This window comes from Homo sapiens, chromosome 15 (assembly GCF_000001405.40).
Source record: "Homo sapiens chromosome 15, GRCh38.p14 Primary Assembly".
NCBI classification, from domain to species: domain Eukaryota; kingdom Metazoa; phylum Chordata; class Mammalia; order Primates; family Hominidae; genus Homo; species Homo sapiens.
This window is the reverse complement of record NC_000015.10, coordinates 71,821,886-72,340,571: the sequence shown is the minus strand read 5'-3', so window position 1 is coordinate 72,340,571 and position 518,686 is coordinate 71,821,886. Positions and strand designations below refer to the sequence as shown.

General features: G+C 41.3%; 6 protein-coding genes, 4 long non-coding RNA genes and 4 pseudogenes across 121 annotated transcripts, besides 29 other annotated features; 7 read left to right on the top strand and 7 right to left on the bottom strand.

The window, feature by feature from the left end:
• Positions 20,279-20,328: a silencer, noted in NCBI's record as "silent region_6622". NCBI's record gives its function as "represses an Ori minimal core promoter by ATAC-STARR-seq in GM12878 lymphoblastoid cells {active_cell/tissue: GM12878}" and the evidence as "EXISTENCE:reporter gene assay evidence [ECO:0000049][PMID:35858748]".
• Positions 20,389-20,728: a silencer, noted in NCBI's record as "silent region_6621". NCBI's record gives its function as "represses an Ori minimal core promoter by ATAC-STARR-seq in GM12878 lymphoblastoid cells {active_cell/tissue: GM12878}" and the evidence as "EXISTENCE:reporter gene assay evidence [ECO:0000049][PMID:35858748]".
• CELF6 (CUGBP Elav-like family member 6) lies at positions 20,415-55,845 on the top strand. Of its 3 annotated transcripts, NM_052840.5 has the most exons (13): positions 20,415-20,959; positions 24,645-24,727; positions 35,778-35,826; positions 50,317-50,445; positions 50,554-50,633; positions 50,802-50,945; positions 51,065-51,197; positions 51,285-51,434; positions 51,642-51,704; positions 51,954-52,034; positions 52,121-52,264; positions 53,180-53,335; positions 54,230-55,845. In NM_052840.5, the coding sequence occupies exons 1-12, from the start codon at positions 20,698-20,700 to the stop codon at positions 53,305-53,307; spliced, it is 1,446 nt and encodes a 481-aa protein (NP_443072.3). In that variant the 5' UTR covers positions 20,415-20,697; the 3' UTR covers positions 53,308-53,335; positions 54,230-55,845. The 3 variants fall into 3 exon arrangements, with proteins under 3 accessions (NP_443072.3, NP_001166155.1, NP_001166156.1); NM_001172684.2 differs by lacking the exon at positions 51,954-52,034; NM_001172685.2 differs by lacking the exons at positions 20,415-20,959; positions 24,645-24,727; positions 51,642-51,704 and adding an exon at positions 34,228-34,431 and having other exon boundaries at positions 51,288-51,434.
• Positions 55,846-57,380: 1,535 nt separating this feature from the next.
• Positions 57,381-61,701, bottom strand: LOC105370887 (uncharacterized). Its single transcript, XR_932440.3, has 2 exons — positions 61,541-61,701; positions 57,381-57,477 (listed from the first exon to the last, which is right to left on the bottom strand). It is a non-coding gene; the product is annotated as an uncharacterized LOC105370887 (long non-coding RNA).
• Positions 67,516-67,605: an enhancer, noted in NCBI's record as "active region_9718". NCBI's record gives its function as "activates an Ori minimal core promoter by ATAC-STARR-seq in GM12878 lymphoblastoid cells {active_cell/tissue: GM12878}" and the evidence as "EXISTENCE:reporter gene assay evidence [ECO:0000049][PMID:35858748]".
• Positions 67,666-67,715: an enhancer, noted in NCBI's record as "active region_9717". NCBI's record gives its function as "activates an Ori minimal core promoter by ATAC-STARR-seq in GM12878 lymphoblastoid cells {active_cell/tissue: GM12878}" and the evidence as "EXISTENCE:reporter gene assay evidence [ECO:0000049][PMID:35858748]".
• Positions 67,856-68,275: a silencer, noted in NCBI's record as "silent region_6620". NCBI's record gives its function as "represses an Ori minimal core promoter by ATAC-STARR-seq in GM12878 lymphoblastoid cells {active_cell/tissue: GM12878}" and the evidence as "EXISTENCE:reporter gene assay evidence [ECO:0000049][PMID:35858748]".
• On the top strand, positions 68,018-99,391 carry PARP6 (poly(ADP-ribose) polymerase family member 6). 33 transcript variants are annotated; one of them, NR_136604.2, is made up of 25 exons: positions 68,018-68,179; positions 69,285-69,549; positions 72,901-73,097; positions 73,750-73,827; positions 74,581-74,675; positions 75,099-75,159; positions 75,401-75,491; positions 75,951-76,017; positions 78,865-79,014; positions 79,884-80,034; positions 80,911-80,964; positions 82,440-82,535; positions 83,132-83,224; positions 83,982-84,107; positions 86,052-86,117; positions 86,502-86,622; positions 87,068-87,135; positions 89,317-89,365; positions 89,618-89,727; positions 90,480-90,552; positions 91,258-91,327; positions 97,873-97,952; positions 98,352-98,415; positions 98,587-98,671; positions 99,015-99,391. NR_136604.2 is itself a non-coding variant. In NM_001323522.2 (24 exons), exons 3-24 carry the CDS (start codon positions 73,095-73,097, stop codon positions 99,115-99,117), a joined length of 1,893 nt encoding a protein of 630 aa, NP_001310451.1. In that variant the 5' UTR covers positions 68,018-68,069; positions 69,346-69,549; positions 72,901-73,094; the 3' UTR covers positions 99,118-99,391. The 33 variants fall into 33 exon arrangements, 20 of the variants coding, with proteins under 20 accessions (NP_001310451.1, NP_001310460.1, NP_001310450.1 ...); NR_136594.2 differs by lacking the exon at positions 91,258-91,327 and having other exon boundaries at positions 79,884-80,094; NM_001323522.2 differs by lacking the exon at positions 86,502-86,622 and having other exon boundaries at positions 68,018-68,069; positions 69,346-69,549; positions 79,884-80,094.
• Positions 102,280-103,479: an enhancer, noted in NCBI's record as "MED14-independent group 3 enhancer chr15:72529434-72530633 (GRCh37/hg19 assembly coordinates)". NCBI's record gives its function as "activates an origin of replication core promoter dependent on BRD2, BRD4, P300/CBP and CDK7 cofactors, and independent of MED14, by STARR-seq in HCT116 cells {active_cell/tissue: HCT116}" and the evidence as "EXISTENCE:reporter gene assay evidence [ECO:0000049][PMID:35650434]".
• Positions 102,453-102,539: a transcriptional cis regulatory region, noted in NCBI's record as "candidate enhancer chr15.2085 targeted for multiplex CRISPR interference". NCBI's record gives its function as "positively regulates PKM gene expression with high confidence in K562 cells {active_cell/tissue: K562}" and the evidence as "EXISTENCE:mutant phenotype evidence [ECO:0000015][PMID:30612741]".
• Positions 102,674-103,298: a transcriptional cis regulatory region, noted in NCBI's record as "candidate enhancer chr15.2084 targeted for multiplex CRISPR interference". NCBI's record gives its function as "positively regulates PKM gene expression with high confidence in K562 cells {active_cell/tissue: K562}" and the evidence as "EXISTENCE:mutant phenotype evidence [ECO:0000015][PMID:30612741]".
• Positions 102,850-103,069: an enhancer, noted in NCBI's record as "active region_9716". NCBI's record gives its function as "activates an Ori minimal core promoter by ATAC-STARR-seq in GM12878 lymphoblastoid cells {active_cell/tissue: GM12878}" and the evidence as "EXISTENCE:reporter gene assay evidence [ECO:0000049][PMID:35858748]".
• Positions 102,893-103,103: a silencer, noted in NCBI's record as "fragment chr15:72529810-72530020 (GRCh37/hg19 assembly coordinates)". NCBI's record gives its function as "represses an EF-1alpha promoter that drives an FKBP-Casp9 reporter gene in an ReSE screen in both phorbol 12-myristate 13-acetate-treated (for megakaryocytic differentiation) and untreated K562 erythroleukemia cells {active_cell/tissue: K562 | K562(+PMA)}" and the evidence as "EXISTENCE:reporter gene assay evidence [ECO:0000049][PMID:32094911]".
• Positions 103,347-103,467: a transcriptional cis regulatory region, noted in NCBI's record as "candidate enhancer chr15.2083 targeted for multiplex CRISPR interference". NCBI's record gives its function as "positively regulates PKM gene expression with high confidence in K562 cells {active_cell/tissue: K562}" and the evidence as "EXISTENCE:mutant phenotype evidence [ECO:0000015][PMID:30612741]".
• Positions 108,941-109,440: a silencer, noted in NCBI's record as "silent region_6619". NCBI's record gives its function as "represses an Ori minimal core promoter by ATAC-STARR-seq in GM12878 lymphoblastoid cells {active_cell/tissue: GM12878}" and the evidence as "EXISTENCE:reporter gene assay evidence [ECO:0000049][PMID:35858748]".
• Positions 108,981-141,543, top strand: PKM (pyruvate kinase M1/2). 17 transcript variants are annotated; one of them, XM_005254445.6, is made up of 12 exons: positions 108,981-109,054; positions 109,181-109,248; positions 121,462-121,628; positions 123,072-123,163; positions 130,094-130,225; positions 130,713-130,899; positions 131,681-131,951; positions 133,295-133,445; positions 133,692-133,844; positions 137,952-138,118; positions 139,917-140,098; positions 140,816-141,543. In XM_005254445.6, exons 3-12 carry the CDS (start codon positions 121,475-121,477, stop codon positions 140,920-140,922), a joined length of 1,596 nt encoding a protein of 531 aa, XP_005254502.1. In that variant the 5' UTR covers positions 108,981-109,054; positions 109,181-109,248; positions 121,462-121,474; the 3' UTR covers positions 140,923-141,543. The 17 variants fall into 17 exon arrangements, with proteins under 17 accessions (XP_005254502.1, NP_001398010.1, NP_001193725.1 ...); NM_001411081.1 differs by lacking the exons at positions 108,981-109,054; positions 109,181-109,248 and adding exons at positions 109,382-109,676; positions 119,288-119,404; NM_001206796.3 differs by lacking the exons at positions 108,981-109,054; positions 109,181-109,248; positions 137,952-138,118 and adding exons at positions 109,382-109,676; positions 119,288-119,404; positions 137,384-137,550.
• Positions 110,001-110,510: a silencer, noted in NCBI's record as "silent region_6618". NCBI's record gives its function as "represses an Ori minimal core promoter by ATAC-STARR-seq in GM12878 lymphoblastoid cells {active_cell/tissue: GM12878}" and the evidence as "EXISTENCE:reporter gene assay evidence [ECO:0000049][PMID:35858748]".
• Positions 111,893-112,152: an enhancer, noted in NCBI's record as "active region_9715". NCBI's record gives its function as "activates an Ori minimal core promoter by ATAC-STARR-seq in GM12878 lymphoblastoid cells {active_cell/tissue: GM12878}" and the evidence as "EXISTENCE:reporter gene assay evidence [ECO:0000049][PMID:35858748]".
• Positions 113,570-113,864: an enhancer, noted in NCBI's record as "tiled region #1213; HepG2 Activating DNase unmatched - State 1:Tss, and K562 Activating DNase unmatched - State 1:Tss". NCBI's record gives its function as "activates a minimal TATA promoter and a strong SV40 promoter by Sharpr-MPRA in HepG2 and K562 cells {active_cell/tissue: HepG2 | K562}" and the evidence as "EXISTENCE:reporter gene assay evidence [ECO:0000049][PMID:27701403]".
• Positions 142,638-143,057: a silencer, noted in NCBI's record as "silent region_6617". NCBI's record gives its function as "represses an Ori minimal core promoter by ATAC-STARR-seq in GM12878 lymphoblastoid cells {active_cell/tissue: GM12878}" and the evidence as "EXISTENCE:reporter gene assay evidence [ECO:0000049][PMID:35858748]".
• Positions 142,785-180,766, top strand: GRAMD2A (GRAM domain containing 2A). Its single transcript, NM_001012642.3, has 12 exons — positions 142,785-142,841; positions 170,633-170,725; positions 171,576-171,633; positions 172,006-172,081; positions 172,733-172,836; positions 173,480-173,578; positions 173,869-173,940; positions 175,162-175,218; positions 176,815-176,959; positions 177,096-177,306; positions 178,195-178,299; positions 178,560-180,766. The coding sequence occupies exons 1-12, from the start codon at positions 142,801-142,803 to the stop codon at positions 178,561-178,563; spliced, it is 1,065 nt and encodes a 354-aa protein (NP_001012660.1). The 5' UTR covers positions 142,785-142,800; the 3' UTR covers positions 178,564-180,766.
• Positions 143,168-143,347: an enhancer, noted in NCBI's record as "active region_9714". NCBI's record gives its function as "activates an Ori minimal core promoter by ATAC-STARR-seq in GM12878 lymphoblastoid cells {active_cell/tissue: GM12878}" and the evidence as "EXISTENCE:reporter gene assay evidence [ECO:0000049][PMID:35858748]".
• Positions 146,327-146,950: an enhancer, noted in NCBI's record as "NANOG-H3K4me1 hESC enhancer chr15:72485963-72486586 (GRCh37/hg19 assembly coordinates)". NCBI's record gives its function as "activates a minimal SCP1, AML or CMV promoter by ChIP-STARR-seq in primed H9 embryonic stem cells {active_cell/tissue: H9 hESC(primed)}" and the evidence as "EXISTENCE:reporter gene assay evidence [ECO:0000049][PMID:30033119]".
• On the bottom strand, positions 169,171-185,423 carry LOC124903522 (uncharacterized). Its single transcript, XR_007064706.1, has 3 exons — positions 184,501-185,423; positions 176,024-176,141; positions 169,171-170,680 (listed from the first exon to the last, which is right to left on the bottom strand). It is a non-coding gene; the product is annotated as an uncharacterized LOC124903522 (long non-coding RNA).
• Positions 171,870-172,164: an enhancer, noted in NCBI's record as "tiled region #4122; K562 Activating DNase matched - State 4:PromP". NCBI's record gives its function as "activates a minimal TATA promoter and a strong SV40 promoter by Sharpr-MPRA in K562 cells {active_cell/tissue: K562}" and the evidence as "EXISTENCE:reporter gene assay evidence [ECO:0000049][PMID:27701403]".
• Positions 184,617-184,706: an enhancer, noted in NCBI's record as "active region_9713". NCBI's record gives its function as "activates an Ori minimal core promoter by ATAC-STARR-seq in GM12878 lymphoblastoid cells {active_cell/tissue: GM12878}" and the evidence as "EXISTENCE:reporter gene assay evidence [ECO:0000049][PMID:35858748]".
• Positions 185,424-196,879: 11,456 nt separating the features above from the next.
• SENP8 (SUMO peptidase family member, NEDD8 specific) lies at positions 196,880-226,314 on the bottom strand. Of its 7 annotated transcripts, none has more exons than NM_001172111.2 (3): positions 222,108-222,169; positions 201,137-201,260; positions 196,880-200,995 (listed from the first exon to the last, which is right to left on the bottom strand). In NM_001172111.2, the coding sequence occupies exon 3, from the start codon at positions 200,946-200,948 to the stop codon at positions 200,310-200,312; it is 639 nt and encodes a 212-aa protein (NP_001165582.1). In that variant the 5' UTR covers positions 200,949-200,995; positions 201,137-201,260; positions 222,108-222,169; the 3' UTR covers positions 196,880-200,309. The 7 variants fall into 7 exon arrangements, with proteins under 7 accessions (NP_001165582.1, NP_001159812.1, XP_005254214.1 ...); NM_001172109.1 differs by lacking the exon at positions 222,108-222,169 and adding an exon at positions 223,406-223,721 and having other exon boundaries at positions 199,602-200,995; NM_001172110.1 differs by lacking the exon at positions 222,108-222,169 and adding an exon at positions 223,510-223,667 and having other exon boundaries at positions 199,602-200,995.
• Positions 198,710-198,799: an enhancer, noted in NCBI's record as "active region_9712". NCBI's record gives its function as "activates an Ori minimal core promoter by ATAC-STARR-seq in GM12878 lymphoblastoid cells {active_cell/tissue: GM12878}" and the evidence as "EXISTENCE:reporter gene assay evidence [ECO:0000049][PMID:35858748]".
• Positions 205,517-205,970, bottom strand: RPL21P115 (ribosomal protein L21 pseudogene 115; annotated as a pseudogene).
• Positions 208,377-208,536: an enhancer, noted in NCBI's record as "active region_9711". NCBI's record gives its function as "activates an Ori minimal core promoter by ATAC-STARR-seq in GM12878 lymphoblastoid cells {active_cell/tissue: GM12878}" and the evidence as "EXISTENCE:reporter gene assay evidence [ECO:0000049][PMID:35858748]".
• MYO9A (myosin IXA) lies at positions 221,972-518,281 on the top strand. 50 transcript variants are annotated; one of them, XM_047432548.1, is made up of 45 exons: positions 222,422-222,892; positions 278,969-279,013; positions 293,938-294,848; positions 307,984-308,078; positions 312,779-312,841; positions 319,555-319,654; positions 321,477-321,533; positions 330,125-330,222; positions 332,620-332,746; positions 340,632-340,721; positions 345,987-346,103; positions 349,335-349,469; positions 362,280-362,401; positions 372,447-372,588; positions 380,476-380,671; positions 388,676-388,795; positions 401,645-401,720; positions 405,088-405,231; positions 406,863-406,902; positions 424,080-424,202; positions 435,566-435,646; positions 436,533-436,643; positions 437,509-437,631; positions 439,232-439,381; positions 440,566-440,885; positions 441,540-443,111; positions 446,794-446,893; positions 447,395-447,607; positions 452,456-452,568; positions 456,836-456,978; positions 460,014-460,237; positions 460,735-460,851; positions 462,341-462,532; positions 464,734-464,781; positions 477,961-478,072; positions 480,776-480,837; positions 486,003-486,195; positions 488,312-488,440; positions 489,214-489,319; positions 490,405-490,536; positions 491,604-491,727; positions 493,104-493,157; positions 510,261-510,463; positions 512,546-512,688; positions 513,529-518,281. In XM_047432548.1, the coding sequence occupies exons 3-45, from the start codon at positions 294,009-294,011 to the stop codon at positions 513,990-513,992; spliced, it is 7,914 nt and encodes a 2,637-aa protein (XP_047288504.1). In that variant the 5' UTR covers positions 222,422-222,892; positions 278,969-279,013; positions 293,938-294,008; the 3' UTR covers positions 513,993-518,281. The 50 variants fall into 50 exon arrangements, with proteins under 50 accessions (XP_047288532.1, XP_047288509.1, XP_011519917.1 ...); XM_011521614.4 differs by having other exon boundaries at positions 447,392-447,607; XM_011521615.4 differs by lacking the exons at positions 222,422-222,892; positions 278,969-279,013 and adding an exon at positions 221,994-222,267 and having other exon boundaries at positions 447,392-447,607.
• Positions 222,301-223,070: a silencer, noted in NCBI's record as "silent region_6616". NCBI's record gives its function as "represses an Ori minimal core promoter by ATAC-STARR-seq in GM12878 lymphoblastoid cells {active_cell/tissue: GM12878}" and the evidence as "EXISTENCE:reporter gene assay evidence [ECO:0000049][PMID:35858748]".
• Positions 223,271-223,480: an enhancer, noted in NCBI's record as "active region_9710". NCBI's record gives its function as "activates an Ori minimal core promoter by ATAC-STARR-seq in GM12878 lymphoblastoid cells {active_cell/tissue: GM12878}" and the evidence as "EXISTENCE:reporter gene assay evidence [ECO:0000049][PMID:35858748]".
• Positions 237,994-238,504: an enhancer, noted in NCBI's record as "NANOG-H3K27ac-H3K4me1 hESC enhancer chr15:72394409-72394919 (GRCh37/hg19 assembly coordinates)". NCBI's record gives its function as "activates a minimal SCP1, AML or CMV promoter by ChIP-STARR-seq in primed H9 embryonic stem cells {active_cell/tissue: H9 hESC(primed)}" and the evidence as "EXISTENCE:reporter gene assay evidence [ECO:0000049][PMID:30033119]".
• On the bottom strand, positions 295,205-295,389 carry RNU2-65P (RNA, U2 small nuclear 65, pseudogene; annotated as a pseudogene).
• On the top strand, positions 298,791-299,395 carry EIF5A2P1 (eukaryotic translation initiation factor 5A2 pseudogene 1; annotated as a pseudogene).
• On the bottom strand, positions 303,808-368,365 carry MYO9A-AS1 (MYO9A antisense RNA 1). 7 transcript variants are annotated; one of them, XR_001751798.3, is made up of 4 exons: positions 368,255-368,365; positions 346,784-346,879; positions 341,492-341,559; positions 334,356-334,475 (listed from the first exon to the last, which is right to left on the bottom strand). It is a non-coding gene; the product is annotated as an MYO9A antisense RNA 1 (long non-coding RNA). The 7 variants fall into 7 exon arrangements; XR_007064705.1 differs by lacking the exon at positions 334,356-334,475 and adding an exon at positions 337,123-338,304; XR_001751797.2 differs by lacking the exon at positions 334,356-334,475 and adding an exon at positions 339,622-339,907.
• Positions 309,565-309,780: a silencer, noted in NCBI's record as "fragment chr15:72323133-72323348 (GRCh37/hg19 assembly coordinates)". NCBI's record gives its function as "represses an EF-1alpha promoter that drives an FKBP-Casp9 reporter gene in an ReSE screen in HepG2 liver carcinoma cells {active_cell/tissue: HepG2}" and the evidence as "EXISTENCE:reporter gene assay evidence [ECO:0000049][PMID:32094911]".
• Positions 406,925-416,708, top strand: LOC107984713 (uncharacterized). The gene is made up of 2 exons (XR_001751795.2): positions 406,925-408,491; positions 408,609-416,708. It is a non-coding gene; the product is annotated as an uncharacterized LOC107984713 (long non-coding RNA).
• Positions 451,549-451,718: an enhancer, noted in NCBI's record as "active region_9709". NCBI's record gives its function as "activates an Ori minimal core promoter by ATAC-STARR-seq in GM12878 lymphoblastoid cells {active_cell/tissue: GM12878}" and the evidence as "EXISTENCE:reporter gene assay evidence [ECO:0000049][PMID:35858748]".
• Positions 456,818-456,967: an enhancer, noted in NCBI's record as "active region_9708". NCBI's record gives its function as "activates an Ori minimal core promoter by ATAC-STARR-seq in GM12878 lymphoblastoid cells {active_cell/tissue: GM12878}" and the evidence as "EXISTENCE:reporter gene assay evidence [ECO:0000049][PMID:35858748]".
• Positions 456,988-457,037: an enhancer, noted in NCBI's record as "active region_9707". NCBI's record gives its function as "activates an Ori minimal core promoter by ATAC-STARR-seq in GM12878 lymphoblastoid cells {active_cell/tissue: GM12878}" and the evidence as "EXISTENCE:reporter gene assay evidence [ECO:0000049][PMID:35858748]".
• RNA5SP399 (RNA, 5S ribosomal pseudogene 399) lies at positions 481,886-482,002 on the bottom strand (annotated as a pseudogene).
• Positions 518,282-518,686: the final 405 nt, after the last annotated feature.

Genomic DNA, 518,686 nt, shown 5'->3' with positions numbered 1-518,686 from the left:
ATGATCACACCACTGAACTCCAGCCTCAGCAACAGGGTGAGACCATGTTTCAAAAAAAAGAAAAAAATTTAAATGTCCAGGAACCTTGCTTTTTTCACAGTAATTACTGTACTCTAACCACACCCATGTTTAGTCTAAACTATCCCAGTAAATACTCCTATTTTTTAGTGATTTCAAATGTTTCAAACAACAGAAAAGTCTAGAAAATAGTAAACAGTGTAACCACCCAGCTTTGTTGCATCTCAGTAGTCATATTTGCTTCAGATTTGTTTTTTTTAAACAAAAAAGATGAAACATTATTAATATCCCCCTTCCCAATGCTATTCCCTTCTCCAAAAACAACTGTTTTCCAGAATTTCTTTTTAATCTTATTTCCTCTGGAGAATCTGATACTTAGCTGTGATTTTTTTCATCACTTAATAAATTCTTTATGGCTCACTCTTTATAGCAAATTAGAAAGAGATGTTTTGGAAGCCACTCAAAAAAGGGAGTGTGTGTGGGAAAGGAGGAAGAGCAGCTGGCAGGCAGACACAGATGGGAAGGGGTGCCATGCTCGCTGGTGTGCTGCAGAGTGTGTGAGTGAGAGCGTGTGTCTGAGTGTCTGGATGATCTATTATGAAAGAGGATATTTGAACATAGGAACTCAACTGCTGGTGTTTATCTAGACTCACATGAGTCAGAAATCTGAATGAAGATAGATGTGGAGATCCAGCTAGGAGAACAAAAGTGCTTCGTCATTTTTATGTGCTTGCTGTGTCAGGCACTTTTGTTGTTTTTTTTTTTTTTTTCTTTTCTTTTTGAGATGGAGTTTTGCTCTTGTCACCCAGGCTGGAATACAGTGGTGCAATCTGGGCTCACTGCAACCTCCACCTCCCGAGTTCAAGCAATTCTCCTGCCTCAGCCTCCCAAGTAGCTGGGACTACAGGCATGTGCCACCACACCCTGCTAATTTTTGTATTTTTAGTAGAGACGGGGTTTTACCATGTTGGCCAGGCTGGTCTCAAACTCCTGACCTCAGGTGATCTGCCCACCTTGGCCTCCCAAAGTGCTGGGATTACAGGCTGAGCCACCAAGCCCGACCTGTCAGGCACTATTATAAGCACTTTACTGGATGTTAATGTATTTAATCCTCATCCCAACCAATGTGCTATCAATATTATCCTCATTTGACAGATAAGGAAACAAACATAGGAAGGTTAAGTGACATCTATATGGTTACACAGCTACGCTGAGTCCCGATTAGCACTGGGGAGTTGCAGGGCATATGACTCCTAACTCAGCTACCTAACTCTAGCCCCTACTGCCTTCAGCCACTGTCCTGGGCTGCCCCACGTCAGACATCTTCCTCCTCTCGGACACCAAATACAGACATACAGATAAAGCTAGCAACTCAGCTATTTCTGGGCTCGAATCCATTTCTTCTCCTATGTTTAAACAAATAAAATTAAAACCTCTCAGTCCACTTTTATTAGTCAAGCTGCCTGAAACAGTTGCAAGTTTGTCTATTTCACCACTTTGCATTCAGCCCTCATGACCCCACAGTTGGGCTGTAATCCTCATAAGGGCCGCTTCCACTAAGGCCAACAATAACCTACATGTTGCCAAATCAAGGGACATTGCTCAATAATAAGGAAAAAAATTACTTGATCTTTTCGCATATTTTTGAGATTTTGATCCCTCCCTCTTTGAAATTCTTTCTTCGCAGGCTTTTGTGACACCATTCTTTCCTGAGTTTCTCAATGTCTATCACTGACTCCTTCAGTAAACTCTCAGCCCATAACCAAGGTTTTGTCTTCTTTTTTTTTTTCTTCTTTGAGACAGAGTCTCGCTCTCTTGCTCTATTGCCCAGGCCCTAGTGCAGTGGTGCAATCTCAGCTCACTTCAACCTCCGTCTCCCAGTCTCAGGCGATTCTCCTGCCTCAGCCTCCTGGGTAGCTGGAACTACAGGTGTGCACCACCACACTCGGCTAATTTTTTCGCATTTTTGTAGAGACAGGATTTCGCCATGTTGGCCAGGCTGGTCTTGAGCTCCTGAACTCAGGTGATCCACACACCTCAGCCTCCCAAAGTGCTGGGATTACAAGCATGAGCCACAGCACCTTACCTTTCCTCTTATACTTTCTTCCTAGTGATCTCATTTAGACAGTCTTAGTGTGCAGTCTTACACCTGGACAGCCATAGATAGATAGGTAGGTAGGTAGGTAGATAGACAGATAGATTAGACAGATAGATAGATAGATAGATAGATAGATAGATAGATAGATAGATGATAGACTGACCGACAAACATATATATAATATATGTATGTGTATTTCCTCTGGGGTCCAAGCTCAGGTAGCCAACATCTTCATATCATCTGAATGTCCATTACGTACTTAAAGCTCATGTCCCAGGCAGAATTCATCTTTTCATAGCTCCCCACTCTATTCCTCCTGTATGACTATTCTGCTGGTCATTAGAGCCGAAGTCTGGGAATCATCTTTAACTCCTTCCTTCCTGTCATAATTGTCACCACAACATCCCTACTCTGTATAAATAACTCTTAGATTCATGTACTCCTCTCTATCTACACTGCCACCATCTTTGTTTAGGATCCTAATGAATGCATCTGCCTCAGTTCTTCCAGTCATCTTTTTAAACTGCAAGTCAGATTACGTGTTTCCTGCTTTGCCCCATTGTCCAGTTCACTCAGAAGTATACGCCAGTCTTCCTCTTCAAGATGATGCCTTTGACCACTCCATAATCATTTTCTGACACTCTACCTATATTAGTTACAAGGAAATAGCTCAAACTGGATTGTGCAAAAAAAGGTAAAACATTGTGTCATGTTATACATCTTCACATACACATTCAAAATTCTGACTTATGTCAGCCTAGATAAACATCAACAGTACATAATTATATGATCCTAGGGATAAATCTATTAAAAGACCTAAGGACTTTGTGGAGAAAATTACTAAATTTTGGAGAGACACAGGAGATAGAGATGTAGAGACAGAACATGTTCATGAAAGAGAAGACTCAATATTCATAAGGATTTTAAATTTATCTGCAGGTTCAATATGGTTCCTATTAAAATTCAATTTCTTTTTATTTTGGAACTTGAAGCTGATTTTAAAGTAAGTGCAAATCTTTTTTAGGGTGGGGGAAACTTGAAATTGATTTTAAAGTAAGTGCAAGAATTCCTAAGAATAATGAAAAAGTCAATTTTTAAGAAGAGAAAAATAAGCTGGGCGCAGTGGCTCACGCCTGTTATCCCAGCACTTTGGGAGGCCGAGGCGGGCAGATCACTTGAGGCCAGGAGTTCGAGACCAACCTGGCCAACATGGCGAAACCCTTTCTCTACTAAAAATACAAAAATTAGCCAAGCGTGGTGGCGCATGCCTGTAATCCCAGCTACTCAGGAGGCTGAGGCAGGAGAATTGCTTGAACCCGGGAGGCGGAGGTTGCAGTGAGCCGAGATTGCACCACTGCACTCTGGCTTGGGAGACAGAGTGAGACTCCGTCTCAAAAAAAGAAAAAAAGAAAAACATGTACAACATGGAATAGAGTTGATATCCAGCCAGTATACACTTTGAGTGATCTCATTCACACTCAGTGTATCTTCAGCTACCCTCATATGAAGTCACAGACTCACACCTGTATTTCCAGCACTTTGGGAGGCCAAGGCAGTAGGATCACTACAGCCTGAGTTCAGGGCTGCAGTGATCTATGATTGCAGCATTGCACTGGAGCCTGGCCAACAGAGTGAGACCCTATCTCTTAAAAATTAAAAAATAAAAATAAGTCATTATAAAAGTGTAATTATCAAGACAGTTGGTATTGGTGCAGAAATAGACAAAAAGCCCCATAAAACAGAATGCAGAACCCAAAAAGAGGCTTATTCATATACAGCAACCTGAAAATATACAGAGGTTATGTAACAAATTGGGAGACTTCAGATTCTTATAGGAACATGGTAGAAACCTGGTTTTTAATCTTCCAACTTCTGTAAAAACCATACAGAGCAACAAGGTGAATTTAAAAACAAAAAGGCACAAACTAGTGAAACAAGAAAGAGCCTAAAGACTCCAAACTACCTGAATTTAATGCTAATCGCTGGTTCAGGAAAATTCATTTTATTCAAATTTTCTTACATTTATTCAAATATGAGTAAAAATACTACAGATATACATACAAGAAAAAGATAAAAACCGTTTCAAAAATTAAGGCAGGCCAGGTGCGGTGGCTCACGCCTGTAAACCCAGCACTTTGGGAGGCCAAGGTGGGTGGATCACCTGAGGTCAGGAGTTTGAGACCAACCTGGCCAACATAGTGAAACCCCATCTCTACTAAATATACGAAAATTAGGTGGGCATGGTGGTGCACGCCTGTAATCCCAGCTACTCGGGAGGCTGAGGCAAGAGAATCACTTGAACTCAGGAGGTGGAGGTTGCAGTGAGCCAAGATGCACCACTGCACTCCAGCCTGGGCAACAGAGTGAGACTCTGTCTCAAAAAATAAAATAAAAAATATAGGCCAGGCACGGTGGCTCACGCCTGTAATCCCAGCACTTTGGGAGGCCGAGGCAGGCAGATCCTGAGGTCAGGAGAACATCCCAGCTAACAAGGTGAAACCCCGTCTCTACTAGAAATACAAAAATTAGCTGGGCGTGGTGGCGGGCGCCTGTAGTCCCAGCTCCCCAGGAGGCTGAGGCAGAAGAATGGCATGAACCTGGGAGGTGGAGCTTGAAGTGAGCTGAGATTGCATCACTGCACTCCAGCCTGGGCAACAGAGCGAGACTCCATCTCAAAAAAAAAAATATATATATATGTATATATGTGTGTGTGTGTGTGTATATATATATGTGTGTATATATGTGTGTGTATATATATGTGTATATATATATGTATATGTATGTGTGTGTGTGTGTGTATATATATATATATGAAGGCTACTTTCTCATAGTGGTAGACTAGGTAATTTGGAACAATCTTACCACTGGAGACAATTAGAAAAGCTTGAAGGCATTGGAATAGTAAAATATTATGAAACATTACTTGGATGAGATGTAAGAAAGACTAAAACCCTGAACAGTAAGCCTAGCATTTGGGGGCATGTCTCTTCTGGGTGCAATTGCCAATTCCAAATAAGGCTGATAAAATGCTCTGAAGCACTTTTGACAACCTCACAGGGTTGGGGATTAAAAGTTGTAGTCCATTCCTTATAATTCCAGGAGGTAGGAAAAAATAAGTAAATAAAATGAGAAATAAAGTTTTAATCCCGGGCCCACAAAAAGGACCCTGGAAAACTCTCCACTTTTTGGGTTGAGACCTCAAAAGACCAAACTCTACAAGATAAATTGAAAACAGACCATTCATTGCTCAGAAACTGCTCAGATATGAGTCATCTCAATCACTAAAATTAGTTTGATTATCTCAGATTGCTAGAGCCCCTAGATGCCTTCCAGAAACAAATGTATATCCATTCTGTAGAAGGAAAACGTACCCCTAGACCTCCAATTATTTCTAAAAATATTTTTCAAACACAATGCCTATCATATAATCAGAAATAACCAGGCACATGAAGAGAATAATAAGGGAGTAATAACAATCAAGAATTTTACAAAATTAATAACAGGCAACAAACCACAGATCCAAGAGTCTCAGATAGCACCAAGCAGGATAAATGCCAAGTAATAATCTATATCTATAGATTATTATATTCAAACTGCAGAAAATCGAAGACAAAATCTTGAAAGGAGCCAGAGAAAAATAACACCTGCCTATAGGGGAACAAGGATAAGGATTACATTGGCCTTCTCTTCAGAAAACATGCAAGCAAGAAGAGAGTGAAGTGAAATATGTAAGAAAGAAAAAAAGGGGGGATAAACCCACCAGCCTAGAATTCTGTTTCTAGCAAAATTATCCATCAGAAGTGAAGAAGAAATAGATTTTCTCAGACAAAGAAGACTTGAGAAAATTTATCACCAGTAGATCTGCCTTGCAAGAAAATTAAAGAGGTTCTTTGAAGAGAGAGAAAATGATCTAGGGGCTATATGAAAAAAACTTGGGGCTATAGGAAGAAAGGAGGAGCATTAGAGAAGGAGTAAATGAAGATAAAACAAAACATTTTATTTTTCTTAATCTGAAGTGATGTAACAAATAGCAGTTTGTTCGAAATAATAATACCAGCAATGTATTCAGTGATTACCTTATGAATAAGTGAAATACATGACAACAATGTTATAAAGAATGAGGCTGGGCGTGGTGGCTTATGCCTATAATCCCAGCACTTTGGGAGGCTGAGGTGGGCAGATCATAAGGTCAAGAGTTCAAAACCATCCTGGCCAACATGGTGAAACCCCGTCTCTACTAAAAATACAAAAATTAGCTGGACATGGTGGCATGCGCCTGTAATCCCAGCTACTCAGGAGGCTGAGGCAGGAGAATCGCTTGAACCCAGGAAGCAGAGGTTGCAGTGAGCCAAAATCACACCATTGCACTCCAGCCTGGGTGACCTCTTGTCAAAAACAAAAACAAAAAAAAAAAGAATGGGAGAGAGGAATTGGTAATCTCAATGCTTTCGAAGAACAAGATGGGGAGGATTGCTTGAGGCCAAGAGTTCAAGACCAGCCTGGGCAACATAGCAAGACCTGTATTCTCTACAGAAAATAAAAATTAGCCCAGCTACTCAGGAGGCTGAGGCAGGAGGATTGCTTGAGCCTGGGAGGTAAGGCTGCAGTGAGCTATGATTGCACCACTGTGCTTTAGCCTGGGTGACAGAGAAAGACCCTGTCTCGAAAGAAAAAGGAATGAAAGAGAGAGAGAAAGAAAACAAGAGAAAAGGAGACTTGGATTACTTATAAATGTATATTGTGAAATTTAGGGCAGCAACTAAAAATTTTTTTAAAGAGAAGGATTGAGTGCAGTGGCTCACACCTGTAATCCCAGCACTTTGGGAAGCCAAGACAGGAGGATCACTTGAATCCAGGAGTTTGAGAGCAACTGGGACAACATAGTGAGACCCTGTCTCTACAAAAAAATTTTGAAAATTAGCCAGGCATGGTGTTGCAGGCTTGTAGTCCCAGCTACTTAAGAGGCTAAGGCAGGAGAATCTCTTGAGCCTGGGAGGTTGAGGCTACAGTGAGCCATGGTTGTGCCACTGTACTCCAGCCTGAGGGACAGAGTCAGACCCTATGCCCCCAAAAAAGTATAACTGCTATATTAACAGAAAAGAGAAAATGGAATTATATTAAATGATCAGTTAAAACCAAAGAAGACAAAAAAAGAAAGAAAAAAGAAATAGCAATGGCAATTTTATCAATGGTCTAAATACATGAATTTTTTAAAAAGGGCCAGGCTCAGTGGCTTGTGCCTGTAATTCCAGCACTTTGGGAGGCCAAGTTGGGGAGACTGCTTGAGCCCAGGAGTTCAAGACCAGCCTGGGCAACGTGACAAAACTGCATCTCTATAAAAAGTACAAAAAGCCGGTGTGGTGGTGCGTGCATGTAGTCCCAGCTACTCTGGAGGCTGAGGCAGAGGCAGGAAGATCACCTGACCCCAGGAGGTCGAGCCTGCAGTGAGTTGTGATTGTGCCACTGAACTCCAGCCTGGGTGACAGAGAGACCCTGACTCTAATAATAATAATAATTTAAAAAAAAGACCCAACTGGTGTTGTCTGTAAGAAATCAACTTTAAATATAGACACAGATGGGTTAAAAGTAAAGGAATGGAGAAAGATGCATCATGCTAACACTAATCAAAAGAAGGCTGGAGGCTGGGCATGGTGGCCCAGCACTTTGGGAGGTCGAGGCGGGAGGATCACTTAAGGCCAGGAGTTTGAGACTAGCCTGGGCAATATAATGAGACCCCCCCATCTCTATGAAAGAAAAAATAAAGCTGTATTAGTTTCAGATGGAGTCAGCTTCAGAGCAAGGAAAATTATGAAGGATAAAGAGGGCCAGGTGTGATGGTTCATGCCTGTAACCCCTGTACTTTGGGAGGCCGAGGCAGGAGGATCACTTGAGACCAGCCTGGGCAACATGGTGAAATGCCATCTCTACAAAAAATACAAAAGTTAGCCAGGCGTGGTGGTATGTGCCTGTAGTCCCAGCTACTCAGAAGGGTGAGGCTAGAGGATCATTTGAGCCTGGGAGTTTGAGGCTGCAGTGAGCCATGATTGCAACAACACTGCACTTCAGCCTTGGTGACAGAGCAAGACCCTGTCTCAAAAACAAACAAAAAAAAAAAAAGAAAAAAAGGATAAAGAGAGGGCCATTACACAATGATAAAGAGATCAGTTCTTCAAGAAGACATAATCCTTTATGGGTATGCCCTAGTATCAAAATACATAAGAGAGAAAAAAAACTGATAGAACTGCAAAAAGAAATAAACAATCTGCTATTATAGTTGGAGTTTTTGACAGCCCTGTATTAGGAGTTAACAGATCCAGGAGGAAGATTGGTAGTGACATAGTTGAAGTGAACAGCAACATGAGTCAACTTGGTCTATATATTCATTTCAAGTTCACACGGAATATTCACCACGATAGACCACATTTTTGGGCATAAAACACTCCTTAACATATTTAAAGAGCTTGAAATCATACATTGTATGCCCCCAAATCACAAAAAAATTAAACAGAATTCAATAACAGAAATATAGCTAGAAAATAGTCAAATATTTAAAGATTAACCAATATACTTCTTTTCTTTTATTATTATTATTTTTTTTTTGGAGATAGAGTCTCACTCTGTCGCCCAGGCTGGAGTGCAGTGGTGCGATCTCAGCTCACTGCAACCTCCACCTCCCAGGTTTAAGCGATTCTCCTGCCTCAGTCTCCGGAGTAGCTTATTAACCAATACACTTCTGAATAATACATAGGCCAAAGAAAAACACTCAAAACCAGCCTAGGAAACATAGTGATACCCCATTTCTAAAAAAAATAAAATAAACAATAATAATAAATTAGCTGGGCGTGGCACACACTTGTGGTCCCAGCTACTCGGGAGGCTGAGGTGGGAGGATCACTTGAGTCCCAGGCAGTCAAGGCTGCAGTGAGCTATTGTGATGGTTAATATCAAGTGTCAATTTGATTGGATTGAAGGATGCAAAGTATTGTTCCTCCATATGTATGTCTGTGAGGATGTTGCCAAAGGAGATTAACAAGTCAGACCCATCCTCAATCCAGTGGTCACAATCTAATCAGCTGCCAGTGCAGCTGGAATAAAGCAGGCAGAAGAACGTGGAAGGACAGACTGGCTGAGTCTTCTGGTCTTCATCTTTCTCCTGTGCTGGATGCTTCCTGCCTTCAAACATCGGACTCCAAGTTTTTCAGCTATTGGACTCTTGGACTTAAGTGATTTGCCAGGGACTCTGGCCTTTGGCCACAGACTGAAGACTGCACTGTCAGCTTCCCTCTTTTGAAGTTTTGGGACTCAGACTGGCTTCTTGCTCCTTAGCTTGCAGATGGCCTATTGTAGGACTTCACCTTGTGATTGTTTGAGTCGATACTCCTTAATAAACTCCCTTTCATATGTACATCTGTCCTATTAGTCCTGGCCTTCTAGAGAACCCTGACTAATACAGCTATGATCATGCCACTGTACTCCAGGCTGGGTGACAGAGTGAGACCCCACCTCAAAAAAGAAAAAAAGACTCGAGAAATTTTGAAAATATTTTAAACTAAATGAAAACGAAAAATACAACTTATCAAAATTTGTGGGATGTAGTAAAAGCAATGCTGCAAGAGAAACCTGTAGCATTGAATGTATATATTCCAAAGGGAGAAAGATATAAAATCAATAATCGGCTTCCACTTCTGGAAACTAGACATAGAAAATTAAATTTCAAATAAGGAGAGAAAAGAAATAATACAAATTAGTCACCCTAGCCTACATAGCAAGACCCCGTCTCTACAAAAAATAAAAAAAACTTACCCAGGTGTGGTGGTACATGCTTGTAAATCCTAGCTTCTCAGGAAACTGAGGCAAGAGGATCACTTGAGCCCAGGAGGTGGAGGCTGCAGTGAGCTGTGATTGCACCACTGCACTTTAGCCTGTGTGACAAATTTGTGGGCATAGAATTCTTCATAATATTCCTTTATTATCCTTTTTTTTTTTTTTTTTTTTGAAATGGAGTCACTACCTCTGTTGCCCAGGCTGGAGTACAGTGGCACGATCTCGGTTCACTGAACCTCTGCCTCCCAGGTTCAAGTGATTCTCCTCCTGCCTCAGCCTCCCGAGTAGCTGGGATTACAGGCACCTGTCGCCACGCCCCACTAATTTTTTTTGTTTTGTTTTGTTTTGTTTTGAGATGGAGTCTCGCTCTGTCACCCAGGCTGGAGTCCGGTGGCACTACCTCGGCTCACTGCAAGCTCCGCCTCCCAGGTTCACGCCATTCTCCTGCCTCAGCCTCCCGAGTAGCTGGGACTAAAGGTGCCCGCCACCAAGCCTGGCTAATTTTTTTTGTATTTTTAGTAGAGACGGGGTTTCACCGCGTTAGCCAGGATGGTCTCGATCTCCTGACCTCATGATCCGCCCGCCTCAGCCTCCCAAAGTGCTGGGATTACAGGCGTGAGCCACCGCGCCCAGCCTAATTTTTGTATTTTTAGTAGAGATGGGGTTTCTCCGTGTTGGCCAGGCTGGTCTCGAACGCCTGACCTAAAGTGATCTGGCTGCTTCGTCCTCCCAAAGTGGTGAGATTACAGGCATGAGCCACTACACCCAGCCTGCGTTATTATCTTGTTGATGCTCATGGAATCAGTAGTGATGGCCTATCTCTGTTTGTTGTTGTTGTTGTTGTTGTTGTTTTGTTTTGAGACTGGGGCTCATTCTGTCCAGGCTGGAGTGTAGTGGCACAATCACGGCTCACTGCAGCCTTGACCGACCCAAACTCAGATGATCTTCCCACCGAAGCCTCCCAAGTAGCTGGCACTACAGGCATGCGCCACCAAGCCCAGCCAATTTTTATATTTTGTAGAGACAGGGTTTCCCCATGTTGCCTAGGCTGGTCTTGAACTCCTGGACTCAAGCAATTGCCCGCCTCAGCCTCCCAAAGTGCTGGGGTTACAGGAGTGAGCCCCATCTCTAATTTTTGACATTAATAATTTGTGTCTTGTTTTTTTCTTGGTTAGCCTGGCTAGAGGTTTGTTAATTTTATTATCTTTTCAAAGAATCATCTTTTGATTTTGTTGATTTTTTTCTCTTTATTTTCTGTTTTCAATTTCATTGATTTCTGTTCTAATTTTTAAAGTTCTGGAGATATTGGAGTGGTCTGAACTTTATGAGATCTTGAGACTAACAAATCAACACTTCCTTCCAAGACAAAGCCCAAATAGAGGAGAAACTGCTGGCAGTAGAATCCAAATAGAACTTAGCAGAGACAATAAGGACAAAAAAAAAAAAAAAGAGAGAGAGAGAGAGAGAGAGAGAAGGTCCAGATAGAAGTAGGTGGCGTAGTAGAGGATGCCTGTCTCGGGAGTCAAAGATCACATTTGTATCACCTATTTTAAGGTAAAGAAAACTCTAAAGCTTTGAAGCTAGAAAAGCTATTCTTGGCCGGGCGTGGTGGCTCATGCCTGTAATCCCAACACGTTGGGAGGCCAAAGTGGGCAGATCACTTAAGGTCAGGAGTTCGAGACCAGCCTGGCCAACATGGTTAAAAAAAGAAAAATTAGCCAAGTGTGGTGGCGGGCGCCTGTAATCCCAGCTACTCGGCAGGCTGAGGCAGGAGAATCTCTGGAACCTGGGAGATGGAGGTTACAGTGAGCCGAGATCGTGCCACTGCACTCCAGCCTGGGTGACAGAGCGAGACTCCATCACACAAAAAAAGAAAAAGGCTATTCTTCCTATTGCTCTTTCTAAACAGAAAAACTCATTGCCCTTAAAAATGAACAATTAGGCCAGGTGCGGTGGCTCACCCCTGTAATCCCAGCGCTTCGGGAGGCTGAGGCAGGTAGGTCACCTGAGGTCAGGAGTTCAAGACCAGCTTGGCCAACATGGCAAAATCCCTTCGCCACTAAAAATATAAAGTTAGCCAGGTGTAGTGGCGTGCGCCTGTAATCCCAGCTACTTGGGAGGCTGAGGCAGGAGAATCGCTTGAACCTAGGAGGTGGAGGTTGCAATGAGCCGAGATCATGCCACTGCACTCCAGCCTGGGTAACAAGAGCGAAATTCCATCTCAAAAAAAAAAGCAATTAAAACTACTCAATTGAAGTCCATACATAAAAGAGGAGGATAGGGAATAATACCATAATGTCCCTGTTGACAGTGAAAGCATGACAGAAAGATTTACCCTTAAAACAAAAGAAAACCATTAAGAAAAGAAAAGGGACTATGAAAAATCAATATAAGAGTGAGAAAAATTCAAAAATGTGATGATTGGAAAAAATAAGATGTTTAAAAGTGAGGTTACAGAACTCAGGAGGGAATTAGAATAAATGAAAAGTTATTTCAGAAATGAAGTCTATTCTAGAAGTTTCACTAGCAAAAATGACAATGGATAATATCTTCAGACAAATAGAAGATTAAATGGAGGTGATCTGCCCTCTTTGGCCTCCCAAAATGTTGGGATTGCAGGTGTGAGCCACCGCACCAGCCATGGAGGATTTTAAAAAAATATATTTTTAAAGAAGAAAGAGATAAAAAAGGATTTGGGAGAAAGTGATCAAAAAACAAAACAAAAAACAAGATAGGCAGAAGATCTAACATATGTATGACAGGATTTCCTGAAGAGGAAAGGGAAAGCAACAGAACAGAACATACACTAAAACTATACTTTCATACCTTTTTTTTTTTTTTTTTTTTGAGAGGGAGTCTTGATCTGTCGCACAGGCTGGAGGGCAATGGATAATCTTGGCTCACTGCAACCTCTGCCTTCCGGGTACAAGTGATTCTCCTGCCTCAGCCTCCCAAGTAGCTAGGATTACAGGAGCCCACCACCACGCCTGGCTAATTTTTGTATTTTTAATGGAGACGGGGTTTCATCGTATTGGCCAAGCTGTTCTCGAACTTCTGACCTCAAGTGATCTACCTGCCTCGGCCTCCCAAAGTGCTGGGATTACAGGTGAGAGCCACCGTGCCTGGCCTAACAGTTTTTTGTTCTTTGTTTTTCTGAAATAAAAAAGCTTCAAACTACAGGTTGAATAGACACACATGTACCTGGGGTGAACAAACCCGGAATGGCCAATGCCTGAAGAGATAATGATATGTTCAGTGCCAGTGCTGGGGCCATGTTATGCAAATGAACCAAAGATGACCTCTGTATATTGGCCCTATGTTGTTTACTTCTTCAGAGCAGGCTGGGACTCATTAGCTCAAAAGCCCATTGGCACCAAACTCAAATTTTTACATATCCAACTATTTTAAATTTAGCCCAAATAGAATGGCCTTCACCATTGTTCTGATTTAGGCTGAGATAGCTAGACCTTTATAATCCTGTATTAATTAGTCATTGGATTTGGGCTGCCCTGGGAAGGGGCATGACCTTGAGGCAAACTCTGAAGGGGACAGCACTCCCCTAAACTATAACAACACATTCTTCACTGAAGGGTTGGGGGAAGGGAGGTCTTGACCATCACATCACAATGGCAGCACATCACACCACATGGGAGAAAGAAAATAACTGAGGAAACAATGACTGACAGTCCTCTTTAATTGAGGGAAAACATAAATGTGCAGATTTAGAAAGCACAAGAAATTTTAAGCAACTAAACACATCCTTGTAAAAGTGAAGATTGCCAAAAGAAATCAAAAGATCTTAAGAGCAGTCAGGGAAACACCAGCTACCTGCAAATTGACTGCCAGTTGATGTCTCATAAGCAAAAATGGAAACCAAAGTATGGTGAAATAATATCTTCAAAGTGAAGTAAGAGAAAATAATTATATATTTACTAAGTTATTATTCAAGAAGTGATTCGAAATAAAAGCATTTCCAGATAAGCAAAGCAGAGCTTATCGCCAACAGTCTCTTGACTAAAGGAACTTCTAAAGCACTAATTCTTAACCTTGCTTCCACACACATTGGATTCAACAAGGGAGTTTTAAAACATGCTGATGCCTGAGTCCCACCCCAGCAATTCTGATTCAACTAGTCTAGGCTATGGATGTAACAACTCCATACATAGACCCTTCTCCCACCTGCTATTAAGGTGTCATCAGAGAATGTCAAATGAGGAGCTAGGACTTGTATACCCACCCAGCATTAACAGATACACCTCTTATGGGTTCAGTGGAGACCGCATGGGACTCCTCTCCCTTCTTGATAGAGCAGTATCATAGGAGTCTCTAGTTGGAAGCTTCCACTCCTGCCCAGCAGTGAGGCCACCTTCCCTTTCATTTGAGGTGGTTTCAGCAGAGACCTAGTAGGAAACCTTAACTTCCATCCTTATCTCACAATAACCAAGGCAGTGTCCTTGTTTCCTCACTAGCTGGGGGTCAAAGGAGGCCTGCTAAACATGTTTAAATTAGATATAACGTTTAAATGAGATCCAGAATCTCATAATAAAATACCCAAAATGTTCAGGAATCAATTGAAAATCTCTCATTATACTAAGAATCGAGAATATCTCAACTTTAATGAGAAAAGAATCAATAGGCACTAACACTGAGATAACACACATATTAGAATTACCTGTCAATAATTTTTAAGCAGCCATCATGAAATGCATCATAAGTACTTGCAAACACACTTGAAACAAATGGAAAAATAGAAAGTCTTAGAAAAAAATAGAAAATATAAATGAAGACCACATGGAAATTTGTTTTTTTCAGACAGAGTCTCGCTCTGTTGCCTAGATGGGAGTGCAGTGGTATGATCTTGGCTCGTTGCAACCTCCACCTCCTGGTTCAAGCGATTCTCCTGCCTCAGTCCCCCAAGTAGCTGGGACTACAGGCACATGCTGCCACACCCAGCTAATTTTTATATTTTTAATAGAGACAGGGTTTCACCATGTTGGCCAGGCTGGTCTCAAACTCCTGACCTCACGTGATCTCCCTGCCTCAGCCTCCCAAAGTGCTGGGATTACAGGTGTGAGCCACCACACCTGGCCCACAAGGAAATTTTAGAATTAAAAAATACAACCAAAATGAAAAACTCAATGGATTCAATGTCAGAATAGAGAAGATAGAGGAAAGCATCAGTGAACTTGAAGATAGAACAATAGAACTTACCCAATCTGAACAACCAAGAGAAAACAGACTTAAAAAAAATAGATAGAATCTGACTCCTCAACCCCTTTGGCCATGGCAGGCACCTTTTGGACTGGGCTGCCACTGCTTGGGCAGAGTAAAAGGTGCCAGGAGGAGCATGGGGGTGGAAGTCCTGTCAGCCAAAAAATAAAAGTTTACCTCAGAGCTGCAAAAAAAAAAAAAGAAAAAGAAAAAGAAAGAAAGAAAAAGAAAGAAAGAAAGAAAGAAAGAAAGAAAGAAAGAAAGAAAGAAAGAAAAGAAAGAAAGAAAGAAAAGAAAGAAAGAAAGAAAGAAAATAGATAGAGTCTCAGGGACCTATAGGATTATTACAAAAGATCTAACACTCCTGTCATGGAGAGAGAGGAGAGGGGAGATGGGCTTAAAAAGTACTTGAAGAAATAATGGCTGAAAACTATTCAAATTTAGCGAAAGACATAAATCTCCAGATTAAAGAAAGTGAGCGCCAAACAGGATAAAGCCAAAGAAATCCATATCAGGACACATAATAATCAAACTTCTGAAAGTTAAAGACAAACATAGAATTGAGAAAGAGATGACAATCTCTTATGTATAAGAGAAAAACAGGATCTCTCATCAGATACTACAAAGGCCAGAAAGAAGTGGCACATTTTTCAAGAGCTGAAAGAAAAGAACTGTCAAACCAAAATTCAATATCCAGCAAAAGTATACTTCAGAAATGGAGGGGAGATCAAGACATTCTCAGATGAAGGAACACTTAGAGAATCTGTCACCAACATAACTACTCTAAAAGAATGGCTAAAGGAAGTTCTTAAAATGTAAAGGAAATGATAAAATAAGGAATCTTGGACTGTCAGAAAGGGAGAAAAAACAACTGAAAGAAGGAAAATGTGGGTAAATGCGATAGACTTTAATGCTTCTGAAGTTTTTTATAAATGCTGATTGTATATCATTGTCTAAAGTGGTTCTGAAATATATAGAGGAAATACTTAAGGTAATTATAAATGAGGGAGGATAAAGGGACTTAATAGTAGGTAAGGTTTCTACACTTCACTCAAACTGGCAAAATGTCAATACCGGTACACTGTGATAAGCTATGTATGTATAGAATAAGAAACACTTTATCAACAAGAGCACAGGAAAAATAAAACAGAAATGAACCAGGTGTAGTGGCTCATGCCTGTAATAATAGCTACTTGGGAGGCTAAAGTGGAAGGATTGCTTGAGGCCAGGAGTTTGAGACCATTCTGGGCAACATAGCAAGACCCCATCTCTAAAAAAACAAAACAAAACAAAACAAAAAAACAAGAAGAAAGATAAAGAAAAGAGAAATGAAGAACATAGGCAACAAAAAGAAAACAAAAAATTAAGTGACAGACTTAAGCCCTAACATACCAATAATTACATTAAATGTAAATGTAAATTACAGGCTCACACCTGTAATACCAATAATTACATTAAATGTAAATGGTCTAAATATGTCAACTAAGACAAAGATTAGTAGAGTGGACTTTAAAAAAATGACCCAATTATATGCTGTCTAAAATAAACTCACTTAAATACAGCTATATACGTAGCTTGAAAGTAAAAGGATAGAAAAAGGTATATTTTGCAAAGATTAATCAAAAGAAAACATAAATGGCTATATTAATATCAAAGTAGCTCTCCACACAAAAAGCTTACCAAGAACAGAGTGACATTGCATAATAATAAAAGTATCAATTCATCAAGGCATCACAGTTTTTAATGTTTATGCCCCAAATGACAGAGCTACAGAATATGTGAAGCAAAAACTAATGGAACTGAAAGGAGAAATAGACAAATCCACAATTACAATTGAAGTCTTCAACACCTTTCTCTCAACAATTGATAAAACAACTAGACAAAATCAGCAAGCATATAGGGCCAGGCACTGTGGCTCTCACTTGTAATCCCAGCACTTTGGGAGGCTGAGGTGGGCAGATCACTTGAGGTCAGGAGGTCAAGACCAGCCTGGCCAACATGGTGAAACCGCTTCTCTACTAAAAATACAAGGTTGGGCACAGTGGCTCACACCTTTAATCCCAGCACTTTGGGAGGCCAAGGGGAGCGGATCACTTGAGGTCAGGAGTTTGAGACCAGCCTGGCCAACATGGTGAGACCCCATCTCTACTAAAAATACAAAAAAAATAGCTGAGTGTGGTGGCAGGCGCCTGTAGTCCCAGGCTTGGGACTGAGGGTAGCAAAACAAACCTCAACAAATGCAAAAGAATTGAGGCCAGGCTCAGTGGCTCACACCTGTAATCCCAGCACTTTGGGAGGCTGAGGCAGGCGGATCACCTGAGGTCAGGAGTTGGAGACCAGACTGGACTACATGGTGAAACCCCATCTCTACTAAAAGTACAAAAATTAGCCGGGCATGGTGGCGGGTGCCTGCAATCCCAGCTACTCAGGAGGCTGAGGCAGGAGAATTGCTTGAACCCGGGAAGCAGAGGTTGCAGTGAGCCAAGATCACGCCACTGCACTCCAGCCTGGGTGACAAAAGCGAGACTCCATCTCAAAAAAAAAAAAATTGAAATTATACACAGTGTGTTCTGACCACAATGGACTCAAACTAGAAATCAATAACAGAAAAATAATAGGCAAACCTCCAAACACTTAGAAACTAAACAATACATTTATAAATAATATATGGATCAAAGAGGAAGCCTCAAGGAAATTTTTTACTGTATTTTTCTTTTTCTGCAGAGAACTTTGTTCTGATTTTTGAATTGTTTTACTACTTTTGGGGTGAAAATTTTAAAAAATACATAGGACTGGGCCAGGCATGGTGGCTCACACCTGTAATCCCAGCACTTTGGGAGGCCTAGGCAAGCAGATCACGAGCTCGGGAGATCGAGACCATCCTGGCTAACATGGTGAAACGCCATCTCTACTAAAAATACAAAAAAAATTAGCTGGGCGTAGTGGCGGGCAACCGTAGTCCCAGCTACTCGGGAGGCTGAGGCAGGAGAATGGCGTGAACCCGGGAAGCGGAGCTTGCAGTGAGCTGAGATCGGGCCAGTGCACTCCAACCTGGGCGACAGAGCAAGACTCCATCTCAAAAAAAAAAAAAAAAAAAAAACTACATAGGACTGAATGAAAATGAAATTCCAGTAACCCATTTCGTGGTCAACTTATTACAAGGAGTAACTTTCTGTTAAAGGAGAAAAATAATTTATTTTATTTATTTATTCATTTAGTAAAAATGGGGTTTTGCCATATTGGCCAGGCTGGTCTCAAACTCCTGATCTCAAGCAATCCACCCACCTCGGCCTCCTGAAGTGCTGGGATTACTGGTGTGAGCCACCGCATCCCGCCAGAAAAATGATTTTTGAAAATCATAATTTGCTGCTGCATTTTTTTTTTTTTTTTGAGATGGAATCTCACTCTGTCACCCAGGCTGGAGTGCAGTGACACGATCTTGGCTCATTGCAACCTCCACCTCGTGGGTTCAAACGATTCTCCTGCTTCAGCCTCCAGAGTAGGAGGAGCCCGCCACCATGCCTGGCTAATTTTTGTATTTTTAGTAGAGACGGGATATTGTCATGTTGGCCAGGCTGGTCTTGAACTCCTGACCTCAAGTGATCTGCCCGCCTTGGCCTCCCAAAGTGCTGGGATTACAGGTGTGAGTCACCATGCTCAGCCAGAAAAATAAATCATTTAAAAATCATGATTTGCTTCTGAATTGAATATTGTTTTAAGAACTTTTTGATGATTCCAGTTGCTACTGCTGGTCTCCAGCAGTTTCTTAGAATAGTCAATGGACACAAGTTATGTTAAAATCTCTATTAGGCCAGGTGCAGTGGCACACTCCTGTAATCCCAGCACTCTGGGGCACCGAGGTGGGTGGATCACTTGAGCTCAGGAGTGTTCTAGACAAGCCTGGGCAGAATGGTGAAACCACCATCTCTACAAAAAAAAAAAAAGAAAAAAAATTATCCAGGCATGGTAGCGTGCACCTGTCATCCCAGCTACTTGGGAGGCTTAGGTGGGAGGATCGCTTGAACCCAGGAGGTTGAGGCTGCAGTGATCTTAGATCGCACCACTGCACTACAGCCTGGGTGACAGAATGATAACCTATCAAAAAAAAAAAAAGGAAATCTCTATTAAAATAATTAGCAATTTTACTGAAAGAGGCATGAAAAATATATTATGGAATAAATATATAATTTATGAAGTATGTGTCTTTGTCCAAACATTGTATTACTACTTTGTGCAAACATCACTGATCCATCAAGAGAATACCTAGACATGTGCAGGAGTAATAAAATTCCATCAGCTCTGATATTTTGCCAACTTTCAGTCATATAGAAAGCGTAGCTGTACATATGTCTTTCATTTTCGTAATTCTGAACCTGTATTTGTGAAAATAAGAGGGGAACATATTTAACAAATTGTAATTTGATTTGTATCTTTTAAATGTTTAGATGCACAGTATGTCGATTTCCATTTCTTATTTTGCGCTGGGCCCAACAAATGTTGGGGTGGGCCTGGCCCTAACATCCTCGACCCTCAGAACCTCAGCTTCCTTTTCCGGAAAAAGAGAACACTCCTGAGTTCACAGAACTGGGATGAACTGGGCACCTGGTGCATAATGGGTTCTGAGTAAATACGGCTAAGTTCCCTCACTCTCCTAAGGAGGAATCCGTGTTCAAGGAGTGTTTAAGGGGTTTTTATTTTATTCTTCCTTTCTTTTTAAGGCTGCAAGGGAGACGAATGTGTCTGAGGCTCAGGGGTAAGAAAGTGGTTAAAGACACCGAAGACAGAGATGTGTGATGGGGCGGGGTGGGATTGGCTCCGAGGGACTGGCTCGATAGTGGGAATAGAGAAGAGGAATCCCCATCCACCCCCGCAGGAAACGCACCAGCGTTTGGAGGTGTGTGTGCCTGCGTGTGCCTGCGTTTGCCTGTGTGTGCCTGTGTGTGCGGTGGGGATTAGCCCCGACTCCGGCAGACACCATCACGCATGACGAAGCTGCTTCCCCTCACGCGGCCCAAGGCGCACACGCGCGATCCACGGCCACGCCCGCACACACTCGACACACACAGGGCATTCGAGGGTCCGGTTGCCATGGCGAGCAGGAGCGCGTGAGCCCAGCCGCCCCCCCCGCCCCCGGCGAGCCCAGTCAACTCCCACTCTGATTGGCGGCTGCTTCCTCATTATGCAAATCATTTGCGTAGACTCGGCGGCCAGCTGCCTGACGTCACCAAGCACGGGGGCTGGGGCTCGGGGCTCGGCTCTGGGAGAGCTCGGGCGGGAGCCCAGAGAGAGCCGCACGGGGACCTCAAGCCAGACCCCAGCGTTCAGCCGCCACCTCGGCCCGGGCCCGCCCCGCCCCGGCCCCGCCCCTTTCCTGCCCGCCCCACCCCCTCTACGCCCCTCCACCCGGACCCCGCCCCCTGGGCAGCCCCCCGCCCTCTCCGCCCGGGCTCCGCCCCCTCCCCCTGGCCCTCGCCACCGGTCCAGGGAGGGGACGGCGGGACAGGCGGGACCAGTGGGACCGGCGGGAGGGCTGACAGGGCGGGGACATGGCCGCGGCGCCGGGAGGGTCAGCGCAGCCCGCTGGCCCCGGCCCGCGCCTGGGTTTCAGCACCGCGGACAGCGGCGTCGGCATGAGCGGGCTAAACCCCGGTCCCGCCGTACCCATGAAGGACCACGACGCCATCAAGCTCTTCGTGGGGCAGATCCCGCGGGGCTTGGACGAGCAGGACCTCAAGCCGCTGTTCGAGGAGTTCGGCCGCATCTACGAGCTGACGGTGCTGAAGGACCGGCTCACCGGCCTCCACAAAGGTGCGCGGGGTCAGCCCAGCCCAGCCCAGCCCCAATCCGATTAGAGTGTGGCCCGACCCCAGCCCAGCCCCAGCCCTAGCCCTGCCGAGAGCCAGTCCAACACCAGTCCAATATCAGCCCCACCTCAGCCCAGCCCCCTTCCCAGATCACAGAATTTTCTCTCTGACATCCTCCCTCTGATTATCACTGTGGTCCCCTAACATGTTCTCCACTCTAACCTCCAAATTCCTGGCCTCCACCTCTCACATCCCAGCAGTCCCTGCCTTTCAATTGGACCTTTCCACCACCTCTCCCATCAGACCTAAAATTCTGGAATTTGAAAACTTATTCCACCTTCTAGATCTCGAATACCCTCAATTTCCCAAACCCTGAGCCCAAACACTCCTGAATCCTCCATCTGGTGGCACCTCACTCAGGCCTAACCACCCACATGCATATCTTGGACTTGCACCCCTCCTCTGGCCTCCTAGTCCGGCCATCCCCCTCAAGAGCCTTCTTTTGACTCTCAGACTGCCAACCTAAAACACCGCAGACCCAAACCCTCCCCTTCTTCAGAACCCAGACCTGTCTAACACAAAATCCAATTCAATTCCCAGGAGGCTCTCAGTTCCAGACACCCCCTCATGTTCAACAACAGCCCCAATCTCTCCTGCCCTTCGCCAGAATCCCAATGCACTCTACCTCTTTTGATTTCAGTTCAGAACCCTGACCTCAGCTGGGAACTCCTGCCACCCTGTGTCCCTTTCTTCTTGGATTTCTCTCAGCTAAATCCACACTTCTTTCCTTCTCTAATCCCCTCACTCCTGTGCCTCTTCTTTGCTCCTCCCCAGTCCTCTTTATGGCCTCTTTCTTTCCCTCCCCTCACAGGCTGGTCCCAGTCCAGGCCCATTCTCAGGGTGAGTCAGGCTGAAGAGACAGAAGGAGATCTTCTCCCTGCCCTTTCTAGAGAGATACACGGTCCTGTTCGGCCACACCCCTTTCTTCCTGTAGAGAGAGGGAGGAGGCTTGTTTACATGCAGAAAAGTCTGTCCAGGCAGGGCTGGAGTAAGAGAGCCAGAGTCACATGTCATACATGGGCAGGAGAAGGGGAGATGATTTGAGAAGGAACACTCTTATCTCCTCCCCCACCACCACCACCATGCTGTGCTTTCAAGTTTTTGCTGGGAAAGAGTCACCAACTATCCTCCATGATCTTCCTAAGAGAGGAGTGGTGGGCCTTGGGTAACAGCTAAAGGTACATTCCTAAGGACTGAGAGCTGGAATCAGACTGCCACCTCTTCAACTTGGAGGCCTCGTAGGGTTCCTTGGCACACTAATGTAGGCACTTCGAGAAAATGCCAATAGAAGAGCTAGGACCATCTGGCTAGGAGTACAGCTTCCACCCTTTGGGCTGGGATTGTGTTAATGGGTGTATGAAAGGACAATACCTCACCATCTAGAGTCCTTCTAATGCACTCCCACTACCTGCCTGTCTGTCCATCCCTCTGTAGTAACTCATTTTCTTATTTTTAGACATTGATTTCAGGATGTACATACAAAGCTAATCTTTGTAGGCCATCCGTACAATAAGGGAAGTGTATAGAATACCCTTAAATCTCACTCTTCTCACTATCAGTCTCTGAACTGTTCCCTCATCCTCTCTCTTTTCATTTAGCTCTAATTCTGCCTGTTATTTTCATTCATCTGTCTCTCAAACCATGCTTCTCTGTCTTTTCTTCCCTTCATTCTTCCACCCTCTATCCCGGCTAGTCCACATGGGGCTTCTTTAGGCAGCAACTGGGCCCCTGAGCCTTTCAGACAGGCAACCTGCCCGGTTTGGACGTCAGGTGATATGGGTTGGTAGCAAAACACAGAGCAGGGATGTAAGTGGAATCAGGTGTTTGGTGATTTATTTCCAAACTAAATCACAACTCTCCAAGGCAAGTGTTGCCTTCCAAGATGATTGTAGAGGGTCTCCAAGTCAACATCTTCCTCATCCTCTCCCCAGAAACAGTGACTCATTTTCCTTTTGATGTCTGGGTACCGAGGCAGGCAGCCACAGTGCTTTGAAAACAACCCCAGCTTGGGAGTTAAGACATTCCAAATCCTGCCCTGCCACTGACCCACTCTCTGGGCTTCAGTTTCCCTGTTGATGTGATAAGAGTTTTGCTCAGTTCTCTAAGTTCCCTTTAACTCAATGAATGTCCGGCAATAAACCCATCTTAATGGGGCAGCCCTGTAGAAGAGGCCAGAAAAAAATGTTCCCATTTGCCTTTCTAATCTGCTGAGGTCTAAGTGGAAATCTGCCCCAAGTTCCTAATGGCTCACCATATCCACTTTCTCCTCCTTCAGTCCTTCTCCCTCCTACACTCAGAATGCTCCTTTTGAAAACAGATCTTATCATCTCACAGATCTGCTTAAAACCCTTTAAAGTGGCTCTCTATTGCTCTTAGGAAAAAGTTCAAAATCCAACTGAGGCCCACAAGGCTACATATGACTTGATTCCTGCATATCTCACTAGCCACTCTGCCCCCATACACCAGCCTCCAGCCACACTAACCTATCCATTTCCCCAACACACCAAATTCTTGATTCAGTCTTCATATATGCTTTTCCCTCTGTCTGAAATAATCACTGTCCTTTTCATCACCTGATTGTTAAGGACTCAGTGTTCTTGTTCTCGAGGACTCAGTGCCTTCTTTGAGACATTACTCAACCCTTTGGACTTGTTTAGGGGTCCCTCATGATTTGTCTAATCCCCATGAGGGCAGGGAATGTGTGTCTTGTTGCCACTCTATCTCCAAGGTCATCAAAATGCCCCACCATAATAAGTAAGTGTTCAATAAATATTTTCTGAATGAATGAGTGCTCAGTGGCTGTTGGAAAGGAGGAGAGTGCTGCTTCAGTGCTTCCTAGCAGGCTACAGGTCCTGAGGCTGAACAAACAGAGGGCTAAACTTGACCCTTTGGCTCAACCTAGACCTCTTCGCTGACCCATATATGCTGGCCCTTTTAGAGGAGCCAGATTTGAGGCACAATAACTCTTTAAGAGGCCCTACCTCAAAGCCCTAGGAGGGTTGACAGATCAAGATCCTTGAACAGGATTAGGGGGTCCCTGGAAACTCCCACCTATGGGAAGCCCTTAAACCAATCCCATCTTCTAAGTCTCAAATCAATCCATTCCCCAGCTTCAAACTTAGGGGAGGGAGACATGGACAAGAGCTGGGGGCTCCTGGGGTTGGCTCCCAATCCTTCTTTTACTCTTTTGCCTCCTCCCATCCGAAACTGAGTTGGGAAGGAATTGAGGCTGATCCTGGGAGACTCCATGAGTCTGAATCCAAAAAGGAAGGGGAAGTCTGGGTTAAAGATGATGATAAAGCTGCTTAGGGAGGTTTAACCCCAACAGGACTTGTGACTGGAGTGGGGAGGGGAGATGTGGGATTGTATGCACATGTGACTGGGTGTGGGCACATATGTTCTCTGGGCAGGATGCCAGGAGCAAATGAAAGGGAGCCAGAGCCTGGGACACTGGTCCCCAGGCACATGAAGCCCCTCCCTCCAGAGGTGGGAGGCAGAGAGGGCTTCTCAGAAAGCAGAGTCCTTGCTTAAAGGAGAGTGGCCTTAAGTTTGTCAACTTAGTGGGGTATTTCGAAGAAGAATAGTTGGGGGTTTCAGGAAACCCCCTGAGCCAGCCTCTTCCTCCTCAGGCTGTGCCTTCCTCACCTACTGCGCCCGGGACTCTGCTCTCAAGGCCCAGAGTGCACTGCACGAGCAGAAGACCCTGCCAGGGGTAAGTCCTCCAGGTTGGGGGGTGGGAATCACCTCAGGCTGGGGACAGTGCCCTGTGTGCATGCCAAAGCAGCATGTGGGGGCTGGGTTGGGACCGAGAACTAGAAGCAGAGTCATCTTTCTAGGAGAGGGCTTCCTGTACCCTGAACAGCAACAAATTCTTTGTTACATCCAATCTTCTGGCTCAAAAAAGGGGCTCAAGATCCTTGGGCCAGGCGTTCCACCCATCTTTTAGGAGAGGCATCAGTGTTGAGGGCTAAGCTAGAATTTATTCACCTTGGTAAAATTATGGCTTTGGGTGTCTCTTGTCACTGGTGTGAGCATGTATGCAGATACATGGGGTAGAGGTTCTGCTGGACTGGTAGCCCATTTTCTCTAGTCCTAAGGTCCTTGCTGGAACTTCTCTCTAGTCCTTTTCCTGTAATGGTTATTTTTGGTGCCTTGACTCACTAAGATTGTCTTCCCTCCACACTGCAAACACTTGGCTAAAGTTAGGGGAGACCTGATTCTACAGGCAGCTTGGCTTGTAGGCACCAATGGTACCTGGTCTGGTCTTGGCTAATGGATAATCAGTCAACAAAAGGCAAGGTGGGACCTACTGACCATATGGCAGAATAAAGGGGTGATCGTTAGTAACTAGCATGGGTTTACCAAGAGCAAGTCATACTATACAGCCTTGTTTTCTCTTGTCCAAGAAGCGGTGTGTCTAGAACAGAGCACTGTTTAAATGCCATTCACAGGCCAAACTTGGGACTATGTCCAGTTCTAGGCCTCTCAAATTTAAGAGAGTCGTTTGTCTACAAGAAAGAGACGAGGATGAAGTAAAGACACAAGATATATTTGGAATAATAGTTTGGAAGAGTTGGGATGATTTAACTGGAGGAGATAGGGCTTAGAGGGACTTTAATAGGGAGGCATCATAAGCTAATAATTAAAAATACTGGTTTTTGAGGCCGAGTGCGGTGGCTCACGCCTGTAATCCTAGCACTTTGGGAGGACAAGGCGGGCAGATCACCTGAGGTCAGGAGTTCGAGACCAGCCTGGCCAACATGGTGAAACCCTGTCTCTACTAAAAATACAAAAATTAGCTAGACATGGTGGCAGATGCCTGTAGTCCCAGCTACTTGGAAGGCTGAGGCAAGAGAATCACTTGAACCTGGGAGGCAGAGGTTGCAGTGAGCCAAGATCATGCCACTGCACTCCAGCTTGGGCAACAAAGTGAGACTCAGTCTCAAAAAAAAAAAAAAAAAAAAAAACACTGGGTTTTGAGTCTCACAGACCTGGATTTGAATCCCAGCTCTGCCATTTATCAGTTCTGTGTCTCTGGGCACGTTACTTGGACTCCTGAGCTTCAGTCTCTTTAGATATGAGGAGTGGGTTATACTAACACCTAGCTCGCTTGGCTGTAGTGAGGATTACTTGAGGCTTAGCAAGTGCCTGGCACAGAGTAAGATCTCAATAAGTACTACTGTTGGGGTTGGGGTAACTACCTTCAGATTCTAGAAGAGGGGTTTGGTTTTCTATGAGTGATCCCAGAAGGCAAGATTCGGATCAGTTAATATAATAAGAAATAGGCACTGATTTCAGCTCAGTATAAAGAAGTCACTTCTCTGAATTGGAGCTACCAAGCAATGGAGCAAGCTTCGCCAAGAGCTAATCAAGCTGTTAATGGGGTGACAGCTCCTAGAACCAAGCACAGTAACTGAAGCACCTTTAGCCTCACTTTTGGGGACTAAGTGCCAAGTAACACCAATTTGTCACCATCACTGGTCCTCTGTATGCAAGCTCCTGAGTCAGAGAGACCTGGGTGTGGATCCAGGCCCACCACTCACTAGCTTTGTGACTTTGGGCAAGTCTTTACTGCTAAGCCTAAGTTTCCTCACCTGTAAAGTTAAACTCATAGGGTTGTTGTCGTGGTTAAATGAGCTAAGTCATTAAGTGAACTAAAGTACTCAATGCTGTTCTTGGCAGAAAATAAGCACTCGATATGAGTTAGCTGGTGGTAGTAGTGATAGTAACAGTAATAGTAACAGCAGCATTAGTAGGAGTAGGAGTAGAACTCATCATTCATCTAATCATGGGAGCAAATGACTTCTGCTTCTAGAACTGAGAGTCAATGAGACAAGCTGTAACATTCCATGTGGGAAACAGCATGGTAAAGGTGCAGACACAGAAGGAACAGGTGGGTGTGAAATGCGGCTGGCACTGTGGGGGAGGCCCACGTGAGCATGGAGGGAAGCTGGAGGGAAGATCTACAGAGGGCAGCAGTTGAAGATGAAACTTTGAATGCCAGGCTTTACCCTGAAAGGAAATGGGAGGTCCCCCCCAAAAAAATTAAGATAAACTTTGGGAGGAAAAAAATCTCTCCTCCACAAGACACAGGGCTCTGCCCAACTAATTTTTGTAATTTTAGTAGAGATGAGGTTTCACCATGTTGGCCAGGCTAGTCTTGAACTTCTGGCCTCAAGTGATCCACCCACCTTGGCTTCCCAAAATGCTGGGATTACAGGCATGAGCCACCGCACCAGGCCTAAATAAGGTATTGTTATTGGCATTCCCATTTTACAGGTGAGAAAACTAAGTCATAAGAATCAAGTGACTTGCCCAAGGTCATATAGTTAATAATGGGAAGATCTGGACTTTGGGCCCAGCTAATCTGGCCCTAGAACTCATTCACTTAACCACTGTACTGTGACCTGAGACAACCAGGTAGCAGACAGGGGTCTTAGGTTCTAGAGAGAATGGTGACTGGGGACATCTTCCCCCTCTCACTGTTTCATCTGCAGGTCTCCAACATGGCCTGGCTTCCTCTGATACTGTCAGGATTGGCTTTATTCACCCTCTCCAGCTTAACAAAGTGAAAATTAATATTTAATTATTCTCCTAAATGAAAATCAATGGCTGTGTTGGCCAGCCCCAGCAATGCCTGTGCCATCAATCTTTCCTCTGGGCCTGCCAGGGACAGCAGCAACTTTAGTCGCCTGGCCTTAGGCCCACCAGCATGGAGGAGGAGTGCCCAGCTCTCTGCTGCCATTGGGTCCTGAGCACAGCTGCCACCTGCTGGAGAAGCAGGGACAAGACTTTAATCTGAATTCCTGCTGGCATCAGGCAGGACTGTCACCATGGGACCAGAAAAGGCTAGGTCAGCCCCCAGAGAGAAAAGTCTGAAACCCTAGGGGGAATTTCATGGTTTGTTTTTTGTTTTTTGTGTTTTTTTGAGACACAGCCTCATTCTGTCACCCAGGCTGGAGTGCAGTGGTGCCATCTCAGCTCACTGCAACCTCCACCTCCAGGGTTCAAGTGATTCTCCTGCCTCAGCCTCCCAAGTAGCTGGGATTACAGGCACCCATCACCGCGCCAAGCTAATTTTTTTGTATTTTTAGTAGAGACAGGGTTTCACCATGTTGGTCAGGCTGGTTTTGAACTCCTGACTTCAAGTGATCTGCCCGCTTCAGCCTCTCAAAGTGCTAGGATTACAGGCGTGAGCCACCACTCCTGGCCAAGAATTTCATGGATTCTGATTGACTAAGACCTTCTTTTGCTTGGCTCCTCTCCATTTGTCCCCTGCCAATTTCTGTCCCCTATGAAAGCTTGCCTCCCTATTCGAGAACTCCTTCAAACCTTGGTTGGTCTGTCCCACCTGGCTCCCACCTCCTGCAGCCTCTTCCTGATGAAGCCAGAATTCCTTCTTTTAGCCTCACTTTATGCTCCAGAATCCACCTGAAGAGGGTGAGGCCTAGCCTCAGCCCCACTTACGAGATGCATAAGGTGCCTCCCTATTTGTTTATCTCCCTGTTCCTGACTTCCCTTTCTTTGGGAAGCCATCCCTTCAAACGCTGTGAAGAAGGCAGATGTTACTGAGTAGGGGAGTACATTTGCTTTTGCAAGTTGTGCCCTGCACAAAACAGCTTGGGTAGAGAGGGCAGATGGGGGCAAAAATCCAGCCATGCTCTATTGACTAAGTCATGCACATTATTTCAAGGCTTTGTCAGCCCAGAGGAAAGGGCACATTTTTTCTCATTCATCCCAGGGTTGGGGAGTGCCTTTTTATAATTTACAGAAAGGCACTGTATGTGCTAGCAACCACTTCATGAATGAGTCTGAGTCTTTGCCCTCAAGATGCTTCTTAAAAATGAGTCTCATTGGCCGGGTGCAGTGGCTCACGCCTGTAATCCCAGCACTTTGGGAGGCTGAGGCGGGCGGATCACGAGGTCAGGAGATTGAGACCATCCTGGCTAACACAGTGAAACCCCGTCTCTACTAAAAATACAAAAAATTAGCAGGGCGTGATGGCGAGCGCCTGTAGTCCCAGCTACTCGGGAGGCTGAGGCAGGAGAAAGGCGTGAACCTGGGAGGCGGAGCTTGCAGTGAGCCAAGATCGCATCGCTGCACTCCAGCCTGGGTGACAGAGCGAGACTCTGTCTCAAAAAAAAAAAAAAAGAAAAAAGGTGAGCCTCATTGCATCTCACTCAGGCATACATCTGGGCAAGTAAAAGAGAGACCAGAATTGGGGAGGGAGTCCCAGAGTCAAACCGTAAAGGAAAAGGCCGGGTGCGGTGGTTCACACTTGTAATCCCAGCGCTTTGGGAGGCTGAGGCGGGCGGATCACTTGAGGTCAGGAGTTTGAGACCAGCCTGGCCAACATGGTGAAACCCCGTCTCTACTAAAAATACAAAAATACAAAATAAAAATAAATAAATAAATAAAGGAATAAAGAAAAGAATAAAAAGAAATGGGGAGGGAGTAGATGCTTTGCAGAGATGTTATCTGAGCTGAATCATGATCATATTTTATCATATTTGAGGATCTAGAAACCTAAAAGACAAGAAAATTTGGGGACAGTGTGAACACTGGCAGGGAAGGTGTCTAGCAAAGATAGCTAAGGCTCCACATGAGTAGAGAGAATCGTGCATGTTGGGCAGCAGTGGAAGAAAGACTCACAAGTTTTGACAGCTAGTCTTAGAATCTTGGGCTTTAACAGGAGGCTTGCAATGGGGGAACAGAGGTGGATTTTAAGCAGAGAAGAGTAAGAGACTAGGTTCAAAAGATTACTCTGGGCCAGACATAGTGGCTCATGCCTGTAATCCCAGCACTTTGGGAGGCTGAGACTGGAGGATCGCTGAGCCCAGAAGTTTGAGACCAGCCTGGACAACATAGTGAGACCCCGTCTCTACAAAAGTTTTTTAAAAATTAGCCAGGTGTGGTGGTGTGCCCCTGTAGTCCCAGCTACTTGGGAGGCTGAGGTGGGAGGGTTGCTTGAGCCCTGGAGGTCGACGCTGTCTCAAAAAAAAAAAAAAAAGATTACTCTGGCTATGGTGTGAAGAAGGTTGGGTTGGAAAGGAAGCAACACTGCAGGCTGGATGACCCTTTAGTGCAGTGTTGCTTGAGTGTGGATGAATGGTGATGCTGGCCTAGAGCTGGAGATAGGCCAGGAAAGGAGATAAGAGGTTAGATTTCAGAGCTGTTTAGGATATCCATATAGATTCTAGAACCAATGGGACTTGACAGTGGGTTGAATTAGAGGAGGGGGGTGAGGTAAAACAAAGTACTAAAAATTAGAAAGTTTGGTTTTTTTCTGTCCCACTCTGCCCTGCACCTCCTGACACCTTTCCCAGACCTACCAGTGTTCCCTTCCTCAAGAAGGTTCTGATAAACTCTTCCCATGGAATGGGGAGTGCTGAGGGTGTGAGTGCTCAGTGAAAAGAATAGTTGGCATCAGGGCAGAAGAATCTGAAAAGGGCAATGCTGAGCCCAAAGGGAGGAATTTTAGACAAATCAGGGCAGAGAGTTAGGTAGGGTTTTGCTCTCCCTTCTGCTCACTGGGGCAGAAGGTCCAGGGCCCTGTGCGTGTCTGTGCGGCCTCTGACCTTTCCCACTCCATTGCCTGGAATAGGTTGTTCTCTCTGACATTCTATCCCTTGAATTCCCCTCCAGGGCTGGGCTCTGAAGCAGACATGGGCCTGGACTCCACCTGGGAAATTCTTAAGGGAACAGGTGCTCAGCCAGGGCAAGAGCTCACCTGAAGTCCCAGGACAAGTTTTTGGCCTGGGAGGCAATGTCCTCTTTTCCTCAAGGGGGACTCCTGATTACGTCCTGATTATCCCACTGCCATGTCCCTCCTCTGCCCATGGCAGGAACAAGATATATATAATAGGTTGCCCAGGAAGCTCATGGGGGCAGCTCTCTTTCTCCTCCAGCCACACATAACATGCCTAAATCCCAGGTGTCCTCCATCACCACTGCTCTGTGGGGACTGAAGGCTCAGAGCCCTGCTCTCCCCAACTCTGTTCTTACTCTCTTGGGTTCCTCCCCTGGGGACTTCCTTGTACCCCCAAACTCCCAAACTCCCACCTTCCCCAACTCCCAAGCGATGAACCTGAGGCTCAGCCAATATGCCCTCCTCTTCCCGGGTCCACATATCCAATAGAACTATAGCCCAGTTAATTCTTCCTACACATCTGTTAAATCTGTTCATTTCTTTCTATCCAGGTCACATTCACCTCTCACCTGTGCCACTGATCTTCTTGCCTCTAATCACTCCTTTTCCAATCCTTTCTCCACATAGTGACAGCTTATGGGATCCTTCATAAGACAAAACTGACTAGATGATTCCTCTACTTAAAACCCTTTCCTGTCTGGGCATAGCGGCTCACACCTGTAATCCCAGCACTTTGAAAGGATGAAGTCCAAGGATCGCTTGAGCCCAGAAGTTTGAGACCATCCTGGGCAACATAGTGAGACCCAGTCTCTACAAAAAATTTAAAAATTAGCTGGGCATGGTGGCATGTACCTGTATTCCTAGCTATTTGAGAGGCTGAAGTAGAATAATCGCTTAGCCCAAGATTTGGAGTTTGCAGTGAGCTATGATGGCGCCACTGTACTCCAGCCTGGGTAGCAGAGTAAGACCACAGGTCAGGAGTTTGAGACCAGTCTGGCCAACATGGTGAAACCGTCTCTACTAAAAATACAAAAATTAGCTGGGCATGGTGGTGGGTGTCTGTAATCCCAGCTACTCAGGAGGCAGAGGCAGGAGAATTGCTTGAACCTGGGAGGCGGAGATTGCAGTGAGCTGAGATCGCGCCACTGCACTCCAACCTGGGTGATAGAGTGAGACTCAGTCTCCAAAATAAATAAATAAATAAAAATGTTTAAAAAAAAACATTTAAAAATCCTTCCCTCCCCTGGATCCTCATTGCCTTTGAAATACAACAAAGTCAAAAGTCAAAATTCCTTGATGCGGTTTTCACAGCCTTCCCTAATCTGGCCCTTGCCTACCTTTCAGTTTCATATCCTTAACAACAATAACAACAACAAAAACCGGCCAGGTGCGGTGGCTCACACCTGTAATCCCAGCACTTTGGGAGGCCGAGGCAGGCAGATCACCTGAGGTCGGGAGTTCAAGACCAACCTGACCAACATGGAGAAACCCCGTCTTTACTAAAAATACAAAATTAGCCGGGCATGGTGGCGCATGCCTGTAATCCCAGCTACTCGGGAGGCTGAGGCAGGAGACTTGCTTGAATTGGGAGGCAGAGGTTTCGGTGAGGCGAGATTACGCCATTGCACTCCAGCCTGGGCAACAAGAGCAAAACTCTGACTCAAAAAACAAACAAACAAAAAAAAACAATAACTTTTTATATCTGAGGTATCTACTAAGATCTAGCAGTTGTCATTTTCATCACAACGCTGCAAGTTAAGATCATGATTCCCTCTTCACTAGTGTGGATATTGAGGCTCAGAGACCTTAGAGAAGCAAGTGGTAGAGCCAGGATTGAAATCCACATCTATCTGCTAGGAAGCAATTTGCTCTACCATGGCTACTCCCATGCCAAGTGCTCACTAGAAACTTTGCTCCTTCAGGCTTGCAGCTCCCTGTCCGTACCCTAGCCATTGCAGCTCCCTGTCCGTACCCTAGCCATTCAGCGTGCTCAGCCACCACTCCTACCTCTCCTATTATCTCTACATGGCCAATGACCCCAGTCCTGCAAGGCTCAGGTCAAACATTGCCTCTTCTATGCAGCTTTCCTCAGTCAACCTCTTCAGCTGGAGTCTGCCTCTTCCACAGCTCTTGACCTTGCACTCCCCCGAGGCCCTGGTCCCTCTGTGCCTCACTATTTGTGTTCATGCCTTAAGAATGGATTTGAGCAGCACTCCAGTGCAAAAATCATGGGCTTCAGCCTCAGACAGATCTGGGGGTAAATCCCAGCTCAACCACTTACCCACCATGGGATCTTAGACAAGTGATTTCACCTCCCTCAGCCTCAGCTTTCTCATCTATGATATGGGGACACTTGTATTCCCTTGAAGAGTGGTTGGAAGGATTTAGAGACAATGTATGTAAAGTGTCCCAGGAAGGGCCTGGCACAGAGTGGGCTCTCAGGAAATGGTAACATTATCTTCCCCTCTGCGAGCCTATGAAGAGAGGATCCCCATACAGATCATCACTGTCTCCCACGAAAGGCTGCCTGGGGCTCATCACAGAGTTCAGGAAATGCTGGCAGCATGCCTGGGTGGTGGGAGGCCTAGGTCAGGTCCAGGGGGGAACATGTATGTACCACCCGATGCCCACTCTCTGTTGAAGGGTGGGGAAGTGGGTGGGAGGAGAGAAGGTGGCGTCCCCCAGAGCACCATCTCCCAGGAAACCCAGCCAGGGAGGCAGCTGCCATGGAAACTGCTGCTGTCACGTGTGCTCGTCACTCTAGGCTCCAGAGAGAAATTCTCAGGATCTATTTAAGAACTAATAAAATAATGATGGTCTTGCTCACCCTCACTGCCCCCCACCCCAGGCTTCTACTCTTTTGGCCTTCTTCCCTACCAGGCTCCTCCCTGCCTCTCCTGCACCCGCTTCCTTACCCTTCCTCTCCTCATTTCCTTCCCCTCTCCACCAGTAACTCTCTTTCCTTGCCCCTTTCTAGAACTGTCTTTCTCTCACATCATTTCTGTCTGCCAGTGTTTCTTCATCTCTCCCTGTGTCTCTGCTCTCCATGGCTCTGTCTCTTGGTCTTTCCTCCACAATCACAGGTGGCCATGCCCAGGGACGGGTCCTGTCCTCCTGGTCCCTGGTCCAGGCCAGTCCAGACCTGTCAAGCTCGCCCTGATCTGCTTGGATTGATCTGTCATCCCCTCTAGACTGCAACCTGAGTCCTGTTGGTGTCTCCGCCCCCACCCACAGCCTGGTACACTGCAGGTGCTCCACCACCAGCGGGTGGGTGTGTCAGAGCCCTGGGTGGGAGGGGAGTTGCGCTGGTTCAGACTTGGCCTGTTCTCTTTTCCTTTTTTTTTTTTTTTTTTAGTAAGCCCTCCCTGCCCCTCCCACCCCCAAATTTGATCCAAAGGAAATTGCTCAACTGTGACTGCCAGGGCGTTACCATGGTTACTGGGTAGCACTTGTGGCTATGGTAACAGGAAGCTGCCTGTTGTCTCGGCAACGAGCAAATTGGTAAGGGATGGAGTGGCCCCTGATTGGTGCAGAAGCAGAGCATTTCCTGAGGGGAGGGGGTCAGATCATCACCTTCTCAGGCCAGATGGGCATCAGTACCCCTTCCTCCATGAACGGGAAGGCCGCTGTTTTTCCCTCCTGGCACTCAGCTGCCTGCCCCCCAACAATAATTCCTCACCTCCCACGCACCCAGCTCTTGGCAGTTTACAAAGACCTTTTGCGTCCCCATTACCTCATGTGATCCCCACAACACCCATGAGAGGAAGGTGAGATGGGGATTCAATCATGAATTCACTCAGGGTGGTTGGGGGATGGGGATGTGGGGGCGATATATTGAAATCACCTAGGAGCGTTTTCAAATTATGCAATACCCCAACTTAAGAGCCTCATCTGGTTCCTGGGTGATTTTTATCTACACTTCCTCAGGAACCCCTGAATTAAAAGATGAAGTTGGTGGGAGCGGGGAAGGGATGGAAGGAGAAGTCAAGCTGCTTTCCAGGCTTATAGCTTGGGTGACTGGGAGGATCAGGTTGGGGCAAAAAAAAAAAAAAACAAATGAGCTCTCGTTTGGGTGTGTTGAGTGAAGGCGCCCGTGGGACTTTCTAGTGGGGATGTCCAGCAGGCAGCTGGTAACATGGCTCTGAAGCTCAGAGGAGAATGCAGGCTGGAGACACAGAGCTCTAAGTCATCCCTGTGTGGAGAGGAGCTGAGGCTGAGTGTGGATGAGACTATCCAAGAAAAGTAGGAAGAGCCAGACAAAAAGGGCTGAGAACGGCACCTTGGAAAACTCCAGCATCCTCAGGGAAGGGGACCCTAGGGAGGGGATGGAGCAGGTGAGCGTGGAGACTCTAGTGATACAGCAGCTTGGGAAATGTTTTCCTCATTTGAAAAATTGAATCTGGCCGGGCGCAGTGGCTCACGCCTGTAATCCCAGCACTTTGGGAGGCTGAGGCGGGTGAATCATTTGAGGTCAGGAGTTCAAGAATAACTTAGCCAACATGGAGAAACCCTGTCTCTACTAAAAATACAAAAATCAGCCGGGCCTGGTGGCACGTGCCTGTAATTTCAGCTACACAGGAGAAAAAGAAAAATTGAATCTGAGAAAAGGTGGCTTACTTAAAGTCATACAACCATTAAATGACTAGAGTTGAGGGCAGATAGCACTGAGTCTGATTCCCAGACTCTCATCTAAATGACACATAGCGTGATATTCTCCATTTTAGACATAAAACACAAATCTGCAGTATCAATTCTACCCTCCTTCCCAATCCTCTCATGCAAAGCCTTTAAGTAAGTCCAGAAGCCAAAGGGACAGGCCTCACATAGCCCCTGCCCAGAGCCCCAGGCAGAAAAGTCTCTTTAGCCGCTTCATTCCACCTTGTGCTTGCCACTAAGTTCCTGTCACCCATCCCTGCCAGTTTCAGCACCTTCTAAATTCCTGGGTTTAAGGAAGGAATCTTGGAGAAAATCTGTAATCCCAGTTTGGAAGTGGTAGAGTGCAGAGTTCAAAGGGGCTAGGGCTCAGATCCTGAGGAGTCCAGGGTTCGAGAAGCTGGGGGCTCCAGGACCAGGCAGTCACGCTGAATGGGTGTGTTGGTCCGATGTCTTTCAGATGAATCGTCCGATCCAAGTGAAGCCAGCTGCCAGTGAGGGCCGAGGAGGTAACTTCCCTGTCTGACCAACCTCAGGCTGCAACCCGTGTAAGGGAGGGTGGGCCCACACCTGGAGTCTGTCCTACCCATTTAGTATGAGAGCCTCCCTGGGTCAAGGGGACAGGTGGGGCTCAGAGTTGCTGAGCCCCAGAAATAGCTCAGCCTTCCCTGCTCAGACTGAGCAGGGCTGGGGTTCTGGGGAGCCCAGGCCCAGAAGAGGCAAGAAGGGCCTAAACAGATGCCAGTGATAGAGAAAGGGGGTTCTTGCCACTTACCCTTGGAGAGAGATCATTCCTGTTTTGCCACATGGAACTTTCAGGGTTTCGTTGTTGTTGTTGTTTTTAAGAATCAGGTGGGGGTTATTCTCCTTCTCCATATCCTTCTGATATCAGAAAACACAGTCCGTTTCGGATTGAGGCCATTCCTTCATTGTAATTGCCTAGCTGCTCATGGTAAAAGATAAGGCTGGTACGACAGACTTTATGGGCCATAGTAAGTCCTCTATGCTGAGGACCATGGAAAGCTCTGATAGCTACACTGTTTCCTGGTAGAGAAAAAACAGAGCTCCTTAAGAACAGGAGGTGGGCTGAGCACGGTGGCTCATACCTATAATCCCAGCACTTTGGGAGGCTGAGGTGGGTGGATCATTTGAGGCCAAGAGTTCGAGACCAGCCTGGGCAACATGGTGAAACCTCGTCTCTACTACAAATAGATAAATTAGCCGGGTGTGGTAGTGGATGCCTGTAATCCCAGCTACTCGGAGGCTGAGGCAGGGAGGCTGAGGCAGGAGAATCGCTTAAACCTGGGAGGCGGAGGTTGTAGTGAGCCGAGATCACGCCATTGCACTCCAGCCTGGGCAACAGAGCATGACTCTGTATCAAAACAAAAACAAAAACAAAAACAAAACCACATAGGACGGTTAGAGAGCCTGTGCTTTCTTCTAACCAGCTGGGTTCTGGCCAGCTTCCAAGCTGTAAAGGCAAGGCTGGATTCTGGTGTCAGTTCTTGGTGTTTTTCTCACCCTTGCATCTTAGATCCTTCCAGTGTATCAGCCTATAGCCCTCCCTGATGTCTGCTGACTCTTTATCTTGGGTAAGACTCTCTTCCTGTCTAACCCAAGATCAGCCATGGCTTTGCTAGCTGAAAGAAGCTGCCCGAGTTCAGGAACAGAATGGAACCCAATTGATATAAACATGTATTGAGTCCTACTAATTCTGTACCCCTCTCAGACTTCATGCTCAGTCTGAGAACCCACACACAGAGTTCTGGTGACTTTGTGGTTCCACTGTGAAGTTCGTTCCTCCAAGAAATACTTCCATTATCCTTTTAGATTCTCTGACCTCTGGTCTCTGATTCTTGATTTCTGGTCAAAATGTTATCACCTTCACCTTGTCTTGGAGAGATATTTCCAAGTTTCCTCCTCCATCCACACACACATTCTCCTTTCCCTTTTTATTCTTTCCAGTCAGGTTTTTGAGATGTTCCAGGCTGCATGCAAAACTTCATGTTCATGTAACCCAAGAATTTCTGCCTCTTGGGAAACTCTTTTATGCATCAAGGCCATTGTTGGCCAACTACTAAGCCCTGCCCACAACCATGAGCCAGTCCCACAGCTGAGAAGCCAACTAAGAGTATGTGAGTGAGCTGTGAAGCAGACAGGTTCAACCACACAACCAACATCTTCTGAGCAACTTACTCCACAGCAGGAATACAGATGTGAGCAAAGCAGACCTGGTACCTGGCCTCATGAAGCACGGATGCTATGAGAGGATATGGACAAGTAAACAAGGGAACACAATTCAGTGTGATCACTGCTTTCAAGGGGAAGTCCAGGGGAATTGTGGGGACACAAACAAGGGGCACCTAACCCAGTCTGGAAGATCAAAGTGGGTTCCCAGAGGAGTAATATTTAAGCTGAGACCTCAAGGATGAATAGGAAGTAGTCAGAGAAAAGAGGAGAGAGGGAGCAAGCATGTTGGGCAGAGGAAGAGCATGTCCGCAGGCCCCAGAGCTCAGAAGAACGTGGTGCAATTTGGAGTCTTGCTCAGGAACTAAGTCCACAATGCTAGGGCACTCCTGCTGTATGGAGTCCACTACATCTTGTCAGTGTTTGGGCAGCCGCACAAAGGGGGCCTCCATGCTGATAGTGCTTTTGCTTGGCCTGGTTGATGTGTTCTGGTGGTCTGGGCTCTAAGCAATGACATCAGCTTGAGTTGTAGAATTTTCTTTCCACATTTTTGTATAAACTTTGCAGGTGTCACATCATTAAAAAATTCTGTACATATGGCATTTCCACCTATACACCTGTTTAAAAGAGCAGGAAAAGCAAATCTAGCTGAAAAAGAGTATTGCCTGGCAGCAGAACTCATAATTTAGCAGTTGTGTTACACAGATATTTCTGGACAAGTGGTGGCTCTCAAGAAGCATACACTCCAAATGCATCCATGAATAATCCTTCTTGCAGGTTTGGATGACCAGATCTCTCAATTCCTCCCTGCTCCCTACTATATATTCAGGAGAGAAAAGGCCTATGTATCCAGTCTTGCAGAACAGTTGGGCCTTTACAATTTATAAGTATTTTAATACTAACAGATCTGTGTTAGATAATCATTACTAATCAAAATGTATTTTCTTCAGTGCTATCATATATCTCTTCTAAAGTGAGTTCAACCCTCTGCTGAATTTTAACACAACCTAATGCTTTAGAAAGTCAACTTTTTGGCTGGGAGCAGTGGCTCACGCCTGTAATCCCAGCACTTTGGGAGGCCGAGGCGGGCGGATCACGAGGTCAGGAGATCAAGACCATCTTGGTTAACACGGTGAAACCCCATCTCTACTAAAAATACAATAATTAGCCAGGTGTGGTGGCGGGCGCATGTAGTCCCATCTACTCAGGAGGCTGAGACGGGAGAACGGCGTGAACCCAGCAGGCGGAGCTTGCAGTGAGCCAAGATCGCACCACTGCACTCCAGCCTGGGTGACAGAGTGAGACTCTGTCTCAAAAAAAAAAAAAAAAAAAATCAACTTTTTAAAATGGTATTGGATTTTGCTTTTAAAATGTAACATTTGGCAACAACGTGGAACAGCGTGTCCCATTTAAGTCTTATATCTGTGACCTCAAACATTCTATAAACTGTCAGAGTCAATGGTCACACACACCTGACCAGATATATTTACGCCAGTAAGCCTGTGTCTTCTAAAATTATTCCTGAAATTAAATCCCTTAGTTTACCATTGGTTAATAATGGTTTCTTTATCCGATAAGAGTACTGATGTCAATGAAAACAATCTAAGGGATATCAAGGCCAACATATTCTTCCAAAACCTTCCAGTTTCTTCTGGAAGGGATTATGCATGATTTTTCTTCCCATCAAGTAGGGATCATCAGCTCAAATACTACAGGAGCCCAGGTAGGTAACCTTAAATGGATGAGACTCCCATGTTTTAATAAAATAATTTACAGCTGGGCATGTGGGCTGGTGCCTGTAATCCCAGCACTTTAGGAGGCCAAGGCGGGAGGATGACTTGAGCTCACAAGTTTGAGACCAGCCTGGGCAACATGGTGAAGCCCTGTCTCTGCAAAAAATATGCAAAAATTAGCTGGGTGTGGTGGCATACATCTTTAGTCCCAGCTACCCAGCTACTCGGGAGGCTGAGGCAGGAGGATCACTTGAGCCCAGGAGTTCGAGGCTGCAGTGAGCTAAGATGGCGCTACTGCACTCCAGCCTAGGTGAATGAATGAGACCCTGTCTTAAAAAAAAAAAATCATTTTAGCTGTATTAAATGTTGGCAACTAATTCAATTTTTAAAAATAGACCAGCACTGTGAGAGCCTACCAAACCTATCATAATTGCTTCTTTTTCCATCTGCCATAAAGCAGGATTACATTGTGCACACATGAGTTTTTTTTTTTTTCTTTTTGAGATGGAGTTTCACTCTGTCGCCCAGGCTGGAGTACAGTGGCGCCATCTCCACTCAACGCAACCTCTGCCTCCTGGGTTCAAGCAATTCTCCTGCCTCAGCCTCCTGAGTAGCTGTGATAACAGGTGCCCACTAGCACGCCCAGCTAATTTTTGTATTTTTAGTAGAGACGAGGTTTCGCCATGTTGGCCAGGCTGGTCTTGAACTGCTGACCACAAATGATCTGTCTGCCTCGGCCTCCCAAAGTGCTGGGATTACAGGTGTGAGCCACCACGCCCAACCTAGCTTTTTTACAAAAATAGCTACTTTGTCTTCTGTCACTTGACTTTTGATGTAACAGTGTACTAGTAGTCTTACTTTTAATCAATAAACATGAGGTTTGTGGTTGAAATAACCAACATACATATTGTATATTTTATGATTTTTATTTATTTACTGATTTGTCTGTTTATTTACTTTTTTTTTTTTTTTTAGAGACAGTGTTTCACTCTGTTGCCCAGGCTAGAATGCAGTGGCACCATCATAGCTCACTGCAGCCTTGAACTCCTGGGCTCAAGTGATCCCCCTGCCTCAGCCCCCTGAGTAGCTAGGACTACAGGTGCATGCCACTATGCCCAGCTAATTTTTGTATTTTTATTTTTTGTAGGGACAGAGTCTCACTTTGTTGCCCTGGCTGGTCTCAAACTCTTGGCTTCAAATGATCCTCCCACGTTGCCTTCCCAAAACGTTGGGATTACAGGCAAGAACCACCGTGCCCGGCCCCTGTTGTATTACTTTTAATAGTTATTGGTAACACTTGTTAATTCGATGCCTGCAATACAATTAATATTAGCAATACACCAGGATCTGCCTGATGGAAGATGTCAAGGTCCTTTTCTGTCATGGCCATCTCCCGCAGCCTTGGCAACACTTTTCTCAGAGTACCAGAGGTGCATCTGGGTCTTTGTGGATATATTATAGCAGCCTTTTAATGTATTCCAGTGAGTTTGCATAAATTCTGTAGCTAAGTTCCACGCTGTTCCTATACTCCACACTCCAGGCCTATATTTTACATCCTGTGGCAGCTACACATTGAGCAGTACACTATTAAAGGAAAATGCATCTAACTTTCTAAAATGAAACTATCTCCTAACATACATTAAATACACATAGTGTCAAAAACCTTTTCCTCAGGACTGGGCGTGGTGGCTCACGCCTGTAATCCTAGCATTTTGGGAGGCCGAGGCGGGTGGATTGGCTGAGCTCAGGAGTTCAAGACCAGCCTGGGCAACACAGTGAAACCCTGTCTCTACTAAAATACAAAAAAATTAGCCGGGCTTGGTGGTGTGTGCCTGTAATCCCAGCTACTTGGGAGGCTAAGGCAGGAGAATCACTTGAACCCAGGAGGCGGAGGTTGCAGTGAGCCGAGATCATGCCACTGCACTCCAGCCTGAACAACAGAGCGAGATTCCATTTCAAAAAAAAAAAAAAAGAAAAAACAAAAAACCTTTTCCCTCAGCATTTGTGTGCATTTGAACATGAACATTAAAATGTTTGTATGGGTAAAAATTCAAGGTTCATGTATTTTTGTTGTTGTTGTGTTGTTTTGTTTTGTTTTTGAAATGGAGTCTCGCTCTGTTGCCCAGGCTGGAGTGCGGTGGCATGATCTCGGCTCACTGCAAGGTACAACTCGGCTCACTGCAAGGTACAACTCCACTTCCTGGGTTCAAGAGATTCTCCTGCCTCACCCTCCCGAGTAGCTGGAACTAGAGGCGCCTGCTACCGCACCCTGCCAATTTTTGCATTTTTAGTAGAAATGGGGTTTCACCATGTTGCCCAGGCTGGTCTTGAACTCCTGACCTCAAGTGATTTACCGGCCTCAGCCTCCCAAAGTACTGGGATTACAGGCATGATCCACTGTGCCTGGCCTAGGTTCACGTATTTTTAAAATGTTAACCACAAATTATATGAGGTCAGAAATAAGGATCCCCAAATCCCTCAGACAATGGTAACTAAATAAGTCTGTTTTATTTGCTGTTCGGCATAGGGACTGTAGTTGATTTTTCCTCACTTATATTTTCTCTACTTTGGAAACACCAATAAGTTAAACTATAAGTACCGATCTTATAGGAAAAGTAGTTTTTAGTCCTAAAGCAAAATATTAAAAATTATTGAATTGTATATTCTTTCCTCTTTCAAATTTCATAGCATAGAATCAATACATAAATCACAATGGTGATTGCTCTGCTTGTTCCACTTCTCAACTTGGCTGTGTCCTTTACTCAGCAAATATTCATGTATCCAAGATGCCTAAGGTACAGAAATAGGTTAGGTAATCAATCCATGCACTCTTTCCACTTCAGTTATTTTCTTTTAACGTTCAAACTTAAAACATTCTCTGAGGATTTTAAAATATATTTTGAGGCATCTCGTTTTTCAGTCTTGCAATTTGGTTCAACTCAAAAGCCAATTATCTGTTATCCAATTAACCCTCCTATCACTATCCTATAATTGCGTAAGTAATTTCTGCCTGAATTTGCAAGGGTTTGATTAGATGTCAGCCTGGATTTTGAGTATAAACATAATGCATATATGACTATCTCACTAGCAGAGCCATCTTTTCCAAGTTCTTTCTAGGATTCCACTTTATTCAGTGTTTAACAACTAATCTTTGAGTTAAAATTGAATTTTGAGGTAGAATTTTCAGAATTTCATAGTACTGGGACATATTCCGTGGCCTAAATCAGAAATAGACCTTAGCAACAACTGTTCTGTCACAGTCAGTTGACAGTCATACCTGTTATTGGTCCTTAGATGAATTTAATTCTAAAAAGTATTTTCCAACTAAGATTGGATAGATTTCACCTGTACTACTTGACCCTTTCCTCACATTAACTCTTCACTTCCTGAAATGCATTCTACCCACAAAGGTAATGAGAGGTGCTTTCCTTAGGCTTGGCTCAGAGCAGATCACCCAAAGCTGATTGTCATAACACTTTTAGGGGTACAGTTACTAGAGCTAAGTACATTCACATTGTATAACCAATCCTCAGAACTTTTTCTTCTTGCAGAAACAGTAACTCTGTATCCATTAAATGATTCTCCATTTCCCAATTTCCGTCAGCATGGCAACCATCATTCTATTTATTTCTGTGAGTTTGACTACTCTAGATACCTTATGTAAGTGGAATCATACAGTATTTGTCCTTTTGTGACTGGCTTATTTCACTTAGCCTATCTTCAAGTTTCATTCACGTTGTAGGATGTGTCAGAATTTCCTTCCTTTTTAAGACAGAATAATAGTTCTTTGTTTGTATATACCACATTTTGTTTATCCGTTCATCTGTTGGATATTTGGGTACCTTCAACCTTTTGGCTATTGTAACTAATGTTGTTATGAATATGGGTGTACAAAAGATTTCTTCAAGATCTTGTTTTCCCAGGCACAGAAAGACAAACATTGCATTATCTCACTTACGTGTGGAACCTAAAAAAGTGGAGCTCATAGAAGCAGAGAGTAGGATGGTGGTTGGCAGAAGTTAGGGGCGGCAGGGGGGTTACAGTATGGAGAAAGGGGAGATGTTAGTCAAAGGATACAAAGTTGTAGTTAAACAGAAGGATGAAGTTTTAGTGATCTATTGCATAGCATGGAGACTGTAGTTAATAATAATGCAATATGCACTTCAAAATTGCTAATAGAGTTCAATCATCTTCACCATAAAAAAGTGATAAGTAGGCAAGGTGAAGAATATGTTAATTAGCTCCATTTAATCATTTCACAATGTCTACATATATCAAAGCATCACATTGTACCCCATAAATATATAAAATTATTATTGGTCAATTGAAATAAAATTATAGATTAATTTTTGAAAAGACCCTGCTTTCAATGTTTTTGGATATATTCCCAGAAAAGGTATTGCTAGATCATATGGTAATTCTATTTTTAATTTTTTGAAGAACTGCCATACTGCTTTCTGTAGCAGCGACACTATTTTACATTCCTATCAACAGTGTGCAAGAGTTCCAATTTCTCCACATCCTCGCCAACGCTGTGATTTTCTGTTTCTTTGATAGCAGTCATCCTAATCGGTGTGAGGTGGGTGATATCTCATTGTAGTTTTGATTTGCATTTCCTTAACAATTAGTCATTTTGAGCATCTTTTCTTATGCTTGTTGCCCATTTGTATTTCTTCTTTGCAGAAACATCTATACAAATCCTTTGCCCATTATTAAATAGAAGGTTTGGTGTTTTCTGTTGTTGGTATTGTTGTTGTTACCATTTAGTTGTACGAGTTCTTTATATATTCTGGATGTTAACCTCTTATCTTGATATATTGTTTGCAAATGTGTTCTCCCATTCCAGAGGTTGCTTTTTCATTCTGTGAGTTGTGTCTTTTGATGGACAGAAGTTTTCTAGTTTTTTATTTTTGCCCTCCAATAGATCCTTGTTAAAGTTTTTAATTTTGATGTAGTCAGTCCAATTTATTTATTTTTACTTTTGTTGCCTGTGCTTTTGGTGTCATATCCAAGAAATCATTGCCAAATCCTGTCAGGAAATCTTTTTCCCCTCAGTTTTCTAAGACATCTATTGTTTTAGCTCTTACATTTAGGACTCATCCATTTTCAGTTAATCTTGTGTATATGGTGAAAGGTAAGAGTCTAACTTCATTCTTTTGTAGATATCCATTTTTCCCAACCCCATTTGTTGAAAAGACTGTCCTTTCCTTATTGAATGACCTTGCCTCCCTTGTTGAAAATCATTTGACCATATGTAAGAGAGTTTATTTCTGGGATTTCTGTTCTATTCCATTGGTCTATATATTTATCTTTATGCCAGTACCATAGTGCCGATTACTATAGCTGTGTAATATGTTTTGAAAACAGGGAGTTCTTCTTCTTCTTCAAGATTGCTGGGTATTTGGAGTCCCTTGAGATTCCATATGAATTTTAGGATGGATTTTTCTATTTCTGCAAAAAATGCCATTGGGAGTTTATAGAGATTACATTAAATCTGTAGATCACTTGGAGTAGTATTGACATCTTAGCAATATTAAGTCTTCGAATCCATGAACACAGATTGTCTTTTCATTTATTTGTGTCTTCTTAATTTTTTTTTTTTTTTTTTTGAGACAGAGTCTTGCACTATCACCCAGGCTGGAGTGCAGTGGCGTGATCTCGGCTCACTGCAACCTCTGCATCCTGGGTTCAAGCAATTCTGCCTCAGCCTCCTGAGTAGCTGGGATTACAGGCACCCACCACCACGCCCAGCTAATTTCTTTGTATTTTTAGTAGAGATGGGGTTTCACTATGTTGGCCAGGCTGGTCTCAAACTCCTGACCTCATGATCTGCCCGCCTCGGCCTCCCAAAGTGCTGGGATTACAAGCGTGAGCCACCACGCCTGGCCTCTTAATTTCTTTTAGCAACATTTTGTAGTTTTCAGTGTATGAGTCTTTCACCTCCTGGGTTAAGTTTATTCCCAAGTATTTTATTTTATCTTATTATTTATTTATGTATTTTGAAACAGTCTTACTCTGTCACCCAGGCTGGAGTGCAGTGGCTCAATCTCGGCTCACTGCAAACCTCCACCTCCCAGGTTCAAGCGATTCTCCTGCCTCAGCCCCCCAAGTAGCTGGGATTACAGGTGCTTGCCACCTACACACGGCTAATTTTTGTATTTTTAGTGGAGACAGGATTTTGCCCTGTTGGCCAAGCTGGTCTCAAACTCCTGACCTCAGGTGATCCACCCACCTCGGCCTCCCAAAGTGCTGGGTTTACAGGCGTGAGCCACCATGCCCGGCCTCCAAGTGTTTTATTCTTTTCGATGCTATTGCAAATAGAATTGTTTGCTTTCATCTCTTTTTTTTTTTTTTTTTGAGACACAGTCTCACTCTGTCTCCCAGGCAGGAGTGCAGCGGCACAATCTCAGCTCACTGCAACCTCCACCTCCCAGGTTCAAGAGATTCTCCTGCCTCAGCCTTGCGAGTAGCTGGGACTACAGACACATGCCACCATGCCTGGCTAATTTTTGCATTTTTAGTAGAGACAGGGTTTCACTATGTTGGCCAGCCTGGTCTTGAACTCCTGACCTCATGTGATCCACCCACGTTGGCCTCCCAAAGTGCTGGGATTATAGGCGTGAGCCACCGTGCTGGCTTTTGCTTTCACTTCATTTCATTTTCAGATTGTTCATTGCTAGTGTGTAGAAACACAACTGATTTTTTGTGTGTCAATTTTATTTCTTGCAACTTTGCTGAATTGGGTTATTTGTTCTAACAGTTTTTTTGTGTGTGGAATTTAAGTCCCTCCTGATGCCTGTCACATCTGGCCAGGAGACTCTTCTCGTCCTGGCTACTTCCTTCTGTCACTTTCCCCGTGGCTTCTTATGCTGCAGTCGTCACTAAGAGTATCAGGAGAGAGTTGCTTTGCTGTAATACAATTACTGCCACCAGCAAGACTTTCTGGGTTGGCATTTACATTGAAAAATGGACCAGTATTTTTAGGATGTGTCTGGTAGTTGGTACCCGAAGGCTGGACCTTTCCTTACACTGTCCCTACAATCATTACATTTCACCAACATGGAGGTGATTTGGTGTGAGTGGCCTAGAAAACAAGAAACTTGAACAACTTAGGAATTTCTTTGGAGCAACATGAGGCAGACGCTCCTTCCTTGAACAGCATCCTGGTGCCCTTTCTGAAGAAGTAGTCTGGATTGATTCTGCTATGATTACTGGGATGTCAACCCCATCATTTGCTGCATTCGAATCCCTGACCTATATGACCAGCTGCACAAGGCAGCTTCATGGAGATGGGCCTCTGGGAGCCTAAGCCACTTGTTTTGGACTCAAAAAGCATTTGAGACTGGGTGTGGTGGCTCACACATGAAATCCCAAGCACTGTGGGAGGCCTGGGCGGGCGGATCACCTGAGGTCAGGAGTTTGAGACCAGCATGGCCAACACGGTGAAACCCTGTCTCTACTAAAAAATACAAAAATTAGCTGGGCATGGTGGCGTGCACCTATAATCCAGCTACTCAGGAGGCTGAGGCAGGAGAATCACTTGAACCTGGGAGGAGGAGATTGCAGTGAGCCGAGATCGTGCCATTGCTCTCCAGCTTGGGTGACAGAGCAAGACTCAGTGTCAAAAAAAAAAAAAAAAGCATTTGATAGAAGATTAAGAAGTATACATCGGTTGCCAACAGGAAAATGCAGTTATACCATTCAACCATATGGCATTCCAACTATGTCTCAACTCTGCGCTGATGCTGCCTTCTAATACTTTCCACTCCAGGAAGGTTGAGCGTCCATGTTTGATATTCCCATCTTTCTAGGATACTACCCACCACTCATGGGATACTTTTATTCAGACATTTCTGACTTGCCTCTTGTAGCGTCCGCTTTTTATCCAAATGATAGAATTTGATCTAGAGGAAACTGAATTATCTGGGCTACATCCCATCATCATCTCTCTTTGGAGGCAATCAATGATCAGCCATCAGAATGTTCAGATCTGTGGGTTTGCGGGGCTACTGTTAGGGGTCCAGCATGTACTTCTCTTTGGCCGGGTCTCTTAAGAAACTTATCCCACCATTTCTGGGTCACCTGAGGCTCATGACCACTGTGATCCAGCTTATCCTCCTGTCAAACACAATCAAGGTCCCTGTAAAGTGGCAAAGAGGATACCAGGATTTAAGGTGATACCTGGGAAACAGGAGCCTAGAGCCCACCCCATGGTAGATACTCATTTCCATTCCAAACTCTGTACATCCCAGTAGTCCAGATCCATAGGGTCAGTGCCCTGACAGGGAAATGGAAAAAAAAATTTTTTTAGTTGGAGTCTCACTCTGTCGCCCAGGCTGGAGTGCAGTGGTACAATCTCGGCTCACTGTAACCTCCGCCTCCTAGGTCCAAGCCATTTTCCCACCTCAGTCTCCTGAATAGCTGGGATTATAGGCATGTGCCACCACGCCTGGCTATTTTTATATTTTTAGTAGAGATGGGGTTTTACCATGTTGGCCAGGCTGGTCTCAAACCCCCGACCTCAAGTGATCAGCCCACCTTGGCCTCCCAAAGCACTGGGATTATAGGCGTGAGCCACTGCGCCCTGCTGAAAATTCTTAACTTGTGAGATTCTCACTGGAAAAGAGGATCGGAAAATTTCACCATCAGCAGAAAAAGCAACAAGAGGCAGAGCAGATGAAGGATCAGATCACCACTGTCAGTACAAACCTCTTTTCTGTCTTATGGGCTCTATCTCAGCCTGTGATGTCTCTCTTCCTACACAAGGCTACCTGGATTCTGGTCCATGTGGTATGATATCTTATTGGGGTGCCATCACCATTTTTCAGACCCTGCCCAATGACACAGCTCCACTACAAATTAGGGCATTGTGAAGCCCCCCTTGGGACTATGGAGGCCCTAGACTCTTCTCCAGCCTCTCCCAGGCCTTCTGCAGCCCAGAATAACTTAGAACAATGGCATGGTCTTTCGGGGTTTGATTCTCTGGCCAAATGAGCCCATTCTCCAATGTCAAGGCAAAGCCATCAGATTGGTTGAGAGACTCATGAAAGACCTTTCCTGTCTTCTCAGGCTCCTGAACAGGATGATCTCAGATCCCCCCTCAAACAACAGCTGGAACTCTGTTCTCTATCTTCTAGGTCAGTAATTTCAAAGGGCTTTCCTTGGAGCCCCTCTAGGGAGTATTAGGGGAGGATCAAGCAAGATGAACTCCACCCCTCCTTTTCTGGCTTCAGTCACAGCAGTTCTATTTTTCTCTTACATTTTGAGCTTCATCCTAATATTTATGTTAGAACAATGTATTCCACTGATTTTTCAAAAGGTTGGGAAACCAGTGATCTGTTCCAAGGGCACTATTCTGTGGCTGACACCCCCAGAAGCAAAGTACACCCACCAGGTTGTACTCTCACCACAGAAGGTCACTGGTGAGACCTTCTTTCCTCCATCAGAATTCCAGCCACAAGTCCATTATCCATCCCCTCTCCAAGGATCATCGGATGGTACCTCTCTGGACAGACGGCAGAATTTTGCTAAAACACATTTTGCCTGCCCCTTATGAACTGCAGCCCCTGCCCTCCACACAGACATAGCATCGTCAGACAGACAGACACTTCAGGATCCCCAAGGCAGCCTAGGCCAAACCCCACACCACCCGGGTGACATATGGACACACACATAGTCTTGTTGGAGATTTCTCCCCTGCTAACTTCGTTCAGTTTTGAACAGTCTGTTCTTCCTTCGCTGTCACCCAGGCTTCAGTCTATGACCCCCCACTAGCCTTGTTTTCCCTGCACTCAGAATCCAAGGACCCCCATCTGCCTAGCCAAGCTGGTCAAGGAGTAGAACCATTTAGGATGGGTTTTCCTGCACTCCAAGGTCTTGAAGATGAAGCCTGAAACCAGTTTCCTACCCACTCCTTCTCTCCCAACTTGTATTGTCCCCTACATGGTCAAGCCCCATCCCAAATTCAGAGATTTACCTTGGTGCAGAGAAGAGCCCCAGACTTTAACAGCAGGCTGGACCCCTCTACCCCACGCTCCCAGAGTGTTCCTGAGGCCTAACTTGCTGGATGTGCGGCAAAACCCTAGTTTCCAGCCCCAGCTCTCCAGCTTTCTTCGAGGGACACAGGCCCAGCTTGCAGCCCCTTTCCTGCATTTCTGCCACTCCCATAGAAAGGGTGGACACAGGGAGGAATCAGACTGGTTCTCTGGTGGCAATCCAGGTCTATAGGCAGAACTTGTTCTCTCATAGCATGAACATTTTGGGAGGCATCAGGGCAAGAGGACAGGGGAATCAGAGGGAAGGATACAGACAGGGCACTAGAAGCTTGCTGAAGGGACAGGGTGGTGGAGGTGGGAGTTAAGGAAAGGGGTCAGGGGTTCAGCAACTGTAGTAGGAAAAATGCTAATGTTGGAGGCTCAGGAAACCAAGGTCCTGCTCTCTGTAGGCCTTTGGGAGGGGCATCCAGGTTGGATGTGGTGCAGAGGGTAAGGATTCATCATGCCAGTGCTCAGTGCCTAAAGATGAGGCAGTAGGATGACAGGACTGTTTTCTGTGCTGTTTCTAAATCCAGAACCCTCCTTGATATTAGCAGGAAGGGGCATTGATTCTAGCCAGCACTATCAGGCTGACCAGCAAGGATGTACTTCTCTTCTCTGGACCCAGTCTGAATAGAAAGGCTTTCTCTGAGCACCCGCTTCCTTAATAGTACAGAAATGGTCCAAAACAGCGTTTCCCAACCTCTAAGAACAGAAAGGTCAAACATGTAAAACAATGCATATAGGGCTCTACCCAGCCAGAGATATCAAGACTGCATTACTCCCCACAAGAGCAGCCCTGAGCCTCTCTGGGTTTCCCCAGGACCCAGGTTTTCCTGATGGAAAGCTGAGCTGAGCTCCCTTCTCCAGATCCCTTCCCCAGATCCTGCCCCTCAATGAAAACCAACCCTGGAAGCCCAGGGCCTTCTCACTCCCTCTGCTTCCCAGAGTGAGACTGGTGAGCTGCCTTCCTAAGTTCCTCAGGCTACTCTCGGGGGTCTAGGAAGACTTGGGGTCCCCAGGTCATTCCTGGCTTTGTCCCCAGAGGACCGAAAGCTGTTTGTGGGGATGCTGGGCAAGCAGCAGGGTGAGGAGGACGTCAGACGCCTGTTCCAGCCCTTTGGCCACATCGAGGAGTGCACGGTCCTGCGGAGTCCTGACGGCACCAGTAAAGGTGACCTGAGCTGACCCCGGGATTTCCTGGTGACCCTTCCTCACTCTGGGCCACATAACTCTTTGGCCCCTGTGGCCTGAGCCACCCGCTCCCTCTGTCCTGCCCCAGGCTGTGCCTTTGTGAAGTTCGGGAGTCAAGGGGAAGCTCAGGCGGCCATCCGGGGTCTGCACGGCAGCCGGACCATGGCGGTGAGGGCGGGTTCCCTGGGCTGAGGGTGAGGCCAGTGGGGTGGGGACGGGCTTCTCCTCCCCGAGTGTGCTCGGTGCCCCGCGAAAGGACCTGATGGGAAAGGCGCTCGGCCCCGGGCCGGGGCCAGGGTCAGGACCGGTCACCACGGCCTCCCCTGCCCTGCCCAGGGCGCCTCGTCCAGCCTCGTGGTCAAGCTGGCGGACACCGACCGGGAGCGCGCGCTGCGGCGGATGCAGCAGATGGCCGGCCACCTGGGCGCCTTCCACCCCGCGCCACTGCCGCTAGGGGCCTGCGGCGCCTACACCACGGCGGTAGGTACCGGGCACCTGCGTGCGAGGGCGCGCAGGTGGGTGGGCCAGGCCTGGGGCTGAGAGCACGGGCAGCTGCCTGCCCCTTGGCCCTCCACTCTCGCCCATCTTTCCTCTCAAAGATCCTGCAGCACCAGGCGGCCCTGCTGGCGGCGGCACAGGGCCCAGGCCTAGGCCCGGTGGCGGCAGTGGCGGCCCAGATGCAACACGTGGCGGCCTTTAGCCTGGTAGCTGCGCCTCTGTTGCCCGCGGCAGGTACGGCCCCCAGGGACTGGGGCGCGCCTGGGAGGGGCCGGGCGGGGCGGGGTGGCGGCCTGACTCTCAGACCTTTTCCGCCATCAGCAGCCAACTCCCCGCCTGGCAGCGGCCCTGGCACCCTCCCAGGTCTTCCGGCGCCCATCGGGGTCAATGGATTCGGCCCTCTGACCCCCCAGACCAATGGCCAGCCGGGCTCCGACACGCTCTACAATAACGGGCTCTCCCCTTATCCAGGTGGGCCCCCCGCTCCGCCCAAATCCCCCCGAAATGGAGTGGGGAGCGGGGGGTGGGGGGTTAGGGCCTGGCTTCCCTGGGAAGAGATCCCCCTCCTTCCCTGCTGTCTCTCACAGCCGCCGTCCACCTCCCACACTCCCTGAGCTTCTCACCCACTCTGCTCGCCCGCTTGCCTTCACTGTGGGCCTCGCGCCCCTCTCTCCCCAGCCCAGAGCCCCGGCGTGGCTGACCCCCTGCAGCAGGCCTACGCTGGGATGCACCACTACGCAGGTTTCACTTGGCGCTACGCGGCCTGGGGGAGGTTGAAGGGCCCTAGAAAGAAATAGGGAGAGTTGTGGGGGATTTAGGCTCTGTTCCAAGGAGTTGATCCTCCCATCCCCTCCTACCCCCAGAACGACCTCTCTTGGGGTGAGGGTTATGGTGGACTGGGCTGAATTGGTCAAAAGCGGCCAGGCAGTTGGGGCCCTGCTTGGGGAAGGGCTCCTGGGGATCACTGTCCACTCCCACCTCTGTCTCCAGCAGCCTATCCGTCGGCCTATGCCCCAGTGAGCACAGCTTTTCCCCAGCAGCCTTCAGCCCTGCCCCAGCAGCAGAGAGAAGGTGAGGGACTGGGGGCTGGACAGCAGAACCTGGTGGGGCTGGACTCAGGGTCCTTCCCCTGAACCAGCTTGCTACTGTTCCTCCAGGCCCCGAAGGCTGTAACCTCTTCATCTATCACCTGCCTCAGGAGTTTGGTGATGCGGAACTCATACAGACATTCCTGCCCTTTGGAGCCGTTGTCTCTGCTAAAGTCTTTGTGGATCGAGCCACCAACCAGAGCAAGTGTTTTGGTGAGCTGAGAACCTACCCCTAGGCCTCTCCCACCTCTGACTATAAAGGATTTCCTACAGACCCTACGATTGCCCTTCCATAATGCAGTGATTTCCTGAGATTGAATGTATGGCACAAAACAGGGTCACAAACCAGTGATGGGCCTAAGTTTAGGCCAACAACAAGCCTTGGCCGGGCATGGTGGCTCACGCCTGTAATCCTAGCACTTTGGGAGGCCAGGGCAGGTGAATCACTTGAGGTCAGGAGTTTGGGACTAGCCTGGCCAACATGGCGAAATCCCGTCTCCACTAAAAATACAAAAATTAGCTGGGCGTGGTGATGGGTGCCTGTAATCCCAGCTACTCAGGAGGCTGAGGCAGGAGAATTTCTTGAATCCGAGAGGGAAAGTTTGCAGTGAATTGTGATGGCACCACTGCACACTCCAGCCTGGGCCCCAGAGCAAGACTCCATCTCAAAAAAAAAAAAAAAGAACGAGCTTTATTTCAGGTTTACCTGGGATGATCATGTGTCCACCAGGAATGTGGCCAGCTAGGTCAGAGCTTTGGAGTCTGGCCAGGGCAGGAGGAGTCTGGTTCTGAGACCAAAGATCCCCTCCAACTCCAACTATGGTTCTGAGGACCAGAATGGGAGCTGTGGAGGGAGAAAGCCAACCCATGCCAGGAAAAACACGGAAACATCCAAATCAACACACTGACCCTGCACACACACTCAGAGTTGCTTCCTATCCTTCCAAGAATCACACCTTTAGGAATCTCAGGCCATCTGCCTATGACTCTGTATCCACACAAACAGTGGAGGGGTATGTGTTTGATGGAACTGGCCTGACGGGGCTGGAAGAGGAGGGGGCTGGTCAGAGAGAAAGGAGGCCCTGCTAGGCAGAGTCCCCAGCTAATCTCTTTGCCCACACCCTCCAGGGTTTGTTAGTTTTGACAATCCAACTAGTGCCCAGACTGCTATTCAGGCGATGAATGGCTTTCAAATTGGCATGAAGAGGCTCAAGGTCCAGCTAAAGCGGCCCAAGGATGCCAACCGGCCTTACTGACCTGCTTTCACTGACCAGCCACAGAAAGGTGAGTCCCTGATGGACCCCAGGTAGATGAGGCCTGAGTGATGAGGCCCTCCCAGCTTTGATGGTCCTCCTTTTGGGACCTTGGAGGCACCCACCTCTGAGAAAGTCTGGGATAGAGAGAAGAGCCAGGAGCTAGGAGGAAACCTCAGATGGAGACTTTGCTTTTCCTTCAATCCAAGGAGATCAATTGGACAACATTCCTGCCCCGCAGTCTAGGAGAGACAATCAGAGTCTTTCTGCCTGGAGAAGCAGTTCTACTCCAGAGACAGCCAATGAGAGTAGAGAACCTGTATGCGGGGAGGGTCCAGGAGACTGGAAAATGAGACTAGAAAAGTAGCTTTGGGCCAGTTTTCAAGGGTCTTCAGGCCATGAGTTTGGACTTTATCCTGAAGATGAGAATGAACTGTTGAGGAGCTTAAGCAGAGAAAGGACTAGAAGTAAGGGCTGAGATAGTGGCAGTGAACATGGAGATGGAGGAAGAGAAGCAAACATGCTTCAGAGGTAGAATCTGCAGGGCCTGGTGGGTGATGGGGAGAAAGATGGGCCAAGTTCTTCTACATTTTTGGCAAGGTCATGGGTCCATAGGATGCTGCCTGCAACTTTTAGAGATTTTCTGTCTCAGAAGGCCCACATGGCCCTGCCTCACTTTGAGCTACCCCAGGAACCTTCTAGAGGGGATGTGGGGTTGGGGTCTTTTGCTCAGGACTCAAGTCTGGCTTCAGTGGACGGGGCTGCTGCCTGGGTCCTGCTGCAGCCCTACTCCTCAGGAAGAGAGGTCCAGCCACTCACCTGAGACGTCACTCATGGGGGCAAGCTGCTCTTCTGGTCTTGCCCTCCAAGGTGATTCTTGCCTTTTCCCCCCTATCTCTCCTTATCAATTAATACACAACAACAGAAACAGAAGAGTGAGAAGAAAGGAGAGGAAAAGCACAGAAACGCTTGAGCAGCCCTTCCCGAAGGAGCAGCTGCGGACGGAGGTGGATCGGACCCAAGGCTGGTGCCTGGGGCTAAGGCCACTCTAAGGATTGTTTTTATCAAGTGGGTTGTTCTGTGCCTGCAGCATAGAGCGCAGGCTGGCAGAGCAAATAGGGCTGGTGAGGAGTGACTGTCCAGGGGAACCAGCAGAGGGCGTTGGGGGTGCCAAGGGCTTCTCCGCAAGGGAAGCCCAGATTTACTTCTTTCAAAATCATATCATTCCTTAGAGTTTAGGGACCAAAGGACTATTGCTTTTTTAAGAATATATATATCTATATAAATTAAAACAAAGAAACAAACAAACAAAAAACAAGACAAACAACTACAAAAAAAGACAGTATAGAGTCTCATAAAAGCTGCCTTTAAATATCCCTAGGAGACAGGGTGAAGGAGACCCTTGACAGCCCCAGCCTAGGCAGATGGGGGCTGTGGAAAGATTGTTCTGTGTCTCATTCCCTCTTAAGCCACTCCCCCACCCTGCCCTTTTAAAAATAATTAAGGATTTGAGGTCTAGGCTCACATGCAGGTAATGAGAACGTTATGGAAGCAGTGAACCCACAATCCACAATCCCCAAACTCAGAGTGCATCCCAGAAGAGGCCCCAGGCAGAGCTCAGGTTGGCCCTGGCCTTTGCCATCCCGGGAGGCCCCCTAGCCAGCAAGAGTGGGATTGCCTTTCCTGTGGAACCACTGCTTCCCCAGGCGGGAAGAAAGAGGGAGTTCTGGCCACCTGAGCCTTTCCCTTGCCAATCCAGGTAGACAGAGGCCCTGCCTTTGGCTGAGCTGAGACACCTCCTGTTTCCCTTCCCCTTGAACCAGTCCCAGTGTCCCCTTGCTCCAGGCTACCTTCTGTCTCTTAGTCTAAGTTTGCCCACCTGTAAAGTAGATTCAGGATATCTGTAGAGGGCTGTGACAACAGACTTGGAAGGTTTGCTACTGTATATACTGCCATTGAGAAGGGGAAATTTTTCAATATGTAGAAGCTTCAGAATTAGAGGTCCCTCTTTACCCCAGACCTGGGAGGGAAGTAGATGTTTTGCCAAAATACTTCTTCATTCCTTTAAAAACTACATCTTTCCTATGCAAGAGTGTCTCACATGTGCTTAACCGAGGTGCTTCTAGTTGGTGAGCAGTGTTGAGCTTAGAAGTGGTGTGTGCTCTGTCTGTCTGTCTTTGTCTGTCTGTTGTATACAGTGGGTGCCATATAAAGCTGATCAATGGTGGTGCTTCCTGCCTGCTTCTGTGAGATGGGCAAAAGATTCAGCTTAGAACACCATGACTCACCTTGCCTTGGTCAGCCTTTCCTGGGCCTGTAGGGCCTTGCACATATTTTTCCCAGGAGGATTTCCCCTCCACCCCACAGGCATGGATCAGCTTGGTCTGAGGCCCCAGCTGTGTGGGGTCCCTCTAATCCCCAGATGTTGCTGAGGCTGAAGGCCTCTGATCTGATAACATGTCAGATAGTAAAAGATGTGGGGGTGGGGGTGGAGGGCTCCTCCTTCATAACAGTTTCTAAGAAAACTTGTTCCCACCTGTTCTTCTGTCTTCGACTCATTTTTGGAGGGAATGGGAATGAAACATAGATCTGGCAGTAATATTACCAGGTAAGGTGTGATGGACATCCACAAATATTTTCCAACCGAGGGAAGAACCAGAGGGTGTATGTGCACCAGCACAATGCTGACACCTAGAGTGACCACCCTAGACACAAATAGAGACACACAGTACCCGCACCCTCAAACTAATATTCACATGGAAGCAGAGAGTCCCCTCAGGCTAGGTGCTAAGCACTGTGCTACGTGTCGGGGCTCAGGTATGTTCAAAGTACTCAGAGTTAAGGGGAAAGAGAGACAAATAATCCAGTTACAATGGAGGGCCATAGAAGGTCTGTGCTAGCAAGAATGAGAGTACCTAGTTCAGACTTTATTGGTGGGGGAGGTCTGTGAAATACTTTCTGAAGGAGATTAAGAAGGGGAAAAGTCTTCAAGGATGAACTGGGACATTTGGACAAAGCCATTTAGACAGCTGCATCATTTTGAAAAATTATCTTTATTACCAAGAAATAATAATAATTACCATTTATTCAGTACCTGTTATATGGCAGATAATGGGCACAAGATAAGACCCTTTTCCCGTTCCTAACTCTACCCTGAACCTTACCATTACCAAGTCATGTCAAGACACTTGAACCAAAATGACATTTAAAATATCTGGCTTCATACTTTAGAGTATGGGCTAAGGACTGGCAGACTGTGTGATTCCAAAGCTTCAGGGTTTGACATGGTCTAGATCAGGGGTTGGCAAACTATGGCTTGTGGGCCAAATCTGGCCTGTGGCCTATTTTTGTATGAACTACCAAACTAATAATTTTTTTTACATTTTTGAAGGGTCGTCAAAACAAAACAAGAAAGTGAAACGGAGACCACATATGGCCCACACAGCCTAAAATATCTATCTATCTTGTCCTTTAGACAAAAAGTTTGCTGACCCCTGGTAAGATCATGGAAGACTTATATAATGTCTGATGAGCTTGAACAATATGGTGTTTGTGTCTCTCTGTGTGCATGTATTAGTCTGGACCTTTTCAGTTGCAAGTGTCAAAAACCCAACTCAAACATGTTTAGGCCAATTGGAAATTAATTGATTTACATAACTGATAAATCAAAGCATGTATCTGCCTTGAAGCATGGCTGGATCTAGGGGTTCAAAGGATGATGTCTCCATCTCTTGGCTCTGCTTCCTTCCATATGTTGGCCTCATTAGTTCTAGTTCTAAAATCCCAGGGAGGACTTTGGCCAGCTTTGGACACATGCCCACCACTAGGATAGAAGAGTAGGCCACCATAATTGACAACTTCATCAGGACTGTGTGGAAGGGGAGAAATGGGTCCCTAAGGAAGAGATGATGGGCAGATAAATGAAATGCACCCACTATATCCCACCCTTTATTGCATCCACCTATACTTTTCTTGACAAACATACAATTTCAAAAATGTGCCTGCCTGACAATGCAATAATCATAGACCCAACAAAAACCACATTCACCTATTTCCCAAGGGGAGATAAAACAGAATTACATCCAGTTGCTTTATTGAGTCCTCAGTCCAGGGTCCCTTGGTGATGGGCAATTCTTGCTCAGGTCTGGATATGACTTCTTAAGATTTTGCCATCTATAGGTAAAAGATAAACTTAGCTACCCCATACTTGCCCTATAACCAATGTGAAATAAGGAGAAAAAGAAGATCACAATTTGTTTTAAAGAGATGGGGCCTTGCTAATGCTGTCCAGGCTGGACCTGAACTGCTGGGCTCAAGCAATTCTCCTGCCTCAGCCTCCTGAGAAGCTGGGAATACAAATACACACCACTGAATAATTTTTAATTCTTTTTTTTTAAATTAAGATGGGGTCTTGCTATGTTGCCCAGGCTAGATTTGAACTCCTAGGCTCAACTGATCCTCTCACCTCAGCCTCCTGACTAGCTGGGACTACAGGTGCATGTCACTGCACCTCGCTATAACAGTTATTTAAAAACCTTCCATTTGGAATAGGGAGAAGAGAATACAATGGTCACTAATCTACAGCATATAACACATCCTTCTGGACAGTGGAGTGAATTTCTTGGCCAACAAAACCTATTGTTTTTGGTCCTTTCCACTGGGACATATCTCCTTTGTCCATTGTTGTTTATGGACATCCCTGAGAGGATGGACCTTTGGAACTGAAGCATCCCACTTCCCTTTTGACATGGTTTTGAGTTATTTATTGAGACAGTCTTCCTCTGTTGCCCAGGCTGGAGTGCAGTGGCGTGATCTCAGCTCACTACAACCTCTGCCTCCTGGGTTCAAGTGATTCTCATGCCTCAGCCTCCTGAGTAGCTGGGATTACAAATGCCCACCACCACACCTGGCTAATTTTTATATTTTTAGTAGAGACAGGGTTTCGCCATGTTGGTCGGGCTGGTCTTGAACTCCTGGCCTCAAGTGGTACATCTCCCTTGACCTCCCAAAGTGCTGGGATTACAGGTGTGAGCCACCGTGCCCAGCCAGTTTTGGATTTAAAGATTGACGTAGAGATTAAGCATTCCCAGATCTTTGTTTGTCAGTTGTGAGGATTCTCTGATTCGTGGGCTTTCTTTGAGCTGGTAACCATCATGAGGAATCCTTGATAATGTCCTGCTCCATGAGTTTCAATCCTAGCTCATGTGATTTCTTCGTCTTAGCAAGAGGTCACACTTTAGCCATTCCCCTACCTCTCAGCTTTGTGGCTTCCATAATGGTCTGTCTATAGTGGTAAGTCAACCTTAATCTGCTCACTACCCCCAAAGAGAGATTACTCATTCAACACTTGGCTGACTCACGCTCCAGTGACCTTGGTCTTGACCAGATATTCAAAATACCTGAGCAGTACTGGCTCCTAGGCCTCAAGCCCCAAGGAGATGCATAGGACAGGATGGAAGCAACCAGTCAAGCACTCTTGGACCAGCAACCTGCAGCTTGCTCTACTCCTCCAACTCTGGCCATGGCCCATTATTACATTGAGGCCACACAATCGAAAGACTCCTCAGGGGAGTCTCTCAGTTGACACTGAATTTTGGGGGCCCTCTTACAACCTCTAGAACTTAGGGGCTCTGGGCAGAGTCTTCAGCCTCCAGCAGATCCCCTAGAATGAATTTCTCTCGCTGGATGCAATCTGGGTGTCTTGGATGTAGGGAGAAAAGTCCTCTGGTCTGAGATAGGACTGGTGACCTCTGACCTTGAAGCAGCTCTGGTTCTGCTATGTCCTCTGACCAGACCTGGGGGCTCACCCTGGCCTCAGTGGAGCAGAACATGCATGTAATACCTTCCAAAAGAGGGTGCTATGATGTGGAGATCACAGAATCTCACTTGATCCTTTCCAGCTTGGGCTGTAATCTTTGAGCAGCCACTGTCCTGATTGCACTTGCCTCCATCATGACATAGCCAAACCCAGCAGGGACTCACAGGCTGTTTCTGGCCTCTGAGCCTCATTCATGGCCAGTATATTTGCACAATTATGTTACACAGCCCTGTATTATTTGGAAGAAACTGCATGAGTTCAGGGAGCTAAGAGGCAATGTGGGCCATTCAGCTGCCCTTCTAGCCTGCAGCCCGAGCCAGCTGGGATCTGCAAAGAGGTGGCCAAGTCTGTGCCAAGTACAAACTAAGAAGGGGCAGAGGGCCACTCTTTGTCTCCCTAGCCCCAACTCCAGACACAGCTATTATGGCAACCTCTGCCCTCTAGAAGCCTGGGCTGACCAAAGCCTTTAGCTGGCCATCTGTAGAGGGGACTTTGAACTTCCAGACTCTGGCCTCCTGCCCTCTAGTTACCTAAAAGCACAGAAACTCAGAAGGCAGAACAGGCCACAAGCCTGGGTCTGGCTTTTCCCAAGGGATATCTTAGGTGACCAGCAAAAAATGCAAGAGAGTAAAGAGAAAGCCTGTGGAATGAGCCTCAGCCTCCTGGGGAGTAGTCCCGAGATGGCCTGACCCAGTGACCTGACACTGGATTCCCGAGAGGAAGCCAGCAGTCTGGGCTGGATTCCCTGCATTTGAGTGGGAAAACTCAGCTGTGTCCTCAGGACCTTTATGTTATATGGGGACTTAATGTAGAGATGGGGGCTTTGATTTTATCTCCATATCTTAACCCAAGTCTCTAGAAAGCAGACCCTGAGGCAAGTGCTGACATTTTGCAGGGAGGTGGAAGTCCAGGATGGTGAAAGGGAGAAGAGACGAAGGCAATGCAAGATGACGCAGTACTGTGCCGGCCGCCACTTCATATGAGCTATTAGGAGAGAGCACGTCCCTTGTCAGGCTTGTTTGCCAAGCACATGGTGTTTGAAAGGAGAAATGGCACCTTGGAGCAGTTCACCAAGGGGAGATATGAGAGGGAATTAATGCTTCTGTTCCACTCTCTTCTCCTGTTTTCTGTTGGCCAAGATTCCACCCCACAAGGAGCTAACTCCCCTGCACTTCTCAGTTGCATCATTTGCTCCCTGGATGGCTGTTGGGAAGTCAGCTCCCATGGTCTGCTGTATGGCATTTCTACTATAGACATGGAAGTAGAAGGGCTACTTAGCACAGGCAGGGTGCCAACCAAGAGACAGAAAGAAGGAGGTGGCTAGGGAATCCAAGAAAGTGCATGAAGTTCGTGCCCAAGACATCCAATTCTCTCCCACAGGATTCACAGCCAAAGTCCCCAGGCACCAGAACCCCCAACACTGTCTGAATTCCAAGCCAAATACATCTTACTTAATTTGGAGGGGTGAAAAGGGAAGCATTCAGGTATAGCTTGAAGGATCAGGATTCTCCCTTTTTTCTCTGGAACTTCCCAGACCCTAAACTCACTCCAATATCTCCTACTGGATTTTCTACCTCTAGGCCTTTGTTCTTATTCACTTTAGTTTGGGGGAAAGGATTTGGCCTTTATAGTCGACAAGATGCATGATTATCTGACCTTTAGCACCCTGGATTGCTGGTCAAAAGCAGAAAAGGCGGCCGGGCGAGGTGGCTCATGCCTGTAATCCCATCAGTTTGGGAGGCCAAGGCGGGCAGATCACCTGAGGTCAGGAGTTCCAGACCAGCCTGACCAACATAGTGAAAACCCGTCTCTAGTAAAAATACAAAAATTAGCCAGGCGTGGTGGTGTGTGCCTGTAATCCCAGCTACTCAGGAGGCTGAGGCAGGAGAATCGCTTGAACCCGGGAGGCGGAGGTTGCAGTGAGCCAAGATTGCGCCATTGCACTCCAGCCTCCAGCCTGGGTGACAGAGGGAGACTCTGTCTCAAAAAAAAAAAAAAAAAAAAAAAAGCAGAAAAGTCAACTCTAAACAAAGCTGTATACTGTTCTGATTCTGCCAGCATGGAGGAAAGTCAAACTGGAGGACCTTATTGAAAATCTCAAGAAGAGGTCAACATACTCCAACATCCAAACTTTTTTTTTTCCAGTGCATCCCAGAAATCTCCACTTTGATGGATACATGACTTGAATCTCAAGATAAAATAGATGATCATTTAACCAGCTGGTTTGATACCAAATAGCAGGGGTTTCCAGTTCCCCAGCCAAGTGGGGATCTCCACTGCCTCAACTTCACTTCAGTGCCATCAATTCCATACCTCATTCCATTTCTGTATTAGGTCTGATTTAGTAGCAAGTTATAGGAACCAAGACAAACCAGCTTAAGCAAGATGAGAACTGAGAAATGCGGTGGTATTACTGACCTCAGGCAAGGCTCATCTCAGGGGCTCAAACAATGTCATCAGGTCTCTCTCATTCCATTTCTCAGAGCTCTGCTTCTCTTTATGCCTTGGCCCCATTCTCTGCCCTGTGGCAGGGAGAGCTGGGTGCCAGCAGCTTCAATCTCATATCCTCTTAGCACATTAACCTCAAAAGCAAGAGAGCTTTGAGCAGAAGATTATGATTGGCTTTGCTTAGGTCACAAACCCACACCTGAACTAATCACTTTGGTCAGGATGATGGAGTCCTTTGCCTGGCCTGATGGGTCATGCATCCATTTGTGTGGGGTAGAAGGGGGCAGGAGGTAGCATTGTGATTGTCAGCTCCACTAAGTACTAATACTTACAAAGTATAAAAGTATGCAGCCGGGCTCGGTGGCTCATGCCTGTAATCCCAGCACTTTGGGAGGTTGAGGCAGGTGGATCACCTGAGGTTGGGAGTTCGAGACCAGCCTGACCAACATGGAGAAACTCTGTCTCTAATAAAAATACAAAGTTAGCTGGGCATGGTGTCACATGCCTGTAATGCCCAGCTACTTGGGAGGCTGAGGCAGGAGAATCACCTGAACCCAGGAGGCGGAGGGTGCAGTGAGCCGAGATCGAGCCATTGCACTCCAGCCTGGGCAGCAAGAGCGAAACTCCATCTCAAACAAAAACAAAGTATGTCCTGCATGGCCTATAAGAATGTATAATCTGGCCAGGCTGGAGTGTAGGATGCATGTGAGGGGCTGGTGAGAGTCAAATAGGGTTATATCTATAGAAAGGGTGTATTTATCCTGAGAGTAGTAGAGAGACATTGAAGGGTTTTATTTTTATCTTATTTTATTTTTTGAGATGGAGTCTTGCTCTTTCACCCAGGCTGGAGTGCAATGGTGCGATCTCAGCTCACTGCAACCTCCACCTCCCAGGTTCAAGTGGTTCTCCTGCCTTAGCCTCCTGAGTAGCTGGGATTACAGGTGTCTGCCACCATGCCCGGCTAATTTTTGTATTTTTAGTAGAGACGGGGTTTCACCATGTTGGCCAGGCTGGTCTCGAAGCCTAACCTCAAGTGATCCACCCGCCTTGGCCTCCCAAAGTGTTAGGATTACAAGCATGAGCCACTGGGCCCAGCCTATTGAAGGGTTTTAATAGAGGAGTGACATGATCAGATTTGAGTTTTAGAAAGATCCCCTAAGCAGCTAAGTGGAGAATAGATTGCAGGAGTAGATACTGGATAAGGAGTCTATTAGGAGGCGAATGCGATAGTTCTGGTAGGGAGGAATAGGAATATAAAGGAGGGATTGATTTAAGATGTATTAATTTGCTCGCACTTGTAATCCTAGCACTTTGGGAGGTCGAGGTGGGAGGATAACTTTAGGCCAGGAGTTTGAGACCAGCCTGGGCCACATATTGAGACCCTGTCTACTACTCCCCAGGAGGCTGAGGCTCATTCCACAGGCTTTTTAGTTTCTTGCATTTTCTGCTCAGCACCTAAGATATCCCTTGGGAAAAGCCAGACCCAGGCGTGTGGCCTGTTCTGCCTTCTGAGTCTCTGTGCTTTTAGGCAGCTAGAGGGCAGGAGGCCAGAGTTTGGAAAGAAAGAAAAAGAAGAAGAAGATGTATTAAGATGTAAAATTTAGAGTTTATGAGGTAAAATTGGTTCCATTTAAATAAGGATGGGAGAAGTCTAAGATGCTTTCTTCTCAGGGTTCAGTCTGAATAAGTCATAGGTGAGATTTACTAAGTTAGGAACATGAAAGAAATACAGTGAGAAGATGTTTGCCTATGTGACATCCAAGTGGAGCTGTCCAAAAGACAACTTGACCAAAGTTAACTTGAAACTCAAGAAGTACAGGATGGAAGCCAGGCGCGGTGGCTCACGCCTGTAATCCCAGCACTTTGGGAGGCCGAGGTGGGTGGATCACAAGGTCAAGAGATTGAGACCATCCTGGCCAATGTGGTGAAACCCCGTCTCTACTAAAAATACAAAAATTAGCCAGGCGTGGTGGCGTGCATCTGTAGTCTCAGCTACTCAGGAGGCTGAGGCAGGAGAATCGCTTGAACCTGGGAGGCAGAGGTTGCAGTGAGCCAAGATCACGCCACCACACTCCAGCCTGGCAACAGAGCGAGACTCCGTCAAAAAAAAAAAAAAAAGAAGAAGAAGTACAGGATGGAAATATAGATTTGGGAGTTCCAGTCTATAACTGTGTGTCACTCAGGTGGATTTAAATGAGACTTTTGTTGAAAGGGCACTAGGTGGGTCACGGGATTGCCAGGCAAAAGACCCAAGCTTGGAAAATAGGCAGGAACAATGAGAGGCCAGTCCACCACAGCACAGGCCAAATTCAGATGCCAGAACCAGCTCCACAAGACCACTGCTGCTGTCATCATTATTGGACATGGGATGTCACCACTACCAGTACCCACACCATGAAAGTCCCTGGGCATGGGGTAAAGCTGACCCTGCTCTCCTGTCACCATTGCCACTGGCATGAATTCTCTATGATTCTATTTCTCTGAGTCACTCCAGAAACTACATTTCTGGAAGATGCTTGGCCAGGCCAAGGTCACATGCCTCTGTCTTAGCTAGAGAGCTGGGAAAGCAAAGATTCAACCTTTTTAGTGTCTGTCATGAAAGATAGGCTCTGCTTACTTCTAAAACTTGTAACATAAGAAGGAGATTCTGTTTCTGGGCAACCCCAAATTATCAAGATCTCCTTCAAGTGGCCATGGAGGCCACAGGGAAGAGTAATAGGAGAAATGGATGTGGGCTGAACTGCTTTTCTACTTAAGTAGGGAATGAAGGAAAGGGAGTATAATAAGGATACTGTGAAGGAGTCATATGAGGTGTAGCAAGAAACTGGAAGAGTGTAGCCCATAAGAGCCAACAGAGGAAAGGGTTGCAGGGGCAGGATGATCAACAATGCCAAATGACACCATGCAGTCAACTGCAGGGGCAAGATGATTGACAATGCCAAATGACACCATGCAGTCAACTGCAGGGGCAAGATGATTGACAATGCCAAATGACACCATGCAGTCAACTGCAGGGGCAAGATGATTGACAATGCCAAATGACACCATGCAGTCAACTGCAGGGGCAAGATGATTGACAATGCCAAATGACACCATGCAGTCAACTGCAGGGGCAAGATGATTGACAATGCCAAATGACACTGTGTGGTCATATAAATGAAGCCTGAAAATTCCCAATGGATTTGTCCATTTGTAAGTCATGTGTCACTTTGGTGAAAGTATTTTCAGTAGAAATTTTGGGGAGAGGTCAGATGACACCAGATTTAAGGAACAACTGAAGACAAGAAAGTGGAGAGGGGGAGTATAGGCTACTCCTAGAAGTTTGGTTAAAGGCAAGAAAAATCAGTAGCATGGCATATAGGATTCAAATTGGATTTTCTTTTTACGGTTGGGCTAGTTGATCAAGCTTATATACTGAGATCAACGAGTAGGGGAGAGGAAAAAGTTGAATATAAATGAAAGAGAGAGGTAAGGAGCAAATTTCCCAAGGAGGCAAAAAGGAATGAAATACAGATCACAGTGAAAGGACTAACTTTGTATTTGAAGAGAGCCCTCTCCACTTCTGAAACAGAAAGGATGGGAGAGATTCAAATGTTTGGAGGGGACAGAAAATTGAGGCAGTTCCCCCGTGGCCTTTTATTTATTTATTTATTTTTAAAGAGATGGGGAGTCTCGCTCCATTGCTGAGGCTGGAGTGCAGTGGCATAACCACAGTTCACTGTAGCCTTGAACTCCTGGGCTCCAGAGATCCTCCTGCCTCAGCCACCCAAGTACCTGGCACCCAGAGCCTTTATTTTTTCTGTGAAGCAGAATGGGGGATGGTGGGAGAGGCTGACATGGGAAGGGTTGCTGGGTACACTGAGGACTCTGCTGAGGAGACAATGAATTTGTAGGAGCTCTGTACTGAGTGCACATTAAGTTAGCTTAAGCCATTTATTCTAGATAAAAACTGACTCCTAGTCCCTCAAGATCAGAGGGCCTCAGAAAGTGCCTTGGGCAGGGTATAGTGGCTCACACCTGTAATCCCAGTACTTTGGGAGGACAAGATGGAGGACTGCTTGGGCCCAGGAGTTCAAGATCAGCCTGGGCAACATAGGGAGACCCCATCTCTGCAAAAAAAAATTAATTAGCCAGATATGTTAGTGCATGCTTAAGCCTTGGAGGCTGCAGTAAGCTATGATCACACCACTGTACTCCAGCCTGAGTAACACAGTGAGACCCTGTCTCAAAAAAAAAAAAAAAAAAAAAAGAAGGAAGGAAGGGAGGGGTGCCTGGGAAGCTGCCAGAAAGCAGAGAGTAGTCTCACCATTTCTGGTCTCTGCCTCTCCATGCTTCATTCTGTGTCCCCAGATGGTCTTTTTCCTTTTCTCATTCATCATAGTAGGTGGGAGGTAGATGTACCATAGCTCCTAAGTCTATGTCTCTTTTGCTTAAGAAACCAGTCCAGTTAGAATCATAATCTGTCAGCTCTAATCCCAGATTTTCAGGAGAACATCTGTTTAACACAGCTTAGACCAGGAATCCACTCACAGTTCAATAAACTGCAGCTAAAGTGCTAGAGGTCACACAAGACGAACATGGCCCTGGGGCCTGTGGATCCATAGTGTGGGTGTGGAAACGATAATTCCCACAGAATAGGGTTCATGGGCTAGACTAACCTAAATGGTGTCCACTCACAAGCTTAAGTGTGCAGGATTGGATGACTTCCTTTATCCTGGTTTAGGATGGGAGAGTAGAGAAGGTAGATAGCTGGCATGACCCAGGAGTGTGATTTTTACAGAGTAAGTGCAAGCATATTAACAAAGATGTGATTAAAATGACTGACCAAGGATGTGGACTGGGTAGGAAAAGAGGTGAAGCCTGGAAGATACTGGTAAACTATGAGGTGGCTGAGATTCATGATGAATAGAAGAGCTAGTGGTGGTATGCTGGAAAGGGGGAATCCTAAAGGTTATTGAATACTGGAGTTGGACTTGTCACTCATGGGCACAGTGCTTATGTTCAAACACTCCCATACATACTTGGTTCTCAAAAGCTATTACGGGGCCCTTGATGGTGAGTTGTTTTAGAGAGCAGGCCTGACTCCTTCCCCTACCACTCTGAACTTCCGCACTCTGAAACCGAGGTTATATTGATCCCTCACTTTTTTCAGTTACTATAAGCAGTAGATGTAACAAACTCACACCGAGACGGTGTTGTGGCCCAGGCTGAGTGGCAAGGTGAGCAGAGGGGGACATCAAAAGGGGAAGGAGTTAGAAAGGAGAGGCTGAGAATGTGCAAATGTAAATCAACCAACAACAAAAAGTTAACTGGGAAACTTCTGAGGCCAGCTTAGGAGGGATAGACATGACGTGTTTATATCATTCAGGGCCAAAGCCTTCTTTGTGTGTACTGTGTCCAGCTACAAAGAGGGAGTGAGGAAACAGAGTAGGTCTAAGATAAGCCTTTTCCCATTAGTGTTGATGGAAAAGAGGGTCACGTGGAAGCCCCAAGACTAATAAGGATGAAGGAGATCTGGCCATGTCTAGGGTTAATAACCACAATAACCACAATTACAGCTTCCATGTATGAACTACTTCCTAGTCCCAAGTACTCTGCTGGTTACTTTACATGGATTAGTTGGAATCGTATGAAATTGAAGGTATCTGACTGTTTATAAACTGCAAAAATAGCAATTTCCTACGGTTCAACCTAACACTATCTCAGTTCATCCTCACCACAACGGCTCCGTGAAACACATATTACTGTCTCCACCTCAAAGAGGAGAAATCAGATTCACAAAGTGAAAGTCATCGCTTAAGGCTGCACCATCAATAAGTGCCGAACCCAAGCTTCAGACCCAGATTGACTAGAAGGCCAGGGTGCTCTCCATCACGCTGCAGCTACCGGGGAACAAATGAGTTAAATGCCAGAATTTTTAAAAGCCCGAGGTGTTCGACTTCCATTGTCGAACCAGAGAATCCTGCAGTCAGCAAGGCCTCAGGACTTCCCTCAGTCTCTACCTGCCGGCCCCAACCTCCGGCGAGGGGACTCCCTCCCGGCCTACAGGCAACCTGGGTTGCCCTTCCTGCTTGTTCCTCCCAACCACTCGGGGCGCTAAATGCAAGTATTCTCCTTTGGAAGGCTCCCCGCACTCCCCCAGAGTCCCTCTTCCTTCTCCACTGCCTCCCCTACCCACGGCGCAGGCGCCACCCCCCACTCCGCACCCTTTCCCGACTAGCGACCGCCGCGCAGGCGTCTCAAGGCTGGCGTCGGCTGCTGAGGCGCGCCCAGGAGCAGGCCGTCAGGCTGTTGGTCAGGAGCGGGCCACGTGCCATCGTGTCACCGCGCGAGCGTGCGCAGAGTGGCTGAGCGCGCCCGTGACGGAACGACGAGGCGTGGGGTGCGCGACCTCGCCCGCCAGGCCCGGCCCCCGCCCCTTGGCCTGCCGCTCCGCCCCCGCGGGGCGTCCCGGGCCGCTCGTCCCGTCGGCTGCGGCCGCGCGCGGCCCGGGGTCGCCGTGAGTACTCGCCAGGCTGGCCTGTGTGGCCGCCACCACGGGCACAGGGCGGTGCGGCCGGGCCACGGGAAGGGTGCGGGGCTCGCCCCGTCTCCGCAGGGGTGGACGAAGTGAGAGGCTTGGACCGGGAGGTTCTGAGGGCCCCTCCTAGGCTGGACAGGCTTCACTCAGGCCCGGCGGCCGGGCGGCATAGATCGGGCCCAGAGCGTCTTTCCTGGGGAGGCAGGTGTTGGGTGTTTTTGGGGTCTTCAGGGGAGCCCCGGAGAACAGGTGTAACTGCTTCCCCGGGAGAGGCCTCAGGGCCTGTCCTGGAAGCACGGGTGCCAGAGAGTGTTTTCGCGGGGCAGCCGTGTCCTCTCTCCCTGCGGGGTGCCCGAGATAGCGCTAACCTGCGGGAGTCGCCCCTCAGTGATTCTTCCTAGTAGTCTTTGTTTAGTGGCCTACTCCTGAGAAGGGAGCACACGGGATGGAGTGGAGTAACCTCCTCCAGGACCACAAAGCCGGGAGCCCAACCCACAATTTAAACATTGAGCTCTGAAGCTGCTTTGACTAGACGTGAAGTTGTCACACCTAGAGAAGCGCCCATGGACCTAGGGAAAGACCTTTGTGATCCAGACTTGAGGCTCATTTACATTTGACTTATTCTCGTGGAAACTCATAAAGCGTTCTATATTAGCCGCTGAGTTTTAACACCTTCTCTGGACACTCATCATATAGTCTATTTTTGGCCCAACTTCTTTTGAAAGGGCCCATTCTTTACCTCATTTAGATAAATCAGATAGGTCTTTCTTGCTTACTTCATTAACAACTCAATTAATTATAACCACATCACATGAAGATTAGATGTAATTAGGACCTGTCCAATGTCTTTACATCCCAGTCCTTCTGTACTCCTAACCTTAAGCAAATTGGTCGACCTCTGTAGGTCTAAGTATTCTGTGTGTAACATGAAAGCTTTGAATTAGGCCACGTTTCCGGCTAATTTTTTAAAAAGTGTTTGTGATCCTGTGAATTCCATAACCCACCACCTTCCTTTTCCAACTCTTCACCTTTTAAATCCACTTTCCATCTCTCCAGAGGAAAGGGCATTGAGAGTAGAGGAAGCAAGTCCCTTTCACTAAAGCAGCCTGGTTTGAAAAAGCCGGTAATCTCTGAACTGTCTCTTGCTTGAACAAGAAAAACTCCCTCTGAAATACCTTTTTCTCCTTGTGATAGCAACAGAAACCAAGCAGCAACAGCCCTTGGAAAGAGGCTAAATTTTTCTTGACTTCTGCAGCAACAAAGACCGTGAAAAGTTGGCACTTCTGGCCTAACGCTGCCGTCATCCTACCCCTCACCCCAGGGCAACCCAGGCTGGACATTTAGTGCCTCCCTCTTTATTCCTCTGTGATCATCCAGATCAGCACTTGACTGTTTATTTTCAAATCTCACGAACCTCACCCCAAGATCTTCACATTCTGGATCTCAGCTGCTCTTGAAGGTGAAGTTTTGCTTTTTAAAATCATTTTTTTGTGTGATTTTTGTCTATGTGTAGAAACATGCAGGTTATTGTATATATCTCCCATTTGACTTAAGTATCCAGCAGAGGGTTCATTCATTTATTCTCTCATTCAAGAAATGTGTTAAGGGACTAAGAATGTAGACTGAAAGCAGTCAAAGCCTCTGCCACCAGAGGTTACATTCTGATAAACATTTTATATGTTAGAACATGGTAAGTGGAAAAAAATAAAGCTGGGAAGGGAGATAGAGAGTGCTAGTGTGTGGGTGTTGAGTTGTTTCTGTTTTAATAAATAGGATGGTCAAGGTGGCCTTTGAGCAGAGATCTGGAAGAGTGAAGGAACAAGCCATGTGGATATCTGGGTGGAAAGCATTCCAAGAAAGGGGAACAGCAGGGACAAAGGCTCTATGGCGGGAATATGCTTGGGAATATGGTGGGAAGATGAAGGCCCTATAGTGGGAATATGCTTGATGAGTTTGAAGAACAGTAATGAGGCAATTGTGGAGTGTTGGTTAATCTTCCTGTTAACATTTAGACTTGACTTTGAGGACAGCCCATTAGAGTAGCTTCTGATTTTTTTTTTAAACTTTTTATTTTGAAACTTTTCAACTTTACACAAAAGTAGGGAGGTAGGGATTACCAGAAAACCATCATGTACGTCACATAGCTTCACCAGTAATCAACATTTTGCTATTTGCTGTATTTATTTCATCTGTTATCCTCCCTCCTTTTTTTATGTGTGTGCCAGGGTAGTATTTTAAACAAATCTCAGTAATCGGGTCATTCCATCTCTAAGAACTTTAGTTATACTTTCCGTTTGCATGTTGTTTCTGAAGGATCAGGCAACACTATGAGCTGGAAGACTCCTATGCTGGCTCTGCTCTGGCATGGTGTCTTTTGTCCCCATCCTGGCTTAGTTACCAGACTTAAGTTGGTATCTAAGGAATGAACCACAGGTCCTTAGAACACACAAGGATCTAGAACTAGAACAGTGGTTCTCAAATTTTATGCATCAGAACAACTTGGAGCGTGTGTTAAAACACAGATTACTGGGTCCAATTTCTGGAATTTCTTTTTTTCTTTTTCTTTTTTTTTTTTTTTTTTTGAGACAGAGTTTTGCTGTTGCCCCCCAGGCTGGAGTGCAATGGCGCAGTCTTGGCTCACTGCAACCTCTGCCTCCGTAGGTCAAGTGATTCTCCTGCCTCAGCCTCCTGAGTAGCTGGGATTACAGGCGTGCACCACCATGCCTTGCTAATGTTTTTATTTTAGTGGAGAAGGAGTTTCACCATGTTGGCCATGCTGGTCTCGAACTCCTGACCTCAGGTGTCCTGCCCACCTGGGCCTCACAAAGTGCTAGGATTACAGGCATGAGCCTCAGTGCCTGGCCATTTCTGGAGTTTCTAATTCAGTAGGTCTTAGGAGGAGTCTGAGAATTTGCATTTCTAACAAGTTCCTAGATGATACTGATGCTGTAGGTCCACCAACCCCAGTCAGAGAATCACTAATCTGGAAACCTGACATTCAGTAGAACTGTATTAGAGACCTGCCAGGCACAGTGGCTCACATCTGTAATCCCAACACTTTGGGAGGCCGAGGCGGGTGGATCACCTGAGGTCAGGAGTTCGAGACCAGCCTGGCCAACCTGGTGAAACCCCGTCTCTACTAAAAATACAAAAATTAGCTGGGCATGGTGGCGGGCGCCTATAATCCCAGCTACGTGGGAGGCTGAGACAGGAGAATTGCTTGAACCCGGGAGGCAGAGGTTGCAGTGAGCCGAGATCGCACCATTGCACTCCAGCCTGGGCGACACAGCGAAACTCTGTCAGAAAACAAAAAAAGAAGAAGAAGAAGAACTGTGTTAGAGACCAAGAACACCTCTGTTTGAGGTTGGAGTAGCTTCAGCTGCGATGTGTGCAAAGCCAGTGACTTGCTGGTCTAGAGAGCAACAGAAAGCTTTTTTAGCCTGCTTTTAGGGTAGATTTGCCATCTTCAGCCATTAAAGCCTTCATAATTTCACAGATGAGTTTTTTGTTTTGTTTTGTTTTTCTGCTATATGTGGAGGTTTTAATGGAGCTAAAAGTTGCTGGTATAGGATTAGGAGTCTGTGGGATTAGAAGCGAGCAGGGAATTGTGTATGAAAGGGCTCTGGGTTAAGTAAAAGTTTTTCTAAGCAATTTTTGGGATAATTATTGCATTTTTCTTTGGGAAGCAGGTTCCAAGATGACTTTAGGGCATTATTTTGGCAATGACAACTGAGACCATAACTGCCAAAAGATGTTCAGTGTTGTTGAGGACTTTTTATTTTGAGATGGAGTTTTTGCTCTTACTGTCCAGGCTGGAGTGCAGTGGCGTGATCTAGGCTCACTGCAATCTCCGCCTCCCGGATTCAAGCGATTCTCCTGCCTCAGCCTCCTGAGTAGCTGGGATCGTAAGCGCACGCCACCACACCCAGCTAAGTTTGTATTTTTGGTAGAGACGGGGTTTCACCCCATTGGTCAGGCTGGTCTTGAACTCCTGACCTCAGGTGATCTGGCCGTTGAGGACTTTTTAAGTTAGCTATTGTTGCCGTATAATAGCTAGTAATACTGATGTTTAAAGAGAGATACTGGCTAATATGGAGAAATAACTAAGAATAAAGAGTCCAGAAATAATCCGATTCTGAATCTTAACTCTGGTGTGAGTTGGTACTCTGAAGAATTAACTGACAGAGTAAACATAAGCATCTTGTCCTGCCACCATCACTTTTGGCTTTAGGAGTTGTAACATTATGAGCTAGAGCAGGATCTTGCTCTAATCCCAGCTCTCCAGTTTAAGTAGAACAGCAGTATCTTGCATATAGTGCTTTTGTGTTTCATTATCTATAAAGAACTGCATGTGCAAGTGTGCATGTATATGCACGCAAGCATGTCTTTTTATATGCAAGTATCTGTATGTATAATAAAAGTGTATTAATAGCCAGGTGCAATGGCTCACGCCTGTATTCCCAGCAATTTGGGAGGCCGAGGCCGGTAGGTCACCTGAAGTCGGGAGTTCGAGACCAGCCTGGCCAATGTGGTGAAACCCCATCTCTACTGAAAATATTAAAATTAGCTGGGCGTGGCAGCAGGCACCTGTAATTCCAGCTACTTGGGAGGCTGAGGCATGAGAATTACTTGAACCCAGGAGGCGGAGGTTGCAGTGAGCCAAGATCGCGCCATTGCACTCCAGCCTGGGCGACAAGAGCGAAACTCTGTCTCAAAAAAAAAAAGTGTATTGATAAATACGTGTGCCTGTATATATACACCACCCAGCTATTAAGTGGTGATGAAACCCATTATTATCTACTTTCCACAGGACAGTGACTTGTTACCACCGCAACAGCAGAGCCTGCCATCCCCAACAGATCACCAGTTGTCCCTGACATCGTGCCCTACCTTGTCTCCCTTTGTGGTCTCCTAAATGCCCATCTCGTTGGCCTTGGTTCGGCTAGTGGTATGGAGGGGTGCTGCCTAGCACTGACCTGAGAGTGTGTGTGACCCACTGACCCAATGGTGAGAACTGACTGCCCACCTCTCCAACTGATTGTTCAAAGGGTAGAGGAGACAAAGTGCAGATCTCACCCTTTCTTGGTATTTTCCCTTCTACCCTTTTGGAAGATAGAGTGGCTATTTGAAGTTAAAGGAAAGGGAAGGGGCACAGAAACAGTATTACTTGGTGTGTTTGTGTAGTGGGTTTTCTTGGGGAGGGAGAGGAGAGTTAAGTACTTTAAAGGATAGAAAGAAAATAATGAGACAAGAGAGTTTAGGTGTGCTTGGGAACTGTCTTAGGTAATGATCCTGGAAGAGGCCAGCTTGTACTGGAACCCAGATATGCTTAGGAGTCAACCTTGACATTGAAGTCATTTGCATTTCTTTCCTACTGGCTACCAGAGCCTCTCAGTCATCATACTGAGACTTCAGAAGGCCAAAATTCCCTAGATGTTTTCCTCTGTCCCACTAAGAGCTAGTTTATGGATATGATCATATCAGGAAGAGACTGAGACTCTCACAAAGGGTGACATGAAAGGTGTAAAGGGATCAGGGCTTCAGTTATTCTATATTTCCCAATCTTTGTGGGAATCTGTTCCTCACCATATCATCCCACGCCTTTCCATGGGATAATAGGGACCTAACAAAGCATGATATCCTTATTTCTCACCACTAGGACATCAAAGGCCAGTTCTGGAATGATGACGACTCGGAGGGAGATAATGAATCAGAGGAATTTCTCTATGGCGTTCAGGTGAGGTTACATCTCCCAAGACCCCCGTGTTGGATGGTCTAGATATGTGCTGCTTTTTGGATACATCAGGAGTGAAAGAGGTTCTGGAGCACAGATGAGATGAGGTTATAATGTTGATGTGGTCTGAGCATGGTCTTGTCAGAGCTGATCCCGTGCCCTTGCTCTTTCTTTGGAGTCATACCTGTTCCAGAGTAAACTACATCCTCTGTATGTGGAGACTACCCATATCTTAATTAGACATAATTATTTTCTGACTTTTATAACACTAGCCAGTGGGGGTAGTTTCATTCATTAGGGTCACATCTTAAAAGATTACTCTGCCAGCGTTTGCTTAATGCCATCACTACCCAGGGCACAGTCCTGAGCAGAAGTACCCAGACTCTCAGAATGCTCTTCACTTAGAACCAATCTTAGGAAACCTGTAACTCTTCAGCCTGTTCTGAGTTGTCATAGAAGGTATCCTGGTCAAGGTCTGAGAGAAAAGCTGGAGATTTAAGGAAGTGAACTCCAAGCAAAAGCCTACATTTGGTCTGCTGAACCTTTTTAAAGTCATGATGAGATGGAGACCTCTGTTAATGAAATCCCTTGCTAGGGTCACCACTGAGAACCCCTTCACATAAGTGGCTTTTACTTCCCCTATACTGCTGTCTGATTTCTCCTGTTCCTGGTGTCTTTTCATATTCTTTTTATTATCTCTCTCTTTCCCTCGTCTTTTTCCACCTCTCTCCACCACCATTTTTGCTGCTATCTCAGGGGAGCTGTGCAGCTGACCTGTATCGACACCCACAGCTTGATGCAGACATTGAAGCCGTGAAGGAGATCTACAGTGAGAACTCTGTATCCATCAGGTGGGACTCTACTTCAGGGGTGGCAGGGGAGCAAGTCACTTCTTTCTGAGTTGTTAAAAGGCTAGAGGTTTTTCTTTTTATGGTATGATAGTGGGATAAATTATGAACTTAATGATAGAAAATGCTCAGAATAAATGAGCTTGGCTGAGAGTAGAGAGTAAGGCCACTTTTCTTAGGAATTCCCTCTTATCCTAGACCCCTCTGGGCCAGTAGTTTCACCTTTCAGGTAAGAAATGCTTTTGGCCTGGAAGTAGATCCTGATCAGGTAAGTGGTGTAAGGCTATAGCTAAGACCCTAGGTACAAAACTGTCATCCACTCTTCCCTTTCCCCTGTCCCCAGGCTCAGTTCTCTTTCCAACTCAGTTTCTATTCCCTTCTTTCTCCCTTAATGAGTCTCACCTGTTGTCACCTGTATCTCTATAGAGAATATGGAACTATCGATGACGTGGACATTGACCTCCACATCAACATCAGCTTCCTCGATGTAAGTGGGGCTAGTACCTGCCAACAACATGTCTAGCTGGACTTGTGGAATTTGTCATGTAGGCCAGGAGTCTTGTTCCCGAGTGCTGTATTTGGAGCACATATTCTTCATCTCTGTCTTTCCTAGACCATCAGCAGACAGTGGTGTGTACTGTCATGTGCATGTGTGTGTCATATAGGGGAAATTTCAGGTCCATTCGTCTATGTTGCTAAACTGGAAACTATTTCCCTTCTTCTTTTAGGAGGAAGTCTCTACAGCCTGGAAGGTCCTCCGGACAGAACCTATTGTGTTGAGGCTGCGATTTTCTCTCTCCCAGTACCTAGATGGACCAGGTAAAGGCAGTGACTTTGGGCAAGTGGGTGGTCTGAGTGTGGTCTAATCCAAAGCCCTAAGTTAACTGAGGTAGAAAAAAATTAGGAACAAGGTCCTTGGGCTCAATCTGCAGGCTATTGGTAGGGGCTTTTTAGTCCCCTGTAATTGGTATCTTCATCCCCTGTCACCTAATAACCATTCCCTAAAGGCCTTCTTGCCTAATGACATTGTTTTCTCTGGTTCCAAGATAAAATTTCTTTCTCCTCCTTTTCTCAACATCCTCCTGAGGATATTTCAGATTCATATGACAGCTTCGAGAATCTGCCCTCTCCCTCAGATGTTTTTTTTCTTCCACCGTTACTGTTTAGAGTACCCAGCAGCTATGATCTTTAGAATGTATGGAAGCTATTCCACTGAGCTTTGGACTCCAGGAAGACAAGAGATATGTACTTACTAGTAGCCTTCTCTTCTCTTTGCAGAACCATCCATTGAGGTTTTCCAGCCATCAAATAAGGAAGGATTTGGGCTGGGTCTTCAGTTGAAAAAGTAAGAACTTTGGTCTTTTCTGGTCATGGACATGTGAAGGAAGGAGAGAGAGGTGGAAATATATGGATGGACAGGCAGAGCCTTGGATGGAATGCCCCCTTCCAAAAATGTCTTTCTGAAATATGCCCAGGAAAAGCTAAAATAAATTTAGGGAGCCAGATTTAAGCTTGTGGAGAGAGAGTATGTGGTTCTTGGGTGTCAGAAGCTGAGACTTTCTAGAGATAAAAGAGGCTCATCACTACTTAGCATTTTTACTACCCTGAAATCAGAGTCATGCTATTCATATTTCTCTAGTGGTTTCTTCAGAGTAAGTCTCTAGGAACTCTAGTTTATTGAATGTGTTGAGCATTAAGCTAGGTATTTGGTATGCAAAGAAATGAAGCATATTTTCCACTCTCAGTGAAGTTTCAAATAGAGTCCACTGGATACATATTCTAATACAGGTGAATATGTAAGGTTTAGAAAGGACACTGAAGAGTGACTCAGTCTGTTGAAAGGGTGATGATTAATAATTTCCTTTTTTTTTTTTTTTTGGAGACAGAGTCTTGCTCTCACCCAGGCTGGAGTGCAGTGGCATGATCTTGGCTCACTGCAACTTCTGCCTCCTGAGTTCAAGTGATTCCTGTGCCTCAGCCTCCTAAGTAGCTGGGATTACAGTCACCCACCACCATGCCCGGCTAATTTTTGTATTTTTAGTAGAGATGGGGGTTTCTCCATGTTGGCCAGGTTGGTCCCAAACTCCTGGCCTCAAGTGATCCACCTGCCTCAGCCTCCCAAAGTGCTGAGATTACAGGTGTGAGCCACCGCACCCAGCCAATGATTAGTAATTTTCAAGGATGGATAAGAGTTGTCCATGTAGACAGATTCTGAGGGTGAATAACATTTGCAGGGGCTTAGTCACATAAAGCAGTATATGTGTAGGGAGCTTCAGGTAGTTAAATATTGCTGGTAAAATACAAGCTGGGGGTGTAGGAGCCAAAGCCAGAGAATAGGGAAGGGTTCAAGTTAGAGAGGATCTTGGACTTTTATCCTTTAGGCAGTGTGAACATTGAAGGGTTTAGGGAAAGAAATGACGTGGTCAGATTTATTTTTAAAAACCATTCTGGTAGCATTATACAAAATGGGTAGGAGGGGATGAGACAAGAGACCAGAACTAGTGTAGTAGGGTGCTTTTGTAAAAGTCAAGACAAGAGATGCTAAAGGCCAGAGCTAAAGTGTGATTATAGGTGAGAATGGAGATGAGAGACAGATTAGAAAGATTTGTGAGATATAAAATCAATAAGACTTGAAGACTGATTTAGATATATTGAATATAGCCATAAGGGCCAAAGAGTAGTGGAAAATACATTTAGGTTTCCAGCCTAGATGTCTGGGTAAATTGTGATACCACCAATGTAAATAGGGATATGAGAGGGGAGCAGGTTTGTAGGATGATGATAGGTAATTAGTTCCATTTTTGACATGTTATTTAAAGGTAACTTTCAGATATGCAGGTAGAGATGCTTATCCGAAATGTCAATTTGCTACTTACCAGAGTATATGTCAATTTGCTACTTAAAGGAGAGGTTAGGGTTGAAGATATGCATCAATGTGTGTGGGAAGAAGTTACAGTCAGTGAATATGAGATTGCCAAAGGAAGGCATGATAGTGGGAAAAGAAGATAGGATCAAGGACAAAATACCCTTAAACACTCAGATGAAATCCCAAAGAAACCAGCAGGGTAGGCAGAGGAAGAAGAAACACTGCAGGTAGGTCAGAGTAGAATAGGAAGATAATGGTGGCACAGAAGACAAAGGAGGGCAGGTTCTGCAAGGAGGGCCAGATGCCAGAGAAGATAAGAGAAGAACCTGGGAGTTTCCATCGGATTTAGCATCAGGATGAGAACAATTATAGTGGTGAAGGTAGGAACCAGAATACAGAAAGTTTGGAGGTGAGTGGTTGGCAACAACATAGAAACAATGAGTATGGGTTGAGAAATTTGTATGGGGATGGGAAGGCAACAGGGAGAGGTTAACTAGACTAAGGTGCAGAAAGTTGACATCTTTTGTTGACTTTGGGAAAGGAACTGACAGGAAAGGGGAATGATTGACACATCATGGTCCCTAAAAAGGCAATCAAAGGATTGATCTTAGGTAGAAGGGTCACCTTACCTCCAGAGAATGGAGGGATCAAGGTAGGGTGGAAATGTAAGTAGATTTTATAGTAGGGTTGGAAAATTAAGGGAACTGATACCTGATGGCTTAAGAAGGAAGAGAGGTTTTTGGTTGTAGATGAAGTTAGTAACTTAAAGAAGGTAATAAGGATTTAGAACAATACCTTAGAGTAATGCTAGAGAGAACTGATCAAGGACAAGTGAAAGGATTGACAAATCTAGCTAAGGGCGCAGCTCAAATTGGAAACCATAAATTTGAGAATATAATTTTTCTCCTAACAATGTCAGTACCCCTTATGTCCCTACTCCCTTTCTTCATGACTCACAAGGAACAAAGTGGTACTCACCTCCATCCTACCACTTCTGTTTCCCTGTCAACAGTATAGTCATTCTTGGCAATAGATTTCAAAGTTTGCAGCCTTTGAAGGCTCACCTTTGAAATCTCACTCTAAAGGCAACGCATCTCTGAATTTTTCTGGCCATTAGGCTAGGTGCCCTCTAGGGTGAAGGGGTGCTCTGGGATGGTGATTTTTTTATTTACTAAGGTCATTTAAAGGGGTCTTCAGATACACATTCCCCTACCACAACTAGCTTTGCAGTCCTTGGGTCTGAATTTTAGATTATTTGTCTCTCTTTAGTCCTTATTTCTTGACCCTGCCTCATCTTGCCTAAGCTCATTCTTTTTGATCCCTCAGGATCCTGGGTATGTTTACATCCCAACAATGGAAACATCTGAGCAATGATTTCTTGAAGACCCAGCAGGAGAAGAGGCACAGTTGGTTCAAGGCAAGTGGTACCATCAAGAAGTTCCGAGCTGGCCTCAGCATCTTTTCACCCATCCCCAAGTAAGTGCTCCCTAAAGCTGATCATCTGTAAACACCTTGTGATAGCCCCCACCCCCACCTTCTTGATTACATAAATGTTTCTATCCCCTCTCTTCCCTGAATTCTGTCTCTTTAACTACTGACACCACTCACATGGTCCTGTTCCCTATGTGTCCTTACCTTTCTACTCCTTATCCAAGGTTAATACCTAATCCTTTATGTAAAACAGAATACCTAGCTCGTGATATGTATTTGGAGAAATGTATGCTGAATCTTCCATCTTTCTGTTCTTTTGTCCTGATCCGTTTCCCCATCCTAAGAAGAAAGTGTCAGAGAACAGGCAGTAATTCCTTGCTAGGTTCTGGAAATAAATATTGCTCCATTCTTTGACCCCAGGTCTACATTTTCCCCCTGTGGTGTCTTCTGATATTCCCAAAGGCAGACACAAACCCAGATTTGTAGCTTCCCAGGAATCATTGTTGACAGTCAGATAGTCAATATTACGCCCTTTGGGATGCAACTACTTCTTGCCTAGCGCAGTGTTTAACAATCTCTCTCTCTATTTTTTTTTCTCTCTCTCAGAAAAACAGGCAGCCTTTCCAAGGGATTATTCCATACTTGGCTTAGAAACATAATAACCTATCCTCTGCCTCTGCCCACCCTCAGTGTCCCAATGTGAAGAACCCACAGATGATGACATAAAAATTTTAATTCAGATGTGTGATCTACTTGTTTTAATAGTGTTTAAGATACAATGCAACTTTCCTCAGATATGAGTTTGTCTTTCTTTAGTTTAGAACTTTTGGCTTAGGGCTCACTTATCTCCAGTCCCCTCCAGGGATCCTATGAAATCCCCAGTTTTATCACTTCTCTTTGCTCTCTCTCTGCAGGTCTCCCAGTTTCCCTATCATACAGGACTCCATGCTGAAAGGCAAACTAGGTGTACCAGAGCTTCGGGTTGGGCGCCTCATGAACCGTTCCATCTCCTGTACCATGAAGAACCCCAAAGTGGAAGTGTTTGGCTACCCTCCCAGCCCCCAGGCAGGTCTCCTGTGCCCTCAGCACGTGGGCCTCCCTCCCCCAGCACGGACCTCTCCTTTGGTACATGGGCTGGGGAGGGTTTGACTTGGCTATCAGGAGGGTGGGAGTGGAACTGTGGGAGTGTAGTTTCTCAAAATGGGGTGGGGATATGGTTGTCTAGGCATCATAAATCAAACCTAGGTATGTACCATGAGTGAGTAGAATGGAACACTTCTTTTTTTTTGAGACAGGGTCTCACTCTGTCATCCAGGCTGGAGGGCAGTGGCGATCTCTGCTCATTGCAGTTGCTGCCTCCCAGGCTCATGATCCTCCTACCTCAGCCTGTCAAGTAGCTGGGACTATAGGCACATGCCACGACTGGCTAATTTTTCATATTTTTGTAGAGACGGGCTTTTGCCATGTTGGCCAGGGTAGTCTTGAACTCCTGAGCTCAAGTGATCCGCCTTCCTTCACCTCCCAAAGTGCTGGGATTACAGGCACGAGCCACCACTCCCAGCTGGAAAACATTTTTTAACAGTAGAAAACTTATGTCTAAATTGTCTAGCGAGCTTCTCTGATAGGCCATGAAGCACAGAGTCTGGAGATGGGAATCTCAAGGAGAAGTCATGTATGATTTTATTAGTTTGTGAGTAGGACTGTAGTTAACTGTAGCTGCTGTACTAACCTATTCCATCTACTTTGAAGGAGGGTTAAGGACAGGTGAGCCCCTTTCCAGAACCTTTGGCAAAAATGTCTAAAAGTCTCCTTTCTAGCTTCGGGATTCTGAGCTAGGGTTTAGCTGCTTTAGGAGAGTCCTAGGTGATAGGCAAGAGTCAGGTCTGTCTAGGCCCCAGCTTCATAGGAGGTTCACGGGGTCTGTCTTTTTACTCTCACCAGGTCAGTGGTCACTGCAAGAACATTCCCACTCTGGAGTATGGATTCCTCGTTCAGGTAATCAAGTCAAAATTGTCACTCCGAAGCCCTTCCCTGTTGTCTGACCCATTTGGTCTCCTAACACCTCCCAGCTCCTCAATCAAATACTTTCTGAATTGCTTTGCTTCCAGAACTAATGGTAGAAGGAAAGAAGGCATTGTTCCCATCTTCAAGAAACTGACAGCATTACTAGAAAGACAATACTTACCACTTATGATCAAGTGCCAATGAGGCACCGCCAATTTTAAGTGTATGAGTGTCGAGACTCATATGACATGAGATGAGAATGAGATTGACACTAATTTCCTTAATGATTCCCAATAGCCCTTGCTCAAATGATCTTTAGTATTCTTCACAGACCCCCTTTCACTGCTCAGCTACTACTGGTCATTTGCTTTTTAAAATCTCTTTATTCCCTGGGCATGCTTTCACTTTTGCATCTCTGTTAACCTTTGTTCATGTAATTCTTCCTATCTTCCTCTTGCTATCAAGAGTCAGATGGCACCTTTTCCATAAAATTGCCATTACTCCAATGCATTAACTAGATGTGATGTCTCCCCTCACTGAACTGTTACGATTTGTTTTTGTTTCATATGGCACCTGTGTGTCACATACTATGGGCTGCCTTGAATTGTTATTAATTTATAAACATGCCACATCTCTCCTATTGAAGTTCAGCTTCTGAGAAAACAACCTTTAATTTTATTTCATAATCAAGAAGACCTTTCACAGAGCTGGGTACATAATGGGCATTCAGTAAATCTGCATTAAATGAATAAAGTCTCTTGCATGTCCCATTACCAGCCTAAAATCATGTGAAAGGGGAACAACTTGATTGATGCACAAAAGCTATGTTAAGACAGGGTGTCATTAAAAACAAACAAACAACAACAACAAAAAAAACGCTGTAGGATATTGCTGCATTAGCTCTGGATTTTCCTATCTTCCTAGCACAGAATTGTCTGTAGTTTTGACCAGTGGTCTGGCTAATTGTTCTAGGTAGTTGAAATGGCTTCTCAGGACCTTCTGCCATCTAATTGATTGAATGCTCTCCTATCCCAGAGGGACAGCCTATAATTACAAGTACTTTTAATAGTTTGATTAGCATCCATTTTATATTTTTAAAATGCCTTCATGGACATCATCTCATTTCTTGCAATACCCCTATGAGGTGAATAATGCTGTGCTATATAAACAAAGAAACCAAGGCTCAGGTTAACTGACTTGCTTAAAGTTATATATGCCATTAAGTATTAGAAGTACAGTGTTAACCCAGGTCTTCTCAATCAAACATCATGTTCTTATTTTTACTATACCATACAGTCTTAGCTCTGCAGTCAGGCCATCAGTTTAAGTACACAGCCTAAGAATATATCCTACCTTAGGCACGGGGCTGGGAGGATGGAGGGTAGTTGGAAAAAAAAGCTGAAATTATTTCCCATATCTGTGTGTGCCAGTACTTCCAAAAGACTTAGAATCTGTTGTTTTCTCAGATCATGAAGTATGCAGAACAGAGGATTCCAACATTGAATGAGTACTGTGTGGTGTGTGATGAGCAGCATGTCTTCCAAAATGGATCTATGCTGAAGGTATAGGACCGTACTCTATGACCCTCTTCCTTAACCAGGTCCCCTTCACTCCTCTCCTTTATTTCCTTCTTCCTTGGTCTGTGGTCAAGGTAAAATTCTGTCTGTACACCCTGATACTCTAGAAATTGTTGATTTTTCTCAGAAAACAAGTCTCAGCAGTACTGTTTAGAGAGATGAGGATATGAGAATATTTATTTAGGATAGAGTCCACCTGACATTTAAAAATGGGGATCAGATATTGACCAAGATGATTGGATATGATGCTGTCCTCAAGGACTCTAAGTCCAGATGGGAGACAGACAAATCACAATGTATGGTAAGTTTATAGAAGAGATATTAGCATTGTTAAAAATCAGGTGAGAGAACATCTGACTTCATAGGAAGATCAGGGAAGGCTTCATAGGGGAGACAGTGTTAACTCCCAAACTTATCAGTAAGGCATTTTAATTAAGACTTTATTGGTAGTTTTCTCCTGATATAGAGGGCCTCAAATTCCTACCCTGTTTTAGAGTTGTCTGAGGTTAGGACTGTCCCTCTCTGCCTACACCTTATTGCACACCCCATCCCACCACCATCTGTTTAATATATCCTTTCAGCCAGCTGTCTGTACTCGTGAACTATGCGTTTTCTCCTTCTACACACTGGGCGTCATGTCTGGAGCTGCAGAGGAGGTGGCCACTGGAGCAGAGGTATGGGGGAGGGAAACGTGGCTGGGGAATTGGGATCAAGAAAGACAGAGGAACCCAGCAATTTCATTCTTGGAATTTAACTTCCAAAAATGCTTTTGTATATAAGATAACCACTGTAGTATTGTTTGTAAAATAAAAAATGGATACAACCCCATCTGTAGGGGCTCCAGTTAAAGAAATTATGGGATATCGTTAGAGTAGATGTACTATATAGGTATTATTTATAGACAAAATTTTAACATAGTCATATAAAAAAGCAAATACAACAGCATATGTAGTAAAATTGTCCATGTAAGAAAATAAAGGGCCGAGCACAGTGGCTCACACCTGTAATCCCAGTACTTTGGGAGGCTGAGATGGGAGGATGGCTTGAGCTCAGGAGGTCGAGGCTGCAGTGGGCCATGATCACACCACTGCACTCCAGCCTGGGTAACAGAGTGAGCCCCTGTCTCTTTAAAAAAGAATGAGAGAGAAAGAAAAGAAAATATTTCCGTAGGAAAATTATCTGGAAGGATATACATCAAACTCACTAGTACTTAGCTGTGAGAATTGAGATTAGTTTAAGGGCAGGAAGATGGTTTTTTATCTTTAATTACTTTGGTATTACTTGAATTTTTATGAGCTTGTATTTTCTATTTTGAAAGCCTTAAACATATTTGCTTTTTAAAAGAACATCAGAGAGAAATACTGGGTACTCTGACTCCCAGTACTGGGAAATCATTTAGCTTCTGCCCTGTTTTTTTTCCTTTCCCCTAAGGTGGTGGATCTGCTGGTGGCCATGTGTAGGGCAGCTTTAGAGTCCCCTAGAAAGAGCATCATCTTTGAGCCTTATCCCTCTGTGGTGGACCCCACTGATCCCAAGACTCTGGCCTTTAACCCTAAGGTATGTTACTTGAGAAAGTCAGGGCTAAGGAACAGAAATGATAAAAGATAGTGGCAGACTATGGGCTGACATTCTGGTATATACAGGGCTTGGAATAAGGGACAGAATTCTTAAACTCTGTGATTTAGCTGTTTCAGTAAATAAATAGCCAAGTTTGACACAGAAAGGGGAGAAGAATTAATATTAGTTACATTATGATAGGGAAAAAGGGCTTTTGGAGCCAGACAGACCTGGATTCCATTTGAGATTCTGCTACTCCCCATTTGAAGGGTATTAGGCAAGTCACTTAACGTTTCTAAACTTCAATCTCCTTATCTTGTAAAAAGGGATAATATTTATTTTGCAGATCATTATACAAATGAGAAGTAGGCTGGGCGCGGTGGCTCACGCCTGTAATCCCAGCACTTTGGGAGGCTGAGGCAGGTGGATCACAAGGTCAGGAGATCGAGACCATCCTGGCTAACATGGTGAAACCCTGTCTCTACTAAAAAATACAAAAAATTAGCCAGGTGTGGTGGTGGGCGCCTGTAGTCCCAGCTACTCGGGAGGCTGAGGCAGGAGAATGGCATGAACTTGGGAGGCAGAGCTTGCAGTGAGCCGAGATTGTACTACTGCACTCCAGCCTGCTTGACAGAGCGAGACTCTGTCTCAAAAAAAAAAAAAAAAAAAAAAAAAAAAAAGAGAGAAGTAATATATGTAAAGTACTGTTTTAGGGTTTTCCAGAGAAACAGAGCCAATAGGAGATATATATGGAGAGAGAAGGAGAAAGAGGTTTATTATAAGGAATTGCCTCACATGATTATGGAGGCTGAGAAGTCCCAATATCTACAGTTAGCAGGCTGCAGACCCAGGAGAGCCAGTGGTACAGTGGTAGTCCCAGTCCCAAGGCTTGAAAAATCAGAGAGTGGGCTGGGCGCAGTGGCTTCTGCCTGTAATCCTAGCACTTCGGGAGGCCAAGGCGGGTGGATCACTTGACTGGAGTGAGGAGTTAAAGACCAGCCTGGCCAACATGGTGAAACCCTGTCTCTACTGAAAATACAAAAAATTAGCCAGGCATGTTGGTGGGCACCTGTAATCTCAGCTACTTGGGAGGCTGAGGCATGAGAATCGCTTGAACCCAGGAGGCAGAGGTTGCAGTGAGCCAGGATCGCACCACTGCACTCCAGGCTGGGTGACAGAGCGAGACTCTGCCTCAAAAAAACAAAACCAAAAAATCAGAGCCAATGGTGTAAGTTCTAGTCTGAAAGCCTGAAGGCTTAACATCCAAGAAGAGCCAATTTTTTTTTTAGTTCAAATCCAAAGACTGGAAAAGACTGATAATCCAATTCAAGCAATCAGGCAGGAGGAATACCTACAAACTCTACAAACTCATGGCGGGGTGGGGCAGAGGAGTCAGCCTTTTTGTTCTATTTAGGTCATCGATTGATTGGATAAGGCCCTTCCACATTAGGGAGGACAATTTGCTTTACTCAGTCTGCTGATTCAAATGTTAATCTCAACCAGAAACACCCTCACAAACACACCCAGAAATAATGGTTGACCAGATGAGTGGGTACCTCATGGCCCAGTCAAGTTGACACACAAAATTAACCATCACAAGTACCCAGCATAGTACCTCACTATTACTGTCATTACTATACAGAGTTCTTTATATATGATATTTAATCCTCAGAACATCTCTATGGGGGTGATAGGAGTTATCTTCACTTGCATAAAGGGATGCTAAAGGTTCTAAGAGGCCAAATAACTTACCCTGTTACTCCCAGCTGGTAAAAGAGAACTAGCATGTGCCCCTAGAACTGTCTGACATTAATGCTCTTTCCATGACATACTATTGTTTCCTAGGGCCTAGACTTTTTTGGTACATCTAGCCCCTTTTCATCACATCTTACTTTCCTCTACTTTTCTTTATTTGGTTCTTCTCTTCCCATTGATTCTCCACAGAAGAAGAATTATGAGCGGCTTCAGAAAGCTCTGGATAGTGTGATGTCTATTCGGGAGATGACCCAGGTATTCTGCCTTCTCTCTGTCCCCTCTCCTTTGCCTGCCCAGTTCAAGTGTCCTATTCTGTTGGTAATTTGTGGGAGTGGGATGAAGATTTAGAGATGCTACGCACTGTATTTTTTTTTTAGTCTTTCCTCTTTAACCTTCCCAATTCCTGTTCTCTGTTTTGTTAGCTCTGTTACTCCTCTTTATTCTCTTTAGTCTTTGTGTCTCAATCTTTACCTTTGCTGTTAATTCCTTTACAAGTTGTTCATATTTAATGTTTTGCCATAATTCTTAGGGAGTTAAGAAGTGAAGGAAAGACCTCTGCCCAGGGTTGGGAGGGTGAGGAGGAGGGGGGCTTGAAGGTAAGGAACTAGACACAGGGGCCTACATCTTCTATCCTTCTAGGGGTGGGGCAGCCACATGGAGCGGTGACCATCCTTTGACTCAAGGCTGTCCCTCACCAGACTTCCCCACCCCTCGTCTGCAATCTCTGCATGAATAGACATTCATTTGTACTCATTTACAGGTGGGCCTCTTCTCAGCAAATCCTGTATATCACAGTTGAGATTTACACATAAGATACACCTAGGAGGAATGATTTACTTGTCAGGAGGACGCTTTGCATTATTTAAAGATTTACCACAGGATTCCTTAGCCTAATCTTCTTGGGACATTGATTTTATTTATTTTTTGATTTATAATCAACTTTTTAGGGCTGTAGGAATTGCATAAAATGAGGGAGACCCACCTGCATGTTGTTTTGTAAGCATCTTCAGTCATTTTCATATTTATTTATGAGTCTTCCCAGCCTGACTAGGGCTCCTTGAGGGTGGGAACCCTATCTCCTTTTTCCTCTGTGTGGCCTTTGGTGCCTACCTTGCCCTGGACCCTAATAGTCACTCTGTGAAAAGCAGAAAGCAGGTAGGCTCCCACCTCTCCAAGGAGATAACGTTATGGCCATTGTCTTACAGGGCTCATATTTGGAAATCAAGAAACAGATGGACAAGTTGGATCCCCTGGCCCATCCTCTCCTGCAGTGGTATGGATAGAATGGCTCATCCTTCTTGGGTTATGGGGAGGGAGGGAGTTATTGGACATGGAACCTGTACCTTCTTTTAGTGGTGGTTTCAACATCCTTCCCAAGGTTATAGGCAGTAATGGGTGCTTTTTCTTGGAGTTTGTTGGCATACCTTGCCTTGAAAATAACACATCCTACAAAACGCCCACAAATTCTGACATGATTTTTCTTTCAAAAAAATTATTTTTAATCTTATTTTAATTGTTTCTTTTTTTTTTTTTTTGAGATAGGGTCTCACTCTGTTGCCCCGGCTAGAGTGCAGTGGTGCGATCATGGTTCACTGTAGCCTTGCCCTTCAGTGCTCAAGTGATCCACCTCAGCCTCCCCAGTAGCTGGGACCACAGGCATGTGCCACCACACCCAGCTAATTTTTTTTTTTTAATAGAGATGGAGTCTCCCTATGTTGCCCAAGCCAGTCTTGAACTCTTGGGCTCAAGTGATCCTCCTGATTGGCTTCCCAAAGTGCTGGGATTACAGCTGTGAGCCACGATGTGCAGCTGACATGATTTTTCAAGTTCTCTTTAGGTGTTCCATGTTTCGCAATAGGTTTTGTTGTTTGTTTTCTTTTTTGGTTTGTTAATTTATTTTTTAAATTGACAGATAGAAATTACAGGGCCGGGTGCAGTGGCTCACACCTGTGATCCCAATACTTTGGGAGGCCGAGGCGGGCGGATCACCTGAGGTTGGGAGTTCGAGACCAGCCTGACCAACATGGAGAAACCCCATTTCTACTAAAAATACAAAATCAGCTGGGCATGGTGGCCCATGCCTGTAGTCCCAGCTACTCGGGAGGCTGAGGCAGGAGAATCGCTTGAACCCGGGAGGCGGAGGTTGCCGTGAGCTGAGATTGCTCCATTACACTCCAGCCTGGGCAACAAGAGCGAAACTCCGTCTCAAAAAAAAAAAATTACATGTATTGTGTACAACATGATGTTTTGAAATATGTGTACATTGCAGAATGGTTCAGTAGAGCTAATAAGCATATGCATTATCTCGCGTATGTATTTTTTGTGGCGAGAACACTTAAAATCTACCACAGTGATTTTGAAGAATATTACACATTGTTACTAACTATAGTCACCACCAATAGGTTTTTGTGTCCTTTGCATGTAGAAATTAACACTGTTAATTTCAACTAAGTTTTCTTTGCATCCAGAGACGTCTGTCTCCTCCTGCTATCCCCTTGCCCTGTCTCTGGGCCTCCTTGATGATATAGAATGTCCAGAGCCTTGAGGCACTATTGCTGTGCTCTTCTCCTAGCCAAGATTTTGACTGTCCCTGCTGCCATCCATTCCTGATCTCAATTTCTATTGTTTTCCTGACATAGCTTTCCCTTTTTAGTTTGCCTCCCTCTTCCTAGTCAGCCTTCAGTACTTCCTCAGTGCAACAGCTTTCTCCCTCTTAGCCTGAGGAATAACCAGGCATAGACCATCTGAGGTGGCATCACAGGTACATAGATGAGGCACAAAAAACAAAGACAACAGCAAACTGTATCCACATGGGAGATAGTGCTCTCTTGCTGAGCCCTCAGTGTTTTATGTCTGTTCTCTTCTATCTTCTGTGTTCAGCCTGTATAGAGCTTAGTCTGTCCTTGACTCCTAAGGAAGTTCATTCTAGTTTCTTCTGTTTCTTTTTCCAGCCTAGACAGTAACTTTCTCTCCGTTTCTCCCCATTCCTGAGAGCTTTCATGTTTTCTCTTAAGCTAAGGAAGGATGGCTTCTGAGCCCAGGTCTGAATCTGAGTCTAAATCCCAGGTATAAGTTGTCACCATTCTAATTCAGACCTCTTGCTGTTTTTTCTTTTCTTTTTTTGTAGGTGACCTCTGTGCTCTTCCTTTTGTTCTACCCTTTTTACTCCCTACTTGTAGCAGCACTCCTCCCACCCCTTTTTTTTTTTCATCCATTGTTTAACTCCCCAATAATTAGCTTGTGTCTGGTCACTACCTTCCTTTTTACCTTTTTATTCATAAGCACTATCACCCACAGGAATATCCAGATAGTGACCTTGACATTTCACACAATTTGGACAGCCCAGGAATCCTTGTTTATTCTCCCAAAGGCAGAGGAAGACTGGCTTGTTCAGAAAGGATAGCTTAAATACATAATTATTCTATCCTTTTTATTTTTTTCTGTTTCTTCCCAGGATCATCTCTAGCAACAGGTCACACATTGTCAAACTACCTCTCAGCAGGGTAAGTGACCATTCTCCCTCTAAATGCTTTAAATTTCTGGTGAGGGGCAGGGAGGGGCTGGAAGCCAGCTAACCATATTGGTCCTAGATCTGCCTACATTGCTCTGTCCATCAACTTAGTCTTTGGGCCTTAGCATATTTCCCTTGTGTGGGGTTAATGCAAGCCTGATTTTTTCCCCTATCCCCAACCCTTCCCTCCCTGATCTCGATTTCTGCTCTGTTTTCCTGATTCCACCCCCACCCTGGGCAGCAGCTGAAGTTCATGCACACCTCACACCAGTTCCTCCTGCTGAGCAGCCCTCCTGCCAAGGAGGCTCGGTTCCGGACCGCCAAGAAGCTCTATGGCAGCACCTTTGCCTTCCAGTGAGGAGGCTGGGGGCTGGGCAGTGGGGGTGGTGAGGGGGCGGGGATGAGCAAGAAGGATGCCCTTGAGATATGAGTTTGTGTTACATGTGTCCATCAACCAGTCAGCAGATACTTACTAAATGCTATTGTGGTAGGTGCTATAGAGGACAAAAAGGTACATATAATGTGGTCTTTATTCTCAAACTATTTATGATGTAGTTGAGGAAAAATGACATTTACATGTGAAAAGATGTGGCTGAAGAAATAGATTGGAGAGAACAGATCTGAAAGCTACTTTGATGGAAAAATCCACAATTTATGCCTAATTTTGAGAGGAGGGAAAGAGAAAGAGAGGTATTAAAGAGAACTTATAGGGAGTGGTAGTACCCTTTTCTTAAAATAGAACATGAAGTCAGAACTGGAAGCCATATTTGGGGTCAGTGATAAATTTGTTGATTTTCAGATGAATTTATTGAATTTGAAATGTCAGGATAATGGGCAAATAAAAATACTGAACCAGCAGTTGAGGATTTAGGATGGGAGTAGCTGAAGCACCGAAGAGAGGATGGGACTGGAAATAGAGACGTAGAGTTTAACCACACACACACATCTTGCATGCCTGTGACTGTATCCATGTGCATGTCCATCACTAGGTGTACCTGTCCATCTTCATGTCCTGTGTGGGTGAGAATGGGTGGGAATGGCAGTCTTGGGAGTGTTCCTGGGAACCTCATATCATAAGGAGACATGTATTCTACCCTGCCTTACAGTGGGTCCCACATTGAGAACTGGCATTCGATCCTGCGCAATGGGCTGGTCAATGCATCCTACACCAAACTGCAGGTGAGGCTGTGCCCCTTTCTCCTTTATTTCTAACCGCTCCCTTCCCTACTCAGTTTTGTGGAAGGCTGCTCTAGAGTAAGCTGTTTTTGCCTCAGTGTCCTCAAGCCTAACCTGTCTTGTGGAGTTCCCTAGAGAGGAAGTTAGAACTGTATGAATAGAGAACGTGGCTGTTGTGTATTTGATCTCAGTCTGCGTTTTTTTGGTGGTTTGGGGAATGGGAATGTACCTGTAAGCAGGAATATGGAATTGCTGATTGTAGCCACTGTGATGAATTAATCTATTAGAGCTTTTCAATTTATGTGGCTATTCATTCAAGGAGTAGATATGGGAGACTTTTTCTATGCCCTGAGAGACTCCAGGGAGTGTGTATTGGCCCTCCTTCTGGCTACCCGTTCTGTAGTTCCTCTTTTTTGGAATCTGCATATGTACCAAGGCCTGGAGACAGGAAAATGAATGCTGAGGGACTGACTCAGTGGTTCTACCATTTCCCACTCTCGAATGTGTCAGTATGTAGCACTTCATAGGCAAGCAGGTTAACCTGCATCCACTTTTCAGCCAGTTGGCTTTCCGAGAATAGGTGCTTAGGGTTACTTGAATGAGAAGGTAGAAGGAGGGACAGAGGGCTGGATAAGCCTTGCTGCTGCCTAATAAATAGCCATGGGAGGGCCCAGGCTCATATTACTCATCCTGGTGTTTCCCTGCAAGCTGCATGGAGCAGCCTATGGCAAAGGCATCTACCTGAGCCCCATCTCCAGTATTTCCTTTGGATACTCAGGTAAGAAATATTCTGTGGCCACCTTGACTCTATTTACATTGCCTCCATTTGTGAATACATGATTTGTGCTGTCTGTTCCTCCCTCATTATGGATACTTGGTCTGTGTCAGCTCTCTCCCCGATCATGGATACATATTCTCTCTCTCTCTACATTTTCTTATTAGAAATTTAGATTCTTTACAAGGTGAGGCCAGTTATTGTTAAAAATGATGGTTTTATTCATAGCAGGGGCTTGGCCCTGGGAATGGGTGGAGGAATAACAGGGACATAACAAGGCTTTTTGTAGAACACGTTTGGTGTTGGCAATTATAGATTGTGTTTGTGTATACTTGTACATGTAAGTTTACATGTGAAAACATCTGAAGGCCTGAAGGCTTGCGTCCTTTCCATTGGCTTATATTTCTAGAGACACTGTTCTCTCTCTCAACCATCTTTTAAAATTTAAACTGTCTATAATCTTACACTATTATGTTAGTCACATTGAATGCAAGATAAAGCATTTTATTCTAAAGATGAGGTCCAGATTCTAATCAGGAGATGAGTCAAGCTCAGAAAAGGAAATCTGATTTAGAGTTCTCTCAGTCTTCCTGGCTTATGTCTTAGTTCATTTTCAGTCTGCTTTTGTGCTTGTTTGATGTAGTCTCTGTACAAGGTATAGTCACCATGTAGTTGCATGTTCACTACATGAAGGGGATTGTGCTAGATTCTTAATAGATTATTACTTGATATCCTGTAGTAATTTGTAACTGTTACAAAGATCAGAAAATGTAGTGCCATCAGGAGGCTGAGGCAGGAGAATCGCTTGAACCCGGGAGGCGGAGGTTGCAGTGAGCTGAGATTGCACCACTGCACACCAGCCTGGTTGACAGAGGGAGACCCCGTCTCAAAAAAAAAAAGAAAAAAGAAAGTGCCAGAATCAGAGGCCTAAAAACATCTCTAACAACAGAATAAACCAAACAAAATAGAAAAAAGGAGATAATACAGGTAAGAACTAACACCTGTGAAATAAAAATAGGTACAATAGATAGTACCAAAAAAGTCCAAAGATGATTTCAAAGAACTAACAGAACAGATAAACCCTGGTTAGATTAAGAGAAAAAGGACACAATTAAATAATATAATGACCAAAAAAAGCAGTACAACTATAGATAAGCAGAATTTAAAAAGGTAATAAGGCGGGGCACGGTGGCTCACACGTGTAATCCCAGTACTTTGGGAGGCTGATGTGGGCAGATCACTTGAGGTCAGGAGTTCAAGACCAGCCTGGCCAACATGGTGAAATCCTGTCTCTACTAAAAATAGAAAAATTAGCCAGGCATGGTGGCATGCACCTACTCGAGAGGCTGAGGCAGGAGAATCGCTTGAACCCAGGAGGCAGAGGCTGCAGTCAGCCAAGATCAAACCAGTGCACTCCAGCCTAGACAACAAAGCAAGACTCTGCCTAAAAAAAAAATAAAAAGTAATAAGAGAGTTACCTACACTATGCTAATAATTTAAAAACTTTGATAAAATGGATAAATTTCTAGAAAAAGATAACAAATCTGACAAGAAATAGCCTGTATAATCATAATACTATAAAAGAAATAGAAATTGTGTAAAAATTTCCACACACAAAATAAACCTCACCAAGCCCAGATGGTTTTACAAATTAATCTTAAACTTTCAAGGAACAAATTATTTTAGTTTTATCTAAAGTCTTCCAGAGAATAGAAAAAATGGAATTACAAATCATAAAAGATTGATAAATTTGACTATATTAAAATTAAAAACTTCTGGCTGGGCACAGTGGCTCACACCTGTAATCCCAACACTGGGAGGCTGACGTGGGATGATTGCTTGAGCTCAGGAGTTCAAGACCAGCCTGGGCAACATGGCAATACCCCATCTCTGCAAAAAAATAAAAATAACCAGGTCTGGCAGTGCGTGCCTGTAAGTCCTAGCTGGTCAGGAGGCTGAGGCAGGAAGATCACTGAGCCCAGGAGGTTGAAGCTGCAGTGAGCCATGATCATGTCACTGCACTCCAGCTTGGGCAGTAGAGCGAGACCCTGTCTCAAAAAAGAAAAAAAATTTAAAACTTATATTCTTCAGAAGACACCCTAAAGAAAGTGAAGAGACAGGCTACAAACCGACAGAAGACATTTGCAGCACATATAACCACAAAAGATTAGTAATAAAAGTGTACTTTTTGGCTGGGCGCAGTGGCTCACGCCTGTAATCCCAGCACTTTGGGAGGCCAAGGCAGGGAGATCACCTGAGGTTGGGAGTTTGAGACCAGCCTGACCAACAGGGAGAAGCCCCATCTCTACTAAAAATACAAAGAAAATTAGCCAGGCGTGGTGGCACATGCCTGTAATCCTAGATACTCAGGAGGCTGAGGCAGGAGAATCGTTTGAATCTGGGAGGCGGAGGTTGCAGTGAGGTGAGACTGCGCCATTGCACTCCAGCCTGGGTAACAGAGCAAGACTCCATCTCAAAAAAAAAAATAATAATAAATATGTTCAATAAGAAGAGGGAAGTCCCAGAAGACAGAGTGAGACTGTGATGCCTTTTTTATATTGTTCAAAAGCAAACAAAATTAAACATTGTTTAGGCATATATATGTGTATTATGTGTGTGTGTGTGAAAACTAAAGGAAAAAGAAAAAACAAAAGAATAATAACTCAAATTGCAGGATAGTGATTACCTCCAAAGGGAGGCATATAGTTAGATGTAAGTCACTGGTAATGTTTTAGGTTTAGAATTTAGTTCTTTGATTGGGTCTCTGGGTATTCATTGTCTTATTAAAAAATAATAATGAGGCTGGGCATGGTGGCTCACACCTGTAATCCCAGCACTTTGGGAGGCCAAAGCAGGTGGATCACGAGGTTGGGAGTTCGAGACCAGCCTGACCAACATGGTGAAACCCTGTCTCTACTAAAAATAGAAAAATTAGCTGGACATGGTGGCAAACATCTGTAGTCCCAGCTACTCGGGAGGCTGAGGCAGAAGAATCACTTGAACCTGGGAGGCGGAGGTTGCAGTGAGCTGAGATCGTGCCACTGCACTCTAGCCTGGGCAACAGAGTGAGACTCCGTCTCAAAAAAACAAAACAAAACAATAATGTGTTATGAAACAAAGATTATGATTAATCCACACAGGGCAAGTGACCAACACATATTTATTGAATATATGAGTGAATCTTACTCTGTGTGCCTGGCATCCAAAGTGGGGTTAGGGTTGGAATAGTCTTTTTGATTTGTCTGGATTCTTCACTTTTTATCTTTGTCTCAGCCTAAGCATCCCTCTGATTAAGTTCTTTTGTCTTTCCGAGTAGTGAGATTCTCATGGTTCTTGGTGCCCACTGAGATTCTTCTTTTCTGTTTTCTCCCTATGCCCTCCCTTTCTTTCTCTTTTCTCCCCCTGGCCTTTGTTTACTACCAAGTGCCTAAATACCTTTAGTTACCAGATGAAGCCAGAAATCTCTGTTGACCTCTCGTCTTTCTTCATCACTTAACCGATTACATAAAGATATCATAGACACCTTTCATCTCCCTCTCTCAAAGGGTAATTGATTATAGATACAAAATGCAGTTGAATTTTACTATTGGAGTTAGAGATCATCTAATTTAATCCCTTATTACTTTACAGATAAGAAAGCTGATATACAGAAAAGTTAAATGATTTTCTTATGGTCACACAGCTATGAGTAGCAGAGATAGGGCTGCAATCCAGGTCTCCTAATTTCTAGGCCATTGTTGTTATCACTATATGATACGGTTTGGCTGTGTCTCCACCCAGATCTCATCTTGAATTCCCATGTGTTGTGGAAGGGACCCAGCGGGAGGTAACTGAATCATGGGGGCAGGTTTTTATTTGTTTTTGTTTTGTTTTGTTTTGTTTTTTGAGACAGAGTCTCACTCTATCGCCCAGGCTGGAGTGCAGTGGCGCGGTCTCAGCTCACTGCAAGCTCTACCTCCCGGGTTCACGCCATTCTCCTGCCTCAGCCTCCCGAGTAGCTGGGACTACAGGCGCCCACCACCACGCCCAGCTGATTTTTTTGTATTTTTAGTAGAAGTGGGGTTTCACCATGTTAGCCAGGATGGTCTCGATCTCCTGACCTCGTGATCCGCCTGCCTTGGCCTCCCAAAGTGCTGGGATTATAGGTGTGAGCCACTGTGCCTGGCCCATGGGGGCAGGTTTTTCCAGTGCTGTTCTTGTCATAGTGAATAAGTCTCATGAGATCTGATAGTTCTATAAGGGGGAGTTTTGCTGCACAAGCTCTCTCTTTGGCTGCCACCATCCATTTAAGATGTGACTTGCTCCTCCTTGCCTTCCACCATGATTGTGAGGCCTCCCCAGCCATGTGGAACTGTAAGTCCATTAAACCCTTTTTCCTGTATAAATTACCAAGTCTTGGGTATGTCTTTATCAGTAGTGTGAAAATGGACTAATACACTATATTAGACTGACAGAGTAGGCCTTGCTTGAATGACGGGTCTCTGAGGGCCCTATAGATATGTGAGTATGTATAATGGGATGTTGGGGGAAATGTGTGCAAATGTTCCACTTACTGTAGTTACTCCAGCATTTGACCAACTGTCTTGTATGTTTTCTTCTACGCTATTCTGCTCTGGTTTTCTGTTTTTTCTTTCTCACACTATCTTTAGCCTAATGGCATTGAGTGCCCTCTGGAAGTGAGGGTTGGTGTAAATAGCGTTCATATATCTAGTTCCAGTGACTTGGCTATAAAGTTCAGGTTGAAATAGGGGACAGTGAAAAAGGAGGTGATATACTCCATCTGTTTGTTTAGTCTTGTTTAGGGACTTCTGATAAGTGCATACTCTGGACACAGAACATCTAGGGATTATTCTAGCCACCATGATCTCAGGTTCTGGGCTCAGGAAATGGACAATCATTGGATCAGTGTGGAAAGGATAGTGTACAACAGGATTGAGTTGGGACAAGATTTGGGTTATATCATAAGGGCCATCTCTAAGACCTGCCAGAGAAATCAGATTGTTCTTTATTATCTTTTATGTGCCTCCTCTGGAGTATAACCTGAATGGGAATTTTACTTTTTGTCACTGACATACCCAGTTTGAGAGAAGGTCATGATGTTTGGGTGGAGAGCTGAACCTAGTTAAGGCTAATGGGGAAGGTGAAAACAGGGGTTATGAGTACCTGTCCTGTAAAAGGAAGAAATGGGCAATTCAAGCCTTGAGGCTCTTGGTGTCCTGAGTTTTGTTCAGGCCCTACCTAAATCTGTCACGAGACTTGAGTGTAAATGCATGATGAATTGACAGCCTGAGCAGTGAAGAATGTCAGTTCAACAGCTATCAGTCTATTTCTACACCATGGCTATGAGAAAACCAAGAACTGATCAGAGTGGAGTTAATAGTAATAGAAAGTTCCAGGGTAGAGTGGTGAGAGTGCTTATGACCTATAATGATAGCATCATCTCCATCTTCATCTCTCTCCCTGGTGGACACACACAGGCACGTGTGTCCACACATGGGTAGACATTTTTATCCCTAACTGTGGTAAGATTGGGCCTATGATAAAGCTGAGTACAGAGACTTAACGTCCTATCCTCAAACCAAAAAGAGTGAGGAGTGGGAGCACACAAGCACATTTTCATATCTAAATAAGAAAAGTCCAAGTTGAGTCTATAAATGTTATAAACGGGTAAGGAAGGTAGAGAGTTTATGGATTTAGATAATGTGGAAACTAGAAGGAATGGGCACTTCTTTCTCAAGCCTGGGAAGACTGTTTGAAGTAGGATTCTTCAAGTTAGTTGCCATTGTGATTTCCTGTACAAAATTATTCATCACTTAACTGCTGATGCTTTTCTCTTGAATGACTGGTCAGGTTTTTAATGTAACTTTGAGACTAGAGCAAATCTGACTTGTTCTGCTTGCTTCCTTTCCATTCATTTTACTCATCCAGGCACTTGACACCAAGGTATTGATGTCCCACTCTCCTGGGCCCCTCATTCCTGGCTGATTTCATGTGCTGCTCCCCTATCTTAGAACCCTGCAGTGGTTCCCTAATGTTCTGAGGATAGACTTTAGTTGCCTTAACATGGCCTGCAAAGCCGGCTTGATCTGATCCTAGCTTGCCTCTTCTACATCATTTCTCACCACTCCTCTGCAATTCACTATTCTCTATGCAACTAACACACACTACCTTATCTTTCCTTCAGGCCTTCTGTATCCTATTACTTCTTCCCAGACACTTCCCCGCTGTTTATTTAATTAACTCTTCCTAATCCTGCAGTTCTCAGTCTAGCTGTCACCACATGACTTCTTTAAACTCTTAGGCTAGGCTAGTTGCCCTCCTCTAGGCTCACACCATGCTCTATAATCTGCATCACAACCCCTTACCATGCTGTGTTGTTAATTACTTGTTCTTGCTTGTAATTTCCAGCAGACTAAATTCTGTGGGGGAAAATAATCTTCTTTGTTTTATTCTCTGCTGTTTTGATGAGCATCTAGCTCAGTGCTGGGACATAGTAGGCACTTTCGTAAATTTTTGATAAATGAAGTGGGTGTATTGTTCTGTGACAGGAATGGGAAAAGGACAGCACAGGATGCCCTCCAAGGATGAGCTGGTCCAGAGATACAACAGGATGAATACCATCCCCCAGGTATTGGAACTATTCTAATGAGGCAGGACCTTTCCCTGGGGCTAATTTAGGCTCCAGAGCTGGACAGGGAAACAGTGGGGTGAGAATGGGTTGGGGAGTGATTTGAGATCATTTAAAGGAGTCAGGTATGTTCTAAAGTGAACACACGTCTGGAGTCATATGTAGCTGAAGTCATGAGTATAAAAGCAGAGGCTGAGTTTAGATGAAAATGTAAAGATGGAAGCTGTGACCCTATCCAGACTGATTATGGGAAAGAAGAATTTTCTGGGCGGCGAGGGGTGTTGCTGGGAGCCCAGGATATCTCTGATCCCCACTCCCAATCATCAGCTAACCAGCCTCTCTAGGGAAAGCTGTACCCATCTACCTGGCTCTGGTCTCCTTTGCCTCCTTCTCTTCCAGACCCGATCCATTCAGTCACGGTTCCTGCAGAGTCGGAATCTAAACTGTATAGCACTTTGTGAAGGTAGGTAGCTTGCCCATGTCCTGTTTTTCTGGGTCTCTAACCTTTGTTTCTGATGTAATTTTGGCACATGATCTGGCCAAGAGTGATGTTGAAGTGGCATGGCTTCCTTCTCCTGCCTGGACTCTGTGCCTTAAGCATTGTATCTATGATTTCTGGCCCTCTTTCTCCCAGTGATTACATCTAAGGACCTCCAGAAGCATGGGAACATCTGGGTGTGCCCTGTGTCCGACCATGTCTGCACAAGATTCTTCTTTGTGTAAGTGTCGGAGGGACTCTGGGGATTACTCGAGGAGTGAGGTTGGGGGTGTGATGGTGTGTGGCTACTGGGAAAAGTCTATTTCTGTTATCTGAGACATGTCCTTGGCTACCTGAGTGGAGCTGTCACTGGGACTTTACCATTGGAGGATGGGAATGGGTATAGATGGTTGGGATCTATCTAGAGGAAACCAGATAAGCTGAATATCTTCCACTATGAAGCAGTGAGAAAGGGCTTTGACTTCTGGGATGGGATGGCCATACCTTGAAATACAGTTCCACTGATTGATGTTATTCTGGTATTGTTCTCCCTCTTATGCTCACACTTGCCCTATCTTTGGCAGATATGAGGATGGTCAGGTGGGCGATGCCAACATTAATACTCAGGACCCCAAGATACAGAAGGAAATCATGCGTGTGATCGGAACTCAGGTTTACACAAACTGAGGGGGCCCCAGCCCTCGTACCACCCCTGTTACCCCAGGATCCATCTGCCCTCATAAAAGTGTTCAGGTACAGCAGCTGAGGCTGCCCTGAGGAATCAAGGGGCCATTACCAAGGGGCAGGAAAAGGATATGTAAGAGGTGGCCTTCATGGTAGAGCTTGACCCAAGAACTACTCCACATTCGGATGGCCCAGACTGACTCCATCCCCTGACTTTCCCTTTGACTTCACCCTGTTTGTAAATAAAACAATAAAATGGAAGGTGCTGTGGACTGGATATGATCACTGTGGTTTGACTAGCCTTGGAGCAGCACCTGCCCCAAGCCCTCACAAGGGGCAGGGGGTGGGGAGACTGGAATATCCTGCGGATTGGGACTGTTTATGTTGCATGGTATCAAAGTTGTGTCCATTTATTGTAGTATACTACAGATGTGTCAGCTTTTTAATCAGTGGATTAAAGGGAAACTTATCAGTTATGCAGATGAAACAAACCGAGAATATAGAATACCACTAATGACTATTAGTCAAAATTTAAAAGGGCCATTGAGGCCAGAGCAGCTAAGATTTACTGCCTTTAGGGCCTATTGCTTTCTGCACAAACCTGCCCAGTCTCCCTTGCTCTATATCTCAGGAACTGGACCCCTACTCTCTTTCTCCTCCAACCTGTTTCTTCAGGGTAAGTGAGGTTAGGGGAGAACTGGTGGGAGCAGGAAGTGGGGTTTGTCTCTAAGTCGAAATCTATAAAGACATCCTAAGGGAATGCAGCTTCACTTAATGAAACAACCCAATTTCACCAAGTTTAGTAAGGTGGTAAAGGAAGGCAGCTCTTTCTAGGAAGCCTAATTGTTGTAGTGAATTTTTTCTTCTCCCTGTTGAAATTCCCATTTCAGCCTTTTGCTGGCCTTTCAGGCTGTGCTTCATGTGCCCCAGATCCTTAGTTATAAGCATAGCTGTGTCAGTTGGACATTTCCAAATATTTTGTGAAAAAAAAATTTTTTTTTGAGACAGGGTCTTACTCTGTTGCCTTGACCTCCCAAGCTCAGGTGATCCTCCCACCTCAGCCTCCCAAGTAGCTGGGACCACAGGCAGGTGCCACCACACATGGATAATTTCCATACTTTTTGGAGAGATGGCGTTTTACCATGTTGCCCAGGCTGGTCTCCAACTCCTGGGCCCAAGCCATCTGCCTGTGTCAGCCTCTCAAAGTGCTGGGATTATATACTTTATGAAATATTAATGAAGAAAAACAGGAATATAAGCACAGAGAATACAAAAAGCATTAAATAAGCCTGGCATTTCAAGGATAGGGTTTTTTAATCTGTTATAGCTTGATTTACAAAGCACACTCTAGGCTACCTGTTGTCTTTCATCACCTTCACCGTACTTTAGAGGTACCTTCTTGCCTGGGTATCTTACCCTGGTTTTCAGTTCCTGACCTGCTTTAACATGCAAGTACCATTCTTAAGGTCCATCCCTCTAGAAGCTGTTTCTTAAACTTTGCTCATTCTTGATCAACACTAACACATTCTAATTTACAAGTCTCCTAAGCCCTCTTCTCCCATTCTGGTTTCAGGTCTAGGAAATAACCTCTTCACCAAGTAAATGACCTCATCACTGAGCCCACTCTGACTGAAATACCTGCCTCCTGAGAGGACTTTGTGCCCATCTCTGTAGTATTAGAGATAGCTGACCTTTTCTTTAGTTTTTACTAAGAAGGTGCTGACATTATGCTAAGCACTTTAATAATTTGCTAACACTTTGGATTACTTACTGTGTGCTTGGTATTAAAAATTTTCTTTTTTCTTTTCTTTTTTTTTTTTTTTTTTTTGAGATGGAGCTTCACTCTTTTTGCCCAGGCTAGAGTGCAGTGGTGTGATCTCGGCTCACTACAACCTCTGCCTCCTGAGTTCAAGTGATTCTCCTGCCTCAGCCTCCCGAGTAGCCGGATTATAGGCATGCACCACTACATCCAGCTAATTTTTTGTATTTTTAGTAGAGATGGGGTTTCACCATGTTGGTCAGGCAGGTCTCGAACTCCTGACCTCAGATGAGCCACCCACCTTGGCCTCCCAAAGTAGTGGGATTACAGGTGTGAGCCACTGCGCCCAGCCAGTATTATAAGTTCTCTACATATATTTACTCGTAATTCTCAGAACAAGCCTATGAAGTAGGCGTGATTATTCCTATTTTGTAGATGAGAAAGCAGAGGCACAGAGCATAAGTAACATATTCCACAGCTAGTGACAGGCAGCCTGACTCCAGATTGCTGTTCTGGTTCTATGCTGAAAAGTGTTCAAACTTTACAAATATTTTTTCATTTAATCCTGACAACAAAGCTGGAAGATAGGTTTTCTTCAGAGATCTTAAATAATGTATCTAAGGTCCCACAGCTGGTTATTGGCAATGTTAAGTTTTGCTTTTTGGTTTTTTTTGAGACTTGGTCTCATTGTCACCCAGGCTGGAGTGCAGTGGCGTGATCATAGCTCATGTAACTTTCAACTCCTGAGTATAAGTGATCCTCTTGCCTCAGCCTCCCAAGTAGCTATTACTACAGGCATGTGCCACCATGCCTGGCTAATTAAAAAAAATTGTTTTGTAGAAATGGGATCTTGCTATGTTGCCCAGACTGGTCTTGAATCGCTAGCCTCAAGCAGTCCTCTCAAAGTGCTAGGATTACAGGCATGAGCTACTGTGCGCAGCCAGTGCTGTTTCTAACTAGATCTGACCAACTCCAGAACCTGAGTTCTTTTAACCACTCTGTTATCCTAGATGGTCTCCAACTGTTCTCACTGATGTTCCAGCAACTGAACTTTGGTGTGTGGCTACTCAAATGGTATAACAACATTTCTGTTCAATTTCAAAGATTGTTAATAGATTTTTCTCAGTCGTAAGCATTTCTTATAGTTTCTCTGTATCACTGACATCCAATATAGCAGTACTAGCAAATGATGGAATGAGAAGGAACAAATGGTGTATATTACCAGAAAAACTCAAATAGCTGAGCTAGCCTTATGGGTGTCACTTTAAAAAAAAAATCATCTGTATAATAATCTTTTTATGCCAATAAAATTGTAATAAAGTTAAATACATCATTTCATAGTGCCACAGAAAAGCAATAGGACTTTTTGGATCTAAGAAGTTTAGAAGCCACAAATGATAATATCTTAACATATATGAGGTAAAACAAATATAATTAAAACCCCACAAACAACAAGAATGCCTTCATTGTAGGGAAACTTGGGTGGGACCCTGAGTTTCTGGAGAGGAATCCTCCCACAGCCTGGAGGGGGAATTGAGGTAAAGTTGCCCCTTTTCTCTGCCCAGGCCTGGTTCTTCTGGAGGTGGGGAAGCTGGAGCCTGTGAAACCCAGGTGTGAGCAACAAGGCATCCTCCACAGGGCCAAGCCTATTACAAATACCATACATACAGGTTGACAGCGGCCTCCTACTTTTCATGTAGTCCTGGGCTCAAGCAGTCTCACTTCATAGACCTAGACATGCTTGGTTAGGACTAGGGTCAGGAAAAGAACTATTTTCTTCATTAGTTCTGGGTACAGAGTAGATGGCTATTTTTATTTTATTTTTTATTTTTGTGGGTACATAGTAGGTATATATATTTATGGGTTACTTGAGTTATTTTGATACAGGCATGGAATGAACAATAATCACATCAGGGTAAATGGGGTATCCATCACCTCAAACATTTATCTGATTTTTAGGTTGAGAAATTACAAACCCCTGGAGTTTAACCTTCCGTTTCCCTCCTCCTGGTAATTTTCCATCAGGCAGGGTGTGACCATGACTCAGTTTGTGGTGAGGATGTGGCCATCCATTGGGGAGGAGCCTGCTCGATTCTGCCTTTCATTCTGGCTGGTGGGGAGAGGGGAGAAGAGTCTGGTGCTGAGTCATTACTGGGTTTCTTACCAGCTTCTCACAGGATGGATTCTGAGATGGAGGTCTGAGGGATGCCACAGCTTCTGGGACTAATTCAGGAGTGGTGTAGAGGAAGCTCTATGGATCGTGTAATTCCTTGTAGAGCCCTCCTACCCCAGGAGAAGTGGGAATAAGGTAGGCTGCAGCTCATTTGAAGATTCACTGGCTCCTTTGGAGCACAGGACTTGCCACAAATGCATCAGACCTCTCCTCCTCTCACAGTGAGCCAGAGATGCCACTCTTTAAGTTAAAAATTATTTTGCTTAGGAGAAGACCCAAAGTCTCCTCAGTCCTAGCTGTCCTTCCTGGGATAAGTGGGTCAGATTAGCTGGCAGCCAATGAGCAAGGGCAGACACAGGTGGAGAGTGGAAGTGTGTCAGGGAAAAAGCAGACTGGTGGAACTGAAGCCAGAGGGCTCCTTGGGAGGGAGTCACTTGATCAGGGCTTCACTGATGCCTTCTTGTTCTTCCAAATCTTGATTGATGCCCCATCTCATCCCCATATGCCATGTGTCAGGATGCTCCAGTCTCTGCCTCTCCTTGGGATGGAAAGTGCCAAAGTATATCCAGGCAGATTACTTTGGGGGGATAGGGTCTGTTTATAGTGCCACTTGCATCTTTGGGGACCTGAGCTCTGGCTACACTTAACAGGGAAAAAAAGAGCACAGGGCCTCGAAGGGAGTTGCTTGGTGGATAGGATTAGATCACTCTAACGGGGCTTTGTCCAGTGAGCCCAGCATTTCTGGGCTGGAGAAAGACTGCTGGAGGTCACATTGGTTGACAGGGTCACCTTGGCTAAGACTATACTTCCATCAGAGTGACCAAGGACTCCTTAAGCTTCTCCCTTCCATTCTAAGCACTGATGAGGTTGCAGGAGCCTGGGGAAACCTAGATACACAGTTGCATTCAGAAAACACTCAGTATTTGTTTAACTGTCCCTCCCCATGGCCACCCCCCACACCATGGCCTTGCCATACCTATCTCTATTCTAACCAATTTTCCATGCCTAGCTTGAATGTCTCCTCCATGAAGCATGCCCTTTCCACACAGACAGCCTGTTCTCTTTATCCCTAACTCCAAAGTCTAACTTTATCTTCCAGGATTTGTCTGGGGAAACTGATATGCCACCCTCATAGGCCTGAAGAAATTGTAGGAGTTTGAAGGAAGACCTAGAAAAAAAGTTCAGGCTGGGGGCAGTGGCTCATGCTTGTAATCCCAGCACTTTGGGAGGCCGAGGCAGGTGGATCACCTGAGGACAGGAGTTCAAGACCAGTCTGACCAACATGGCGAAACCCCGTCTGTACCAACAATACAAAAATTAGCTGGGCATGGTGGCGGGTGCATGTAATCCCAGCTACTTAGGAGGCTGAGGCAAGAGAATCGCTTGAACCCGGGAGGCGGAAGTTGCAGTGAGCTGAGATCACGCCATTGCACTCCAGCCTGGGCGACAGAGCAAGACTGTGTCTCAAAAAAACAAAAAAGTTCACCTGGGCTCGGTGCAGTGACCCACACCTGTAATCCCAGCACTTTGGGAGGCTGAGGCAAGCAGATCACTTGAGCCTAGGAGTTTGAGACCAGTCTGGGCAACAGTGAGACCCCATCTCTACATACTATTTATTTAGAGATGGAGTCTCCCTCTTGTCGCCCTGCCTGGAGTGCAATGGTACAATCTCAGCTCACTGCAACCTCCGCTTTCTGGGTTCAAGTGATTCTCCTGCCTTAGCCTCCTGAGTAGCTGGGATTACAGGCAGCCGCCACCACGCCTGGCTAATTTTTTCTATTTCTAGTAGAGACAGGGTTTCGCCATGTTGTCCAGGCTGGTCTCGAACTCCTGACCTCAGTTGATCCGCCCTCTTCAGCCTCCCAAAGTGCTGGGATTACAGGCGTGGGCCACCAAGCCTGGCCCTGGCTAATTTTTAAATTTCACATAGAGGCCGGGCGTGGTAGGCTGCCCTGGAAATTGTATTGTCCTGAGAGAACACTGCCATTTCAGATAGAGGCTAAGATGTCACATAATTGATGTAAAGCCTGTAATCTCACCCTCTTCATCAGGGCCAAAGCTTGTCTTTAGGCTCCAGGATTAGGTTCATTACAGTTTGTTGACACACTTACCACCCCTTCTCCAAGGACTCCCAATGATTTTAGAGAGTTAAACCATTAAACTGCAGATTCTGTGGTCAAGAATCCAAACAGAAAACATACCAATTTCCACTTTTACTCACACCCAAATCCAGTGAACCTAGCAGTTTCCCATCCCATCCTGGTCAAGTCCAGGAACACAGTGGAAGGGCTGGCTCTAGGGGGAGAAGCCTGTGTCCTCCTTCAGCAACCCCAGTTTCCTGTAGTCCCGACCTGTTACTGGGTCAAAGGAGTGATGGTCCAGAGAAGGGCAAGCTTAAATTCAGGAAAACATTCTGGCTCTGGTCAGAAGGTGTTTGTGGAAAAGCCAACTCAGACTGTATTTTTCCTCTGTTCTCATGCCACCACTACAACAATCAACACAGACTTCTGTGACCAAATATGTGGGGGATTTGCCCTCACACCAAACAGGCAATCAGTTCTGCTGCGGGCATCATCTGGGTGTCCTCCAATTCAATTCTGGCACTGTACCTGGAGATAATATCAGATCCCACAGGTTGAGGTCCCAGTCCCCAAGAATGCCCCTGGTTTGGACATCAGTAGTTAGTATGGGCCTCCAGAACTTCTGTCCGACCAACTTCAATTTGGGATTCCCATGATCCCCTTTTTGGGTTCAACCAATTTGCTACAGAGGCTCACAGAACTCAGGGAAACACATTTACTGGTTTATTACAAAGGATATTATAATGAATAAAGATGAAGAGATGCACAGGGCCAGGTATGGGGGAAGGGGCCTGGAAGCTCCATGCCCTCCCTGGGAGTGGCATCCTCCAGGAACCTCCTATCTGAAAGCCCTCCAAATCATGTCCTCGTAGGCCTTTTATGAAAACTTCCTTGGATAGGCATGATTGATAACCATGTAGAAATATGCTTGGACCAAAAGGTATGATCTCATAGTGATACTCTAGACTGAGTGAGGGAACCCAGCAAGGACTGTCGAGATTTGTCTTGGCCTCTGTGCAGCATCCCTTCCTCCAAGGTACAGGGCAGGACCCCTTCTGAAATGGGGGTCTTGCAACCTACAATCAGAAAAGATATGACAAATAACTTATTTATAGCCAGCTCCAAGACACAAAGTTGGGGGAAGATTTCTGCCTTGGGGGAAAAGGAACAGGTGAAAGGAAGGCAGAAGAAGGCCAGAGAGGGAGAGAGAGAGAATTCTGTTCTCTGAGGCCTGCTTCTGAGCCTAAAGTGCCCCCAACATTATAAACAAAAGACTAACAAGAGCTGTGGGAGTTATAAGCAAGGAACTTTGGATGAAAACTTCTGTGTGTGTGTGTGTGTGTGTGTGTGTGTGTCACAAGGACAGCCCTCCAGGACTAGTCAATTCCCAAAGAAAGAGGATGCCTATTGGGCAGTGTTGGAATCATTCACATACATCATCAAACTCCACCATAAAAGTAAATTGTCCTCAATTTACTTTTGAGGAACTGGACTTCTACACATTAAATTACAATATTTGGTCATAGGGAACTGGAACTAAGGTATGATGGAACCCAAGCTTGATCTTTTTTTGTTTGTTTGTTTGAGACAGAGTCTCGCTGTTAGCCAGGCTGGAGTGCAGTGGCACAATCTCGGCTCACTGCAACCTCCGCGTCTCGGGTTCAAGCGATTCTCCTGCCTCAGCCTCCCGAATAGCTGGGACTACAGGTGCATGCCACCACGCCCGGCTAATTTTTTGTATTTTTAGTAGAGATGGGGTTCGCTGTGTTAGCCAGGATGGCCTCGATCTCCTGACCTCGTGATCTGCCCGCCTCGGCCAACCAAAGTGCTGGGATTACAGGCGTGAGCCAATGGCTGGCACCAGGCCTCCAAGCTTGATCTTCTATACTGTGCTACTTATCGGCAAAAAGAAAATTACCTTCAGTGTGACAAATTTTTACTATGCACTTGTTTGTTTATTTATTTATTTATTTATTTATTTATTTATTTATTTATTTGAGACGCAGTCTCGCTCTGTTGCCAAGGCTGGAGTGCAGTGGCGCGATCTCGGCTCACTGCAACCTCTGCCTCCTGGGTTCAAGCGATTCTCTTGCCTCAGCCTCCCGAGTAGCTGGGACTACAGGCGCCCGCCACCATGCCCGGCTAATTTTTGTATTTTTAGTTGAGACAGGGTTTCACCATGTTGGCCAGGATGCTCTCGATCTCCTGACCTCGTGATCCTACCGCCTCTGCCTCCAAGTGCTGGGATTACAGGCCTGAGCCACCGCACCCGGCCTACTATGCACCTAATGTGAGCAACGATTCGCTGGATTTGTCTCTGCCAGAGGCTCGTGGACAGCATTTCTAGAACTGTCAGATCAAAATCTGCAACTGAGGAGTTAGTTTGCCATCAACTCTACATGTACATTTCAGTCTTGTGAACATATCTAGATTTAGAACTTTTTCGTTTGTTTGTTTTTGAGACAAGGTCTGGCTCTGTCACGGAGGCTGGAGTGCAGTGGAGTGATCTCTGCTCACTACAACCTCCACCTCTCGGATTCAAGCGATTCTGCCTCAGCTTCCCGAGTAGCTGGGATTACAGACGTGCACCACCATGCCCAGCTAGTTTTTGTATTTTTAGTAAAGACGGGGTTTCGCCACGTTGGCCAGGATGGTCTCAACTCCTGGCCTCATGTGATTCGCCGGCCTCGGCTTCCCAAAGTGTTGGGATTACAGGCGTGAGCCACTGCACCCAGACAATTTAGAACTTTAAAATACAATATAGTCCAGCATCGGCCAGATCCTTGCCATCCCAGTGTTGTCCACCACTGTTCTTAGTTTGTCCTCAGCTCAGGGGCCAGGGAGGGACTTTTATGCCATCCCTCTTTCTCTGATAGAGAGGAATCTAACCCTCCCTAGGGGGGCATGTCTTTTTTCCTTCTCAACAACTTCATGTTCTTTCACCACCTTAATAATCAAGCATTTCCTTCCCAACAACAACTAAAGGGACCAGGAAAGACTTACAGAAGAAAGTGAAAGATTTTTATCTCACTTCAAACAGAAATTTACTTTTAGGCTGTCACTGTCTCCTCCCAGCTTATCTGAGCTAACAGGAAGCGAATGAAGGCCTGTGATTCAGCTGCAGGCAGCGGGTATGCCTGAGCAGGTCACACCCATTTGGTCTCTTTTGCCAGGAAAATAAAAAAAGAACCTAAGAGAACGGTCTTCACATTTTGAATGCGCAACATTGTATCTGTGAATGAAGGCAAGAGTTAACAGCTGTTTAATTGATAACTGCTCGCATCATTAGTTGCTGGCTAACAACTGGGAAATCAGAAAATGTCTTGTAGAAAAATGTAAGAAAAGTTCCAACAATACTGACTTAAACACGACAAAGGTGAAAACAGAAATGCTGACTCCTGCATAGGTTATCGGCCCTAATGTTCTGACTTGATATTTCCAGATGCCCAGCTCTGCGCTAATATCAACACCGTCTATTTACTTTCTACTCTGAGGCATTCGCTCTGCAGGATTCCAGACCCTACTAAATTATTCACATGGCCCCAACCGGTCCTTCCTTGTTCCGCGGTCCTAACACAATGAATGGTCCTAAGAGGAAAACGGCCTCGCGCTCCCGCTCCAGGCCCACTTCGCAGTCCCTAGTTCTCCCTACTGCCGCTCCAGTGCCAGAGCCCCTCCGAAGGCGGCCAGGACCTCCAACCACGCACAAGTCTGCAGCTCTCCCCAACTTTCCGTTCAGCTCAGTCTCCGAGGGTGCGCCAGAGCAGACACCCGGAGGAGTGGGGAGTGGCAGGGCGGGGCCGGGAGAATGCTGCCCCGGAACCCATAAATCTGGGCCCTGCCCAGGTAGGCCGGGACAGCTGGGGTGGCCTGGGCCGAGAGCCAAGAAAAGACACCCCATCTGGCAGCCCAACTTGGCGGCAACAGGTGGCCCGGCGCCCGGGGGTCTGGGAGGAAAGTCGCTCCGGGGGCGGGCCCCGTTGCCCCGCCGCGTCCCCATTGGTCATCAGGTTTCTTAAAATGTGACTCTGAATCTGTGTCCTTCCGCCGCAGAATTTAGTCCCACCGAAAGGGCAACCTGCCCGCGCGTTCCGCCGCCGCCGCCGCGCTTCCTCCTGAAGGTGACTGCGCCCGCGGGGACGCAGGGGGCGGGGCCCGGGTCGCCCGGAGCCGGGATTGGGCAGAGGGCGGGGCGGCGGAGGGATTGCGGCGGCCCGCAGCGGGATAACCTTGAGGCTGAGGCAGTGGCTCCTTGCACAGCAGCTGCACGCGCCGTGGCTCCGGATCTCTTCGTCTTTGCAGCGTAGCCCGAGTCGGTCAGCGCCGGAGGTGAGCGGTGCAGGAGGCTACGCCATCAGTCCCCACCAAGGGCCAGTCGCCCGGCTAGTGCGGAATCCCGGCGCGCCGGCCGGCCCCGGGCACGCAGGCAGGGCGGCGCAGGATCCAGGGCGTCTGGGATGCAGTGGAGCTCAGAGAGAGGAGAACGGCTCCTCACGCCTGGGGCCTGCTCTTCAGAAGTCCCCAGCGCCGTTCCTTCCAGATCAGGCGGGTCCGCCGGCTCCTTTCCCGCCCCAGCCCTACCCCCTCATTCTGGTCCCATCCTCTTCCTCCTGCCCCAATCCTCAATGCGCCTCCATCCTCGCCTGCCTTCTCTCGGTCCCTCGTGATTGATTCCACCCTTGCTTCCCCTTTCTCCGCGCCGCCTGTTCCGTGCTCGTTTTCCCCTCTTCCTCCTTAAGTCTGGTCCTTCCACCCCCTCCTCTTCAAGCTGTGCGTGTCCCCTGATTCTAATGCTTTCTGTGTAACTCATTGAAACTGCGTTCTGGTTCCCCTCCCGCGTCCATTCTCCATTCATGCGCGACCGCCCTTCCCGCGCCCCAGTTCCCTCTCGCCGCCCCTCCCCCTGCTTGCTGGTCACGTCCGCTCCCCCGCATCCCCTTCCTCGCCTGGCGTGTCCGCTCCCTCCCTCCCTCTCTGCTCTGGTCGCGCCCGCCCACTTGCTCCGGTCTCCGAGCGCGGTCCCACCCCCCTTTTCCATCACCGCCTCCCAGCTCCCAGCAGGCTCGGGCGGTGCTGAGGCCCCGTGTCCGGGGCGGGCGGGCGGAGGGCTGGGCTGGGTGCCCCGCGCGGCGGGCGGGATGCGGCGGCCCGGGGGCAGCTGGAGACTTACGTAACGTTGGCCTGCCCCGCTGCCGGGAGGCAGGGCGGTTGCCCCTGCGGCGCGGTGCCGTCCCCTGTGGCCGGGATTAGATGGGCGGCCTGCGAGGGCCTGGGAATGGCTCGGGGCCCGAGAGCTCGACCGGCCCTTGCCGGGTGGCCGCCAGGGACCACGCTCCATCTCGCCGCGGCCGGGCTGCACGTAGCGGCCGCGCCCAGGGCCCACCCCGCTTCACCGGGCGATGGCCTTGGGCCTCGTAACGGGCGGGATAAACCTCTGCAGGCTTTGCTGGGGCCTCCTGGCCCTCGCCCGTTCCGCGCCTCTCCGGCACGTTTCTTTCTTTTCCTTTCTTTTTTCTTTCTTTTTTTTTTTTTTAATTATCCGGCACATTTTTTAACAAATGCGTCCTGATTGTGGAACGCGGAGGCCGCGGGGTGGGGTGGGGATCTGGTTACGGAGGGGGCAGGAAATCTGTCGCGTTCACTGAACGCAAACGGTGTGGGTCAAGGGCTGTTTGGGGGTCAGAGTTAGAGACCAGGATGACTAGACGAGTCATAGCCCACCGAGCTCACAATCTTAAAATGTATCTCCTGTAATGCTGGGAGTGGGGTACGAGCTTCCTGCTGTGGGAGGGAGGGGGACAGGAAGCCTCGTAAGGTCTCACCAGGTGGCAAGCACACTGGATTAGAAGATGCAGGAAAGCACCTTCCAGTCTGAAGATCATTTAAAGACTCAGTCATGTAAGGGCATCCCTTGGCTTCTTAATCTACGTACTCCAGACCCAGGGCTTGGACCTTTGCTGGTACGGGTTAAAGTGAGGCCGACAGTGAAGGTCCACGTGGAGAGAGACATTGGGAAGTTGTCAAAAAGGCGTTTAGAATCAGGTTTGACTCATTAATTTCCTGAGACTCTGAAGGAGTTCAGCCTCTACACCTCAGTTTCCCCTGGGAAAACTGGGAGTAACATTTTCCTCATGATGGTTGAAAGGATTCATGCTTACGTGGATGTGGCACACTCAGTAAGTGTCTAATCTCTGGCGAAATACCCAGAAGAAAAGCCTGTGACTGAATATATTATTTTTGAGCACAATTACTTAGTCCACAATTGAGCATAAGGGCCTTGATCCATTGTCTTCCTACTGTCCCCAAACGCCTACAGCTAATCGTGAGGAATCAGGCTCTCTGAATAACCACGTGTCTCCTGGAAACCAGTTCCCCAAGGGATCTGGTTTAATATTGACAAAGTAACTGATAATGTAACTTTCCAACTCTCTGCTTGGAGCAGATGCTTTTTGGTCATCTGAGATTGGGACCTGTAGACAAAGGCAGGCAAGGAGGGGCTGAGTTAAGCCTTTGGTGTTCCGCTGTAAGTAGAATACTACCTACCAGAGGAACATTCCAGCCCTTGACTTGCTCTGCCTGCTGGTGAGATTAGGATTGGAGCCAGGGTCAGTAGCCCCCAGTTGGCCGTCTTGAGGGTGTGGCCACTCCCTAGGTCACAGAGGAGATGGAGGTCAGGACTCCCCTGCTGCAGCGTTGTTAGCAAATAATTTGCCCTTTGGTGGCCTGAGGTGCTGTGGGGGCAGGAGTGGGCTGTCTTGTGGGGAAGGGAAATGTAACGTATCACCAAATCTGTGGGGGAGTGGGGCTCTGTGGGGAAGATGACTCAACCTTTCAATTATTCTGCTTTTGAGAGAATTATCTTCGCTGGGTGAGTGGGGAAACTACATTGTGGTTCTTGCAGGCTTAAAAAGTCCCTTCTCCCCTTTCAGTGAGTCAGATAATGAAGCATGCATTTCCCCTAATTAAAAATGCCTCAACTACGGAGCTTGCAGTGAGCCGAGATCGCGCCACTGCACTCCAGCCTGGGCGACAGAGCGAGACTCCTTCTCAAAAAAAAAAAAAAAAAAAGCCACAACTAATTAAAAAATGATTGGTCCGGGTCACCTGGTTCTCTGTACTGCCTTAAGAGCTTAAGTGTAGACTGGCAGAGCCCGGTGCCCAGCTAATGCCGTCTGTGCAGCTTCATTCCTGGCCCTTTTGTAGCGGGCACAGCCGCCTCTCCTGGGACTTGATTAATGATGACTTAAAGAAGGTTCTTGAACTCATTTCTCAGTTACTGACTTGAGCCAAAATGTATGGATGTTGGTCTCCTGTCTAGCACAACTGCTTTCATTTTAAGCATTGCATTAGAAATAATGTTGTATTCATATTTTAGCAAAGAGCATCATTAGCTCTTTAAGAACCGTACCCCCAGTGACTTAGCAAATTTGGTGGCGGTGACTCTAAACAGCTAGCACTTTATGGGAGTTGCTTCTGTGCCTTGAATGTTGTGACACTGATGTGGGGTCACAGGAAAAACCATTTTATTTCCTAAAGCTGTTTATTTCTTAATATTGAGGCAATGGAAGAAATGAGGAAACGGCCGTGGGCAGGAAGGTAGAAGAAAATGCAGCACTTACATTACAAACTCACTTTACTTGGGTTTTAGTTTATTTTGCTTCAGTTTTTTGTTTTTTTTTTTTTTTTTTTTTTTTTTTTTTGAGATAGTTTTGCTCTTGTTGCCCAGTCTGGAGTGCAATGGTGTGATCTCGGCTCACTGCAACCTCCACCTCCTGGGTTCAAGCAATTCTCCTGCCTCAGCCTCCCGAAGTAGCTGGAATTACAGGCACTTGCACCACGCCCAGCTAATATTTTTGTATTTTTAGTAGAGATGGGGTTTCACCATGTTGGCCAGGCTGGTCTTGAACTCCTGACTTAGGTGATCCACCGGCCTCGGCCTCCCAAAGTGCCGGGATTACGGGCGTGAGCCACTGCACCTGGCCTGCTTCAGCTTTTATGAAGGCAAGTCAGGATGTGTTATCTTGGCCAAGAGCTAAGACTGAGACCGGAGTAGAGGAAAATGACTCATTTGACATTACCCTTCTTTCTGAATCACTCCAAAAGTCCACAGTCAAATCTCAATTAGCTGGTATAACACAAGAATGCGTTGACCCTGTGAGCAGAGTTTTATTGCATCTTCAAGGGTCTTCGTGAGATTGGTTTATTTGGTATGAGGTCTTAAGGATTTTAAGTTGTCCCTTTAAGCATCAGTTCTGATACAGATGGGAATAGAGCTAAACAACCAGATATATGAAGACCATTTTTGATACCACCATACTTGCGGGGAGCTTGCATTTTTTTACCAAGGGGCAGACTGGATAATTGAGTAATTTAAATACTTGGGACTTTGTTAAAGAAGCTGTTGGGGGAAGGTGAGCCTGGGTGAGTGGTGGAGGGTGATGTGCAGCATCTGCTGGGCCTTCCTGCCTCTTGGTATGACTGCTCAGCTCAGGAGTTGGGTGCTTTAGGGCCCCTACCATGCAGTGCGGTGAAGCCCCGCCCCTGCAGTGGTTTGTGCTTGTCTGCACGTAGGAGGGAACAAGCCGGCTGCAGTACCTTCGGTGGCCTCTGAGACTCACCTCCCCCACTTCTGTCCATAGACAAAGCTCCTGGGGAGCCCTAAGCCTCTTTCCTCATGCCAGCAAGCAGTCTTGGAAGCAGGCTGGGGCTGCAGTGGGAGAGATGCCAAGACCAGTTATTCAAGGGCAGTGAGGTTGCCAGTCCTAGCATTTCACACTGTGGACCAGCACAGCTGCTGGCTGAATACTGCAGTCAAGATTCTCTGAAGGGAGTCCTATCCCTTCCAAACATCTTCAGTTTACTTGCAGATAATGTTTCTTCATTTTTTATTTTATTTTATTTTATTTTATTTTTTTGAGACGGAGTCTCGCACCATGACCCAGGCTGGAGTGCAGTGGTGCAATCTCAGCTCACTGCAAGCTCCGCCTCCCGGGTTCATGCCATTCTCCTGCCTCAGCCTCCTGAGTAGCTGGGACTACAGGCAACCGCAACCACGCCTGGCTGATTTTTTTTGTATTTTTTAGTAGAGACGGGGTTTCACTGTGTTAGCCAGGATGGTCTCAGTCTGCTGACCTCGTGATCCACCTGTCTTGGCCTCCCAAAGTGCTGGGATTACAGGCATCAGCCACCGCGCCTGGCCATGTTTCTTCAATTTTAAACAACTGATATCTCCCTTGGCCATGAACGAAAAAGAACTGCCCATCAGTGGAGTCAGTCAGGGCACATAAGACACACTGTGTCCACCATGCCATTTCAGAGGAGATTTGATTGAGTTAAGCAGGGAAATAGAGATGTTGTAAACGTTGAAACTATCTGGGTATCCCTCTTTGGTTATTAACATTAGATGAGCAGAAAAACAAATGTCACCGATGGGCAAACATTTAAAAAGTCTGGCAGTACCAAGTGTGGAAAAAGGTGTGGAAGGCAGCAACTCAGCGTTCATTGATATAGCCACTTTGGAGAGCAATTCAGCCTTATTTAGTAAAAATAGAAATAAACATACTCCATGACCTAAGACTTCAATTTCTGGATATATAGAAACTCACACAGTACAGGGAGACATGTACTACAAGAGTATTGATTAATAGAAGAAACTTAGTTTAACGGGGAGGGAGAGTGGCCACCAGTAAGACAGTCCATAAATAAAATGGTCTGTTGTACAGTGGACTAGTGTAACAGCTTAAATGAATTAGCTAGATCCATATACCCACTGGATGGATCTTAAATGTGCTGCTGAGTGAAAAACAAGTTACTCAGTGATATATACAGTATACCACTTAGGGCATTAAGAAAACCACAATATTATAGGGTTCAGTATAGACATAGATACACTGTACATAGACTTCAGTGAACTGGAAGGATATAGAGTTCATGACAGTGATTGGGTGTCAAAATGCATGATGTGGCTGGGAGCAGTGGCTCACACCTGTAATCCCAGCACTTTGAGAGGCTGATGCAGGAGGATCACTTGAGGCCAGGAGGTCGAGACCAGCCTGGGCAACATCGCAAGATTCCCATCTCTATTTAAATAAATAAAATAGAAAAAAAAGTTTAAGATGGAGGTGGAAAGGGTTGGAGGAGCTTGGGGATGGAGAAAAAATGAACTGTATAAAATTAAAATTCTTGTTTTTGTTTTTAGAAAGTAAAGAGGGCCGGGCACAGTGGCTCATGCCTGTAATCCCAGCACTTTGGGAAGCTGAGGTGGGCGGATCACGAGGTCAGGAGATTGAGACCATCCTGGCTAACACGGTGAAACCCCGTCTGTACTAAAAATACAAAAAAAAAAAAAAAAAAAAATTAGCCGGGCCTGGTGGCGGGCGCCTGTAGTCCCAGCTACTCAGGAGGCTGAGGCAGGAGAATGGCCTGAACCTGGGAGGTGGAGCTTGCAGTGAGCTGAGATCGCGCCAGTGCACTCCAGCCTGGGCAACAGAGCGAGACTCCATCTCAAAAAAAAAAAAAAAAAGAAAAAAGAAATTAAAGAAAATACAGCTCAGCCTTTATTTGTGTTTTTTTTTTTTTCCTTTTTTTCTGAGACAGAGTTTTTCACTCTGTTGCCCGGGCTGGAGGGCAGTGGTGCGATCTCCGTTCACTGCAGCCTCCACTTCCTGGATTCAAGCAATTCTGTGTCTCAGCCACCCAAGTAGCTGGGATTACAGGTGCGCGCCTGGCTAATTTTTGTATGTTTAGTAGTGATGGTGTTTCACCATATTAGCCAGGCTGGTCTCGAACTCTTAGCCTCAAGTGATCTGCCCGCCTCAGCCTTTCAAACTGTTGGGATTACAGGCGTGAGCCAACACAGCCAGCCATGGCTCAGTGTTAATGGTCAGTTCTGGGTGGTAGAGAGGCAGATGTTAAAACTTTTTTTTCTTTAATTCGTAACATAGAAGCAAACCTATAAAGGCTGCCGTAGGAAGACCAGTCATAGTAACTAGTTCAGTGCTCTTGGAGAGTTGGCACTGCCTTTCCTCCTTTATCCCCCCGACTAGAATGCAGGGCAGCCCTTCCAGTAAATGTTGAGCCAGTGCCTCACTTTGCTGAGGCCATCACCCACCTTAGTTGCACTTAAGAGGACCCTAAATCAGGGTCCCAGGTCCCTTGCTGATTTTAGAGTGTGGATATCATACCCAGAAACACCGCCCTACTTTTAATCCTAGTAAGGAGGCACCATGTCCCAGGACAACTAATGCTTCCCCCAAACCACCTCCTTCAGGCTGAAACCAGTTCTCTGCACTGAGCAGCTGGGATGGAACCAGGAAATCCTCGGCATCTGAGGACATTGAGGGGTCTCTGACTTAGGGCTTCTTCACCTGAAGTTGAGTGGTCTTTGAGGGAAGTAGGCCCATTTAGCATCAGCTGCTCTTCCCTATTCCACACTCTAGTTGGAAATAGGACCTTAGGTTCCTGTTGACAAGTCATTTACTTTCAGCCCCGAAGAAATAAAAGAGCCAAGATTTTTTTTTTTTTTTTAAAGCCAGGGAATTTTACTAGAACCTACAAGTGGGCTCATTTTGTTCTGTGTAGCCTGGTAACACCATACTGCTTTCTGCTGTGGGGCCTCCTGGGGTTAAAGTGTGGGCTTAAGACCCAGGTCTCTTAGCTAGAAGATATCTTATCCTCTGTATCCTGCACCCATATGCAAATACATTATTGTCATTACCCTTAACTATAGATGAAGATGAACAGTGCCTATTCCAGACCTTACTAGGTTCTGCTGGCCCGTCACCCATTTTGATCATGTTGCTGGCCTAGTTTGATTAGGGCAAATCTTAGAAACTCCATTTCCATTGTTGAGGAAGAGAACTAGAGAGCAGGCTGACCTGAATGCCAGCGTATCATGATGCAGACTTTCTAACGGATGCAGGTGTTCGGAAGAGTTGTGGATCGAAACGCCTTCATGATGGCTTGGAGGTGTAGGTAGCAAACTGACGTCACAGGAAGGAACACAATCTTGGGTACCTACTGGCAACGTTGGAGGGAGAAAGTGAGCATCAGGTGCCATCATTTTATAGTTGATCTATGTGATGAGGTTGGTATCGGAGCATAATTGGTACAAAGGAAAAATGACTTAGGCAGATGCAGACTCACGGGCCAGGCTATTTTATTAGGGCAGAATGATTTGGTCCTTTGTGGAAGAATTGGTGGAGTGAAGCGTGAATCTTTCCCAGCACAACCCAACAACAGTCCTGGCCCTAAGAAGTGGAGCATGGGAGTTGGGTGTGGTTCGTGCCTGTAGTCCCAGCTACTTGGGATGCTGAGGCTGGAGGATCGTTTGAGGGTGCAGTGAGCTATAATATAATATAATCACACCACTGCACTCCAGCCTGGGTGACAGAGTGAAACCCTGTCTGAAAAAAAAAAAAAAGAAAAAAAAAAAGTTGGAGGGAGGAGTGTTGGGTATTTTTTATGATTTTTGTCTCCTGGTTTCTGAAGAATGGCCAAAAAATTGTGTCTGACACAAAGGAAACTAATATAAAAAGCCAGGAGCTGTCTGAGATGAGAAAGGAAAGGGAGAATAGGGCACTTGGAGCTGAGCTGTGATTGTGCCTGTTCCAACCTGTCACTCCAGACTAAGGCCTCTTAGAGATGGTGTCTCCTTTCTCACAGAGGAGACATGGCTCTGAGGAAGATCTTACTGCAGGGGCTCGGGCTCAAGAATAAGGCTCCTGGACCTGGGCATGGTGTGTGCTGCTATCAGTGGATACGCCAGGCTTCCACTGCTGGCTGGAGGTTGGCTCTGCATGTCTGTGCCTTCCTAGGAGGAGGATGCAATAGTGAGTCAGACTGGCATGGGTGGGGCCACATGTCCTGGCAGGCACTGTCCAGGCAGCTGGCATGAGGGAGAGGAGTCTTTCCCAGAAGTCCGCCCTGAGAAACCAAGGCTGGGCTGCTCTCCTGGAGCCAGGGGAGTCCAGTGAGTGTTTTACATACAACTCTAGGTACGTGGTTGGTGGGATGGGCAGTTTGTGCTGGGAAGAGGCTTGTGGAGGATTTTGGAGAAGGCAGGAGAGCTCTGGCCCTCCCTGCAAGGGAGGCTTCAGGTCAGAGCCTGAGGAAAGACCTGGGCATGAGATATGAGGTCTCTGGCTGGGTAGAGAGCATGAAGGACACATGAGATCTGGAGTCTGGATGAACTTGCTGACAAGCAAGCTTTTTTTGACTGCTAATGCGTAAATCCACTATAGAAATTTTCATTTGTCATTTTTGTACTTATTGGCAAAAAATTAGAGCTTATAGGCATCAGATTTAATTTGAGATAGTTGAAATAGGGTTTGTGTTTGAGGCCAATATAATTTTATCTGCTAATGGCATCTCGTGGACTTGGAGGCAGCCCTTCTGTACCAGAACATTGTCAAAAGCTTTTACTGTAAAGCTTGAGAACAAACTAGTTTGCTGGATTTGGGCATGTAACTAACAGGTTTGAGGCATGGGATTATCCTGTGGACTTTTTTTTTTTTTTTTTTGCTTTGAGGTTCTGAATGTATTAAGGTTGACCTTCTTAAGCCGTTGAAACTGTTCTGCAGTACATTTGTGATGTAGGGCCTAAGACTTGTATCGTTTTTTTTTTTTAATCACAACCCAGTGTACAGAACTTGAGACATGCGTCTTTTCTCTGCCACCTTTTAAAAGCAGATTATTCTTGAAGTGCATAGAGCAGCAATTGATTAATGGAATTGGTGTCTTCACATTTCATTTACTTCCTCCCAACAATTTTATAGGATGCATATAAATATTTCCAAAAGAGGTACACATAATTTCTTACTATAAAAGTATTTTTATATTTATATCAGTAAATTTGTTAATAAAGAGGATTTTTTTTTTTCTGTAATCCTACCACCCCAATGACGTCCTATTAAAATTTCAGTATATATCCTCCCAGGTCTTTTAGGTATGTTTAATTTGGTGTCCCTTCCCCGCTCCCAAAAGGGGAGGGACCAGGTTCTTGTATAGAATAGTGGAATGTTAGTAAATCACAGGTTTAAAGAGACATAACAGTGGAATCTCTAGAGCAGCTGTCACCTGGATACCTGGTTATTAAGGTAATTTTTCCATTACCCCAAAGAGCTTTAGTTACACTCAGCTTTTTCCTTAATCCTTGTGCAGCTCTCCAGGGCACACCGTATTCAGCTCTGAGCGGTCTTTGCTAGTGAGGCCAAGGAGCCACCCTGAGCCAAAAGGGGAGCATTATGTCACCGGAAGCCCAACCCCAGAGAACCAAAGGTATGACCTGATATTCAGTGGCCCCAGCCAGGTCTTTACAGGAAGACCCTCATATCTCAGGTCTAAGAAGAGCCAGCTGATGGTTTTTAAAAAGAGTGGAATTAGTTACTCCAACCCACTTATTCAGATCTTATTTTGTTCACAATACAGTCCCTAGATTGTAGGCCCATTGGAGGCCACAGCAAAGCCTTTGTGTTCCAGTTGGCCTGATGTGCCATCTCTCAGTAATGTTCCCTTAACAGCCAGACTTCCCTAAGCCCAGCTGGGAGCTCTGAAGGTATGCGAGCCCTCCCTCAACCATGAGTGTAGGGAAAGGGACCAGGGGCCCCAGGCTTTCCTGTCAGTAATGCAGAAGTTCCTCAGATTTAGGGAAGGGGGAGCAGAGGCATAACTTTGATTCTGACAAAGAGGCATTCAGAGAGACTGAAAGGTCATTTAACAAACACTGGAATGCTTCCACATACTAGGTGCTAGGAGATACAAAACCATATAGGTCCTGGAAGGGAGGATTGATTTTTTCATTTTGGTACGTAGTAGATATTAGGGGCTTAGGAAATACACATCGAAATGAAGAGTGCATTTGCCATGTTGAACCGTTAGCCGGTATCTTATTTCCCCATTTTAAAAGTTTTAGAATCTGTGGTTGAGGACTTGTGGCCATCAGTTTTCCATAGCCAACAGACTGTTCACTACTGCCTTCAGAGCTCCTTGGACCTCAGCGGGCCTTCTTTGGAGATGGCAGAGATGGATTTAGATGTATACTCTACTCGAGCCACCCAGAGAGCCCACAAAGTCAGAGATGGAACAGGGTAAAGGAGTAAGGGTCATATGTGTGAGATGCCTTGATTTGGAACTTTGAGATTTAGGATGAGGTGGGGAAGGGCTAAAGAGGAGCTTGTTCCTGAGCCTTGCTTGGCCGAAGCATTTAGGCTCAAGCGTTTTAGAAAGAGTAGCCCTTGGTCTGAGAACTCAAGGAAACAGCTTTCTGATGAGACGTGTAGCAAGCTTCTGGTTCACATCCTTACCTGATAGTTCTTCAAACACTGCCTGGTCTGGTTCACATCCTTACCTGATAGTTATTCAAACACTGCCTGGAAGCTTCTCCTGAGTTTTTGTCTCTAATCAGCTAACTAACAGGCTGAGTGAGTTTAGTTGTAAGTCATTAATGAAGAAAGCAAAGGTTGGGGCCATTGTCAGGGTTGTGACCTGGGCTAGTTAATTACCTGGAACTGATGGTCTGTGTTACAGAGTGGTGGTATACTTGTCAGGCTTAGAAAAGAAATCAGGATGTGTATCAAAAATCATTTGGGGAAAAGATTTGACCAGCAACTTTAATTTCTCTATGTTTGCAACTATCCTGTTAATGTAGTTGTGATAATTTCAGAATTATACCAGTGCCCTTATGTTATCCTTGCTTTGCAAATTGCAAATTGCTTTGCGTGTCCTGACATCCTTCTGGCCAACAGTAGATGTGGTTTTAGGTTTAGACTCCTGGGATGGAAGCTTTTGCATTCAGGGGAATGACTTTGGGTTTGGGTGAGGATTGTAAAGAGGCAATATGGGTGCCCCACGACAAAGCAGCTATTTGTAGCTTTGTGACAGCTTGACATGCAGAGATCTAGGCTTATCAAGGCACTAAGCTAGGAGTCAGTTGTTTGTATCACTGGAAGATTGGTTACAACTTCCTTCATTGGAAGCTCCTTCAGTGCATGTTAAATGATGTTATTTATAGATAGGGTGGTGAGAAAGCTGTCTAGGTAGATGTCAGTCAGCCCAGTGTAAGAGAGACCTGCTTACTGTGGGTGCTTGGGACTATGTGGAGTGGGTGGGAGGTTTTAACTTGTTCAGTAAGGTCCTTTCCATTGTTCACAATCTGGTGAACCCTTTTTCTAACATGAGGAGCACCCACATAACCAGATCATGTCTGGCTTCCCTGTGGCTTGTGTACAAAGCGTGCTTATTGAGTTAATGTGTAAGCAGGAGACAGCCTTCTGTGCTAAATGGTATATTAACCACTTCTCAGTCTTACCACTCTCTTTCAATTTGTCTCGACCCAGGACCTCAGCAGCCATGTCGAAGCCCCATAGTGAAGCCGGGACTGCCTTCATTCAGACCCAGCAGCTGCACGCAGCCATGGCTGACACATTCCTGGAGCACATGTGCCGCCTGGACATTGATTCACCACCCATCACAGCCCGGAACACTGGCATCATCTGTACCATTGGTGAGTGGGTGTGCCCCTTCCCCCAAAAAAGGGCTTCATGGGCAGTGACCTTTCTCTCCTGAAAAGAGTAACTAAATGTCCTAACAAACCTAGGTGCTACATGGGATACTACACAGATTCTTATGAAAGGACTCAGGTCATAGGAAGTTGCAGTAAAGAATTAGTATGTGCATAGGATGGCAAATACAGTTAATAAGAGAGTATTAGACATTTCAAAATTGCTAAGATGGCGAGGTATGGTGGCTCCCAGCACTTTGGGAGGCCAACGTGGGAGGATTGCCTGAGCCTCGAAATTTGAGACCAGCCTGAGCAACTTAGACCCTGTCTCTCCAAAAAGTGAAAAAAAAAAAAAAAAAATTAGCTGGGCATGGTGGCATGCACCTGTAGTTCTGGCTACATGGGAGGCTGAGACAAAGATCACTTGAGTCCAGGAGATTGAAGTTGCAGTGAGCCATGATCACACCACTGCACTCCAGTCTAGGCAACAGAGCGAGATCCTGTCTTAAGAAAAAAAAATTGTCCGGGCGCAGTGGCACATGCCTGTAATCCAGCACTTCGGGAGGCTGAGGCAGGTGGATCACCTGAGGTCAGGAGTTCGAGACCAGCCTGGCCAACATGGTGAAATCCCATCTCTACTAAAAATACAAAAAAATTAGCCGGGGGTGGTGGCGGGTACCTATAATCCCAGCTACTTGGGAGGCTGAGGCAGGAGAATTGCTTGAACCTGGGAGGCGGAGGTTGCAGTGAGCTGAGATCTGACCATTGCACTCCAGCCTTGGCAACAAGAACGAAACTCTGCCTCAAAAAAAAAAGGAAGAAAAAAGAAAAAAACATCGCTAAGAGTAAATTTCAAATGTTCTCACCACAAAAATGTTAAGTATTTGAAGTCATGGATATGTTAACTAACCTGATTTAATTATTCCACATTGTATCCAAACTGTATGTATTGGATTACATAACTTTGTAACCCAAATTATAAATTACCAGTTTATAATAAAAAATAATTTGTTGCAAAAAGAATCCATATGGTTTAGGTTTTATGCTATAGGCAAAATTTAGAAGATGTTTTCCTTAGCAGGTCTTTGTAGGAGCAACTTAAAGACCTAGGAAAGATCTTTCTAACATGTTCTGTGCTACCAAGATTCTGTGGTTGGACATCTGGCTGGGTTTCAGTGAGGGTGGAGAAGGCTGGCCAAGTCTTAACCTAGGCTTTTCTGATACAGTGGGAGCCTGCAGAACTTGAAGGAAATGGTCGAAGTGTCCCAGTAGATCAAGAAAGTAAGCTGGCACGGTAGTAGCCTTCCATGCACTTTTTAAAGACTTTTGAGCTATTTGGGAGAGGAAAAGTTTTCAGGGAAAAAAATTCTTTAAACTTAAGCAAACTTAAATGTTTTTCCTTCTTTGAATAATTAATACTTGTGGCTTTAAAACTTTTCCTAATAGGCCCAGCTTCCCGATCAGTGGAGACGTTGAAGGAGATGATTAAGTCTGGAATGAATGTGGCTCGTCTGAACTTCTCTCATGGAACTCATGAGGTGAGCTGTGGCTGGACCCTATGGCCATTGTGATGGCCTGTAGGAAACAGGGAGGGGGTGCAGTGTTCGTTTAGCCACAGTGGACTAGACAAGGATGAGTCTGAGTTTCACAGTCAGTGTGAAGTTTGTCTTTACTAGCCCATCCCTACTCTCCTTCCCTCTTGTCCTGACAAAGCAACTGGCTGAGTCTCTTTTAGCAAAAAGGACCCCCTTTGTTGCTGGCTGTGGTTCTCCCACACACCTCTCCTACCCTTAGCTTTTACAAAGGAAGATATGGAAAGGTTCTACTGGAAAACCCTCTAAGCCTTAGGTGTCCTGGCCACAGCGCTTGACTCTCCTGTCCCAGGGTTTCTGCTTCACCTTGTGTTGCCATGGTAAACCATCTAGCAGATTGATTCTAGCTTAGAACCAAAATAACTGGGCAGGTCCATGAGAACGGTTTCCACTATTCTAAGTTTTGAGGGACTGAGCCTAATGCATAAGCACTATCTGGGGTGTAATACCCCACTTCCTCAGCACTGTATTCTCAGCCTGTGCCTTCCCAGGGGTTCTGGTACATTAAAATAACACCAGTTAGCACTCTTCCCCAGGAGCCTAGTAGGACTGTATTTGTGCTGGGCTCTTTATTAGCTGGCTTTACCTATGGACAGAGGCCTTGCCCAGGAGCCAGGTAGCAGCTGTTGGGATGGCTCCATTCCTGCCTCCATTGCCAGATTTAGAATTAACCCATTCTGAGGAGCTTGGGGTTCCCTGAGGTACCATGACTTATTTATTTTTTTATTTTATAAAACAAAATTTTGCTCTGTCATCCAGGCTGGACTGCAGTGGTATGATTATGGCTAACTGGATCCTTGACCTCCCAGGTTCAAGTGATCCTCTTGCCTCAGCCTCCCGAGTAGCTGGGAATACAGGCATGCACCACCACACCTGGCTAATTTAAAAATTTTTTTGGGGGAAATGAGGTCTCACTATATTGCCTTGGCTGGTCTCAAACTCCTGGGCTCAAGTGATTCTCTCAAATGTTGGGATTACAGGAATGAGCTACCATGCTCAGCCTGGGATTGTGCCTTTTTAAAACCTTCAGACTTAACCATAGGTTTCCCATAGATCATGGGATTTCGTAATGGCATTGATAAGAGGAATTACAGAAGAGGCAAACTTTGCACCTGTCTTGGCTTCTGTATTTCCTGTTGAGAGTAAAGAAAATGCTATCCTGTAAGGCCAATTGCCTTACAGAGGTTGCCCTCTGGCATTTGGAAGTTGGTATTAAGTTTGGACTAAAAATAAAGCCTCAGGAAATGCAATCCAAGAGTGAATTCCTCCTTTTGGGAAACACAAGACTCTTCATCATAGATTCCCTAACCTGTGTTCATAAACAGCCTATGGCCTGGCTAGTGGCTGGCCCTTAAATGTCATGGGGACCTGACCAAGTCCAGCAGACATACCATGTAGGTTAAGACATGTCCCTGTACCTTTTGGAAAATTCTGTAGTTTTCCAAAAGCAAGGGGTCCTTAGCAGGAGTCACCGAGAATTACTTGTTAGAGAATTAAGTGTTAGCTTAGCTTAGAGAGAGCTGAAGACAATGCTGGAGGTCTGTTCGCTGTTGATCCCTGCTGCTGTAGTCTGCCATGGGCTCCTGCATTCAGGGGAAGGAGCAGAAATAGATTTTTAAGAAGTTGACCTTTAAGTAGGCTTTATGGTTCCTTCATCCAGTAAAATAACACCACATAGCTCTAACATGGCAAGGGCGAGTGATACCTGCCACACCTGCTGGATGAGAGCTGGCTCCGATTTTGGTATTTTAAACTTTAAGAGGCTTTTGGAGATTATCTCTACTTTCACTCCTATTCCCAGATTATAATTAAGATTTATTTTTTATTTTTTATCTATTTATTTTTTAAAGATGTCCCTCTTGTGTGTTCATTTTGAAGTTTTAGACCAAGATGAGGTTGTGTGTGGGCTCAGCTTGGAAACTGATCTGAAATTATTCTAATTTATATAATGTAATGTAAACAGTTTCAGCCTTACCATACGTCAGGGCTATCGTTTCATGTGCACCTTTGACTAGGGGCTGGGGCGTACTTTTCCAGTTTCTGACTATTTTAAATGCTCTTCTGAGCAGAACGTTGAGATTACTGTCTTCCCTCTCACTCTGACAGAGGGACATCAAATGTCTGCATCTGATCTTTTAACAGCTTTTTTTTTTTGAGACAGAATCTTGCTCTGTTGCCCAGGCTGGAGTGCACTGGCACAATCTCTGCTCACCACAACCTCTGCCTCCCAGGTTCAAGCAATTCTCATACCTCAGCCTCCTGAGTAGCTGGGATTACAGACCTGTGCCACCACGCCCAGCTAATTTTTTTATATTTTTAGTAGAGACGGGGTTTCGCCATGTTGGCCAGGCTGGTCTTGAACTTGTGACCTCAGGTGATCCGACTGCCTCGGCCTCCTAAAGGCGTGAGCCACCACGCCCAGCCCTCTTTTAACAGCTTTGGCAACTAGTCTTCAGCCCTCACTTTTGGCAGTTCACATGGGCAAGATGCATTCTTGCTGAACATGTGGTTCCATATGCCATGTTTTCCAGATTTATTTATTTATTTATTTATTTATTTAGAGAGGGAGTCTCGCTCTGTCATCCAGGCTGGAGTGCAGTGGCACGATCTTGGCTCACTGCAACCTCTGCCTCCTGGGTTCAAGAGATTCTTCTGCCTCAGCCTCCTAAGTATCTGAGATTACAGGCACCTGCCACCACACCCGACTAATTTTTGTATTTTAGTAGAGACTTGGTTTCACCTTGTTGGCCAGGCTGATCTCGAATTCCTGACCTCAAGTGATCCATCCGCCTTGGCCTCCCAAATTGCTGGGATTACAGGCGTGAGCCACCACACCTGGCCTAGAAATAATGACTTTTAAACAACCTAAATGTAGAGCCTTCCACAGGACAGCATTGATGGATGCTTTACCACATAACATCCCAATAAAGCCACAGCTGAAGTGGAAGACTCAGTACACCTCCCAGAGATGCTCTAAGAGATTATGATATATGACATAGATTTGAATAATATACCTAATAATTGGTATGTTTATAATATATGGTTTTACATCCCCAAGACCAAAAATGCATGTTTGCATGAAACACTCATGGTTACAAAAATATATTAGGCCACCAAAAAAACCCCCACGTTTCATAAAGTAGAAATTATACAGACACATTCTCTGATAAAATTTTTTAGTGGAAATTAAGAACAAAGTCAAGAAAACTGAAGTGTGCTTACTTTAGAAAGCAAAGATCTCAAGGTAGATGAAATAAATATTTAACTCAGAACACTAGGGGAGGAAAACCCTAAAAAGGGTGAAGAAAATAATTTTGTAAGATTATAGCTCAATGAAATGAAAATAAATTTGACAGATTAAGCTAAGAGCTGATTCTTTGTGGGGAAAAAATAGTAAAATAGAAAGTTCTGAGAAGCCAGGTGAAGAATGCGAGGATGTGCAAATAAGAGTATGAATAGAAAAGAGAATATTTCCTACACATTGGAGATTTTAAAAGTCAAGAAAGACTTATAACTTAATTCCTATATAGAGAGATGACTCTGGCTATTTTCAAAGAAAAGATAAATATCCAAAAGATAGAAAATATGAATAGACCAGTGGCCATAAGAAGTTGAAAAAGTGGGCTGGGCGTGCGGTGGCTCACACCTGCAATCCCAGCACTTTGGGAGGCCAAGGCGGAGGGATCACTTGAGGTCAGGAGTTCGAGACCAGCCTGGCCAACATGGTGAAACCCTGTCTCTACTAAAAATACAAAAATTGGCTGGGCATGGTGGCACATGCCTGCAGTCCCAGCTACTCGGGAGCCTGAGGCAGGAGAATCGCTTGAACCTGAGAGGTGGAGGCTACAGTGAGCCAAGATCGCGCCACTGCACTCCAGCCAAAAAGTTGAAAAAGTGATTAAGATCTGGTTCACCTCAGAACACTTAAGTCCAAATGATTTTAGTGGCTGAATTGTCTCCCCTTCAAAGTTCAGTTACATTGTTAAACTGTTCCAGAGCCTAGAGAAATATAGAAATCTTCCCACTGTGTTCTTTGAAACCAATATACGCTGATACTGAGATCAAACAAGGACAGTACCAAAACCAGGCAGGTACTAACAGTTAGTGTGCTAGACCAGTCTCACTTAGATGCAGAAAACAAATAAAATTTAATAATCCAAATCCAGTAGTGATTGAAAGGAATGTCTTGATCCATGACCAAGTAGATTTTATTCTAGGAGAACAAAATTCTACATCGGGATTAAGTAGAGTTAAGGTTGACATTTTTTTTTTTTTCTTCTGAGACGGAGTCTCGCTCTGTCACCCAGGCTGGAATGCAGTGGCACGATCTCGGCTCACTGCAACCTCTGCCTTCCGGGTTCACACCATTCTCTTGCCTCAGCCTCCCGAGTAGCTGGGACTACAGGCGCCTGCTACCACGCCCGGCTAATTTTGTTTTTGTACTTTTAGTAGAGACGGGGTTTCACCATGTTAGCCAGGATGGTCTCGATCTCCTGACCTTGTGATCCCCCCTCCTCGGCCTCCCAAAGTGCTGGGATTACAGGCGTGAGCCACTGCGCCTGGCCTGAGTTAAGGTTGACTTTTAAACAACCTAAATATAGCTAAATATAGAGCCTTCCGCAGGACAGCATTGATGTGTGGAACTCTTATCCACGTGATAACATCCCAACAAAGCCACAGCTGTAGTGGAACTCAGTACACCTGAGTCTTATCATTATAAGATGATAATAGGTAACATTTATTAGATAATTACCATGTACTTTGTCCTAATACTTCATGTATTCTTTTACTCCTCACGTCAACTCTGAAGGAAAGGCACCACCTATCCCCTTAAAAGAAAACAACTATTACTATTCTTTTTTTTTTTTTTCTTTTAGAGACGGAATCTCACTCTGTCTGTCGCCCAGGCTGGAGTGCAGTGGCACGATCTCGGCTCACTGCAACTTCTGCCTCCTAGGTTCAAGTGGTTCTCTTGCCTCAGCCTCCTGAATAGCTGGGACTACAGGTGCACGCCACCACGCCCAGCTAATTTTTGTATTTTAAGTTGAGACGAGGTTTCACCATGTTGGCCTGGTTGTTGTCAATCTCTTGATCTCATGATCCACCCGCCTTGGCCTTCCAAAGTGTTTAGATGACAGGTGTGAGCCACCGCGCCCAGCCTCTATTCTATTCTATTTTGTTCTATTTCTATTACAAGCCAGTAAGCAAGAAAATATCATAATTTATAAGGAACCCTATAAAAAACAGACAAGCCAAGGGTCTGTCATTAGGAAGTATGCCTGAATAAGAAGCTGAAGATTTTTAGACACAGGTTTCAGGCAACACTGTCTTTAGAGGCTAGGCTCTGGCTCCAGCTCCCTCCAGCCTCCTGTGAATAACAGGCAGGCTTACTTGCAGGTGCCACTTTCCTGGACAGTGGTGGTTAAAGGACAAGGCCCAGAAAGTGCTGAATTAGGTGCCCTTGTTACCGCTAATGTCTTATTGATGACACTATCTTAGAGCTCTTTTGACATCTTGGCTCTGCGTCTTTTTTTTTTTTTTTTCTTGAGATAGGGTGTTGCTTTGTTATCCAGGCCGGAGTGCAGTGGTGTGATCATGGCTCACTGTAGCCTTGACCTCCTAGACATAACCCACCTCAGCCTCACAAGTAGCTGGGACCCCAGGCACGCACCATCATGCACAGTTAATTTTTGTGTTTTTTGTAGAGACGAGGTTTCGCCATGTTGCCCAGGCTCATCTCAAACTCCTGGCCCAAACTGTCCTCCCACCTTAGCCTCCCAAAGTGTTTGGTTTATAGGCATGAGCCACTGTGCTTAGCCTGAGTCCCTCTTTTAAACAAACAAAATGGTAAATGGAAAGGAGGAAAGGCTTAAGAAAAAAGATTGAAGCCAGGATTTGTTGTAAGCAAGGAGTAATAAAGGGCAGTTCATTTAGAGAAAGGCATATGACCACCTTTCCCCCTCCAATCAGAATCTAGAAAGTGATTGAGGCCGGGCGCAGTGGCTCACGCCTGTAATCCCAGCACTTTGGGAGGCCGAGGTGGGCGGATCACGAGATCAGGAGATCGAGACCATCCTGGCTAACATGGTGAAACCCCGTCTCTACTAAAAATCGAAGAAGTTAGCCAGGCGTGGTGGTGGGCGCCTGCAGTCCCAGCTACTCGGGAGGCTGAGAGGCAGGAGAATGGCGTGAACCTGGGAGGTGGAGCTTGCAGTGAGCCTAGATAGTGCCACTGCACTCCAGCCTGGGCGACAGAGCAAGACTCTGTCTCAAAAAAAAAAAAAACAAAGCGATTGAGAAAATCAGGTCTGTGTGACCTTAGCAATGAGTTATTTAGCTTGGGCCACTGTTAGCTTAAGTCAATAACTTCAAGTTTGCGTTGTAGTTGGAATCAATAGAGGAAAAGCTCTCAGCATTACCACATATATCAGAATGTGACATTGATTGCCAGACCAGCCTTATCCAAACACAAGTCCTAGGCTTTTTGCCCTGTTTATGAGCTTTATATGCTGAGGGTATTTGATGAGTCTTAGGGAAAAAAGAACAGCCCTGGGGACACAGCTGCTTTTATGATGAGACATGTTTGCACCCATACCTTAATGGGTTTTGGTGGCAATATTCTGAAATTTGCCACCTACATTTCAAAGATTTGCCCTTTGGGTGAATTAGTGCTGTAGTAGAAGTGGGTGGAGGCTGAGGAGGTTGGATTAAGCAGGTAGAGGATTTCTCAGTGCATGGATCGTGCTGAGGATGGAGATAGAGCTCTAAGACATCCACGGGCCTTTCCTGAGTGATCAGCTTTGGCTCCTGGGCAGGGGAATTGGAGCTGGATTCTAGTGTGGGAGCACGCTTGTCATCTTCCTTCTTTTCCCCCAGTACCATGCGGAGACCATCAAGAATGTGCGCACAGCCACGGAAAGCTTTGCTTCTGACCCCATCCTCTACCGGCCCGTTGCTGTGGCTCTAGACACTAAAGGACCTGAGATCCGAACTGGGCTCATCAAGGGCGTGAGTATTCTGCGGAGAGCGAGGGGAAGGCTCAGTAGGCAATATGCCCCAGAGACATGTCCTCCAAAGCGCTGGGTTGCCATGTTTCTTCCCAGTACTATGAAGGACTGCAGAGGAGTTGAGGTCTACAAATGAGGATTTATTCATCACTGTAAACAATGTTGATTTGATCTACTTTGCTAGGAAATGGTACCACAAAGGAACCTTTTTTTTTTACCCTAAAAACCTAAACTTTAGGCTTTCTAACTTGGAGAACCATCTCTTTGTATCTTTTTCCCCATCATTAAGTAGCATAACTGAAACATATTCTTTTCTTGGATTATTTCCGTGAAGTATACAGAGTTAGAGAATAAGAGCAAAAAACTGTATTACTTTTAGCAGTGACTTGAGCATTGTTCCCGGGAGGAAAGAGCTTTTCCATTCCTTCTGAGGTGATGCTGCTACTGGTGTCTCCAGTTTGGACTCTTGCTTACTCTCTTGTCCCTAGAGCGGCACTGCAGAGGTGGAGCTGAAGAAGGGAGCCACTCTCAAAATCACGCTGGATAACGCCTACATGGAAAAGTGTGACGAGAACATCCTGTGGCTGGACTACAAGAACATCTGCAAGGTGGTGGAAGTGGGCAGCAAGATCTACGTGGATGATGGGCTTATTTCTCTCCAGGTGAAGCAGAAAGGTACGTATGGGAGCTGGAGTCCAGTTGTCTAAAACAGTCTTTTGTCTCTAAACTTCCTTGACACAAGGAAGATGGGAAGGTTGGTTGCCTGGCAGTGAGATTGAGTCTGTGTGTTCTCAGGAATCCCTTTTATAACTCATTTATCCTCAAAGATAGGCTTTAATCCAGCATAGTTACATTCTTCTGGTTCTGGAGAACACAGGAACATACATACATATATATATATATATACATATATATATATATATATATATATATATATATATATATATATATTTGTTTCGCTGTGTTTTGTTTTGTTTTCAAGACAGAGTCTCGCTCTGTTGCCCAGGCTGGAGTGCAGTGGCATGATCTTGGCTCACTGCAACCTCTGCCTCCAGAGTTCTAGCTATTCTCCTACCTCAGCCTCCTGAGTAGCTGGGATTACAGGCACCCGCCACCACACCCGGCTAATTTTTTTGTATTTTTAGTAGAGATGGCGTTTTGCCATGTTGGCCAGGCTGGTCTCAAACTCCTGACCTCAGGTGATCTGCCTGCCTTGGCCTCCCAAAGTCAGAACAGTCTTAATTATCCTTATTTATGGGTGAGGAAAGTGAGGTACAGAGAGGTTAAATGGCTTGCCCAGGATTACACAGTGTAGTAGGTTTTCAACTCTGGTAAAACAGCTCCAGCACCCATAATGCACCACTTCCCAGCTCACTGTCCTTGCGGGAAAGGTGCCTGCTTCCTGTTGACCTGTGCCCTCGTGCTCTGCCTCCCCTACTTACCCTTTTTCATACAGGTGCCGACTTCCTGGTGACGGAGGTGGAAAATGGTGGCTCCTTGGGCAGCAAGAAGGGTGTGAACCTTCCTGGGGCTGCTGTGGACTTGCCTGCTGTGTCGGAGAAGGACATCCAGGATCTGAAGTTTGGGGTCGAGCAGGATGTTGATATGGTGTTTGCGTCATTCATCCGCAAGGCATCTGATGTCCATGAAGTTAGGAAGGTCCTGGGAGAGAAGGGAAAGAACATCAAGATTATCAGCAAAATCGAGAATCATGAGGGGGTTCGGAGGCAAGTCCCCGTTGTCCCTGCTCCAGTCCCAGCGCAGCTCTCCGAAGGGCATGGTCCATCCTGTGAATGTCTGATTCCCAGCCCCTAGCCCATCAGAATGTAGACTCCCAAGCCAGTTCCAAACCTGCTGAATCAGAATATCTTAGGAGAGTAGAAGGCATTATGTTTTTTTGTTTTTGTTTTTTTGTTTTTTTTAAAAAAAAGCTTCCCAGGTAATTGAGATGCTGGCAGCTTGACATTGTTCCCTGGGCCTGGGGACCAACATTTGAGAGAACAGGGTCACTGCTCACAGGACCAGGGGCCATGATGTTCTGTTCCTGATCAGAAACACTACCAGTGTTTGCTGGAATGGGGGGACCAGGGGGAAAGATGACAGCAGACACTTAAGAAAGGGCTCTTTTTGGCCCTTCCTGGGGAGCCATGTGGAATTTCAGGGCCTGGTGTCCATGTTAAAGCTTATGGCCTCCTGGTCTTCACTTAGAATGCAGCTGGCTCAGTGATCATGCTAACTCTGGTATGGTCCATTCCACTCTCAGAGGAAGATGTGTGGTTCTTCTCCAGTTTCAGATTGCCCCAACTTAGCTTACCCCCTCCCCAATGCTCACAAAGTAGAGCCCAGTGGGCATGGCCACCATTTTTGGCATCCTGCTAGGAATACAACTCAGCACAACTAAGATGCTAGACACACTCTTGTGGATTAGAAGTGTGTTTGGGGAGGGTGGGGGAGCAACCCTGTGCACCCACTGTAGTGGCCTTACTGTCTGAGCTTTGTGTAGATATCCTCTGTACCAGGCAATTTGGGGTCCTCCCCTTTGCCATCCTGATAAGCCATAGGCTAGCTGAACTTGGCCCTAGGCCAGGCAAAGCCACATTCCCTCTTGCCTTCAGCAGGTTGGAGTGGGCCACCTCAAAGGGCAGTCCTCAAGTGTCCTTGACTAGATGAGGCCATGGGTCTTTGTGGTGGAAGCAGTCATCAGGCCTCAGGTTCCCTGTCTTGAAGTGCTGATTGGAAAATGGAGGCCCTAGAGAGACCCCTAACATGCATGGGATTTGGAGAGGAGACCTTGGGAATGAGCCCATTTGGATTTGCCCTCTCCCCTTTCTTCCGTCAATGAAGCATCCATATTGGTGTTGAAGCCCAGCAGGCAGAATTGTTGGCCCACTCTGGGGGCCTAAGGTAGCTGGACTGCCTTGCCATCTGTGTGCACCCATGATGATATCATGGATGTCTGTCCTGGTACAAGGACATCTAAGTTAGGGAATCCCAGGGAAACTTCTTGTCTACTGCCATACTTGTGGCCTCTGTTCTATATAACCTCTCTCCCCCCAACTTTGTCCATCAGGTTTGATGAAATCCTGGAGGCCAGTGATGGGATCATGGTGGCTCGTGGTGATCTAGGCATTGAGATTCCTGCAGAGAAGGTCTTCCTTGCTCAGAAGATGATGATTGGACGGTGCAACCGAGCTGGGAAGCCTGTCATCTGTGCTACTCAGGCATGTGCCCACCCTTCCCCACATTCTCATGTGCACACTCGCATGTTTGTATGGGAAAGCTCTGGAGGCTGTCTGATCTCTTCCCATGGAATTGTCGCACGTAACACACAGATAATCCCCTTCCCCCATGTACCTACACAAAGCCATACTCTGTGTACCTACTCACTATCCAGAGGATCAGCTTGCTGTCATTTGTCTCTGAAGACAGCTCAAGCTACATCTCACTAATGCTCTGTCCCCTCCCAGATGCTGGAGAGCATGATCAAGAAGCCCCGCCCCACTCGGGCTGAAGGCAGTGATGTGGCCAATGCAGTCCTGGATGGAGCCGACTGCATCATGCTGTCTGGAGAAACAGCCAAAGGGGACTATCCTCTGGAGGCTGTGCGCATGCAGCACCTGGTGAGTTCTGGGGCCTGCCCCATCCCCCAGGGCTTCGGACTGGGCCTGGGATGGATGCAAGCTCTGGTGCAGAGCTTTTTAGGTTTCTCCATCCTCTTATGCACAGCCTTTCATTATCCTCCAAGTTACAGCAGCAAGAGGGTGGGGGTGGAAGTGGAGGTGGCTTTTTTTTTTCTCCTGTTCTGCATTCCTGCCCACACCCCCACCCCTCCATTTCCTTCTGCTCTGGAGGCATCCTCCTTCATTGGACACCACACAGTTTATTTCACTTCTGACTTCAAGGTTGTGAATTCTTCCCATGGCTTAAGTCCTGGGATACTTCTGCAGTGAAAGGAGGTCTTGTACCTCTTCCTCAGAGTCAGAAGTTCTGAGTACCTTTGCCCTATTCTGAAAAGGGCTAGGGGCTCCTGCTCCCAGCTGCCCTCTTCCTTTGGCTTCCAATTCAGTTCCCTCTGCCCCGCATCCTGCAGACAGGCGCTCCCGCAGGGGGCCCTTGTGGACCTGCACTGGAGTCTGTTGCCTTCACTGAGCTGCCTGTGCTGGCCTTGCATGGTGCCTGTAGGGGGATTTGCTTTGCTGTGCCATTGGGGTACAGCTGCTGCTCTTACTCTAGACCAAAAAGTCGGGTTGAGTGACTGGTGGCAGGGCCACAGATAGAGACAGCGGGGAGGGTGGCTGACCCTGGCGGCCCTGGACTGAGCGTCTGGAGGAGTCGTGGAGGCTCTTTCCCTTCTTTCTCCTCTGAGAGCTCGTTCTTCAGGCTCTTCCAGCTTGTCATGTCGAGTGCCTGGCCACTGCTCAGGGTTGGAGGCTCAGTCCCTTTGCCCTGTCTGTTCCAGCTCTGGAGCTAACTCAGGGATCCCTGATCAGGGTTACATAGGTTTGGTAAAATGAGTGCTGGAAATTAACTTTCTCCCAGTAGTCTTAGGTCATGCTCAGTGAACTTAAACTTTATCCAGATATGGTTTTCCTTCAGCCTTTCTATTCCCTTTCTAGCCAGTGAAAGACCCGCTGCCCTTTGACCTCAGCCCCTCCAAGCCCCCAAGTTTAAAACGCCACCCCCTGCCACCAGAAAAAACAGAAAAAAAAAAAAAAAAAAAAAACTAAAACACCCATCTGGTCTGGGCATCTTCCTTTCCTTTTTCACTATGTATCCTGTTACTGGGCTTAAACAGCTTTCAGAGAAGAGATGTCATTTCTATTAAATGCTCTTTCAGTAGCGAACTGAGTTCACACTTGACTAAGGATATTTTCCGGACTGTCTGTCATCAGCATCCTTAGTGGGTTTCCCCATATTTAAATTGGTAGAGGCCAGGGATGGTGGCTCACACCTGTAATCTCAGTACTTTGGGAGGCCAAGGTAGGTGGATTGCTTGAGCTCAGAAGACCAGCCTGGGCAACCTGGTGAAACCCTGTCTCTACTAAAAATTCAAGTTAGCTAGCTGGGCATGGTGATGCACTTCTGTAGTCCCAGCTACTTGGAGAGGGGGTGATGCTGGGGCAGCAGGATCGCTTGAACCCAGGAGGTTGAGGTTGCAGTGAGCCAAGATGGTACCAGCCTAGGTGACAAAGTGACACCCTGTCTCAAAAAAGAAACCAAACAAACATAAAAAAAAAAACAAAAAAATCGGTAGAGAGTGATTTCTCTCCCAGGCCCACTTAATGTAGACTGGGCCTGGCTGACACCTCACCATTCGTGTGATGTGATTGCTGTTCTGATGCTTAGATACTCTTGGCGCAGTCTCACAATTGCCACCATGGTAGGAAGGTGTCCCAGGAGACGGTGCACCTTGAACCAGTCACCACTAAAGTGGCTGCCTTTCTGGGTCTCTCCACACATCCCCTCTCTCTAATTTCCCTACTTAATCGTGTGACTTCATGGTCTCAAAGGAGGAACAGAGGCTGATCTTGACTTAGATATACTGAACCATGAAATCACTGCATAGAATGTGGGGACTTGAATGTGTCTTTGGGCAAGTCATTTAACCTCTTAAGACCTCATCTGTAAAATGGATTAGATATGTTTAATTATAGCCTTAGCATTAAATATTCATTGCTGTTATTATTAAGTGTCTGATAAGTCTCTGTGTACATGGATGTAATCTTCCTAACTCCCATTACCTCCATTTATAGATGAGGGTTATATGGCCAATAAAGCCTGGGTTTGAATCTAGGTCTACTGCCTCCAAAGCCAGTCTTCTCTCCTGCAACATCATGCTCTGTCTAGCAGGAGATGAGAACAGGTCTCCATTTGGAGCCTGTCAGTGGGGTCAGAGACTAAGATTCAGGCTCAGGGTCTAAATTCCATATCCTTTCTTCCATACCCTGGTGTTTCCTATGAACAGATAGATACTTTAGGGCTGCAAGGTTTGGATTGCATGGCACTGCTCAGAAGATAAGTTACAGGTCTGGGCTAGGCTGTAGCTGCCCCTCCAGGTGGCTAGACCTTTCCTTTCTGTGTCACCAGTTAACACTGGCCAACAGTTCCTTCCATTAACTGTTCACTGCTTTCTCCTGTGTCTAACTGATGCAGTTTATGACCCATAACTAAGAGCAGTACCAGGTATGGCTCTGTTTCCTGTTCATGTCCCCTGTCCTCTGGGCTGCATGCATTCCGTTCTTACAGAAAGAATACCTTTAACCTAGTACATCCTGCCACACATCTGCTTCTACTGTGAAATTGATGAGGGGGTATTACCGATTCTTCCCTCACCCATCATTTACTGAGATGCTGGTGATTGCATTATAATCCTCTAAAGCTTACATTGTCTTTCTGATTCTTGGTCTTATCTGAGCAAGTGATCTATAAATAACTCAGTGGCTTTCTCATGACTGTTTTAATTATTAGATTTTAATCAAGTGTCTTATTAAATATATCTGCATGCTTCCACAGGCATCTGTCTCTTCACATGGCTGTTCAGTGTGCCTCTCACAAGTTAGCCCACGTTTTCTGTTCTCCTGCTTCAAACTCAGTTGAGCTGCCTTGCTTTGGCTTTGATCCCAGCTTTCCAGCGCTGCTCAATCTGTTGCCATGGCAGGCCATTGGAAAGGCTCAGTGCATCCCCGTGCCTGAAGCCAAGTGAGCGCTCACTCCATGCATGCATGGAGGCTGGGCAGGAGCCTGCCTAATCAACCAGCCATGTGAGGAGGGAGGGCCTGTTCCTTCCTGTAAGCTATGTCATGAGGCAGCGTGGTCAAGTCCTCTGCCAGGGAGTGGCCTGGGCCCAGCCTGGGCATGTTTTCATGCCAGGGTGCTAGAGCCTACTGCCAGATTGTCTCCCTCCACCCCCAATGAAAAAATCCTTCCAGAAGGGAAGAGCCAATTTCCCCTGTATTGGAGGGGAAGTGGCAGCACCTCCTGAAGCAGTTGGACTTTCATCACCCTACCTCTGCATCTGCCTGAAGGACAGATTTAGCCAATTAACCTAAGGTTACCTTCCTCTCTGATAAATTCCCCATTCTGTCTTCCCATGTGTTGTGTCTCGTTTTTTTCCTCCTCCTTCCCTCTTCCTTGCCCCCTCTTCCCCTAAACCTTACAGATAGCTCGTGAGGCTGAGGCAGCCATGTTCCACCGCAAGCTGTTTGAAGAACTTGTGCGAGCCTCAAGTCACTCCACAGACCTCATGGAAGCCATGGCCATGGGCAGCGTGGAGGCTTCTTATAAGTGTTTAGCAGCAGCTTTGATAGTTCTGACGGAGTCTGGCAGGTAGGGCCCTAAGGGCAGGTAACACTGTTAGGATAACCAGCCTCTTGCTCCACCTGCTCTAGGAGAAGACAGCCAGGCCCAACCTGGCATCTGGGCACAGAGCCTCTTCTCGTCTGTAGGAACACCGCCAGGGAGGTCATGGCAGGGCAGGACCAAAGGGTCCTGTGGCTCAGTAGGCACAGTAGATGTCACAGGCACTTGGTGAAGGACTGGTTTCTGTGGAGTCTTGATCTTGGCTCAGCTCAGAATCTCCAGTGATTGGGCTCCTCTTGGCCTTTGTTCCCAGGAACATGTTCCTCACCAGCTGTCCGGTGACTCTTCCCCTCCCTCTCCTTTTGTGACAAAGCTCTGACAAAGCTCTGTCCCCCTCTCGTCCCTCTGGACGGATGTTGCTCCCCTAGATTGCCCGTGAGGCAGAGGCTGCCATCTACCACTTGCAATTATTTGAGGAACTCCGCCGCCTGGCGCCCATTACCAGCGACCCCACAGAAGCCACCGCCGTGGGTGCCGTGGAGGCCTCCTTCAAGTGCTGCAGTGGGGCCATAATCGTCCTCACCAAGTCTGGCAGGTAGGAGGCGGCAGCGGCTCCCTGGAATGCCCTGCTCAGTGGTACCTCACCTTGGGGGTCCTGGGAGCAGTCCATTGAACAATGCTCAGGTGGCACTGAGCCAAGGTAAGACCCCTCTGCCTGCCACCTTGGGCCTGCAGGGAAGGATTGAGCAGAGCCCCTTCCCTGGGCCCAAAGGACTCTAGGTAGCACTCATAAGGAATGTCAGAACATTTGGATCAAAAGCAAATTTATGCTGGAGATTTATTACATAACAGTGCACAGGCTGACTACAAATGGTTATTTGATATTGAAAATTTAGTCCTCTAAAATTGTAAAAGATAACCACTTTTGCTTATTCCAGTTACTATGTGCTCTTTAAAAATTTCAGTTGGGAAATGAATTTATTTAAATGCTGTTTACTGTGCCTCCATTTGGCACACTAGTCCCTGCTGTTTTTGAGCCCTAAAGACAAATTGGGTTCCAGCTCAGGAGAGGTTGCTGTGCTATCTTGGCTGACATTCTGTGGGGCCTGGCAGCCAGGCTGAGGACTGTGTGGCCTATGCTGGGCCTCCAACTTGGGATCCCTTCCTTGGCCCAGGACATTGAGTTAATGTCCTTCACTCTCCTAGTTAGGGAGTATGCTCCTTGTCCCTGTCCACAGGGCAGCAAGGGTTTCCTGGAAGAGGGGAGCAAACAGGCAGTGCCCATGCACTGAGGAGCAGCAGATGGGCGTGGGCAGCCCAGAGAACCAGGACACAAGCTCTGTGCAGATGCCCTCAGCAGAGGGCTCCAGCCTCCCACTCTTGGCTGAACAGCTCCAACCCGTAGGGTTGACCTTTCTTAAAAGGTCCAGTTCTTGCTGTTTGGCTATTTTAAGCTCTAGTCTTCTGGGGTTTCACTCAGCTGGTCCTGGCTTCAGCAATTGCTTCCCTCTGAAGGCCTTGCATAGAGGCCAAGCGTGAAGTGCAGGGACTTCTCTGCTGTGATGTGGCTTAAGTTTCCCTGACACCTGTTGAGTGTCCTCATAACTTCCCTTCTGGTGCCCCTCCCCAGCTCCTGAGACACAGCTGCAGCTACAAGTGTGCAGTGTCAGTGTTCAAGAAAGTGCCTGGCAGAGGGGCTTTAGAAGGGTCCCCTGCCTTCCAAAGGAGCTTTGGCAGGCAGAGCTGCTCCTGCAGCAACACTCCCATTTCCTGTTCTTGCCTGCTGAGTAGCACCTAGATTTCTAAGCCTCATCTAGATACTCAGATTTGATTCTGGGCCTTTATAGCCCAGTTGCTGGGACTGTTTCAGGAGCTAGGGGCCATGTGGGGCAGGGAGAGGGCACAAAAGTAGAGAAGCCTGATGTTGATTCCCAGGGGGCTGGTCAGCTCTGCTACTGCTCCTTGCAGATGTCAAGAGTCAGGTGCTAGTCACGTGCTGCTTGGCTTGTCACTGTCATTGGCAGCGAGAGGAATGGGTGCTGGTGACATTGGGCCAGGGCTGCCTCTCTGTGTCAGAGTTCAGGGTGTAGGAGGGGTTCTGCCAACCATGGGCTGTGTGGGGTAAGTGGGTGAGGCTGATCTTGCTGGGTCAAGGTGATCCTGAGCCCTTGGCCTGTGGAATGGGGGTAGAGGGCAAATGGTAACCTAGCATGCTGTGGGGGATATAGGATGAGGGGCTGCCCGAGCCTCGGGAGGGGTCCTAGGGAGCAGATGTTGAAGAGGCCAGAGCCCTCAGTGAGCTGGATGAGAGGGTGAGCTGTTTGAACGCCCTGAGGGTACTTCCTGGGGCCTCGTGTAATGGTCTCTTCTGTATGTCCCCCATCCCATCTCAGGTCTGCTCACCAGGTGGCCAGATACCGCCCACGTGCCCCCATCATTGCTGTGACCCGGAATCCCCAGACAGCTCGTCAGGCCCACCTGTACCGTGGCATCTTCCCTGTGCTGTGCAAGGACCCAGTCCAGGAGGCCTGGGCTGAGGACGTGGACCTCCGGGTGAACTTTGCCATGAATGTTGGTACGTGGCTGGAGCAGGGGCTAGAGCCTAGAGGAGCTTGGGGATGCTTGAGCATTGGCTTCTGTGGGACCCCGAAAGTTTGGGGAATAGAAAGGGGAACACACAGACCTTAGTGGGGCAAAAGGCCCAGCGACTGTTCCTCTCCCTTATTGGGAATGTTCATTCTGAATCTCTCATTCTCCGAAGTCCTAAGCTGAGCCAGGAGGGAAAAGGGTCCTTTGAGTTGTAGGGCTGAGCAATTCAGTTCCTCTTCTCTTCTAGTCTGGGGCTCAAAGCAAAATTGTCCATTTTTTGGCATCTGCTCATTACTGAGAGTTTTTTTTGTTTTTTGTTTTTTTTTTAAATAAAATTGGCCACAGCTCCTGTGCTGTGGGGTGGCATACACAGATTACGTACTGATGTGGCCATTGTCCCTGTATAAGGTAGGGTATCATCAGATGACAGGAAGCAGCTAGCTCTGACCCTGGGCAAGGCTTTGCACCCTCTCCAGGATAGTGAATGATGTCCAAAGGTCCCTGCCAACCCTGCCATCTGAGTGATAAGGACATTTCAGGGCCTTCCTCCTGTTTGCCTGGGCTGTGAGTTTGGTGCCACCTTGTGGTGTGAGGAAGTAGTGGTCAGCCAGCCTAGTTCAGTACTCAGGCTATGGGGCAGCTGCCCAGGTGCAAACCTGCCTGGCTTGGCTTTTACTCACCAACCTCCCTTCTCTTCCTCCAGGCAAGGCCCGAGGCTTCTTCAAGAAGGGAGATGTGGTCATTGTGCTGACCGGATGGCGCCCTGGCTCCGGCTTCACCAACACCATGCGTGTTGTTCCTGTGCCGTGATGGACCCCAGAGCCCCTCCTCCAGCCCCTGTCCCACCCCCTTCCCCCAGCCCATCCATTAGGCCAGCAACGCTTGTAGAACTCACTCTGGGCTGTAACGTGGCACTGGTAGGTTGGGACACCAGGGAAGAAGATCAACGCCTCACTGAAACATGGCTGTGTTTGCAGCCTGCTCTAGTGGGACAGCCCAGAGCCTGGCTGCCCATCATGTGGCCCCACCCAATCAAGGGAAGAAGGAGGAATGCTGGACTGGAGGCCCCTGGAGCCAGATGGCAAGAGGGTGACAGCTTCCTTTCCTGTGTGTACTCTGTCCAGTTCCTTTAGAAAAAATGGATGCCCAGAGGACTCCCAACCCTGGCTTGGGGTCAAGAAACAGCCAGCAAGAGTTAGGGGCCTTAGGGCACTGGGCTGTTGTTCCATTGAAGCCGACTCTGGCCCTGGCCCTTACTTGCTTCTCTAGCTCTCTAGGCCTCTCCAGTTTGCACCTGTCCCCACCCTCCACTCAGCTGTCCTGCAGCAAACACTCCACCCTCCACCTTCCATTTTCCCCCACTACTGCAGCACCTCCAGGCCTGTTGCTATAGAGCCTACCTGTATGTCAATAAACAACAGCTGAAGCACCTGTTTCCTCTCTTTTCTGCTGGGGAGGGGGAGGTGGTTGAACCCTGCCCTCTGAGCAGGCTGGGAATGGCTGCAGCCTCGTGCCCCGCAGTGGGAGCTATGGTGGTGTCACCTGCCATCCTGCCCACCTCCTGGTGCAGAGGCGCTGGGAAAGCAGTAGCTTACTATCTTAGGGTTACAGGTTGCCCCCTTCAGTGCTGCGGGGAGACTTTAATGGCTTACGTGAACCGAAGATGGGAAAGAGCAGGGACAAGGCCTCCCTCCCACTCTGGTAGATAAACCCAAATTGCAAAGTGGCCTTGGCCATGGTTCTTCCACTTTGGTCTTCCTGCATTAGCGTATCCCTTATGGGGGCTGTAGGAGGAGTCAGCTCTGGGCGCCTGAGACTGGGTTTGGCTCCCAGGTCCTCAGTTGTGGACCTAGGCTCCCCTTGGGACCCCTCCTGTTTGCTGGTGCCCTCCCACCATGATGCTGTAGTGCCAAAGGGCTGGGGGAGAGAGTTGGGAATGGGACCAAATCTGGCCTGCGCTTTTCCTCTCCCCTGACCACACTCCCAAGGACCAAGTGTCCTGGTGGGGATGGAAGAGGAAAGGGCCTGCAGGCCAGGCAAAAGCTCATTGTCACACTGAGCGCACGTGCCTCTGCTTCCCTGCCTTTGATTTGTGTCCACCTTCAGCCCCTTTGCAGACTCCTCCAAAAGTGTATTTCCTTGGAGAAACTGCAATGTTAACTCCGGCAAAAGTGCGTGGGAGCATCCTGGCTCCCGGGTTCGTGGTGGTGACTTGGCTGTCAGACCATGGTGTTCAATATCCCCTTTGGTGTTCCCCACTGACGGTAAAATTGAAACTTATCCGGAGCTCTATGTTGGGAAGGGTTAGGTTGGAGAGGGGCCGGAATTGGTTCCTGCAGAGGGACCCAAGCCGCAAGACTAGGACGACAGAAGCGTCCAGAGGGGACACAATACCCTCGACGTGAGGGACAGGAGGTGCCGCGCCAGGCCCTGGCCTCCGGGACCTCCCAGTCCGGGGAACCGAGCGCTAGGATCTGCTCAGAGCTTGGAGCCCCACCTGGGGAAGGTGGGGAAGGAGAGAAGCTGGGGAAGCTGGGGAATGAGGGGGAGGAACGGCCAATGGGCTGTGCCCGGCCCGCGCGACCCGCCAATGGGCGGGCGGGCGGGGCGGGCTCTCGACGGGGCGGGCGGGGTCCGGCGGGCGCTGGGTCCCGGCGCGCGGTCGGGGCGCTGGGTGCAGGCGCCGGGATGACCGCTTTAAGCCGGAGCGAGGCCACCGAGGAGGGCGGGTAAGGGGTTGCGGCCCGGGGGCCGGTCTCGGGGGTTCCGGAGGCCGCCGCGAGGGGCTGCTGCCGCGCGGGGCAGGACGGCTCCTGGGGCCGCGGCAACTCGGCGCGTTCTGCCCACGGGGCAGGCACTTCCCGGCCGCCGGAATGCGGGCTCCGGGCCAGAGCTGCACCGCGCGCCCAGGCGTCTCCCGGGGCCCGCGAGGTGTTCGCACTAGGACCGGGTGTCTTGGCTGAGTCTGCTGCGACCTGGGGGATGAGGGACGGTCCCGGCAGCATCGGGGCAAGGAAGGGCACCCTCCTCGGGACGCCCCGCATGGCCCATCTCCGCCTCGCCACTCTGTTCATCCTTTCATTTATTCATTCATCATTCGTTGCCCGCGGTATCGACTCCCAGTCCTAATTGCCCCCGACCCAAAGGTTGGATTTCCCTGCGTCCCCTGGAGGGCCAGACTGTTTCCTCTCGCCGCCGAATCCGTATTGTAGCGGCCCGCGGCTGCGGGGAGGCAGCTCGGAGCTGTCTCAGCACGACGCGGCCTCCCCCGGGCGCCAGGCCCATCCCGGTCGGGCGGGCTGGGGCCGGTCTCCCGGCCTCGAGACCTGGTCCAAAGTCGCCCTGGGAGAAAGGGATAAGGAGGCAGGGCAGACAGGAGCTGGCGCTGCACGTAACATCCAGAATTGTGGTTTCTGCTGCTTGAGGTCTTAGGGTCCTGGGAGTGACATTGTTTGGGGGAACCTGTCAATTCCTGCCCCGGTCCAGGTTCCAAGCCGCACAGCCTAAGGTCGGGTACAGCCTGGCATCCTCGGCCAGCTAGCACTGGGGCAGGTAGGATGAATGTGTGAGCCTTGTGTCCAAATCAGCCCGAGACACACAGGGATGTGGACCCCAGCGGGACTCCCTCTGCCTTATACTCAGAGGGACTGGTGGGGCTCCACCCCGCTGTCGTCTGTGTCTCTGCTCTGCTTGCCGCCCCACTCACTATGCTTGATTGTTTAAAGGTGCCCCTCCTTGCAGGGGCCAGGCTCCTAGGGAACGAGAGAGGGTACCCTCGCAACCTGATGTCTTCACCCCATGTCCACCTGTAGCCGGCTCTAAAGTCTGGCTCCTTTCAGAGCAAAGACTTATGGCCTTGCTGGGAGAGGTAGAATAGAGGGTGTCTATCCCATTCTTCAGTGAGGAGTCAGTATGCCCCTCCTTCTTTTTTCTTTTTTTTTTTTCTGAGACAGTTTCACTCTGTCACCCAGGCTGGAGTGCCGTGGTGGGATCTTGGCTCACTGCAACCTCTGCCTCCCAGGTTCAAGTGATCCTCCTGCCTCAGCCTCCCGAGTAGCTGGGATTACAGGTGCCCACCACCACGCCCAGCTAATTTTTGTATTTTTAGTAGAGATGGGGTTTCACCATGTTGGCCAGGCTGGTCTTGAACTCCTGACCTCAGGTGATCCACCCACCTCAGCCTCCCAAAGTGCTAGCATTACAGGGACTACAGGTGTGAGCCACGTGCCTGGCCCCCTCCATAGTCTTCTGATCAGGCTGGCTGGAGACCATGCTGCAGACACTCTTAGGTTTAAGTTTTAGTTTGACAGGCATTGAGGTAGCCTCAGTGGGCACCTCTGGGACAAATGGGCAGGTCCAGAGGGGAAAGCTGACAGAGGCCCCATCGAGCTTCCAGGAGAGTTTAGGCTGGGGCCAAATAGAAGTTCTCCTTCCCAACTTCCCCTTGGGAGAATTTTCTGAATAGCCTGAAGAGGGTAGCTCAAGCTCCATCTGTGCCTTGATGTTGCTGGCTGCTTTCAAATTTCTTTCTTTTTTTTTGAGACGGAGTTTTGCTCTTGTTACCCAGGCTGGAGTGCAATGGCGTGATCTCGGCTCACTGCAGTCTCCGCCTCCTGGGTTCAAGTGATTCTCCTGCCTCAGCCTCCCGAGTAGGTGGGATTACAGGCATGCGCCACCACACCCGGCTAATTTTGTATTTTTTAGTAGAGACGGGGTTTCTCCATGTTGGTCAGGCTGGTCTCCAACTCTCGACCTCAGGTGAGCTGCTCACCTCAGCCTCTCAAAGTGCTGGGATTACAGGTGTGAGCCACTGCACCTGGCCTCAAATTTCTAAATTTAGCAAGGCCCCAAAGCTTTGGCACAGACCAGAGAGACTTGTATGCTAATTCATCCACCTAGGGTGCTCCCGTGACCCCCTGAGGTTGAGGTCGGCAGTACCCAAGGTGGGTTGCTGCCAGCTGGCCTCTTGGAAGCTCTCCCATGAGCTGCTGCGCTGTTAGTGCCTCCTGGGTGGCTCCACCCCGCCCCTAACCTGCTTAGGTTCGCTCTGGTCCTTGCCTGCCACGGACCATGTTTATCAGCTGGAGGGAAGAGCCTCACTCTGGAATCAGAAGTGAGTTCTAAGCCTCAGGCTGTTCCTGTTTTGCTGCGACTTGGGACAAGTCACTTCCGCTTTCTGGGCCTGCTTTACACCATAAGGTAAGGAGATTGGACTGTAGGTTCCCTAAAGGCCTTCTGCATGCAGTCATCCAGTGATTCTCCTAACTAGACACTTCTAGCAGCTTCAGGGGAAGTTTGTCTACACTCATGCTACAGTATTTTCAGCAAATGTGATTGGACAAGTGGGCCTGTGCCTTATCTTTTGGTGGAGTGAAAAAATTTGGGCCAGTGAAGCCAAATCCTTACAGCAAGCAGCATGCAGCATACCTGGCTCTTTGCTGATTGCAAATAGGCATTTAAAGTATGAATTTGAGCCGGGCGCGGCGGCTCACACCTCTAATCCCAGCACTTTGGGAGGCTGAGACAGGTGGATCCCCTGAGGTCAGGAGTTCAAGACCAGCCTGGCCAACATGGTAAAACCCCATCTCTACTAAAAATACAAAAATGAGTTAGGTGTGGTGGTGTGTGCCTGTAATCCCAGCTACCTGGGAGGTTGAGGCTGGAGAATCTCTGGAACCTGGGAGGCAGAGGCTGTAGTGAGCTGAGATCACGCAACTGCATTCCAGCCCGGGCGACAGAGTGAGACTCTGTCTCAAAATAATAATAATAATAATAAATAATAAAGAAAAAATATGAGTTTGGAATCAGATATCTCCATTACTTCCAGCTAAAGCGTCATCATAGGTATTTCCTAAGTTTTAAGTTCTGGATAAAAACTCCACTGGTGCCTACTATCTCCACCATGAACTCTGTTAAGGAACCTTCACTTTTGTATATGCCTGCTGTTTTCTCTTCATTTCCCTGTCTTCTGCATAAGCATGCCCTCTTGCTAAGTAATTCAAGCATAAGGTCTTGGAATACTAAAATCATAAGCTTAGGAGAAAGAATAAAATAAAACTTATTCCCCGTCCCCCCAAAATCCCTCCAATTTCCTTCCCAGTTTCGGAAGATGTTTCATTTATTTTCAGAATTTCTCCTTTGCTGTGGCTACCCATGGAAAGCCCTTGAAGTCAAGAACGGTGTAGCATTCCACTCTGACATCTGGTGTGAGCCTGAACACCAGAAAATAATTTTTCTCCCTTCCAGGAAAGTGAAAATGATTTCCCTCAATTCTGCAGCCATCTCTGATGCAAGTGTGAGTTTCACTTGAGGTCGGCCTTGGCCACTGTGCGCTATTCACCTGGACTTCAGGGCATCAGTCTGTCACCACCTGTCATCACCAACCTTTGAAGCTTTAATTCCCCAGTTATTTGCTAATGTGGGAAAGGAAGGAGGAGGGGGAGGGCAGAAGCCCCTGGGAATGGAGCTTCCTGTGTAATTAAGAAGTAACAGCCTCCCTGAGGTGCACCTGCGTGCTCCGGCACAGATTCCAAAAGACAGGCATTGTTCTCAGGGATATAAGCCACTGTAGGAGAAAGTGATTCCTCGCCCCTCCTTCCCACTACTATACATTTTTATTAGTTTAGAAATGCACGGCCTGGCGCGTTGGCTCACACCTGTAATCCCAGCACTTTGGGAGGCTGAGGCGGGCGGATCACGAGGTCAGGAGATCGAGACCATCCTGGCTAACAGGGCGAAACCCCATCTCTACTAAAAATACAGAAAAAAAATTAGCCAGGCATGGTGGTGGGCGCCTGTAGTCCCAGCTACTCGGGAGGCTGTGGCAGGAGACTGGCGTGAACCTGGGAGGCGGAGCTTGCAGTGAGCAGAGATCACGCCACTGTACTCCAGCCTGGGCGACAGAGCAAGACTGCGTCTCGAAAAAAAAAAAAGAAATGCACAAGCCGGGTGTGGTGGCTCACGCCTGTAATCCCAGCACTTTGGGGGGCTGAGGCGGGTGGATCGCCTGAGGTCAGGAGTTTGAGGCCAGCCTGGCCAACATAGTGAAACCCTGTCTCTACTAAAAATACAAAAAATTTGCTGGGCGTGGTGGCGGGCACCTGTAATTTCAGCTACTAGGGAGGCTGAGGCAGGAAAATCGCTTGAACCCGGGAGGCAGAGGTTGCAGTGAGCCAAGATCACACCATTTGCACTCCAGCCTGGGCAACAAGAATGAAAAAAAAAAAAGAAATGATTGGTCATCATTTAGGACTGGAGGCGTGTTTTAATAACCTGTGGCGACTGAACCAATCTTTATTTATTTATTTATTTATCTATTTATTTATTTATTTTTGAGACGAACTGTCACTCTTGTTGCCCAGGCTAGAGTGCAATGGCACGATATCAGCTCACTGCAAACTCCGCCTCCCAGGTTCAAGCGATTCTCCTGCCTCAGCCTTCCGAGTAGCTGGGATTACAGTCATGTGCCACCACGCCCGACTAATTTTTTGTATTTTTAGTAGAGATGGGGTTTCTGCATGTTGGTCAGACTGGTCTTGAACTCCTGACCTCAGGTGATCCGCCCACCTTGGCCTCCCAAAGTGCTGGGATTACAGGCATTAGCCACTGCACCTGGCCGACTGAACCAATCTTTAAAGCCTTGTCATAAATTAGTGTTTCCTCAGTGATGTTTGTAATTACATTGTTAATTTTTAAGCAGTTTTTGGCTGGCTCTATTTCTTTTTAACCTAAAGTAAAGATCACTTGAAGAATTAGTTTAAATCAAACATGAATTGCTTTTCCTCCTAACATCTGTACATGGCACATCAATGGTATAGTAGTTAATTGTCGAGATCCTGCTGGTATTTCATTTCATTGCCTTACCCACCGCACAGCAGCGTGGGCAGTATGCCTGACCAAACAACTGTGACTGATTATTAGGATTTTTTTTCTCTCTTCTGTAGGAAAAAAGTTTAGATATTTCTAATATGTGTTAGAATTAATCAGATTACTCAAAACCTGCCAGTAATCACTCAGGCCACACAAAATGCTATTTTAAAATACATTTTGAATTTTTGAAGGATTACTTAGAAATTTTATTTTAAAATAACCCAGTGACAGTACTTCAGAATTGGTATTCCTATTGGGCTTCCTTCATTACCAGACAAGTTGAAACATGTTTATATTCTGAATTGCTAACTTTTTATTGTGGAAAATTTCAAACATATACAAAAGGAGAGAGAATAGTATAATAAGTGGCATGTACCCATCTCCTGGTTTTAGCAATAATCAAGTCATGGGTAAAGTTTGTTTCATATATACCTCCCTTCTCCCTGTCTCCTGGATTATTCTGAAGCAAATTGTAGCTATTATATTATTTTATCCAAAAATATTTCAATGTATATCTATAAAAGAGCCTTTAAAAAATATTTCTACAATATCATTATTACATCTAAAAAATGGCAGTAACTTCTTAATCAGATAGCTAGTCAGCATTTACATTCCCTCCATTGTCTCATAAATGTCTTTGTACCATTTAATAAGGATTCAAATGAAGTTTATACTTTGACTAAAGTCAAAGAGTTGCCATTTTGAATCTCTATATCTTTATCTCTTTAGTCTATGGTTTCCTCTTTTCTTCCTTTTCTTTTTTCCTTGCAAATTATTTGTTGAAAAAAACAGGCTATGTTTTCTATAACTTTTTCTGATGTGTTGATGTTGTTTAAACCATTCCTTTGATTTATGTATTTCCTATACATTGGGAGTTGGACCTACAGTCTCGGTCAGATTCTGATGGTATTGTGTGCTTCAAGAAGTATATAATATCAGTTATTTCTCTTTGAAGAATGTTAGCAGCCATTGATGATTATTTCATGCAGACCCATTATTTAATTAGGGACTGAAATATGGTATTAGTCTAATCCTACCAGTTTTTCATCATTTATTAGGAGACTCTTTCTATAAAAAGATGTGTTCCCAGCTGGGCACGGTGGGTCCTGCCTGTAATCCCAGCACTTTGGGAGGCCAAGGCAGGCGGATCACCTGAGGTCAGGAGTTTGAGACCAGCCTGGCCAACATGGTGAAACCCTGTCTCTACTAAAAAAAATACAAAAATTAGCTGGGCATGGTGGCGGGCACCTGTAATCCCAGCTACTCAGGAGGTTGAGGCAGGAGAATCGCTTGAACTCGGGAGGCGGAGGTTGCATTGAGCTGAGATCACACCATTGCACTCCAGCCTGGGCAACAAGAGTGAAACTCCATTTAAAAAAAAAAAAGATGTGTTCCCTCTTCAACCATTTGCTTATCCTGAGGTGTAGCCAGTACTAGAAAGGCAGAATAAATACTTGACTCTTATTTCTTAGTTTTCAAAATCGTGGTATGGGCTCTAGTAGCCACCAAAGGTGGCCAATGAGTCATTTCGGTGTATTATAATCTCATGGATTTAAACATATTTGATGTGTTTTAATCCATTCTTATTGATGCTCAAATGGTCCCATCTTTAAGTTGGTTCCTGAGTTCTTGAGCCATGACTCCAGGCTTCAATGACTTCTTTAGTTTCTGGTATGATTAGATGTTTTAGGCTCCTTTTTGCATTTCCTCAGATCCGGAATCAGCCATTTCCCCAAGGAGCTGCTTAATTAGAGGAGTATTTTCTATCATTTGGGGGTCATAGGCTACGTTGAGAGTCTAATAAAAGTGAAATGCTCTCTTCCCAGAAACATACTCCTTTGTTCAGACCCAACAATTTTGCCCAAAGTTCCAGGAGTTCACAGATCCACCCTCCAACTCTTGCCTGGACCTCAGAGGCATGTAATTTACATTAGATTGTCAATCTGCGTCCATAATGATGGAAGACTTGGGAGAATGGGAAATAACCAAGTGTCCCCATGTGAAAACAGAAACTGGAAAAGTTAATGAATCTTGCAATATAAGAAGACACAAGAGAACAGAGAGTTGTGGAGCAGACTTTGCCCTGGTCACACCAGCAGTGGAGATCCAGTTTTATTAAGGAAGGAACATGAGGACAAAGGTTTGTTCCTTGGTGAAGGATTATTAGCTAGAAGGTGGTCCATTTAGGTATTGGGAAGAACCTTTTTTTTTTTAGACAGAATCTCACTCTGTCGCCCAGGCTGGAGTGCAGTGGTGCAATCTCGGCTCACTGCAAGCTCCGCCTCCCAGGTTCACACCATTCTCCTGCCTCAGCCTCCTGAGTAGCTGCGACTACAGGCGCCTGCCACCACGCCCGGCTATTTTTTTGTATTTTTTTTAGTAGACACGGGGTTTCACCATGTTAGCCAGGATGGTCTCGATCTCCTGACCTTGTGATCCTCCCGCCTTGGCCTCCCAAAGTGCTGGGATTACAGGCGTGAGCCACCACGCCCAGCTAATTGACTATTAGAACTTTCTAATAGTCAGGACTGCAGTGACAGATCTAATAGATGATATTCATGTATAGGCATACATTTTGAAATTCCTGTTGCCTAGTTACAATGCACCTTTTTTTCCCCACCCACTCGAATATTTATTTCTTTATATGGAGTTTCTTGATATGGATAACACTGAGTAAGGGTTTGGTTTGGTTTTGTCTTTTAAGCCATTCCAGCCATGTAGTCAATAGGACAGCCTAAGCTTTCAGACAGACCTGGGTTCAAATTCTTGCTCCACAAGTTACTGCTGAGTTTCTACTGGCTCTGAGCCTCCCGTTATCATTCTATAAAACAGACTCACATCTAACCTGCTTCATAGGTACTCTGGCTGTGTAATGGCCTAGTACACAGTAGGTGCTCACTAAAACGTACTTTCCTTTCAGTGCCTCTAACTTTGAGAACCTAAAATGGGACTTCTTAGTGATAATTCAGCTACAGCTCTAAGAAAAGCTACCTCTGTTTTACTTTTCCAGGCACAAAGTTCACTTTTTAAAATACACTTTTTGTTTTGAGAGAATTGTAAATTCACATTCAATTTTATAAAATACCACAGAGAGATCTCATGTATTCTTCACCCAGTTTCCCCCAATGGTAACATCCTGAATAGCAATAGAACAGTATCACAACCAGAAAATTGACATTGATATAATCCATCTACCTTAGTCAGATTTCACTAGTTTTACATGCACTCATTTGTGTCTCTGCATGTGTGTGGACCTATATTTAGTCTTGTGTGATTTTTATCACATGTAGATTTGGCAAAGTTCATTTTTAAAACAAAGCTTTATTTTTCTGTTGGTTCTGAAAGTTTCCATGTAGTGAAGAATGAGATTTTAGGAATTTTGAATTTCAGAGGTGTCTATTCATTAATAATATCGCAGTGCCTTTGGAACAATTCTTTTTCCTGCCTTCTCCTTCTCCTCCTTTTTAAAAATTCTTTTACTAAATGAAAATAGTATGTTTATTCTAATTATAAAATTCAGGCAAAGTGGCCTGAATACTTTGTTTTGTTTGAACTTATTCTAACAGGTGTATAATACTTTTAAGATCAAAACCAATAAAGCTCTTAAAGGCTGGGCATGGTGGCCCACACCTGTAATCCCAGCACTTCAGGAGCTGAGGTGGGCAGATCACCTGAGGTCAACAGTTCGAGACCAGCCTGGCCAACATGGCAAAACTCCATCTCTACTAAATATACAAAAATTTAGCTGGCTGAGGTGGCGGGCACCTGTAATCCCAGCTACTTGGGAGGCTGAGGCAGGAGAATCACTTGAACCTGGGGGTCGGAGGTTGCAGTGAGCCAAGATCATGCCACTGCACTCCACCTTGGGCGACAGAGCAAGACTCTGTCTCAAAAAAAAAAATTGAGGCAAAGTATACCAAAAATACAGAAAAGTATAAAGAAAACAAAAAAACATGTAAAAATCCCAATTCGTGGAGGAAAATGTTAGAATTTTAGTGAGCATCTTTCTACATATATTATTAGGCACACTGTTCTACAGAACGCTTTTCCAATGTTATATAATGCTATCTTTCATGTTAATATAGACTTTTTAATAAGTTTTAATAAATATTGATAAATATTTTTAATGGTTACATAGCCTTCCAGTCTACAAATAAAACATAATTTGTGCCTTATTGATGGACATTTATAGTACTTCCTTTTTTTCTCCTCTAACTACACTTTAATGAGCATTCTTTTTTTTTTTTTTTCTTTGAGACGAAGTCTAGCTCTGTTGCCCAGGCTGGAGTGCAGTAGGAGGATCTCAGCTCACTGTAATTTCCGCCTCCTGGGTTCAAGTGATTCTCCTGCCTTAGCCTCCTGAGTAGCTGGGATTACAGCTGCATGCTACCATACCCAGCTAATTTTTGTATTTTTAGTAGAGATGGGGTTTCACCACATTGGTCAGGCTGGTCTAGAACTCCTAACCTCGTGATCTGCCTGCTTTGGCCTCCCAAAGTGCTAGGATTACAGCCATGAGCCACCACGCCCAGCCAGTGAGCATTCTTATTATACATTGTAATTTGTGCTCAATTATTTCCTAGCAATAAATTGTTAGAAATGGAATTTACAGGTGTGACAGGTGTCTACACATAAAATTTATGTACCTTTTTCATACTGTCGTAACATACAAGTATGTGAGACTGTTCATTCACAATATGTTGATCAACATTAGATAGTATTAACTTTAAGCCTTTAAAATCTAAAAAGTTAGGAAAAAAAGATATTATGGCCAGGTACAGTGACTCACTCACACCTGTAATCCCAGCACTTTCAGAGGCTGGCTGAGGCTGGCAGATCACTTGAGCCCAGGAATTTGAGACTAGCCTGGCCAACATGGCAAGAACCCTGTTTCTATAAAAAATGCAAAAAGTAGCCAGGCTTGATGGCACATGCCTGCAGTCCCAGCTACTTTGGAGGCTGAGTGGGAGAATTGCTTGAGCCCAGCAGGCAGAGGTTGTAGTGAGTTTATATCACACCACTGCACTCCAGCCTGGGTAACAGAGTGATACCCTGTCTCAAAATATATATATAACTTATATCTTTAATTTACTGTTGTTTTTTTTTTAGTTTTCTTTTTTGTTTTTTCTTTTTTGAGACAGGGTCTTGCTCTGTTGCCCAGGCTGGAGTGCAGTGACATGATCATAGTTCACTGCAGCCTCAACATCCCAGGCTCAAGTGATCCTCCCACCTCAGCCTCCCAAGTAGCAGATGGGAACTTATACCTGTTAGTATAAGTTCAAACAAAACAGTGTATAAAGAGTGAACATCATCCCTTTATTCTCCTGGATGTAGTCATGATTGATATATACCCTTAAGTATAGTTTTTTTATGTTATAGATTATATCATACTGATCTGTATCTACTTTTCTTTTCTTTTTTTTTTCTTTTGAGACAGAGTTTTGCTCTTGTTGCCCAGGCTGGAATGCAGTGGCGCTATCTCAGCTCACTCTACCTCTACCTCTGGGGTTCAAGTGATTTTCCTGCCTCAGTCTCCCAAGTAGCTGGGATCACAGGAGCCTACCACCACACCCAGCTAATTTTTTTTTTTTTTTTGTATTTTTATTAGTAGAGATGGGGTTTCACTATGTTGGCCAGGCTGGTCTCGAACTCCTGAGCTCAGGTGATCCACCTGTCTCGGCTTCTCAAAGTGCTGGTATTACAGACATGAGCCACTGCATTCAGTCTGTACCTACTTATCAGTTACAATACATGTTGGACTTTTTTTCCATATTAGCACATATAGGAGCTCTAACTTACTCTTTTTTATCAATTGCATAGGAATCCATTATACTGATAAAATACCATTATGGTATTTCTACATTTTTCCCCATAATTGTTAATCATACGAATATACATTTTTGTCCATTTATTTCCTTACATCAAGTGTCTTAAAGGGAATTGTTGGGTTAAAGAATTTGTATTTCTTGGCTGGGCACAGTGGCTCACGCCCGTAATCCCAGCACTTTGGGAGGCCAAGGCAGACAGATCACGAGGTCAGGAGATTGAGACCAACCTGGCTAACACAGTGAAACCCTGTCTCTACTAAAAATACAAAAATTATCCGGGCGTGGTGGCATGCTTCTGTAGTCCCAGCTACTCGGGAGGCTGAGGCGGGAGAATCGCTTGAACCCAGGAGGTGGAGGTTGCAGTGAGCCGAGATGGCGCCACTGTACTCCAGCCTGGGTGATAGAGCGAGACTCTGTCTCAAAAAAAAAAAAAATTAAATAAATAAATAAAAGAAAAAGAAAAGAATTTGTATTTCTTAAGGCATTTGATGTATATTAGAAAGGTTAACTCAGTCTTTAGTCTTATAATGGGGAATAATGAATGACTATTTTTCACATCCTTGGTAATACTGAGCACTATAATTTTAGTGTTTACTGATAAAATAGGTAAGATAGATTGTTTTCTAAATTGCTTGTTCATATTCTTTGCTCACTTTTCTATTAGGTTATTTACCTATTTTTATTGACTTGGATGAGCTCCCTACATATGAAGAATACCAATCCTTTGTCCACTTAAATTTTGATATACAGAAGTTTTAAATCTTTATGCAATTAAATCTTTTATGTGTTCTGGGTTTTATATCTTGCTTAGAAAAACTTTTCCTGATATTTAAAAATATTCTCTTTTATTCTAGCTATTTATAGATTTAGAAAATATTTAGGTGTTTTATCTCCCTGGGTTATCTTTTTGTGAATGGTGGGAGGTAGCCAAATTGCCCCAATATCATTTATTGGACAACTCATTCTTTCCTTACTTGTGTGAAACACATTCTTCATGCTATACTAAATTCTCATATACTCATAGGTCATTTTCTGGACTGTCTTATGCTCCATTGATCTAGTAATCTTTCCTAGGCCAGTTAATACTTCGCTACTTAATTATCCTACCTTTGTAATTTGTTCTGACATCTGGTAAGGCAAAGCCTTTACATCATTTTCTTTTTCAAAATTTTCTTGCTCTCTTTCACATGTGTGCACATGCACGTGCACCCTGTTGGAACATTTACAAATTAATTTGGGGTAAATTTGCTCCTTTAAAACTTTGACTCAGGCCAGGAATGGTGGCTTATGCCTGTAATCCCAGCACTTTGGGAGGCTGAGGCAGGTGGATCACCTGAGGTTGGGAGTTGAAGACCTGCCTGGCCAACATGGTGAAATCCTGTCTCTATTAAAAATACAAAAATTAGCCAGGTATGGTGGCACGTGCCTGTAGTCCTAGCTACTCAGGAGGCTGAGGCAGGAGAATTGCTTGAACCTGGGAGGTAGAGGTTGCAGTGAGCCGAGATGGTGCCATTGCACTCTAGCCTGGGCAACAGAGCAAGACTCCGTCTCAAAAAAAAAAAAAAAAAAAAAACTGGAACAAAATATATTTTTGTTGTCATATGAATATAGGTATTTTCCCACATATACTTTATAACTGTATTGTAGGTCTACAGGAAAACGATTGATTTTTACAAGTTAAAAAATCAGTCGTTTGGGAGGTAGCCAATTGCCCCAATACCATTTATTGGACAAGATCTATTGATCTTGTAACCGTTAAAGTAGTAATTAATTCCATGAGTTAATTATGTGTCTACCCCATCACAGTTCTGCCTACTTTGGTGCCCAAATATGAAAATATCTGCGCCACGTTTTTATGATTTGTCGGTTGATTATGTGTTGTTTAGGTAGTTTATCTGACCATCTTCAAACAATAATTGTCCCTCTTTAACATGTAAGTGAACCTTTTATTTGTTTTTCTCTCCTGTGTGCGGTGGCTGGAACCTCCAGGACAAGGTTGAATAACAGTGGCGAGAGCAGGCATTCCTAAGGAGCGTTCCCGCAGTTAGACAATCTGGGGTTCTCCCTGGAGGAGGAGGTCCCAGGACCTAGCAAGCTCCTCAAGACGAGGTCATTGGTCAGGAATCTGAGCCCTCGGCCGAGCCCAGCCTGGGGGAGCCGAGTTGGCAGGAGCCTGGGCAGGGCGCGCAGCCCGTCCCCACGCGGGCGTCCTCAGCCAGGCCAGTTACCACGCTTGGTACACGCACTGCACCAGGAAGGGGCTCAGAGGGGCGCGCGCTCCTTTTCCCGGGAGCCCAGCAGGTGGGGGCACGGCTGCGGCACTCCTGGCAGCTCCCCGGCCTGCGCAAGCTCTGGCTGTGACCACCAGCCTCCTGCAAAGGGTCAGCTGGGGCCAGCCGGGCGGGATCAGTGCCGCCGCGGGCGCCGCTTTGGAGCCACTGAGTGTGGCTGTGGAATGCTGGGTGCGGCTGCCTCACCAGCTTCCCAGCCCTTTCCAAGGCAGGCGCAGAAAATAGGCTTGTGGCTCTTGCCTGTGCTAGCCGAGGGGTGGAGGTGCTGCAGGTGAAGGTGGCTTGGGGAACTGGGGAACAGGGCAGTGAGGCCGTGGGGCGAGGGCAGTCCCTCTCCCTCCCCGACTGCAAACAACCCCCTCGGGGAACCAGGAGAGAAAGATGCAATCCTATCTATCCGTTCCCAGTATCTCCGTGGTCTTTTCCCGCGAGGGAGGGCGGAGGGCAGGTTCAGAGGGGATGTGGCGCTGAGCTGGACTGGGACTGAGTTTCCAGCTGTGCTCAGCAGCATCCTTGCTGGTGGACAGAGACCTGTCCTCACCATCCATCCCTGGGATGCAGTCACCGGCCCAGGAGAAAAGGAGGAGGAGCAGACCCCACTACTGCACCAAAGTTGTCCTGACCAAAGTAACTCATCTGCAGTGTTAAATTCAGGGACTGCCTTTGCGTCCTGCTCTTACTTGGCCTTTCAGCAGACTTCAGCATTGCGTTCTCCTCCATCTTTTGAAACCCTCCTTTGGCTTCCATGACAGCCTTACACCTGGTTTTCTACTTTTTGTTGTTTTGTATTTATTTATTTTTTTTAGTAGAGACAGGATTTCACCATGTTGGCCAGGCTGGTCTCAAACTGCCGATCTCAGGTGATTCACCTGCCTCGGCCTCCCAAACTGCTGGGATTACAGGCGTGAGCCACCATGCCCGGGTTTGTTGTTGTTGTTGTTGTTGTTGTTTTTAATGGAGACATGGTCTCGCTCTGTCGCCCAGGCTGGAGTGCAGTGGCGCGATCTCAGCTCACTGCAAGCTCCACCTCCCGTGTTCACGCCATTCTCCTGCCTCAGCTTCCTGAGTAGCTGGGACGACAGGCACATATCGCCATGTCTGGCTAATTTTTGTATTTTTAGTAGAGATGGGATTTCACCCTATTGGCCAGGCTGGTCTCCATCTCCTGACCATGTGATCTGCCCACCTCGGCTCCCAAAGTGCTGGGATTACAGGCGTGAGCCACCGCGCCCGGCCAAGAGTTCTTTTAGAACAGTTTTAAATTGTAGTTAAGAAAAAAAAAAACAACAAAACCCTACCATCTGGGCACAGTGGCTCACACCTGTAATCCCAACACTTTGGGAGGCTGAGGCAGAAGGATCCCTTGAGGCCAGAAGTTTGAGACCAGCCTGGATAACATAGAGAGACCCTGTCTCTACATAAAATACCAAAATTAGCTGGGCATGGTGGCATGTGCTTGTAGTGCCAGCTACTCAGGAGGCTGAGGTGGGAGGATCACCTAAGCCCAGGGAGGTTGAGGCTGCAGCGAGCCATGATTGCGCCACTGTACTCTAACCTGGGCAACAGAGTGCACAGTTCAGTAGTGTTAAGTATATTCACGTTGTTGTGCAATCTTCAGAACTTTTCTTCTTGCAAAACTGAAACTCTATACCCAAAGAACAACAACTCATTATCCCCTCTGCCCCCAGGCCCTGGCAACCACCATTCTACTTTGTTTCTATGAATTCAACTACTCTAGATACCCAATTTAAGTGGATTCATATGTGTTTGTGTTTTTGTGACTGTCTTATTTCACTTAACATAATGTCCTCAAGATTATAAGGGTTCTCTATATATTTGGGATACTAAATCCTTATCAGACAGATGATTTGCAAATATTCTCTCCCATTCTGTGGATTGTCTTTTCACTTTCTTGATGATATTAACAGCATAAACATTTCTAATTTTGATGAGATCCAATTTATCTGTTTTTTTCTTCTGTTTCTTATGCTTTCGGTGTCATATCTAAGAGATCATTGCCTGATAGGTCATAAAGATTTACACTTATGTTTTCTTTAAGAGTTTCATAGTTTTAGCAAATTTTGGGTTTTTTTTTTTTTTTTTTTTTTTGAGACAGTCTCACTCTGTCGCCCAGGCTGGAGTACAGTGGCAAGATCTTGGCTCACTGCAACCTCCACCTCCCGGGCTCAAACAATTCTCTTGCCTCAGCCTCCTGAGTAGCTGGGATTATAGACATGCGCCACCACGCCCAGCTGATTTTTGTATTTTTAGTAGAGACAGGGTTTCACCATGTTGGCCAGGCTAGTCTCAAACTCCTGACCTCAAGTGATCCACCCTCCTCGGCCTCCCAAAGTGTTGGGATTACAGGCATGAGCCACTGCGCCTGGCCGAATTTTGGCTAATTTTTGTATACAGTGTGAGCTAAAGGTCATGTTATTCTTTTCCATGTGGATATTCAGTTTGTCCCAGCATGATTTGTTGAAAAGACTTTTATTTCCCCCTAAGTCTTGGCATTCTTGTTGATAGCTTCTGTTCCTTGTGTACCCACTTTCCCTGGCACAGTCTTACTAGCTCCTCTTCTCACTTATGGGCCAGTAACTCAGAAATTTATCCCTCCTGCCTAAACCTTTCTTCTGAGCTTCTTAGTCATATATAGTTTGACATCTCCACTTAAATGTCTCTCACACATGTTCAAGGCTGAACTCGTGACTGTTGCTTCCAACTAGGCTTTTCTTCTAGTCCATTTTTACCTCATTTAGTCTCAGCAAAAGAGCCCACTATCCTACTCGCTTAAGCCAGAAATCTGGAGTCATACTTGACACCTTCTTGTTTTTACCTCTCATCCAATTCATCACCATGTCAGATTGATTATATTTGGAAATACATATTCCAAATCCATCCCTGGCCCTCCATCACCACTGCCACCCAGTCCAAGACATCATCTCTCTGCTGAGCTACAGCCTTTCACCTGATCTCTCTCCATGGAAAATTGTGAACATAACAAAGGATGAGAGAGTTGTCCAGTGGATCCCCACGTATGTATCACCCAGCTACAATAACCAACAACACGAGTCATTCCTGTTTCACCAATATTCACCCTCCACTCCCCTGCCCCACTTCCATGGGATTACTTGGAAACAAATTATTAACACACAAAGTTGATAGTATACTTTCCTGTTTAAATCTCTACATTGGTTCCCCATTGCTTTTAAGATAATGACCAAAACCATTATAGAGGCCCATGGGCCCTGCATGATCTGGCCCTGCCAACCCCTCCAGCCTTGTTGTTTACCACTTCGCTGCTCACCTCTGCCCTCCAGACTCAAAGGCTCTATTTAGCTTTCTCACACATGCTGCACACTTCTGGCCTTGGGGCCTTTGTATATGGCAACCCCTCTACAGTGACCCTGTCCGCCCAGAATCCCCCTTCTCCATTTGGCTAGCATCCCTTGGAGATGAGCTCCAATGTTGTACGTCTTCAGAAAAGTCTTCCTTGCCCTCCATGGTTGAGTCAGGATGCCCTAATAGAGGTCCCTCCTGGGATGAGGGTTCATCTGACCTCAGAGGGCCAGTGGCCATCTGCAGTTTATACAGTTCGTGGCCTCTGCTTTTTTCCCTCAGACAACATTTGTTGTCCCTCCTGGGCTGTGACTTTCTCGCCCCTTTGCAGAGGAGTCACTGAGGCCCAGAAAGGAAGAGTGGCTTACTCAAAGCCCCTCAGCAGTGAGAAGCAGTTCCAGGCCTGCATTCCTGTCTTCCTGTCCCCAACTCCAGGCTCTTTCAGGACCCCAAGACCCTTCACACTTGCCTGTGGTCCTGAGAAGAGCCTGATGGATCCACAAAGCCAGAGTAATTCTGAGGTGGGTATCCCAGGGTGGTTGGGGTGGGCTGTCTGGACAGTATCCATGGATGGACAGAACTGACTTGTCTCCAGAGTAGCCACAGCCCCTGGCAGCCCTGAGTGGGGGCGTCTGAGCGGCTCAGCCTGTCTGCAGGCCCCCTCACTTAGCAGGCCTGGCCGGAGGGCGGCCCCCAAGAGCACAGGGGCGCTCTGTTCCTTAATGAATGCAAGTCTGTTTTTAGACCTGAATGACCAGCTTTTTGTCTGGAAATGGCCAAGCCCCAAGTGGCCTGCCAAGAAAAAGTGGTCTATGAGCAGACCCGGGGGTGCCAGCTCAAATAGATGCCGCTCCAGCAGCGGGCATGATGGGACGAAGCCAGCAGCCGGCAGGGCACTCTCTGCAGAGCCGGCTCTGTGATTTGGCCTATGCTTTGTAGGAAATCCTGGATATCCCCAGGAGGAAAGCTTCCCGGTTTTAGCTGTTTGTCCCTGTCTGTCTCCGTGGCGACTGTTCTCACTGCACAGGCCTTTGAGCTCTGGGCAGGAGGGGGCAGCAATTGCTGGCCTCTAACCTCTGGTGGAGGGAGGAGAAGAAAGGGAGGCTGGGCCTGAGCTGAAGTTGGGTCGTGCCTCCGAGCCCATGGTGGTGGGAGGCAGTCACTGGGTGTGGCCCAGGTGTAGAGAGGGCCTTGCCGCGGCTGGTTCCTTGGACTGTAGTCCCAGTGGAAAGATTCAGGCATGGAGGACATGTATGGAGCTTTCTGGGTGCCTTTGAGGCCCAGTGGTACCCCTGTCTTCACTTGCCGTGGGTAGATGCCCCTCTAGGTATCCTTCAAGGATGTGATGGGACAGAGGCTAACACAGCGCTCACCAGTGCTAGTCGGGGACGTCCTGCTCAATGGGCAGGGTTATGGGTGTCCCCAGCCCCACCCCAGACTGAGTCAAGACCTCTTGCAGATCCTCACAGTAGCCCTGACGATCTGCAGGTCACAGAGGGGATAATTTTTTTCTCTGTTTGCCATTTTGTGGAGACACAAATGCAGGAGTTAATGGGCATCTTAGGGGAGCCAGTTCGTGCTCTCCTAGACTGGAGGCCTGGCCCATGGCCCCCTGCTTCTCTCTGCCTCCTGCCCCCTCTTCCCTCGCTCTAGAGCCAGTCTCCGGGGGCACCCAGAGGTTCAGCTCTAGTGTAGCTGCAGCTCGCACCTACCTGGCTCTCTCTCGCCTGTTCCCTCCTGGCTGCATACCTCCACATCTCGGATTTCCCAGTTAGGATTCCTTAGGAAGGGAATCTGACAGGCCGGCTCATCTTTTCACTCTAAAGAGGCTGCTGGTCAGCTTGTGATGGCTTTTCCTGGGCCTGGAGCACACCATGGTTCCGCTGGCTGTGGCCAGGGTCACTTGGTAGGTCTTGGGAAGATAGGCCTCTGGCCCTCCACATCCCCCCTTCATCTCAAAGCTGCTACAGGCAGTGATGGGAGAGCAAGCCCGTTCCCGGCCTGGGTGTTCTCAGAACCCTTCCTGGAAGAAGGGATTGTGATGAGGTTGAGTTCCCGCCCCTCTGGAGCCCGCTGCCAGGGGAGCTGAGTGGGACCCCAACTCACTAAGCCTCACCCCCTTACACTCAGTATGAGACTCGATTATTGGATTTTTCTCCCCTCCTCCAGTCAGTGGAAAGGACAAAGCAGTTGTCCTAGATATGGAATGTCATCTGAGAAAATAAAAAGGGAGGTACAGCTTCTATGAAAGTGCAAGACAGCCGGGCCGGGTGGCTCACAACTGTAATCCCAGCACTTTGGGAGGCCGAGGCGGGCGGATCACAAGGTCAGGAGATCAAGACCATCCTGGCTAACACGGTGAAACCCCTTCTCTACTAAAAATACAAAAAATTAGCCGGGCGTGGTGGCGGGCGCCTGTAGTCCCAGCTACTCCGGAGGCTGAGGCAGGAGAACGGCACGAACCCAGAGGCAGAGCTGGCAGTGAGCCGAGATTGCGCCACTGCACTCCAGCCTGGGCGATAGAGCAAGACTCCATCTCAAAAAAAAAAAAAAAAAAAAAAAAAGAAAGTGCAAGACAGCAATAATGACATTATTTTTGCAAAAGAAGGAAATTACCTTTTATCTTCAAGTTTCAGCACATTGATGATAATAAGCCTGCCTCTCTCCACAGAATCCTAGTTTGCCATCAGGAAAGGTCTTGTCACCCAGTTTCTGACTGTGTGTGAGGACTGTGGCCCTGAGAGCACATAGGGAGTCTCTCGGGAAGGACACAGTGTGGTTCAGAGCCGGCCTCTGCCACCTGGAAAAGCTGGTCTTGTGACTTCTGTGGTACAACCTAGGAAATGGGCCCCCAGGCCTTAAACAGATGAAGGAAAGCTTATTGACAGTGGGGTTCCCTGCCTTGTCAAGGAAGTTCCTGAAACTCAAGAGGGCCAGGGTGAAGAAGGCTCAGGAGGGTCAGGACCCCAGTTTCAGAGCCCAGGCAGGTGGATTGGCCTTGGAGAGAAGCCACAAAGAAAGGAGGGGTGGGGGCAGGATTCTTCCCATGGTTTCTTAGTTGGCTGGGGGTTTACAATCACCTGGGAGCCTTTAAAAGCTAAAGCCGGCCAGGTGCGGTGGCTCACGCCTATAATCCCAGCACTTTGGGAGGCCGAGGCGGGTGGATCACTTGAAGTGAGGGGTTCAAGACCAGCCTGGCCAACATGGTGAAACCCCGTCTCTGCTAAAAATACAACAATTAGCTGGGCGTGTTGGCACACGCCTGTAATCCCAGCTACTCAGGGGGCTGATACATGAGAATCTCTTGAACCTGGGAGGTCGAGGCTGCAGTGAGCTGAGATTATGCCACTGCCCTCCAACCTCGGTGAAAGAGTGAGACTCTGTCTCAAAAAGAAAAAAAGAAGCTGAACATACACCTGCCTTATGACCTAGAGCTTCTAATCCTAAGTGTTTACCCACGGAAGTGAATACTTGCATGCACAAGACTGGTACTACAATTTTCATAGCACTTTCATAAGAGGCAAAAACTGGAAACTGCCTAAATGTCCATCAGTAGTAAAACGAATAAATAAATTGTGGTCTATCCATATTTCAAATGCATTGCTGAGTAAAAGCAGACACATACACGAGTATGTATGGTATGATTCTGTTCATTTAAAGTCCCAAAAGCAGCAAAAGCACTCTGTGGTGCTGGAAGTCAGGATGATGGCTATCCATGGCCAGGAGGGTGTGGCCAGTGAAACCAGAGGAAGCAGCGGGTAGTTCTGGGGGCCTGGTTCCCAGGTGTGTACTCGTTTGTGAAATGCATTGAATTGTACATTTACTTAACATGTGCTTTTCTATATGTAAATAATACTTCAACAACAATTTAAGAAATCTATAGTTATTTAAATGCTATTCCCAGATATTCTGATTTAACTGGTTTGAGACAGAGCTCAGGCATCATTTTTTTTTTTTTTTAAAGGACTGCAGGCTGAGCACAGTGGCTCATGCCTGTAATCCGAGCACTTTAGAAAGCCGAGGTGGGAGAATTGCTTGAGGCCAGGACCAGCCTGGGCAACAGAGCAAGACCTTATCTCTATAAAAAAATTTTTTAAAAAATAGCTGGGCATGGTGGCATACACCTGTAGTTTCACCTACTTTGGGAGGCTTAGGCAGGAGGATCACTTGAGCCCCAGGAAGTTGAGGCTGTGGTGAGCTATGATTGCACCACTGTGTTCCAGCCTGGGCAACAGAGCAAGACTCCATCTCTTAAAAAAAAAAAAAAAAAAAAAAAAAGCACTGCAGGTGATTCTAATGTGCACCCAGCGGCTACACTTTAGAGTTAAAAGGAGAGTGTCCTTTCCCCCTGAAGTAGGAGGTGAGCTGAGTGAGAAGTGCAGGTGGAGTGAAGAGACCTTGTCGGGGGATCTGGAGCAGCCACTGGGGGGAAGAGTCCCAGGTCCAGCCTATTGAGCCCCAGTTTGCGAAGTTTTATCCAGGACAGATGTCCACGAAGCTTCCTGTCCTTGGATGGCTATTTCCCTGGTTTCTGGGTTTGTACTGTCGGGGCCTGTTGCCATGATGTGTTTTTGTTTGGAAGAGAACAGTGGTGTTTTCAGGTCTCTGCTTGGAGCTCGCTGGGGCTGAGCGTCCTGGCTGGCTGCACAAAAGGGTGGAGCTGTCTTTGGCCTGGCCTTGAGAAGAGTTGGCAGGACCCACAGGGTCCACAAGAAGTCAGCTTGGGAGAGTGCGGTCACCTCCTTGGAGGAGGAGATGCCCAAGGGGACCACCCCACCCCAGCTGTGGGGAAGGCCCTGCCTGTGACCACGCAGGCCCGGCTGAGATTTGTGCTTCAGCATCAGCCACAGGCTTGGCCACTGCCAGAGGCTTGGATGAGTACTGGAGGGAGGTTTGCCCTGTGGTTAGGAAGGGCTGGGAAGGCTGGGGGAGTGTTGCCAGGGCATGGCCCGCCCAGGTGTGTGCAGCCCACTGGAGACAGGAGGGGCCCAGCCTGTGCTTTCACCCAAATACCCCATCCTGCCCAGACCCTTTATTCTTTGCTTGGGCCTCCTACCTCCCACCTGAGTTCCTCTTTGATCAGTCAGCCACCCTGGGCTGAGTGCCTTGAGGTACCGAACCAGAGCTCCTGGAGGAAAGGGCCCTGCTGTGGGGGACCCCATCAGCTCCTGTCCAGCCTGTCCCCTCCTTTCCTGCTGGGTGTGTCATTCTCTGCGCCCCCTCACTCTTACTGCCTTGCTTTTTCCTCTGCTTCTCCCTTTTGGGGTGTTATCTCTTTTTCCCTGTCTCTCCTTCATTCATTCAGCAAACACTGGGTGCTGGCTGTATGCTGGGGATACAGAGATGTACGGGACACGCCCTTGCTGGAGCTCAGAGTCAACTGGGGGACACAGATGTGTAAACAGACAAGCACACTCTGGTGTGGTAAGTGCTGGGGCAGCAGCCTGCAAGAAGCGACAGTGGACCACAGAAGAGGGATGAGCCCCTCTGCTGGGGGAAACTGAGGAAGGCTTCACAGAGGTGGTGACGTTTCACCTGGGGCTTGAAAGATGACCGGAACTCCCCAGGTAGATAAGCATGAGAAGGGTAAGCAGGTATGCAGGCAAAGCACGCAGGTGTGAAGGGCTGCTGTGGCATAGAAGTGAAGGTGCTGGGCTGTACTGCAGGGGAGGGAATGACGGGCGATGAGGCTGGAAAGCAGGAAGGTCTGGGAGGCCAGCTGAAGAAGTGACGGGAAGTGAAGAAGGAGCATCAGCAGGAGAGTGGCAGGATCAGACCCGGGCCCCAGCTGGCCCTCTGGGCAGTGTGCATGTGGGAGAGAGGCAGTGTGTACCCGCACAGCCGGAGGCAGTTTTGGTCAGGGAGCTGTTGCCAGCATCTGGGAAAAGGATTGTGGCCTGGGCTTGCGTGGTGTAGTGGGAATGAGAAAAGAGATGGTTTTATGGGTTATCTTGGGGGGGACCTGAGGGCTTGATTGGCTGTGGAGGTGAGGAGAAGAATGAGTGGAGTATTCTGGCCTGGGTAACTGTGGGGAGACAGAGCCTTTCACAGACATTGGATGCCAAGGAGGAAGTGGGTTTGGGGGGCCGCTACTGAGATTACATGCATGGACACGTCTAGATGGCAGGGGGTGAAGCTCGGGAGGGTGTGGGTGTCAAGGTTACAGAGGTAGACTTGGGAGTGACTGCCTGGTGTGGGTATTTGGAGCCTGGGGGAGGTGTGCAGAGCAGAATGCCTGTGTCAGGTGCACCACGAGGCCCCTAGACTCCTGTGTATCTGGGCTCCCACTCATTGCCCCCTCCTCTCCTGCCCTGTCTCCCCATTCTTGACATCTCCCTGTGCTGGTGCCATCCCTGCCCTCTGGCAGCTTCTCAGGCTGGGGAGCTCCCTACCTGCCTCATGATGTGAAAAGCTCAGGGAGTATTTTTTGCTGCATGGGGCTGGAGAGCAGGCAGACACCTCCTGTGCCCTCTAGGGAGGGGCCTTCCTGCCTTCAGACCATGCTCAGCCAGGGGAAGGGCCTCATCGGAGGATTTCCAATCTTTTGTACCTCCTTTAATGTCAAAACACTGCCACTCCCCTGCTCCATACCTCTCCTGACAGAAATTAGGTAGTTTTTTATGGCTTCCAGGACTCCTGACATGAATTCCACAGCTGGGGCATGGGGATGGGACGGGACTGGATGGGACAGAGCGGGAGGAGATGTGGTTCACAACCCACAGGGCATGAACACCTAGCGCGACAAAAAGTCTGTGAGTAGAGTCTACAGCGGCTGCCTGCAGGGTGGGGGACCAGGCTGAGCCCTGTGCTCTTGAAGCCTCCTTCTTGGCCCTCTGGGTCAGGGCCCAGCTGGTCACTGGGTGTCCCCTGCCTGAGTGGTTCTGCTGGTGAGTGCTCAGTGACCAGTCTGCCCTGTACTTCTTCAGGTGGCACTACTCCCATTTCTTTATTTTCATTCGTCAAAATAAACACTACAGGGGAGAAGACACCACTATTGAGTGGAAAGTGAACTGAAGATCGTTTTGAGAGCGCGGCAGGTTTACTCATTTTGGCCATAGGCAGGGTCTCTGAGCCAAGAGCATTATCAGCAGAGAGACAGGAGGAACTGGCTTCAGTGGGCAAACAGAAAGGAATGGCTTGCAACCATCCTCTTGATCATGTGTAAAGGAGTTGGCTTTTTTTTTTTTTTTTTTTTTTTTAGACAGAATTTCACTCTCGTCGCCCAGGCTGGACTGGAGTGCAATGGTGTGATCTCGGCTCACTGAAACCTCCACCTCCCGGGTTCAAGCGACTTTGCTGCCTCAGCCCCTTGAGTAGCTGGGATTACAGATGCCCGCCACCATGCCCAGCTAATTTATATATTTTTAGTAGAGATCGGGTTTCACCATGTTGGCCAGGCTGGTCTTGAACTCCTGACCTCAGGTGATCCACCTGCCTCAGCCTCCCAAAGTGCTGGGCTTACAGGCATAAGCCACTACACCTGGCCAGGAGTTGGCTTTTAATTTAAAGAGACTTGAAAGTTGGCCGGGTTTGGTGGCTGAGCCTGGTCTGAAGGCAGGAAAGCTCCTCCCTGGAGTTGTCGTGAGCGCCTGCTGCATGCTCAGCACTGGACTCAGGGGATTCAATGAAGGACCAGGCAGAGTCTGTGAGCCCCTGGAGATGCACAGTCATGGCACACAGACACAGTGTGACAGATGCTGAGCAGAGACTTCCGATCAGGGTGCTGTGAGTGAGTATCTGAAGCAGGGACTACTCACCTAGGCTGGGGGAGGGCTGAGGGAAGGCTTCTCTCCCTGAGACAGTCACATTTGAACCTAAGGATGTGTTTGGTTTAGAATCCATGCAAAGACATGGTTATCTATGCAAGATTAGATAATCCATGCAAGATTATAATTATACCCAGTTTCTAAGGCTCAGCTTCCTTTTCTCTAGGAACCCCACTGTATTTCAGTTCCCAGGGATCTGTGCATCCTCTGAGCTCCTGCAGTCCTGAGAATTTGACTCACATTCTCAAGCAACAGGCTCCCTGCCTCTGAAAGCACTGTCCAAGCTCCTTCCCATTGTCATCCCGTTCTATCCCTCATCCATCCTTCAGTCTGGGATGCAGGTTCTTCAGAGCTGAGCCCACAGAATTTTTCCCTGGCGGCCCCATGGATTCACTGCCAGGCCCACGCTGTAATGGCTCAGTGGTCTGACTTGCATATCTACTCCCCCCAGGCCTGTCCTGTGAGAGGACTGAGACCAAGCGAGAAACATACATGGAAGAAATAGATGGAATCTCCCATGCAGTAATTACACACAGGCACAGCAGAAATACCACAGACAAAAGAGAAACGACAAACTGGGGAAAACATCACAAAAATGATAAACTAAGGATTAACGTTCTCAATAAAGAATTTACAGGCCAGGTATGGTGGCTCACACCTGTAATCCCAGCACTTTGGAGAGGCCAAGGCAGGTGAATCACCTGAGATCAGGAGTTCAAGACCAGACTGGTCAACATGATGAAACCCCATCTCTGCTAAAAAATTTATATATATATAAATAAATTAGCCAGATGTGATGGCAGGTACCTGTAATCCCAGCTACTCGGGAGGCTGAGGCATGAGAATCACTTGAACCTGGGAGGCGGAGGTTGCAGTGAGCTGAGATCACACCACTGCACTCCAGCTTGGGTGACAGAGCAAGACTCTGTCTCCAAAAAAAAAAAAAAAGGCTAGGCATGGTGGCTCACACCTGTAATCCCAGCACTTTGGGAAGCTGAGGTGGGACGATTGAGCTCAGGAGTTTAGGACCAGCCTGGACAACACAGTGAGACCCCCGCTGTCTACAAAAAAAATGAAAACCTTAGCCCGGCATGGTGGAGCATTCCTGTAGTCCCAGCTACTTGGGAAGCTGAGGTGGGAGGATCACATGAGCTCGGGAGGCTGAGGCTGCAGTGAACCAAGATTGCGCCACTGTACTGTAGCCTGGGCGACAGAGTGAAACCCTGTCTCAAAAAAAAAAAGGCCGGGCGTGGTGGCTCATGCCTGTAATCCCAGCACTCTGGGAGGCCAAGGCAGGGGGATTATAAGGTCAGGAGTTCGAGACTAGCTTGGCCAATATGGTGAAACCCCCGTCTCTACTAAAAAATACAAAAATTAGGCACAGTGACACACGCCTGTAGTCCCAGCTACTTGGGAGGCTGAGGCAGGAGAATTGCTGGAACCCAGGAGGTGGAGGTTTCAGTGAGCCAAGATCACGCCACTGGACTCCAGCCTGGGCGACAGAGAGAGACTCCATCTCAAAAAAAAAAAATAAAAAAGCCAGAAAAAATTTATACAAATGAAGAAAGAACTTCAATACAAATGAAGAAAGAATTTCACCTGTGAATTCTCTATAAGACAATGAACTTCCAGTGGTTAATAATTATTTGGAAAAAACTGTTCAACCTACCAGTAAGCAGAAATACAAATGAAGACAACGTATTTTCACCTATCAGATTTGCAAAGGTGAGCGAGAGACAATATCCAGAGAAGGGCATGAATATGGGGAAACAGGCACCTTCATGTCGTGCTGATGGCTGGGTTAACTGGAACAGCATCTGTTCATTCTCAATCCACTAATTTCACTTCTGAGAATCTATCTTAGGAATGGACAGTGAGTGACATGGGAAATTTCTCATGAAATCAGGTTAAGCCACAGAAGTAGGGTATACAAATTATAGATTATATAACCATTTACATAGGTTATATGTTTATCATACATTTTTTATTTGGGTGATTTTTGGGGAATCTTTAGGTGATTTTGATCTTATATATATTTTTCATATTTTCTATAATCTTTAAAAATCAAGGGAAAAAAAAAAACCTCTGTGAAATGTGACATGATGGAACCAAATAAATCCAGAAATCAACTTTGAGAGTCAAATCTCTAGCAAAATCTGTCACTTCACAAGACTGTTGTAGGTATATGTTGATATGTGTGGCAAAATCCTCTCTAAGGTTGAGGACAGAGGTAACCAGGCCACATGGCCATGGCTGGGCTGATTTTGTGGGTGAGGTCACTGGCTGTTCACTGTAGGACCGGACACAGCCTGTCCCTTGGCAGGTCTCAGTTTCATAATCTGTACAATGGTATGGTGGGAGCGGGTGAGGCTGAATCAATCTCTGAGGGTCCTGGCAGATCTTGGGCTGAGGCGAAAACTCTGTTCTTGAAGAAGAGAACTTTGGCTGGCCTCAGTCACAGAGCGGAGGGTGACTGAGCATTGAGATTTGTAGGTTCCAGGCTCCAGCTCCTAATCTGCAGCAGGACCACTGCACGTGACCTTGTTACCTGTTCCTGACCACCACACTGCCCCAGCACGGCCCTGCTTCTTGGCCACCCTCTCTTTCTTGGTCAGCCCCTGGGCCCACTTGGTTGGGGCTGGCTTGACGGCTCAGGCTTTATTGATGTGTAGCCTGGAGGAGCAGGAACAGGGTAATGATTCTTTGGAGCGATTAGTGGAGGCAGGAACTCAAAGGCCATTGGAGAGCCCGACCTGCCCAGGGAGAGAGGATCTGTTCCCTCCTACGCTCTCCCTCAGGGACATTTTTGAGATGGTTTGGCTCTCATCATCAAGCTGTCCTGACTGTCCAAGGTGGCTGAGGCCACTTCCTGGTATAAGACGGCTCCTCCCCTCCTGGCCACACTCACCTGTAGGCTGATGGGCGTCCACCTCCCACACCTTCAGCGCATCAGCTCCTGAGCTTTGATAAGGCCTCCTGTGCTCAGCCTACTTTCCCGGAACCTGATGGTTTACAGTCATGCTGCGCGGGTACTTTGGACACTTTTGTTCTCGGCATAAGCGAGTCTCAGGGTCCTCCCTCTCAGTGTGCCTCCTCAAGGGTGGGGCTAGAGGCCTCACTCAGCCTGGCCTACGAGCTGCCTGGCACTGGAGATGAGGTAGACAGGTTGATTTTCCTCCCAGCCTAGGCATAAGCAGAACTTCTGGCTTTCGGGAAAGACGCTGTGTGAGACCCGCCTACTCCGTCAGCCATCCCAGAACCTCTGCCTGCGCTGCTGCCTCTGAACTGTGACATTTTCAGTGTCACCCTCAATATCAGGGCCAGTCTTGGGTGGGGGCCAGAGGCAGCGGCCATGGGCATGGTGGGGCTGTTAGGGAAAGGTGTCCTCATGAAGCCCCCTTCCTGATATGGGCCTGTTTTTCCCTAGCAACCAACAAATGCACAGAAAGACAGCTTCTCTGAACAGTCCTGTGTCCTGCAAAGAGAAACCAGACAGAGTTGAGGAGCCCCCGGACTACAGGTGAGGACCCCTTTCCCAGTCATAGATACACACAGACTAGAGGGTGGGAAGCCCTCAGGAAGTGACCTGTTTGTAAGAGGACCTCAAGGCAGAGCCGGGGCCCCTTTGCAGGTCTGTGAGGTCAGGCACAGGCTGCCCCAGGCTTCTTCCTCCCGCCCCTCAAGACTGTCCCAGTGCACTGGGACCTAGCAGAGTCCATGCTTCTCGGGTTTCCAGCCTCCTCCCTGCTCACCTGTGCTCTGGGCCAACCTGGCCAAGGCAAAGGTTTACCTTTTTTTCTCAGTGCCATCCCCCTCTCCCAGTGTGGTAGCCTCAGCCAGGTCAGGTGAGTCTGTGCCAAGCTCCCCGCAGCAGAGCTCAGGCCACAGGAAGGAGGCGGCAGGGAGGGCAGTCCTGCTGGCATCATGGCCTGTGGCCAGGCCCCGGCGCTGTGAGTCTGACACCTTCACCTCACCCACACCCCAAACTGTCCCTATTCCAGCACTGCCTGCTCCCCTGCTTACCCCTTGGCCAGAGAAATGGGACAGGGTCTTTGACACCCAGGTGGGAAGCTCCTCAGCATCTCTGGGAGACCAGGCGCACCTCCAGGAGATGCTGCTCACCCGCACTGGGGAAGGTGGGCCCTTGGCGACCCCTCTCTACCTCCCGCAGTGCCCTCCCCCAGGGATGAGCTGTATAGTTTAGCTGTGTGCTCGCTGTACTTGTCATTTTGCTGTGTCCCCTAGAGAAGGGTCCTAGTCTCTGATCTCTGCCTCAAGCTTCTGGCTCAAGGCCAGGGCAGAATTGGCACTGAGGATGCATGGGCAGGACTGGGGTTCCTTGTTCCCGAAATGGAATGTCTCCTTTGCAGTCTGCACTGGCCAGAAGGCTTGAAGGGTGAAGAGATAAAGAAGTGTGGCCGAGAAGGGGTAAGTCTGGAGGCTGACTTCTCACTATTCACCCAGGAAGGGGTCCTGGGCTGCCAGAATTCAGTGACTTTTGGCTCCTTGGCCACCGGGCCTGTCATCAGGAAATCAGGAGACCTGAGTGTGTATCCCTTCCTGGGTGGGAGTAGTGTGTCCCCCTCTGCTAGTACAAGCTGCCTGTCAGGACCTAGCAGCACCAGGAGACAAGCTGTGCTTGGCACACAGCCCTCCATACTCACTGGCTGCTTACTAGCTGCCTCATGCTAAGTCCCCAGCATGGGCCGGGGGGCTGTGGCATTTCCTGTTGGCTGGAGCAGGGCCCCTTTGGCGGTCTCATCTCCCAGCGCTTCTCAGACGCAGCCTGTGTGTTTGCAGATAACACTGAATAAATACAACCAGCAATACCACAAGCTGTTTAAGGATGTTCCCTTGGAGGAAGTGGTTCTCAAAGGTGAGCTGTCTCCCGGTATAGCTGGTTAGGCACCCAGAGTGCCTGGGGCCAGGGGCCTCTGCTCTGGAGCCTCCAAAGCACGACTTAGAAATGGGAACTGGCTGTCCTTTAGATGTGGACCACTCCCCTAGAATGTGAGAAGACTGGGCTGGTGAGAAGACTGGGCTGGTTTGGACATAGCATTGCATTTTTGAAGGTTTTCTTGGGGAAACGTCAGGGCTTTGGAATCTTGTGTCCTGCTCTTACTGGTGACTTCTTACCTGCTCTGGCCTCTCACTGAGCAGGTGGGGGCATTTGCACAATCAAGGCCCTTGGGGCAGAGCAGAGCAGGGAAAGGTCAGGGATTCTGCCTGAGGTGGTGAGAATGCAGGCTTGGAGATCAGGGCAGGAACTTGCCTGGACCCTCTGGAGCAAGGGTGGAGAAGGAAGAAACATCCAGCAGGCTGGTGGAGTGGAGGAGCAGTCAGGAGAAGGACCCTTCGACGCTGGGGAATGGACTGTTTGGGGTTTGGGGCCTGCGGTGGGGAAGGGGGAGTCTGAGGAAGACAGGTCCTGAGGCTGGACTGTGGACTCCAGAACGTGAGGACCCAGGTCCTGGGGCTTCCTGGGCTGACCTTGCTTATGGCCATTTTCTCTCCTGTGACATCCTAGTGTGTTCCTGTGCCCTCCAGAGGGACTTCCTCCTCCAGGGCCGGCTCTACATCTCCCCCAACTGGCTCTGCTTCCATGCCAGCCTCTTTGGCAAGGATATCAAGGTAGTAATGAGTGGTGAGGGCTGCCATGACCCTGTGAGGGGAGCCAGCCTCCTGCCCCACGGGCATGCCTCAAAGTCATGCCTATCTCTCTGCGTGCTGGGCCCCGGGTGAAGCCCCTTGCTGGTTGGATGCGCAGCTTCGAGGCATCCCATCCAGTGTCCAGGAAAGTAGTCCTGCCCCTTCAAAAACAGGGGCCCAATCTGGACCCCACATCTGGCCTGAGCTGGCCTGAACAGTTCACAGCCAAATCATTCTGCCTCTGGGTATTTCAGAAATGCTTTGAGAATCAGAGTGGGATATCACATTTAGGCGGAGCCCTAGCTGTGGCCAAGAAGTAGCCTGGGGAGCTCCATTACTAGAGTATGAGATTTACCAGAGCCACCATCCTTGGCCTCCTGGATAACAGGGATCATACCTATGTGACAGCCAAGAGTGACACATCCTGCCAAGGCTGGGGCAGGGTGGCAGGGACAACTGGAAGGGGAGCCTGGATGAAAAGGTAGAAGGTTCAGAGACTTCCCCACATGGGGCCAGGCTTCCCCATGGTGGCCATGCTGGGCTCACAGCTGGGTCCCTAGGCAGGGAGCAAAGGGACCACGTCCTTGGGGGTTAGTCCTGAGAGAAGCATCCCTCTCCCTCTCAGGTGGTCATTCCTGTGGTGTCTGTGCAAATGATCAAAAAACACAAGATGGCACGGCTCCTTCCCAATGGACTGGCCATCACCACCAACACCAGCCAGAAGGTCAGTGCACTGGGCCCATGCTCCCTTGTCAGTCTCCCGCTCCCAGCCCTGACAGCCCACAGTCTGACTCGGGCACATTCCCAGGTCTTTATTTCACCCCACCCTGCAGCTCTCCAGTAGGTATTTCAGGCCGTACAACAAGCTGGAAGAGAAGTTCCTAGGCAGAGCTTCTGTTGGCTCTCATGGCCTGATACCCCTGTGGGCCTGTGCCCAATCCACAAGGGGGCTGGCTGGCACAGCAAGGAGTCTCATCTCACCCTACCCCTGTCTGTTTTCTTTCCATGTCCCAGTATATCTTTGTGTCACTGCTCTCCCGGGACAGTGTATATGACCTGCTGAGGAGAGTCTGCACCCACCTACAGGTATGGAGCTTGGGAGCAGGAAGGCCAGGGAAGTCGCTCAGGCCTGGATGCAGGTCTTGCACAAGGGTGTTGGGGGAGGTCGCCCATCTCTCCAGCACAGGGAATGGGGCAGGGAGAGGGGAGTTAAAGGCTCAGGCTCAATGTACAAGAGACAGTACTTGGATTGTGTGTCTATGCTTGCAAGCATGTCTTTGAGGCCAGTGAGCCCCTGTGTGTCCCCATATACAGATGCTCCTTGTTCATGGGCTTATGTCCCATGAACCCATCAAAAGTTGAAAATATCGTAAGTCAAAAATGTGTTTAATAGAGGTACACATCACCTACAGAACATCGTAGCTTAGCCTCACCTCCCTTAAACATCTCAGAATGCTTTCATTAGCCTAGAGCTGGGCAAAAGCATCTCAGGCAAAGCCTGTTTTATAATAAAGTGTGGAACATCTTATATAACTTATTGAATCCTGTACTGAATGTGAAAAACAATGGCTGTATGGTCCCAGCACTTTGGGAGGCCGAGGCAGGTGGATCACCTGAGGTCAAGAGTTCGAGACCAGCCTGGCCAACGTAGTGAAACCCTGTCTTTACTAAAAATACAAAAATTAGCCGGGTGTGGTGGCAGGCACCTGTAATCCCAGCTACTTGGGAGGATGAGGCAGGAGAATCACTTGAACCCGGGAGGAGGAGGTTGTAGTGAGCCGAGATTGCACCATTGCCCTCCAGCCTGGGTGACAAGAGCAAGACTCCATCTCAAAAAAACAAAAAAAAACAAAAAACAAAAAACGAAAACCGGAATGGCTGTATAGGTACTTGAAGTACAGTTTCTACAGGAAGCCTATCACTTTTGCACCATCATAAAGTTGAAAAATCTTAAGTGGAACCATCGTAGGTCAGGGACCGTCTCTATGTCCAGGCCCTCACTTGTGCTTCCTTAATGCACAGATAGGAGCGCGTAGCTGCTTCCCAACATGCCCTATGACTCTCTCTGCCTATGGTGAGGAAGAGGGGAGGGATGGGGCAGCAGGTGGGAGAGTAAGTTTCCTGGGGTTTGCCTCTCTGCTCCAGCATTAAATAGGGGGCCCCCTATAGACCCTGGGAGCTGGGCTTCACCTGACACAAAGTGGCTTATTTGGAGGTAAAGCTCTCTTGGAGAGGGCTGATGCTTCCCCCTGCCTGACCTTGCCTGTTCCAGATGGACAAGTGACTGCTGTTCCCTTTCCTCCTCAGCCTTCCAGCAAGAAGAGTCTGAGTGTAAGAGAATTTTCAGGGGAACCTGAGTCTCTGGTGAGAGCTGAAGCTGGGAGCAAAGACTGCTGGACTGACAGTGCCTGGAGCTCTGAGGCTTCTGGGCCTCCTAGGGGGGCCCACAATGCAGAACTGGGGCACCAGGCTCAAGAGTCAGTGGCCATGCTATGCCAGGGCATCTCTTAAACCTGCCACACCATAATGCAGAGCCACCAGGGCCTCAGCAGATAGGCTTTCTTTTCTTTCTTTTTTGGACGACAGAGTCTTGCTATGTTGCCCATGCTGCAGTGCAGTGGCACCATCTCATCTCACTGCAACTTCCACCTGCTGGGTTCAAGTGATTCTCCTGCCTCACCCTCCCAAGTAGCTGGGATTACAGGCACTTGCCATCACACTCAGCTAATTTTTGTATTTTTAGTAGAGATGGGGTTTCACCACGTTGGCCAAGCTGATCTCGAATTCATGGCCTCAAGTGATCCACTGGCCTCCGCCTCCCAAAGTGCTGGGATTATAGGCGTGAGCCACCGTGCCCAGCCGATAGGCTGACTTTCTGAGTAGAACAGAAGTCCAAGCACCAAAACACTGGCCAGGTTGGGCTGCACACCTGTACAGATGCAGGACCAGTGGCCCATCCTCTTTTCTTCAGCTGAGTCAAGAGGGCCTTCAAGGGGATAAAGATGACCCTGGGAGCCGAGTGTGGTGGCTCACGCCTGTAATCCCAGCACTTTGGGAGGCCAAAGCAGGAGGATGGCTTGAGCCCGGGAGTTCGAGATTGGCCTGGGCAACATAGTGAGACCCTGTCTCAATAAAAATACAAAAATTAGCAGGGCATGTTGGCACGTACCTGTAGTCCCAGCTACGCAGGAGGCTGAGATGGGAGGATCACTTGAGCCTGGGAGGTTAAGGCTGCAGTGAGCCAAGATCACAACACTGTATTCCAGCCTGGGCAACAGAGGGAGACCCTGTCAAAAAAAAAAAAAATAAAAGATGTCCCTAGGGAAGAACTCCAAAGACTATCCCTGAAGAACCCAGACAGACTTATTTTAGATTTGCCAAAGTTCCAGAAGTTTCCTTTGGCAGCTGGGGCCCTGGGTAGGCAGAACTGAGTTTCTAGGGCAGGGATGGCGTAGAAATGACCCTGGGGTGTTTGAAGGCTCCTTTAGTAACTATTAGTGTTTAGCCAAGCATGTGATATGCATAATACCATGTGCCGGATAGAAGGTGAAGTTCCCATTTTTGTAGATGGGGACGCTAAGTCCTCCCTGCCAAGGTTAGGGCTTGGGATAGGAGCAGGAACTTATCCTACCTAAGACATGTTGTGCCGAGCTTTCTTGGCCTCAGATCTGAGCATGTATCTGGGTTGGCTCACATCTAAGATCCCACTGTGGTTCTACACTAGCAGTGTTCAAAGACATCGTTTGCTGGCAGAATAGCTAGTCACAGCAAGGGAGCAGAGAGGAGAGGCATATGGTTGCTATAGCAACTGCCCTCCTCGCTTGTACCTGCTTCCATCCCTGGCTAGGCATCTATATTTGGTAATATCTGGAGAAAACTCTGATAAACCTGGTGTGGGCTCCTTAGGGCAAGTGAGATCGCAAGGGCCATGGTAAGATAGCTTCTCCTGTCTTACTGCAGGAAGTCCTCATCCCTGAGATGAAGTGGAGAAAGGTATGCCCTTCCTCCAGGTCCCTGTCTCTCCCAGACAACATCCCTTGTATCCCTCCATCATCCGTGGACTCCACAGACAGTTTCTTCCCCTCCAGGAAGCCTCCAATGTCTGGTAAGTTCGGGAGGGCTTGTCCATGGCAACTACTTGCAAAGGCCAGACTTTCTGTCTTCCCAGTTCCATAAAAAGGGCTCACCACAGCCAGCAGGGCTTCTGAGAGCTGATTTTTTTTTTCTCCCAATCCATAAAGAAAAGTCAAGAGCCCAAGTAGCTTCAGAAAATGGTGGGAGGTGGGCATGGCCCATGCCAGGCTGGGGTCCTGCCTGCCCTAAGAAGATGCCGAACTGCTCTCCCACTGCAAAGAATGCTGTCTATGAGGAGGATGAGCTGGAGGAGGAGCCCAGGAGCACTGGGGAGCTGAGGCTCTGGGATTACCGGCTCCTCAAGGTCTTCTTTGTGCTGTAAGTGACTATACTGGGGAGGGGGACAGACCCACCTGCATGTCTAGGTGCTTGGAACAAGGGCCTTGGAGTGTGGGGAATTCACTATTCAGAACCAGGGGGAAGTTTCTGAGTCAAATTCAAGCTCTTGGGTGGTATCTGAAGGCCATGTGGCACGCCCTTCTGTAGCAAGAGAAAGGATCTCCAGTTTTTATTCTTGAAACCCTGTAATTTAGGGTTAAGACTATTTGGTGGAGAGGGGCAGGATATGGAGATGTTGAGAAGAGGAAAAGGATTTGGGAGAAGGAGGGCCAGGAAAATTGGAGAGAGAGAGGAAAAGCTTGGCCTCGCCACTGCCCACCACTAGGGCAGCTTCTGGAACCCCTGACTTGTCTCTACCTCTGTCTAAGGACCAGTAGAGCAGGGAGCATCGTGGGAAGTGACATGAACAGCCAGCCCCTGCTTTCCCTCACCTTAGCTCATCAGCCTCCTCTGGCTCGGCTGGCCGGGTTTTGACCATCAACATCAGCACCTGCTGGGGGAATGGGCCCACCGCCTAGGGGGTCATCATCATGACCTCCCAGAGGAGGCACAGGAAGGACCACCATGGCTGGTGAGAGAGAGGGTAGGATGACTGATCTGGCTGTCTGGCCAGAGCTCCCCCCAGAGCTCAGCTGAAGGGCCCAGAGCTCTAGCTGGGCTGTAAGGACACTTCCATGGGGACAAGTCTGAAGACCCCTACATGGTGTCTGGGAAGAAAGATGCTGAGGCCTGAACTGGCTGCAGGACAAAGGGCTCTTTAATTCTTCCAACTGCAGGGGTAGCTTGGTCCCCACTATTTCCGGTGAACTTCCAGAAATGCTCTTTCTGTGGAAGAAATATTTAACTCCGTATTGCCGCTTTCTTCAGGATCTGCTTCCTGGTCATGTCCTCATCCTACCTGGCGTTCCGTATTTCTCGGCTAGAGCAGCAGTTATGCTCCTTGAGTTGGGATGACCCAGTCCCTGGGCACAGGTGAGGCCTTTTCTCTTTCTAATGCCTTTGATATTGAGGGTTGAGGACAGGAGCCAAGAACCTCAGGCCAGGCTGCCTGGCTGGACTTGGTCCTGTTTTGAGCTGGCTTCTGACCCTAAGCAAGGTTGGGCAGCGTGCAGGGTACACCAGTCCCACCCTGGCCCACTCTTGGGGGAAGTAAAGTTATCACTGGCCCTTCTGCCCACGTCCGTCTGCATTCTGGGCCCTTTCCCTGATGTGGACATCTTTCCTGTGTGCAGGTAACAGCCACTTGGCCTTTGTCCCCATTCCTTCTCCAAGAAGAATGTTCTGGGTGCTAAGTCTCCACCAATGATCCCTGTGGTTTATGCTGCTGCTGTGCTAAGACTGCCTATGAAGGAAAATATTCCAGATCCCTCCTCCTCCCCGCAGCTCTTCTCTTCCCTCTATGAGAGATCTGAAGTACGTGTTTACAAAGTAACTGGCTTCTACAATTTTTGGACTCAAGCAAAAAGCCAGATTTTTTGGAACCAACTGAGGAATTCTGTACACAAAGCTTCAGCAAACACTTAGAGAAAACAAACAAACAAACAAACTGGGTCCTTGGAAACAGTTCTGGCACACAGGCAGAACACTGGAGGCCACCTCAAAGGACAGAGGCCATGCTTTCGCATTTGGAATGTGGCTCTGCCACACAGCTCACTCCTATGGTGGGGTCAGAGGTCAGAACACAAACCACCCATGTGGGCTCTGCTCCCTCCCAACACTCTGTGTTCCCACAGGGCTTCTCTGCGGGCAGCCAGGCACCTGTCAGGCTTGGGCAGGGGCCTGCTGAGAATCTGTGAATGCAGAGGGGAGGGCTCATGGCCAGGATTCCAGCCAGAGATGAATTTCCATGCTCTGGGCCAGGGCTCTGTGCCGGCCCCTCATGAGGTGGCTGGCTGCATTATGGGGAGATGCTGCCCACGGCGGAGATGGTGGCAGTGGCTGTGAAGAACAGAGGTACCTGAATTCTGTGTCCTCAGCTGTCACTTTCCGGTGAGACAAGTGGAGCAGGGCCTTTGATCACTGTGGTCACAGACCTGGTACTGGGTTTTGCCCTTGTGTGCTCAAACATTTCTAAGGTGTCCCAAGCCCTGGAAATAGGGAAGGGAAGGGTGGAGGCTTGGATCTGAGGTCTTGCTGTCCACTCCCTGCCTGCCTGCCCGCATCTCAGGCATGGCCAACAGCAGCCCGTTGAGGGGGGCTTGTCTGGACAGTTGCGTGTGATGGTGTTGAGCCATCACAGGGCAGAGGTCACTTGTGTCACCCCCATAGTCATTGGGTTGCAGGCCATGGAGGAGGGACCTCCACTCCATGGGGCCTATTCTCCATTAAGGTGGAAGTGTCCACTGTGGGCCTAGCACAGTGCAGGAACCAGGCCAGGGGGTCTATCTCATACCTCTGGGGACAGGAAAGGTAGAGGATGAGGAGGTTGGACGTGGTGGTGGCTTTGCCTTGGATATTCCTCTTCCTCTATCAAGGCCTTCTCTTCTTCTCTGTGTCCCACAACTCTGGCCTCATCGCCCTGGGACTCCCATCTGCTAAGATAGTGGCTTTGGAGGTTCTGGAAGGGCTTAGTGAGGAGGCCAGAAGTATCAGGGAAAGTTGCTGGTGATGGGGTGGGCGGTGTCAGAAGCAGCCACTGTTTTCCCCTCTTCAGACACTGAGAGATTAATCAGGGAATGAAATCCAGGTGGAAATTATTTATTGTGAAGCAGACGACTGTCTGTCCTGTTTATGACAAACCCAAATGAGAATTGGAGGGACTACCAGTAAGTGGTCTCTTCATGCTCTCCCCATCCCAGTTTTTAGGATGAAATTTAGAGCCTGGCCTTTTGTGTTGCTTGCACCAAATCTGTATGTCTCAGGTGAAACTCACTGTTCCATGAATGGTCATCCTTTTTTTTTTTTTTTTTTTGGAACCAGCCCCTTTCACCCTTTCATCCGTCTTTTTTTTTTAGGAAAATAACCCTTCTTGCTTCAGCACTTCTCCCTGGTCCTTGCTGAAAGACAGAGATAAAAATCCATTCTCTGAGCCTTGCTTGGTTGTCAGAGGCCATGAGAGGTGCCAGTTATAGGTGGATGTGCCAAGATGCTGGTGAACTTGGTCTTCAGCTATACCCAGGCTCAGAAAGGGCAAGAGCCATGCTGCAGCGTAGGTGACTTTGGAGGTGCACTTGGGGCCCAGGGCTTTGAGTGTTGCGGGTGTGCCTGTCCCTCCAGATAGTGCTCTGTTTCTCTCTGTTGTCCCCCTGCCTGGTCCTCTGGGGCCACTGTGCTTTCTGCTGTGTGCATTTATAAATGATGTGTATTTTATATAGACCTGCTTGCATTGGCTGATGCTCCTCTAATTCCCTGAGTTTGATTCAACCACCCTTGGGTTGTTTTGCTATGGCCTTAGCCTTTGAAAATATTTTAAAATAAAAAACTTGATTTTTCTAGTGTATTATGGTATAGAAAGTTCATTTTTATCCTCTGACTACTCACTACAGGTACTCTTACTGACATACTCAGCCCCCAGGAGACTGATGGAGCCCAAGTCATTCCTATAATCCCAAGTACTCTGCAAATCTCAAAGGACTTGGCATATGGGGAAGAGTGAGGGTGGCCACAGCAAACCCCCACAGCCCTCTGCCTCTGTTGGGTGGACACCGGGAATACTTACCCATTTTCTCTGAGCAACTCCAAAGCAATGTCCCTGGCTCAAACAGGATTATGCCTCTGATCCAGGAATTAACATACGGAGTTCAGAGCCAGAAAGCTCGTGTGGCCTTTTCTATGACCCAGAGCCTATGTAAGGAGGTAAAATTCCAATTTGGGCCATATCACCTTCCTTCTTTTTCCCTGTGATGCCCCCTCTAGTAGTGATTCATTCATTCAATAAATATTATTGAGCCAAGACTACATGCCAGGTACTAAGCTGGGCACTGGAGCCATGAACATGGCAAACATATCTGTGTCCATGGAACTTAACTTACATTCCATGTACAGGTAGATTCCAAGTAAATATGTAAACAAACAAGATAATTGCAGATAGTGATTTTCAAGAAGAAACAGTGACATGATGAAGTGTGATAAACAGTGGTAAAGAGGGAGGTGGCTTTAGATGACATGGTTAAGAAAGTTCTCCAAAGTGACAAGCTGGTGCTTAAAGGATGAGAAGTCAGTCATGAGAGGAGCTGGGAACAACACATTCCTGGAAGAGGGATCAGCAACTGCAAAAGGTAGGAAAGGACATGTTTGTCTCTGAGGAGCAGAGAGACTAGCTGCATGTTAGTATCCTAGGATGCTAAGTGGGAGAGTGACATGAAAAGAGGTTATAGAGGTCAACACAACAAAAAAACCCGATTGAAAAATGGGCAAAAGGCTGGGCCCAGTGGCTCATGCCTATAATCCCAACACTTTGGGAGGCTGAGGCAGGTGGATCGCTTTGAGCCCAGAAGTTCGAGACCAGCCTGGCCAACATGGGGAAACCCTGTCTCCACTAAAAATACAAAAATTAGGCCAGGTGTTGTGGCTCACTCCTGTAATCCCAGCACTTTGGGAGGCCGAGGTGGGTGGATCACGAGGTCAGGAGTTCAAGACCAGCCTGACCAACATGGTGAAACCCCGTCTCTACTAAAAATACAAAAATTAGCCGGGTGTGGTGGTGGGTGCCTGTAATCCTAGCTACTCAGGAGGCTGAGGCAGGAGAATCGCTTGAACCCGGGAGGCGGAGGTTGCAGTGAGCCGAGATCGCGCCACTGCACTCCAGCCTGGGCGACAGAGCAAGATTCCGTCTCAAAAAAAAAAAAAAAAGCCAGGCATGGTGGTATGCACCTATAGTTCCAGCTACTCAGGAGGTTGAGGTGGGAGAATTGCTTGAACCCAGGAGGCGGAGGTTGCAGTGAGCCGAGATCATGCCACTGCACTCCAGCCTGGGTAACAGAGCAAGACTGTCTTAAAAAAAAAAAGGCAAAGGATTTGAATAGACATTTCTCTAAAGAAGATACACAGATGGCCAATAACCAATGAAAAGATCTTCAACATCACTAATCATTAGGGAAATGCCAGTCAAAACCACAATGAAGTACCACTTCACACTCATTAGAATGGCTACTCTCAAAGAACAGAAAAGAAACAGAATATAACAAGTGTTGGTGAAGATGTGGAGAATTAGTAACTCTGGGAATGACTTGGGCTGGGTTGGTGAAGATATGGAGAACTGTACTGTTGGTGGGAATGTAAAGTGGTTTAACTACTGTGTAAAACAGGACAGCAGCTACTCAAAAAATTAAAAACAGAATTACCATATGATCCAGCAATTCTAAGTATATAGCCAAAAGAACTGAGAGAATAATCTTGAAGAAATTTTTCTTTTTTTTTCTTTAAAGACAGGGTCTCACTCTGTCACTCAGTCACCCAGACTGAAGTACAGTGGTGTGATCACAGCTTACTGCAGCCTCGACCTCCAGGGCCCAAACTGAAGAAATATTTGAACACACATGTTCATAGCAGCATTATGTACAATAACCGAAAAGTAGAAGCAACTCAAGTGTCCACCCATGGATGAATAAACATATATATATATATGTGTATATATTCTATATATATATGTTTATATATTCTATATATATATACACACACAATGAAATATGTATATTCATCTACTCATGGATATGTAAATATATATATATATATATATATATGAAAAAATATTCAGCCTTGAGAAGGAAAAAAAGTCTGACACATGCTATAACATTGATGAACCTTGTGGACATTAAGCTAAGTGAAATAATCCAGTCCAAAAAAAAAAAATTTCTGGAATCCAGGCTTGTAGAAAGAAAAAAAAATAAAAACAAAACCCCGCACAAATACTGGGCAGGGTGCAGTGGCTGGCTTATGCCTGTAATTCCAGCTACATAGGAGGGAGGATCACTTGAGGCCAGGAGTTTGAGACCAGCCTGGGCAACACAGCGAGACCCCATCTCTTAAAAAAAAGACAAATACTGTATGATTTGGCTTATAGGTGGTATGTGGAGTAGTCAAATTCATAGAGACAGAAAGTAGAATGGTGGCTGCCAGGGGCTGAGGGAAGGGGGAAGTGGAGAACTATTGTTTAATGGGTATAGAGTTGCAGTTTTGCAAGATGAAGAATTCTGGAGATTGGTTGCACAATAGTGTAATGTACTTAACACTACTGAACTATATGCTAAATATGGTTAAGATGGTAAATTTTATGTCATTTTACCACAATTTTTTAAAAGTTAAAAGAAAAGAGTTTGGTGGGGTAAGCAGAAGAGTTTGGATTTTATATAGTCCCTGGGTATTACAGCTCAGATCGGAAAGTTTGGTAGGGCAGATCAGTGGTTGTTGAAACCAAGTGCTTTCCTTTGCTAGAGGAAATAAACACCTGGATATAATACACAGAAAAATATAGCTTATAATCTATAGGCTTTTCAGGGACTTAGAGAAACCAATCCAATAAAATTCTTTAAAGTATGCCCACTCCTCACTATTCCCAGGGACTGATTCATAGCAGCAGCATCACAGAGAAGGCATATAATCATATATTTATCATGGCAATGAGCTAACTTTATCAGGGAGAAATAGCTGCCTTAAATTTGGGGAAACAGAAAGGAAATATACATTATGCCAGAGCCTCAGTTTTGCAACATGGGCCTTAGCAGAAAGGAAGGGTCATGGGAGGGGCAGTATTATTAGCGAAAAAGGCATTCAGGAATGAGGGGGACTCAAGGACAACTTCATCCCACTGAGATGTCCTGGGAATAAGAAACTACCCCCACCCCCTCTCCCAGGTGCCCAGCCAGCCAGCCATGGCCCCTCTACCTGACTGCCAGACTGAGTGAGGCCTAGAAGCCCATGGTGCTCCTCTCTCCTAGCTGCTGGGCCACAGAACCAGGGAGTCCTAGAGCAGAGAAACTTCTCAGAGAAGGATCTCCAGGTTGCCTCAGGACTAGACTGAGAGGCTAGATCCTCAAACTCAATCCAAGGCTGGCTGTCTCTCTCTCAGAGAAGGAAGTGATGACAACTGAGCCACTAGGCGGCAGCAAAGTCCAGCAAAAAGACGCAGAGGCAGAGGGGTGAGTAAAGACTTCGTTGTCCTCCCTCAGAAAAAGCTACTCCTGTCCCCTTGCTGGGGAAAACGGGCCCAGGGCCCCTCCAGTCCAGGTCACCTACCTATCCAAAGTAAGAAGGGAATCTTCAGGAAGGCTTGTGTGGCCATTTGCCCCGAAAAGAATGGCTCTATCCGCTTCCGCTTTGGTCCTCCTCGCTCTCTTCTCTCATCACCTGGGGAAGGGCCAGCGCTGATTCTGAAAGGACGGCGTTTCCGAGGGCTCTCCAGACTTCCCCCAGCTCTGGCCACTCGGAAGGCAGGCGTGGAGAACAAGTGTGTGTGTGTTTGTGTTTCTGGGCTGCAAGGGTGGAGAGTGCAGTTTCTAGGGCATAGAAATCCCAGGCTCTTCTCCAACCTGCCCTTGTTTGGATTAGCATTTTCTCTTAGACACAGAATCGCCGAAATCTGGCTCCTGTGAAGTGTGATTTCATGATGGCAACAACACTCTTTCCGCTCCTACCTTTATTTAGAGAGCACGGGCTGGGCCCCAGAGCAGAGAGTTTTAACGTTTAACAGTTCCACATGCCCTGTCCGCTGACAGCGAGAGGGTGGGAGGCATTTAAGCCTCTGAAATGATATTCTAGAGAAACCTGAGTTCATCCGCCTGCGTGCCTGACCTCCACAGAGCCAAGGAACACCTGGTACCCAGCAGAGCCCTGCTTTCGCTGCTGCCTTCGTGCTGGCAGGGCTCCTTGCCTTCCCGGAATGTGTTCCTTCTTGTTTGCCACTCAGTGCCTGGCCCAAAGCCAAACCTGGGCTGCTCGGAATGCCATGCCCCCACTCACTTCTCTCTCAGGATCTGAGACAAGGCTCTCTTCCGCCTGGGGAAAGGCCAGGCTCTCGCTGCAGCCTCGTCCCACTGCGCAACTTCTCTAGGCACATCAGACTCTCCACCGGCTGAAAGCAGAAGCACTTAGGGAGAGGACAGCAGGGTCCCCAGGAAAGCAGACGGTGTGGCATACTGATATCCTATTGGCAGCCTTCTAAACTGGGCCAGAGTTGGCAAAGTGTTATTCACAAGGTGTTCATTAACTTGCTAAATGCAAAAAGGTTGGGTTGGGCACCACTCTGGGAAAACATGACACCCCTGCTCCTGGATTCAGTCTAGCATGAAGGTGTGTTAATTGGTGTAGGATTTCTATGCAAGTTTTTCTTTGCTGTTAGTTCCAAATACCAGACTAGTCTGTGTGGCATGCTCTCCCCAATATATAACCACATTTAAACAATTTATTAAGCACCTTCTATGGGCTCCTGAATGCATGCTTCTATAGATACTATGACACTATAATTTTCTGAGCACTTAATTGTGTACCAGGCACTATATAGAGTGCTTTTTATACTCATTATCTCATTGAAGAGAATCTCAATACACTAATACAGTTTTCACACTTTACGCTGTGTAAACTGAGATCAATAGGCCAGAAATACAATATGGACTCCTTCAGGGAGTAGCTGAGGAAGCGAGGTAGACAGAATAGCAATGTAACAGTGTAAGACGGGTGAATCCGTGTAAGTGCAAAAGGCAGTGGTATGGGCAGACTTAATGTTACAGGGGCATGCAGCATGCGTGGGCCTCAAAGAATGAGTAAGATTTGGATCTGAGGAGAGAGGTGGGGAGGATCTTCCCAAAATGTGTGTTTGCGGGGTAACATCAGTTAAAGTATGGTAGTGCTGAGGGCGGGACAGATAAAAATCTGAAAGAAGCAGAGTCTGAATATGTATGTGGGCAGAATCCCCAGGATCTAAGTGCCAGGATGACAAGGACAGACTTAGTCTCCCCGGGCTGAGGAGCTACTGCAGTTTAGGAGTGAAGGAGAAAAGTGATGGTTTGGCGATATTGGTTTCTCAGTAGAGTACAAGGTGGATTAAAAGTTCAGTAGAAAAGTCTAGATCATGGTTTCTCAACCTCAGCACTACTGATATTTTGGACTGGCTAATTCTTTGTTATAGGGGGTTATCTTGTGTATTGAAAGATTCTGGGCCACATCCTTGGTCTCTGCTTACCTGATGCCAGTAGCACCCCCCACCCCTGGTTATGACAGCCAAGTGTCTCCAGAGCAGGCAAACTACCCCTAATTGAGTATCATTGCTTTAGGTGGCAGGAAGTTAGGGCCTGGACCTTATAATATTGGCAGTTATTTTGATAACTGCGTCAGTCTATTGACTTTCAGAATAGCTGATAAAAGTAAAAAATGGTTTCCTTGCCGCAGGAAATTCATCATCAGTGCCAAAGAACTTAATGGCATAGAGAAAAGAGGCTTCAGAAGTAGATCATTCTGCCTATTAGAAACCTCTAGAGGATACTCCAAAGCTTCAGATAATGTGCTCAAGACTCATTAGCAAGACAGCACCTGATAGCAGGATTTCTCTCTCTACCTCATCCCGCAAATCACAACTTACTCAAGGGCCACATTGAGTAAGGAATGCCCCCATGTGCATGCAGGCAGAGAAGCTAATGATCTATAATTTTGCTAGGTTTGCATTCACCCTTCTAGAATTTTGTTTTTGGCAACTGGGAGAGGGGATGAATAGACACTGGCCTATCAATGAAGAGAGCTGATTTACCAAGATGTGTCTTTGTCTAAAGCAGGAATCAGCTAAGTACAGACTGCTGTACAGCCTGGCCAGCTTTTCGTAAATACAGTTTTACTGGAACTCAGCCATGCCCCTTTGTTTATGTATTGTCTCTGGCTGCTCTAGAGCTCCAATGGCAGGGTTGAGGAGTTATGACAAAGATCATCTGACCATATCTGTCCCTTTAAGGAAAAGTTTGCTGATCCCTGGCCTAAAAAAAAAAATGCTTTTAGACTCCTAGGGGTGATTTTTTTTTTTTTTTTTTTTTAATAACGGAGCCTTGTTCTGTCCCCCAGGCTAGAGTGCAGTGGCGTGATCTCGGCTCACTGCAACCTCTGCCTCCTGGGTTCAAGTGATTCTCTTGCCTCAGCCTCCGAGTAGCTGGGATTACAGATGCCCACCACCACACCCAGCTAATTTTTGTATTTTTTTTTTGAGATGGAGTCTCACTCTGTTGCCCAGGCTGGAGTGCAGTGGCGTGACCTCGGCTCACTGCAACCTCTGGCCCCCGGGTTCAAGTGATTCTCCTGCCTCAGCCTCCTGAGTAGCTGGGATTACAGGTGCCTGCCACCGCACCCAGCTAATTTTTGTATTTTTAGTAGAGACGGGGTTTCACCGTCTTGGCCAGGCTAGTCTGGATTCCCACCTTGGCCTCCCAAAGTGCTGGGATTACAGGCATGAGCTACCAGGCCTGGCCTAATTTTTGTATTTTTTTTTAGTAGAGATGGGGTTTCACCATGTTGGCCAGGCTAGTCTGGAACTCCTGACCTCAAGTGATCCTCCCACCTCGGCCTCCCAAAGTGCTGGGATTACACGCCTGGCCTTTTTTTTTTTTTTTTTTGAGATGGAGTCTTGCTCTGTCACCCAGGGTGGAGTGCAGTGGTGTGATTTCGGCTCACTGCAGTCTCTGCCTCCTGGGTTCAAGTGATTCTCCTGTGTCAGCCTCCTGAGTAGCTGGGATTCCAGATGCTCACCACCATGCCTGGCTAATTTTTGTATTTTTAGTAGAGATGGAGTTTTACCATGTTGGCCAGACTGGTTTCGGACTCCTGATCTCAAGTGATCCGACCATCCTGGCCTCCCAAAGGGCTGGGATTACAGATTTTCCAGGCCAGATTTTCATTTATTTTTTCATCAAAATAATTATCATTGAGTGTCTACAATGGGCTAGGCACTGTGTTAAGAGCTTGGAATATATTAGTGAACAAAGCAAATACAGGTCTCTGCCTTCGTGAAGTCTATATATTTTAGTGATGAGGGGAGAGAGACAATAAGCAACTAAGATAATAAATTATAGGCTGGGTATGGTGGCTTATGCCTATAATCCCAGCACTTTGGGAGGCCAAGGTGGGTGGATCACCTGAGGTCAGGAGTTCAGACCAACCTGACCAACATGGTGAAACCCTGTGTCTACTAAAAACACAAAAATTAGCTGGGCGTGGTGGCGGGCACCTGTAATCCCAGCTACTCAGGAGGCTGAGGCAGGAGAATCGCTTGAACCCGGGTGGTGGAGGTTGCAGTAAGCTGAGATGGTGCCACTGCACTCCAGCCTAGGTGACAGAGTGAGACTCTGTCTCAAAATAAATAAAATAAAATAAATAAATAAATAAATAAATAAATAAATAAATAAATAAATAAATATAGTATGTTAGAAGGTGATAAGAGATAAAGAAAAAAGAACAAATATAGAACAAGAAAAGGGAGATTGGAAATGCTTATAGGGCATCACATTAGATGATTATCAGGGAAGGTCCAACAGAGAAGTTGATATTTAAGTAGACTTATAAGAAATGAGACAGTAGGGCTGGGCACGGTGGCACATGTCTGTAATCCCAGCACTTTGGGAGGCCGAGGCGGGTGGATCGTTTGAAGTCAAGAGTAGAAACCCCGTCTCTACTAAAAATACAAAAATTAGCTGGGCGGTAGTGGCACACTCCTGTAATCCCAGCTACTTGGGAGAATGAGGCAGGAGAATTGCTTGAGCCTGGGAGGTAGAGTTTGCGGTGAGTGGAGATTGCATCACTGCACTCCAGTCTGGGCGACAGAGTGAGACTCTGTCTTAAAAAAAAAGAAATGAGAGAATAAGGTTTGTGGAACATTCCAGGTAGAGTGAATAGCCAATGCAACAAGTCTAAAGTGGAAGGGAGGGTGCCTGGCTGGCTTGTTCAGGAACAGCAAGGATGCAGGTGTAGCTGGAAGAGAGAGAAGAAGAAGGGGCAGAACTAGATGAAGTCAAAGGGGGAGGGCTGGGAAATCATCTAAGACCATTATAAGAACTTTGGCTTTGACTCCCAATGAAATGAGTAGATAAGTGAATAATAATCTTTTGTTATTCAGATTTCAAAAGAATCAAACTTGACTGCTAGGGAGGGAAAGGTGGAAGCAGGGAGATCAGTTAGGAGACAGCCTCCCTTACAAGTTAGGGAGGACAATGACTCTGATGACTAGGGCAGTAGTAGAGATGGTGGAAACATGCAGATTCTGGATATATTCTGAACGTACAAACGACAGGACTGCCTGTTAAATTGGATATGGGGTATAACAGAAAAGGAGTCATAAGGATGACTTCATGTTTTTTGGCTTGAAAGAATGGAGGTGGAGAAAGCCATGAGTGGTAAAGCTTTTGGAAGGAGAATCAGAAATGTAGTACTGGACATATTCAGTCTGAGATGAATTTTGGACATCCAAGTGGTGGGGATGTCAAGTGGGCAATAGGGTATATGAGTCTGGGGTTCAGGAGAGATGTCTGAAGTCTGGGAGATATAAATTTGGGAGCTGTTGGCTGGACATGGTGGCTCATGCCTGTAATCCCAGCACTTTGGGAGGCCGAGGCGGGCAGATCATGAGGTCAGGAGATCGAGACCATCCTGGCTAACATGGTGAAAACCCATCTCTACTAAAAATACAAAAAATTAGCTGGGCATGGTGGCACATGCCTGCAGTCCCAGCTACTTGGGAGGCTGAGGCAGGAGAATCGCTTGAACCCGAGAGGTGGAGGTTGCAGTGAGCCTAGACTGCACCATTGCACTCTAGCCTGGGCAACAGAGCAAGACTCCATTTCAAAAAAAACAAAACAAAACTGGGAGCTGTTGGCTGGGCATGGTGGCGCACACCTGTAATCCCAGCACTTTGGGAGGCCGAGGCAGGCAGATCATGAGGTCAAGAGATCAAGGCCATCCTGGCCAACATGGTGAAACCCCGTGTCTACTAAAAATACAAAAATTAGCTGGGCGTGGTGGCATGCGACTGTAGTCTCAGCTACTTGGGAGGCTGAGGCAGGAGAATCACTCGAACCCATGAGGCAGTGGTTGCAGTGAGCTGAGATCATGCCACTGCACTCCAGCCTGGTGACAGAGTAAGACTCCGTCTCAAAAATAAATAAATAAATAAATAAAATAAAAATAAATAAATAAAATAAAATAAAAAAATAAATCTGGGAGCTGTCAACATATGGATGGTATTTAAAAGCATGCTGCTGGATGAGATCATCAAGGGACTGAGTCTGTAGACAGAAGAAAGAGTGGACGAGTGAACCCTGTCACACACTGTTAATAAAAGATCAGGAAGAAAAGGAAGAACTAGGAAAAGGAAACTAAGGATGCCTGATGAGGAAGGAGGAAAACCAGAAGAGTCTGGTGTCCTGGAAGCTAATTATTTCTTTATTTTATTTATTTATTTTTTTGAGATGGAGTCTCACTCTGTTGCCCAGGCTGGAGTGCAGTGGTGCGATCTTGGCTCACTGCAAGCTCCGCCTCCCAGGTTCATGCCATTCTCCTGCCTCAGCCTCCCCAGAAGCTGGGACTACAGGAGCCCACCACCACGCCCGGCTAATTTTTTTTTGTATTTTTAGTAGAGACAGGGTTTCACCGTGTTAGCCAGGATGGTCTCAATCTCCTGACCTCGTGATCTGCCCGCCTCGGCCTCTCAAAGTGCTGGGATTACAGGCGTAAGCCACGGCGCCCAGCCGAAGCTAATTATTTCATGATACATCAAGGCAAAGGCTATGACAAATGCTGCTAATACATCAAATTTATTTTACTGTGGTTCAAGCTCTTTCTCACTTCAGTGTAACCCAGAAATTTCCAAACTTGGACAACCCCAAATAATTTAGTGTTTAGGGGTCATTCTTTCAATTTGAAATGGCCTGAGACCCATTTCTAACCACTGTGGGAAGTCCTGAGACCTCAGTTTCTCCAAGGGTTTTTAAGGTTGCTTCTGTGTCTCCTGCAGATGGGATGCAGCCTGCTTGTCCCGTCCCCTGTTCCTTTGGCTATTTCCTTTTTGCCTCATCATGTGCCACTCCTCATCCTTCATTCCTCCAAATGATCCACCACCAAAATGGTTGAGTATATCCAAATTGCATGAAAGGTTTAGTTAATGGAAGGCTATATCACAAAGCAGAAAACTTCAAACTCAATACATAGATGATTGCTTAAAGAAATTTAGCAGCCATTCTCTACTACAGTAGGGAGCTTCTCCATGGCCATGTCTTCCAGTAGGCCCCTGTCTCCTGCCATGTTTCTGGAATGCTTCTCATCTCAGTTCTCTTCGTTAACCTTTCCCTACTTCTTTCTTTCCTAGGCCTCATTCTCTTTCTCTAGGGCATCCAGTGAAAATCCAAATTTATTTGATTTTATTATTTGGAGTAACTGATCTCTCTTGTATTGTCCTGGCCTACACGTGTTAAACCCTGGGAGTTGACCTTTCTTAACCAAAAAGCTCCATCTGGATGTTTACCTCAATGAAACAAGCTCACTAGCAATAAATTATACCACATTCTTGGAAATCAGAAAGGTTACAGATTTTATTAATAATTTTTCCTGTCTGTTAAATATAACAGAAAAAACACTGTCACTGACAACCAGGAGAGAGAGTACAGCATAGTAGTTAAGAATACAGGTTCTGGAATCAGTACATCTACATTTAAACTCTTCCAATTTACTTGGACAACTCTAAGCCTTAGTTTCCTCATCTCTAAAAGGGGGATACTAATAGTACTTACAGGTTTATGGTAATTTGTTAAATGGGAAACGTCATGTCAAATCCTTGAAGTTTCTGACACACAGAAATAGCTCAACAGATATTAGTTTTCTGTTAAGTTCCAAGAAATAAATGTAGCAAATGCAAAACCTAATGTTGGCCAGGTGTGGTGGCTCATACCTATAATCCCAGCACTCTGGGAAGCAGGAGGATCACTTGAGCCAGGAGCTCAAGACCAGCCTGGGCAACACAGCAAGACCCTGTCTCAAAAAAAAAAAGTTAGCCGGGTGTGGTGGTGTGTCCCTGTAGTCCATGCTACTTGGGAGGCTGAGGCAGGAGAGGACTGCTTGAGCCCAGGAGTTCGAGGCTGCAGTGAGCTATGATTTTACCACTGTACTCCAGCCTGGGTGACACAGCAAGACCCTATCTCTAAAAAAACAAAACAACCCACCCTCAGTGTTGGTAGGGCTATACAGAACTAGAGATAGGTTTGTATCATAGAATTTTAATGGTACTATATATTGATTCTTTCTTTTTAGACAAATCTCTGGCTGTCTACATGATAGGATATAAACTGTTCATATGTTTTGAAATCTTAATCCCACTTTGTATTCAAGGAGAACATGTGAAATAAGTTACTTATGAAGAATGTTTGTAGCACTGCTATTCATAACAATCTCAAATCAGAACTAACCAAAAAGCCCGGCAGTGGGGAATTGGCTAAGAAAATCACAATCTATAAATATAATGTAACCCAATGTTACCTTTAAGCACAAGTAAACAGTGATTAAGGTGGAAATTTGTAAAAAGCAGAATTAAGATAGTGCTTAGACATGGATTACAACGATGTAAAATGTGAAAATCTCTAAGAAGTCAGCAGATAAACTGAAGAGATGTCCACAGTTAGATGTACAAGTTTAGGGAGTTCCCTATTTTCTGTTAGGTTGCTTAAGTTCATCAACCTCTGAGCTTGGTCTTAAGCAAGCATGAATAGTTCTACTGATTAATGTTGCATTTTGACTTCTGCTGCTATGCCAGGGAGGATGATGGGCTGTTTTTTCTTTGATAAACAGCTTCTATGTTCTCATTTATCCATTCAACAAATAACAATGTTTATGTGCCAGGCACTGTATGAAACTGCATGGATTCAATAGTGAACGAGTCAGACATGGTTCCCGGCCTCCATGGCTCTTGTGATTTAGTGGGAAGGAAGGACACAACACCAAAAATCATATGTGATTTGGGCACACTGAAAGGATTCATGATTCTGAGGAATTAACAAGGAAAGCAAATTAGTCAGATGCACTGGGGATGATTTCTTTGAGGAAGAGATGACATAGAAGATTATCTGTTGAGGACTATGGGAGAGAGTGCAGGAGGGAACAGCAAATGGGGAGACTGGAAAGGGAGAAAAGAAAGTGTGTGTTTGAGGAACTAAAAGAAGGCCTGCAGGGCTGGAACACAGGAAGCTAAGGCAAGAGTGGTATAGATTGCAAAGAGGCAGGGAAAGTGGGAAGGGACCAGGTTATACAGAGCTTTCTTAAAGATATTGGCAGAATATAAAATGGAGTGGGGGTGAAGAGTATAAGTGAACACTGAAGAGTCCTTTATAAGCTAGTCTAGCAACCCAGATGAGAGGGCATGATTGTCTGGACTAGAGTGGTAGCATTGGCAATAGAAATACATGGATTTAAAGGATTCTTAAGATGTAGAGCAACAGGACTAGGAGGCTGATAAATGCAAAGTGAGAGGAAAGTCAAGGATGACTCCTAGATTTCTGGCTGGAGCTGGGTTGCACAGTGGTGCCATTTTCCGAGGTGGGGAACACTGATGGAGCAAGTTTGATAAGGCAAGAGCAGTTTGGGGGTTTGTTGGGTTTGAGGAGCCTAAGAAATATCTAAGCGAAGATGACCAGCAGGCAGGTAAATGGATTACAAGTTGAAGTTCAGGACAGAAGTGTACATGTGAAGTGCGTCAATCAGTCATTGACCTTGGTAGTGAATGGGAGAGCCTAGCAAGTATGTACAGGCTGAAAAGAAGAGGGCTTATGAGACAAAACCCCGAGAAGCTATAGCAAGTAAAGAAGAAACTGGCAAATAAGAGAGAGATCAAGCTGGGTGTGGTGGCATGTACCTGTAGTCTCAGCTTCTCAGCAGGCTGACGTGGGAGGATTGTTTGAGCCTAGGAATTCAAGGCTGCAGTGAGCTATGATGGTGCCAGCCTGGGTGACAGACCCTGTCAAAAAAAAAAAAATGTGATTTCAGAAAAGAGGAAAACTAGGAACAGTGGTTTGAGAAGGAGGGTTTAATGTTGCTAAGAGGCCTAATAAAATAGAAACTACTAGTGATCTTAATGTTTTATTAAGTAGTTGGGGCAGAATCTAGATTAAACTGGGTAGAAAAGTGGGAGGGAAGTGAGGAATTGTGATTGACTACAGATACTTCAGAGCTGGCTCTGAAGAAAAGCAAAAGGTCAGTATCTAGAGGGAGACATGGGGTCATGCTTCTATTTATTTTTAAAGATGGGGGAGGCCGGGTGCTGTGGCTCATGTCTGTAATCCTAGCACTTTGGGAGGCTGAGGCAGGTGGATTGCCTGAGATCAGGAGTTCGAGATCAGCCTGGGCAACATGGTGAAACCTTGCCTCTACTAAAATACAAAAAATTAGCTAGGTGTGGCAGTGTGCGCCTGTAGTCCCTGGTACTTGGGAGGCTGACGCAGGAGAATTGCTTGAACTCGGGAGGTGGAGATTGCAGTGAGTGGAGACTGCAGTGAGCCGAGACTGTGCCACTGCACTCCAGGCTGGGCGACACAGCGAGACTCCATTCCCTCCCATCAAAATAAATAAATAAATAATAGGCTGGGCATGGTGGCTCATGTCTGTAATCCCAGCACTTTGGGAGGCTGAGTTGGGCAGATCACCTGAGGTCACGAGTTTGAGACCAGCCTGGCCAACATGGCAAAACTCCGCCTCTATTAAAAATACAAAAATTATCTGGGTGTGGTGGCACCCGCCTGTAATCCCAGCTACTTGGGAGGCTGAGGTAGGACAATCACTTGAACGTGGGAGGTGGAGGTTGCAGTGAGCCGAGATAGTGCCACTGCAATCCCGCCTGGGAGACAGAGCGAGACTCCATCTCAAAAAATAAAATAAAACAAAATAAAATAAAATAAACAGTAAAGGTAGGGGAGATTTTACACACTTAAATGCTGATGGAAAGGAGGCAATAGAGAGAAACTGATGGTGATGATGTGTGTAAATTGTTTGCAGGATATCCCTGTGCAGATGGAGGGTTAGCCTTAGCTCTGAGGTCACTCTGTAATAGAAATAAGTGAAGAAGGTGCCAAAACGGGCAGATATAGGTAGGCTTGTAGACCTGGCGTCAGGGAAGTTGAAGGAGTTCATGTCTGACAGCTTCTATTTTCTCTCTAAAGTAGGAGTGAGGGTGGAGGTGAGCATTGTCCAGGTTTGAGGAATGAAGACTGAGATAGCAGCTGTGAGGAGCTGAAGCAGGAGCTGGCTAGGGAAGCAAAGCCTACTGTAGAAAACCTTGCCTGAGCCTGCATCATGGAGAAAGGGTTTTCTTCTAAATACAAGTTGCTTGGTTTTGGTACACGGAGGACAAAGATCCCGGAAACAGCCTTTGTCTTTTAATGCAAACTGCAGGATGTAAGATTTTTTCCAGAGTAATGATAATTCTTCCCTACTGCTGACACTGAAGACGACTATCACTTCGTTTGACACTCTGAGATGTTAGTTTTTCCCTACATAAGAAAATTTAAGTGTATTCAGAACTTGATTTTTCCGCCAGGCACGGTGGTTCACGCCTCTAATCCCAGCACTTTGGGAGGCTGAGGTGGGCAGATCACTTGAGGCCTGGAGTTCAAGACCAGCCTGGCCAATGTGGAGAAATCCCATCTCTACTGAAAATACAAAAATTAGCTGGGTGTGATGGCGGGCACCTGTAGTCCCAGCTACTCAGGAGGCTGAGGCAGGAGAACTGGTTGAGCCCTGGAGGCGGATGTTGCAGAGAGCCAAGATCACACCACTGAACTCCAGCCTGGGCGACAGAGTGAGACTCCATCTCAAAGTGGAATTTCAGCCTCATATTGGAACTTAGTGACCAATTTTGCCACTATTGTGCAGGGCATCTTTGCTTAGTCCCATTTATTTGATGCAATTCCTTTAAGCCCTCTTTTTTGGAGATTCCCCACGCTGCTGCTCTTGTTCAACTTCCCGTCTTTCATATACATGTAATATTAAAGGTAATTTAACACAGGACATAAAATGTAGGGTTTTTTTTTTTTTTTTTTGAGATGATGGAGTCTCGCTCTGTTGCCCAGGCTGGAGTGCAATGGCACGATCTCAGCTCACTGCAAGCTCCGCCTCCCGGGTTCACGCCATTCTCCTGTCTCAACCTCCCGAGTAGGTGGGACTACAAGGTGCCCACCACCACACCCAGCTAACTTCTTTTTGTATTTTTCGTAGAGACAGGGTTTCACCATGTTAGCCAGGATGGTCTGGATCTCCCGACCTCGTGATCTGCTCGCCTCGGCCTCCCAAAGTGCTGGGACTACAGGCGTGAGCCACTGCGCCCGGCCAATGTAGGGCTTTTAAGGTGCCCTAAACCAGCAGAGCAGTATAAGGAGCTGATCCAGATATGACTTAATATATAAAACCAAGCCAGTTATATAGGTCCTGCTGCCTAGCAGTTAATTCAGATGACAATTTCTCACTATTAGTTTCTGTAACATACCAGCTGAATATATGAAATTTAGAAACTGAGGCTAGACTACATTTAAAATGTTCAAGTGTGAAGTTCTTGCCATTTTCTAGGACAGGGAGAAAGGAATAGGTGGAAAAAGTGTGAGACGAGATGGAGGCCACGTGACTGAGCTTCTGAGTTTATTTATAAAATGAGAATAACAGTACCTGTTGAAACATGAGAACATAAGAATTAATGAGATTATATATTTCTATAGAACCTCAAAAATGTACAAGTTACTTTATATATATGGTAATATATATAATGATGCATATATAATATGCAAGGTACTTGTGTAATATGTGTGCATAAAGTACCCTGCACATTACAGAGTGATAAAAAGGTTAGTTGTTGCTATTCACCATCCTTGAATAAGTTTCTCTTTTGTACATAACAGTAATTATCAGCCATTTTTTACACAGCTGTTTAGCTGCATAGCAATATAAAACTAAGTTTTCAAACTTGTTGTTAGTCTTAAAATGGAACTGAGTAGGACAGAAGGAAAACAAGGTTTATTTTGTAGATGAGACTACTGAATCTGACAGACCCTGGATTTGACATTCATGCTCTAACACCATAGCATGTACATTTCTGTAAATACTTTTTTTTTTTTTTTTGAGATAAGAGTCTCGCTCTGTTGCCTAGGCTGGAGTGCAGTGGCACAATCTCAGCTCACTGCAACCTCCGCCTCCCAGGTTCAAGTGATTCTCCTGCCTCAGCCTGCTGAGTAGCTGGGATTACAGGCGCCCACCTACCATGCCCGGCTAATTTTTGTATTTTTAGTAGAGACGGGGTTTCGCCATGTTGGCCAGGCTGGTCTTGAACTCCTGACCTCAGGTGATCTGCCTGCCTTGGCCTCCCAAAGTCCTGGGATTACAGGCATGAGCCATTGCGCCCGGCCTGCCCCATGTAACTGAGAAATTCTACTTGGTCATTTCAATGGAATGTGTTATTAAAACATACGGTCAATATGCATATTGTAAAATTATAGTATAGTCAAAATAATTAGGTACATATCAGAAACATAATCCACTTTATCTGATCTGGTTAGGACCAGCGCTTGTGAACTTCAACATATACCTTGCCAAATGGTTGAAATATTTGTGTTTTAAACACTATTACATAGGAAACCCACTGATACTTATATTTTCTACAACCATTTATAGCTGGGTTTATATATGGTAACTTTTCTGAATTCCATATTGAGACACGGGTTGGACAAGTGTGACTATACTTACCGGGCAATACAACAGGATATCTGAAAGCAGGTTAGTTCAGTTTGATAATTGCTTAGCCCAGTTTTGAAAAACCTGCCTTCCTTTTGAATATTTTGATTAATTTTGCAGAATAGATCCTTTTGACTCTAAGAGAGAAGGGAACGCAATACCAGCAAAAGATTTTTTCCTATTTTGTGTCATGTAACATGAATGGTATGTGGTCAAGCAGGTGTGTAACTTACCGGGTACTATAGTATCCAGTGAAATACAAGTCAATTCTTAAATTCTCCTGCAATTTATAATGCTAACATTTACAAATGACATACTCAAAATTTCATAGGAGGACACTAATCTGTGGCACAGTCCAATCAGGCTAATGCATTTGGAAAATGCATTTTTTATATATATGTAGATAGATTACATATACATGTCTATACGTGTGTATATATATTTTTCTATATATATTTAAAAGACTAGTGTAGTTTAAAAATTTACTTATAAATTTACTTATAAGATGAATCGTAGGGAGTTAGGAAAGATTGCTTTCATATGCTTTAATTCTCAGATTGAAGATACTCTGATATTTAAATAAACATACTTTGCATTGTCAGAAAGATAACTTTTCCCAGAGAGGATTTGACTTTAATAGTCTAGATTAGCTGCCTAAGTCAACAGTCACTGAAATAACATTGTTTTCTTATCTTTATCTACACTTGTGGCCTATCATCAGTGACCTTTGTCACTTCTCTTGCTGTCCCTCCCTCTGTATTTCACCTCTATGGATGACTGCCAGTTCCTAATCTTTTTCCTAGCCCCATCTTCCATTAGGACTGGTTTTTATCCAAAATGTACCGACTTGAAATGGAAACTTTTTTTGATAGCTTTCTCTTTGACTTTTAGTTTCAGCTCCTGCTCACTCAGGCCTGCTATGTAACCTGTACTTATTTACCCTTACTGTGTTTTCCCTTCTCGGCTAAAAGGAACCAAGTTACTTTCTCTGTGGTCACTGAGTGGTGAGGTTATTTTGGGCCATGAGGGCTGGGGGCAGGGTTAGGCTGGGGAGGTAGCTGAAATAAGTTTCATGGCTGAAGCTCATCTTTGGTTTTCAAGTCTCATAGGCCTTGCAATCTAATTCTCATTAGGAATAGAATTAATTTGTGTACCTAACATGTCATCTGGTTGTTTACTATTTGAAACAACTGAAACACATCAGTGCTTCTGGAGGGATAGTATTTCGTTCTACTCTTGGTTCCACATTTTACAAATTACATTCCCTGCATTTTTAATTAAGTAAAAGGGCTGAGAAAGGTCACTTTTCTTCCTTTATATTTAAAAAACAAACCAACTCTAAGTCTGTTAAGTTTCAGATACAAAAATCATCCTGAAATTACCATGACATAACTAAAAACAATTCTGCCAGAATTAAGGACAGAGAGGAAAACCTATAACTATCAGGAAGAACAAATGTTTATCTGAAACAACAGGTAACCTTGGGAAGGTATCAACTATGAATTTTAGAACCAAAGAACTTTGGATATAAGGAGGAAGTGTGTGCATGGCTAATAGACAAGGCAGAGAAAAGCAGTTATTAATCCAGAGTAGCAAGTCTACCCAATCAGTGAGCAAACTGAGAGGTCCACCAGACATTAATTTTAATGAGGTTACTCAAGATTTCCCCTTTCTTCAAGCATTCCAGGAATCAGATGGAGGAAGATAGGGTAACATCATCTTTATCAAATATTTGCAAACATTATATAGATAGCTGGAAAAGCCTGTGCATGGTGAATGGAAGAGATGTCACATAAAACCGAATAACTGAGTCTCATAATATTTAGGTCTTGAATGAAGTTAGGCCTTGATCTGCTTCCAGCCAGTTGATCTCTTAATTATGTAGGCTGTGCAACAAGTTTTTGGTTCTGTTTTATAGTTTTCTTCTCTGCATTCCTCTAGATTTAATATATTCTTGATTTGTTTTACAGATCACTGCTTTTCCTCCAGAATAAGCCAATGTGGATAAGGGAGACCAAAGGAAATTAATTATATACCAATAAGAAAAGTCTTACGTAAACCCTGTGTGTAATAAATGTTCAAATAAGTTGGTTGTAAGGTTTTGGTGTACAATTTCAAGATATTTTCACAGAACATATTGCTCCCCAGTCAGGGTTAAAGTGAAACGTTCCATGGGGATAATGCAGAGGATGATATTCTTTCAGGAAAAAGAGTATTAAGCTTTCCTCTACTAGGCATCTTCCCTCAGGCACTGAGATTGCAGCCATCCAACAAATGGGGAAGGGCAGAAAGAGGAGCCTTCAAAAGTCGCAAATATACTTCAATAGCTACTTTTTAGCAAGTGTGGTAATGAGATCTTTCCATTCTCCCCTCTTCTTTGTGATGTATGCAGGGGTGAGTAGCTGCAGCAGTGATTCTGTCTGTTGCCTAAAGAAGTTCTGACACAAGGCCTCAGTGTTACATATCACGTACATCCCACAGTCATAGCTGTTTTGTTGGGCAGGGGCTTTCTCTTCCACAAAGGCCAGTTTGTCTCCTTTTCTGCCTAAGAAAGCCTCCAGTTTCTCTGCTACCTGCTTTGCGTGAACTGAGTTGCTCCTGCTATGGGAATCATAATGAAAAAAGCTATTTTTATCTTGGAGGTAGACCAATAAACTCCAGTGGGTTCCTCCAGCTGCCTGGTTGGAGTTATCATTGATGGCTAAAAATACAACTCTCTTGTTGGGGAGGTCCAGTGGTTCAAGGAACATGGCAATCTCTGCTGGGTTGCTAGTGCACTTGATGAACTGGGTGACTTCAGGGCTGATGAAACTGACGTGATCAGAGCAGTCATGAAACTGACTGTTGGCAAAGTACTCAAACGCAAACCCAATAATATGGTCATTGAGCCAGCTTGGCGGATCCAATAGTGAGACATCTGATTGCCGCAGTAGACTGTCCATGTAACTCAAGACTACGGGGTCCATCTTGTACTGACGAGGGCTGCTCAGAAATTCCAGAAGCTGAACAAGAGCTAGAAGACAATATTATTGTCAATAAATACCTGACTGTAAAATGCGGCTGGAAAATAGTAGTTACTTTTATAGGGTTGTGGTAAAAAAATACACAGTTGACCCTTGGACAAGGTGGGTTTGATCTGTGCAGATCTACTTACACATGGATTTTCTTTTGCCTCTGCCACCCCTGAGACAGCAAGACCAATTGCTCCTTTTCCTCCTCCTCTTCAGCCTACTCAACATGATGATGAGGATGAAGACCTTTATGACGATCCATTTCCACTTAATGAATAGTAAATATATTTTCTTTTATGATTTTCTTAATATTTTCCCCTAGCTTACTTTTTCGTAAGAATGCAGTTTATAATACATTAAAAAACATGTGTTAACTGGCTATGTTATTGGTAAGGCTATGTTATTGGTAAGGTAACGTGTTAATTGGCTATGTTATTGGTAAGGTTATTTGTAAATGTATATAATACATTTACAAAACGTGTTAATTGGCTATGTTATTGGTAAGGTATATATTATGCAGTATATAATACATTTACAAAACATGTATTAATTGGCTATGTTATTGTTAATTGGCTATGTTATTGGTAGTAAAGTTTTTTTTTTTTTTTTTTTTTGAGATGGAGTCACACTCTGTCGCCCAGATTGGAGTGCAGTGGCACGATCTCAGCTCACTGCAACCTCTGCCTCCTGGGTTGAAGCGATTCTTTTGACTCAACCTCCTGAGTAGCTGGGATTACAGGCATGTGCCACCATGCCCGGCTAATTTTTTTTTGTATTTTTAGTAGAGACAGGGTTTCGCCATATCAGCCAGGCTGGTCTCGAATTCCTGACCTTGTGATCCGCCCGCCTCAGCCTCCCAAAGTGCTGGAATTACAGGCGTGAGCCACCGCACCTGGCGTATTTTTTTAGGGAGTCAAATCCTACACCTAGGCTGGGTGCTGTGGCTCACGCCTGAAATCCCAGCACTTTGGGAGGCCAAGGTGGGCAGATCACTTGAGGTCAGGAGTTTGAGACCAGCCTGGCCAACATGGTGAAACCCCATCTCTACTAAAAATACAAAAATTAGCCGGGCGTGGTGGGGCATGCCTGTAATCCCAGCTACTCGAAAGGCTGAGGTGGGAGAACTGCTTGAACCTGGAAGGTGGAGGTTGCAGTGAGCTGAGATCATGCCATTGCGCTCCAGCCTGGGCAACAGAGCAAGACTCCATCTCAAAAAAAAAAAAAAAAAAGTTATACCTAGAATTTTGACTGCATACGGGGGTTGGCACTCCTAGCCCCTGTGTTGTTCAAGGGTCAACTGTAACTATAAGAAATTCTAGCTTATGTGCTACATGTAAACGATTAGTTAGAATGAGAACTGGAAACTTGCCATGTACACAGTAAGCATGAATTTTAAATATCCTCTTGAAGCACAGAGATTAAAATTATAGCTAATGTTTTACCAAACACCATACCATTAACTGTATTATTTGGCTCCTTAATGAATATGCATAATGACAACAAATTATTTTTATATTAAAGATGAATTCAAAGAATCTAAAAAGTTACTAATTTCCAAGGGAAATACTTTTCATTTCAACACTAATTTTCTTTTTCTTTTTTTTTTTGAGATGGAGTCTCGCACTGTCACCCAGGCTGGAGTGCAGTGGCGCGATCCTGGCTCACTGCAAACTCCGCTTCCCGGGTTCACACCATTCTCCTGCCTCAGCCTCCCAAGTAGCTGGGACTACAGGCGCCCGCCACAACACCCGGCTAATTCTTTGTATTTTTAGTAGAGACGGGGTTTCACTGTGTTAGCCAGGATGGTCTCGATCTCCTGACCTCGTGATCCACCCACCTCAGCCACCCAAAGTGCTGGGATTACAGACGTGAGCCACCGCGCCTGGCCTCAACATTAATTTTCAAAAGATAAGATAAAATATTGCTTCCTCCTTCCATAATGGAACGTGACAGTGATTACGGTAGTAGTTAAAAGGAACTGTAATTTTAAAAACAGAGAATCATGAGACTAATACAAATGAAATTCATTCCTGATTCTGCCCTGCTATGAGCATGAGTGATATAACATGTGTTTGCCTGTTTCATAGCTTTAGCTTCAAGGGGTATGATAAAGATGAAGTAATGTTTACAATATAAGTTAGAACTTCTTTTGACTTCTTTTAAAAGGTAGTATGGGATAAGATTCTGGAAACCTGGGTCTAGTCCTAGTTTTACCACTGATTTGCTGGTATCATCTTGAGCAGTCATTTAAATGACTTTGTCCTTGTTTTTCTAAAAAGGTATACGCCTTTTTTACAGATGGCATATAAAATCATTTAATCATTTTTGTATGCCATCTGTAAAAAAGGCATATACCCACCTTACATACCCTAGAGAGTTGTAGAGAAGACCAAATAATTTTACTTGGAAGTACTAAAAGAGTTTAAAAAGTTGTACAATAATATTTATCAATTAGATGACATTAGTAAGATAATCAGAAAATCCAGCTAGAGCTCCAAACCAATCAAAGAAAATGAGGTTTGAAAACAAATATCCATTCACATTATCTTGTCTAAATAAAAGAATGACTAATTTAGAGGAGAAGCAAGACAAGTTGTGTGATGAAATTAATATGCCTGTGACCACCCAAAGTGAGACAAGTCTGATGGGTGTAGAATATTTGAGCCTAACAGACTCAACAGAGTTAACAGAGAGTTAGCTGTTATGCAGTGACCTGGCAGCACGACAATATTTCTGAAAATCACACAGCAATAAACTGTCACATGCAGATTGAGAGTGCAAAACAAAGCATATTATAAGAAAATAGTAATAATGCTGTAAAAGACAAGACTAGAATTATGACATCAATTTAATCAATTCTGACCATTAGACCAGTTATTTTACCACTTGTCTACACTATTAAGCAATAATTTTTGTGATATAACCATTTTCGTGTAACAAAACGCTGCAAAAACCTATATGAAAAATCAATACACCCCTCAAGAAAAAAAGCCAAAGTAAATGAAGGGGCATCCAACATGGTTTTATGTAGACACAGTATGTCATAATCTGACTATTTGAGAAACAACATAAGGCTACTTATGAGAAAAAAGAAAAAATATATAATAAGATGGCATGAATTAGGATCTTCTTAAGAAAAAAAGACTAGTGGAGAGACATAAACTGGAGCCAAGAATGAAGTTAATGAGGCATAGAGCACATTTGTTATGGGTGGGCCACAAATTTGGCTCTAAGCTTTTTGGCATCTGGCCAGAGAAAGGTAAACATTCACAATGTCCATAAGACAAAAACAAAGCAATTGCTCAGGAGAGGTAAAATAATTCTTTGTATTATAGTCCGATAGTTTTTTCTCAAGAGATTTTCATAAAAGACATGGTGCATCATAACAAATAGTGCCTCACAGTATCCTTACAACAGATGAAACAGACAGGATTGTTTCCTATAATAATCTTTACTATCTAGCCTTATGGCAAATGGGCACAGATCAATCAAACAAAAGCAATTTGACAGAGTTTAGGTAATCAGCTTGTCGATGTGACTTGATGTAAGAGTTTATAATATAAAGGCAGAATGACTGCTCCCTGGCTACAGCATCTGTCTCTCATGTCTTCAATAAACACTGCATACTTGTGAGTGCCAGGTCATATAGCTTGGCAAAAACCCGGAGACCTACTCTCTACACTGCCTGCTGAAATCACACCCAGTCTTCAACACCAACCCAACTAGGGAAAGGAACCTGCAAGAAGACTGCCTCAACAGTCAGTCATCTCTCACCTTGAAGGGAATGTCCACAAGCTGGGCTAAGATTTTCTTCAGAAATAGTTTTTGTGTTTTGTCTGTTTGATTTTTAAAATACCAAGCACATAGACAAAATGTTAATCAAGGCCTTAATTCTGTTCCATACAGCATGACAGCAAGTTTAACTCCAAAAATTCTAATGCAAATAGAACTCAACTAGCCTTTAGCCAAACCCACCCTTTGCCAAAAATAACTCTAAACTTCGTATTTGAAGACTTAAATTTTAGATTCAATTCTGTTACTCATTGGCTGTGTGATCATAAATAAATTACTAAATTTCCTTAACTCTCACTTTCCTTTTCTGTAAAGTGAAAATATTTTCTATTTTTATTTTTTATAGTCCAGAGTTTTTTTTTTTTTAACACCTACCAGCAGCCCAGGCTTCTTTCTATTATTTCTCACAAAGTGTGCTTCTCTGAGGCTGGGCATGGTGGCTCACACCTGTAATCCCAGTACTTTGGGAGGATGAGGTGGGCGGATCACTTGAGGCCAGGAGTTCGAGACCAGCCTGACCAACATGGTGAAACCTCGTCTCTACTAAAAATACAAAAATTAGCCGGGCGTGGTGGTGGGTGCCTGTAATCCCAACTACTCGGGAGGCTGAGGCAGGAGAATCGCTTGAACACGGGAGGCAGAGGTTGCAGTGAGCTGAGATTGCGCCATTGCATTCCAGCCTGGGTGACAGAGCCAGACTCTGTCTCAAAAACAAACAAAAAACAAACAAAAAAGTGTGCTTCTCTGGGTGGAGCAGGCTGGTGCTTCAGGGTGAACCCAGGCTCTTTTCTCTTTGGCTTCCTTCTTTTTCTGATCATTTTCCTTCACGATTTCAGGAAGCTATCTCTGTTCTCAGAGTGCTTAATGCACTCAATATGCACGTTAATTCTCTTGGCAAGAATCTGGCCCTTGTTTGCTTACAACAATGCCAACATCATGCTGGGTATCACTGTAAACTCTTCCAGTTTTGCCATGGTAACACTTCTGGGACATTCCTTTTTGAACAGTATCCATTTCCTTGATGTCTACGATATCATATTTCTTATAGATTCGCATATACATGGCCAAAGGAACAACTCCATGTTTTTTCCAAGGCCTAGAGAACATATATTGGATACCTCTCCTCTTTCCCTTTGTGTTAGTCATTTGGCAAATTACTGGAAGATGGCATTTTGGGCCAAAAGGCAGTATTTTTTATTTTTATATTAAAGACAGGGTTTCGCTCTGTTGCTCAGGCTGGAGCACAGTGGCACAATCATAGCTCGGAGCAGCCTCAAACTCCTAGGTTCAAGCAAGTTTCTGGCTTCTGCCTCCAGAGTAGCTAGGACTGCAGGTGCGTACCACCATGCCTGGCTAATTTTTAAATTTTTGTAGAGACAGGGTCTCACTTTGTTGCCCAGGCTGGTTTCAAACTCCTGAGCTCAAGTTATCCTCCTGCCTCTGCCCCACTAAATGCTAGGATTACAGGTGTGAGCCACCGTGCCCAGCTTAAAGTGAGAATAAGAATATATGACCTTTATCATGTGGTATTTGTCAATATAAAATAAAGAAACATACATAACTAGGATTTTAAAATACAACATAAGGCCAAGGCAGGCAAACTGCCTGAGCTTAGGAGTTCGAGACCAGCCCAGGCAACATGGTGAAACTCTGTCTCTACTAAAATACAAAAAATTAGCGGGGCATGGTGGGTGCCTGTAGTCCCAGCTACTAGGGAGACTGAGGCACAAGAACAGCTTGAACCCAGGAGGCAGAGGTTGCAGTGAGTCTAGATAGCGCCACTGCACTCCAGCCTGGGTGACAGAGCGAGACTCCATCCAAAAAAACAAAACCCCCAAAACAAATAAACAAAAAAAGACAAAGTGTTTCTAGGTATCTATTATGGCATCAGGAAATTTATAACCCAATGACTGATAACTGTAATGTATTTCATTTAACAAAGGTCTACTGAGTGTTCTCCTTTGTGTCAGGGGGTGGCAATATAGAGTGAGAATGAAATAGTTTCTACCCTTACTGAGCTTAAACCTATTTTGTTATAATGAACACGTACTGCATATACCATTATTTTAGTCAATAAATACCTACTGAGCACCTCATATTAGATGCTATGGGAGATACAAAGATGTATAAGGTGGCTTCTAGTCAATGAGATAAGAAATCCATAAGAGGCACAAACAGAATGTATGGGAATTCACAAGAGAGAATAATCATTCCTGGCTAACAGGATGAAAAGGAATGAGTGCTCAGATCAGAAATGGCTTTGAGGAAAGTGGCATAAAAGTGGGCTCTTGAAGGACAGGTGGAGCTGGATGCATGTGGAAGACAGAGAGGTAAAGAAAGTGCTTTCAAATGTGGAGAGAATCTTGAATAGTCTAGCGTGCTAGAATGAAGTGGGAGTAGTAGAGGTGCAGGCAAATATTAGAGGATTCTTAGAAGCTAAGTGGTGACAGACTGAATTCCAGTGAAGGAGTTTGAAATTTATACTGGAGGAAGTGGGAGCCATTAATGGCCAGGTCAATGCTTTGGGAAGATAATAATTCAGCTATAATATATAGAACTAATTGGTAAGGGAAAAATTGAAAGCAGAGATCAATTAGATATTTTTTTCTTTTGTTTTGAGGTGAGTCTCACTCTGTCGCCCAGGCTGGGGTGCAGTGGTGCAATCTTGGCTCACTGCAACCTCTGCCTCCCGGGTTCAAGCGATTCTCCCGTCTCAGCCTCCCGCGTAGCTGGGATTACAGGTGCCTGGCACCATGCCTGGCTAATTTTTGTATTTTTAGTAGAGACGGGGTTTCACCATGTTGGCCAGGCTGGTCTCGAATTCCTGACCTCAGGTGTTCCGCCCGCCTTGCCCTCCCAAAGTGCTGGGATTACAGGCATGAGCCACTGTGCCCAGCCCAATTAGATTTTTATTGCAAGTAAAGGTAGGAGGTAATGACCTAAAGCAGGAGAAATGATAGTAGGAATGTGGAGGAATAGATATTGTAGACAGAGAATCAATAAGACTCAGTAAGTGATCAGAGGAGGGTAGATAAAACGGGAGGCAGAGGTTGCAATGAGCCGAGACCTCGCCACTGCCCTCCAGCCTGGGGGATAGAGTGAGACTCTGTTTAAAAAAAAAAAAAAAAAAAAAGAATTATGAAATGGTCTGAAGGTTTCAGTTGGGGGTGAGTGAGAGGATGATAATAACATTATCAATGGGGTGGGAGAAAAGGAGATGGAAGGGGACCTAGCAAAAAACCAAGAGCCATCTATAATCATTTAGGAATATTTTCTATGTAGTGAGCACTGTGCCTGGCATATCTGAAGTGCAATAAATGTTTGCCAGATGAATGAAATATTTTTAAAGGGAAGTCAGAAAATTTAGATTACGGGAAAAAAAGAAATAAGGCCACTTAAGATTTCTGTATTCTTTGTAACATCCTTATTCTTTGGTTTTATGCTTTGCCTGTTATCCTTTATTGTTCTGCTGTTAATAGTAAATTCGTTTAGAGTTAAAAGGATCTGTGTACTTGGTCTTGGTGGATGGTAAGCAAGACTAGGGGAAGGGCAAGAAAGGTGAGTCAACTGGGGAGCCAATGACCTCCTTATAGTTCTATTTGTAAAATCTTACCAAACACATAGTTCTATGTTTTAGGGCTAGGAAGTCTTGGGTCTAGGCTCTGACCTTGCCACTTACTATTTAAGTGATCGTGGGCAAGTTATTCTTCCTCTTTCTGGGCCTCATTTTCCTCATCTGTAAGATGAGGTAGTAATAACATAATCACAGGTTGTTACACGAATTAAAAACATGAGTGAAAACACTCAGCACCTTGTCTGATCTACAGTAGGCTCTCAAAAAAACTTAGTTTCCTTCCCTGTTCCCTATGTTTGAGGTGGCAATAATGGACCCCAAAGATTTCTTGAAAATAAAGCACTTGTCTCTTTATATAAAGCCACAAAGTTATCAAAGATGGAACTAGCCATGGCATGACTCTGCTCTTGTGCTTTATCTTTGGCATAAAGAGAGAGAATGCTAAGTCCAGGGAAAATTGTTCTCTCAATCTGAGTGAAGCAATGATGTTAATGTGTTGTCAGTATACACAAACCCTGTCATTACAGGGGTTAGTTTATTGTATCTTCCAAATTCTGTAATTAAATGAAGCTAATATTGAATTCATAAGTGTAGAACACTTCCTTAACAAAGGATTAATTTTAATAGAAGGAGATTACTTCTTATTAATCCTAAAATCCTTAAGATGCACACTACTTGAATATTTGTTATAAAAAACAAAGTAATTAAATAAAAAGTAATAAAAACCAACTTGAAGGGAAAATTCACAATTCAATAGGAGTCATTCTGATGGCCTGCTGATACAAGGGAAGAAGCTGCTGGTTCAGTAGAAAAAATATTAGTTAGGGAGTCAGACCTGGGATTCAGTTCAGATCTACAATTAACCAGTTGTTTGACTCTGGAAGAGTCACTTAACCTATGAATTTCAGCTTCATCATCTGTAAACTGAGTGGTCTGGACCAGGTAAACAGTGGTTCTAGCCAGGGAAGCATATTAGAATCATCTATGAGATTTAAAAAAATTATTTTAAGAGATGAGGTCTTGCTGTGTCGCCCATGCTGGAGTGCAGTGGTGTGATTATAGCTCACTGCATCCTTGAACTCTTGGGCTCAAGGCCATCCTTCTGCCTCAGCCTCTTGAGTAGCTGGGACTATAGGCATGCACCACCATGCCCACCTATCTGTGGGGATTTTAAAGAGCATACACCTGGGATAGAATCTGGGCCTCTGCATTTTTAAGATATTTCCAAGTTATTCTGATGTCTAAGTTTCCACTAGCTCTTTTCTAAGTTTCCACTAGCTCTATATTCTATGATTCTAAGCTGTCATCTCTGCCAATTTTTAAATTCTGTCATCCTGTTTATAAAAATCCTGCCGGGCGCAGTGGCTCACACCTGTAATCCCAGCACTTTGGGAGGCTGAGGCAGGCGGATCACCTGAGGTCGGGAGTTCGAGACTGGCCTGACCAACATGGAGAAACCCTGTCTCTATTAAAAATACAAAATTAGCTGGGCATGGTGGCGCATGCCTGTAATTGCAGCTACTTGGGAGGCTGAGGCAGGAGAATTGCTTGAACCTGGGAGGTGGAGGTTGCGGTGAGCCGAGATCACGCCATTGCACTCCAGCCTGGGGAACAAGGGCGAAACTCTGTCTCAAAAAAAAAAAAAAAAAAAAAAATCCTAAAACATTCTAGTTTTCTAGTCCAAAGGTCAGCAAATTACAGTTTGCAGGCCAAATCTGGCCCACTGCCTGCTTCTATAAATAAAGTTTTATTGGACTAAGTCATGTTCATTTGTTCACATACTGTTTATGGCTACTTTTGACCTCTAAGGACAGAGTAGTCTGCAAAGTCTAAAATATTTACTATTTGGCCTTTTAGAGAAAAAGTTTGCCAATCCCTATTCTAGATCACTGTTATGTAATCTGTAAATTTCCAGGTTGAATTAATTTTAAGAACTTTTACAATTCTAATAAAGCACTGGGGACATTTATTAAACTATCTTAAAGGCAGTTTCCAGATAAATTGACTTTTCTTTTTTCTTTTGAGATGGCATTTCGCTCTTCTTGCTCAGGCTGGAGTGCAATGGCGCGATCTCAGCTCACTGTAACCTCTGCCTCCCAGGTTCAAGTGATTCTCCTGCCTCAGCCTCCCAGGTAGCTGGGATTAGAGGTGCCTACCACAATGCTTGGCTAATTTTTTGTATTGTTTTTAGTAGAGACGGGGTTTCACCATGTTGGCCAGGCTGGTCTCAAACTCCTGACCTCAGGTGATCCACCACCTTGGCCTCCCAAAATGCTGGGATTATAGGTGTGAGCTATGGTGCCTGGCCAGATTAACTTTTAACTGGAGGTGTTATTGCTGTTTCAGTCTGGATTTTTTTTTTCTTTTTTTTTAGACTGGGTCTCACTCTGTCCCCCAGGCTGGAATGCAGTGGTGCAATCACGGCCACTGCAGCCTTGACCTCCTGGGCTCAAGTGATCCTCCTGCCTTAGCCTCCTAAGTAGCTGGGACCACAGGTGCCTCCCACCACACCTGGCTAATTAAAAAAAAAAAATGTGGCCAGACGCAGTGGCTCATGCCTGTAATCCCAGCACTTTGGGAGGCCGAGGTGGGTGGATCACCTGAGGTCAGGAGTTTGACACCAGCCTGACCAACATGGAGAAACCCAGTCTCTACTAAAAAAAAAAAAAAAAAAAATACAAAATTAGCCGGGTGTGGTGGTGCATGCCTGTAATCCCAGCTACTCGGGAGGCTGAGGCAGGAGAATCGCTTGAACCCAGGAGGCGGAGGCTGCAGTGAGCCGAAATGGCACCATTGCACTCCAGCCTGGGCAACAACAGCGAAACTGTCTCAAAAAAAAAAAAATTTGTAGAGATGAGGTCTCATTATGCTGCCCAGGCCGTCTTGAACTCCTTGGCTCCAGTGATCCTCCTGTCTAGCCCTCCCAAAGTGCTGGGTTGATAGGCGTGAGCTACCTCACCTGGACTCAATCTGGATTTTTAATGAATGGAAATGCTTAAAAATACTAATTTACAATGGATATTAACGATAATTGTCTATTTTATAGATGTATAAGTATTTATTTTATGGGATTAAAATATGTATTAGAGTTTTAAATTAACAAGGATTTTATATGGCATACAGCAATTCTCAAAACTTCAGGGAAAATAAGCCTGTTGGCTATTGACTTAAGTAGTACTCCAGATAAATCTGTTTTACTGAAAACATACTATTCCAGAATTGTGACCTTTACTCATTTTTTTCTAATTATTCAGTAAGCATTCCTTAAAAAAATAAAAAGAGAGAAACAGCCTCATTCAGGTATGTTTTTTAAAAACATTACAAAGTAAGTGCAGATTATAAAAGTCAGTTGTTTCTAAATGCTATTGCCTTCCTCACTCGCTTTGGCTACGATTTTAAGTTGTACCAAACTACAAATGCTCAGAGATGCATCTGTACTTCTCTAAATGGATACATGCCCATGTGCCAGCAGATAGCAACAAAGAAAGTCCAAAAAACAAACACAAGTTAATCACAGGGCATCTTCCTAGAGCTTTAATTTGACCAACTTTAGGGGAAAGAGCTAAACCACTTAATCATTGACTTAAAACATTTAAATCAGCAACTAAAAATATTTTAATTATTAACATAAACTTGGGCATAAAATGCAAAATCAGCATGAAATTTAAAAATAAAATATGAGAATCTCACAGAACTTTTGCAACTGTGGCAGGCAATTTTTTCTGTTTCATTCAGTCTCCTCTGTTGGCTTGGATACTTCAGGGGAACAGTCTAATAATTACCTATAGCTGATGTGTTTATGACATAAACCTCAAATTCTTAGGAGTCAGATTCCCTAATAATAAAGGAATGAGCACAAGCTTATGCTTTAGCAGCTTAAATGTGTACAGGAGAGAAACATTTATTAAAGTAAATTTATTCATTTGGTTAAAATATATTTATTGGTGTCTTATGTGTCCCAATTTTGCCTGCCATAATCAGACTGAAAATTGAACCTGGTTACTATATAATGGATTACAGACATCATCCAAGAGTTAGTTTTTTTCTTTCTCTCTCTCTCTGTTTTTTCTTCTTCCCCTCCCCTCCCTCTCTCCCCTCTCCCCTTTCCCTCTCTCTTTCTTTGAAAACGTCTCACTCTGTTGCCCAGGATGGAGTGCAGTGGTGCAATCATAGCTCACTGCAGCCTTTAACTGATGGGCTCAAGTGATCCTCCCACCTTGGCCTTCCAAGTAGCTATATGCACTATACGTGCATACCACCATGTCTGGCTAATTAATATTTTTTTTTATAGAGGCAGGGTCTCACTATGTTGCCCAGGCTCATCCCAGAGTTTTCTATTGTCTTCACACTTCACATCCAATTGACAAGTCCTGTTGATTCTATAGCCTAAATGTTCTAAATCTGTCCAATGCTTTCCATCTTCACTACTATCACCTTAGTCAAATCTATCACCATTTCTTTCTTGACCTAGCCTAACAGGTCTCCTATTTCCACTACTGACTGTGCCAATAAATTCTCCATCAAAATAATTGTTTAAAAATTTAAATTAGGCCAGGTCTGTTCCCTGCTTAGGAGTCTCTAGTAGCTATCATACTCAGAAAAAAATGAAAATTCCCTACCCTAGTTTACAAAACCCTACATGAAAATGTGGCTTCAGCTATTTCTCCAACCTTATCTCCTATTATTTCCCTGCTTGCCCACTAAGACCCAGCCACAAAGACTTTCTTTTTACTCCTCAAATACACCAAGCTTTTTCCCTCCTGAGGGTGGTACTAGCTCTGCCTGGACCTTCTAGTAATTAGCTTCTTCTTTGGACAGATCTTAGTTTAAATGCCACTAAGTCACAGAGGTCTCAGGGCAGCCAAAACAAAGAGGCCACCAGTTACTATCACTCTAATTTCAATTCCTTGAATAGCACTGATTACTATGTGATAGTTTTTTAATTTATTTGTTTATTGGTTCATATTCTTTTTTCCTCCCCCTGCCTCTTCTCTTTCCCTCTCCAAAACAAGAATGTAAGCTCTATGAAAATAAGACGACGAGGGGCCTTGTCTGCCTTGTTTGCCATTTTAACCCCAGGACCTAAAACAGTGCTTACCAGGCAGGTACTCAATAAATAATTGTAGAATAAATGAATAAGTAATTGAGTATACAGCTCAACATAATATAAATCAAGTTCGGCAGAGAAATGTTTACATTTAGAGTCTGGGAAGTGAAAGCGCCTTTACTATCACTTCTAATCTAATTTCCTACTCCATGCAAGAATTCTTCATTTCTGCTCTGAAAGAGAAAGGTGCAGAACCTTGACTTAAAACTAGGGGTGTGGTATTGGAGCAGAAGTAGATAAATCAATAGCATAAAAAAATCATATGTAGATTAGAAATTTTAAATATGATGATGGAGTCTTTACAAATCAATGAGAGAGTCTGTTCTCATAGTGTAGTAGTAATCATGTTTGCCTGACAAATCAGGAGAAATTATGGATTATTCCAGTGTTTTCAGCGTGTTCACGTGTTCCACTGAACATTATGTTCCCATAGCAGTGCTGTCCAATAGCACTTCTTGTGACGGAAATTTTCCTATTTTTTGAGATGGAGTCTCACTCCGTCGCCCCGGCTGGAGTGTAGTGGCGCAATCTCGGCTCACTGCAACCTCTGCTGCCTGGGTTCAAGCGATTCTCCTGCTTCAGCCTCCCGAGTAGCTGGGATTACAGGCAACTGCCACTGTGCCTGGCTAATTTTTTGTAGTTTTTTAGTAGAGACAGGGTTTCACCAGCTTGGCCAGGCTGGTCTTGAATTCCTGACCTTGTGATCCACCCACCTCGGCCTCTCAGCGTGCTGGGATTACAGGCATCAGCCACTGTGCCTGGCCCGGAAATTTTCTTTTATCTGCAAAATGTTCAATACAGTAGCCACTAGCCCCTTGTGGCTATTGAGTTCTTGAAATATGGTCAGTGTGACTGAAGAACTGAGTAATTTTAATTAACTAAAATTTAAATAGCCACATGTGGCTAGTGCTAGTATACTGGACAGCTCAGTTCCACAGGCTTTCATAGGTATTTCCTGAAATACCTATGAAGTGAGATTACATGGTTAAAAAAAATAGCTCACACCTGTAATCCCAGCACTTTGGGAGGCTAAGGCAGGCAGATCACCTGAGGTCAGGAGCTTGAGACCCGCCTGGCCAATATGGCAAAACCCCATCTCTACTGAAAATACAAAACAAGTTGGATATGGTAGTGCATACTTGTAATCTCAGTTACTTGGGAGGTAGAGGCAGGAGAATTGCTTGAACCTGGGAGGCAGAGGTTGCAGTGAGCCGAGATCACCCCACTGCACTACAGCCTGGGCGACAGAGTGAGACTCCATCTCAAAAAAATAAATAAATAAAATAAATAAATAAATAAAAAAGAAAAAAGATTACATGGTTAATTAAATTAGGAAATGCTAACTCCTAATGCACACACACACACTAGAGGCTAACGAGAGTTTGGCGATAAAAAATTTTAACTTTTTTTCGTATGATCTTTTCCCAAACTTATTTAACCACGAAATAGTCTTTCTTTTTTTTGGAGGAATATCTATCAGTACTTTATTATCTGTATATTGAAGTATGGGATATGCTTGCTGGATTTTTTAATAAGTAGCATTGGCACAACTTGTTAATTATTTGATTAAAAAAGTAAAGAGTTTTACCTCATACCTTACATCAAATTATATTTTAGATAGAATACAAATTTAAATGTTAAAAAGTAAAAAAAAAATTGTTAGAAAATATTAGTTAATACACTTACATGACTAGTCAATAAACACATGAAAAGACACTGGACATCAGAGTAGTAATCAAATAAATGTAAGTTAAAATAAAATTTCATTTTTTTACCTGTCAAGTTAGCAAAGGTGAAGAAAACTAATAATAATTAGCATTGCTGAGAGATTATGGGAAATGAGTAAATGATGCCCCATTTTGATAGGACTGTCATACATGCAAGCTTTTTCAAGGGTAATTTGCCATTATATTGGAATTCTTAAGAAATTTATATATGTAGGTATTATACTTTAAGAAATTTAACTTAAGGGAGACATTAACAATGTGTGCAAAAATTCAACAAGATATTCACCATGGCAGTATTTGTAACAGAAAAACTGGAAACAATCTGGAGTTCAAAAAAGGACTGGTAAATTAAACAACAGGGTTTCCACACGATGGAATAGTTTTCAGCCATTAAATATAATATTGTCAATACAAATTTATTAAAAGAAAAATGTTCATAATATGCTTTGATATAAACATCTGTATATGATAAAAATATACAGAAAAATAATCAAGAACGATATCCATCAAGTGTAAATATCATTTTAAGAAATAGGATTAATACTTTTTTGCCTTTTTCCTTCTACCTTTTGATATTGTGCTTTAATTTTTCCCCCTTTTTTAATAATGAACACATAATTAGTAAATACAGTGATTTCCATATTGAAGAGGAATAAAAGATGTACCAGTTCCCACTCTTATAATGACATAAAATATTTCCATTTTTTCAACTTCTGAGTCTTACTTCTGTCCTCTGGATAAAACAGGTAAATCTAATCTCTTTTCCATAAATGTTCAAACACAAATATTTAAAAATAATTTGATGTTTACTAAAATTAGAAGATTATGTCCAACTTCTAATGTCTGATTCAACTTGCACTTTCACAAAAAGAATCACATCCAAGACCAAATATGCTTTTTATGGCAAAAATATTTCCAGGAAGGAAGTTCATGGCTTTTTTTTGGGGTTTCAATTTCCCCCCAATTAAAACGTTTCCTTTTAAAACTAAGCCTAAGCCATCTGGAGATCTGTATAATGTGGCATGTAAGAATGACCATCAAGATTTATTATATAACCCTCTTGAGTACACAGATTAGATTTTACTCATCCTTCTAACTTCAGTGCCTGACAAGCTAGAGTTTTAATAAATAAATATTTTTCCTGAGTGAGCAAAGTACAGAAGTGAAACATATCTTGAAAAACTCAGGAAAACACAACACAGTTATAAATGTAAGAAATATTCTCAATTTTATAAATGAGCTATGAATTTAAACAACATTCCTGTAACATCAATATTTCAGAGAGGAATTCAGCTCTCAAAGTACAAAACCTACTTGGTGTGATGATGATGCTTGGTAACTCTACTGCTATAAATTCCACTTTATTCTGTCTGGGGCCAAGGAGATAAAACAGGTGACTTTTTAGGATTTCATCTAACACCAAGGCTCTCCATTTATTGCTCTGTAACTAGGCACAGCTATCAATGGCTAAGGTGTCATTGACCATGAAAATAATTTTATTCCTGGTCTACCATTTCTACCTCAAGAGTTCCATTTGTAGGCTGGGTGCGGTGGCTCATGCCTGTAATCCCAGCACTTTGGGAGGCCAAGGCGGGTGGATCACCTGAGGTCGGGCGTTCTAGATCAGCCTGACCAACATGGAGAAACCCTGTCTCTACTAAAAATACAAAATTAGCCAGGCGTGGTAGTGTACAACTGTAATCCTAGCTACTCGGGAGGCTGAGGCAGGAGAATTGCTTGAACCCAGGAGGTGGCGGTTGTGGTGAGCCAAGAGCACGCCACTGCACTCCAGCCTGGGGAACAAGAGCAAAACTCCATCACAAAAAAAAAAAAAAAAGTTCCATTTGTAATTGTGTCACAGTTTTTGTCCTCAATATAAACCTGGTGTATACCAAGTTTTTCTTGTGGTGACTTTGTTTTGCTTCAAATTTTCTGAGAAATGACTTTACACAATTGCAAACTTTGAAATGACTAGGAGTGAGGGTCAGGTGTGGAGAGGCCATTAGAATTAATAAGACGTCTGTGTAAGATAATATTTTATAAAGGTGTAGACAGAACTTTATTTTAGTACATGTGGTAACAAAGTCTGATAAGGAGTGGTTAAAGCCATGATTTACCTCATTTCACAGATAATCACTGTGGTCAGCACATGGCAGCTCTATGCAAACACACTATTTGAAAGAACACAAAAAAGCTATGATCTTTTAATCTCATTTGTTCTAAGGATTTCAAATCCTGGCAAGTTATTTTTTTCATAGATAGTTAAGAGGTAAATTGTCATTACAAATTGCTCATTAGTGGGTTTCAAAAATGTGCCTGGCACATAGTAGAGGTTCAATAAATATCTAATGAATTAATGAGTAATGAATCACACGACTTTGAGAGTTTTATTCATTGGCCATCAGGGAAAGCAAGCCTAAGGTTTTCAAACAATAATACAGATGCTCAAAATAGTAACTATAGTTGGGACAAATTTTTTGGGATCAAGACAATGATCCAGTGCTTTTATAAGTTGATTGTGGAGTAAGCCATTTAATTGGGAGCCAGAGAAAGGAACTTTCAGAAATTTTCTGTAAGTAATAAAAATTATTAAAAAGCCTCATAAAAGTATTATTTCTGATTTCAGATAGACCCACTCCTCCTCCTCCCGCAAAAGGTGTCAGATAGCTGAACCTCAAGTTCTGCATAAACTTAATTCTTCCTATCACCACCCAAATGGCCTCCAATTATTTGATGGACAGAAAGTCAATATAGGCTAGTTATGTTGAAGAAGGTGGTAATGGTGGCCTCTCTGAGAACCTAGTTCTGGAAGTTAATTTTATAGGACTCATTTGGATCAGTAATACCTAAACCCCAAATTCAATTTTTTAGAATACATTTAAAAAGTACATACTTTGGGTACTAGCTGGATTTGAGCAGTAAGTTTCTATAGTCCGGTATTGATCAGTTTCAAAGGAGATGGGTTGCCTGGGCCTTGAGGACTTCACATTCTTTTGCTAATGTGTTTAAACTAAACTTCTTTCCCATCCAAGAAGTTTAAGGAATTGGCAAAAAGAGAGGAGTTCTGACTTTTAAAAGTCAGAAATGTAGGACTCACAGGTATAGACAGGTATATAGACAGTACATACTTTGGGTACTAGCTGGATTTGAGCAGTAAGTTTTTATAGTCCGGTATTGATCAGTTTCAAAGGAGATGGGTTGCCTGGGCCTTGAGGACCTCCCATTCTTTTGCTAATGTGTTTAAACTAAACTTCTTTCCCATCCAAGAAGTTTAAGGAATTGGCAAAAAGAGAGGAGTTCTGACTTTTAAAAGACAGAAATGTAGGACTCACAGGTATAGACAGGTTCTGACTTTTAAAAGTCAGAAATGTAGGACTCACAGGTATAGATGGAGTTTGACTGAGGAAGGCCTTGGCAAGATCTGTGAACTTATGGTAAGGCCATTGCTTTATTAGAAGTACTAACAATATCATTTATAATACAAAAGACTGGGCTAGCCTCTTGACCACATAAAGTTAACTGACTCCCACACTGGGGTATATATTCCTGTTGACAGGTATGCCATTTATTCCAATGTATGTTACTCTAGACTGGTCAGCACATTGTGGAAATAAAGGAATTTAGCAGACTCTAGAGATCACCTCAAGATTTTTTTTGGAGACAGGCTCTCTGTCACTCAGGCTGGAGTGCAGTGGCATGAACACTGCAGCCTCGACCTCCTGGGCTCATGTAATCCTCCTGCTTCAGTCTCCCGTGTAGATGGGACCACAGGCAGGCACCACTATGTCTGGCTAATTTTCTTTTTTTTTTTTTGGAGAGACACGGTCTCACTTTGTTGCCCAGGCTGGTCTTGAACTCCTGGGCTCAAGTGATCCTCCTGCCTCAGCCTCCCCAAGTGCTGGGATTACAGGCCTGAGCCACTGCACCTGGCCCAAGATTCCATTTTTCAAAAATTAATTAACTTATTGTTCTAGTCTCTTCATTCCTATCTTCTCTTTTGATAATCTAACCTGCACATTATTCTAGATTTTCAAACAGAACTCTAATCACATTATTCTACTCCAAAAAATTTTAACAACCCTCCATTGTCTACCAAAGTAACTACAAATTACAGCCTGGCATTCAATGATTTCCACAAAAATAGCCCCAATCTACCTTTCCTGATTTATTTTCTGGTATTACTCTCACAGACATATACACCCACAAGCTCAGTCCCTCTGCAGGCCCTGGTTATTAGGAAACAGTGGGATAGTACTGGTTGCTGCCCCAGAGCCAGCCTCTCATCCCAGCAGAGAGGTTGGGAAGTGAACACTGCTTCATCATTTTTCTGAAACACAGATTTGATGTCATGCTCTTGCTTAAAACCATTATACTGAGATATTTTAAAACTTAGGATCCATAGACCAGGATGTGGCTAGAATATCAGGGTTCTGTGAACTTAGACTGGGAAAACAATTGCATCTTTGTTTTCAATAATCAGTAGCTGAAATTTAGCATTTCTTCAATAAGTGTGGACCACAAACTACAATATTAGCACTCTCTTTTTTACCAATAGAAATCTGATATTTTCACATCACATTAAAGTTGCTGCAGGCATTTCAAAATATAATTTATAGTCATCACTACTTAGAAATTATATAATTAGACCTGCTGCCAGATTTTATTTAATGCATAAAGTGCATATATATCACACATTTGTTTTAATATTTTAAAAACTTAACAAAATTAGTTTCCTTTATATTACTACGTATTCTATTTTATATATTTAAGAACATTTTTCTGAGACTGAATCTATAAGGTGGACTGCCAACAAGGTCCACTGGGTAAAAGAGGTTAAGAACCTTTTTTGTACTTATTAATTACTTCTAGTAATATAATCTAAACTCTTCACCATGGAATTCAAGGCTCCTCATAATCTGTTCACACCCACTTTATCATCTTCATCTCTGTCCCACCTCTACTCTCCATACTATGCTCTAGCCATACTAGACAACAATAACTCGTTCTTATCTGGGTCTGATAGACAGGTTTTTGGATTAACCCTAGTTAATAGATAGCAGCCATACACTGTCTTGGTCTTTACCTCATACAGCTTCTCTGCCTGCCAAGTGAATTCTTTGTTTAAAGGCCTGCTTTCCCTAATACGGTAATTTTCCATCCTAATTGAGCTGTATTTTAAATATCTTTATATCTCATTACTAACTTAAATGATAAATAATAGAAAAAGATTCTAAATTGGCAAGGCACTGTATGTAGTAATCTCTATGAGAGTGGATGTTGGTCTTTGCATCTCATAAATTGGCTTAGCTCTGGATGTTGGTCTCTGCATCTCATAAATTGGCTTAGCTCTGATCATTTTGGGGACAGAAGTGGGGATGGCCTTTGAGCTTTAAGGCTGGAGACAACAGCTGACCAATCCTGGACGGAAGGGAACGGGAGAGCAAAGAGACAAGTAACTAATTTGGACCTGATAAACACTGAGGAATGAACAGTGCTGAAGAGAAAGGCAAGAGTGGCTCCTTCTCCCATTTCCCAGACCAGTTATTCCAAACATAACGCCGCTCAAGTTTCTCATTCCATCTCCAAGCCTCTCTGTAGTTAAATGACCTCCATCTTTTTTTTCTGGGGGCGGGGACGGAGTCTCGCTCTGTCACCCAGGCTGGAGTGCAGTGGCGCGATCTTGGCTCACTGCAAGCTCCGCCTTCCGGGTTCATGCCATTCTCCTGCCTTGGCCTCCCGAGTAGCTGGGACTACAGGCGCCTGCTACCACGCCCGGCTAATTTTTTGTATATTTAGTAGAGACGAGGTTTCACCATGTTGGCCTGGATGGTCTCGATCTCTTGACCTCGTGATCCACCCGCCTCGGCCTCCCAAAGTGCTGGGATTACAGGCGTGAGCCACCGCGCCCGGCTAAATGACCTCCATCTTAATGTTACAGAGCCAACTGTCTCAACTTCCTTCTCTCTAGTTTAGTGAGTCTCAATCTTTAGCATTAGAGTCACCTGTGGAGCTTTAAAACAGTAATGACACCTGGCACAACCCAGAATTTAATTGGTCTAGAGTGGGGCAACAGTATTGGTTTTATTTAACAAAAAGTTTCCCAGGTGATTCAAATGCACATACAAGGTTGCGTTCCACTAGTGATCTTGATCTTATAAATTAGCCTCCCTCACCCTCGAAGAGGCCACTTCTCGGTTTCATGGTACGCTTTTGAGTCTTCTACCTAAACAGAAAACATTCCTGAGGGCCATATTCTCGTTCCTCATTTCTCTAACTTTATAACGATGCTTCTTTAAAGGGAAGTCTACACTAGTACGGTTTCCATCAGGTTTATTTTACTTCTTTTTTCTCTTTCAGACCACCACTGTCACATGCTCTTGCGCCCGTTATTCTGCTTTTACCTCCTTTCGTATTTCTTTGACCAGGTACTGGATTACTAGTCTTTTAACACAGTCCTCTAAAAGTGACCCAAAAGTCACCCTGGAAAGGGCTTCCTCACGTTATCCTCCTACACAACCTGGGACCCCTCTTCTGTGCGCAGACAGCATCCCGTGCATTTTTCTCTATTGTCACTTTATTGTACTACCACTGCGGATTCTCTCACGGTCTCCTATACAAAAGCACTTCAAAAAGCTGACACCACTTAATTCGCCTCTGACATTCTGGAACCCAAGGCATGGAAACCACTCAGTGAAAAGTCTGAGAAATGAATGGAAACGGAGGTCGGGGCGGGGACAATGGAGGGGGCAGTGGGTGGAGAGAGCGTGCGTGTTTGAAAAGGGGCGGGGGCTATGACCGGCGGCGCTGAGAATCCAGGTCCAGAATCGGGAGGGAGCACGGATACGCCAGAATCTGAGTGGGTGGGAGAGCGATCCACTGCCGAGACAAACCGAAGTGGGGAGGAGGCTTCTTACCTGCCTCGGGCCTCACCACCCCAACCAGCCTTCAGGCACCTCTGTGTTGGCCGGAAAGCGACAGCTACGGTCGCAAACTCAGAGGTTTCGTCCCCAACCTTGCGACATCCCTTTCCAGTACAGGGAGAATCTAAAGCTGAGTTCCCTGCTCTGCCGTAAGGTGAAGAAGAAAAAATTTGGGCGGGGCCGCCTGGGGCGTAGGAAAGGGGGCGTGTCTGCGCAAGCGCACGCTGTACTCTCCAGTGGCGTCACGTGCGGGGGCGGGACAGGGCGGGGCCGACCCGTGCTGGCAGTAGGGGGCGTGGGAGGTAAGTGCGCGCGCGCCTGCTCGCCTGCAGCCGGGGAGTCGCGCGGGGCGGGGCCGCGTGCGCGGGGTCGGGGGCGCGCGACCGAAGCGGATAAGGGACGCGGCGGCGGTTGGCTGTGTCTGTTGAGAGAGTACAGGACAGCCCGGACTGCGAGAGGCGGCGGCGGAGGCAGTAGTTGCACCGGCAGAGGCGGCCGCTGGCAGCGGTTGAGGCGGCGGTCCAACGCGTGCTCTCTGGGCGGGGTGCGGCGGGGGATGTGCCTGCTCAGGCCGGGCGGAGTCTCTCTGACAGGGCGGGGGATGCGCCGCGGCCGCTCGCCCGGACCCTGAGGCTGCTGGGCCCACCCTCCCGGAACCGTCCGACCCTCGGTGGCCTCGGCCTCTTCTGCCATCTCCGGTCCTACCCTGGGGCGGAGGGTGGAAGGCAGCTTCCGTCGAAGAGGAGGGGGCTGCGGTGGCCACCGCGGCGGAGCCCGAGGTAAGACCCGCCCAAGCGCCCAGCGGCCCTGCAGCCCGTCCTGGCCCACGTCTCAGCCTCGCTATTTGGCTCCGGTCGGGCCGCCCCGCCCCGTCCCAGCGGAGACGCCCCGCGAGCGGGTCTGCGCCGAGCCTCCCAAACACCAGATCACGGCCCCGGATCCCCAGTAGACCCCACCCCCTGTATCTTCCATTGGCCGGGCACCATTCCGGCCCTCCAGCCTCCCCGGAGATTCTGTCACGGTCCCCCCAACCCAGCAGACCCCATTAGTACCCCTCAGAGTCCCTTAGGACTCTTAATGGAGCTTCTAGACTACGTTACATCCTCCCTTGGGCTGACGTGATTACAGTTCTCAGGCAAAGTCTCGACCGCCCCCTAACCCATTGCGTCCCCCATGTGCCCCTCGCCCTACTCTTCTTAGTAGAACCCCTCCCAGCTCGCTCATCACCAAGCCGACTAGCACTAACCCTAGCCATCACGGCTTTCAGATAGCCGCTGTCATGGTGTTCTTACTCCCGGTAGATGTGGTGTCAGTCCCTCTAGACACCGTCACAGACTTTGGCTTCTCTCCCACCACCGACTGTAGCCTCTCTCAACAGACCTCTCCTCAAGCAAACCTTGTTATCTTTCTCCTTAGTCGCGATCCTTTCTTTGGTTGAAAGGGCTTTGCCATGAAATCCTGAGGGAATATTTGCTTAGCCTAATGTATTCCCTCCATTGTGGCTTAAGGGGACCGACCGAGACCCATGTTTGGAGGGGTTGGGCTGAAAAAAGTGGGAGGCAGAGTGAAGTTATGGAAGCATGAGGCCAGTTGTGTGTGTGCCATTATAAGGTCACAGAGCCTGCACCTCGTCTTGTCTGTTCTGTGTAGAACGTGTGAGGTTGTCCAGCACTGATGTTTTAGGGACCTCTGTAAGGATTAAATCACGTTGCACTAGTGGATATAACTATGTCGTCTTGTAGTATTACTTCACCTCCTTGTCGATTGCTGCAGATACTAGAACTGTTTCTTATTTTTATTTTTAAAGGATACTAGGGGACTTTTTTTGGATTCACTGTTTTTTGGATTTGCTAGAAAAATAAGATTTGTAGCATTCCTTAATCCCTGAATGCTTCGATGTCGGTTTAATAATAAACTTCTGTTGCCTGGTGCTGCTGTCTTGCTTCTCCAAGAAGCAAGTACAGAAATCATGCAGTGTTCACTGAGGTCATTACCAACAACAGCCTTCTCAATAGCAGTAAAATGTTGAATAAAATGTTTGTAGAAGTTGAGCTCCTGAGTTGTCAAGAAAGAAATGTAATGTTGCATCAAATGATCAGTACGTAATTTTAATATTGGTATAAAGATGAAATATAAAGAGGTCTTTGTAGTCATACACACACACACAGTAAAAAATGTTAAAGTAACAGGAGAAAATCACATTAAAATTATAGATAATAACTAGACGTAAAAGCCAAAAGTTTCGGAAGAGTAATGTAGTAAAAATTTCTGTTCCGCCTTCACTCTCCAGCCACCCATTTTTCCTCTTTAGAGGCAACCACTATTTCCAGCTTCATGTGTATCCTTTCTGTGATATTTCCAATATATAAACCTACACATTTATATTTTTAAGACACTGTACACAAATGGTTGCATACTTTACATTCTATACATAGCCTGTTTTTTTTACTTAATACTACATCCTAGAGGTCATTTCTTAACAATACATATGGAAGTGCCTCATTTACTGGCTGGATAGTATTCCATTTTTGTGGACTGGAGGTTATTTTTGGTGTTTTGCTTTTACCAACAATGTTACATGCTTTTCTTTTAAATGTGTCTGATGTTATATGTATGTTTAAATAATTTTGTGAGTTGAAAAAAATTCCTGATGATTCTTTTATGTTGAACCTACAGAAAGGATGTAACTAAATTTCTCATTGAACCTCTGAGCTTCCACAGTGTGACTAGCTGTGATGATGATTATAATATTTATTAAATTATTGAAGGATTTTAAAGCAGGGGACTGGAATGATCAGATTTGCATTTTAAAAAAGTCATTCTGGCTGCAGTGAATTGAAGAGTAGAATAAGACTAAAGGCCAGGAATATTAGGGTTATCCAGGCAAATGGTGAGACTGGATCTGAACTTGGATATTCGGAGTTGAGTTGGTGATTTTATTGTATTTGGGGTTGGGGAGAAGTTGCATACAGGATAAAATCTAGGTTTCTGGCTTGTGCCTTTCACTGAGGTGGGGATTCCCATGAAGGAGTGGGATTTTGTTTTTATTTTGTCAAGGAGGAAGGATAGAGGGGTTAATTTGTGACATGTTCAGTTTAGGTGACTGTAGTTCTGTCAGATGTAGATGACCATTAGGCATTTGGATTTGTGGCTGAAGCTCAGTATCAGGTTCTGGGTTGATAGCAGTAGATTTTGGAGGCAAAATCATACAGAAGGGAGGAGAAAAGGTTTTAGGATGGAAACCCAACATTTAAATTACAGGTAGAGTTGAATATTTAAATTAGTAAATTACATGATTAAGTGCCTTTAAAAAACTTATTCTAGTTTAAGCATTAACAGTGAGATTCACTATCTAATATATGAATTTTTAACAGTTGTTTTCCCTTAGTTATTTTAGTAGTATATAGTTCCTGAGGGAAATTGGGTAAACTTAGATTTTTTTTAACAAGTACCTCAATAGAAGTTAGCGATATAAACTCCATCTTTCCTAATCATTTGGATTATACTATGTGGAAGTTTGTTCAGTCTTTAATAGCAGAGAAATGTAGGAGGTTTGAAAATATGATTTGCCAAGAATATTAAGGTTTTTAGTTGGAGTGATTTTTGGTTATGTTAACTCAGTTTGAAATAAATATTAGTCAAAGACTTTTCAGACATTTTAAAAACCACAATATTGACTTAATGTATTGATTCCTAAGTCTAGAACTGCTGTCTAGAGTGCTTGCCTTTGCTCTAGACCCCTGTAAAAGCACTGCCTAATGGATATCACCACTTTGATTCACATTTCACAAACACTTCAATCCAAACATTTAGGAAACAAAACTCTTCCTGCCTCTTTTCCCCCCACAAAAACAGTGGAGAGAGAGCCGGAGACAGAAACTGCAACAAAATTTTTTCTTCCCCCCGATTTCCTACCTTGATTAATGGCACCACTCTTTCCTCATGAAACCTTCAGGAACCTGGGAATTGCCCTCCGCTTCACTCTGTACTTCACTGCCAACATCCAGTCTGTCACTGCCTTGTACATTTTCCCTCATGATATTTCAGGTCATTCCTTATTACTTTTTGTTGCCTCTATCTTATTTTAACTGAAAATATCTGTTTGTTGGGCTTCTGTAATGCTGAGTGGTCTTCTTGCCTTCTGTCTTCTGCCTCTTGTCATGCCCTCCTGTTCATTCTCTTGACTGCTGTTGGAGTAAGTATTCTAAAATGCTCTTTTAGTCAGGCTCTTTCACTTGGAGGGAAGAGACTCAAGTTACCTTAAGTAATGAAGTGCTTATTGAAAGGAACCATACACAAGGGAACCCAGGAAAAGTTAACTTGCTCTCAAGAAGAAAAAGAACCTAATAAAACTTGCTCTCAAGAAGAACAAGAACCTAATAAAGCTGGAGACCCCACTCCAGTGCTCCATTGTTAGCTTGTCCTAGATACCGTTTCTTTCTTCAGTTTTTTTCCCCCTATGTCATAGCTTCCATTTATTACTAATTTCTGCTCCTTATAACTACTATGTGACCCCCATGCCAACATCTTGCCTCCTGGCTGCAATTGTTTTAAAACGTTTTAAAAGAGGTTAGCTCCTGTTGCTAACCTCTTCCTTTTCCCTAGGATTTTCTGGTTTGAATTCCAGATTTGGCTCAGCTCTTTTTCTCATTGATTGCTAACAAGTCTGTGTACTTAGGTTATGTCACCACTCTTGGCCATTTATTGTTGGCTGTGTGTTTGTATGTATATATGGGTATCAGGAAAGATCTTAATGGTGGAAAGTATGGGACAGTGTGCAGGCTAATTTACCGCAAAATGGGGTTGTGAGCATGGCCCACACCATAATTTTGACATGTATAGTACAGATAAAAATCAAATCATGTCCTTTCCTATTGAATAATCTTCAAAAAAGCTGTCTCATTGCTTTCAGGATAGAGTTTAAACTGTAGCATGGCATGTGTATGAGATCATTCATGATCTAACTCTTAATTCTCTAGCTTTTCTTCACTTGCTGTCTTCCTTACATACTTTAATCCACTCTTACTGACTTTAGGCTTCCTCTCAGGTAATGTGCTTTCTCTCTCGTCTTTTACATTTGATGTTCTATTTCCCTGATTTCCACTTTCCCCTTTCTTTGCTTGGCTAATTTCTGTCTGACCTTTAGGATTCAGTTCAGGTGTATATTCTTCAGGAAGATTTCCTTTACCTCTTTTCAGATTAAGTTAGGTACCATTCTTATGTGCTCCTGTAGCACATAGTAATTACTTCTATCATAGTCCTCTAATGAAATAGCTTAATTACTTGTCTGTTTTCTTCACTAGGGTTTGACTACTTTGGTAAGAGGGATGATATCAGTGCTTTTTAGTAAAACAAGTTTTTAGATTGAGCATTTTAAAAAATATAAGTTCAGAAAAAATAGGGTCTCACTGTGTTGCCCAGGCTGGTCTTAAACTCCTGGACTAGAGCCATCCTCCTGCCTCAGCCTTTGAAAGTGCTAGGATTACAGGCTGAGCCACTGTGCCCAGCCTAAAAATATAAGACTTTATAAATTATAAAATATACAAAAAGTACACAGCTGGTAAATATATAGCTCAGTGAATTTTCACTAAGAACATACCAGTGTAACTAACATCTACATCAAGATATAGAATATCACTAGAACTCTACAAGCTGCCTCATGCCTTCTTCTAGTCACTAATCCAGCTCATAGAGGATTTAATTTACATGGGAAACCCTTTAACATATAGGTTTCTGTACCTATTTTGTGTGTATCTTTAGACATGCAAGGAGTGTAGGTATTGGAATTTTGATCCTGTAGAAAGAACATACCTAATTTATGTTATAGAAACAATTATGGCATAGTTTCATACAATAGACAAGTTCAAAATAACATAATACTACTAAGGTTTATTTGTGAGATGTTATATTTAGGTAGGTGTTTTTGTTTTATACATTTAATATGATTTTAGAGTGGCAGAAAATAATATGATAGAACAAAGTATATTTGCTGAAAATGGCCTATGAATTATGAGTGGTAAATATGCTTGGGATAGGTATAGTAAACATGTAAAGCACTTTCCAAATAGTGTTAGGCCTCTGGGTTTTAATGTGAATTATGTTGCTGGCGTATTTTGGCAGTGGGGTCATCCAGCGGGCAACTGAAGTGTAATTTTACATGTACAGTGAGGAATGGACTAGCTGTCCTGTCATAGACAGCTGGCTTGCTAAAAATTGTGTGTGTTTTTTTTATTTATTTATTTTTTTTTACAATTAGCAATAATTTTGGAGCATACTTTTTCTCAGTTTTGATTTTTCTTAAACTGTAAGATTGTGTAGCTCTTTGAATATATAACTGTATTCTTTTAAATATTCTTTTTCCTTAGATAGGCTTTTATATCTGTGAATCTTAAATCCATTAAGTGGAGAGAATATGGATTCTCAAACCTAGATTTCTAACAGACCTGGATTCAAGTTCTAGCCTTATAACTTTGGAACTGTCATTTATGGGCAAGTCAGTTAACGTTTGAGAGCTTGTCAGAATTTTCATCTCTCAATTGGGGATAATTGGGAGGCAGAGGTGGAGGTAGGAGGATCAGTTGAGCCTAGGAGTTTGAGACCAGCCTGGGCAACATAGGAGACCTTGTCTCTACAAAAATGACAAAATTATTATTAAATAGCTGAGTGTGGTGGCATTCACCTATGGTCCTAGCTACTTGGGAGGCTGAGGTGGGAGGATCACTTGAACCTGGGAGGTCGAGGCTGCAGTGATCTGTAATCATGCCATTGTACTCCAGGCTGGGCAACAGAGTGAGACCCTGCCTCAAAAAAAAAAAAAAAATTGGGGGTAATATTTGCCTCATAAGACTATCATTGGAGTTAAAAAAATTTTTATGTAAAGCACCAAGCATATAGTAGGTACTCAGTAAGTCTTCCTTTTCCCTCTTGAATACGTCTATTTCCTGTTTTATTTATTAATTTTTTTTTTTTTTTAAGACAATCTCACTCTGTCACCCAGGCTGGAGTGCAGTGGCGCAATCTCGGCTCACTGCAACCTCTGCCTCCTGGGTTCAAGTGATTCTCGTGCCTCAGCCTCCCGAGTAGCTGGGACTACAGGTGCACGCCACCATGCCCGGCTAATTTTGTATTTTTAGTAGAGACAGGATTTCACCATATTGACCAAGCTGGTCTTGAACTCCTGACCTCAAGCGATCTGCCTGCCTTGGCCTCCCAAAATGCTGGGATTATAGGTGTGAGCCACTGTGCGCAGCCTATTTCTTGTTATGTTTAAATGTGAAATCAATAATTTTTTTTTTTTTTTGAGATGGAGTCTCGCTCTGTTGCCCAGGCTGGAGTGCAGGGGTGCAATCTCGGCTCACTGCAAGCTCTGCCTCCCAGGTTCACGCCATTCTCCTGCCTCAGCCTCCCGAGTAGCTGGGAATACAGGCACCTGCCACCACTCCCGGCTAATTTTTTGTATTTTTAGTAGAGACAGGGCTTCACCATGTTAGTCAGGATGGTCTCGATCTCCTGACCTTGTGATCCGCCCGCTTCGGCCTCCCAAAGTGCTGGGATTACAGGCGTGAGCCACCATGCCCGGCCGAAATCAAGAATTTTAAGAATTTCACTGTGTGGCTTTTAGAATAAATGGCTAATCAAAGTTTGTTGCTAAAAGAAGCAGATATTAGGGCAGTCTGTCTACTAGTTGTCTTTCAAGTGTGATTTTTTTCAGTTAAAATATTTCTTGTGGCATTGGGGCATTTAAAAAATATTTTTGAAAAAATACTGCAAAGAAATGCTTCTCTTGATGTCTTAGCATATAAGATTAATGGATTTTAGAATGTATTTGATTCAGTGTGAGTTATCATAACAAAATGTGTTCTGTTTGTCAATGACAAACATTCCTTAAATAATTGACAGATTTTAGTACTATTGCTGTTTGTAGTGTGTAAGTATTTGTTTGAAATCTGTTTATTTTTATTGATCAGATGATAGTGGGCTGAGTAATCTCTGGAATTTTCTTTTTTTTTTTTTTTTTTTTTTTGAGATGGAGTCTTGCTCTGTCTCCCAGGCTGGAGTGCAGTGGTGCAATTTCGGCTCACTGCAACCTCCGGCTTCCGGGTTCAAGTGATTCTCCTGCCTCAGCCTCCCAAGTAGCTGGGATTACAGGTGCCTGCCACCGTGCCCAGCTAATTTTTGTATTTTTAGTAGAGATGGGGTTTTGCCATGTTGGCCAGGAAGGTCTTCAACTGCTGACCTCAGGTAATCTACCTGCCTCGGCCTCCCAAAGTGCTGGGATTACAGGTGTGAGCCACCACACCCGGCCTGGAATTTCCTTTTTGTTTTTTTCTTGAGACAGCATCTCACTGTATTGCCCAGGCTGGACTCAAGCTCCTGGGCTCAAGCAGTCCTCCCACTTCAACCTCCTGAGTAGCTGGTACTACAGATGTGTGCCACTACGCTGCCTGGCTAGATTTTTTTTTTTTTTTTAATGTAAGGGAGAAAGTTCTTAGGTGACTGTGTGGACATGTTTATAAACGATTTTTAGATTTTTTTTGCCTTATTTATTTATTTATTTTTTTGTGAGACAGAGTCTTGCTCTGTCGCCCAGGCTACAGTGCAGTGGTGCGATCTTGGCTCACTGCAGCCTCCACTTTCGAGGTTCAAGTGATTCTTGATTCTTGTGCCTCAGCGTCCCAAGTAGCTGGGATTACAGGTGTGTGCCACCACACTCAGCTAATTTTTGTATTTTTAATAGAGACAGGGTTTCACCATATTGGCCAGACTGGTCTCAAACTGCTGACCTCAAGCGATCCGCCTGCCTTGGCCTCCCAAAATGCTGTGATTACAGGCGTGAACCACTGCACCCGACTAATATTTTTGTCTTATTTTGCTTTTGCAACTCTGTTTTCTTTTAGTTCTCTTTCTTCCCTCCCCTATTGTTTTATAATTAAGATCTTAAAGAAATAGAAAAGTTGGAAGAGAACACTAATTATGTCTATCAACTAGATTCAAAAGATAGCGTTATGCCATCCATATTTGCATTATTGTTCCCTGTGTGATTGTGTGTGTGTATTTTTTTTTTTTTTTTAGACAGAGCCTTGCTCTGTCACCCAGGCTGGAGTGCAGTGGCATGATCTTGGCTCACTGCATGCTCCACCTCCTGGGTTCACACCATTCTCCTGCCTCAGCCTCCCGAGTAGCTGGGACTACAGGCACCCGCCACCACGCCTGGCTAATTTTTTATATTTTTAGTAGAGGTGGCGTTTCACGGTGTTAGTCAGGATGGTCTCGACCTCCTGACCTCATGATCTGCCTGCTGCCTCGGCCTCCCAGAATGCTGGGATTACAGGCCTGAGCCACCACGCCCGGCTGTGATTGTATATATTTTTGCAGAACCTTTTGAAAGTAAGTTGCGGCTGGGTGCCGTGACTCACATCTGTAACCCCAGCACTTTGGAAAGCCGAGGCAGGTGGATCACCTGAGGTCAGGAGTTTGAGACCAGCCTGGCCAACATGGTGAAACCCTGTCTTTACTAAAAATACAAAAATTAGCTGGGCGTGGTGGTGGGTGCTTATAATCCCAGCTACTCGGGAGACTGAGGCAGGAGAATCACTTCAACCTGGGAGGTGGAGGTTGTGGTGAGCTGAGATTGCACCATTGCCCTCCAGCCTGGGTGACAAGAGTGAAACTCTGTCTCAAAAAAAAAAAAAAAAATGTATGTGTCATGACAAGTTTACTGCAAAATACTTCGTATATATTTTCTAAGAAATACATATTTTTCGTATCACCAGTGTGCTATTACCAACACCTAGGAAAAATAATACCCTAATTTAATATTGAATTTATATTTGAATTTTCCCAACTGTCCTGAAAAATGTTTTTTTCAAAAGAGAACTCACTTTTAGTTTTTGCATTTCATTTGATTATCTCTTTTTAGTCTCTCAATGTAGGAAGTTCCTTCCCACATTTCTCTTCCCTGTGACATTGAAATGTCTTTGAAGAGACCAATCATCTTGTAGAATGGCCTGTTTTCTAGAGTTTTCTGATTGTTTCTTAGATTGTTTAACTTGTTCTTCTGGTGCTTGTATGTCCTGTAAACTGGAAGTTATATTGTAAAGGATTGAATAGATTCATATTAAAAAGTTTTGGCAAGAACACTCTGTAGGTGATGTTGTATATCATGTTGTGTGTTAATGGGAGGCACATAATGTCAGCTGTCCTCCTATCAGTGATGTAAGTTCGATAGGTTTAAGGTGGTGTTTGCTTATGTCTCCATTTTAAAAGTAAATTTTTTCTCCTGTTATGTACAATAATCTGTGGGACTGATACTTTGGTACCATACAAATATTCCATTTCTCAGTATTCTTTCTCTAATAATTTTAGCATCTTTTTTGATCCTTAGGTATTTAATTAAGGATTGCAAAATGGCGATTTTTCTAATTCTGTAATTCTTTTTCATTTATTAGTTATTCTTCAGTTAATAAGAGCTTTGTAACCTTTATCAACTGGGAGTGAACAACAGTTCCTATTAAAAGAGAACAGTAAATGCTTAATTTTTTCCTTAATTTTTAGAGTGAGGATTTGTGTAATAGTCATCTACAATAGTAGCAAATGAGGTTTTTAATGGTCTCATGACTTTTGTTGTATTATAGTCATTTGCAGACGTTTTTTTTTTTTTGATGCTCAAATTGTCTCAAATAAGGACAGTGGGAGCTTCTTCAAACAGGTTCCTGAATTATTTTTTCCTGAACCCATTAGTCTTTGAATGATTCCTTACTTTTGGGTACACGATATCTTGGCTCACCATGGACTTTTCCTGCTTTAGACTTGGAATCAGCAATTTCTCCAAGAAGCTTTGTCTTCTTACAGTGGAGGATTGTATTTATTTATATATTTATTTAATTAAAAAAAATATTTTTTGGAGGGGAGGGGCAAAGTCTTGCTCTGTCGCCCAGGCTGGAGTGCAGTGGCACGATTTTGGCTCACTGCAACTTCTGCCTCCGGGGTTCAAGTGATTCTCCTGCCTCAGCCTCTGGAGTAGCTGGGATTACAGGCGCGCGCCACTATACTTCGCTAATTTTTGTATTTTTAGTAGAGACAGGGTTTCACCATGTTGACCAGGCTGGTCTGGGACTCCTGACCTCAGGTGATCTGCCTGCCTCAGCCTCCCAAAGTGCTAGGATTACAGGCATGAGTCACTACACTCTGCCGAGATTGTATTTAGAAACCACTATTTAGGTGCTAAGTATGCTCCTTGTTATTGGGCTGTCATTGAGGCTCTTGACAGGAGGGAGTAAAAAGCATGATATCATCTTGATAATTCTTACTCAAGTTTAACATTATGGGTTTCTTCCTTCTCTTCTCCCTACTCTTCTTCCTCCTCCTCCTTTTAGTTTGTTAAATTATTTTTGTTTTAATCTCCTTTACGTTGAAAATCATAGTTTTTATTAACATTGATGTATGTTTTTTCTAAGTATTTATAAAATAGTTTCAAAAATAAATGAAACTGCTCAGTGAGACTCAAAATTTCTTTGCATTTCTTTTTGTCCTTAGACTGTATCCTACTAAGAATGTACCTATTGTAAGTAGTACTATGTTCAAAAGTCACTTGAAATAATGATTTTCTCAGTTTGATTGTTACCAGTTTAATATGCAGTTAGGTCTACTTATTTTATTTTAGGATTTGCTTTTCCTGTTTTTAGACTTAATTTGGCTGGGTGCTATGGCTCACGCCTGTAATCCCAGCACTTTGGGAGCCTAAGGTGGGAGGTTTGCTTGAGCCCAGGAGGTTGAGGCTGCAGTGACCTGTGATTGCGCTGCTGCACTCCAACCTGGGTGACAGAGTGAAACCCTATTTCAAAAAAAAAATAAAAAAAAACCCTTGATTTTATTCTTTGAATATGTAAAGCACTTACATAGTTCAGAAAGAGAAACCATATAAAAAAAGGATTTTTATTTTCTTAAATGTTTTTAGAGATGAGGTCTTGCTCTGTCACCCAGGCTGGAGTGATAGAGCAAGTGCAGTGGCACAATCATACATCACTGCAGCCTTGAACTCTTGGGTTCAAGCCATCCTTCTGCCTTAGCCTTCTGAGTAGCTAATACTATAGGTGCGTGCCACTGTGCCTTCCTAATTATTTTTTTAAATTACATTTTATTTTAGTAGGGATGGGGTCTTGCTATGTTGCCCAGGCTGGTTTTGAACTCCTGGCCTCAAGCAGTCCTCCTGTCTCAGCCTCCCAGAGTGCTGAGATTACAGGCATGAGTCATTGTGCCTGGCCAGGAATCTCATTTTCATCCCCATCTTTTTCATCCTGTTTTCTCACTCCTCTATACGTAACCATTTTTGTAAGTCTTTGATTAATCATCCTAATATTTTTCTTTCAAAAATAAAATATATGTATTCTCTTTTCATATGCTAAAGGTAGCATACCATGTATTCTGTTCTGTACCTTTTCTTTTTTTTCCACTTACTGTATGCTGGAGAGGACTTCGTATTGGTATATAAGATGTTTCTCATTCTTTTTTACGGAGACACAATATTCTATTATACGGATGTACCATAGTTTTATTCAGTGAGTTTGGTTCTGAAGGATATTTATGTTTAATCTTTTGAACTATGTGTAAGTAATACATATTGAATAAATTGATTAAAAAATAAAGCTTTCCCCGCAGGGCATGGTGGCTTATGCCTGTAATCCCAGCACTTTGGGAGGCCGAGGCCGGTGGATCACCTGAGGTTGAGAGTTCAAGACCAGCCTGACCAACATGTAGAAACCCCATCTCTACTAAAAATACAAAATTAGCTGGGCGTGGTGGCACATGCCTGTAATCCCAGCTACTAGGGAGGCTGAGGCAGGAGAATCGCTTCAACCTGGGAGGCGGAAGTTGCGGTGAGCCAAGATCATGCCATTGTGCTCCAGCCTGGGCAACAAGAGGGAAACTGTCTCAAAAAAAAAAAAAAAAAAAAAAAAGCTTTCCCAGCATTTCGGGAGGCTGAGGCAGTAAGGTTGCTTGAGGCCAGCAGTTTGAAACCAGCTTGGGCAACATAATGAGACCCTGTCTCTACCAAAACAAACAAAAGAACTAGCCAAGCATTGTGGTGTGTGCCTGTGGTCCTAGCTACTGGGAAGGCTGACATGGGAGGATCACTTGAGCCCAGGAGTTCGAGGTTACACTGAGCCATAATGATCATGCCACGGTAGTAGTCCAACAGCCTGGGCAATAGAGCAAGACCCTGTCTCTTAAAAGAGAAAAAAGGAAAAAGAAAAAAGTGTTTTTCCCAAGTGACTGAGAAGGAGCTGATTTTTTCCAGAAGAGTCTTGTAGCTTTCAGAGGTATCTTTGTTCTGTTTTGTTGTTGTTGAGATAATTTTAGGAAAAAAACAGTAGATATATTTTGGTATGGTACCTAGGTCTGAAGGGACAGTAGATGATTTGCCTGCTTTATTTCACTGTTTCCTGCTTTATTTCACTGTTTCCTGACTCCTTGAATCATTAGAACTAAAAAAAAGCCCATGTCTTGAATGTTTTCATGTAAGGATACATTGTATCTTCACTGGGTTTTCCTGAAAATTCTGCTCTTATGTACATCTTATGTACCATTTCCCCTTAACTTTAACCTTTCTTCTTTCTCTTTTTTTGTCTTAAATCTCAGATTATGTATAGGATTCTAAGCATTTAATGTACAGCTTCTTACAGTATAGTAGGGCAGAACAGATGTATCCTATGAATGAAGAGAAAGAGATCAGGAAAATGCTAAAGGCAGAGGGAATAGTCTGTTGGGATATAAAGAATTCAGTCTCTGGGCTTGTAGAATGACAGTTGGTTTAGGGAATCATTCAGATCTAAATTGTCTTTTACTTCGTTTAATCAGAATGGAAGTTGTTTCATTTATTGATCAAAATATTTGAGCATCTACCATGACCAACTTCCTGATGTGTAGGCACTGGGGAGGATACAGAACATTTTGTAATTATGGTAGCTTTTAAAAAATGCACACTAGGTACCAGACTTATATTACCGTATATTAAATTACCATACTAGTTACATGCAGTTGTTATTTTTCCTTTTCATTCATATACTGATGCTTCCTTACTTACAGTGGGGTTACATCCTGATAAACCCATTGTAAGTTGAAAATACCATAAGTCGAAAATGCATTTATTACACCTAACCTACCAAATATAATAGCTTAGCTTAGCCTTCCTTAAATGCGCTCAGAACACATTAGCCTACAGTTGGACAGAATCATCTGGCAACACAGTATATACTATTGAGGATCAGTTGTTTACCCTTGTGAGAGCTGCTGCTTTCTGCTGCTGCCCAGCATTATGAGAAAGTATCATACTGCATATTGCTAGCCTGGGAAAAGATAAAAATTCAAAATTTGAAGTATGGTTTCTACTGAATGCATATCGATTTTGCACTGTGCTAAAGTTGAAAAACTGTAAGTTGAACCGTCATAAGTTGTGGACCATCTGTATACAAGAGAAGGCATAAAATGTTCAGTTTAAGGGAAATAATAAAGTGAATATTAGTGTTGTCATTGCCCAGGTCAACAAGCCAGAAGTGCTTCCCTCCAACCTCACCATCCTTGTCAACATATCCCCCCTCAGTGGAGGTAGTTATTATCCTGACCTTTGTGACTGTTTTTTGCTTTGCTTCATAATTTTAAGTCCTAGCTATACATCCTTAAACAATATAGTTTTCCTTGTTTTTGAACTTCATGTGCATATAATAATACTATGTGTATATTATGTAATCTAAAAAATTAGTTCAGTATTTGTGAAATTCTTCTGCTTCTGCTGCTGCTTCTTCTGTTACTTCTGCTTCTTCTGTTTCTTCTTCTGCTTCTTCTGTTGCTTCTTCTGCTTCCACTGCTTCTGCTGCTTCTGCTTCCACTGCTTCTGCTGCTTCTGCTTCCACTGCTTCTGCTGCTTCTGCTTCCACTGCTTCTGCTGCTTCTGCTGCCACTGCTTCTGCTTCTGCGCTGCTTCTGCTTCTGCTGCTGCTTCTTCTTCTGCTGCTGCTTCTGCTTCTGCTGCTGCTGCTTCTGCTGCTGCTTGCTGCTTGCTGCTGCTTCTGCTGCTGCTGCTTCTGCTTCTGCTGCTGCTTCTGTCTCTGCTTGCTGCTGCTTCTGCTTCTGCTGCTGCTGCTTGCTGCTGCTTCTGCTTCTGCTGCTGCTGCTTGCTGCTGCTTCTGCTGCTGCCTCTGCTTCTCCTTCTGCTGCTGCTGCTTCTGCTGCTGCTTCTGCTTCTGCTGCTGCTTTTTTTTTTTCTTGAGACTTAGTCTTACTCTGCCACCCAGGCTGGAGTGCAGTGGCGCAATCTTGGCTCACTGCAACCTCCGCCTGCCAGGCTCAAGTGATTCTCCTTCCTCAGCCGAGGAGAATCACTTGAACCCGGGAGTGGAGGTTCAGTGAACAGAGATCGCACCACTGCACTCCAGCCTGGGTGACAGAGTGAGATTCCATCTCAAAAAACAAAGAAACAACAACAAAAAAAACCATATATAATTTGAATTTATCTGTAGATTCTTCTGGATTTCCTATATATATAATTATGTCATATGCAAATAATGACAATTTTGTCTCTTGTTTCTAATCCTTATACCTTTTATTTTTTTCCTGCTTTCCTTTGCTGCCTGAGATCTCCAGCATAATGTTGATAGGACTTTATAGGGCCATCTTTGTCTTGTTTCTCATCTCAAGGGAAAAATGTTCAACCTTTCCTCATTAAGCATGGTGTAGGCTTTGTAGATACCTTTTATCGAATCAAGGAAGCTTCTGTTTTTCTTTTGCCAAGACTCCATTAGAGACGTGTATAACTACTGAATTTTCTTGGATTTTTTTGAGATGTGGTTGATTGTATTGATTGGCTTTCTGATATATCTGTTATTTCTGGATTCAGAGTCCAGAGTGCTCACCATTACACCATGGAACCACCTAATCTGTTATTTCTTTTTTTTTTTTTTTTTAAATTTATTTATTTTTTATTGATAATTCTTGGGTGTTTCTCACAGAGGGGGATTTGGCAGGGTCATAGGACAATAGTGGAGGGAAGGTCAGCAGATAAACAAGTGAACAAAGGTCTCTGGTTTTCCTAGGCAGAGGACCCTGCGGCCTTCCGCAGTATTTGTGTCCCTGGGTACTTGAGATTAGGGAGTGGTGATGACTCTTAACGAGCATGCTGCCTTCAAGCATCTGTTTAACAAAGCACATCTTGCACCGCCCTTAATCCGTTTAACCCTGAGTGGACACAGCACATGTTTCAGAGAGCACAGGGTTGGGGGTAAGGTCACAGATCAACAGGATCCCAAGGCAGAAGTTTTCTTAGTACAGAACAAAATGAAAAGTCTCCCATGTCTACTTCTTTCTACACAGACACGGCAACCATCCGATTTCTCAATCTTTTCCCCACCTTTCCCGCCTTTCTATTCCACAAAGCCGCCATTGTCATCCTGGCCCGTTCTCAATGAGCTGTTGGGCACACCTCCCAGACGGGGTGGTGGCCGGGCAGAGGGGCTCCTCACTTCCCAGTAGGGGCGGCCGGGCAGAGGCGCCCCTCACCTCCCGGGCGGGGCCGCTGGCCGGTCGGGGGCTGACCCCCCCACCTCCCTCCCGGACGGGGCGGCTGGCCGGGCGGGGGGCTGACCCCGCCACCTCCCTCCCGGACGGGGCGGCTGGCCTGGCAGAGGGGCTCCTCACTTCCCAGTAGGGGCGGCCGGGCAGAGGCGCCCCTCACCTCCCAGACGGGGCGGCTGGCCGGGCGGGGGGCTGACCCCCCCCACCTCCCTCCCAGACGGGGCGGCTGGCCGGGCGGGGCCTGACCCCCCCACCTCCCTCCTGGATGGGGCGGCTGGCCGGGCAGAGGGGCTCCTCACTTCCCAGTAGGGGCGGCCGGGCAGAGGCGCCCCTCACCTCCCGGACGGGGCGGCTGGCCGGGCGGGGGGCTGACCCCCCCACCTCCCTCCCGGACGGGGCGGCTGGCCGGGCGGGGGGCTGACCCCGCCACCTCCCTCCCGGACGGGGCGGCTGGCCTGGCAGAGGGGCTCCTCACTTCCCAGTAGGGGCGGCCAGGCAGAGGCGCCCCTCACCTCCCAGATGGGGCGGCTGGCCGGGCGGGAGGCTGACGCCCCGACCTCCCTCCCGGACGGGGCGGCTGGCCTGGCGGGGGGCTGAACCCACCTCCCTCCCTGACGGGGCGGCTGGCCGGGCGGGGGGCTGACCCCCCCACCTCCCTCCCGGACGGGGCGGCTGGCCGGGCAGAGGGGCTCCTCACTTCCCAGTAGGGGCGGCCAGGCAGAGGCACCCCTCACCTCCCAGACGGGGCGGCTGGCCGGGCGGGAGGCTGATGCCCCGACCTCCCTCCCGGACGGGGCGGCTGGCCTGGCGGGGGGCTGAACCCCCCACCTCCCTCCCTGACGGGGCGGCTGGCCGGGCGGGGGGCTGACCCGCCTACCTCCCTCCCGGACGGGGCGGCTGGCCAGGCGGGGGGCTGACCCCCCCACCTCCCTCCGGGACGCGGCGGCTGGCCGGGCGGGGGGCTGACCCCCCCCACCTCCCTCCCGGACCGGGCGGCTGGCCGGCGGGGGGCTGACCCCCCCCACCTCCCTCCCGGACGGGGCGGCTGGCCGGGCGGAGACGCTCCTCACTTCCCAGACGGGGTGGCTGCCGGGCGGAGAGGCTCCTCATTTCTCAGACGGGGCAGCTGCCGGGTGGAGGGTCTCCTCACTTCTCAGACGGGGTGGTTGCCGGGCAGAGGGTCTCCTCACTTCTCAGACGGGGCGGCGGGGCAGAGATGCTCCTCACCTCCCAGACGGGGTCGTGGCGGGGCAGAGGTGCTCCTCACATCCCAGACGGGGCGGCGGGGCAGAGGTGCTCCCCACATCTCAGATGATGGGCGGCCGGGCAGAGACGCTCCTCACTTCCTAGATGTGATGGCGGCCGGAAAGAGGCGCTCCTCACCTCCTAGATGGGATGGCGGCCGGTCGGAGACGCTCCTCACCTCCCAGACTGGGCAGCCAGGCAGAGGGGCTCCCCACATCCCAGACGATGGGTGGCCAGGCAGAGACGCTCCTCACTTCCCAGACGGGGTTGTAGCGAGCCGAGACCACGCCACTGCACTCCAGCCTGGGCACCACCGAGCACTGAGTCTTCACATCTGTTATAGCTCAGAGTGATCTGCACGCCTCGGCCTCTCAAAGTGCTGGGATTCCAGGTGTGAGCCACCACACCTGTCTAATTTTTCTATTTTTTGTAGAGACAGGTTTCACCATGTTGGCCAGGCTGGTCTTGAACTCCGGACGTCAGGTGATCCGCCCGCCTCGGCACCCCAAAGTGTTGGGATTCCAGGTGCAAGCCACCACACCTGTCTAATTTTTCTATTTTTTTAGAGATGGGGTCTTGCTATACTGCCCAGGCTGGTCTCAAACTCCTGACCTCAGGTGATCCGCCTGCCTCACCTCCCAGAGTGCTGGGATTACCCTAATCTGTTATTTCTGATGTTAGTTTTTATCCCTTTTTCCATTCCTGATCCTTTGCTTTTTTTTTTTTTTTTTTTTTTTTGAGACCAAGTCTTGCTCTGTCACCCAGGCTGGAGGGCTGGAGTGCAGTGGCTCGATCTCGGCTCACTGCAGCCTCAGCCTCCTGGGTTCAAGCAGTTCTCCTGTCTCAGCCTCCTGAGTAGCTGGGACTACAGGCGCATGCCACCATGCCCGACCAATTTTTATGTTTTTAGTAGAGTCAGGGTTTCACCATATTGGTCAGGTTGGTCTCAAACTCCTGGCTTCAGGTGATCCACCCGCTCAGCCTCCCAAAATTCTGGGATTACAGGCATGAGCCACCGCGCCCAGCCTTGGTTTTTTTTTCTTTTTTTGAGACAAGGTCTCGCTGTTGCCTAGGCTGGAGTGCAGTGATGTGACCACGGCTGGCTGCAGTCTTGACCTCCCAGGCTCGAGTGATTCTACCACCTCAGGATCCTGAGTAGCTGGGACTACAGGTGTGTGTCACTAGACCTGGCTAATTTTTTTTTCTTTTTTTTTTTTTTTTTTTTGGGGCAGGGTCTTGCTCTATTGCCCAGCATCTCGGCTCATTGCCAACCTCTGCCTCCCAGGTTCAAGCGATTGTTGTGACTCAGCCTCCTGAGTAGCTGAGACCACAGGTGTGCACCACTACACCTAGCTGACTTTTGTATTTTTTAGTGGAGATGAGGTTTCACCATGTAGGCCAGACTGGTCTGGAACTTCTGGCCTCAGTTGATCTGTCTGCCTCAGCCTCCCAAAGTGCTGGATTACAGGTGTGAGGCCCTGCCCCTGGCCTGGACCTGGCTACTTTTTGAGTTTTTGTAGAGATGAGGTCTTGGCTGTGTTGCCAGGGTTGATCTCGAACTTCTGGGCTCAAATGATCTTTCTGCCTCCGCTTCCCAGTATTGGAATTACAGGTGTGAGCTACTGTGTCTGGCCTCTTTTTCTTTTTAATTTCTTAATTATTTTTGCCAGAGGTTTGCCAATTTATAGTTGTTTTTTTTTTTAAATACAACTTCTGGCTTTGATGGCCTTTACTATTTTGTTTTCTCTCTACTTATCACTTCTTCGTTTTTATCATTTCTTTTCTAACCAAAATATGATCACAGCAGTTTGTTTTGTTTTGTTTTGTTTTGTTTTTGAGATGGGGGTGTGGTCTCATTATATTGCCCAGGCTGGTCTCGAACTCCTGGGCTCAAGTAACCCTCCTGCCTCAGCCCCCTGGCTAGCTGGGGCTATAGGTGTGTGGCACCACACACACCTGATCACTTCTGTTATTTCCTTCCTACTTTCTTCAGGTTTATTTTGCAATTCTTTTTTATCTTCTGAATAGATAGCTCTCTAATTTTTTTTCCTATTATACTTATTTAGGGTTATACATTTTCCCATGAAGTATTGCTTTAATTGCATCTCACAAGTTTTGAAATGTAGTTTTGTTATTTATTTCAAAATATTTTTCATTTATTGGTCACATATATTATTTAGGAGTATATTTAAAAATTTCCAAATAAGTGACAATTTTTAGTATGTTAGTTATCTATTGTTGCATAACCAGTTAAGCCCAAAACTTAGTGGCTTATTATCCTTTACAGTTTTGGTGGGTTAGGAATTCAGGAGTGGTTAAACTTGGCATTTCTGTGTTAGTTCCCTTCCATGTGGGTTTTTCCATGAAACTTTAACTGTTGTCAGGGCATGGTCAGTGGAATTCCTGAGAGAGAGAGCATACCAGATAGAAGCCATGTTGCCATTTATGACCTAGCCTTGTTTCTGCATTCTGGTGATCCAGAGTTACAGAGCTCCATTCATGTTTGAGGAGGAGGAAGCATAGGGAAAAGTGTCAAGTCACATTGTAAAAGTATGTGTGGGATGGGGTATATGCTGGTGTGGACATCTTTGAAAAATACATTTGTTATGCCCACTCATCTTTTTTATACTGATTTCTAGTTAATTGTTTTCAGAGGAAATGATCTTATAGTTTCAGTGGTCTTTCTTTTTCTGTTTCTTCTTTTTTTTAAAAAAATTTTTATTTTATTTATTTATTTTTGAGATGGAGTCTCGCTCTGTCACCAGGCTGGAGTGAAGTGGTGTGATCTCGGCTCACCGCAACCTCTGTCTCCTGGGTTCAAGCGATTCTCCTGCCTCAGCCTCCTGAGTAGCTGAGACTACAGGCGCACGCCACCATGCCCAGCTCATTTTTGTATTTTTAGTAGAGACATGGGGTTACACCATGTTGGCCAGGATGGTCTTGATCTCTTGACCTCATGATCCGCCCACCTTGGCCTCCCAGTTTTTAAATATTTTTGTTTCACCATCTCAGTCTTTCTTTTTCTGGATCTCCAGTTTATATACAGGCATACTTCTGATATATTTAAGTTCAGTTTCAGACCACTGCAATAAAGCAAATATTGTAATAAAGTGAATATTGCAGTAGAGCAAGTCACATGAAACTTTTGTTTTCCCATTGCGTATAAGACTTATGTTTATACTGTACTATAGTCTATTTAAAGTGTATAATAGCACCATGTCTACAAAAATATCCACACATTGATTAGAAAATATTAAAAAAATGCTAACGGTCATCGGTCATCTGAGCCTTCATTGAATTGTAATCTTTTTGCTGGTGGAGGTTCTTTACTTCATGGTGGTGGCTGCAGACTAATCAGGATAGTGGATGCTGAAAGTTGGAGTGGATGTGGCAATTTCTTGAAATAAGACAATGACGTATGCTGCATCAGTGGACTGTTCCTTTAATGAAAGATTTGTCTGTAGCATGCAGTGCCATTTGATAGCATTTTATGCACAATATAACTTTTTTCAAAATTGGAGTCAGTCTTCTCAAACCCTGCAGCTGCTTTATCAACTATGTTGATGTAATATTATACATACTTCGTTGTCATTTCAACAGTGTTCTCAGCATCTTCTCAAGGAGTAGATTCTATCTCAAGAAACCACTTTCTTTGGTCATCAGTAAGAAGCAGCTTATCATCTGTTCATGTTTTATTGTGAGATTGCTGCAGTTCAGTCATATCTTTAGGCTCCATTTTAAATTCTAATTATCTTTGTTTCCACCACATCTGCAATTCCTTCTTCCACTGAAGTCTTGAAGCCATCAAAGTCATCCATGAGGCTTGGGAACAACCTCTTCCAAACTCCTGTTAATGTTATGTTGACCTCTTCCCACGAGTCATGAATGTTCTTAATGGCACCCAGAAAGGTGAATTCTTTACAGAAGGTTTTACGTTTACCTTGCCCAGATCCATAAGGGGAATCACTGTCTATGGCAGCTAAAGCCTCATGAAATATTTTAAATAATAAGACTTGAAAGTTAAAATTACTCCTTGATCCATGGGCTGCAGAGTGGATGTTGTGTTAGCAGGTGGGAAAACATTAATCTCCTTGTACATCTTTAACAGAGCCCTTGGGTAACTAGGTGCATTGTCAATAAGCAGTAGTATTTTGAAGGAATCTTATTTTTCTGAGCAGTAGGTCTCAACGGTGGGCTTAAAACATTCAGTAAACCTTACTGTCAACAGATGTGTTGTCATTCAGGCTTTGTTTTTCCATTTAGAGAGCAAAGGCAAAGTAGATTTAGTGTAATTTTGTTGTTGTTGTTCCCTGAGACAGGATCTCACTGTTGCCCAGGCCGGAGTGCGGTGGTGTGATCTCAACTAACTACAGCCTCTGCCTCCTGGGTTCAGGTGATTCTCCCACCTCAACCTCCTGAGTATCTGGGACTACAGGCCTGCACCACCATGCCCAGCTAATTTTTTTTTTTCTTTTTTTTTTTTTTTTGAGACAGTCTCGCTCTGTCACTCAGGCTGGAGAGTATAGTGGCGTGATCTTGGCTCACTGCAACCTCTGCCTCCTGGGTTCAAATGATTCTCCTGCCTTAGCCTCTCAAGTAGCTGGGATTACAGGCTCCCACCACCATGCCCAGCTAATATTTTTAGTAGAGATGGGGTTTTTCCAAGTTGGCCAGGTTGGTCTCAAACTCTTGACCTCAGGTGATCTACCCACCTTAATTTTTGTATTTTTTATAAAGACGAGGTTTCACCATGTTGGCCAGGCTGGTCTTGAACTCCTGACCTCAGATGATCCGCTTGCCTCAGCCTCCCAAAGTGCTGGGATTACAGGCGTGAGCCACCACATCTGGCCTTGATTTAGCGTTAATTCTCAAGAGCCCTAGGATTTTCAGAATGGTCAATGAGCATTGGTTTCAGCTTAGTCATTAGCTGCCTTAGCCCCTAGCAGGAGAGGCAGCCTGTTCTTTGAGGCTTTGAAGCCAGGCATTCACTTCTAATTATGAAAGTCCTAGATGACATATTTTTCCAACACAAGGCCGTTTTGTCACATTAAAAATCTGTTGTTTAGTGTAGCCACCTTCATCAATTATCTTAGCTGGATCTTCTGGATAACTTGCTCCAGCTACTATGCCACCACTTGCTGCTTTACCTTGCACTTTTATGTTGTGGAGGCGGCTTCTTTCCTTAAATCTCATGCATCAACACTGCTAGTGTCCAACTTTTCTTCTATAACTTTCTCACCTCTCTCAGCCTTCATAGAAGTGAAGAGAGGTAGAGACTTGCTCCAGATTAGGCTTTGGCATAAGGGAATGTTGTGGCTAATTTGATCTTCTTTCCAGACCACTAAAACTTTCTCCATATCAGTAGTAAGGTGGTTTTGCTATCTTATTTGTGTGTTCGCTGGAGTAGCACTTTTAATTTCCTTCAAGTTTTCCTTTGCATTCACAACTTGGCAAACTGTTTTGCACAAGAGGTCTAGCTTTTGGCCTGTCTAGGTTTTCAGCATGCCTTTCTCACTAAGCCTAATCATTCTAGGTTTTGATTTAAAGTGAGAGACATTTGACTCTTCCTTTCATTTGAATACTGAGAGGCCATTGTAGGGTTATTAATTGGCCTAATTTCAATATTGTGTGTTTCAGGCAATAGTGAGGCCCAACGAGAAGAAAGAGTCAGGGAACAGCTGGTCGATGGAGCAGTCAGAACACACATAACATTGATTGATTAAGTTCACTGTCTTATATGGTCATGATTTTTGGTGCCTCAGAACAATTACAGTAACATCAAAGATCACTGATCACAGATCACCATAACAGATATAATAATAAAAAAGTTTGAAGCTAGGTGTGGCGGCTTACACCTGTAATACAGGTGCTTTAGAAGGCTGAGGTGAGAGGTTTGCTTTAAGGCCAGGAGTTTGAGACTAGACTCAGCAACATAACAAGACCTCATCTGTACAAAAACTTAAAAAATAAGCTGGGCAGGGTGGCATGCACTTGTAGTGCTAGCTACTTGGGAGGCTGAGGCAGGAGGATTGCTGGAGCACAGGAATATGAGGCTGCAGTGAGCTATGATGGTCATGCTGCTGCACTGCAACCTGGGTGACAGAGCGAGATCCTGTCTCTAAAAATAAATAAATACATAAAAAAGTTTAAAAAAGCTTGAAATACTGCAAGAATTACCAAAATTTGACACAGAGACACGAAGTGAGCACATGCTGTTAGAAGATGGCACCTGTTGACTTACTTGACACAGGGTTGCCACAAACCTTTAATTTGTTAAAAAATCACTATCTGTGAAGTGCAATAAAGCAAAGTGCGATAAAATGAGGTATGTCTATATATGTTAGATTTTCTTACTCTTATGTATTTTTTCTTTTATTCCTCCTCCTCCTCCTCCTCTTCCTTCTTTCTTCTTCCTCCTTCCTCTTTCTTCTTTCTTCTTTTGACAAGTTCTTGCTCTGTTTCCCAGCTGGAGTGCAGTGGTGTGATCATAGCTCACTGCAGCCTTGAACTCCTGGGCTGAAGTGATCCTCCCACCTCAGCCTCTCAAGTTCCTGGGATTATAGCTACGAGCCACCGTGTCTGGCTTTCTTATATGTTTTTTTAACCTTTTTTTGTATTTTTGTGTTTTTCTTCTTTTTTTGGGTGTGTATTTTTCTTCTTTTACTGTGGGTGATTTCTTCAGATGTATGTTTTAAGTTCACTACTTTTCAATGATTTTATTTTATTTTTTATTTGTGTGGTTTTTTTTATTTAATTTTTTTGAGATGGAGTCTCACTCTGTTGCCCAGGCTGGAGTGCAGTGGCACAGTCTCGGCTCACTGCAACCTCCGCCTCCTGGCTTCAAGTGGTTCTTGTGCCTTAGCCTCCCAAGTAGCTGGGATTAGAGGTGCCTGCTGTCATGCCCAGCTAATTTTTCTATTTTTAGTAGAGACGGGGTTTCACCAAGTTGGCCAGGCTGGTCTTGAACTCCTAACCTCAAGTGATCCACCCATCTCAGCCTCCCAAAATGTTGGGATTACAGGCTTGAGCCACTGTGCCTGGCCTGATTTGATTTTTAATTTCAGTTCCTTGTGTTTTACAATTTTAGAAATTATTTTAATTCTTTATATTTGCTAAGTCATTTTTTCTCTGTTGCCCAGGGCGGAGTGCAGTGGTGTGATCTCGGCTCACTGCAGCCTCTTTCCCTTGGGCTCAGGTGATCCTCTTGCCTCAGCCTCTTGAGTAGCAGGGACGATAGGTGCAGGCCACCACACCCAGCTATTTTTTATTTTATTTTATTTTTTGTAGAGACAGGGTCTCACTATGTTGCCCAGGCTGGTGTTGAACTCCTGGGCTCAAGTGATCAGCCCACCATAACCTCCCAAAGTGCTGAAATTACAGGCATGAGCCACCACACCTAGCTTGCTAAGTCATTTTTTAATGATTCTTTCCCCTCTCATATATACGACCCTTTCAAGCTTGTTTGTTGCTTTAAACTTTAGAAAGCAGTTATTTTATATTCTCTATGTGATCTTTTCTAATATCTGAAATTTTTGCATGTGTGTTGGTATTCTTTGCTTGCTTGCTTTTCATTTGTGGTGCTTTTTTTCTTGTTAATTTTTCCTGGGACAGTACTTGGTGGGTTTTGCACATGTATTTTCTAAATGTTTATGGCCTGATGTTTTTTACTTCATCTAGGTGATGGGAATTAGAGCCTCAAATCTCTGTGTGTGTGTGTGTGTGTGTGTGTGTGTGTGTAAGTAAGGTGGTGGCTGAAGTGGTGGTGTGTGTCTTGTTGTTACAAGTAAATGGAAACTGGCTTGTGCCACCTGTTTTGTTTGGGCTGCAAGCTAGTAGAGTTTTTTTTACATTTTTAAATGGTTGGAAAAAAATAATTTGTGACATGAAAATCATATGAAATTCAAACTTAAGTGCCTATAAATCTTTATTGAATACATCCATGCTCACTGGTTTATGTATTGTCTGTGGCTGTTTTCATGCTACAACAGCAGAGCTGATTGGTTACAACAGAGATCATATTGCCTTCAAAGCCTAAAATATTTATTTATTTATTTATTTTTTAGAGACAGTCTCCCTCTGTTGCCCAGGATGGTGGGCAGTGGTCGTGCAGTGGTGAAGTCATAGCTTACTGCAGTCTTAAACCCCTGGGCTCAAGGGATCCTGCTGCCTCAGCCTCCGGAGTAGCTGGGACTACAGGCAGGCACCACACTCAGCTAAGGCCTAAAATATTTATACCTCTGGCCCTTTACAGAAAAAGTTTGCTGTTTCCTGTTAATAACTTGTCAGGAACTCTCCTTTCTCCCATCATTCTTTTCTGCTCAGTGCCAAAGCAGCTTTCTTTGAAGTTCTTAGGGGATTAGGTTAGAATAGGACAGGTTTACTTTTGTTCATTTTACTGGTTCCAGCCATATGGTATAGGGGTGTCTTATCAGACTCACCACTAAGGCTGGGTCATGGGCTTGGCTTCTATCATTATGAGACTATGAAAACCAAAGCCTGAGTTTGGCTTCTGTCAGTAGCTAACCTGGCTTCAGTGCTCTGCTTATCTCTCTGAATTCCTGCCCTATCTTATGTTTTGGGCTTATAATTCTTTAACATTAGCTCTTTGAGGCTTTTAAGAATATATATTTTTCGCCGGGCGCGATGGCTAACACCTGTAATCCCAGCACTTTGGGAGGCCAAGGTGGGTGGATCACAAGGTCAGGAGATCGAGATCATCGTGGCTAACACAGTGAAACCCCGTCTCTACTAAAAAAATACAAAAAATTAGCTGGGCGTGGTGGCGGGCACCTGTAGTCCCAGCTACTCGGGAGGCTGAGGCAGGGAGAATGGTGTGAACCTGGGAGGCGGAGCTTGCAGTGAGCCGAGATCGCGCCACTGCACTCCATCCTGGGCAAGAGAGTGAAACTCTGTCTCAAAAAAAAAAAAAAGAAAAAAAGAATATATATTTTCTGATGTATTTAGTTTTAAAAATCTTAGTTGTAGTTGTGTTCTGTGTAATTGGCCATGTTATTGGAGATGGATATCTCCATTCTTTTTTGAATATGAAGAAATTAAGGCTCAGAGAGAGAGAGTAGTTCAGGTAAAGTTGTATTACTAGTAAATAGCAGAGTTTGACTTTCAGAAGCTTATTTATGATCTAGGAGTGTGAGCAGTTAGGCTTGCGTATTCTTTCCCATATATGACTGTAGTCTTAAGGATTTCTACTGTTTTAGCCATGTGGAAATGTCTCAGTCACAGAGGACAAGAAAAGAAAGAAAAGAAAAACAAGAAAAGAATAAAGTGGTTAAAAGCTATTTGGTATAGAAAGCTAACACCCCATATGGATATCAAGAAATAAAAACGAAAAAGAAATGGTGAATTTTGTTTGTAAAATTCAGTAAATTTGTTATATTAACTATTTGTATCAATGATTAAAATAGGTATGAAAGTTGACTTTTTTTTTTTTTTGAGACAGATCTTACTCTGTTATGCAGGCTGTGGTGCAGTGGTGAAGTCATAGCTTACTGCAGCCTTGAACTCCTGGGGTCCAGTGATCCTCCTGCCTCAGCCTGCCAAGTAGCTAGGACTACAGGTATGAGCCACCATGCCTGGGTAGATTTTTAAATTTTTTTTGTGGAGATGAGGTGTTGCTTTTTTATTTTTTTATTTTTTATTTATTTATTTTTTTTTTGCTGAAGCTGTTCTTGAACTCGTGGGCTCAAGTGGTTTTCCCACCTCAGCCTCCCAAAGTGCTGGGATTACAGGTGTGAGCCACTGCGCCCAGCACCCAATCATTGTTTATTTATATACAGTATCACACTTAATCTCACAGCAATGATGAACTAGGTGATGGAGTTTTTTTAAAAAAGAATATAAACATTTAGGGAAGGTGGTTTATTATCTTTCCAAGATTTCACAGCTAGTAAGTGTAATGGTAGGATCTGAACCCCTCACTGTGTGACTGACTACAAAGCCCATGTTTATTTTCAGATTATATTGCAAAAAACCCCAGAGTCTTTAAATGGTTAATGGAGATTATGAAAATATGTTTAACATTTCTATACTTATATGAGAGTCCCCTAGGCTTTTATTTAGGGGCTAGTTTTATTTCAGGTAATTTAAGTAAGAATTTGGTTTCTAAGGTTACGTAGTATAGAAACAGTAAATGAGAACAGGGACATTTATAGGTTGTTAGGCTGATAGGATGAAGCACTTGTCTATAAAGCAATCTGGGAATATTGACAGGGACAGCCAACCTTGTTTATATCAGTAGTTTCTAATAAATATTAACTGTATCATATCAAAATTAACATTTGTTATGCAATTCTAAATTTTTAAGAAATGCATGGTATATTTAATATACTTTGTTTAAAAAGATATAAAGTTAGTATATTATAGAAATAATTAATCCAGAGTATTAAAAGAAGAACTTCTAAAGCTTAGAGAAGCTTAAAGAGCTGAAATTCCAGTTCATTGGAAAACTTGAATATTTAGGATTTCTCTAAAACTTCAGAACAGCTGTAATTTTACCAGTGGGCTAATAAGTAGTAATTTATGACTTGCTACCTATCTAATTCTAATGACCATGCAGTACATAGTGATTAACTTGCACTTTTATTTTACATAAAAGTAATTTCAATTCCTGTATACTTAGTCTTAATAAGTTATTAATATAGCATTGTTATCTCACAGCTTAACAAAATAGAGGTGAGATTGTTTAATATCCCACTCGAAGCCATTGGCACAATACAGTTTTTGATACAGAATGAATATGACACCTCTTAAAAAGGACCAAAACCCAGAGAAACTTTTAAGTTTGAACTTTTTAGTAAGTGGTATGACAACATTGCTGTTGATAAGTTGGTGTTTTTTTTGCTTTTGTTTTTGAGGAGGGTCTCACACTGTTGTCCAAGCTAGAGTGCAGTAGTGAGATCATGGCTCACTGTAGCCTTTACTTTTGGGGCTCGAGCTTTCCTCTCACCTCAGCCTCCTGAGTAACTGGGACCACAGCAGTATGTCACCACACCCAGCTAATTTTTAAAATTTTTTGTAGAGACGAAGTCTCACTATGTTGCCCAGACTGGTCTCGAACTCCTGGCCTCAAGTGATCCTCCTCCCTTCCTTTCCCAGAGTGCTGGGATTATAGGTGTGAGCCTCTGTGGCCCAGCTCATACGGTTCTTGAAGGAATAAAAATGACCCATCCTGCCGGGCACAGTGGCTGATGCCTGCAGTCCTAGCACTTTGGGAGGCTGAGGTGGGAGGATCACTTGAGCTCAGGAGTTCAAGACCAGCCTGGGCAACATAGTGAAACTGTCTCTACAAAAAAATTAAAAAATTAGCCAGGTGTGGTGCTGTGTGCCTATAGTCCTAGCTATTGGGGTGGCTGAGGTGGAAGGATTGCTTGAGCCCAGGAGGTTGAGGCTGTGGTGAGCTGTGATCAAGACATTGCACTGTAGTCTGGGTAACAGAGTGAGACCCTGTCTCAAAACAAAAACAAAAACAAAAACCATTATTTTTCTACATTGTTTTGACTCTTGAGGTAATAAGACAACATTTGATGAGTATTTTGAAGTGTTAACTTAGTTGTGCAGTGTCCCATTCCAGGGAGAACAAGATTTCAGAATTTATTCTTGATTGAGTTCATAAGGGATACTCTGTTTTCTGATCATACTCTTGCCTTTGGAATGTTTTATTCTGCAAAAGTGTACATCATTGACCAGAGAAGGGAGACTGGATGACTGTGGATAAATGAGCATAGACATACATGTAAGTAGAAAAATCAACCCTGGCATATATTTTGTTGATGGTGGGTTAGCTGGACTGTATTTAGATAGTATTTGAAGAGCAGTTTTTTTAAGTTCTGGAGTAACATTTGAGTTTTCCAAACTCAGGGAACGTCTCTGTCAGTCAGAACAAAATACTACTGGTAAGAGCAATAAGATAATCAGCAGAAACTAGCATATACATATATATATTTTTTACTGACTGGTAGAGCTCTTTTTGGTTGTTGGTTCTAAATGCCTAATGTCAGTATTAGCAAGGCTGAGAAGTATACATGAAGCAGCTGCTAAAGGAGTGAGTCAAGGGAGGTGAGGGTGTATATGTCACAGTAGTAAGTGGCAAATGTGTTAGATTATAAATTTGATAATGTGTTGGAAAGTAGACCTCTGACAATGGTAAATACTAAGAGCAGAGATCAGAGATGATCACAGTAGAGGAGATGGAAGAGAAAGGAACTCTATAGAATATTTGAAGCACTATTGGAAAAAGAAAGGCAAAGTAGGCACAGAAGGCATTGACCTATGACAGTAGGCCCAGAGGGCATTGCACTTTTTGGGCAATGACAGAAAACTAGTTAGTATTCTATAGAGTTTATTATAAAACAGTATCAAGTTGAACATATTAATAATTGTGTGCCAAAGACTGCTGTACAGTTGTATTAATTTGCTGGGGCTGCCATAACAAAATACCACAGATTGAGTGGCTTAAAAAACAAAAATTTATTTTCCTACACTCCTGGTGACTAGAAGTCCAAGATCAAGGTGTTGTCAGGTTTAGTTTCTCCTGGAGCCTCTTTTTTTGGCTTGCTGGTAGCTGCTGTTTGCCGTATCCTTCCATGACCTTTTTTTGTAGTGCACACATCCCTGACATCTCTTCTTACAAGGACACCCATCCTATTGAAGTAGGACCTTTCCTTATGACCTCATTTAACCTTCATTACTTCTTTAAAGGTCCTGTCTCCAAATACACTCACATTGCAGATTGGGGCTTTAACATACAAATTTTGGGAGAACAGCACAGTTCAGTACATAACGACAGTAGTATAAACCCAAACAGCAGAAAAGAATAGAAGGTAAATTTTCTCTGGAGAAAGGCATAGTGGAAAAAAAATATGAGAAAGAAAGGAGGAAGGTGGGCAAGATGGCTGACTAGACACAGCCAGGTGGAATGGCTGCCACTGAGGGACTGGGACAACTGGCACACTCCTAACAGATCTTCAGAGGGAAGGCACTGAGAGTAGACAGAGGGAAGACACAGATGTTGGGATGAAGTGGGAGGAACCTGGGAACCCTGCACAAGGCTACTATGCACCAGGACTTGTTCCTGGTGCCCAGTGACTCCAGGGAAACGGGTGAGTTGAACTGGCAAGGAACGGTATGCTCTCACCACAGGCCTCTGGAATCCTGGCAGGAGGAGATCCCTCAAACTTCATGGACACTCGAGTTGGCAGGGAGAGCTGCTTGATTCTCAAGCACACTTGAAAAGTGGTAGAGGCAGCACTCCAGTCAGTGCAGAGCCCAGAGGGTTTGGTGCAGGAGTGTCTATAGTGGAGCATGGCCAGGGATGCCCATCTCCCTAGGCTTGACTTGCTCCCATAGGAGACTTTAGCCCTAGAGAAAGTCAGACCTGAACTCTGCAGGGCAGTCTTGCCCATCAACCTGAGCATGCTTTGGTCTGCTGGCCTCTTCTGGGGACCCAGCCTGGTTGCGCCTGCTTGCAGTGAAGCCTTGGGTACCCTGGGGACCTGCATCATAGCTCCTGGGCTGGCTGACCTGACCACACTTGAATGGCAGAGAGCTGCAGTAGAATAGCTCCTGTGGGCCGGGGCGGTGGCTCATGCCTGTAATCCCAACACTTTGGGAGGCCGAGGCAGGTGGATCACCTGAGGTCGGGAGTTTGACACCAACCTGACCAACATGAAGAAATCCCGTCTGTACTAAAAATACAAAATTAGCTGGGTGTGTGGTGCATGCCTGTAACCCCAGCTACTTGGGAGGCTGAGGCAGGAGAATCGCTTGAACCTGGGAGGCGGAGGTTGTGGTGAGCTGAGATTGCACCATTGCACTCCAGCCTGGGCAACAAGAGTGAAACTCTGTCTCAAAAAAAACAACAACAACAAAAACAACAAAAAAAACAAAACAGCCCCGGTGGATATGCACCAGCCTGCCTGCCTGCTCCCTTCCCCTATTGCAGCTTACACCCCAACCCCTCCCTGCCCACAGACCACTGCCCCGGCCCCCCCAACACACATCACTTTGCCGGTGTGTGTGCACAGGCAGATCTTGCTTTCCCTCGCCTCGCCAGCACGTGTGCACGTGCACATTACCCTGTGCCACTGCTGCCAGTGTGAGTGCACTCTGCCTCCCTTCCCCTGGTTGTACTGTAATTGCAGTCAGAGTCTTGGCAGGCACAGAGCCTTTCAGCCCTGCCCTGCCAGTGCCCCACCCCGCCAGTGCCCCACCCCCTTGCCAACATTGCTGCTGGAGTGAAACTAGGCACAGAGAACAATGAACCCTCCCCCTCCCTGAGTGGCCATCCCCACCTGTGTAAATGTGCACAGAGGGTGCACACAGATTTGCCCTTACCAGCACTACCCGGCTAACACCACCACCAGTGTGACCACATGCATAGTTGCCAGTGGGGCCCGCTTAAGCCATGCTGCCTGTACCACTGCTACAAACGCCCACACTGAGGCTGACACTCTGGCATCTGCTAGCACACTGCCACAGCTGACAAGTGTGCACCCCTCTGTGCTGCCACTGGCACATGGGAATGAGGGTAGATCCCACTGCCACTGCCTTACAAAACTCTTTGGCACCACCCGCTGGAGTGTAGTGACAAGTAGTCCAGGGGCACCTTGACACCCTCCTACCCCCAGTGCAGTGGGTTCCTAACATTGAGGAGCCAGAGAACAAAATAGGGTCCCAATACCAGTCCCCCAGATTTAGAGCATGTAATCTGGGAGTTAGGAGCTGAACCTTGGCCACCTAAAATCTTCCAGAAATGAAGCCAGTTGACTGAACCCACCTTATATACCACAATCAAACCCTCAAGGTCATCAAATAGGGTGAAAGGAAAAAAACAAAAAACCATTTCGAAGGACAGCATCTTCAAAGATTGAAGGAACATCAGCCCGCAAAGTTGAGAAAGAACCAGCGTAAGAATCCTGATAACTTAAAAAGCCAGAGTGCCTTCTTTTCTCCAGACAACCACACTGGCTTTCCAGCAAGGTTTCTGAACTAGGCTGAGATGGGTGAAGTGACAGAAATAGAATTCAGACAATGGATAGGAACGAAGATCATAGAGATGCAGGAGTGCACTGAAACCCAATCCAAGGAAGCTAAGAATCACAATAAAATAATACAGGAGCTGACAGATGAAATAGCCATTATAGAAAAGAATGTAACCAACCCGAATGAGCTGAAAAACATGCTCCAAGAATTCCATAATGCAGCTGCAGATTTTTTCATTTTTTCTTTTTTTTTTTTTTGAGACAGACTCTCTCACTCTGTCGCCAGGCTGGAGTGCAGTGGCTCAATCTTGGCTCACTGCAACATTTGCCTCCTGGGTTGAAACGATTCTCCTGCCTCAGCTTCCCGAAAAGCGGGGGCTACAGGCCTGTGCCACCACACCCAGCTAATTTTTGTATTTTTAGTAGAGACGGGGCTTTACCATGTTGGCCAGGCTGGTCTCGATCTCTTGACTTCATGATTCACCCACCTTGGCCTCCCAAAGTGCTGGGACTACAGGCGTGAGCCACCACGCCCGGCCAGCTGCAGGTATTAATAGCAGAATAGGTCAAGCTGAGGACAGAATCTCAGAGCTTGAAGACTGGCTTTCTGAAATAAGACAGTCAATCAGGCAGGAATATGGATAAAAGAATGAAGATGAACAAACAAAACCTCCAAGAAATACGGGATTATGTAGAGACCAAATCTATGACACCCGACTCATTGGTGTCCCTGAAAGAGTTGGGGAGAATGGAAGCAACTTGGAAAATATATTTCAGGATCTCATTCATGAGAACTACAAAGGGAAGCCCATCAGACTAATGGTGGACCTCTCAGCAGAAACTCTACAAGCCAGAAGAGGCTGGGAGTGAATATTCAAGATTCTTAAAGAAAAATTCCAACCAAGAATTTCTTATCCAGCCAAACTAAGCTTCATAGCAAAGGGGAAATAAGATCCTTTTCAAACATGTAATTGCTGAGGGAATTTGATACCGTCAGACGTGTCTTACAAGAGCTCCTGAAGGAAGCACTAAGTATGGAAAGACTGTTAGCAGCCACTACACAAACACACTGAAGTACTCAGACCAGTGACACTATAAAGCAGCCACACAAGTCTGCATAACAACCAGGTAACATCATGATGTCAGTATCAAATCCACACTTATCAATACTAACCTTGAACGTAAACAGGCTAAATGCTCCAATTAAAAGGCACAGAGTGAGAAATTGGATAAAAAAACTAAGGTGTGTAGTGCATCTCCTATGCAGTGACACCCATGGGCTCAAAATAGAGGGATGGAGAAAAATTACCAAGCAAATAAATGGAAAACAAAAAAGCAAGGGTTGCAATCCAAATTTCAAACAAAACAATTTAAACCAACAAAGATGAAGAAGGACAAAGAAGGGCATTACATGATGGTAAAGGGTTCATTTCAACAAGAGAATTAACTATCCTAAATATATATGCACCCAACACAGGAGCGCCCAGATTCATAAAGCAAGTTCTCAGAGACCTTCAAAGAGATGTAGACTTCTACACCATAATAGTGGGAGAGCTTAACACCCCACTGACAGTATTAGAAAGATCATCAAGGCAGAAAATTAACAGATATTCAGGACCTGAACTCAGCACTGGATCAGATGGACCTAATAGACATCTACAGAACTCTCTACCCCAAAACAACAGAATATACATTCTTCTCATCACCACATGGCACATACTCTGAAATTGACCACACAATTCGACATGTTTCTCTGCAAATGCAAAAGAACTGAAGTCGTAACAACCACTCTCTTGGGCCACAGTGCAATAAAATTAGAAGTCACATCTAAGAAAATTGCTCAAAACCATACAATTACATGGAAATTAAACAACCTTCTTCTGACTTTTGGGTAAACCATGAAATTAAGGCAAAAACCAAGTTCTTTGAAACTAATGAGACCAAAGATAAAATATACCAGAATCTCTGGAACACAGCTAATGCAGTGTAAAGAGGAAAACTTACAGCACTAAGTGTGCACATGAAAAAGTTAAAAAGATCTCAATTTAACAACCTAATATCACAACTAAAAGAACTAGAAAACCAAGAGCAAACCAACCCCCAAACTTGCAGCATACAAGAAATAACCAAAATCAAAGCTGAATGGCAGGAGATTGAGACACGAAAAACCATTCAAAACATCAGTGAATTTAGGATTTGGTTTTTTGAAAAAATTAATAGATTGCTTGCTAAACTAATAAGAAAATGGAGAAGGTCCAAATAAACACAATTAGAAACAACAAAAGGGCTATTACCACTGACCTCACAGAAATAGGAATAATCATCAGACTGTTATGAACACCTCTGTGTACAGAAACTAGAAAATCTAGAAGAAATGTATAAATTCCTAGATACGTACACCTTCCTAAGACTCAACCAGGAAGAAATTGGATCTCTGAACAGGTCAGTAATGAGTTTTGAAGTTGAATCAGTAATAAATAGCCCATCGAGCAAAAAAGCCCAGGACCAGATGGATTCAAAGCCAAATTCTACCAGATATACAAAGAAGAGCTGGTACTATTCCTACTGAAACTATTCCCAAAAATTGAGGAGGAGGGACCCCTCCTTAACTCATTCTGTGAGGCCAGTATCATCCTGATATCAAAACCTAGCAGAGACACAACAAAAAAAATTGCAGGCCAGCATGCTTGATGAATATCAATGCAAAAATCCTCAACAGGATACTGGCAAACCAAATTCAGCAGCATGTCAAAAAACTTACCCACCATGATCTAGTAGGCTTTTATCACTGGGATACAAGGTTGGTTCAACATATGCAAATCAGTAAATGTGATTCGTCACATAAACAACTAAAAAAACCACATGATTATATCAATAGATGCAGAAAAGAATTTTGATAAAATTCAACAGCCTTTCGTGTTAAAAACTCTCAATAAACGAGGTATTGAAGGAATATACCTCAAAATAATAAGACAGACCCACAGCCAACATCATACTGCATGGGCCAAAACTGGAAACATTTGTCTTAATCTGGCACAAGACAAGAATGCCCTCCATCACTGCCTAATTCAACATAGTATTGGAAGTCCTGGCCAGAGGAATCAGGCAAGGGAAAGAAATAAAGGGCATTTAAATAGGAAGAGAGGAAGTCAAACTATCCCTGTCCATGTCCCTGTCCATGTCCTTGGCAGATGACATGACTATATTTAGAAAACCTCATAATCTCAGCCCAAAAGCTGCTTAAGCTGATGACATCAGCAAAGTCTCGGGATATAAAACCAACATACAGAAATCACTAGCATTCCAATACACCAACAGTCAAGAAGCCAAGAACCAAATTAGGAACACAAATCCCATTCACAATCATCACAAAAGGAATAAAATACCTAGGAATACAGCTAACCAGGGAGGGGAAAGATATCTACAAGGAGAACTAGAAAACACTGCTGAAAGAAATCAGAGATGACACAAACTAATAGAAAAACATTCCACATTCATAGGAAGAATCAGTTTGTTAAAATGGCCATACTACACAAAGCAGTTTATCGATTCAGTGCTATTCCTATCAAACTACCAATGACATTCTTCATAGATCTAGAAAAAAATATTTAAAAATTGATATGGAACCAAAAAAGAGCCCAAATAGTCAAGGCAATCCTAAGCAAAAACAACAAAGTTGGAGGCATCTACCAGACTTCAAACTGTACTACAAAGGGCTACCGGAAACAAAACAGCATGGTACTGGGACAAAAATAGACATATAGACCAATGGAATGGAGAGCTCAGAAATAAGGCACACCTACAACCATCTGACCTTCAACAAAGCTGACAAAAACAAGCAATGGGCAAAGGACTCCCTCCTCAATAAATGGTGCTGGGATAACTGGCTAGCTGTATGAAGAAGATTGAAACGATGCCTTCCTTTCACCGTGTACAAAAATTAACTCAAGATGGATTAAAGTCTCTAATTTAAAACCTAAAACTGTAAAAACCATGGAAGACAACCTAGGCACTACCATTCTGGACTCAGGAATGGGCAAAGATTTTATGACGAAGACACCAAAAGCAATTGCAAAAGCAAAAATTGACAAAGAGCTTAGAGTGACTAAAGAGCTTCTGCACAGCAAAAGAAACTATTAACAGAGTAAACAGTCTACAGAATGGAAGAAAAGTTTTGGAAACTGCATCTGACAAAGATCTAATATCTAGCACCTATAAAGAATTTAAATTTACAAGAAGAAAACCCGCTAAAAAGTGGGTAAAGGACATGAACACACACTTTTCAAATGAAGACATACCTGTGGCCAACAAGCATGTGGAAAAACACTCAACATCACTGATAATTAGAGAAATGTGAATCAGACCACAATGAGATGCCACCTCGCACCAGTCAGAATGACTATTATTAAAAAGTCAAAAATAACAGATGCTAGCGGGGTTGCAGAGAAAAAGGAACACATATACAGAGTTGGTGGGAGTGTAAATTAGTTCAACCATTGTAGAGAGCAGTGTGGTGATTCCTCAGTGACCTAAAAAGAACTACCATTCAACCCAGCAATCTCATTACTGGGTGTATACCCAAAGTAATATAAATCATTCTATCCTAAAGACATGTACACATGTGTGTTTGTTCACTGCAGCACTATTTATGATAACAAGGACGTGGAATCAACCTAAATGCCCATCAGTGGTAGACCGGTAAAGAAAATGTGGTGTATATATACACCATGGAATACTGTGTAGCCATCAAAAAGAACAAGATCATTTTCTTTGCAGGAACATGGATGAAGCTGGAGGCCATTATTCATAGTAAACTAATATGGGAACAGAAAACCAAATACCACATGTTCTTACTCATAAGTGGAAGCTAATTGATGAGGTGGAGGGTGGGAGCAGAGAGAGAATCAGGAAAAATAACCAATGGGTACTAGGCTTAATACCTGGGTGATGAAATAATCTGTACGGCAGACCCCTGTGATGTGAGTTAACCTTTATAAGAAACCTGCACATGTACCCTTGAACTTAAAAGTAAAAAAAAAACCCAAAAAGTATAATTTCACAATTTAGACCTCACTTTTTACATTTTTTAAGTAGCTTACTGGGAGGATCTTTGCATTTTTGGGGTGACTGGTATTAACGCTTTCTGGCTCTTACTGTCTCCTTGAGCTGTGGAGACTGTCTTCATAGGTTGGTGGACACTTCTCTCCTAGGCTAATTGCTGCATAACTTCCCACTCTCTGTAAATGGCAGATGATGAAACTCCCAGAGAAACTTCTCATGGCCATATTTGTCCTTATCAAGGAAAATTAAAATACCCACATTTACCAAAAAAAAAAAAAAAAAAGAGAAGCATGGTTAGTTTATTGATTGGTACGTTGTTAGTTGATTTTATATCATAATAGCACATCTCAGACCAGTTTTCTTCCTTATTCTGATATAATGGATACTGTTGCATTCTGTATTACAACTTCACTATTATATGAATTATATAATGTGAATTAAGCTGTCAGCATCTACACCAGGGAGGAGTGTGTATGTGTTTTAGGGTATAATCAGCCGAGTAATAAAAGGAGGGTGCAATGGAAATACAGTCTTTGTAGGGATGGCATTACAGACAAACTAAGAATCAGCAGATAATACTTGTTCCTTGCCTGATCAATCACTATTGAGTGATTTAAAATTCCTTTTAAATACTTACAGGTAAAAATGCTTTTTTAAACTTTTAAATACTTTTTTATACTTTTAAATACAGGTGCAGAAATACTTACAGGTAAAAATCTGTCTCCAATGTTAGTTTATGCTGAGGCTGTTTAGTCTTAAAGATTTATAAAACATTTTGAAATTCCTCTTCAGATTCTGAAGCCTACATTTTAAATGTAGTATAAAACCTAATAATAGCGAATTGGAAACATTAATGTAGATCCTCTTAAGAGAGATCAAGACATATGGATTAGGACACACTCCACATCCCCCATCTTTTCCTTTCATTCCCTTCACAGTAGTGTTGGTTTTCCATAGTGTTCGTTTCCTAGTGGTGCTCTTTCCAGTTTGGTATATGTGTTTTCATATATTTATTTGTGCATTTACTTATATATATGCATATGCACTTGTAGACCATATGTCACCTTGCATTTTTAAAACACATGCATATTATACTGTATCCTTTTTTCGATATTCATCTTCAGATAGAAGGCCTAAGAGACTGTTGAGTATTACATTTTAAAAAATTAAGTTTTAATTTACAATAAAATGCCAAAATTTTATAGTATGCAGGTTGATGACTTTGTAAGCAACTAAAAATTATTTTAATTAATATACTTTATTTTTAAAATTTTAAATTTTCTTTTATTTTTAATAGGGTCTATTTTTTAAAGCAGTTTTAGGTTTACAGTGAAATGCAGCAGAAAATACGGAGTTTCCGGATATCACCTTGCTCCTCCTCCTGCCCCCACAGTTTCCCCTATTGTTTAGCATCTTGGTTAAGTGAGGTCCATTTGTTACAGTTGATGAGCCATATTAATCCATCGTTACTATTTGTGGTCTGTAGTTTAGGGTTCACTCTCTGTGTCCTACATCCTGTGGGTTTTGACAGATGTATAATGACATGTCTGTACCGTTACAGTATCATAGAGAATAGTTTCACTGCCTTAAAAATCTCATGCTTTTACCTTTTCATCCTTTCACCTCCCACAACGCTTTTCAACCACTGTCTTCTTGCTGTCGCCATAGTTTTGCCTTTTCCAGAATGTCATGTAGTTGGAATCATACAGTACATAGGCTTTTTGGATTTACTTAGCAATGTATATTTAAGATTCCTCTGTATTTTTTCATGGTTCGATAGCTCGTTTGTCTTTATTGCTGAAATATATTCTATTGTATGGATACTAGGGTTTGTTTATTCACCTTTTGAAGGACATCTTGGTGGCTTTCAATTTCTGACAATCATAAATAAAGCTACCGTAAACATCCATGTGCAGGTTTTTAAAGTTATTTTTTTATTTTTAGCAACAGTTTCTCACCATATTGCCCAGGCTGGCCCCAAACTCCTGGGCTCAAGCAATTCTCCCACCTCAGCCTCTTGAATAGTGAGGACTGTTGCCATGTGCCACTGTGTCTGATTTCTGTCTGCAGGTTTTTGGGTGGAGGTAATTTTTGTTTGTTTTGCCTTTTGAGACAGGGTCCCACAGGCTGGAGTGCAGTGGTATGATCTGGGCTCACTCTAGCCTCTATCTTTCTGGTTCAAGGGATCCTCTCACTTCAGCCTCCTGAGTAGCTAGGACCACAGGCATGTACCACCATGCCTGGCTAATTTTATTTTTTGTAGAGAAGGAGGTCACACCACATTGCCCAGGCTGGTCTTGAACTCCTAGGCTCAAGCGTTCCTCCCACCTCAGCCTTCCAAAGTGCTAGGATTACAGGCATGAGCCACCCTGGCAAGCCCTGTAGTGAAGTGAATTTTTAGCTCATTTGGGTAAATACCAGTGAGCATGGTTGGTAGATTATATGGCAAAAGTATGTTTAGTTTTGTAAGAACTGCCAAACTGTCTTGAAAAGTGGTTGTACTATTTTGCATCCCCACCAGCAATGAATGAGAGTTCCTGTAATTCCACATTCTTACTAGCATTTGGTTTTGTCATTGTTTCAGAATTTTGCCATTCTAATAGGCATATAGTACTATCTCACCATGGTTTTGATTTTCAGTTCCCTAACAAATATGATTTTGAGTATCTTCATTTAGTTATTTGTTGTCTGTATATCTTCTTTGGTGGGATGTCTGTTTAGATTTCCCACTTGGCCCATATTAATTGGGTTATTCATTTCCTTATTATTGTGTTTTAAGAGTTATTGGAGGTGTGTGTGTTTATGTGTTTATATATATATATATATATATATATATATTTTTTTTTTTTTTTTTTTTCTTTGAGACAGAGTCTCACTCTGTTGCCCAGGCTGGAGTGCAATGGCATGATCTTGGCTCACTGCAACCTCTGCCCGCGCCGCCCCCCGCCACCCTGCCACCACCCTGCCGTCACCCCGGTTCAAGTGATTCTCTTGCCTCAGCCTCCTGAGTAGCTAGAATTATAGGCATGCACCACCACACCTGGCTAATTTTTGTATTTTTAGTAGAGATGGAGTTTCAGCCTGTTGGCCAGGCTTGTCTTAAACTCCTGACCTCAAATGATCCACCCACATCTGCCTCCCCAAGTGCTAGGATTACAGATGTGAGCCATGGCGCCCGGCATCTTTAAGGTATATTTTGAATACTAGTCCTTTATCATATATGTGTTTTGCAAAGATTTTCTGTCAGTCTGTGGCTTGTCTTTTCATTCTCTTAACGGTGCCTTTTGCAGAGCAGAAGTTTTTATTTTTAATGAAGTCCAGCTTATCAATTATTTCTTCTATGGTTTGTGCTTTTGGTGTTGTATCTAAAACGTCATTGCCAAGGCTGAGATTAGCAAGATTTTCTCTTATACTGTCATCACCAAGCCTAAGTTTACCAAGATTTTCCCCCATGCTGTCTTATAGGAGTTTAATAGTTTTGTGTGGTACACTCAGATATGCGATCCATTTTGAGTTAATTTTTGGTGAAACGTGTAAGGTCTGTGTTGAGATTTTTTTTTTTTTGGATGTAGTTGTCTAGTTTTTCCAGCACCATTTGTTGAAAAGACTATCCTTTTTCCATTGACTTGCCTTTGTTTCATTGTCAAAGATCAGGTGACTATATTTGTGTGGGTCTGTTTCTGGACTCTCTTTTCTGTTTCATTGATCTGTTTGTGTATTGTTTTGCCAGTCTTGATTTACTGTAGTTTTATAGTAAATTTGAAATCTTGTAGTGTCTGACCTTGTTTTTCTCCTTCAATATTGTATTGGCTATTCTTGGTCTTTTACTTTTCCATATAAACGATATAAGTTTGTCAATATTCACAAAGTAACTTTGCTGGGATTTTGATTGAGATTGTGTTGAATCTATAGATGAGTTTTGGGAAATTCACATCTTAGTAATACTGAGTCTTCCTCTTCTTGAACATGGTATATCTACATTCATTGAGATTTTAATTTCTTTTAGCAAAGTTTCATAGTTTTCACGTTAGAGATCTTTCACATATTCTGGTTAATTTTATTGCTAAGTGTTTGTTTTTTGAGTATATTATAAATGGTATTTAAAAATGTCATTTTCCATTCTTTCATGGAGTATTTAGAAATATATTTGATTTGTGTAGATTGACCTTGTATCTTTTGAACTTGCCAAATTCAATTATTAGTTTTACTAGTTTGTCTATTTCTTTGGATCCTCCATATATAAAGTCTCATTATCTGAGACTAATAAGGTTTTTTTTTTTTTTTTTGAGACAGAGTCTCACTCTGTCGCCCAGGCTGGAGTGCAGTGGCATGATCTCAGCTCACTGCAACCTCTTCCTCCCAGGTTTAAGCGATTCTCCTGCCTCAACCTCCCTAGTAGCTGGTATTACAGGCACATGGCACCATGCCTGGATAATTTTTGGTATTTTTAGTAGAGATGGGGTTTTGCCATGTTGGCCAGGCTGGTCTCAAACTCCTGACCTCAAGTGATCTGCCCACCTTAGCCTCGCAAAGTGCTGGGATTACAGACATGAGCCACCACGCCTGGCCCATAAAGATAGTTTTAATTCTTCCTCCAGTCTTCATGCCTTCAGTTCTTTTTATTGCTTTATGGCACTTGCTGTTACCACTGGTACAGTGTTGAACAGAAGTGGTAACAGTAGACATAGCTGTCTTGTTCACAATATTTTCTAGTACTCTTCATTCCTTCTTGCAGATCTAGACTTCTGTCTGAGATTATTTTCCTTCAGTCTGAAGAAATTACTTTAGTATTTCTTACTTTATTATTATTTTTATTATAAATTTTTTTTGTAGAGATGGGGTCTTGCTATGTTGCCCAGGCTGGTCTTGAACTCCTGGACTCAAGCAGTCCTCTTGTCTTGGCCTCCTGAAGTGCTGGAATTACAGGCGTGAATCACTGTGCCTGGCTTTCTTCGTTTTAATTTGGATAGTTTGTGTTGACCTCTCTGAATTCATGGATCTTTTCTGTGTCTCATCTGTTATTAAGTCTATTTAGTGAACTTTTCAAATATTTTTTACTTGAGAATTTCCATTTGGCTCTTTTTCCCCCAAATTTCTTCTTCTGTGACAAAATATATTTAATCAATGTTTTTTCTCTCTATAAGATTATACATAATAATATCATATATTTTTATAAAATTTATTTTAAAGTCTTTGCTCATTCCAATCTGCATCATCCGTGGGTTAGTGTTGACTTTTTTCTCTTGCCTATAAGTCACATTTTCATGACTGACTATCCTGTAATTTTTATTATATGTGAATATTAAATGTAAAAAGAGCAGTGAAGGCTGAGCGTGGTAGCTCATGCCTGTAATCCCAGCACTTTGGGAAGCCGAGGCGGGTGGATCACTTGAGGTCAGGAGTTTGAGACCAACCTGACCAACATGGTGAAACCCTGTCTCTACTAAAAAAATACAAAATTAGCTGGGCGTGGTGGCGCATACCTATAATCCCAGCTGCTTGGTAGGCTGAGGCAGGAGAATTGCTTGAACCTGGGAGGTGGAGGTTACAGTGAGCTGAGATCGTGCCATTGCACTCCAGCCTGGGCAACAAGAGCAAAACTCTGTCTCAAGAAAAAAAAAAAAAAAAAAAAAAAAAAAGGCAGTGAAAATGAAATTTCTAACTGCTTCTTCCTGAGAAAAGACATGCTAATTCCTCAGACAGATCAAAAAAGGGACTAAACTATTAATTCTGACATGGAATTGAGTTATGTCTGGGCTGAGCTGCAACTGTAGTTATTTTTGGTTTCAAGTGTTTTAAGGGAGGATTCAGTCTTCACTCTACAATAGATCTTGAGATTTAAGTTTAGCTAAGTTCCGGGGATCTCTCTGCTTTAGCACTGCACTTGACTTTCTACTCTGCAGATCATCTCACTTTGCCCTCCGAGTCTACCCCTAGATTAGTGCACATTGATGTATACTCTATTAAAGCTCCATGGGGAAGAATTTTTAGGTTGTTTTGATTAACTTTACTTGTGGGACTTCTTTGGAATTTGGTCCATCGTATCAGTCTATAGGATTATTCATTCCTGTGTTCACCATGATCTCAGAGTTGAAAGTAGTCACTTGTCTGTTAGCCTAGAAAGGGCTTTTTCCTTTCTGGAATTGTTTTTTGTTGTTGTTGTTGTTTTTTTCAGACTTCTTTGTATTCTCAGCTCTCCGATGAGTTTTAAAATTTGGATTTTATAGTTTAGCTTTGTCTTTTTAATATAGTGGAGTGATTCTCCCTTGTGACCTTTAAATTCTAACTGGAAGAACTTTCAGTATTTTATTAGTTTCTTGTTTAGTACAGGTTGAAAAGGTGGTATTCTAAGTTTTTAATAGCATGAACAAATTTGATGGATTCTGAGATGACTTGCTTTTCTCATTTCCACTGAGAGCATGGTTAATTTATTATTATTATCACACATTAATACCTAGTCAAATCTAAATTTCCATCAGTTAATTTTTTTCTAGACTTCATTTTTTATGTGTAAAGGCAGGTGATGTGAGGATAAATTTTTGTTTATAGCTTCTTTCATTCTGCAAAGGAAGAGTTGAGTAGTTGGGACAGAGACCATATGACCTGTAAGACCTAAAATACTTACAGTCTGGCCCTTTATAGAGAAAAAGTTTTGTGGACCCCAGAAGTAGACCATGATTAAATCCCAATGAATAATATTTGAAGTTAAATAACTTGTCCCAGGTCACACAGCTACTTCTGTTTTTTCAAAAATTTGTGGAGTCTTTTAATTTTATTAGGCTGTGATACCTGCCATATTTACATAATACTTATCATTGGTGGCCTTTCCTTTTGTTTCCTTTCGGTTAGTAGATACCTCAATTTGGTCTGTAAGAGTTATCCAAATTACTGTATATCAAATTATATCAGAAGATTACTGTATATCAGTGCTAGGTTTCTGTTTTTATAACTCCCCAGGGACTTTTGCTATAAAATCATTGCCATGTTGAACCATTGTTAAACAGCTAATCTCAGCTATAGGTATGTATTTGTTCAATCAAAGTGTGGCTCTTTTTAATCTAAATTTCTTTCAGTTTTTAGGAGGTCATCCATGGAATATATTTTAAGTTAGATTCCTTGAGATGTGAATAAGAGTTATATGTTGACTCTATGGAACAAAGAGCAGGGGTATGCCTAGATACAATGGCTGTTGCAAGATGGTATTATTTTGTTATAATTTTTTGATGTTCCATGGACCCTGACAATTGTGGCGGTAGTTGGTTGAAATAATTACCTCTTCTGATCCATTTTTGTTACAGGAACCAAGTGAATGATTTTTAAGTATTTGGGGCAAATGTTACAAGTTGCTGATCTGAGTCTTAATGATATTTAGAGGTGAATGTATTAATGTAGTAATGGATGGTCACACTTGAAAGGTGGTAAGTAATGGCTTAGTTTCAGCTTGTGGGAACAAATGGTTTGTTAATATCTCCATACTGTCCTAAGTATCCATATTATTAGAGGATGATTCAGTAAGAATTGATTACTAACCATGACTGGTCTTAAAGGGAAATATGTCTACTTATAGGGAGGTCAGAGAATAATAATGTCCATTGATGGACACTTAAGTTGAGACCATGACTTGTGAACAGTGCTATTTGTGACTAGTGCTATAATAAACATATGAGTGAAGGTGTCTTTTTTTTTATTTTAAATTTTAGATTCAGGGTGTATACGTGCGGGTTCCTTATAAGGGTATATTGTGTAGCGCTGGAGTTTGGGTTTCTACTGAACCCATCACCCAAATAGTGAACATAATACCCAATAGGTAGTTTTTCAGACTTTCCCTCCTCCCCTCCTCACACTCCTTGGAGTCCCCAGTGTTTCATCCTTATGTCCATCTATACCCGCTACTTAGCTCCCACTTAAAAGTGAGAATATTTGGTATTTCATTTTGTTTCTGCATTAATTCACTTAGGATAATGGCCTCCAGCTGCATTCATATTGCTGCAAAGGACATGATTTCATTATTTTTTATGGTAGTGTGATATTCTATTTTGTGTATGTATCACATTTTCTTTACTCAATCTGCCATTGATGGGCACTTACATTGATGATTGATTCCATAACTTTGCTATTGTGAATAGTGCTGTGATAAACATAAGAGTGTAGGTATCTTTTGGCTGGACGCTGTGGTTCACGCCTGTAATCCCAGCACTTTGGGAGGCCGAGGCGGGTGGATCACGAGGTCAGGAGATCGAGACCATCCCGGCTAACACGGTGAAACCCCGTCTCTACTAAAAATACAAAAAATTAGCCAGGCGTGGTGGCGGGCGCCTGTAGTCCCAGCTGCTCTGGAGGCTGAGGCAGGAGAATGGCATGAACCTGGGAGGCGGAGCTTGCAGTGAGCTGAGATCACGGCACTGCACCCCAGCCTGGGTGACAGAGCAAGACTCCGTCTCCAAAAAAAAAAGAAAAAGAATGTAGGTATCTTTTTTCTCTTTTATGTATATTATATATACTTTTTTTTTTTTTTTTTGACATGGGCTCTCACTCTGTCACCCCAGGCTGGAGTGCAGTGGTATGATTTTGGCTCACTGCAACCTCTCTGCCTCCTGAGCTCAAGTGATCCTCCCACCCCAGCCTTCCGAATAGCTGGGACTACAGGCATATACCGCCACACCTGGCTAAGCAGGTATCTTTTTGATAGAAAAATTTATTTTCCTTTGGGTAGATACTCAGTAGTGGGATTGCTGGGTCAAATGGTAGTTTAATTTTTAGTTCTTTGAGAAATCTCCATACTGTTTACCATAGGGGTTAAACTAACTGACATTTCTTTTTTATTTTTATTTTTTTTGAGATGGAGTCTCGCTGTGTCGCCCAGGCTGGAGTGCAGTGGTGGGATCATGGCTCACTGCAGCCTCTGTCTCCTCGGCTTAAGCAATTTTCCTGCCTCAGCCTCCTCTGTAACCTGCCTCTGTAACCGGGGATTACAGCCGTGTGCTACCATGCCTGGCTAATTTTTGTATATTTGGTAGAGACGGGGTTTCACCATGTTGGCCAGGCTAGTCTTGAACTCCTGATCTCAAGTGATCCACCTGCCTTGGCCTGCCAAAGTGCTGGGATTACAGGCGTGAGCCACTGCGCCTGACCCTAATTTATATTTCTACCAAATGTGTGAGTGTTCCCTTTTGTTCCACATACTTGCCAACATCTCTTATTTTTTTGACTTTTTAATAATAGCCATTCTGACTGGTGTGAGATGATATCTCTGTGGTTTTAATTTGCATTTCCCTGATGATTAGTGATGCTGAGCATTTTTTTCATATTTGTTGGCTGCTTGTATGTCATCTTTTGAGAAGTGCCGTTCCTGTCCTTTGCCCACCTTTTAATGAGATGGTTTGTTTTTTCTTGTTGATTTAAGTTCCTTATAGATTCCAGGTGCTAGTCTCTTGTCAGATGCATAGTTTGCATATATTTTCTACCATTTTGTAGGTTGTCTGTTTACTCTGTGGATATTTTTATTTTGCTATGCAGAAGTTCTTTAGTTTAAGCCTGATTGTCAGTTTTTGGTTTTATTGCAGTTTCTTTTGAGGTCTTAGTCATAAATTCTTTGCCTAGGCAAATGTTCAGATGAATTTTTTTTCTAGTTTCCTCCTAGGATTTCTATAGTTTGAGGTCTTACATTTAAGTGCTTAATCCATCTTGAGTTAATTTTTGTATATGGTGAGAGGTAGGGGTCCAGTTTTATTCTTCTGCATATGGGTAGCCAGTATTTCCAGCAGCATTTATTGAATAGGGTGTCATCTCCCCATTGTTTATTATTGTCAACTTTATTGAAGATCAGTTGGTTGTAGGTATGTGGCTTTGTTTCTGGGTTCTCTATTCTGTTCCATTGATTACTGTGTCTTTTTTTCTTTTTTGAGATGGAATCTTACTTTGTTGCCCAGCTGGAGTGCAGTGGCGCGGTTTTGGTTCACCGCAGCCTCCACCTCCTGGGTTCAAGCAATTCTCCTGCCTAAGTCTCAGTATTTTATTGTGTCATTGAGTATATCTATATTGTCAACAAGGCCTCCAAAATGTGCAGATATTTGTAGAGCTCATAAGTGGATTAACCCGTAGATTGAGGCCTGCCCCTCATTCTTTTTTTTTTTTTTTTGAGGCAGAGTCTCAATCTGTTGCCCAGGCCAGAGTACAGTGGCACAATCTCTGCTCACTGCAACCTCTGCCTTCCGGTTCAAGTGATTCTCCTGCCTCAGCCTCCCGAGTAGCTGGGACTGCAGGCGTGTGCCACCACATCTGGGTAGTTTTTTGTTTTTTTTTTGTAGTTTTAGTAGGGATGGGGTTTCACCATGTTGGCCAGGCTGGTCTCGAACTCGTGGCCTCAGGTGATCCATCTGCCTCGGCCTCCCAAAGTGCTGGGATTACAGGCATGAGCCACCTCGCTGGGCCTACGTTCATTCTTTTTTTTTTTTTTTTTTTTGAGACATAGTCTCACTGTGTCACCCAGGTTGGAGTGCAGTGGAGATATCTCGGCTCACTGCAACCTCTGCCTCCCGGGTTCAAGTGATTCCCCTGCCTCAGCCTCCTGAGTAGCAGGGACTACAGGTGCATGCCGCCACCATGCCCAGCTAATTTTTTTTTTTTTGTATTTTTAGTGGAGACAGGGTTTCACCGTGTTGCCTAGGCTGGTTGCGAACTCCTGAGTTCAGGCAGTCCACCCACCTCAGCCTCCCAAAGTGCTGGGATTACAGGCGTGAGCCACCACACCAGCCTCCCCCGGCCCTGCGCCCCACCCCCCCATTCTAATTGAAAGTCAGAAGAGGTACTCAACTGAAGGGTATTCTGAAAGAAAATGAAGGAGGGATAAAAATTCATGAGTATGCAAATTAAAGGAGAAAAAAGAGTCACTGTTTACTTTGCTCCTATATTTACTGTTGGGTTTAAGTAATACATGTTTCTACCTTCTATCACTATCTTTTTCTATTCTCCTGTCTGCTTCCATAACCTGATAAGTGGTTTGTCACAAATTATTTAATTGCTGTGAATCTCTTATCTAGAGATCTTGTATTGATTCTGTTGATAGTAGGGATTGTGAAGTATAACCCTCTGTAATAAAGTTTTTCACATATTTATTCAACAAACATTTTGAATTTTTATTATTTTATTATTTATTTTATTTATTTTTGAATGTTGTATAGCAGATGGAAAGACAAAAAAATATTCTACCCTTAACAAGCCTATATACTAGTAGGGGAGACTATCAAATATGCACTAAACAATTACATATACAATTGTAGAGTTCAGTGGCAAGGTTAACCTCAAGAGTCACTACTACAAAGAAGCTTTCCTTAGGACCTCAGTGCACCTTCTAGTTTCTTTTTATTATTTACCAGTCCCTATGCTGGCAAAAGTCTAATGCTGATTAGGTTAGAAGTCTTGGTCTTTGCTACCTAAGAGCTTGTGAGTTCATAAAGGAGATATGATATATACCTTATCAGCTATGAGGCAGTATAAGGCAGTTTGTGAAAGGCAAAGTGGCATAGTGGTTTAGCTCCCAGATTCTAGGGCTGGACTGCTGATGTGCACATCCTAGCTCTGCCATGTACTGGCCTGTAACCTTAGACAAGTGGCAAAGTCTATGTACTTCAGTTTCTTGATCTGTAAAATAAGACATAATAGTGTGCCTTTCCTTAGGGTTGTTATGAGGATGGAATGATTAAAACATACAGTAAATGCTGTATGAGTGTTTGATGCAGTTATTCATTATCATTAATTATTGCCATGGTTCTTATTTGTGCTAAGAGTAGCATATTGGTAAAGAAATTGGGATATGGCTGGGTATGGTGGCTCTTACCTGTAATCCCAGCACTTTGTGGGGCCAAGGTGGGAGGATCACTTGATCCCAGGCTTCAAGACTAGCCTGGGCAACATAGGGAGACCCTGTCTCTGCAAAAATAAAAATAAAAATAAAAAAAATTAACCAGGCATGATGGCTGTCACTTGTAGTCCCAGCTACCTGGGGGGCTGAGGTGGGAGGATGGCTTGAGCCAGGAAGATCAAGGCTGCAGTGAGCCATGGGCAACAGAATGAGACCCTGTCCCAAAAAGGAAAAAAAAAAAAAAGAGAAATTGGGATCTAGTTTGTAATCATCAACATAGTAGTTGTAGTATCTTGGGAACATCACATCTATGGCATTAGTTTTTTAAATCTAGAAATGGGTATAATATCACATATTTCTTATTAAATGAAGTAATACATATAAAGCACACAGCACAGTGTCCAACTATATATTCTCAATAAAGCTTTTTTTAAAAAAATTAGTAAAATAAATATTACAGAATTTCAGAGAAGTACTGCTTAGGTGTAGGACATTCTTTATCTCATAGGACTCACTAGATGCATGTTTACTTAATATCTTTATGTAGAGAATGGAAGCCTAGTGAGAAAGCTGTTGGAAATATTCTTATTTTCTATAAGGACTGTCGAAGGGCGATTTGATAGTCCTATAGGCAAGTATGTTAAACTAGTAAAAGGAAATCTCAGAATAAATGACTTAGAAAAGAAAATCATTTATAATTACTAATAGTTTTTATGTATTTTCACTAAGAATTCTAAGGTTTTTAGTTATTCTGTTAAACTCTGCTTTGTGTTGTTCTTATGAGTAAACTTGAGGGGGTTTCTACAGAGTAGAAGATTTGCAGAGTAAAACAATATGAATTTTTTTTTATAGCCTTAAAAGATTTTTAATAGAATGAGTAAACATTTGAAGCTTCTGGAATTGTATTACTTAAATGGATAAAAGCACAGAAGCTTTCTAAGTACTTTATATTACACTGTTTTATCAAGAAAATAAAATCTCATTTTGCAAACAATAGAAATATGTCTTGTGGAGGGAGAGATTTTAAGTTATTTAAGATTCATGTTTTGGTTATAGTCTAGTCTCCATGTGGCGTCCCAGTAGAAGGGCAAAAGGTTAGTTTATTTTGAAACTGTTTAAATAGTGTAATATTTTAAAAATAAATATTGGAGGCTGGGCATGGTGGCTCACGCCTGTAATCCTAGCGTTTTGGGAGGCTGAGGCGGGTGGATCACGAGGTCAGGAGTTTGAGACCAGCCTGGTCAGCATGGTGAAACCCCGTCTCTACTAAAAATACAGAAAATTAGCCAGGTGTGGGCAGGCACCTGTAATCCCAGCTGCTCGGGAGGCTGAGGCGGAGGTTACAGTGAGTCGATACTGCGCCACTGGACTCCAGCCTGGGCAGCAGAGTGAGACTGTCTCAAAAATAAAATAAAATGAAATAAATTAATTAATTAGTATTGGGAATAATATTTAAACCAGATGCTAATATTTGTACTTTTCTCAGGTATTTAGTGATTATGGTAAAATATAATGTTGAGACAGTCTTAATTTATATAGTAATAATATTAATATATTTAATAAGTATATTAGATTATAATATAAATTTATGTAATTAATATAGTTAATAGATTATATCATATAAGATTATATTATGTAATATATAATTATCAATATTGCTAATGATTACCTATATATTATATAATGTATTAATATATGATTATATATTGTAATATATAATGTAATGATTGCAGTATAATAATACATTTATTATATGGAATACCAGTTTAACTTCAAATAACCAATCTCTTTTATTTCTTTTTTTCCCTCAGATTCCTTTTTACCACAAATAACTAATTTGTTGTTTTCTTTTTTTTGAGACGGAGTTTTGCTGTTTGTTGCCCAGGCTGGAGAGCAATGGTGCAACCTCAGCTCACTGCAACCTCTGCCTCCCGGGTTCAAGCAGTTCCCATGTAACATACAATAAAGTGCATAAATCTTCAGTATTTACAGTTAAAAATTTCTTACATATGTATATACCGGTTATCCACCACCCATATTAAGATATAGAATGTTTATAAAACTTTGTAAGGCCTTCCTTTTGTGCCCTGCCTATATAACTTCCTCTCCGCTAAGGAAACCATGCTTCTGGTGTCTGTATCCATAGATTTATGTTGTCTGTTTGTGAACTTCATATAAATGGGATAATTTAGTTTGTACTCTTTTATCTGGCTTTTTTCTTTCTTTCTTTCTTTTTTTTTTTTTTTGAGACCAAGTCTCACTCTGTTGCCAGGCTGGAGTGCAGTGGTGTGATCTCTGCTCACTGCAACCTCCACCACCCGGGTTCAAGCGATTCCCCTGCCTCAGCCTCCTGAGTAGCTGAGACTAGAGGCACGCACCACCACGCCCGGCTAATTATTGTAGTTTTAGTAGAGGCGGGTTTCACCATGTTGGCTAGGATGGTCTTGATCTCTTGACCTCGTGATCCACCCGCTTTGGCCTCACAAAGTGCTGGGATTACAGGCGTGAGCCACCACACTTGGCCTGTATTAGTCAGCTATTACTGCTTAACCTGAAAATCTCCAGTGGTACTCAAGTATTTGTTTCTTGGTTAAGGATTTGTGGGTCAGCTGGGACAGCTCTGCTGTGTGTATCTCATCTTCTTATGTGCACCAGTAGGCCAGATGGGACATGTTCTTTTCATAGTGGTAACATAAATGCAAGAAGTCATATCCAGTTGTTCAAGCATATTTCAAGACGTGTTTATGTCATGTCTGCTGACCTTCCACTCCTTAAACTAAGTTGTGGTGTAGCCAAAATTCATGGTTGCGGAAGTATAAGTCTTCAATGCATGTAAGGATAAGAAGTGAATATTTTTGAACAATGAGCTACTACAGATGTTGAATTTTATTTTTTATATCCATATTGGCCTTTTATATATCCTCATAATAATCTGTTTAAGTCTTTTGCTCATTAAAAAGATTGGGCAGTTTTCTTATTTTTTAGCTGTTTTTACAAAAATCTGGATATAAGTCTTTTTTTTGATATGTGTATTGCAGGTATCTTCTGTGCCTTTTTACTCTCAATGATTTTTTTAATTGAATAGAAGTTCTTAATTTTAATAAAGTCAAATTTATTATTTTTTATGGTTAGTACCTAGTGTGTTTTTTTTGTTGTTGTTGTTGTTCGAGATCCCACTCTAGGTTCATGTAAATATTCTTTTTTTTTTTTTTTTTGAGACGGAGTTTTGCTCTTGTTGCCCAGGGTGGAGTGCAGTGGCGTGATCTCAGCTCACTGCAACCTCCGCCTCCCGGGTTCAAGCCATTCTCCTGCCTCAGCCTCCCAAGTAGCTGGGATTACAGGTATGCGCCACCACTCCTGGCTTATTTTGTAGTTTTAGTAGAGACAGAGTTTCTCCATGTTGGTCAGGCTGTTCTTGAACTCCCGACCTCAGGTGTTCTGCCTGCCTCGGCCTCCCAAAGTGCTGGGATTACAGGCATGAGCCACCGTGCCTGGCTCATGTAAATATTCTCATTTGATCTATTCTAGAAATGTTAATTTTATTACCTTTCATGGTCTATGATCCATCATAAAGTAATTTTTGTCCATGAATTAATTTTTCTAGACAATCCAGTTGGTGCAGCACCATTGACATAGAAGCCTTTCCTTCCCCCATACTGAATTGCAGTGGCATCTTTGTTTTAAGTTAGAACATCATTGTATAGGAGCCTGTTTCTGGATTCTCTTGTGTCTCTCCTTGTACCAAGTACTATACTTTTTGTGGCTTTGTACTAAGTCTTGATATTTGGTAGTATAAGTCCTCCAACTTTGTTATTCTTTAAGATTGTCTTGGCTATTCTAGGTCCATTAGATTTCAAATACACATTGAGAATCAGCTTGTTAATTTGTTCAGAACCTACTAGTATTTTGTTTGGAATTGTGCTGAATCTGTAGATCATTTTGAGGGAGAGTTGGCTTCTTAATGATACAGAAGTCAAATTATTGGATATAGTATATTTTTCCATGTATTTAGGTCTTCTTGCGACCTTACGTATATTTTGTTTTATTCTTAGATGTGTGGCGGTATCTTTTTAAAATTCATTTTAACTGAGAAACAACATACAATAAAATGCACAGATCATAAATGTTCAGTATGAGTTTTGAAATGGTATACACTGGTGTAATTACCACCAAAAATAAGTGTAACGTTTCCGTTAACTCCAGAGAGTTCCCTCTTGTTTCAGTCAATCCCTTCTTCTCTGCCCCATCTATGCTTTTTAAAACTTTAATTTTTATGGATACATAGTAGTTGTATATATTTATGGGGTACTTGAGATATTTTGACAAGCATACGGTGTATAATAATCACATTAGGGCAAATGGGGTATCCATCACCCCAAGCATTTATCATTTCTTTGTGTTACAAACATTCCAATTATACTTCTTTTAGTTATTTTTAAATGTAAAATAAATTATTGTTGACCGTAGTCACCCTTTTGTGCCGTCAAATACTACATCTTATTCATTCTAACTATATTTTTATACCCATTAACCATCCCCACTTTCCTCCGCCCCTTTACTACTCTTCCCAGCCTCTGATAACCATCACTCTACTCTTTATTTTCATGAGTCCAAATTATTTTAATTTTTAGCTCCCACAAATGAATGAGATAATGCAAAGTTTGTCTTTTTGTGCCTGGCTTATTTTGCTTAACATAGTATCCTCCAGTTCCATCCATGTTGTTGCAAATGATGGGATCTCATTCTTTTTTTATGGCTGGCTGAATACTACTTCATTGTATTATATGCATCACATTTTCTTTATCCATTTGTCTGTTGATGGACAGTTAGGTTGATTCCAAATCTTGGTGATTGCGAATAGTGCTGCAGTAAACACGGGAGTGCAGATACCACTTTGATATACTGATTTCCGTTCTTTTGGGTATATACCTAGCAGTTAATTTGCTTGATCATATAGTAGTTCTGTTTTTAGTTTTTTGAGGAACCTCCAAACTGTTTTTATAGTGGCTGTATTAATTTACATTCTCACCAACGGTGTACAAGTGTTACCTTTTCTTTACATCCTTGCCAGCATTTGTTGTTGTCTGTCTTGGATAAAAGCTTTTTAACTGTGATAAGATAATATCTCATTGTCTATTCCAGTCTTTTGCCCATTTTAAAATCAGATTTTTAGATTTTTTTCCTATTGAGTTGTTTGAACTCCTTATATATTCTTATTAATCCCTTGTCAGATAGACAGTTTGCACATATTTTCTCCCATTCTGTGAGTTGTCTGTTCACTTTGCTGATTGTTGCCTTTGCTATGCAGAAGCTTTTTGACTTGATGTAATCCTATTTGTCCATTTTTGCTTTGGTTTCCTGTGCTTTTGGGGTATTACTCAACAAATCTTTGCCCAGACTAATGTCCTAGAGAGATCTCCAATGTTTTCTTTCAGTGGTTTGAGAGTTTCAGGTCCTAGATTTAGATCTTTAATCCATTCTAATTTTGATTTTTGTATATGGTGAGAGATAGGGGTCTAGTTTCTCCCTTCTGCATATGGATGTCCAGTTTTCCAAGCACCATTTATTGAAGAGAATGTCTTTTCCCCAGTGTGTGTTCTTAGCACCTTTGTCAAAAATGAATTCACTATAGATGTATGGATTCATTTCTGGGTTCTCCATTCTGTTTCATTCGTCTGTTGTTATGCTGTTTTGGTTACTATAGCTCCATAGATGGGATCTCGCTCTGTCATCCAGGCTGGAGTGCAGTGGCACGATCACGGCTCATTGCAGCCTTGACCTGTTGGGTTCAAGTGATCCTCCCATCTCAGCCTCCTTAGTAGCTGGGACCACAAGCTTGTGCCACCACATCCAGTTAATTAAAAAATATTTATCTTGTAGAGATGGGATCTCTCTATGTTGTCCTGGCTGTCTTGAACTCCTGGGCCCAAGTAATCCTTCCACCTTGGCCTCCCAAATTGCTGGGATTACAGGTGTGATAAAGCACCCAGCCTCAATAACTCTTAGATTTGCCCTTTTGAGGCTATTTTCTAGATCTTGTAGGCTTTATTCTTATGTTATTCTTTTTTCTTTTGTCTTCCTCTGTGTATTTTCAAGTAGCCTGTCTTCAAGCTCATTAATTGTTTCTCCTGCTTGACCAATTCTGCTGTTGAGAGACTCTGATGCATTCTTCAGATTGTCAGTTGAATTTTTCAGCTCCCAAATTTCTGTTTGATTTCTAAAAATTATTTTAGTCTTTGTTAAGTTTATCTGATAGGATTCTGAATTCCTTCTGTGTTATCTTGAGTTTTGTTGAGTTTCCTGAAAACAAGTATCTTGAATTCTCTGAAAGGTCACATATCTCTGTCTAGGTTTGCTCACTGCTGCCTTATTTAGTTTGTTTGGTGAGGTCATGTTTTCCTGGATGGTCTTGATGCCTGTGGGTGTTCGTTGGTGTCTGGGCATTGAAGAGTTAGGTATTTGTTGTAACCTTTGCTGTCTGGGCTTTTTTGTACCTGTCCTCCTTTAGAAGGTTTTCAAGTATTCAAAGTGGATTGAGTATTATGATCTGTCTTTGGTTATTGTAGCTGTCTCTTCATTAGGGTACACCCCAAGCCCCAGTAACACTGTGGCTTTTGCAGACTCGTAGAGGTACTGCCTTGGTGGTCTGGGTTAGTTCTGGCAGAATTCTCTGTATTACCAGGCAGAATCTCTTGTTCTCTTCCCTTACTTTTCCTCAAACTAGTGGAGTCTGTATCTCCTTGCTGAGCTGCCTGGAATTGGGGAGGTGTGACCCAAGCACCGCCGTGACCACCACCTCTTGGACTGTGCTGGGTCAGACCTGAAGTCTGCACAAAACGGGGTCCTGCCCAAGGCCTGTGGTGACTATTGCCTGGCTACTATTGATGTTTGTTGAGTGTCCTAGGGTGCTTTAGTCAGTGGGTAGTGAATTCAGACAGGCTCCTGTGCTTCTCTTCAGGGAGATAGGTTCCCTTCTGGCCCAGGGTGAGTCTGGAAATGCTGGCTGGGAGCTAGGGCCTGGAGTTGGGAACTTTAGGAATCTCCTTGGTGCTTTATTTTTCTGTGGCTGAGCTGGTGCCTAAGTTGTAGGACAGAGTCCTTTTTACTCTTTCCTCTTCTTTCCGTAGGCAGAAGGAGTCTCTCCCTGTGGCTACCACCTCCCCAGGCCTGTGGTGAGTACTGCCTACTTACCACTGATGTTTTTTCAAGGCCTGAAGGCTGTTGAGCCAGCTTGTGGTGAATCCTGCCAGGCTTGGGTCTCTCTTCAGAGCAATGGGTTCCCTTCTGGCCCAGGGTGGGTCTGGAAATGCTGTCCATGAGCTAAGGCCTAAAATCAGGGACTTTAAGAGTTTGCTTAGTACTTTATTTTACTGTAGCTGAGTTGATACCCAAGTTGCAAGGCAAAGTCATTTTTGCTCTTCTCTCTCCTTTCTCAGGCAGAAGGAGTCTCTCACGGTGGCCACCACAGCTGGGAGTGCACTGGGTTACATCTGAAGTTAGCATGGTACTGGGTCTCTCCCAAGGCCCATGGCGAGTACTGCCTGGCCACTGCTGGCTACTGAAGTTTTTTCAAGGTCCAAGGACCCTTTAGGCAGCAGTTGATAAATCCTGCCAGGACTGGGTCTTTCCTTTCATAGCAGCTGGTTCCTTTCTGGTTCAGGGTGTGTCTAGGAATGTTATCTGGGATGTAGAGCCTGGAATGGGGGCATCAGGACTGTGCTTGGTGCTTTACTGTATTGTGGCTGAGCTGATATCCAAGTTGTAAGACAACGTGACTCTTTCCTCTCCTTAAGCAGAAGGAGGTTCTCCTGGAGCTACAAGCTGTGCTGCCTGGTGCTGGGGGAGGGGTAATGCAAGCACTGTTTGGGCTGCCCTAGCTGGTGTCTCACTGGGTCATGTGCACCTCAAGTCCACTGATTCCAAGTGCACACAACACCAAGACTTGCCCAGGAATTGAAGTCCTAGTGGCCTAGACTGCCTTCTAAGTTTATGTATGATCCCAGAGTACTTTAGCTTGCCATGGTAGGGCTAGCCAGAACTCAGGTTCCAACCACTGGGATGGACAATTCCTCTCTGATTAGGGCTCGTCTAAATGCTCCCTCCATAGATGCCGGCTGAATTCTGCCCTGTGCTGCTTTCTCCTGTGACGGGGCAGCACTGAGTTTCAATGCAAAGTCCCACAATCTCTGTGCTATCTCTCCCACAGGTACACAGATTCTGTCTCTGGACAACATGGCTGCTGCTAGAGGATAGGGTGGTGTTGGCAGTTCAAGACTGTCTTTCCTACCCTCACCAGTGGCTCTTTTATTTTTTATTTATTTTTTATTTTTATTTTTTATTTTCTAATAAGACTAGATTTATTCAATACCCTAGTAAAAGTTTTGATTATAAGTATCCAACAGTATAAAAAGTACAAAACAGATCTGTAGATTTCTAATATATTAATACAAAGTGCATGACTACATACAGTACATCTTACAGGCAAAGAGAGGTGGAAGGGGAAAAAGAAGACAGTGGAAGGGGAAAAAGAAGACTGTGGTTGAGGTCTAGTAATAAATAAATAAATACAGAAGTAGAGATGATCCATATTATAGTATATTCTACCACCAATACTGCAGCCAAAATGTACAAAAAAATCAGTTCAAAATAATAACTCAGGAAGATGATAATGGCTGGACTTTTGTAATTCGCCTCAAAGACTGTGGGAGAGGCAACTCAACTCACTGTATAGTCTGTGCATATGGTGGCTTGTAGCATGTAGGTTTTTTCCAAAAGAAGGAAATATAAAATGTTTGGATTAAGAACTATAAAACTACAGGGTGCCTATAAAAGGTGGCTTACTCCTTATTGTTATTATACTATCCAATTTTTAAAATGCAGTTTAAAAAAATAAGCGCTGAGTCTTGTTATTACAAGGCAGGCAAATGTTTCTCCCTCATTCTGAAAAGACTGAACTGACGATGCTTTTCCTGAACATTTAGAAAAGAGGCAGTAAGAGTACTCTGGTTTGGGTTCAAGTGAGAGGCTTTTCATGAAAATCTTAGGATTGAAGAGCTCTAAGTTCAGGATATCTCAATGTTCAGAAAGCCTCACTAAAAAAAGCCAATCCAAAACCATTTAATGTGAACACAAACCTCTTTTCTTTTAGTAAGTTTTACTTTTAATACAGAGTGAAAGAAAATAAAAACGTAATAGGCTAAAACAAGTCAAACACCCATTCTACACAGATAAAAACCTTCACAAAGGTCAACTGAAGTAATCCAGAGCTGAAACTGAATTGTGCAGATTTTCAGTGAAGTCACAGAAGTCATGTAACACAAACAAAAGTCGATTATATTTACACACTCAGCAAGCCCTCTAAGAAATGTGCCCCAAGAAGCATTAACCTTTGTTTTGTGCCATCCTGAAGACTTGCACATTTTATTTTTCAGATAGCTTAACATTTTTAATTGAGTGTGTTCTCTACCATGCAGTAATGCTTTGGTACTATTCATACAGGGTCTCGCCTGTCCTAAAGACTTGCCATTTCCCCAAGAGGAACTTTGATTCCAACCTGTACTACTGATTATTAAGCAGGACAGACAGAGCTTTCTGTTGCAAATACCTTGGAGGAGAAAGTAATTTCTAAATATACAGAGAGGTAACTTGACTATATATGTTGCATCCTGTGCCTCCCTTCATATTAACATTTGATAAAGATTTTAATTTATGTAAAACTTCTAAAGCAGAATCAAAGTTTTTGATAAAAAAGCAAAAACAAAATTAATGTATATATTTTGAAAAGTAAATTTTAATAACACACTGCAGAACACTGCACAGAACACTGCATTAAAAATCCTTAGGTACTTTTTAATTTCTTTAACTGAACTTCTAGTTTAAAGGAAACTCTTTATTCCCTGTTTTCTTTCTTCACCACAGTTTTCCTCTGTAATTAGTCCCTTCTAACTCAGTCCAGTGAATAACATCATAAGCTGGCCTATTCTGAACCACACCCTGCTAAACCACAGCAACTTTCTTACCTCGTTAGCATATACTGTTAGCATATACTTTTGAAGTGTCTACATTGAGATAGAGAATAAAAAGAATATTAAATAATTTTCTATATAAAAGATACAGCATTGTCTGATTGCTATATAAATGCCAGTAATGTGCTTAGTTCTTTACGTGTATTGTTTTATTCTTATGGTCAGCTATCCCCACATCATTTATTTAGTAATCGTTTTTTCTCTGCTGACTTGAAATGTCATCTTTATCGTATATTTTCATAGTTTTTTTTGCTCTTTAGGTCTTGATTTTCTGATTTGAAAGGTAATAGTTTATTTTTGTCTAAGAATTGCTGTTCAACTCAAATTAGGTAATGTATATCAAACTTATTTTTGATTATAACTATAGATGGAAAATGTGAAGATTTCCCAAAAGCCCAGTGTTTTAACCCATTTTAAAATATATGTATACCTTTATGTGCAATTTTCTAGATTTAAAAATTTTACGTTATAAATTCTTTTCCATATTTCTGCATGGTTGACTTTACAGCTATCTCCCACTATTCATGTTTGCTTAATTCTTCAGTTTGGATAGTGAATTTGAATGTCAGGGGGTACTGCCTTATTTGAATCTGTTTGTTTCCTAAAGTTTGCATAGCAAATAACAAGATAATGAAGGAAATTCCAGAAGTTTACTCAAACGTATTTGGTTCTTGAGTTTAGGTTGTGAGATTTTTTGAAATCAGGAATTTGGATAACAAGGGCGACCTGTATCCTCAAAGGGTATTGCACTGAAATACTACCCATTATAATGGGTTCTTTTGATTGTAGAGAACAGAAACCTACCTCAGAGTGGCTCAGGGAATAAAAGGGAATTGATTGGCACACTTAACAAGGAATTTCAGTGGTCTAGCTTATTTGAGGCACAACTGGATTCAGTGGCTCAAATATGTTGATAAGATTTTGCTGTGTGTGTTAGTTTCATTTTCTTTTATTGCAGAGCCTTCTTTTATGCATTCAGGGAATATGGCTGCCAGCAGCTGTAGGTTTAGATCTTTCTAGCTTAGCGGCCCTGGTGTGGGAAGAAAGCTTCTTTTCCGACAGTTGCAGCAAAAATTCCAGTACAGAATCTCAGTAGTCAGCCACTGTGGCTAAGAGTAATGAAATAAATTGATTGACTGGGCCTGGGTCACAGCAAATGTCTCTCTTCTCCCTTATCTGGGGAATGAGGTCAGTTCATTCAAACTATGTTCGATGACAAAGATGGAATGACAAGGAGGAGAAATAGTTTTTCAAAGGAAAACAGTAATTTTGAAGAAGGTACAGAGTACTTACTGGTCAGGCTAAGCTGATACACATATACTAGTGTGTCATACAATAATTCACGTTATGTTTTATTTTTTATTTTCATAGTTTTTTGGGGAACAAGTGATGCTTGGTTGCATGAGTAAGTTTTTTTTATTTTTAATTTTTATTTTTGAGATGGAGTCTTGCTCTCTCGTCAAGGCTGGAGTTCAGTGGTGTGATCTCTGCTCACTGCAACCTCCGCCTCCCGGGTTCAAGCGATTCTGCCTCAGCCTCCCAAATAGCTGAGATTACAGGCATGTGCCACCACACCTGGCTAATTTTTTTTTTTTCCTGAGACAGAGTCTTGCTCTTGTCACCCAGGCTGGAGTACGGTGGTGCAATCTCGGCTCACTGCAACCTCCGCCTCCCAGGTTCAAGCAATTCTCCTGCCTCGGCCTCCTGAGTAGCTGGGATTATAGGCACCCACCATGCCTGGCTAATTTTTGTACTTTTAGTAAAGACAGCGTTTCACCATGTTGGCTAGGCTGGTCTTGAACTTCTGACCTCAGGTGATCCGCCCGCCTCAGCCTCCCAAAGTGCAGGGATTACAGGTGTGAGCCACTGTGCCCAGCCATTTTTGTATTTTTAGTAGAGACGGAGTTTTGCCATGTTGGCCAGGCTGGTCTTGAACTCCTGACCTCAGGTGATCTGCCTGCCTCGACCTCCCAAAGTACTGGGATTAACAGGCGTGAGCCACTGCGCCCAGCTGAGTAAGTTCTTTAGTGGTGATTTCTGAGATTTTGGTGCACCCATCGCCTGAGCAGTATACACTATACCCAATTTGTTATCCCTCACCCACCTCCCACCTTTTCCCCCAAGTCCCCAAAGTTCACTGTGTCATTCTTACACCTTTGAATCCTCATAGCTTAGCTCCTGCTTATGAGCGAGAACATACGATGTTTGGTTTTGCATTCCTGAGTTACTTCACTTAGATTAATGGTCTCCAGTTCCATCCAGGTCACTGTGAATGCCATTATTTTGTTCCTTTTTATGGCTGAGTAGTATTCCATGGTGTATATTGACCACAATTTCTTTATCCACTCATTGATTGATGGGCATTTGGGCTGGTTCTATATTTTTGCAGTTGTGAATTGTGCTGCTATAAACATGCCTGTGGGAGTATCTTTTTTTGTATAAATGACTTCTTTTTCTCTGGGTAGGTACTCAGTAGTGGCAACTGGGTGATACCCTGTTGTGCAGGTTGGAGCACAGTGGCATAATTTGGGCTCACTACAACCTTTGCCTCCCGGGTTCAAGTGATTCTTGTGCCTCAGCCTCCTGAGTAGTTGGGGCTACAGGCCCGTGCCACCATGCCCAGCTAATTTTTACATTTTTATTAGGGATGGGGTTTCGCCATGTTGGTCAGGGTGGTCTCGAACTCCTGACCTCAGGTGATCCACCTGCCTTGGCCTCCTAAAGTGCTGGGATTATAGGCGTGAGCCACCGCACCTGCCCTACTTTTAGTTCTTTAAGGAATCTCCATGCTGTTTTTTATAGTGGTTGTATTTTACATATAGTGAATGTATTTTACATTCCTACCATCAGTGTCAAAGTGTGTTCTCTTTTCACCACATCCCTGCCAGCATCTATTATTTTTTTGATTTTTTTTATGGCCATTCTTGCAGGAGTAAGGTGGTATCACATTGTTATTTTGTTTTGCATTTCCCTCATCATTAATGCTGTTGAGCATTTTTTCATGTTTGTTGACCTTTTGTGTATCTTCTTTTGAGATGTCTATTCATGTCCTTAGCCTACTTTTTGATGGGATTGTTTGTTTTTTTCTTGCTAATTTGTTTGAGTTCCTTGTAGATTCTGGATATTAGTCCTTTATTGGATATACACATTGTGAAGATTTTCTTACACTCTGTGGGTTGTCTTTTTGCTGATTTTTTCTTTTTCTGTGCAAAGGCTCTTTAATTAAGTCCCATTTATTCATCTTTGTTTTTGTTGCATTTGCTTTTGGGTTCTTGGTCATAAAGTCTTTGCCTAAGCCAAGGCCTGGGAGGGTTTTTCTGACATTATCTTGTAGAATTTTTATTCAGGTCTTAGATTTAAGTCCTTGATCCATTTTGAGTTGATTTTTGTATAAGGTGAGAGGTTTTCATTCTACATGTGGCCTGCCAACTATTAACATTTTATTTATTTAGAGATGGGGTCTTGGTATATTGCCCGGGCTGGTCTTGAACTCCTGTGCTCAAGCAGTCCTCCCACCTCAGCCTTTCAAATAGCTATGACTATGGGCACGCACCACTGTGCCCAGCCTGATAATTTATTTCTTCCATTACATTTTCTTCAACTGAAATGGTACAAAATATGTTTTCTTTCAGCACCCACTTTTGCTTTTACTTGACGTTGATCTGCTATAGGTAAAACTTGGGCTTTTATATTCTTTCTAGTAATGATTAGCTGATATACAGTCTCGTCACATCTTATCTCAAATTCTGTTTCTCTGCCCATCTTTTTTTTTTTTAATTCTTTCAGTAAAAGTGTCCTTTTTTTTTCCTTTCTGAGAGACATCTGTCCACCTTTGACCTTAATCTCATTTAGTCTTGCTTACCAAGGAACTTTGGCTTACCAGTTAGACCTTCTTTTTCTTCAGTTTTTAGTTTCTGCTTCCTTGCTTGATCTTATTTATAATCATACAGTTGTGTTCCCAAGCCCCCTAACTAATAAACATTTCACTCACAATACTCCTGCTTTTTTTTTTTTTTTTTTTTTTTTTGAGACAGAGTCTCGCTGTGTCTCCAGGCTGGAGTGCAGTGGCACGATCTCTACTCACTTTACTCACTTCAACGTCTGCCTCCTGGGTTCAAGTGATTCTCCTGCTTCAGCCTCCCAAGCAGCTGGTACTACAGGCGGACACCACCATGCCTGGCTAATTTTTGTATTTTTAGTAGAGGTGGGGTTTCACCATCTTGGCCAGGCTGGCCTCGAACTCCTGACCTTGTGATTCGCCCGCCTCGGCCCCCCAGAGTGCTGGGATTACAGATGTGAACCACTGCGCCTGGCCCTACTCCTGCTTTCTTTGTAGCAGATTCGATCAACATCTGCTAGCTACTTACTTGCCACTCTGTGGCTTCCTCCTTAACTTCTTGTAATCTTTTTCTGTTTTGTACTTCTTTTCAAGAATACCAGTGATATCCAGAGACCTTTCTCTCAGGCCTAAGCCTAAAATAATAGTATGGAAGGGCTAAAAAAAACCCTTAAGAGATGTTTAATTCAATTTTATTTTCCTGTTTTGCTTGATGTTATTTTGATTATACCAGCTTTCTTTTGGCTAGTGTTTGCATGGTATTTCTTCTCCTTTTAAAAAAATACTTTCTGATTCTGTATCCTTATGTTATAGATGTGTGTCTACTGAAAACAGCAGATAGTTGAATTTTAAAACTTTGACCATCTTTGTCTTTTAACTGGAGCATTTACATGTAATATAATATAATTACTGTTGTATTTAGCTTTAAAACTTTACTATTTGTTTTCTATTTGATCTACCTATTCTGACTTTTTTCTCTTCTCCTTTCTTGCTTTCTTTTGAACTCATTATTCTGTTTTTTCACTCTACTAGTTGAAAAGTTATACATAATTATTTTTAACTTTTAGTTTCAGGAGTACATGTACAGGTTGGTTCTTTAGATAAATTGTGTGTTTCAGGGGTTTGGTGTACAGATTATTTTGTTACCCAGGTAATAAGCACAGCAGTACCCGATAGGTAGTTTTTCGATCCTCGCCTTCCTTCCACCCTTCACCCTCAAGTAGGCTCTTGTGTCTATTGCTCCCTTCTTTGTGTTCATGTCTACTCAGTTTTTAGCTTCCATTTATAAGTGTGGTGTTTGGTTTTCTGTTCTTGCGTTAGTTTGCTTAGGATAATGGCCTCCAGCTCCATCCATATTGCTATAAAGGACATTATCTCATTCTTTTTTATGGCTGCATAGTATTCCGTGGTGTATATGTGCCACATGGAAAGTTACACTTAAAAAACCTTTTTTTTTTTCTTTGAGACGGAGTCTCACTCAGTTGCCCAGGCTGGAGTGCAGTGGTGTGATCTTGGCTTACTGCAACCTGCGCCTCCTGAGTTCAAGCGATTCTCCTGCCTCAGTGTCCTGAGTAGCTGGGATTACAGGCACGCAGCACCCTGCTTGGCTAATTTTTTTTTTTGTACTTTTAATAGGGACAGGGTTTCACCATGTTGGCCAGGCTGGTCTCGATCTCCTGACCTTAAGTGATCCGCCTGCCTTGGCCTCCCAAAGTGCTGGGATTATAGGCGTGAGCCACCAGGCCCAGCCTAAAAAAAAGTCTTTTTTAGTGGCTACCCTAGAACAACCGTCAGCAGAATTTTCCTGTAAAGGAGCATATAGTAAAAGTTTTTGGCTTTGTGGACCGGCCTGGGCAGCATTCCATCTTGCTATGGGGTGATACTTCTTGGGGTGATACTTTTCAGGCTGGAAACGTCTGTGGCCACTGGCGCCTCTGCCTGAGTTTTTCTTGGGCCTGCTGGGCTTATTCTGATCACTCTGAATGGCAGGCTGTGTTTGGCTTGCACTACCAGCCTGGATCCCACACCTACCAAAGGAGGGTGTGTGAGTGAGTGAGGAGTTTGGCCACTCTACACAACCGAGCATGCTGGCTGCAGCGGGGCAGGCAGCTCCGGGTGCTGGCATAGGCGCTGGCTTCCTTGCAAGGCTGTGGATCAGGCATACCTCAAGCAGCTTCCATGGCTGGCACTGGGGAATGCAGTGGTGCTCGGAAGCTTGAAGATGCCAGGAACCGTAGAGCCCCAAAGAGGGTGTCAGAGCCCTGGCTTGGGGAGCCCCCAGGTCTGGACTCCATGAAGGGCCTTAGCTCTTTTCTCCTTCTCTCTTCTCTCCTTCTGTTGCCTACAATGGGACGAACAAGGGGCGTATTTCAGCCCTGTTTGTGTTATAGCTCTTTTAGTCCTGCCATTCGGCAGGTCCTGAGTTCTTGTTCTGTACCCAGGAAGAACGAGGTACACGGACAAGTGGAAGGTGAGCAAGGTGAAGGGGAGCTTTATCGAGTGATAGAATAGCTCAGAGGAGACTCGCAGTGGGTAGCTCCTCTCTGCAGCCAGGGTGTCCTGATGAGTGTTCGGGTGTCCTGATGAGTGTTCAGCTGTCAGCAGAGTGGAGACCGTGGAGTGGGTAGCTCCTCACTGCAGCTGGTAGTTGGATATCTCTTCAGCTTTCAGCAGAGGAGACCCTGGGGTGGGTAGCTTCTCCCTGCAGCTGGTTGTCCCATCATCTTCTCAACTCCCGGCAGAGAGGAGACCCTGGGGTGGGCACCTTTTCTCTGCAACTGGCAGGTGGTTGTCTCCCCAAGTCTGGCTGAGTTCAGGCTTTTATAGGTCTCAGCAGGGAGGGTGTGTGTACTGATTGGTTCATTGACAACCATGGGTGAGCCTGGAGAAAGCACCACAAGTTCCCACTCTGGTCATCGGGTGCCAATGGAAAGCCTGGTCCCCAGGCTTCAGGCCTTCCCTGGCTTGAAGGTGGGGTTTCACCAGGGACCTGCCTCCTTTTGCCCAGGAGCCTGCCTGCCTCCTCCTGCTGTTCATGGTGCCCAGGCTGTTTGTGACAGGGGGTGCCTACAGGTACTGAGCTGCCCTCAGTACCCCCTCAGCCTCCCTCTAGTGTTTGTAGGCACCCAAAGTTTAGAGGGGGCCAAGGTGGCAGGGGGCTGGTGTATCAGTGCTATCTGGAGCGTGTGCACACTTGGCCAGGCTGTGACAGTGCCCAGTCTCGGACCCAACCTTTCTCTGAGATTGGAGTGGGTGCTGGGAGTGAGGAGAGGCCAGGCAGTGGGAGCAAACACCTCTGAGCCTGCAGGGACTGGGCGGGGGGCCTTCCTGGGCCTCTGAGAGTGCAGACATGCCTGGGTCTGCAGCTGCAGCTTGGGCGGCTGCAGCTGTGCCTGGGAGGGTGGGGCTCCTGCCTGCTCCCATCCCCCAAGAGCACAGTGATGCCTGGGTCTGCAGCCCACCTGGGCAGGTGGCCGCAGCTGCACCTAGGGAGCACGAAACTCCTGCCCTGTCAACTCAGAAGGTGGCAGGGTTCCCACCTGTTCCTGGCTTCTGCTGCCTCCATGGAGCACGCAGTCCTGGCTGCACCTCCCCCACTGCAGCTGGTATCATGGCAGTGGCCGCTATAGATGGGCCGCTGCTGCCATCGGTGGCATGCACTTACAGTCCCAGCTACTCGGGAGACTGAGGCAGGAGGATCACTTGAGTCCAGAAGGTTGAGGCTGCAGTGAGCCATGATTGTGCCATTGTACTCCAGCCTGCATGACAGAGACAGACCCTGGCTCTATAAAACAAAAACAAATACAAAAACAAAACAAAACAACAACAAAATAAAGTGAGTTAATGGAAAAGGAGCTGTAGGAGTGAGTCAGAAAAAGAGCAAGACTATCAGGAAGACTACAAGAAAAATAACTATGTGAGTACACTTTCAAGAACTAGAAATTGGCTGCTTTAGTCATGCCATAGTGTGGTGTGTTAAAATGAAGAATGAGGAAAGACCTTTGGATTACCAACTCTGTGGAATTTTGTGACTTCTCCGGAGCATTGTCAAGTAGCTTGCTATGTGGGAAGAGTGGTAAGGGAGTAGAAAGTGAGTTCCCAAATATTTGGGAATATGGTGATTTTCAAATACTATTTTCTGGACCAGCAATAACAGAATTACCTGCATTTCCTCAACTCATAACTATTGTTGAGCCTGGTAATGTACATTTAAAAAAAAATTTTGTTTGTTTGTTTGTTTATTTATTTATTTATTTATTTAGAGACGGAGTCTTGCTCTGTCACCCAGGCTGGAGTGCAGTGGCATGATCTTGGCTCACTGCAAGCTCTGCCTCCAGGGTCCACGCCATTCTCCTGCCTCAGCCTCCGGAGTAGCTGGGGCTGCAGGTGCCCACCACCATGCCTGGCTAATTTTTGTATTTTCAGTAGAGATGGGGTTTCACCATGTTAGCCAGGATGGTCCTGATCTCCTGACCTCGTGATCTATCCGCCTCGGCCTCCCAAAGTGCTGGGATTACAGGTGTGAGCCACCGCACCCGGCTGGTAATGTACGTTTTGAAAAAGCTCCCCAGATGATTTTGATGAAAGCTCATGTCTCGGATTTGCAAGTACAGATTTTCCAAGCTGTTTAGTAAGGACTGGCTTGTGATCAAGATGGATTTCTGAGTGGTATTTTGAGACAAACCCTCCTTTTTGTAAAAAAAAAAACAAAACAAAAAAACCCACAAAGCAGTAATTGATAAAATAACAAAGATAAAACCAAACTGACAAAACTAGGACTCAAAAAAGGTAAACACTTCTGTTTCAGGAAGGAGCAGGTGTGATTTTGGCTGCTTTGAAGTAATGGGGAAGTGTAATTAGAGTTGGGCTTATTGTTGGAAACAGTGGTCCAAGATAGGACTCCTGTTAAAAAAGATGTTTCTAAGTTTACTTCCAGGGCTGCCATATTATACAACTTTAGGGATTAGATTGTAGTTACTTAGTACAGTGGTCTTTAACCTTTTTGGCACCAGGGACTGGTTTCATAGATGAAAATTTTTCCACAGATGGGGTAGTAGGGGATGGTTTTGGGATGAAACTATTCTGCCTCAGATCATCAGGTATTAGATGATTAGTTAGATTCTCTGGCATTAGTTAGATTCTCATAAGGAGCATGCAGTTTAGATCCCTTGCATATGCAGTTCACAATAGTGCTTAATGCTTCTATGACAATCTCATGCTGCTGACGATCTGACAGGAGGCAGAGCCCAGGCAGTAATGCTTACTTGCCTGCTGCTCATCTTCTGCTGTGCGGCCCAGTTTCTGACAGGCCATGGACTGGCACTGGTCCATGGCCCAGAGGTTGGGGACCCCTTAACTTAGTACATCTCCTGGAGTGGTACAGGTCACAGCCTCCCTGGCTGTAAGAAGATTTGCTGCTGACTGCTGCCAGATGCCATAGCGTATATGAAGCAAACACTTAGGGATTCAGGAAAGCAAACATAGCTATACAACTAGGAACCTGGTAACTCAGAGTATATCCTCACTGTTATTGCAGAGCAGAATCTCCAGCTAGACTATCTGTAAGAAAAATATTTATGAGATAACTGAGGAAATTTGGAAATTTGAATATCAATTGATCATTTAATACCAAAATTTTTAATTTTTAAAAATATATTTATGATACTGTAGTTCTCTTAAAAAAGTAGTAAACATGTTCTCAGTAAGTGTTTGTATGAAAAACAAAAGAAGTTCCATCAAAAGTGCACTTGTAAAGCTAAATTCTCAAATATATGAACTCATCTCATGCTAAGGAAGATATGAAATAACCATAAGAGCAGTTCCGTCTGGATGACATTTCAGTGTTAGTCTGAAAAATATTAAATTACATACTGAGGGTTTTCAAAAAGAAAAGGAGTAATAGCCCTTAAGTATAAATAATTTTGAAATGTAAATCGGCGGAAAAAAGATGAGGTGGATTTGAAAATGACAAAAACTTTAGAAGTGAAAAATATAGTTGTAATTTTTAAAAGCCAACAGCATGGTGTTCATGAATGAGAAGAGTCAATTAGATGTCAGTTCTGTCCAATATTAATCTGTAAAGTCAATGCAGTATTAAAATCTGAAAAGGTTTTTTTTCACGATAGTAAACATGCAAACTTAAACATTTTTATGGTAGTGTAAATAGCCAAGGTAAAATTTGTAAAGAACAACACATTAAGGTAATGTGCCCTTCAGATACCAAAATTTATTATAGGACTGTAGTAATTAACAGAGGTTCAGGGGTGGAAAAATAGACCTATGGAACAGACTATAGAGCCCAGAACAGATTGATAGGTACAGATCCATAGATGGAATCTATTTTCAGTATGCTATGAGATAGGACTGTTAATTTTCTTCACTCCAACTCAGATTAGCAATTGAACCAGTACCACAGTGAATAGTTTGTCCTTTCCTCACTAGTTTATTTCTTTTTTAATTTTTTTTTTTTTTGAGACAGTCTCATTCTGTCACCCAGGCTGGAGTGTAGGGGTGCGACCTCAGCTCACTGTAACCTCTGCCTCCCGGGTTCAAGTGATTCTCCTGCCTCAGGCCCCTGAGTAGCTGGGATTACAGGGACGTGCCACCATGCCTGGCTAATTTTGTATTTTTAGTACAGACAGGGTTTCACCATGTTGGCCAGGCTGATCTCGAACTCCTGACCTCAGGTGATCCGCCCGCCTTGGCTTCCCAAAGTGTTGAGATTACAGATATGAGCCACCACTCCTGGCCTATATGGCTGGGTTTTTTTTATATGTTTTGTATTAATCTCTGTGTTTGAAAGACCATCTAGGCAAACAGGAAAAAATAGTTTCTTGATTAGAAGACTTTGACAAATATGTAGTAGTATGAGAGGATAGATAGTACCCTGGGCAACATGGTGAAACCCCATCTCTACTAAAAATACAAAAATTAGCCAGGCAAGGTGGCGCACACCTGTAGTCCCAGCCAGGTTGAGGTGAGAGGATCACCTGAGCCCGGGTGATGGAGGGTGCAGTGAGCCAAGATCATGCCGCTGTACTCTAGCCTGGGTGACAGAACAAGACCCTGTCTCAAAAAAAAAAAAAAAAAAAAAGGAAGTAACTGAAAGTATTTCTTCTTATTATTTTTTTAATAGCACATCATCCTTATATGTTAAAGGATGAAATAAATAAGGTAAATATTGATGACACATGAGAGTAGTTTTTTGGGGGCATATAACTAACTAATGAAGATAAGAAACAGGTTTTATCAGCCCTGGAAAGTGTGTGGGGCATATTTTCTCAGTAGAAGACAGGAATGGAATAAGATAGATGAGGTAAAGATAGGAATAAATTTTGAGTTGGAGAAGCCATTTGAAGGAAATCACTATTTTCTCAGTGAGGTATAAAAGTTGAAATCATTCTTCTAGAAGTGTAATATACTGTATACGAGGTTCGAGAAGATGGGAAGAAAATGCAGAATACTTGTAAGGAATGCAATAAATAAGGTTAGGTAAAAAGATATAATGGTAGCATTGAAGGAAAAAGGGAAGCTGAATAAAATTTGTAGTGGTGCCTAGTTGTATAATTGTGTTAAATTTGCCTAGCAAGTCAGGGGCAGGATTCTTTTGTCACTCTTGCCAAACTCCCTTCTCCTTCCCACCTTGTGGGAGGGAGTGAGTCAGAGCCTAGAATTCCTTGAAAATATATGTCTATCTCCTTAGTTGGTTTCTCTCATCATTTTCTTGGTTTTATGTAATTTCTATGTTTATCTATCTTCTTGCTGTTTTTAACAAATTTTACAAAATTTTTGCTCCATTGTTGGGATGCTTTCTTGTTTTTGCTTTATCCTTAAGAAATTTTGGGTACAGGGCAATTAGATTTGCATGGTTATTCTGTCTTAATCCAGTCTTTGTTAAGTATAAGGAAAGAACTTGGTTCTAATCCCAAGTTCCTTACAAACATTTGAGACAGCAGGGGAAAAATAATTTTTCTTTGTACTCTTTGGATTTTTGTATAATAAAACATTGAAATATATGTTTTTTTTGGCAAGTTACTATTTTAGAAAGTGCCTAGATTTGGACAGTGAAACTTAATATTATGTGGTCTCAATGAAACTGTTGCTGTGCTAAGACAAGAGTTAGTATTTTGTGTTTTAGAAGATGTAATCAACATGCTTGTTAAGCTTTTCTTTCTTGAGCATCAGAAAGCAATGTGTATTTACTTCTAAATATTTTGCATCTTTTATGTTACAGTTATTTTACCAAGAAAATGGTTTGCACGACTTTGAACATATACTATCCATGCTGATGGGACAGGATCCAATATGAATATAAATGATGGAGGAAGACGACGCTTTGAAGATAATGAACATACATTACGGATATATCCTGGGGCTATTTCAGAAGGGACAATCTACTGTCCGATTCCTGCCAGAAAAAACTCCACAGCTGCTGAGGTGATTGAGTCTCTTATAAACAAACTTCATCTTGACAAAACAAAATGTTATGTTCTAGCAGAGGTAAAGGAATTTGGTGGAGAAGAATGGATTCTCAATCCAACAGATTGTCCAGTTCAGCGAATGATGCTGTGGCCCCGAATGGCTCTGGAAAATCGCTTAAGTGGAGAGGACTACCGCTTCCTTCTGAGAGAGAAAAACCTTGATGGATCAATCCATTATGGTAGCCTGCAGTCATGGCTACGGGTAACAGAAGAACGTCGCAGGATGATGGAACGGGGTTTTCTTCCACAGCCTCAACAGAAAGACTTTGATGATTTATGTAGTTTACCTGATTTGAATGAGAAAACTCTCTTAGAAAACCTACGAAATCGCTTTAAGCATGAAAAAATTTATACCTATGTTGGCAGTATTCTAATAGTTATTAACCCATTCAAGTTTCTTCCTATTTATAACCCCAAATATGTCAAAATGTATGATAACCACCAACTGGGAAAACTTGAGCCCCACATTTATGCTGTGGCTGATGTAGCTTATCATGCCATGCTTCAGCGCAAAAAGAATCAGTGCATCGTGATTTCAGGAGAGAGTGGTTCTGGGAAGACTCAAAGCACAAACTTTCTTATTCACCACCTTACTGCTCTCAGTCAGAAAGGATTTGCCAGTGGAGTAGAACAGATTATTCTTGGAGCTGGACCAGTACTTGAGGTAAATATATAGAAATCTTATTTTTGATTTTAATTTTGATTTTTATCCTTTGAGGTGGGGGGGTGTACCATTCCTGGAGGTACTGCAATACCAGGTCGATGTGTGGAGTAGATCAAGCAAGATACTGTTCCATCTCCCAGCTCCAAAAACTCATTTAGGGCTGGGCGCAATGGCTCATGCCTGTAATCCCAGCACTTTGGGAGGCCTAGGTGGGTGGATCACCTGAGGTCAGGAGTTCCAGACCAGCCTGACCAACATGGAGAAACCTGTCTCTACTAAAAATACAAAAAAAATTAGCCAGGCGTGGTGGTGCATGCCTGTAATCCTAGCTACTCGGGAGGCTGAGGCAGGAGAATTGTTTGAACCTGGGAGGCAGAGGTTGTGGTGAGCTGAGATCATGCCATTGCACTCTAGCCTGGGCAACAAGAGCGAAAATCCATCTCAAAAAAAAAAAAAATTGTCTTTGGATAGAAGACATTTCAGATATTAAACTATAAAAACATAACTGTACTTGATCTTAGCCAAAAGGCTGAGAAGCTATAGAAATACTGTTCTTGCTATTCTGGGCACACTGCCTGCAGCGTAGCCCTGCTCTACAAGGAGCAGCAATTTAAAAAAAAAGAAAGAAAAATACTGTTCCTATTCTTAAACATATCTTTAAAAAATATTTGATAGATGTGAGAAGATGAAGTAAAACTAAATAGAAGTGTAGACATTATTTTTAGTAACCAAGAGGACCTGGAAGATGGGAACGCAAAAAAGGTGGTGTGGAAGATTGAAGAGTGTGACAGTGGTAATTTTTTTTTTTTAAAGAGAATGTCTTTGGGTCATTAATGATGCAAAGAAAGAGATGACTGTAGTCATTGTATATCCCCCTATAAGGGGAGAAAGCAGAGTCAGGTCGTGTCTAACTGCATTGTGATGGTTGGTGAAAATATTTTTGCTGATATATTTGTATTTCTGCAAGCTTAACAGCTGTGCCTAGCATCGAAACTTGTAATAATGTAGAGAATATGGGAAAAATGTTTAGTTGTGGGATGTTTTACAAGTAATACCATCCAATGTCAAAAGGAAAGATAATACAGAAGGACAAGTACTCCACAGTCTCACTTATATGTGGAATTTGAAAAAGTTGAATGCATAGAAACAGAGCAAAGTGGTAGTTACTAAAGGCTGTGAGGATTGGAGAGATGTTGGTTGTAGGACACAAATTTTTTAGTTATATAGGAGGAATAAGGTCAAGGGATCTATTGTACTTCATGATGACTGTGGTAAGTAACAATACATTATATACTTGAAAATTTCTTTTTTTTTTTTTTTGAGACAATTTTGCTCTTCTTGCCAGGCTGGAGTGCAATGGTGCGGTCTCGGCTCACCGCAGCCTCTGCCTCCCAGGTTCAAGGGATTCTCCTGCCTCGGCCTCCTGAGTAGCTGGGATTACAGGCATGTGCCACCACACCCAGCTAATTTTGTATTTTTAGTAGAGTAGGGGTTTCTCCATGTTGGTCAGGCTGGTCTTGAACTCCCAACCTCAGGTGATCCACCTGCCTTGGCTTCCCAAAGTGCTGGGATTACAGGCATGAGCCATCGCCCCCAGCCTATACGTGAACATTTCCAAGAGAAGATTTTAATTAGTCTCATTACAAAAAATGATAAGTATTGTGAGGTAATGCATACATTAAGTAGGTTGATTTTGCCATTCTACACTGCAGACATATATGAAAACATCATGTTATACACCATAAATATATGCGGTTTTTGCTTGCCAATTTAAAAAAAAAAAAAAAAAAGGAAAGGGAATATAGTGTTTGTTTTAGACCTGAAAGGAAAAGGTAATATTACTTTGTTGTCTTTTTAAAAGATATTTTGTAGGTATAATTGAAATACAGTAAACTGCGTATATTTAAAGTGTATAACATGATAAACTTTGACATGTATATACCCATGAAACCACCACCACAGTCAAGAACATATCCATTATCCCCAGAGTTTCCTCATACCTCTTTGTAATCCCTCTTTCACGCTCCTCTCAGCCCACCCATATATGGGAAACCAGTTAAGTGCTTTCTGTCACTGTAGATTAGTATGCATTTTCTACCATTTTATATAAATGGAACCACATAGTATGTACCCTTTTATATTTGGCTTCTCCCACTTGGTATAATTATTTTGAGATTTATCCATGTTGTTGCATATGTCGATAATACATTCCTTTTTGTTGCTAAGGTAATAGTATTCCATGGGATATCACAATTTTTTAGATCTGTTCACTCATTGATGGATATATGGGTTGTTTTTAATTTTTGGCTATTACATTCAAGTTTATGTAGACATATGCATTTTTTTCTCTTCAGTAAATATCTAGCAATGTAATGACTAGATCAGATGATAAGTATGTGTTTAACTTTTTATTAAGTTCTTTAATTTCTCTTGGCAGTATTTTATAGTTATTAGTGTACAGGTCTTTTACATCTTTGGTAAGATTTATCTCTCAATATTTTTGAGGATGTTATTATAAATGGTGTTCTACAATTTTCAATTGTTTGTTGCTAGTATATAGATATACAGTTGATAGTTACACGTTGACCTTATCTTCTGCAACCTGGCTAGACTTAAATATTAGTGCCATTAACCTTTTTTTTTTGTTTGTTTTTTGAGACAAGGTCTCCCTCTATTGCCCAGGCTGGAGTGTAGTGGTGTCATCATAGCTCACTGCAGCCTCGATCTCCAGGCTCGAGTGATCCTCTCACGTTAGCCTCCTGAGTAGCTGGCACTATCAGCCTGTGTTGCTGTGCTCGGCTGTGTTTTTTTTTAATTTTTAGTAGAGACGAGGTCTCACTATGTTGCCTAGGCGGGCTGGTCCTGAACTCCTGAGCTCAAGTGATTCTCCTGTCTTGGCCTCCTAAAGTGCTGGGATAACAGGCATGAGTCACCACACCTGCCCACCCCTGCAACAGCTTTTTTATAGATTCCATTGGATTTTTCATATAGTCAGTCATGTCTGTGAATAAAAAGTTTTTCTTACTTTCCAGTTTGGATGTCTTTTTTTTTTTTTCTTGCTTGATTTCACTGGCTACTCCAGTATAATGTTGAGTAGAGGTGGTTGAAAGCAACATCCTTGTCTCGTTTCTGATCTTAGGGGAAAACATTTAGTCTTTAGCCATTAAGTTATAATGATAGCTGTTGGTTTTTTGTAAATTCTCTGTCACATTGAGCTTGATCCCTTCTGTTCCTAGCTTGTTTAGAGCTTTTTTTCAGGAATGGATGTCAAAATTCATTCTGTCAAGTGTTATTTCTGTGTCTTATTGAGATGATTATATTTTAAACTTTGTTAATGTGAATTACATCATGAGGGACATTGTTTTCTTTCTCATTAAAAAAATTTTTTTTGAGAGTGGATCCCACAGTGTTGCCCAGGCTGGTCTCAATCTCCTGGGCTTCAATGGTTCTCCTGCTTCAGCCTTCCAAATAGTTGAGATTATAGGCATGCACCATCATGCCTAACATTGTTTTCCTGAATGTCTTTTTTTTTTTTTTTTTGCATTCTATCTTGCACCATCATGCCTAACATTGTTTTCTTTAATGTCTTTTTTTTTTGCATTCAATCTTTTGCATTGATAGAATTATCAAGTCTCATAGGATGAATTGGGAAGTCTTTTCTCCTCGTATTTTTGGAAGAGTTGTGTAGAACTGGTTTTTTTTTTTTTTACTGTCAGTGTTGGAATTCATTAATGAAACCATCTGGACCTGGTGTTTTTTATGGGAGAATTTTAAACAAGGTTTCAATTTTAAAAGTAGATATAGAGTTATTCATGTGATTATTATTATTACTGTTTTTTTTTTTTTAGTAAGCTTTGGTAGTTTGTGTCTTTCAAGAAACTTGCTTAATCTAAGTTATCATATTTATTCTCATAAAGTTTTATATAATATTCCCTTATTGGCAACTGCTGTGGCTGCCACCGCTGCCACCGGCTCTGCAGCTGTAGGGGACCTGTGCAGGTACGCAGGTGAAAGGAGCTCTTTGCCTGCTGAAAGTTCCCACGGAAAAACTACCATCTCCCCAGCTCACCATGGTGTACGAAATTGATTTAACTACTGGAGATGCTGGGGCTTCCAGCACTCACCCTATGCAGTGCTCAACCTTGCGGAAAAGTGACTTCATGATGTTCAAAGGACAACCATGCAAAATAGTGAAGATGTTAACTTCCAAAACTGGAAAACTTGGTCATGCCAAGGTTCACCTTGTTGGAATTGCTGTTTTCATGGGAAAAAAAGAAGAAGAAGATATTTGTCCTTCTGTTCACAACGTGGATGTTCCAAATATTCAGAGACATGATTATCAACTGATATGCATTCAAGATAGTTGCCTTTCCCTGCCGACAGAAGCTGATGAAGTTCCTGAGGATCTTAAACTGCCAGAAAGTGAACTAGGCAAATAAATACAAGGAAAATACAACGCAGGTGAAGATGTACAGGTGTCTGTCATGTGTGCAATGAGTGAAGAATATGCTGTAGCCATAAAACCCTGCAAATAAATGGGAGCCTCAACCTCCCTGGCTTAAGCAATTCTCCCACCTCAGCCTCCCAAATAGGTGGGATTATAGGCATGTACCACCACACCTGGCTAATTTTTGTATTTTTTGTAGAGATGGAGTTTTACCATGTTGCCCAGGCTGGTCTTGAGCTCCCAGGCTCAAGCGATCCACCTGCTTTGGCTTCCCAAAGTGCTAGAATTACAAGCTTTTAAAGTTTTTAGTATGATCTCTGAGGTCATTGATTTTAGATCATTCTTTTCTAATATATTTATTTAGTGCTGTAAATTCTTTCCTAGGTACTGCTTGTACTGCTATCCCACAAATTCTGACATATTGTGTTTTCATTTTTATTTAGTTTAAAACATTTGATAATTTCCCTTTTGATTTCTTTTTTTGTGACTTATTCTTTATTTTTTTGTTTCCTGCTGGTAAGCCATAATTATATAATCATTGTAGAAAGAAATGTATAAAATATTGTTGTAGAAAATACCGGGTTCTTCGGGAGGCAAAGGTTGCAGTGAGCCAATATCATGCCATTGCACTCCAGTCTGGTCAACAGAGCGAGACTCCGTCTCAAAAAAACGGAAAATACTGGGTTCTTGTCACACGACCAGGAAAGATTAGGCTCGCAGACACATAGAAGGGTGAGGAGTAAAATTAATGAATGAAAAGGAAAAACAATTCAGGAAAGTGAGATGAGGTCCTCCTAACAGGCTGTTCACCTCACTAATTTGATCCCAAGTCTTCACACAGAAACAGGAGAGGCCAGGCTCCTCCCCCCTGCAAATGGCATAGACTTCACAAGTCTTCACCCTGTCTTCCTGGTATGCAGGTCAGTTGGAGATTCTCCTGGAACCTTTTGTTACTTGCCTGTCTCATTCTCCCCTCTAAAGAAGTGCATCTAAGTGCCATTAGAATAAGGATAAGGATGAGGATGAAGACCAATTTTAACTGCCTCCTGCTGACGGGGCACTGTTTTGGAAAAACAGCAGTCAGATCTTCCTAGAGGCCTATCTACGGGCTCCCAGCAAAAGTGGCCGTTGTCCGAGGCTCCTAGTTGGATGACTATTTGGAGCTTGATGGCCCAGGCAGGGCTATGTTCTGACATATTCCTGTGTCCATGCAGTGGATGAGGTTGTGATTTGTGGTCCACAAGCCTAGGGTGATGGAGAGACCAGATTGCTGCTGCAGGTTCAGGGTTATTTCCCAGCTTCCAGGATGTCCTGGCTTCTTAGCTGTGCATCTCCCAGGACCTGGAGATCACAGAGGAACGGAGGCTGTGACAAAGTCACCAGGGGCTCCTGAGGTGGAGGACGTAGAACAGCAGAGACAGATCCCACCCACCCCCTTTTTTTTCTTTGAGACAGAATCTTGCTTTGTCGCCTGGGCTGGAGTACAGTGGCACAATCTCAGCTCACTGCAACCTCCACTTGCCGGGATCAAGCGATTCTCCTGTCTCAGCCTCTTGAGTAGCTGGGACTATAGGTGTGCGCCACCACACCCAGCTAATTTTTGTGTCTTTAGTAGAGATGGGGTTTCTCCATGTAGGCCAGGCTGGTCTTGAACTTGACCTCAGATGATCCACCCACCTCAGCCTCTTAAAGTGCTAGGATTACAGGCATGAGCCACTGTGCCTGGCCTGATTTCTTCTTTGAACCATGGGTTGCTTAGATTTGTGTTTAGTTTGTAAATATTTAAATCCTATCTGGTTTTTTTTGGAAACCTAATTATTTTATTATAAATATATATAAACAAAAATTTTAAAGACACTGAAAAATGTACAAATATAAAACTGTATTTAAATTTTTTTCCTTAAAGTTTGTATACAACTATAAAGCAAAACAGATTTTGCCAAATTAAGTACAAACGGAACTTCAAATCAGTGAACTTTAGATTAACAGTATTACTTGAAAAGTATGGATGGTATTTTGTTGAAATTAATTTGCTACTCACGAGTGAATACAGTACTTTCTAAAACAATGACATACTTGTGTCACTTTAGTTTCTTTCACATGACCAATTCTCAATAAAGATTTGTGAATTTAATTCTCAGGAAGGTATAAATAATTCGAAATATTTTGGTGTATCAGAAAACCAAAATCTAAAAGTCTCTATCTTTGGCCCACTGCACATTGTATCTATCTAACCTCTGTATAGACTATATGGATAAATATGGATTTCACTCTCCCTTTATATAGATATATATCTACTTATATCTATCTTATAGGTAAATATATATAGATTATGTATATATTTTAAGTTATTAAACTAATTATACATGCTGTAAAACAAACAATGCAGAAACGAATGAAGTAAGAAATGAAAGCCCTTTTGTACAAACATTAGGTTGCTGTAACAAAGGTCAAAACAATAAGGGATTAAAGAAGATAGACTCTTATTTCTCTCACGTCATAATACACATGGTAGCAGTCTTGGGCTGATCTGGTTGATTGTACAGTGATGGGCACGGGCTCCTTCTTTGTGGCTCTGCCATTCTCAGTACATGGCTTCCATCTTAGTCTAAGATGGCTGTTTCCATTTACCCTACTGGTTTTTGGTTGTCATGAAGGTGCTTTTTGTGTGTGTGTAGTTAGTTGTTAAATTGGTGTCTTTTTGTGTGTGGGGGAGCAGTCAGTGGATCTGTGGATCTGTTCCACATCTTGCTCTGCCCCAATCCTGTCCTCTGAGATTCTGTCCCCTGTTCTTGATTTATAATTTAATTCTTTTGTGGTTAGATAACACTGTGTTGTATAACTTGAACTCTCTTAAAGTTATTGAGACTTGTGGCCCAGAACATGGTCTTTCGTGGTGGATATTTTTTGTGCATTTAAGAATTCTGTATTTTGGCCAGGTTAAATAACACTGTGTTGTATAGCTTCAACTCTTTTAAATTTATTGAGACTTATGGCCCAGAACATGGTCTTTCGTGGTGGATATATTTTGTGCATTTAAGAGTTCTGTATTTTGGCCAGGTGTGGTGGCTCATGCCTGTAATCCCAGCACTTTGGGAGGCCAAGGAGAGTGGATCACTTGAGCCCAGGAGTTCAGGACCAGCCTAGGCAACATGGGTGAGACCCTGTCTCTACAAAAAAATGGAAAAGAAAATTAGCTGGATGTGTTGGTATGCACCTGTAGTCCCAGCTACTGTTGGAAGGCTGAGATGGGAGGATGGCTTGAGCTCAGGAAGTTGAGGCTCCACTGAGCTGTGATGGTGCCACTGCACTCCAGCCTGAGTGATAGAGTGAGACCCTGTCTCAGAGAAAAAAAAAAAAAAAAAGCTGATAGTCTTTGCCTAGTAAGTCCAGCATCTGGGCATTATCAGGAACGGTTGCTGTTTAGTGCTATTTTTCATTTTCCCATGCCCATACTTTTGTACTTTTTTGCATGTCTCTTAATTTTTTGGTGAAAACTAGACATTTTTAAATAATAATAATGATGTGGCACCTCAAAATGAGATTTTCCCAAGGTTTGTGGTTGTTTTCTTACCGTTATTTGGTTGTTTCATGACTTCTTTGAACTAATTTTGTAAAGTCTATATTTTTGTGCATGAGATCATCAAAAACTGTACTCAGTTATAGTGGTTAGTTATGATTAGACTTGGATTTCCTTAAATGCCTGAAGTTAAGGCCTCCAGTCTTTACTATGAGGTTCTGTGTGTTTGTTGACTCACCCCTTCAGTACTCAGCCAAGCGGTTGTCAACTCTGCCTTACCTTTTACTTCCTGCTTACAAAGAACCTCAAGTTCAAAACACAGGTCTCCTGTGTTTTGTGAGCATCGACATATCCTGGGCATGTGCAGTGCTGTGCATGCTCGTGGCCTTCCATATGCCCATGAATATTTCAGATGTTTTCAGAGTCCCCTTTGTACATATTATTCACCAGCTTTTCCTTTTAAGTTGTTTGGTGTTTTTTTTTTTTTTTTTTTTTGCCCCATTCTGTTATTGCCACCTTAAGCAGTTATAGTGTTTAAACAATTGCTTCTGATTGTTTTTGACAAGCACACATAGTGATGGTGGGTGGGTGCAGTGGGGAGTGTGAAGAGGCTGTTTTAAGCAAGTGATTTCCAAGTAAGGTCAAGAAAGTCCTTATGACACCACTGCACTCCAGTCTGGGTTGACAGAGTGAGACCCTGTTGCAAAAAAAAAAGTAGGATGAGGGGCAGGCACTGTGGCTCATGCTTATAATCCCAGCACTTTGGGAGGCTCAGGTAGGTGGATCACTTGAGCCCAGGAGTTCAAGACCAGCCTGGACAACATAGGGAGATCCCCCTTCCCCCACCATCTCTACAGAAAAATACAAAAATTAGCTGGGTGTGGTGGTGCATGGCTGTGTGTAGTCCCAGCTACTCAGGAAGCTGAGGTGGAAGGATTGCTTAAGTCCTGGAGGTTGGAGGCTGTAGTGAGCTGTTATAGCACCACTGCACTCCAGCATGGGTGACAGAACGAGATCTTGTCTCAAAACAAAACAAAACAAAACATACATACACACAAAAAGAGTACCCTTTGTGTGAGTTTTTCCAGGGAAATGCCAGATAAGTCAAATTGTGATGATTTTCTCGGGGAAGTGGAGTTTGGATGAGTTCCATCCCTGTTCTGATTCTTCAGGTGGCTTCTTGGGTGTCTTTAAAAAAAACCCCATCATTGTAGGATGTTGGTTTTTCTCTTCAGTGTGGAGCTAAAGAGAAAGGAGTAGTAATAGCACAAGTTAAAATGCCTGATTTTCCTAACCAAGACTCATCTGTTTTTTCTTGATTAAATGCCTCTGCCAAGGGTTCTTGCAATCCTTTGGTTAATTTCCAGAGTTCTTAAAAATTTGAGTTTGACAGTTTTTGTCAGCATTCTTGTGCCTTTTATGAAGGAGAGGATGTTTAGAGGTCCTTACTCTGCCATTTTTGCTAATCTCACTCTCAATGATCTTTTCAAAAGATTTAAGTACTAAAAAATATTTTATGTATTTATTCATGGGGCAACCATTTCTGCTGTTCTTCCTTCCTTATATAGATCCATGTTTTAATATGATACAATTTTCCTTCTGCTTAAATGACTTCTTTAATGTTTCTTTTAGTGCAGGTTAGCTTGTGATGAATATTTTCAACTATGTATATCTGAAATTGTCTTTTTTGTGCCTTATATTTTGAATAAATATTTTGAGGAGTTAAGTTTTTTTGAAATAAGTAATCATATTATAAAATTCTATGAATTTAAAATATTACCTTTTATAGTCCTCTGTGTATAAAACTCTGATACTCCTTATCTTCATACCCTCTGCCCTGCCATCCTTTCATGACTCAGAATCACTTGTCTGCTCTCCATTGCAGCTGTTTTTGTTTTTGAGAATGTCATATACATAGAGTCCTATAGTATGTAAAGTTTTTTATTTTTTTGAGGCCCGGGTTTCAGTCTGTCACCCTGGCTGGAGTGCAGTGGTACAGTCACAGCTTACTGCTGCCTCGACCTTCTAGACTTCAGTGATCTTCCCACCTCAGCCTCCAGATTAGCTGAGATTACAGGTGTGTGCCACCATGCTGGTCTAATTTTTAAAAACTTTTTGTAGAGATGAGGTCTCCCTATGTTGCACAGGATGGTCTCAAACTCCTGGCTTCAAGCAGTTCTGTCCCCTTGGCCTCCCAAATTGCTGGGATTACACATGTGAACCACCACATGTAAAGTTTTGAGACTGATTTCTCTCATTCAGTGTTGTATCTTTGAAATTCATCCAGGTTGTTAAAATACGGCAGTTGTTTATTTTGCTTGTGAGTAGTATTCCATTATTTAGATGAATCACAGTTTGTTAAATCCTTCATTTGTTGGTGGACATTTCGTTATTTTCAAGCTTTGACTGTCAAAAAGCTGATGATAATGTTTGTGCCTTGATGTGTATGTATATATAAATTTGTATTTCTCAGTAGTAAATAGCCAGGAGGGGTATCGCTGGGTCATATTGTTAAGAGTGTGTTTAACTTTCTGTGAATGTTTTACTTTTTGTTAGATTGTCTTCCAGAGTTGTTCTACCATTTTGCATTTCCACCAGCACTGTATGAGTGTTCTAGTTCCTCTGCATCCTCAGCAGCACTTGGCATTGTCAATTTTTGTTGATTATTTTAGCCATTCTAATAGGTGTGTAGTAGTATCTCATTGTGGTCTTGACGGAATTTCTGTAATAGTTGGTGATGTTGAACATGCTTTCTCATGCTTATTTGCCACCCATATAACTTATTTGGTGAAGTAACTATTGCAAGCCTACCTCTCAAAATGGCCCTAAATGACTTTATGTAGTGATAAAAGTTGTATTGCAATCACAGGTTAAGTAACAGGTAAAGCTTCTGATTTGCTGTTGACATTGTAGCCTTGGGCAGAATCAAAAGTAGCATATATGAAAATAAGAGTAGTACATCACACATCCATATTTCGTATCTCCAAGCCCACGGTTTTATTTTGTAAGTTTTTTCAAAATGTAATGCATTTGACACTTAAATGAATATTTCTTTGATGAAATGTATGTTTCTGTTTGTTTCTACATTTTATTAATCTGTGCTATGTGGTTTTTCTAAATTCCTTGTAAAAAACTTTCTATGGTGGAAAGGGAAAAAGCAGAATGGACAAACTGTTCTAGGCATTCAGGACTCAGCAATGTCAAGCTTTTTTGTGTATATAGTTTGCAGATGGTTCGGTGATGGTTGAGAGCCTGGGCTCTTTTCCATGACTTACTAAGATACAGTATAATCTAAACATTCATGAGGGACATTTCTGGAGATTTTTATGAATCTTTGCATTTGCTGCTATCATTATAGAATAATTTCTTAAGACATAGTAAAATGTAATTTCTCAGAAATGTAAATGCATGCATAATAAGTAGAGCGGTGGTTGTCAAACTTTGGCTTACATCTGAACCACTCGAAGGGGGTTTTATAAGCACAGATTGCTGGACCTTATCCTCAGAGTTTCTCATTCAATAGTTTTGTGAGGGACCCAAGAATTTGAATTTCTAACAAATTTTCAGGAGATGCTGATGTTTCTGGTCTCAGGACCATGATACAGTTGTAGTTGAGTACGACTACTTGAGTACAGATGTAGTTGCCGGGGCATCAGCTTGGTTGACGTCCTCGCCTTGTCTTGTATGTGTGCGTGCGTCCGTGTATATATGCTCTGCACAGTTACAGTTTAGCACAAACAGCTTTGCATTTAGGGAGGTGTTCAGTAAATGGCTACTTTAGGATTTTGGAGTTAGAGGGCATGCCATTCCCATGAGATTATTGTAGGAGAAGAAAAAAGCTCCGCAATGAATCATCTCTGTGTCTTTTCTAGTTTTGTTTCTTCAAGTATAATGTGATTGCTCAGGCTAGGGCAGTGGCTTCATTTTTAAAAACATTTACATCTTAAATTTCATTGAGCTATATTGAGCTATAACTTACAATAAAATCTACACATTTAAAGCGTACAGCTCAGTGAATTTTGATAAATGTATATATCCATGTGACCACCATCACAGAATTGAGCTATAGATTATCTTTATCACCCATTGTGCCCCTTTGTAGATATTTCTCAATTCCACCCGGATTCCCAGATAACCGCTGATCTGCTTCCTGTTATTCTTGTTTTGCCTTTTCTAGAATTTCATATAAATAGATTATATGATATGTACTTTGTGCCTGGTTTCTTGTGCTTAGCATAGTGTTTGTTGATATCATTAGTTTATTTTTATTCCTGGGCAGTATTCCATTGTAAGGTACATACTTTGGGTGACGATTTAGGAAGTTTATAGTTCTTATTCTTTTGTAATGAGTACTCTAGCTTTGTTTTAAATAGGCATAATAAAGTATAGTACATTATGTACTGGAATTTCATTTCATTCTATTCTAAAATTGTAATTATTTTGATGTAATTATTATTTTCCTAACTCCTTGTTACTTCAGTTTAGCAAATTTTTTAAAAAGTAAAAGTATAAATATATTAAGACTTTTTTGTAGGGGGGCTCTGGAATGTGAAAGAGAAATCCAAACTTTAAAGAACATTACATTTTTAAAATTATGATTTATTTTGGCTGGGTGCAGTGGCTCACACCTGTAATCCTAGCACTTTGGGAGGCCGAGGCAGGCAGATTGCCTGAGCTCAGGGGTTCCAGACCAGCCAGGGCAACACATTGAAACCCCATCTTTACTAAAATACAAAAAAATAGCCAGGCTTGGCGGCGTGGGCCTGTAGTCCCAGCTACTCGGGAGGCTGAGGCAGGAGAATTGCTTGAACCCAGAAGGCAGAGGTTGCAGTGAGCCGAAATCACACCACTGCACTCCAGCCTAGGCGACAGTGAGACTCTGTCTCCAAAATAAATAAATAAATAAATAACATAAAATAAAATTATGGTTTATTTTACTGAATAGCACAAAATAAAATCTACTTGATCTTCTTTCAGTTGTTAATTGCTTTTTTTTTAAAAAAATTTTGCCTGAACTGTGAATGAGTCTGAACATACAAGCAAATTGTCTTTTTACTGTCTCTTTAACATTTTGTCTCTGAGCTGACCTAAGCAGCTGACCTAATCCCCCCTCCAAAAAAAAATTTTTTTTTTTTAGTGAAACTAATGAGAATTATTTATTTTGACAGGCCTTTGGAAATGCAAAGACAGCTCATAATAACAATTCAAGTCGTTTTGGGAAGTTTATTCAAGTAAATTACCAGGAAACAGGCACTGTACTTGGGTAAGTACTGCTACTTAGCAGGCGTAGGCTTTGGAGCATGTTTTAATTTTTGTCTTTACCCTTTTATAAACTATGTATTGTTCATTCCCAGACATTGGTGTCAGCATTAAAATTCTTCCCTGTCAACTTTTTTTAGTTTTGGAAAAGTTAAAACCTCAGAAAAATTTTAACACCAATGTAACAGTCACACATACTCTTAACCTAGATTTGATTGTTGTCAATGTGTTGCATTTGCTTTCTATATATTATGCATACATTTGTTCTTTTAAAAAATTGTTTTCAAGGCCAAGCATGGTGGCTCACACCTGTAATCCTAGCACTTTGGGAGGCTGAGGTGGGTGGATCACCTGAGGTCAGGAGTTGGAGACCAGCCTGACCAACATATAGTGAAAACCCATCTCCACTAAAAAATAACAAAAATCAGCCGGGCACAGTGGCGCAAACCTGTAGTCCTAGCTACTTAGGAAACTGAGACAGGAGAATCTCTTGAACCTGGGAGGTGGAGGTTGCAGTGAGCTGAGATTGTGCCACTTTACTCCAGTCTGGGCGACAGAGCGAGACTCTGTCTCTCAAAAAAAATAAAAAAATAAAAAGTTGTTTTCAAGTAAGTTGGTATTTTCTAATCTACATTTTCCTATATAACCATATTATTATATTCGAGAAATTTAATTTTGTTACAATATTGTTTCTTATTATATAGTCTATGTTCAGAGTCCTCTGGTTGTGTGAGCAATATTCTTCATAGTTTTTTTTTTTTAAATAGACTATTTTTTAGAGCAGTGGTAGCTTCACAGCAAAAATAAGTGGAAAAGTACAGCAAATTCCCCTATATTCCTTTAAACTCCCCCTACCACCACCCTTATCTGTGATTTCAGTTTATGCAGCTTCAGTTACCCAAAGATAGTTGAGTATAGTACAGTAAGATGTTTTCAGACAGAGACCACATGCACATACATTTTATTACAGTGTATTGTTATAATTGTTTTATTATTTATTATTTATTTTTTTTGAGAAGGGTCTCACTCAGTTGCCCAGGCTGGAATGCAGTGGTGCAATCTCGGCTCACTACAGCCTCTTCCTCCCGGGTTCAAGTGATTCTCCTGCCTCAGCCTCTAGAGTAGCTGGGACTACAGGCGTGTACCACCATACCTGGCTAATTTTGTATTTTTTGGTAGAGATGCTGTTTCACTGTGTTGGCCAGGCTAATCTTGGATTTCAGGCATGAGCCACTGTGCCCAGCCTAGTTGTTCTATTTTATTATTAGTTATTGTTAATCTCTTACTGCAGTGGTCCCCAACCTTTTTGGTGCCAGGGACTGGTTTCGTCGAAGACAATTTTTCCACAGACTGGGGGATGGAGGAATGGTTTTGGAATGATTCAAGCTTGTTACATATATCATTAAATTCTCATAAGGAGTGTGCAGCCTAGATCACTCTCATGTGTGATTCACAATAGGGTTTACATTCCTATGAGAATCTAATGCCGCCGCTGATCTGACAGGAGGTGGAGCTCAGCTTTGCTCAGTTGCTGGCCGCTTACCTCCTGCTGCGTAGCCCGGTTCCTAACAGGTCATGGACCGCTACGAGTCCATGCCCTGGGGGTTGGGGCCCCCTGTCTTCTGTGCCTAATTTATAAATTAAACTTTGTCATAGGTATGTATGTATAGGAAGAAAAGACGCAGGCCAGGCACCCCTATAATTTCACCACTTTGGGAGGCTGAGGTACGCAAATCATTTGAGGTCAGGAGTTGGAGACTCACCTGGCCAACATGGTAAAAGCCCATCTCTACTAAAAATACAAAAATTAGCCAGGTGTGGTGGCACGTGCCTGTGGACCCAGCTGTTCAGGAGGCTGAGGTGGAAGAATCACTTGAACCCAGGAGGCGGAGTTTGCAGTGAGCTGTGATCGTCTGGGAGACAGAGCAAGACTCCTCCAAAAAAACAAAGTTCAAGGAAAAAAACCATATATATATGTATATATAGATATAGATATAGTATATAGATATGTATTATGTAGAATGGGATATATATGTGGGTTTGGTATTATTTGTGGTTGGCATCTTAGAATGTATCCCCCATGAATAAAGTGGAAGGGGGCTACTGTAGTTGAAAAAGAGAGCCTTTGTAGTTAAAACAAACCTGAGTTAAAAGTTATGCTTTTTACTAGCTGTGTGATCTTAATATCTTTCAGCATCAGTTTCTATACTTGTAAAATAGGGGCAGTAATATTTGCCACGCAAGGTGGTTGTGAGGATTTAACATATTCATGTTAATTTCCTTTCTCCCATTTTAGACAGGTAAGAGCCTGTTTTGGTAATTTAGACTGGAAATGGCAATGGTAATTCAGAAAAAGAAATAAATTTTAATTATTGGTGGTGGTAGTGGCAATGGATTTTCAAAGAACCCACATTTGAGCTTTATTTTAATGAAGGAATGCAATTTACTGGACAGAGACTGGGAATAGACTAGGGAATTGGAAGTGGGAGGAAGAAAGTGAGCAGTGCAGTTAGGAGTGAATGGAATCTTTGAGGGATTGTGTGTTTGTGAGTGACTGAAGTATATAGCATGTGGTGGGAGGCAACTGGGAGAAATACAGCTTAAGAGTCAGATTCTGGCCTCTAAGAGGTTTGTCCTAATAATTTGGATTCAGTAATCTAAAGCTTTTACATTTCAGATTCTAGAACCCCTTTCCAATGAGATCTTAGCTGATTGCACCCATTTGGGTAAGAAGTTTTAAAGACTTGGAGGGCACAGTCTGGATAAAGAGAAAAAAATATCAGATATACAATTGATGTTTAATTCCTCATTACTTTCAGGATAAAGTTCGTTCTTCTGGCATATAGTATAGTAGCTCTTGATCGTAGTCCGTCCACCTATATCATTCTCTAGTCATACGTAACTTGGGTCATACACCACACAGTGATGTTTCAGTAGATGATGGACCTCATATACTATGGTAGTCCTATGAGATTTTAATACCCTATTTTTACTGTACTTTTTCTATGTTTAAATGCACAAATACTTACCATTGTGTTACAGTTGCCTATAGTATTCAGTGCAGTAACATGCTGTATAGCTATGTAACCTAGGAGCAATAGGCTATAAGATAAGGCCTAAGTGTGTAGTAGGCTATACTATCAGGGTTGTATAAGTGCACTCTGTGATGCTGACAAACAACAAAATTGTCTAATGATGCATTTCTCAGAATGTACCTCTGTAGTTAAGTGATACGTAACTAATTGTTTTCCCTGAAGTTGGTATGTGTACCCTCCTTCCTTTATAACTTTACATAAAGGCAGTTCTCCTTTCCTTCTGGTTAATCCTTCAGATTTTGAATTCATTTACCCAGTCACTCTTTCACCAGATATATGTAATGAAAGTTTACTCTGTGCTGTGTACTCACTTATCCATGGGAATTCTTCTTTACATCCTTTTTCCTTCTTGGATTGAATCTCAGGTGTCTCTCTTTGTGTACGCATAATATCCTGGTCATTGCTCTACAATAAGCCCTATCAACTCAGTATGATAGCTGCTAGATTATCTCCTTTCTCTACTAATTTGTAAGTCATTTGAGAACAGGCAGTAGATCACTTATTTCCATATTCCTTGTGCTTGATATAGTGCCCAATAAATAACTATAGAGTAAATCATTATATAATAAATTGATTTTAGGCTGTGACAATAGCGTAAATATATAAAAAGAAACTATGTATATCTTTGAGCCTTATGTAGTAATCTGTCCAAAGTATGTCTGGAAGAATGTGTAGTGGTATATAGCCTAGAAATAATGTAGAGTCTTTCTTCAGGGATCTTGTGTACTGTGTTTTAAACTTCTTTTTTTTTTTTTGAGACGAAGTTTTGCTCTTGTTGCCCAGGCTGGAGTGCAGTGGCATGATCTCAGCTCACTGCAGCCTCTGCCTCCCGGGTTCAAGTGATTCTTCTGCCTTAGCCTTCCGAGTAGCTGGGATTACAGGCGTGCACCACCATGCCTGGCTGATTTTGTATTTTTAGTAGTGATGGGGTTTCTCCATGTTGGTCAGGCTGGTCTCGAACTCCTGACCTCAGGTGATCCACCCTCCTCGGCCTCCCAAAGTGCTGGGATTACAGGTGTGAGCCACTGCGCCTGGCCTGGTTTAAACTTCTTATTTTATTTTGCTTTAGTGAAAGAAAAAAGACTCGTGACCATATGAATTTAACATGGATAACACTAACAGTACCCATACCACAATTATAATAGTATGTACATATATATATTTATATATATATATATATATATTTATTTATTTATTTATTTTTTTGAGACAGATTCTCACTCTGTCACCCAGGCTGGAGTGCAGTGGCCTGATCTTGGTTCACTGCAACTTCTGCCTCCCAGGCTCAAACAATTCTTCTGCCTCAGCCTCCCGAGTAACTGGGATTACAGGTGCCTGCCACCATGCCTGGCTAATTTTTGTATTTTATTAGAGATGGGGTTTCACCATATCAGCCAGGCTGGTCTTGAACTCCTGACCTCAGGTGATCCTCTCATCTCGACCTCCCAAAGTGCTGAGATTACAGGTGTGAGCCACCTCGCCCGGCCAATGGCGCATATTTTGAAATGATCTGGATAGTATTCTTTATACTTTTACACTGTCTCCAAATATTTTTCTGCCTTATATTAAACTTTATTATTTATATCAACCAATTTAATTTTTCTTGTAGTGCCTATGTTGAAAAATATCTACTGGAGAAGTCCAGACTCGTTTATCAGGAGCATAATGAACGGTACGTATTTTTATTTGTGTAATTAGATGAAGTTAACATTTGTATCACGCAGACTGACTTTTAAGGTCTTTGTGTATTATGACCCTTAATTCAGTTTACGTCATGCATAGCTTTATGCATAATTGCTATTTCTGTCATGGGCAGAACTTTGCAGTTTTTCAGAGGCTGCTAGGAGATCTTTATTTGGTATATAGAACTATTGCAAACTGTCAGAACAAGTAAGCAGTTTCTCAGTTGTTCCTCATTCCTCTTGGTGAGCAATGTGCCTTGGGACTTTGCTCCCATTTCCTTAGTGTTCTTTTTCTAACTTGAGAAAAAAAATTTTCAATAAAGCTCTTAATTCCATTGTATTACTTGAGGTATACAGGTCTTTAGAGATGATATATGTGGTATCCTTCAGATGGAGAAATAAGATAAAGAAGTAAATTCATGATTTGTTTCATGCTACAGTGAGATTTGGTTAAGAGAGGGTTTGACTTCCATTCAAATATTGGGTATGCCTTGGGCATCTCATTTAACTTTTCTGCTTCTTGGTTATTTATTCCCATTTTACAGATAGAAAACTATTAGTAACTTTTTCTAACACATTTTAATGATAATGAAATAAGGGTATATAACTCTTATTTCCTTGGTTTTGGAGAATGAATGAGAGGTGAAATCCAGTTTTTACAAACCAATTCTCTAGAAGAGTTTGTGAAGGATTGGGTTAATTCTTTAAACATTTGGTAGAATTCACCAGCAAAGCCATCTGGTTCTGACTTTTATTTGTGTGAAATTTTGATTATTAATTGAAACACTTTAGTTATTATAGATCTGTTCAGACTTTTTGTTTCATCTGTGGTCAGATTTGGTAGTTTTTATCTTTCTAGGAATTTGTCCATTTCATCTAGGTTATCTAATTTGTTGCCAAAACTTGTTTTATAGTATCCCTTACAATCTTTTTTGTTTATGTAAGATTGGTAGTAATGTTCCGCTTTCATTCACTCCTGAATTTGATTCTCTCTGCTTCTTTCTCTGTCTGTCTCATCAGTTTAGATAAAAGTTTAATTTTGAAGATCTTTTCAAAGAACCGATCTTTAGTTTCATTGATGTTCTCTATTTTTTTTCCTATTTCCTATTTCATTTATTTCTGCTCTGATGCTTATTATTTCCTTCCTTCTGCTTGCTTTGGGTTTAGTTTGCTTTTTTTTCTAGTTTCTTAAGGTGGATGGTTAGGTTATAGATTTGAGATCTTTTTTATATGGGTTTACAGGTATAAAGCCCCTCTAAGCACTGCTTCAACTGTTTTCCATGTATTGGTGTAGTGTTTTGTTTTTGTGCATCTTGGAGTATTTTATAATTTTGCTTGTGACTTCTTTAACCCACTGGTTATTTAGGAATGTGTTGTCAAATTTCCATGTATTTGTATTTTGGAAATGTGATTTCTTTTCTTTCTTTTTTTTTTTTTTTTTTTTTCTTGAGACGGAGTCTTGCTCTGAGGCACGGGCTGGAGTGCAGTGGTGAGATTTCGGCTCACTGCAAGCTCTGCCTCCTGGGTTCACGCCATTCTCCTGCCTCAGCCTCCCAAGTAGCTGGGACTACAGGCGCCTGCCATCACGCCTGGCTAATTTTTTGTATTTTTAGTAGGGGCGGGGTTTCACCATGTTATCCAGGATGGTCTCGATCTCCTGACCTTGTGATCTGCCCGCCTCAGCCTCCCAAAATGTTACAGGCGTGAGCCACCATGCCTGGCCGTGGAAATGTGATTTCTTATTTCACTGCAAAGTGTTTGGAGTAGTTGTATGATTTCAATCTCCTTAAATTATTGAGACTTGTTTTGTAGTAGACTACACATGGTCTACCCTGGAGGATACTCCATGTGGACTTGAAAAAATATATGAATATATCCTCCTTATGTTGACTGGAGTGTTCTATAAACATATGTTAGGTCTAATTGGTATATAGTAATTTTGAAGTCCTCTTTTTCTTGTTCATCTTCTGTCTAGTTGCTTTCTTCATTATTGAAAGTGGAGTATTGCAGTCTCTCAGTATTATTGTTGAATTGTGTGCTTCTTCTCTTAGTTCTGTCAAGTTCTTTTTGTGGCCGGGTGCACTGGCTCACTCCTGTAATCCCAGCACTTTGGGAGACCAAGGCAGGCAGATCATTTGAGATGAGGAGTTTTAGACCAGCCTGGCTAACATGGTGAAACTAAAAGTATAGAAACTATCCAGGTGTGGTTGCATGCGCCTGTATTTCCAGCTACTTGGGAGGCTGAGTCAGGAGAATCGCCTGAACCTGGAAGGTGGAGGTTGCAATGAGCCGAGGTCTCGCCACTGCACTCCAGTCTGGGTGACAGTGCGAAACTCCATCTCAAAAAAAAAGTTTTTTTGCTCAATGTTTTTTTGGGCTCTGTTCTTAGACACACATTTATGTATATTTTAAATTGTTATGTCTTCTTGATGGATTGGCCCTTTTGTCATTATAAGATGGCCTTCTTTGTCCCTAGGAACAAGTTTGGTCTTTATTTTACCTGATATTAGTAATAATTAGTAATTATTGTTTTATCTGGTATTCTCTAGCTTGCTTTTGGATATTGCTTGCATGGTAACTTTTTTTTCCATCTTTTTATTTTTAACCTATTTGTGTCTTTGAGTCTAAAGCTTGTCTCTTGTAAACAGTATGCAGTTGGACCATACATTTTCCTTTTATCCATTCTGCCATTTATCTACCTTTAGATTAGAGCATTTGATCTACTTAATGTAATTATTGATAAGGTAGGATTATTAATACCATTTTGCTGTTTGTTCTCCATATGTGTTACGATTTTTTTTTGTTCTTCTGTTCTTCTATTCCTGCCTTCTTTTGCATTAAATAAATGTTTTCTAGTGTACCATTTTAATTTCATTGGCATTTCTTTTTATTATTTTTTATATTCTTATTGGTTACCTTGGGCATTGTAGTTAAAATCTGATAACAATGTAGTTTGGAATAATGACAACTTAATTTTGATAGTATACAACAAACTTTGTATGTAGTTCTATTCCTTTCTTGCTCCTTTGTCCTGTAATTGTTATGCAAATTACTTCTTTATGGTGGTACATCCATCAACACATTTATAATTACTGCTTTATGTAATTTCTCAAGTTTAATAGGAAAAAAGTGTTATACATAAAAAATAGGCCAGGTGCAGTGGCTCCTGCCTGTAATCCCAGCACTTTGGGGAAGCCAAGGTGGGCAGATCACTTGAGGCCAGGAGTTCGAGACCAGCCTAGACAACATGGCAAAACCTTATCTCTACAAAAATTAGCCAGGTGTGGTGATGCACGCCTGTAGTCCCAGCTACTTAGGAGGCTGAGGTGAGAGGATCACTTGAAACGAGATAGAGGTTGCAGTGAGTCGAGATCATGCCACTGCACTCCAGCCTGGGCAACAGAGTGAGATCCTGTCAATCAATCAATCAATGAGTTAATTAATTTATACTATCTTTTATATTTACCTATGTAGTTACTTTTACCAGTGTTCTTTATTTCTTCATGTTTAATTGAATCTTGTCTAGTATCCTTTTATTTCAGTCAGAAAAATGAACTCCCTTTAGTATTTCTTGTAAGGACCATCTATAGCTGTGAAGTCCAACTTTGTTTATCTGGCAGTATTCTAATTTCTCCTTTATTTTTCCTGGATATATACTTCTTGATTGACAATTTTTTTTTCCTTTCAACGTTTTGAATACGTTATCTGTCTGCCATGGTTCGTGATGAGAAATCAGCTGTTAATCTTATGTTAGGATTCCTTGATGAGGAATTTCTCTCTTGGTGCTTTCAAAATTCTTTGTCTTTGCCTTTCAAGAATTTTGGTTTGTCAAAATGTGGATTTGAGTTTATACTCTCTAGAGTTCATTGAATTTCTTGGATGTGCAGATTAATGTTTTCCATCAAATTTGGAGAGAGATTTTGGCAATTGTTTTTTCAAGTATTCTTTATGTCCCTTTCTTTTTTCTCCTTTTAGAACCCCCAGTATAGGAGCCTTTTTTTCTTTTCTTTTTTTTTTTTTTTTTTGAGACAGAGTTTCATTCTTGTCGCCCAGGCTGGAGTGCAATGGTGTGATCTCAGCTTAGTACAACCTTCGCCTCCTGGGTTCAAGTGATTCTCCTGCCTCAGCCTCCTGAGTAGCTAGGATTACAGGTGCCTGCCACCATGCCCAGCTATTTTTTTTGTAATTTTAGTAGAGACGGGGTTTCACCATGTTGGCCAGGCTGGCCTCGAACTCCTGACCTCAGGTGATCCACCCACCTCTGCCTCCCAAAGTACTGGGGTTATAAGCGTGAGCTGCCTTAAACTCCTGACCTCAGGTGATCCACCCACCTCCACCTCCCAAAGTGCTGGCATTATAGGTGTGAGCCACCGTGCCTGCCATAGGAGTCTTTTTAATGGTGTCCCACAGGTCTCTGAGACCTTGTGGTCTCCATTTTATTTTTTCTTCTGTTCCTTAGACGAGAGTCAATTGACCTGTCTTCATGTTTGTTGATTTTTTCTTCAAGTTCACTGGTTCTTTCTTCTGCCTACTCATATTTGCTGTTGAGCTCCTCTGGATACTTTTTCATTGCAGTTATATTTTTCAACTCCAGAATTCTTTTTGGATTAATTTCTTTAAAGTCCTGTATATTAGTCTCTATTTGGTGAGATAGCGTTCTCATAGTTTTCTTTAGTTCATTAAATGTGACTTTCTGTAGTTCATTGAACACGTTTAAAATAGCTGATTAAAATCTTGTAAGTCTAATGTCTGGGTTTTTTCAGGGACAGTTATTAATTAATACTTTTTCTACTTTGTATCGGCTATACTGTCTTCTTTCTTTGCATGCCTTATAATTTTTTGTTGTTGTTGTTGAAAACTGGATTTTTTTTGGCTGGGTGTGGTGACTCACGCTTGTAATCCCAGCACTTTGGGAGGCCAAGATGGGTAGATCACCTGAGCCCCCACGAGTTCGAGACCAGCCTGGGCAACACGGGGAGACTCTGTCTCTACAAAAAATACAAAAATTAGCCAGATTTGGTGGTGCACACCTGTGGTCCCAGCTACTAGGGAGGCTGAAGTGGGAGAATCACTTGGGCCTAGGAGGTCAAGGCTGCAGTGAATCATGAGCATGCCACTGCACTCCAACCTGGGTGACAGCTATCCTGTCTCAAAACAAAAACGAAACAAAACACAACAAAATTGGATTTTTTTTTTTTTTTGAGACAGAGTCTCGCCTTGTCACCAGGCTGGAGTGCAGTAGCGTGATCTCGGCTCACTGCAACCTCCGCCTCCTGGGTTCAAGCGATTCTCCTGCCTCAGCCTCCCAGAGTAGCTGGGACTACAGGCGCACGTCATGATGCCCAGCTAATTTTTGTATTTTTAGTAGAGACGGGGTTTCACCATGTTGACCAGGATGATCTCGATCTCTTGACCTCGTGATCCACCCACCTCAGCCTCCCAAAGTGCTGGGATTACAGGTGTGAGCCACCACGCCTGGCCAAAAAATTTGATTTTTAAAATAATATAATGTGGCAGCTCTAGAAATGAGTCCTCTCCTTCCCAGGGTTTGATTGTTGCTTTTATTCCTACTGTCTGATTGTTAATTGTGACTTTTCTGAACTAATTTTATAAAGTTGATATTCTTTTTTGAGTGTGGCTATTGAAGTGTCTGCTTATTTAACTTAGATGTCAGGTAATAACTGGACAGATATTTATTTAAATGCTTGGAAACAATAAGTAAGTCTCTCACTCTTTGCCACAGGGCTCTCTATGTATATTGTTCCATGCCTTCAACACTCAGCTAGGTATTTCACAAATCTACCTTAGCCTTTATTTTCTGCTTGTGCAGGGTTTCAAAGTTAACCAGAGGTGAGAGTTTATATTTCATCTGTTATTTTTCTGAGAGCACACACAACCCTGGGCATGTCCACAGCATTATGCATGCATATGACCTTCTAGATTCCCAGGACATTTACTGGAGGTTTTCAAAGCCAGCTTTTCCTTTTAAGTTTCTTGGTTAGCCTATTGTTTGCCCCAACTTTGATCCACTGCTTTAGGAAGTAGGCTGTTCAGCGATTGCCTCAGTTTCTATGGATGCCTCTGGGGAAAAGATCTTTGCATGATATGAAGTCCGAATTGAATCTTGTAGAGTCAGCCTTGAATATGGCTGTTCACAGAGAACCACCAGACAGTTCAAATAATGATATTTCTTAGGGAATGAGGCTTTGAACAAGCTCAAACTCTGTTCTGACCTTTCTGGTAGCTGTCAGGCTTCTCATCTCCAAGTTTGCAGGCTGTTGGTTTTCAAGGGGATGGAATAGGGCAAGTTTAAAACACTACAAAGCCATTTTTATTGAGATTTAGCTCTTTTTATTGAGTAAACACTCTCTGGGTTGTTGCAAGCTTTCGATTAGTTTCCACAGTTCTGAAAAGGTTAATTATGACAGATTTGCCAGATTTCTCATTGGTTTTATGGAGAAGAGAATTTTCAGAGGTCCTAACTTTGTTAACTTTGCTGCCTTCATCCCTCTCTTTTGTATTCCACATCCAAAACATCATTCAATTTTTAGGAGTACTTAAACGCTGAATTTATCACATTTATATTAAAAAATGAAGCAAAGCTGATACATTTTACTAATTACTGTTTGCTTCCCCCCTCCCCCTGTTAAATGATAACCATAAGTCACACATTATGAAACTTGTACTTCTTTGTTTCCCACAGGAACTATCATGTATTCTATTACCTCCTGGCAGGAGCAAGTGAAGATGAGAGATCAGCATTCCATCTTAAGCAACCAGAGGAATATCATTATCTCAATCAGGTGAGAGTTCATAAAAAGCATTTTGAAGTATAGGGCAGTATTAAATTTAATGCTTGAAAAATGTCTTTTTTCTAGTACTTTCTCAAACCTAGGAATGGATTAGCTAGCATTTTCATATATGTACTCTACAAATTTAGGTGATGCAGTTCTCAAATTTGAGGATGATTACCATCCTCATATAAATGTTAAAAGCTCAGATAATATATGTGCTTTTCGTTTTCTGTGAGATTCTTTGGGAAAATAATAATAAGCTGTTTATTGATATTTCTACTGTATTAGAAAAATGCTTTACTTTTACTAAAGTGATTTACCTTTTACAACCCCCAGGATATTAAATGTTACTAATGATTAATTCTTGTCCTTTGCAAGGGATTACTTGAAACCTAATTTGCATGTTTTGAAGTCTCATACACATACGTCTTTGCATGATACTATGACACTGACTTAGAGTATGACTATTTTTATAATTTAATGAACAATCTTCTTAAATATTCAGTATGAAGGTCATCAAAGGCAAATGACTTAGAGAATTTGGATCTTTCCTCAAAACTCAAAATTCATCCCTAAACTTCCACATTGAGGAGTAATTCTTACTTTTCATTACATTGACTTTACTAATTTTATTATTTCTCATAATAACAGAAATTTTACAACCAGCACTAATGGAATTAGTAAAACAATAGGTCATTTAAATAATAGATGTCTCCCCTTATTTTTCCATTGTTGGAGGCAAGATGTAATGTCTACGGAAATAAATCCCTTTATGACCATTAAAAAAATCCTTACGAAGCTTTTGTAAACAAATTGACACTTTGATGATGGTTCAGATAGCAGTATATATTTAGGGTTATGAAAGTTACATCTTTGGCTGAGTGCAGTGGCTCACACCTGTAATCCCAGTACTTTGGTAAGCTGAGGCAGTTGAATCACCTGAGGTCAGGAGTTCGAGACCAGCCTGGCCAACATCGTGAAACCTTGTCTCTGCTAAAAACACAAAAAAATTAGCTAGGTGTGGTGAGGCACGCCTGTAATCTCAGCTGCTTGGGAGGCCGAGGCACGAGAATCGCTTCAACCCGGGAGGCAGAGGTTGCAGTGAGCCAAGATTGTGCCACCGCACTCCAGCCTGGGCAACAGAGCGAGACTCCGTCTCAAAAAAAAGAAAAAAAGAAAGTTATACCTTTGGCTTTCTCCAAGTTAATACAGTGTGTTGTATTAACTGTTATTTCTTAATTTTGAAACTACCTATATTAATATAAACTAATGACTTTGTATTAATATATTGAGAATTCCAAGTTATTTAAAGTATCCATTTCTGATATAATATTATTAATTTTTACACATAGAATTAAATAGCTTTTCAAAAATATTTGCTAATTCAGCTTCTGAGTTTTTTCCTCCCCAGTTTAAACTATTTGCATTATATTTGGGTGATTAAAGATTTTCTTTTTTATAAAGTAATATTCTCTCATAAATGAGCTGATAGTTGTTAGTATTAGAGAAGTCTGGAATTTTGCTGTTCTTTCAGATCTTTTTGTAATTAATGACCATAATATATTCCTGTCATAATGTCAATATTCATAGGATATGGGACTCAGTTTATATAAATAACAGTCACTGGAGCCCATGGTATATATGCGTTCGGTAGTACAGTATACAGTCTCCCAGCATGTGAATATTTGCTTCATTATTTCTTGTTTTATGCTGCTATGCAAAATAACTTTTCAATGGAGAGCAGCAGTACTACTTGCACACCACATCTAAGAGATCATTAGAAGAGTATAATAACCATTACTTCTACCTAACTAATCTGCCTTACTTTCAGATAACAAAGAAACCCCTCAGACAGAGCTGGGATGATTATTGCTATGACTCTGAGCCGGTCAGTACAAGTACCTAAATATTCTGTGTTTCTGTCAAAGGGTCCTCACATTGCGCATTTGCATCCATCTGAAGATTTAGAATGCAAATCAGCTGAAATACAAAGAATCCTAGGAAGGAAGATAAATCAATGTTTCATTTCTTTTGAATGATTGATTTATATCTGTATAGTTTGTTGATTTAAAACCAGTTAATTTACTTTTTTTGGGCTATTTTCTGGTCATTAAGACTTAGTCCACATTCAATATTTATTTCGACAAACATTAAATTGATTATATTCCTGATTCTTCATCATTGCTGTGGATTTGTATGAACTATGGTTTTTTTCCCCTTTTATTTTTTAAAATTATTTTTTAGTAGTTTCATTACCTACATACTATGAGTAGTAATTATTGTTTATTTCAAAAAATTGCATTCTTTATGTTTTATATATCAACAGTCTTTACACATAATGAATGCATGTATATTTTTCTTTGATTTTTTTTCCCAGTAGCCAGAGTCTGTAGCCTTAATAAAATTATCCAAAAATAAGTATTGAAATTCCTATAAATAAGGTTTTTTTTAAATATTTATTTTTTGTGACAGAGTCTCGCTCTTTTACTGGAGTACAGTGACATGATCTTGGCTCCCTGCAACCTCCATCTCCTGGGTTCTAGCGATTCTCATGCCTCAGCCTCCCAAGTAGCTGGGATTACAGGCGTGCGCCACCATGCCCGGTTGATTTTTCTATTTTTAGTAGAGATGGGGTTTTGCCATATTGTCCAGGCTGGTCTTGAACTCATGGCCTCAAGTGATCTGCCCACCTTGGCCTCCCAAAGTGCTGGGATTACAGATATGAGCCACTATGCCCAGCCTATTTTATGTTGTAAATTGAGTGATTTAAGGGGATGTATGATGTAATATAAAGTGAATAGGTACATTTTGCTTTAATTTTTTAAAAATTATATTACTGTATTTTAATAAGTATATTTTTAAATTAAAGACAGAGTCTCACTATGTTGTCCAGGCTGGTCTTGAACCTCTGACCTCAAGTGATTCTCTTGCCTTGGCCTGTCAAAGTGCTGGGATTATAGGCATGAGCCACCATGCCCCGCTAAATTTAGCTTTATTTGTTATATTTTATGACAAGTTTGTAACCATAAAGAACACAAAAATTTTTTTCTTAAGTTTTCAATTAAGTTACTTGTAAAAAGGCTGAAAACACATACTAATCTTCCTATGTCTATTAATTAATGAATTAATTTATTAAATATTCTTTCTGAAAACATTTCTTAGTCCTTGCTTTAAAGAACCACAACTGTGATTCTCACAGCATGTTTATAAACTTTACTAATTGCATGACTAGCTTATTTCACAGGTGAGAATGATCAGTATACATGAATAATAATTTTTTTTAGAGAAATTTTAATTGTATTACTATTACATAACCAAGTAATTTTGGAGTTTAGATTTAACATTTTGGGGAAAAAAACACTTGACATATAAATTTATAGATTCTGATACATTTTAACAAAAAATTTAAGTTGTTTTTGCCATTCTTAAGAAGCTCCCCCTTTTCCTTTTTCACGTACTACACCAAGTGACCATGCCTCCTTGGAAAGCAGGTAGGGGACTGCAAACACATACTGCAAATAGAAGACTTGATCATCTGTTCTGAGCTTACAGTGAAGTTGTGAACTGATCTGCTACTTTTCAGAGATAGTCTAAGTAATACTTAAGAATTTGGGGGCCGAGAGTAGTGGCTCACGCCTGTAATTCAACACTTCTGGAAGCTGAGGTGGGAGAATTGCTTGAGACTGGGAGTTTGAGACTAGCTTGAGCAACAAGGCAATACCCTATCTCTACAAAAATTTAAGCCAGGTATAGTGATACACGCCTGTAGTTCCAGCTACTCAGGAGGCTGAGGCAGGCAGATTGCTTGAGCCCAGGAGGTTGAGGCTACAGCGAGACAAGATCACACCATTACACTCCAGCGTGGGTGACACAGCAAGACTCTATTTCAAAAAAAAAAAAAAAAAAAAAAAAAAAAGATTTGGGCTCTGAAGCAGAATGACCTAACATAAATATTGGCTGGCTTATTTTCCAGTTTCATTTATTTTAGGGGTTAATAATGGTCTTTAAGTTTTGTGAGTCTTAAAGTTGTGCATGTAAAGAACTTGATAGAGTACATAATCCTTAGTAAGTGCATAGTGAATGTTGTTGCCACCATTGAAGTCATCATTACCCATCTTTCCCTTTAGAAGAACTTTGTAGCCATAATCTCCTCTTCCCTTAATCATACTTTCATCACCATTATCCGTTTATTGTGTCTTAAAATCTATTATAGTTTGAAATTTAATTTCTGATTGTTTTTCTTATGTTAATTAATAAAAGCAAGCAGTCTGAGGATCTTTTATTCTTTCCTGTTAGCTCTTCCTCATAATATATTTGGGGACAAACTAAACTTTGTTTCCCTGTGAGTTATTAGAACTTATGTGACTAGCATCATAGGTAGAGAGGATTGTTTGAGGACTCTTCTGTTGTACTACATTACTTATGTATTTCGTGGAATTGTATAAATGGTCCCAAGGAGACCTATAGTTAGAAAATTGCTTTTTACAAGGTACCTGTTGTTGCCCTTGTGTGGTGATTTAGTTCCATTTAAGGGTTATCCTATTAAATAAGCACAAACAGCAGTGTTGCATGGGAGAGAGCAGAGGATTTGGAACTACATAGATTTTGGATTGGCCAGCCCTGTTATTTATAAGATTTTTTTTTTTAAGCTTTGGCAAGTTATTTAACCTGTGAATCTATTTTCTCTTCCGTAAATGTATATATAAGTATCTCCTTGTGTTCTGAGGTTTTAGTAACTCATGGTGACTGACATGTAGAAGAATATTTAATAAATGTTAATTTCCCCTCTTCAAGTGGTAATAATCTATTAAATGTCTTTTTATTTTTATTATTATTAACATCTCAGCCTTTGTTTCCTCAGTTATAAAATATGGAGAATGAATTAAATACTGGTAATATGTTGGCTGATGTCTGCCATTGTACCTTAAAGCTGATCTGAGGCTGGGCGCAGTGGCTCACACCTGTAATCCCAGCACTTTGGGAGGCTGAGGTGGGCGGATCACGAGGTCAGGAGATTGAGACCATCCTGGCTAACACGGTGAAACCCCGTCTCTACTAAAAAATACAAAAAATTAGCTGGATGTGGTGGCGGGCGCCTGTAGTCCCAGCTACTCAGGAGGCTGAGGCAGGAGAATGGCCTGAACCCGGGAGGCAGAGTTTGCAGTGAGCCGAGATCACGCCACTGCACTCCATCCTGGGCGACAGAGCGAGACTCTGTCTCAAAAAAAAAAAAAAAAAAAAAACCTGATCTGAGTAACTTCAATGTAAAGGGTCGGTCAGCCTCACCAAACTCTTTTATTTATCTGAGCCATGAATTTTAGGGTCCAACTATTAGGTAGGGTTTTAATGGTCATTGCCATAAGTGATAGTCTCAGGACACTGTTGGTTCCACCATGCTGCAAAGGGATTTGACCTGTATTATTCTGTGGAGACAAAGCTCCAACTTTGGTCACTACTACCTTTACAGGAATCCAAACATCTATAAATCTGTGGAAGCTCGTTTCCTATGAGGTAGACCTCCTATAGTGCTTTCAGAGATCATGATGCAACTTGGGCAAGATACCCTGAAACCATAATGTTTTCATCTACTCTGTTTTAAGTATTTTTGCAGTATAAAGATTCCTACTGCCAAAACCCATCTGTCAGTTTGTAAGTTTGTGGTCACGCCCTTAAACATGTCTTTCTGGCTTTATTCCTTACCCTCTGCCGGTCTAGTATAAGGTCTCTGCATACTCCACAACTTTCTCTGCATATATTTTTCTGTTTAAAAAGCACTTCACATCTGGCCAGGTGCGGTGGGTCACGCTTGTAATCCCAGCACTTTGGGAAGTGGGTGGATCACTTGAGGTCAGGAGTTCGAGACCAGCCTGGCCAACATAGTGAAACCCTGTCTCTACCAAAAAAAAAAAAAAAAAATTAGCAGGGCGTGGTGATACGTGCCTGTAGTCCCAGCTACTCAGGAGGCTGAGGTGAGAGAATCACTTGATCCCAGGAGGCAGAGGTTGCAGTGAGCCAAGATTGCACCAGTGCACTCCAGCGTGGGTGGGCAGAGTGAAACCCTGTCTCAAAAAAATTTAAAAAAAGCACTTAACATCCTCTTTTCTTCTCTTTTCTTTTCTTTCTTTGTTTCCTTCCTTCTTTCTTTTCTTTCTTTCTCTTTCTTTCTTTCTTTCTTTCCTTTCTTTCTCTCTCTCTCTCTTCTCTTCTTTTCTTTTCTTTTCCTTTTCTTTCTTTTCTTTCTTTCATGGTATCTCGCTCTGTCACCTAGGCTGGAGCACAGTGGCACCATATCAGCTCACTGCAACTCCCACCTTCTGGGTTCAAGCGATTCTTCTGCCTCAGCCTCCTGAGTAGCTGGGATTACAGGTGCCCGGCACCACGCCTGGCTAATTTTTGTATTTTTAGTAGAGATAGGTTTTCACCATGTTGGCCAGGCTGGTCTTGAACTCCTGACCTCAGGTGATCTGCATGCCTCAGCCTCCCAAAGTGCTGGGATTATAGGCATGAGCCACCGTGCCTGGCCACTTGTCTCTATTTCTTAAAATGGTACTTAAGAAATCATACATTTTTATAACTACTAGTGTAGAGTGCAGGACATAAACTGGAACAATTGACTTTGAAGGTTAGTAAAGATGCTGGAGATCACTTAAGAAAAAAGGAGATAAATAACATAGGCTTGGTTGGAATCCCAGCTACACTATTAACAAGCTTCACCACCATAGGAGCAATTGGCTTAAATTGTGAGCCAATGCTGCTTGCTGCTTGTGTGAAAGGCAATCATAACTACCACCAGAGGTTTTATAAGGATCAAATATAATATGGAACTGGACAGTGTCTCATGCTTGTAATCCCAGCACTTTGCAAGGCTGAGCTAGGCAGATCACTTGAGCCCAAGAGTTTAAGACCAGCCTGGGCAACATGGCAAAACACTGTCCCTCCAAAAAAATATAAAAATCAGATGGATGCTGTGGTGTAGGCCTGTAGTCCCAGCTATTCCTCAAGAGGGTGAGGTGGACCACTTGAGCCCAGGAGGCGGAGGTTGCAGTGAGCTGGGATTGTGCCACTGCACTCCAACCTCGGCAACAGAGTGAGACTCCATCTCAAAGAAAAAAGAAAAAGAGACAAGATAGTATGATTTCTTAAGTACAATTTTAAGAAATAGAGACAAGATAGAAGAAAATATCTAATTTGACTCTTCTCTTTCTCTCCCTCACACCCACACTAATTGCCTACTCCATGCTAGGTTTATCCTAGGCATTTGTAAATGGGAAAGTGTGTCACCTTACAGAAAGAGCAAGGTCTGATAGCATGAAAGAGCATTTGGTGGGTATGTTTGTGGGGGGAATGTAGTGGCATGTTATCAAGTACAAACAAGAACTTATATGGAGCTGACAGAAGGATTGCCTATGTTCTTTCAGTGGAAGGGGTTGTAACAGTTGTTGGTTAGTTCCCTGCCTTATCCTTGGAACGAACCTTACCATTTCCTTGAACTCTGGCTGACCAGTATTTGGATCCTGGGGCCTGAAGGCTTTTTCCAGAACCCTGGAAGGCCTTGGCATTTGTAGGGCCCTCTAGAAGTGACTTGGGAATTAACAGCTGCCTGCTCCCTCTCCAGAAGTCTTCAAACAATGACTGATGAGAGATGAGATGGTATATAAATAAATACAGTAGCTCCCTCACCTCTGTAGGTTTTATATTGTTTCCCAGAGATAACCTTGGGATTAAACTCCATTTAACTACTTTCATAGTAGTTAGCACAGACTGTTTAGTCTGTCTTCTCTTTTACTTTCTCACTTTCTCTGTGACTTGTATTTGACTCTTGGTCTGTCTCAAGATCTGCCTCCCAGGGAGCCCAAATTAAGATAAAGTCATTTCTGTTCTGGGAGATTTAATTTATCCTTAGTTTTTCTTCTACAGTTATCATCAGAGAAACAGAGAAGGAAATTAATACACATTTTTTTTAAACTATGATTTTGATATTCACTGAGACCACTTTGGGTTTCTAAGAACATTTGATTAAGGATAAGAGCAAATACAAACATATTTTAGTGCCTCTTTCAGTGTACTTTCCCACTATTTTATATACATTAATTGTTCCATTCACTTTCGGGGAAGATTAGAACACTGTTAGTTAGAAGAATCATTATTGACACATGTGGAAGCATAGATTCCCCCTGCCTTGCCACTTGTAATAGGAAAATATTTGTTAAATCATAAAGTGAATGAACTGTTTGTGTTTTGAGACTAGGGGGAAGAGTAGCAAGAGAGCTTTTTACAAAAGGTTACTTACTATAGGTAAAAGAAGAATGTGTTTAAAAATTTATCTTAGGGCTGGGTACGGTGGCTTACTCCTGTAATCCCAGCACTTTGGGAGGCTGAGGCGGGTGGATCACCTGAGGTCAGGAGTTTGAGACCAGCCTGGCCAATGTGGTAAAACCCCGTCTCTACTAAAAAATATAGGAAAATTAGCCTGGCATGGTGGCACGCACCTGTAATCCCAGCTGCTTGAGAAGCTGAGGCAGGGGAATTGCTTGAACCCGGGAGGCAGAGGTTGCACTGAGCAGACATCGCGTCATTGCACAGCAGCTGGGCAACAAGTGCGACACTCCATCTCAAAAAAAAATTATTTTAATGAGTAGGACATTGGCATGTCAGTAGAATGTCTTAAAATTGCTTATCGAAAGCAATTTTATAGTAATAAAATTAAATGCATGGGTTCTCAGAAAGAACTTTACTTGTGGTGAATTTAAATTTTTAAACTATGCATGTGTAGCTTTCCATGTAGAGAATAAAAATATTGGTAACAGCATTTCAAAACTTTATTTTAAACTTTAGATATTCATTAACTAATGCTTACAGTGCCTAAAACAGATTTTCTTGTACATGGTAAATACTTGATAAATACTTTTTATAAAACAAATGAGCACTTTATTTCTGAAAAAGGAATGTTTCATTCAATTCAATATTTATATATTATTCAATAATTCAATGACTATGTATTTACCTAAATAATGACTTGTTTTTGGCACTGACTTCGCACTGGGGATCTGCAGTTAATAAGACAATTAACAGTTCATATACTTCACCAAGTACTTGAGAGAATATTCCCTAGGAAGATAGGCATTAAAAATGTAAATGCAAATGTGAGGAGGTTTTTGAAAGTGCAAGGGACTGTGAGAACTTACAGTAAAGAGATTTATGACTCACTTATTGTTTTGAAGATTTAGAGTATGTCTACCACTGTTTGACTATTTTAGGAACTGAAATGCAAGGATTATGCTTAAAAAGTAGTATTTATTAATCTGGTATTCCACAACAATTTTTTTTTTCTTGAGATGGTGTCATGCGTGTTGCCCAGGCTGGTCTCAAACTCCTGAGCTCAAGCAATCCTCCTACCTCAGCCTTCCAAGTAGCTGGGATTACAGGCATGTGTGACTATTCACAACTAGTTTTACTGACTCATCTGATGTGTTTTCTGAGGGTTTTTATACTTTCACATATACTTCTTTCTTTCCTTGTTTGATTACCATGTTGTCTGTTATTTCATTAGGAAATAATTACATATATAAAATATATAAATAATTATATATGTATATATCTAATGTAGATGTAACAGGCTGGGCACAGTGGCTCACGCCTGTAATTCTAGCACTTTAGGAGGCCTAGGTGGGTGGACTGCTTGAGTCCGGGAGTTCAGGACTAGCCTGGGCAATGTGGTGAAACCATGTCTCTATTAAAAATACAAAAAACTAACCGGTCATGGTAGGACTAGCTGGGTAGTTCCAGTTGCTTGGGAGGCTGAGGTGGGAGAATCACCTGAGCCCGGGAGGTCGAAGCTGCAGTGAGCCAAGATCATGCCACTGTACTCCAGCCTGAGCAACAGGAATGAGACCCTGTCTTAAAAAAAAAAAATAACATATCTATATAGATCTATATAAATATAGATTAGATAGATGTAACAAACTATATTACGTAAATCTGGGGTTCACTCTTCAACTAAATTATTGCCTCTTCTAAAATTTATTTTTGTGTCACTAATATCTAGTTCAGTGCCTTACATAGGGTAGGCACTTGTTAAATATTTGTTGAATAAATAGTATTTGCTGGTAGAATTGAGCGCCCGTAAATGCTTTGAATTTCTGAAACCCTTTAGAACCACTCAAAATCAAACTTAGTATCAGCACACTTACTGAGTACAGCTAACTCTTTATCTTAAGTTAACTTTTGAAATCCTAATCTTGGTGATTGTGAAAGGGAGAACAAAAGTAACTTATTGGTATTTTAGTAAGTATGTGTTTAGTTTCCATACCTGTAGTAAGATAAGAGGTCTAATGAATTTGACTAGGTCTTACTATTCTACCAGCTCTAATTTGCATTTATACATACAGGTACCTATCCTAAATTACCATATTTCTGAATGGCCCACATTATTTTAAAATATATAATCTTGATTTTTAAACTTTTATTTTAAATAAGCAGGATTGCTTCACGGTGGAAGGAGAAGATTTGAGACATGACTTTGAGCGCCTACAACTTGCCATGGAAATGGTAGGATTTCTTCCCAAGACACGAAGACAGTGAGTTTACTTGTTGTATTTTTATATCTCTAATAGAGAACACATGATATGTCTTTGAAAGATTTCTGCCGTTGACCTTTTTAAATAGTTTTCTAAGTGGTATTCTTCATCTAGTACCTCATCCATCTCGAGCATTATTTCTAATTCCTTTTTTTATCATAAATTATTTTGAGAATCTGATGAAAGCTGACACTGTTGTTGTAAAATGTACATCCTTAACAATTTGCATATAAATGCAGGAATTTATGGTGCCCCTGAAGCCTATCCATGGACCTTACTTAAAACTTTTGCTTTGTAACACTATTTTTATAGCTCTTCATTTTGTATATATCAGTGATCTCTAATCTTATTAAATTATGCATACTTATCAGATGCATAGTATTTAATTTTCAGTGTATTTCCTCTGTATAGTTTATATCTGTACTATACTATTAAGTTTTTTAATTGTAAATCTAAACAATTTAAAAATATAAAAATTTGAGATAAAGATGAGATAAATTATATTTGAAACAAATTATTTAAAATTAAAGACTCAACCTTGGCTCTCACCAGAAAGAAATAGTTACTTATAACTTTTTTGAAGGGGAGAGTCGTGCTGATGAATATGTCAGATCTGATTATATTGTTAATTTTTTTTTCTTTGTTTTTTTTGGAGACAGCATCTCACTCTGTCACCCAGACTGGAGTGCTCACTGCAGCCTCAACCTCCCCAGGCTCAGATGATCCTCCCACCTCAACTTCCCAAGAAGTTGGGACTGCAGGCTTGTACCATCACACTCAGCTAATTTTGTATTTTTTTTTTTTGCCATGTTGCCTATGCTGGTCTTGAATTCCTAGGCTCAAGTGATCTGCCTTTCTTGACCTCTGAAAGTGCTAGGATTACCAGCATGAGCCACTGCGCCCGCCCTCTGTTGTTAATTTTTAACCTCATGATTGATGACCCTATACTGAGAGTAGGAGAAAATCACCTCTCCTGTTTTCTTGTTTGCTTGCACTTACATCATTGGTATGACTCTTTAATTAGCAGGCTATTTACTAGAATCTTTTTATGAGAAGTCAATTAAAATCAAATAATACAATATGTAAGTTGGCATACCAACTCAATTGGTGACATAAACTACAGTTCAATGAAAATTAGTGAATTTCTATTAAAAATCATTTTTAAAAGAGGCTCATGAATTTGTTTTTGTCTTTTGACTTCCATTAGTTTTTATGTTTCAGTTGATAGTTTATTCTTTAATCCAGAATAACATTATTAATTATTTTTATAATAGACTTGTATTTCCTGTGAGTCACGTGAATGATTCAAAGATTTAAAAACTTTAAATTATTTGAAAAATTAGATTTATAAGTTAGATGGTGATTCAGTACCTCTCAAATGTTCCTAAGGTAATATCTCAGGTTCCTAAAGCAATATCTTTGTTTTAGTTGGAATACTTCCTAATTTTAGGAAAACATAGTGTTAAATTTTCATAAGCCAAATTTTGTAAGCCGTATTTATTCTAAGAAAATAACTGCATGTGACACAAAGCTGTATATATATAAGGAGACTGAGGAAGAGTTTTTCAGTGGATTGTTTAGCTGTGTTAAATGCCTCTGAGATGTCAGATAAGTCAATAACATAATATACTGTTCTTAGCTACATGGAGGTACTTGGTAACCTAAGGTTCCTGAATTAACAGGAGTTGATGGGATATATAGCATAAGTGGAGGGATTAGTTTTTGATTGGAGGGCACATACTCTTCTGACTCAGGAGGGAAATTTATAACGGAGGGTCCATATGAAGTTGTTTCACAGTAGAGGTTAATATACCCCACATGGCTTCATACTTACACACACACATACACACACACACACACCCATTTACCCCATTCACACACACACACACACACACACACACACACACACACACCCATTTACCTCAAACACCATACTATGGTATAGAAAAGCATTTTAACAACATAACTAATAATAAAAAATCAGCTAGGATACTTGATTTAAAAAATACAGATTCAAGGCCTTTCCTTTGGCAATTCTGATTCAGTGTATCTGAAACAGTGTAGGAAAAAAGCATTCCTGGCAGGATAAATAGCATTTAGAGAGGCATGGCCTTTTTAAAACACTGTAAACACTGTGACAAATTCAGGCAATAGCAGAAGTCCCTTTGAAATGACTATATAAGAAGTGGTATACTTAAGGCCATGAAAAGCATTTTGAACAGTACCTGACATATAAGTAAACCCTCAGTAAATTTTAGTAATTATTCCCATATTGCTTATTTTCCAAAGACTAAATACTTCATATTTGTAGGTTAATTTGCTTAACTAGAATTTTAGAATGAAATGAGCTTTGGGAATGGACACAACTAAGCTATAATTTGTGTTTTATTTTCCCAGGATTTTCTCTCTTCTCTCAGCCATACTACATTTGGGTAATATCTGTTACAAAAAGAAGACATACCGGGATGACTCCATTGATATCTGTAATCCTGAAGTTCTGCCTATTGTCTCAGAATTATTAGAGGTGAGTGATTACATTTTCAGTTGTCATTTCAAATCTTTGTAACTTTTTATTTTTTATTTTGTGTATTTTGTAGGTGTAAACGGGTTAATGCTTTCTGTTAATAATGCTTTTATTAGGCACTATTTTTAAATAGCATTTCCAAAAGATCTAATTTTTCCTGATACCTGCCTCAGTTTGCTATTGGATGTGGCAGAATCTTTATAAAATTTGTGTTTTCTCCTCTGCCTCCACTTGCTCCAGACATCCATAGTCCCTAAATTTGCTGGATAGGATGAATATTTCCACACTGGACTGTAATATTCTGGGACTATGCTAATTTTTCTCTTCATATTTGAGATTTCTTCTCATACTAAGATTTTGGTTAGATTATTTTGTTTCAAGATGGGGGTATTTGGGTGGGTGGAGAAAAAAGGATACTACTTTTTTTTTTTTCCCTTATGGGTTGAATAGGACATAAAGGTTCTCATCTCCTACCATGCTTCTTCTTACATCAAGGGCCTTTATTACCTGATTCTTTCTTCCTGGAGTGATGATTTATCATGTTTTCTTAGCTAATTTCTCTCTTGCCTACCCCTTCTCATCTTGCCAGATTTATCCCATCAGATGGGGTGTCATTTCTTATAGGCCCTATCGTCTGGCATAGCAAGGAAATATATGTGTGTATATACTAACCTGTGTATATCCACGTATCTATACATATTTTAATATGTAATCATCTGTATCTATATAAAGGTAAACATGAGTTCATGATAATGTCTCCAACTGTAATCCATTCCCCACGTGGATCATTCTAGCCTTCTTCCCTTGCTTATCTGTGAACTCCCGCTTCAACAGTGAGAAAGCTGTCTTCTGTCCTCTGCCATCCATTTACTTATTTGTTTAATTCCAGTATACATGTATAGTGGTATCAAAATTGTTAACCTGTACCCCTCTGGGAAATGACTTTTTCAACTAGAATACAGTGCTTATGAGCAATTCCTTCTGCCTTTAATCCTGCAGACTTCACTCATTTCCAAAATTACTTAGAACAGCACCTTTTCCTTCCACCCTATTTGTTGAGGTTTCATATATTTGTCATGCATGCTGTTTTCTTGTCATGGTCTACATTCCTTCGTGGAATCCCCCAATCTCTTAAATAATTTTTAATATTTGCATACATTAAGTTCCACTCTTCATGCTATTTGGTTTTTGACAGATGCAAGAAGTCATATGTCCACTATTATAGTATCATACAGAATAGTTTCACTGCCGTAAAAATCCCCTGTGCTTTACCTGTTCAGTCCCTCCCCCTAAACTGCTGGCAACCACTGATCTTTTTAGTAGATATATAGATTTGCCCTTTCCAGGATGTAATATAATTGAATCATGCAATATGTAGATTTTTCAGACTGATTTGTTTTACTTAGTAATACGCACTTAAGATTTATTTATGTCTGGCGGCTCATGCCTGCAATCCCAGCACATTGAGAGGCTGAGGCAGGTGAGTTGCTTGAACCCTAGGAGTTCAAGACCAGCCTGGGCAACATAGGGAGACCCTGTCTCTACTAAAAACAACAACAACAACAACAAAAAAAAAACACAAAAATTAGCTGGGCGTGGTGACGTGTACCTGTAGTCCCAGTTGCTTGGTAGGCTGAGGTGGGAGGCTTGAACCCCAGAGGCGGAGGTTGCAGTGACCTTAGATCGTGCCACTACACTCCAGCCTGGGTAACAGAGCGAGACCCTGTCTCTAGAAACAAAAAAAAGATTCATTCATGTCTTTCTGTGACTTGATAGCTCATTTCTGTTTATTACGGGGTAATATTCCATTATATAGATGTGCTATAGTTTATTCATTTATCTGTTGAAGGACATTTTGGTTGTTTCCAGTTTTTGACAGTTATGAATAACTTGCTTTTTTAAAAAATATTATTCATCTTCCAAATCTTGGTTCATAGGCCACTTCATGTGGTTTAACCTTAAGTGGTCTAAACTGACTCCCTAAATACAGAGCATTTGTTTCTACGTAGCATAATTTAGTTTTAGAGCATAAAGTTAATTATTAGTTTGTGTCTGTTGTAAGGCTCCAGTGCTCTTTGAGAGCAATAGATACCTCTTTCTTATTTATCTAACCACCCAGCGTTTATTTTTTCTGTACGTGATTGGGCATTGCTTATTAACTTCAGTGGAATGATAACCTGGCAGAGGAAGAGGCAGGGGAAGGGAGTACCTTGAATTGGAACTAGACTTACTGGAAAGAAGTTCTACCAGGAGATGGAGTGTGGTATCTGAGGGTTGTAATTTTGAAGATCATAAAGGCCAGAGAACAGATGGCATTTTAGTCAGGTATTTCAGGTGATATTTTAGTCAAGCATTTGGTATTGTGACAGGGCATTGTGGCTAATGGTCTTACTTATAAGTCTAGGCAGTTCAGCAGAAACCAGGGCTTCTGTTTCTAGTGCATCATTTCTTCTTTGGTAAGAGACTGATAAGAACAATTCAGGCAACTCAAAGAGGAACTCAGCTATAGGTTTAAAAAAAAGAGAGAAATCTAATTCTGAGAATTGGGCAAACCAGTATCAAAGACAATGGCAAATGGCAAATATGATTTGACAGAAAATCTTACTTTTGAACCCTGGCTTCTTAAATTTCTTCTTGTGTATAGTTTGGATTGGTTCTAGGGCTGAGGTTTAGTATTAAGTAGAAAGAAAATAGCTTCAAAGTTCAGGAGCTAAAGAAGATACCTATCCCATCTTTAGTTAGTACTTAGAAATTATTTTAGAAAATGATTGCCTCTAGTTGGTTAAGACTGATAATAATAATTGCAATCTTAAGGCTTTGGTTGAGATAGAGTACAAAGATAAGCACATTGACTGGATTATTTAACATTCAGACTCTTTAGTTGTGATTTAATTTAATTCCTCTCCTTCCCATGGTGATTTAATCCAATGCTAAATATAGAATAGAGGAACAAATGTTTTTAAAGTAGTGGTTTAACTTTATTTATTTACTTTTCAGTTATTTTTTTGTAGTTACCTGAGGCAATAATGAATGTTTTGAGCCTTTACTAATGCCTATTTGGCATGGATACTTGTGAAAATTATTGAAAGGTGAACAAGCTCCAGTTGATAAATTGTGGGTAATTGTGGAAGATGTTTTTGTTGTGAGATATTAGAACTATCATCATTACCAAAAACTGTTCAGTTTTTATCAGGTTTATGTATTTTGAGTATATTTTAACATCTGTTGAAACAATATAAAGAATAGGGTTTTTTTTTGTTGTTTTTTTGAGATGGAGTTTCGCTGTTGTTGCCCAGGCTGGAGTGCAGTGGTGCAATCTTGGCTCACTGCAACCTCTGCCTCCCGGGTCCAAGCCATTCTCCTGCCTCAGCCTCCCAGGTAGCTGAGATTACAGGTATGCGCCACCATGCCCGGCTAATTTTGTATTTTTAGTAAAGATGGGGTTTCACCATGTTTGTCAGGCTGGTCTTGAACTCCTGACCTCAGGTGATCCACCCGCCTTGGCCTCCCAAAGTGTTGGGATTACAGGCGTGAGCCACTGTGCCCGGCCAAGAATAGATTTTTAATTACATATCAGATTTTTAATTAGGTAAATATGAGAAGCTTTGTAGAATGGATATTGAACCCATTGCTACTTGTTCTGTATTAATAGTTTTTGAATATTCTAAAAGTAATATATTTAAGAATTTTTAGAAAATTATAGAAGAGCTGATTAAAAAATCGTGAATTGGGTAATATTTAGGATCCTTACCAAATATGATATGCAAGATTAGTATGTTTTGGGGTTGTGTGGGTATGCGTAGATCTATGTACAATCTTTGTCAGGTTTTTGTGCTAGGTAAAGAGAACTCATGAAATGAGTTGAGAGTTTTTGTACCCTTGCTCCTTTTTCTGCAATTAGAAGGATCATTAGCAGAGAATAATATGTTCCTCAAGGGTTTGAGAGAGGTCAGCCTTATGAGCAACTGTATTTGATGTCTTTTATTTGTTCCTTTTTAACTAATTTTTTAGGATTTTCAAATCTGGCTTGAGTTATTTGGATGATCTATGTTTTTCTAAAAATGATGTATTGGATATTTAGAATTTGTTGCTTTTGAGTTCTTATTTTTTTTTTTTTTTTTTGAGACGGAGTCTCGCTCTGTCGCCCAGGCTGGAGTGCAGTGGCGCAATCTCGGCTCACTGCAAGCTCCGCTTCCTGGGTTCACGCCATTCTCCTGCCTCAGCTTCCCGAATAGCTGGGACTACAGGCGCCTGCCACCATGTCCGGCTAATTTTTTTTTTTTATGTATTTTTAGTAGAGACGGGGTTTCACCGTGTTAGCCAGGATGGTCTCGATCTCCTGACCTTGTGATCTGCCCGTCTCGGCCTTCCAAAGTGCTGGGGTTACAGGCGTGGGCCACCGCGCCCGGCCTGCTTTTGAGTTCTTTGTAAATAGTCTGTTAATTTCACTCTTTAAAATTTTTCTCTATGGTATTAGCTATTTGTGTTTCTTAGTTTTTTTCTTTTGCTTTGTGTGAGATTTGTCTTTTATTTTTTTTTTACTTTTTTTTTTTTTTGAGACGGTATTTTGCTCTTGTTGCCCAGGCTACAGTGCAATGGTGCGATCTCAGCTCACCACAATCTCTGCCTCCCAGGTTCAAGCGATTCTCCTGCCTCAGCCTCCCGAGTAGCTGGGATTACAGGCATACACCACCACACCCGGCTAATTTTGTATTTTTAGTAGAGACGGAGTTTCTCCATATTGGTCAGGCTGGTCTCGAACTCCTGACTTAAGGTGATCCTCCCGCCTCGGTCTCCCAAAGTGCTGGGATTACAGGCATGAGCCACTGTGCCCAGCCATCTTTCATGTTTTCAAAGAGTTGGACTTTAGATTGATCAGTTCTAACATTTTACTTGTTACATATTAATTTGTTTTAGGATATTTTCTTCCTTTTTTCCTTGTTATGAAATGTTGCCAGCACACAATATTATATAGAAAACAATATAATCAACCCTTACAGCCCCACTCAAGTAATAAAATATTGTGTATAATTGAAGCCCACTGTGTACCCTTGTACCCTGTCTCCACCAGAGGTAACCACTGTTGTGAATTTGGTGTTCATCATTCCTACTCTTGTTTCTATATTTTCAGTATAGATAGATGTTTTTATAAAGAATACATAGTTTTGCATGTTTTCGGTCTTTATATAAATGTTACACTGTATATATTATTCTGAAACTTGGCTTTTTGTCATTCCATAGTATGTTTTTGAGATCTTTCAATGCTGATTTCTATATTCTATATTCTTCTTTTTTGTTGTTGTGTAAGAGTCCATGGTATGAGGCTGGGCACGATGGCCCACACCTGTAATCCCAGCACTTTGGGAGGCCAAGGCAGGTGGATTGTTTGAGTTTAGGAGTTCAAGACCCGCCTGGGCAACATGATGAAACCCCGTCTCTAATCCCAGCTACTCGGGAGGCTGAGGCAGAAGAATTGCTTGAACCTGGGAGGCGGAGGTTGCGGTGAGCCAGGATTGCGCCATTGCACTCCAGCCTGGGTAACAAAAGTAAAACTCTGTCTAAAAAAAAAAAAAAAAAAATTAGCTGGTCATGGTGGCATGTGCCTGTAGCTCCAGGCTGGGATGCAGTGGCACGATCATGGCTCACTGTAGCTTTGATCTCCTGGGCTCAAACAATCTTCCCGCCTCAGCCTCCTGAGTACTTGTGAGTTCAGGCACATTAAATTTTATTTTTAGTAGAGAGGAGGTCTTGCTGTGTTGTCCAACCTGGTCTTTAACTCCTGAGCTCAAGCAGTCCTACTGCCTTGGGATTATAGGTGTGAGCCACCTCACCCAGCCAATATTTACTTTTAATAATTGCAGCAATATACCTCACAATATAGCTTTGGATTTTATTACATTTTTTTTCTTAGCTTTGTTAGTTTTGTCATTTTTGTGTAATCTGATATTTTTGTTCTTTAATGTATTTTAAATAAATCTAAAAGGTTGAGGCCTTTTATTTAAAGTTCATTGTTGATTTTTGGCTTTACTGCGTTTTTGTGAAGTTAATATGCCTCAAATTATTTCCAGTTTTTGAAATTTGAGAGTTGATCAGTGAATGCTCTGAAAGGTGTTATATTTGCTAGATAATATTTATCCATTCAGTATGGTTAAAAGTTGTTCTTTAAAAGATTATTGATCTATCATATGTTGTTGGTGGCAGGATAATGCCTCTTCCTATCATTTTATAACTCAATCTCCTCCTTATAATCTATTTTTTTTTTTTTTTTTTTTGAGATGGAGTCTGACTCTGTCTCCTAGGCTGGAGTGCAGTGGTGTGGTCTCGGCTCACTGCAACTTCTGCCTCCCGGTTTCAAGTGATTCTCCTGCCTCAGCCACCCGAGTAGCTGTGATTACAGGTGTGCACCACCACATCTGGCTAATTTTTGTATTTTTGGTCAAGACAGGATTTCCCATGTTGGCCAGGCTGTTCTTGAACTCCTGACCTCAAGTGATCCGCCCACCTTGGCCTCCTAATGTGCTGGGAGTACAGTCGTGAGCTACCACTCACAGCTGTTATAATCTAATATTTTTTACCTGATAAATTTTTATATTGCCTACATTTATGAATGTTATGTTTTTATTATGTATGGATACTTTTATAAAATGTCCTTGTTTTACCACTTCATGCCCATCATCATGACAAAATTCTAAGGTCTGGTAACATTAAGTATAGTCAAGGTTTGGAAGAAATAAGAACTCTCAGTGCTACTGCTGAGAGAGCATATTGGTAAAAATTATATATAGGAGTTTGGTAGTATTCTCTAAAGCTGAAAATATGTATGCTCTAACCTTCTACTTTTAGGTTTGTTCTTCACAGAAACTTTTGAACTCATGTGCAACAATATTCATTGTGGTTTATTTTCTAATCATACAAAATTGTAAATCGTGTAAATGCCTACAAAGAGGAGAATGGATTACACACTGTGGTATATTTATATGCTGCAATGCTATGTAGCAGTTAAAATGAATAAGGTTGATTTAAATTATCGACATGGTGTGTGCCTGTAGTCCCAGCTGCTTGGGAGGCTGAAGCGGGAGGATTGCTTGAATCTGGGCGGTCGAGGCTGCAATGAATTGAGATCGCACCACTGCACTGCAGCCTGAATGGCAGAGTGAAACTCTGTCTCAAAAAATAATAATAATAATAAATTATCCACATAGTTAGATCTGAAGAACATATGGGCAATATGGTACTTTATAGATAAACATTAAAGTCATTTGACAGTATAGCATAGTGTTTATGAACATATTTAATACATGTAAAAGTGTAGAAATATTAACTGAAATGATAATGTGAAATTCATGATAGTATTTGCCTCTGGGGAGAGAGTGAGAACAAAGGAAGTGTCAACTTTATCTTAAAAGTTTATCATTCATGAATAAGAAGAAATATCTGAAACATAAGTATATTTTGGAATATTCCTAGAATTCAAGATTCATGAAGAAGAAATATCTGAAACATAAATAAATATCCTTTGGAATATTTCTGGAATTCAAGAAGTGCTGTCACTTTTTAGTCCTTGCCTCCAGCATGTGGGATTATGATTGATCATCTTAAAATGTTTTTTATACTATTCTATATTTTCTGTATTCTGCACAATGAAACATGTTTCTCTGTTATGATCAGAAAGCAAACTTTAACTTGAAAAAACCCATTTGTCTTTTGAGTGGGACACTTAAATTCCATTTGGCCAGTATTAAAATTGCCCAGTGTATTGCCTTTTTTCTCTGCTATGTAATTGCTAATCTCATTAAGCTTTTCCTCCTCTATTTGGCTTTTTCAAAAGATAATTCAACCTATTGTCATAAATCTTACATATTGAGTTTACTTTTCTGTTTTATAGGTTAAAGAAGAGATGCTATTTGAAGCATTAGTTACAAGGAAGACGGTGACAGTGGGAGAAAAGCTTATTTTGCCATACAAGTTGGCAGAGGTATGATGGATTTTCTTTGAAATGAAAGCATTCTGGACATTGTTAGAAGTTTAGGTTTGAAGTTTGGGTTTTCTCTTAACAGCATGAAAATGACAATGGCAAAAAGTTTTGATTGAAATATTTTCTAGGCCTTTACATTTGATTGTGAATTTTCCATTGATTTAGAAACTTAAATTTGAATGTGATTGTGAGAAATAGGCTTGCATTTTTCTCCAAGGATCTTAACCTCTTCATCATTTCCAATTTTCATATTACTAATGTGGGGTAGATAGATGGTAGGTAGAATTATAAATGAGCAATATTTGACCCAATTAATTATTCTTCTTGAGACAGTTTCTTCTAGCACATCATACTTTTTTGGTTAACTTTTTCATTGTTGGCTACTTGTTTGCAGTTCTTTCTGCTTGTATTTTTTTTTCTTTATCTCTAAAAGGTAGAGTACCCTAGGACGCAGTCTTTGTTTCTTCTTCTCTATATTCTTCATTGAGGTTATCTTACCCAGTCCCATCACTTTAAATACCATCTGTATACTGAGGCTCCTAGGGATACTTGTTGCTACTATTATACCACTCAGATCTATAGGGGCAGGAAAATTATTGAAAAGCTGCTACTTTGTGGAGTAGTTTTATGAAAGTGATGTCAAGTCAAATTATTATAATTATAAAAATTGGACAGGAATATGAAATTAGAAGATTAGAAGACAGGTGAGGAAATTGTGATTGAATTCTAGAGAATGTTTTTTAAGCTTGACATTGATCCATTTATCTCACCTTCTGTATCTCCAAGTCCACATTTCTTCTTATGTCATATTATAGTCTTCCACTGTGAGAGCTTCTTTCTAAATGAAAAGAAAGCCAAATCTTTGTTGGACATTGATAGACTGGATTAAGAAAATGTGGCACATACACACCATGGAATACTATGCAGCCATAAAAAATGATGAGTTCATGTCCTTTGTAGGGACATGGGTGAAATTGGAAATCATCATTCTCAGTAAACTATCGCAAGGACAAAAAACCGAACACCGCACGTTCTCACTCATAGATGGGAATTGAACAATGAGAACACATGGACACAGGAAGGGGAACATCACACTCTGGGGACTGTTGTGCGGTGGGGGAAGCGGGGAGGGATAGCATTAGGAGATATCCCTAATGCTAAATGACGAGTTAATGGGTGCAACACGCCAGCATGGCACATGTATACATATGTAACTAACCTGCACATTGTGCACATGTACCCTAATACTTAAAAGTGTAATAATAATAATAAAAAGAAAAAAAAAGACAAAAAAAAAAAAGAAAGCCAAATCTTTAAGAGTTTTATATTTCTTTTATATAAAATAAAGATTCATTGCTTTTTACATTTTCTTTCACTACCTTTTTCTTCTTTTAAAAAATTTAACTTTTAAGTTCCGGGGTATAGTGCAGGTTTGTTATATAGGTAAACTTGTGTCATGGGGGTTTGTTGTAGAGATTATTTCGTCACCCAGGTATTAAGCCTACTACCCGTTAGTTACTTTTCCTGATCCTCTCCCTCCTCCCATTCTCTGTCACCCCCTTTATGTCTCCGTGTGTTCTCATCATTTAGTTTCCACTTAGAAGTGAGAACATGCTGTGTTTGGTTTTCTGTTCCTGCGTTAGTTTGCAATGGATAATGGTCTCCAGCTTCATCCAAATTCCTGCAAAGGACGTGGTTTTCTTCTTATTTATGCTGCATTGTATTCCACGGTGTATAAGTACCACATTTATTTATCCAGTGTGTCATTGATGAGCATTTAGGTTGATTCCATGTCTTTGCTATTGTGAATAGTGCTGCAGTGAGCATATACGTGGATGTGTCTTTATGATAGAATGATTTCTATTCCTTTGGATATATGCCCAGTAATTGGATTACTGGGTTGAATAGTAGTTTTACTTTTAGGTCCTTGAGGAATTGCCACACTGTCTTCCCCAATGGTTGAAATAATTTACACTCCCTCCAACAGTGTATAAATGTTTCTTTTTATCCACAACCTCACCAGCATCTGTCGTTTTTCTGACTTTTTAACAATAGCCATTGTGACTCACGTGAGATGGTATCTCATTGTGGTTTTGATTTGCGTTTCTCTAATGACCACACCACCTTTTTCATTACAAATTTTTTTTAGTATTTATTTTCATTTTTAACTTTGAATGTAACCTTCTGAGATTATTTTGTATTCCCTACTTTTTTTTTGTTTATTTTTGTTTGGTGTATTCATTTATTTTTTTTGAGACGAGTCTCGCACTCTTACCTGGGCTGGAGTGCAGTGGTGTGATCTCGCTCACTGCAACCTCTGCCTCTTGGGTTCAAGTGATTCTCCTGCTTCAGCCTCCCGAGTAGCTGGGATTACAGGCGCCCGCCACCATGCCCAGCTAATTTTTGGTATTTTTAGTAGAGATGGGGTTTCACCATGTTGGTCAGGCTGATCTCGAACTCCTGCCCTTGTGATCACCTGCCTTGGCCTTCCAAAGTTTTGGGATTACAGGCGTGAGCCACCACGCCCGGCTGTTATTTCTTTAATAAATATATAAAAACTCTATTTTTGTGCCGAGAAATGTGCAAAGCATTAGGGGTACTATGGGGAACAGTACTAAACAGTTTTAGTATTTTATCTGAAGGGTAATGCAAAGCTCTTAAAGTGTTTTAAGAAAAAAAAATCTTAATTTGTTTTTTTGTTTTAAAAGGAGCACTCTGGCAGATGTGTTTAGAACCATTTGGAGGAATGTATTAGTTTTTTACAGCTATGTAAGCAACTTAGCAACTTAATATAATACAGACTTAATATCTTGGCAGTTTCCATGGGTCATAAGTCTGGGGTGATCTCCCTTTGATTAAAAAATAAACTGGTTTGGGTTTTTATATCTTTAAAATCCTTTCATTTTTATCATGTGACATCAGTTTCATATGGGAGTGAAATCCATCGTATTTACAGTTCTGCCTACACTTATGAGGAGGGAATTATATAGAACTTGTACCCCCAGGGAATCTTGTGGGCTATCTTGGGTTTTGGTCAAGCACAGAAGGCAGGAGTGGATGTAGAGAGATGAGTTCGGAGGCTGCGGTAGTGAGAATGATATTTGCTTTGCAGAATGGTGACATATTGATAGGGAGAAATGTATGGATTTAAAAAGAAAAAAATTTGATTAAATCAGCAGGACCTAGTAATGACTTGAATAATGGGAAGCAAGGCAAACAAAGGAGGTGTCAAGGATGAGTCCTGCATTTCTGGTTTACACAGCTGTAAGAATATTGGTACCCTTCAATGACATAGGAAACACTAAATGAGATCTTGTTTGGGTGGGAAAATATTACTTGATATTTGGGTTTATTGAGGTTAAGCTATGAAAGACAGACATGCATTTCAGAGAAAAGGGCTGAAAGTATAAAATTTGGAGTTACAGAGTAAACAAATAGGTATCGTATTGGCCTATCTGGATTCTATGACTATGGTATTTTATAAAAATGGTACATTATGTAAACCATAAATACTGTAGTTAGACTTTAGTTTTTATCTTTGTCTGAAGGTCTTTTAACTAAAAAATTCAACCCATTCATAAAATTTATTGTGATAATGTTTATATGCTTATTCTATGTCTTATATTTGTTGATTTAGTTTTAAAATATTGTACTTTTCCTGAATTTTATTAGATTATCTTCATTTTTCTTTTCTTTCTGGGGAAAAAAATACAGTGGTATTCTGTTATATTTTCATTCTGCCATTGGTTTTCTTGATAGTTGGTTCACCTTATGCACAGATTCCACATCCAAGGATTCAACCATTTGCACATTAAAAATATTCTAAAACTCCACAACAATAAAAAATAATACAGGTTTCTAGTGTTGAAGATAGAGAATTTGGTACCAGTCTTCTTTCTGCTATGTAGGCAGTTATTTTTTGGTCTAGGAACTTGAAGCTTTTTTTTTCCTTCAATATTCAGAAATTAATTCATCACCTATGTGGTAGGTTGTAGTATTACCTTCTTTTTATAGATGTATAACCAGTAGCCTAAGAGGTTAAGTAACTTAGTCATGATTATGCAGCTAGAATAAGTAGAAAAACTGGAATTGGAAGATACTCTAGTTCTTAATTATTACTATTTTCTTTATACTTCAAAATGGAGTTATAAATATGTACCTGAATATACAAGCTTCAGAATAAGCCCCTAGATAATAAATATGTAAATTACTAGGATTTATATTCTTCTAAGTGCTAAGACTCAGTTCTGTAAGACATGTGCCATACTCTACTCCCTTTTTTTTTTTTTGTAAATTTATGCTTTCTAAATGGTGAAATTCTTTGTTTTTTAAGAACAATTTCAGACTTACAGGAAAATAGAGCAGATAGTATTGAGAATTTTCATAAACTTGGAAAGCTTAGAGTGAGGAAAAAATAAATTTTGTAACTACATAATGAGGGAATTGTTGCTGTCTTTGAGGATGGAGTAATTCTAGAAGTTTCTATGGGTGACAAGCCGAAGACAACTACCAATGTAATTGTGGTTGTATTAGTGTATGTTTTAAGAGGGTGATTAGGATTCCACAGAAATTAATGGCTTTTTCCTAACAGATTTATTCCTCTGCCTAGAATACTCTTACCTACTGTAACTGGCAAAGTCATTTGTTTGTAAACTTCCAATTATACCTTCTTTCCTAGGGGGAATATATATCCCAATTTTTAATAAACATGTTTTGAACTGAGTGACCTACATTTTGTTTCTCTTATCTTTAATGGCAGTTTTAACGTAGATTCTTTGAGTGGGACTAATTGAATGAGTACATGTGGAAAACTTCAATTGGCTGGGTGCGGTGGCTCACGCCTGTAATCCCAGCACTTTGGGAGGCCAAGACGGGTGAATCACCTGAGGTCAGGAATTTGAGACCAGCCTGACCAACATGGAGAAACCCCGTTTCTACTAAAAATACAAAATTAGCCAGGCGTGGTGGTGCATGCCTGTAATCCCAGCTACGTGGGAAGCTGAGGCAGTAGAATCACTTGAACCCAGGAGACGGAGGCTGCCATGAGCCGAGATTGCACCATTGCATTCCAGCGTGGCCAATGAGAGCCAAACTCTCAAAAACAAACAAACAAAAAACTTTAGTTATAGATTTTTTATTTTGAGAGAAAAATTCATTTCTAATTCAGGATAGTAAGTTTCTTTCTTGAATGGGAGCAAACAACTTTGTCATAGTATCTTAATCATTGTCAATTCTACATGCACTTGTAATGCTTTTGTTTTTCAGGCTGTGACAGTGAGGAACTCCATGGCTAAGTCTCTGTATAGTGCCCTGTTTGACTGGATAGTTTTTCGAATTAATCATGCACTTCTGAATAGTAAAGATTTAGAGCATAATACCAAGGTAATGATATATTGGATTATAATATGTTTTTCCCTGAAAGCTATTTTAATAAACTGGTTAATACATGAAATTTAAAAACACAGAATTATATAGAGTAATAAGTAAGAAATCGCTTTTATTTGTTATTTATTACCCTGTTCAGAAGAATTGTTCTGTGTGTCTTTCCAGACCTTTTTTATTATGTGTTTTTACCTCCCGAACGTGTATATTCAGAGTTGCTTTAAAAAATGTAAATAGAATCATGCTCTCTGTATTCTTTCAAACATAAATATATGTATTTTTTTTACCTAGAATCTCTTGAAATATTTTCTGTCTCATTATATATCTGGACCTGGCTATTTAAAAAAAGTTATAAATATATAGTAAGATGTGTACCATAAATCCATCCATTAAAAATAGATTTTGTTTTATTGTTATAAACAATGCTGTAACAAATATTCTTTTACTTACCTGTGTATACATTTCTCTAGGATAACATTATCAAAGTGGGATTGCTGTTTTTTTTTTTTTTTTTGAGACGGTGTCTTGCTCTCACCCAGGCTGGAGTGCAGTGGCATGATCTCGCTACAACCTCCGGTTCAAGCGATTCTCCTGCCTCAGCCTCCTGAGTAGCTGGGATTATGGGTGCCCACCACCACACCCAGCTCATTTTTGTATTTTTAGTAGAGACAGGGTCTCACCGTGTTGGCCAGGCTGGTCTTGAACTCTTGACCTCAGGTGATTCATCTGCTTTGGTCTCCCAAAGTGCTGCGATTACAGGCGTGAGCCACCGTGCCCTGCCGATTGCTAAGTTTAAGGATAGATACATTTTGAAAATTTGACACTTTCCAAAAAAGACTGTACATTTCCAGCAGCAGTGTGTGAAAGCACCTGATCCCCTACACCTTTACCCACATTGGATGTTATCAGGATTTACATCTCCTAATCTGATAAGGGGAATGGTTTCATTTTATTGCATTATTTTTAATGATAGATAAAAGTTCTGCATCACCTCATGTTTTCGCTATTTTATTTCTTCTCTGTATTTTTAAAATAACTTTGTGTTATTTTTGTCTTCTGTTTTGTCTTTTTGATACTCCTTTTTATTTTTATTTTATTTTAAATTTAATTTTATTTTTGAGACAGTGTCTCATTTTTTTTGCCCAAGCTGGAGTACAGTGGTATGATCTTGGCTCATTGCAACCTCCGTCTCCTGGGTTCAAGTGATTCTCCTGCCTCAGCCTCCCAAGTACCTGGGATTATAGGCGCGTGCCACAATGCCTGGCTAATTTTTGTATTTTTAGTTGAGATGGGTTTCACCATGTTGGCCAGGCTGGTCTCGAACACCTGACCTCAAGTGACCTGCCCTTCTTGGCCTCCCAAAGTGCTGGGATTACAGGCGTGAGCCACCAGGCCTGGCCTACTCCTTTTTAGAAGGCATTTATTGTGGATATTTGTGGAGGCCTATAGTTTGATATATATTGCAATTATTTTCTCTCTTAGTTATTTACTTTTTAGATTTATTTATACCATCTTTTTCTGATTTTATGTTGTAATTTTTTTGCAGTTAATTCTGTCATTTTTCTTGTTTTTAGTTTTGCATTTTGTATATGTATTTTACTTACAGAGGAAGGCCTCTTCTAGCCCAAGATTATAAAATATTTATTCTTATATTTTTATAATTATAATTTTTTTATGTTTAGACTTTTTCTAACTATATTTTTAATATGGCAGATTATAGGTATTTAATCATTTCACATCTAGTTGTGTTTTCTGGGCAGCCTTCATGGACTAGTCCACCTTGTCAGACTGATTAAAAATGTCACCTTTTAAATTTAATCCTATTGCCTTAAATGTGAAATTGCTCTTATGTTAATTTTTCATGCTTCAGGTAAACTCACAGTCATAAAAATTAATTTAAATTGTAATCTAATTTATCAAATTGATTTATTTTTGAAGGGCATTATTTTAATTTTTTTAAGGGCCTAGACTTAGCAGAATTAAACAAAATACTCTTAGTACAGGCTTTTAAAAAAGATCTTACTATTTTTCATTCATCATATCAGTTTGCCCGTTGTATCTCTTAGCACCAGTGGAGAAAAATTATTTTCATTTAACCAAAATTGTCATACAACTGTATTTCTAGAATGGGTTGGGGTGGTGAGAAAAGTGTTCATATGCAGGTATTAGAGCCAAATCCACAGTAAGAAGTTAGATTATTCCTAGAAGTGCAATAGAAGAATATAAGCATTTATGTTCTGTATTCTACCAAACAGCTGAAAGATTTGAATGTGGTTGACTTTAGGGAGCAGATCTTGATGATGAGGCAGGGATTGCTGTCTTTTGTTGTAATCCTTTTAGCACTATTCAACATTTTAAACCTCATACTTTTTTTTTTTAATAAATATTTTTAACTTTACGAAACCGTATGTTCTGGCCGGGCACGGTGGCTCACGCCTGTAATCCCAGCACTTTGGGAGGCCGAGGCGGGTGGATCACCTGCACTCAGGAGTTTGATACCAGACCGGCCAACGTGGTGAAACCAGTCTCTACCAAAAATACAAAAAATTAGCCAGAATGGTGGTGCATGCCATGGTAAACCCAGCTGCTGGTGAGGCTGAGGCAAGAGAATCGCATGAACCCCGGTGGCAGAGGTTACAGTGAACTGAGATCACGTCACTGTACTCCAGCCTGGGCGACAGATCGAGACTCCGTCTCAAAAATAAAAAAGAAACCATACGTTCTGACATCTAGTTTCACTCAGTCTTCATGAGGCTGATAAAATATACTAGTTTGGTTCTTAATGAAGAATTCTATTTATTGGGATGTAGAAGTCGAAATAGGAAAAATTGCATTGTCCTCTTGGTATAGCCAGGAGTAACCTACCTCTCTTGATCCTTCATTGAAATAACCTTTTGATTTCCTCACCCTCTGTTTTTTTCCATTCCCTTTAAGATGTTAGGGATTTCTGAGGTTTCTTAAGATAAAAGGCCACTAACCTTGCTTCACATATTTCTGTAATCTATAGATTATATGTATTAACAGTTTGGATATATTTTTTTAATTAGGATAAAAGTAAGATAAAGATAACTAAAATACTTTTAAGTCATGATATGTTTTGAATACTGGCCAAACACAATCCCCTGTACACTGCTTTAGAGGAATTGAGCATTTTGTTACTTATGTTGTGGATATTATTCATTAAATAAATTTAAACATTACTTTTAATCAAAACTTTCTCTTGTTTTACAGACATTGTCTATTGGTGTTCTTGATATTTTTGGGTTTGAAGATTATGAAAATAACAGCTTTGAACAGTTCTGTATTAATTTTGCTAATGAACGTTTACAGCACTACTTTAATCAGCATATCTTTAAATTGGAACAAGTGAGTACCTAAATATGTATACACTTGTCCCCCCATCACACATATCTTTGAGTCATATTCATAATAATTCACTTCATTTTTTCACACATTTTATTGATTTACATAGTGTTTTTATTAAATATTGAAACGTGCCTTTACAAACAAGAATAACCGAAGTAAATTGGCTTGGGAACAAATACCGTTGCCTCTTTGTTTATGTAAACTCAACTGATGGGATTAGAAATGTGAGATAAAACAGAGTAGTCTGGTAGCTTCAATTGTTTATCATAATATCAGTTGTGATATTTTACTAAAAGAGTGGAGAGCACATAATAAGCATTTTAAATCTTGTCTTTTTTTTTTTTTTTTGACTGAGTCTCGCTCTGTCGCCCAGGCTGGAGTGCAGTGGCCCAATCTCGGCTCACTGCAAGCTCCGCCTCGCGGGTTCATGCCAGCCTCCTGGCTCAGCCTCCCCGAGTAGCTGGGACTACAGGTGCCCGCCACCATGCCCGGCTAATTTTTTTGTATTTTTAGTAGAGATGGGGTTTCACTGTGTTAGCCAGGATGGTCTCGATCTCCTGACCTCGTGATCCACCCGCCTCAGCCTCCCAAAGTGCTGGGATTATAGATGTGAGCCACTGCGCCCAGCCTAAATCTTGTCTTTCAATACAAATATTGTGGTCCACATATCATTGTAAGCAGATGACAGAGGTTTTATAGTTCCCTAAATAGATTTGCTGGCTGGGCATGGTGGCTCAAGCTGACAATCCCAGCATTTTGGGAGGCCAAGGTGGGTGGATCTCTTGAGCCCAGGAGTTAGAGACCAGCCTGGGCAGCATGGCGAAACCCTGTCTGTACAAAAAATATAAAAATTAACCAGATGTGGTATTGCATGCCAGTTGTCCCAGCTACTCAGGAGACTCAGGTGGGAGGATCACCTGAGCCTGGGAGGTGTATGTTGCAGTGAGCTGTGTTTGAGCCACTGCATGCCAGACTGGGCAACAGAATGAGACTGTCTCAAAAAAAAAAAAAAATTGCTTATATATGCTTATTTGATTGCACCTTTGTTGTTTTTGCAGGGGAGTGTGTTTTTTTAGAGATGGGTCTTCTTGCTCTGTCGCCCAAGCTGAAGTACAGTGGCGTGATCTTGGCTCACTGTGTCGACCTCTGGGGCTTAAGGAGTCCCCCCACCTCAGCCACTCAAGAGCTGGGACCACAGGTGCACGTCACCACACCCAACTAATTTTTGTTTTTATTTTTTGTAGAGACAAGGTGTCACTATGTTGCCCAGACTGGTCTCAAACTCTTAGGCTCAAGCAGTCCTCCCACCTTGACCTCCCAAAGTGCTGGGATTACAGTCAGGAACTACCACTCCTGGCCTTGAATGAACCTTTGATTAAAAAGATGTGTGTGTGTGTTTTGTTTTGTTTTTATTGCTGGTGTTGATTGTTTTTTTCTTTTTTCTTTTTCTTTCACACAGGGGTTTGGAAACAATGGTGTTGATTTTTAATTGCTACCATGGGCTTGGTCACTGTGTGTAATGCTAAGTACAGTCAGTCAGTCCTCCTTATCTTTGGGTTTTACATCCAAGCATTCAACCCATGGCTGATACAAAACTACTGATACAAACCTGCATATACAGAGGGCTGACTGTACTAAGCCATTTTATATAAGAGACTTGCGCATCTGTGGATTTGGTATCCACAGGGAGTCCTGGAACCAATCCCTCGAGGATATGGAGGGCCAACTGTATGCTTGTTTGATTGCTTTGGTCTCTTAGTTCTAGGATGAGATAGAGGAGCTTAACAGAATCTCAAGTCAGTACAGAGTGTAGATACAAAGAAACTAGGTATGGAGAGACCAAGATGGGTAACTAGATATTTCTTATGAGGATCTCAAGATTGATTAAGTTAGTATAAAAAGAGTGTGCTTTTGGCTGGGAGTGGTGGCTCACACCTGTAATCCCAGCACTATGGGAGGCCGAGGTGGGCGGACGAGGTCAGGAGTTTGAGACCAGGCTGACCAACATGGTGAAACCCCATCTCTACTAAAAATACAAAAATTAGCCGTGTGTGGTGACAGGAGCCTGTAATCCCAGCTACTAAGGAGGCTGAGGCAGGAGAATCACCTGAATGTGGGCGGCGTAGGTTGCAGTGAGCCGAGATTGCGCCACTGTACTCCAGCCTGGGTGACAGAGTGAGACTCTATCTCAAAAAAAAGAGTGGGCTTTCAGTTTCCATGAAAATTATTAGTGCAAAGGGAGGGGCAAACAAAATGTGGACTTTTTCTCCAAACTAAGGTTGAAATCAGTAATAGGTTTACATTGTACCCCAGAATTTGTGTATGAGGACATAGGCAGACACAGGTTTCATCAAACTGAACTCAAGGGAAATAGTTAAGAATAGAGAATGAACAGAAAGACTACAACAGCTAGCAGGTCTACAGAAAAGAGGGAGAAAAGATCTTTATATCATCAAGTCTCCTATCATTGGATCTTGTTGCTGTCTTAGCTTTTTAAAAAAGTGCCTCTATTTTGCTTAAAGGACATAATGGCTGGTTAACAATAGCATGACAATATTAGTCCTGGCCAACTTGATGAATGCTTAAAGTTTTAAACATATAATCTGTTAGCTAGATGCTACCCTAGAGCTTTGGAAAGATATTATTTGTTATAATATTAGCTAACACTTACGAGTTATGTAGTGTTACTTATCAGTCAGTACTGTTTTTATTCTAGTTTTTCAGATGTTGTCTAAAGCCAGTATTCAAACCTTAACACTCTGGCTCTATAATATTTTCTTTTAATCAAAAGCTAAGCTGGGATTGCCATCCATGTCTATTGAATCAGTCCAAAACTCTTACATAAATCATACTAAGTTAATATTCTTTATCTCTTGCAAATAAGTACATGTGTTAGAAGGGTGAGGGAATGCATTTAGTTTTCTGGGTTCTATATTTTACAGAGCAGAACATCAGTTGCTCTGTGGATCATTAAACAGAACATTGGTTAAATTGATTTTGAAAAAGACAAACATTCTTTATTGTAAACTGAAATTATTCTTTTCTAGAAGTCTAGATTAGACAGCCAGAAGAAATGCCTTGGCCATAAACGTATTATATATAAAAATAAAAAACCTTAGAGTTTATGGAAAATGTGTTCAAAACTACTTGGAAGATGGGTGATTCTCATTTACTTGCTACCCTGAATGTCAGCATTTTGGGCAATGTGGTGCAATTATGGATCAGAATCTTGTTAAGTGTCTTATTTATATGTACCTCATTGGTAACTGGTATGAAATGGGTACTCAGTGATTACTTGTTAAGTTCAGTTGAGTATAAAATAAGTTAAGGTTAAAATTTTTAAAAAGAAGGTACAGTATCACAGGTACATTTGTAGGAAAAATCTTCAATATGATGACTGTGGTTTGGTTCTAAATTTTGTCCAAAAGGAGTACATAGGCATATAGGATGGGAGAGAGATGTAATAATTGCCATGCAGGATGTAAATGCTATAATCAGATATAAGGTAAAGTAGTTACACAAAGGATGGGGTTGATTGGAACTACCTGAAAGGCTGCAAAAATTTTCCAGGGTTGATTCTGGCATATAATTTCAAATAGTGAGCTGAAGCTCACTAGATTGTCAATGGGAAAAGATATTTTAGGCAAAGGTAACATTATACACATTGTACTTAAAACAGTGGACTTATATGTCATGCAGGGAAGATTAGAATTTTTCAGACAATGAGAAGCTATTTGAAGTATATTTAGCAGAGGACTTGAATTGAACTGAAGAGCAGTGAACTGGAAAGAAGGAGAAAAATCTATGAACTAGTTGAAGTACTGTCATGTGTCACTTAATGATGAGGATATGTTCTGAGAAATGCATCATTAGGTGATTTTGCTGTTGTATGAACATCATCCTGTATTTACACAAACCTAGTTGGTATAGCCTCCTACACACCTAGGCTATATGATATAGCCTATTGCTCCTAGGCCACAAACCTGTACAGCATGCTACACTGAATATTGTAGGCAACTGCAACACAATGGTAAGTATTTGTGTATCTAAATGTATCTAAACATAGAAAAGATACAGTAAAAATACAATATAAAAGATAAAAAATAGTACAGTTACATAGGGCACCTCCCATGATTAGAGCTTGCAGGACTGGAGGTTACTCTGGGTGAGATGTTGGGTGAGTGGTGATAAAGGCCTAGGACATTACTGTACACACACTAGTTAGACTTTATAAACACTGTACACTTAAGTTACACTAAATTTATTAATTTTTTTGTAATAAATTAACCTGAGCCTACTGTAATGTTTTTACTTTATAAACTTTTTTAACTTTTTGACTTTTGTAGTAGCCATTTAAAACACAAACACATTGTACAGCTGTACAAAAATGTTTTCTCTTTATATAATTATAAGCCCTCTTTCTATTAAAATTTTTTAAAACTTTAAAAACTTTTTTGTTAAAAGCAAAGACACATACATACATGTTAGCATGTATACATACATATTACCATAGCATATTAGCATAGGCCTACACAGGGTCAGGATCAAGACGTCAGTAGATAATATGAATTTTTCGTGAGATTAGGGATCCCTGTTGTATATGCAGTTGGTTCTTGACTGAAATGTGTTTGTGTGGCACATGACTGTAGAATGGGTGAGTGATTCTGAACTGAATCAAGGTAGTGGTAGAGACTGTAATGTAGACTAAGAGACAGACCCAAAGAGGTTTCTGATATTTGAAAGTACAGCCATCCCTGGGTATCCACAGGGGATTGGTTTCAGGACCCCCTGCTGAAGAATACCAAAATCCACAGATGCTCAAGTCCCTTATGTAAAATGGCATAGTATTTGCACATAACCTATGCACATTCTCCAGTATACTTTAGATCATCTCTCAGTTTCTTATACTTAATACACTGTAAATGGTATGTAAATAGTTGCTATACTGTTTCTAAGTTTATATTTTTTGCATTTTTTTCTCTAAATATTTTTGATATGTGGTCGGTTGGATCTACAAATGTGGAAACTTTTGCAGATATGGAGGGCCAATTGTATGTTTTCTGTTACTTGTATTACTGCCCTCTTTTTTCTTTTCCTTACTTGCTGAGAATTACTCTTCATTTGATTGATTCATCAGTAAATTGAACAACAGTTGTGTGCCAGGCAGTGTGCTAAGCATAGAAGATAGAAAATTTAGAGTGCAGGGATCTTATTTGAGGAGCTCATAATCTAGCAAGTTTTTGTTTCATCCATTTTACTTGTTGTTGTCAGACTAGAAACTTTTGATGAACCTTACCTTGGAGAACAACCAAAAAACTTCAACAACATATATTTGAAGGCATTGGAGTACCTTCAAATAAGTTTTACAGGGCCTAGACTATAAGAAAGAAATCTAGGGAAGTGAGCCCAGCATTTGGGTGCTGCTTTGTTCCTAGAGACATTTCGTTATTTTTGTAGTGTTTCTGATTCTAAAAGGGCCAGGCTTGAGAGTATGAGGAATTGAGCAGGGTTTTCTTCTGACTCAAAAATAAGGAGGAGGCCCTTGGTAATTCCTATAGGCTTTAGGTTGAGATCCCTAAAGGGTTACATCTCAGACAAAAGTAAATCAGAAGTAAACCTGGCATCAGAAGGACTGAAGCCCAGTTTAAAATCATCTCAGTTCCCAATTAGGTTAAAATACAATTTGTAGTATTCTTAACCACCTGCCAAGAGCAAATACAATCTCCACCAGAAGAAGACATCATCCAACTGCTAAAATTATCTTTATAATTTTTCATATACAGGATCTAACACTCAGTCCAAAACAGAGAGAGAGAGAGACAGACAGAGACATAAAGACATACATGGAGGCAAACCAGCATGAATAAAAACCACGAGAAATGTGGCCGGGCATGGTGGCTCACGTCTGTAATCCCAGCACTTTAGGGGGCTGAGGCAGGTGGATCACTTGAGGTCAGGAGTTCAAGACCAGCCTGGTCAACATGGTGAAACCCCATCTTTACTAAAAATACAAAAATTAGCTGGGCTTGGTGGCACATGCCTGTAATCCCAGCTATACAAGAGGCTGAGGGAGGAGAATTGCTTGAACCCAGGAGGCGGAGGTTGCAGTGAGCTGAGTTTGTACCACTGCACTGCAGCCTGAGTGACAGAGTGAGATTGCGTCTCAACAACAACAACAAAATATCCCAAGAGAAATGAGATAATAATACCACAGTGGATCCAGCCAATGATATTAGCACTAGACATGGACTGGAAACTAACCATGCTTTCAAGAAATTTTAAAAAATAAGGTGCAATATTTTTATTAAAGAACTACAAATTACTTTTAAAAATCCCAAATTGGGGAAAACCTAGAACTAAAAAGTACTGTGAAATTGAAAAGACACAGATGGTTTTTAATAGTAAGATACAGGTTAGTAAAATTAGTAAATTGGAAGATAGACCAGAAGAAAATACTGAGCCTAATGAATGAAGATAAGAAAGAGACTTATACTCTAAGAGCATAGTAAAAAGGTCTAACATGTGCCATAGGAATTTTGGAAAGATGTGTATGAGAGACGTAGAATAAGTTAGAAGCCGTGTTTGAAGACATAATGGTTGAGAATGTTCCAAAACTGTCAAAACAAAAAAACAAACCCAACAAGCATACATTTGAAAAGCTCTTTAAGAATCCAAGGCATGTTAAATACAAAGATATTTATACCTAGAAAATTATACTAAACCAAAGACAATGAAAAAAGTCTAAAAAGCAGCTAGAGGAAACCAGAGACTACAGTTGCTCCTTGCCAAGCTGAAAATATTTTAAGTCAAAAATGCATTTAATGCATCTAAACTACCAAGCATCATAACTTGACATAGCCTACCTTAAATGTGCAGGACATTAAATGTGCTCAGAACACTTACATTAGCCTACAGTTGGGCAAAATCATCTAACACAATACCTATTTTATAGTAAAAATGTTGAATATCTCATGTACCACATATCACCAGCCTAGGCAAAGATAAAGTCTGCAGAAATTATGACAGTTTCACCCCATTGTAAAGTTGAATCATCGTAAGTCAGGGACATCTCTATCTTTAAAGATACAACAATAAGACTTGGCAGTCAGCCTTTCAGTGGAAATAGTGGAAGCTAGGAGACAATGGCATATTTTCCTTAAAACCAAGGTATATTGTTTAGGCAGCAAGTTGTTTCCTATTGTAGCTCAGGTACAGGAAGGAATGAAGAGCAATGAAAATTATAAAAAAGTCGTTGAATCTAAATGAATATTAATGAGGCAAAGTTAAAAATAACTTTTATGGCTTAAATAGAACTATTTAGGCTGGGCGTGGTGGCTCACGCCTGTAATCCCAGCACTTTGGGAGGCTGAGGCAGGTGGATCACCTGAGGTCAGGAGTGTGAGACCAGCCTGGCCAACATGGTGAAACCCCGACTCTACTAAAACTACAAAAATTAGCAGGGCGTGGTGGCAGCCGCCTGCAATCCCAGCTACTCAGGAGGCTGAGGCAGGAGAATTGCTTGTAGCTGGGAAGGGTTCGCGGAAGTTCCAGTGAGCTGAGATCACGCTATTGCACTCCATCCTGGGTGACAGAGCGAGACTCCATCTCAAAAAAAAAAAAAAAAAAAAAAAAGAAATAAAAAAAATAAAAAACTATTTAATGTTTAAATGTAACTAAAATACATGACAGTAATAGCATATAAGTTAGGAGTAAATAGAATTTAAGATACTCTAAGATCTTTGTATTAAATGCTAAGTTACAGAGATATTATTTCTGTTAGTGATAAGTTAAGGATACATGTTTTCTAGAATTGCCAAAAATAGTAAAATAATATAAAACTTGAAAAAAAATACAGAGGATAAGTAAAATAAGAACACTCAATCCAGAAGAAAGCAAGAAATAAAAGGAATGCCATGAAAGTCAAAGAACAAGTAGTAAGGTGTTTGATTTAATCTCACAAATATTAGTGATTACATTAAATATAATTGATTCATTGCTCTAACTAGAAGCTAAAGATTGTCAGACTAGATATAATACAAAACTAAACTGATTGTTGCTTATGAGAGACATTTTAAATATAAGTATATAGAAAGATTAAAAGGATGAGCAAAGATTTAGTAAACCTTAAGAAAAAAAGCAGTTGTAGCTATATTAATATCATATTTCAAGCATTACTAGAGATAAAAAGGAATATTTAATAATGTTACCCTTTAGCATTATTCACTTCCTTGGGAAGTAGTATACAGTCCAAAATTTATAAGCACCTGATAGCAGAACCTCAAAATATATAAAGCAATAATGAATAAAACTCAAAAAAGAAAAATATATTTACCATCATAGTGGAATGTTTTAACATACCATGCTGACTTGCTGATAGAATAAGTGTTCAAAAAGTTGGTAAGGATACAGAAGATTTAAAATATCTAGAAGATGAGATTAGTGCCTTTGTGGGCATCCATCACTGACTGTCCTTCAGAGCAGAATGTCAGTTTCCTGCCCTTAGGCCTGAAACCTAATCAATTAAGGATATAGAAGATTTAAAAATCAAATATATAACTGATATGCATAGAACACTGCATCAACAGCTGCAGAATGCACTTTTTTTTCAAGTTTGCGTGGGATATTTACAAAATTTGTTTATATCCTGGACCATAAAGCGAAAGTCAGATTTCCAAGGATTGAAATGACACAGATTTTAATACCATAATAAAATTATACCTGAAATCAGTAACTAAAAAATAACTGAAAAATACCTATATGATTAAAAATTAAGAAATATTCTAGGCTGGGCACGGTGGCTCACGCCTGTAATCCCAGCACTTTGGGAGGCTGAGGTGGGCAGATCACGAGGTCAGGATATCGAGACCATCCTGGCTAACACGGTGAAACCCCGTCTTTACTAAAAATACAAAAAAGTTAGCCAGGCATGGTGGCAGGCCCCTGTAGTCCCAGCTACTCAGGAGGGTGAGGCAGGAGAATGGTGTGAACCCGCGAGGCGGAGCTTGCAGTGAGCTGAGATTGGGCCACTGCACTCCAGCCTGGGCGACAGAGTGAGACTCTGTCCCAAAAAAAAAAAAAAAAAAAAAAAAAAAAAAAATTCTAAATAGGCTAGAGGTTGAACAATTAGAAAATATATTGTACCTAATGACACGTTACATATTAAAACTATGGGAAATGCCTAAAGCTATACTTAGAAGAACATTTCATAGCTCTTAGAAGATTTTTGTTTAAAATCAGTGATCCCTGTCAACAGTTGGGAAAAAGATCAGCAAACTAAACCAGAGGAAAGTAGAGAAAATGAAATAATAGAGATAAAAGAGGAAATTAATAAAAGTGTGAAAACAAATATACCATGGGAGAGGATCAACCAAACCAAAAGTAATACTTTGAAAGGGCTAATAATATTGATGAACCCCTCAAGGAATTCATCTGAGAGAGAGAGAGAGAGAGAGAGAGAGAGACAAGACAGAGAGAGGGATATAAATAACCAAAATCCCAGTGATAGAGGGTATTACTCTGGATCCTACACATATTAAAAAGATAGACACACTGAATAACTTTATGTTAATAGACTTGTCAAATGATACGAACAAAAGAGCTTTTCAAAACTGACATAGAAGAAATAGAAAATCTGTTTCTATAACTATTAATGACATTGAATATGTAATTTAAAACCTTTCCCTGAAGAACATTGCAAGCCATGGTGGCTCCACGGGTAAATTATACCAACATGGAAAGAAGAAAGAGTGTCAGTCTGACATAAGCTGTTAGGTGGAATAGAAAAAAGGACAATTCTCAGTACATTTTAGGGGGCCAGGATAACAATGATACACACATCTGTTAAGGATATTAGAAGTGGAAATTATAGGTCAGTTTCACTCATAAACACAGATACAAAAATTCTAAACAAACATTAATAAAATCCATCAATATGTACAAAAGGATAATACATTGTAACCAAAGGGAGATTTTTTTTTCAGCATGTGCTTTACATTTAACTGAATCAAGCCATTTAATCATCTGTTAATAAATAAGGAGAAAACACAGTTATCTCGAGATATATAAAAAGCAGTTGATAAAACTGTGTAGCTATTCCTTTTTTTCTTTTAAACTAGGAGTAGAAAATGATTTTCTGATAAAGGACATCTACAAAATACAGCTAATATCTTATTGAATGAAAAAGACTGAGTGCTTTTCCTCTGAGACTAAGAACAAGGCAATAATGTTTTCCGAGAGTTTTGCTTGTTTGTTTGTTTTTTGTTTTTAAGACAGAGTCTCGCTCTGCAGCCCAGGGTGGAGTGCAGTGGCGCAATCATAGCTCACTGCAGACTTGATCTCCTGGGCTCAAGAGGTCGTCTTGCCTCAGCCTCCCAAGTAGCTGGGACTACAGGTGCATACCACCATGCTCAGCTAATTTTTTTCTTTATTTTTGTAGAGTCAGGGTCTCAATATGTTGTCCTGGTTAGTCTCAAACTCATGGCCTCAAGTGATCTTCCCAGCTAGGCCTCCCAAAGCATTGGAATTACAGATGTGAGACACTGTGCCCAGCCAAGAGTTTTTATCATGAATACAAGCACGTCATACAAGGGGAAATCCAAATGAGCAGTAAACATAGGAAAATGTTTTTTCTTTGTTATTCATCAGGGAAATCAAAGCTAAAATCACAATGAGCTACTAGTAGGCATTCACCGAAATGACTAAAATGAAAAAGACAGACAATACGAGTATTGGAGAGATATGTCTATAGGGACATACGCTGGGGTGGGTATGTAAATTGCCACAACCACATCAGAATGCTGTTTGGCATTATCTGCTGTGGTTAAACATGTAGTTTATAATCCTGTGTTTTCACTCAAAGATAAGTATAAATGCACACCAAAAGTTTTGTGTGGAAATGGTCATAAGACGTTATTTTTAATGACCAAATATTAGAATTAAGAGCAGTGTCTATCAGTAGTAGAGTGGGGCTTGACTTGTGCCTATAATCCCAGTGTTGTGGGAGGATTGCTTGAGATTGCTTGAGGCCAGGAGTTCGAGACCAGCCTGGGCAACAAAGAGAGATCCTGTCTCTTAAAAAAAAAGAAAAAAGTAGAATGGGTGAACAAGTTATTGTATACAGATACAATGGAATACTCTACAGCAGTGATTCTCAAAGTTTATTCCTTCTCTCTCCTCAATAATAGCATCAGCATCACCTGGAACCTTTTTAGAAATGAAAATTCTAAGTACTCTATACCTACTTAAGCAGAAATTCTGGGGATGGAGTCCCAATACTCTTGTTTTTTAACAAGCCGTTCTTGTGATTCCGTTGTATGTTAAAGTTTTAGAACTAATGCTTTGTAGCAGAGTTTGGCACACTTTTTCTATAAGGGCCAGATCTTTTAAGGCTTTTTGGGCCATATGTCTCAACTCAGCTGTTACATTGACAAAGTAGCCATAGACAATATGTAGCTGAGTGATTGTGTTGTTTCACAATGCAATTAAAATGAATGAACTTCAGGTACATCCAACAAAATGGTTGTGTCTCTGAAACATTAGCTGAATGAAAAAAGAAAAGAGACAAAATGAGTATGTGTTATGTGATTCCATTTAGATACTATTTATAAATAGGGGAATCTTATTGATTGTATTAGAAGCTGACTTTGGGTAGGAGGGTTTGGATAGTCCTTGGGAAGAGATAATGAGGAGGACTTTTGGACTTCTAGTAATGCCTATAAAAATCATTAAGCTCATACTATCTAGTGTGTATATTTTTCATGCTGCAAAAAATTGGGGGGAAATACCTTTCTTACTGCCATTGGGGAGTGACCTTTATATGACTATTTCTTATGTGTGAAATTGTTAATTAAAAGAAAAGAATTAAGTATTTACCTTTCCTAGTTAGAGTAACTATAGTTTATGTTAGTGTTCATTCTTCTTTACTGGATAATAATGAATACAGAAAGAATGATGGAATTTCAAAATCAAAAAGAACAACAAAAAAGAATTTCAAAATCACTATTTGCAGATTGGCAGTTGACTTGTGCTGCAAGTACTGTAAGTGAATGCTAAAACAATTAGGTACATGGGATATTTTACCTGATGCCTAAATACCACTGCAGTGCAGAAACATATCTCCTTTACATTCTCAGGTGCATTTTTTCCTTAAAAAAACCATCTAAAAAGTGAAAGTATCACAAGGATGAATAGAAGAATATATCTCCATACAGGAAAGAATAAGAAAAAATGGAGCGCTTTGTAAGATGATTTTAAGTAGTTACTCAAGACCTGAACCTCGAGTTTTTTAACCTTAGAATTCAAAACCTTTTCTTTAAAAAAAAAAAAAGTCCTAAAGATTATATTTTGCCAAAGTTTAGTGTGTATGAATTCCATATAATTACTGGAGGGTGATGGGGTCCCACTTTTCCCAGAAATTGTTTCATTAAATTCATTGTTGATAATCCAGGAAATATAGTGCTTTTTGATGGCTTAAAGTCATGTGGGAGATATTAGCCTTTTTTCTTCATTGTACGTTTTTACTTAGTGGAGTCATCAGGTAGTGAGACTAAAACAAATCTAGCCCTACATTTTGATTAGAATGAACTTAGAACTGGCATTCTAACAAAAAAAATTTGTGGCATGTCTTTTTAAGAGAAAACAAATACGTTGTATTAAGATTTGTACAACTGAAATTATACATTCTTTCATTGTGTGGATTGGTGATTTTTAAAATCTTAGAATTTTAAGCAGGGTAAAAGCTTTTCAATCTATATTATATACCTATTTTCTGCAAGATGAATAAATTGTTATTTTATTTTTTGGTTTTTCTAGGAGGAATATAGAACTGAAGGTATCAGCTGGCACAACATAGATTACATTGATAATACCTGCTGCATAAATCTTATTAGCAAAAAACCAACAGGACTGCTTCATCTTTTGGATGAAGAAAGCAAGTGAGTGTGATTCTTTTCAATTTTGTTATTGGCTGTTTTGGCTTTTTATCTCCTTTTAAGTTTAAACTTTTTTCTTACATTACCAAATAAAGAGCCAAATTTTTTTTGTACAATTTATTTTTTTATTTATTTTTGAGACGGAGTCTTGATCTGTCACCCAGGCTGGAGTGCATTGGCCCCATCTCGGCTCATTGCAACCTCCACCTCCTGGGTTCACGCCATTCTCCTGCCTTAGCCTCCAAAGTAGCTGGGACTACAGGTGCCCGCCACCATGCCTGGCTAATTTTTTGTATTTTTAGTACAGACGGGGTTTCACCGTGTTAGCCAGGATGGTCTCGATCGCCTGACCTCATGATCCACCTGCCTTGGCCTCCCAAAGTGCTGGGATTACAGGCGTGAGCCACCGCGTGTGGCCACAATTTTTTTTTATATCTGTGTGTTTCTAGGTAATTAGGATGGGCTTCATTACTTGAATTCATTTTTTTCTTAAGTTCTTCTAGATTTATTCAATACACCTTGATGTCAAACTTGTTGACTTTTTTTTTTGGTTACATGTTTCTTTCTTTGTAAATTGAGCTTCATGTATGAGATGTGTTTGTAGTTTTCATGTTTAGCAGAAAAGAATATCGTGATAGGCCAAACGTGGTGGCTTATGTCTGTAATCTCAACACTTTGGGATGCCAAGGCGGGAGGAGCACTTGAGGCCAGGAGTTCGAGACCAGCCTGGCCAACATGGTGAAATCTTGTCTGTGCTGAAAATATGAAAATTAGCTGGGCATAGTAGTGCAGGCCTGTAATCCCAGCTACTTAGGAGGCTGAGGCATGAGAACCGCTTGAACCCAGGAGGCAGAGGTTGCAGTGAGCCGAGATGGCGCCAATGCACTATAGTCCAGCCTGGGCGACAGAGCAAGACTTTGTCTCCAAAAAAACAAAACAGAAAAAAGAATGTTATGGTAAATTAGTAATGTCTGCCATGATCGTGCAGTGTAAGTGGCAACATCTGCCAGTTATTTACTATTCCTTGATAACACTGTTCAATATAACTGAGTTAAATATATGCTTCAGAAATAATGCTTTATGTAGCATTCTTCAGAGTATTCTCAACAATGTATAAAATACAGTTGATTATCCTAAGAGATGGCAAATCTAGATTTGGAGAAACTGAGATGAGGTGGTTGTGAGGTTTTTATGACTGTTTAGTAAAAAATTTAGAAATTGAATTTATTTACCTGATTTCTAGTTTAATATTCATTAGACAAGATAGAAAGTATTGAGGATTTACTATTAGAGGTAAGATGATTGTGTAAGGTGGTAGAATAAAAAGCTAACAGAAAGAAGACTGCTAACAGTTTAGTGTCACTCTGACCTACTCTATCACTAGTCAACTTCCATTAATCTAAAGAAATTAAAATGCTGTTAACACAAGTAAAAAGTACCTTAATTTTCTGTCCAGAGTTTTGTAAAAGTTTCTTGCATTACTCTATATGCCCCAACATAATTATTGTCTCTCATAAAATTGTAAGGTTTGTAATTCACTGTTTGTATACCCTACCTCTGGTATATGTTTATTTGGGAAGGCTTTATAGGTGATTTTGATATTCCGTGTTGAGAACCGTTGTGGTTGATAATGGAATGATTAGCATTTCTTTTTGTTTGGGGAATTTTATAGTAACAAAAGAAAGTTTAAGAAACAATCCAAGAAAAAAGATTATATAGGTAGGAAATGGAGGACCTGAGAGTCAAACCTGTCAAGTATTTCTGACTAATAAGCTTGTGCTTTGAAGTATTATATTGCTTCCCTGTAATATTTAGGTGTTAGAGTCAGAAGTCCAGGACTTGTATCCCATTTCTATAACTACTGTTACAGAAAAACTCTCAAACTGTGTTTTTCCTTTACTCTAACACCACAGTAATCAACACAGAAGACTTCTGTGACCAAATGTGTGGGGTTTTTTCCCCACTAATAAGCAGTGGACACCAGCTGGGTATCCTCTATTCAGATTTGACACTGTCTACCTGGAGGTAGTATCAGATCCCACAGATCGAGGGCTCAGTCCCCAAAACTGCACCTCACCCCACCTTCAGACCCCCGCCTGTAATCCATGCCTCCAGAACTTCTGACCAACCAGGTTCTCCTTGAGTTCAATTAATTTGCCCGAGCAGCTTGCAGAACTCAGGGAAAACGAAACAATGAGGAGCTGCGTAGGACGAGGTGTGGGGGAAGGAGCACAGAGCCTCCATGTCCTCCCTGGGTGTACCACCCTCCAGGAACTCCCACATGTTCAGCTATTCAGAATCTCTCTGAATGCTCTTTTTTGGGGTTTTTATGGAGGCTTCATTACATAGGCATTACTGACAACTGTGTAGAAATGTGATTGGACAAAAAGAGTATGATCTCATACTAATAGACTGAGTGAGAAACCCAGTAAGGCCTGTTTGTCTAGATTCTTCTTGGCCTCTCTGTGCAGCATTCTTTCCTTCAGAGTATGGGGCAGGACCCTTTCTGGAATGAGGATCTTTTGATTCACAATCAGATTAGAGACCTGCCTTGGGCAGGTAAAAGGAAGACAGGAGGTTAGAGAGAAAGATTCTGTTTCCTGAGGCTTGCTCCTGTGACCTGCTCCTGAGACCTAAAGCACTCCTGTGACCTGCTCCTGAGACCTAAAGCACCCCAACATTATAACAAAAGACTACACCAAGGGCTGTGGTAGTTAATAAGTCAGGAACCATGGACGAAAACCTACACACACACACACACACACACACACACACACACACACGATAAAATCACGTCATAGGCCAAAGGGCTGTGGTAGTTAATAAGTCAGGAACCATGGACGAAAACCTACACACACACACACACACACGATAAAATCATGTCATAGGCCACGCCCTGGCTTTCAAACATGGATCCTTTACATCATCAAAAGAATATACAACTCAAACATACTGCTACATTACTAGAATCCCATTCAGTCATTAGTAATTAGTCCAGTTCATTATCATGTTGTATGAATATGTCTCCCAGGGAGAGACCACTCAAGTTTGCAGGCTTCCTTTCAGTCTTGTCAGATTCCAGAAGCAGGAGCAGTCTCCGCAAACATACAACTTTTACCTTTTGAGCATCTCTTATAACTGAGTTAAAGACAGTGTCATCTCTTGCTCTGAGCTTCTTTAAATGTGTTAATGTAATGTTGGATTTCCCTCAATGAATAACCCATTTATTCCTGTCTTTACCCTCAGCTGCTATTCCTCCTCTCCAGTAGTTCCCAAACTTTTCCTCCTTTGGAAGGCACATTAAGAATTGCCACTGTGCTGGTTTAGATTGCAGACAACAACTCTAGTCTAGCAAGTACCTCCTCCTCAGTCCACTCCCCTTTAGATAGGGTAAATTACATGGGTGCAGAACTAGTGAGCTGTTTTTATGGCCAGGAAAAGTAGTAGTTGCATTCACTCTTAGCCCCAATTTTGCTAGATAGAGTGAAGGTACAACCCACCCCCATTATGCCCTTAGGAATTTTGACTTAAGGTTTAAAAATGTAGTTACAGTTTCTTGCTTAGAAATCATCCCTGCTTCCAGCACTTGCAGTTGCAGCCCTTGTCCTAGGACCACTGCATCTGGTAGCGGAGAGAAAAAAAGTTTTTTCTTTTTGAGGTCATCTGGGGAAGAAAAAAATTATAGTTGTTATACCAGTGTACTCCTCCCTTGGGAAGAATTGGATAGTCATACCAGCACCTTCCCCAACCGCCTCTTTCCCAGATGAACCAGAAAAACAAGAAAAATCTAAGGGGATGCTCCTTTAGTCCCACTCATGTTGAATGTGAGCACACACTCGTGAAAGCATGCAAGCCAGCCCTTCATTCTTTTATCTTCCTGTGTTTTAGACAACCAGTGTTTTAATTGCCCATCCTACTCCTTCATCAAACTGTTACTCTGAGGAGGATTTTTTTTTCCTCTTTGTTGGACATGGTAGGCTGTACAATGTGTTTCTCGTTCTGAAAAGATGATGATTGTCCAAATCCATGCGATATTTTCTGTTTTTTGGTTTTTGTTTGTTTGTTTGTTTTTTAAATGGCACTCTGAGCATTTGCATCTTCCACTGGGTAAGGAAAGCTCACTTCAGAGTCGGTGACTATTCCTGTCAAGACCCATTCATTTGTAGCCCCCCAGGGCTACCAGCATCAGTCTCACTTACCTTCTACATTCAGGGTCTTCCCACTAAGGAAACTGCCACATAGCCATTGGAAGTCTCAGACTCTCTTGCTGACAAAAAGAACAGTTCTTATTGGCATTTTGTGCTTGAGAGAAGGTGTAAGAGGAATGTCTAGATTTAGCGCTTCTCAGCACTGCTGTAGTACCCCCATATCTGCTCATTTCATGGACCTATGTAGAAGGGACCCCCTTAACTACAGCATTTACTGTAACCTCGTAAGTAGATAACAGACACATTCATTGGGCGAATATCCTTATCATCATAAAGCTAGTCTTACGTAGCTTGCATATGAAGCATATCAGCTGCTTCATCTGGGTTGTTCTGCTTGGCATTTCTAGGGAAAGTTGGGCAATCCCCCTTTCCAGAGTAAAAAGATCATACAGTGGCTTTTATCCAGTCCACTATGCTGGCTGTTGCCTTGGGAATAACGTCCTGTGTGTCTCAATCATGTATAGATGTCTGAGATTGCTTAGTAGTGAGCCCTGTGTCCTACATCAACCCAAACATGTTTTCCACGGTAGCATTTAAACCAAAGCTACTGCCCCTAATGTAGTTACTCTCATAATCCATTTTAGTAAAGGTTCTTTAGGAAGCTAATGATACCAATCTACAAAATGGAACTATTCCTTCACACTATGCAAATTAATTGAACTCAAGGAGAAGCTGGTTGGTCAGAAGTTCTGGAGGCATGAATTATTGGCTGGTGTCTGAAGGTGGGGTGGGGTGCAGTTACTTCGTTTTGCCCTTTTTCCACATTGACTACCTTCTTGGTAACCACATGTCTCAGAGGTACTTTGTTGCCCCTGCACAATTCTGTCCTTGGAGGGTGGCTTTGAGGCCAGCAGCCTGAGCTCAAACAGACCAAGATCTGAGGTTTATCCAGCTTCAAGGACCAACACAGTACTCTCTTTAAATTTCATTTTAGCTATTATAAATAACAATAATTAAGGGATTATTTATTTATAATAGCTAGTTTTATGGCTATTTATTTATAACAGCCAGTTCATTTTTTTTCTTATTAGTTTGCATTTCCTTATGCAGCCAGTGAACCAATTCCCCAGGAGTTGGAACCATCTCTAAATTCCACTGATAACTTTTACCTTTAATAACCGAGCATAGCAGCTATGGCTTCATACCTTGGGTGACCATGTGGCCACACCAGAACAAAGGTTTCTCATCTTCTACCCTTTTATCCTTTTTCTTCCCAAACCACATGTTTCAGTGAGCCAGGGCCTTTTTAGCAAATCTCACTTCTCTGACACCAGTTATTTGGGAAAAACATTAAAACCATGTTTTCCTCTGCTCTCACACCATAACAATCAACATGAAGACATCTGTGACCAAACGTTTGTGGGGTTTTCCCCACCAGCAAGCAGTGGACACCAACTGGGTGTCCTCTAATTCAAATTTGATACTATCTACCTGGAAGTAGCATCAGATCCCACAGATCGAGGACTCAGTCCCCAAAACTGCACCCCACCCCACCTTCAAACACCAGTCAATAATCTACTCTTCCAGAACTTCTGACCAACCAGCTTCTCCTTGAGTTCAATTAATTTGCTGGAGTGGCTTGCAGAACTTGGGGAAACACTTACTTACATTTACCCCAGTATATTATAAAGGATATTGCAAAGGATACAATGAAGAGATGTGTAGGGCAAGGTATGGGGGAAGGAGTAGAGAGTCTCCATGTCCTTCCTGGGCACTCTACCTTCCAGGAGCACCCATATGTTCGGCTATCTGGAAGCTCTCTAAGTGCTGTCCTTTTGGGTTTTTATGGAGGCTTCATTACATAGGCACTATTGACCCTGTGTAGAAATGTGATTGGACAAAAGAACATGATCTCATGAGTGGGAAACCCAGCAAGGCCTGTCTGTCCAGATTCTTCCTGGCTTCTTGTGCAGCATTTTTTCTTTCAGAATATGGGGAGGGACCCTTTCTGGAATGAGGGTCTTTTAACCGGCAATCATATTAGAGGCCTCCCTTGGGCAGGTAAAAGGAGGACAGAAGAAGGTTAGAGAGAGAGATTCTGTTTCCTGAGGCCTGCTCCTGAGGCCTAAAGCACCCCAACATTATAACAAAAGACTACACCAAGGGCTGCAGGAGTTATGAGCCAGGAACCGTGGATGAAAACCTATATATATAAAAATAAATATATATATTTATTTATTTATAATATCACAACTGTATATATCAAAACTACCCTTGGCAGATCTCATAATATCCTTAGTCCTCAGTTTTCTTGTATGCAGAAGGCAAATGACAATGGTACATGATGATGTTCCGTCCTATATATCTTAAGGTGTTTGTAAACAGCAACTGAGGTAGTAGAATTACTTTGTTTTTTTTTTTTCTTTTTTTTTCTTTTTTTTTGAGACAGTGTCTAGCTCTGTAGCTCAGGCTGGAATGCCGTGGTGCGGTTATGGCTTACTGAAGCCTTGAATTTATGGGCTCGAGTGATCTCGCCTCAGCCTCCTGAGTAGCTGGGACTACAGGCACATACCACCACGTCTGGCTAATTTTAAAATGTTGTTTTAGAGACAAGGAGTCAACTTTGTTGCCCAGGCTGGTCTCAAACTCCTGGGCTCAAGCTGTCCTCCTACCTTAGCCTCCCAAAGTGCTGGGATTACATATGAGAATCACTGTGCCTGTCCTGTCCTGTCATTCTTTAAACAAAATTTCATTGAATGCACATCTTATTATACAAAGACTATAATTTCCTGACCAGTTGCTACTTCACATAGATTTAACCCAATAATGAGAATGTCACTTCTTTTTTTTTTTTTAATTTTTTCTGATACGGAGTCTCGCTCTGTCGCCCAGGCTGGAGTGCAGCGGCACGATCTCAGCTCACTGCAAGCTCTGCTTCCCGGGTTAATGCCATTCTGCTGCCTCAGCCTCCCGAGCAGCTGGGACTACAGGCGCCCGCCCCCATGCCCGGCTAATTTTTTTGTGTTTTTTCAGTAGAGATGGGGTTTCACTGTGTTAGCCAGGATGGTCTCGACCTCCTGACCTTGTGATCCACCCGCCTCAGCCTCCCAAATTGCTGGGATTACAGGTGTGAGCCACTGCGCCCGGCCGAGAATGTCACTTATTTGCTGTTACCCGAAAGCTACGAGGGTTGAGCCATGTGGCCATAAATATCAGGGAGATAAATTCTGGCTCAATAAAATGAAGAACTTTATAATTATTAGAGCTGATTGGCAGCTGCTTTAACAATTAATGTAATTTCCTATTATTATAATTACTTTGCATCATCTGTCAGCGTATTGTTGTAGGTAGGATACTGGACTGAATAACCTTTTTATGAGTCAGTCCTGTAGTTATTACCTGTCCTTGTAAAGAATTTCTGTGCTTTAACATTCCAGAAGATGCAAAGGCATGAAATATTTTTTTCTCTCCCATTTACCTGTAAAAAAACTAGATTGAAAATAAATTAGTCACATGTAGGAAGAACTATTTTGGGACTTACATTGAGTATTTTTTCTCTAAAAATATTTTTTATAGGGAATATATAATGTCAAATATATCCTTAGTTGTGTTCTTCATGCAGTGTGTTTGTAGTGCTCTAGGTGTATGGGTTTAGAATCAGAGGTCTTGGTTTAGCCTTTCCTACTTAATGGCTGTATGTTATGGGGCAGGTTACTTTAGCTAGATTCTGTAGGATGTAGGGTGGCATTTAGGAAGGAGGAATATTGTATCAGAGTTACATATGAATAGGATGTTAGGAATAGTATCAATCTTCCCATAGTATTCAAAGTGTCATCTTCTATCAGCAGCAGTGGACCACTTTGATTCTTGTTAGAAATGTAGAATCTCAAGCTTTCATTCCAGATCTGTTGAATCAGAATCTACATTTTAACAACCGAAGTTAGGATTAGAGCATTCATTTAAGGCAGCATTTTGTGAATCTTGCCTGCTCATGAGAATTACCTTGGGACTTTGTAAATACCACTGATGCTAGGTCATCTCCCTAATCATTTAAGTCAGAATTGCAATAGTTGGGATCCAGGCATTGGTAGTTTTCAAATCTCTAGAGGTTCTCCTGACGCTACCCTTCCAGATAGTGTTTGAGGAACACTAGATGAAGAGCTTTGATATGAGCAATAATGAATGATTTTCTTGTGTTCCAAATTTTTTTTTTTGCCTGGTAATGTAATAAGTATCCATACATGTCTGTTGAATGCAGGAACTTTCCATCTTTTTTAGTTTCAAGTAATGACTGTTTTCATGTCTATCTTCCTTCCTTTGAAAATTTCTATTATCCATTTAAAAGTAAGAGAAAGTATATCATAAGCTTTTCAATTACTCAGATGATTAGAAGGCAAATAAACCCTGACCTAGAGACGACGAAGTGAGCATCCTGCCTTAAGAGAGGCACACTGCTGTGAAGTAGTGAGATATAAGTTTGCAGAGGTTGAGCTGGCCTATGCTTTGGAGCTTGGAATCAAGTCTTTTTGCCTTGGTGATCTATACATTTCGGAGCAGAGGGGGCACATGATTAAAGCACTATTATAGGAAAATTTATTTTGATAATATGCTTTGGTGACTTGAAAGAAGATTGGTGAGACTGTTATAGGAGCTGTGCTGTTGTCTCTGTTTGAAATAGTAAGTTATATTCCATTGTAAAATGGCTTTAAAGTTTTGGAGTGAGCTAGATGGTAGAGATGTTTTGAGGAAGAGATATTTGAATACAAAAGCAGGTCAAGGTGACCAAGAAAATATCAGTGTTGGCAACATGAAGTCGATGTTTGTTTAATCCCTAGAGGATGCCTGCGGTTGCCAGATGTTTTTACTAGTTTTATTTAATTCTACTGGCACTGTGATAACTGGTATCTCATTTTGTGGGTTAGAAGACCCCTTCTCAAAGAAGGTTACCTAGTTTGCCCCAGGTCACTGATAGAATGCGTAATGTAAACTATGATTATCTGATGCTAAAGGCCATTCTCTGTATGGTTTGCAATGCATACTATGTAATTAACTATGTTTGTTGTAATTTTGGAATGATTTTTACACATTAGATTTGTATTAAGCAACTTTACAACCTCATGTCACATTATTTTTCATTATTTCAGCTACCATTAAATGAAGCTATTTTCTGAAACTTTCTTTCTCCTTTTTCTGTCAATGATATTTTCTCTCTTTGAAACCCTTCCCAACCTTTAACATCACAGTCTTAACACCTACTATGTCCTGTGTGAACTTTTTCATTATTTACACCAGTGATGATTTTTTTCCTCTTTTGAACTTTTGTATTTCCATATTTCCTATTATGCGATTAAATAATAGATATTATTTGTGTGATTCCTGGATATTAAGTGCTCAGTTGATCAGTACAATCAATGAGTACAAATAATTGGTATAGTAAGAAAATGGCTACTTATTTATGCATGTAGGAACAGGAAGTCAAATAATTCTTATGGATTTTTAGTACCTATGAGAATCGAGATATTATTCTCTTATTTGGAAGTTGTTGGCCCCAAAGAGTATATGATTTGGATTTTATTTTCCTTTGGGTTTTATAGTAGTTCAGAACACTGCAATCTAAGCTAAATATGTAATGAGTTAATTTCTTGGTACTACTACTTGCAAAATATGAGTACAGGCAAATCATAACTTTTGATCCCTCATCTATAAAATAGTAACACCAATATTTATTATTACTTTTTAGCTTGTTATGAGAATCAGGTTAGATAATATAGGTGAAAACTTTTGTAAACTGCTATGTAAGATGGCAATGTAATTGTAATGTACTTTGAAAAGGGCTGTACTAATTACCGCATCTTTCTCATCTTTCTGTAATGATATTTTTTCTTTTTTTTTTAATTCAGCTTTCCACAGGCTACAAATCAAACATTGCTAGACAAGTTTAAGCATCAACATGAAGATAATTCTTACATCGAATTTCCAGCCGTGATGGAGCCTGCTTTCATTATAAAACATTATGCTGGAAAAGTAAAATATGGGGTAAAGGTCAGTAAATTTCTCACTGAATATGCTTACAGGGCAGAGATGTGTTCTTAACTGTCCCCAGCACACTGCCCTCTTTGTAGTTTGTGGAGGCTTTTGATCAGTAATAACTGGAGATATTGTATAAAGATACTACTAAAACTTAGATTCTGCTTTTCAGCACATTACTGTCTTAGGTAAGGTAATGTTTCTGTTGGTTTCTGCCTGGAGATAAACCTGATGTTGTCAGTTGATCCTGATAAACTTTAGATCTGAAAGAATAGATTGCATCTGTATATCCCAAACTCACTTGTTTATGCACATAATTTGTTGAATTTTTCCCTTCTCTGCACTCATAAGGTCTTCATGTCTCTGTTCACCATTAGGGATTTGTCAGTTCGTACTTTTCATGAATATATTGAAACTCTTATGTGGAGTGGAATCTTAATAATGTTGTCCATTTCTTGTGTAATTTGTGAGTCTGTTATTCTTTAACTACTTGATGTTTAAGCCTGCTATTTCAGGCATTTAATTTCCCAGGTAAGGCAGCTGATGATATGGAGAATAGTGGAATTAAATGTTTTCTCCTGGGTCTTGAGTCGAGTGTCTTAAGATCATTTATTCATCCATTTATTGATTTATTTAAGAAGTATTTGTTGAACACAGAACATGTGTCAGACTTTGTGCTTGGTGTTTGGAATGATCTAATGATAAACTAGACAGATGTAGTCCTGATTCTCTATACATATGTGCATATATACATATTGTGTGTGCATATATATATGTGTGTGTATCTATTTGTATAACATAGATAAATGGGCTATGTGTTATAAATAAGTTAATGGGTCCTATGAGAGAAAGTAGTAAAATAGTGGATTTTGAATTTGTGAATACATGAACACTTCTCTAAGAAACTTAAATTTTGAGAGATGACCTGAAATAAATGTTACCTTGATGAGGAGTTCGGATGATGAATATTATAGGCCAGGAGATAGGAGTTTGATATGGTGAAATAATTGAAAACAGGTAAGTGCTACTAGATTATAATGAACTAAGGAGAGTAACATGAAATGAACTTAGAGAATAGACAGGGGGTTATTATTTAGGGCTTGTAAGCCAAGTTGAGTTTGGCTTTTATCCAAATTAGTGGCACTGTGATAATATTTTAAGCAGAGGATACGACTTGTGTTTTTAAAAGATTGCATTGATTACCTTGAGGAGAAGGGATAGCAGAGGGTAAGAGTGGAATCTGGAAGATCAGTTAAGTCACTTTTTTTTAAATTGAAGTGAAATCTTAAGGTAAACTGAAGCACTGGAGTGGCAGTAGAGGTTGGGGGGGATCCAGATGATTATGAGATGTATTTCTGGCGGTAAACCATCCACAGACTTTATTGATGGACTCTAAATGAGTAAGTGACCTCTGGCTAGAGCTGATGGGTGCTTTGGAGGTACCATTTCCTAAGATGGAAAATACTGGAAGGAATGGATTTTAGAATAGAAATTAAGACTATAGTTTAAAAAGTAAAACAAAAGCTTGAGCTATAGAAAAACTTGAGGATATTGTGCATAAAGTGCACAAATAAAGTGTTTAGATTTCTTTTATACCCCTTCCCAGCCAGCTCCCCTCAGAGATTACCACTGCCCTAATTTTTATCATTCTTAATTTTACTTTTAATTAAATTTCAGATAAATAGAATCATACACACACACACACACACACACACACACACACACACACACACTTGCCTGGGATATTCATCTGCGTTATCAGATAGGTTGAAAGTAAAAAGATGGAGAAAGGATAAAAGCTGGTGTATATTATTTCTGGACAGGCTGGGCATGGTGGCTCACGCCTGTAATCCCAGCACTTTGGGAGGCTGAGATGGGTGGATCATCTGAGGTCATAAGTCTGAGACTAGCCTGGTCAACGTGGTGAAACCTCATCTCTACTAAAAATACAAAAATTAGCCAGGCATGGTGGTGCACGCCTGTAATCCCAGCTACTGAGGAGGGTGAGATAGGACAAGTGCTTGAACCTGGGAGGAGGAGGTTGCATTGAGCCGAGATAGTGCCATTTCACTCCAGCCTGAGAAAGAGAGTGAGACTCTGTCTCCAAAAAAAAAAAATTGTAGGACAAAATAGACTTTAAGACCAGAAATATTACTAGAGATACAAAGGGACATTTTATAATGATAAAAGGGGCCAGTTCAACAGGAAGACGTAATCACTAAATGTTTTTGGGGTTTTTGTTTGTTTGTTTGTTTTGAGACGGAGTCTCGCTTCGCTCTTTTGCCAGGCTGAAGTGAAGTGGTGTGATCTCGACTCACTGCAACCTCCGCCCTCCAGGTTTAAGCGATTCTCTGCCTCCTGAGTAGCTGGGATCAGAGGCGTACTCCACCACGCCCAGCGAATTTTTGTATTTTTACTAGAGATGGGGTTTCACTATGTTGGCCAGGCTGGTCTCGAACATCTGACCTCAGTTGATCCACCCTCCTCGGCCTCCCAAAGTGCTAGGATTACAGGCATGAGCCACTTGATATTATATGTAGCTAATGACTGATTTAAAATATATAAAGCAAAAGGAAAGCAAAAGTAGACCTAGATAAGTGCACCATCATAATTGTAGATTTTTTTCTTCAATATTTTTCTAAGGAAAAAGAAAAAAACTTAAAAAAGAAAAAATTATAGATTTTAACACATTTCTGTTAGTAACTAACAGAACAAGCAACACAAAATCAATACAAATAGCACTGTTAAATAGGTGACCTAATTAGCACATCATAAGGATAACTTAGAAAATCATTGGATATTTAGAAACTAAGCAAAACTCTTCTGAATAACCCATGAGTCAAAAAAGAAATGACAATATAAATTACTTATAATAAATTATTAAAATTATAATATTTTATACTGAACATTAATGAAATCCAGCCTATCAGAAACTTGTAGGATACAGTTAAAGCAAGGAATGTAGGAAAGTTTATAACTTTAAATACATATGTTGGAAAGGAAGAAAAGTTGAAAAGTGGTTATCTAAACTTTTTTTTTTTTTGAGACAAGAGTCTTGTTTTATCACCCAGGCTGGAGTGCAGTGGTGCGATCTTGGCGTACTGCAACCACCACCACCTGGGTTCAAGCAATTCTCGTTCCTCAGCCTCCCAAGTAGCTAGGACTACAGGCTTGTGCCACCATGCCTGGCTAATTTTTTTGTTTTTGTTTTTTGAGATGGAGTCTCACTCTGTCACCCGGCTGGAATGCAGTGGCGCGATCTCGGCTCACTGCAACCTCTGCCTCCCGGGTTCAAGTGATTCTCCTGCCTCAGCCTCCTGAGTAGCTGGGACTACAGGCACATGCCACCACGCCCAGCTAATTTTTTTTTTTTTTTTTTTTAGTAGAGATGGGGTGTCACCATGTTGGCCAGGATGGTCTCAATTTCTTCACCTCGTGATCCGCCAGCCTTGACCTCCCAAAGTGCTGGGATTACAGATGTGAGCCATCGCGCCCAGCCAGTTTTTGTATTTTTGGTAGAGATGGGGTTTCGCCATGTTGGCTAGGCTGGTCTCAAACTCCTGGCCCCAAGTGATCTGCTCACCTCAGTCTCCCAGAGTGCTGGGATTACAGGTGTGAGCCACCATGCTTGATTGAAAAGTGGTTCTCTAAGCTTCTATGTGAGAAACTAGGAAAAGAGAAATCACACTCAAAGGAATTAGAGAAAGGGTATAAAAATAAGACCAGAAATCAGTGCAATATAAAGCAGACATTGAACAAAGAAATCAACTAAGCCAAAAGTTAGTTCCTTGAGAAGATAACACAAAATAATATAAATTAAATGCAATAGGAAAATAACTGATAATATAAAAAAAATTATAGATTACAGATACCAGGAATGAAAAAAGAACTTTACTACATAACCTACAGATATTAGAAGGATATGCATATATTTTGTCAGGAAATTTGAAAACAAAAAATGGATAAATTCCATTAAAAAACACTTTACCAAAACTAACACCAGAATAAATAGAAAAACCTGAAAATTCTGTTGGCTAAATAATTTGAATCAGTAGTTCAGAACTTTTCCACAGAGGAAATCCCAGGCCCACATGGTTTTACTAGTGAATGCTTCCAAACATTTAAATGTACTACTGGTCTTACACATTTTCTTTCAAATTAGACATATCCTTTAAGATTTGTTAATGGATCTCAAGAAATAATAAGAAAGATCTGATCTGGAAATTTGCATTTGGGCGATGGTGTTAATTTAAAGTCATAACTTCACGCCTGTAATCCCAGCACTTTGGGAGGCCAAGGCAGGCAGATCACCTGAGGTCAGGAGTTCGAGACCAGCTTGATCAACATGAAGAAACCCTGTCTCTACTAAAAAAATAGAAAATTAGCCAGGCGTGGTGGCGTGTATGCCTGTAATCCCAGCTACTCAGGAGGCTGAGGCAGGACAATTGCTTGAACCCAGGAGGTGGAGGTTGCGGTGAGCCAAGATCAAGCCATTGCACTCCAGCCTGAGCAACAAGAGCGAAACTCTGTCTCTAAATACATAAAATAAAATAAAGTCGTAACTCTGGTTCTGATCACTTGATATAAGAGGGTTGAGTGAAGAAATGAGTGCACAGCCAGGTGTGGTGGCTCACTCCTGTAATCCCAGCACTTTGGGAGGCCGAGGTGGGTGGATCACTTAAGTCCTGGAGTTCGAGATCAGCCTGGGGAACATGGGAAGGCCTAGTGTCTACACAGAATACCAATGGTTAGCTGGGCATGGTGGTGTGTGCCTGTAGTCCCAGCTACTTGGGAGGCAGAGGGGTAGAATTCACTTGAGCCCGGGAGGCAGAGGTTGCAGTGAATTGAGATGGTGCCACTGCACTCCAGCCTGGGCAACAGAACAAGACCCTGTCTCAAAAAACAAACAAACCAAAAAAAGAGAAATGAGTACACACTGTTAAACCCACCCTTGAATTTCCAATATGAACTAGCAATGAGGACTTAGAAGGGCAGTATAGGAGGTAAATGGTAAACCACAAAGTATGTTCTTGTGGAAACTAGAGAGAGATTTTGAAGAAGAATGATATGGTCAGTTGATAATGTACTTAGAAATCTAGAAATATGAAGACAGATTATTTCATTTTGAAAATGAAGGTCACTGGTCACTCTCAACACTTGACAGTCAGCATTGAAAAGAATCCTAGGTTTTTAGGTTGTACAGTGTAGTTATTAATAGGAGTAGGGCAGACTGGTGTTTCAGTTTCTGCACTGGTACTTATTGTCTCTTTGACCTTTGGCAAGCTGCTTTACCTTTCTGTTTACTTATCAGTAAATTATGGCTTATGACTAAATCTGCTTTATTGAGTAGTTGTTAGAACTGGGTAAAAATAAGTTACGTAAAATACATTAAGTTCATGCCTCACAGCTTGTCTGCCATCAGTAGTTATTAGCTGCTGATTATGGTGTCAGAGGTTATTTGGATTTGAGTACTCTTATTCAGTTTTTCTAATTTTCTTTTATAATACATACGTTTGCTCTAAGGGTATGTAAGGACAAGCCAAGGACCAAAATTCCTGGCTTGTTTCCTGTTTTTCCTTGTTCTCAGGAGAATAAAGAAGAATTAGGAAAGGAAAACCCTAAAAGTAATAGGATAAGTGCAAGCTGACTTCTGTACATGAGGATAGATGACATGATACTAGGTATGTTTCTCATAGAATTCTGAGTTAGAGATATTCTATGAAGCTGTACCAACTTGGAGCGATTTACTTACCAAATTTTTAATCCTTCCATTTGGTAAGATTATAGTCAATGCCTATGCTGTAATATCAGGCTGGGCCCTTGTTCCCAGAGTGGAAGCTTACTCTCCCCATTTATTTATGGTGCATTTTAACCCATTTTCTTATGTTCTAGCTCCTCCAACCTCTGTTCTTTGGTAGATGGTTGTCCCTGCCTATTTACAATCCTTCTTATTCAGTTTTAAAAATCTGTGTGCTGGCTGGGCACAATGGCTTACACCTGTAATTCCAGCATTTTGGGAGGCTGAGGTGGGGGAATTACTTGAGGCCAGGAGTTCAAGACCAGCCTGGGCAACATGGCAAGACTCTGTCTCTACAAAAATAATGAAAAAAAATTAGCCAGACGTGGTGATGCACATCTGTACTCACAGGTACACGGAAGGCTGAGGCAGGGGATTGCCTGAGTCCAGGAGTTAACAAGCTGCAGTGAGCTATGATGGTGCCAACTGCACTGTATTGAAGAGCGAGACCTTGTTTAAAAAAAAAAATCTATATGGTGATAATAACCAAATATAATTTCTGAAATCTCCCTAGCACTCCAGACTCACACATCCATTTGGTTATGAGTGAATGTTTTTGAGCCCTTGCTCTTCCACTTATTGTGTGATAGGAGCCAAGATATTTCACCTCTCTCTGATTCAGTTTTCTCATCTATAAAATGAGAGTAGTAATATCTATCTGAAAGGATTATTAGGAGTATTAAATGAGATTACATGAGACAATACATGTAAAATACTTAGAAGAGTGCCAGACACATACTAACCTCTCAAGTGTTACCTACTATTATTATCCTCACTGGCCCAAACTTCACTTGGAAAAAACTGATCTCTTGGTCTTCATTTCTTATCCTCATAACTTTCCTTTCTCTAGTCTTCTCCTTATCAGTATATGGCATCTCCATCCACTAAATACCCAACCCCAAAATGTAAGTTTTAACCTGATTTCCTCATTTTCTCATCATACCCTAATTAATCAGCAGGTTTTTTGCCTTTACATGTCCCAAATATAGCTATTTTTTATTTCTGCTGTTACAACTGACCAAGTCCAAGTTACTAGCAGTTCTTACCTGGTTTACTCTAATATTGTGCCTCCTTTTTTCCATTCTTTCTTTGAATAATTCATTTCCTATGCAGCAACCAATGTATAAGACACCAGTTAGCTCATGTTGTTACCTTTCCAGGGCTTTCCTTTATACTTGAATAAAATCTGAACAAACAACTGAAGTTCAGAGTCTAAATAGCCTATTTATTTATCTAATCTTCCACACTTTCTCCTTGTCCCCAGTGCTCCAGCCTGTGGTTTTTATCCTTTTTCTCCTAACTTGTCCAGCTTATCATCATCTATAGGTTATAGGTGTTACCCTTGCTTGCTCTTCCCAGTTTTCTCATCTCTGGCTTCTTTTTGTTATTCAGCTCTCCTGTTGCTGTATGTGATACCTCTTTGGAGAGGCTGTCCCTGACCAGAGTTTAACAAGCTGCTATAAAATTATAGAATATTTATTCTAACTTACATGTATTATAGAAATCAATAGTTTTAGGATTGGATGAGACCTTATAGAAGATACCCGGTCCAGTTAGCTACCTGGAGCAGACATTTCTTCTATCTCATTGTTCAACCACTGTTCAAACATGTCACTTGGGTTAGTCCATTCTTATGTTTCTATAAAGAAACACCTATGGCTGGGCAACTTATAAAGAAAAGAGATTTAATTGGCTCACGATTCTTCAGGCTGTACAGGAAGCAGAGCACTGATATCTACCTGGCTTCTGGTGAAGCCTCAGAGAGCTTTTACTTGTGGTGGAAGGCAAAGTGGAAGCACATGTGTCACATGGCAAGAGAGAGGGAACGAGATGGAGAAGTAGGAGTGCCACACTTTTAAATAACCAGATTTTGGTGAATTCAGAACAAAAACTCATTCATTACTTTGAAGAGAGCCCCAATCCATTCATGAGGGATCTGCCTCCATGACCCAAACACCTCCTACCAGGCCCCATCTCCACCATGGGGGAATCACATTTCAATATGAGGTTTGGAGGGACAAGCATCCAAAGTATGTTATCACCCGTCATCTTGTTTTTCATAATTTTTTTTTCCCATAAGTAACACTGGTACTTTTTTCATATAGGATTTCCGGGAAAAAAATACAGATCATATGCGCCCAGACATTGTAGCTCTTCTGAGAAGCAGCAAGAATGCATTTATCTCTGGGATGATTGGAATTGATCCTGTAGCTGTTTTCCGATGGGCAATTCTCCGAGCTTTTTTCAGAGCCATGGTTGCTTTCAGGGAAGCTGGGAAAAGAAACATTCACAGAAAAACTGGTAAGTAGTAGTTATTAGTATTCTACCATACTTCATCTTTTTTTTTTTTTTTACCTTTCTACTTCTCCACAAAAAGGAGTAGAATTCTTGCTATGAGATTCTCAAGGACAAAAATCCTGCTTCTGTAGTCAATCTAGTGTCATCTCTTAACTGATTTGTGACTATGAACAGTTTTTCTTTTCTGTAAAAGAGTTATACTGCCTTTAAAATAATGAGGATAAAGTCAGAGCATCTGTTCATGAAGTGTTCATTTTCTTTTCCTTTACTCTTAGTTCATGGATTTTTAAAAACTTTGAAATTTAGAAATAGATAAAGCAGGATACTTTTTCTGTATGCCTCCCCCTTCAATCATAAAATCTCTCATCTCATTTTCTGTGGGAGGGCAACTTCATAAGCACTTTTGGCCTACTGGAAACCAAACTATTGTTTGCTGTAGCTCTAGTCTTAGATAGGGCCATTGCTGCATAGAGAAGATTTTGTGATACATATGCAGTTGAGATTTATGCCTTTCAGTAGAAATGTTATAGGGCTCACCTGTGCTTTCAGGACTCCCAAAGTGATTTACGTGGCTTTTTGGGATGTGCACTAGTAGTAAAACTTTTAAGTTTAGCTTTTAAATGTTTGAGACAAATAGATATATTTGAGAGAGTGTATTTCTAAAAATACATGTAAAATAATTGAACCTAGTTTCCATTTTTTAGATTGTAAAGTATTTGAACTGGTCTTTGTAGATGTATAGGGAGAATTATAGTTTATTAGAGAAATAAAAGGACTATCTCAAACCTGCTTTGCCTTTTACAAAGTGATTTCTAAGAGGTTATCTTTGTAAAAAGCTTTAAGGAAAATTTTTTTTCTTTAAGATGCTTTCTTGTTTATTATGACAAACTTCTAATCAAGAAAACCACTCAAAATTGATTAGCATCCTGCTAAGACATAATTGAGTAAGAGAAGAAACTTTTCTTGTATTTACTGTCAAAGCCTATTTACTTTATTCACATTATCTGTATATTCCTTTGGCATTTAAAATCTATTATTTGTGAAAGCTAGTTGTTACATATCTGTTATTATCAATATCGGCAATGACATGCAATGTTATTAATGATAAACAACCTGTATTTTCTCTACCTTGATAAAGTCTAGATTCCTTATTTTCTAATCTTGTTTTCCCTTCTGGCTAGTACAGAGCTTCCATATAATAATCTCTTTTTGAAAATTTGTATTCAACATAACATGCATATACAAAAGTACACAAAGCAAAAATGTATAGTTCAGTGGAGTACCACAAAGTAAACACAACCCTGGAACTACCACCTAGGTTAAGAAACACAACATTCCAGCCACCCAAAATTTCTCCTTGGAAAAAACTTTAAAATTTTTACTTTTTATAAAGGAAAAGAAAAACTCTAGTTTGTTTGCATTTTGAAGCCTGAGCAGATTTGTTTCCGAAAGTAATTGTTTATATTACAATATATCAGTGTCAATGCCAGCATTCACCCTAACGTTTTATTTTCTCCACACCGCTTCCTACCTACTCTCTTTTGGTAGGTTTAGGATAAAAACATATTATAAAGTTGGAACATTGTATCACTGTAAAAACTAACAGATTGTAAAAATGGTTTAAATGGTAGATCCAGAATTTTTATAATGACCGTAAATATTATGCAGTCATATTAAGATGAAATAGGAATTACAGATTAAGACGAAGTAGAAAATATGAAAGGCAGAAAAGGTGAGGTGACCAATTCTAGATGTTGGATATGAGAATAAGAGGGCAAAGATAATACTTTCTAAAGAAGAAAGAAGATGAAATCTGCAGAATTACAGTATGTTTTTATTTCCTTTGATGATATCTTAATTAAAAACTTCAGTGGACTCTTAGTTAATTGTCAAGAAACACCCTGACTGGGAATTATACAGAAATAACCTGACTGGGAATTATACAGTATGTAGAACTGAGTACAATGATGCTTTATTTGATTCTTTTGGAGTTATTAATAAAAGTATAGCCAAATAGGAATTTAAACTAGTCTAAAAAGGCTAGGCAAAGATGGGTAATTCAGCTGTGCCATCAGGATGAGACGTGAACAAGAGGGTCCAAAGTATTTTTCAGTTTCTTCATCTACAAAGAGAGAAGCTGAAACCCTTTATATAGTGTCTGCAGATGAGAGAGCTTCAAGGTTTTCCACAGAACCTGTTTCTCTTCTTCATCCCACTCAATAGACTATGTAACTCTGATGTACTTCTGTTTGTTTATGTAAGTGGGAGAAGCGTTCTAGTGACCATCTATTTTCAAAAATGACCAGATACTAAAATTGATTTGGGTATCACCATAAGTCTAGAATCTCTATGCTGTACTCTGTACACAATTCTTCCTAGTACTTAATAGATTTAAATAAACTTTTGTTAAAAAAAAAAGGACTTTTTTTATAAATTACTTCTGTATTGGGCAGTATAGTAGGGCAATTAAGAATAAGGGTTTTGGATAGACATCAGTGAAATGGTGGGGTAAGGACCTCTAAATTTTTTTTCATAATAGCAATGAGAAAATTGGCAAAAATTGTCAAAACAACTTTGTCAGAACCCTGGAATTTAATCAAAGGCTCCCAGTAACCTGAGAAGTATTTATACAAGACAAAAGGCTGAATATCAGTAAAGACAGTGCCTAATACATATTTTAGTGAGGATATGGAAAATTAGAAGTCTTGTATACTACTGATGTAGCCACTCCGTAATACGTTTTGGCAGTTCCTCAGAAAGTTAAATATAGAATTGTATTTGACCCACCAATTCTGCTCCTAGGTATGTACTTAGAAGAACAAACAAAACAAAATGTGTAGACAGATATTCTTTACAACATCTTTCTAATAGCCAACAAGTAGAGACAACCCAAATGTTCCATCAACTGATGAATGGATGAACAAAAGGTGGTATATCCATACATGGCATGTTATTTGGCCATAAAAGAAATGAAATACTGGTACATGCCACAATATGAATGAACCTTGAAAGCATTAAGATATATATATATATATATATATATTTGTGTGTGTGTGTGTGTGTGTGTATATATATATAGCATATATAGCATATATATATAGCATACATATATACATATATAGCATACATGCTACATATATGAATATATGCTATATATGCTACATATGTGTATATATGCTAATGCATATGCTACACACATATGCTACGTGTATATAAGAGAGATATATAGATAGATATATATAGATATATATATTTTTTGAGACGGAGTCTCGCTCTGTCGCCCAGGCTGGAGTGCAGTGGTGCAATCTTGGCTCACTGCAACCTTCACCTCCCAGGTTCAAGCGATTCTCTTGCCTCAGCCTCGCTAGTAGCTGGGACTACAGGCACTCGTCACCATGCCTGGCTATTTTTATATTTTTGTATTTTTAGTAGAGGCGAGGTTTCACTATGTTGGCCAGACTGGTCTTCAACTCCTGACCTCAGGTGACCCACCTGCCTCGGCCTCCCAAAGTTCTGGGATTACAGGCGTGAGCCACCACGCTGGGCGTATTTTATATATATATATATATATATTTTTTTTTTTTTTTTTTTTTAAGAGCCGGGTTTCGCTGTGTTGCATGTGTTGGAATGCAGTGGTGCTATCACAGTTCACTGTAGCCTCAAACTCCTGGGCTCATGTTATCTTCCTGCTTCAGCATCTCAAGACACTGGAACTACAGGCACATGCCACCATGCCTGGCCTTTTCTTTTTTTAAATTTGTTTTTGGAGGTGGGTCTTGCTGTATTACCCAGGCTGGTCTTGAACTCCTGGCCTTAAGTGATCCTCGCTGCTCAGCCTCCCCCCGAGTGTCTGGGATTACAGGTGCGAGCCACCATGCCTGGTTCTCATTATATCAAAGAAGTACAGTTTCCATATTTGTAATATGGAATCATACAATACTCTATATTACAAAATGGAATATTGTATCATTCCATTTATGTGAATTGTCCAGAATAAGCAAATCTGTAGAGACAGAACTTAGATTAGTGTTTGCCTAGGGCTAGAGGGTCAGGTATAGAGCTAAGAGATGGGGAGGATGATAGAGAGTGTGAGTATCTTTTTGTATGATCAAAATGTTCTAAAATTGATTGTGGTAATGTTTATGTAGCTTCATGAATTATACTAAAAGCATTTAATTGTATACTTTAAATCAAGGAATTGTTTAGTAGGTGAATTGTATTTCAATAAAACTGTTACAAACATATAAAAAAGAATATTCTAAAGTGCTTTTATTCATAATAGTTCCTGAATGTTCATCAGTGGAAGAATGGATGACCAAATTGTGATATACTCCTACCATGTAACATTACTCAGCAATGAAAAGAAACAAACCACTGATACTCAGAATGAATGAGTCACAAAAAATCCTCAGCAAAAAGCTAGATATGAAAGAATATATGCTGTGTTATTTCTTTAGTTTAAGAACAGACAACATGGCTGGGCCCAGTGGCTCACGCCTGTAATCCCAGCACTTTGGGAGGCCAAGGTGGGTGGATCACCTGAGGTCAGGAGTTCAAGACCAGCCTGACCAACATGGAGAAACCCTGTCTCTACTAAAAATACAAAAATTTAGCCGGGCTTGGTGGCGCATGCCTGTAATCCCAGCTACTTGGGAAGCTGAGGCAGGAGAATAGCTTGAATCCAGGAGGTGGAGATTGTGGTGAGCTGAGATTGAACCATTGCACTCCAGCCTGGGCAACAAGAGCGAAACTCCATCTCAAAAAAAAAAAAAAAGGTAATAAATTGTGACAAATCAGAACTTGATTACTTCTGGTGGGATCAGGGGCAAGGGTAGTATTGATAGGAAGGGAGATAAAATAACTTGGGGGGGTGATAGAAATGTTCTCTATCTTGATTCAGGATTTTGTGGATGTAAACGTTTGTTTAAATTCATCAAACTGAGTACTTAAGAAAAGCGTTATTTTATGTTTGTGAAATATGGCTTTTAAAAATGGCCTTAAGGCCTTTGAATTGACATTACAGAAACTTTTATAGGGCCAAAGATATTGCCTAAGGTCTGAATGATACTTTGGAGCTGGGACTGAGCCTCTGTTACATAGTCCAAGTCCTTCAAAGTTATGGAACTTTTCTGTCACTAAAAAAATTATTGAAAATTGCTGGTCCTGCATAAGAAAAAATGAGGAGCCTTAGCAATCTGTGTTAGGCCTTAGATAAGGTTAAAAAGAAGTTACCTTTAAAAAAATCAATGCCCCACATCTGCACCATATATGAGTATGGGGTCTGAATTTATACTATGTGTTTGGTGCATAATGTCAAACTAAGAAATTATCATCACAACCAGTCCAGCAACTAGCATAAGCAAATACTAAATAAATCTCTTTTAAGAGTTGATGATGAGTAGGCTGGGTGCGGTGGCTTACGCCTATAATCCCAGCACTTTGGAGGCCGAGTCAGGTGGATCACGAGGTCAGGAGATAGAGACCATCCTGGCTAACACGGTGAAACCCTGTCTCTACTAAAAATACAAAAACAAAATTAGCCAGGCGTGGTGGCTGGCGCCTGTAGTTCCAGCTACTCAGGAGGCTGAGGTGGGAGAATGGCATCAACCTGGGAGGCGGAGGTTACAGTGAGCGGAGATCGCACCACTGCACTCCAGCCTGGGCGACAGAGCAAGACTCCATCTTAAAAAAAGAAAAAAGAGTTGATGATGGCCGGGCACAGTGGCTCATGCCTGTAATCCCAGCACTTTGGGAAGTTGAGGCAGGCAGGTCACGAGGTCAGGAGGTCGAGACCATCCTGCTCAACATGGTGAAACCCCATCTCCACTAAAAATACAAAAATTAGCTGGGCATGGTGGTGCGTGCCTGTAGTCCCAGCTACTCCGGAGGCTGAGGCAGGAGAATCGCTTGAACCCGGGATGCAGAGGGTGCAGTGAGCCGAGATTGCACCAGTGCACTCCAGCCTGGCGACAGAGTGAGACTCCCTCTCAAAAAACAAAACAAAACAAAACAAAACAAAACAAAACAAAAAAACAGTTGATGAGACTCCTCAGAAAAGAATCCCCACTGAAAATATAAACCATCCTGGGAAACCAAACTACCTTGGCAGGGGTTTGGTACATAAAACAAACAGGGAATATCACTTTAAGATTTAGAAATTATGTCACAGTCTGGAAAATAACGTTCAAAACTGTAAAAAGGTATAGAAAGCAGAATGAAAGAACAGGAGAGAGGTTAAAGAAACTAATCTAGGCATGGTGGTGAGACAAAGCAGTCACAGATACAAAAATACCCATTTTTAAATGGCAGTGCCACAGTTTATTAGATGAAATAGAAAATAGTTTGGTGGTTGTAGTAATGTTGATTGATTTTTTAAAACTCTACATAATAAATTAGTGTATTTTAATATCCTGAGCTCTTATACAGAATACTTTAACACATAATATTCTTGAATTATTTTTGACTAGCTGATTATCAGATTAGCTGTTGAAAGGCGTGATTGTTTAGTGATAACTTCTTCAATTTACAATTTGAATGGAGTCTGACTAGAACTCACTGGGTGTTTTTTCCTCAACTGGTCCCCTTCAGCTGACTGCCAAACCAAGTGCAGTGGAGTTTAAGGCCTAAGCATTCTTTCTCCAAGCAATCCATCAAGGGGGGATTACTGGTAATAATGAGAACAGAGTATGTTTATCGAGGTATCTTTTGAGTAAGAAATGATGTTAAGCTTGGTTATACTTCTCTTTTTGAAACATTCAACCTTTGTACCTATTGACTTTTCGTATTGTACAAATAATATAGTATTTTATTAGTTTAGTTACTTTTATTATGAAAAATATTTCAAATTCACTTTATTTTTTAAAAGCCTGTTTTCTGTGTATAATATTACATGATTTATGGTATTAGATTCCCTCTCCATTGCCAAATATGGCTGCCTATTCTCTGGATATATAAATCCAATTTAGGGAATTAGAATGAGACTAAAATATGCCCTACAAACCTCTTTGAATTAGTATGAGACTGTTTAACTTTTAAAATGATTCTGCTATGAGATTTTTCCAAAGATTGTTCTGTTGTATCTCATTCCTAATTATACAGTAAAATGCAGTAATAGAACTTTAGTTCATTTTAATGTGTTACTTAATTTGCCTCTATATTATTATGTACTTTGTTTTTTAAAAGCAAACTTATTTAAATTTGAACATTATGCCCTAACTCTAGAGGTGATCTCTGAATAAATGTTACACAACCACCACCCTAAAGCCTGGAAACTCTTTATTGCTAATATTTATGGCACTCATCTCCCATTCACTTTATTTCCTAAGTACTCACTTTAAATAACACTGATCTGGGGCTTTGGTCTTTACTTGAATGTGCTCTCTTCTATTTTTCACTGGTAGCTGATTTCTATCCTATTTTCCTAAGAAGTGATAATGAGGTACAGAGTCTTCAGCTTTGTTTTCAAATTTATAAGTACAGAAGTGCTGCTGGGCTTTCCTGCTCTATGGTGCTTTTCTTCATGTTTTCATTATTGACACACTTGTTGGAATTCCTACAAGTGTGGTTAATTGCAGGATTTGTGAAAGAATTGTTTAAGTAAATTGTTCTGGGTATATTTCTCTTTGGGGTTCCATCAGTGTTGCCAACTATATGTTAATTATATTTGAGACCTGATAAAAATAAGTCCTTTTAAAAAATAAATCATACAAATTGCTTTTGAATTTTTGCTTGTATTGAGAAATTTCTAGTATGGTGTTAACTAACAATACTTTGAGTACTGAAAAGGACACTTTGAATATCTGAAAAATGCCTGTATTTTTTCCTGTTATTTTTAAGCATTTTCCTCAAAATAATTGGACATTCACATATAACCTCTATTATTTGATACATTTTTATACACCCTTAAATAGTTGGCAGCATTGTCCTTGATTCTCTGTTGGTTTGGGCTTATATAATGTCTTTTTCTTTTCTCCTTTTTTTTTTGTTTGTTTTTTTTTGCTTCCTAAGGACATGATGATACAGCGCCATGTGCAATTTTGAAAAGTATGGATAGTTTTAGCTTTCTCCAACACCCAGTCCACCAGAGGAGCTTAGAGATTCTGCAGAGATGCAAGGAAGAGAAGTACAGTAAGGCTACAAATCCTGATAAACTGTTATCACATATCCATTTGGAAATGGAAACCAGGAGCATCCTACACCAGGGTGGGATATAGATTGTATGGGCAACATGGCCTCCATAAACCTCTGAGCAGTCTTTGAATATTTCTATTGAGTCTTTAGTACTTTCTTTTGAAAATACTGATATACTTTTTTAACTTTGGTGACTTTTCTGTTTGCCTGTGATCATTGGATTGTTAATTATACTTGGTTACAGTCACTGGATTGGTTTCTATTTGTCTTTCAAGTAGCCAAGTGATGGATAGGAATCAACAATGTTTTCTTTCCTGCTCATAAAAAAAAAAACAACAAAAAAAACTTTATTGAGGTCTAATTGAAGTAAAAAACTGAATGCAAAGACAACAATTTGGTAAGTTTTGACGTATGTAGGCACCCATGAAATTATCTCCAGAGTCAAGATAATGAATATATTCAGCATTCCCAAAAAGTTTTGTCATAGCCCTTTCTAAATCTGGATGATTTTTCTGTTTGCTTATGCTTGAAATTTCAACATTAGCAAATGTTATTTTTGTGTATCATTGGTAAATCCACTTAGTTTGATTGCAGTGCTTCAGCCAGCCTTTCCTATGTCTGGTTTAGAGCAAAACCACCGCATTAATGTTTTGGCTTGAGGAATAATAACAGAATCATGGTGCATGTTCTTTTTTGTTTGCTTTTTTATAAAATTGGTGTGAAAAGATGCCCTTGGTCTCCGTTTCCTTTCTTGCTCTTTATTTGTTGTACTCATTCTGCATGAAAATTGATTCTTTTGCCAGTTGTAAGATTACTATTATTGAGGCACTGCTATTGTGAGAATAAGTGGATCCTTCAAAATACTCAAAGACAACTCAGCAATTTGCGTATAATGGACCTACATAATCTGTTCTGAGCTTTTAATAAATTACCACTGATTTAGTTTGCTAATTTCACAGTTTTCTGGTTGAAATTCCATGAAATTTTACTATCCAGTTGTCAGTGAGAGGAGAATATAAGTAGAATTCCTAAGAACAAATGTTGTGGATTCTTTTTCAATTGCCATTGCTGTCTTGGTTAAAACAAAAGTGTGTAATGTGTTTTGAAAAACAGTATTTAAAGTATTTTCTCATTTTAAGAGGAACAAAGGTAAGTGTTTTGTTTTAAAAAGACATCCTTAAAATTATTCTTAATTGTTGCTGTTGTTTCTAAGAGGAATGTAACAAATCCTCATTCCAGTTATTCATCTTCCTATTCTGTCTTTTAATCCATGGGACATTATTTAAAATAGTCTATAAAACATTTTGGAACACTTAAATTAATTTCTATTAACTCTTAAATAGTTGCAAATGGTTTATTTGCTTTGTTTTTTCATGACCCAGCCTGACAACCCCAGACCTGATTGTATGCCAGCTACATATGGATCTTGAATAGGAGGGCACCAGTTTCAGCATAGGCTGCATGAAGAAATTGTGTGTCTATGTGTGTTCACTTGCAAATTTCTACTTTTGTGGACGTTGGAGCTCTTCCATTATTTTATGTAATTTATTCCATTTTCCACGATAGTATTAGCAATATACTAATTATAAAAAGGTATCACGTTATAAATTTTATTATACGTAAAACTGTAGATTCAAGTTTTGGAAATTGTTCTTAAAAAAAACGGAACTACCAGCTTTAGGTAGTGGTGAATTGGTGAGGTGAATGAATCCTCCCACAAGTAACAGTGATAAAACCTGGAAAAAAATTTTTAAAATAACCAAATATTTAAAAGTACTGGAAAAAGACCAAAAGTAGGCAGAAAGTAGGGAAAAGTTTATTCTTTAAAGGTAGTAAAGCAGTGGGTAAGAATTGTGAATTTGTAGCTTTTTATACAAGGGGTTTCCTAACTTGCATAGTTTCAGAGATAGAAAACCACCACCACCACCACCATACTGGCTTATTATGTTAGAAGACTTTCAGAGCAGCTTGGGGTTTAGGAGGAAAATCCTGGGACTGAGAGAGCTGCTAAAGGGCTAAAACCCAAATTAAAGTATGAACTCTGCCCATATCCCTGGCGACTGCTGTGAGTATGCAGGGAAGACCCCAGGAACCGTATTAAAAAAAAAAAAAAAAGTGGAAATCAAATAAGAGATAATCCTTGAAAGACATAACTATAATAGCTGAGCTATGCAAGTTTGCTGCTTTTTAGAAAAACTGAGGAAATTTTCTGCCTGTGCTTAGCTTGTGTGGGAAAAACTGAAGTCTTTCTGCCTTAATTGGAGTCCCATAGGAAATGAGAGATAAAGGGGTCGAAAATTATTTGAAGACAGTGGCAGAAAACATCCCTTATTTGGTTAAAAAAAAAAAAAACAAAAAAACACCCAGCATAGTGAAACCCTGTCTCTACTAAAAATACAAAATTTAGCCAGGTGTGGTGGTGCACGCCTGTAATCCCAGCCTCCTCGTGTGGCTGAAGCACAAGAATTGCTTGAACCTGGGAGGCAGAGGTTGCAGTGAGTTGAGATCACACCACTGCACTCCAGCCTAGGCAACAGAGCAAGACTGTCTCAAAACAAACAAACAAACACTAGCTTACAGATCCAGGAAGATCAGTGACCACAAAGCAGGGTAAATACGAAGGAAAACTACACCTAGGCACATTATAGATAAACTGCTAAAATGTCAAAGATAAAGAGAAAATCTTGAAAGCAGCCTGGAAAAGATACACATATTAAATACAGGGGAATAATGAGATAATTAACACTTGACTTCTCAGTAAAAATAATGGAGGCCAAAAGGTGTCAAAAAATCATGTTTAATATGTCACATCCCCCCCCCTCACAAAAAAAATTTGAACCAGAATTTCTGTATTTGCAGTTTGAGTCCAGACAGATTAACTGACAGAAGAAAAATTAACAATCTTCAGAAGAACCTAACAGTATCCACTGTTGCTATGATGTGTTATCCACAATGTCCTGTTATCATGTAGCAAAAGTATCCTTCAAAAATGAAGGTGAAATACATTTTCAGACTAACAGAGTCTGGGAATTTGTCAACATATGTATTATATGGAAAATGATAATAGAAATTCTTCAGGCTCGAGGGAAATCACCCCATGATCGTAACTTGGGTCTATAGTAGGGGTTGGCAAATTTTTTCTGCAAAAAGCAGACAGCAAACATTTTAGGCTTTGTAGGCCAGTATGGTTTCTGTTGCAGCTACTCATCTCTTCTGTGAAGGGAGCCATAGACAATACATAAATAAATGAGTTTAGCTGTGTTCCAATAAAGCTTTATTATGGACACTGATACTTAAATTTCAAACAATTTTCACATGGTACAAAAATGTTCTCCTTTTTCTCCTCAGTTAAAAACTATATAAGCCATTCATAGGTCATAGGTCATACAAAAAACAGGCAGTGGGTTTGGTTTAGGCCATGGACTCTAGTTTGCTGATACATGCATGAATTACTGGAAGGAATAAAGAAGGCAGAACTAATAAATATGTATAAAAATATAAATGACTACACATATTTTCTTGGCTTCTCTTAATTAAAAAAATGACTGTTTAAAGTAAAAAATCTGACATTATTTTGGTGGTTTAAAATATGTCCACAAATTGATACTGCCCCCTTCATAAGGCATGTCCTGTACTTAGTGACTTGCTTCCAAGAAATGGAATGTGGCAGAAGTTACAGTGTGTGACCTTCAATATTAAGACATAAAGGTATTGTGGCCTTTCCTCCTTCTCTTTCTTTCTGGTGCTCTCGCCTTCTCTCCAAAGTGGCTCTTCTCTGAAATTTCTCAGGGAGGAAATTAGAGGAGTGAGGAAAAATTGAAGTTTTGGGGAGCATGAGCTACAGCTCACTTCCAGAAATGACAGGAGCCCTAGAAAGAAGGAATCAGATGGCAGAAGGAGAGCAGGGGTAGAAAAGAAGAATCTAACTTTAATTTGAACCCATTCTTTTGGCCTTCAGTCCTGTTTGGGATGATTGAGAATATGATGTGCATCAGCAAGATGAAGGATCAGCAATTGCCAGGGAAGGGCTGAGGGCTTACTCCACCTAAATTACCCTCACCATGCTGACAGTGCCTACTTTAATGTCCCTAACCTCAGGTATCAGGATGGTCATTCAGATGATTGAAAGTTTAGTGGATTGTCTGATCAAAATGGAATTAAATGCAAATCAATTAACAGATATATCTGGGAAACCCTCACATATTTGAAAAATAAAATGTATATGTAACTAATGAGTTGAAAAAATTTCATAAGGGTAACTTGGAAGTTTTTTGATCTGAAAGATGATGGAAACAACATATTACAACTTAGGGAATATAAATAAAGAAGTACTTAGGAGAAAACTTACAGCTTTAAATTCTTAAATTAGAAAAGTAAGGTAAAATAATCAGTGATTGAGGCTTTCACCTTAAGCTAGGAAGAAAAGAGCATATTAGACTCCAAATAAGTAAAAGGAAGTAAAGTAAATAAAACTTTTTTTTTTTTTTTTTCCTGAGATGGAGTCTGGCTTGTCACACAGGCTGGAGTGCAGTGGCATGATCTTGGCTCACTGCAACCTCCACCTCCCGGGTTCAAGTGATTCTCATGCCTTAGCCTCCCAAGCACCTCGGACTACAGGTGCATGCCACCATTTTACTTTGTTTTGTTTCATATTTTAGAGATAGGAGCTCGTTCTGTCACCCAGACTGGAGTGCAATGGCACAATCATGGCTTATTGCAGCCTTGACCTCCTTGGCTCAAGTGATCCTCCCACCCCAGTCTCTCAAGTAGCTAGGTCTACAGGTGCATGCCACCATGCCCTGCTAATTTTTAAAATTTTATTTGTGGAGATGGAGTCTTACTATGTTGTCCAGGCTGGTCTCAAACTCCTGGCTTCAAGCAATCCTCCTGCTTTGGCCTCCCAAAGTACTAGGATTACAGATGTGAGCCACTACATCCGGCCTAAAGCTGGTTTTTTGAAAAGAACAATGAAGTTGATAAATCTCTAGGCCAGCATGGTGCAGTAGAACTTTCTGCGATGTGGAAATGTTCTCCAGCTACACTGTCAGTACTGTAGCCACTAGCCACATGTGGCTGTTAAGCACCTGAACTGTGTCTGGTGCAGCTGAAACTGAAGTTCTAATTTTGTTTAATGTGTTTGTATAGCCACATATAGCTAGTGGCTACTGTATTGGATAGTGCAGTTATAGCTATTCTGATCTAGAAAAGTGAGAGAAGACACAAAGCTATTACCTAGAATGAAAGAGTGGACACAATTATATATGCTACAGAAATCAAAAGTTTGACAAAGAGATTATGAACATTTATGGCAATCAGTTCAACTTACGTGAAATGGAAAAATTCCTTGAACGTCAACGGTTATTAAAATCAACCCAAGAAAATATAGAAAATATGAATAGTGCGGTATCTTTTTACAATATTGAATTCTTAACTAAAATTTTCCCCCCACACGAAGTTTAGGCCAAGATAGGCTCATTAGTAATTTTATTTAAGAAATGACTATTATACCAATTCTCTTCAACTCTTTCAAAAAACAGGAGAAGGGAACACTATCCAAATCATTTCATGAGGCCAGTGTTATTATTCTGTTACCAAAACCATTATAAGAAAACTATAGACCAATATAACTTTGTAATGGTGGATATAGAAATAATAATAGCTGGCTGAATTCAGCAATATATTAAAGATAATACATGAAGAATAATACATGAAGACCACATGGAATTTATTCCAGGGATGAGAAAGGTTGGCTTGACCATGTTAACCATATAAAAAGAAAGCCACATATGATTGTCTCAGTAGATGGAGAAAAAGTTTGTCTTAATACCACGCTCATTCTATTTTAAAACTTTTAGTAGCCTAGGAATAGAGACCAACTTCCTCTACTTTATGAAGAATATGCATGAAAATCCTACAGCAAACTCCATAGTTATTAGTGAAAGATTGAATACTTTTTCCCTAACATTAAGAACAAGGCAAAGACATCTTTTGCCACTTAAATTTGACATTTGCTAAAGGTCACAGGTGGTGCAAAAAGGCAACAAAAAGAAATTGTACATAGATTGAAAAGAAGTAGTCAACAAATTCATTAATATAGGAAGTGTGAAGGAATCACACTTCCTATTTAAGGAAAAGTGCTCTTAAAACTAAAAAGTGAGTTTAACATTTTTACGGGATACCAAGTAATTATAGAAAATTGTAATATCCTAGCCATGAGCACTAAGAAAATGATTTACAAATTCCATGTACTGTACATCTATGGCAGCCAGCCTCCTAGATGTCACAAGCTTTTATAGTCCTCTCCTATATTTTACAAGAGTTGGTCTGTGTAACAGAAAGCACATGGCAAAAATGATGGTATGTCACTTTTACGATTTCTGTAAAAGACTGCAATTTCCTTCTGGGGTACTGCTTTACTTGCTAGGCCTCTCTGAAATCACTGTCTCTTGGAGAGACAAGATGCTATTTGTGAGTAGCCAAAACTCAGTATGAACTGAGGCTTGTCACCAACTATGTGAGTGACCTTAGAAGTGGATCCTTCATTCCAATGTTGAGATGACTGCAGCCTTGGCTGATAGCTTGAATACAACCTCTTGAGACATGTTGAGTCAGAACCACCCAGCTAAGCCACTCCTGAATTGTTGTTCCTCTAAAAACTATATGAGATGATAACTTGTTTTAAAGTGTTGGATTTTGGAGTAATTTAATATGCAGTGGATAATTAACAGAAACATGAAATACTTGGGGATAAATTTAACAAATATGTTTAAGAGTTGTGCACTACTAGGAGAAACTGAAGAATACAATGAAGAGAGATACATATTTATGTTTGTATTTTTGAGATGCAGCTCTCTCTCAGATTGATCTATAGATTGAATTCAACCCAATAAGTATAATAGCAGATTTTTTGGTAGAAATTAACAAGCTGAATCTAAACTTTATAGAGAAATGTAGAATACCCAGACTGTCCAAAACAATTTTTAAACAGAACAAAGCTGGATAATTTACATTATATGATTTTAAGACTAAAATATTCATGACATTGTTCTATTGGTGTTAAGGATCAATGGATTAATGAACCAAATACAAAGTACAGAAGTAGATCTACACATACACAGTCAGTTGATTTTCTGTTAAGGCACCAAGATAATTTAGTGGGGGTAAGGGATAGTCTTTTAAACAAATAGCACTAGAACAACTGGATATCCATAAGGTATAAGAGAACTTTGACCCTTATATCATACATGTAAGTTAATTTTGAAATGTGTCATACAGCTCTATGTAAGGACCAAAACTATTAAATTTGTCTTAAAATAGAAGAAAACCTGAGAAACAAATTTTTGTAATCTTGTGACAGGCAAAAGTTTCTTAGATGAGACATAAGAGCATGAATATAAAAGGAAAAAATTAACAAATTGGTAAAGTTAGCCAATTTGAAAACTACTTTTCTTAACTGCTATTAAGAAAACAAAAAACATACCACAGCCTGGGAAACAGTATTTATTACAATTTGTAATATTCATACCTGATAATGGACTTGAAAACAAAATATAAAAACTCCTACAATAATAAGATAAACAGGCCAGTTTTTAAATGGGCAAAAGATTTGAACATACACTTCCACAAAAGAAGATTTATCTGTGTTCTCATGAAAGATGTTCAACTTTTTCATTATGGAAAGGCAAATTGTAATCTGACTAAGGTCACTAATACGTCTATAGTGGCTAAAATGTAAGAAGTTGAAATACGAACTGATAAGGATGTGGAGCAACTGGAGCTCTCCTACTGTCTCTTGGCACTGTCAAATGGTACAGTTATTTCCGAAAACAGTTTGTCAGTTTTATAAAGATAAGCGTATTTTTCCCATATGTTTCATGAATTCAAATCTCAGTTATTTACCTAAGAAATGAAAGTATATATTCACAAAAGACTTTTACGTATGAATCTCTAAAGTGGTATGCTAAGGGAAGGCCTATCCTCAAAGCATACTGTTTTATTCCATCTGTATAAAGTTCTAGTCAATACAAGCCAATCTGTGTGGAGAGCAAGTTAGTGATTGTCTTTACCCATAAGTAAGTGTGGGAGATTGTCCAAGAAGGGGCATAAGGCAACTTTGGTGATGATGGAAATGTTTTGTATCTTTCTTTGGTGGTTATTAGTGTGGTGAATGCATTTAGCAAAACTTATTTAACTGTACATTTAACATATATATGTTTAACTTTGAAATTTTTATTCCAATAAAAATGTTTAATTACATGTTATGAAGCCTGATACAAGTTACAAGTAAATGCCTAGAAGAGATTATTTTTCATGAAACTAAGAATATCCAAAATAAAAAATTGTATATGATCAGAATTACTGCTTGCAGATGGTATACAGAGACAAATATAGAAGATACTGGCATGCATTTTGGTGAAAACTGAAGGGAAAGCGGGGAGCTCTACTGCTCTTGAATTAACATAATCTTTTCAAGTTTAGGAAATCAGTATAATTAAATAAATTGAACGTGTACCTTAAGGACAACCACAGTAATAACAATTTTTATCTTTTAAGGTAGCATAAGAGACCTTATAAAGTGAAAATCAAGAAGGAAAAAAATGAAAGAGTGAAATAAATGAAAAACATGAAATGAAATGCCAGAAACAAGTATTATTTAAAATTAATATAAATGGTTTACACTCACCAGTTAAACTCTCAATGAATTTTTCAGTAGTTTAAGTGATAGCTACATGATTTTTAATTAAAGAGGTGAAAATAAAAGGATGGACAGTGATGTACCAGGCAAATATGAATGATAGCAATTATTAAAGCTAGATAGTAATCTGAACAGATGCTCACCTATATAGATTTTAAAAATTTAGTTGAGCAAGATAGAAGCTGAACCCACTAGAAAGTTTTGATATTTAATAAAGAACTTGGTAAATGTATATATAAAGCTAAATAAGCAACAATTTTATAAAACTTATACCTAATTTGCTTGATGAAGGAAAAGAAACAAGGTGAATGTAAGTATTGGGTAGCAATAACATCCCTAATGAGAAGGGGATGACTTTAATTAAAACATTTGAAGGTTCTTGTACTCTTTAGAGAAAGAGAACAGATTATTAGTTTAGAATTCATGAGTATGTTAAACATTTAAGGATAAATAAAGCAGAAAGTATACAATTTGTGGAACAAAAGAAGTCAAAGTACAAAGAAAACAATAGAAGCCTGGATGAAAGCATATAATAGTTAAGGTAAATAAAAAAATATAAACTAAGATGTCAGAAAAAAATTCCAGATGTATCAATTATAGCAGTAAGTTAAAATGGACTAAACTGAACAGTTTAAAAAACATTATGGATTAAGGAAGATGAGCAAAATTTAGCTGTAGAATGCTTACAAGAGACAAACCTAAAGCATATAAACACAAAGAAATTAAGAATATTAGGAAAGAGTTATATCAAAATTTATCCTTATTCTCTTGTACATTTTCCCACCTCCTTTAGGTAACCACAGATTTATTACTATAAGTCAGTTTTACATTTTCTAAAAATTTTACGCAAGTGGGATTACATAGTATGTATTTTGTGTTCTGATTGTGTTATGCAACATAGTTATGCATGTATTCATACATATTTTTCCATATATCATTTGTTGCTCAGGTGTGTTCCATTGTATATGTATATACACACATTGTATTTAATTTATATGATTATATATAATGTATATAATTGTGCTTATTGATTTGTTGGTGTAGTTAAGAATTATATATATTGTTAGAGCTATTGTGAACAACAGTGCTATAAACATTCTTTTTTGAGTCATTTTGCAGACATATATTTTTATTCCTCAGTAAATACTTATGAGTGGAGTTACTTCATGAAGTAGGCATATGTTTAACATCATTACAAACTATCAAATTTTTGGCATTTTAAAGATGTTCCATGTTCTTAGGGCTTTATTTGTGATGATTACTCAGATTGTCATCCCATTGTCATTCCTTCATATGTCGTGTACCTTTTTTTCCTTTGACTTTAAAATTTTCTCTTCATATTTGGCATTCAGCAATTTGATTCTCATGTCCCTAAATATGATTTATATTAATTTTCTTTGGGATTTGCTGTACCTTTTGGACTTTCATTGTTTTTCATCAAATTTAGAAAATTTTTGGCCAATATTTTTCAAAAATTTTTTCTGCTACAATTTCTTTTTTCCTTCTGAAACTCCAGTTACAAATGTTGTTAGAATATTTGATACCATCTCAAGATAGCTATTTTAAAATGCTTTTTTTGCTAATTCGAACAAATGGGCAATCTTGGGATCTGATGGGTTTGTTGTTGTTGTTGTTGTTGTTTTTGAGATGGAGTCTTGCCCTGTCATCCAGGCTGGAGTGCAATGGCGCGATCTTGGCTCACTGCAACCTCTGCCTTCTGGGTTTGAGCGATTCTCCTCCCTCAGCCTCCTGAGTAGTTGGGATTACAAGTGTGTGCCACCATGCCGGGCTAATTTTTGTATTTTTGTAGAGATGGGGTTTTACCGTGTTAGCCAGGCTGGCCTCGAACTCCTGACCTCAGGTGATGTGCCCACCTTGGCCTCCTAAAGTGCTAGGATTACAGGTGGGAGCCACTGCACCTGACCAGATCTGATGATTTTTAAATGGGATCAGGGAGTGAGCTACACAGGGCTTCATTTTTTAATCTGAGTGATCCATCATAAGTGTTTAGTATATTATTCTTTAGGCCACTTTTATGTTTAAAATACTTAATAATTGATGTAAAAATGGTAACCATTGCCTAATCTATTGTCTAGAAATTTACTCCTCCTCCCCCTCCTCCTTTCTTCTGTCTCTTCTTTCTTCTTCCTTCTTCTTTGAGATGGAGTCTTCCTCTGTCATCCAGGCTGGGGTGAGATGGCGTAGTCATAACTCACTGTAGCCTTGAACTCTTGGACTCAAGCCATCCTCCTTGAAGATTGTTTGCAAGATTGTTTTCAGCTCTTGTGGATCCCTTGTATTTCCATGTTAATTTTAGGATTGGCTCATTCATTTCTACAAAAATAATTATCTGGAATTTTAATAGAAAATGCATTGATCTGTAGGTCAGTTTGGGGAACATTGACATCTTAACAATATTATATTTTCCAATTCAGGCACATAGATAGTATTCCATTTAGTTGAGTCTTTATTTTCTTTTAATGATGTTTTATAGTTTTCAATGTAGACATTTTATACTTTTAAAAATTTCATTTCAGAATATTTATTGCTATTTCCGCCCCTCCTCCCCCAACCCCGTCCCCGCTCCAAGACAGGGTCTCACTCTGTCACCCAGGCTAGAATGCAGTGGCACGACCTCAGCTCACTGCAGCCTCGACCTCTGGGGCCCAAGCAGTTCTCCCACATCAGACTCTCAAGCTGGGACTATAGGTGTGAGCCACTACACTCAGCTAATTTTTGTATTTTTTATAGAGGTGGGGTTTCAGCATGTTGCCCAGGCTTGTCCTGAACTCTCGGGCTCAAGTAATCTGCCTGTCTTGGCCTCCCAAACTGTTGGGATTACCAGCATGGGCCACTGTGCCTGGCCCATTTGCATGATTTAAACAGCACAAAGAGTCTTCTGTGGGTTTTCAGTTTCCCTCATTCATACAGAAAGATAACAATCACTTCATGTGGATATAGTGTTGACTATGTGCCAAGCACTCTTCTAAGCACTTACATGTATTTTTTATTTTTAGTATAGATGAAGTCTAAGTTGCCCAGCTTGTCTTGAACTACAAAGCTCAAGTGATCTGCCTGCCTTGGCCTCCCAAAGTGCTGGGATTACAGGCATCTGTGACTACACCTGGCCACCACTGTATATTTATTTGTTTCTTGTAGTTTTGCAGAACTCGTTTATTAGTCGAATCAGTTTTTTTAAATTATTCCATAGGATTTTCTGCCTACAAGATTGTCATCTTGAGTAGAGATACTTTTACTTCCTTTTTCCAGTGTATCTTACATATATTACATGTTTGTGTGTTATAAAAATTGATAGCCTTATGCTTACGGAACTTACATGTTTATCATATGATTTGAAGAACATTACATTTTTTAAATATTAGTAATTCTTAAGGAAGCAATTTCTTTTATATTCATCGTATTTATAACATTAATTCTCAATACATTGATACTCATTGTATTTATCTGAACATGTCAGAAATGTATGGCTAAAAAATGATGCATCAAAATAAGAAATGAATTTGTGCAGTCATAAAAAGAACAAGATCATGTCTTTTGTGGGAACATGGATGGAGCTGGAGGCTATTGTCCTTAGCAAACTAAATGCAGGAACAGAAAACCAAATACTGCATATTCTCACTTATAAGTGGGAGCTAAATGATAAAAACTTATGAACACGAAGGAAACAACAGACAGTGAGGTCTAGTTGAAGATGGAGGTTGGGAGGAGGGAGAGGAGCAGAAAAAATAGCTATTGAGTACTGGGCTTAGTACCTGGGTGAAATAATCTGCACAACAAACCCCCGTTACATGAGTTTACCTTTGTAACAAACCTTCATGTGTACCCCCTGAACCTAAAAATAAAAATGAACTTGTACACTTCTAGGCCTTCAGTCCAGTCACCCTTGTATTTTCTGAAGTTAATGATTCAATGAAAGAAGAAAATATTTCATTATTAAATTTTCTAATTGGGTTCATTGTTAACTAAGATCTATGACAGTTATGAGACTTGGGTCATGTAATTATTTAGATATTTCTGAAATATTTAGCAAATACTCGTGATTAAATTTTCGTTTGTCTTTAGAAAAACTATTTCACGTTTCATTTTTCTTTGCACTGATTTGAAATTTTCTGTTTTTTAAATTTTGCTAGGTATAACCCGGAAAAATCCCAGAACACCTCTTTCTGATCTCCAGGGCATGAATGCTCTAAATGAAAAAAACCAACAGTAAGTGTGTTTGGTTTATGTTTTCAAGGACGTATAGAAGAAATAACTAACATTCTTATTGATATTTTTGTGACTTTAAAAGTTTGAAGTAATTCAGGCTTGTTTTGTTTTTTTATTTCTTGAATCCTTTATAAGTGATGTAATAACACATTAATAGGTTAAAGTTAACAAGATTTGTCTACAGTTGCTTCTGGTAAAATGGCTTTACAATTTTGAAAAAGTTTCTTCAGAATAACTTAAAATGAGCTCATATATTTTAATTGCTGAGACCCTTCTTGCATTTTATGTCTTTTACAAAATTTAAGGGTTATTCCGCTGCTTTCTGTGGAGAAATCTTATTGGGAAGTAATAATTGAATAGTTTGATTTACATCAAACCATCCAATACCTTTTTTGGGTGAGTGCGATTACCAAAGCTTACCTTTTACTATTTTCAATGATGAATTCCTGAGAACAATTTGACAGTAACAAATATAAATAATTTTATGAGTTCATAAAATTTTGTTTTTTATATATACTATTTAATAAAGATTGTAATTTGTATGAGGAGAACATTGTTTCTAGAATGTATTCTGTATGTTTTAAACATCATCAAAAAATTGAGCTTCCTAATACTGTGGTAATAAGGATGGTCTGTCATTAAAATGAAGGTATAACTTCATTGATCATTTTTTCCAATTGAGTCACCGTGTCTTTCTAATACATAATTGTCACTTGTCTGCTCAGTAACTTTTTCATGACTCTTTATTGCTTATTTAAAAGTCTAGGTTCACTAACTTCATATGCAAGATCTGTCACAGCCCAAGTATCTAGCCACAAATATATTCACTTTGAATGCCACAAATTAAGCTATTTGCTATCTTTATATTGTATGTCCTTTGTTTTCTTAACAGTAGTATTTGGCTAACTATGGTATCTACCACCATATTTGCATGTTAAATTTTACCCGAACACAAATTAGATAGTTAACCTTGACCTGTGTACCTTCAGTTTCATCTGTTGGCAGTATTCTCACCCTGGTCATCAGATGGGAACCCAATTTTCTTGATTATATAAAAAAGAAACCGCAATATGCCTCATTTCACAAAGCAGTTTAGTGGTTTTAAGTTTCCTAATTTCTAGTTTGTGCTTCTTTCTTTGTACTTTCCATTTTGGATACCTGAAGTGATCTATATGGGTTTCTGGTTCAGTTCCAGACCACCACAATAAAACGAATTCTCAGTAAAACAAATCACACAAATTTTTCGGTTTCCCAGTGCATATAAAAGTTATGTTTACACTATACTGTAGTCTGTCAATTGTGCAATAGTATTATGTTTAAAAAATACATACACACCTTAATTAAAAAATACTTTGTTGCTAAAAAAAATAACAATCATCTGAGCCTTCAGTGAGTCATAATCTTTTTGCTGGTAGAGGGTCTTTCCTTGATGTTGATGGCTGCTGACTGTTTAAGGTGGTGGATGCTGAAAATTGGAGTGGCTATGGCAATTTCTTAAAATAAGACAATGAAATTTGCACATCAGTTGCCTCTTCCTTACAGGAAAGATTTCCCTGTAGCATCCAATGCTGTTTGATAGCCTTTTATCCACAGTAGAACTCCAGAATTGGAGTCAATCCTCTCAAACCCTGCCACTGCTTTATCAACTCAATTTCTATAATGCTTTGAATCCTCTGTTTTCTTTTTTTAAAAGAATTTTTTCCTCACAGTCCCTACTGCAGAATATGTTGTCATTTCAACACTTTTCACAGTATCTTCACCAGGAATGTATTTTCCTACTGCATTTTTTCCTCCCTCTCCCTCCCTCCCTCCCTTCGTTTTTCCTTCCTTCCTGCTTTCCTTCTTCCCTCACTTGCTTCCTTCCTTCCTCTCACTCTCTCCTCTCTCTCTCCTTTTGTTTTCTTTTTTTTTTTTCTAAAGCCAGAGTACCACTCATTTTTGTAAATGAGAAAAATATAAGTGCACACACAAACCATCTTAAGTGCAGTATGATTCTCCCATTTGGGAAGACACATTATCTTAGGGATGATGATTCACTGACTTTTTTTTAATGGTTTAGCACAAAATAATGAAAATACAAGCGTTTCTAAATGGTTTATTGATTACATGCCATTTATATATCTTGAATAAATGCTCTAAGCAAATGGAAGCTGAGATTTATAAATATGGACAAATGTGAAATTGTTGTAAGTAGCTATCTCCTGATACTTCTTTTAAAAAATTTTTAGTTCACTCATAATAATTATACATATTATCAGGTACAGTGTGATGTTTTGATACCTGTATACATTGTGTAATGATCAAATTAAAATAATTACCATATTCGTCGTCTCAAATATGTGTCATTTTTTTGTGGTGGGAACATTTCTCTTTCAAAATTCTGTCTTCTAGCTGTTTTCAGGTATACAATACCTTATTGTTAACTATAATCACTTCATTGTGCAATAGAGGACCACAATTTATTCCTGTTGTCTTACTGTAACTTCGTACCCATTGACCAACCTCTCTGCTTACTGCACCCCTCCACCTCATTACCTTTTCCAGTCTCTGGTAATCACTGCTCTATTCAGTACTTCTGTGAGAGCAGCTTATTTAGATTCCACATACGAGTGGGGTCATGCAGTATTTGTCTTTCTGTGTCTGGCTTATTTCAGTTAACATAATGTACTCTATGTTTGTCCATGTTGTCCAAATGATAGGATTTTATTCTTTTTTTAATGACTGAATAGCATTCCATTGTATGTATATACCACATTTTCTTTATCCATTCATTTGTTGTTGGATACTACTACTTTACCTGGTGAGTCCTCCATTAATTATGATGTTACAATCACTGTGATAGTGTTATGTTTTGTTCATTGCTATATCTGCAATGTTTAGAGTCTCATAGGACTTAGTTTAATGGGTGTGTGAGTAGTGAGTGTGTGTGTGTGTGTGTGTGTGTGTGTAAATAAGACCTTTCAGGAGGAAATTAGATATTCCATAGGATGGGATAGTGTATTAGGATGACAAATTCCTATAGTAGCATTTGAAAATTCTAAAATCTAACAAAGAGGGAAGATACTATAATCCATTTTATTAGTTACTAGTTGTTGAATGATAATATATTTAAAGATATCAGCTACATGATATGCTCATCTACATGCACGTTTGTATGTGAATATGATGGAATTCATAGGAATTTGTTCTGAATGAGACAACGGTTAGTCCCAACTGATTGGCAGTCATTTGGATGAAATCAGTTTTTGGTTGGTTTAGCATTTTTTTCTAAATTTTAACTTTAGTATTTAAAGTTTTATTTTACTTATTTAAGCAGTATAGTGTTAGAGACGTCTTCATTAACTAAAGCAAATTATATTTTTTACAGTGATACATTTGATATTGCCTGGAATGGCAGAACTGGGATTCGCCAGAGCAGACTATCAAGTGGCACCTCCTTGCTTGATAAAGATGGAATATTTGCTAATTCAACTAGCAGCAAACTCCTGGAGAGAGCCCATGGAATTCTCACGTCAGTACTAATCAGTAATGTAAATTGTTTTTTGTTTTTTGTTTTTTGTCTGGTTTAAAATTTCTGGCAGAAAAAAATGAAGAAGGAAGATGGTGAAATGTTATTTTCATGGGAAGAATTTTGACTGAAACAAGACTCAAAGTTATTTAGGTAGCGTTTACAGCCATGAATCTCATGTGTTATAAAGCTTGTGTTTTTGTTGATTTTTCTCCCCCATATTACCAGGAGAATCATGACTGAGTATATTTGTTATGGAGATGATAATAAAGGTCTTATTGTTTAGACAGGCCCTACCTTCAGAGAAAGAAAAAACTGTTAGCTCCTTTTAGGATTCCCAATTTTTACTATAATTATCCATTAATTCTAGCAATCTTAACAAATTAGGCAAGAAAATCTATAAATGGTGAATGGTTGAGTGATATATAACACTTATCCAAGCTTTCCATTTCTCATTAACTGATTACAGAGTTGGTTTGAAGACATAGCTATAACCATTCTCTACCATGCTTCATAGAGACCCCATCTCTCCAAAAAAAAAAAAAAAAAAAAAAAAAGAAAAGAAAAGAAAAAAAATTAGCCAGGTGTGGTAGTGCATGCATGTAGTTCCAGCTACTCAGGAGACTGAGGTAGGAGGATCAGTTGAGCCAAGGAAGTTGAGGCTGCAATGAGTCATGATCTTGCCATTGCACTTCAGCCTGGGCAACCGATTAACATCCTGTCTCTGAGAAAAAAAAAAAAAGGAAAAAAAGTTATTAGTTATTAGCATTAACATGTTTTAGATATTTCCCAAGCATATCGTTTGACCGCTAGCTAGAGGTGTGACTGAATTGGATTCCATAATCCTTGTCTGAATCACTGCTTAATAATATTAGTAGGTTCTATTTATGTAGGTCTTGCTCTAGCCCAGAGATATACATTAACTCATTTAATCCTCACAACAACTTTTAAGTTATAGGTAGTATTGTCCTCCCTGTTTTACATTATTACATAATGAAAAGTTAAAGAGGTTAAAATCATACCTTAATAGATGGTAGACCATAGATTGTTGTCCAGGTCTTTCTAACTTCCCAGCCCATATTCATAAGCGTTGGACTTTATTCCTTCTTTTCTGTGGCCATAAAAAAGGCTAAAAATAAATTAAAAAGACTTGATTTAAGTATGGTATTGAGGTTTGAATAAGGAAAAAAATGAGTGGAATAGAATTTTTAATTACCAAAAATGGAAGATTACGTTTTGGTGATAAGTACGTTTTTTTAAAATTTATGAAACTTAGACATCTCATTTAGTTTTGATATGATAGAAATAAGTCTTCTGTAGGTACAAGAAACTACTAACAACTGAAGAAAATGAACCTGTGGCTTAGAATGTACAACACAGTGTTACTAATCATCAGGTGTAAATCTGTTTATACTTATATAACAAGGCAGGTATCTTTTCCTTGTTTATTCTTCCTTCCCAAGGTGCCTGCTTGGCTGAATCAGATAGTGTTTTCATATAAAGAACCTACAGTCTTGGTAATGGGTATATAATCTGTTGTTTTAGGAGAGACCTTGAAATCTTTCTTCTCTACAGTAGCTTTTGTTTTTGTTTTTATACAGTAGCTTTTTTTAATGAATGATTTATCTCTATAGGAGAAACAAAAATTTCAAATCCAAGCCTGCCCTTCCAAAGGTGAGTACTATGAAAACTTTTTTTGTATTGGTATTCTGCTACACAATTATTTTTTATTACTCATACAATCTTCATACATCAAAAAACAAGAAATAACCTTATTTGTATCCAAGATAGTGATCGTGCACTTAGTTGAATCCATTTTAGAAATAACACTGTTATGAAATGGCTGAGCCTAATGGTTCAGGTAAATATTTATTTGTGATATATACCATTTTCTAGCGTTTTAATAGCTCCTGAATATAAATGTTGTTTAGTTATTGCCTCTTTATGTAAGGTCTTTTCATTTCTCCTTGAGCCAAGTTAAGGTCAAATTCTGAATGGTACCTGATTTTAAAATAATTTCTGATTAGTGCTCACCTAATCCAATTATCTATAATAAATGTTTGCCAGGTTTTTCTATAAAGGGACATTGTCTTTTCAGGCTTATGGTTTCTGATATAACTAGTTGGCTCTGCTGTTGTAGCAGAAATGCAGCTATAATTTGCATTCCAATAAAACTTTGTTAATGGACACTGAAAATTGAATTTTATATAATTTTTCACATGCCATAAAATATTATTATTTTAACCCATATAAACAATATATAAATAGTGGGCAGGATTTGGTGAGCAGTACTTGCCCCTCTGTTAATATAGCTCTGGTTTTTTTTTATTTTTTTATTTTTTTGCAGGGGTTGTTGTTTCATTTTGCTTTGTTTGTTTTATTAATGTGTATAGCAGCTTTATTTGTAATAGCAAAAAACTTGAAGCAACTCAAACTTTCATCAACAGAAATATGGATAAACACACTGTGGTATATCCATATAATTGAATACTTAACTCACCAATAAAAATGAATAAACTATTGATGCGTGTAACAACGTGAATGAATCTCAAAATAATTACATGCAGTAGTAGATACTGTATATAAATCTTAGAAAATATGAATTGCAGTGACAGAGAACAAAGAGGTGGTTTTAAACACACAGACATTTCCAGGGACTACAGCCCCCTGGATCAATGCAGATAAGCAGTTAAAAAGCACACTCCCCAGTTAATTTCTGGAAGGGGTTTGTCTGTATACTTCTCTAGCCATTGTTTGAGGATTGGGCTCCTCTCTAGGCTGCATCTAGTAGCCAATGGGCAAAGAAACAGCAGAACCCTGGGATACTGACTGTGAGTTCCAGCGTTTCCTGAGTTTTTTCATCTGGCTTGCTCCAGCAATAAAGCTAGAGCAGATTATCTCTGTAGATTATCCTTGGAAGGAGTTTATTCATGGATTGATCACAGCTGCCACTGCTCCCTCCCAAGGGATAGCCGCCTTAACCTTATAGTTCTGGGAATTGATGGGACACTGAATTTCTGAGTCTCTAGACCACTGAAAACAAATAAATGGGCATTCAGTGGGCCCACTTTTTTCCCCCAAGATGAGATAATGCAGTCTGATCTAAAATATAGACGTTTGCTAGAATTCCTCTCTTCAGCGTAGTGCAGAGAGAATCCTACTGTCAGCTTCACCACGAGGATAGAAGGAACTGGAACACACTTAACACTTCAACCTTTCTAGCTGTGTCTAGGGGGAATGACTTCTCTCTCAAATGTTTTGAGGTACTAACGGAACTTGGCACATCCTAATTTCCTGGAGACAACAAAAAACAAAGGCAGCAGTTTGGACAAACACAAAGGTTTGAGAGGTACCCTAGAATTTCTGGCCAGACTTTTGAGGTACTAACGGAACTTGGCACATCCTAATTTCCTGGAGACAACAAAAAACAAAGGCAGCAGTTTGGACAAACACAAAGGTTTGAGAGGTACCCTAGAATTTCTGGCCAGACTGACTGGTTAGGTTCTTCTACACTAAACAAGATTGGGAGAAGCTATTAGGTTATCTAATGTGCAGAAAACAACACAGAGGGTAAAGGCAAATGAAGAAATGGGGAAGTATGTTCCAAATAGAGAAACAAGATAAATTCAAAAAATACCTGAAGGAGAAGAAAGAAAAAGTGAGAGAAAACACTTTCAAAGATGTAAAGGCAGAAAACTACTCAAGCCTGGGGAAATAGAACTCCAGATCTAGAAAATTCAAAGGACACCGAATACTATCCATCCAAAGAGATCCTTATTAAGACATGTTATAATCAATTTGTCAAAAATTAAAGACAGAGTATTTTTTAAAAAGCAACAATGAAAAAGCAACATGTTAAATACAAGGGTCCCCCACAAGACTATCATCAGATTTTTCATGAGAAACCTTGCATGCCAGAGTTAGTGGGATTCAAAATCCTCTGAGAAAAAAGACCTGCCAACCATAGTACTATGCCCAGCAATTTTGTCTTTCAAAAATGAAAAGGAGATAACAACTTTCTCAGACAAATGATGGCTAAGGGAATTCAGCACTGCTAGACCTGACTTACAAGTAGAGTTCTACTTTCTTGAACTTCTTTCTTGAGAGTTCTCTAAAGAAAGTTCTTCAAGCTAAAGGACAGTGATAATTAGTACCATGAGAACATGAAAGCAGAAAACTCACTGATAAAAGTAAGTACACTGTCTAATTCAAACATTTTAATTATGTGATGCCAGTGTGTAAATCAATGATATCTCTAGTATAAAGGTTGAAATACAAAACTGTTGAAACAATGGCAGCTACAATAGTTTGTGAAGGGACACAAATTATAAAAAGATATAAAATGTAACATCAAAAAGATAAAACATGAAGGGTGAGTAAAAGTGTAGGGTTTATGCATGCAATGAAAGTTTAGTTTTTGTAAGCATAAAATAGCCAGTTGTAAGTATATGACTGGCTTTTTATGTAAGCCTCAAGGTGACCACCTTTAGTGGATACACAAAAGATAAAAGGATGGAAGTCATACTGCTATAGAAAACCATCAAACCACAAAGGGAAGACAGAATTATTGGAAGAAAGGCTCTACAAAATGATAAAATAATGAACAAAGTGGCACTAGTAAATCTTTACCTATCAATAACTGGTTTGAATGTAAATGGATTAAATTCTCCAATTAAAAGCCACAGAGTGCCTGAATGCATTAAAAAAAGAGAGACTCATCTATATGCTACCTGCGAGAGACTCACTTTAGCTTTAACGATGTACAGAGAATGAACATTAAGGGATGGAAAAAAGTATCCCACGCAAATGAAAACCTAAAGAGAGCAACAGTAGTTATCCTTATAACAGACAAAATAAAGTCAAAAACTGTAGATGAGATAAAGAAGGTCAACATATAATAATAAAAAGGGGTATGGTCATCAAAAGGATGTAACAATTTTAAATATATATGCACCCAACATTGTAGCATCTAAAAGCATGAAGCAAATATTGAGACATCTGAAGAGAGAGATAAACTACAATACAGTAATCCTAGGGGATTTCAGTACCCCACTTTCAACAATGAACAGACCATCCACACCAAAAATCAATAAGGAAACAATGGATTTGAAGAAAACAGTGGACCAAATGCATTTAATAGACATATACAGAACATTTCAGTCAACAGCAGCAGAATACACATTCGTCTGAAGCATACATAGGACATTCTTCAGGACATTACAGGCATTGAGCCACCATGCCTGGCCAGCAATAGAAATTCTTTCATAAAAGATTAGCCCAGGACCAGATAGTTTCATGATGCAACACTACCAAACATTTAAATAAAAATGAATACCAGTCCTATTCAAACTCTTTCAAAAAATTGAACTGGAGAGAATACCTCAAACTCATTTTATAAGGCCAGCATTACCCTGATAGCAAAGCCATACGAAAGTACTACAAGAAAATTAGTTCAGCTACTACGGAGAAGTTTGGAGATTTCACAAAGAACTAAGAGTTGAACTCCCATTCAACCCAGCAGTGCCATGACTGGGTGCATGCTCAAAGGAAAATAAATTGTTCTACCAAAAACACATGCACCTGTACATTCATTGCAGCACTATTCACAGTAGTCTTTGCTGTTGTAAATAGTGCAGATATCTTCATCAAAATGCTACTACACCATATTCAATACGACATTGAAAGGATCATTTACCATGATCAGTTGGGGTTTATTCTTGCGATACAAGAATGGTTCAATATATGCAAATCAATAAATGTGATTTATCATATTAACACAGTGAATAGCAAAAACCATACTGTCATTTCAACACATGCAGAAAAAGAATTTGACAAAATTCAACCTGTCATGATAAAAGCTCAACGAATTAGGTATAGAAGGACTGTTCCTCAATATAATTAGGCGATATGTGACAAGCCCACAGCTGACATTATACTCATTGGTGAAAAGTTGAAAGCTTTACTCTTAGGATCAGGAACAAGAAAAGGATGCCCACTGTCACCACTTCTGTTACACTTCAATTCAGTGTATTACTGGAATTGTTAGCCACAGAAATTAGGTAATAAAAAGAAATAAAAGGCATCCAGATTCAAAAGGAAGAAGTGATATTGTGGTTGTCAACAACATAATGTTATATAGAAAATCCTCAAGACCCCACTAAAAAGCTGTTAGAACTGATATATAAATTCCGTAATGTACTTCAGTAATGTTTCAGGATACAAAGTCAACATACAAAAATCAGCAGTGTTTCTTGCTTTTTTTTTTTTTTTAATAGAGACAGTGTATCACTCTGCCACTCAGGCTGAAGTGCAGTGGCATGATTGTAGCTCACTGTACCTTGAACTCATGGGTTCAAGCAATCCTTCCACCTCAGCCTCCTCAGTAGCTAGGACTGCAGGTGCATGCTACCACATCTGGCTATTAAATTTTTTTTTTTTTTCTCGTAGAGATGGAATCTTCTTTCTCTGTGTTGCCCAGGCTGGTCTTAAAGTCTTAGCCTCAAATGATTTTCCTGCTTTGGCCTCCTAAAGTACTAGAATTACAGTCATGAGCCACTGCACCCAGCCTAAAAATCAGTAGCATTTTATAAACTAAAAATGAACTATCTGAAAAAGAAATTAAGGAAACCATCCCATTTACAATAGCATCAAAAAATATAAACTATTTTATAGTAAATTCAACCAAAGAGGTTAAAAATCTGTATACAAAAAAATCATAAAACATTGATGAAAGAAATTGAAGACAACACAAATGAAAAATGATATCCTGTGTTAGTGGGTTGGAAAAATTAATATTGTTAAAATCTCCATATTGCCCAGAGTGATTCACTGATTCAGTGCAATCCCTATAACATTCCATTTTCATTTTTCACAGAAATAAAAAAAATCCTGAAATTCATATGAATACACAAAAAAACCCCAAATAGCCAAAGCAATCTTGAACAAAAAGAACAAAGCTGGATGGAGGCTCACACTACCTGATTTAAAAATATATTAGACAGCACTTTGGGAGGCCGAGGCGGGTGGATCATGAGGTCAGGAGATCGAGACTATCCTGGCTAACAAGGTGAAACCCCGTCTCTACTAAAAATACAAAAAATTAGCCGGGCGTAGTGGCGGGCGCCTGTAGTCCCAGCTACTCGGGAGGCTGAGGCAGGAGAATGGCGTGAACCCGGGAAGCGGAGCTTGCAGTGAGCCGAGATTGCGCCACTGCAGTCCGCAGTCCGGCCTGGGCGACAGAGCGAGACTCCGCCTCAAAAAAAAAAAAAAAAAAAAAAAAAAAAAAAATATATATATATATATATATATATATATATTAGAAAGGTATTGTAATCAAAACAGCATGGAGCTGGCAGAAGAAAATATACATTAACCAATGGAAAAGTATTAAAAGCTCAGAAGTAAACCCGTACATTTATGGTTAGTTGACTTTAAACAAAGGTGCCAAGGACACACAATGAGTAAAGTATAGTCTCTTCAATAAATGATGTTGGGAAAACTGGATATCCACATGTAGAAGAATGAAATTGGGACCATATCTCACCCCACATAAAAAATCCAACCAAGTAGGTTAAAGACTTAAATATAAGACCTGAAACTGTTAAACTTGAACACAGGTTTGAGCTGTGCAGGTCCGCTTATACATGGGTTTAAAAAAAATAAATACAGTCATCCATATCAGGGGGATCTACATCTGTGACCAAATGTGGATCAAAATATGGTATTTGTGAGATGCAAAATCCACCCTTATGGAGGACCAACTTTTTGTACCTGTGGGTTCTGCAGGGCCGGCCATGGGATTTGAGTATGTACATATTTTGTTATCTCAGCGTGGTTCTGGAACCAATCCCCATGGATATTGAGGGACAATTGTAGAATAAAACATACGGGGAAAACTCTATGACATTGGTCTGGCTGTTGATTTCTTGACTATGACCCCCAAAACACAGATAACGAAAGCAGTAATAGACAAATGGGATTGCATCAAACTCAAAAGCTTCTGCACAGCAAAGGAACTAATCAACAGAATGATGAGACAAACTGTAAATGGGAGAAAATATTTGCAGACTATGCATATGGCAGTGGGTTAATGTCTAGAATATATAAGCAGTCCAAACAACTTAATAGCAAAAAAGCAAATAATTTAATTTAAAAATAGCCAAAAGACATTTTGCCAAAGAAATGTCTTAGGGCCTGAGGATCAGCCTACCTGGCAGCCCCACCCCTGACAGTGCAGCTCCTGTGATCATTGGATTTGTGCCCTCCCCGAGGGCCTGAGGATGGGCCCACTTGGTGGCCCCACTCTTGCCAATGCCACCCCCATGATGAGTGGATTTGTACTCTTACCCAGGTCCTGAGGGCCAGCCCACCCAGCATCCCCACCCCTGATGACGCTGTCCCTACAACTGGCTGAACTGGTGCATTTTGTGTGTGCCTTCCAGAGCCAGTGGACTGGTGTGTATCCAATGATGCCACCTCTGAAACCTACAGAACCACTATGCTTTGCATGTGTACCCTGCAGGGTCTGAGGGCCAGGCTGTCTGGTAGCTCTGCTCCTGGTGACACTGCCTTTTCATTTGCTAGAACAACCATGCTTTGGACATACACCCTTGGCATCAAGATAGCTTGTGTGGCGGCTTTCCCCACAGCCACACTGTCACCCAGGCTGGAGTACAGTGGTACGATCGTGGCTCACTGCAGCCTCTACCTCCCAAGCTCAATCAGTTCTCGTGCCTTAGCCTCCCAAGTAGCTGGAAATATAGGCATGTACCACCATGCCCGGCTAATTTTTCTGTTTTTGGTAGACAGGATCTCACTCTATTGCCTGAACTTGTCTTGAACTTCTGACCTCAAGCAGTCTTTCTGCCTCGGCCTCCCAAAGTGCTGGGGTTACAGGTGTGAACCACTGTGTCTGGCCCACTGCACTTTAAAACAAACAAACAAAAATATGCAGGGTCTCATTATGTTGCCCTGTCTGGACTTGAACTCCTCAGTTCAAGTGATCCTCCAGCCTCAGCCTCCCAAGTTGCTGGGATTATAGGCATATACCACGGTGCATGGCTTGGAACTGTCACTCATGCCTTGCGCATGCCCCCCAGGACCAGAGGACTGGCTTGCTTGGTGGCACCAACATAGTACTGGAAAAGCACACCAACTTTGTAAACACCCGTAGCCTAAGTCACTGAGGCAGTAACATCGGATGTTGACTACAGGTAAAGAAATTACACAGAGACTACACTGCTGCACCTACCTAGAACCAAAGCTAAAGCACCCTACCCATTTACCACCTTAGGATCCATCTACAGAAAATGTCTTCTTAAGAAAGTTACCCCATAAAATTGGAAGAGGCAGCTGTTTCACCTAATGGCACAGGTCAATACGGGGACACAAGAAATATGGTAAGATAACTACCGTGATAAAAATATGCAAAAGAATAAAACTCACTGGTAGAAGTCAATTCAGAATCCAATTTAGAACTGTTAGAGGTAATTTCACTTTCAAACTCAGAATATATTATTAATGTAATGGTGGCATATAGTCTTTTAAATCTCTAGTATGATGGTTATAACTCAAAATGGTAAGTGATGTCTATAGCTACAATTAAATGTTAAGTAACACATGATTTTAAAAAGATGTAAATTAAGGCAGCAAGTTATAAATTGTGGGGGGATGGGGATAAAAGTCTAGCGTATTTGTATGCAAAGTTGTTATCTGTTTAAAATAGTCCATTATAAATACAAGATTTTAAAATGTAAGCCCCATAGTAACCTGAAAGAACAAAACGACAGCAGATACATAAATAAGAAAGAGAAAAGAATTAAAGCTTAACTCTCCAGAAAACCACCAAAACAGACAGATAAATAGTAAGAGAGGAAGAAAGGTTATATATAGATATACATGTATATACGTATCTATATATACATATACATAGATATGTATATACGTATATATCCATATACACGTATATACGTATATATGTATATATACATGTAAGTATATATGTACATATACGTATATATGTACATATACGTATATACGTATATATGTACATACACGTGTATACGTATATGTATATATGTATATATGTGTATACGTATATGTATATATATGTGTATATATGTGTATATATACACATGTATATATGTGTATATATACACATGTATATATGTGTATATATACACATGTATATATGTGAAGGAAATATTATTAGCCCTAAAGGGAGAGAGAGATAGCAATACTGTAATTATAGGGGACATCAACACTCCACTTTCAGCAATGGATAGGACAACCAGACAGAAAATCAGCAAAGAACGATAGAGTTAAACTGCACTCAAGATATATGAACCTAACAGACATTTACAAAACATTCTGCCCAGCAGTTGTAGAATACACATTTTTTTCTTTTTCTTTTTTTCTTTTTTTTTTGAGACTAAGTTTCATTCTTCACCTAGACTGGAGTGCAGTGACACGATCTCGGCTTGCTGCAATCTCCACCTCCCGAGTTCAAGCGATTCTCCTGCCTCAACCTCCCAAATAGCTGGGGTTACAGGCATGTGTCACCACACCCGGCTACTTTTTTGTAGTTAGTAGAGATGGGGTTTCACCATGTTGGTCAGGCTGGTCACGAATTCCTGACCTCAGGTGATCCACCCATCTTGGCCTCTCAAAGTGCTGGGATTACAGGCGTGAGCCACCACGCCTGGCCCACATTTTTTTCATTAGCACATGGACCTTTCTTTAAGATATGTCATGTGTTGGGCCACAAAACAAGTCTCAATAAGTTAAAAAAATTTCAAATTGGGAGCCGGGGGCCTTGGCTCACACCTGTAATCCCAGCACTTTGGGAGGCCAAGGTGGGCAGGTCACGAGATCAGGAGATTGAGACCCTCCTGCCTAACACGGTAAAACCCTGTCTCTATTAAAAATACAAAAAATTTAGCCAGGCATGGTGGCAGGCGCCTGTATTCCCAGCTACTCAGGAGGCTGAGGCAGGAGAATGGCTTGAACCTGGGAGGTGGAGCTTGCAGTGAGCCGAGATCACGCCACTGGGCTCCAACCTGGGTGACAGAGCGAGACTCCATCTCAAAAATAATAACAATAATGATAATAATAATAATAATAAACAAAATTTCAAGTTGGGGAGTATCTTTTGTGACAAGGGATTAAACTAGAAATCAATAATAGGTTCTTTAGAAACTATATGCAAATAGTTTTTAAACAACATGCTTCTGAACTACAAATGAGTCAAAGGAGATACTAAAAGGGAAATTAAAAAAAAATTTAAAGAAATGAGAATGCAAATGCAATGTACTAAAACCTATGGTCTACAGCAAAAGCAGTTCTAATGGGGAAGTTTATAGCAATAATTGTCTACGTTAGTAAGTGAGAAAGATCTCCAGTAAACCACCAATAACATTATTCCTCAAGGAACTAGGAAAAATGAGAACAAAATAAACCTTAAGTTAATAGAAGAAGAGAAATGATAAAGATCATAGCAGAAATAAGTGAAATAGAGGCTTAAAAATACAAAACGTTAATGAAATTAAGAGTTAGTGTTTTGAAAAGATAAAAATCGACAAATTTCTAGCTAGACAAAATTTTAAAAGGAAAAGATTCAAATTCAGAGATGTGAAAAGGTGACATTATGGCTGATATTACAGAAATATAAGGGATCATAAGAGCCTATTACTAACAACTATAAGGCAACTATTTGGAAAACCTAGAAGAAATGGGTAAATTCCTAGTCACATACAACCTACCAAAATTGAATCATGAATAGAAAATCTGAAGAAACCAGTAACAACTCTGAGTTCAAATCAGTAATAAAAAGTCTCCCATTGAAGAAAAGTCCATTACATGACAGCTTCACTGCTCAATTCTACCAAACATTTGAAGAAGAATGAGTCTCAGTCCTTTTAAAACTATTTCAGAAAAATGGAGAGGAGAGAATTCTTCCAAATTTATTTTCAAGGCCTTGATAAGAAAACCAGACAAGAACACAACAAAAAAGAAAATTGTAGGACAGTGTCTCTGATTGAACATGGATGCATAAATCCTCAACAAACTACTAGGAAACTAAATTCAATAGCACATTAAAAAGATAACATCATGACTAAGTGGGATTCATCCCAGGGATGCAAGAATGGTTTAACATATGCAAATCGGTAAATGTGATACATTAACAGAATTAAGGGAAAAAATTATACAGTTATTTCAATAGACACAGATAAAGCATCTGACAAAATTCAACACTCATTCATGATAAAAACTCTCATGATATAGACAGAACAGATGTACCTCAACATAATAAAGACCACATGACAGACTCACAGACAGCATACTAAACAAGGAAAAATGGAAAGCTTTTCTTCTGTGATCTAGAATAAGACAAGGATGCCCGCTTTCACCACTTTCTCTATTCAACATAGTACTGGAAGTCCTAGCCAGAGCAAGTAAGCAAGAGAAAGAAAAAAAAGGCATAGAAATTGGAAAGGAGGAAGACACTAAATTACCTAATGTTAAGTACATTAGTAATTATCAATTATTTAGTGCTTGATATTTGTACATATTTGCTCCCCAGGAATTAAAAACTGGCTACTTAATGAATGCTAATTAAAATTAAAATGTCATATTGTTTTTAAATAAAAGGTTTCTTTTAACCATAACAACAACAAAAAGCCAAACTCATAGCAGTATATAATAGAGTTTTGATTCCCAAAGGTTTGGGGTATAAGGGTGGGAAAGGGAAAGGGACAACACTGGTCAAAGGATAATGTTTCAGTTAGACAGGTTCTAGTGATCTTTTGTGTAGCAAGTTGAATATGGTTCATAATAATGTATTATATATTTCAAAGTTGCTGTACAAGTAAATTTCAAGTGATCTCACCGCAAAGAAATAAGTATGTGAGATATTTTATTTAGCCTGATTTAATCACTACTCAATGTATACATGTGTCATAATATCACATTGTGCCCCATAAATATATACAATTATTATTCATCATTTTAAAAAAGATGAAAAACCAAAAATATACAGTGACCTAAAGTAGATTAAAGATTGCCAGAGGCTGGGTGCGGTGGCTCACGCCTGTAATCCCAGCACTGTGGGAGGCCAAGGTGGGCAGATTGCCTGAGCTCAGGAGTTCGAGACCAGCCTGGGCAACATGGTGAAACCCTGTGTCTACTAAAAATACAAAAAATTAGCTGGGCGTGGTGGCACGTGCCTGTAGTCTCAACTACTCAGGAGGCTGAGGCAGGAGAATTGCTTGAACCTGGGAGGCGGAGGTTGCGGTGAGCCAGGATCGCGCCACTGCACTCCAGCTTGGACGACAGAGTGAGACTCCATGCTCAAAAAATAAAAAAAAAAGTAGAAAAAGATTGCCAGGAAGCAGCATGCAGTGTTTAGGGAAAAGAGAGGACTTGCAAAGTGAGAGAAGGAACAAAGAAAGCATTAGGGGCTATGGATATGTTCATTATCATGATTGTGGTGATGGCTTCATAGCTATGTAAATATGTCATAACTTATAGTGTATACATTAAATACGTGCAGCTTATTTTGTTTCAGTAAAGCTATTGGAAAAAAGATCATTGAGGGAAAGGAATTTAGACTCATACTAACTTTTTGACCTTTTTACTTATTGAATATATATCTTTTAAACTTCTTACTACTTTTAATTCATTTCAACTTTTTATTAAAAATATCTCCTGTTTACACAGGCTATGCTAGATAAGATATATCCCTATCCTGAGGAATTTTTTGAGTATATAGTAGGAGGCCAAATATCCTCAACTCACTAATTTCGTCTCAGACTAAGTTCTCTATTTAAGAAGTAGGGATGAGTTAGGTAGGGATGGAGTGCGGGAGAAGGAGTGGGTGGAAGGGATGACATCTAGGTTGGGTTTTGCAGGATAAGTCAAAATGATCTGAGATCCTTGTTATTACAGGGAGCCTTTCCATCAAACCTCTTGACAGGAGCCACAGTCAGCACTTAGTTTGTACAACTATGACTCTGAGATGACACACAGCTCTTCCCTTTTGGATAACAAGTTAGCCTAGTTTGCTTCAGACAAGCATCCACTTGAAATGCAGAGGCAGCTTTCATGAACTCAAGTTCGTCCTTCCACAAGATGATAGCTCTGTTTTGGTAATACTTTCCCATTTTTCTTGTTAGAATTTATTCCCTCCTAACTTGAAACTGTCACCTGTATTAGATCTACTTTTCTAACATGACCTATTTTTTTTAGTTACATTGTTTTAGTGACAGCTTCATTGTCCAGTTATATATTTGTACTTTGATATCTTCCTTGTCTCAAAATTCATGCTCAAACTAATTTTACTGTGTTGCTCCCCTAGTACGTTTTTATAGTCACTTGGGCTCAAATCTTGAAGTTATTATTTTTTTGAGACAAAGTCTCACTCTGTCACCTAGGCTGGAGTGCAGTGGCACGATTTTTGCTGACCGCTTGCCTCTTGGGTTCAAGCAGTTCTTGTGCCCCAGCCACCCAAGTAGCTGAGATGACGGGCATGCGTCACCATGCCCGGCTATTTTTTTTTTTCCACTAGAGACAGGGTTTTGCCATATTGACCTCACTGGTTTCCAACTCCTGGCCTCAAGTGATCTGCTCACCTCAGCCTTCCGAAGTGCTGGGATTACAGGTGTGAGCCACTGTGCCCAACCTTGAAGTTAATTTTATTAGCCATTTTAGTCCTTTTTAATAACATGAGAAATGCCTTAGTTTGTTTGGGCTGCTATGATAAAATGTTTTAGATTGGGTAATTTATAAACAAAAGAAATATATTACAGTGTAAGAGGCAGGGAATTTCAAAATCAAGTTTTCAGAGTTGATGTCTAGTGATGGTTCATTCCTCATGGAATGATACCTTCTATGTGTTTTAACATGGCAGCTCTTTTGGGCCTCTTTTATCAAGGTACTAATACCACTACCCAGCTACTTCCCAAGGGCCCCTCCCCTTCGCCTCTTAATACTATCACACCAGGATTAGGTTTCAATATATGAATTTTGGGAGACTCAAAACAGTTAGACTATATTCAAGCAATATCTCATTAATCTTTTTGCCTACAGCACCTTGCACAGCAAGTGGTAGATAATTGTTGAAAAAAATAATAAACTGGTTAATTAAGCTTAATAAACTCAACCATAATGATGGAATTAAGAAAGGAATGAAGTAGACAAGGAACTGAAGCCCTAAGAAAGGAAATAATTCTGTATCCCTTTACCTCTAGATTTACGGTCCTATTTTATCTTTTTTTCATAAACCTTATGCATGATTGAATTATTTTTTAATGTCCTAATAGCCTGGACTTGAATGCAATGTATCCTTAGCACTTACAACAGAGTCTGACCTTTAGTAATGACTCTGAACATTTGTTGATTGACCAGGTTATTGTTAGGTATATGGGAAGAAGTCTGGTCTCCACTTGCTAGGGAAAGCATTGCTCAAAGTTCATTAGTTGCTAGCTTTTTTTTTTTTTTTTTTTTTGAGATGGAGTCTTATTCTGTCGCCCTGGCTGGAGTGCAGTGGTGCGATCTCAGCTCCCTTCAACCTCTGCCTCCTGGGTTCAAGCGATTCTTCTGCCTCAGCCTCCCGAGTAGCTGGGATTATAGGCGCCTGTCACCATGCCTTGCTAATTTTTTGTATTTTTAGTAGAGATGGGGTTTCGCCATGTTGGCCAGGCTGGTCTCGAACTCCTGACCTCTGGTGATCCACTCTCCTCGGCCTCCTCACGCCTGGCCAGTTGCTAGGTATTTAATTCATTCAAACTAATATTTATTGAATCCTACTCTAAACCAGACAGTATTTTAGAAATTGAGGGTACAGGGATGCACAGTACAGTTAGAATCCTTTGGGAGGTTATCTCTTATTTATTTTTTGTTTTTTGAGTCAGTGTCTCGCTCTGTCACCCAGGCTGGAGTGCAGTGGTGCGATCCTGGTTCACTGCAGCCTCTGCCCCCTGAGCTCAAGCAATCCTCCCTTATCTCCACCTCCCGAATAGCTAGGACCGCAGGCACTCGCCACCACGCCTGGCTAATTTTTGTACTTTTAGTAGGCATGAAGCCTTGCCATGTTGCCCAGGCTGGTCTCCAACTCCTGAGCTCAGGTGATCTGCCTGCCTCAGCCGTTCTCGGATTATAGCCCTGAGCCACAGTGCGTGGCACTGCAGGAGGTTATTTTTTAGAGAAAAAGAAGACAATATACAAATTAACAAATAAATGAAAAAATAATTTAGATGATATTATGTGCAGTGTTGAAAATTAAGTGACATGTAATTGACATAGAAGTGGGCTATTTTTTCAGTATTTAAGCAAGAGTTTTCTGAGAAAGTTACATTTAAACTACAAATTCAGTGCCAAGTAAAACCAAGTCTTGTGAGGGCCCGGCTATAGAGTATTCCAAGCAAATGAAAAAAATTGGAATGACTCTGAGGCAGAAATGAATGTCATGTTTGGTTTTTCAAACTTTTGCAATATACATGACAGCAAAGATTTTCTAATAGTTATTTTATTTTGCATAGTCCCTCTGGTGTTTTTTTCATAGTGAAAAACAATTTAAACTCAAACTTTATTTCCAAGGTCTTTTTCTCCATAGTATCTTAAAAGTGGAAGTGGGGGAATTATTTTAGGCTTCAATGCTAATTTGTTTTCACATAAGGGTAACCTATAAATTATTCTAATTGATTCTTGACCAGTATGAAAAATTACTTTTCATGAATATACATACCGTGAAGCTGTGATAATTCAAAAGTGCCAATAAAAGTAAAACAAAAACTTTCTAATTAGCACAAATGCCCTTTTTACATGTGTGTTGTTTTACATGGCTTTTTTTTTGATCAATAGTGCTTACAAATATTTTCCCATGTCAGGAAATACAGATTTACAGTAACTTTATGAGCTGTGGAGTACTCAGTTGTGTAAATGAAGCATACTTTATATAAATAATTCTATATAATTGCATATCTATAATTTTTCATTATTTTTTGAAGTATATTGTTATAAACAACATAGATTTGTTTGATAACTCCTTAGAATAAATATCTAGATGTGAAATTTCTTGTCAGGAAAGTTATAATAATTTACATTCCTAAGAACAGTGAGTATATAGTATATGTCTGTTTCCCCACCACCTCATGAATACTGGCTCTTGTCAGTCTTTATTGTATTGGCCAATCTGATGCAGAAAACCTCTTTTAAAAGAAATGGCATTTTCCTTCAATACAAGTGAGATTGAATGGATTGTGGTTTTGTTACTTGCCATTTTTACTTTGAGAATTGCCTTGTCAGATAATCTTTGCCCTTTCTTTTATTGTGATATCTGTCTTTTTAAGAATTTTTAAAAGTTTTTTTTTTACATACAGATGATAAGCCTTTTCATTTGTAGGAAATAACATTTCCTTAATTCAGATTGTTTACATGTGTGTTGTACTTCTTTCAATTTGCATGGTTTTATTAATGTTTATATTGTCAAAATAGATACCTTTAGACTTGAAAATTTGTCATGTTTTTAACACAATCTTTTGTTTCTCATACATTAAGATTTTTGATTACTTTTTAAATAACATATAGTTTACATCTGTATAGATATATTCTTTTCATTTACAAACTCACTACCATAAATATTGTGTGGTTTAAAAAATTATGATTGGCTCAAAAAGCTCCCAAATACTTGTACTGTCTTTACTTTGTATACTTTAGTTGCTTCATGTCTAACTCCCATTTTCCTAATTTTTAGTGTAGTACATCATGATGAGGGTTAATAGGGACTATGCTTTGGTTTTTTTGTTTTTTGTTTTTGACAGAGTCTCTCACTGTTGCCCGGGCTGGTGTGCAGTGGCTCAATCTTGGCTCGCTGCAGCCTCTGCCTCCCGGGTTCAAGCAGTTCTCCTGCCTCAGCCTCCCGAGTAGCTGGGACTACAGGCACGTGCCACCATGCCTGCCTAATTTTTGTATTTTTAGTGGAGACGGGGTTTCACTGTGTTAGCCAGGCTGATGTCAAACTCCTGACCTCGTGACCCGCCCACCTCAGTCTCCCAAAGTGCTGGGATTACAGGCGTGTGCCACTGTGCCCAGCCTACTTGGTTTTTGTGTATGTCCCTGGCACACCGACTGTCGCCCTGGTATTTAATTGTTGTCTCTGTGAGTCAGGATTGAGATAACAGTAATTACAGTAGATATTTTTAAGTAGAAAGGGAATTAAGCAGGCACTTATAAAATCATTAGAAGTCACATGTTAAAATAACATTTGCAGAAATGTCCCTAAATGTAATTAGAAAGCTAGGAAATCAGGAAGCTGTCAGTGCAGCTGCTACTTGCGGTACATACTGCCTGTGGTGTAATCTAGCCATCTGGAAGAAACTGCTACAACTATTTGCTCCAGGGCTAAGCTGCATTTAGTATAGTTGTGATGACAACACAAATGTTCTGCACTCTGCCTCTGAGCATTTACAAAACTAGTGCCTGGATGCTGGAACCACAGAAAAAAGGTACATAAAGTATATGCATTTTTGCTAGCAGAAGCAGAACTAGTAGCCAGAGCCTCTGCCTCAGTTATACCTTCCCAGTTTCACATGTGGGCCTTTTATTAGTAAACTTAAACCATATCCAGAACTCTAGATGCAAGAGAGTTTGTGAAGTGTACTTTTCTTTTTAGCTTTCTAGCTTCTAGAGGAAGACAGGAGAATAGAATGAATGTTGGATATCAGTCTTTCATATTCACTACAGTCATTTAAGATGGGAAATGGTCATATAGATAGGAAATGATGAAAACTGGCTGAGAATTTTGGCTTATTGTTAGATTAATTTATGTGAGCAATTTATTTTTTCTCTTCTTTCAGCACTTGCTAGAAGTAAATTCTTTAAAGCACCTGACAAGACTGACACTACAAGATCGCATTACCAAGTCTCTTCTTCATTTACACAAGAAGAAAAAACCTCCCAGCATCAGTGCCCAGTTTCAGGTTATTTCTTGTTTCGCTTAAAACAAATAAGAATCTGTATCTTTCAGATTGTCATTGAAAGGTTAAAGTGATCTGCAGGGTACTTGAATGGGATTTTAATTTATGTGACTAAAAAGCCATATATTACTGATCATTTTGGAAAAAAGAACCAAAGATGAAAAAAAAAAAGTCAGATGCCTTTGTTTTTCATCCACATATGTCTGGATAATGGATATCTCAATATTTGTTATTTTCAGTGTGAGGAGAAAGCAGAAAATTGATGTTATAAACAAATCTGCCTTTAAACCCTGCTGCTTAGATAATGTCACTGTTAGCATAATGATATATGTTTTTTTCCCTGCTTAAACCTCATGCTGCTACCATCAATAGTTAACTAAATGAGGCTGAAGGTTTTTTTCCTGTGTATTTATTTTACCTTTGTATAAATAGAAATCCAGTTCTTTTTTGGGGCTTTTAGGAATAAATATGATAATAGTTAACCAAATTTCTTCCAGAATAATTTTTTCAAATTCCTTTTTAAATTGCCTCTTCCATTCTTCTCAAATCATCTATCTCCTAAGATCTTTTCATTTGGTAGATATTTATGAAAGTAAGCAAAATATCTGGTAGGTAACAAATGCTTTGCATAATTTTACCCTATTTCATGTTTATATCACAGAAGCAGTGTTCACTGTTGTATAAAAATTTCCTTATTCATGATAGGTGTATCTGTATATGTTAACACTTTTTAAAATGCTTCTTTTGCAGCTAGGATGTTTGAACATAAGCTATCTACTAATGTATCATTGTATATGATCTTGTTTGATTTATAAGCACAGTTCTTCAAATTGTGGGCTAGAAATGTCATTTTATTTTAGGTAATTCTCACCATGGGCCTAAAGAAAAATTTGAATCTGTGCAGGCTATTTGGTCACATCCTTTCTCTTTAAAAAAAAAAAAAAAGAAATGAAAAAGCAAGACCAAGGAGCCAAATAACTCATTATGTGCAAATAAGCTTAAAGGAAAGGGAATTGAGTATAATGAAATCACTGCCATGAATTTTAAAAATCCTTCCTAATAATCATATGGGTTAATGGCATTTGGTTGGGAAGAATGAGAAGATAGTGCTTGGGGAAGTCTGTCTTTACCTTGCTTCTGTCCTCACAATCCAGAGTCTGGATGTTCACTTTGTAGATTAGAAATGCAAAGATTAATGGGTTATAGAAAAAAAAATCATGTTGAGTAATATAAGTTTATTAATATACAACATAAATATGAGTCATAAGCAGACTTAATACAATTTTTTAGTTTATTAGCATATTTTTTTCCTGATTAGCAAATCCACATGGGAAGCCAAATTCTGGTCAAAAAGTACTTTGGTGAGCTCAGTGTCTGAAAAGGGAACATTAATCTCGTGATTATGAAAGGTAGAATTATTAAGCTGTTAAGTGTTTTGTTACCTTGGATCTTTTACAGGTGCCATGTATACCAAAATCATTCTTTAATCTGAAGAATACCATATAGCTAGTACAATAAAAACTTAGTTATAATCACAATCCTATTGTGTCTTTTAAAATCCTTCCAAATTTACATATTCTCAATTTATATTCATGAATTATATTTAATTTTTAGAAAAAGAGTCCTCTTTCATATTTCTAATCGGCCATTAAGTTATTACAAAAGTAATGAGTTAATTTTTGATTATTTAGAAAATATACATGAGTAAGAACAAGTGAAAGTCATCTGCCATCCATAGATAATGACCAATGTATGGTATGTTTTCCAGGCCCTTTGCCAAAAATTTACACGTATGCATTGTCTAATAGGTGTTGTCTAAGTTCTTCTCCAATTATTCTAGGATAATTACTATTATACTTATTATAAAGGTGAGGAAACCAAGTAACAGATGACCAAATTGCAGGTAGTCAAAATGGATGGCACCCAGCCGTCTTTGTGCCCTTCCTTGAATGCTTATTTTCATGAAAATGATACCATAGAACTCACAAAGGATTAATTGGTATAGGAATTGCCCTTCTGCTATAAACAACCAGAAACTGGACAAAAGATATGAGTCAAATATTTTCAGATATTAGTAAGCATTACGGGACTCCAATCTCTGAGAATAGGGGAAATAAATGAGGAAAGCCCCAGATTAACACCTAAAGATGATTTGCTACGGCTCAGGAAGAGGAAACCCAAACAAATGCCAGTGGTCTTGCTAATTGAAGAGATGGAGATAGAAAGGTAGAGGCAACTAGAATTTGTGAGGCAGAGTAAAGAGGAGAAGGAAATTGTATGAAGAGAAAGAGCTAGAGATCTGCTGAGGGGTCTCCTTGAGTCTCTGTGGCTGACTACTGATCTGTGCATATGTGAGTTAAAATTCCATGAGATTGGGGAAAGAATGATTATTCTAATCACCTAAATCCTGTAGACCTAACAATTTCTGGTACTTATACAGGATTAGAGGAGTAGTTCTGTTCTCATCAGCCAGAGTGAAACGACCTTTTATTACATGAGGCATTAGGTAGAATCCTCAGAAAGACAATGTTTTAGCAATGGGACCAAAATAGTCCTAATGTAAAGGCTGCTCTGGCCCTGCTCTCACAAAACTAAAAATTAAGTCTTAAAAGAATCAGACTGATCCTAAGTAACTTAACAGCATGTTAAGAAAAATGTTTGTCACTCTTTAAAGGAATACAACAAAATCCAACAATGTAAAACACAGTGTCTAACATCCGATGAGAAATTACAAGGCAGGCAAAGAGTCAGGAAAAAAATAACCCATAACAAGGGGGAAAAAAAAATCAATAATCAGAGACAGACTTTAAAATGATGGAGATGATGTAAATAGTAAGAATGTCAAATTAGCTATAATGTATCTTTTAAATATGCCCAAAGACATAACAAAAAACATGAATATGATAAGAACAAAATAGATTTTTTATTTTGGAAGGTGATGACAGAGTCTCTGGACGCTTTCTCAGGAGATGGAGTTGTTCTGTCCTGTCTTTCACTGCCTGTTGCAACCAATAAGGGCCATTTGTATTATGAAAATGAAAAAACTGAAGATATGAAAAAGACTCAAATGGAACTTTTAGAGATTAAATATGTAATATTTGACAATAAAAAACAAGCTAAATTGGATTAACATCGGTTAGACAGTTCAGAAGTAGTACATTTGAAGTCATAGTTTATTAAAGCCCAGAGAAAGCAACAAAGATGTAAAAAAACGAAAATAGCAATAACTTATGGAGCAATATGATGCAGTCTAACATAGATGTAATTGGAATCTCAGGAGATGAAAGGGAGGAGGGCACAGAAAAATATATTTGAAGAAATAATGAGCAAAATATTTTCTGATTTGATGGAAAAAAAAAAAACTACGGAGATCAAAGAATCTCAGTAAACCTCAATCAGAGCAAACAAAAACACACCAAGACACATTATATCAAATTGCTAAAACCAGTTAAAAAGAGAGCATCTTAAACTTAGCCAGAGGGAGAAAAGAGACATTTTGTGTAACTAAGTGAAGATGATCAGAAACTATCAAAGCCATAAGACAAGAGTGATAGCTTCAAAAGACCAAAAAGAGAAAAAAAGTCACCCTAGAATTCTATGTGTGGTGAATGTATCTTTTAAAAACTAAGGTTAAGTAGAGACATTTTCAGACCAAAAAAGCTGAGAGAATTTATTACCAGCAGATCTATAATATCAGAAATTTTAAACATGGAAGAAAAATGATGGGAAAACCACATGGAAGTTTGAATTTACACAAAACATGAATAGTGGCAGATTGATAGAAATGTAGGCTAATATTTTAAAAATATGTTTTCTTGGACAGGCTTGGTGGCTCACACCTGCAATCCCAGCACTTTGGGAGGCCGAGGCAGGCAGATCACCCAAGGTCAGGAGTTCGAGACCAGCCTGGCCAACATGGTGAATCCCCATCTCTACTGAAAATACAAAAATTAGCCAGGCATGGCGATGGGCGCCTGTAATCCCAGCTACTTGGGAGGCTGAGGCAGGAGAATCGCTTGAACCCAGGAGGTGGAGGTTGCAGTGAGCTGAGATTGCACCACTGCACTCCAGCCTGGACAAAAGAGCGAGACTGTCTCAAGAAAAAAAAAAAAAACTTTTCTCTTTTTAAAATAATTGGCTATAGAAAACAAAAATAATAGTATATTGTGAGGTAGAAATAAAATATATAATAAAAGTATCACAAAACACCTAAAGTGGGGCTAAGTGGAAATATAGTGTTGTTAAGCTTTTACACTATACAGAACATGGTATAGTATTATTTGAAGGTAGACTGTGATAAAAGGTGCAAATCCTAGAATAATCCTTTAAAAAAGAGTTAACAGTTAGTAAGGTAATAGCTGAACTAAAATGGAACCATAAAATATACTCAATAAAAAAAAGGAAAAAGAAAATTCAGACTGATAAATAGAAACAAGTAACAACATGGTAGACTATAATGTATATTTTCTGTATTATTTCAGCCTTTTGTGGTAAATTACCACCTTCACTATACTCTAAAACATTCCCTCTTGAGAGTTTGTCTTCTGCAGGCTAATGTTAGATTTTAATGAGTCAATCCCTTTGACCACCAAACTTTCAAAGCAGGTAAAGCCTTAAGTTATGACTGGGATGATACAACTTGATCATAAAGAACTGTGCAATGTTTATGCATGGACCTGTATGTCAAAGTCTGGTCACTTCATAGCACTATGTCTCTACTTAGTAGTTTTTTAAAAGAAGTTTTGTGGCTTTCTCCTAATATAATCAGTCATACACATGCTGTTGCTTGTTGTAGCTACTAAAACTTACTGGTAAAGCTGCTACTCCTCTCCATACTCAGCTGCCTAGGGATCCACAGGTTGCTAGGAAAAATATCCGCTGTTATGTGAACAGTCAACATACTCTTTCTTCAAGCGGTGAAACCTAAATTTTTCTCTTCCCTAGGAGTCTTCTAACTGTGGGTATAAGGAAGATGTAGGATACATTAAGCTTGTTTTCATATTTGAATTGAATTCATACTTGTAGAAGTATGAATTCCCTTTGAAAAGGCTGATTGGTTTGAAGAAATTAACCTGGTTTTAATTATAGCTCTAAGAATTTAGTCATTAGTCAAATTAAACCCAAGCTGATATTCTCTGAACATATATGTATGTATTAAGTGTTCTAGAATAGCTACATATTACTTTTATAATCACAGGAAAAGCCATCTAAAAAAGAATGTATTTTTTTAAAAGATAGTTTATAGCAGCAGGAAGCAGATTGGTAGTTGCCTGGGGCTGCTTCTCAAGTGGTTATTGACTGCAGATGGGCAGGAGGGAGTTTTTTGGGGGTGATAGAGGAGTTCTAAAACTGGACTGTAGTGATAGTGGCATAACTGTGTAAATTTACTAAAACTCATTGATTTGTGAACTACAATGTGTATATTTTAATAGTATGTAGATTTTATTCCAATAAAACTTTAAACCAAAAAAGTCACCATTAAAAGAAGAAAAAGAGCAAGACTAAAAAAGGACTTGTATAATATGAAGAACTAAAAATCAGTGTTTTAAAAGGAAGAAAACCTAATAGACAAATGGACAAAAGTCTCAAATAGGCAGTTTATAAAAGATGATATCCAGAAGGCCAACACACCTATGTAAAACCTGTTCAACATTATTATTCATGAGGGAAATGCCAATTAATACCACAAAGCAATACTGTTACATACTTGCCAACATGGCTGAAATAAACTGATTATACAACATGTTGGCAAGATTGGGGAGCATTCAGAACCTTATATGGTACTGTTGAAATGTAAATTGATACAAGCATATTGGAAAACAGTTAAAAGAGGCAAGTATAAGTATGTTCATAGCAAAATTTTTCATAATAAACTGGAAACAACGAAATACTCATCTCTTAATGGATAGTTTAATGGTAGTATAGCCAGTATAGCCAAATAATGGATCACTAATATACAGCACTGGAAATTTACAAAATATAATTGTATGCAACAAATACAAAATAGTACATGGTGTATTTTTCCATTCATATGAACTTTAATAGTAGGTAAAATTAACTTATCATCTTAAAAGTAAGAATAATAATTACCCTTGGTTGGGGTGTGGAAATAAGAGTACATAGCTTATGTACAGTGAGCTTGCTAAAGTCAATGGGATGGGGCACAAAGGGGCTTCTGAGTTTCTGATTTTATATATATATATACACGTATATATATATACACACACACGTATATATATATACACGTGTATATATACACGTATATATATACGTATATATATATACGTGTATATATATAAAATTGGGGCTTTAGTTACAACAATGTCTTCCTTTTGTAAAAAGTCATAATTTACACTTATTATTTTAATATTTTATGTGTATTATTATTATCATTATTTTGAGACGGAGTCTCATAAATAAAATGTTGCCCTGGCTGGACTCCAGCTTCTGGGCTTAAGCTATCCTCCCTCCTCAGCCTCCCAAGTAGCTGTGGCTACAGGCATGTGACACTGTGCCAAGCCCTATGTATATTATACTACAATAGCATTTGCAAGAAAAACGAACAGTTAAAAGTTTAAAAATTTGTATGTTGATGTAATTTCACAACAGTAACAGGGGTCTATATATAGTTGTAAGACTTCTTTGTTTTACTTGAACTTGTGAAATATCGACTCTTAAGTAAGTAGACTGTGACAAGTTAGGTTTGTATATTGTAATCCCTAGAGCAGCTACTAAAATGCAGTACAAAGATAGTTGAAAAGTAGATAAATTAATATGGAATACTAAAGTATATTGAACAGAGGGGAGGGGCACCTCACCAAAGAAAGTACACAGATGTCAAATAAGCATATGAAAAGATGTTCCACATTATATGTTATTAGGGAATTGCAAATTAAAACAAAAATGAGATACCACAGCACAGCTATTGGAATGGCAGAAGTCCAAAACAATGACAACACCAAATGCTGGTGAGAATGTGGAGCAACAGGAACACTCATTCATTGGTGGTGGGAATGCAAAATGGTACAGCCACTTTGGAAAACAGTTTGACAGTTTCTTATAAACTATATTTTTACCATATGATCCAGCAGTAACAACTTCTTGGTATTTACCTAAATTAGTTGAAAACTTATGTCCACACAATAACCTGTACACAGATATTTATAGCAGCTTTATTCATAATTGCTAAAACTTGGAAACAGTCAAGATGTCCTTCAGTAGGTGAATGGATAAACTATGGTACATTCAGACAATGGAATATTATTCAACACTAAAAAGAAATGAGCTTTCAAGCCATGAAAAGGCTTGCAGGAACCTTAAATACATATTACTGAGTGAAAGAAGCCAATATGAAAAGGCTACATACCATAAGATTCCAAATATATGACATTCTGGAAAAAACAAAACTATGGAGACAGTAAAAAAGATCAGTAGTCGCCAGGATCTAGTTGGGGGAGGATGAGTAGGCAGAGCATAGAGGACTTTAGGTTAGTCAAATTAATCTGTATGATACTGCAATGGTGAATAAATGTCTATATATTTGTTTAAACCCAGAGAATGTGCAACATAAAGAGTGAACCCTAATGCATATTATGGACTGTAGTTAATAATCATGTCAGTATTGGTTCATCACATATAACACACTAATGCAAGATGTTAATTATAGGGGAAATTGTGCATGTGAGGGTAAAGGGGCATATGGGAATTCTATGTTCTGCTCATTTTTGCTGTGAACCTAAAACTGCTCCAAAAGTCTATTTTAAACAGACAGGGAGTAAGAGGAGGAAGGGAGGAACAAATGAGAGAGGACAAACAGAAGGCCAGTAATAAAATTGGTAGCCCTAAATCCAATCATACTAATTATTAACAATGTAAATGCTCTAAACAGTCCAATTAAGAAATGGATATTATCGGCCGGGCACAGGCTCACGCCTGTAATCCCAGCACTTTGGGAGGCCGAGGCAGGCAGATCACGAGGTCAGGAGATTGAGACCATCCTGGCTAACACGGTGAAACCTCGTCTCTACTAAAAATACAAAAAAAAATTAGCCGGGTACCAAAACAGAGATATAGATCAATGGAACAGAACAGAGCCCTCAGAAATAACGCTGTATATCTACAACTATCTGATCTTTGACAAACCTGAGAAAAATAAGCAATGGGGAAAGGATTCCCTATTTAATAAATGGTGCTGGGAAAACTGTCTAGCCATATGTAGAAAGCTGAAACTGGATCCCCTCCTTACACCTTATACAAAAATCATTTCAAGATGGATTAAAGACTTAAACGTTAGACCTAAAACCATAAAAACCCTAGAAGAAAACCTAGGCATTACCATTCAGGACATAGGCATGGGCAAGTACTTCATGTCTAAAACACCAAAAGCAATGGCAACAAAAGCCAAAATTGACAAATGGGATCTAATTAAACTAAAGAGCTTCTGCACAACAGAAGAAACTACCATCAGAGTGAACAGGCAACCCACAAAATGGGAGAAAATTTTTGCAATCTACTCATCTGACAAAGGGCTAATATCCAGAATCTACAATGAACTCAAACACATTTACAAGAAAAAAACAAACAACCCCATCAAAAAGCGGGTGAAGGACATGAACAGACACTTCTCAAAAGAAGACATTTATGCAGCCAAAAAACACATGAAAAAATGCTCACCATCACTGGCCATCAGAGAAATGCAAATCAAAACCACAATGAGATATCATCTCACACCAGTTAGAATGGCAGTCATTAAAAAGTCAGGAAACAACAGGTGCTGGAGAGGATGTGGAGAAATAGGAACACTTTTACACTGTTGGTGGGACTGTAAACTAGTTCAACCATTGTGGAAGTCAGTGTGGCGATTCCTCAGGGATCTAGAACTAGAAATACCATTTGACCCAGCCATCCCATTACTGGGTATATACCCAAAGGACTATAAATCATGCTGCTATAAAGACACATGCACACGTATGTTTATTGCGGCACTATTCACAATAGCAAAGACTTGGAACCAACCCAAATGTCCAACAATGATAGACTGGATTAAGAAAATGTGGCACATATACACCATGGAATACTACGCAGCCATAAAAAATGATGAGTTCATGTCCTTTGTAGGGACATGGATGAAATTGGAAATCATCATTCTCAGTAAACTATCGCAAAAACAAAAAACCAAACACCGCATATTCTCCCTCATAGGTGGGAATTGAACAATGAGATCACATGGACACAGGAATGGGAACATCACAGTCTGGGGACTGTTGTGGGGTAGGGGGAGGGGGGAGGGATAGCATTGGGAGATATACCTAATGCTAGATGACGAGTTAGTGGGGGCAGCGCACCAGCATGTCACATGTATACATATGTAACTAACCTGCACATTGTGCACATGTACCCTAACACTTAAAGTATAATAATAAAAAAAAAAAAGAAAAAAAAAATTAGCCGGGTGTGGTGGTGGGGCCTGTAGTCCCAGCTAATCGGGAGGCTGAGGCAGGAGAATGGCGTGAACCCGGGAGGCAGAGCTTGCAGTAGGCCGAGATCGTGCCACTGCATTCCAGCCTGGGTGACAGAGCGAGACACTGTCTCAGGAAAAAAAAAAAAAAAAAAAAGAAAGAAATGGATATTATCTGATTGGATAAAATAAGACCTAACTGTATGTTATCTACAAGAAACCTCTTTAAATACAATGATACTAAAGGGTTAAAAAATGAAAAAAAATAAACCATGCGAACAAAAACCAAAAGAAAGCTATAGTGACTATAGTAGAGTCAGACAAAGTAGACTTCAGAACAGAGAAAATTACCAAGGATAAAGGGAGATAATTTCATAGTGATAAAAGGTGCAATTTACCAAGTCTTACATGTATATTCATCTAATAACAGAACTCCCAAATATCTGAACCAAAAACTGATAGAATTAAAAGAAAAATGGACAAATCTGCAGTTATGCTTGGAAACTTCAGCATACCTCTTGGTAATTGACAGGGTAAGTAGGCAATTAGGAAGGATATGGAAGACTTAAATAGAACAATTAACCTACTTGACCTAACTGAAATTTGTAGAACACCCTAGCCAACAATTGCAGAATATGCATTTATTTTAAGTGCCCATGAAATACTTGCCAAGGTAGATCGTAAACTAGGCCATAAAACCTTAACAATTTTGAGTTAAAATCATACAAAATGTTGTATTTATAATAGAATTAAACCAGAAATCAAAGAAAGACATCAATCCCCAAATATTTAGAATATGTAAAAGCGACTTCTAAATAATACATATTTTAGAGGAAGGAAAATTTTATAATATTTTAAATAGAATGAAATATCAAAATTTGTGCAATGCAGCTAAAGCAGTGCTCCAAGGTTAATTTATAGCACTAAATGCTTTTATTAGAAAAGGAGATATGTCTCAATTCAATAATCTAAATTTCTACCTCGATAAACTATAAAAAGAATATATGAAACCCAATACAAGCAGAGAAAAGTAAATAATAAAGATAACAGCAGAATTCAATGAAATGAAAAACAGAAAAATAGACAAAACACTGACACCAAAAGCTGGTTCTTTAAGCAGATCCAAATTTTTTTTTTTTTTTTTTTTTTTTTTGAGACAGAGTCTCACTTTGTTGCGCAGGCTGGAGTGCAGTGGCACCATCTTGGCTTACTGCAACCTCCACCTCCCAGGTTTAAGTAATTCTCATGCCTCAGCCGGGCACCACCACGCCTGGCTAATTTTTGTATTTTTTAGTAGAGATGGGGTTTCACCATGTTGGCCAGGCTGGTCTCAAACTTCTGACCTCAGGTGATCCTGCCCTCCTTGGCCCTCCAAAATGCTGGGATTATAGGCGTGAGCCACCATGCCTGGGCTGAGCAAATCAAAAAGTTGATAAATTTCTAGCCACTAATCAGGAAGAAAGAGAGAATGTGCAAATTACCATTATCAGGAATAAAAAAAGGGATATCATTACATACTTTGTAGACATTTAAAGTAAAGCAAGGGCTTACTACCTTACTGGATACCCTCCTGAATCATTTTAAAAGTTGTAGGATACATGAGTTTGAATAAAATTGTTTGATGAAATGTGAAGAAAAGTGAAAAAAATTCTATATTTGATTGTTCTGAAAACATCTGCAATATTTACTATTTCCAGGCTATCTGCTTTAATATTAAACTACCATCTTTATCCTTAATTATCCATAATTTAACCAGTATGAGAATATACACAATGTGCTTTTCAAAAACCTCTTTCTATGTGTACCTCTACTTTTTGAATGTTTTGCCAGCATGTTGATTATAGTTATAAATTATTTGTTAATAGTTTGGAATGGAAGAGTATGATAATTATATTGCTTTCTGTTGCAGGCATCATTAAGCAAGCTAATGGAAACACTTGGTCAAGCAGAACCATATTTTGTAAAATGCATTCGCTCTAATGCTGAAAAGGTAAAAATGTCCTATAAATGAGAGCACATATCTCAGCTTACTTCAAACTGAGCTTTAAATACTTTTAAGCAGAATAAGTGGAGGGGAAGCACTAACTATAATATTTATAAGGAAAATAGTATGTTATAAACACTTTAAATGGATTTTTCCACACTTCCCTGCCTGTAAGGTGTTTATTTGGATTTGATTTAGCATCACCCAGAATTTGAGAAGCAAATACCTCTTGAAGTCCTGTCAGAAAAGAATTTTCTTTTTTGTTTTTGTTTTTGTTTTGAGGCAGAGTCTCACTGTGTCACCTAGGCTGGAGTGCAGTGGCATGATCTCAGCTCACTGTAATCTCCGCCTCCTGGTTTCAAGCAGTTCTCCTGCCTCAGCCTCCTGAGTAGCTGGGACTACAGGTGTGCACCACCACGCCCGGCTAATTTTTGTATTTTTAGTAGAGACAAGGATTTGCCATGTTGGCCAGGCTGGTCTTGAACTCCTGACCTCAGGTGATCAGCCCACCTTGGCCTCCCAAAGTGCTAGGATTATAGGCGTGAGCCACTACACCCAGTTGTAGGTTATCTTGTTACAGATTTTGTAGTGATTGGACTATGTGGCCTCTGTGGGTGACTACATTCTTTTTGAGCCTTTAAGGTCCTCTCTCTTCACAACCAGAGAAGCCTGGAAGCTTGGTTTCTCTCTTTTCCCTAGGGTTGGGCAGTCAGAACTTTTCTGAAGCTACCAGCTGAGAGGTGAGCTTGCCTTAATATACTTAGTTACTGTATATGTTAACCAGACAACCTCCAGTCAATCTCTAGATACTCAACAGTTAGTCATGCTTATAAACAGATAATTAATTTGGAGATCTACTGTTCTGGGTTAATCTTTTTTCCATTTGCTTTAGCTGCCCTTAAGGTTCAGTGATGTCTTGGTACTTAGACAGCTTCGATACACCGGGATGCTGGAAACAGTTCGAATTCGCCAATCAGGATACAGCTCCAAATATTCTTTCCAGGTTCTGTTTTTATAGTGATATTTACATATTTAGACACATCAAGTAAATGATTCCCACATATCTTGCTTATTATTTCTTTGGGGCTTACTTATTTTCCTTAATTCTTCCTTTCCATTTCACGTTTTGTATACGGAATTGAAAAGGGATAGACAGTATTTACTTTGATTGAATGGCAGCAATCTCATTAAGCTTATTGTAATAGAATCCAGTACTTGGCTATTCTCATTTGCTCGGAATGTTTGCTAATACTAAATTTACTCCTGATATAACAATTCTTTGCACTGACCTCTCCAGTAACTGAAATAGTTCAATGAGAATTATCTAGTGAAAAGATTCTATTTGGTTTTCCCTAAAGTTTTCTCAGCAGGATTTTCTTTCATAGTAAGCTGCCAGCAAGGCTCACAGCTACTCGTATCAGCAATTGCTGCTATGGGTATGGAAACTATATTGAAGCTGTTCAGCAACTGAGCAAGTCTTTGCTGTTACTGGGACGGAAAGCCTCATTCTCAGTGATACCCTGTCCCCATCCTGCCACGTTTGCTTTTTTTTTCCTGATAGAAATTTTAGGGTCTTGTTAAATACCCTTTTCTTTGGTCTTTTATAAAGCTTTCTCAAAAGGGATAATTAGCCTCTGCCTTTTTTTTCTCTCATTCCCTTTTGATGTCATGATATGTAGAACCCAATATCTTTCTCCACCTCCTATGTTTTCCGAATTAACCTTTTATCATATCTTAAATTAACATGCACGTCTTGGTTTCACCCTGTTTAAAAGAAAGAGAAAAGATTAATAGAATGATAATTAGTTTAAGGTCTTGTTTACATACACTGTTTTCTGATTTTACAATATTTTTAAATTATTTTTCAGGATTTTGTGAGCCACTTCCATGTACTTCTTCCCCGAAATATTATTCCATCCAAATTTAACATTCAGGATTTCTTCAGGAAAATAAATCTTAATCCAGATAATTATCAAGTTGGAAAAACCATGGTAAATATAATCTGTATAGCTCTGGTCAAAATTGAGTGCATTTATTTAAAAAATAATAATTTTTGCCTATGAGATTGTTTATTAAAAAGATAGTGAATCAGATATCAGAAGACAATTGGTTAGGCCCAGGTTTTTATTTAATTATGTAGTCAATATTAATCACAGAGCTCTGGCCAGTGCTCTAGTTCTGACTATAATTTTAACTGCCTAAAAATCATCTCTCCATAGATACTCTACTGTAATCTCCAAGCCAGCTTGCCCAAGGTGACCATATCCAGATTCATCTGTTCTTAAATTTATCAAATACTTTCTTTCTCTGTCACCCTTTTTCCAGTTTCTCAGTCTAGAAACCATAATTGTCTTTGGCATACCGTTCACTTTAATCCTTTCACAAAGTTTTAGGGATTTTTTTTCCTTTTACAAAGAGATTCTTACATCGCTTTCTGTTTCTCCATTACTACTGCTTCCATTTTATTTTTATTCCTTATCTCTTCTCATCTACATTGCTTATACAGTGAACAGCTTACTTATCTGATTCTAGTATATTTGTCATTCCATTTAATTTATTCTACTCATAATATTAAAATTATTATCTTAATATACTTAGTTCTTTATGTCTGCCTCCTGCTTGATAATAACCTCCTGATAACCTCCTCATTAAATCCAAACATCTTTCTCTTTTTTGAGAACCTTCATATTGTGGCTTCACATTACTTAATATCTTTTTTATGGAGATTAATTGTCCCGTTGTCTCCTGTGCATGCCTTTATTATTATTTTCAACTCTCTGTGTTACTCAGGTGGGATCTTTTGTCTCTGGCCCTTATTAGTTTACCATCTTCCTCTTCGGGTATATAATATCTACCTGCTCTCAAATGAGAGGTATAATTCCTGTTTCTAAAGGGATATGTCTCCTTCACCTTTGCAGCCTCACAAACCCTAAACATTAGTGGAATGAAGGAGTAAATAAAATAAACTTATTAATAACTTTGGACAGTGAGAAGCTTTTAATGCACGCTGGATTTCAAAAAGACTGTTATCATTGGTTTATTCATTATATGATTCAAGCTTCAAGATCTATGGTTTTCAACTTTTTTCCCCATCCCAACACGCTTGAAAAATATGACTTATTACCAGTAATACATTTACTCATAGCAGTGGTTTCCCCAATGGACTAATGTATCATAATCTCTGGCACTGGAATTTTGATATTCTTGCTCACCTTGTCATTTTTCCCTCCCTTCCTCCCTTCCTTACCTTCCTTTTTTTGTCTTTTTTTTTTTTGGAGACCAGGTCTCTCTATTTTGCCGTAGAACTGGAACTCCTGGGCTTCAGCAAACTTCCTGTTTCAGCCTTCTCAGTAGTTAGGAGTATAGGCATGTAGCACCACACCCAGCTCACCTTCCGTATTCTACTATCTCCATTTCAATTTGAGAATGACTACTTTGGATAAATCTGTAGGAATATTTATCAGTACTTCATTTACATGCCTGCCACTGTGTTTGTTCTTCTCTAAAAGCTTATCACAGAAAGGATGATTCATGAAATAAATTTCTCATTTCTTCTTAAGCTGCATTCCTCATCTTTCTTCCTTTTGGTAGGTCTTTCTAAAGGAGCAGGAACGACAGCACTTACAAGATCTGCTTCACCAAGAGGTGCTCCGCAGAATCATATTGTTGCAGCGATGGTTCAGGGTCTTGCTGTGTAGGCAGCATTTCCTCCATCTGAGACAAGCATCTGTTATTATCCAGGTGAGAAGCAAAGGATTCTTTGCATGAGATTGACTAGTTTATTTGGCCTTTGTTTAGTAACCAGAACCTTTTTACTGTAAAACATTTTCAGTAATAATGTGAACTTCAGAAATGAGAATATGTCGTACCCAATTTTGAAGTGCTCATAACACCCAACAGATTATCTGGCATATAATAGACTATTAATAAATATTGATTCCATTGAATTTAAATTAAATTGAATTTGTAGTTATAATGTCTTGTGAGATCTGTGTAGGGGCTAAGGAGTTACCTAATATTTGTTGACATAGTTGTTTTTATTTAATAGTTTTTGGAGTGATGTTTGAGAGTTGTATATATACCGTTGGTTTTAGACACTCATTTTGGATGATAGGTACCTTATTTTACATTTTATTTGTTTTATTAACTCCCTCATTGATTTATATCATTTCCATAAGATCTTTTCCATTTGTGCAAGAAAATCTTTAGTATCTTCATCTTTGGAATGTGTGTCAGGATTACCTTAAACCCATTAGTGTTATTTAGGAAAATTGTAACAAAAGAATATAATATGTTAAAGTTACTAATAATTTGAAGGACATGAAATCATCCAAAAATTTTAAATTAGGTTCTGTAATTAACTTCTTCAAGGTTATATTATTTAAAATAGCTGTTTTAGCCAAACATATCTGGAAGAGAAAACTTTTTTCTATTTATCTTTTTCAGGTACACTTTCTGCTTTTGTAGAAAACTAGTTTTTTTATTTTTATTTTTTTGAGACAGAGTCTCACTCTGTCACCCAGGCTGGAGTGCAGTGGCGTGAATTCTGCTCACTGCAAGCTCCAGCTCCCAGGTTCACGCCATTCTCCTGCCTCAGCCTCCTGAGTAGCTGGGACTATAGGCACCCACCACCACGCCCAGCTAATTTTTTTTGTATTTTTAGTAGAGACGGGGTTTCACCATGTTAGCCAGGTTGGTCTCTATCTCCTGACCTCATGATCTGCCTGCCTTAGCCTCCAAAAGTGCTGGGATTACAGGCATGAGCCACCGCACCTGGCCAGAAAACTTATTTTTAATCACCAAGAATTTAGCTGCATAGCCACTTAACCTGTAATTATGACATAAGAAATTTATTCTCTTTTTTTCCTGTGAAAATGCAGTGTAAGATATGACAACCAGTTTCTGTTATTTTGTCTTCCCCATAGAGATTCTGGAGGAATTACCTAAATCAGAAGCAAGTCAGAGATGCAGCTGTGCAGAAGGATGCTTTTGTTATGGCTAGTGCAGCTGCTCTTCTCCAAGCTTCCTGGCGTGCTCACTTAGAGAGGCAGCGGTACTTGGAGTTACGGGCTGCAGCCATCGTTATCCAGCAGAAATGGAGAGATTACTATAGGCGCAGGCACATGGCTGCTATTTGCATACAAGCAAGATGGAAAGCCTACAGGGAAAGTAAAAGGTACCAAGAACAAAGGAAAAAAATTATCCTTTTGCAATCAACATGTAGAGGATTCAGAGCAAGACAAAGGTAATCTCTATTACTATAATAATTGCTTTTTTTCTTCTTCCCAAGTACTTTGTTTATACCTCTGCATTAACACTTGTCTAATTTGTATTAGAATTGGTTGTATACAATTTGTCTTTTCCACTATACTGTGATACCGATTTTAACCCACATTGTATTGTCTATAATGGAAGTTAAATAAGGTTTTATTGAATTAAATTGGATTGAAAATCTACATGGTCTGTGATCATAACTGCTAAGAATTAACTTCTACATTAGGCTGAATCTTATAAAATTGGCAATATTCAACTGTTGTTACTTTCAGAAACTTTAATTTCACACTTAAATTAAAATTTCACTTTAATTTCACACTTAAAATTTCACTTTAATTTGAGGTTTACTTTAAAATAAAGGCATTATTAAAATGAGAGCTTTACTTCTGAATTAGTTTACATTTTGACTGAAATGCCTAGGTAGAAGTAATACACTTAATGAAATATCATCTGACTCATGGAAATAGGAAAATTATGAAATGTGCATTCAAGTTAGTTTAAGAAGAACTTAGGTATTATAAAAAGATTTTACAACTCTGCATTTTTTCTTAAATTCTCAGGAAATATGTTATTTTCAGTGGTAACTAAGATATTTCTATAACCCATTTTGTCTGTTTTTATATAGATTTAAAGCTTTAAAAGAACAAAGGCTAAGAGAAACAAAGCCAGAAGTTGGATTGGTGAATATTAAGGGATATGGATCTCTGGAAATTCAGGGTTCAGACCCTTCAGGATGGGAGGATTGTTCTTTTGACAACAGAATAAAAGCCATAGAGGAATGTAAATCTGTAATAGAGAGTAATCGAATTAGCCGTGAAAGTTCAGTGGACTGCTTGAAGGAGTCACCAAACAAGCAGCAGGAGAGAGCCCAAAGCCAGAGTGGTGTGGACTTGCAGGAAGATGTGCTTGTAAGAGAGAGACCCAGATCCTTGGAGGATCTCCATCAGAAAAAAGTAGGCCGGGCTAAGAGAGAAAGTAGGAGAATGAGAGAACTAGAGCAAGCTATATTTAGCTTAGAATTGCTGAAAGTTCGTTCTCTTGGTGGTATTTCTCCTTCAGAGGATCGCAGATGGTCTACAGAATTGGTGCCTGAAGGCCTTCAGTCTCCACGGGGTACACCTGATAGTGAGAGCTCTCAAGGAAGCTTGGAACTTCTGAGCTATGAGGAAAGCCAAAAGAGCAAACTAGAGTCTGTCATTTCAGATGAAGGAGACTTGCAGTTTCCATCACCTAAGATATCCAGCAGTCCAAAATTTGATTCACGGGACAATGCCCTCAGTGCCTCAAATGAGACTAGCAGTGCAGAGCATTTGAAGGATGGAACTATGAAGGAAATGGTGGTCTGCAGTTCTGAGTCTATTACCTGTAAACCACAGCTGAAAGACTCCTTCATTTCAAATAGTCTACCTACTTTTTTTTATATCCCCCAACAAGACCCACTGAAAACAAATTCCCAACTAGACACAAGTATCCAAAGAAACAAACTATTGGAAAATGAAGACACAGCGGGGGAAGCTCTTACTTTGGATATCAACAGGGAAACTAGAAGGTATCACTGCTCAGGAAAAGATCAGATTGTTCCTTCTTTGAATACAGAGTCTTCTAATCCTGTGCTTAAGAAGTTAGAAAAGCTAAACACTGAGAAGGAAGAAAGGCAAAAACAGTTGCAGCAACAGAATGAAAAAGAGATGATGGAACAGATTCGCCAGCAAACAGATATTTTAGAGAAGGAGCGCAAAGCCTTCAAGACAATTGAAAAGCCAAGAATTGGAGAGTGTTTGGTGGCACCATCTTCCTATCAGTCAAAGCAAAGAGTAGAGAGGCCATCCTCTCTCCTCAGCTTAAATACCTCAAATAAGGGAGAACTTAATGTACTGGGGTCCCTATCATTAAAAGATGCAGCTCTTGCCCAAAAAGACAGTTCCTCTGCTCACTTACCCCCAAAGGACCGACCTGTCACCGTGTTCTTTGAAAGAAAAGGAAGTCCATGCCAATCTAGTACTGTCAAGGAATTATCCAAGACAGACAGAATGGGCACCCAGCTGAATGTAGCCTGTAAACTCTCAAATAATCGCATTTCAAAAAGAGAACACTTTAGGCCAACTCAGTCTTACAGCCACAATTCTGATGACCTTTCCAGAGAGGGAAATGCTAGGCCCATTTTCTTCACTCCAAAGGACAATATGAGTATTCCCCTGTAAGTGAAATGTTTATTTATGTATAAATGGGAAACTTCTTGGAGTATTTTTATTAAGGTGCCTTGTTCTGCTCCAACTATTTGTGTAAAGTGGCTGCTCAACTTGGCCATTTTCTCTTTGTAAAAATATTCCCTAATTGTTGACTCTACCATCACCTGAAGTTGGATGTAGTTATATCCTAGGAATCCTTGACTGATCATGAATAGCAGAGTAAATACTGGGTTCCTCCCCATTAAGTGAGAAGCATTTGTGAAGGGCAGTACAGTGCCTATAAACATAGTAGGCATTCACCGAATACTGGTTGCTTTACAGCTGTGAAGTTTAGTAGTTGAAGGTTGTTTGTTTCAGGCTTTAAAGAAGTTAATTTGTTTTGTTACAGCTGTTGGCCTATTTATGGTCATCATTACGTTCATTATACTTCTTTGTATGTGATAAACACATAACATAAAATTTCCCATCTTAACCATTTTTAAATAATATAGTACAGTAGTGTTAACTGTATATACATTGTTTTGCAAAAGATCTCTAGAACTTTTTCTTCTTGTAAAATAAAACTCTGTACCCATTGAACAACTCTGCTTTTCCTTGTAGCCCCTGGCAACCATCATTCTACTTTCTGTTTCCAAGAGTTTACTTTTTATACTTCATATAAATAGAAATGAAATTTTTTTTTTTTTTTTAAGATGGAGTCTCACTCTGTCACCCAGGCTGGAGTGCAGTGGTGTGATCTCAGCTAACTGCAACCTCTGCCTCCTAGGCTCAAGCAGTTCTCCTGTCTCAGCCTCCCGAGTAGCTGGGACTATAGGTGCACGCCACCATGCCTGGCTAATTTTTGTATTTTTAGTAGAGATGGGGTTTCACCATATTTGTCAGGCTGGTCTCGAACTCCTGACCTCAGGTGATCCACCTGCCTCTGCCCCCCAAATTGCTGGGATTACAGGTGTGAGCCACCGCACCCAGCCGTAAGTAGAATTTCTTTATACTTTTTTAAACTAGAGGTAGTCATGAGAAAAGCATTTTTAAGTGGTACGTAAAAACAAATTTAACAAAATTGAAGATACTTGTATTATCTTTATATTTGGTAGATTCTTTTGGTTCTTATGGAGAATGTCATCATTGAAATGAAAGGAGGGCTGTATCTTTGGGTTAAAAATAAATTTTACATTAACAATGAAAATAACCTTTTCTCTCCTTTTATATATAACCCAAACATTTAAATGTTCCACCCTTTAAAATTTCATATGGATTTTAGAGAAATCCTTTGTAAATGTGGGCAAGAGATGATCAATAATATATTTTTCCAAGAGTCTCTATAGTATTACAAAGTGCAGTTGAGCTTAATGACAGTTTTAAGTATTATTCCCACCCATTAACCTACAGATTTCCCAGAAGTTCAAAGACTCTGTGTAGCATATGCATCCATAAGAGAGTGTTAAAAACATATTCCCTGTCATTCTAAGTTTAGTGATACATGGTATTCCATGCATATCTGTAAGTGAGCTCTTTAATATTCTTTAATGTCTATTAATTATGACATTTATGTGTGTGTATGTATTATAGGTGTATACACTTATAAAGTAGCTGTTGGATCCATGAATTTGTTTTGTAAAAAACAAATTGTGGATTCTAAAAAATATTAATCATCCTTGTGAAATATTTATCTTATTTTTCCAAGATACATAGTTGTAGGTGTATTTGAGTTGATTTCTTTTATTGCTTTATTAATGATCTACTTATCTTTAAAATTATTATATATTAGATTATATTAAACTCTACAGATAAAATTCATACTTTAAATCTCATCCTGTTGTATAAGTAATATTAGAAACATTAACATTTTGTAGAATCATAAATGCTGGTGCTTCTGAATTATGTAATCCAGTTCCCACATGTTACAGATAAGGTCACTGGGGCCCATAGAGGTGAAATGACTTATTCAAGATCATGTATTTAGAGAAATGGCTGGGACTAGAACTTGCATTTCATCATTAAGGATCGGCATTGGGTTTTATAATTAGAAAGTAATACTAGGTTAGTGTCCCTTTTGTACTGTAGTGGTGATGAGTACACAGTAGTTTTTAACTGTTTAATGAGAAAGGACAAAAAGAATTCATGGTGAAGTCTAAAGAAAATGTTGTGAGTTAAAAGGTTAATTGCAGTGGTCAAGTACTATCAAGATCCTATTAATTGTTGTTTCTCTTTGGAGGATAAATGAAGGTCCAATAGGCTCAACTGTGGCAAGAGAGATTTTGATAGCCAGAAGAGAATCCTTTAGAACAAGCTAGGATTGCTAGGCTTATACACATTGTACATACATTGCTCAAAAAGGGAGATCTCTAAGAAGCCTATAGCTAGCAAAGATTGCATCTATTTGTGTTTGTTTCGGGCTTATTGCATAGAGGCAAAGGGCAAGATAATTTCTTATGGCTCCTAGACTTACTTTTATAAAAATTAAATGAAAGATTTTGAATGGAAGAACAATTAATCTACCAACTAGTATCATAAGTTAGTGTCTAATTTTAGCTAGCACTATCCTTGGAAGTAAGATATGATTCTCAAGGAGCTTACAGTTCTGCTCAGGAGAGATTATCAATATGTTGTTGATGAGACTCATGGTACTGAGTTAATATAGGTAATTGGGGCCATGAAGGTTATATACACTTTTTCATCAGATTCTGGCATCTATTTCTGCCCAGAATTTAATGATAAAGCATTCTCATCATACAGTTTTTCAATCAAAATTAAATTTTCATAAGCTAACACTGTAACACCTGTATTGTCTGGAGCATACTTTTAGTTTGATAACAATTTCTTACCCTGCCAGTGTTGATTTTAGGCTATTCAACATCAAGCTTTTTGTTTGTTTGTTTTTTGGTTTTTTTGAGACAGTTTCACTCTTGTCACCCAAGCTAGAGTGTGCAGTGGCACGATCTTGGCTCACTGCAACCTCTGCCTCCTGGGTTCAAGTGATTCTCCTACCTCAGCCTTCCAAGTACCTGGGACTACAGCCACCTGCCACCACACCCAGCTAATTTTTATATTTTTGGTAGAGACGGAGTTTTGCCATGTTGACCACGCTGGTCTCAAACTCCTGACCTCAGGTGATCCGCCTGCCTCGGCCTCCCAAACTGCTGGGTTTACAGGCATGAGCCACTGCACCCAGCCTCAACGTCAAGTTTTAAAACTCAAAGACAGTGGATGAAAACTACAAAGAGAGATTTCAGAAGGAGTTTTCTAACCAATAAGAACCATCTCAGTATAAAATATAATGAGATCCTCATCCCTGGATGGCTATTTTTCAGGTATTTTATAATGATTAGATGGAAAGGCCCCTTGTAAGACTAGTATTCTAAAGATTCAGGGGTTTGGTATTTTCCTTTCCCCATCATCAGATCTATTTTATTTCTTGAGTTTATTTTGCAGCTACTATTCTTAAACATATGTCATATTCATAGTGGAATATACCCACTGATCATCAGGACAAGGCCTTTAGTAATTCAGTCTTATGCGTAGGTTCAGGATTATTATTACTAATTAGCTAAGCAGAAAAAATATGACTTAATTGTCTTGGGAATTGACTAAGATCTGAAAATATTTATGGAATTTGCTGGAAGTCTTTAACCTGGCTGCCATGGGATATCTGCTAAGAACTGAAATGTAATTTCATTGTTTTATTTAAAGTGTCAGCAAAGAAGCCTTAAACAGTAAAAATCCTCAACTCCATAAAGAAGATGAACCAGCATGGAAACCTGTGAAGTTAGCTGGGCCAGGCCAAAGAGAGGTAAGTTTTGAGTTTTTGTTTATCTATCTTCTATACAAAAGAGATGTACATTATTTTGGAAATTATTATTCTTGTAGGTAGAGCACCTCATCTACCCATTTACTCCCAAGTGTTTTTAGAGAAAGAAGCCATGAGCGGAGATTGTTATAATTATGAAGGTGTACTCCAGGCAGGGAATGGTGCCTAAAAACCCAGTTGCTAAGAAAAAGAAGGCAATTTGTGCAAGAGACTTTGTTGACTTACTATGGCAGTGAAAGATGACTTCTTTGGCTATGTAGAACAGTGTAGATTTAGCTTCCATTCTAGTCCTTCATCCAGAGTAATGTATACAGATTCCTTTTGGTCATCCCTGTCACTTCTGCTAGTGGAAAGGGCATGGTTGGGTGGAGGGATATTTCAAGAAATTCATGAGCCCTCTGATGTCTTTCATTGGCATCATCTCAAAAAGAACAAAAACCCCAAACATTGTTGTGTTATTTGTTTTATCATTTGGTCAAGCAGGTTGCCAGACCGGCCCATAAAAAGAAAGCTCGAATGGCGCGGACGCGCTCCGATTTCTTGACTAGAGGTACTTTTGCCGATGGGGAGGGGGATACAGAGGAAGATGATTACGATGACATTATTGAGCCCCTTCTCTCCCTTGACCAAGCTTCTCACTGTGAGCTAGGGCCTGCACCCAGCCTGGGTCAGGCCTCTCACAGTGACTCCGAAATGGTAATTTTACAGCAATATAAGAAAAATAGCAAGCAAATCTGATGGAAATAGTCTTTGCTAATCTAAAGCTAACCTTCACAGCTTCTTCCCATGTAATGGTTTGTGCATGGGAAACCTCAGTGAACACAGCAACTAAGCTAAACCTTAATTTAATAGAACTCAAATAAAGGGCACTTTAAAAAGCCACAAATTAGGCAAAATTAAGATTATTTGACTTGGCACTAATGTAGAAATTTTCCATGTTGTATCCTAAAAGGTCTAGAGCAGTGGTCCTTACATTTTTTCTGTAAACGGCCAGATAACAAATATTTTAGACTTTGTGGGTCATATAGTCTCTATTGCAACTACCTAACTTAACTACTTAACTCACCCACTGTAGTGTGAAAGCAGCCATAGACACTAAGTAAACAAATGGGCATGACCGTCTTGTAATAAAACTGCAAAAACAGACAGTGGATTGTATTTGACCTGTTGGCCATAGTTTACTGATCCGTGGTTTAGTTTACTGATCCTTGGTCTAAAATAATCCAGTAGCTTTTAGCTACAATGCACTTTTACATTTTTTGCCTGTAAACTTTCTTCCTCCACCTCACTTTCCACTAATAAGAAATAAACATGAATTTTAAAACATATAGTGAGCAAAAAGTGTCTTCCTGGACCAACCCAGCCAAATAGAAGGCTATATGTAATGTGAATTTGTATTAATCACACAATATAACATTGGTGTTGTGTTTGAATAAAGCTGCACCATTTTAAGCTAAGAATATAACTATATCATCTTCTCAGCCCAAATCAGGTGTATATGTGGTTTGACAAGTATTATAGTATATTGATGGGTATATTAATGCAAAGAATTTTATTTTGGAATTGTCCTAGAAATATATAAGATAAAGACCGTATGTCTAATATGAACCAGAACATCACTGATGAAGTAGAGTGAAATAACATTTTATTTCCATACATATCTGTAACTGAGCTCTCTAATATTCTTTAGTGTCTGTCAATTATCAGAGAAAAATTTTAGAATGGTCTTTATTTGACTCATTAAATATTCTATCTTTGAACTGTTTTAAGCTGTTTGAATTGTCAAAGATCTAATTAATTGAAATTTCTCCTATTGTCCAGAATACTCTCGTTGTCTTTTATCTTTTGTTGGAGGTAGACCCAGTTTTTAAGTGACAAAAGTGATGTTTTATGAAGGCAAAAACAACAACAACAAAAAGAGAAAAATGCAAAACAAGTCCCCTGATTAGATAAATGAGTCATTAACCTGAGCCGAACTGTAGGATTATAGAAATTGGAAACATTCTGTGTATCTGATAATATGTATAATTAGAGCCAAAATCTTCAGTGTAGAATAAAATAATAGCATTTTGGAGGTGCCCTGTATTTGAGTTATAAATAAGGAAATATACTGTGTTATCTGATTAACAGTTAAATACGAAATTATGTAATGGAACAAACTAATTTTGATGAAAAGTCCTGCTTTGTCTAGTATACATAGATTTATTGTTTGCAGAAAAACTTTGGCATTATGACTGCTGTTTTGTTTCTGAGAGTTTCCTTTGTAACAACCCTTAGTCCTTTTGGTGATAGACTTCTTTTACACTGGGAACTTTTACTGAGATGAACCAGGAAGTTGGGCTTTCTGCTTGGAGCATTCAGCTCCTTTCAGTGTTCTAGCCTCTGTTCACCTGCTTGACGGTCACTGCATGCCAGTAGTTGTAGAGCACTTCCCTGCACAGTGTGTTAGTCACGTCGCCAGCTTTCTCATTTTCTTCTCTTTCACCACGAGCTATTTTAGGAACAGGTGGTGGTGCTTGTTTCTGGTGGACACTGCATGAAGAAGCTTTGCTTTGTAGAATATGTGGATAGTTACTTACCAGGGTTGGGGATGGGGTGGGTAGGAACAATTTTTAAATGTGTTTCTCTTTTTATTTATCTTGAGAATATTCCACGTTCTAACATTATCTGATATTGTGAAGATGAAGATGTATTGTGTCTAAATAAAATCTACTACAATCTCACAGTATTTTCTGGATTTTAAATGTATTTGATTTTCTAGGTACATGGAGTTTTAAAAGCTGGATTTTTTTTTTCTGGACAAACTGATTTTATTACTCTGAAGTGTGTCATTAAATCTTGGAAGAAATTGCTGTATGACCTTTCTAATTGTGAAGTAACCCAATCTAATGGGATAAAGACATTCACAAATGAATTGAAGGAGATTTGAGTTTTTAAATTATTAATCAGTTGTTACCTGCTGTGGGAGGGGAAACAAGTGTAGTAGTTTCCCTCCTTAGTGACTTTGGTGTTTTTTAACCTCTTACTTCAAACGCTGCCGTTTGAATAACTGTTTAGTCTCTATGTGCTGCTCTCACTCCATTTTTATACACACCACATTGGCATTTACTCAAGAAGAATGGCGTTTTCTGCTAAGCAGTTGTTTTTAAGATAGTTTTTTTTTAGTTTCTGTCTTCTGAATGGTAAGCGGGTTAGTAAAATCATTTCTATTCCTTATTTATAGGATTAGTATAGGAAACATTATACTTTTCTCTGTACAGTTTTCTTTTATCATCCCCCAGATTTAAAGCAGTCATCTCTATGGATATGACTTCTGAATGGCTCTCCAGAATTTCAATCTTCATTACTTCTAGCATAGTAAAACTAAATTTCTCATTATTCCCCCCAAACTGCTGTCACTTCTTATATTCCTATTTCTGCTATTCTCTGAGATACTCTCTGATCCTTGTCTGTGTTGAATTTTCTTTCTCTCTGATGTCTACTCCATAGACTGCCAGAAAAACCTGTTGATCAAACAAAGCTGTTTATTAGCTTATTACAGTAAGAGAAAACCCACTTTGACTGTGTCTTAGTAATATCTCACAAGGGAGAAGTCAGGAGAGGATATTCATAAAGTTTTAGGACCTGGGCTAGGTGATTTTGAGGTTGGTCTTGCGTGGTAGAAAACTGGTTGTTATTGAACAAAGTTCATTACTTAAGAGTTTTGGATTGGCAGCCTTAAGACAGCAGCCACACTGTTGACTATACACTTAGTATTTATATGTGTATTTTATTTCTCTAAAAAAAGTCAGGACCAGTTTATAGCATTGCAGCTATCTGTTCTTTGAAGATTTGGCAGAATTTTTCTATGAAACCACCTGGGATTGGTACTTTTTTGTGGTGTAGTTCCTGGATAAGTTTTTCTTTTTTTCTTCTAGGGAAATCAGTCTTTTTTAAACCTTTTATCTAACAGGGTCAATTTTGGTAAACCCTTTTTTCTTATAAAATTATCAATTTCATCTAACTTTTCAATTTATTTGCACAGAGGTCTGGAAAGTAAGATCTGGGCACAGAGCCATGTGCCTGTAGTCCCAGCTACTCAGAAGGCTGAGGCAGGAGGATAACTGGGGCCCAGGAGTGCAGGGCTGCAGTGAGCTGTGATTGTACCACTGCACTCCAGCCTGAGCAACAGAGCAAGACCATGTCTCTTAAAAAAAAAAAAAAAAAAAAAAAAAAAGGTTTGTTAGACCCAAACAGTACTCAGTCTAGGGCTAATTATTCTTGACTATTGAGGTGAGATCCTCTCTATACTTTGCCCAGTGCCCTGGGAATCATAAAGTTATATGCTCTGGCTCTTGGGCATAGACACTATTACTGACCTTTTGTGAGTGATGGGCTCAATTACCTTTAATCCTTTCAAGTGATCTTTTTCTTGGTCTTGGATTGTTTTCTCATACAAAGTGTTGATTAGTACTCAAGCTGAACATTCAATGTGGACCTTCTGTAGATCTCTAGAGTTCTATCTTTGTGCTTCTCACTCCTCTCCAGTACTCTGTCTTTTGGTCTCTAGTCACTGTGCTCACCTTGGACTTTCAGCTTCATGTGTTCCACTTAGAGTCTGTCAAGTTTCACCTGGGTTCCTCCTCTCTGCATCACAGCCTAGAAACAAGTGTAGAACATACTTCCCTTTTTTCCCATCTCTCAGGGGTATCTGTCCATTGTTTTAAACATTGCGGTTTCATATTATTTTGTCTGGGTTTTTTGTTGGTTTCAGGTAAGTGGGTAGACCAGATCCCTATTACTTCATCTTTGCCAACTTAAGGTATTTCCTCTTTCTGTTAATAAGGCCATAGTGAGGCAGACCAAAAGGCTAAAGAAAGAATATTATAACTACAGAAAAATGAAATATTAGGAAATGACTTGAATAGATAACAAGAAATTCTCTCCTCAGAACAGGATTGTCTTTAGAGGGACACATTTTAAACAAATGGAACAAGAACTGCCAATTAAAAATCAGGTCACAGTTTGATAGCCTTATAAGTTGTTTATAATTTAGACCATTAATAATGGTAATGAGCCTTTATCCTGTCATCTTTTGGCTCTTTAAAAATCATTGCATATTCCATCTCTTTTAAATTATTGATTAGATATATGAAGAACTTATAATAGCAAGTTAAGCCATGAAAGTAATAACCACCTTTTGGGATAAATAAAAGGAGATTTGAAAAACAATACTTAGCGTTCTAGATTTATTAGATCCTGCATCTTTTGTCTCTATCTTTAAATGGTTTTCACTTTCTTGCCTTTCCACTTGAGATTCTTTTTTAAATTGTCAGAAAATATGAACTGGTAGATCCTGTTTATTTTCATTGACCAAGTCATCTTTATTTCAGATTACTTTATATAGAGTTTTCAGTAGGCTCTATTATTTCAATGAATCTCTGAATAATATCAATGTTTTGTGTGTTTTTAAATAGCTCAAGTAATTCTGTAACCTGAATTTAAATTACAGTGCTATCATATATTTACTTGGCATTAAATCTTTCACATATGTAATTATTACAGACATCACAGCGATTTTCGTCAGTTGATGAACAAGCAAAACTTCATAAGACTATGTCTCAAGGAGAGATTACCAAGTTGGCAGTGAGACAGAAGGCTTCAGATTCAGATATAAGGTATAAAGTATACACGGAGTTAACAGGGGTTATATAATTTTATTTGATAACTGACTATAGTTAAGTACTGAGCTTTTTTAAAAAAACCATAATTGATAGGCCACTTTTGAAATTAAACTTATTTACCAATTTTTCAAGAAATGGTAAGTACCTACTGTTTATAGGCACATAGTAGTTAAGATATGTGTTGAAGAGAAGAAAAGAAAAATTTCCCTCAACCCTCATAAGTTCATAGTTGGGACAGAATCCTGTAACAAAAGACAGATTAACAAGAGAAAAATAAGCAAGTTAGTGCATACAGTGCATGCACATCATGCAGAGGAAAGGTAACTCAAAACAGTGGTTTAGGAATCTGGCTTATACATTGTCTTCAACAATGAACAATTAATTTTAGAGAAGTGACAAGACAAAGATAAGCAGTTTCAGGCTTCCAAAGGTAACAAAACTGGGAAGGTAAATTTATGGGGAAACTAACGGAGTAAAGTTGGTAGATTCCTCTGATGTCATTTCTAGCTAATAAAGGTCTACACTGTCTCCAGTGATTTTCTGTCCTTGTTGGTAGAGAGGGAAGAAAGAACACCTTTCAAATTTATATCCTGCTTTTAGGCGAACAGGGGAGGGTAGAGAGCTTTTCTGCATCTACTTCTTAATTGCCTTTAGCTTAAAAATATTTATCTCAAAGAGGAATATTTTGGGGTGGCACATACTGGTTCCCTTCAGTATAATGGGCTTTATCTCCCTCTATACTTAGCAGTATGATTTGGGGAAAGTCTCCAAATTGTTACATGACTTATGGTATTTTGTTGTAAAAGAGAATGAGACTAAATAAGATTGAAAATAGGTGCCAGCTTTGGACTTGGATTCTGTTCTGAGGTAAGCATTTTAGAAATGGAACTGAAAAGGCCTTTCAGGAGATAATTCTGTTCTCTTTAAGAGAGCTTATGGAATTTTTATTTTTCAAATAAATATCTTTGTCCCTCATTATGTTGTATAAGCATTTGGGCCTCGCAGAAAACTTACAAGATTATGTTGAAATTTTTCTGGTTCATAACCATATTAAAGACCACTTTTTCGCTGACTGTAGAGGTATAATCTAAGGTAATCCAAATCCAGAGCAGATAATACTAGAAACCAAATATTGAGAAATAAGATGTGACACAGTAGAAGAACATACATCTGGAAATAATAGATTATATATATTTAGTTTCCACGTCCTCCCCCACAATTGCTAAAATGACAAAATCTACGAAGGACTTTTCTCCCCCTCAAAAAAACTTAGAAGTGAAAACAACTGCAATAAAACTGTGGAATCCAAAAAGTAAATGGACTTTAAATTTTAAATATGTTAATACATACTAGAAAGCCAAATCCTAATCCAGCTAAGTAAAGCTGAGAAAGATACATCTAGCTGGCTGACCTTCCCCAATTATAGCAGAACAAGAAATTTATTATCTGGAAAGTATAAAACAGAGTATCTCTGGACCTGGAGTTTACTAGATACAATTGAGGGCTGGGGCACATATTTGGAACATAGGGATTTAATGACTGTTTATATACAGAATGTTAAGATTTGCCAGCCTTCTTCATTTCCCATACCCTCTAAGCAAATGGTTCTAAGCAAATGGTTCAAAGAGTTTTGGGGACTTCTGTCTAGCCCTTAGGGAAAACCCTGAATATATTACTATCAGGAGCTCTCCCTGCAAAGTCAACCAACCAGATAACCCTGTAAGGAAGACCATACTTTAGCAGGCCCACCAAGGCACACTAGAGCTTCCAAGCAGCCTCTTTCTTTTTTTTTTTTTTTTTTTTACCCTACTTTAAATAATAATCACATACCACTGATCACCGTATATTTGAGGAAATACCTTATATTGAAGAAACCAAAATTAACAGATAAAATACAACTTGGAAGAAATAAACTATACAGGGAATAGAACACTTCAAGATAGACAAATGTAACTATCAACAGGCCTTTTGCATAACAAATACAATTGTATTCATGAAACCAAATGGTGCATGAAAGAGAAACATTCATAATAAAAAGAGCTTTTGAAGATTAAAAATATGATAAAGGAGCAACTCAAGAATCAAAAGGAAATTTGAGGACATATCTCAGAATGTTGAGCAAAAAATGAAGAAATGGAAGAGATGGGAATATTAGAGGCTCCATTCAGGAGATCCAATGACCCAATGGTAGGAACTTTGGAAAGATAGAACCGAGAAAACGGAGGATAAATTATTGAAAAAGTAATTCAGCCAAATTTTACAGAACCGAAGGACACGATTTTCCAGATTTGAAGACGCCACTGAGTGCCCAACATAGTGGATGAAAATAGACCCATACCAAAAGACATGTTGTTATGAAACAAAAGAGACAAAAGGAATCTGTTACAATGATGAAAGTAGCTTTTCAAATGACAACTGCACAGCAGGCAATGAGGGAAACCACTCCAAATTGGAGCAAGTTAGAAGGCTCTGGGAGAGATTTTTTTCAACAAGATGAAACTGATAAAGTACCTAATACATTTGAATGTATTGAGAGTTGATAGAAATGGGGAAACACGTGGAGGTGAATTGTATATAGAAAAGTGAGGAAATGAAAAATCAAACAGTTTTCATGAGCAAATTTTAAAAATCCTCTAGAATAAAGTAGATTATTTAGGGAATTACATCCCTCAACTGTGAATATTATTTACATAATAAAAATAAATACTGAATATCATTAAAAGTAAATACTGAATATTGATCTAACTAAAATTACAGTATAATTCTTTTGGGGGCACATGTTTATGGTTAGGACTGGAATGGTGGAACATGCCTAATCATTATCTGTGGCCATGAGTATGATAGTTACAGAAGCACACTAAATATCAGAAGAATTAGTTAAAGCAATTCAAAAGTGTTGCCTCTAGGGAGCAGAAAATGGGGTGAGCATGGCAGAGAGATACTGTTGTTTTTAATTAGTCTTGTAGAACAATTTCTCTTTTTAATGTATAAATATATGAGTTTAGTAATAAGCTTTTTTTTAAAAAAAAAAAAAAAAAGGAAGAAAGAAAGAGCTCATGGGCTTCAAAACCAGATAGACTTGATTTTAACTTCCATCTCCATCAGGCCTGTAAGCCTTAGTTTGCTCATGTGTAAAGTAAGGATAATACTGTTTATCACAGTAGTTGTGAAATTAGGAATATCATATATAAGGCATAGTACCTGTCACCTAGTACATACTCAAAATTTTTTAATTGAATGATTGAACAGACAAATGAACAGATAAATTAATTTACAAATAAACCTCCAACTATGAGGTTAGAATACATAATATATGGTCAGTAACTACATGCCATTGTTATCGCAAGGTACTTCTTTGATGTAGATGATGAAAGCGTGTACAAGCACTAAGAAGAGGCAATACAATATAATAGATGTGGTTCTGAATTTTTCACTCACTGTGAAACTTTGGGAAAGTTACCTAATATATAAGTCTCCAGTTTTTCACCTGTAACATATTTATAGTAGTTTGTTAAAAGCAAAGTTGTTACTATCACCTGTTCTTTAAGAAAAAAGAAAAAAGCAAAGTTGATATTGTAATTAAATTTTGTAAGCACTGTGCCTGGAGAAAGATACAAGTTCAAATAAGTGGCTGTTAATAATACTAATAACTCATGAATGTAAATAGTGACATTAAAGCTTTTATTATGTAATGGTGAGTGGAAAGATTTAAAATGCTATGTGCATCATGATAACAGTGATGTAAAACTTGCCATACTTATGGATAAAGACTGGAAGGAAATGACAAACAAAGGTAAACTAATGTTTTTTAGAGTGGTAGGATTATTCGTGATTTCTTTAAAAAGTATTTTCTTTGTTGTTAAATTGTGTATATACTAAATCCAAGCTGGATGGGGGACAAGAATGAAAATAAACCAGTTTGGGAGTTAGAAAACTTGAGTTAGAATTCTAGCTCCACTGCTTTGTGGCTGTTTCATCTTAGAAAAAATATTGAACTTCTCTGGGTTTTGTTATTTCTGTATTCAAGATGTTTCCTCATCTGAATATAGAAATAACAAAACCCAGAGAAGTTAAATAATTTTTCGCCTTTCAGTTTCAGGTGAAGTTTAAATGCAAAAGTAAAGATAAATACACTTAATTTAAATGTGAAGCTTAAATGAGCTAATATACATAGAAGATTTGTAAAGCTTAAAGTGATATATACAAATATTATCACTGAGATACTCTTAATTTCCATTTTTACCTTTATTTCTTTAAACAGACCTCAGAGAGCTAAGATGAGATTCTGGGCCAAAGGGAAACAAGGGGAGAAGAAGACTACCAGAGTGAAACCTACTACCCAGTCAGAGGTTTCGCCACTCTTTGCAGGCACAGATGTGATTCCAGCTCATCAGTTTCCAGATGGTAAAAGTGACCAAAGGGTGGAACTTGTGTTCATAATTTCTGTTCACTCTTTCTGAAAGTTTGCTATTCCTGTAGTATTCATAATGTCAATCCTGTTGGCTGGATGTTCTAATGAGATAGGACCAGCATTGTTAAATCCTTCCTTAACTAAAAAATAAAGTTACATTTTTCCTACAATAGAAGTTTCCAAAAAATGCATCACAAAACAATGAAGCAGCAACCACCTCAAAAATGACTGTGTATCATAGGTTAGCCTTAATTTTCTAAACTAAAAAAATGTAGCCATTATTCATTCATTTAACAAATATGTATTACTGGTTATAACTAATAGCAGCTAATATTTGAATGCTTACTACATGCAAGGCACTGTGGTAAGCATGTTATGGTTATTAAGTCAGTTGCTCCTCACAACAGTTTTTTGAGAGTTAGTATGATTATTATTCCCAATTTATGGATGAGAAAACTCAGGCACAGAGAATTTTTTTTATTAGGCCAGGCACGATGGTTCACACCTGTAATCCCAGCGCTTTGGGAGGCTGAGGTGGGCAGATCACATGAGTCCAGGAGTTCAACACCAGCCTGGGCACATAGTGAAACCCCATCTCTACAAAAAATATAAAAATTAGCCAGGCATGGAGGCATTTGCCTGTAGTCCCAGCTACTTGGGAGGCTGAGGTAGGAGAATCGCTTGAGTCTGGGAAGTTGAGGCTGCAGTGAGCTGTGATCACACCACTGCACTTCAGCCTGGGGGAAAGAGTGAGACCCTGTCTCAAATAAATAAATAAAAAAGAAAAGTTATTTATTTATGCACATATAGTAACTGGAAGAGCTAAGAGTTGAATCTAGGCAGTCCTGCTCCAGAGTCCATAGTCTTAACCACTGTGTTGTATATTAAGTACTTGCTATATTTCAGTACCTAGCAGATGCCTGGCACTTTATAATAGCTATTATTTTTCAATTTTAGAGACAAGGTTTCACTATGTTGCTTAGGCCGGAGTGGTGTGATCATAGCTCACTGTAACCTCTAACTTCTGGGCTCAACCTATCCTCCCACCTCAGCCTCCCAAAGTGCTGGGATTACAGCCATGAGCCACCATGCCCAGTCCCATAGCTCTTATTTTAACTTTCTGGGCGTGCAGCATAACACATTTGAGAAGTACTCAACAGTTAGTTCATCGTTCAGAAAACTGACCTCTCTAAATGGGAAAATTACTTACTCTCCAAGTTATCCTAATGTTAGAAGATTACCACTTCTCAAGCCCTTTTCTCAGGTATGCCTGAGAGTTTTTAGCTACTACGTAAAGATACCAACTTCTTCAACAGAGATATACATCCAAGGTGGATATATGGTAATGTGGGTGAAATACCAGCATTGACTAAAATAGAAAGAGGTCCTCGGAAGAAAGCTTAAGGCAGGATAGAACAGACCCAGTTACAGTAAGAAACCAGCATCTTCTCATATCTAGGATAAAATAGAGAAACAAGGAGGAAAGATCATCAAGCTTCCCAGAGGGGTGAATGGGCTTGAGCTCTCTATGCCAGAGGAAAGAATGGTGGAAAGGTAGTTAGACCCCTGTTTTTGTATCTTATGGCTTTGCTTCTATCAGTTGAGAAATGGATGTGAATAAAACCAATAACAAGTTAAATGAATACTACAGGTTTAGGAAGCTGGGAATTCCCTACTATTGAATGGCTAAGGTTATCAGTTTCTTATATCTTGTCTGGTTGACAGTCATCCTTCTAAGTTTTTTATTTCCCACAATTATATTCTTTGCTGCTAATTCTTGAGAAAGAAGTATAAACTCTAATTGAAAATTCATATTATAAGCAGACTTTGTTGTGTGTTTGCTTCATAATGACACATGTATAAAACTTAGGATTATAGCTTTTTATTTATATTTGGAAAAAATGTATTAAGGTAGGCCTTGTTTTTAATGCTAATATGGGATTATGGATAATTTCTTTAGTAAACATTTATTTTATTAATAAGAAAGATACTGACTTTGCTAAATAAAATAGATACTTAATATATCTAAGCTGTATAATAGAATTAAAATCAGTTGATATATGTTTGAATATAATTGTATCCTGTATCTTTATATTCTTTACTCTTGTGTCATAGTTGAAATTGGGTTTCTCTCAATTCCTGCCTGAGGTGGTATTTAGCATGTAGGGGGCTACTTTTTTCCTTTATTATCAAAGTTAGTTTGGATAGAATCAGGATATACCATTGGACAGAGGGTAACGAGCATACACATTGGGAAGACAAGCATGTGAAATGAGAGGAGGTAAACATTTTCATCGAGCTCCAGATAGGGTTTGGCAAATCTGGTCTAGTTCTAAGTTGTAATGGGCTACATAGAATCTAATTTCTCCGTTGTAAACATTTGTAGAGAAAAATTGTAGAGAAAATAAATTGACAGTTATTTGGGGGATGTTTAAGAAAATCCTAAATGCTGAAGAGACCCAAGCAGAAGTAAGCCAGTTGAGTTACTTGGCTCCCTAACAGGTTGCCAGCAATCACCAAATGTTATCACAGAAGTATTCAGGACTTTAGACTGTAGTAAAGAAATAATAATAATTATCAAACTCCACTGGTTTGTTGGACTTGTATATAGCTACACATATTGTTTCAAACATGTAGCAAAGCTATGACTTTGTTAACAGTAAGCATTTAATATGCTAGTATGGTTTTATATTCTCTTCTTTTCTTTGGGACTGAGATCTTTGGGATCTAACTTGACGTCCTGCAAAGCATTTCTATCCAGGTTTTTAATATCAGACTTCAGCTTCTTGGGAGATATGATATCATCTCCCTTTGAAAAGTGGTAATTTTTAAATACGCTTTCTGTACAAATGTGCTGTCTGGATTTATTGCTTAGCTGCCTAACCTCAAACATTAATGTTACTTTGCTATTCATATATTTGCATGTTTCCTTCAGTGACTTGTTAAAGGAACTTTAAAAAGAAGGATGTGAAGATTATCAATATATTTACTAAATGTGTCCTTTTGGGTCTTCTATCTTGAATTGTAGAATTAGCTGCATATCACCCAACACCTCCTTTGAGCCCAGAACTGCCCGGCAGTTGCCGGAAGGAATTCAAAGAGAACAAAGAACCTTCTCCAAAGGCTAAGCGCAAGCGAAGTGTGAAGATTAGCAACGTGGCTTTGGATTCTATGCATTGGCAAAATGACTCTGTCCAGATCATAGCAAGTGTCAGTGATTTAAAAAGCATGGATGAATTTCTTCTGAAAAAGGTACACTTTATTTGCCACGTCAGGCCCTGGAGCAGCTCTGTGTATGGAATACTTGTGTATATCAGGATATACTCTCTAGATATCAAAATTACATATGCTTCCATGCTTTAGATGATCTGTTCTTTACCAGAAAGGTGTGAATAATAGGATATGCATTAGTTAGACTGGGTAGACAGGATTTAAGGTTGTAGGCTTTAGTAGTGACTTTAATTTTCCTAAAATTGTCAAATTTCATATGGGAAGGTACAGCTTGTTGCACACGGGAGTTTTCTTGTAACAGAACTATAGAATCATACAATGTTAGAAGGAACCTTAGAAATCATAGAGTAGTAATTATAGTTTGACTGTCTAGTCATAACTTTCACCTGAGTCCTATAATAGCCTGTGGCTTGCACTTTGAGGACAGTCATTGTGGAAGCAACAATACATGCCTACTGTTGTATTTACTTCTTTTCAATTAGTTGATTGTGTACTAAAACTCGTTTTGTGGTTCCCAGGTGAATGACCTAGATAATGAAGACAGCAAGAAGGATACACTAGTGGATGTTGTATTTAAAAAAGCCCTGAAGGAATTTCGGCAGAATATCTTCAGCTTTTATTCATCTGCATTGGCGGTGAGTTGGACTATGTTAGGAGATATTTAGTAGTTCAACATATGAAAAATTTGATAGCGCTGTAGAAGATAATACAAAAGCCATGTTTCGTAAGAGATTTCTCCAGTGCCTTGTTTTTGTTTTAGGGATAGACAAGGAAAATGAATGGTTTTTGTTTTAGGGATAGACAAGGAAACTGAATGGTTTCAGATTAAAAGCTCCCTTGAATTTCCTTGAGTAGCTTTTTCCCACCTTACAGCTGTTTTTTTCATCTTTTAAGATACTGACTTCAGATGTCCTGGGTATGATTCTGTTTTTGCCTGTGACTTTTCATAATCCTTTTAGCTCTATTGCTAGGCTATAATGTCTAATTTTCCTTTGTGAGGAATGCATTATATGTTTTCTTTTAATGGAATTAGGGCAGTTAGTTTATGGACACTGATTTCTACATATCAGTTTATATCACTTTGAGATTTACCTTATACTTTCACATGATACTGGTCATGTTTTAGAAAATTTATTTTTGGTGTGTGCAATTAATGCTTTGGTCTATAGAAGCATTAGTGTTTATGAATTATCATATTCTGTAAAAGAATTCATATTTTATTGGCTTTTCATTGTTCAATATATTCTTTAATTCACTGTGAAGAGAAAAATCTGGAAAGCTTTTTAATTTATACTCTACTTGGCTGGGCGCAGTGGCTCAAGCCTGTAATCCCAGCACTTTGGGTGGCTGAGGCGGGTAGGTCATGAGGTCAGGAGTTCAAGACCAGCCTGGGCAATATGGTAAAACCCCGTCTCTAATAAAAATACAAAAATTAGCTAGGTATGGTGGTGCATGCTTGTAATCCCAGCTACTGGGGAGGCTGAGGCAGGAGAATGGCTTGAACCCATTCAATAGCTTGAGGTGGAGGTTGCAGTGAGCCGAGATCATGCCACTGCACTCCAGCCTGGGTGACAGAGCAAGACTCCGTCTAAAAAAAAAAAAAAAAAAAAAAAAATTCCAGATCTCATTTAAATAAAAGAAATTCTATTTCAGTTCCTTGCAAATAATATGATGTTATTCTGGGCATGTCACTCTTCTTTGGAAAAATAAATTGGTTACTTAATATATGCTTAGGCAATGATTCAAGTATTCATTCTTTCAATTTTAGAGTAGAACCATCTAAACAAGGTTCATTTCTGGGGAGGAAAGTAATTAAGAGGGATGCAAATAACCTTTATAGCTACATAAAATTAAAAAGTCACACTTAGAAGAGAAATTCTCAAGACTTCCTCAAATTATTACCGTCAGGTTTTTTACTAAAATTTAGCATGTTTGATTCTGCATTCATCCCATACTAGAATGGGAGTTTACAAATACCACATGACCTCATGGGCATGCTCATTAGAAATTATATCAGGATCCTAATCTTTATTCTAAATACTACCCCATTACAAGTGTAATCTTTCCTCTATATTTAAGGAGTTTCTTTATAAAACCATACATTTCTTTTCTTATTGCTTATAGATGGATGATGGGAAAAGCATACGGTATAAAGACCTCTATGCACTATTTGAACAGATTCTGGAAAAGACGATGAGGCTTGAGCAGCGTGATTCACTGGGTGAATCTCCAGTGAGAGTTTGGGTCAACACTTTTAAAGTGTTTTTAGATGAATATATGAATGAATTCAAGACTTCAGATTGCACAGCCACAAAGGTAAATGTGATATATTTTGATTACTTAAAGGATTTAATTATGAATTCTTTTTAAGAGCGTTTGGGACATCTTGTATTTGAGAAATTTGAGAAAAATTTTATTTTGAGAAAAACATTACAGGGAACATGTCAACTTAGCGCCACTTTAGATCCTCCAAACTTCATTCTGTCTTATAATTTATCAGACCATATTTTCTAAACCGTCTGTAATCAATACTTTGTTCACTGAGTTAAAACATAATGTTCTGCCCTCAAGATTATACTCTTAGCTTTAATAGAGATCGGGGTGGGGCGGTGGCTCATGCCTGTAATCCCAGCACTTTGGGAGGCCTAGATTGGCAGAGAACTTGAAATCAGGAGTTCGAGACCAGCCTGGTCAACATGTCAAAAACCTATCTCTACTAAATATACAAAAATTAGCTGGGCATGATGGCAGGCGCCTGTAATTTCAGCTACTCAGGAGGCTGAAGCAGGAGAATCACTTGAACCCAGGAGGCAGAGGTTGTAGTTAGCCAAGGTCACGCCACTGCACTTCACCCTGGGTGGCAAAGTGCGACTCCGTCTTAAAAAAAAAAGAGATAAGTATCTGAATTTCCTTTTGAAAAATTATAGTTAAAGATGTGATTCATTGTATTACCCAGTGGCCTCTTTATAAAAACCTACAAATTATATTTATTCTTGAATTAGGTTTTAGGAAAATACGTGTTTTGGGAAGTCTGTATAATAATAATAACCTTTTTATTTTGAGTGCCTGTTACGGCCTGAGAATCGTACTCGGTGTTGTGTATTTTATTTAATTCTTGCTTCAGCCTTATTAAATAATTTTTATAAAATCCATATTACAGAAGAGACATCAGGCTTAGACAAAGTTATCAATGTGTTTCTTTTCAGTACCCCAGATGAAATAATTAGATACCTATTCATATCAAGAATACCATCAATATTTTGTATTGATTATGTTCCATTTTATTTTTAGTTATTCTACCTTATATGTATTTAAATTTCCAAAACCTCTTCAATCCCATTTTTGAAGTTTTCAGATATAAATAAGTTCTGGACAGTTCTTCAGTTCTAGATCTAGGTTAAGGTCTTTATGCTGAAGAAGATTCTTAGTAGGCTTCTACTACGTTTGTTTTTAAGTTTAAAAGGTTGGGTTTAGATTGTTCTGTACTATGGTTATCAGGAAATGTCATATGGAAAAGAGTTTTTCCGTGTCCCAAATGTTGCCTTTTTGTATATATTTTATATTTAGCTCCATGGTAGTTTTCTACAGCTAAAATACGGGAAGTAAAATCTTTAAAACAATCAGCTTGGCACAGTGGCTCATGCCTGTAATCCCAGCACTTTGGGAGGCTGAGGTGAGCAGATCACAAGGTCGGGAGATCGAGACCAGACTGGCCAACATAGTGAAACCCCGTCTCTACTAAATATACAAAAATTAGCCAGGTGTGCTGGCACACGCCTGTAGTCCCAGCTACTTGGGAGGCTGAGACAGGAGAATTGCTTGAACCTGGGAGGTGGAGGTTGTGGTGAGCCAAGATTGCACCACTGCCCTCCAGCCTGGGCAACAGAGCAAAACTCCGTCTCAAAAAAAAAAAAAAAAAAAAAAAAAAAATACCAGCCAGGCGTGGTGGCTCAAGCCCGCAATCCCAGCACTTTGGGAGGCCGAGGCGGGTGGATCATGAAGTCAGGGGTTTGAGACCAGCCGGTCTCAAAAAATACAAAAATAGCCAGATGTGGTGGTGTGTGCCTATAATACCAGCTACTCAGGAGGCCGAGGCAGGAGAATTCACTTGAACCTGGGAAGCAGAGGTTGCAGTGAGCCTAGACTGCACCAATTGCACTCCAACCTGGGCGACAGAGCAAGACTCCGTCTCAAAAAAAAAAAAAAATCAATTAATGATTAAAATAAAACAATCATTTAAATTAATATGGCGGTGGCTTCTGGGCAGAACTGAGGTTTAAAAAAGAATAATCTCTAAAGTATCCTTCCATTCTGTTGCTGTCATTGGCAATTATGTTTTATCAGATTTTAAATTTTTTCTCACATTTGCTTATTAGCACTGCACAGTTCCTCTTGGAGAATAAAGAAATGACTATTGTGTTACCTGTTGAGCAAGTATCTTAACATTTGCAATGAAGTAAGAAAGTATGTTAGTCTTTGTTATCACAATTTCCATATATCTCCTGTCCCCCTGTCAGGTGCCAAAAACAGAAAGAAAGAAAAGAAGGAAAAAGGAAACTGATTTGGTAAGTTATAATCTGTTTTTTAAATTAAAAAAGTAATTTTCAGATCAGTTGTCTGAGGTATATCATACAATATATATGTGGATATATTTATGAAATAAGTTTATCAGGTACCTAGGCAATAATCATATTTATATCTTTACAAAAATTTAGAATGATTAGATGTGACTGGACTTGTTATCAATGATAGCTTCCTAAAATGGCAGAAAACTGAAATTGTTTACTCATGAAAGAAAAAATATTATTTCTTTTCAGAACTAGGGGTGGGGAAGGAGCTCTTCAGGAGTTTTCTCTCCCTTCTAAAGAAAACAGGGGTTATTTAGGATTTTACAATTATAAATACTTTCAATTCAAAAGACATTTCTGAAGGCATTTGAACAAATTTTATCATTGTTCATGTTTATATACAATCACACAATATATACAATCACACTTTTTCACGCTGACATGCTGACATGTATGAGGTTCTTTATTGAAGAGGACTTTGTAAAAGCAAAAGACTGCAAACAACCTAAATATATAGGGAAATGATTAAATAAATTAGACACATCTATATGATATATATCCAATATATGATGTTATCATATATACATCATATACACAACATCATTTATAATATCTATCATATATATAATACAATAGATAGAAACATAGATACAAAATATATATCACATATATATTATGTGGTTTATGATAATTTGTGCAATTACAAGGATGAATTAAGCCCTTAAGGTGTGCATAATCTACAAGTGGAGGCAGTAAAAAGTTTTCAAATTATTACTGTCAGGTATGATAAATATTATAGTAGGAATAATACAAAGTGCTGTTGGATACAGAAAGGGGAAATGAAGGAATAGTTTACAGAAGAGAAAAATACTTTTGCTAATTCTTGACAAGTGAGTAGTGGTTTAGACAGTCAATATCTAGCCATTGGGAAAAACAGTATGTACAAATGTGTGTGAATGAAGAAGCTGCTATGTTGAGCCAGTTGCTTTGATTGGCTTAAGTGTTGCATGTTCATATGAAGGCGTTTGGGAGGAGTCTGATCAAGACTCTACCTTCAAAATATTTTGAATACCTTACCATTTCACATCACCTCCACTGCTATCAACAGCAGTCCGATGAACTATGAGTCTCATACTGGTCTACCTTCTTATACTCTTCTCCCGTTATAGTTCTCTATGTAATAGCCATAGTTACTTTTTAAACATAAAAATCAAATCATATCCTTTCTCTACTCAGAACTGTTTAGTGATTTCCAGTGTTTGTCAGAATGAAACCCAAAGTTCTTACCATGCCTACAAGGCTTGACATGATCTTGAGCGTGACTGCCTCTCTAAGCTTCATTTCCTCCTACTCTCCCCCTGGTTCCTTCTGTTTAAGCTACATTTGCTGCCATCACTTCCCACTTCCCCTCCTCCTCCTATCGTCTTTACTTTCTTCTGGAAACTTTAAACTTTAGGGCCTACAAAACCTGGATTCAACCCTGCCAAAAATTGCAAATTCTAATTGTAGAATATTTATCATCTACCTTACTAATATTCAGGATTATAAATCATCCCCTCTTGCTTGTAAACAAAATTCCCAAATCTTTTTACATCCTTACTTGCAGCTTTTCCACTATCTGTGTTAGAAGTGCGATCTGACTGTTTTATAGATTATTTGCCTATTGCGAAGTTTCTGCCTTTTCACAAGTACAGAATTTTGAAAGTAGTATACCTAACTCCTTAGCCTGGTTTGCTTTGGTTTTCCAAGAGGATTTTCTCATTGAGAAACACTGGACAACTTAAGCTCTGAGTCTCAATGTCCTCATCTGTAAAGCAGGAATAATGCCACCCACCACTGAGATTTTTGTGAAAATAAATGAGATTGTATACAAAGGAAAGGATAGGGAAGACAGAGAACCTCTTACTAACAGATATGTTTAGGCACTTTATATACTTTAAGCCTTAAAAGATTAGTTATTCATATCAATAAGGGAAAGAACAACACTTCAAAATAAAAATGTACAAGCATATGAATACATTTATTCAACAACTATTTTATTATAATTCAGGAACTGTAATAAGTGCAATTCATAGAAATGTCTAGAAATACACAAATAAATGTTTATTAGCAGTCAAATTAAAGTGAAGTAACAGTGATTTTCTACTTTTTCCATCATTGAACAAAGCTGAAAATAAATTAGTTACCTAGAGTTTGGAAACATAAGACAGATTTTTCAATAATACAAATAGGAGTGTAATTTGCATAATCTTCTTGGAGAATGTACTTTAGCAATGATGTATTAAAAACCTTAAAAACGTTAAAGGAAAAAAAAAACTGACCCAGCAATAACATACCTAAGAATTTGTTTAGTAGGCATATCAATCACACTTTTTCACAGTAACATGCTGACATGCACGAGGTTCTTTATTGAAGAAGAGTTTGTAATGGCAAAAGACTGAAAACAACCTAAATAGATTGGGAAATGATTAAATAAATTAGATACATCTATATAATAGGATGTAGCATAACATTAAAGGAAAAGGGGACATTCACCAAGATGTTTTGTTAAGTAAAAAGTACAAGGGCTGGCCAGGCGCGGTGGTTCACACTTGTAATCCCAGCACTTTGGGAGGCTGAGGCAGGTGTGGATCACCTGAGGTCGGGAGTTCGAGACCAGCCTGGCCAACATGGCGAAACCCCATCTCTACTAAAAATACAAAAAAAAATTAGCCAGGTGTGGTGATGGGCGCCTGTAATCCCAGCTGCTCGGGAGGCTGAGGCAGGAGAATCGCTTGAACCTGGGAGGTGGAGATTGCAGTGAGCCGAGATCGCGCCACTGCACTCCAGCCTGGGCGACAGAGCGAGACTCTGTCTCAAAAAAAGAAAAAAAAAAGTACAAGGGCTAAACACTGTACAGAAAGCTACTATTTGTGCAAAAAAAGAAAAAAAGTACAAGGGCTATAAACACTGTATAGAAAGCTACTATTTGCATATGTTTTTAAAAATTTTAATATCTGTACTCACACACAGACATATACACACATATAAAATATCTGGGAGTATACTGATAGCAGTGATTATTTCTATAAAGAGGAACTAGACAGCTGGGGTACAGAGACAGGAAAAAGACTTATTTTGCTTTGTGTACCTTTTGATCAGGGGTTTATATTATATCCATTCAGAATAAAGTAATTTTTAAATTGATATATATTTTACATATTTTGGGGGTACATGTGAGTATTCGTTACATGAATAAAATGCGTAATGATCAAGTCAGGGTATTTGGGGAATGTATCACCTTGAGTATCATTTCTGTGTGTTGGGAACATAGCAAGTCCTCTCTTCTACCTACAGAATAAAGTAATTTTTAATGAAAATTTTAATGAAAACAACTTTAATATTAGAGTTTAGTAGAGGAAAATAACGTTTGTGTGATTTATAATTAGAAGGATATCTGTGAGAGAAGATGTTATTATCTGGGAATATTTGAGATACCATAGAGCAAGGCCATATTATGAAACTAGGATGGATGAACCATGAGTTGAAGTATTTTTTTTCCTTCCTCCCTTGATTTTTTTTAAGTTAGTTGATTATTTACTTAATTTCTTAAGAAAAAAAATGACTGCCAATCTTTTTGTGCCATTATGGTTTGATACAGGCAATGGTGTCAATCAGGATTAATGGCATTCTTGGTCTAGTTCTGTTTTATCATCATAAATTTTGAACTAAGTTTTTTCAGTTGAGAAAGTCACATAAACATAATTTGAAATTATATACATTATAAAGTAGACCTCTTTCCCAGCCCTTCTTCCCAGAGATACTGTTACCAGTTTTTTGGTGTTATTCCAGAAATACAGTGTCCGTATAAAATCATTTATATATAAATGATTATATATATTTTATACACATATGTATTACACATACATTCCTCCTCTGTTTTCAGGATATTCTGAGTGGAATTATGTTGTTACTTTGTTTATAGTAGATTTATTTACTACTAATTTTAATTCCTTTAAATTCTTTATGCTACTGGAGTTTTTTGTCCTTCTTAGATAAATTATTTACATAATTATTATCATTTTTTTTTACTTTCTTCTTTCTTTCTTTTTTTTTTTTCTTTTTGAGACAGGGTCTCACTCTGTTACCTAAGCTGGAGTGCAGTGGCATGATCACGGCTCACTGCAGCCTCACAACCTCGCCAGGCTCAAGTGCCCTCCCACCTCAGCATCCCAAGTAGTGCACCACCATGCCTAGCCAACTTTTTTGTATTTTTTGTAGAGATGGGGTTTCACCATGGGGCCCAGGCTGGTCTCAAACTCCTGGGCTCAAGCAATTCACCTACCTCAACCTCCCAAAGTACTGGGTGGTGTGAGCCACCATACCTGTCCATTCATACCTTTTTTCCAGTACATTTTCTTTCTTTCTTTTTTTGAGACTAGGTCTCGCTCTGTTGCCCAGCCTGAAGTGCAGTGGCGTAATGACATCTCACTGCGGCCTTGACCTCTTGGGCTCGAGCAGTCCTCTCATCTTAGCCTCCTGAGTGGCTGGGACCACACGCACACCTATCATGCCTAGCTAAATATTTTTTCATTTTTTGTAGAGATGGGGTCTTAGCATGTTGCCCAGTCTGGTCTCAAACTCCTGGGCTCATGATTCTCCTGCCTCAGCCTCCCAGAGTGCTGGGATTACAGGCATGAGCCACCACACCTGGCCTAGTATGTTTATTATTTCATTTTTTCCTACAAAAATATTTAATCATTCTTGAATTTATTTTAGTCTCAAGATCGAGTTATGGACCAAGGCACCAAGGGATGATGCTTTTTTTCTTTAATAGTGTATCAGTTGTCTGCCCACTGTTGAATGATATATTTCTTTTTCACTGGTTTGAAATACCATTTTTATAGTACAGTTGGCCCAGCACATCCATGGGTTCAACCAACTATGAATCCAAAATATTTAGAAAAAGAAATTCCACAAAGTTCCAAAAAACAAACTTGAATTTGCTGTCCATTGAGTGAATCCACACAAATGAAGTGATGTATAGGCATTGTATTAGGCATTGTAAGTAATCTAGATATAAAGTATATGGAAGGATATGCAGATATGTCTAAATAATATGCAAATACTGTGCCATTTTATATAAGGGACTTCAGCATCTGCATTTTTGTATCTGCAGGGGGTTGCTGGAACTAATTCCCCACAGCTACTGAGAGACAACAGTATACTCAAATCTTAATGTATTTGGATTTAAATTTTTAGTCTCTCTTTTTATTCATTGATGTGTTTATTCTTGTATCAGTACCAAATCTCTTAAATTACTTTTTATTTTATCAAATATATATGTACATGTATACCCCTATATACACATGACTCTAAAAAGTCTTAAAGGCTATTGTTGCATATTTTCCAGCTTAAATAGAAACAATTACTATTCCCTAAATATATCATTCTTTTTTTTGTCTTTGCTCAGTTCTTTGTATTCATCTCAAGCATTCCCTCTGTGACACCTTTTTTCCTATGGAACCATTTAATTACTCCTTTCTTTGTGCTTCCACTATACTTTGGAACTTTTACCACTTTTTTTTTTTTTAACCACTTTTACCATGAAAGTAATACAGACTTTCAAAATCACTGCTTCAGGTCTCAATTTCTTGATTCCCATCTTAGCTTGCAGGACAGAAAAAAGGACAAGAGAGCCCATAATGTTAGGCATGGCTTGGAAGTGTCACTCATCACATATGTTCACATTTCATTATTCAGAGCTACTTATGCAGCCATTTATAGATGCAAGAGAAGCTGAGAAGTAAAGTTTAGATAGATTGTCACATGCCCAGATAGGGCTTGGGAAATCTGTATTTAAGGAAGAAACAAAGAATGGATATTAGTAGGCAGTTAGCATTCTTTTCCACAACAAGTTCATGCCAGTTCCTGACACATAGTAAGCATCTATAAATGTTTAATTGAATGAGTAAATGTTGAGTGACTTGAAAGACTTTCATGGTCCCTGCTACACTACTGTCCAGCCTTATTTTTCATTACTCTCTACCAACTTGTTCTAGCAGCTGTAATTGTCTCACTGTCCTGGATCAGTTCTTTTTGTTTCATTTTGGTTTTGCCTTCCTTCCATTCCCTCCTCTCCCCTTCTTTTTGTTTGACATAATATAATTGCAGTGTTATAGAAAAGTTGCAAGAGAAGTACAAATAAACCGTATCCCTTAACCCAGATTTATTTAGATTCCACCATTCATCCCACTATTGTTCCTTTTTAACAAGATATTTGTTACACTTAATTGTTATGCCTTTTAAATCTCTTTTAATCAAGAACAGTTCCTTAGCCTTCTTAGTTTCCGTGACATTGGCATTGTTGAAGAACATAGGTCAGTTTTTTTAGAGCATGTTTTTCCATTTGAGTTTGTCTTATATTTCCTCATGATTAGATTCAGATTACACATTTTTGGCATGAAACATCACAGAAGAAATGCTGTGATTTTTCATTGTGTGGTATCAGGAGATATATGATATCTATTTGTCCTATTGTGGTTGATATCTGCAAGGTTGTTTCAAAAAACTCAGCAAAGATACTATTTTCCCTTGTAATTATTATCTTGTGGGGATATACTTCAGACCATGTAAATAAGTGTCCTCTTATTCCTCAAACTCTTACTAGTTTTGTTATTACTTGATGATTCTTGACTGAATCAATTGCTGTGATGGTTGCTAAATAGTGATTTTTTAAAAATTCCATCAGTCATTCTACATTTATTAGTTGAATTTTTGCTCTAAAGACAAGCATTCCCTTTTTATTTATTTAGCTCAAAGGAAGTGCCACTGGACAAATTTGTGATAATTAGAGCATCAAACTAAATGAGAGTAGAACTATTGAATAAAAGAAGAATTCCTTAGCCTGCACTGATATAATTTATTTTTACAGTGTTTTTTCTAATAGATATATTTTTACCATTCAAACTTTTTTTTAAAATATATATACTGAGAAGTCTAACTCCAACCCCCTTTGTCTTCTAGTGGTAAATTTTTGTTATAACTTTCTAGTGTTTCTTTCTCCAGTATAAACTTATTTGCTATCCTTTCTCACATAAAATGTAGCATGTTATATAATAACAGCTAGTACTCTTTTGTGCTTTGCTTTTATCATTGAACAATATATTCAGAAGACCCTTCTCTGTCTATGGTAGGCAGAATTCTAAAGATGTTCCCTCCAAGGTTCTTGTCACCTGGTTATTCATTCACACATAATCTGGGTACTGCTGTGAAGGGACTTCACAGATGGAATTAAGATGGCTAATCAACTCACTTTAACATAACAGTTTATTTTGGATTATGCAGATGAGCCCAGTGTAACCACATAGGCCCTTAAAAGCTGAAGAGGAAGACAGAAGAGTCAGTAAGAGAGATGAGGTAGAAGATGATGCAGGAGACATAGGTAGTAGAAGACAGAGAAATACAAGCATGAGAAGGACTCAATCCTCTTTTGATGTCTCTGAAGATGGAGAAAGGAGGGTGTTGAGCAAGGGAATGTGACCGGCCTCTAGAGGCTGAGAACAACTACCAGCTAATAGTCAGCAAGGAAATAGGACCTCAGTCCAACAACCACATGGAACTGAATTCTGCCAACAACCTGAATGAGATTGGAAGCAGATTGTTCCACAGAGCATCCAGAAGGGCACACGCCCTTGTCAATATCTGATTTTAGCCTGGTGAGACTAAAAGTCTCTGACTCTGAGAAGCGTCAGACTTCTAGCTTACTGAACTGTGAGATAACAAATGATAGGTGTTGTTTTAAGCCACTGAATTTATGGTAATTTGTGGCAGCAGCAATAGAAAACTAATACAGTAGCTATACACAGAAATCTATTTCACAACTGGCTACCATTCCTTACCGGACTATTAGGCTGCTTCTAGTCTTCTGCTATTACAAAGAGTGAACAATGAATAACCGTGTGTGTGTGTGTGTGTGTGTGTGTGTGTGTGTGTGTGTGTGTGTGTGTGATGGATTCCCAGAATTGAAATTAGTGGGTCATAGGGTGAATGCATTTGTTATTTTGATAAATATTGCTTCATTTCTCTGTAATAAAGGTAGTCTCATTTTGTAGTTTGTATCTCTACACAGTTTTTATTTGCTTTTCTCATACTGTCAGTGAGATTGAGTATCTTTTCTTATACTCAAGTACCATTTGCTTTTTTTTTTTTTTAACTGCAGTCTGTTTTTGTTCGTTACTCATTTTTCTTTTGGCTTTGGTCTTTTCCTTCTCAATTTGTAGCAACTCTGTACATTAGAGAGATTACCCTTTGTCTGTGATATAAGTTGAAAGTATGTTTTCCTGGTTTGTCAGTTGTCTTTTCACTTGGCTTATTATATTTTTTGTCATGTGGAAGATTTTTAAGAAATTAAACTTGTGAATCTTCTTTTTTCATAGCTTCTGAATTTTGAGTCATAGTTAAGACTTTCCTCACTTCAGGGTTATAAAGGAATTCTCAGTGTTTTCTTCCAATAATTTAGTGGTCACATTTTTTACATTTAAATTGCGATCTTTATGGAATTGTCCTGGTGTGCAGTGTGGGATATGAATCTAATTTTGCCTCTTATCAATGGCTACCAACATCATTTATTTTAAAGTCCGTCTTTACTCATCAACTTTGAGATGTCACCCTTTTTACATTCTAAATTTCCCATTATGCTTGTTTTGTGTGTGTGTGTGTGTGTGTGTGTGTTTTGTTTTTTGTTTTTTTTGATACAGAGTCTCACTCTGTTGCCAAGGCTGGAGTGCAGTAGTGCAATCTCGGCTCACCACAGCTTCCACCTCCCGAGTTCAAGTTATTCTCCTGCCTCAGCCTCCTGAGTAGCTGGGACCACAGGTGTGCGCCACCACGCCTGGCTAATTTTTGTATTTTTAGTAGAGATGGGGTTTCACCATGTTGGTCAGGCTGATCTCAAACTCCTGACTTTGTGATCCACCCGCCTCGGCGTCCCAAAGTTCTGGGATTACAGGCGTGAGCCACTGCGCCTGGCCTGCTTTGATCTTTTTTATCTTGTTTCATTAGTTGATCTAAATAGTCGTGAGCCATTCCAACTATTTGATTGTCTAGTTTGAGCAGAAAAAAGATCTATTAGTACTTCTATTTCTATTACCTTATATTTATAAATTAATGTAGAGAGAACTGACATCTTTATTATTTTGAATCTTTTCTTCTGATTAAGTCTATTTTTGTGTCCTTCAAGAGGGTTTTAAAGTGTTTCATATACAGGTTTAAAAAAAAAAAACTTCGTGTTACATACATACATTTATTTATTTAAGAGATGGGGTCTGTTGCCCAGACCAACCTCAAACTCCTGAGCTCAAGTGATCCTCCCACCTTACCCTCCCTAGTAGCTCAGACTACAGGCACACACCACCATGCCCAGTCATGTTACACTTACTATTGAGTGTTTTATCTCAGCACGGATAATCACTATAGTTAACAGTATAACATATATCCTTTTGTACTAGATCATTTATAAACATACATAGTCTGTATAAACTCGAGTCTAGTTTATATATGATCCAGCGTTTCAAAGTGTGGTCTACAGGGGTTTCTGGTAGACTTTTAGGGGTTTTATGATATTACAACTCTTTTTGTAATAATAAAACATCATTTTCCTTTTTCATTGAGTTGACACAAAAGCAAACATGGGTAAAACTGCCATCAACGTGAATCAAGGCAGTGCCTGCAAACTTTGTTAATGGGCATTATAATTTTTACAGTCACACACTCATAGTTTAAGAAAAATAGAGAAGCTTTACTGAAGAAGGTGAAATAATAAAAACGTTAATTATATTAAGTTTTGATTCTTGAATTCACATCTCTTTAATATTCTGTGTAATGAAATGGGAAAGATGCAAAACCATGATATGATGGTTGTCTCAAGAAATTACTTGTACAATTAGATTGCAGGCTGATCTAGCATTTTTTAAAACTGAGATAAAATTCATATAACAAAATTTAACTATTTAGCCATTTTAACTACGTAAAGTGTGCAATTTAGTGGGTTTTAGTATATTCACTATGTTAAGCAATCATTACCACTATATAATTTGAGAACATTATCCCAAAAAGAAACTGTACTTTCTGAGCACTCACTCAATCCCTCTTCTCTCTTCCTCTGAGCCCCTCACAACCACCAGTCTACTTTGTCTGTATGGATTTGCCTATTCTGAAATTTTCATATTGACTTAAATAATCATATATATGGCCTTTTGTGTCTGCCTTCTCTCACTTAGCATAATGTTTTCAAGGTTCATTCGTGTTGTAGCATGTGTCAGTACATCATTCCTTTGTAAAGCCAAATATTCTGTTGTATGGATATATAACATTTCATATATCTGTTTATTAATTGAAGGACATTTCAGTTGTTTCTACTTTTTGTTTGAATAATGCTGCTATGAAAATTCATGAACAAGTTTTTGTGGCAGCATGTTTCTAGCCACTTTTTTCACAGAACATTATTTTTACTTAAACTATTCATTAAGATTTTGGCATATGCAGTTATCCTGTCACTTCAAGGAAAACAACTGACAATATTTATTACCAGTAAAACTTGTGTATTCAAGCAAAAATTCAAATTTTGGAAAACTTGTATCTGCCAAGTTTTCTAATGAGGTCAGTTATAAAGTTAAGGACTATGACTTTCTGCTAGTGTATAATGAAATGTGTCAACATTTGGAAGTTTAATTTAGTGAATCAGTATATTCCAAATGATCAACATGTACCACTGTAAAATCATATACAGGTTAAATGTCCAAATACAAAATAGACCAATTGGTATTGTAAACCAGCTTTCTGGAGGTAAATTTACTTACCACAAATTTATCCCTTTTTATGTGTACAATTCAGTGATTTCAGTAAATTCACATAGTTTTCCCATCATCTCAATCCAATTTTAGAAAAATCCCAAAAGGATTTTTCATGCCAGTTTACAGTCACTGCTCTTTACTAGCCTCAGGCACTATTACTCTACTTTCTGTTTCTATAGTCTTACCTTTTCTGGATATTTCATGTAAATAGAATAATACACTGTGGTTTTTGCATGTGGCTTTTTAGCATAATGTTTTTGAAGTTCATCTATATCATTGTGTTTATCCATAGTTCAGTCTTCTTTAATGCTAAATAGAATTCCATTGCATGGATATGTCACGTTTTATTTATCCTTTTATCAGTTGGCAGACATTTGAGTTGTTTTGTATTTTTGGCTACCATGAATAATGCCACTATGAACAGTTACGTACAGGTTTTTTCTTGGACGTACATTTTCAGTTATCTTGTGTATAAACCTGAGAGTGGAATTTCTGGGTCAAGTGGCAACTCTATGCTTCCAGTTTTCAGAAACTGCCATGCTGTTTTCCAAGTGACTGCACCACTTTACAATCCCACCTGCAGTACCTGAGGGTTCTAGTCTATCCACATTCTTACCAACATTTGCTATTGTTTACCTTTTTTGTTATAGCCATTCTGGTAGGTATGAAGTAGTATTTCATTGTGGTTTTAGTTTGCATTTCTTTGATAACTAATGATGTTGAACATCTTTTCATGTGCCCATTGACCATTTGAACGGCTTCTTTGATGAGCTGTCTCTTCAGTATTTTGCCCATTTTTGAGTTGGGTTGCCTTATTATTGGGTTCTAACATTTCTAACATAATTACATAACATTCTAATATAATGACTAGAAGTCATTTATCAGATATATGATTTGCAAATGTTTTCTCCGAGTCTGTGGTTTATCTTTTTTTCTTAATGGTGTCTTTGAAGGTTAAAGTTTTAAGTTTTAATTAAGTCCAAAACAATAGATTTTACTGTCATAGGACAGGAAGGGTTCATTGGTTATGGTATTTTACTTAACTTTTAAGTTACCATATGTAAAGTTTTGGTGCCGTATTACTATCTGAAAGGACTGTTAAAATATTACTCCACTGACTCGGAAGAGTGAGGGGGTGTGAGGGGGATGGATGATGAGAGATTACTTAATGGGTACAATACACGTTATTTGAGTGGTCGATACCCTAAAAGCCCTGACTTCACCACTATGAAACCTATGCATGTAACAAAATTACACTTGTACCACATACATTTATACAAATAAAAAAATTTTAATTAAAAAATTATATTCCTTCATTTTCCACTTTCATATCTGTATTAAGCTAGATTTTCTTTATATATTTCAAACTAAACTGCATATTGCAACAGATTGAGTGCAGTAGTAGATGTGAGAATCCAGGTGTCTTTTGTTAATCCAGACATTAAAGAAATTTACAAAAATGTAAAACAATACCCCTTTTGCCACTATTTTTTTTTGCTTTAAAGATATAGTTGTTTTTAATTAAAATGTTATGTTCATGTATAATACATTTATTGTTCATTTTAAATAAATTAATGAATATATACTTTAAATTTTTTTCAGCTTTAATTGCTAGCATAGTAAATATTAACAGGTATAACTCATGTAAACAAAAGCTCTCTGAGGTCATCAGTAATTTTCAACTGTAAAAGTTTCCTGAGATTACAAAAAAATATATATTTTAGCCAGGCGCAGTGGTTCACGCTGATAATCCCAGCACTTTGGGAGTCTGAGGCAGGCGGATAACTTGAGATCAGGAGTTCAAGACCAGCCTGGCCAACATGGTGAAACACTGTCACTAGTAAAAAAAAATATATACAAAAATTATCCAGGCGTAGTGGTAGGCGCCTGTAATCCCAGCTATTTGGGAGGCAAAAGCAGGAGAATTGCCTGAACCCAGGAGGCGGAGGCTGCAGTGAGCTGATAGCACCACTGCACTCCAGCCTGGGCAACATAGCAAGACTAAGTCTCAAAAAAAAAAAAAAAAGCCAAAAAAAGAAAAAGAAAACATACTTTGAGAACTGCTGCTTTTAATGTAACATTAGAGTCATGTAAGACAGCTATTATATGTCTGTTGCATTGCTTTCTGTTTTTCATATAATTTGGTCATGTTTATCTAGATTGTTAGCTTTTGGAAAGCAGGAAAAATATATTTTATTTTATGTTATTTCTCAAAAGATCCTAATTGTCCCCCTGGAATTAGTGCCTAGTGAAGACTTAACAAGAGATTGAAGGATTTCCCACCACGTTAGGGCAGCATTTACTGTGTTGGCTTTAATATAAGTAGCTAAATTTTTTCATTCAGGTGGAAGAACACAATGGTCACATCTTTAAAGCCACCCAATATAGCATCCCTACATACTGTGAATACTGTTCTTCTTTGATATGGATAATGGACCGAGCCTCTGTTTGCAAATGTAAGTATGAGAGATCTTTGAGGAATATTTTTAACCACTGACATTTCTGTTTCCTTGAGTTGTCTTATATCTCCTTTAACATAAAGGAGTTATTTACACTACCTAAATTTTTAACCTCATCTCTTGCTATACTCTCTTCACCTACTCTTTGTCTCTAAACCAGATATTTTGATGTTATTTGGTCACTGAGAGTCTTGTACATGTAATTCACTCTGTCTAAAATGGTCTTGTCCCAGATTTTAGTATGACTTAATATTTCAATTACTTCATGCCTACACTCACATCTCACCTTCTCAGAGAGCTCTCTTTTCTACCCCCAGTTTAAATGCCACCTTGTCCCCAAATTCGCTATTCTTTTTTTTGTTTTTGAGATGGTGTCTTGCTCCATCGCCCAGGCTGGAGTGCAGTGGTGTGATCTCAGCTCACTGCAACCTCTGCTTCCCAGGTTCAAGTGATTCTCCCTGCCTCAGCCTCCCGAGTAGCTGGGATTACAGGCATGTGCCACCATGCCCAGCTAATTTTTGTGTTTTTAGTAGAGACAGGGTTTTGCCATGTTGGCCAGGCTGGTCTTGAACTCCTGACCTCAGATGATCCTCCCGCCTTGGCCTAAAGTGCTGGGATTACAGGCGTGAGCCACTGCGCCCGCCCCTCCAGCCTCCGAAATTCTCTGTTCTTTCACTTAGACTTAATAGTCTTTATAGAACTTATTACCACCCAAAATTACATTAAGTATTTGTGTTCTTGTTTTTCAGTCTACACCTCTAAAATATATGCTCTATAGGTCAGGAAACTTATTTGTTTTTTTTTTTTTTTTTTTTTTATATCATCAGTGCCTAAAACGGTGATGGCACATAGTAAGTTTTAATAAATATTTGTTGGTTAGATAAACCTATAGATGGATGGATGGATGGATGGATGGATAAATGAATAAATTAGATTACAGTCAAAAAGGTACTTTTTCTACTGTAATCCTTTTAGCAGATTACAGTAGAAAATATAAATATATAAAATATATATAAATATAATATATATATTATTTTACATATAAATATATATCTAAATATATAAATCCTAAAACGTGAGTAGAGATTCTTTGTAGATCAACTTGGTTCTGGCTTACAGTGAACCTTTAGCCTCCACTCATCTTATTTTATACATCTGCTCTGGTGCTATTATTAGTTCTGTGAAGCTTTGCTTTTACTAGTGGGCTAAAATTGAATGAAGCAAATACTAGGAAAGGACTGGAACCAATATGACAGCAGTTTGCCACAGAAAAATTGCCACTATTACTATATATTTACTTATTCCATGGTTCAACAGCAGTTTTGCTTTGGTTTTATTATCAGTAGTCTAAAAAATTATAATGAGTCTGAAAATAGGAAGTAGTTTGTAATGTATTTGACCCTTTAGTGTAACTATGATTCTTGTAGGTTTAGTTTCTTCTGTAACTTAAAGCTAAAAATTTAAATAATTTTCTTTTTTATGACTATGTTGGGCTGGTTTGATTTTTTTTTTTTTTTTTTTTTTTTTGGTGAGATGGAGTCTAACTTTGTTGCCCAGACTGGAGTGCATTGGCACAATCTCAGCTCACTGCAGCCTCCGCCTTCCAGGTTTAAGTGCTTGTCCTGCCTCAGCCTCCCAAGTAGCTGGGATTACAGGTGCCCACCACCATGCCTGGCTAATTTTTGTATATTTAGTAGAGACAGGGTTTTACCATGTTGATCAGGCTGGTCTTGAACTCCTGACCTCAAGTGATCCACTCACCTCGACCTCCCAAAGTGTGCTAGGATTACAGGCATGAGCCACTGTGCCTGGCCTGATTTGATTTTTTAATAGAATTAGCTAACTTTCTTTGTTGTTATCCTGATTATTTCACCAGTACAATGACATGGCCTCCCTTACTTGATCTTGGCCTTCAAAAGCCTACAAGTTATATTTTACAAGCTCAAGAAAGGATATTCAGGTATTGGTACACAGAAGCCAGAGCTAGTGTAACAAAATGACATAAGCCAGCTGTGTTCTCAATACCTTCCTCTAAATGTGCCTCTTCCTGTTCACCAGCTGCCCAGCTACTCTGGGTTATCACCACTCCTCTAAATTATTTTAGCTCTGAACATTTTCTTTATCCCATCTTCCCAATCACAACTCAATATTCTTCATGTTCTGGTTCTTCAGAGCTCTGTTCTGAACCTTTAGAGATCATAAATAAGACCTTTCTTATATCTTAAACTGTGCTACCCAATTAGTTTTCATTTCAGGAGGGATCTTTGACAGTAATGCCTTCCTTATCTATAGGAATGATTCTTAATAGGCATTTCTGAGATTTTAGTATGTTGTAGAGCATATATGTGGTAGAACATGAACACTAATTTGTGAATCAAACCACAAAGATAAGTATCCTGCTGGAATTTGTTGGGGAGTGGTACTGTATGGCATAGGGGCAGGATGAGCAGCTTTGAAAGAACAAAAAGCTTTTTCATTGACTGTGGCTAGAAATTTTGATCATGTTTTCAACTTCATTATACCCAATAGAATGGGTTAAAATTCTTTTTAATTACACCATTGTACAAAGTATGTATGTCATATTACAGCAGTCTGAGATTTAAAGAAAAAAACGTAGGTCTAAAATAAAGTATACTTGATAAGTTATTATCACTGATGTACAGACTTCTAAAAATGTTGCATTCCTCACCTATTTTTCAGTATGCAAGTATGCTTGCCATAAGAAGTGCTGTCTGAAAACCACAGCCAAGTGCTCTAAAAAGGTAAGAAATTATCACCTATCAGTAATAGATAACAGACCTGTTGGTCTTTTGTGCCTTATGGAAATAAATTAAGGCCTTTTTGATAGTTTTACAGATGAGTGGTTTTTAAACTTTTTGACCACAAATCACAGTAGAAATATGTTTTATGCCATGATCCAGTTCATATGTTTGGTGATATATGTACAAAAATGAATTGATTTTCATAGAATTATTTTACCGTTACTATATGTGAGTTACTAAATTAATTTCGTAAACCACAATTTGAAGAACACTGCATTGAGGTTTCATACTTCCTTAAATGCTCATAAATCTTCTAGGAATTATCCTTAATGCAGTAAGCTACAATTAAAGATGAACAAATTTAAACATGAGTAGCAAAATTCACCAGCATGGATGGTTGGTGTTTTTACATATATCTCTTGGATACACAGAGATCTAAAATATACTGTACACATACTGTTTGATACCTTATGTTTCAAGGAGGTAATCTTTTTAAAAAATTCAGGCTTTTATCGATGTATGATCACAACATTTTCTTATTCATTAATCACATACTGACAGTTGTTACAATAGCATGCAAATCTGAAATATAAATGTGTGTGCATGTTGTTTGCAGTAGACAAATCATGGCAAAGTACAGAGAGAAATTTGATTCAGGAATTAAAATGCAAAGAATATGAGTGAGACATTTGCTTCCAGCTAAGATGGAGCAGCTTATGTCAGACAAATACTAAAAAAGTTTGTTGGCAAGCATCAGGGAGCTGCACAGGCAAATTGTACTTTAGGAGACTAGATTTTAGAGAGAAGAGAATGCAGAGTAGTGAATCTACATCTGTGAGATGTTTTTCTTCTAGTGGGAATTTTCCTTTTTTTTTTTTTTATTATACTTTAAGTTCTAGAGTACATGTGCACAACGTGCAGGTTTGTTACATATGTATACATGTGCCATGTTGGTGTGCTGCACCCATTAACTCATCATTTACATTAGGTATATCTCCTAATGCTATCCCTCCCCCCTCCCCCCACCCCACGACAGGCCCCAGTGTGTGATGTTCCCCTTCCTGTGTCCAAGTGTTCTCCCATCCAAGTACTAACCAGGCCTGACCCTGCTTAGCTTCTGAGATCAGAAGAGATCGGGCGCATTCAGGGTAGTATGGCCATAGACCCAAGTGTTCTCATTGTTCAATTCCCATCTATGAGTGAGAACATGCGGTGTTTGGTTTTCTGTCCTGGCAATAGTTTGCTGAGAATGATGGTTTCCAGCTTCATCCATGTCCCTACAAAGGACATGAACTCATCCTTTTTTATGGCTGCATAGTATTCCATGCTGTATATGTGCCACATTTTCTTAATCCAGTCTATCATTGATGGACATTTGGGTTGGTTCCAAGTCTTTGCTATTGTGAATAGTGCCGCAATAAACATATGTGTGCATGTGTCTTTATAGCAGCATGATTCATAATCCTTTGGGTATATACCCAGTAATGGTATGGCTGGGTCAAATGGTATTTCTAGTTGTAGATCCTTGAGGAATCACCACACTGTCTTCCACAATGGTTGAACCAGTTTATAGTCCCACCAACAGTGTAAAAGTGTTCCTATTTCTCCACATCCTCTCCAGCACCTGTTGTTTCCTGACTTTTTAATGATCGCCATTCCAGCTGGTATGAGATGGTATCTCATTGTGGTTTTGATTTGCATTTCTCTGATGGCCAGTGATGATGAGCATTTTTTCATGTGTCTGTTGGCTGCATAAATGTCTTCTTTTGAGAAGTGTCTGTTCATATCCTTTGCCCACTTTTTGGTGGGGTTGTTTGTTTTTTCCTTGTAAATTTGTTTGAGTTCTTTGTAGATTCTGGATATTAGCCCTTTGTCAGATGAGTAGATTGCAAAAATTTTCTCTCATTCTGTAGGTTGCCTGTTCACTCTGATGGTAGTTTCTTTTGCTGTGTAGAAGCTCTTTAGTTTAATTAGATTATTTTTCCATGTACCTTTATATACTTTTACCTATCAATATTCACTAAATGTAAAAAGTGCAAAAAAAAAAACTGTCGATACAAACATAATGTTGACTGAAAGCTAGAGACAAAAGAGTACATTTAAACAAAGTTCAAAAATAGATTAAACTAACTCAAGGTGCACATACTCTGTTTTTCCATTTATATAATATCCAAAAGCAGGTAAAATTAATTTTTAGTGACAGAAGTACAGATACTGGTTATTTGTGAAGGGTAAAGGGCATAGTGGCTGGAAGGGACCTGGGGGAATTTTAAACTGCTTGGTAATATTCTGTTTCTTAATCTGGGTCTTTGTGAAAATCCATTAAGCTGTAACTTGCAATGTGTGTATGTCACAGCTCAATAAAGATTTTATTTAAAATACACATTGAAGTTAGTTTAAATGAAAAATAACTATGAAACAAAAACTATAAAAATATATTTTTAGAAAAATACTCAGAATTTTTTTTTCCATTGAAAATAGTAAGATTAATTTGTCTCTTCATTTCAAGAAATAGAATGTTCTAGCATGTTTGCTTTAGATTACTTAGTTTCAAATCAAGTTATTTTTAAAGTTTTTGTTTAATACCTAAAAGTATTTTGTTATTTTGCTTCCACAAGTCATAACATTTCTAATGCCATAGGGATTTAAATAAACAGAATATGTATTTGCACATCTGTGTCCCAGCATTAGGAAAACATTTGACTAAAATTTAATCATTACAGCAAGCCTTATTCTATTCTATTTCTATAATAATTTTTTCAGTATTTGACGTATACCAGGTTGTCATGCTGTGTATGTTCAACTTAATCTCTACAACAACCCTCTGAAGTAGAAAGGAGGTATTTCTGTTGCAAATGTGAAATAACCTAGCCAAGTTCACATAGTGACAAGGCAAAACTTTTAATATGCATCCTCTAAATATTCCAAGATTGTGTCCTATTCTGCCTTAGACTTGGAAATGCTTTTCAGAGATGTTGTGTGATATTAAGATAATTTAATGTATGTCAAAATAGACATGAAATTAATACTCTAAGGATTAAGAGCTGGAATGCAGAGCATGTAGATACATGCATGAATGATGCAAAATAATACTGATAATACTGCTAAAACTAATAAACTGATTATTCCTTTATTTAAAATTATCTGGTAGCTTCATTTCCGTAGCCACTTTGCTCTGCCTACCTTTGTAGTTTTATATTTCCTGTGCCTAAAAGATCTTGCTTTCTTTACTTATCTATTACTTGCTTTCCAACACTAAGGTTGAACATCAGGTCTTTTCAAGATCATTAGTTGTTTGTTATCCAGCCCAGTCTTTCCTGATCTAGTTGTCTCTCTTCTGTGTTTCCATAATAGTTAATCTATTTATAATTTTACTTATCTCCACACACTAACACTACTAGTCTTTTTCTTTTTTTTTCTTTTGAGACAGAGTTTTGCCCTTGTTGCCCAAGCTGGAGTACAGTGGCGTGATCTTGGCTCACTGCAACCTCTGCCTCCTGTGTTCAGGTGATTCTCCTGCCTCAGCCTCCTGAGTAGCTGGGATTACAGGTGCCCACCACTATGCCTGGCTAATTTTTGTATTTTTAGTAGAAATGGGGTTTCACCATGTTGGCCAGGCTGGTCTTGAACTCCTGACCTTAGGTGATCCACCCACCTCAGCCTCACAAAATGCTGGGATTACAGGTGTGAGCCACTGTGCCGGGCCTAACACTACTAGTCTTAAGCAGAAGGCCTTGATTTTGTTTCCTTGGTACCTAACACATAAATGACAAATGTATGAATGTAAGGCTGGAAAGTAGAAATTAGAATCAGTTCAAGTAAGTTCTTGAGTATGAGACTCAAGAATGTTTGCACTTTAGTTTGCTATATACTAATTAGCCGCTAAAGGTTTTTGAGGATAATAAAACAGATTATATATACTACAGAATATATTAAAAGGAGACATATGAATATGGGGAAAACTCGCCAAGAAAGTGTTGAAATAGTCTAATTGGTTAGTGATATAGTTTTGAGCTGGGGTGATGACACTTAGAACAGAAAAGAAACAATAAAGAGGATGAACTGATTGACTTGGCAACTGGTTGGATGCAGGTTAAAGGAGAAAATGGAATATATAGTTAGGGAAGGACAATGGTACAGGAGAAGGAAAGACAGATTTGCAAAACAATTTTCAGTCTCAGAGATAATACCTGCCATTTTTCTTTTCAGTGAATTACTTCAAATAATCTTAAGGGTAAGCTGTTATGTTGCAGTCACATAGGATATAAAGTAACCTATAGGTTAATAAAGTATAATATTGGCTGGACACAGTGGTTCATGCCTGTAATCCCAGCACTTTGGAAGGCCAAGGCGGGCAGATCACTTGAGGTCAGGAGCTCGAGACCAGCCTGGCCAACATGATGAAACTCCGTCTCTACTAAAACTACAAACATTAGCTGGGCGTGGTGTCATGTGCCTGTAGTCCCAGCTACTTGGGAGGCTGAGGCACGAGAATCGCTTGAACCTGGGAGGTGGAGGTTGCAGTGAGCTGAGATCGCATCACTGCACTCCAGCCTGGGTGACAGAGCGAGACTCTGTCTCAAATGAATGAATGAATGAATGCATGAATAAATAAAGTGTGATATCAGATACGCTATTCAAGTCCATACAAAAGAGCTGTAACAGTAGTCATGGGCTGATCTGTGTGTACCTCTGCCTTTAATTATGAAATCATTTTTCAGTTAAACTTCCGTAAAGTTTATATAAACATCAAAGCATTCTTATGCTTAAGAACTTGCTGACAACTCTAATTCTTATCAAATTAGTAGATTTTCTAGTGGTATCTGGTAGGTGGTCAAGCTGTTTGCATATAAAATCCAACCCTTTTCCCCACACCCAAATCCCACCTTTGCTTTTGAAGCAATTTTTTGATAGGAGAAGCTGTAGCCCTTTGCCACTGCCTTCATTCTTCACTCCATTATTTTCTTTTGGAGATTCTGGTGGAAAAGGATTGAAACTAATATCTCATTTATACTTACTTAAACATAATTCCCTTTCTCCCAACTCTTCTAACTATGCTCATAAAACTTCAGAGAAATAAAAAAGTAGCTCCTGGTAAAGAAATGGTTAAACATGTTTCAAGATGTTTGAATGCATTTGGAAACTAAAAATTATCTTTCATTTAGTATGATCCAGAGCTGTCATCTCGACAATTTGGGGTTGAACTGTCCCGTTTGACCAGTGAAGACCGAACTGTTCCTTTAGTAGTGGAAAAGCTCATAAACTACATTGAAATGCATGGACTGTATACAGAAGGTATTTATCGAAAGTCTGGTTCGACTAATAAAATCAAGGAGCTTCGGCAGGGTCTAGATACAGGTAAGATAGTGCCCTCTAAATCATAATGAAATACTTTTATTTAAATAGTTCCTTTCATGCTCTTAAAGTTTTCATTACATGTCAATCCTTTACTTAGCAGCCAGAAGAATGCATTCTTTTCTGTGATGCTTTGTTATCATTTTTTGGCTTTCTAAAGAGTCTTTGGTTTCATTTGGTCAACTCAGCAGACATATATTGAGCATATAATTTGCACTTGGGACAGATCTCATTTAATTTTTGTAATAATTTAGTAAGATTGTGATACCTCTGATTGACAAAGAGAAAAACTAAGGTATAGGGAAATTAAATAATGAGCTGCTGATGATGATGCAAGGTGCTGTACTAATGTTTTTATAATATTCACAACAATCCTATGAATTAGGGATATTATTATCCCCATTTACAGAAAAAGGAACTGAGGCTTACAGAAGATCTTGCCCAAAGACTGATCGCCAATAAGTGACCAAATTGGAGTTAACCCCAGATCTTCTGAATTCATAATCTATTTCCCCTTTCTCTTTATTATTCTGACTCCAAGGGGTACTCTTTCCTGTGTATCATCTTCTTGCCTGCCTACACTGATGACAGTTACTCAAACTGATAATTAGTGAGTTGAGCATGTATCTTTGTAGAGCTGTAGTTTTAGTACTGGAATTCATGCAGGGGACTGACTCTGGTTTCATTCTCAACTTCTACATTTTACCACTGTTGGGAAGGAATAGATCTTTTTGAACTAAACAGAGTAAAGCATGTCCTTGTGTGGGCAAGAACCTGTGTTCAGTGCTGTTTCTTATGAACAAATCAATGAGAAATGAATTGAGTATGAAAATAATAACAATGACTGGTAAGACTCAGGCAGGAGGTTCCGTCTACAAGAGACTTGGTCTACTTTGGTTTACAGGCAGTTACTGACTTTGTCTCTGATACCTTGAAATAGCACAAGTGAAAATCAATCATCCTGAATCTTCCCCAGTCATCTAATCTGTATATCCTTAGGGAGTTTATAAGTGAAACGGGTGAAGGTGTTTCCTTTACATTTTCTAAGCTCAGTTATCACTGTCCTTTTATCTCTAAGAATGACTTAAAATTAGCCTTACTTTCAGAAAGTGTCCTGTATGCGTTTTTTCATTTGTCATGTAAACCATTGTTACTCAAAGTGTGGTCTGTGGACAAATCCAAAACCAGGTAAGTACAGAAATTGAGAGCAAGCATGTAGAGACGTTTATAGCAGTATAACAGTGCTTCAGCACGAAAACATTCATTCATTCATTCATTCATTCATTCAGAGACAGTCTTGCTCTGTTGCCCAGGCTGTAGTACAATGGTGTGACCTTGGCTCACTGCAACCTCCGTCTCCTGGGTTCAAGCAATTCTGCCTCAGCCTCCCAAGTAGCTGGGATTATAGGCGTGTGCCACCACACCCAGCTAATTTTTATATTTTTAGTAGAGACAGGTCTCACCACGTTGGCCAGGCTGCTTTCTGTCTCCTGGCCTCAAGTAATCGGCCTGTCTCAGTCTCCCAAAGTGCTGGGATTACAGTCATGAGCCGCTGCTCCTGGCCATGATCTTTTATTTTACACATTTCAGTCCACAACAGGTTTGGAAAACAAATACACAAGACGTATTCTTTCACCACAGTTAGAAGCACAGTTCCAAAGCATGGAATTACATTGTGGAAAATAGGTTAGTCAGTTTGACTAAGAAACATGAAGCCGGCCGGGCATGGTGGCTCACGCCTGTAATCCCTCCACTTTGGGAGGCCAAGGCAGGTGGATCACCTGAGGTTGGGAGTTCGAGACCAGCCTGACCAACATGGAGAAACCCCGTCTCTACTAAAAATACAAAATTAGCTAAGCGTGGCGGCGCATGCCCGTAATCCCAGCTACTCCGGAGGCTGAGGCAGGAGAATCACTTGAACTCGGGAGGCAGAGGTTGTGGTGAGCTGAGATCACACCATTGCACTCCAGCCTGGCCAACAAGAGTGAAACTCCATCTCAAAAAAAAAAAAAAAAAAGAAACATGAAGCCTTCCTTTAATGATGATAGTTTCTAAAGTGAATTATTTGAATCTCTTTGCATGTTTTGGCTCTGTTAATCTAACTCTTGTCTCTAAATAGATGCTGAGAGTGTAAATCTAGATGACTATAACATACACGTCATTGCAAGTGTATTCAAACAATGGCTTCGAGATTTGCCCAATCCTCTCATGACCTTTGAACTCTATGAGGAATTTCTTCGAGCTATGGGTAAGCATAGGCTTCCTGGGTTAGAGAGAAGGCCTATAGTTGGGAAAGAAATGCCATCTTGAGTATAGATTATCAAGCCATCCTCTAGTGGTTTAATTCTTATAGATTCAAAGGTAAGCTTTTGACAGTGAATACAAAACGGCTAGTATACTGTCACCTATTCAAATGTTGACTTTTTAGAGACTCATCAAAACGTTAGTGTCCTAAAAATTTTCTGAGTGAGACACTTGGTTGCTTCTTACAAAGAAATGGAAAGACTGGGGTTATAAAACAGATTAAAATATTAAAAATAAGTTTTAAGATTAGGCTTATGTTCATTTAAATTGGAAATCTAGGCAAGAACTATGTGTAAAGCTGGCTGTTTTATGCCAAGCTTAACAGGTTTCAGAGTTTAGTTTCTCAGTGCTGTAAGTGCGTAGGATATTGATAAAGGCCTTCCTAGAGGTATTTAGGCCCTGAGGATTCATAAATTATGTTGACTTTAATGGTAAATCAATCTGCTACACAATGACTGAAAAACTAGAACATCTCTATCCCCTTGCTGTTATTAAGGATTACTGTGATATAGGTTCAAACTAAGGAGACTGTTTATGAATATAGAACTCAAGCAAAAGGAGTTAAATAGTTACTGTGAGTTGCTCTTCTCCTGCCCTACAGGTACAACTACTCCTAAAACTCTGTAGCCAGCCTTCTTTGCTTCATAGTGTCTGGGAGGAAGATACACTGTATAAGGGGGGATATTTAGTCTTAGTTTCTGCTCTTACTGTTTTTAGGCCTTCAGGAGAGGAAGGAGACAATCCGTGGTGTATACTCTGTGATTGATCAACTCTCCCGAACTCATCTCAATACACTGGAACGCCTCATCTTTCATCTAGTCAGGTAACTTTAAGAAGCAAGGGAACGATTTTTAATAGTTTCTCTTGGATTATTTTAAATAGATAAGGAATTTCTCCATTTGGAAGACTGACAGGTATTTATTTTTTCTTCTATTTATAAAGTCAGTGTCTCAAACAGGTGGTTAGGATACCTTGGAGCAGAAATATTCAGCTGAGCTGGAATGCATGGCAGTTGCTTTTCTGCCCTTGTTTGAACCATGTAACAGCTTCAGCCTCATGGTGGCAGTGTGTAGTTTAGCCTGTTTTCTAACAGCTGAACTAGAAAGGATATATAATCTATTGAAATGACCTAATTCATATGAGGGGTTCAGATCATTCTCAGGAATTGACCAAAGAGGCGTCAGGAGTAGTGTCTCTTCCCCTGTGTGTAAATATCAGCAGTAGTTGAGAAGAAAGCCATCTTTATTTTTGGTTAAAGCCTCTACTCTGCATTCTTTTTTTTTTTTTTTTTTTTTTTTTTTTTTTTTTTTGAGACACAGTTTCAGTCTGTCACCCAGGCCGGAGTGCAGTGACGCAATCTCAGCTCACTGCAACCTCCGCCTCCCCGGTTCAAGTGATTCTCCTGCCTCAGCCCCCTACATAGCTGGGATTACAGGTGTGCGCCACCACACCCTGGCTAATTTTTGTATTGTTAGTAGAGACAAGGTTTTGCCATGTTGGCCAAGATTGTCTCAAACTCCTGACCACAAGTAATCTGCCCACATTGGCCTCCCAAAGTGCTGGATTACAAGTGTGGGCCACCGTGCCTGGCCGATTCTGCATTCTTTGGACATGTTCATCTAGTGATCTTGGCCTAGAGCAGGTAGGTCACAAATTTCCCTTGGGAAGCTATCGGCTGACCTAGACTGCTTCAAGGAAAGAACAAGTGAAAATACATTTTCCAGAGACAAAGGAACAAAGGAACAACTTGGGAAAAGTCTGCAGACCCTTAAACTTAATGGATATCCTTCTAGTACTATGCAGTTCATGTCATACTGTCTTCTTTTGCTCATCTCTTCTGCCTATTTCCCTATGGTGCTCCCTTTTTATCCCTTACTCATTTGTTTTTTGTTTTGTTTTAATTCTTAGGATTGCTCTGCAGGAAGACACTAATCGAATGTCTGCTAATGCTTTGGCCATTGTGTTTGCGCCCTGCATTCTCCGCTGCCCTGACACCACTGACCCACTACAAAGTGTACAGGACATCAGTAAGACTACCACGTAAGGCCAGTTACCATAACCTTTGCAAGACCTCAGGGACTTCTGACTATGTAGTCACTGTATCCAGATATCAAACATAGTGAATGGGTTCATAAATTCAGGTGTTTTTAAGAAGATTGTTGGACACTGCTGGGTTTTCTTATGCTGAGGATGCAAACTCCTGGATTCAACTGAGCATCATTTGTCTTAAAGCATCTTATTTTTAAAATCTGGCTTTTCTTTAGGACTGCTTGTAGTTTCTAAATAGATTTTAAATTTCCATTTTACCAAATTATGGACACTTAGTATCTTCCTGTAATCTAGTCTAACTGTGGTCTTAATGGCTCTGAATCCTTTGGTCTTAATACTTCAGTATTCCTGTATTTCACCTTGGTCTTTTTTCTTGAGGCTCTGCTTTCCTTCTAACATGGTTTTCTTTTGCTCTCCTCAATCTTGACTGCAAAAGGAACTTTAAAAAATATATCAATATTTGGATCCCATCCCCAGAGAGTCTGATTTAATTGGTGTAGCGTGTAGCCTGGGCATTGGGATTTGTAACTGCTCTTTATTTTGTATTATTTTTAATTAATTAATTAATTAATTTTTTGAGATGGAGTTTTACTCTTGTCGCCTAGGCTGGAGTGCAGTGGCATGATCTTGGCTCACTGCAACCTCCACCTCCCAGGTTTAAGCGATTCTCGTGCCTCAGCCTCCCAAGTAGCTGAGATTATAGGCGTGCACCACCATGCCTGGCTGATTTAGTATTTTTAGTAGAGACAGGGTTTCACCATGTTGGCCAGGTTGGTCTCGAACTCCTGACCTCAGGTGATCCACCCGCCTCGGCCTCCCAAAGCGCTGGGATTACAGGCATGAACCACTGTGCTCAGCCATAACTGCTCTTTAGATGGCTTCTAAAGTGCAGCCAAAGTTGTGAACCACCATTCTAAACCTTGTCTCTGAGTTTATCAAGTAAGGGATGTTAATTTTTTCCTTCATCTTTCAACTGTCTACCACAAAAACAGTCTGTGAGTGCTATACTTTATTTACTTCACCTCTTAACAGTTTTTTTCTCTTTCCTTCTGTTTCAGTTGTGTGGAACTGATTGTTGTGGAACAAATGAATAAATACAAGGCTCGTCTCAAAGATATCAGTAGCTTGGAATTTGCTGAGAATAAGGCAAAGACCAGGTTGTCACTGATTCGTAGATCAATGGTAAGATGCAACACATGGAATAGTGGAAAAATGGGAGTTGTCTTGGGAATTTAAATGTGCTTTTGTGGTGTATACAAGGATTATTATCAGAATCTTTTTTATAAAAAACAAGTAAAACGTCACCAAATCTCAAGGTGCTATGGATTCCTCATGTTTAATCTGCTGGCTCTCTTTAGTTACATTATAGAATCTATGTGATTAAGTGTGCAGAATTTTTCAAATCAAGTATTTAGATAAAATGTTGGTGTCTTAATAATCTGCCTTGCTTTCTTTTCATGTCCTTTCTATGAAAACGTAATCCTCTTCTAACTTTTTTCTCCACTTCCTTCCACTGTCTGTTCCCGCCTTTAATCGTGTCACTTTTGGTGGTCCTGCCAAGACCCCTGGGATGTAGAGAACTTAATCATTTGTAACTGAATTTAAATGGAATCATTTGATTCTTAAGGAAATGGAATTCCATCTATGAGTCTACTGTAATCAAAAAGTATTTCTTTGAGTTTAGGGTTAGGTTTTGAGACAGTCCTTGTAAAACCGATAATTTATTTCCTTGGTTTGCCCACTTTTTAATATCTTCCTTTGCAACCAGTAACATATAACTCCAGTTCTCAATGACCACTAATCAATAGCTTCAGCCTTATTGATTAGTGGTCATTGAGAACTGGAGTTATCCATATATGTTACCCTGAAGTCAGTTTTCAGGATAACTGGAAAACTGCTGCATTAAGGTTTATTTATTGCCCATTTGCCACCCTTCCTCTCAGTTGTAAAATAAAATTGTGACAATGAGCACGCATTTCAGATTCCCAATAAATCTCTAAAGAGAAGCAGGCTTCATCATGCCCTTACTCTTTCAGGGGTCCAGCAGTACTTCCTCCCATATCTTCACAGTTTGCAAATTAGCACTAAAATAATTCTTTTTCTTCCTTTATTATTTAATCTGCCTGGCACAGAATAAGTGCTTAACAAAGGTCTGTTGATTAAGGTAGTGAAGGGTCTTCTGTAAAAACAAACATAAGCATGGGCTTTTTGCAGGCAGTAAAGATATTAAATAAAACTCATCATAGGGGATACTATCTAAATCTTTTCCCCAGAAATTAAAAACAGAAATCCCACTTAAAAGTGAAACATTTCTGTAGTATGAATTTTCAGGAGCTCAGTTCTGAGAGGCCCAATTTAGTGGTGGCTATCCAGGCAGGAAGGGAAGAGCCTTTTGCTATAAACCTACTTTTCAAAGCAGATAGATAAGCTGCGCTTTTTTCCAGTGCTGCAGAAGATGGATATTCAGTCCATTGCAAGATTAAACCTTCTCTTTTAATGAGGCAATGACATGTACATTCTAACCTTCTGCTTTCCTTTTCATGTCCTTCCTAATCCAGAAACCTGTACTAATTGCAGTTAGATTCATGAACATTACCCGCAATTCAGTCTCGGTATGTATTAATAATGCAATGTGTCACAGCCACTCTACATTATTGTCTCTCGTTCATCCAGGAATTGTTCCGCCCTGTCTATCATTCATGCCTGTCCACCCTCCATGTTCGGCCCCAAGTCAGGTTCTACTTTTTGATTACCTTTCACTTGCTTTTCTCTTAATCTCTTTCTTTAGATCCTTCATTTTCCTTCCTCTGTATTGTGTAGTTGAACAGCATCCATTTAAAATACACTGGTTTTTCCTCTTTGTTAGATGAGCCTCCTTTTGGGTTTCTTCTTTGGTTGAATCATTAAAAGGTGAAAGTTAAAAGCATTGAGATATCAAATTAATTTCTGCTCTATGAGCTGTGTTCCCAGCAATCTCCTCCACTTTATTATTTGAAATACTTACTATTACTTTCAGCATCTCCTATCATTAGTAATGCTTATTTGTCCATTCATATCTGTGACTCCGATGGTGTCCTCCCAGATGTAGAAATATGGTTCTTATCCACTTAGCATTTATCAGACAGAGCTACAAATAGGAGTGAACTAATCCAAATTGGTGGACTAGTTCTAGACTTAAATATTATGGTATGCTAGAACTCATACCAGGATCTCATTGCTGGTATCCCTCTTCAGTTCCATTGATTGTACAAAAAAAGGAATGGGGGGGATGGAAGGCTGAGAACACCAATATTTGTGGAAAACTGTCCACCTGTGTTGTAACCATTTTATTGAGGAGGCTTAACTTGTTGGGATGCTAATACAAGTCAGTTTTTCTTTTTGTCTATAACTGCCTCTTAACTCCAGCCTGTCAAACTTCCCTTTCCCATTAGATATCAGTTACCTTAACAGCATCTTGAAACCAATTCTATAATTTTCAAAAATTCATTTCATTCTAGTATTTAAGAGTCAGTTCTCTTCATATTAAAACTTCAGTCAGTTTTAATCCAGTGCTCTTCTCACTTCCTCCCAGGGCAGACTAGACCTTTATCTGGAACTTAAAACTTTGGAGGGTAGGTGGGTAATTTCTGTTTGTCAGACACTTCTGCCTTTCGTCTTTCTTGACCCTTTCTCCCCTGATGTTGAGACTGGGAGGAGTGATAGGGGAGGCAGAATTCTGTATGATATCTTGGTGTTGAGATGGCAGTCCACTTTCTTGGTTGTTCAACACTGCTATTCCGGCTCATTGTCAGTAGGCTAAGTAAAGATAAGTAGTAGCTCCAGTTTACCCTGTTGACAGTGAACTCAGTTCTATCTCATTTCTGTAGGCACTGATAGTCCCTTGCAAGATATGGTTACATCTTCTGGCTAAATCCTGGGTGTTGGCATTCACACCATATGGGAAGCTGTCAAACTCACAGGGCAGATACAAGTTTTCCAAAATTCTCATATTTGTTTGAAAGCTTGAAATTTACTCACTGACAACAAATATCGCCATTTGTTTCACTTGCAGTAACAGATTCCCTTCATATAATTTCAAACCACGTACTCAAGAAGAATAATCAAACTTTGTCAATTATTGTAAATACTGTTTCATTAATAAAGCAGCTAATTTGGCTTGCAATTCAAAGAATTGCACTAATACTCTTTCTTGAGATAACCATTAGTATGTGACAGAGTTGCTGTATGTGTAATTTCCAGTTAATCATACAGAAAGTTGAAAATAGTTAATTTAACAGTTAAGAAGTAAATAAAATTAATTTACACCTCTTGTTCAATGACATGAAGTGAAACTGACTTTTTAAAAACTAAATGTGTGGTAGCAAAAGAATATGAAGACTGCTAGAACCATTTGGTATCATTACCTTGATTCACGTAACGGTGACAGCAGTTGAACCCACAATTGCTTGTATGTAATTAGTACAGATGTCAACAAGTGAAAATGGCAAATAGCATCTTAGTATAATTATGAAAATAATTTTGACATTGTAGACCCTGTGAAATGGTTTTGAGGACATCATCACACCCCAGCATCTTTGCTGGGGATCTGTGGGCTACACTCTGAGAACCACTGCACTATAATACATATAATACTACCGGCTCACTGCACTTCACAGAAATATTTGATGAGAATAATTCCTTTTCATATGCAAGATATAAATACCTACAAACAGATACTAGCTGTATTTAAAGTGCTTACTAACCCTGATTATCTGGTGAACCATAACTGCAGGCATTGGGATATGATTTTTGAACAAGCTTGGATACCTAGTTATAATACCACACAAAACAACCAGTCTTTTCAAAAAAAAGCCTTGGATAAAGGATCTCTCCTTATCAGGAAAGCAAACTCCTCAGGAAGTGGTCTGATAATTCAGTTCCTTCCTATTTTTGTGACTTAACAAAAGGCACTCAACAGTGATCTTCCGTCTTGCCCTGAAGTGCTATTTTTGAGTAAAATTTCATTAGGATTCTGAGATTTGTGTTTTAGCTAGTTATATTATTATTCTGTCTAGATAATGCATAGTTCCTCCTCCTCACACATTTAACCCATAGACAAACCCTAGTAACGTGTACTTTCTTTGGGTCTTCATAAAGTATCATGACTTTCTGCATGAGGGTAATATATGTCTTTTTCTAAATAGTCATCAGGTTTACTAAAGGCAATGCAATTCATTCCTTCATTATCACCATGAGTCTCTTTTACTGTTTAGGCTTACTTCGATTTATAGTATTTAATTTCTTTGTGCCCATCAATCATGCCTTGCCATTCCTTCTTGCATTCTTTCGCTATCGTGAGCCTTACAGAATTTTCAGAAGAAATCAAAGCTCTCCTCATAGGCCTTATTCATTCTAACACTGGAGTATCTTCTATTTGTTTCCACTGTTATCTTCTTAAAGTCTTAGGAGAAAATGAAAAAGTGAGTTTCAACTGATTCCCTCAAATAGGGTATCCTGTTTCCCTCAAATAGGTATCACTCAGATCCCCCACATTAGAGCATTTGACTCTCAATATTTTTGTTACAGTCTGAGAAGCCTGTAATGGACTGGTCTCACAGAATTCTCACCCAAATTAAATAATTAAGACTGTCTGTTTCAGAATATCATTCTTAGAAAAAATAGACCATAGAATCATATATAGACTTCCTTAGACAGAGCATGGCAAATCTATATGATTAGGTGATTGAATGTGGGTATTAGAAAGCCTGTCCCAAAAGGAAGGAGGGAGAGATGGATTAGACAGTACTGTGTGCCAAATATGGTGAGAATACTAAGGAAGAAGTACTTAATTCTGCCTGGTGGCACAGGGAAAGGCTGTAGAAGTGACATGTGAGCTAGCTCTTAAGGGATGAGTTTAAATTAAGCAGATGGAGAAAGAACTACCAGTTGGTAAAAGTCAACAAGGTTTAATTCTGTAAAAAGCTATATAGCTTACATATAAACTTGTATATATAATTGTGCAGAAGGGAAACCTTAAGTTAAAACCAAAATAGGCTTTGTTTTGAAGCAAACTCTAAGACATTAGTACTATGGGGTCTTGAAGAGTGAGCCAGGACTCACAAAGTCTCAGAGTTTAGTACTTAATGTAAATTTTGGTGCTTTATATCTTATATTTATGATAGGGAATGGGAACTGATGTTAGCTACTATTTTTTAGCCATAAAAACAATTTCCTCCTGGGTCGTCTTCAAGGTTCTCAATAAGAATAGCCAAAAAGGGGCTGGGAGTGGTAGCTCCCAGAACTTCGGGAGGCCGAGGCGGGCGGATCACTTGAGTTCAAGACCAGCCTAGGCAATGCGGTGAAACCCCATCTCTACCAAAAATACAAAAAAATTAGTCAGATGTAGTGGTGTTTGCCTATAGTCCCAGATACTTGGAAGGCTGAGGTGGGAGGATCGCTTGAGCCTGAGAAGCAGAGGTTGCAGTGAGCCAACATAGCACCACTGCACGCCAGCCTGAGTGACAGAGTGAGACCCTGTCTTAAACAAAAACAAACAAAAGAGTAGCTGAAAAGAATCCTAAGACTAATCTATTTATTTATTTATTTACTTTATTTTTGAGACAGAGTCTTGCTGTTGTCAGCCTGGGCTGGAGTGCAATGGCATGATCTCAGCTCACTGCAACCTCCGCCTCCCCGGTTCCAGCAGTTCTTCTGCCTCAGCTTTCCAAGTAGCTGAGATTATAGGTGCCTGCCACCGTGCCCGGCTAATTTTTGTATTTTTAGTAGAGACGGGGTTTCACCATGTTGGCCAGGCTGGTCTCGAACTCCTGACCTCAAGTGATCCACCCACCTCGGCCTCCCAAAGTGCTGGGATTACAGGCATGAGCCACCATGCCTGGCCAAACAGACTAATTTAAAAAGAAGAAGAGATAGGAGAGTTGTCTAAGAACTTCCTCTCATAAAAACATCAGACATAAATAGTTTCACAGAGAAAACGTACCAACTCTTTAAATACATAATTACAATATAATTTAAGCTGTCTCAGAGCAGAGAGGGGAAAAGGTCTTTTTTTTAACTAAAAGAGTCTAACATTGATCCTCACCACCCCCCGCCCCATACACACACACACACATGCATACACAAAGAAAAGCTAATAAAAATTGCATATAGAAATTTTTTTTTTTTTTTGAGGTGGAGTCTCGCTCTGTCACCCAGGCTGGAGTGCAGTGGTGCTATCTCAGCTCACTGCAAGCTCCGCCTCCTGGGTTCACGCCATTCTCCTGTCTGAGCCTCCCAAGTAGCTGGGACTACAGGTGCCCGCCACCACGCCCGGCTGATTTTTTTGTATTTTTGGTAAAGACGGGGTTTCACCGTGTTAGCCAGGATAGTCTCGATCTCCTGACCTCATAATCTGCCCGTCTCAGCCTCCCAAAATGCTGGGATTACAAGTGTGAGCCACCGTGCCCAGCCACATATAGAAATATTAAAAGCAGCAGAGCACAGCATGGACTCTGGACTAGACTTTTGGGTGTAAATCCTAGCTCTAGTTTACTAGTAGTTGTGATATGGGCAAGTTATTTAATCTCCATGCCTCAGTGTTCTCATCTATAAATTGGTTAATAGTACCAAACTTAGGATTAAATGAGTTAATTTTTTGTTTGCTTTTTAATTGAGACAGAGTCTCGCTCTGTCACCCACGCTGGAGTGCAGTGGCACAATCTTGGCTCACTGCAACCTCTGCCTCCTGGGTTCAAGCGATTCTCATGCCTCAGCCTCCCGAGTAGCTGGGACTACAGGTGTGCACTACCACGCCTGGTTAATTTTTGTATTTATTTTTAGTAGAGATGGGGTTTTGCCTTGTTGGCCAGGTTGGTATTGAACTCCTGACCTCAGGTGATCTGCCCTCCTTGGCCTCCCAAAGTGGTGGGATTACAGGTGTGAGCCACCATGCCCAGTCTAAATGAGTTAATATTTGTAAAACCATTAAGAATTATGCTTGTTATGGACCTCTCTCCATAGAGAGAAAGAGAGTTCTTATACACACACCCCCATACACAGATAGCACTTGATATATAAATGTAGGACTGCCTCATCTATGAATATTAATTCAAAAATCCTAGGTTAAAATATCACCGGCACTTTGGGAGACCAAGGCATGTGGATCCTTGAGCCCAGGAGTTTGAGACCAGCCTGGGCAACATGGTGAAACCCCGTCTCTACAAAAAAAACAAAAAAAACAAAAAAAAAAACTACCCCTGGTGGCGAGCACCTATAGTCCCAGCCACTAGGGAGGCTGAGATGAGAAAATCACCTGAGCCTAGGAAGTCAAGGCTGCAGTGAGCCATGACTGCACTCCAGCCTGGGTGACAGGGGGAGACCCTATCTCAAAAAAATAAAAAATAAAGAAAAATTTAAAATAAAATAAAAATGAATCAGCAAGCAGAATTCAATAGCCTATAAATATAAAAATATAAATCTTGACCAAGGAGGGTTTAACCTAGGAATGCAAGGATGACTCTATGTTAGGATAGCTGTTAATGTAATTCACCATGTTTGTTGATCTGTGGAGAAAAATCGTATTATCCTCATAGATATTTTAAAAGCATTTGATATATTAGCATTCTTTTTAAAAACATTCTTATTAAAACAGGGATATCTTACATTCTTAGCATGATAAAAAATATATCTGAACCCAAAATCCAACATCTTGCTTAATGGAAGAACACTGGAAGCATTCTGATTAAAATCAGAAAAGGCAATGCTATCCATTATCCCCACTATTATTTGACATTGATTTGAAGGTACTAGATAAAGCAATTAAGAAAAAGAATTGGAGATATAAAATAAAGAAATAAAATTATCACCATTTCCATTATGATTATATACATGCAAAACTCAAGAAAATCAATGAAGGAACTTAAAGATGATAAGAGAATTCAATAAGGTGTCTGAGTACAATTAATAAATTTTACTTATGCAAACAATCACTTGGATGATATGATGGAAGAAAAATGCCCATTTGTATATTGTACACACACACACTTTAAACATCAACATCAAATACCAAAGAACACACTTAACAAGAAATGTAAAAGATTTGTACAAAGAAAGCCTTAAGGCTGGGCACGGCGGCTCACGCCTGTAATCGCAGCACTTTGGGAGGCCGAGGTGGGCGGATCACGAGGTCAGGACGTCGAGACCATCCTGGCTAACGTGGTGAAACCCTGTCTCTACTAAAAAATACAAAAAAATTAGCCGGGCATGGTGGCAGGCGCCTGTAGTCCCAGCTACTCAGGAGGCTGAGGCAGAAGAATGGCGTGAACCCCAGAGGCAGAGCTTGCAGTGAGCCTAGATCGCGCCACTGCACTCCAGCCTGGGCGACAGAGCAAGACTCCGTCTCAAAAAAAACAAAAAAAGAAAGCCTTAAAACCTCAAATATTACAAAAGAAGACTTAAATACATTTGGAAAGAAAGGCTAAATTTTGTAATGGTGTCAGTTCTTCTAAATTAATCTATTCATATATTGTTTCAATACCCACTAGGAGGGAAAGAGGATATTTTCTTAGGCTCAACTTTCAGACTCATATGACTACCATGGGCTCCACTTGGCATCAGAATCACTGAGGATATGGGACTGGGAGTATAGCATGCCTGCAGAGAGCCTAAGATCATCCTCGTGTGGGAGCCCTTGCAGCAGTCCACACAACCATCAATGAGTTATCTTTGGCTTCTAAGTCACAACTCAGGTGCAAGGAAAAAGGACTCCACATCCAATGGATGCAGAACTATTCTGCCTTAGAAGTTTTATGCCTGTACAGGAATTAACCTCTTGTGAAATTCCATAGATATTGTTTCCAGGGTCCCCTCAAGGGGTATGTCCAGTTACAACAGACTCCACTTTCAGGGAATTGGAAATATATGACTTCCTATGGGATATTTATAAATTACTTCTCCAGATGCGATTTATCAATCAGATTAATTTTTGCCAGAGGTGATGTTGCCTAATAACATCATTTGCATCCTGCCTTTATCAGGTTTCCAGGGGTCCTGAGCTAGAACATTTGACCAAAGATCAGTTCTTACACAGACAAGGAAAGAGTTTCATAACTACTTACAAATGAGGTCTCAACAAAAACAGCAAAAGAATACTTTGGGGATCTTTACAAGTTGATACTAAAATTCATAAGAAAATAAAGAAGCAGAATAGGAAAATTCTAAAAGAGAAAAATAAAGGATTATAATGTGAGTGGCATTTCAAAGGTCTGGGATTCACTAAATGATGTGGGGAAAATGAATATCCATGTAGGGAAGAAAAGAAACAAAAAAAAAGCCGATTCAGGCCAGGCACAGTAGTTCATGCCTATAATCCCAGCACTTTGGAAGGCCAAGGCAGGAGGATTGCTTGAAGCCAGGAGTTTCAGACCAGCCGTGGCAACAATGCGAGATATCATCTCTACAAAAAATTTAAAAAGTTAGCTGGGCATGGTGGTACATGCCTATAGTCCGACGAATTGGGGACACTGAGGTAGAAGGATCCCTTGAGCCCAGGAGTTCAAGGCTGCAGTGAGCTATGATTGTGCCACTGCACTCTAGGCTGAGCAAGAGTAAGACCCTGTATCTTTAAAGAAAGAAAGAAAGAAAAAAAAAACCTGATTCACATCAAAGACTAAAACATAAAAGTACTGGAAGTACAGCTCTGGCACTCCATCCTGGCAGAGGTTCTCACTGCCCTGCATCCTGTAGAACTCAAGTACCCTACCTCTCTACCTTAATACTGCCAAAATATCCAAGTAGTTTAACTCAGCTCAAAGGGCAATCGGGAAGGAGCACAAGGGGAAATCAGCAAAGTTATCAGCTAAACCTTTTCATGCAAAAGTTGAAACCAAGCCATAAAAGGTGGCTGAAGAGGATACATCTTTAGGGTGAAAAAAGTGCAAATAAAAAGGGAAAAGGGGAGCAAATGGAAAGAGATTAACCAAAAAACATTTATCTTCATAAAACAGAAACTGAAAACAAGCCAGAAAGAAGCTTAAGTGTGATTAAAGATCTCTTATTAAGTCAGGGGTCCCAGTATCTCATTGTACAATTCAGAAGAATTTTTAAATTATTTTATAAGTGTACCTTTTTAGAGCTCTGAAAACACAGCTTTTAAGAAGAGAACTCCACTTCCTCCCACTTGAAAGGAATGAATTCAGTGCTAGTTTATTTTTCTGTACAAACTGAGAATAGTTAGCTCTCTATAAGCCTAATAATGTCTTAAACTGCTTCCTGATCTTGGCTCTCTGTCAAAAGCATATTATCTGTGATGTCTTTGGTAGTGGTAGTCCAGTCCAGATTTTTCTGATAATCCTGTTAATGTGCTATAAAGGATTGGAAATCTGGGTATTGTATATAATATTAAATTGTGATTTAGTAGGACTTGAGACCTACTACTTATCAACAGTTCAAGATAATTGTATTTGATATTCTCATTTTAGGAACAGTTTGCCTGCAAAGTTTAAGCCAGGAAGTCACTGGAATAGTTACTGAGAAAAAGGATGACAATATGGCTTTATATTTTTTCCAGTACTTGCATTAAGAGTTGGGTACAAATTATTCATGTAGTCTGTGATCAGTCAAAACCAATACAATCCCTATTATGATGGAAAAATATAATCTTGGACAGGGCTTTGCTATTATATAAGACCATTAAAGAAAAAAGTTGAAAGGTTCAGCAACAAAAACCAGGTATTATTGTGTGACAAAAATGACCATAAGGAAAGTAAAAGGGAAGTGACGTACCATAAGAAAATATTTTCAATTCCTATTTCAAAGTCTAATTTTCCTTAATAAAGAGAAGCTCCTATAAGTAAATAGAAAGATTAGCTACCCAGTGAAAAATGAACAAAGGATACTATAAACCACTTCTCAGTGTTATCTACAGATCCTTTTCAGGGAGGTCTACAAGGTCAAATTTATTTTTATGATACTGTCAAGAAAATATTTGCCTTTTTCACTCTGTGACACACTGGTGGTAGAAAAACAATTATGGAAAAAAACACTACAAGAGAATATACAGTGAACATGGATCCAAAAGAAAAAATTCCAGTTTGAAAAAAGTAAATTCATGCTTATTTTAGGAAAGTGGGAAAGTGAAGGATATTATTCCAGTCAGGAAACTACTGTTAATAATTTAGTGTATTTGCAAATTTTGTATTACTCATTTTTAAAACCAATGGTATACAACCTTATGTACTGTTTTTAACACAATATTAGTATTTTCTCATGTTTCTAAAAGCTCCATGTAATCAACTTTTTAAAAATTACTTTAATCTTTTTAAGATAATTCTAGGCTGTAGGAGTTTCCATTTTTCTTTGTTTTGTTTAATGCTTCTTAAAAGAGATCAGATCTGTTGAGCTTGTTTGATTTTCTTTAGCCATATTAAAAGATTTGCAGCTAACTCATGGTGAAATACTCCGGTGGCCAGCTGATGGTATGAACACTGAAAAAAGGCAGCTCTTTTATTGAATACTGGAATGTGGACACTAGGAATAAACTCAGATTTTCAAGCTCCTTGAGGCTTTTAAATCATATTATTTATTCATTTGGCTAGAAATAGTCAATGTCAAATGGAACTGGATGATGTCCTGGAATTTATAACATAAAGAATACTTTGTCATTTTTTGTTAAATTTGCAGAGTGATCTTCTGTTTTTAGCTTGTTTTTCTTAACATGTTTTTTCCTTGTTGATTTTAGAACTAAAAGTGGAATAGCAATATTGTAATCCTCCTGATTTTATCCCATTAAGTGTTTTAGTTTTGGAGGAGTTAGCCTGAATGCCCTTAGAACTACCCTCCAGCCTTTACCCTATCACCTGCCCTAGATCATGGATTTCTATTTTTGAGACAGCACTTTTCCTTTCTTTCTTGCCAAACTCAACTCAGAAATTTGTCAGTTTAAAGTCACATAATTTTCAAAGGCTATTCGTATATTTCCATAAATAGCTAACTTTGAAAAGGAACTCTTAAATATCTTTTTTATTGCAAAATACAACACATACATAACAACAAAACACATACAAAACACAGAAACATATTCAGTTTAAGGAATTATTATAAATGAACATCCACATACCACCCCAGCTCAAGAAATAGGACATTGCCAGCATCCCCAGAAGCTCTCCTCTTTCCCTTTCTAGTCACAATCCTCTTTCTCCTCCAAAGGTAAGCAGTAACCTGATTTTTACATTAATGACTTACTTTATTTTTTGTTTGCTACCAAAATATGTATCCCTGAGCACTGTAGTTTTGCTTTACCTAACTTTGAGCTTTATATAAATGGTATCATCTAAGATGTATTATTTTGTCTCTGATTCATTTCAGTCAACCTTATGTGTGTAAGACTTATTCATATTTTGTTGTAGCTCATTTTCATAACTGTATAGTTTATCAGTGTATGCATTATACCACAATTTAGTCTACTGTTGATGGACATTTGGGTTGTGTTTTGGGGAATTATGATTTTAATGGACTCATACATGTATTTTTGTTGGAGAAATATACAGGAGTGGATTTGCAGGGTCACAGGATATATGTGTCTTCAGCTTTAGTAGATAATGCCAAACTTTCTTCCAAAATGGTTGTTAATATGTTAGCAATGTGTAGGAATTCCCAATTGCTCCACCTCCTTCCAGCACTTCTTTTGCCAGATTCCTTAATTTTAGCTATTCTGATGGGTGTGTTATTTTTAAAAATTGTATTTTTTGTTGTGACTCTAACATGTATAATGTGTGTGTATATATACATGTTGGCCATTTCTGTATCCTCTTTTGTGAGGAGCCTGTTCAAAGCTCTTGCCTGTTTTTCTAATTGGATTGTCTGTCTTTTTCTGATGTTCTGTAGGGATTCTTTATGAATTCCAGATACAAATCCTTTATTGTTACTTTTGTTGCAAATTTTCTTCCATTCTATGGTTTGCTTTTTTCCTTTCTTTTTTGATGAACACAGGTTCTGGATTTTAATGTTGTTAATCAGTCTTTCCCTTTAGGATGAATACCTTTTAAAGTCATGTTTAAGAAAATTTTTCCTTTCCACAATGCCCTGCAGTTCCCCTTTTATTATAAATTGGGAGCCTTCTTATGTGTGGGTCTGTTTCTAGGTGCTCTGTTTTGACTATCTTTGTACCAACACCACCACTATTTTATTTACCCTAGCTTTCTAAAAATAACTGGTAGAATAAGTCATCCTACCTTCTTCAGTGGTGTTTTGACTATTCTTGGCTCTTTATATGCCATATAAATTATGAAATCAGCCTCAAAAAATTCTCTTGGGATTTTTATTGGGATTGCATTGGATCTATAGATTGCCTTCTGGAGAACTGACATTTTTACGATACTGATTTTTCCCATCTGTGAACATGATATATCTCTTCATTCATGTAGATCATTAGCTACTCTCAAAAGTGTTTTATAGTTTTGTACGTTGAGATTTTACACATCTTTAGTTTGAATTACTACTAGGTATTTAATATTTAAATGCAATCATAGGTATTATTTTAAAATTTTTATTTTCTGTTGCTTATTGTATAAAAATACAATTGATTTTGGTATTTTTCATCTTGTATTCAGTGACTTTGCTGAATTCACTTATTCTAATAAGTTTTCTGTGGACTCCTTTGGATTTTCTACCTGTACAGTCATATCATTCATGAATAATGATAGTTTCATTTGCTCTTTTGTAATCCTTATACCTTTTCTTTCTTTTTCTTATGTAAGTTAGAACCTCCAGTATAGTGTTGAATGGAAGTGGTGATAGTGATCATTACTGGCATGTTCCCAGCCCCAAAGGAAAAGCTTTCAACCTTTTACCACCAAGTGTGATGTTTGCTATAGAATTTTTGTAGGTACTTTATGAGATTAAGCATGTGTCCTTCCATTCCAGGTTTTCTAAGAGTTGTTATTGTGACAGAATGTTGAATTTTATGAAATGCCTTTACTGCATGTATTGAGGTTTTATCAGACTTTTTTATTGCATTGATATGACACATTACACTGAGTCCATTTCTAATGGACTACATTAGACTACTACATTATAATGTAGTAGTATCATTATATTATGTGTATGTAGTAGTATCATACTACTACAATAAATCCAACTTTTCATATATTTAAAATTTTTATATTACATTTTCTATATTACTTGATTCCGTTGTAGTTAGGATATTGTTTAGGATTTTTGCATGTGTTTATGAGTAAAGTTAACCCATAATAATCCTTTTTTGTTTTTGTTTGTTTGTTTGTTTTGAGACAGGCTCTCACTGTTATCACCCAGGCTGCAGTGCAGTGGCATGATCTTGGCTCACTGCAGCCTCAACCTCCTGGGCTCCCGCCTCAGTGCTTCATGTAGGTGGAACTACAGGCACGTGCCACCACACCTGGCTAATTTTTGTATTTTTTTTTTTTTAGAGAAGGGGTTTTGCCATGTTGCCAAGGCTGGTCTCAAACTCCTGAGCTCAAGCGATCCACCTGCCTCAGCCTCCCAAAGTTCTGGGATTGTGGGCATGCACTACTGCACCTGGCAATAATCCTTCTTTTTAATGTATTTGTTGTGTTTTGTTATCAAACTTAACGCCTGCCTCTAAAGACAAGTTAGGGAATAGTTTCTTTTTTAATTCTGTGGAAGAATTTGTTATTTCTTCTTCTTTGCCACTGAAATCTAGGCCTAGAGTTTTGTTTTTGGAAAGATTTTGACTCTGGATTCAATTTCTTTAATATTATTCACATTCCTAATTTCTTCATTGATGGTATTAATTAGATTTTCATAGAAATTTCTCCACTTTGTCTAAAATTTTATATTTATTGACATGAAGTTGTTTTTAGTAGTCTCTTATCCTCTTTGGGTCTACAGGATTTGTAGTGATATCCCCTTTTTCATTACAACCTTTGGTTATTTGTGACTTCTTTTAGTCTTGCTAGGGTTTTAAAAATTTTATTAGCCTCTTCAAAGAGCTACATTTGGCTTTGATTGTCTTTATTCTAATGTTTGTTTGCTCTTTTCTTTATTGCTTTTGTTGCAGGGGGAATTTATTATGTTGTTCTTTAGTTTCCTGAAATAGAGTCTTACATCCTTAATTAATTAATTCTTTAATTAATTAATTCTTTTCTAATGTATGTATTTAAGGCTGTAACTTTAAAGTAGACAGAGCTTACATGGGTTTTTATATTGTTTCATTCAAAATATTTTCTAATTTCCATTGTGATTTCCTCTTTGACCATGGTTTGTTTTAAAGTCTATTTCTTAATTTCTGAGTATACAAGAATTTTTAATTTTCTCTTTGTAACTACATTATTAGAAAACTTGTTTTAAATTACTTTAACGGTCAGATAAATTATTTCAACCCTTGGAATTTTGTTGTCTTGCTGTGTGCGCTTTAAAATGAGTATTCTCTAGTTAGATACTGAAGTCTGTATATGTCTGTTAGATTGCTTATATCAAGTTCAGTTTTACATCATTTCTGATTGCGTGTGCATACTTGTTCTCTCAGTACTGATTATAGTCTATTTTTTAAAAATAGTTTTGTCAATATTTTACTTTAAATTTTTTGAAGCAATTTCTTAGGTACATACATATTTGGAAATGTTATTCTTCATAATATGAACCTTTGTCATTGTGAGGTATCCCTCTTTATCACAGGTAATACTTCTTAAAGTTTACTTTGTTTACAGTTAATATAGCTGTACTAGCTTTATTTTGGTATTTGCATGGTATGTCTTTTTTTTCCCATTTCTTTACTCTCAGCCTTTCTGAATTCACATGTCTCTTATAAACATCATATAGATAGGTTTTCTTTTTTTTTATATGGCCCAACAATCTTCAAATTTTAATAGGAGCATTTCATCTATTTATATTTAATATACTCACCAATATATTTGGGCTTAAAATCTACTGTTTTTTATGTGCTTTTTATTTGTCCTGCCTGATATATGTTCCTTTTTCTTTTCTTCCTTGCCTTTTTTGCTCTTTCTTGCATTTTTTTACTACTTTTTTATTCCATTTTTTCTTTTGTTTGGAAGTTTTACTCTTTTACTATTATTTTAGTCATTAACCAAATGGTGAAAACAGATCTGTGATCTATCAGTATTTGCTAACTAGTAGTTTTATCTTTTTCCCAGATAATACAGGTGTTTTAATATGCCTTACTGTGATATGATTTTGTTCCTCTTGTTGTTGTGTATCTTAATTATCTGTATGTTTTAAATTCAACACATCGCTATTATGTTTTATGCAGTCACTATTTAAACATACTCACGTTTCATTGCCTTTCATTATTTCTCACACCTCTAACTTTTCTTCGAGACATTTTCAATCTTTCCTTCAATATTTCCTTTAGTGCAGGTCTGCTGGTGTGAGATTCTCCTCTTAGTCTGTCTGAAATGTCTTTATTTCACCTTCATTCCTGAAAATTATTTTCTGTATATAACAATCAAGCTTGGCAGTTACTTTTTCATCACCATGAAAATATTCCATTGTTTTCTGCATTCCATTATTTCTGTTGAGAAATAAACTTTGAATCTAATAGTTATTCCTTTTTTGCAAGGAATTTGCTTTTTGTAACGCTTTTAAGTCTTTTTTTTGCCTTAGGCCTTTAGTTTTTAACAGTAGTTTGTCTAGGTATAGACTTCTTTTTATTTCTTTCTTAGGGGTTGTAGGCTTTCTTAAATTCCTAGGTTAATATCTTTAACTGCTTTTAAAAAATTCTCTGCCATGATCTCTTCAATATTTATTCTATAGGATCTCTCTCTTGTCCTGATATTTGCCCAGGCTGGAGTGCAGTGGCGTAATCTTGGCTCACTGCAACCTCTGCCTCTCGAGTTCAAGCAATGCTCTTACCTCAGCATCCTGAGTACTGGGACTACAGGCGCATGCCACCACACCGAGCTAATTTTTGTATTTTCAGTGGAAATGGGGTTTCTTCATATTGGCCAGGCTGGTCTTGAACTCCTGACCTCAGGTGATCTGCCTGCCTCAGCCTCCCGAAGTGCTGGGATTACAGGCATGAGCCACGGTGCCCAGCCATTCTTTTACTTTCTTTTGTGAATTTTTCCATTCTTTTGTTTCTTCCTGCTTGGTTCAGGATTTTTCTTTTGACCTAATTTCCAGTCCACTACTTCAGCTATGTCTTCCTGTCTCCTTCAGCATGGTTATTTTAAATCTGATAGCCACAATATCTGGAGTCTTTTAGGGTTTCTGTTTTCTGTCATTTTTACTAGTTTTCATTTACATTGTCCTGTCTCCTTTTGTGCCTGTTACCTTTGATTATTTGTCAGAGTATTTGAAAAACTATTTTTAAAATATTTTGAGGCCTAGATAATGTTACTTTCTTCCAAGAATGTTTTCATTTTTTTCTGCCTGGTCCTAAAGTATTAGCAATCTGAGATTAATTCATTTTTAGGGATTAGAATTTTCTGGACCATTCAGATGACTTGAAGCTAGACTACAGTATCTGCAAGGACTTTTATAATTTCAGTTTACTCTTATGTCTAAGAAACAAACCTTGGGGATCCCAGTGTCAGGCACGGAGGTTTTGCCAGGCAGCAACCCACACCATTGAGTGGGTCTGGCTCCAACTTTTATTCTCTATCCCAAGGTGATGGCAGACTTTTTCTGTAAAGGACTAGAGAATAAATATTTTAGTCTTTGTAGGCCAATCTCTGTCTCAACAATCAACTCTGCCATTGTTCTGCAAAAGCAGCAATAAACAATAAATTAATGAGATAAATGTATTCCAGTGAACCTGTATTTACAAAATATGTGCAAGGCTAGATTTGCCACACGGGCTATAGTTTGCCGTCCTCTGCTGTAGCATGTCAAAAGCTCTGTTTAGAGTCACAGCCACTTCTGACATTTAGATCAGCACTAAATGCTGGACTAGTGTCTCCTTAATCTATCTTGTTAGCTCTTCAGTGCCTTCTAGCATATGTTGAGTTTTTATGTTTCTTAGCAGGAGATTAACCTAAAAAGTTTAGTTTGCCACTACCAGAAGAAAGTCATATATAAAGTAACCAATGTTTAAAAAAAAAAAAAAAAAAAAAAAAAGGAAGAAGCAGCAATGAGATTTTCACACTCTGATCTCAAGGATAGAAGTTTCCTAAGAAAATATATCTCACTAGCACCCTGTGTTCTATAAATGACTACATTTTGTTTTTGTTTTTCAAAACTGAGTTTTAGAACATACTTCTATGGTCTTCCTAGAGAGATTATGCATTCCAAGGCTACAGTTATAGAGCACTGTTATCCATCAGAACTTACTATGATGGTAGGAAATGTAGATCTGTACCAGTCAGTGTGGGGGTCACAAGCTACTTGTGGCTATTGAGCACTTGAAATGTGGCTAGTGTGACTGCAGAACTGAAATGTTAGTTCAATTTTAATTAATTTAAAAATAAATACCCAGATGTGGCTATTTTGTTTGGAATGGATGCAGCTTATATTAAAAGAAGAAACTCATCTCAGTACACAATGGGTTCTTACACTCCCACCTACCAAAGTATCCGTTTTCCAGTACTCCTGCAAGAAATATTTTAACTTAAATGTGTTGTATGAATATGTCTCACTAAATATCCTAGGCCTCGCAGAGTGTTTCCATTTATTCTTATCATTCACCTGGTGTGATGGAAATACACTTGTTATCCTAAAAGAGCAATGTAAAACTGATGCAGTCACTCAATTTACTTTCTAACATGAATTTTTCTCTGCAGGGAAAGGGGCGTATTCGTCGAGGAAACTATCCAGGTCCATCGTCTCCTGTTGTAGTTCGGTTGCCTTCTGTGTCTGATGTCTCAGAGGAGACCTTGACTAGTGAGGCAGCCATGGAGACTGACATCACAGAACAGCAGCAAGCAGCTATGCAGCAGGAGGAGAGAGTACTGACTGAGCAGATTGAGAACCTACAGAAGGAGAAGTGAGTATCCAGGAGGAAGGGGAGAGACAGTTATAGTCTGTTTTTGTTTCCTTCCTTCTATCGTTTCTTTATTTTTTCTTATTTATTATCTCCTGTGTGTTAAACACTGTGTCAGATGATACAGGAGATGTTGAGATGACAAAGACGTGTTGTCTATACTCAGGTAACAGTGTGAGAGTTGTTCCCTCTGGGAAGCCAGTTCCATGAGCTGGGAAACCTGAGGCTGCTACAGTGATGGTCTGTAGAGGCTGACTGGGAGGAGGACACAGTATCCACAGGGCATGTCAGTCTTAGTCACGATTCATCTAGCAGTAACAGTGGGGAGCCAAGATGAGGTACTGGAGTCCTAACAGGTCGGAGACCAGCCTCCATGAACAGATTTATTTTGCAAAGAAGAGAAGGAATTCTTAGGCTAAGCCAAAGTCCCTTTCAAGAATGGGCATTATTCACAAATCCATGAAGGAAGGTTATTAGCCAAAGATCCATATGACCATGGGAACAGCAACTAGATGGTCATAGTAAGGCTATAGCCCTAGAGGGTGCTAGGATACTAGATAGGGAAATTGGTTGCAATTTAGGAGAGAGACAAATGAGAAGCTCTTTTACCTCCATTCATCACTGTTGCAGGGATTGGGTGACAGTATGCCTTGGGGATAATATGAACGTGCCATGGTTCTCCCTACAGGTGCTGTGTAATAGTTCTGGTCGACATTGATGACTCTTAGGAAGTCTTAATGGGATCTTTATTCCTGAGTTCCAGGATCCCAGGTCTTGAGTTTGGTTTATAAGGGGATATAAGACTGTTAAAATACTTTCTTGGTCTCTCATGATTGATTCTGGAATATAGGCCAGCTAAAAAAGCAGCTGGGGCTCAGCTGTAAAAAACATGATAAGGCAAAGATGATGTACATTGACCAGGGGCTATTTGCTAGAAGAGTGATCTGAAAAGAAGACCCAGTTTGGCTTTGATGCAGATGATATTGGCAGTCTTGAAGGATTAATAGGAATTTTCAAGGAAGGGGAGAGTCTCTAGAAAAAGAAAGAAGAACGAGCAGAGTCTCAGAATGCACATGGCCTCAGACAATTGTAATGCTGGTGATACTGTTCTTGAAATGATTGTTCATGGATCTCAAGCCAGGTAAAGGGGAAGTAAAGGTAAGGGGCTCTGTTAGGGAAGAGACTTGATTAGAAGGTGAGTAAGAATTGGAAGGATAAGGAGGTTGTGAACAGGGTGGAGTGTTGGATTCAGAGTAATGACAAGCTCCAGGATCTGTGCATTGGAGAAAGTAGCTTAGATAAAGTAGAGGAGAATATTGTTAGAAGTTGCAGACATAAAGGAACTTCAGTGTTAGAATATTCAGATGAGTTTTTACAAAGATATTAATTGAATAGATCAGGTGATGTCAGGCATTAGTGAAAAAGCAAGATTAGGATCTGAGTACCAAAGACCTCACAGAATGTGGGGCATTACTGAGAGGTAGCTGGGTGACCGTGATGAAGAAGGGAGACTAGAGAATACGACAACTGAAGATGGCATAAGCTTCAAAGGACAGAAAAGATCAATCAGTGTTTTTCTTCGTCTAGAGGTCTCTGTGGTGAAGATAGAGGGTATCGTCTATAGCCAGTTAGTAAGCTTCATGGAAAATAGTTTAAGAGCTGGAAGGAATCTTAGAGGTTATCTAGTTTAATCTCTTTGTTTTGTGGTAGGAAGCTGAGGTCCAGAAGAGAAAGGTACTTTCCTGATGCATTATGGATATTATGAACAAGGTTAGAGCCCTGATCTCCTGCTTATCAGTCCAGAGTTCATTTTACTGAAAGATCTCACCACTACATCTTTCTTCACCCTACCCTTACCCCTATTATTGGTCCTAGATTGGCTATCTGTCATTTTGTCCTTTAGTCCATATAGTTTTAGCCTTCACCATATTTGGCATACAGGTCCTCATCACCACCTGGATGGGGACAGTAAAAATGGACTCTCTTTGCTTCTTAGATTCCTGACTTCCATGGAGGATCTTTTTTTCTGTTATCTTCCTTCCACTTCCTATCAAATGCTAATGGTTTCTTGATTGTGTCTTACAGGGAGGAGCTAACATTTGAGATGCTTGTACTGGAACCCCGTGCCTCTGATGATGAAACCCTTGAGTCTGAGGCCTCCATTGGGACTGCTGATAGCTCAGAGAATTTGAATATGGAGTCTGAATATGCTATCTCTGAGAAATCAGGTAAGTGAACATGGTAGACCAAAGACTCCAGATTTGTTTTGCAAAGGAGGAATAAAGATTCCAAAACTAAGACAAAGTCTTTTAAGAATTTACTGACTGTACATCAGCAATAACAAAGTCTTGAGGAATTTTGTCCTTTTATCCATATAATTTTAGCCTTCATCGTTTGGCATACAGGTAGTGACCTGGATGGGGATAAGAAATATAAGGGGATAAGAAATATAATTGTCTTTGCTACTTAGATTCCTGACTTCCACGGAAGGTCTTTTTTTTCCTGTTGTCTTTGTAAAGCTTCCATATACATTGTTTATCAAACCAACTCTTCAACGTGATTGAGTTTTTTGTTTTTTGTTTTGTTTTGTTTTGTTTTTTGGTAATTTAATGTTTTATCCTGTACTTACCACAGAGAAAAGCCAATAATCACAATATATGTTGTCTTACTGACCCATAACCCATTTTCTGAGGGTGGCAGGCATTGTGCCCCCACTGTGAGGTGGGACTATATACATATACAAAGGAGGTGTTTAACTGGGTGGCATGTCTCAGGGAGATGTAGGACTTACCTGCATATCCTGGCAGTTTTTGAAATGATAGTGACTGTTCTAGGCCTCCGCTGATGGCATAGTCAAACACCAGATTTCCTTGGAGATGATTCGGAAATGCTACATAGAGAAATGGATGGTGAGCTCTTACTGTGACTGTGCCCATAGTAAGTCATCCTGGACCCTCTGAATCTTATCCCACCCAATTTCATGTGTGAACAGTGGCATCTATTCATTATATGATGATTTGCTTTAGAGGGCACTGTCATTTACATCTTTGGTCTCTTTTTTGCATTAGAAAGAAGCTTAGCCCTTAGCTCCCTGAAGACAGCTGGCAAGTCTGAACCTTCCAGCAAGTTGCGAAAGCAACTTAAAAAGCAGCAAGACTCTTTAGATGTCGTGGACTCTTCGGTCTCCTCTTTATGTCTGTCTAACACGGCATCATCTCATGGGACCAGAAAACTATTTCAGATTTATTCCAAATCTCCATTCTACCGAGCTGCCTCAGGTAATGAGGCCCTGGGAATGGAAGGACCATTGGGCCAGACCAAATTCCTGGAAGACAAGCCTCAGTTCATCAGCAGAGGAACCTTCAACCCGGAAAAGGGCAAACAAAAATTAAAGAATGTGAAAAACTCACCTCAGAAAACCAAAGAGACCCCAGAGGGGACAGTCATGTCTGGCCGCAGAAAAACTGTGGACCCAGACTGCACCTCCAACCAACAGCTAGCACTCTTTGGAAATAATGAATTTATGGTCTGAACCGGCAGATGTGTGTCCCTCCGTGGCTACAGAGTGGTAAACAAATCTCACCTTTGGGGCTGCGTTTCATCACCTCGTCCACAATAGTCAATCCTAATTGTGGTCCTGCCTCTTTTCTAAGCATATGGCTAAGACTGTATGTGCTGAATTCCTGGGCCTCCTGCAGAAGCAGAAAGCCTGCTGGGGATGGTGCCAGCTGTGCCTTGGCTGTTGTATTTGAATTGAGATTTTTACTATACAAAGCCACCTAGGGCCTGGGGATTTGGGTCAGTTGTAGTTGCCTCTCCCCCACCCTCTTTTCCCTTCCCAAAGGTGGGTGTTGAACTAGGGGGGATATTGCTGTCCTGAGGGACCCTCTCATTTCTGACATTTGAAGAAAACGTATAAATCTTTCTTAACCGTGAAAGCAAAAGCCTTTGGGTTTATTTTGGGATAGTTAGGAGCTAGGGTAGAATATAATTTTTTTCCAAAAACTTACTTACAAACAAAAAGCCTAATCCCTCTATTTTAAGATTTCTGAAAAAACACTCCATGTTATATTCTGGGGAAAGCAAAAACAAAAAAAAAAAACAAAAAAAAAAAAACAAAAAAAAACCGTGATTGTTTCCATTAAGCCATCAGAGCGTGTCTCAGATATCTTGTTATACAGTGAAGAAGAGAATACCTATTTTTTTTGATGATGTTTGATGTCATAGTAATCAGTGCTGGTTTAACTCCTGTTTAGTTCCTGCCAAATACATTGCATGGGCTGAAGTGTCAGTAGCCATACTGTTCTCATGTTTCTTGGTCCTAGGATCAGATTCTTCTACATTATTTTTTAGTTTCCCAGAGACATGGTGATCCCTAAACTTATGAAGGTTTCATCCTAAGCCATTCAGGCTTTTCTCTTTGTATAGATTAAACCGAAAACCGCATATGAGCCTGTTCATCTGCTGGTGGATTCCCACCACAGACTCAGACTCAAACAAACAAACAAATAATGTGACCGTTTAGTTAGTTTCCAAAAACATTCACATACAATATTGCATGAATAAGTAAGTAAGTGTTACAGAAAGCTGCCAAAAAATAAAAAGGTTTTTAATATGACCTATCTAACTAACTAACTTTTATCTTCCTTTTCTCAGACTATCAGTATTAAATAGATGGAAAAAAATCAAGGACTACTTGAAGCTATTTTTGTTAATATTCTGGTTACTGAAGTTTATTGTAAATATGTATGTATAGTAGGCATATTTCTTTTTAACCTTGTGCTTCCCTCCTTCCCATGGAATTTCTTCCCACAGATGAGGGGCCACTGGACAGGGGGATGAGAGCCATTCGTCCCTGGGTTGAGGGAATTAGTAAGACATCATTTTCACCACTGGGTGGTCTTCATACACATGAGTTATAATAGCATTTTAAGTATCTTAGCATTTGTGGGATTAGAAATCTGTTTTTGCTATTTATAATATATAAAAAATGAAACATGATAGCCTTTCTTGAGATAAGTATGTGAAATGTTTATTTTTAAAGTTACTAAATGCATCTTGTCTTGCTACTACATGCACTGCTCTGAAAAAGAGCCTTTACCATCTATAACCTGTATTTTGGGTATTCTTCCTTTTCATACTTCTTTGAAGTTGTGGAAATATTAAGTCTTTTGTTAAGGCAGAGTCTCTCTCTCCTGTTACACAACACTGAACCTCACGCCACTGCCTCAGTGGTTATTGGCCAGCCCCAGAGGTTAGACTTGGAGCATAATTCTGAGTGGCAGCTAAAGGTAGCAGGAGTCTTACCTCTCCCTACTTTGGGTTCAGAATTGAGCCAGAGAAAGGAAGCCATTAAAATCTCCAGAATAATGATAGTTAATGAGCAAATGTTATGCTTTATATCCCACAGACATCTGCCACCTTGTTCATCTTGTCCTGAGGAGTAATAAATAATGTTAAGCTTTTAAAAATCTGAATTTCAGAGAATCTCCTAGAGGATAGAGGAAAACCCCTCAGCATGGTGTGTTAGAGTGGGATTGCTGGTTCCTCAGCCCCGTGCCAGGTTGCACAGTCTGTGTTTCAGTGTTCTTGGGAGAGTAGTGTACTGCTGGGCATTAATTGTTACTCTGCACTTGCTCCAGAATGTTGGTTAAATCCTGTATGAAAAAAAGAGATTGCCCTTATGGAATAATTTCCTGTGGCCCAGAGGAATGGCCAGAAGAACATATGTTGGCACATGTTCTTCCTTCTAAATCTTTGTGGGGCTTTTTTGGCAAAATAAGTTTTTTGGCAGTTAAAAAACGACTGATGTAGGTCACTTTAAAGGAACTAGGTGATGGATGTTAAGAGACTTTATAATTTTTCTCAGGGACCTGAAACTCCAGTTTGGATAAAATTCAATTAAAAAAACTTGTTTTTTCAGTTGCTAGATTTGTGGATTTCTAGTAATTTAATCTGCCAGGATTGGGGTGGGTGGGTGAGGAGGAGAGAGCCACAAAATGATAAGAGTGGAGAGCAGTGTGGGGCCCTCCCTTTGAGGGAAAGCCGTTGTTTACATAGGGTAGTAGGCCTTGTTGGCCTGATCAAGAGATGAAGCCATAACTCTTAAAAACCTTCAGAACCAAACGCTGTGTCTGCATCCATCTGTTCTCACTGGCCCTCTGCATGGTAAAGTTATGTCACCACAAAGTGATGCCGCATTACAATCACTTATGAAACTGTTAGCCCTTAATATGCATCACATTTGTGGTTCCATAGTGCTTCTCCTTTGCTTGTTTGATCTCTGCATGGCAGCAGTGGGGCAGCTCCACATTTGGAGCCCATACTCCAAAATGCAGAGCACTCTTCTCACAGCACACATTCCCAGCCCCAAACAAAACCTGAATTTTCAACTCTGCCCATTAAAGTGAATGTATCCCTGTAATTTAGTATGTACTTATTATGGAAAATGTAACAAAAGCAGAGAAGTGTGATTTCATTCTGTATCACAAATTGAAGCAAATCAACAGCAAATACAGCAGGATTCAGGGAGGCTTAGTTTACAACGTACTTTGTACCTCCTGCCATTTAAATTATTTTGCCACTCTGGGCTTCTGAAAACACAAAGGGAGATACAGCCCTCCAACTATGAGCCTTGCAGAGAGAGACAAAAGGGCCAGAGGTCCTGGGATGGAATACTAGAGCCCCCACCTTCTCATGCTTTGGAAACCTGCCAGAGCACTTACCCTGCTGGAAGATTAATGAAGACTCCATTCTGTGTTTCATAACAGTAGCGTTGTTTTCTCCATCAAAAACAGAGGGTCACAGAAATGTGCTGAAAAGATGTGGTCCAGCAAGGTTCTGTAGTCCCACCTCAGTGCCTGTGGGCTGTGTTTTTCACTGTAACAAGCACTTTGGTAAACTAGAAAGAAGAAAGGATTCTCAGGATGTGTTCAAAGCTAAGAGAGTTTTCATTTTAAAAAGAAACATACATACTCACTCCATGGCTTTCCTCATCCTCCTCTCTTTTTTCTTCTTGGTGGGAAGCTGGATGCGGGGCATGCATCATTCTGTATGGACAAATGTGTTATGTCCACCCATACTCTTGTGACAACTCCCCAGCACTGTCCTGCAATACCATGCTGGCCTTGGTAGTAAAACTCCTTGGTATCTGTGAGAGTCCTCTTTTTCTATGCCCTAGACTACTTTTAACCACTTTTCTCTGGAATGACTCCCACATTTGATTGGGTATTGAAAGGGTAACAGCAAAATGATGATTGTGGAGATGGATCTATTAGGTCTCATGTTGGTCCCCTGGTTGAAACTATTTTCAAAAAAGCCCCAACAATGGGCCTGTCACCTTGCTAGTCATCCATTCTTAATGCCTATTTATCAGCCCTCTGAGGTCATATAAAAGTTGCACCTTTTGAACCAAGTATTTGTATTTACTATGGGAAAGGTGTGGACTACAGATTCGTATTATATTATTTTAATGGATTTTAAGTAATTTATAAGTATGCTGAGTGTAAATTTTTTTTAAAAACTGTATTATAAAAGGACATATCCTGTGAAATATAACATTTTACTGTTTAATAGAATAATTCTATAAGAAGAATGATTTATCTCACCCACGGAACTGATTACATTCCGGATGCAATCAATAGGCACTTTGTAATTTCCTTTTTGTTTTTTTTTCTTTGCTGGGGGGTTGAGGGGTAACAAGATACCATCTGTATAAAGTGCAGTTTGTGTCACTCAAAATATGCACTGTATGGCTACACAAAAGCAGCTTGATGAACAAATCACCCCATGGCTCATTAAAGAACAAAGCTTCCAGAAGCAGCAATATGTGTGGTTTGTTTTCCAACCATCCTGGCTCCCACTCCAACTATTCCAACCCAACTCCAAGAAACAGCAGTGACTTCTTAGTTACACTGATGTGTTTTCAGGAAAGGACTCAACCCAAAGTTGACAAAGCACAGAGGTGGTAGTCACTGGAACTCAACTGAATTCAAGTGAAGGTGTGATTCAAGGTGTCGTTTTTTCTGTAGTGGATGCAGGCTGCTGGCTGTCAAGACTTCATTTAATCGGTTTAAGGCTAGAAGGGAGGAAAAGCAGTAAATCTGCATTTAGGATCCTCCCCTAAATTGGCCACTTGAAGAAGTTGCTAATAGAGGTTGCCAATAGAGGGCCCAAGGATTCTCACTGAAATTCAAAGCAACACATTGCAATAGGAACAGAAATTTT

Bases quoted from the DNA above. Each gene is read 5' to 3' on its own strand.
- CELF6 (NM_052840.5), top strand. From the start codon at position 20,698: ATGGCCGCGGCGCCGGGAGGGTCAGCGCAGCCCGCTGGCCCCGGCCCG. The intron at 20,960-24,644 runs GTGCGCGGGGTC...CTTCCTCCTCAG, and splicing joins GCTCACCGGCCTCCACAAAG to GCTGTGCCTTCCTCACCTAC. The intron at 52,265-53,179 runs GTGAGCTGAGAA...CACACCCTCCAG, and splicing joins CAACCAGAGCAAGTGTTTTG to GGTTTGTTAGTTTTGACAAT.
- PARP6 (NM_001323531.2), top strand. The intron at 80,095-80,910 runs GTACATGGGCTG...TACTCTCACCAG, and splicing joins CAGCACGGACCTCTCCTTTG to GTCAGTGGTCACTGCAAGAA. The intron at 83,225-83,981 runs GTATGGGGGAGG...CTTTCCCCTAAG, and splicing joins AGGTGGCCACTGGAGCAGAG to GTGGTGGATCTGCTGGTGGC.
- PKM (XM_047432662.1), top strand. From the start codon at position 118,019: ATGAGGGAGAGGAGTCTTTCCCAGAAGTCCGCCCTGAGAAACCAAGGC. The intron at 118,123-119,287 runs GTACGTGGTTGG...ATCCTTGTGCAG, and splicing joins TGTTTTACATACAACTCTAG to CTCTCCAGGGCACACCGTAT. The intron at 133,446-133,691 runs GCATGTGCCCAC...GTCCCCTCCCAG, and splicing joins CTGTCATCTGTGCTACTCAG to ATGCTGGAGAGCATGATCAA.
- GRAMD2A (NM_001012642.3), top strand. From the start codon at position 142,801: ATGACCGCTTTAAGCCGGAGCGAGGCCACCGAGGAGGGCGG. The intron at 173,579-173,868 runs GTCAGTGCACTG...TCCATGTCCCAG, and splicing joins CCACCAACACCAGCCAGAAG to TATATCTTTGTGTCACTGCT. The intron at 176,960-177,095 runs GTAAGTTCGGGA...CAATCCATAAAG, and splicing joins CAGGAAGCCTCCAATGTCTG to AAAAGTCAAGAGCCCAAGTA.
- SENP8 (NM_001166340.2), bottom strand. From the start codon at position 200,948: ATGGACCCCGTAGTCTTGAGTTACATGGACAGTCTACTGCGGCAATCA.
- MYO9A (XM_011521615.4), top strand. From the start codon at position 294,009: ATGAATATAAATGATGGAGGAAGACGACGCTTTGAAGATAATGAACAT. The intron at 294,849-307,983 runs GTAAATATATAG...TTATTTTGACAG, and splicing joins GAGCTGGACCAGTACTTGAG to GCCTTTGGAAATGCAAAGAC. The intron at 462,533-464,733 runs GTAAATGTGATA...TCCCCCTGTCAG, and splicing joins CAGATTGCACAGCCACAAAG to GTGCCAAAAACAGAAAGAAA.